Raw genomic sequence first — 422,500 nt, 5'->3', positions numbered from 1 at the left:
CATGATTCACTATTAATTTGTCACATGGAAGGAACGACAGTTACGCGGATGTCTATTTCCCATCATTAGTTTCATAAAATGCTACTAAGCTTGTGCGTGTGTGTGTGAATACTTGTAGACACTGCAAGTTGTATTTATCATTTGATCTCACTGTAACGTATTTACCACCCTAATTATACAAGATATTTGCCCACACAGATAAGAGAATGCCTTCCCACTCTGTGCCGTCATGTTTATTAGGAGTTACGATCACCGAATATATTTAGAAACAAAAATAAAGAACATACCTCATCCATCTCTTCAATTTCTCGCAAGACTCTGTTCCATTCCAGGTTGCAATTCAGCCGGAAAGCTGAGGAGGAACGCCAGCACCTGGACAGAGGGATGTCGTCAGATGGAATGCCTCAATGGAGAAACGCTCTATCTAGCCACTTTGGATTCCTGTGAGTAAGAAAGAGGAAATGTTTTGCTTTTAGCAGAGGTGAGACGTCTGAACTGTTACTAAATAAATCACAATACTATCTCATTGTGATATTAAAAAAAAATTATCCATTAAACCCATAAATCATAAAATTTACCTTTCCAAACTAATAATTCTGTTACAAGTTAGTAATTTAATTAATAAAATAGTGAATATGTTATGATGCAGCCGAATGAACTGCTCTGTAACATCTAATGATTTTTAATGACCAACCATCTTCTGGAAAACTCATATTTAAATATCGTACGACAACGAAATCAGGATTATAACAGCAGGGATCACACCCATTTTTTTTTTACCAGCATTCTACTGAATAGATATGACGGACTTTATACAGCTATCCAGTCAGAGCTTATGAATCGAGAAATTTTCCGTTGGGAAAAAGGAAAAATGGATAATAGCACTTACTGTTAGCTCAAAGTACGGGAGTATGATTTCATAAGTTTAGTTTGGTTAACATTATACAAGCTGTAGCCATGTCTGTTTACTTATTGCTTTCTTGAGTCCAAGAATTTCTTGGTAGAATCTCGATGAAAGATTTGAATTGTTTGGCCTGTTGTAGAAGTCTTTTATTTAGAAAATAACTGTTTGTTACTCATTTATGCCAGTCAAAAGTGATCAATAAAGGTGATTCAATGTTCACAATTTTCTCGTTCATTATTAAATGGGGAGAAATATAATGCATTACTATTGTAATAATTTGTAAACGCTGTTATTTACATATATATAAATGCCACCGTTCTATTCCTGACCATTTTCTGTAATCGTACGATAGAAAACGCAATCCTAAAATTATATAATAAACTCCTGTATTTTTTGTTTCTTTTTAGTCAAGAACAGTAAATCTATAAATTTATAGTTCAGCTAGAAGTTGTAAACTATAATGATATTCACCGAAAGTTTGAATATGAACGTATAAGTTGATATTTAATTGCACTATTTCCTAATGAGCATTTGGAACTAAGGTAACGGTTTGCCATAACAGTGAAATGCTGAGAGAAATATCTCTCGCTTACTTAAAAATAAGTACTTTTTGTTCATCAAATACGAAATATTTTTAGTGGTACACATCCAATATTTTCAGTGAACATTAGCTCACGACCTTTTAACATCCTTCAGCTATTGAAGCTCATATATTAAGATTTACTTCACTTGCAATCCATGCGTCCACATTCCTACATTTTTTATATCAGAAATTTCAGTCTACCGATCCTGGGATTGGGAGGTTTTTTCCTAATCTCAAAAATCTGCAACTAGGCATTAAACACATGACATCAAGCGGCCAATGCTCTTGATTTTTCCAGTAATCCTTACCCTGAGAAATTTAAAGTGTATGCCAGGCCATCTACGCTCTTTTGTTACAAAATTGTTGCAGTTACCTCTCCTATTTCATCCGAATCCCGTCATCTGCGGCACCTTGAGAGGTCTCGAGGTGATGATTAACATCCTTTTATTCTTAAATTTCCCGAGGGGTGGTAGCGGGGAATATTAATGCCTCTGTTCCAGGAACCCTTCTCAATCCAGACTTGATTATTATTTTGATCATGCTTGCTAAGGTATACTGAGTCAAACCGGAATCTTGTAAACTGCAAACTGGTTAGACAAGCCAAGATCTAGTAGCAGAAAAATAAAAAATGTCAAGATACACCAACATGTGATTTCTCTTATCTCATGAACCCCAGAAGTGATGCGAATAGGCTTCATCTGCTCAGCCGGCAACAAAACAGTACTCAAAAGCCCATTCAAAGTTCCTGATCGTCAAACCGCTTTCGGTCATGAGAGTTTAATAGACCAGGTAGAAGACGTGGTTTTAACTGCCAGGGGCATAGTATAGTAAAGGTAAACAATCTACACAGGAATTCGACGACTACTGCGCCCATGCGTCACCAACCATCACCTGGTCAGGACATAGACAAGCGCGTACGAATGAGAAAGAAAACTGGCCTGCATTCAGACATAGAGAAAACGGTATCAGGAATCTCCGGAGGAGGCCTGCTACGAATGCTATGGACCACATAATTACACTGGTAAAGGCTGTAAATTCATGTATGATATGTGCAGTCGCTGAAGGTACGCTACAAACAAAAGAGGCAACGCATTAGGCATCACCCAAGAATTACAAAGACGAGATATTAACGGCATCAAGAACAACAATAGAATCTGCCAACCATTTTGTCTACAAAGGAATGTCATTTACAGGTTGACACTCAACCTCTAGCAAAATTATGTCTACTTGATAAACAAGGAATGTCATGGTTAAAGAACGAATTTCAATAATTCTTTACACCAACTGACAACCAGCTACCTATCCTGAAAAATTCACGACAAAAGCATTACAAGAATCCCTCGTTCCGGCAGAATAAGCATCACTTAAGCCTAGTCACCATCATCATCATTGACATTTTTTGCATTGGATTTTCCCTTCATGGGCTTTCTCTTAGGATAAATTTTCCAGCTCCAGTTGGTCTTGTACAATTTCCTCCTGAATTTCTCACCTGGTCTAATTCAAGAGCAACGTCTCTTTACCACGATATCCTGAGACTTCCAACAGAGCTTCATCGTGCCGTTTCCGTACCCACTGTTTATTCTGACTGGTTGTCATTCATCCCTTCTCATCACGTCTAAATCATCCAGCTTTTCAGTTCTCAGCCTCTTCTTCTTTTTTGGCTACTGAACGGCACCTCTCCGTCACTTCCTCACATGTAGTATGGTTCTCCTACCACGTTCAGGCTGAATCTTAGAATTACTTTTCCCGTGCCAATTTTTCTGCTGTTTATAGCAACGCAGGCCCTGTACATCATGTGTGTGTTCTCTGTACTAAAGGGAATTTGTTATTTACCAGTACTCTAACAATCTTTTTCTACTTCATCCAGGCTGTTGCTACTCATTCCTACTTTCAGGCTGCACGGTTGGCCGTGCAACTTATCCAGAGGGTCACATCTGGGAACAAGGATGTTTTAAGGTCACGTGCGTCAAAGGTCAAATGCTGAGAGGAAAGCTGCTTCCCTCTTGTGAGTTCAATAGTACATTTGTCTTGTAATTGTTTGAAATTTTATTGAAAAGCAAAAACATTTCAGTTACGGGATCCTCAGTCATGATTTTCAAAGAAAAAAAAATCCCTTTACGTTATTTTACAGCACTTGCGGTCCAGAAACACTATACCACTATCATATTTAAATGCAGATGTATGGATAAACTATCAGTTGAATGTGCCAAATGACCAAACAAAGAAAAATCTGACTGCCAGAGTAAAAATTCAAAGAGAAGCAACCGTTTCATTTCACTGTCTGACCTCTCTTGTAGGTTGTGGTGTGGGCGAAGAGGCGCACCCTGAGGGAGCCCTTTGGGTCAAAGGATGTTTAGAGTTTCAATGCCAAGAGGGGAAGGTTGAGCAGTATGCCATGGTTTTCACATGTAAGTCTAGCTCTTAATTTTGTGTATTTCTATACGGCTGAGTTCTTGCCATTAACGACTAATAGCGATTCTTCTGCTTTATTGGGAAAATTACCCTTTGGATTGGAATGCCGCCTGGAAAAATTCTAATGGCTTCTGTTGCAAGTAGGGAAATTTCTGCATATAAAGGACGAGACACTAAAACTAGTTTAGTGTTTTACAATATCGCATAAATAAAGCTTTGTAACATTCCTGTCCGATGCTTCCAGGCAAAATGTTGTTCGTCATGGTGGTAATCGCCGTGGTTGGTGTGGTTGGAGCAGCATTGCTGGTGGTCATGGTACTCAGAAACAGGTGGCCATTCTACACCAGAGTCTGAAAATGGTGGACTACAAAGTGGAAACATAGTCAGTGCCTTCTTCGCCCATATTTTAAGGATTTTGCTTACACAGAACAGAAGCGAGACATCCGTTATACTGTGAAAGTTGCGGCACAGTAACTACAACTTAAAAGCTGTATTGTAAAGCTGTTATACTGTTTTTATGAGGTAAATAAATTATTACACCAAAAACTAACTGTCAAATTAAGTTTACCCTGTAATATAATGCAGCGCCTCAGTGGTTCAGATCCGTTATTATTTAAATAGTTCCGTTCCTTTTGATAAAGAGTTCAATGGGGCATGGCGGCTCAAATAAACAAGCTACCACAATAGAAAAGTGCTAATAGACTTATGGACTTTCCGTTCTAGTGTGATGATAAATTTAACTTTCAGAAACAGACAGGTTAGGCGGTTCAGAGATATACGAAGACTGATTGGCTAGCTGGGTTAGGTCTAGAGAGAACTGGTTTAATCAGGTCTTATCCCAGCACGAGCTTTGCCCAAAGGCTGGCCGCAAATATGATGGGATCTTAAAAGGATTACGAAGTCTCGTGCAGATCTCCGAGCTCGGCCCCACCAACCGAAGCAAAGTCTTCGACAATAAATATAATACGCACACTTGCCGTGCTGCAAGAATGAATAAAATCCCATTGTATTTAGGAAATATATTAAAAAGGTTAAAAAAATGCGCCGAAATTTCCTCGGCGCAATCGAGTTTTCTGTACAGCCGCAACAGCGTATAATCAAGGCCACCGAAAATAGATCTATCTTTCGGTAGTCTCGTTATAATGCTGCATGAATCGCGGTCCATGAAACTTTAACCACGGCCTGGTGGTGGCCTGGCCTATATCGTTGCCAGAAGCACGATTATGGCATCCTTTAACCTTATATTAAATAAAAACTACTGAGGCTAGATGGCTACAATTTGGTATGTCTGATGATTGGAGGGTGGATGATCAACATACCAATTTTCAGCCCTCTAGCCTCAGTAGTTTTTAAGATCTGAGGGCGGACGGACAGACAAAGCCGGCACAATAGTTTTCTTTTACAGCGAAACTAAAACGTTAAAATTTACTTTCGTAGGTGAAAACGTTGTCACTAATGCAGAATCTTATAAGGTCTATCATTACTCTGGATGGTAAAGGTAATCTATTTTCAAAGACAACCAACTTTCCACTAAAATTCCAGTGACATCTAGGTCAACCTTTGTGAATAAAGAGACGACATCGTAGCTTGTCATTGTTCATTTTCAAAAGTCAATTGTTTTTACCTCGTTCAGAAAGTCCATGTTATTTTTTATATACAGGTGGCTATTCATATTGTTTCCTTCTTAACATTTGTAACATTCCCCTTTTTTTTATCATTCTGTAATCACCTGAAGAGGAGTTGTCCTGAAACTGTGGGGATTAATCTTTCCTAGACAGTGACCCCCAAGACGTTTGACTTTAACTTGAGGTATGTATCCACCTTTGTTTCTAGGCGTGTTTAGGCAAAGCGCGTTCCAGGTAAAAAAAGGAAAAAAGTAAAAAAGTCATAAATCTTTCCTAGACTAAATATCATGAAGGTGTTTAATGATTGCCAAAAATATTGTGACTAAATATTTTTCTTGTGACTTTATTTGGGGCCACCATAAATTAATATGACTTTTTTTCCTGTGACTTTTCCCCTGCGACTTTATTTCTGGCCACCCCGTGAAATAGGAGCTTTTGGGATTTTTTTTGAAAACCCGTATCTAGAAGTCAATAAAACTGAAGTGATTCCAAGTCAGTAGGTACAGGCAAGGCGACTGATTCATCTAAAAATGGAATAGTAATGACTGGACATGAAAACTGTACCACACAGACATCTCGTAAAATTCTTTAATAATAATAATAATAATAATAATAATAATAATAATAATAATAATAATAATAATAATAATAATAATAATAATAATATATGCAAAATTCCAAAATGAATATCTACTCTGGTGTCCAATTTCTTTATCTCAGGCATTTATATATAAACTGACGTAGTTTTGAGGATATACGTATAAAATTAGATTTTGCGTCACTACAGAAAAACATAGTTTGCCTGTCCCATTCAGGGCTACCATATAGATGTACATTAATTGCATCGCATGAAACACGCAAGGCTTTTTTAACACTAACGGCTGATCGGAAGGAAAAGAGGCGGGGGGGGGGGCGGGGGAGAATAGACCCACAAGGGCCATTACTAGACAAGGAAAGGGGGAGATGTAGTATCGTGAACAACAGAGAAACAGACTGGTCACTTGTGAAAATCGGTATGGCTCGTTAAAAAATATCTGCTGATGTATGCAAAGCTTGTCAGTTTGTTCAGTGAGTTTATCGTTCCAAACGGGGTAACATAGGCATCTATCAGAAATCTGTGACAATATCCAAGCTCTAACCATGATTTTCATCACTGGCATGGCTAAATATACCGGAAAAAACTACATTAAAGACTCTGAGAATTACTGTCCAGGACGTAATCACCTGTGACAAAAGCCACGAGACTTCAGGATCGGACAACGTGACACACATCCACAAACAAAAGACAGTTATGTCGTTCACAAACACAAGTATTCTTTTTATTTCGAAAACTGTTCAAGTGACAAAAATGCAATTGTAGATATTATTCTGTGTCAACTGGATCAGCCTATACCTGATTACCATCGCCTTTATTTGTCTTCACGAGAACAGAAAAAATGAAATAATAACAGTAATTAAGAAAGTCGATGATGAGTAACGATTTCCGGGCCTCATCCGCGAATTGTACGTCAATTCCATGGAAGTTCAAACCTGACTGCCTAAACTGGATCTTCAGCGAAATTTTAAAACTAAAAGCCCGAAAATTTAATGAATCTGTGTTCTGTTTCCAAATTCTGCTATATATATATATATATATATATATATATATATATATATATATATATATATATAATACATATATATATATATATATTAAATACCTGTTACGTTGGTGAACATACGTTTCAGACAAATCTCATGTTCACCTACAAAGCAGGATGGACAGTGAAAAAGGATGGGATATTTTAAAACGAAATAACGCCAGAATTACCCCAGAATACTTAACCTAATTGTCATGGCGACGTAGCCTATACGCTTCGTCACCATCCACCTGAAAAACGACTTGCGTCCTGGCTCAGGATGTGACTTTGAGAGCTTGCCCACCTGGTTATGTAACAAATGTACATAAATGAATTTTAAAAGTAATGCATTACTTACCATTATCCCACCAACAGCTTAAAAAATTCCAAATAATTGAGTCTTGAACTCCCACAAGCCGATAATATGAAGTCGACGTTGTTCCAGAATTATATAGCGTTTGTACTAGGAAACCAGAATGATTGCTTTATCATTTCAAAGCAGTAAGAGTTACTGCACAAGTTGCATCTGCATGAAATTCCTTGTCAGGACAGAAAAGAACGCAGTATGGGCTACCAGTCACACAATGTCACAAGCGCGAAACTAAGTGGTGAACGTTAGGCTTTGGCGTCGATCATTCATAGCTTACCTCTAAGGTAGCTGCCAGTCGAATAGGATTAGTCATAACTGTAGAACATACGCAATAGAATCGGAGTTTAACTGAAAACTGTAATTTTCGGTGCAGTTTTAAATAATCTCCACTTTGGTGACAAGGTGTTAGTATTTCACCACAGGTGCTTTTGTTTACGTCTGGAAGAAGCGTTCGTTACGAACACCAGTTGCAATATGGATGAAATTTGTAAAAAAAACTTTCGGTAAATTATCTCGTTATTGACGGGACACTGATAATCTTCAGTAATCTCATAGCGAGCTCGCCTCTATAGAAAAATGTTCGTTTATTTCTACTGCAAATAAAAACAGACATGGTAAGATTAAGAAAAGAGCCACCCTCCAATAATCGAAATCATCCATGGACGAAACGGTTCACCCGCTGAAGGAAACTCGGTGCTGAAAATACCTTTCAAATTTTGTATTTCTCTTATCATTTTGATGATGTATTAGTTCTCTGGTCGCATTTAGGTTTGTAAAGTTCTAGATGATTTTAACAGGCATCCTATTTTCCACAGACATTTAAACTTTGAAGGGGTTATAACGGATGTCCTGTTCAGTTTAACAAACACAGAATAGGCTCATTATTAATTAATTATAAATTGGTAACTGTAAAACACGGCATAGTACCAGTCATCCGCCGTAGAGTATACACGAACTTTAACAAATAAGGTTAATAAAAAACATTTATCCTTAACTTTATTGACCGATTAACACTGATCAGTGAGATTGGTGTCGAATTTTAAAATGACAGTACACTGAAGTTTGAATACATATTGCATTGCAGATGAAGTATAAGCTAAGTATCATTCCCTCTGGATGGACTTGATGATGCATTTTAAAACCATTCAGTAATAATAATAAACATAATAATGATAAAACAGAGGGTATTTAATACTGATTTTCTTCTTTCCAAAGCAACAACAGTTTGGTCAGTCAAACAACAAAAATTCATTAGCAGGAGTCGTCAAGTTAAGGACGAGAATCCGTCAAGTCCAAGGAAATGGAAAAAAACCCAGTTACACATAAGAGGAACCAACATCAAAAATCGGAAAGCAACGATAGCGAACGGGAAATTACATCTGCACGAGGGATATGTCAACTTAGAACCACGGTCAGCGAGATTTAAAAGACACGAAAAGCTCGACCTGTCAACATGTTACGAACGTGTTGGTCGAATTAGACCGGCAAAGGCTTGGGTAAGATAAAGACTTTTCTGTTATGTCACTGTTGTTTTGCTTTAGTGGCTGAAAATGACAAAGCGCTCTAATAAGGTGTACTGTACGTCTTATTCTAGAACCACGACGAAAATAATACTTCATAGAGAGTATTTACCGAAATATCCATCCGATAAGCTGTAACGTAAACAGAACATCATTTGATTCAGCAAGATTCGCTCGGCAATTATTCTCCTTCCAGGGTGGAGAGACTTCTACTCGTTTCACTCTCTCATCTCTCATCACTTTCAAGACTTGATGTTGTCATCACAACCGCTGTCACTGAAGCTAATTAGCCATCTCCTCCATTTTCAAAGAAACAGCAATTAATAAACAGATGTCAGATACGACTTTGGTATTCATGAGGACTCGTTGCACGCAATACGAACGTTGTTTCATACTGAACTTTTATTACCAACGTCATCACTGCTGCTCTCTCTCTGGTAAAAGCTACAAGAAGTTATTTATGTTGACATTTCTTACTTTCAGGTTAAGGGCGGTTCTGCAACTATTAGCCATTAAATCCATTTCCGAACTCCTGTGGTCATCTGGAGCGATTCGCCAGCTTCTTCAGCTAAATAAAGAGGCTTAATATTATCAAGCAAAACTTAAACAATTTCACACTGACAAAAGGAACGTTGCTCGCTGAGTGTTTGTCAGTCAACGAGCAATTCTTCCAATCTCTGAGGCAAAAGTTAGCATACAAAGAAACATCCGATTACCCCATGAAAGGAAACTCAACTGACAAAAAGGAGTTTTTGGGTATTGCTATTACCCCGCTCGGTGTTGACTGAAAAGTACAGCGTACAGAATGAGAAGTAATGTTATTTTTCCAAACGGCAAATAAGATTGATCGCAAAATAATTTCCCTGGCAGCCCATCTGGTCAATGTAAAAAAAAAAAGGAAAATCATTTCCTGGGCAGAAACCCCCTCGTCAGCGGAAAATAAGAATTATCCTTCAGCCACGAGGCACACATAACAAACTTGTCTGCACTCGAAGCCAAGAAGTAAATAGATGGCGAAAAAACGAACAAAATAAGAGAAGTAACAATCGGGAGAGTTACTGTCTAAAAAAACCATACGGTTCAGCTACGCCCGAACGAAGTTATCCATCTTAGATCTCGCTCCCTGCTTAAAGCTTCCAGCTGTTCTTGATAACGGTGATGAAATATTCGTCATCATCGATGGATTTGCTGATGCCAGAATAGTAGTCAAGGAACTCCTCTTTTGTTACCTGAAAAAAGGGAAGAACCTCAGTTACAGAATGGAATGGAACATAGAATTCAGCGCTGAAACGGAAACTGGGAGTAGAAAGGTTTGAAAGGTGCAACAGGAGGAAACCCTCGCAGTTGCACTAAGAAACAATGGTTAGGAAAGGTTTGGATAGCAAGATGGAAGACAGAGAATATGAATGGAGGTACAGTAAAAGGAATGGAAGAGGTTGCACCTAGGGGCCGAAGGGACGCTGCAAAGACCCTTAAGTAATGCCTACAATGGACCGCGTGAGGTGCACTGACAGCACTAACCCCTAAGGGGGCCTCGGTTGCAGGGGTTTTATTTTATTAACTAGTACTTAAATGATTAAGGAAAGGTGAGAAATAAAAGTCAGCGATTATTTCATGGACAAAGGAGCTCCCAGTGATATGCCCAAGTAAAATTCCTTATAGCGGCTGGCATCTGCGTATACCCGGTCACTTTTGATATTCCATACGAACTCATACCGTTTTTATAGCCATACTTACACAAACAGTACGTGCATTATCACAACTGCAGGCTTTTCATACAACATCGCCTCTTTGTAAGTTATTTGCAAGCAGGGATACATAAGATTTCAGAGAATTATAAACATAAGTTTATGAAAATACTGTGTGCATCGTATTGTAATTTGAATTCTCAACTGATGCCACTGAATCAATTGCTTTCAATGAAACTGTTCGGGAGGAAAACTATGCCTTAGTGTATATATATGTATGTACATATATACTGTATATATATATATATGCATATATACATACATTATATATATATGTGTGTATCATGTGTGTGCTTGAGAGAGAGAGAGAGAGGTAATTTGAAACCGACCTTCCCGTCTTCGCTGACTCCCCCCTCGAACCTCCCGAGGAATTTGAGTAGGACCTCCTCCTCTGTGGACTCTTCGGAGAGGACCTTGGGGTGGTGAGAGGCGTCGTACCTGTCGCGGATGTCGTCCAGTGTGACGACTCCGTCGCCGCTCTCGTCCAACTTGGCGAAGGCCTCCTCCACGACCTCTTTCCTGGCGTCGTTCATTTCAGGCTGCGAGGGAAGAATTGGGTTCTCTGCGAATGATTTCTTTTAAAACCTTTCAAGAATCTTGAAGTCATCGGCAAATCTCCATATATGTATATATAAATAAATAAAGTTCAATTCCACGAAGGAGAGGGAAACACTGGAGTGCTGCGAGGCCTTTCGACTACCTGTCGTCCTTTACTTACTTTTATATTTCTTCGGTCTGCTTAGTAAAGGACGACAGACAGTCGAAAGGCCTCGCAGCACTTCAGTGTTTCCCTTTCCTTCGTGGATTTTATCTTTATTTGTATATTCATCACGTTCCATATTTTCGTGATTCAGTTTATATATATAGGCCTACACACACACACACATATATATATATATATATATGTGTGTGTGTGTGTGTGTGTGTGTGTGTGTGTGTGTGTGTGTGTGTGTGACAGGACTCTGCAGGTGAGCCATGAAAGTTTGAGTGAATGAATTCTTTGATGAACTCCGCAGCGAATGTTGTTACGACAGAAATCGTGACAACAGAACCGTAGTTAAAAACAAACATTCTAGGTCAACCACTTTCACTCACACACGCTACCATTAGCCTGCACGCAAAATTGGGTGCGTGCTTTCAGAAGCGGTTCTACACCCAAGTCAAACATTCTTACGAGACTTCTAAATCATTAAGCTTAAGCAAAAAACCTTTGTGACACGCACGATTTTGAATATTGCTGTCGCGTCCCAGACGAATATCAAGCATTAGAGAAATTCAATTATACTTGGAAGTTACAAGCTTTCATCACGCACTCATTAAAAACTTAATTGATATATTTTACGACAACGTGCCTATGGAATATCCGTTGATCTAAATATGGGCCTGTACACTAAATCGTTTTGTTTCGTATGCTATACCATCTACTGGATATACTTAGATTAAAAATATTATGGTGCAAAATCGATTTAATATTCTCGAACCAAAATAATCAAAGTGATTCAGCTTCGTACACAACCTCTCTCTCTCTCTCTCTCTCTCTCTCTCTCTCTCTCTCTCTCTCTGTCTTCTTACCCTGAGTTTATCCAGAAACTCAGAGTAGTTGATCGAGCCAGTCCCATCCTCGTCGAAAGCTGCGTAGATTTCGGCAAATTCTTCTGAGCTCATGTCCAAGCCAAACTGCTGAAGGACGTCCATGAATTCCTCTTTGGAGAGAGTTAGGCTCTTGTCTTCGTCCAGTCTTCTGAACATTCTGGAAAATCATTTCGGTGTTTATGCACGCTATCAAAACCTGGAAACTATTACAACAAACTTGATAATACATGCGTGGCTTTGAAACATTGTCTTGTATAAGGAAATGGGGGAACGCACCTATTACATGTAAAGCAGTCGAAAGATATCTTTAAAGGAACCATGACTTTCATTCTGATAGTTTACTCCTTCAACAAGAAAAGAGACATTACAAAACTAACAACGTTCTGTCAGTAGAGGGAAATCGAAATAGGCCAAGAAGCACAAGATACAGACGAAGAAAAATGTGGGAGAGAAGAAAACCCGAGGAGCATTACTGAGTTTCAAATGGGGACGGAAGCATCGACAACAGCGGTCAACGAAAATCTAGAAATTCGTTTACAGAGAAGAGAAGTAAAGCAATGGGTAGGTTGTTCGACTACTGGAACAATTAAATACATAATAAATAAATCAATCAATCAACAAACTACTTAATTCTGTCAGTTGCTAAACTAAAATAATGTCAAGAAGATAACTTGTATAGCCTGCAACGCGAGAGTAAATGTAAAGGTAAGTGCAACAGTCTTACAACACCTAAGAAGTATCAAAATCAGTATGAGTGTATCTTTGGACTCTTATTCATTGTCAATTCTTACTGTATAATAAAATTTGGTCTCAAAATTAGACTGAAAACAAAATTTCCTTTCATGGAAGAAATAGACGAAGCAGAATGGGACAACTGTACAACGCACTTTAGTACGAAAAGGTCCGAAGCATTCGAACATACAAAATGTTGTTCTCGTGACCTGCATAAGGGAACTTAATTTGCGATGAAGAGCAGTTGTCATGTAATACAACAAACGTACAAAGGAAAATTCGACCTAACTATCCTCGGCAAAGGTAAAATTCATATCTTCCACAGTAATTGGGGTATCGATGCAAATCTTAAATTCAGAGACCAATTTTGTACAGATCAATTTTTCAAGCAAATTGCGTTCCCCCTAAGTCATTCATCTTATATTGAAAATAGAAGTGTGCCAATTTCTCCGAAGCCGTTAAATGGAGTTTATAAATGACAGGCTACGAACTCAAGTTTATTCGATGATCTTTTTAAATTTAATGATTCCTTGTCTTGTACAGGCAGGCACGCTATTATTCAAATGTCCTAGAAGACGCAGTTCAAACGCTCCATGGAATTGATTGTTTCATGAATACGAAACACCTTAAATGGCATGCGAATCACGTCCGTCCATCGGCTAAAACTTGTATTTATGTTACAAGGAATGTGTGAAAGCCAGGCTTTCACGAAATCCCTGAAGAATTTGTGAAATGAGCAACTCGCTTAGGAACATTTGATCCCCGAGGGCTAGTACTAAACACGGCGAAACAGTGATTCATCTACGCTGCTTCGCCGTGTTTAGTACTAACCCCTGGGGATCAATTGTCCCTAATTGCATTTAATCCCAAGGGGCTAGTACTAAAATAAGGCTAAGCACATCTGAGACACCCCCTAGGGGCTAGTACTAAATACGGCGAAACAGTGGTTCATCTACACTGTTTCGCCGTGTTTAGTACTAACCCCTAAGTGCATTTGATTCTCCAGGGGCTAGTACTAAACACAGCAAAACGCATTTGAGACCGCCCCCCCGGGACTGTACTAAACACGGGGAAACAGTGATTCTTCTGCACTGTTTCGCCGTGTTTAGTACTAACCCCTGGGGACCAAATGTCTCTAAGTGCATTTGATCCTCCAGGGGCTAGTACTAAACACAGTGAAACAGTGTAGATGAATCACTGTTTCGCCGTGTTTAGTACTAGCCATCGGGGATCAAATGTTCCTAAGCGAGTTGGTCATTTCACAAATACCCTACGGATTTCGTGAAATCTCTAATTTCACTCATTCCCTGTAACACAATTATATTTTCTCTATGAGGTAAGCCATAGTATGAAGAATGTCCACAACTCTACGGAAACTCACTTCCAGAATTCACTTTGACCGCAAGTTTAGCCAATTTCCTTCCCCTCCACAACATTTCTCAGGAGCAAACCACCTACTTCCCAAACTGAAGGATGCTGTCGTATCCTCTGCTTAACACCAGACACCTTAACTTCTCCAGGGGATCGTGGGCGTGCTCGGCCTCATGGGCGCAGGCCTCCTTCATGGCATCCTCGCGAGTCATGCTGCAAAGTGTGAAAGAAACAAACTCAGTCATCATTAAGATAAAAGCTCCTATATGAAAGTCTGCGTAAGAGACAAGTAACGAATCTGAAACTGTACGTAAAGAACAAACGGGGCATTGAGATGAGCACATCACACGGAGAAATCACATAGTTAAGTTCAATCCTAACTGGGAGAAATGAGAACCTGTGACTTAGAGAGAGAGAGAGAGAGAGAGAGAAATCGCTTAGGCAATTGCCAACACATCAGACGTCATGAAGAGGGGATTGTCGACCCATCGATTGGGTAGAGTGTCTGAGAGGTAGAATACATCATAGCGGACGACGAAAAATATCCGGGGCCAGCGTGCATAATGGCAAGAGAAATGGGGTTATTAGGTGTTCTCGCCTGACACCACGTCGATAACGCCCACCCGAGTGAATAAAGGAGACTTTAATGGCGGAAAGGCTTGTGGCAAATTACTCTCATTTCTACGACGCAATGTAAAGTTCTGTAGCTAACACGTTGCTCTTTACTTATTTTACTGAGGACTTTTAGGGAAATGACGATAAGAAAACATCTATAACTTTTTAGGTAAGTTTATCTGAATTTTTGCGCACGGAAAAACTGCTCAAGTGTAAGAAAAGACTGTTCCTTTGGACCTAAAGGAATGATTCCCTTTGCTTGACGTGAAGGAATGCATCTCTTCGCAGTATGCAATCACATAAATTGCGCGAGCTTTAAATTCCTAGAAACGTTAGCTGCTGAAAATCGTGTCCCACTCTATTATGTATGAGAAGGCAATGAACTGGGATGTTTGTCACTGCCACCTGTAACAAAATTGCTGAAAAAAAAGTAAGAAGAATGATTATTGTATTTTCATTTTTCTTCTTACAAATCACCTGATTCATCGATACACACTTCATCTTTCGGAAGATCGCATTTCTTTGTAATTACCCAATACAGCTTTCAAAAGAAGCTACCATTTCACTGACCGAACTTCTAATAGTAAGATGTGTTACCACAAATGCGGTATCCAAACCACTTTAGCAAGTCGAGAAAAGATGAATTAGTAGTCTGTTGGCAAATGGGATCGGATATATTTCTTTTTTTAAGTTGATTTAATATAGAATTTAGGCCAAAGGCCAAGCACTGGGACCTATGAGGTCATTCAGCGCTGAAACGGAAATTGACAGTAAAAGGTTTGAAAGGTGTAACAGGAAGAAAACCTCCCAGTTGCACAATTGTTAGGAGAGGGTGGAAAGTAAGATGGAAGAATGGGAATATGAAAGGGGGTACAGTAAAACGAACGAAAGGGGTTGCAGCTAGGGGTCGAAGTCACGCACTGACGGCACTAACCCCCTACGGAGGGGTGTATAATCCAGGTAAAAGCCAGTCTATGATATCTCTTTAGCACATTATTCCTTTGCTTGAATTTATACTTCGCCATCATAGTTTCTTGCGTAAAGAATATAATTTATAATTCACTCCTTGATGTACATGTCAGTCAAATAAGGGAACTAGAGGCAGTAATATACTTCTTGTTTAATATGCTTCTTGTTCCAGAATTAAAGGCTCGTTCAGTTCTACAATCTAGTGGTGAAAATTCAGAAGGCTGGAGCTTACTTCACCCTGAATACTGAAGGCATTCCAGGAATTATGGCAACTGAAACAAAACAAGGGACCCCTTCCCCGCTGTAAACAAGTGACAATCCTCCACCTGCACTCAGGTAATGTTCTTCTGTAGTTTGGTTTCACGGCTGTCTAACGAGCAAGGTTACGCTTTTAATGAAAGACGTGATATATATGTGTGTATAGATATAGATAGATAGACATATATAAATGTGTATACATATAGTGTATATATGGGTGTGTGTATGTGTGTGCATGAGTTCGCCTACGAATGGACTTAATGAGAACGAAACTTACTTAATAATTACAACCCATTAATGTACAACGTTCCTTCTGAGCGCTAAACGGCGAGGAGCAATTTAACACCGACCAATTTTATCACCAGGGGTCCAACCAAGCACCTCGCCAGTCGCGAGGCCCTTTTATTCAGGCAGCTGCAATACTCAGAAAAAGAAATCGAGGTCACCTCCCGCCTTCCCCCTCCGCCTAATCGCCATTTCTTATCGAAGGGAGCTCGTTGTAGAATCCTGTTCGCGTGTTTTTATTGACTCTCGCGTCACGTATTTTGTTGACTAGCCGAATTCGGAGGCAGGAGGACGTCAGGTATTCTGACCATCTCTCTCTCTCTCTCTCTCTCTCTCTCTCTCTCTCCTACACAAGCACGCACAAACTATATCAACCAATTGACGCCATTCAACTTTTTGTGTCTTCCACATCACGATCAGCGAGAGACCCCGTGACGTACATGCGGAATGCCGTGATCACACTCACACGTCTGACGTCATTCCTGTTGTTAAGGCTTTCGAAGATTCATATAATTCTATTAGTTATTCAGCAGTTATTAGTGTTCACGAAGGCAATCCAATTATCTTCCTTCTATTGTCTCGCTTAACAGCGTATGCCGTCGAAATAGCAGTAAAGCTACAACGAAAGGTATGTTGCCACGCACAGCATGCCCAAGTTGCGTGTCGTCCTCCTGATCGAAATAATTGCGTTCTTTCCACCCACCCACCCACCCCACGACGACCTTTACTTCGAATTACCAATGTCTTCACGAGCAATACAAAGTTGGAAGAGGCCGGGACCATTCTGTTTTGTCAATTTTATCACAGCAACAACTTCAGCCCTCCCTAAAGTACCTTGGAACACGAAATATAGATTCTTCCTATTTCAAAGAATGGTGGTAAATCTAAGCGTTCCATTAGGCTGCGGTTTTGTGAAACGCAAGGCATTTGATTGGTATGTTAAATGTACCTAAACTAGTTTCTGTTAAGCTTAATATTCTGGATATTTCTCAGCCTTTTCGATAAGAAGACGGCCCTCTTTCGTCAGCAGGAAACGCCGATTGCTGTCCTAACCATGAAAAGGGCCAGCATAAATTAGCCCTTAAAGCATTCCCTTTAGGTATAGGATCATTCCGAAATCAATTAAATGTTGAATGTAAGCTCGAATTACCTTTGCCGGGGAACCTGACAGCCTATAATAATTCTTCAAACAACTAGACCAGCTCTGAGATGCGAAATCGTTGGATAGGTTTACACTTTGCAAACACCAAACCATTGATTAGCAGGGAACGGTACCAGAAGTTATGGTATGATTATAGACTGATAGGGAATTATCTTTACCACTTTCCCCCATCCTCTCTCTCTCTCTCTCTCTCTCTCTCTTTTTTATTTGCCGCAGTATGACATCACACCTGGCGTTACAAGGATAACGGGGTCACGCACCTTGTAACGGCTTTGTTTTGTTCTTTTAAGTGAGGTCACTCGGAGTTAATCCTAGCCCCAGATATTAAAAGAGAAGCCGTTTCTACTTATTTTTCTGCTATTTTATTTTGTTCCATCTAAAAATTAGGTATAATTAGGTGCCAAAACAAAGCGAGACGCTATTTGTTTATTTGCCCTAAAAGCGTGTGCACTAATGAACTCCTTTTTCGGCTCTGTAAAACAAACTTTGGTAGTCATATAATTCATCGGTTAAAAATCTTATCAAGTCATGACGCTTTCTCGCTCGCTGTCAGTCAAAAGAGAATGTTAAACTCAGTGATTTAATTTTCAGGTTTGAAAGCGACTTGCTTCCAGATAGAAAACTATATATGAAGCTCATAGATTCCTGCGTGTACATATAAATTATAATATATATATATATATATATATATATATATATATATATATATATGTGTGTATGTGTGTGTGTGTGTGTGTGTGTGTGTGTGTGTGTGTGTTGTTTGTATGTGTATATGCATACACACCAATATGCCATTTATTGCATGCCACAGTCACTCTTTAGATGATGAATCAAGGGTGAACTCCTTAACAGAATCCTTTTTATGTACAAGCTGCTTCGTATGCTTGTACAGGAGTGTCACAAACAATCACAGACACAAACATACTGTATGTGTGTGTGTAAGTGTTCGCAAGCGTCAGTGTGTATTTGCTCTCATGCTCGTAAAGTTAAGTATACCTTAGTTTAACCAGACCACTGAGCTGATTAACAGCTCTCCTACGGCTGGCCCGAAGGATTAGATTCATTTGACGTGGCTAAGAACCAACTGGTTACCTAGCAACGGGACCCACAGCTTATTGTGGAATCCGAACCACATTATGACGAGAAATGTATTTCTGTCACCAGAAATAAATTCCTCTAATTCTTCACTAACTTATTCATATTTATTACACAATCTTTTTTAACTACGGTCAAAATTTTCCTTTCCAAGGCAGACTTTCCCGACCTAAACCCGTTAAATAGATTGGAAAATGTTTAAACTAGTCCCCCACCCACCCCCTGCCATCGTTCAAATACTGATCATCCAATAAACAAAACAATCCAAGCATTTGAACCCCTATCTACCTACATACCTATCTATTAAAATACCTTTCATCCGATTCTTCCGCCATATTGCCTTTCACATACCATCTTAAAACAGTCAGGAAGCCCAAAGTTCATTTAAAATCCAGAAAATCATTGCAGACTTGGGTCCGCGACTAGATATCTATAGAAAATCATAATGCCCGATAGCGGTAATGACCAACATATCTTTAATAGAGCTGGCTTTTTCACTTCGGAAATCGCTTGCCCATTTGCCGCTTTGATTCGTGCTGTTGCTAATCAAACTACAAACACCTAATTACCAGATTTATAGCAACAATCACTAGGCATCAGTGTCAGTGTTCATACCGAGCTCCGATTACCCTAGAACAGTGATCTTCAATCAAAACAGGTGAGCCACGGATATTTAACTAGATTATAATTGCTAGATTAACTATATAAAAATAAGAAAATAAAATTAAAACAAAAGAAATAGAAATCTGAAACTTCAGGGTAAAGACGAAACTGTAATTCATTTTATTGCCTCATTGCGCCTTCTTGCCGAGATCCAGAACTGCAAAATTAATGCCAATTTTGCAATGTTTGAGAATTTTTGTGAAGTTGTTGAAGGTGAAAAATGAACTGAGATCCTTGTTCCAAAATGAAATAATCAATACAAAATAATTTTCCAGATACTTCCCTGATAAATTAGATCTGTCGTTTATAGCAGATCCATTTAATATTGAGCCAGATTCTGCGCCATGACCAAGATGAATACTTGGAAAAAATTTTGATTCTAAAAAGAGCTAATTCTGGGCTCAAGTAATTGATAAATGACTTACTTATGGCTTTTCTACCCTACTTCAAATCAAAACAAAAGTAAGAAACCGCTTAGATGTGGAGGATGACATGCGATGTAGAAATTAGATAATTGTAGATATGAAACAAGTACATATATCTCAGCTACAGAGGATTACCATGAACAGCCGAGAAGTTGCGTTTTATGTTCAGTACATGAATTTTATTTACAATAATCAAAGTTCAGTCGTTGATTTCTGGATTATTAAATTTAACTTTCATGAAAATTTCTTAGATACATTTACCATATAATGCATTTATGAAAATTCTCTTTGAACATGTTAAGAAAATGTAATAAAACCTGGTATTGTATGTTTTATTATGAACATAATTCATAGTAAATCTGGCGGGCCATAACATTTGAAATGCCTAAAGTTGGCCTTTCTTCCATTTAATAATGCAAAACTGCCATTTGCTAGTAAGTGTAGAAAACGAGCAAAGAAATTCCCTGGAATAAGATTAAAGTAAATGAATGATAATAATAATAAATAAATGAATAAAAAATATAGAAAATGAGGGGGAGGGGTGCTTTGCCAGATTCAGTCACCCGTGATTAAATGGTTTCCGAAACGTTTTATTTACAAAATGCAGATGTACCAGATCCTGTTTTAACAACAGATGTACCAGATCCTGTGGTATGCACAGCAATAGCGGTGGTTGAAATATGTTTGATGAGGGAAAAACTGATGTTTTCCATCCTACGTACCTTCCGATATTTCCGTGGAAAATTAAAAGTTAACTTCATAAATGAGAACTGTTTAAGATAGATAGAATACAGGATTTAGGCCAAAGGCCAAGCACTGGGACCTATGAGGTCATTCAGCGCTGAAACGGAAATTGGCAGTAAGAAGGTTTGATAACTGTAACAGAAGGAAAACCTCGCAGTTGCTCTATGAAACAATTGTTAGGAGAGGGTGGAAGGACAGACGGAAGAAGGAGAATATGAACGGAGGTACAGTAAAAGAAATGAAAGAGGGTGCAGCTAGGGGCCGAAGGGACGCTGCAAAGAACCTCGAGTAATGCCTACAGCACAGAAAACTGTTTAAGGTGTGGTTCATCAGCAAAGGCTAGCGGTGGGTACGATAAGTAAGAATGGGTCAGGAGAGAAGATGAACTGTGGAAAAAAAAAAAAAATTGAGAATAGGTCAGGGAGGAAGGAATGGCGAAGAATTTGGGCGCGTAGCGAAGGCGCCAGGGTGAAATGTTGCGACTCTTTTTCCTCCAAGGTCGGACGCAACCGCAACATTTTGAGTACAATCGATATTTATTCCTCGACCTCCTGGGACCTTCCAGGAAGTTTGGACAATGGTTTAATAGCTTTCATACCTCAAGCCTTCCCACACACGCGCACACACAGACACATCTATATATATATATATATATATATATATATATATATATATATATATATATATATATATATATATATAGAGAGAGAGAGAGAGAGAGAGAGAGAGAGAGAGAGAGAGAGAGAGAGAGAGAGAGAGAGAATTTGCACGTATAACTGAGAGCCAGTTTTATAACACGAGATTGAAAAACTTAAAAAAAAAAAAAAAAAAAAAAAGTTGACTAATGGCTTTAAAATACCGCAGTCTACAGACATCGGATTTCAGAATGATATAAGACAAAAAAAATCCAATCATGATGTCAAGAGAAAAATCACTATAACAAAAGTTAACATCTAAATTTGAGAGAGAGAGAGAGAGAGAGAGAGAGAGAGAGAGAGAGAGAGAGAGAGAGAGAGAGAGAGAGAGAGAGAGGATGACCTAGAAACGTTCCAATAACAACTACGGGAGAACGATACGAAATTTGATTGGCAATGGACGAACTTGTACAAACACAGGTCAACTTTAGAAGCAAGACCTTTGGACAGAGCGATGAGGACACGAGGCGCTTGGTTATCGCGCAGTGTGATTGAAATGTTTTCTTTTCAGCTGGAAAAATAAAAAGAGAGCTTTTATTATTCTTTTCTATCTTTGAAAGAAAGCCCACTTTAACTGTGGTGCATCACTATATTGTGATCGGAAATAATGAGTTAAAAAAGCCACAATAATGTAATAGATAAACTGTATTTTTCAAGATACAAAAAAAATACAAAAAAGGGAGCTTTCGACCGTTTGCGCAACGGTCGAAAGCTCCCTTGTTTTTATCCCTTTTTTTGTATTTTTTTATTTTGAAAAATACAGTTTATCAATTACATTACTGTGGCTTTTTTTTTTTTTACTCATTAAAGCCCATTTTCACTGAATGATTTTATGCAGCTTTTCGATAACACTCCTTAATATAACTCGATGTTATTTCCAGGCAGAGAGGAAAGTTTTATACAACAGACGGCGGCCCTCAGTAAAGATAGAAATGTTTCAAGCTTAGCAATAACGAAAACAAGAACCGTAACTTATTCTTAGAAATTCCGCAAATGTAAACATAACCATTTTGCCTCCCCGATCTCCCAGAGCACTTGACTCCAATGAACTGCTCAGTGTGTCATTCCATTTGGCATTTGAAGTCCTGACCTCCGGCTAAAATCGTCCACCGAGATTATGCTGGCGTATTGAGACCTTAAATGTCACGAACCCAGAAAGAAAATGCAATTGTACTCTTGCAGGAGCTTCAAAACTGCAGATCCGAGAAGTGTTCATTCGTGCCTTTCTTTGGCTATCATTCAGATGCGGACGCATACTGCATGTTGCCCCTCCACTGAAATGGGAGTTTTAATGCTTTTTAGTTTTCCGTGAAAGAAAACTATTGCGTCGGCTTTGTTTGTCCGTCCGCACTTTTTTCTATCCGCCCTCAGATCTTAAAAACTACTGAGGCTAGAGGGCTGCAAATTGGTATGTTTATCATCCACCCTCCAATCATCAAACATACCAAATTGCAGCCCTCTAGCCTCAGTAGTTTTTATTTTAAGGTTAAAGTTAGCCATAATCGTGCGCTTCTGGCAACTATGTAGGACAGGCCACCACCGGCAAGTGGTTAAAGTTTCATGGTCCGCGTGTTCATTCACGGAGAATGAATACGCCGCATGAATTAATCTGAGGGCGGAATCAACTGATCGCTTACTTTCATGCGCAAAAGCACACGGTACAAATGACGAAGCTCTCCGAACGTATTTTCTGGACTCAACAATATGCTTGAAGGAAATAAAAACGAATGATACGCAGTTCTAGCGTGCTTTGTTACTCTTCTGGCTCTTGGTAATAATGTGAAATAAAATCTTTCATTACATTTCCACGGTATTTTCTTTCGCTTTGCGTATTTACCCCGAAATGAGAGAAACCAAAATACATATTTGACGATGAGGGGAACTGAATATAGAATTTTTGGGGGGCCAAAGACCAAGCGCTGGGACCTACGAGGTCATTCAGCGCTGGAAAGGAAACTGAGAGCAGAAAGGTTTCATAGGTGTGGCAGAAGGAAAACCTCAAAGCAGTTTGCACTATGAATCAACTGTTAAGAGAGGGAGGAACGTAAGATGGAAGAAGGAGAATATGAAAGGAGGGACAGTAAGAGGGATGTAAGGGGTTGCAGTAGGGGCCGAGGGCAAGCTGCAAAGAACCTTAAGCAATGCCTACAGTGCACCGCAAGAGGTGCACTTACGGCACCCCCATCCCCCCTACGGGGTATATGAGGATGAGTCACCTTAAACACCACAATCTCCTCGCTGTGTACAGCTCGTCCTGTCATTATTTTCTTCGACGATTTACGAGGGCGACTCCTGAATTATTTCTCAGTTACTGGTGTCAAGAGCTATAAGCAGTGGGGAAAAAAATCCCTTGAAGCACGCTATAGGTATTCAACCTCGTGTATATATATATATATATATATATATATATATATATATATATATATATATATATATATATATATATATATATATATATATATATATATATATATATATATATATATATATATATATGTATGTGTAAGTATTGCTAAATTTTTATAACAACAATTAAATCGACCATTTAATAGGCAATGAAATTCATGTGATCTCCCCTTTTAAACGAATCGGTTAAAATATCACTGGACGTTATAATGATGACTGTGGAAATATCAATTCTGAACGAACTATTAACTTACAAATGAAATTTGCTTTTTTTTTTTTCCGGAAGCTAACAAGCGCTTACTTTTCTCGCAGTCATGAAGACAATATGATAAATATTTTGTCTTCACTGAGATGTATTCATCTGCTTATCTATTTTTTTTATTATGATTTTATTTGACTTTGGCTCCTGGGTTGCGCGTTGTTTAATTACTGCAATATCTAGAAGCAACAGGATTTTTAGTGTTGTTCTCGTAAAATATTGTTGTGGTTTTTGTTAACAGGATATTGGCGTTCATATCTGCAGATCTTCAAACACCTTCGTCAAGTAAAGAAAACAACACATTAACTGAAAAAAAATATTCCTTAGAATAAAATCGCAATTAAGCTGCAATAAAATTGTGAGACAATTGCGACGAGACTGCGAAAAAATTGCAACAAAATTCGACTAAACTTTCAGTAAAATTGCAAGAGTTGCAACAACATTGCAAACTGCAAAACTGCCAATTGCAACAAAATTGAAAAATTCCAATAAATCGCAACAGAATTGCAATAACACTGCAATGAAATTGCAACAGTGCAACAAAATTGCTAAAGAATTGCAATAACACTGCAACAAAATTGGCAAAGAATTGCAATAACACTGCAACAAAATTGGCAAAGAATTGCAATAACACTGCAACAAAATTGGCTAAAGAATTGCAATAACACTGCAACAAAATTGCTAAAGAATTGCATGAACACTGCAACAAAATTGCAATAAAATTTAGAAAAAGAAACTACTGATATAAAGTACTGGGAAAAAAATCAGAGAAGTTCAGATGGAAACTTCAACCAAGTATTCAGTAGTCGACTGCGACGAGGCAGCCTGGACCTTCAAAAATGAAGATTTTCTTCTTCCTCTCTGTTTTAGAGTTTTGACGCGTGCGAGGGGACTGAAGCTGCTTCGCCTGTGGGATTAATGGCAAAGATGACTAAATATTCCACTAAATACGATACAGTACATTTTAATATACTGTGATCTTTATATTATTCCTCTGTACATCGGGCACCAAGGTAGACAGTTACTACCCTAATCCTCAACGCAAACTTTATAGAACGGCACAGTGACCTCGTAAGCACGCTACGTCAATAATGGACAAAAATCCACCGTTGAAGCCTGTGGTCATATTGATTTACTCTCCATAACTGGACTGGATCTGTGAATTAAACAAAAACAACAGACTGTGCCTCGAACATAAAACCGTATCGTAAATTCCAATTCGTTACTCACTTGTTGCAGTTAAGGATAACTGAACCGTAGCGGAGTGCAAAGGAAAATTTATGACACTGGAAAGTCCTTTGATACGCAGCGTCACGCAAACAACCGAAAACTTTGGTATGCGGTCTGGTCCATAAATCACTCCGGGGAAGTAAGCAACAATGCCACGCAGTCTCGCCCGCCCTGCGGTTGCGCCCGTTTGATAAACGGTTACGCGGAAGAAGCCCATGCAAGCAGGTACAAGGGCAACGCCCACCTCCGCAAACTTTGGCTGGATCTAAGGAATGTGGCCAGCAAGAGCGGGCTCATATTTACCCGTATGGATTGTCACGCGTCGCCTGGTCGTGGTAGGCTTGCTAGGTCGATCCCCACTCAGATGCTTGCCTCCCCCCCCCCCGCAACTAGCCCCCCAGTTGAAATTCCCTCTGTAGCTAAATTTTAACCCTTACAGCATTTGATACATTTGCATATAGTAAGAGTCGAAAATTAATTGAAAATTGAGCTCTATCATTTCAAATACAGGTCTACTAATTACTAATACCATTATTTTCCTTCATTCACATGTCTATATACATTCGAGAATAGTATATTTTACTAATTACAGAATTGGTACATTAGTTTTGTGTGATTTTCTTTGATCCCATACCCCCCCAAAAAAAATATCTTGGCCACACCTAGGCCCCCCAACTGATGGAATGCTAGCTACGCCACTGGGGAAATATTGGGGAGACTGTGTAAAAGAAGGATTAGACTTATTTTACGTGGCTAAGAACCAATTGGTTACTTAGCAACGGGGCCTACAGCTTATTGTGGAATCCGAACCACATTATGGCGAGAAATGAATTTCTATCACCAGGAATAAATTCCTCTAACTCTTCATCAGCCGGCCGGAGACTCGAACTGGGGCCTAGCGAGTGCCAGTCCACAGCTCTACCGACTCGCCCAACGAAGAGCTAAAGGAGACTGTAGAATGCACGAAGGGCAAGAGACAGGTCATGAGAAGTGAAGTCAGTAACAGTCGAGATGTTGGCGATGCTATAAAACCACATTACTGCCAGTGGTTTGCAAAAGACGGAATTCTGATAATCGGTGCTGACTTGGACGGTAGAATGGTGAGTAGATAAAGGTGCACTATAGTTTTAGGTAATAAGAATGAAAGCGACATTGGCTAATGAGTTTGTAAATGTCGACATCCAAATTAGGAAAAGAGAGGAATGTTGTACACAAAATTAGCAAAATTATTAGCCATAAAAAGTATTGCTTAACAACGACAGAGAAACCAAGGCTGACAGAATGTTTAGTGGTCTCGGGTGAACCTTGTAATACACCGTATAGATTATTGGTTGCAGATTTAGTCCCACAGAAAGAACGAAGGTACAATAATAGAAAGGCGACTTGAGACACCGTAGGTAGTAACTGGAGCAAAAAAAAAAATTAATAAATAATAACAAAAAGAAAAAATGCGCAGTTTCTTCGGCGCAATCGGGTTTTCTGTACAGCGTATAATGCTGTGTGAAACTCTCGCCCACGGCCCATGAAACCCTCAGCCACGGCCCGGTGGTGGCCTGTGTTGTTGGCACCTATAGCGGTGCCAGACGCATGATCATGGCTAACTTTAACCTTAAATGAAATAAAAACTACTGAGGCTAGAGATTTGCAGCCCTGTAGCCTCAGTAGTTTTTAAGAGAGAGAGAGAGAGAGAGAGAGAGAGAGAGAGAGAGAGAGAGAGAGAGAGAGAGGGGGGAGGGAAGGGGGAGGGGAGTACTGCCAACGGGTCGGTAAGACCAGAAATGAGAATATACAAGAATCGAATATTGAGTGGTCTGACGTGGTCTGTACATCATCGGGACCTTGCCTCATAGTAACGTCTGCGGTTGCTCTTAGCGAGTGTGTCAGAGTGAAAGGGTTATGGGACCTTTCTAGTGTGGATATCTTGGCCATAACAGCAAAGCCAGGGGAAGAATTACACGGGAGATTTCAATTATGACAAGAAAGTAAAAATAAAAATACTTTCTAAAAACCTTCAGTTACCATGAAGCGAGTAAAACTAAAACAGAAGTGACGGTGTTTAAGGAAGGCAGAAGGGACTACAATCAGAAACCACCCAATCAACAATTACATATGATATATTCCATTTTGAACATCTAAAAAAACAATAAATAGGAATAAACAACGAGAAAAGAGGATCTGGTATGTTTTTAAGATTGTAAGCAGACGCTCTAGACGAAATATTATAGAAATTACTAGTGAGAGGAGAAAAGGTCTTGCCAAAGACCTCCTCTCAGGCAGATGCAGTGCAAAGGAATCTTTGGAAAGAGTGCAGAGAAGGTGTGAATGAGATGAAAAAAATTGTACATTCTATTATTGGACTGGAGTACAAAATTTAGCCCAAAGGCTGAGAGATGGGACCAGTGAGATCATTCGGCGCTGAAAATATTATTGTTCGGAGAGGGTGGAAAGTACGATGGAAGAACGAGAGTATGAACGGAGGTATAGTAGAAGGAATGGACGGGGTTGCAGCTAGGGGCCGAAGGGACGCTGCAAATAACCTTCAGCAAGGCTGACAGTGCACCACGTGAGGTGCGCTGACGGCAATACCCCCCTACGGGTACATTCTCTTATTATTTTGGGATTTATTTTTCCATCGCTATTCATCGATTGTAGCGTCATAAAAGAACCTATGGCACTATGAACCTCATCAGAACTTTTCCGAAGGGAAGCGGTTCATATTAAAAATTAATTACCAGATACCTAAATTCCGAAGGCGTCTCTTCATGCACCTCATAATCCACCGCTCGAAGGGTCTTCAATTTTACAAACCCCTTGGCCTATCGCTGCCGATTATCTGAACCGATATTGGAACCCCGGTGAATACCTGACGTATCTCATCCACATTTTACATCAGCTGATGCTTCTTCCTGTTTCCTCTCTTCACTGGTCACATTTTTCAGTTCTTTGGAAGAAGCTACGATGTTCCTAAAAATTCGGATGAGAGTTGGTTCCAAGTCAGAGATCAGGCATTACGTTTGAAGTCAAAACTTGTAGACGCAGGGTTTCAAAATACCAAACAACAGATATAAATTTCTTCCTCTCTCTCTCTCTCTCTCTCTCTCTCTCTCTCTCTCTCTCTCTCTCTCTCTCTCTCTCTCTCTCTCTCTCTCTTTGCGGTCAGGTTTTAACTTTAAGGACTCTAAGTTAATACCTTCCTGCCCGTCAAAATACTCTGCTCAGAATAGCAGAATCAACTAAAATCCACTTTCGAAAACCGGTTAAAAATAGTGAAAGCTCGTCTAAGATGTTATATTCTCGTTTTAGACTAAAAATGTTGTCGGGGGCAACGATGCAGGAAATTTTTATATTCTTAAGGAGCCTACGATTTCCATCACATCGGATTGATTTAAAGCGCGCGATTCTTCGTTCTAAGAAAAATTACCAATACCTCCCTGCAAATTCTTTTGACAGTGCAGTGGACACGTAACCTATGCATGAGGTACATTAAATTACATTGTTTCATGTGTTGCTGTGATATGACAAACATACTGGATGTTCGTGTTCAGTTCAAGCAAATTGCAAATGTATAGGTAGTAGATATGTTAAGACTACATTTTGGTATCTAATTTCTGAATATGTACATCAGTTTATAACTTTGTTTGTCTTGATTCATTTGAATTAACTCTACCTCTTAAACATATTTCTTACAAGAAGCATATATATATATAATATAAATATATATATAACATGAAAATGTAAAAGTTTTCTAACATACACCAGGTGAATAAACGCTCACCGCCGTCTGTCGTCATGTCAACAACGCATAGCCTAGTGAAATTACCCAGCAGGAAAACGCACTGGCAACAAAAGGCTCAGCTGAATGTAAACAAACCGCCACGCGGTGAATTCTCTAAAGGGACCACATAAACCGCAACTTTCATGACTGTCTGAAAGTTACCGCTTTCAGAACCAAAATTTCCATCTAAATCTTACTACAGCTCAGCTCGAAAACCATTCAAACATCACCGAAAAGGCCCAAAACAAGAGAGAGCACAAAGAAAGCTATATACTTACATTGCTTGCTACGGTTGACTGAGGTGAACGGAAGAAACGCTACGAGACACTACCTGCAAGGCTGCCGGCTAAGCTCTGACACTCACTGACCACGTCGATGGATTGATTCACTTTCGTGCAGCTTTTAGGGGTGGGGTTAAGGCGAGAATAATGGGTGAAGCCCTGAGGGGGGCGCTGGTGGGGTCAGGCATTTCTTTAATGACTATTCCTTGAAGGCGTTGGCAAGAAAAGAAAAATAAATACGTGGAGGCCAAATGGCAACGATAAGCCTTGCCTGAGTTGACAGTGTTGATGACCATGCAGTTTAAAAAATAGCGTAAAAAATTGGCAGTTTTTACATTTTTTCACTCTTTTTTACTTTACTTACGTGAATTTCAGGATGTTATAGAAACCTAATTTCAAAAAAAAAAACCTTTGAAAACCGTTTAAGAATGCCTTAACACAGAACCGTTCAATGCCATTTGCAAATGGTGGCTCTTGAGAGACCAAATGTAGTAGTGAGAATCCTTCCAAGGCGCCAATAATGATTAATATCCTTTATGAATATTGATATTTCGCTATGTTTTTTATTATAATATTTCATAAAAAAAGATTAATATATTTCCACTTTTCAAGGATTACGAAATGGAATTACCGATTAAAAACTCTGTTAAATGTCATGATTCGGGGAAGTGTCGAGTGTAGTAAGAGCTTACGCAGGTCTTTTCTCCGATAATTACACTAAATCTGGCAATTAAACTAATCACTAACGATACTGATCTACGATTTGAAACTAATTTGTTTTTAGCCTGTATTCAGGTGTAATATCATCGGAGAAAAGGGAGAATAACCCACTTGATATACTGGGAAATTGATGTTGCAAGTACACGTATTCTTTGGCATCTTTTTTCGCAACGCCTTGCGCTCTTCTCTCTCATAATGCGGAAACTATTCACTGGCTCGTGACGATAATGATTTTCACGGTCACGAAAACTTGACTGGACCATAAAACCGATCACTGAATGGGAAAACTGTGAAGAGAACTCGATTGTTTAAGCGCTAATCTGAATTATGAGCAGATGCGTGCAGCAGCGTGCTTCACTAAAATGTAGGAGTGATCGCGGATGTCCTAGCACTTGGAAGCAGTAGGCTGAGGCCATTTTTGACTACTATTCCAGGTTTTCTGAACTGGAAATCTACTCATGCGAGTTGTATGGCTGTCAGCGGGCTTTTAGGAGGCAGTGACGTCATTGTGGTGCCTTTAGAATATCATTCAATCCAAAAACTTCTCAACGAATACGTGATCAGACGTTTTAATGAATTGACGCTGCCTTGGACTTGGCTGCACGTAAGACTCTTGTGCATAACATTCGTAACCAGGGTGCTGGAGTTTATGTACTCAGTGCCCCCTCCTTCGTTTCCCCAAACTACCAGCAATAGAGATGGGGTCATTGGAGAATTCTGTAAGCCTAGGCCTATCAAGTTTAGTATCCCATTGGTACATTTTTTTTTTTTTATAGTTTTCTGTAAAAGAAAACTATTGTGCCGGCTTTGTCTGTCCGTCCGCACTTCTCCTGTCCACCCTCAGATCTTAAAAACTACTGAGGGTAGAGGGCTGCAAATTGGTATGTTGAACATCCACCCTCCAGTCATCAAAAATACCAAATTGCAAGCCTCTGGCCTCAGTAGTTTCATTTTATTTCATGTTAAAGGTAGCCATAATCGTGCATCTGGCATCATTACACCACCAACCCGAGACAACAGAAAGATAGATCTATTTTCGGTGGCCTTGATTATACGCTGTATAGAAAACCCGATTGCGCCGAAGAAACTTCAGCGCATTTTTTCACTTGTTTCCTTTTGAACTAAAGGTATCACAATGACATTACTGATGGACTCTGAGCTCAGAAAACCTGGAATGTTGCAAAAGGAACAGTCTTAGGCTAGAATGGTGACATCCACTGTTGGCAAAATTCAGACTAGCGCTTAAATAATTAAGTCCACCTGCCAGTTATCCAATTCAGCGTTCGGTTTTAGGGTCTAGCCACGTTTTCGTGAGCGTGAAAATCATCACTGTCACAAGCCAATGAATGTTTTCCACCTAATGACAGAGAAGAAACGCAAAAGTCAGCGAATTAGAAGATACCAAAAGAGATGTCTGATGATACTTGCATTATCAATTTCCCGGTGTATCAGATGAATTATTCTCTTTCTTCTCCCATAACATTACGCCTCCTGAATGACTTTCGATAACATACTTTCTTTTTTTTTTAATCGGTAATTCCATTTCGTAGTGCAATGCCTTCCAAAATGGAACCATGCATCTTCCGTTTTCCAGGGAAATGGCATTGTACAAAATTGCAATATCAGTTAAAATGACACTGTTAAAAAAAACAGATTCTAGGTTTTAGTTTTCTGTAAAAAAACTATTGTGCCAGATTTTTCTGTCCGTCCGCACATTATTCAGTCCGCCCTCAGATCTTAAAAACTACTGAGGCTAGAGGGCTGCAAACTGGGATGTTGATCATCCACCCTCCAGTCATCAAACAGACCAAATTGCAGCCCTCTAACCTCAGTAGTTTTTACTTGATTTAATGTTAAAGTTAGCCATAATCGCGCATCTTGCAACTAAATGGGACAGGTCACCACCGGCCCGTGGTTAAAGATTCATGGGCCGCCGCTCATACAGCCTTATACAGAGACCACTGAAAGACAGATCTATTTTCGGTGGCCTTGATTATACGTTGTACAGAAAACTCGATTGCGCATTTATTACTTGTTTTAATAATGAAATCATGAACTGCTAAAAAGATAATGTTCCTGGTTCTATCTGTCAATCTATCTATCTCCGTTAGCAATTTTGTAAATGCGTTTATTCTAAATCTAAATTATATATATATATATATATATATATATATATATATATATATATATATATATATATATATATATATATATATATATATATATATATATATATATATATATAGAATAATTATAATTGATAAGTATATATACATATATATATATATATATATATATATATATATATATATATATATATATATATATATGTGTGTGTGTGTGTGTGTGTGTGTGTATTCACGTTGAAACTTCATAAAAGTAACTCCCAAGCTTGGCTCTTAAATGTCAAAGGTCAAAAACCCATACTTCGACTGCTTCAATGTTTTCTCGCTACCTACATACGTCGACTTTCTTCATACCATTATGGTAATTCCATCAAGATCACAGTTTCTTCTTCGGGACAGAGTTCTGGTATATTTAGAGAGATCAATTTTAATTTGAATATCTTCAATTTCGTAGATATTGAATTTACTTGGTTTGGACTGAAAATTAACAAGGAAAAAATGCGCCGAAGTTTCTTCGGCACCATCGAGTTTTCTGTAAAGCGTATAATGCGGTATGAAACTCTCAGCCGCAGCCCATGACACTTGCAGCCACGGTCCATGAAACTTTCAGCAAAGACCCAGTGGTGGCTTGTGTTGTTGGCACCTATAGCGGCGCCAGACGCACGATCATGGCTAACTTTAACCTGAAATAAAATAAAATAACTACTGAGGGTAGAGGGCTGCAATTTGGTATGCTTGATGATTGGGGGGTGGATGATCAACATACCAATTTACAGCCCTCTAGCCTCAGTAGTCTTCTCAAGTTTTCTTGTACAGAAGAGTAAAAGGTCAGTGTTTGTGGTGTTCTTTCCATACCGATAATAAAAATGATCACGATATCTTTGTTTCCTGAGCTTAACCCTCAAAAGATCAAGGTCACAGATTTTTGGCTTATGCTTAATATTTCTGTTATCATTTCTATATTTACAAATGGGAATGGAATGGAATACAGAATTTTGACCAAAAGGCCAACCACTGGGACCTATGAGGTCATTCAGCGCTGAAACGGAAACTGACAGCAGGAGGTTTGACAGGTGTAACAGGAGGAAAACCTCAAAGCAGTTGCGCTATGGGACAAATGTTAAGAGAGTTTGGATAGCAAGATGGGAGAAAGAGAATATGAATGGAGGTACAGTAAAAGGAATGAAAGGGGTTGCAGCTAGGAACCGAAGGAACGCTGCAATGAACCTTAAGGAATGCCTACAGTGCACAGCGTGAGGTGCACTGGCGGCACTATCACCCTACGGGGGACGTTTGCTTCGTTATTCCACTTCAACGGCATTTGCTTTATAATAATAATAATAATAATAATAATAATAATAATAATAATAATAATAATAATAATAATAATAATAATAATAATAAGTGAAAGAGTCGAATTGTTTTATTAATGTCAGATAAAGTGATCTGCTTCGTCCTCACAGTTATTATAAATCTATTGCAGTGAAAATATTTCCGAAAATTATTATTTCGACAGATTCGCCAACTCGCTGAACACTTTCGCATGTTCTAATATTGTTTTTTATTATGAAGCGGCAAAGGATAGAAGGTGAATGTTTTTAACAACTCGAAACGTGACATTTTTTAGCCATCGCGAAATTTATGACGCTAAAATCTAAGTTTTATGTTGTGTGCATTGACTACGAAGGACATGAAAGCTATTCGGCAAAATTATGAGTAGGAATGGCTCCATTTGTTAAGTTGGAATCAGATTAAACTGATTTACTACTGCGTGATTCACAGTAACAGCTTCGGAATATGGAATTTAGGCCAAAGGGCAATCGCTGGGACCTATGTGGTCATTTAGCGCTGAAAGGGAAATTGACAGTGAAAGGTCTGAAAGGTGTAACAGGAGGAAAACTTCTCAATTGCGCTATGAATCAATTGTTAGGAGAGGGTGGCCAGTAAGATGGTGGAAAGAGAATATGAACGGAGGTACAGTAAAAGGAATGAAAGTGGCTGCAGCTAGGGGCCGAAGGGACGCTGCAAAGACCCTTAAGTAAAGCCTAAAACCCCCTACGGGCTAAAGCTGATTATGGAATGCAAGGAAGTCCTTTCATATCTTAACGTGAAAACAGCTGCTCTCAATGTCTGAGGTAGCGAGGCCTTTTACCTACCACATTCCATTCGCGTGACGGTAATCACACTCGTGAAAGGTACATTCTCGTTCTAATGTTCTCAAAAGGAATGTCAGCTTGGCTTATGTTAACAGAAGGTTGTAACCTAATACTTAAAAGTATTCCTTCCCTTTTGCTTTTCTGAATGCGCATTTGCTGTTTATTCATTTTTTATTTTTATTTTTGCAGGCAGAAGGAAAGAATCCAGAGGTACTTTTTGTGAACTTGTTAATTTTAGTATGTTTACCTGTTTCCAAGGTCCCTGATTTCGCTCAGCACTGATCAACTCGTGCACGTCGTACAATTTGAATTATTTATTTCTAATAAGAGTTCTGCTGCCTTTTTTTTTTGTCTAGGTTCAAGTATATTAACCTTAGTTGTTGATTGTCTGTTTACTATTTTTCTTTATAGCAGTTTTTGAAATCCTATATCTCGTGAGTTTTCCCACGTTAAAGCTTTCCTGTCCTTCATATCGACATCGACCTCTCACCAGACCACGTATCTTCGAGCCTTGTTATTTGAAGTCGACAGAAATGGTCAGTTCCTAGAAGGAGCACTCAGCAATTGAAAACAAATATTAATACAACGTCAATCATTTCATACTACTCTAGTAGTTAGAGATAGAAAATTCCATCACTCAAAGCTTTCTCTCTCAGTTCCTGTTTTCCTGGATTTACCCACTCGTCAAAATCTTTCCAGAGGCATTCCTCCTTCTCTCGGCTTTAAGTGTGTACTAGATACGTCCCCTGGTCTACCCACTGATTAAACCTGCCTGAATGAAAATGGTTTGAAGTTTCTAGTTCGTCCTTTTCCATGACTAGACCATTTGACCGCCAGATACTAAAGACTGCAGAATTTTTATGGTAATTATTATCATTACCACTGATGATGGGAATGAGTCCAAATTCCCATAATACCCTGGCCATTGAATAGAATAAAATCACTATAATTTTTCTGAAAATTAAGTTTTATACAAAGAGCCTTCCAGATCCCACTCTCTGGAAAGCTCTCCGTGTCTAGACAACAAAATTATTGTGAATTTTATTCCTTATTTTGATTAAGAACATATTTCATAAGTGCTCTGAGGAAAAAAGACATAAGTAGAAGGCAGCTACACGTATAGTCAAATGTACCGATGAACTGAATATAGAATTCAGGCCAAAGGCCAAGCACTGGGACCTATGAGGTCAATCAGCGCTGAAAGGAAAATCGAGATTAGAAAGGTCTGAAAGGTGTAACAGGAGGAAAAACTCGCGGCTGCACAAAGCTGGAAGAAAGAGAATATGAATGGAGGTACAGTAAAAGGAATGAAAAGGGTTGCAGCTTCCGAGGGCACGCTGCAAAGACCTTTTGATGCCTACAGTGCGCCATGAGGTGCACTGACGGCGCTATCCAACGGGGGTACAGCGTTAACCCCAAGTATAGGCAGCACAGCACGAGACTACCTAATTAATAGGGTCTTCACAGTCTTGCTCATACCCCTCTCACTACATTTCTTGATCCTTTCCAGACCTCTGCTAATGATCCCAGAAACTTTATTGGGCATTTTGAAGAAGTACTAACAATCATACTGCTAATAAAAAATACAAAAAAAAGGTCCAAGAACACTAACCTGTGGAACTCCAGATCAAATAAGCCTAGAGTTACCAACCATTTTTTGTTGCTCGCCTCTTAAAAAATCTGTGAATGAGCCAAGAACGTGGCGATTTTTTGGTAACCATGTCAAAGGCAGCCCTAGAATCAGTTTCAACAAGTGCATGCTCATTCGTTGTCTTAGGTGCAACTAGTTAGGTCTGAAAGGAAATCAAAAGTACTTCATTTCCTTTATGCAAATTGCCTGACAGGAAACAAGATGCTAGGTTTAGTGTATTCGTTATCATGACTGAATCATTTTTAAGCCGCCGTATAAATCACTGGAATGATGGAAGTCTGGCCTTAAATTAATGCAATCAGCATACGTCAAGTCCTTCGCAACAAGGGTTTGTATAACAAAAATTTCCATTCGTCTGGAAAAATGCTACCAAGAACAGCAAAAACGGTGAAACATGCTAAGTTCAGGACAATCCTAGGCATCTGAATGACATGAAGAGAGACCCATCTGTTTATAGACTTATTAAATCTTCTTCAATAAACGCCTCTTGCGACAATCAAGTTTGGATGACGAGTAATACAAAGATGCTATTAATTATTATTATTATTATTATTATTATTATTATTATTATTATTATTATTATTGCGGTCGTTGTTGTTTTTACTGTACACAGGGAGTAATTAGTCAGTAGGGACCGGTGGTAAACTCTGCACGAATTGTCTTCTAAAAATTTGAATGTAAAAAGGTCCTGCAATTGTTGAGTCATGCATACTTTGCACCATTTGATTCCCATGGATTGAACTGAATATAGAATTTGGGCCAAAGGCCAAGCGCTGGGACCTATGAGGTCATTCAGCGCTGATATGGAAATTGACAGTAAAAGGTTTGAGAGGTGTAACAGGAGGAAATCCTCGCAGTTGCACATGAATCAATTGTTAGGAGAGGGTGGAAAGTAAGATGGAAGAAAGAGAATATGAAAGGAGGTACAGTAAAAGAACGAAAGGGGTTGCAGCTAGGGGCCGAAGGCACGCTGCAAAGAATCTTAAGCAATGCCTACAGAGCACCACATGAGGTGCACTGACAGCGCTATCCCCTACGAGGAGATACTTGTCAGGATTTCATTGTAATAAAATAAATCTCCCTAACCAATTTAAATAAGCAATATGTGATTTAGGCACAAAGCCAAGCACTGGGACCCATAGGGTCATTCAGCACTATGATGAGAATGAATGAAACTGGAAATGATAAAAATAATGAGTTTTTAATAGACATTCTAAAGATCAATGTTAAAAAGGGTCAAATCGAAGAGATTTAATTTCTAATGGAATTAAAACTGTCATAAATAAGATAAAAACAAGACCTATCTATATAAAATTATAAGGTCTTTTCATAAAAACCACAAGCCTTTAAAAAACTCAAAACATGGGCAACATCAATGCTGTCTCCTAAAATTTCAGTTCCCCTCACACTTCTGGGGACGGAGTCTTCAGAACGATCTGCCAATGCATTTTCCCGAATGTGATTCTAACAAATGAAAAATGGTAAGTTCTGCTCCTGGCTTTTACAGCTGCTAGTTTTCGTACCCAGAGACACATAAATGGAATATTGAAAGGACAAATGCTTTTACATCGAAATATTGTTTTCTTAAGCAGTGCAGATTTGTATGCCTCTCTTGTTTTTCATAATGCAGGTCATAAAACGAAGCAGCTGACTGACAACAATACCAATACTGGTAGTCCCCAGGTTAGCCTACGGCGGGGGTTCCGTTCCAGCGGCACGCTGGCCATAACCTGGCACATCGTAATAAAAAAAACAGGTTTGTAAGCATTGCTCTGGTAATAAACCAGTTTTCTCACCTCATTATACACTGTAGTAAACCCTCCCGGTGGCTACAACTCTAAACCGGTTTTCTCGCCTTGTCATAGCGTCTACAGCTATGCCACTCAGAAACTAGTTCCAGTCTCCCATCGCTTATGGCATGCCGTAAGCACCATAACTTCGGAAGACCTGCCATAACCCGGAACCGATTTTTTATGAATATATCTGAATAGCACCGTGAGATCAGAACGTCATAAGTTGGAGCCGCTGTAACCCGAGGACTACTCTTATAACTAACATTTATTGGATCATTTTAATCAATTTAAATGTGCTATGGGTTGCTGTGTGTGTGAGCGCAACAAAGCCATTTAAAAAGCACGGATAGCTACCGATTTACCTTTAACAATAAAAGGAAATGATGGCGGAAGAAAGTAAGTACTTAGTTTGAAGAGCTGTGAAACTTGACCTATTATGTCTTAAGACACGATAATAACAATTACACTCAATCCTCAGCTCCATTTCGACTTACCTGCTGCCTTCTGCGGTTTGTAAATGACAATTTCTGAATCAGCAAAGAAAGAAGAGAATTCACTGAATATTCAGAGCACAGAAAGGGGAGCTCAAAAGATTCATTCCCTTTTTTTTTTTATTTACTTGAACCTCCAAGGTGTTTGTTTCTATGTATGTGACAATCTCGTTTCCTTAGACCTCTTCTTTTCATCAAGTGTCTTACCTTTGTTTTCTACGTGCTGCCAGAAAAAAAAACACCAATGTTAATTAAAACCTTTGTATTGAAATCATCTTCATCTGGTTTGAAACTCTTTATATCGTGAGCTACGAAGACAGTGACTCACAATTTCGTTTATGCTATAGATGGAATATAGAATTTTGTCCCAAGGCCAAGTGCTAGGACCTATGTGGCCATTCAGCGCTGAAACGGAAACTGATTGTCGAAAGGTTTGAAAGGTGTAACAGGAGGAAAACCTCGCAGTTGCACTATGAAACAATTGTTAGGAGAGGGTGGAAAGATGGAAAAGAGAGAATATGAACAGAGGTACAGTAAAAGGAATGAAAGGGGTTGCAGCTAGGGGCCGAAGGACGCTGCAAATTAATGCCTTAAGTAAAGCCTACAGTGCACCACATGAGGTGCACTGACGGCACTAACCCCCTACAAAGGTTTATGCTATAGAACTGGAACTAGGTATATTCCATTCAAATATTAGGTACGAGTTAACCACATTCCTCAGAGATTAGTGGAATAGTTGCACCAAGGAAATAACAAGAATCATTTACTAAATAAAACAAGTAAAAAATGAGATGAAGTTTCTTCGACGCAATTGAGTTTTCTGTACAGCATATATGCTGCATGAAACTCTCAGCCACGGCCCATGAAACTTTCACCCACGGCCCGCTGGTGGCCTGTCCTGTAGCGTTGCCAGACGCATGATCATGGCTAACTTCAACCCTAAATAAAATAAAAACCACTGAGGCTAGAGGGCTGCAGTTTGGTATGTTTGATGACTGGAGGCTGGATGATCAACATACCAATTTGCAGCCCTCCAGCCTCTGTAGTCTTCCAGATCTGAGGGTGGACAGAAAAAGTGCGGACGGACAGACAAATAGCCATCTCAATAGCTTTCTTTTACAGAAAACTAAAAACAGCAAAACAGTTGTGTGATTAAGAATAATGATGTTCGTTTTGTGTTGTATAAGGTAAGAGTGTGCTTTTGTAGCTCAAACGATCTCAACACCATTCTACAATGTAATTTTTTAACGAAAGATTTCCTTCTTTTTCCTGAGAGCAACTTTATTAGATGGTGAAATATGAACTTACTTTTGACGTGCGCTGTACACAGAGAAGTACATTTTGACGTGCGCTGTACACAGAGAAGTACATTTTCTCTCAAGGCATTAAGTTTCTAGGTACGAATTCGACCAAAACTACATACATATCAAAGTCATTATCAGAATTTCTCCCGTTGAGAACATTTACTGGGAGAAAAATTCATATTCAAAGCAATGATTAGTACATACACAAACATTGCCAATTACAAATTTATTTACTTTATTTACACCTAAACCTAATCGTAATTTTATCTGTACAGATCTGCGAGGCAATTTTGGAAAACCATTACTTATAGGAGTAATTTAGCAACCACAAAAGTGGCAAAATGAAGATATGAATCGGTTGTTGTGCTTGATTTCTCTTCTTCTGAATGGAGTTTCTGAAAACCCCGTCTTCCACTTCCGACCCTTCGCTTCTCTTTGTTTAGAGAATCCACTTGTTCTGGACGACTGTTGTGAAGTACTCGTCGTCCCCAATGGACTTGCTCACTCCGGAGTAGTAGTCCATAAACTCCTCCTTTGTCACCTAGCAACGGACGCAAAGATTACTGGGATGTAAGGTTTAAACTGTGGGTGAAATATACGTGCAGTTCTTCAGAAAGTGTCTGTATGTGCCCACCTAGTATCCATTTATTTCCTGGCTTCTTAGAAACATTTACTGATGGAATTGCATATTCAGGCACTACCTACGTCTCATCTAAATTCAAGCTTGAAGGACAAAACTCATCAATACAGATTAAACGATGAAAGTTCACTATTGGGACGGTGAGAGCCATACCTCTACTTTTCTTTCTCCTTCTCTGCTCCACATCGCCCCTAAGACACTCTTTACTCTCTTTTAAAAGGATGGAAATAAATCAAGACTCTGTCAGAAGCCTCACCCATGCTACCTTCATTGATTTACATGTTCGTGCTCATCAAACTTATACAATATGAAAGGGAATTATCGCATGCTCTTAGCTCATTATACGATGCATAAAATGGAAGTGTCACTTCTCTATGCCAAACGTCAATGCACCATATTTTCTTGGCCATAACTACACTGTTCAGCCTCATGGTTTGTTGTGTATTTCTCATTGTATTGTAACTCTCTGGTCCTCTAAGTGATGTTTCAGTGACTTCAAAGCTATAGCTTCGTGGACTGGTTAACATGCACATGTAAACGTTGACATGTATCTTAATATAAAATACTAATTTTTTCAGGTATCAACAATTAACACTAACGGCAATGCATATGCATGCATATTACCATTTATAATTAGTAACTAAACTTTAGACTGATTTTAACAATCTAGTTTTTATTATTATTTTCAAATCTTAAATATATATACACTTTTCTAATGGGCCCTTTTTTGTATCAGATACTTTCTCAACAGGTCTTTCATTTCATCCGTCAAATAAGAGAATATTTATAACTGGAGATTTTTGTTTCCATACTCTGTTGACTTAATATCGACTCTTCTGAATTTCATTTACGCCCAGGCAAATGAAGCTGATAGCCTCAGTTCCCATAATATCAAAACAATGTTTTCTAAAATAACCTTTGTGTCATTTAGAGATACATGGATATTTGTGTGTTTAAATATATATATATATATATATATATATATATATATATATATATATATATATATATATATATATATATATATATATATATATATATATATACACATGGTCCCGGAGTTCAGTGATTAGTCCTCGCCTCATCAGCAAAACCAAAGTTTGATCCTGAGTAGGTCACAACCATGGTAAAGAAATGCATGAGGCTAGCTCTTGGAAAAAAAATTATATATATATATATATGCTGAGAGCAAGACTACACTTTACGAGACCTGCTCAAGGGCACGAACCTTGCCATCGTCGTGCACGCCCCCCTCGAAGTTGGCGACGAAATTCATCAGAGTGTCGTGTTCCGTTGACTCTTTCGACAGGACCTTTGGGTGGCGAGAGGCATCGAATTTGTGCTTCATGTCTTCGATACTGATGACGCCATCTTCTGAATCAGCCAGCTTGTTGAAGGCCTCTTCCACGACATGTTTTCTGGCATCAGACATTTCTGGCTGTTTGGAAGGAAAACGGTTTCAAACGTTTGCCGTCTTAGAATTTTTGGACATGTAATAAAAAATAGATATACTTATACAATACATGAAAGGCTCTTATCTGAATGCAGTTTTACATTAGGAGGTTTTAAATACTGCGTAACGGAATATTTATTTGTATCCAAGTCATGACTTCACTTGGACACAGAGTCTACAATGACGTAATCTCCAGAGATGTTTACCTTCAAATTAGTATGGAACTCACAAAAGAAATGTTAAGACAATAAAGATGTAAACTGCAACATTATGTGTTCTAATTTTTAAGCTATCAAAGGTTTAACACTTGTAAGGGAGACATTAGTTTTGTACATACCAGGAACATAGCAATCATCAACAGAACTGAATTCGATAAAAGATAAATAATGTGGTATTCCAAGGTGAACTAGTAATCTCCTAAAAGACCAGTGATATTAGAATCTTGAAGAGACTCAAGGTTCATAACAAATGTTATTATAATCCTTTTAAAGCATATTTTGTAGTATTCCTGCAATCAATCAATAATCGTTTCCTGTGGCACCGCATTCTGTCCTGGGCTAACTCCTCAAGATCTCCCCAACACTCGTCTCATTGTCCTTAACCACGTCTCCTTTGGCCTACCTCTACCTCTTCTACCAAGGGCAACCCACCCCGGTGTATTTCGTACTATTCCCTGTCTTCTGTACACATGGCCTGGCCACTTCCAGCGTGAGAACCTAACATACTCATCGACCGGTTGCACCCTCGTTACTTCTCTAATTCTGTTATTTGACATCCTATCCCTCCAATTAATTCCTAATATTCTTCTGAGCGCCCTATTTTTAAATGCTTAGAATTTGTTATCCGAAGTCACTTTATTGTACCATGACTCATGACCATAAATCAAAGTACTCCTAGCCATTACCTTATAAATTTCGATTTTTGTACGCTGGGACTTTAATTTCATACAGGAGAGAAAGAATACTGTATAATGGGAGGCTCTGGTATTTTTCATGAAATCACGAATATTTCATCTCTAAGGTAGGTTTTGGCTTCTTAAAACGCAAGAGTAATAAATCCTTGTACAATACAGTTTCTCGATGACTGGAAAATATGAAACGATATGTTCCAGGTTCTAAGATATAAGAAAAAATGCGATAACGGTAGACATTCTTTTTCTCTGAAAATAAGACTGCTCTCATGGGGTCTCAGTATTATAGAATACCAAGAATACAACATTCACAGTCGAGGCCTAGCTTCATAAATATAAAGGATATATAACCTCATTCCTAAGAAGGCACCAGTTTCTGAAAGATTAGGAACGTAGCACTTTCGTGGCGGTTTGAGCTTCTTAAAGATCATGACGTACGGTCGAGGTTCCCCAACGATGCAGTCAAGGACAGTCATCAAAGAGCATTCAAGGTGACATCTGTCAAAATAAAGACTGTTTACATTCGGCAACGCACACACAGACAGACTGTGTGACGGATCGAAGCTCGTGCGTGACAGACCACAGTAAGATAAGCCGTCCTTGTCGCAAACGAAAAAGGGGAAAGGAAACTTTTGTATAATACCAAGCCCACGTTCTGGGAAATCTTGTATCGGGTGTCATTCCGCCTGGATTATGTGCCTAGGAAGGTGGCTCAGTCCACTGAGGGTTCGGTGGGATCGCTAAATAAACACAGCATTTGAAATAAACATTGGTTTGTAATGATGTTCCCATATTTCTTAACTGAATTGAAGATAGAATTTAGGGCAAAGGCCCAGCACTGGGACCTATGAAGTCATTCAGAGCTGAAATGGAAATTGACAGTGAAAGGTTTGAAAGATGTAACAGGAGGAAAACCTCGCGGTTGCACTATGAATCAATTGTTAGGAGGTGGAAAGTAAGATGGAAGAGAGAGAATAAGAAAGGAGGTACAGTAAAAGGAACGAAAAGGGACTGCTGCTAGGGGCCGAAGGGTCGCTGCAAAGAACCTAAGTAATGCCTACAGTGCACCGCAAAATATATGAACAGAAGAAAACTCTCTAACTCCTATCACCAATGACAGAGTCCAGTTTCCTTTCATTCCTTCAGGATATCACAATATAACGTTTACGTAAGTCTGCCAGATTCTGAAGCAACTGTTCTAATAAGCAATCATAAGCATTTAGATTTTCATCATCATTACAGTAGGTCATGTATGGTCTCATTTCAGTCACTCAGAGTTTACGTAACGATAATCATCCCCGTAGGAGGGTAATGCCGTCAGTGCACCTCATGCGGTGCACTGCAGGCATTCATTAAGTTTCTTTGCAGCGTGCCTTCGCCCCATAGCTGCAACCGCTTTCGTTCCTTTTACTGTACCTCCTTTCGCATTCTCTTTCTTCCATGTTACTTCCCACCCTCTCCTAACAATTGATTCATAGTGCAACTGCTTTGAGGTTTTCCTCCTGTTACACCTTTCAGACCTTCTTACTGTCAATTTCCGAATTTAGTTCAGTTCAATTACGATAATCATAATTTTGTAAATAGCCTAAACACTCGGTCACATCATGATATTCTCGTACATTAGCATTTACAGCGAGTCGATAGCAGTCTGGAGTTATGAATAACCCATGGATTAAGCGATACTACCTGCGAACAGTACAGGAACCTCTCTCTCTCTCTCTCTCTCTCTCTCTCTCTCTCTCTCTCTCTCTCTCTCTCTCTCTCTCTCTCCTGAAACAGATTTTGGAAAATAACTGATCCTAGCCGTATCCTTTAGGAGAGTGAACACGAGTTTTTGGAGAATTGTTGAACTCACTCAGTGCAACTCACTTTTCCTTGGATTAATTGCGTATAAAAATGAAGTGTCATCGAGGAATCGAAAACCATTTCCAAGCTTATTGATTAAGAGTCCCCTCCACCCTCACACAAACCCATGCACGCATACACAAGAACGCATGCGTAACAAGTGGAGAGAGAGAGAGAGAGAGAGAGAGGTTTAAAAGTGGGAAAGCCAAACTGGTATCATTGCAACAACCTACCCACTGTCTAACCTTAATACGAAAACTGACAGCTGAATTGAATTGAATATAGAATTTAGGCCAAAGGCCCTGCACTGGGACCTATTGTAAAAGGTGTCATGTGAGGAAAAACAAGGCGAGACTAGCGTCTAGAACCCTGAATTAATACGGAGATCACTAGCTTACTTCTTTTTTACACTTTCATGACCTGTGATTACTTGAAACTGAAATATGTAGACACAACAAACTGTAAACTACAATCGGCTGAGTTATTCCTAAAAATATGACCTCGAACAATGCCTTTAAAATCAATACGCATAACAGTCGTATGACGTTATATTTGCGAGCGAGAGAGAGAGATTGAGAGAGAAACATACCGTCTAAACCTTGAGTAGCAGAACATTTTTAACCCAAACATTAGAGCTGATGTATATATTAATTTTTAACGCATCTGAGCCTTCCCTTACATTTTTTTACAGGTCATGTCTTGTCCTTTAATATGCAATTATGGCGTTGCAAGATCCACTCCATCGTTTTTTACTGTCACTCTATAACCTTAGCGGTTAATTAATTTCTCGCACCACTGTGTATGTCCTCTTTGACGTGCAGATTTGTTGATTGCATTTTTTGCGCAAAACAATTTTCAGTTTTCTGTAAAAGAGAACTATTGAGATGGCTTTGTCTGTCCGTCCGCACTATTTTTGTCCGCACTTTTTCAGTCCTCCCTCAGATCCTAAAAACTACTGAGGCTAGAGGGCTGCAAATTGGTATGTTGATCATCCACCCTCCAATCATCGAGTATACCAAAATGCAGCCCTCTAACCTCAGTAATTTTTATTCTATTTAAGGTTAAAGTTAGCCATAATCGTACGTCAGGCAACGCTGTATGACAGACCACCACCTGGCCGTGGCTGAAAGTTTCGCGGGCCTCGGCTCATACACTGTACAGAAAACTCGATTGCGCCGAAGAAACTTCGGCGCATTTTTTACTTGTTAATTACGGCACTACACTTAAGGGAGGAGTTCAAAGTGTCTCGACTTCTGAATTCAGCATTAACATTACACGTCAGGTAAAAGCATTGTTTTATGTCTGCTACCTCGAGATACGACTGAGAAAAAATAAGTAATTTATCACCTGATACTATTATTACATAAGCAACACACTGAACATGACAGGGTGAATTTAAATGAAAAAGACTTTCCTGCTGAAGGCAACTATCTAATAGTCTCAGCTCGGCATAAAACCGAGCTGTACTATAAAATACTAAAACCTGAATGATTAAAATTAAAATACTAAAATCAGAAGGATTTTGGTGTTTTATGTAATGCTCGGTTTGAAACCGAGCAACGACTATTAAGAGACTTTTTTTACACAGAGAAATGACACCAAGCTTGAATCCAGATAAGTGCACCTCCTGCAGAAAAGTACTGTAATCATCATCAGATGCAGAAACGCGAATGACACCAGCAGGACACGGAAGCACATCAGACTTCAGAATACTCTTATTCAATCAAAAGAAACTCCACGAACGTCCAAACAAACTTAAAAAAAAAAAAAGACTTATCTCGAACACTGGCATGAAATATTCACGTACTTTCGTGCGTCACGAAAGGACACCCAACGAATGCGCGCGCAGACACTGGATCTTTCCGACGAAAAAGGATCGATAAACTGTCTCAGAAAAAGAAAATCTGAGTCTAAGGTCAACCTGTTGGTTTGGAAGGAGGCATTCGTGACGCACTCGACAGTCTGTCATAGAGGTTACACTGTATTCAGTGATGGATGGAATACGAGATTTTGGCCGAAGGTCCAGGCACTGGGACCTACGAGGTCGTTCAGCACTGAAAGAAGAATTAAGAGTAAAAAGATTTGAAAGGTGTAACCTCGCAGAGGCACTATGAAAAAGTTGTTTGTAGAAGGTGGAAAGTCAGATGGAAGAAAGATAATATGAACGGGGGTACAGTAAAAGTAAGGAAAGAGGTTGCAGCCAGGGGCCGAAGGGACGCTGCAGAGAACCTTAAGCAATGCCTACAGTGCACCACGTGAAGTGCACTGACGGCACTAGCCCCCTACTGGGTATATTCATTGAAAAATCAAATAAATCTTTTCATCCTTATTCAAACTAAACATAAACTGTAACTCATGAATCCAGAAAAAAAAGTATACCTTAGTTTAACCAGACCACTGAGCTGATTAACGGCTCTACTAGGACTGGCCCGAAGGATTAGATTTATTTTACGTGGCTAAGAACCAATTGGTTACTTAACAACGGGACCTGCAGCTTACTGTGGAATCCGAACCACATTATAGCGAGAAATGAATTTCTATCACCAGAAATAAAATCCTCTTATTCTTCACTGGCCGGTCGGAGAATCGAACGTGGGTCCGGCAGAGTGCTAGCTGAGAACGGAACCCACAGCACCATTTACCTAAAAGGGATTCGATCTCTTAAAATAGCACCGAAGGATCGTAAACATCAATAAACCCATTCTCGTCATGTCAAGTTCTCGGCAAACGGCCATTTTAAAATATATATACTCTCACCCTTCTATTCACACAAAGGTCATTCAAGGATATCAAGTTAATTTACGCATGGGTGCGGATGAAAATATTGCTTACTGATGCGCCACATTATGAGAGAAACACAACGTCAATCGTGCGTTAATGGACCGGTGTATTTCAAATTATCATTTCCAGGCATCTTGTTACTCTAACAAAGAAATAATCGGATAAATAATTGATATTTAGATCATGTGTTTGCCTGCTAACCGTAATACTAGCGGAACCAGAAAAATTTCACGGGGGGCCACCAATTTTCATACATACATATATATAATATATCAAGATTATTATTATTATTTTTTTTTTTTATTTCTACAATAGACTTTTTCCCATTTTTATATTTCTCATTATGTTATTATCTAAATCTTCAATATTATTGTTTTGTCATTATTTGTCATGGGGGGGGGACGTGCCCAGGTGGAACCCCACCCTGGATCCGCTGGTGGCCGGGAAAAAGAAGGGGAGGGGTTAACCTACAAAGCTGCCCACAAGCTTACCCGAATAACATTCAACATTACTCTAATGTGTGACCGAATGTAACGATCTTCATTAACAGCTAGTTCAGTCTAGCTCTGACGATCCCGGGGCTTTTCCAGAGTTCAGCCTCCATTCTCTCTCTCTCTCTCTCTCTCTCTCTCTCTCTCTCTCTCTCTCTCTCTCTCATTCAGTACCCACACTTCGCTGCGCTGACACCTACGCTCACCCTGAGTTTGATGAGAAACTCCTCGCAGTTGATGGCACCCATGTCTGCCTTGTCGAAGCTGGAGAACAAATCGTCGACTTCGTGGTCGCTGAATTCCACGCCGTATTCGGTTATGATGGCCCTCATCTCATCTCTGGTGACGGTGTGGTTGTCCTCGCGTTCGCGCCTTCTCATCAACCTGCAAGAAATTGCGCGTTATTATCGTCAAGTGGTGTCGGACGGGGAATGACTTCCCGTGCGTCCGTCTCTGAATTCACTGACCTCACTGAGAGCTTGGAAATGGCTTGACGTGAGGTTTTGCGGTTGTGCTTCGTTTCCTTAGCTGCTTTTAACTTTAGACACTTGTGTTTTTATTAGATAAAAAAAGGCTTTACTTCTTGACTGGGCAGTAAGATTTTACGAATAAAAAAAACTTCTTCACTGTGCCGTAAGATTTTACGAATAGGCATGATTGTCTGAATGCATAAATTTTATTTTATTTCTCATAACCTGGTTAATTCTTTCTCGCATCATCATTTTCCCGTCTTCTGTACAACCTGGAAAGTAGCAAATATCATTACTTAAAAACACCGTGACAATCATAAATCTTATGCGTAAGTCAACCTTCACTAGAAATATTGTTTAAGTTAATGAAAGAACTTCCTACTCGAAGATAACCTTATTTTAATACTGATAACTCATCAGCAGCAGGTTCAAGAAATGCCTGATTGATCTGAAACGCGAATACAAAATTTACCAAGAAAAAAGGGTTGTTCGCAAGATTTTTGTCTGATTAATAATTGATACAACACTCAAAGAAAATCACGTCATGTGGCATTTTGTAAATTATGTTGCTATGTTGTAAGTTTCCTTTTTATTACAAGAATCTGGCGTAAAAGAAAAAAGAAAAAATGAGCCGAAGTTTCTTCGGCGCAATCGAGTTTTCTGTACAGCCGCTACATCTTATAATCAAGGCCACCGAAAATATATCTAACTTTCTGTGGTCTCGGTATAATGCTGTATGAACCGCGGCCCATGAAACTTTACCCACGAGCCGGTGGTGGCCTGTCCTATATCGTTGCCAGAAGCACGATCATGGCTAACTTTAACCTTAAAATAAAAACTACTGAGGGTGGATGATCAACATACCAATTTGCAGCCCTCTAGCTTAAAAAGTGCGGACAGACTAAAGCGCGGATGGACAGACAAAGCCGGCACAACCGTTTTCTTTTACATAAAACTAAAAAGATTAGACAATAAAAGTAAGTGCTAATTGTTAAACTCTACGGGTATTCGTATCCACATTTTACTAAGAAAAACTCCCTGTATTTCCGTTTTAATCTTTTCAGTCTCCTCATCAGAGTCGAAATTACGGTAAAAGTTCGCTTTCGGTCCGAGCTCCAATTCCACATAAGGGCTAGTACTAAACACGGCGAAACAGTAATTGATCTACACTGTTTCGCCGTGTTTAGTACGAGCCCCTGGGGGGTCAAATGCATTTCGCCGTGTTTAGTACTAGCCCCACGGGGATCATGTGTCCCTAAGTGCATTTTGCAAAATTGAAACTTTAGAAAAAATTCTCAATTACTTATATTTTATTTTTTATTGTGATAAACATTAGCTTGCAAGAAATATGTATATAGAATATTTTTTTTTTTTTATGAAGATTCGAAAGATATAATACAAAATCGAGTAGGGATTTTCGGACCGGAAACGAACATCATCCGAAATTACTGTAAAAAAATGTTTGAACAGCAAATATTTTTAAAGTTATAATGCGAGCTAAACCCGTTGCGAGTAGTTTGAACCGACCTCTGATAACTCTCCCTGCGTGCAGAGTGCTTGGAGAGAAGATTCGACATTCCTTATGGTAAATCTATTGCCATTTGCACGAAATTTATCAAAAATTTAAAGCCATCTATTATTCTGTAGGCGTCTGGAGCGAGCTTGGGCAATTAAGGTAAATCACTTCTAGAGAGAGAGAGAGAGAGAGAGAGAGAGAGAGAGAGAGAGAGAGAGAGAGAGAGAGAGAGAGAGAGAGAGAGACTTCTTATCAACTAAAGTGTCATCGGACTAATCGAGATTTTAACCACTTGGATTCCTTTTACTGTACCTCCGTTCAAATTCTCTTTCTTCCATCTTACTCTCCACCCTCTGCAAACAATTGTTTCATATTGCAACTCTGAAACCTTTTCACCGTTTCCCTTTCAGCGCTGAATGACCTCATAGGTCCCAGCGCTTGGCGTTTGGTTTACTCCAAATCTCAATTCTCCCTTGGTCACTTAAGAAAAGGCCATTTAATGATAAGGAAGTAAAGTTACCTAATTACATTTTGAGATTCCGAGTTTCAAAAGGCCACCACTTCAAGATCTGCGATTTAAAGCTCCGGGTTTTTAAAGGTCACCACTTAAAGAATTACATTTCAAACTTCCGAGTTTTAAAAGGTCACATCTTTACAGAATTACATTTCAAACTTACGCGTTTTAAAAGGCCACCATTTTTTGAAGAATTACATTTTACAGGTCCGAGTTTTAAAAGGTCACAATTTTTGAAGAATTACATTTTAAAGTTCCGAGTTTTAAAAGGCCACCAAATAAAGAATTACATTTTAGAGTGCCCGATTTGTTAAAGGTCACCACCTAAAGAATTACATTTTAAAGTCCCGAGTTTTAAAAGGCCACCCCTTGATGAATTACATTTTAAAGTTCCACGCTTACAAAAGGCCGCCACTTAAAGAATTACATTTTAAAGTCCCGAGTTTTAAAAGGACTCCACTTTAAGAATTACATTTTAAAGCTCCGAATTTTAAAAGGCCACCAATTAAAGAATTACATTTTAAAGTCCAGAACTTTAAAGGTCACCATTTAACGAAATACTTTAAAATTCCGAGTTTCAAAAGGCCGCCACTTAAAGAATTACATTTTAAAGTCCCTTATTTTAAAAGGCCACATCTTTAAGAATTACATTTCAAACTTCCGAGCTTTAAAAGGCCAGCCCTTAAATAGAAGGAAATAATAATTCCACAACGAAAAGCGTTCACGCAGGAGACGAACATGGCGCGAAACGGTTCAACCTTCACACCCCGGACATCCACACAGCATCTGACCGAGACACTGACAACTTACTTTCCAAACTGGAGGACGCTGTCGTATCCCTTCGTCAGGATGAGGCAGCGGAGCTTCTCGAGGGCGTTCGTTGCTTCGTGCGCCTCCTGGGCGGACACTTTCATCAGGTGGTTTTCCCGGGTCATTCTGTGACGAGGAAGCTGCCAGGGAAAAGGAAAGAAGTCGTTATAATATGAATGGGCAGTATAACTATTGCTCAACACAATGCAATATAGAGTTTAGGCCAAAGGCCAAGCACTGGGACCTACGGGGTCATTCAGCGCTGGAAAGGAAATTGAGAGAAGGTAGGTTTGAAAGGTGTAACAGGAGGAAAACCTCGCAGTTGCACCATGAAATAATTGTTAGGAGAGGGTGGATAGCAAAATGGGAGAAAGATACAGTAAAAGGAATGAAAGGGGTTGCAGCTAGGGGACGAAGGGACGCCGCAAAGAACCTTTAGTAATGCCTACAGTGCATCCCGTGAGGTACACTGGCGGCACTAACCCCCTACGGGGAATCATTACTTAAAATATAATTATTATTTAAAACTAGTGTACCGCTATTCATCAATCTATTTCAAACTATTCATAAAAAGGACATCCGCATTCCCACTACGCACATGGCAACTGAACAATCTTTAACTCAACTCTCTCTCTCTCTCTCTCTCTCTCTCTCTCTCTCTCTCTCTCTCGTTATAGACGACCACTGCACGACTTCCTGACATCTGCAATCTATATTCTATATTTAAGGACCCAGTCGGCGCCATTCTCATATTTATAGAACGTCATTAAATTCTGCAGTTTCACGCTTCCCAGAATCACGTTTGGAGGTCGTTATTGGGGACTATTGTGAGACGAGGCATGCGTGGACCCTTTATTTTTTTCCAATCTGAGTGAGTGAACACGTATTTGAAGACTGTCTCTCTCTAGTGAGATTGGGTCACAATGAATAGTCAATGAGTGTTCAGTATGGAATGTAGAGTTTAGGCCAGAGGTCAAGCACTGGGACCTGTGAGGTCATTCAGCGCTGGAAAGGAAATTGAGAGTACGTAGGTCTGAAATGAGTACCAGGAGGAAGACCTCGCGGTTGCACTTTGAAATAATTGAAATGAAAGGGGTTGCAACTTTGGAATGAAAGGGGTTGCAACTCGGGGCCGAAGGGACGCTGCAAAGAACGTTTAGTAATGCCTACTGTGTACCCCACGAGGTGCACTGACGCCACTACCCACCTACGGGGGGTGAATGTTCCGTAGTGAAAGTGAAAACTATTGTTTCGTCCTTATTGGCCTGATTGTGAAAGGATAAAATTCCATACTGGGTTTCATTGGTATAACCTTTTCCACTCGATTCTTCAATTTTTCAAAATAAACCAAGACGTTATTTCTTAATTCTTATAGAGGACTACTGTTTTGTTGTTATTACTGTTGTTCCAAATATGCCCAGCTAAGTTTTCTGAAAGACCTCACTGATACACAGCGTGCTAGGATATTGACAGCTACTTTGTCGTACACTGTGGTCACATCGATTCTGAAATCGAAAACATTTGCAATTAAATCATTCATCCCTCGCCACATGCTCAATAGCTCGCGGCAAAAAACTACTACTAATATCGATATTATTATCATTGTTAATGCACTAATCCTGTACCTTCTCCGAGAGTAAACCATTCCCTTCATTAGTGACCTCGAAGGCCAATGACCTTAACTACAGCGAAGCATTGATCTTACGCCTTCTGTGAATGCTACGTGAAACTCATCCACCCTGCAATTTATTGAATGCAACGTGTGGGGATTACCAGCACAACACCAGTTAATAATACTCCGAATCTCTCTCTCTCTCTCTCTCTCTCTCTCTCTCTCTCTCTCTCTCTCTCTCTCTCTCTCTCTCTCTCTCTCATACACATACACATGATAGACAGATAGATTTATAGATTTTAGGCATACATGCCAAACACTGGGGCAACTAAGGCTATTCAGCGCTGAAACGGAAATTGACAGTGAAAAGGTTTGAAAGGTGTAACAGGAGGAAAACCTCAAAGCAGTTGCGCTACGAATCAATTGTTAGGAGAGGGTGGACAGTAAGATGGAAGAAAGATAATATGAGCGGAGGTACAGTAAAAGAAATGAAAGCAGTTGCAGCTAGGGGCCGAAGGGACGCTGCAAAGAACCTTAAGTAATGCCTACAAATACACATAATTCTTAAAGAGTTAATTGAGGTCATTTCATTCTAATACATATTTCTTTCATCAGAGAATATTTACAGACAATTTAAAAAAAAACATTAAGAAAGCGTGATGAACACCACACATGAATAAAAAGGAACTGTTTGGTTTTCACTAACTGCCTCTGCTGACCATTATCAAAAGATCCAAAGACGAGAAATATCAAACCGCACGCAGCCTAATATAATTCCGATGTATTAGCTAAACGAAATAAGAAGGGTGTTGAAATCATTCCCTTTAGGTGCAACATTTCGCAAGAGCATCTTTGCAACTTTTTGCAAATTGCTCTTAATCTTAAACAGAAATAAATAAAATGCGAGTATCGTTCAAACAAACACCTTAAACCACTTGGTAGTTTGCATGGCGCGAATGCTACAGCGTTTAAATAATTCATAGAATTTTTTTAAGTGTATAAAATTCAATGTCTATCAACTTCATTTACAACTCTGCTTGAGATGTAAGCCCTTAAAAACAGTCTTGATGTCTGTTAAATTATCAAATGCTATCTTTAACGGTGGAGTATTTTCACTTATCCCTTTGCTATCACTGTAAAACGGTTAAATATGATTAAAACAAGACTATTATCCATTTTAGGGACCGAGAGTCATCGTTTTCTCAGATTAATTATTTGATCGAAATGGTACTTTGACACAGTGTACAAGGCACCTCCCGATAATTTTTTGGTAATATGGTGCACTGTCAAATGGTTTTAGTTAAGGGGTTTACTCTTGACTTACATGGTGTTGCCAAGCATCGCCAAACTATGCATTAGAACGTCCTTTATCCCATCCCGTCCCTCCCTCAACCCATTTTTTGGCCTTCCCATCTCCGCCCACCACCCTTTCCTGTTGGTGGGAGATAGCAGACGTTCGATTGCGTAGATTAGTCCTGCTGACTCGTGCGACTTTGCCTTTACAACTCAAGCGTAAACGCCGTAACTGACAACATTTGACAATGCACTATATTACCAAAAATTTAGCGGGAGGTGTCTTGTACACTGTGTCAGAGCACCATTTCGATCAAATAATTAGTTTGCAAGATATCTGAGAAAAACGATGACTCGCGGTCCCTGGAATGGATAGTAGTGTTCAACTAAATATAATACATGTTAGAATGGAAAATAAATGTTAGCAGGGAAGAATATTTTAACTAAAAGAATACATGCTACGTACTGATAGGAAGGTAAGAATGTTGGTATTTAAACCACCAAAGCAGAATGAAAGAAATCTGAGTCATACCAGTAGCATTTACTCTGTGAAATCTAAACTCCTAAGTAATAGTTTCCCCTCCACCAGAAAATATATTTTTCGTCCAAACACGCATCCCACTGAAACGCTCAACTGGATTACTGTAAATCAGGTCAAGTTCATTACGTCAGCTCCCAAAAGCTAAGAAAAGTCAAGTACCTTTAATCTGCCAGGTTTTTTTTTTAGATATAAAGCAACGAAGCACGTATCATCTCTTCCAAGAAAAAAAGTATTGTGACACTGGTTCTTTTGCTATCGTACGCACCACTCCTGGCGGCCTGTGCCCTAACTAAACAGCACACTTTTAGTAGACTTGAACCACAAGAGGTCGTGTAAGCAGCCTATACACGCAAACACCACCAAATTCACGAGCCGATCATGCTGTGTTGAGTTCCCTATAAGAGAACTTAAAATATTCAGCGGATTTCCGAAGCCGTCTATCTCTTTAGCGCCAGAAATAGCAGATACTGGTCCTTTTAATATTTTCTAAAATATGCATATCGCATCGACAAAGCCAAAGATTTTGCAGAAGAAAAACGTAAAAATGAAAACTTTACCAGTTATAGACGAGCACGCAACAAGTGGCATGCACTATGTACACTTAAGGAAGTATAAGATATAAAGGGAGCCAAAGTGAATAAATGATGAAGTAGGTCAATACATTATGAAAAATACATTAGCCTACACTTGATGTCAACCATCGAATTCAAGTAAGAGTCATCAATGAATAGCACCGGGCATTAGAACCCTGTACAGACAGCTAAGCTCTCTCAAACGCGCCACCCACAGTCGACCACCAGCAACGCAGCCGCCGCCGCCGCTCGGAGCCAGACGCCAAACTTCATCCTAATCCTATCGATTCTCTCTCCCGCGTTCAAATCTCCCATAATCCACTCACGTTGAGATGCTTCGGATGACAGCAGAGTCCACGAAAGCGCGGGGGATGAGCGCTCCTGGGGCGACAGCAGCTCGCTTGATACTGAAGAGGCCTTTCTGCTTCTGACAGTCTCTCTCTCTCTCTCTCTCTCTCTCCGTGGCGGGGGGAGAAAAGGCGATGCGGAATTCATCACTTCGGACCTAAGAACCGCCGTTTTAACCGGTTCGAGCTGACGCTGACGGACGCGTTCCACGGATGATGACATAACCGTTCAACGGTTAGTTCCATCTGTCATTAGCCGACAGGGAATGCAAATGTAGTTTTTATATAGGTCTGTCTCGAAGTAACATCATGGCTATCTGAGTGTATCATAATCACTGCATTATTCACAACCTCAAGACACTTAACGTAACCTCAAGGCACTCGAAGGTAACCTCAGTACATTTAAAGGTAACCTCAATACATTTAGGAGTACATAAACCTCACGACATTGTAAGGTAATTTCACTACACTTAAACAAACCTCCACGCCATTTTCAGGTAACCTTCATGGCGAACTTTCATTTTACCGAGAGGTTGAACTGTAGAACAGTCCATAAATTAAGTTTATATTCTTAATTAAAGTGGCATTCCTGACACTCGGCTTTTCACGTTGGAAGCACTTTCAACTTCTCATCATTTCAAGTGCCATATCCCGAAGTTACACTCGCATTACGATTTCCGTCATCGTTATAAGAATCCTACCGCTTCCTTTCATGTTACTCTTCCAGGAACAATACCTCGATAATGTTCCTTTGCCGAGAGCTTTAATATGTAGGACCCTGTCGAAACTTACGTCACTTTAAACTGGGATACTTCCAGGAAAATCATCTGGAAGTTGCCTTGTGCCAGGAAATGCCATATATGTGCGTGGCGTGTTTACTGTTGCAGACGAAAAGCAGCAAATGTAACTTATAAGGTGATCGTCAACAAGCCGACACAAAATGCTCCTTTAGCTTTTGAAATTCATCAGAAAAAAACACCCGTTGAAAACTGAGCCTTCGTCAAGCTACTCCAATATTCAGTTCTTAATCTTATAAAGTTATAACAAGAGAGGAAAATGTGCTCGATTGTTCTCAACACTTTTAAAACACACAGCATGATGACAGGATATTGCTGTTGGACAGAACCATACCTGACTTGTAGTTTAAAAATTCAAAGTAAACATAACTAATTAAAGTCAGTAAAATACTATTACATTCGCCGTTCTTTTTCACCTACGTTCAAATTCCTATTCCAGCAAAATTTTTCCCTCCGTTCCCCTTTCCCAAAGCACAAATGTGGACTCCTTCAAATGGCGAGGGGGATGAACGTTCAGTTGTACGAGGGGAAAAAAAAAAGAATAATAAGTGATAAAACTTTAGGGCAAAACAGTTCCAACAACAGTCCATAAAACAACAAATCCTTTCGACTATTCCTCCACTCGATCGTCTTCACTTGGCTCCCCACCAAGTACCCCTGTAAATACCAAATGTGGGAGGGGGGGGATTAGTGACGTCAGTGCACCTCACGCAGTGCACTGTAGGCATTACTTAAGGTCCTCTGCAGCGTCCCTTCGGCCCCTAGCTGCAACCCCTTTCATTCCTTTCACTGTACCTCCGTTCACATTCTCTTTCTTCCATCTTGCTTTCCACCCTCTCCCACCAATTGACTGATAGCGCAACTGCGAGGTTTTCCTCCTATTACACCTTTCAAACCTTTCTACTCTCAATTTCCGTCTCAGTGCTGAATGACTTCGTAGGTCCCAGCGCTTAGCCTTAATCCTATATTCTATTCACCAATGTGGGCGCCGATTTTTCTGTTGTTGCTCATTTTCAAACTCTCAATTCCTGGGAACCAATTGGTTTCCATTCGTTCACATATCACCGCCTTAGTCATTTATTCTTGTTGTTTCATTACTGCATGCTCTGACATACTAGTTCTGTTGTATTATGGGCTAAATATCATCAATTATCGTACATCACTCCAATCGACAGAAATATAATATATATATATATATATATATATATATATATATATATATATATATATATATATATATATATATATATATATATATATATATATATATATATGTATATATATACAGTATATATATGTATATATATATATATATATATATATATATATATATATATATATATATATATATATATATATATATATATATATATATATATATATATATATAGGCAGACGCCATTTTCAGATTTTTCATGAAGAAATCACAGTGCAAATTAGCAAAAGGAACCATTGCTTAGAAATACATTATAAGCAGGATTAACAACCCCAAAATTAAAAAAATGAAAATTACATCAAAAGTAAGTCTACCATTAGCGTGAAGTCTTTAATCCCTACTTACGTTAATTATCTTCGCAGGGGCTTGTCATGCCCAAAGAGTGTCGTTATCATTATTTTCATCCTGCAATAATTTATTAAACGTTTCAATCACTGTGCCTCGTGTCAGAAAATGTTCAAGAAAGCCATTACTTTAATTCGCGAAGTTGCCAGTTCCCTGGCAATTTCAAATGGCAAAAACAATAATTACACCTTCGCTTTGCATGAAATGAGCAAGGGAGCAAGACAGCAAAATAAAAAGAAAAAGAAGGATCTTTATTTGCAAAGTCGTCGCAACCCACAGCCATCAGGATAGCAGCGGTTTTAGGCGGAAAGGTCGCAGCGGACGCAGTTCCAGGAATCACCTCAGCAAAGGCTCATTTTTCAAAGTTGCGTTTCGTTACAAAGGGCTATTATAAAAAAATCTGGAGTCTTGGTTTCCTCTCTCTCTCTCTCTCTCTCTCTCTCTCTCTCTCTCTCTCTCTCTCTCTCTCTCTCCTCTCTCTCTCTCTCCTTTCTCTTTGCTCTAATTTTAACTCTGGAAAACATCAGTCGAAACTTTTCCAAACCTACGTCATATAAGAAAATTTACTTTAGCATGAAAAACTGCAAAGGGATTATTTCAAAATGAAGTGAAATGCTGCACAAATAACCCCTAACATATTTAACAAATTATTATTATTATTATTATTATTATTATTATTATTATTATTATTATATTATTATTATTAACCAACTAGAACAAACGTACGTATGGAACGAACCTAGCTGGCCACTGACGTTCAAAGCAAGGTCCCTCAGAATAAAAGATCACTCGTGACAAACGAAGTAAAAGCGCGAAGAAAATACAATGGCTACGATTCAAAATAACTCCTTCAGCACAGGAGAAGAAATGAAAGTCAGATAAACTGCATAAATGTTGCATGACGCTGCATTCCTGCAGCCAATTCCATTAGAAAACGCTGCCCTGCAAACGAAAGTTTTCGGCTGCAGTTCAACAGACTGCGGATCTTGGCCCTCTGCAAAAGAGAGTAGTACGCACTAGCTTTATGGGCGTCCGTCCTTCAAAAGCTCATGAAAGTTCCTATTGAAGAAGAGCTTCTAAAAGATGTTCAGGCAGGAGTAGGACATCTGGCGAAGAACAGAATAGAGAACAGAATATAGAATTTAGGCCAATGGCCAAGCGCCGGGACTAAAAGGTCATTCAGCGCTGAAACGAAAATTGACAGTAAAAAGGTTTGACAGGTGTAACAGGAGGAAAACCTCAAAGCAGTTGCACTATGAAAATATTGTTAGGAGACGGTGGAAATGAAGATGGAAGAAAGAGAATATGAAAGGAGGCACATTAAAAGGAATGAAAGGAGTTGCAGCTAGGGACCGAAGGGAAGCAGCAAAGAGCTTTAAGTAATGCCTACAGTGCACCGCATGAGGTGCACTGACGGCACTCCGTATATATGTATATATGTATGTAGTTCCTCGTTGGACGAGTCGGTAGAGTTGTCGGCTAGCACTCTGCTAGGCCCGAGTTCGAGTCTCCGGCCGGCCAATGAAGAATTAGAGGAGTTTACTTCTAGTGATAGAAATTCATTTCTCGGTATAATGTGGTTCGGATTCCACAATAAGCTGTAGGTCCCGTTGCTAGGTAACCAGCTGGTTCTTAGCCACGTAAAATAAGTCTAATCCTTCGCCAGCCCTCTCATTGGCGTTGCTTAAGATTTTTTTTTTTTTTTTTTTTTTTTTAGCTGACAGGTAAGATGGGTGAAAGAAGAATGAGGACAGTTATTGGCCTCCTTAAAATGGCAAAACCAGTGTGTCTCACATGACACAATAACCAGGAGTCATTATCGGTGAGTGTCTACACTAGTGGCTGCCTAATTACTTTTAATATCTTACATGAAAGATTTGTAAATCTAGAAATTCAATTCATGGCCCTGTTATAATAATAATAATAATAATAATAATAATAATAATAATAATAATAATAATAATAATAATAATAATAATAATATGAAGGAAGTCGACCCTTTTCAAACATGTCTTATTGAAAGGATGGCTGTATTTTGCGAATTTAACTTATACAGTATAACATAAATTCGCTATATACAGCCATCCTTTTCAATAAGATAATAATAATAATAATTTCTTTATCATTTTTTGCTGATAAAAAGAGTAATCATTTGCATAATTGCTTCAACAAATTGTAATGAGTTACGATGGTTATTCTCTCTCTCTCTCTCTCTCTCTCTCTCTCTCTCTCTCTCTGACAGATATAGAATAAAAAAATCGTCCAAGATTAATATCTGGCTCACCACATGGTTTTAACCTTCAGAGAACCCGAATGACAATGTCGTAACCTTTGTGTTATTTTCATTCACAGCTAACATCATCTGAGTCATCGGGAGAAATTAGCAAATGTTATTTCCAAAGCTACCTTTGATTTATGGAGTCAAGTCCAGATTCCGTCGTCAGGTTTCCAAATGTACATTTTGACGTCATCATGTTAGTTGCAAGGGTGTCATACGAAACGAATGGTGTTCTCTCTCTCTCTCTCTCTCTCTCTCTCTCTCTCTCTCTCTCTCTCTCTCTCTCTCATCTTCTAATCCGTAATATCTTGCGACAATTTTTTTCACAATGTTTGCTAAAAATAGGAAGGGCATATTTACAATGGGCATGGCAAGAACCTGATGGCGACCTACTTTGTCTTGCCAAGAGCTTCTAACCCCGCTATCCTGCTGCAAAAAAAAAAAAAAAAAAGAATAAAATATTTTACAAATATAATCATAGACTTAAGGACGATATTCCCGAGCCAATATAATGAACTACGTAGGTGTGTTTTGAACAAACAAAGGTATACTACACCATATCATTCTTGCACATACTACCATGAAAAACATCATCATTATATATTTACCGAGTTGTTTAGTCAGCTTGGTGTTGGTCTACTATTTTCGGAACCACGCTCGTAACCTAGCCTCGTAACATTTAAGTTGGTAATTACTTATTAAGGATACAACTAAATTCCACGTCATCATATCTGATGGAAAGTATTTCAGACGTCCAGTTCATCAAAGGCCTACTGAATTGAACTGAAATGAATTGGATTGAATTGAATATAGAATTTAGGCCAAAGGCCAAGCACTGGGACCTATGAGGTCATTCAAAGGTGCAACAGGACTAAAACCTCACAGTTGCACTAGAAATCAATTGTTAGGAGAGGGTGGAAAGTAAGATGGAAGAAAGAAAATATGAAAGGAGTTACAGTAAAAAGGAACGAAAGGGGTTGCAGCTAGGGGCCTAAGGAAGGCACGCTGCTAAGAACAGTAGGTAATGACTACAGTGCACCGCATGAGGTGCACTAACGGCACTAACCCCCCCTAGGGGGAATCCTACCCTGGAATGAGAATGCAAGGGTTTCACTATAAAACGAATAATAACCAGTAGAGTGTATTCTATAATCACTTTACGCCACTGACATCATTTATAACAGAGGCTATACATATACTTGGGTCAAAACGCACAAGTGTGCACGCCTAAATGAGTAAAAATTACTGCATACACAGGGTATCGTTTGTTCGCTGACCTCAGCCGACCACAGGGATGTGCACCTGAATGAAATGAGAACTAAAGGCATGTCAAGTCAAAGAAACTGGGCAGCATGGAGAAACAAGGAACGGAAAGCAAGAGACATTAAGAAAATCAAAAACACATTGCGCCAATCAAGGCACACAGCTGTCCGCTTCTCCCGACGGGAAAACGTAAAAATCCCGGGAGAGTTTATGAGCTCACTGCAGGAACGTCGAGCATAACGTCAGGGTTCAAAGAAACAACCTGTAAATGTATTCTAAAACAATATCCTCGAATCTCATAAATTTACCTATTATAATTCTGTAGAGGTTATGATTTATGGATTAGTATTTCGTATATAATTGAACGCCGATAGTAAAGATGATAAAATTGGGTTTCTTTTAGGCTCCAAAGTTGAGGATTTTATTTTTTTCCCGATAAAAGACTTGGAATCAAATTTACGAAGAGGCTTTTACTCAGGACCCACTTATAAGTGGGTCCTGCTTTCACTATTCGCTAACGGGCAGAGACGCGCCCCAGAACGTGACAGGCAACGTAACTGGCAGCACCATTTATTTAACGAGAAAAACTGGCGTTCCTGTGGCAGGCATTTTTGTAAGTGACCCCAAAAACACCACAGCGAGCCAGAGGATTCATTACGGAACACTGCGAAACAAGCATGCAAATATCGATCCCACTAAATAAAAGCCGACTCCCTTTGCTTAACATATTTCATATCCTTCGGTAATGAATGGTAAACACTTCCCTTGCCCACGCTTGATGACTGAGACGCAATACTTCAGGCAAATTTCCGTTAGGAGGGTGGTATCAAAATCCAGCTTTTTTCTTTTCCTATTTTTAGATTCTTTCTTGCCCCTGCACCTTTTTGCTTTGATTTGCAAGCACTTGCTTCGTGGTGGTGCTGCCGTCAAGGCGAAGGAGCCGTGGCTTGATCTAGTTCGAAGCAATTACGAAATCCAGTTCATCGGAGTCCAATATTCGCCCGAGTTCATGCTATACTTTACGCCGTAAAAATCTTCATAAATTTCTGGCGCGGTGAAAATGGCGCCGTATATTCCCCTGAAGCGGGAAGTTATATTGATAACGACTTTTACCTTAAATCATTACACCACTTACCTGCAAATTTTCGCAGTTCGTATAATATAAAATAGTATAATATGTAATATAATATATAATATAATACATATACATGTATTATACACATTTATATATGTGTGTGTGTTTGGTTATTAAGGAAAAAAAATGTTGGTTGGATTATACGTTAGTATCCGTTAATCTACGAGCAATTAGAAGAGTGGCAGTTAGTATCTTTACAGACGCACAGTAGGGAGAGGTCTGAGAAAGAAAAATTAGACTCAGCAGCGGAAAACTGGTCGCGCGCTGAGATTTTGACCAGGAAGTCCTCTCTTGCATCAAATAATCGTTTTTGCTCCAATTTCTGTGCATTTCTATACCACCTACGTGCCTCTCAAAATCAATTCGCGCTCCTTTCCCAAAAAGGACCCAGGGGTGAACCGAACCCGGCTTAAATACTGGAAGCAGCAACAGTTCCTAAAGAAATACCAGGATAAAAATGTGAAGAAACTCAAGAAAAAAAGACCCACTTGTATTAACTTTGTCTACATATAAAAAAGATTTTGTTGAATTGAATTGAACTGAATGTAGAATTGAGGCCAAAGGCCAGGCACTGGGACCTGTGAGGTCATTCAGCGCTTAAATGGAAACTGACAGTCAAAGGTTTGAAAGGCGTAACAGGAGGAAAACCTCGCAGTTGCACTGTGAACCAACTGTTAGGAGCGGGTGGAAAGTAAGATGGAGGAAAGAGAATATGAAAGGAGGTACAGTAAAAGGAACGAAAGGGGCCGAAGGCAGGCTGCAAAGAACCTTAAGTAATGCCTACAGTGCACCCTAAGAAAAAATAAGTTTTGTTGACGAGGCAACTCTTACATAATTCTCTGAATGGCGACTTAATGAGAGAAATTTCCAGATACAAAGACTCTTGCATCAGTCCGATCGCTCATAAAAGATTCATTCTAATCATTGGCTTGGCAGTGCCGTTTATGAAAAAGAAAAAAGGCTGTCTGTGGATGAGTTATTACGTGTTTAAAAGCGCGCGTATTCGGTTACAGACTTGGACAGGCAATGCCTCAATCCTTTTTAACATTATCTCGATCTCCCACGTACGATAAAGGTCATCTGACGCAGTTACCAATTCGCAGAAGTAGTAACTTCTTCCGCCCGAAATGTTCAACCAGAAACAACTTAGGTCATGCCTTAAAAGTGTTGTTTTCGTCAAAATCCTCCGGATCACGTCATCAATAGTCAAGTATGGCGGGAACCAATATATGCGATTGCTGTGACCGCAGACTTCTAACGCGATCGCTGTGTGACACCGCATTCCAAACCATTAGTGGCTCATGACATTTCAAATTCCATGAAAGGCAGGTGCTCACGTCTCGTCTCTGCAGTCACATTGTGACGTACCCTTAAAAATAGCATCAGTGAAGATATGCAAAGAATTCGTGGGTTCGGTCACGTTCTTGAATCTGAGTCTATCCCCTCTCCTCGAGGGCTAAGTTATGTTTTATTAACATTGTTGCCGTTTCTTTATTTTTGTTTTATAACTTAAGATATGTAATCAGTAGATTCAGTAACGAATAACTTCACTGAATATTTTTTAACTTTCCCCTGATATCTACGATCTTCTTCAAATTGGAAACTGTTAACCTGCGTTTGAATAATATCTTATGTTTGCCGACTTCACCACACCATAACAGGGTTGCACTTTTGATATTTTCTTGGCTTCTAACTTCTACGCCTTCCGTTCTGTAGGTATACTACATGGCTGCCATTATCTCTAATAATTACATCGCTCATTAAAAAATAATGAAGTTTTGTTTTGGAGTTTGCTTAGATAGTAATAGTTATTACGTTCTTTGTCTTCTGTCTTCTGGTTCAGACAACAAAAGATGATCAGTCATGTTTAACGCGCCCTCTCTTTCTCTCTCTCTCTCTCCCCATAAGTTCGATCTCGAAATAAGCACACAGTAATTCTGGTCACTTTGCAGCGTCCGAGTTATTCTCCCGTGTTTCTTTAAGCTCTCCTGAATCGGTGATTCTAACAATTCTTTTAATGCTTTTTCTTTATTTGTTAGAGAACTAGTAACAAGAAAATCACGATAATTTAATAACAGCCGCACAAGATTCTGCGTCAAACTTAAGTTTTGTAACAGTCATTCTCATTGCAGTTGAGTTTAATCATTTTCAAGGTGCATTTTTTATTTAAAGGCACTCTCTCTCTCTCTCTCTCTCTCTCTCTCTCTCTTGCAAGAAACTGATGCCAGTTAACAAGATTAGATATCATGCCAACTATTAAGATATTCGACTTTCCATTCTTTTCTTGACGCCGGGTGACCTGGATTCGTGACACACAACAAAGAAATAAAACAGGTTTAGACGTCCCAGTGGGGTCTTTTCCTTTGCATGGGGTCTATCGTCGGGGAAATTGAAGCCCATTAAACAGAACAAGGCACACCACAATGTTACGACCTCGGGGTTTCCGCATACCAAGTACTAGGATATGAAGCAAAAGCTGCGTCAATCATTCGCCGAGAAAATTATAGTTTTTCCTATTTCGATCTGACTTACTGCCCGGAAACATATGATTCTCTTTTATGCATGACTTATTATAACTACCACTGCTGGTTGTTGAACTGAATATATATATAGAATTTAGGCCAAAGGCCAGGCACTGGGATCAATGAGGTCATTCAGCGCTGAAACGATAATTGGGAGTGAAAGGTTTGAAAGGTGTAACAGGAGGAAAACCTCGCGTTTGCACTATGAATCAGTTGTTAGGAGAGGGTGGAAAGTAGGATGGAAGAAAGAGAATATGAGATGGTAAGAACGAAAGAGAATAAGGCACGCTGAAAGACCCTTCAGTAATGCCTACAGTGCACCGCAAAATATGTGCACTGTCGGCACTAAAGGGGCATTGCTGGTTGCGGTGTCTTTTATATGTCTAATGATATTAATAATAATAGAAGACAACCCACTACAACGTGTGCAATAGAAATCAAATCCTACACAACATCGGGATCGAACCCAGGACTCGAGTAAAAACGCAAGGCCGCAAACCATCATAATAATAATGATAATAATAACAGTCAAGTGATAGTGGTAGGAAGAGGAGAAATAGCAACGCTTGGAGTAATGATACATTCATCTTCCTCAATATCATTGCTGCTAATAGCAATAATAGTAATAGCAACAGCAGTTAGTAATAAATAGCAGTAGCAGTTATTATTATTATTATTATTATTATTATTATCATTACTGTTGTTCTTATTATCGTTGCCAAAGATCTGCCACTGAATGTCCAGATCTCTGAAATTATAATTCACAGCTGCAAAGAGTCAGTCCCAATTCCTAGCCACCACCCCCCCAACCTCTCTCTCTCTCTCTCTCTCTCTCTCTCTCTCTCTCTCTCTCTCTACATTATTCTTTTTACTGTCATGTGACTTTAAAATACTTCTGCTAGTGATACAAACATCCAGTTTATCGAGAGCAACTCTGAATAAGCTATATTTATGCCGTTCCCAACACTTTTTACATTAATTATGGCAAAACATGTCCCCGGAAACGGAATAGCGACCGTAACCCGATTCATAAATGTTTCGATTTCGAAAGCTTCTAAAGGCCACTAGTGAGTGTCTAAAATTTAAGCTAATGCATTTCCTCGCTCCTAATTATTTTTGAGTACATAACTACAACGAATTCAATGGAATTTTTGGGGACAAAGTGCGTACAAACTTATCAGCTTATAACTTGGAAGGTCTACAAACAAATAACGGACTTTCAGGCAACATGTTTTACTGCTAAAATCAATCAGTCAAAAAGCAAACCATTGTCATCCACATGACTCGACATGCGAGAAGTGAACTGAATTGAATATAGAATTTAGGCCAAGAGCCAAGCACTGGGACCTATGAGGTCATTCAGCGCTGAAAGGGAAATGGACAGTAAAAATTTGAAAGGCGTAACAGGCGGAAAACCTCAAAGCAGTTGCACTATGAATCAACTGTTAGGAGAGGGTGGAAAGTAAGATGGAAGAAAGGGAATAAGAAAGGAGGTCCAGTAAAAGGAACGAAAAGGGTTGCAGCTAGGGGCCGAAGGCACGCTGCAAAGAACCTTAAGTAATGCCTACAGTGCACCGCAAGAGGTGCATTGACGGCACTAGCCCCGCTTCCCCCCCCCCCCGCTATGGGGGGACCTAAGGACTGAGATGAGTGGAGAGGTGCATGGGCGTGGGCGTCAGATTTATACCCCAGACGGAATGGCCAAATTTATGCAATAAATTCACGCGAGGGAAGCGTAACTTCGCACTGCTTCTTCAAGTCGATTATTCACGCCCATGGTATTTCATGTCATGTACGTGAACACGCCACCCTCCCGGGCTGTCCTCACGTATCTACCATTGATTATGACTCACTGTTTACATTCGGTTACCATGACGACGAGTCAAGGTTTTTGTGGCTATTGATTAAGCTTTAGCTATGGACTTGTTGCAGGACTTCGTTGAGCATTCTTCAGCATTACGCAATATCCGTTGGAATGGAGGCGAGTCAGTTGTATATTCTGCGCACAGCTTCACGACGACCATCGCTCGTTGCGCCATTCATAACAGATCACGGAGCAACTTCGCACGTCAAGATTCATTATTTTATCTTTAAATCATGGGATGCGACGATGAGAGGTTTACCCATTACACCCAATGAGAATAGGATTATATACGTCTACGTAAATATGAAAACTGTTTGGCCACTTTTCCCGTACGTTTAAATGATACAAACCTACGTTCATATCATAGTTTCACGTGAAGAAGAATCATGGGCTTCCGCGTCACCTGAGCCGCCGGCCGACCTTAGTATTGCTTTACTGAAAACGAGGAACATTCCTTCGCAGAAAAAGGCAAACAAGCTCTCGGAAACCAGTTCTGACCGGCTCCGCATAACTTTCACAGATTTAAAAGGACGATAGGAGAGAGAGAGAGAGAGAGAGAGAGAGAGAGAGAGAGAGAGAGAGAGAGAGAATTATTCATCTTCACAGACCTTGAGAGGATCACGATGATTATCAACGCTGCTAATGTAATCCTTATCCACTAGGTAATATTTCATGGAAACTGAATTATTTGACGAATATAACATTTTTCATTCAATTATTTACTTTCATGTGGCTAATTCTTAAACTCTCTTTCTCTCTCTCACACACAAACACGGGTAATATATATATATATATATATATATATATATATATATATATATATATATATATATATATATATATATATATATATATATATATATATATAACGCTTCGTATTGTACTGTAAAAGAGTAACAAGGGGGCGTTAACTTTAGCAAACATTCGTATATACATATATATGTGTATGTATGTATTAATAGTAGCTATTAAACAAATGTCTACCTCTAAGTCTTTCAAAATAAGCCTAATGCCGAATTCGCCTCACTTACTCCTTGCTGACAGTCGACAGTTTATGACCGTGACCGGCAATGGAGAGACAGCGGGTGACAGACCCTGACTGGCCTACTCAGCTTCTCCGAAAAGCAGTAGGTCTGAATTCCTGTGAAGGCTCTTCTAACTTCACCTTAACACATAACAATACTCATTACTTCAACAATCGACGTTTGCAAGAGGTAGATTTTTCTATGATGTTACGGTAACTAAAGATCAGTATGCGACATAAAAATTTGGTCATCATTTTGCATCTATCATCCGTTACTTCTAATTTCTTAGTAGGGCTGATACAAGAGTTATCTGTCTGCAATTTTGTTGATAGACTCATGTCCGTTGGTGCTTTGAGAACTATATAAACTAAGGTCTAAGACTTCAGAAAAACACCTGATTTAAAATATATCATTAACGATGTTATTTGCTGGTGCCATTTTGAATGAAATGTAGAATTCAGGCCAAAGGCCAAGCACTGGGATCTATGAGGTCAATCAGCGCTGAAACGGAAATTGACAGTAAAGGGTTTGAAAGGTGTAACAGGAGGAAAACCTCGCACTAGGAATCAATTGTTAGGGCGAGGGTGGAAAGTAAGATGGGAGAAAGAGAATATGAAAGGAGGTACAGTAAAAGAAACGAATGAGGTTGCTGCTAGGGACCGAAGGGACGCTGCAAAGAACCTTAAGTAATGCCTACAGTGCACGTTGCGCAGTTTTTTAATTTCACTGATGATCGGGTAGACAGAGGCAGAGTTCTGGTGGATCACAAGGCAGTCGAATTATGAAAACCAGATCCATGTTATGAAAGAAAACTTTTCAATAAAAGAAAACATCTTTTCACTCTTCATTAGAGGCCAAAGTAAATTGGAACTATAAAGGAACCACCAGTCCGAGGATTCAGGAAGCAAAGACCTCTAGCATCTAACCACCAACCTTGCTTATCAAGTCTAGGGTTCAGGAAGCAAAGACCTCTAGCATCTAACCACCAACCTTGCTTATTAAGTCTAGGGTTCAGGAAGCAAAGACCTCTAGCATCTAACCACCAACCTTGCTTATTAAGTCTAGGGTTCAGGAAGCAAAGACCTCTAGCATCTAACCACCAACCTTGCTTATTAAGTCTAGGGTTCAGGAAGCAAAGACCTCTAGCATCTAACCATCAACCTTGCTTATTAAGTCTAGGGTTCAGGAAGCAAAGACCTCTAGCATCTAACCATCAACCTTGCTTATTAAATCTAGGGTTCAGGAAGCAAAGACCTCTAGCATCTAACCATCAACCTTGCTTATTAAGTCTAGGGTTCAGGAAGCAAAGACCTCTAGCTTCTAACCATCAACCTTGCTTATTAAGTCTAGTGTATCCTTCTCTGTAATATTTGGATTCTAAGGCCTTATGCTATCTACTTTTTCGGCCACTGATGCAAATCTTTCCCAAGATGTCATATAAGGATGGCTGTTGCCAATAAGTGGACATTGGAATACAAAATTTGAGCCAAAGGCCAAGCGCTGGGACCTATGAGGTCATTCAGCGCTGAAAGGGAACCACAGTAAAAAGGTTTGAAAGGTGCAACAAGAGGAAAACCTCGCAGTTGCACTCTGAAGCAGTTATTAGGAGAGGGTGGCAAGTCATATGGAAGAAAGATAATACGAACAGAGGTACAGCAAAAGAAATGAAAGGAGCTGTAGCTAGGGGCCGAAGGGACGCTGCAGAGAAACTACAGTGTGTTGCTAATAAGCGGTCTACCTCAAAAGAATTAAATGAAATATCATTCACCGAGACAGAATTCCACTTGAGAAGATAAAGGTCACTTGTTTGTGACGTCAGCATAAACTATGTGTTTTGTAAGTCCGGAGGGATCCGTTTGGGGTTATTGTGAAGACTTCCAGGAATCTATTGATTTTTGGTAGAAAAGATTGTGAGTGTCTGCTTATGTGCAAATCTGCGTGGATGCTTCAGAGGCAGACAGGTATTTGATCACAGATGGTGATTTTGTTTCGACATGATCACGTGTCATTATCAAACGCTCAACAAATACGCATATGCTGCTTACAAGTTTCACGCAATTGGCTCACGCGAATAAGCAATCCAGTTTGAAAGACTATTCTGAGTGCCAAGCACCAGTCTTGAAGTAGATCCTGAGTCGCCTCTCGAAAACAACTGAATAATGATAAGAGTTTTTGCAATTTTGTGGAATGGGGTTATTCTAATTGCACAAAAACTAAAATTTCTGGTTCTTGGAAATCCCCCTACGTGATGTGGGCCAATTTGGATCTGAAGGCGACTTAATGTCATTCCATATCATCTAGAGCGTAAACTTTCTATCTCTCTCTCTCTCTCTCTCCATAAGTTCGTCCTCGAAATAAGCACACAGTAATTCTAGTCACTTTGCAACGTCCGAGTTATTCTCCTGTGTTTCTTTAAGCTCTCTTGTATCGGTGAATCTAACCATTCTTTTAATGCTTTTTTTATTTCATTTAGAAAACTAGTAAAAAGAAAATTGCCATAATTTAAGAGCCGCACAAGATTCTGCATCAAAATTAAATTTCGTAAAAGTCATTCTCATTACAGTTGAGTTTAATCATTCTCAAGGTGCATTTCTTTTTTTTTTATTTAAAGGCACTGTTCCATAATTCCGTAAAAATCCATTTCACAAGTGTAAAGCTAGGGACCCGTAGCACTGCGTCATTATTCTTTAAACCAAAGTTTTGACAGACTCCAACAACACAGTTTTGATATGATCCACACGAGCACAGACTCACAACGACGTCTGTTATTGCTTCGAATTTGAACAGCCGCCGACACTTTACCAAGTCATTCGTCTCCTCTTGTGTACTTAAATTTTTAGCGCCTCACAGACTGTCCTGTCCGTGTGCTTCCTAAAAATTGAATGAAATTGAATATATAAGTTCCAGCCAAAGGCCAAGCACTGGGACAAATGAGGTCATTCAGCGCTGAAATTGAAAAATGACAGTAAAAAGTCTGAGAAACCTAACAGGAGGAAAACTTTGTAGTTGCATCCTTGAGTCAATTGTTAGAAGAGGGTGAAAGTAAGATGGAAGAAAGAGAATATTCTTCTTCTTCCTCTTCCGTAAGAGTAAAGAGAATGCAAGGGGTTGAAACTAGGGGCCGAAGGGACGCTTGCAAAGAACCTGTATCGACGGCTAATGCCTACAGTGCACCGACGCATGGGGTGCACTGACGGCACTAACCCCTACGGAGCTCTCTTCACTGAAGATTCAGCTGCCGCTTGTACTTGTTCACAAGCTTGAAGGGGTACATACAGTACACCCTAAGATGTATTTCTCGACCTACTGTACAAGAGGACCAGGCTTCCTATTCCAGTTTCCGATAAATTTCTCAGAAAAAAAAAAATTTCTCGATATCTCACACAACTTTTCAAATAATTATTAATGGCTTTAATATTCAAATTAAACTAAAACTTCAAGAAACATTAATAAAGACTGCATAAGTTTTTCTTTCCTTATGAGATCAGTTTTTCGAATAACGCCATTTATATTTAAACGAAACGTAATTGGAAGGTACCGCAGAGTCTAACAGATTTACCCAACCGGCCATTTTCTATGACAGTAGTTCTCGATTCGTTTCTGGTAATGGAACACCAGTCCGATTAAAAAATATATCGTGGACCACTCCTTTTTTGAGCTATGACAAATAAACCATAGACAATAAATATCGATTGAAATACACTTCTTACACAAGAATTACAACCTGAAGATTGTCATAATATTTTTGAATAGGAATACAATATAATGAACGGTCAATTATTCATCCGGAAAAAATTGTTCTCACTGCATTTTTCGAAAGTCTAAAAATATATGTAGCAATCTCCAGTTTATTACCATTTACAGAGAACGTCCTGTGGACCATCCAAAAGGTCACAGCTGTTCAATGGATTTTCCTAAATATTTAGTACATATAGTCTAGTGTTAAAAACATCAACAACAGATTCTATTTCAACAAAAACTAAATCGTTATTGTCCTGACCAAACAGCCAAAGAATTGGAGAACCTTGATGCCATAACGTGTAATTAGAATTTCAACAACGAAAAGAACAATCAAGAAAAAATTTCAAAGAAACAACGATTACGAATCTGAATAACTTGTCGATAACTATAACCATAAAACATTAGGAGCCACAAAGTCTGGTGTGAAATCTAGACTTGTCCTAATCATGACAACTGGATATCGTTTTAATAATCAACTTTCTTATAGCGTGTTACACACGCATTACCCTCTTATCTTCTCAGAAAATTAATATCCGAGTTTTATTACTGATGACGAGCACATCACAGTAAAACTAGCAGTGTTGTAGCAAATTAACCGTTTGTAAAAAGATTTATATCACGAATACCAATGAGTTATAAGTGGAATATTTCAGTTTCTACTACCTAAACCATTGTCGTCCATCATCAAAATGAATAACGAAGTTCTCTCTTTCAAACAGAGGAGAGTGTGTATATATATATATATATATATATATATATATATATATATATATATATATATATATATATATATATATATATATATATATATATATATATATATATATTATATATATATATATATATATATATATATATATATATATATATATATATATATATAATGAATAACATTCTCTCTTTCAAACAGAGGAACAGAGAGTGTGTATATATATATATATATATATATATATATATATATATATATATATATATATATATATATATATATATATATATATATATATATATATATATATATATATATATATATATATATAATATATATATACATATATACATATATACATATATATATATATATATATATATATATATATATATATATATATATATATATATAATATCTGTCAACAGTAAACAACTAAACAATCTGATATATTAATTAAATACATTGAAGTAAATAGAAGGAGTGAGAAGGAGTTATTTGCCAGTAGAGCATCTTTTATGGCGACCCTTTGCATGATTTCTGAGTTGCCAGTTAGCTGTCCTTGACCTACTCCTGACCCCATCATACCCAGTTTACTGCCCTGAGGTTTTTAAATCCGACAACTGAAGGGCTGTAACCTCCTTTACTACGCTAGGTTGACTTGTATTCCTCTTAAAAATAAAAGAAGTTCCTATTTGCATTTAGTTGCCTCACTGGCAGAATTTTGTAATGTAACCCTTACAGTATCTCGAGCTTGAATTCTGACAGTCGAGTAAAAATATCAGAGCGGCAGCTTAAAATGAACAAGTTGTTAGAACATAAGCTTTAAAAATTCGTTGTTGAGGCAAGGATGGTGGCTCTAATACAGTATTCAGTTAGCTTCAGCCCTCTCTTACAATCTCTGCTAAAACGGGGAGCTGTCACAATTACGGTCTTCTGCCAATTAAACAATCTGATCAATTATTTAAAGTAAATTCACTGATGCAAAAGGAGTGAGAAGGAGTTATTTGCCAGTAGAGCATCTTCTGTGGTGACCCTTCATATGATTTAGGCATTGCCAGTTTGCCATCCTTGACCTACTCCTGACCCTATCATACCCAGTTTACTGCTCTGAGGCAAACCTTGGAAACTCAACTGAGGGGCTGTAAAATCTGCCCCCTAGCGACCAACAGAGGTGGGTGAAGCTACTTTCTCGTTCTTCTAAGCACAAACCTCAGACAGATCAGATGTCTTTCCAAAGCTGCTTGTGATTCAGCTTCCGGCAGCCATCTTTATTCTGGGGGTTGGCTGGAAGCTAAACCCTTTCTGCTGGATGCATGTTATGGGAAACCTGACGAAGTATTGATATTAATATAAAACCAAGTTAGTGTCTGTCAGATATTGGCCTCGGCTCCCTGCCTTTGTTCCTCCTTCTCGAACCTAAATCCATTCCTTTCACCCTCCTACATTCCTTATCCTTTTCCTAAACCCCAATATCCTGTCCAAACCTACCTGGCCAACTCCGAGGAACTGTCATATTAAACTAAGTGTGACGAATTGGCTATTACTTGGTAAATTCAGCCCTACTAAACTAGAACCACTTCCCTTTGCAGACACGTGCGTTTTCAGAAAAACCAAAGTCCCCCTAGTCATTCCCAGGGCTAGTTGCATGTACCCTTGCTTGTCCTATTCTTAATGTGTGAACCCTTCTCTTGCAGGAGGCGCTAACCAAGCTGTGTTCCACTCTCCAAGCCACTCGCATCCACCCCTACCCATATCATTGTTGAATTGATGAAAGTTACTCCATGTACCACTCTTTTCCTCATTTTACCTGTAATTGTAAATAAAGTAATTCACTGGACAACTGATTGTTCATGGCATCCTTACCCCTTTAGCTCTCTCTTTTTAATTAATTTACGGACGAGGCCGTGCATTTAGCACCTTGGCTAGACAAATTATCCCCATTAAGGCCATGTACAGCAACAATATATATACTGTAAATACACATGTATACATACATAATGTACTGTGACATCTGTTACCACTCAAGATATTCTTTAATGAGGTCTGACTACTAGGCAGTTTGGAGTAGCTAAGTACCCAATTATACCCTACTGCATATATCTACGTATTTTTTATTTACGGGAAAAAACTATAATTCTAGGATGATATCATTGAAAAAATACATATGTTCTCATACATAATTCTTCTCAATATTTATAGCCTTGGCCTGCCGTTTTGCACTTGGCCTATGTGAAAGAAAGCAAAAACCGTACAGTAATGCATGTTTATGAAAGTGTACGTCACATGCTCCACCAAATGCTATGACCTAACCAAAGCAACCTTAATCCTAACCTTTCCTAGGGCGTCGTGCCCTCACTTAACCACACCGTACCTTCCTAACCTGACATGGGGTGGTGTACCCTTACCTAACTACAGATCACCTTCCTAAGCTGACACAGGGTGGCGTACCCTCACCAAACCATACCTTAAGTTCCTAACCTGACATACCTAGGGCGGCACGCCCTTGCCAAACCACACCTTACCTTCCTAACCTGGCATAACTAGGGCAGCGTGCCCTTCAACCAAACCTTACCTTCCTAACCTGACATACCTAGGCCGGTCTGCCCTTACCAAACCATACCTTACCTTCCTAACCTGACATAGGGTGGCATGCCCTTACCTAACCAAACCTTACCTTCCTAACCTGACACAGGGCAGTTGGGGCCCTAAAGTACGGCCATCTTAAGAGCTACTTAAGCGAGGTTGTATGACAGGGGTCACGTGACGTCAGGACTTGGAAAAAAAAATGGCGCTCAACGAATGTATGAAAATGGACGGGGTGGGTCGTTTTCTGTGCAGTTTACAACACGCTGAACGGCGTTTATTCTATATTTTTCTTTTCGTTTGGCAGAACTGGTATAGAAATATAGCTGACTCTCGTCCTTCTCTTAACTACCTTTACCTTGTGTTTAGAATAAGGCTTAAATGGTACACCATCTTACCATACGAGTCGTTTAAGGGCATAGGGTATGTGGAACCTACGCTACCAAATTCATTTTCTTGCTATCACGTCTAAGTCAAATCGTTGGATGAAAACGTTAATTACTTCAGGTCTTGTTAAACATGTAAAAAAAAAACATTTTACTTTGAATCGAATAAAAGTTTTCTAAGGTCTGTTAATGTCGCCCTGAAATACTCTCACCAAAACTGATGTTTTGAATTTGTTAATCAGCTCTAACACTGCCTTTATATGTCTAAAACTGTTCAGCTGATGGCAAGGACAGTCTATTACATGCCTACCTACCTTAAACAATTCTTTAAGACACAAAATACACCTCGTACAGGATTCCTTGATGGAGCACAGTAACATGTTTAACGGACGAGACTTGACACGACCAGTAATCTTTATGACTACTTACTACTGAACTCTTTTAAAAAAGTGAGATAATTTTCATGGCGTATGTAAGATTAACTTTTTATGATTTCAAAACTGAAATCTCAAATGCACTTCTGTGCCACACTGATATGCTCGAAATATAAAACATGTAAATTCTATTGCTGTAATGAGACTAGTTCAAAATTGTGGGTCCAAAAATTCAGTCAGCTTTGCTTACCTGTGAATGTCATTCCATTTTCTCTTGAAGAAATAATGTGTATATTTCTGGGTAATTATACGCTGCACAGCATGCCATTACGAGGATAACGAGCGAAAAAATGGCAGAACACAATACGCACTTAATCAAGTAATACTGTTCCAGTGTCACTGAAGAATGAAGAATGGTGCTGCCCTCAAAAATCCAGCTGCAAGTAATGGGTAACATATAGTTATTTTTAGACCTCTGTGGTTTGTCTATTATAATATTTGTTTATCCCTTAGAATGTAAAAATAATTCAGTCAGTCATCCAGGACACATTAGTAAACCAGAAGGGACGCCAAGACCGAATACCCAACCAGGACAAATGGTATGAATGCGCCTACTGGCCTCCATAAGGGTAATACCTACTAGATATAAGTAGGCTAATGCTCCGTCAATATATGACAGCTTACTAGGTATAATTAGTTTCATATCATTCCTTTTCCTGTACCTCGATTCCTATTCGCTTTCATCCATCTATCTTTCCACCCTTTCCTAACAATTGTTTGATAGTGTAACTTCAAGATTTTCTGCCGGTTACAACTCTAAAATTTTTTTTTTTTTACTCGAATTCCGTTTCAGCGTAGAATAACCTCATAGGTGCCAACTCTTGGCCTCTGGCCTAGATTTTATATTCTGTTCTGTTCAAGCAGATTCTAATAAAATCGACTCTAGGCCGAAAGATGCGTTTTGAGACGGATTTTTTTTTTTAGCATGGGAAATTGGCTCATATTAGATGGAGCAGTAAACAAACAGGCATGTGCTTGCAAGTGAGATGAGGAGCTTAGCTGGCTTAGCACACTTTCCAGAAATTCCAGGGGGAGTTTGAAGAGAAATGTGAAGTTTATGCGCTATAGTTTGCCAATGGGTTCCCAGACAGTATGGGGCCAAGTTAGGAGTTAGGCACAACTAAGTGTAGAATACAATATATATATATATATATATATATATATATATATATATATATATATATATATATATATATATATATATATATATATATATATATATATATATATATATGCTGAACTAAAGTTTTGGTCACAAACGAAGGCAAAATGTTAACTACAATGGGAAATCAGGTGAACACAAACATTTGCCATTTAGGGATGGTATTCTACATTGAGCTATTAATCGGGTTCGAAGTTTTTAATGTTGTGACCGCAAGTTTCCTTAACTTGCTTAATATGAAATTGATTCTTGCATCTTTCATAAATTTACTGTTACTGAAATATGGTTCCGACGAAGGTTGTTACATGTTTGGATGTTTTTCAAGTTCTATGCTTGTGTAAATACGTCTCCGGACTGGAGTTGGAATTCCCAGTCGGATGGTTATTTTGTTGAATTATTCCAGTGCATTGTGGATAAGCATGGCTCACAAAACAGAAACGTCTGTCTGCTCATGGAAGTGTGGGTCCAAGATAAAATGAAGAATTAATGTGATCGTGATAGGTTACTTTGTTTTAAATTTGAGAGGTTATAAAGGATTTAGGAAATTAAGCATTCCTGGAAAAATCTGGCTTCAGTTTGCTGGTTGAACTGTGTCCTTCTTACTCCATGGATTATATTTATTGTATTGCTACATTCTGTGCCGAATTTCTTTCCTCTCACAAAGACGCTCGTGATTTTCTTCGGGAATTTGTTTTACCTAATTCTTTGCCGTGTTCCGGGTGCAATTCTTCCTTAAATTATAAGGAACCGTGCCAACCTATACCATGGTGATCAATTTTGTTCATGAAAAACTAGTCAGCCTTCTACTGCCTGACATTCAAAGGTCTTCAACATACAGGGAACATCCTGATCAGTCTGAAGTCGTCAGTCTTGCTGATACCCCTGATTCATATTAATTTAAGTGCATAGAATGTTCTCAATGCAATACCATGCATTATTTTTATATTTCTTATTATTATCTAAATCTTCAGGACCTTTTTCATGGGGGCCACGTGCCCAGGTGCCCCACCCTATGTTAGGTTGGGTGGTAACCTTATTCATAGTCATTTTCAGTACCCTAGATTAATTTAGGCGAGGGGGGGTTTAGCCCTCCCTGGCGAGGGAGGAAAGGAAGTGGCACCCTAGGTTAGATCAAGTAGGGGTTCTAGGTAAGGACCCGACATGCTTGTTAAGTTACTGGTTGGGGGGGACAGGGTGGACAAAGGCCCCCTGGCTCGGTAAGAATGCAGTCCCCAAGGGCAGGGTAAATTAGGTTAAATTGATCTGTGCATTTAACTCATTTTGTGTTTTTCCCCACTTAAAAACATCACTTTTTCTCTGTGGTCCCCCTAATTGTTGGATATAAGGGTAAGGTCCACTTTATAACTACTTATATGCTAACAAAACTAACATCAGAATTTTTCAAGCACATTAAAACATAGGACAATCATTTTATATACCAAAATGCAGTAATGGGTGCAGTAATGGTTTAAAGTGAAATTTTACTTTAGGGGCAATTAATTGTTTCTGTAGAGACAGAAGCTCAGTTACTTACTGTCAGTGTATCAGTGTAGGCTGTAGGCATATTGTTTCGCAGTGACCAAGAGGGGCTGATGTGCCAACAGCAACCTCCTCCTTAGAGTAAAGGTATTTTCTAGGTCTCTGCTGGTTGTAGAGATTATAATGAATGAAGCGTGGGAACAGTGTATACTGGGTGCTCAGCCACAGTGGTAGATTCACTATGGGAAGGGGATTGTGAAAGGGAGATATTGTTCACCACATTTAATGACAGAGAGGTCAGATGTATGGGACTTTGTTGGATAAACCTGATTGTAAGTGGTGTTTTGTTAAAGATTCATGCTATTGTATCTGAGAATGTTATTAGAATAGTGTTTACGTGGTACAGTTGATCCCCGTTATTCTTGGGAGATGCATAACACAACCCCCACCCCCCCTTGTGAATAGCTAAAATCCACGAGTACTTGACACCCCTGTAAAAACACTTACAACTGCCTAGTATGATAGTTCAGACACCAAAAAACCCCTCTAAAAATGTTTATACCCAAGTATATTTTAATAGTTTTATCACAAAAAATGCATTTAGTTATGAAAATATGAAAATACAGTAATCAGTGAATATTTCTCTGTGAAAAATACTGCAAATAGGCGAATTTTCCACAAATAATGTGCATATACATTCCACAGAAAAATCCGCCCCAGGTGCTTGGGTTTCTTAGAGACCCCGAGTTACCTTTACCAGTACTGTGAGTCACCCCCATGGGCTAGTGTAGGCTCCTCTATCACTGATGAACCTCCATGTGGCTAGGATCCCGTAACAGTACAGCTGACTTGGAGAAGCTGTCAGTGAGTTCCCCATACAATCCTCTTCACATGTATGGGGCCAAGGCCTCGAAGAAGACTGGGGCACATCTTGATGACATCCTGAGTTCACTCCTGAGAGTGCGCAGTCGCTCCCCAGGTCAGCTTTCACCTGTGTTGTGCAACCGAGCTGCTCACCTCAAAGATAGCTTCCTCACACGTTTGCGTGAACAGCCCTCCTACTCGTTCCTGTACAGGAACAGTGTTGGACCAATAGTGGAATTCAAGAATTTGGTGTCTTCTCCTTCCTCTTCGTCATGTGCTGTCATCTCCTCCCCTTCTTCCAAAGCTACCAAGTGGAGGATGAAGAAAGGTGCTTTTCGCAACCATAGAAGTCCCATAGGGCTTCTGATGACCAACCTTCTTCCACAGAGAAGGCTACAGGATCTCTCGCTAGCAGTACTGTACTGCAACTCTCAGTTTATCTATCTGGCATGAGAGCAATCGCTGCCTGGGGTTCCACGGACCCCTGGTGCAATGGCACCAGTCCTGGGACTCCTTCCCAGTCTGGTAAGGGTTCCTGGTCCAGGGGCCCGGACCATACCAAGCAGTGAGAGTGAGTTCAGAGTGTGCGGCTCTTACTCAACCCTTGCCCACTCCCGTACGCTTCTGTACTAGAACGGTAGCTTGGCAGCTACTGAATATAAGGAGGTATTTAGGTTTGTTGACCCTGATTTTGAACATTATTTGTTAGATTGGTCTTCCATGGCACAAATTTCTTGGGGAAGGAACCAGTTTGTGCTTCTGAGGAACTGATGGGCCCAGATAGCCCTTTTCCTCCAGAGCTTTAGCAAGCAGAACTAGGACATCATTTTCAAGAGATTACCATGCTCATTTTCTAGCAAAATAGACTCAGAGGCTTCCATGGCTCCATACCTTGTCCAGCTTTGTCAATTGAGCTTACCCAAGAGTGCACTCTTGAAGCAAGACTGGTGGTCAGGTTGCTGTGGTTCCGGTATATGTGTGGTTTTTTGGGCCAAGTGAACTCTGGCTTCAGATCTGACATTTTTTTGTTGTCCAGCAAGATCATGCATGCTCCTCTCTCCTCCACTTTTGCACCAAAGGAGACTCTGTGTCCTTGAGGATGCAGAGACAACTCCCTTAGCCCTGGATTGTCAGCATGCAGATTGATGAACAACCTCCCCATGGAAAGACTCTACCAAGGTGTGTCCTTCTCAGCTTCTGAACTTTCCACCATGGATGCCATCACCATGACTTCCCTCCAGGCTGCCTTATGGCTCAACTTCTGGTTCCCAGACTTCACCAAGACAGGTGTCGTATCCCAAGATAAGAAGGCAAAGTTCAATAGGTTGCTGACGCAGAAGGAATTCTGGAGGTTTCAAGGGTCAGAAGGAAAGGCACTTACTGAAATGAATTGAATTGAATATAGAATTCTGGTCAAAGGCCAAGCACTGGGACCTATGAGGTCATTCAGCGCTGAAACGGAAATTGACAGTAAAAGGTTTGAAAGGTATAACAGGAGGAAAACCTCACAGTTGCGCTATGAATCAATTGTTAGGAGAGGGTGTTAAGTAAGATGGAAGAAAGAGAACATGAAAGGAGCTACAGTAAAAGGAACAAAAGGGGTTGCAGCCAGTGCCCAAAGGCACGCTGCAAAGAACCTGAGTAATGCGATGCACTGACAGCACTAGTAACTACTACATCCTATATGTGCAGTATGCCAGAGGTGCAGGATCCCTTTCTCTGCTCCTGAACGGACCAGGAAGGTAACGCCCTAAGATTGAGTAACCTACCAGTCAGTTCAGAATACCCAGATTCATCCCAGCAATAAGTCATCTCCTACGTAAAGCACGGAGGTCTGTATTATTGTAGGAATACATAGCAAATTTTAAAATATGTATTTTTCCTAAACAAACAAACCTGAAGTTCTTTACATGAATGACCCACCTCAGCCATCCCTCACTGTGGCACCTAGGCCAGAAGGCATAGTGGAGGATAAACCGACAGTGTTCTCCACCCCCCCCCCTTGTTCTAAAAGTAATAAGGAACTTATTCGAAGCCACACAGCAGTCATCACCTAAAGATCAGTCTAGAGTACAAAACAAAAAAGTAATGGTAAGAGGTATGAAAATCTAGTAAATTTCAGTATAAAATAGCTGCTTAGGGCAAAATTATGAGTAACTTTATTTAATGTCTGCAGGCCCCCCTAAATAGCAGTGTGCAAGGAGTCTAGGGGAAAAAGGTGAGCATGCCTAGCAAATTCACTTCAGAGCAACATTGAGCTGAATTATGAATGTGATCTAGGTGTCTACTCTATGAAAGCCATACCCCATTGGCAAGGTATTTGTTGTCTGAGGTGTTACCAGTTCTAAAAAAACTAAAAACTACAAGATGCAGTATCAATACTTTATTTACATATATTACAATAAAGAACTTATTACAAAAACTAGATCACTGGACTTTAGAAAAAGTACAACATTTCTATATAAGAAATATATTAACACTTTCAAAAGCTCCACTCCAACTTCTTGTACATAGCATTATCTTGTGCATATGGCAAAGTCATTTAAAGGGTTTTGTGCAACATTAATGTTAAACACCAGCAAATTCATTTAATATCAAACAAAATGTTGGTATGCATTAATATCTTACAGACATACAGATAATTAATCACTTACAGTATGAACTTGAACAAAAACCAAAATACTGTATAATGGTTATTGACCAGTTCACGGAATGATTCTTTAAAAAAAATTTTAAAAACAAGATTTTCTGTACTTTCTATTAAAAAATGAAACCACACACTACTGATAATGTATACTTTTGCCAAAAAATAAAAGTATTCATAAAAGATCTGACCATACAAAACTGCATTACCTGCCTGCACTACATTCCTAAAAGCAGCTGATATGGTGTTGAACTGACTTGACTGAACTATCTTATACTAATCCTTCTTTCTTTAATCCTTCATATTTCTTGTCTTTCACATATTTTCCCTTAAGTTTTTTCCATTTTCAATAACCATGTTCAATGAAATACACGTTTTTCCAGTTTATTAACTTGCAGTGTCTGATTTTCTGTCCAGATCAGTTTCAAACAGGAAATGTTTACACCGAGATTGTCATATACCTTTTATACTCCAATTTCCTGTATCAACCAGTATTGAGTTGGCGAAAAATTAACCAACTATTCACTGGCCATATAGGATTCACCATAAATGGATATTCCCATGGTAGAAATTCTTATTCAAACTTAGTACTATGCTGTAGTTTAAATTAAAAAATCTATAAATGTACCATTTGACACACAACTTGAAAATATTGAATATGATTTTCTTGTGGAATAAAAAAGGGGTATGTTGTATCTGCAAAAATAAAAACTGGACCCATCCTCATTAAAACTGCCCATCCGATCAGCAACTTTGCTTAAAAATTATATTTCCCACCAAAACTTCACTGGTCATGGCACAATTGCTGTTACCTCGAAACAATCCCTTGATTACACTTAATTATTTGGCACCTAAAAATCTATTCTACATACTGTACTACACCTACGATTCTTTTCAAATTTCATATCTACTTTCCTTTAACAATCAGATCGTTCATACTACTCTAATATATAATTTTGACAAATTTCTTAGGCAACATAAAATTTCATCACTGTTACACACAGCTGTTGACACGTTCGAACAGTCTCACCTGTAATCATTCTAATACTGTAATGCTGAATATTCTCATGCTGTCCTTGTGCTCTACACAACATTCTATTCAATTGAATATAAACTACAACTGAATTTACAGTTCTAATTAATACAGAAATTGATTCATATGGCATAATATTCCTGGTTGTCTGACTAAAATGAGCTTTGTATCAGAACAGAATTGCACCTTGTACACAACCTGAAAAAACCCAAGCTAAATAACTTAGGCATATGGCAGTTATACACATTTTCCCCCTCCTTATGATGCATTCATTCTCTCAAACCCTTCAAAAGAAAAATGAGATAAATTAAAACGAAAACTGAGCAACCAAAATGAAGTCAACAGGAAAAATAAAAGGGTGAAAACTTGCAAAATCTACCATTACTGTATAAGAGCACCACACAACTGTACTTCCAAAGTCTAAATACAATTACAATCATTCTGGCAAGGATATGAATCGTTTTCTTCAAAACTTTAACAATTCGTAAGTGCAACTGCTGACTGGAAGGAATGCTTCATTCTCAGTGTTGGATATTTCAGAAACTCATTTCTGTCGTTTTGAAAATACAAACAAAATTACATGTGGTATTTGGAAAACAGTGCCTATTTAAGGATTTAAAAATTTATACTCATGAAAAGTTATTTTGAACCTAGACATTATAGACTATTTTTCCATGTGCTGTAGTTTTGGAATTCCTTTGTCATTCACCTCTTCCACCAACTCGTTCAGAAATACAGATTGATTCCTTTTATTCTTCCTCAGTCGCATAGTGTTTTCATTCCGTATACAATTTCATGATAAAGTGAAAGTCCCAAGGAGCTATGCCCAAGTTGACTGGCTGGTCCATAATGTTGAATCTGAAACTTTGTTTTGTTTTAAATTAATTCTGTCTGTGAGAAGGGTCCACACATTGCCACCAAACAGGATTAGACTGCTACACATTAGGCCTCTCCTTAGATTTCCCCATGAGGAAGTTGTGACATCACTGTGCCTCACATGATGGACTGTAGGCAAAGGTAGAGGATGTTTGCAACGTCCCTTCGGTCCCTAGCTGCACCCACTTTGACCTCCATTCCCACTTTCTTACATTCTCGCTGTCCAACCTCTCTTGCTGTTACTTCATAGTGCAACAGTGGTGTTTTCTCCAAGTTCCACGTTAAATCCTTGTACTTCATCTCCTTTGTTTTCTGGACATCTTTATCTTACTGTCCAACCACTCCAATTCTCTCTTTTCACTATCTTAAGTGCTGAATGGCCAGAAGTGTCCCAGTTCTTGACTTGAAACTAAATCTCATTACATCAAAATCATAGTTTCTGAATGGCCCACTGCAGTCACTTAAAAGTTGCAAGTTTCAAAAAGTTGCAGGTTTCATTGTTCACTGTGACTCCTTAGGGCTTGAACTCTGCTAGAGTTATGGCAAGCAATCACCACATTTGTGAATGACCTGGCACTACTGGTGCATGAGGAAATCCAAAAACTTATCACAACGTATACAATAGTGCCTAATTGTTCAAGATGACCATGAAGAAAAATACTCAATGGGGAGTAGCTGTAAGAAATATTTTCATATACATTTATCAATTATTTTTCAATACTAAACAGGTACTATTTTCACAACCACCCTCATATTTCCAGATATTAATGCAGAAACAAGAATACTATTTACAACACCAAAAAGTATAAAATAACTCTATAACAAGGAAGTACAGATTACATGAACAGATAGGCTACAGTAAACTGAAAAAAGTAATATGTACTATTTTCATACTCCTCAGAATATAAACATGACAAGTGATACAAAAATTAGATCGAACTTACATATTCCAATATACCTCACACTGATTTAGGTACTGTAAATATTCAAAATTCTTGGCAAAATATTGTCATTGTTATACATTTTTGAGCAGAGTAATTAGTGCAAAAACAAACTCTTAGGTGCTGCAAGTAATCTCAAGTTTTGGCTTAAGACAACATTGTTAATTCATAGAAAATCACACTTTGGCAATTGGATACTCTACAGTTAAATAACAAAATATCCAGGGACTTGTAATCAATGACCTTGCTACCAATTTTTTTTAATCTAATACAAGCAGGCCTCCTTATTTCGTAAGTGCTAAAGGGTCACTGTTCCAGAGCCAAGAGTTACCCACTTTCTTGTAATCCCTCACTAGCCATACTTCATGCATTACTCTATGGAAAATCAGAAATCCCGACTGCTTCCTCTTCAGCCTGTTTTCCCTGAACTATAAAATGCCTTTCAAGAGTTTAATCAAACACAAAGTTAAAATTTTCAACTATGAGGCCTGGCCCAAAAGTTTTTTCCTAATAAATAAACAAATTTCTTTCTTTACTAAATCACAACAATTTTCAAATCTTAAATTATAAAAACTCAGTATTCTGATGCAGCTCACAATGTTCCCTTAAGGAAGTTTTATCCAGTGCTTATTTATCATTGGTTGAAAATTGCACACACACACAAAAAGAAAATTCATTCTGTAGAGCTAAAGAATCTTAAGAATTCCCATTATCATTTCAGTCTGGTAGAGATTCCATTTTTTCTCCTTTTCTTATCTCACGCATGCCTGGGATAAGGACCAAAAAATGTCCCACTGTCCTTTGTAACTTGAAGTAGGTAAATGTTAGAAGGACTAAAGAATTTTTAGGAAAAGAAAATTTGGATACTGCTTGTCCTTTACAACTGAATAAAATAACTCTTTGTAAATGTTCCCTTCTCAAAATACACATCACTTTATACAGAGGTCATTTTGAGACATTTATGTGTTTAGCAGCAGCAGCAGTGCCAAGATCATACCAGCACAAAACCACTCTACAGCAAGCCTTCAAATTCCCAGTTCTATTCAAGATCTTTGAGCTATCTTCCTGAGGACAGAACAACCACAATAATTACGTTCTAAAATGAAGAGAGTTTCCAGTTCTGTTTAACAGTCAGCTGTAGTAAGTGTACAATATCTCATCGTGCCTAACCAGGAATTGTCAAAATATATTTTATGAAATATTCAGGCGACAACAGTCTCAAGTTCACTTCAACAATAAAGTTTGGACATCATATGCAATACGTGTGCATACAATGCACCAAGGTCTACATCTACAAATATAAAAACTTGTTCTACCTACAGGTAATACATATATAAAAAAAGCAATAAATAGCTGCTTGATTCACAAAGCTTTGTTACTTTCAGCAGATTCACATATTAAAAATAGCCATTTCATCGTTATAAAACATACTAATAGTTCATCAAAAATTTCTTACTGCAACTAAAAAAGGCTCTGTAAACCACAGAGCTCGTATATGAGATTCCCTTACTTTACCATCACATTTCATAACAAAGCTACAAAATTTTAACAATACAAATCTTCCAGAACAATTTCGTACCAATTTTACTATCTCAACTTTTCAATATCACTAATTTTATGTATGAAAATACACCTCTTTGTTTTGAATACTCAAACAATAATGAAGGCCCATAACAAAACTAAAGCATATTAACTCTTACATTTAGGAAGTGAAATCCAACTAAAAATTCTTATTACTATGAACTTCAAAATAAAAAAGTTAAAATATATATCCCATTTTACTCACCAAAATGTTTTTTGAAATAATGGTTTGCTTGAACTCTATTGTATATAAGGAAACAGCAAATAAAATCCTTACCAATGCTTAAAAATCCTTACCAATGCTTAAAACTGCCTCAAAGACTCATTAAAAAGAAACTTTAGGTTATAGAAGTGAAGTTTACAGAACTACCATGTGTTGAATGAGTTTTTTAATTTTATAAAAAAAAAAAAAAAACCTTTTGACACCTTCCTTACAAACTAGCTTTACATGATCTCCCCCTTGAACATTAAACAATCCAAGTCAGAAATGAAACTGGTAATTATTGATGTATACTGTACCATCAAGCTAATAACTGGTTTCCAGCGAGACAAAGCAAGACCTAGCAGTAGATGGTTAGTAAAGTAAAGAACATCATTATTTTTCTTGTGCTCCATCAATTATAGAAGACTAGAGGTTGGCTTTTAAAGTAAATAAAAGGTCTATACTAGGGGTCTCCATTGTCCATATCCAGCTTACTACAAAGTTTCATCCAGATTGCAGCAGACTGAAATGTAAATTTTTTCTTCTGCCTTCTGACAGATGAGGCAGTTTAAGTTTGTACAGATGAGAAACAGTTGGAGTCTGTTGCTATCTATCATTCTCATTGTTCTGTTGGTTGTAACTGAAAATTCCAATTGCCAGAATTGCATAGCATGGTGTAAACCTAATTTTTGTTTGACCTTGTATGACTTTTTTACTAGTCCTTTCTTGGGGTATGTTTACTTTTATTTTGCACAATAAAATTCATGAAATTCTCATTTAGAATAAACATTTGTCAAGTTCCGGTAAATCAGATAGTTAATAAAAATTAAATGCTAGCATTTGTTATTAGCAGTTAAGTACCAGACTATTTTGCCAGACCATTTACTGTCTGATACACTTTACTCATCATATAATTTCTCTGTCAGTAACGTACTGTTCACTGAAACTGTCACGCATCCCCATTGTTCTCAGTCATATGAGGTTGATTACAAAAATTATATATCAAAATAATGCTTATGCATACAAGTAAATTTTATTCATGCTTTTTATTCCAAGAAAATGTGCAAAATTTGTGATATGGCCCTCATACTGAAAGACTTGATCACTGGTCAATACAAGACAAAACAAAACTTTTACATAAAATTTTTCATAAAGATTACACATTTCAGCCTTTCTTTGCATGTGAGTGAAATTGTTCACTGCAGAGTACAGAAATTCTACATGTGCTGTGTCATATATGGACAATGACATTGGATTTGAAATCAACCTTAGTGACTGACAATAGTACCTAAAAAATTTTTTAAAGTACAGTAATAATTTATCCCATATTGGTATGCTACCAAGATTAAGCGTTCTAATCATGGCTGCATCCACAAAGACCTTGAAAAGGTTCCAATCAGTAAGCTAGTGGTACCTAGAGTGACATGGAGTAACCCCTTTACAAAAAAACAAAGCTCATGAGACTACACTTTGTGTGCTATAAAAATAGCACTAAGGAAGAATAATATACCACATTCAGAAAGCATTATTACTCCAGTGGCATGAGAATGTCCCAAGGAATGTTGATACTTGTCCCAGTCCATGGTTCAATAGAGATCCCACATAGGTAGATGACGCAAAGTCAACAGCCTAATATTTGATCATTGAATCATTTACATCTTTGAATCTCAGAAACTTGCTTCCTGATGGCTAATATGTGTAGATGCAACTAGGTACTTGTGATGCTTTATTTATCATCAGTTACATCCAAGGCAACCTTTACAATGGAATAGTCCCAACTTGTATATATTAATTTTAATAGTGCTTTTCCTTGGTTGACCATGAAGCTCTTATAATGTGAACTTTCAGCTTGTGTTAGAGGCTAAATTCGTGACCCTAACCATTTTTTTTTTCAACTGGCAATACTGTAGAAAATTGTTTTTATTTTTATTTGGTGTGAGCACCACTCTGATGTGGTGTTCTGCAGGGTAGCGTTCTGGACTTTTATTGTTTATAATTTTACAGATGTTAGAAAATTTTATAGTACACTACATAGATTATGTCCCCATCTTTGCAGTTACTTGAAGAATCTTTATGTCACAGATGAGATTGCCAGTTTTTTTTTTTCCAATGATCTGATTTAACCCTTTGCCAAGAGTCATCTTATTTGGCCATATTCAACAGGCTTCATTCTAAAAGGAAACTTCCATCAGCACCCTTAGTAACTACACCCTACAAACCAGTGCATTCATCAGCTCAGTGGTCTGGTTAAAATCATAATACTAATAAAAAGCATTAGTATCTGCTTCTTGTCCTATCACCATGTTGTCACACTACCCTGTGCAATAAATTTTTTCATAAGTTTCAATTCATTTTACTGTTCAACTGCAGAACAGTCTCAAAGGCAATGTTATGATGCTGATGATCACAAATTTGTGAGATTGTACTTCTACTTTACCATGCATCACTGCCTTAGTTTCCCTTACATGTTGTACTGTATATGAATGTACAGTATATATTTGTTTTCTTCATTTGTCATTATTGCTTTTTTCCTTTCTATTTTCCCATTCATGACCTATGGGCATTCTGCTCTATGGAAGCTTGCTTTGAAAGTAAAAGACCTTTTACAATTGGCCACAAGACTGTTGTCTCGCATGACCAATAATGACACATTTTTTAAGGCAAAGGAATGATTTCATGAAGTGATATGGTTACTTGAAAAGCCTGTCAATAGTAGAATATAAGCCAAATTTGTCAGTTCAAACTAAAACATTTAGCTTGGTAAAAGGAAAGTTAGAACATAAGCCAAATTTGTCAGTTCAAACTAAAACATTTGGCTTGGTAAAAAGGAAAGTTTATACAATTTTCTTTTCATTACTTAAAAAGACCTTGTGGCTTCTTAAAGAATAATTGCTGTGGTTGCTAGCATACTATTATTTTCATTATCAAGTAGTTAAACCAGACCAATGCAAAAAGAACCAGGTGTTCCTAAGAGCTGAGCCTTTTCAAAACTTATGACCTCTGCTAGGTGTTTGTAGTTTGTAGGAGGATTGTAACCTCCAGGTGTAAAAAACTCATGGGATTTCCTGCCAACTACAGGTATATAAATGACTGCGATCTGGCATTATGACAAAATGTCATCTTTCTTAACCTTTAACAGCTGGATGAGGCAGATGATGTGTCAATCCTAAACTATGTTATTAAATAAAGCAGGTGCACATGTGGTTTAAAGTCATTCTATCAACTTTTGGTTGTGCTACTATAGTCTATGAGATTGTGAATCTTTGTCTAGTTGTTTTGTCACCAGATTTATCTACAGAAGCCACTGACAGAATTACACGAAATTACCTTACATTTTTCATGACATAAACAAGACACATTCCCAATCCCTCCACCATTCTGTATCCAAGCATCTCTTGACATATTCACTGCCTGAAAACATTGCAAAGTCATTGTTTTCAACCCCTTCACCAGTCTGCAGTCACACTGTTCCCCAAAACAGCTGTTGCTTGTCTTCCAAAGGAAAAACTGAAGAATTTGTCTCTTGATCCAAACAGTAATCAATACAAACATGATTATTTAGGCCAGTATAATCCATTATTCAATATTCATTGTCAGTTGGGATCATCATTTTCAGTAAAGGCCATACACACCAATTAATCAACATTCAGCTTATTAATGGTAACATCCAGTTTCAATAAAAGGTGTCTTATAACCATGTAACATTAAGTAGAGAAGCATGGTAAGCATGCTTGTCACAAACTTCATTCATCCAACAACCTTAGGTTTCCACTGTCAAATTCAAAGACTTATCCATTTCTTTAAAGAGAGAATAATGAAAATTGTTTCCTTAACAAAAAAAATTGCTACCTCCTGTGATACGGCAAACACTCTTAAATCACCTCCCATATAAAGACAGTTCTTGACGAGGAAATAAGTTCACAGTGATGCATTTTATAAAAACGTACGAGAGATTTCGAGAGCCTTCTTGGTTCTCCTTTTCAAAATAACTTGTACCATAGGTGACACAATAACTTTCTATTTTAACTTCTGACCACACTAAATACGTTTGTGTTTATCGAGAGTTTCCCACGATAACAATCACGACCTCCTCTGGATGAAGAAAATACCATATTTAAAAGATATATAGTAGCTACATCATCAACAAGACTACTACAAGACCTTGCTTGCATTTGAGAAAACCATAAGTGGTCCACAGATGATAAAAGCAGCAGGAGTTTTTCTTGAAAATACCTTTCAAATATGAATATTAATTTATGCAATCACTTGGTAAAATTTGAAAAATTAAAGAGTCAGAAAAGTATGAATGGTAAAAAAAAAAAAAAAAAAATAAAAATTTACCACAGAAAACTGCCAGGAAGACAGGATTACTGCAATCTTTCCATCACCAAGGCCACACAAATGAGGAATCTAACCTGACTCCTATTTTTATCACCTATCTGTATTTGCCCTTACAAGATTACATAAGTGAACAAACAATATAATCAAACAATATTTAACCTGCTACATATATAGTTGAAAGGTATTTGTAATGTAAACTTCTATTTGTGAATTACCAGGATTGGTAAAGGTAGCCCAAAAACCAGGTTACTGGATGTATTAGTCTTAAATCTCAAACGTTGTTTTCTTTGGTTGAAAAATATGGCTAAAAAATTTTCAGCATCATGAGAGAGGACAAATGACTATGGTACACTAGCAACAAGGAGGAAAATGTAACCAGCTAACCATTTTCATCACATATACCAAAATTCCATTAGAAATATGAAATATATACTTAATGAGCTGGGAAACAGGAAGCCTACCATATATATGATAAAATGTTAAGCATGAAAGAAATACTGGCAAAACTACTTGCATCCCTGCTACATTGTACTAAAAGCAAATGCTGAATGCCAGTAAATTTTGATTGAAAAAAATTCAAGATTTTAACTAGGGACTGGTACATCAGCTAAATATTGTCATATCCTACAAATAAAATTAATTGTTTGCTACACTTTTCCTTATTAGCTGAATAATCCTTGTCTAGGAATTTGAACATCCAACTGTGTGTGTATTTTTAAAGTATAAAATTAATATCTTCCCTTACAAACCAAAAGCTTTTACCGTAAACATCACTACTGTGTAAAGGATGTACCCAGACTTTTCCTCTTGTGCTGGTAAGTCAATCTTTGATTAAGATGGTGGTCACGCTGATGATAGTACAAGTTGAAGTCCAGTCGTGTGCTAAGAAGGTGAAGGTTTTGGTCATCATGTTGTGTCAACATCAGCAAAAAGGTCTTGACCACAGTCTGCAAAAGACAGTATATAATTACATCAAAGAAGTCTATAATTTCATCATTTCAGGACTCGTGTGTGTTTATACAAATTACTCACCTGGTAAGTCCGAGTACAAATCTCTAGGTCAGTAATGAAGTTACGGATAACTTTAGAGAAATCCTTCCTTCGCTTCTTCTCTAATTCCTGATGCTCTCCAGAAAGGCCAAAATCACCACCTTCAGTTCTTGCCTACAAAAAGAAATATAGCTCATTAGAACAATCTCTTTATATAAAACTCAACCACATTACACTGAAGACTACTAATTACTTAATTCCCAGGTTGAATTATTCTTAGTGGATTAGAAGGGATTCTTTCTATAAATGAAGAACTGATAATGTTATTCCATAAGCAAATTATGGGGGTTATAACTCGTGCCCTGCAGAATAATGCCATTTTTTTTTCTAAATCCCACACTAACTGAAGCCTTTGAACATATATTAGTAAATATCTGAATGCCCGTGTTAAAATGAAACATTTACTTGCTATTCCCCAACTGGAGCTTGACTACTACAACTGCACAATCTTTGAGAATGGGATTAAAGTATCCCGATAGTCTCTGGATGTGTACCACCATACCCAAACCCCTCTCTACCCACGTTAGCTGTGACAGACGAGGCATTGGCTGCTGCCTAGTGCAGGGACAACAAAGTTATGTACCAGTGTAAACCTATCCATGACCTAAGTGGAAACTGAGCTCGGAAGCGATACGGTGGAAAGGTGTCAGTAATACTTTGGTTTACAGTAATTCAAAACGAGGAAGGATGAAGCAATCAACTTTTTGCAACAATCATTTAGAAAATAATGGAATCAAGTTCCCCACGTCACATAAAAACATCAGTAATAATTTTAATTTTGTAGTTTGCATGCCTACTACAAAGTTATAGATTAAGTGAATTTTATGGGTACCACAGTGATACCCACATCTGTCAGTCAAGACTGAACCCCAAGCTCAAATAAATCTTAACCATCAGTGGGAACAAATCCAACAACATCTAGGAATCCTTCCCAGAGTACATAAACAGTACTTAATCGTACAAATTATATTACCTTTATGTCATCTCTGAAACTTTTCCTTGCATTGACTTCTGCCAATACAGCTGATGATAGCCTTTCTTGTAGACACTTCAATTTCTCTATTAGGTTGTACACAGAGCGAAGATGTGTCCGTAGGTGCTGTCAATTAAGAAAAAATATGATTGCCAAAGCTCGTGATTAAAAGTAGATTTAATAAATACCATGTAAATTTTATGCAATTTAAACAGAAAATCAGCTACAAGTTGAACACATGCTGTTCTAGAAACAGCAGCTTCAAAATCTTTTAAATGTTTAAATCTTTTTAATACTTTGAATAAAGATGTGATGCTCATGTTTTGTATAATTAAAATTCATTACTTGCATAAGAATCAAAGATATACAGTACAAGTCATTTATTTTGACACTAAAACCCATTAATTTATGGCTGCCTTCACTCTCAAAAAAAAAAAAGAATCCTACTAAATATCACATCCCTCTACTGGCAGAAAATAGTCATTCCTGGTGTGCCTCAAGTCTGTAGGTTTTCGTTAACTTTACTCTGAGAATTTTACTATTTCTTGCATTTCCTTTTGTTGTTTTACCCTATTTTGGTGATGGTTTTTCCTAAGTTACATTCAAAGTATATTAGGTGTTATTTTAGCTTCCCAGTGAGTGTCTGAAGCTTTACAGCTGCTGATGCTGCTACTCTTATTGTAGGTCGCCTTTTATAATCTGAACATGCTCTCTATTAGTAAGAAATCAGTACTTTTTCATACAAATTTCAGAATAGTTTAAATCAGAATCAGCAGTGATACCTTGGCAGCTCAATTATGTTTTGCTTGATAGATTTTCACTATTCTTTGCTTTCATTTTAAGATAATGTCAAATAACTGCAACCAAGTGATCTGTTTTGCATATTCATAAAATTTTGAATTTTTCTGAGTAGCTTATTATGATTATCGTCTCAGGTTGTTACTGGAATTATTACGTGAAGGATTTATGATTATTGCACTCAAGGCTTATCTTCACTAACTTAAATCTTTAATGGAATTTTGTGATAGAATTGATACAGTATTTGGTTAGAATTGATACAGTATTTGGTTTTGATGTCTACTTTAGCCATTTCAGCCCTCTTAAAGTGATCAGTTATGCTTTTGTTAAAATCTTGAATCCAGTGGACCTAATAAGATCCAATATTAACTTTGTAGTTGTATCCACCATTCCTTTATTTCACACCATAATATTTGAATGAAATTCACTGGAATTCATTCATATAACTTGAATGTCCCATGAGTAACAAAGTTCTATGAGTGGGGTGGGGGAGGGTACAGTACTTGTCCACAAGATTTTAGGAAGGAGATTACTGCTGTTATTCCCTGACCTCCCCAGCCCAATTCATCTCCCTGCAATTCTGGCCACATTTGAGTTCATGAGACTGGATGGTGCTGATACCAATTAGCAACATTTATCAAACATCAGCGCTTGCAGGCATTGTAACATTAGTTGTCCTCAGAAGTGAAAATAAGTGATAGGAATTCTCTTGCTTGTCATGGGTAAGTTTAGGTTCCACTGAAAGCAATATCCTAGAAAATAAGACTTGATGGCAAACATTTCAATGGGAGCAGTAAGATTCCAACCTCAGTGATAATCAATGTAAGACAGCAATTTCTTGTACAATATCAGGATTGCTTTAAGATTAGTCTCTATTTTCATTATATTTACTATTCCATAAGTTGACAGGTAACATGCTGACCACAATTATAAATTCATTGCCATAAGAATTTATAAAATACAAGGAGCACTGCCAACCATAGTGTCAAAAACTGATAGCTTATTTCATAGCATCCTGTGAAAGGTAATAAAAGTATCAAACATAAATATAAAAATAACACAGTAAGCTAAATGTGCAGAATTATAAGTGCATTTTTCAAGGCAGAGCCACTTACCTTGGAATCTTTATCAAGAAGGATCCAGCAACTATCCTTTTCAAAAACTCATTATGTGCTGCAATTACATCATCCAGTGACTGAGCAGATTTCAGTTTAGTCATAAGTCCATGCCACGAACATTCCATGACCTCGAAGGCCATGTAATATTCCATCTGATGCACCAAATGAATAATTTCTGTCGTTAGAAGCTGAATGTGATGAAGGGCTTTACCCAACTCTGTAATCAAACAAAATGGTTAGTGGTAATTCAAACCGTACAGTAAACGGGTGTAAGCGTTCTGAAAAAATATATTTAACCATGCTTCTCTCTTCGAACTTTCTCTTATTTTCAACTTCAATATTCAGTTATTTGATATTTTCAGTTACATCTTACCTGGAATATCTCTACACATTTTAGAGGTGGCTGCCTGTTCTTTCCATATGTTGGATAGCATCATCTCCATGCGTTTGTCTTTCCATAATGCATTGAATAACATCAAGTACTGACTCATACAATCTGCAGTAAATACCTGAGGAATGATCAATAGAAACACATCATTTTGTACTTAACGAAGGAACTCATGCAAATAGTATTCACAAACTGTATTCATGGTACAAAATGCTCTATAAGCAATGCAATCCAAGACACCAGCATTTTACATCATAGTGACAATGGAAACTGTGTGCTCATCTTGAAATATCACAAGAAATAATTATACAAAGAAACCCTCTTCTTCTAAGATCCAGAATTTTTGAAGATCTAGGATACAATGTCTTTAATATAGGATCAAAATATTATTGTGAGAAAAGAGGCGAGATAAGGAAAACCTCATGTAAGAAGCCAAACACCAACTAATAAACAATTTGGTGTAAATTAAATACAATATCTCTGGTTCAAAATCTCGAGTATTAATCCTACAACAATGGTATAATGTAAAAACACTTGGGTAACAGTAGTCATGTTTAAATGAGAGGTTAAAAACAAATATTTAAAAAATGGGTTCTAAATTTGATATTAATTATTTCATTACTGATACACTTTACTTGGAGATAAAACATGCAAAAATAGGATTTTGGCTGTAGGATTATATCCTATAGTCTCTCTCCTGAACTAATTTGTAAATATAAATTTTGAATAAAAATCTACGTACTACTTTTAAATTTAAATTAACTTTATCATTAATAATACCTTCATTGTGAGATAATCGAGGTAAAAAGAGTATCACAATTAGACTTCAGGTTTACAGACCATAAACTAGCCATGAGTGGCAAAATCCTTTGGAGGGTGCATGCAGAATTTTGAATACCAAATTATCAAAAAAGCATATTGGAGCAGTAAAAACAAAGTATTCTGAGTAGGCATGGAATTCAACATAACAGAATTTTTACTGCAGTAGTTTGTTTTTTCCCAATTAATTCCTGTTATTTCGTTACCCTTTACATGTCTTAACCCCTTGCATCCAGACGTGATTATGCGAGGCATAATAACAGCACTTGGCATTCAACCCCGCCCAGCTCAGGTGAGAATTTATACTTCAGGCAGTGCAGTTTGAACGAGTTTTGCAGAAAAACTCAAGAAAGAGAAATTCTTTAAGCCTTTACTTAACACAAGCAAGTAAAGACAAACTAGAGAGAAATTGTGTGGGGTTGGAGCCAGTACAGTGTTCTGATTTTAATGTTTTGATACACCAGACACTGAACATTATGTATATTATGTTTGTTTATTTCTGCTTCTTTATTTTTTTTACTAGAGCCATTATCTGTTTTATTATTACGTTTTCATTTAATAATTTTCATCTAAATAAAAATGTTATTTGGAATAAATCCCAACCTAGCAATAAAATTTGCTATTAAATTTTTAGGGGAACCGTGTTTTATGTGCTAAGGAAACTGAAGTGTCCCACTTTAGGCCTGAGTGCCATGGGTCTGCCCCTCATGATTTATCAAAGATTTGGGGCTTTCAAGGATCCAATCAGCAATACCCTTGATTAGTCAGATCTTTCTCCCTATTAAATAAAAGAAATAACACTTATTCCATCTTCATTAACAGTACTGTAATTTATAGAGAAAGTTTTTAATCTGCATGAAAATTTAATTTTTGGATAATAATTTTCAAGTGCTTCAGAGATTCTCGTGGTATTGCTAAAAATTTACAAACATATCACCATGAAAAAACCCACATTTGGTAATGATAATTTACATTTTCAGATTTGTAAACAGGGTAAAAACAAAATGGTTGTGTCAGGACTATAGAACTCTTCAGAAGACCCAGTCATTTTTCTTTTTATTCTAGAGACCAACTACCAATTACACATTAATATACAAAAGGGATATTTTTTCAATAAATGAAATATAATCAACATTGTTAAAGTCTTAAAATTCCTTAAACATCTCACATCTCTTGAGAAATGTTTCTTAAATGTAACATCTCAAGTTATCAGATATTTTCACTTATGTATAATCTTACTTTTGTATGCAATTTCAACCTATTTGGTCTCAAAATCTTATTTGCCGTGTTCAGTCTTTAACTACATTCCAGCTCAAAAGAACCTGTACTTGATATGTTTGTTCAAAAATATCTGAAAGATTCAACCTTACTCAACCTTACTGATGATTTTTCCATCTGTTCTTTCACCTTATTTGTGTACTCTTTTGCCCTCATTACATCTGTTTATCATGCAGGCTTTGTGAATCTTGAGGTGTTATGTAGATTAAAGAAGCATTATCTGCATATTCTAAGTCTATCAAGTTTTCATCATTAATCAAATCTAACCCTCTTCCATCATTAACCATTTTTACGCTATAAAATTTAATAGAAGAGAAAACAGCAAAGATAAAACATTCCCTTTTAGTGCCCAACTACTTACTGCAAACTCACTTGGCAAGACCCCCATCAACATTAACTTAGCATCTACTTCATGCATAAATCATTTCAATAAGCTTTACATGTTTCATGGGAATGCAATACAGTGATGCAAGACCTTCCATAATATTGGCCCATGGATGCTGTTAAATGCTTTTCCATAATCAGCAAAAGCCACCAGAAGGGATTTTTAAATTCCTTACACTGTTGCACAATATGTCTTAACATACATATTTTATCTGTGTAACTCATGCCTTTTCAAAAGCAGCTTGCTCATCTCTTAAGCTCTTTATAAACTTCTTTCTCTAGCCAATAAGGGGTAGAGAGAAATTAATGAAATGCTTAGAGATTATCATCATTATTCTCAATATTATTACAAGTGTGAGATAAAAAAAAACTAAGAAATAATATTATTACAAGTGTGAGATAAAAAAAAAACTAAGAAATAATAAAGAAAAATATGACTAAATAATATTATATAAGATGAATAATAAATAAACAAACCATAAAGTGAAACTCGTATCTAGGTGAAGGTGAAGATAGTCAGTAGCTCTGCCCTAGGAGAGACCATACTCGTAACACAAATGGCAGGAAATGGTCTGCCTCCCTGAGATACAGCTGCTGGGGACTATCAGACCATAAAGCACATCTAGACAGTCCTGCAAGAGAAGCTTCTCTTGCAGGACCTGCTGGATAGTCAGCAGCCATGAAGTAGAAGTGGCTTCATGCCCTTACTGGGAATCTAAGTGACCTGACATAGAGTAAACCAATCTGCATACCACTCAGCATGTGGCCATGACTGATCGAGCTGAAATGGAAAGGCATCCATGCATGTTCCGGGGGTTCCATGAGTACTAAAAGATGTCCTCCATGGCAGCCCATGGATCCATGATGAGAGAGCTGAACAACAAAACCTTCTCGTTTACTTGTTTACCTGTGTGGCCAACAGATTTATCAAATGTGATCCCAAAAGCTTTAAAAGCCTTCCATTTACACGATGTAGAGATCAATCCATTCACACAACCTGTTCCTGGCAACTGACCGCCTCATCAACAACCAATCCTGGGTATCCGAGACAGTAATGTGCTCAAGGCAACCAATTCACCAGAAACAGCAGCAGCAGAGAGGGGTCTCCTACAGAGATCCCCAAACCATGTTTGAGTCCTGGAACTGAACAATACCCAAATGTTCTGCAAATGTACAATAAGAAAATTTACCAAGCAAACCAAGAGAGGCCACAGTGCCATCAACAGCTGAAGGACCACATCACAACAATAACAGCTAGTGACACAAGAGTAGGGGGCAAAGAACAAATGCAGTCCAATTATATATCAGCTGGTCACCTATCTCACCACAAGCAGGGAGCATGAGCTGAATCTCCTCCAGCCTGACCGTTCTCCCCCTATAAAGACCAGGGAACCTGAAAAGAATGAGCAGTAATAGACCCTACTGACAATGCAGAGACTTTGAGCAGAAAAGAATTAAGCCTCATGAAACACTTGCAAGTGGTTTTTACCTTCTTGTGCTTGGGAACATAGTTTTCCCACTTTGACAACGACCTGGAAGAGCACACTTCACAAATTATGTCCGTGGTACAACTTTGGCCCCTGAAAAAGTGACTGAAAGAAAGATCTACAGTCAAGGGCAACGTACAGCATCCACACAATCCTCTCATCCTGAACAACTACACTGCTCACTCAGGCTCTTCTCACTTGAACAGCCTTCCATCATTTTCTGGGCAATCAGTGTTCAAAAGCTAATTCAAAATAACATGCACCAGTCACATCCAAACTTCATCCACACTCATGCAAGTACTTTCCAAGCCTTAATACAGTGGCTCCACAATCGAAAACAAATCTGCGCTTGTGACAGCTGAAGAAAAGTGAAATTTACAGTTGGATGAGTACAGGAGTAACCCCAACACCTCATCTAATTAATTAAGATTCCAGCTGATGCTGGGCAACACTCCTATATAAAATATGAGGGTTTATATTCTCATAGAAACAAATATATTTTACTTTGTTTTCAAACTAAGACATGAGTTATATTTTCTCCCTCTGTTATTGGAATACAACTGCACCTTACAGACATGCAAAAACAAAAGTAAAAATAAAAATATATCAATATCTGAACTAGTGGTAAATATAGTAATTATTTCTGAAAGTGGGATGAAAAAATAAATAATCGTACATATGAATCCAGGAATTATTTGTAGTAATTGGCTGGCAAGTGCTGAGGCAATGTATTATAACAGTAGGTAAATCTATATATTGTTAGTGGCTACTCAAAAAAAATAATCTCCATTGTCTAGTCTGATTCAAGTACAACTGCAAATGTTGGTAACCCTGGCTGACCAAAAGGACTCCATGTCATATACAGGAGGGTAAGGCACCATCAACATGTAGCATAATACTAATCCAAGGTTTGCAAAACAAGTTTTGTACCTTCATACTGTAGTGCATGTATTTACTTTTTAAGCATTTAAATGTACAGGGAGTCCCCAGTTTAAGGTGAGGGTTCCATTCTCAGCCTAGCACCGATAATTATGGTAAAAAATGGTGTTTACGACATTGTAAATCCCAATAAACCGCTTAACCGACACTGAAAATTACTTACTATTGGCAAAAATCTTGTCAGTGACATTGTTAGCCAATCGTCATGACACTGAAATACCGATAACCGACACCGCCGATAAGTGAGGACTCCCTGTATTGTCTTCTCTAATATAGCCACAGCTTTTCTTATTCATATAACTTCAATATACACAGGCCTTTGCATAAGAAGTTCTTTGCAAACTGAGTTTTATTCCACCATAAATCTACTGTATTACTATAATATATTTAAATAGTTAAGAAATACACCTAATGATTTGCTTGGTCATTACATAATTTTGGATACTACAAAGTAAGTTATAAGATTACTGTAAGCATGATATTCAGTTCTTTCTAATATTGAAATTTCCGTAGGACAACAAGACTACCTTAAGTATATCTTATGTCAGTAAGCGCTTGTGAAAGAAACAAAACTTCTCACGCGCTGAAAATACAATAAATGTGACGAGGTGCTTAATGAGCAGATTATGGTTGAGGACTGGATGTTGGGAAGTACACATGAAGTGAATAATTCTGCAGCATACCAAAAAAGGACTGGAGAAGCACAAATGTCACATCATGCTTTTCAACCCAAGTCATGCCTCAAGATTTTTGTATCAATTGGAACTTCACTCATGAGCATACACAGTTCCCCATGCTGTAAAATTAAGAAAAAGGCAGTATTGGAACATTCTTATAAAACTTATTTTACTTACAGTTCCAATGGGACCATCAACATGGTAGTGCAAACTGAACACGTCCCAGCCAATGTCCCCGGCAGAAACTTCAAGTAATCTTACATCCAAGCGCTTAAGTATGTCTGGTTCTTCATACTGGGCATTACTGGCAGCAACTGCAGTCTCTAACAGTGATGACAGATTGTGTGGATACAAGTTTGATGCAGGTTTATTTAACTCAGGACTGGAAAATAAGCAACAGTTCTCAGAATCTGGTAACTTGAGGTCTTGAGTTCAAACTTCATGTGAACATTATGGAAATTGTAAATATTCAAAAATTTTCAGGGCTACAAAAATACACTATCATAAAAAAATTATGTATCTTATTTTACTAAAAGACTCAAAATTTGTTGAGATTCCTACCTAAATTCAGAAAAACCATTAAATTTCTCATGAATATCTCTCAGCCATTCCAAAAGTACTTACATGTATCATGGTTACTGTTGGGGTGCTAAAATGATTTGTCTGTACTGATAAATTACCATATTCAGATAAATATACCAAATATACCTGGTATAGTTTAAAAGACAAAGCTTTAAATATTTTTTTATTGCACTCACCTCAATATTTCCATGAGATAACGGACAAAATCTCCCTGACCCAGGAGTAAATAACGCCGCAGTGCTCTTAAGTGAGTCATAAATTTGTGCTGAGTGAGAATTTCCTCAAGGACATGACGAGAAGTTTCTCGGAAAGTAAGACTTATCAAATCATCTAACTGACCACTGTCATCTTGTGTAAACAAAGACTCCACTGTCAATGAAAAATAAAATGATAATGTAATGAAAATATCAGTATATAGTATATATACATACTAAAAATGAGGAACAATCACTTCAGAACACTACTAGAGTTACCAGCCTTTAACAAAAGTCTTCAGAAAAATATAATGAATGACTAAAGACAAAGTTCACTACTTTGTAAAAACACATTCTTAGGAGGCAGAAGCAAAACAGTAATTAACACTTAAGGGGAGCGCTCTTGCCATGAGGCCCAATTATAAAGTAAGTGCTTGTTGCTGCCTTATGATTGAAGGGATTTGCTTCAAATTTTTACCACTTATTCTACAACTAATAATAAAATTCTCTCGTGAGGAAATTTAGAAATTCAACCTCTAAGTTTTTTTTTCCGTTGAAGAAATCATGACGTCACTTTTCAAAAATATTATGCAGAATAAATACTTTCACTCAAAACTGAATTTGCCGACACCAAAATAAATATATGTACTATGGTTATACTACACTGTAAAAGTTTCACAGAATTTGCTTCAATCTTCTTGGAGAAACAAGAGTTTATTTGTGAAAAAATCAAGTTTGAGAAAACAGCAAAAAAAATTATTGCTTATTCAGTATTAACTATGAAATTATGACAGACAGAAAGCTGGTTTTTGCACTAAAACTACTTAGTTATGTAAGAAATATGCCATGAAATTTACAATATAATCAAATGAATAGAACTGTGCTCTCTTGATTTATGTTACCTAAAATTTGCACTTATGGAGAGTGCCGACGCCATAAGGCCCCATTATAAAGTATATGATGTTTCTACCTTATGATTGATGGGATTTGCTTCAAATTTTTACCAATTATTCTACAACTACAGTAATACTGGATAAACAAAAGTCTAGTTTCAGTCTTCTTGGAGATCCAAGCATTTAGTTTTGAAAAAAAAACTAAGTTTCCAGGAAACAGCAAGAGACAACTTTTTGGACTCAAGAATCTCGATACAATCAGGCATATCTGGAGCCAGTTAACCCTATATCATAACCCGTTTTCTCTATGACGCTTCCGCCAGAAAGAATGGGATATTTTAGTGGGTGACAATTATTGTTGAATAAATTTTGTTAACAATTTTACATACTTTTTTTTTACCATCTGTTGTTCAGTGCTGTACTAGCAATGAACAAAATTGTCCATGAAGCAATCTAAATTTTCTTTTAGTAATAATGTTTCAAGATATGTTTATTCACACATAAAACAGTCCAAAAATGTGTACAGTATATCTCAAACTTGATCCTATCCAGGATTATTCATACAGACTACTACTTTTCTTACAATTTCTCTTTCTAGCGATGAACAAAATTGTTCATGAACCAATCTAAAAAAATTTTTTTTAGCAATAACATTTGAAGATATGTTTATTTACACATATAACAGTCCAAAACGGTGTATAACTTACTTGATCCTATCCTGAATTATTCATACAGATGTTTTTTACAAGTCTTTTTTTACAATTTGTGGTTCACAGTGTCATACAAGCGATGAACAATATTGTCAATAAACCAATCTAAAGAAAAAACTTTTTTTTTTTTAACATTACCGCTTCAGGATATGTTTATTTAGACATAAAACAGTTGAAAACTGTTAACAACTAAAATTCGATAATTCCTCGAAATTCGGCGGTCAGCGCACCCCTTAAGATCAAATAACATCACTGTGCCTACAAGCACTACTCTGGCTGAAACCAACTATAAGAGAATTCTTTGTAATTGGTTGGTCTGTCTTACAGAGCCCTGTTGGGGGACCATGAATTTAATAAACAAAGGCATGTTCAAGAAAATAATTTTGAAAGGCGTCTAAACCACTTCTAATTACTAAAAATTACAAACTTGTGTATATTGACATGTTTTCAACACTCTCAAATTAATGACGGCAAACATAACAAAACACGACCTACCTGTAGTTTGCTGTAAAGCTGCCTTAATCACTTCTCGTCCAGCAATTGGAGCGTTGAAATGGCACACGTTTCTCAAAAAATTGAGTGATTTTCCAGATGCTAAAATTTTTTGTGCTTGCAATTTTGTGATAAAACTTGGCAGCATAAGCCATCTGAAATGTAAAATCAGAAATACTGCATAAGAATGCAAAATTTCAAAACTATAATTAAACTTCTGATACTCATTTGCATCTTTTCGAATTTAGCAAGCATAATCCCAAAATTATTATGAAAGCAACAAGGTGACCAACAGCAAGAAACTCCCACGAAAGACTATTTCACACAGTTACTTGTTATGTGTTATTTATGTAGAGTAACATACACTGTATAAAATAGTTCACAAAATATCCAATATCAAAAGGGTGAAGAATTAATGCCACACATGAATGACTTCAGACGATGATTACTACTACAAATTTAGAGACTTACCTGATGGAATATTTATCATGCCAAAGTTTATCATCAGAAACCATTGGATCAGCTGCAATGAAGAACTCAAGGTGAGGATCCTCTAGCTTGCCATCAAGTAACCACCGAGTAAGCATCCCAAAGATTGGAACAGTTGCTCTAGCTATAATGTGACCCACCACTTTTCTATGGCCCGGATCACCATGATGTAAGTGCTGTAACATTTAAAAATGTACTAAGGTTTTTTCATTTTTTTTTTTGTTTAATAAAATATCAGGAAGTCAGCCCTACACAATTCACTGCCAAAGTAAATCAACACCACAGCTGAATTTCTCTCTTTAACTTACACAATTAAACTGTGAAATACTTCTTACTTCTTAATTCAAAAGTAAACCTAAGAGTACACCCACTGCCTTTCAGTACCAAGAGTGCTGAACAACTAGAAGTGAATTTCATTTATTTATTATTTTACTGTCCACATTTAAATTCCATACATCAACTTATTGGTAAAATATAACAGATTAAGGAGAGTAAATGTCACTTAAATGAATAAATGTTTATTTTTAATCTGAAAGTCAAATACATTTTTTAATTAAAATATTAAAAGATAATTTGTTCACCATAGTTTCAGCTGAATGACATTGAAAGGCTCCATTTATTTCAATGATACTCATAAATTAAAATATCCAACTTATCTAAGTACTTGAAATATTTTATGGCAGTTCATTCAGAAATAATAAATATATGAAATGATGGTTTACTAGACCATACCTTCTACACTTTTTTGTTTATTCACAACAAGCATTCATTGTTTATGATACTGAACACAGCAAAACAATTCTGAGATAAATCCATCTCCATGGGTCAATCTCCAGTTCCTTGTTATATGTCTCATTCAGTATCAGTCTCCTATCCATCGGACCAAGATACAATGAAATCGCAGTGGGTTATAAACTGTCACGCATTCTCATTTGTGGTCAGAATAAGAAAATCCAAGGAAGAAAAAGAACTAAGAACAATCAGTAAAAAAAATAATCATTATGGGGAAAGAGGGGAGAAGGTAAGGGAACAAACGCTACAATACCATAGAGAAATCTGAGCTAAAGGTTTAAACTCTGCCTCTTAACATTGGATATCACTCTAACAAAAGACTGAGAAACCAATCAGTAAAGAATATTGAAATGGTGAGCTTCTGGGAAAAATGCATTACTGGACGTGATGGCGGACATAACGGCTGGCAAAAGGCACTCCTACAGTTCAGGAAAATACTTCAAATAAAATAAAAAAACCGCCTCAGTAACGTTGAGCTACGATAAGATTAAAGCTCTACCATACCACTTCATTAAGTCTTAATAATTGCTCTTATGCTCGCAATTCTTCCAGGAGCCTGGGAAATTCAGAAACACTTTCAAGTTCAATAATACAAAGTTGAATGAAAGACATTACACCATCTAACAATTTGAAATTAATATTAAGATTTTACCATGCCAAAAGCCTATGAGACTAGAGTTTGTTGTTGCCAGAGGATGGTGATTTTTCTTTTTAGCCTGTTTTAGGAGGAGTTTAATATCATTTTACTACCGGAAAACATTTATAGCTCAAGGACTTCCAAATCAGATCCTACTTCACTGCTTTCAAAAACTGCTCTGAGTAATATGAATCTGCAACAGAGGGCTTCAACAAGGCATTCCCCCACTCCTGGTGGGATGAAAATTATCATTAGGTCTCTCTCTCTCTGATGTGGCTTAGCCCAGCTACAAAGTTGATCGCAAGGGTGTCAATTTCTTTTTCAAAAGTTTCTTCCATGAAATCATCAATACTTTATAGTGTCAGGAGATTGTTGCCACTCAGGTTGGAAATGAGTATTGCTCTGATGATATTCACAAATCTGTTCTGGTGATGCGATACAGAGGGCAAATTCCCCTCTTCCATATTTTATGTCTGAATGCATTTGAGAACTTTGGGTTATTTCTTATCTTCTTCATAGACTTGTTTTCTTCTGTTTTCAGATTCTAGAGAAATTACTACTTTGTTAGTTCTGCAGAATTTCCACTCTTATTATAATGAGTTCCATTTGATTCTGATGCTGTCAACCTTAAAATTTTCAGCTTCCATTTTCTCCGTAAATATAAAGTCTACTTGCTTCCCAGTAATCATTCCTAATCTGCTGACATTCAAAGCACCTGATTTCAATCCAATTTGCCTTGTGGCAGTTGACCACCGGCAGACAGAAAAAAGGGCGTTCAGGGTGGCGTTACATGTTATTAGGTATTAATCAGGGAGATGAGGGCTGTCTTGCAATGCTGCCTAGAAGATTACTTGTGAAAATTAAATGAATGATATCTTCTTTTCCTGACTATACTGGCTTCATTCCAAATGTCAACATTACCACCTCCAATTTCCATGTCTTAACCACAAATAAAGCCCACAGTCAAGTCACATCAGAACAGATAATGTAACTCAAGTATTCCTGTTAAACTACTTTACAACAACCACCATAAAACCTAGGACAAAAAAATAAAATCTCATACCTGATACAATTTGGATATACAAGCACCACCATGCTCCATCTGAGAATCATCAACGAGAAAAGCTAGAGTCTTCAGTCGAGATCTAGGTTCAAAAGTCCACATGAAGAGTTTCCGAAGTGTCAAACCTTCAGATGCCTCACTGAGAGGAGTATCACCACTTTCCTGAATCTAAAAATAATACATCTTTTAATGTAAGAAATCATACTGGTATAAAACGTCTCGACAATCATCTAATTCCTTGGGAGCTAGAAAAGATATATGAAGACATGAATGTATAATTTTTTATACCTCCAAACAACTGACTCTAAAAATAACAATATACCTTCTTTCAATGTACGAAATCATATTAATACAAAAAGCCTTAACAATCATCTAATTTTTTGAGCGGCACAAAAGATATATGAAGATGTATTGTAAAAATTTTCAATAGATCCAAGCACTTCAGTTACTGATACATCACATGCTTAATATATAACTGGTAAAAACTTCCCAGCTTACCTGTCTCTCTAGTAATGTGATTAGCCTTGCAAATTCACTAAGGTGTTCTAAAAGAGCCACCACAAGTGACTGATGCACCAGGCCTGATACCATCCTATCTGAAGTCCTCTCACTACTTCTGCTGCTATTTTCTCGCTCACAAAAATTTTTCACTCGTCTATAAAGCCATCCAACTTCTGTCAATTTAAGAACAAGGACCTTCTGACTAGGAGATAGCTTAACCTGAAAAAGAGCAGGAACTTGTCATTTCTAAACCCAGACAAATGGGGGACGGGCCCTGTCCAGATCTTTCCAGGCTGTTATGATAGCCTAGTTTTAGTCTATGGCCTTCTACTATATGGAACCACTTAGAAGAATTTTGGATAACCCCAAAGAAGTTTTATATTTCATGAAAACACACAATTTCATTTAAAAGCGGATAAAATATTTTTATTTTTGGCTAGTGTATAATGGAGACAAAACTCTATTTCTACTTTATGCTATCAGTAAAATCATTCCATCATTTCTTTCCCATGCTTCGTCTTCCACATATTTCAACTCATCTCCTGCCTTCCTTCTCATAGTTCTCATCCAAATATGTCTGTATCTTTTTACTCTTCTCATTCTTCTGATGAGCACACAAGTGCAGCTGACATTATCACGTACAGTAATATTCTCTAAGGGGTTGTGCAAAGGACGTCGACGCCATCTCCATATGTCTCATCTACAATCGAGCTTTAGTAATTTCCTTGTAACATTTCTCACTCTATCCTGCCATCTGCCTCCTGATATTATCAATATAAATTTTATTCTCAATTCACCGTCAACCTGTGATTCATGTCTGTATAGCAATACAGACTGTACTGAAGTTATGCATAGTCTTCCCTTAGTATCCAGTCCTAATCTAACTCAATTTCCCTTCTCACGCCTGTTCCCGTTTTATTTGCTTTTTTTTAGTCTTTCACTAAATTCCAACTCAAAAGAACCTGAACAACACATCACTGTTCCTAAACATTTGAGATACAACCTCATTAATTCTTTCTCAATCTATTATTTCATCTCTTTGTGCATATTATCCTCATAACTTCTGTTTTTCTTAGATTTGAGTCTCATCTCTCTGGTTTTTAATACACTGTACTAAAGAACATTTGTAAATACTATCATGGGGTTTTGCCAAGTGAAACAGCATCATCGAAATACATGTATTGTCTTATCAACCTTCTATTGATGCTCCAATCTCAACTTTCTTTTCCATCTCCAACCACTTTTTTCTTATAGGAGTTATGAGAATAGAAACATTCCTTTGTAACATGGTACTAATTTGCAGCAAATTCTCTTAAGGCCCCACTAAAATTAATTTTGCACCTACTTTGTTCATTGGTATTTTCAATAACTTTCAAATATTTTAAAGGGCATGCCATAATGATGCAAGTCCTTCCACAAATATAGTTGATCATCTTGGTGGTGTAGAAATAATTGTTGCTCAAGTCCACCAACAAATTAATTTGTCATGCCAATCACAAACTCTGGAGAGCTTTATGTGAAACTGAGCACCTTTTTCACAGTTACTAGCTGGCTCCTCTTGAGTAAAATTTATAACAAATCCCACAATCTCTCTATTTTGCCATATTTTGGTGACCAATGTCACCCTCCCTGTACTCCAGACACATTTACGTAGCCTCCTCTGACATAATCCCACCACAACTTTACAACACTGGCAAAATCTTGAACCTCGAAGCTATCAAAATCTACAAGAAATGTCTGCATCAATAAATGGGTACCTCTAAGCACTGGCCAGTGTACTAGCCTTCACTTTCTTCCATATCACAGAAGTTGAGGACAGCACTCTTCAAACTTTAGGCCTCTGTCTCCTCAACAACTATAACATCCAACAAAAAGATGACAATACCCCAACTTGGCAAGTGTGGAATGCCTCCAGGATCCATGAGTTAATACAAACCCTGTGTATCAAGAAACTCATTACTTGGGTTTGCTGGCATGATGTTGGCAAATTAATCATCTCCACACAATATTAATATGGGGTCTTTAAAAATCCATACCCTAAATACACAACATAGGTCATTCCTGAATTGTGGAAAATGCATTTACTGCATTATGTTTAGACTTAAAACTCTAACAAATTATTTAAAATGTCACATGCTCCTACTGACATGTATTCACAGGTATTTAAGAGTATAAGATCAACCTGGGCTTTTTCAGTGATCTTAACTGTACAGGGCAATCTGTTATAGGGAAAGCCCACTTGCTTATATGAATGGCCATATCCTATAGTAATTATTTTCTTTATTTCTTCTATGAACTTTCCAGCAGCTTCAGTAACAGCTGAAGAATAACATTCAGTAACTGTTAAGCTGCCCTTGCTTCTAAAACTGGTTTAACACTTTTAAAGTTAGCTGTTCCAACACTTTCATCACTGTCTTGCATTATTTTAGCTAGTTCAAAGATTTGCAATTTCCCCTTGAGTGTATAATCATTTAATGGGATGCCAAACTTTGTGCAGCATCAATCCATACAAGCAATATACTGTTTATTTTATCCACTACTGGATGCCAATTACAAGAGAAGTCTGCTACTAGCAGAAGCAATAACAAAATGAGCAGCTTTCAAGCTTCTTTTTCTCTGCATACATACAGTAAAATGGTAGATGAAGCCAATCTCCACACTCCCTCAAAGTCTTTTCTTTCACCATGACTGAAATCCTTAACTGCATTTATATTTATGCATGCAACTGCCTTAAATGCTTAGTTAGTTTTTCTGATACCTTAGGATTCATCTGGCTAAATAATGCAGGTAAGAGAGCCTAAGCACAGATGCTCTAGAACACAATTCAAACTTATAGTGGCTACAAAATGAGTGATTCAATTCTCTGATGATTCAATAAGGGCTTGCTACAAAATACACTTGAACACTTTTTTTTTTTTTTTTGCCTTATTTCTAAAATCATGTCTTCAGGTTTTTTGTTTGCTTAGTAAAAACAAAAAAGTAAAACAAACTTTTAAGAGGTAAGGTTACATATATGCATGAATTTAAGCTTTATACGGGCATAAAGATGAATCAGACTGCACGCACACCGATACAGTGGAACCTTGGTTCACGAACTTAATCCATTCCATGACTCGGTTCGTGAACCAAAATTTTCACAAACCAAAACAATTTTTCCCATTGAAATTAATGTAAATACAATTAATCCGTTCCAGCCTCAGAAACTGCATTCTTTTTTCATTTTTGTATTTTTTCTTGTGACAGAGAATATAGAATGAAATTAAAATAACCTTAATTATAGACAAATAACACTAAATTGAAAAAACTGCACATGTACACTGTGCTTTACTTTGGTTGCAGATAGTTGCTGGCACAGGTAGATGGCAGAGGAGGAGAGAAAGCTTCTGCTTTGAAAGGGAATCTCCTGCCATAAAAACACTGGGCAACTCTGTTTTGGGGCTTCCTATTACCACTATATCACTTTTTACTTTTTAGGACAACAAGAGGAAAAGGACCGAATGGCAGGGCAGAGAAGAAAAGCACGTCTCGTTGAGAGTTCGGCCAAAAGTGAACTGAAGAGATTGAATGTATACTGGTTGGATGGGCAGTACTCCTTCCCCTACCATAGGTAACTGTTAGCATAACAGCCTTGCAAACGTTTAACCGGACTTTCCAGCTTCGCTGAAAGTTATCCTATGTAAAGACCGAGGGTTTGTATTCATGTAGGAACAATTATATGCTTATACTACCAATACATCAATCCTACCTTTGAGTCCATTTCATATCCATCCTTCTTTTTGTCCATCTTGATAATTTTCCCCTCAATTCCCACAAATACATACAGCAGGTCACGTACCAGATCTTTCTCGCTCACCTCAACCAGGCCTAGAAGAAAAGTACTGATACTGTAAATATGTAATAACTGTGGCCTTTATGCAAACTTCATCCCATGCCAGCTTTCACTTTCTTATACTACTTAAAACACAGGTATTTTAAGTCTTTAGATTATTACATGCAAATTACTAAAAAATTATTTCAAGCTTTACTCCTCTGACAATGCAAGAATAATTAGAACAATACTTTTTCCAACATGTCAGGTAAAAGCTCCAAAACTTAAAAGAATTGGGCATGTTTCCACTTCTTCCCACCAAAGAGGTTAAATTGGAATTCTTACAGTTCTCGGAAAAACCTAGACTTAACATCATTCTTAGCTCTAAGGCGAAAAGATAAAATAGCATTCCCTTTACAACAGCCGTAAGGAGAGTGCTTGCAATAAATTTATTCTTTTAACTGCTGATAGTGCTAAATAAGTTTCATGGTAAATTATCCAATGGAACTCATTCCACAGGCTCAAAAGAATCTGCAGATAAAATTCAGACGTGTCTAAATTCCAGAGAGAGGTTGATACCAAGTTGTACAGGCTTCAATCTCAATTGATCTCAACACCTTGAGGTGCTGATTGTCAGCCAGATCTAATAGAACAGAGTTGGCCAACTTGATCCAGTTGACTCAGTAGAAAAGAATTCTTGCTCCTAAAGTCAACACCATCCGCCTATAAACACACATGCCCTGTCATTACTTACAGAGACACTGTACACAAGCTGAAACAAAGTGCCGTGAAAAGCAATACCTTCTTTGTCGAGTGTTGATACACCTTGAAGGAACTTGCACTACCGAATATGTACTGGTATGAGACTTTTTTTCTGCACATCCACCAAAACATCTGATCGTTCTTTTGGAAAGTCACTAAAACCATGCTGGAAAAACCAAAATGCATGGGGAGAGACACGTAAAGTTATTCAGTCTCAATGCATCCAACAGTGGGCGCCAATCTCTGGTTGCTTATGGAGCTACGAAAAATTAAGAGGTAAAATCCCCGTGAATTACTGCCTGTTCCATTTCAATCTCTCTAATTTACAACCTCCTACTAAGAATGAGAGACTTCTGCTGGAGAAGACGAAGGAACAGCTATGGGAGACTAAATGGAATCATAAACTCTCCTTCAGTGCCTCCACTGCTTAAGGTTCTGCTCCCAAGTCTCTCCAAGCATGCCAGGAGGCCTACAACTAGCCATCTACCTGAGCCTGACCGCTGAACTGATCCCCAAAAGGTATAAAATAAGACTCATATCAATATATCCTCCCTGCCTGTCTTAACCTGTGTAGCATAAGCCTCTACTGCAGATAGGAGCATAAGTGTTCTCACTCCTTCCAAACCCAGTTAGTATAAGCATGAGAACATTAGCCTGGAGCGTCAGAAATGAGTTTGAACGTGCAAGTTACAAACTATTTTAACATTCTTCCTCGTTAACTTCCTCTGGCGCCAGAAACACTTAAAGCTGGCTTTACGAAATCCCTAAGCTGGTGCCAGAAACACACTTAGCTGGCACCTCAATCTCTCTAAGCTGATGCAGAGAAGAGGCAAGTATACTGACCAAAAAGAGAAGAGGCAATTATACTGACCAAAAGCTCTATAAAAGATAAAAATTTCACCACTCTAAACTGAGACTCTGTTTAGTATGTCCACAGCACTTGTCAGTCTCGAGTTTATCTCTTCATAGGAAAGAGATAAAGAAAACCAAATCTTCAACCGAAGACGGTTGAAACACAGATTAAGCACCTGCGTCACAAGAGGCGGTGCTCCGCAACTTCATAAAAAACCAGAAGGCAGACTTAAAGGGAGCTTTGTGTGCAAGAGTACGAGAAAACTTATGAAACGTGCTCTAATTAGAAGAGAAAGCTTGGGTTCTCTTTCTGCAAATACTTAAAAAGGGCACTGAAATACTCGAGGACATCTGAGACCTATTGTCTATGTGGTCTCTTTCCTCAACTAAATGGCACAACAAAGCACACTGCTCCAGCATAAGCCCATCACACCAAAGATCTACCAATTCAAACTCTTCTTCCACCAGAGGGCAACAGCAGGAGACAGAAAGCAACAGCTGGTGACAGGAGGTGACAGCAGCTGAGTACCTGCATCGCACCTGTGGCTCGATGAAAGGGAGACAGGGAAACGCAGTCTGAAATGACTCGGCCAAGTCCACACTAGTCAGCTGTGCAAAAGAAAACAAGCACAAAAGAAAACGAGGCGCCAAAGAAAATGGGAAATACTGGGAGGCCGAGAGAAGAGGGGTTAGAATGACTCTCCTGCTTTGTCCGAAAGGGAGTCAACAGACTTGAGGGCATTCCCATAAGACACATCCTTAGAAAGCTAAGTAGCTAGAATAATATTTAGCTTGGAAACAACAGTAGATACTGTATCCATGGTAGATTTGGAAAGAGAAACATCAATCGAGGTAGAAGCAAGAGATTTGCCAATAGCCGAAGAAAAAGCATGTAAAGAATGAACTAATTCATTTCAACAGAGAAAGAGGAATAGGCTAGCAGACAAGGATTTAGAATGAGCAGAAAGGCTAGCAGACAAGGATTTAGAATGAGCAAAAGATGAAGAAGATCAGTTAAACAATCAACAGAGTCAACATAACATCAGAATAAGTACAACTCACCACAAACACACTAGCGAAGATGAATGTTTACCAAAGCAATCTTTCAGCTAACGCATTATACGAGACTCTGAGCATGAAAAACGGAGAGGCAGGTGACGGAGGGCGCAGAACCACATCACCCCGAGAACCGACCCAGTTCCCTGGCAGCAGACTCTTCCACCTGTTGTAGGGCAATCCTAAGCTCAGGCTACAGACAGGTGAGGGCACCAACACCTTATCTCTGATAAGGAAATGTGAAAATGATTGCACACTATGGGCGACCCGAACTGGTTTCCCAACCAATTCAGACAAACCTTGTAGGCTGCTAACCTAAATAAGGTTTATGTCCTGTTCTAAATAGGCTTTTCCTGAACTGAAAGGGGAGCAGAAGGCAGAGCTAAAGAGGAAGTCTCAATACTAACCAAAGCATTATCAAAGGAAAAGCCTAAACTGAGTATGGACAACTACAGACAAAGGACCTGGAGAAGGGGGAGAAATGACAATACTAACGAACTTGAGCAGAAAGTCCTTCGAAAATCCCTACTTCCTCACATCTATTCTCAAGATCACACTTTATATTATTGCAGCTGGTCTAAACAGTGTGTATCTCCTAAAACAATCAACATCCTGCTAACCCAGTAATCATTCTTACAGAAGCTGACATTCTTAGCCTTGATTCCAGTGGAGGCATCCTAGGAAAAATAAATGTACAGTACCATGATAGCAGCGAACAGCCATGAAATACTAACAAGTGCCTATGCAAAATGGCAACAAGGAAAATTCTGACAACAGCTAAAACATTCGAAACACAACTGGTGGAGAACAGGTGTACTAGACAGTCATCTGGGCAGCCATTCCATCTTTTGTTTTAATGCTGACTCGCCTATCAGCGCGGAGATATAAGCTATCTTTAACAGTAGGTAAGATTCATCCCAAGTAAAACTGTTTACCATTATAAGTTTACTCCTTTGTCTTGCAAAATATCCAACAAAGGGGATAAGAAAAATTAAAGCAAATACATTTCAGTCTCTGATGTTGTTGGCTTTGCTGCTTTATAATCCTTTTTACTTCACTTTTTCAAGCAATTATTATGAGCAAAATTCACATGCTATCAAGTCCAGCGTAAGCTGGAAATTCAGCATGTTTACAGCGCTTAAAGCTATTACAGTATTTACTTTGCTTTGACATGATTGTATCCTCTCCTCAACCACAAAAATTCTGAACTTTTGATGAGTTACTCTACTAAGGTTACATCTTATTACCTTCTATTTTGGCAGGATGTTTACGAGGGGTTTGTTTTAAGGGTAACTTATCTGCTGGCGTCCTTATAGGAAATTTATTAAGCTGTTGAAGCTCTGCAAACGGTGAATTTGGCTGGGCAGTGGCTGCAGCTAAAGAGCAATAAAAACAATTATGAAGTCTTAAGCACTGACCAAATATCTACAATGCATAAAATGCATTACATAAAGGTGTAATCACTAAACTCTGTTTTATCAAATTACTAAGCTCACAAACTATAAAACTAACGTTCATCTGTAACAATTAAATATATGACAAAATAAAGAATTGGCTGAAGATGTTAAACACAAGATGGCCACATACTTCTATATCTTTCCGCCAGATGCCAGACACGGCTGCTGCCTCCATCCATCCTTTCACAGGTAGCTTGACTATGGTTTTCTGGGATTGTGGCTGGCTTAAGAGGTTTGTCCACATATAGTTTTGGCAACGGAAAACTTTCATCTTCAAGGTGGCCATTAGTTATTCCGGCATTACCCTATTTAATGAGAAGAGTTTCCTGAACACTGTTGTCTATAAAACAAATAGATCTTTTTAGTATAAAACCAACACTTTATAGTAACCATAAATGTACAACAACTTAATATTAAAAAATGCTCCAGAAAAATCATCCACATCTTGCCTGTACATCAGGCCTCCAAATCACCTCTAGCAACAATAAAATAGTTTTTTGTCAAGAGATGGGTTTGTACTAAAAAATTAATTTTATATAATAAATTGGATTTTTTTCCCACCCTCTCATCACTTTGAAGTAGCCTGAATAGCTACGAAAGTGGGAAGACTCTTAGTTGTCACGTAACAGTTGAAAATGGCTAGGGCCTCAGGCGCTGTGAACTCCCCCGAGAGAACTATCTGGTAGTCATGAAGTTTTAGAACTTGTGTGGGCCATGAACTGGACTGATATGAGGTCATGGTTTGTCGAGATTACAGATGATCACATAAAAAAACAGTTGATCGACTTAATTATCCAAAATAGCCAGGAAGAATATACTACAGAATTGCATGCCATGTGAATATGCAAAGAGTTAAGAGAATCCTAACATCCTGTTACCCTGAGGGGCTGATAAAGTGCTAACATGGGAAGGTAAAATGGTATAGATTTTAGTGCAGCCTTTGTGTGAATTATAAAACACCTACAAGCTAAGATTTTTGGGAATTAGTTGATCTGTTATTAATTTATCAAATGAATTTTTAACAGACAGAACCAAATAGCCAGTACAATAGCTTTGGTAAAGTCATTTCAGGTGTTCCTCAAGGTTTGTTCTAAGGCCTTTGCTATTAATATCTATACGAGTGATATGTGGCAGAGTCTGGAGAACAAACTGATTGCACATGCCAGTGATGCTACTCTTCTAGCTGTTGTTCCTTCTCAGTACCGTAGGTCTGGGGTTGCAGAATCCTTGCACAGATATCTAGCATGTACTGCTGAGTGGAGTAGGCTTTATGGCATGCAGCTTAACCCTTCTAAAATTCAAAGTATGATAGTTTGTTGATCCAGAACACTTCTGCCTTAGCATCTTGCTTTACATATAAAAGGCATGGTTTTCAAATTTACTGCCTCTTTCAAGATTTCAGGTGTATCTTTTGACAAGATATTGACTTTTGAGAAGCAAATGAGTACTGCTGGTTCCTCTGTTTCTCATAAAGTTGGCATCTTGCAGGAATGTTTTCAAATGTTTCATGAGGCTATCATATCTAAGTGTTTTAACTCTTTTCTTTTTTCTTACTTGAAATAACATCCTTCATTGTGGTCTTCATTGCTGATTCTCCCCTTAAACTCTTGGATAGAGTTATGCCATTTGTCAAGTTTATTTTGCCTTCTTCATGCTGACTTGTGGCATAAATGTTATGTCTATGCCACAAGTGAGTTCATTAAGTTTTTTTGTATGAAATGAACTACAACAATAAGCAACCCCTGCACTTTCTTTACTTGATCTAGCTGTTTTTTTTCTCTCAACACTAAGCAGGTTGTTGCTGTGAACTGTGTCATTTTCTAGTAACACATTTAATACTAATCAGTTTGCTAGTTAAATACAACTGACATATGGAATAGTTTGTATAGTGCCATTGTAGAGTCTACTGATCTCTAAATATTTAAGAAAGTAGCAATGTCATTCCTACTTTGTGCCGATGTCTCCTGGTTTTCAGTGCAGCGGTTGTATTATCTATTCCCCACATTATCATTTACCACCTTTCCCTTTAACTTCTCTAACTTTGGAGATTGACTTTCCTTTGGAGCCCTCTTAGATTTATAGTCTGTTCATTGTCCATATGGGTTGTCAGCCGAGGATTTGAAAGAGAGAGAGAGAAAAGACTTCCAGAAGCAAAATTTACTATGGAGTAAATTAAAACTCCACTTTAAATGCCAGTGACGTGGATACTGCCCCATTTCATTCTTCAGTGGTGTAATTACAAGCTCTAGGATGACTTGTCTAAGGCAGTTAGATATTGTTTTGACACCTCTGAAAACAAAAGCAACTATCCTTTCAACAAGATTTAGTTTTCCTATGGCTCTCACTGAAAACAAAACCATGTTTCTTTTATTCCCCTCCCTATACCTGCAAGATGGGAAAGAATGCTAGAAGAATGAGAGAAAGCTGTCTGGTTTTGAATGATGCAACTGTATGAATTGTATCATTCTTCCCAAAAAAAAAAATAGATTTGCATGCTATTGTCCAATTCTTTTTAATCCCAAAATTTTGAATTACATTACAATACAGAATAAAATATACAGTAGTAAAGAGAACCTCAATCCATGCCTGTAGTGAAGGGAACTCTTGACCACTTGGTAAGGCAATTGTAAAAAGTAAGAGATCAAACTGGAAAACAATTAATGAAAAAAATGGTTCCCCTGTTCCGGTAATGAAGTTTTCTAAAATGGCAAGAGTCCCCAGCATTTCATGGTTGGGTACATACACTGTACATATATGTTGCCCAATATATCTTGGAAAACTAACTCTTGAGTGCTTGCTGATATATTAGGATGCTTTAAATTTTCACAATTAAGGCACTGCAATATTATCCAAGCAAATATTGGAGAAATTCTGTTTTTAAAACATACTTGACACCAACCCACTTATGCAATAGCATTTTTTAACATCAATAAAAATCTTCAACCTAAAAAGAATTTGACAAAGTGTGAAATGAGTTTTGCAGGGGCTGCTCAACTAGAGACCTAAATTTAAATTCAATTGCAAAGTGATTCAGAAAACTCAAGTTTTAATAACAAATGTACCACTTCTTCAAATTCCTCAAAAAAGAACATTAGTATGTAACTTTACACTTCTATGTGGCTTTCACAAAAATATACATTTTATTTATAAAAGGCAAAAATATTCAGAGGTACTTACCACTGGAATCTTAAGTCTCTTTGATGCTGCATTATCATTGCTCAGTGCAAGAAATAATGACAATATGCTGCCTTTGTTATGCAACACAGCCTGTAAATGTGAAAACATACATTTATTGCAATTATGCACAAAGCATTGCAAGACATGGCAGGTTCAGTAAAAATTGTAATTCACATTTTCAATAAATATGGAGACAATTTTTAATGTAAGATAGAAATTGACTGAAATTTAATGCCTCCAAAATAGCTTTCATTAATTTTTCCATTTGGTCTTACATCTAGAGTAAATTATTTGATTCACTTTACTGAAATAATAATTCAACATCTCAATTTATTTAAAAATTTTGGTGGTGTACAAGACCTTGGAGAGATTACATGCATCACAGCTTGCAAACACATTTTCAAAAAATCTGGTATTTTCCATTAAGAATTACATATTCTTTTCCTTCAATTACTAAAACTTACTTTGGTAAGCATCTGGTATTTCTTAGCTCCTTGCTCATCAATAATGACAGAAATTCATCTATTCCAATGATGCCACCATTACCTCTTCTCCAATTCTATTCACATGTTGTGCCTGTTACAAACCCCAGTGAAGAAAGTATCGAGCGCTAGAATAATGCCCTACTCTGCATGGAAAAACTACGGAAAATGTCGAGCGCAAGAATAATGCCCTACTCTGCATGGAAAAACTACGGAAAATGTCGAGCGCAAGAATAATGCCCTACTCTGCATGGAAAAACTAGAGTTATTGAAACGTACAACCAACTCTAAAGCCAACAGAGAGTACTGTACATTACTCACACAAAACTACAAGCAGTTCAAACTAATCCAAACCTACATCAAGCCTAAAGCATAATTTAAAATATGTCTAACCAAAAATAACTCAATTCCACTGATTGGAACCAAACTGCAATCCATCCCTACTCAAATTATACCTCTCCATGTCATTTTGTTTACTGCCTTTTAAACCCATTCATGTACACCTTCAATTTCCAATATATGTAGACTCTCCAGGGGGTTGCCTTTCATTGTGCCCCAGCCCTCCATCACCATCTAAGCTAATCAGTCCCTTCATTTTGGCTAAACGTCCTATCCACTGCAAAATTTAGGAATATAGCAGCTGCTTGTCATGAAATACCCTATCACAAAACAATTTTTTTTTCAGCAGTACTCTACATTGTACAAAGAATTAGAAACATAAATAACACTTAAGCATGATATAAACCTGAAGAACATGCACTTCAGCTAGTCATCCACACATTATACAGGCCAAGATGACACTACAGTATAATGACAACACTAGTAAGGGGGCTCCCTCATCCGATGTGATAATGGCTCAAATATTTATCCACTAAACACTCAGCAAAACTGCTTTACTGGAGACTGACACAGTTAAAACATGTGAGAACAAAGAGGAGCCTACAACCTAACATGAACCATAGAATAACAAACTTATGCAGTACTTACAGACTTGAGGAGTTTATTTAAAAGACCAGAAAATCTTACAGCATCTTCAAAACGTTCCTCCCTCACCAATCTTCTTTTAATCTTATCAGCAACTTCATTGTGGTCTTTCATCTGCAAACCACTCCCACTGTCATTGAGCAAAGTGACAGCCAACGTAAAATGACCATCCAGACGCTCTGAAATAAATACGAAATCATTGCAAAATCAACAGCATTTACTGACTACAGTAAACCGCCCGTATTTGCGGGGGATGCATACCACACCCCGCCCCCACGAATAGCTAAAATCCGCAAGTACTTAAAACCCCTCTAAAAACCCTTAGAACTGCCTATTTTGATAGTTCAAACACAAAAAAAAACTCTAAAAATGCTTATATCTGAGTATTTTAATTGTTTTATCACAAAAAGTGCATTTAGTCATGAAAATGATATGAAAATACAGTAATTAATGAATATTTCTCAGTGGAAAATACAGTGAACGGGTGAATTTTCCGCGAACAATGTGTATCTACGTTCCACAGAGAAATCTGCGAATAAGCGAGTCCACGAATCAAGGGGGTTTACTGTAGTCAATTCTAAACACATATAAAATGTGAGCATAGGGCTGTATTATATGGGAAATTTAAGTAGTTGAAGAATGAACATGAAGTTTCTTTCAAAAATTCTGTCTCTTTCAAAAATTCTGTCCTGCAACACATCTAATCAAAATGAGATAACAACAATTAATTTCCTTTGAGTGATAATAAAGGCTAATTTGTAAAGTATATAAAATCTTCCCTATTACTGAAGACAAATCAAATAAATGCATGAATGGCCCTCAACCTGAAATCCCAACATTTCAAACTCTCAAAATTGTCTTGATGTTCCTGGAACAAAACTGTACATTACACATCCTCCTGATAAAGAGACTACAGTACCAGTAGGTAAAACTTCCTAAACTTCTCCAACTCAAGATCCAATCAAAAAAAGGGTCTGAGCCAGAGCACAAGCCTCCCTTGTTGAATGTGTATGTACTTAGTGATACAGTATTTTCCTTTGATCTCACTATAAATTTACTTTTCATGCTAGAATGCTGGGTATTGGGTTATTTTGAAACTGGCCTTTTCTTCATTGTAGTATGTTAACAGAGTAACAAAAACAAAAAAAAGGCAAAATGACAGACTGAAGTCAGAAAAAAATGACAATTTGAAGATATATTCTAATATTTCTTGGATAAAAAACCTTCAGTCTTTTATATGGATATACCTTCAACAAAAGCTTGTGCAGTTATTAAAGCAAAGTACCAAGGTAGTTAACTGCCAACATTTACTTTACTTAAAGTGAGACAAATACTTAGTTAGTTAGAGATGGGATTATGTTAAAAGGGTTCAGGTTGTTAATTGATATCAATTCTGGAACTTTTACAAGAAAATTAGGAAATTGAAATATTTTAGTATCTAGGGAAATCTATATTCTCTTCAATTTGTAATCTGTTCTTATAAGAATACAACCCTTTCCCCTTATTTGGGGACACAGTCCCTCTGTAAAAAGTACAGGGTACTGTCAGAAAAACATGACTGGTATTGTTCTTCCTACCTGGTAATAGCAGCTTCCTGTTCAGAACAGTATGGGTAACTCCAGTAAATCCTTGTCCCAGGATTTGGGAGGAGCCCTTTTATTTGGGGCAGACTTACCAGCTCAAGAAGTAGCAATTTTGTTACAATTAGTTCCCAAAATAATAGCGTCCTACTACTACCCCCTACCCCCTCCCAGCCCTATACAATACACCATTGAGCAGGTTCTACCTTGGTGTCCAAGGACTTGTAGGCAATGTTGCTAGGGTAGAAAGAGGTAAAGGTGGTCTGATAGCAACAGACACCTTCCCTTAGTACCTTTATCACTAACTAATTTCACTTGAATGTCAGGAACATGGAAGGACCAGGAAGGTTCATAGGAACTCCATGAGAAAGAAGATTGCTGGCAACTAAGTAGAACAAATTAAGGTGTCCTGAGTGTCAGATTGTCTTGATCTTACTCTTCAAAAAGTGTAAGGAAGAACCTATCACTAACTTGCTACCAAGAGAGACCCACCATTTCATCAACTCGTGAGAGGGGATGGTCGACATCCTCCCGACACCAATAACCTCAAATATTTTGCTGTCTTCCTCAAAACATACACAACAGAAGTCCACCATCATCCTGAGGTAAAGGAATAAAGCCACAGCAACCTATTCTATGGTTCCAGCTTCAGAAGCCCAGAATGAGAGCCTTCCACACAAAAACATTCTGAGGGGAACTTGTAAATAAGCCCAAAAACTAATAGGTCAATTGGCTAAGGGCAGATCTCATCTTCCTAGAAAGCAAGTGACTTTACCAAACTATCACCGCCAAAGTTATTCTTTGCCTTTAATACCACACCTCAAAATTGGAGTTTTTATGCTCTCTTGAGTCTCCATAATATGCTTGATACAAAAATCAATCTAAAACCTACCCTAAATTAACTGTTACTGAGATATTTACCATCTTTTGTTTGTTTTACCAAACATTCTCATGGAGCTTGTACTGTGCAAGGCATTCATGGGGGTGGGTGGCTGTGGTATTGAAGTAAACATTTACCCATGCCCAAAGGGTAACCCAGCAGAAAAAGAGTTCCTGAAGCAAATTCTGTTTCTGACAGGCCTGCAGTAATCCTGGAGATTTCAGTATGACCCAACCTTAAGGCTATAAAAGAAGAAAATCATCCATCCCTGATATTCCAATGTAAAAACTGTGATCCTTTGCTGTCAGGCTACCTCCAAAAAGGATCTTTGTACCCTCCCATCACTCAGACTTGATCACCCTGGCTAGAACCCTCAAGGTGGAACTTGAGAAATGGTCTAGACTGGCAAAGGCTAAAAGATGGGGTATTAACCTATTTTATAAGTTGCCAATACAAAAAATGAAACTGTAACCAACTGTACCCAGTAAATGCCCGTAAGTTGCGTGGTATCGTTTTATATTAACAACTTATATAAAACTTTACCAATGATGGCAGCCTGAACTAAAACTGGGTGACAAGATTCAAACAAGACTGATTCCCGACCTCTTTCGCTGACCCTGCCAAACTAGCCTGAACCTTACGGTACCTCCTACCATCAAATAAGGATATACATTGCAGCTTCGTCTAAAAACATAGGAAGATTTGACCTTCCCACATTTACAGGCTAGCCTTTTGATAAATCAGCCTGACCCCGTCTCTCAAAACTTATGCCACACAAATAAAGTCGGAAAGTCGATGTCTTCCCAATGATGGTGGGATTTGTTACTTCGCAGGGGAATGGTTTTAACGTCAGTCTTACCAACCTCCCATCGCTTAGGATACGCCTAGCCTGACGTAAACATCGGAAGAGGTTAACTACGGCTTCAAAGCGACTTTAAACGTGAATACGATCGTCGCGACGAACAGAAATCACCAAGAAAACTGAAAAACGACAAAAGTTCTGCCGAAATGATTCACAAAACGGGACCGTAAACATGACAGACGACAGAAGCAAAAAAGCAATTTGGCTTCGAACCGAAGGACTTACGGTCATTTATCCCCGTCACGTGGGAACACAGGCGCCGTAACAGATTCCCCGAGGCATCCATTCCTCCCGAATGTCCAAAACTTTTCTATTAACGCCTAAATTACAGCGAACTATCGACCACTCTACGACTCCTCTACCTCTTCATGGCGCCATTTACGTTCGTTTTGTTTGGGTTTGAGTCCTAGGCTGTGATTGGCCCAGGCCTCGTGGACGAGCCAATAGGAATGCTTCTTTCATTACGAATTCATTTTACCTTTAGTTTGTAATTGAAACTTAAATCTCTAGCTTAAAATTTCTTCTCCTCTTTCGTGTCATAGATGAGCCACCTTTGTGACGCGTAATTAATGTTAAAATATATATCCTACAACCTAAATGACCATATAACTAAATTTAAGAGTTAAAGGATGAGGGTGGTGTAAGACAATCCTTCTTGTAGTCCCATGGCTCTGAAGTCACATCATTGTTAAAGCGTAATTGGCGAGTGACAATCACCCTACAGTAACCTAGATATAACGAAGAAAAGAGGAGTGGCTGTGCTACGGTTGAAGACGTTTGTAAGAATCTTAGCATAATAAAACATGTTATTATAATAATAATAATCTCTTTCGTCTCGCTTAATAATATATAGAGAAATTTGTAGTACAGAAACAAAACAATAATTGCTGCAATATGCAAAGCTGTCTTGATTACGAGTTCTTCAATTAGTTTTAAAAAATTGTTTTTTTCCAGTTTTATTTAAAATGTTGGCTTTGTATCGATTTATAAGAAAATTAATGTCAGTGTTCAAGAAAGAGAGAATTGATGGTTCACTGACAAATGACGATGATCACTCAAATGTGCAAAAATGTATTACAGATACAATTCTAAGGTAATTTGAAATGTATAGTGTCAGTATTGCTTTAACAAAACACATTACAGTGAGTATTTGTAGCCATTCATATCTCACATTTGTCTCACAATGTCAAATTTCTCTGTAACAGCCCAGATTTCCACTTGTTTTTAAGAAACAGCATCTCTCTCTCTCTCTCTCTCTCTCTCTCTCTCTCTCTCTCTCTCTCTCTCTCTCTCTCTCTCTCTCTCTCTCTCTCTCTCTCTCACTCCAAGGCTACCCTCACTATTCTAGAAGGCTTGCCAATAAAAGTCTCCGTTTCCTTTTAGCCTAATCAATTGTTTTACAGATGTCAACACAGGAGCAAGATGGGATATTGCTCTCTGTAGCTTCCCGTTTCAGCGTCCAAAATCCTAAAGTCTTACCCTAATTCCTTTCGCGCTCTCTCGCCCCCGCCCACCCTCACGAGATAAAATAGGCGTTTTTCAGGTTTCTCTGTCATATTCAACTCAGATCCCGCCTTTGCCGAAGACTTCCACAGGATCTTTACTCTTATTTTCACGTGTACACATTTGGAATAGCATTAATCATTCTAAGGCTACATTTTAGACCATCTTCGAAAGATTTTCTGTTTTGAATATTCAGTAAACTTATTTCGACTGCGACTATCTGCCATCACCTTATTCAGTTTACTTTATATTCAGATTAAAGTGAATGCTATTCATTTTAGCATCAGAAGCTACAGTATTTAGTCTTTTAAACTATTTGCCACTTTATTCTCTTCCTGCTGTAGATTTAATAGGATTTTCCCATTTATTTTCCTTTTTAGTTCCCGCAAAAATAGATTTGTTCACTCTTCCTTTAGCCGTGTTCTCCTCTGATGCTTTCATTATTCCTAGACTTATTTCCGTATCTTTTTCCTCCCTGAGATAAGGGTCTATGAGACTTTAATCTCTCATTTTGCGCCTTTTTGAGGTTCGTCAGCTTACTCCACTCTACTTTGTAACTGTCCTTCATTTCCTCTTTGCCTAATATGTTTCAGTTCATTACTAGTAGGATCGTGCAGTGGTCAGATCATACTACTTTAAATTCACTGTGACATCATTTTATGCTCGGCAGCCTTTATGCTTACTACTTCTTCGTCTTCTTCTTCGATTAAGGCATAGCCGTTAACGGTCTTTTTGTCACTCCTGCTCCTTAAAACTTCCATATAATGTTTGCTGTCATTAGATTCTATTCCTTTTGCTATGTCTAATAGCATTTTTCATATCTTGGAGATACCGTAAGTATTGTTTTACCACATTTACCAATTTATAATTGAAAGTTCCTTTACATATTTTTCTTCACCTGTCTTTGGTATCTGAATTTTTTCAGATGATCTGCACATTCTTGTTTATTCTACCATTCACCTTAATCCTAACCTGTTCTTATCTACTGTGAATTATGGTGACATTGTTCGCTTTATTTCCACTGTCACATTTACTAGCTCCGTGTACCCTTTCATTATGACCAAACACTTTGAAGCATATTATTGCTATTCTGTCTCCTTCCACCAAGTGTCTCTCTGTGACGCATATTATTACCGGTTTAACTTGTTCTGTGGTTTCTGCTAGCGGTTCCACTGCAAAGCGCATGCGTCTTATAAAAACACAATACATTCTAAAAGCCTCATAAAATTTTATCAACTGTGTACCTATTTTTGTGCTTCTTGTCCTATCCTGGACCGTATGCCCTACGGGAATTGACAACCCATCCATTGCGTAGCACTGGGGCTGAACATTACTCTCTCTGCCATTGACAAGTTATTTCTATTATGGCGTCTTTGCTATTATCTGTTTCCTGCAGTTCTTTCTCATTTCCTCCATTGCTTTTCTCTCCGTGAGTAATTTCGTTTTGATTCTTGTTCCTTACCCCTTCTTAAAGTTCCTTTCCATTGTCACTCATGCCATATGCCAGTCTTGAAGCATATTCAGATTTAGATAATCCTTGCTCCATTTTTCCCTGGTCACCCTTTTTTCCACTCGCCCTTCAAAAACATAAAAATCACCTTCAATTTTATTTCTCCTCTCACTGGCTGCTTCCCTTCTCCCCGCAAACTTCATATTTTTTAGGTGTTTGTATCTTTCCTAGCCACTCTGTTTGTTGAACCTTTCTATAGCATTTACAACTCCCCCCCACCTCCATTTTGACTCCGGAAAGACATCTTTCTCTTTCCTGATAAAATCAGCATCTTTCTGTATTCTCCATATTACCTACAGCACTCTCCCTTTTTGATATCTGCTTCTATATTCATTATCATATTTTTTAGGCTTATATGTTTATACCGGCAGAGTTCACCCCTCTGACACTTCCCCACAGTATCGATAAAGCAGTATCCCTGATTTCTAGTGTAGGCTTATTTTTAATATACAGAGCTACAGCTTATCCCTCTTCTACAATTCATCTACCTTGTAGGTTATTTTTACATAGTGCTTTGATTTACCCTGTGCTTCTATTCTGATTGAGTTCCATTTTGTCGCCGAATGGTCTGATTTTTAGATGCGTTTTAGGTTGTTGTAATGTTAACATGTTCACAGATCACATTTGTTACGTGATAGACCCATCTCTCCTTTCGATTATTCTATACAGAAAACAGTACTCAAGATTTCAGTCGGCTAGGGAGCCGGGCGAGCGGCTTATTTGGCACAAATCGGGTTATCGTTTACTAATTTACTTCACACAAATGATCACAATATGTTAAAACAATTAACTGCGAATCCTTAGTAAACTTTCATACAGTTTCTGCTTTTAGCCTCCTCTCTTAACTTTTTAAATTTTGCCTGCACCAACCATGCATTCACGTTATCATTGCAAAACTTTGCTATACTAGTCACTGGTTTCTATTTTCAAAGCACATGGGTCTATACGGTATGTTGATGATTAGTGACAGAATGAAAGAAGATCTTTGCAGTATTGTAGACTGTTTAAAATGTGGATAATGAGTCCACTTCATTGTCACTCGCTTGTTTTATTTTATTTAGGATCATAAAACTACGCTCGTACTCTCGTTCTTGCGTATGTTTGATTCGTTCAAGTCATTAGATCGTATCAGAAAGCGCATTTCGTTATATATATATATATATATATATATATATATATATATATATATATATATATATATATATATATATATACATACATGTGTAAAAGTGTTTTTACCAGTTTTGTAAAGGCTACGTGTGTCAAGAATTTATTTATGCCTGATCACATCACAATTGTGATGGAATCCCAGTTGCAGTATCTGCAATATAAATGTGCGTTGATTTAGTATATAAAATAATAAATTCTCAATATGGACGATTACAAAACTAAATAATAAATAAATATGAATATAAAAATCTCGCACCTTCAGTAAACATAATTTCAATGTTAAACATAAATTTTTCAATGTAAAAACTAGATTGTCCTGTTAATAATGGTATATGAATATATTGTAAGTAAACATTATATATATTGTATAACAACCCAACATAGTGGATATGATAGTCGTATTTAATTTTGTGTATATTTTTGATAAAATATTAATTACATTAATTAACATTGTACATTATTTACAAAATTTTATTAGTATATTATTTGATTATTGTAGGTGCTGCTAACAACTTATGACTTCTACTTGCTTTTACCCTGGGAGTAATTTAAGTAGCCACAGTGACTGATACTACAAGAACTGTATAGACATACATACATTATATATATATATATATATATATATATATATATATATATATATATATATATATATATATATATATATATATATATATATATATATATATATATACACACACACACACACACTGTACGTGTGTGTATCTCTGCTCACAGAACACCAAAACCAATAATTTGATAGTTTGAAGTAGTTGATAACGTTAATTTAATACAGAATTAAGTTAGGAAAGAACGACAACTTTGAAACACGAAAATCTAACTAAAACTTGTTCAACCGTTTTAACTCTGAGCAAATAAAAAAAAAACTGGGAACTTAAAGTCTTTCTCAGCAATGCCAAAAGAGAGTAACATCATCCCACAAAAAAATAAAAAGTGGAACCGCTATCTAGCCAACATTTTCCACATCTAATCACCCCAAAGGGGCCAAACCTCAATACCGTAATGGCAGGAAGAAGAAGAGACGAAAACATTGCCGAGGAGGAGAAGGACAAAATCCATATCTTTCCACTTGCAGAATAAGGTGAAAACAGCGACTCCCTCGCACCAGCATTTCTTTAGGGGGTAGAATTAATACTGGAGTGTCAATGGAAGCGCAATGCCATCGGGTATTTTATTTATTTTCTTGGTGGTGACTCGTTTTGGGTCAGGCATACCCAGAGCCCTTCTTCAGAGGCCAACCTAATTACTGGGTACGTCTGGGCGTAGGATGTAACCCAGTAGAATGCCCTGTCCTGACCTGAGCTAACCAGGATTTACCTTCCCCAATCTGACTTGGGGCGCCGTGCCCTGACCTGGCTGGGTGGGGGCGGCTTTGCTGCCCCCACCCCGTAGACGCCCCCCAAATTAACACTAAAGGTAGAAGTAGGCTGGAGCAGGCCTGCATGGGGTATTACCTGGGAAACTGGCTCTTTTTATAGTATTTTGGTTGTTTATCAAGAATTTACCGTTATTTATTGTCAGTCTATTGTAATTAACCCGTAATTAGCCTCAGAACTGATAGGTTATTTGAAGGGGAACCTTTGGTAAAAAATGGAGTTTCCTTCATCGGGGGGTCGGCCCCCAACTTAGTAACATGGCCTACTAGGTTAGGTTAGGTTAGTTTCTTTTACAATTGGTATTGTTCCTTTTACATTTGGTATAGTATAGTTCCTTTTATAATAGGTTTCTTGGTATTTCCAAGTATTCGCTCCGCACAGACTGTATGGAACAGCTCCGCGAATACAAAAGTCATTAGGGAGCCATATGTTCGAGAAGGGATTGGCTAAGGAAATCTATTATAAAAGGAACCATGCCAACCTAACATACCCTACAACCTGGCGTTGGCCAGATTACTTAGCCGCGACCCTCTGGACACCCGAAGGAAACCACTACCAAAAGGTCGGCAAGGAAAGTGAGGATACAGTTTTTTAATCTCCGGACATATATTGCTCAACGATGCAATATCTTTTAGAAAGGAGGAGCTTCAGTCTTATTGTTTTGTTTTTGCCTGGCCTTATATAACTTTGAATCATATTCAAAATCATAATTTGCAGTGACATTTCTGAAGTGTAACCTTATACAAATGAATTATGACACCACAATAATGAACAGAATGCTTGCATAATTGGAAACGCAATCATCCATAATGAAATCAAGAGTTAAAGTTGAGCAATGTCCAGCGAAAAACGTGGGAACAATAAAGGAACGAATGCAATGTTATGATGAGAGAGAGAGAGTTGCTGTTGTGTTACTGTAGAGCTACTCATTTCATTATTTTTTTTTTTAGAAATTGGGTATTACATTTGTATAGTATGTTTTAACAATGGAGAGAGAGAGAGAGAGAGAGAGAGAGAGAGAGAGACTATGGCAATGTCAAGAAACATCCAGTTACTTGCAGTTTTCCACAACCAATGAAGATAATGACACGAGAAAAACCATTCTTGAACTCCTCTATACCTGTTTGATTACTCCTAAATCAAGAATTTACCACTTGTTTTAACCTACCCATAGTTCAGTCTTAATCTGGCTTACCAAGTGATTCAGAGCCAATGAAACGCAGTTTTTCGGCAACACGTTTTTATTAAAACATCGGATAAAGGTGAAAGATGGGAAGTGTATATTTTATAACCCTACCTAAATTTTGCAAGTGTTATTTAGTACCCAAGTTCGATAGTTTTGATATTTATAGGGTAACATGAATCGCTGATGCCAGAACCAAGAAAATCATAGACAAGGATCCTAAAACCATTTGTGACGTAAACATGACGTCATGAGGCTCCGCCCATCCACCAGGTAGGCAGTAAGTCACTAATGCTTACACAGTCTAGGCTTCAACAAATTCGATAATGGCCAGCAGGATGTGGAATTGTCCCGTGGTTGCAAGACTGCATTTGTGCTACAGCTTGCCACTTTGTATAAAAGTGAGAAGACCCGTGGCAAGATATACTATACAGTAAACCCCTGTACTTGCGGGGATCTACATTACACACACACACACACACACACACACACACACACACACACACACACACACACACACACACACACACACCCCATGAATAGCTAAAATCTTATAAACCTCTATAAACACTTAGAACTGCCTATTTTGATAGTTCAAACACAAAATAAATCTCTAAAAATGCTTATACTTGAGTATTTTAATAGTTTTATCACAAAAAGTGCATTTAGTCATGAAAATGATATGAAAATATAGTAATTAGTGGAAATTTCTCAGTGAAAAATACAAAATAATGTGTATATATATGTTCCACAGAGAAATCCCTGAGTCAGCTTGAGAACGCAAATCACTGTAGCGTGAATAGGTAATCATTTCTATTGTGGGCAATTTACTTGGCTACCCCAGAAGTGTGGGCAGGAGCTTTTAGACAATTGGGTCAAGAGAACAATGTCTGCCCAATTGGGTGGATTTAACTACAGGCGATGACATATCTTGGAGGAACCTGCTCAAGGTCCCTTTTTCATTTTCTTTACGGCAATTCACCTGCGGACGCAATAACAAAGCTTAGGGGATTTTGGGGAAGTAGTCTCAATTTTTTGAGGTGGAAAGATTTTGTGAGAGTGTGGAACCAGTCATCATTAACATCATTGCTAGCAACAATGAGGACTGGGATGATGACCTCTTCCTTGAGAGTGATGATGAAGACATTTTGTAAATACGTATACTGTGTGTCCTCTCCCATTCCAGTTGTAATTATACCATATGTCTTTGTCTTAGCAAGTCATCAAAATCAAACTAAAATGGTCAGAAAAGCATATCATACTCTTTTTCACATTTAAAATCTTTTAATCTCAGTAATATTTTTTCAAAACTTGGCTGACATCTGTTTATTACCACTGCTAATGAGAAGGTATCATAAGGACACATTTTATTTTCCCCTAATGAGATTCCAGTGGTTTGAGCAATCCTTCAGCAATTAGGACAGTTCAGGGCACCTCATAACCCACCGAGTTTTAAGTTTGTGTTTGTCCCTTTAGTCCAGGTGGAACTTTTGGTTTGCAAGTATTGAAGTTAGTGGCCTGGGGGACAGACTTCTTTTACATCTGTTTGTCTAGGAACAAATACAGACACTTAGATACCTTTTGTAACTACCCAAGTTCTTTTTTTGGAGAGGAGTAGCATGTCACCCAAGGCTCATGGTTGGGCTTTGGTTGGCAATGTGGATGCATAGGTTGTCTGATTCATTCCCCCCCTTTCAGTCTTCCTGATGTGTGAAAGTCCCACCAGTGTTTTTGTTGGTCTTGCTATGTGTAGGTGAGCTATATACTGTAAGTCAGTAAACCAGTGAAGACTGGTTTACTGACTGAAGACTTGGGTTTAAAGATAGTTTCCTTCCTCCTTCCCTTGAGGGAGGGTGCAGGAGTAAGTTGCAAAGCATTATTATCTATCTCAAGGGATAATAACATTGGTTACCTTTTGGCCTAGATCTTCCTTACATTGGAGGGGAATTTTCACACCAAATTATGGCATGGGTCCCTTTCAGCTTCTACCACCAGGGTGTGCTAGGCTGTGCAGGAGGTTAACGGAGTCATCCTCTCCTTGCTCATGTAACATTACCAGAAAACCCCATATGGGGGCTAGTGCCGTCAGTGCACCTCATGCAGTGCACTGTAGGCATCACTTGAGGTTCTTTGCATGTCCATTCGGCCCTTAGCTGCAACCCCATTCGTTCCTTTTACTGTACCTCCTTTCATATTCTCTTTCTTCCATCTTACTTTTCACCCTCCTAACAATTGATTCAAAGTGCAACTGCAAGGTTTTCCTCTTATTATATCTTTCAAACCTTTTACTGTCAATTTCCCTTTCAGTGCTGAATGACCTCTCAGGTCCCAGTGCTTGGCCTTTGGCCTAAATTCTATATTCAATTCAGTTCAATGACCAGAAAGATGTAATTTCTCTGTGGTGATAGACTCTACTATCGGTCTTAAGCATCTGATTTATAGACTGCATGGGATGTGATCTAGAGGTCTAGAATTGCAGGTTCTGGGTACATGTACTGTAAAACCTACCAGTCAGAATCCTTTACATAAGGATTGAGTTTTCTATGTAAAATACAAAGGATTGTTTTCTCTTCCAAACAAGTCAGTATTGCTCCTGTGGGAATACAAATCTTTGTTCTTATGGGAATACAAACATAGGAATATTCTTAGCACAAACTGGAAACAGTTGTTGAAGCGAGATACCTGTACATGATAAGGAGGTTAATTGGTGATAGGAGGGTAAATGGGGTTACCACCCAGCACTTTTTCTTCGTCATGTGTTGATTCTTTCCTACTCGTAGGCCAGCTGTCAATATATGCTTCTATTCTCTAGGGATTTGTTCAGAGTGTTAGGAATGTGATTAAACAGTAGATATGTGGGGCATAAGTTAGCATTTGGCCACTTTTGTGTCCTCCCATGTTGCTGATCCTTACCTTTTTTGTTCTTTTAGTAGGCGTAGGACCTGCAGTCTCGACTCCCTGTGAGGAGTGTGCTGGTTCGTCTCTCTCACAACAGAAGAGTTGTGTAAGAAGGGGAAGAAGTTTTTATGAGTATCCTTGTGGGGATGATACTCTCCCTTTGACACCAGTGAACATTTTCAGTTCCATTTTATGAGACTCTCGTGTCTTCTTGTGCTCTTCTCTCTCATTCTCTTCTGGCTTGTTTTGAGGAGGTTATGTACATGTAACATGTGGCCCAGCATGCATTCTCCAACAATGCTTGTGGTCTGTCAATTCCTGCTCCTCCACCTGCTGCTTGGGGCATGGTAAAAGAGAGCCTGGAATGTCTAGGTGACTTTTCATGGGTGTTCCAAAAGACCTATCATTTTCACCATTTATGGACCACTTAGCTTTGGTTAAGGATGTTCAGTTATGTTATTATTGCATGTTGCTCATGTAGGGGAAGCCCCTGCAGATCCTCTTGCAGATGGTGCTCCAGACCACCTTCTTTCTGCATCCACCTTGGTCTTGACTCGCATTGGAGAGTGGACAGAGACTGATGGATGTAGTAAATGAAGAAATGGAATTGTGTTCTTCTTCCTCCTCTTCAACTTTCTCTTTCTCCTCCTTGTTGACAGCTTCTTCTTCCTCCTTGTCTTTTGCCCTCTTTTCTTCCCATAGTAGTAGCTTTAGATAAACAAAGTTGAAGAGGGCTTCTCATGAGCGTCACTTTTCCCTGAAAAGGGGTGGCAGTGCTTGTTCACCTGTTAGGCATCTGCTGTAGGTACAGTATTATTGACTCTGGGCTCATAGTTGTCCTGGTGACTCCTTGTCTTGCAACTCTTCTCATGTGGCTCACTGCAGGCATTATTGAAAGGCTCTTGCAGCATCCCTTCATCCCCTAGCTGCACCCACTTCTCAGCTTTTTGCTTTACAACCATTTCTGCTTCCTTTCTTCCATCTTGCTGTCCAGTCTCTTATCACTTGTTAGTGTAATTGTGTAGTTTTCTCAAAGTTACACCTGTGGATTTTGTACGTGATCACATTTATTTTTTTTTATTTCTTTCTATCTTGCTGCCCAGCCCTTTACCTTCCACTTCTCACTGTCTTGTCTTAAGTGCCGAGTGGCTGAATGTGGCCCAGGGCTTGACTTATTGGCCTAAATTTCATTTTTTCATTCATCATACATTGATCTGGGCCTGTGTTGCAGTGCCCTCTCAGTCTTGAATGTTACAAGGAGTGTGACTAAGTATTTGTATGTGGAAAAGAAGTTACCACATTATAATTGGGTTCATAATGAAACAAATGCAATCTGAGAAATAGAAATAATTGGAAGAAAATGAAATTACAGGAAGGCAAGAACTGAAAAAATATATGTAGAACGAGCTGAAGGACAAATGCAATTCCTTCCACTATGGTCTTGCATTTATGAGCTGGGTTCTGCCCTCTTCCTTCTCACTACAGTTCAAGGAACTGTAGTGTCTGGTTGATCTGAAGATCATGTTCAAGGGCTGAGTATAATTAATGGATTATTTGTGAACTAATTCTTTATAACAAGCAAAAACCGTTCTGTATTTGTCTTTTACATTTTGCAAATCTCCAACACTTGACTTCTTTTTCTTGTACCATCAGCAAACCCTCATGCATTGAAATATCATAAACCAAATTATTTTAAAACGCTTGGAAATACCTGTGCCCCTCAATTTAACGTGCCTCAATTTATCAGATACAGTAACTGGAAACTAAGAAAGAAGTAATTTGAACATAAGAAAGAAGTAATTCAAGTTCACAGGGCCATTGGGGCTAAACCGTTACTGGTTGACGTTCAACTTCCTAATTCTGTCCTCATGGCCACTTCTCACAAAATACACTTTTATCACCCTCATTCACATCATTTTTAGTTACACGATTAGATGTGAAATGAATGATCCTCACTCTTTTGTGTTATTTACATAATTCTAGAATATGCATAGTTAACCAGCTCTTTTTGTTCATTCCAGTCAGGTGAAGGCATGGTTAAAAGTATGTAAATGGTTTGTATCTGTGTAGCATAAGAATTTTTATACAATATTTTATAGTTATTGAAGGTAATATTTATTACAATATTCTGATTTTTTTAGTATCAGTGAAGAAGCCTTTAAGTATGTTATACCATGTGTAAGAAATTATACTTGAGAGGTTTGTTCTTACTGAGTAAAGAGAGGATGACTTTATGGACTTAAATAATTTACTACAAGTGTTGATGTTCCTGAAATTGATTTTTTTTTTCTGTTCTAGGTGTAAAAAGCGAAGGAAAAAAGGAATTATTTTTGGTAAGTCATGGTAGATATGAAGCTGCCTTACTAAGAATCCAGTATTGTACATGTATTTCTAGTCAAGGAAATGGATGATGATGATGTCTATGATGGGTCTGAAGCAGAGGAAATGGGGGAACCTAACAGTGATGATGTTTCTGAAGTGGATAACGAAGATTCGGACAGTTTAGATATCAAGGGTGACTCGAATCAGCAGCAGGATCCAAAAACAGGAGGAACAGAGGCAGCCAAAAGTCTTGGTTGTGAAAGCAACTCGCCACCAAGTTTTATTTCAGAGTTAAGAAAAGTCAGAAATACTAGTTATCATAAATACAAGCGTAGCCCTGATTATCATGAGTCCAGTGTTCACATTAGACAGTGTACAGCAGACAGACCCTTTCAGTGTGATGAATGCAAAAGAACCTTCACTCGTGCCTATACTCTTCAAGTACACATGCAGGTTCATACAGGTGTGAATCCATTTTCAAATAATATACCTCGTCGTGAAAATGCCAGTGTCACTGACAGTTCAGAACAAAACCAAGGTTCTGAAGGGGATGAGGAGTCAGGAAGTAGCCCAACAGGCTGTAAAAGTGCAGAAAAAAATAATACAGGTGTAGTTACTAGTCCCAGTTCTGTTTTCTCCAAGAGCAGGCTGTATGTTAGGCATTATGGAGGAGAAAAAACTTTTGAATGTCCAGAATGTGGAAAGGGTTTCACTCGTTCCTTTACGCTTAAAGAACACATGCGTGTCCATACTGGTGAGAGACCTTTTCATTGCTCTGTGTGTGGAAAGACTTTTATTTCTAATAGTGACCTGAAAAAACACCATAAAATTCACACTGGAGAGAGAACACATCTTTGTCCCATTTGTGGAAAGGCTTTTACAATGAGTGGAGACCTTGGCAAACATATTAAAATTCACACAGGAGAAAAGGACCATGAGTGCTCTGTGTGTGGTAAGCGCTTCACCAAGAATGGAAACCTTAAACAGCACATGAGAAGTCATTCAGGTGAGAGGCCCTACAAATGCAAAGAATGTGGGGTGAGCTTCACCCAGAGCTACCATCTTAAACGTCATATGGGAAAGCATAGTGGCATTGGAGGGAAATTCAAGTGCCAAGAATGTGGTAAATCATTTCCAGAAAATGGCTATTTGCAAAGACACCTGCGGGTTCATTCAGGGGAAAAGCCTTTTAAGTGTTCCATATGTGAGAGAGGATTTGCACAAAAGACTGCTCTTCAGAAGCATCTTATCCTTCATCAGAAAGCTAGAGAGAAACTAGTGTGTCAAATATGTGGTGTTGAATTTGAAGACAAAAATTGGCTATATATACATAAAATGATGATACATTATGGTAGACTACCAACTTCTGCTGAAAAAGAGGCAAATTTAACCGGAAACAAAGCATTGTGTGAAGAAAAGATGGAAAAAATATTAAATCAAATTAGAGGGAATGATGAAGCGAATAAGGACTTGGAAAAAATAAAGGATGACCATCATTCAAACTTGAAAGAAATAGATAATGCTGTCTATATAAAAGAGGAAATGGTTACTTGTGATCTAAAAGAAGAAGGAGACTGATTATGTATTATTCAAATGGTACTCTGGTGAGTGAAATGGAATAAAAAGTTTCTTAACAGTGTACAGACCTCTTATTTTACTTTAGCTGTACTGTCCAGAATAGTTCAGCAGTAGCCAAGAAAAGTCAGTACTGTATTCGGGTACCTATATCATAGTTGTCAGTTACTGCCATGGCTCCTTCCAGTGAAGAGATGATTGTAATAACCTCTATTTCCTTTTCAGCATTTTTTTACTCTGTGGTCTGGTTATACTACCTAATAATAATAATAATAATAACAATATGAAGGGAGTAGACCTTCTTTCAACCATGTTCGGTTAAAAAGAATGGCAGCGTCAGTGGAATTGATTTTATATTAGGTCTTTTCAATTCTTCTTACTATTTTCTTTTCTTCAGGGCTGATATTTGCCAAGAGCTGGCTGACGTACATAATCTGTATAAAGTGACTTTTTATTTTTACTCCGTATAAGTTAAATATGTCATGTAAGAGCCGTAGAGTTTCGAGTCTCAGCATACAAGATTTCTCAGGATGCATAGAATTCAGTACTCTTAAAATTATGCAAACTTACATGTACAGTACTATATGCTTAACTTGAAATCTCATACATACATTACTGTCCCTAAAATTACTGTTGTAAACAGTAGTACACCTAAATACTGCTTGCCAACATGCTGGGATGTAATTGTATAAACGGTACTACTGTATTTGAAAAAATTCTGTTATTTAACAAATTTGATAAGATTGCTAGCATTGTTTAGGTACCAAAAACAGCTGTTTTGTACATCCTGAAATATGTAAACAATATATTCTGTTATTCAGCAAATGGTTGTGTACTGTGTATTACAACTTATTTAGATATGTTTATTCTACACACAGTACTGTACACTCAGTTAAATGCTATGGGATACTAATATTGTTTGTACATAGTAACACTGTACCTACACAATGAGAAAAATTTTTACTATAATTCACTTGAAAACTAATGAGAGCTGTTTAAAGGTAACAAATATTTTATTTGCCATAGCCTTTCAAAAGAAACTATTTTCTGTTTGTCACTGAAACAAAAAATGAGTATAGTACTGAATCTGCAAAAAGAAAGATCTTCACTGGGCGGTCACTGAATCGGTAGTTATCTTGGCCAGGTACGTCCCAGGCAAGAAGAATGTGGTGGCAGACAAGCTGAGTTGCCTGGGTCAAGTTCTGGGAACAAGTGGTCACTGCATCAAGAAGTGGCAGAAAGGCTTTTTCATCTGTGGGGAAGGCCATCAATAGACCTATTTGCAGTGAGACACAACAAAAAACTAGAGATATTTTGTTCAGTTGTTCCAGATCCCTGGGCTGTGGCGGAGGATGCACTTCAGCATCCTTGGGATAATCTGGACACCTACACCTGTCCTCCCTTTAGCCTCATCTGTCAAGTTATCGATAGAGTGATGATTTCCCAGAACCACAGGATGGCCCTTGTAGCTCCCATGTGGCCTCACGCAGAATGGTACCCCGATCTTCTAGCCTTACTGACAGAAACACCGAGAGAGATTCCTCCTTGGCACAACCTTCAGTGTCAGTCAACATCAAGAGATTTCACCAGTTAGTAGGGTCCCTATCTCTTCATGGTTGGAGACTATCCAGTATCTCCTGCGAGCGAGAGGCTTTTCTTACAGAGCAGCAACTGAAATGACTGGCTACCTCAGGTCACCTTCTACAGCCATCTGCCAGGGAAAGTGGGCAGTCTACTGTGATTGGTGTCATCAGTGGGGTCTCTCTCCAGTGGGAACTAGTATTCAACAAGTGGTAGACTTCCTAATTTTCCTCCGTAGGTAGAAACTACTTTCAGTGTCAGCAATCGAGGGATGTAGGACTGCCCTAGGTTTGGTTCTACATCTGAAAGACATGAACCTGTCTTCATGGGAGATTTCTATGCTCATCAAGAATTTCAAACAGTCCTGTTCCCCCGAGAGATCTTAGACCTCGTAATTGGGACCTAACATTGCGTGTTCAAACCCGTGTTATGTACTGCAGTACTTCAAATCTGAAAAAACACAAAATTGACAAAGTAAAAAGTGGAATAAATTAAATTCACTTCACTTTACCTCTAGTGAGGAGGGTTGGTGTGTAAATGGCAGGTAGTGAGGAAAATAAAGAGTGATGTTACTGTTTGAAATAGGAGTCACCTTGCATAAAGACATCAGGTAACACCTGCTCGAGACTCAGTAGAGGTATGTTGTACTGAAAACCTGTCCAATGCAGTTTAATTTTGCCTTTATTTTAATATTTTCCTGAAGTGAGATATGGCATTGTCATTCAAAACGTTTATGACAGCTTTGTCATGCTGAAATTTCTCCACAAAACTTTGTGAATCTCTCCATTTCGCACACATTTCCATGATTAGTGAACTAGGAACCTCTCTCTTCCCCCTGCTCCTCCTCCCCCAATAAGACATTTCCTCAGTTCCCACTGGAGGTCGTGGACTTCTTCCATTACTTCATTGTTGTAGTTGTCCACAAACTCCACATCACCACCACTCATCTTCTAGCCCATGGACTTGCTCATAGAAGCAGCATCCTTGACAAAAGGCTTAACTGCTGGTTCAACCTGAAAGCCTTCTAAGTCTCTGGTACAATGTCTGGCCACAGTCTCCTCCATGCCAAGTTCATGGTTCTGCGAGACACTTTCCACAGGCTTTGTTTGCGAGACTTAAGCAGTAGAGGATATTAAAGTGATTTTACCAGAACTCTGAGGATTAACTCTGTTTCAGAGGTCACTTCAAAGCACCTTTGAAACATTGCTTTTGGGTAGAGTTTAAAGTTCGAAATGATCTGTTGGTTCATGGGCTTGATGAGAGGAGCTGTATTATGGGTCAAAATCTACACTATAATGAAACTGCACTCCTCCACAAACTCATTCTCGAGGTTGGCAGGGTGAGCAGGAGCATTGATCATCACAAAAGGGGTCTTGAGTGGCAATTTGTTTTCCCATTACAGTTGAGGCTAACATTTCATGGATCCATTCAGTAAAAAATTACCTGGTTAATTAAGCTTTACTGTTAGCCCTCCATATAACATGTATATTTACTCTTCATTACATTATAGTTTTCTTTGAAATCCTCGGGTTTTCAGAGATGTACAAGCAGAACCTCAAATTCAAAGTCCCCACTTGCATTTCCACACAACAGTAGAGTTAGTCTATCCTTCATTGGCTTGTGGCCTGGCAGTGACATGTACTTGTGAGTGAAGTAGGTCCTCTTTGGCATTTTCTTCCAAACGAGTCCCTCTAGTGGGGTTGCTCTCCAGGGGGTAAGATACAAATTAAGTATTATTCTCAGCTAATGCTGTACTGTTTTGGGAAGTATATCAAGATTAAAATGAGAGGTTTGTATTTTAGGAACATGGAAATTATTTTAAATTTTTTATCTTTGTAAGATACAATCGGAGTGGTACATCTTGGGTAAATTTTTTTAAGTAATTGTAGTACAGTATTTTTATATGAGTTTGAGATTGTCATTGTTGTGCAGTGTTTTTATATAATATTTAAAGCAATGTACATGCTGTTAGTGGAGAATGTTATTTATAGTTAATTTATATGTTTCATTAAGGAGAGATTTCATGCTGTGTAACCTTTAGAATATATCAAAGTACAATTTGTCTAAAGATGTGTGACATTATATAATTTTACTCACCTTTTTATATTAATACTATATTGATATCTCATCATACAACAGCATATTCTGCAAATACAGAATGATCAGTTCATTTTGCTCATCAGGAATATATTTTAACCAAGTTCTTGACTTGTATTGATACAATGAATAAACTTCTTATTTTACATATGTATATTAACACCATTGTACAGTATTCCTTGGCCTAGTTTTATGATCTTTTGATATAAAATTTTTTACATGTATTCAGCTCCATAGAATTATTTTGTTGAAAAACTGTGTGCTATTAACCTCTTTATAATGATCTCTTACAATTTGAGAAAATACCAATCCTGAAGCCTTCTTAATGAAGATGAGGATATGCAGCTGGTCAGGGCCATGCAAAACCCTGGGCTGTGGTGGAGGATGCCCTTTAACATCCTTAGGACAATCTAGATGTTTATGCCTTTCCTCCCCCTTTTGCCTAATCCGCCAAGTTATCAGGAGATTTATGATTTCTCAGAGCCTTAGAATGACCCTTGTGGCCACGCACAGAATGGTACCCCGATCTTTTAGCCTTACTGACAGAGGCACCAAGAGAAATACTACCTCTTTGTTACAACTTTCTGTGCCGGTTGGTAGGGTCCCTATCTCTTCATGGTTGGAGACTACCAAGTATCACCTGTGAGCAAAAGGCTTTTCTCGTAGAGTGGCGACAGAAATGTCTGGTTACCTCGGGAAATCTTCTACAGCCGTACCGGGGAAAGTGGGCTGTCTTCTGTGATTGGTGTCGTCAACGTGGTCTCTCTCGAGTTGGAACTACTAGTAGGGCCGCTCTAGGTTAGTTCTGCAGTTGAACGAGATCGACCTTTTTCCTTCATGGGAAATTTCTGAGATAGACCTTTTTCCTTCATGGGAAATTTCTATGCCCATCAGGAATTTTGAACAGTCCTGTTCCCCACGAGATCTTAATCCTCCGAATTGGGGCATAATACTGGTGCTTAGCAGTCTCACACATAGTACATACAACTCCTCAAGAGCTTCATCAGACAGAAATTTGACCCTGGAGACAGTTTTTCTTTTGGCCTTGGCCTCTTCAAAGTTTGTTAATTACACAGACTTTCTTTTGATGTTAAACATGAGGGGTTGGGGGTCAGTAGCCTTTAAATTTGTCCCAGAATTCGATGCCAAGACTCAAAATCCCTTAGTTCATGACGACAGATTCGAGTCTTTTTCCATCCCTTCCCTTGGAGATTTTGTTGGTAACGACCCTTTGAATTACTTTTATGTCCCGTCAGGGCACTGTGTAGCTATCTAAAAAGGACTCAACATCTCAGACCGGGTTGTCAAAAGCTTTTTGTTAGTACAGGCTGGAACAAGAAGGAAGTGTCCAAGAATACTATCTCCTTTTGGCTACGAGAAGTAATCAAGAAAGCATATACTACTTCATATTCAGGTGCCAATTCAGTGCTTGCAAGAGCTCTTGTCAGGGGTCTAGGCCTTTCCATCACTTTCAAAAAGAACTTGTCGGTTCACAGGATTTTAAAGGCTGGTACATAGCTACACCGAACCACCTTCACATCCTTCTATCGGTGGGACGTTGCCCATAGGTCCTTGGACACCTTCTCCTTGGGTCCGGTGGTGACTGCCCTTAGCAGGACAGTTTGTATCTTACCTATGTTGGTTTTGAGAGTGAATGGGATGACTGGTCTTGATTTCTCTCTATTTTTCCCTTCTACTGGCAGGCAGTAGAGAAATTATTCATCCTACACTAGAATTGGTCAGATGCAGGTGAGTGTGCCATATTCCATTAGTTTTAATATAGGAATAATTACAGAGTAATTATGGAACCAAGCCCCTCCTCTCTCTTACAGGGAGAGAGAGGAAATGACAAAGTTGGTGGTTAATGTGGAATTATTGTCTCCGACAATTAAGGTTATTTATTTTCCTTAAAAGACAGTGTAACAGGAATTACACTGTCTCCTAACCCAGATGTCTGGTTGGCAAGTAACCTTGTAGATCAGAGGCATATGACTGCTTCCTATGTCCTACTTTGGCCAGGAAATGAGCTAGGGTGAACTGAACCTCCAGTCAGTTCAGGGACTCTCTCTATCCTCCCTCCAAGAGTAAGTCTCCTTTATGTTAAGACCAAAGGTTTGCTCTATATGTGAACCAATGACAAATTTTAAATCAGTTTGTATTTTTCATAACTAACAAACCTGCAGTCTTAACATAAGGGAGAAGGTCCCTAGCTCAGGTGAGTCCGGTTAAAAAAAGTTACAGGGTGACTGGTGGCATTGGGAGATAGACAAGATACAAGGAGATTGGTGGCTGTAGTTAGGAGCAGCAGCAGACCACCTACAACCCATTTCTGGCAGATAGTGTCAGTTTTCTTTGGCCCAGGTAAAGTATGAGGGGTGAATGAAGATGAAGAGGAGGAAGGAGATGTATGACATCTCTTCTTCGATACTTTAGCCTCCAGTTGACTGAACCTTTTCATGAAGACACCTTCGACTCTGTCACAAACTGAAAGGATAAGGGAGTCAGGAGCAATAGGTGTAGCTGATGGCAACCCAGATGACGTTACAGAGCGGGGAGTGTTGAGTGTTAAGACCAATGGTTTGTTCTGTGTATGAACAATGATGTGTACCCCATTATTTATATATTTCAAAATGACCACCAGACAGTCATCAAAATGGACATCACCAAGCATAAAGTTGATCTCGAGTGACTTTGAGTTATGTTTTCATCATTTTATCAGACTACTTTAAAAAGCTTAGAACATGAACTACATGTACTTTATTGGGTAAAAAAGTCTCTCACAAAAAAATACAAGGTAAGTAACAAAGCACAACGTATAATATTTTTATTCTTTTTTTGTATCCTTTCACAGAAAGATATATTTGTCAGTATACATGTATGAATGCATATATACACAAACATTTTATGTACACAAATACATTCACTTCATGTATGTGTATACATGTCTTAATACACATATAATATATATATTTATTCATATATGCAGCAAGACAGATCCTCTGTAAGTACATCATGACAATGTACAGGCACTTTTGAACCTAGACAATTGTTTACTTCCATCATGCATTGCACTGGCAGACAATGTAATCAGCATTCAAACTCCTGACTCTACCATCCAAATACTATTAAAACTGGGAAAAAAAACTAGAAAGCACAATATCATAACTAGTATGACTACGTTTGGAGTCATTAAAACCTATATAAAAGTTTGGTCACTAATATAGGTATCTAGTGACAACTTACAATTGCACATTCAATTTTACTCAACTTTGATTTTGAAATCCACAGAAATCAAATCACAATATGCATGACATGGAAAAATTATTCCTCAATGACTTCTCATGTCTTTTGATTTGTTAACAACAATCACTGAAAAGTTTTAGTGCATCAGTATCTTTCAAGTTATATTCGAATGCTTTGAGCGGGTAATGGTTTAGAAGGGTATACAATCGAAGCACTGATTTCAGCCTTTTAAAATGTGCCAAACCAAGACTAAATGTTACTTTGATTTTACACTATAGTCAGCATGAACAAAAACTCTTATGCTAAATGATGAAATATTATAAAAAAATATAAGGCACAACACAGAGCTTGACTGAAACATCTTTGAAAGATCAGTCAGTCAGTTCTGGAAATCCATATATCATAGTCAGTTGCCAATGCAAAACAGGAACCATGGTTACATAATTGTGCACTAAGCTATAAAAATCAAGCCACCCAAATTTTAAAATAAAAGTTTTCTGCACTAATGTAAAACTTCCCATTCTATACCACAACACTATTGGAAGTGTGAAGGTGTTCATTTGTTATCAACAAATGAAATCATAAAGGATGGTTAGACATGAACACTTTGAAATATCACACATACAAGCACTTACTATTTTATGTATTATCGTGGATATGCCTAATGAGATCTTTGCAAATAAGCAGAGTGGAGAACAATCAACAACAATTAGAATGAACCTTTACAGTTAGCCAAACACACTGTATGGATGGGAGCTGCCCAACCATAAAATCAGTTATCCCACAAGAAATGTCATTGTTCACTGCTGATGCACATGTTTGTTGCTACATCAAAACAACTAATACAGTGGCATGCTTGTGTGATGTACTTACCTATATACAATTTGCTGCCTATGCAATGCCTTTATTTTTTATCACAGAAAGACATAAGCTAATAGTGACAACATAAAAACAACAACTGGCCAATACTAGCCAATATATCCATCACTACCAGTCATATGGATATTTCGCCACTCGACACTTTCACACAAATGAAAATATGATAACTTTGTGCATACTGTAACCAGACTGAAAAAGTGTTAATAAAGCTTTTATTTAAAGAAGTTTTGTTCACTGTATACATGGTTCACCTATTAAAATCATCTTTTTACTAATAAGGCTGAAATTACCCCCTTCCAACAGAGGTAATGATAATGGGCTACTAGTGAAATGTCGTCGTCACATTTTCAATAACATTTACACAAACACTTATCGCATATATTGTACAAAAAAAGAAGACTACAAATAAAGTGAAATAAAGTCTCATTCCATTGTAACCAAAATCAAATTTAGTGCTACATATGCCTACCAAATGGAACAATATTCAGAGAACATTAACGTTCACTGGAAGAACAATTTTTCTTCCACCACAAAACTGTTTTTAACTTGCCATTACTATTATCACTGAATTAACACTTCCATTTTCTTACAAAATTTCATAATTTTACTAATATATACACCTGAGTCTTTATATATAGATATATATATTTATATATATATATATTATATAATACAGCTCATAGCTTAATTGAGATGGAAGCCCTTCTCCCGCGTGGCTGCAAGAAGTCTTTCTTTCATTATGTTTTCAGAAGAATAATCTGGAAGTTTCAGGTAATGGACACAAGTGTTCACAGAGGGATATGAGCCATCCCCAGCATCAACCTGGAAAATAAATTTATCTTGCCAATGAGAAAAGCCAAGTTTCATTAAGAACAAACTACTTTCTTATAGAACCTTTCGAGTTTATAAACTTGCTATTCATCAATATCCTAAAAGAAAATTGGAAAAAATTTTGAGACCAGATTGTACAATAATAATTCTATCAATATATTATGGTACCATTAAATTGCTCAAAATATACATCTTCTTAAAGCCCTTTTTCAGAATACCTCTCACTTATTAATAATTATATTGTTCACCAAACCACCACATTAAAATTCTGTACTCTTTTGGGAATGGACCAAAGGATTTGTTCTCATTAAATATACATCAGACTATAGATATGCCTAAACTTATGAAGATTCATAGTAAATTCTCATCTGATCAAGAATTTCCTGTAGTTCTATCAGGAAGTAAAAGCCTCAAGTTCTCGCTACTTTTCTGGCAAAATTCTAATCTATTTCACTGCCAGCCATACCAAACACCATATTCCCTGTAATGCATTTCAAACTATCTTTAAAATATGGCTATATGAAATGCAATGTCCATAACTGTTGTCTGAAGAGTATGGGTCTTTACTGGCTCTTATGTGAATCTTCCCTGCAGCACTTTTAGACACTTATTTACTTCCAGTACTAATGAAACCACCACCATGTTATTTTTGTCATTATCACTTCAATTAACAGCAAATTAACTTTTATACAATTAAAAACTCATTTAACAATTCAGAATCAAGCTACTGTTTGCTTCAAGTCTATACGGCAAAATTACCACCAAAAGGTTAAATTCTATCCTCATTTTAATCACACGTTTTGGAAGACTAAGATATGAACAAAGAATACACCAGAAAGCACTGTAATAATGATGATTTATTTATATATAACTGTAAGTGTGCAATTTTTTCTGTGTGATTTATTTCAGGTTTCATTCTGCTATCTACACTGTAGGTATACAGAGTAGAAAGAGCCGAGAAGAAAAAAAAAATTAGTCACAGGAGAAAAAAAAATGTATTCCATTTACCACTTAATAAAGCATGACACGTATATATATATATATAAAGCAAACAAGAAACACATGAATGCACGCACACCTGGACTTGGGACCAGTTAGTAGTTTTAAAACCTGAAACCAGTGCAAAGTTATTTCTTTGCTTTATAGTTTGTGGAATGGAATGGAATATAGAATTTAGGCCAAAGGGAAATTGAGAGTAGAAAAGCTTGAAATGTGTAACAGGAAGAAAACCTCGCAGTTGCACCATGAAATAATTGTTAGGAGAGGGGTGGATAGCAAGATTGAAGAGAGAGAATAAGATGGAGGTACAGTAAAAGGAATGAAAGGCGTTGCAGCTTGGGGGCCAGAGGGACGCTGCAAAGAACTTCCAGTAATGCCTACAGTGCACTGACAGCACTACCTCCCTATGGGGGCTTTATACAGTACAGTGGTTTGTAAACTGACCATTCACTTACAACTGGTTTCTTCATAAAGTAATATTTACTTTCCTTTTTCTTGACCTGAGGGATCTTGGTATAATAAAGGGACCAACAGAAAACACTCTAAAGGTTAAAGGACCCTCAGGAAAATGAAAAATATCAAAGCCAAAGAACCATACAATAATAAGACCTGATAAAAGCAGCCAGAGAGGTAGTAATCATAAGCCTACCAGGTTATATGAACATATGGTAAACAGTAGGAGAAGACCCTTACAGTACAGACACCACCCTACTTACGAACATTCAGAGCAACAAAACAAAAACAGGGTCGCAAATTAAAATTTGTTCAGAGCAGTCCCCTTAGCCACCTGCAGATTCAAATTTTAAGCACGCCTATTCTGTACATACAGTATGGTATTGTATGTACAGTATAGTGTGTTTTAGGATGAAAACCACAGTTCTGTACTGATTTTATATCATACAAAAACACAGCACTGTATTGATTTTATATCATGCTGTACTTAAACAGGCATGAAGAGTACAGTCACTAACTTACAAACAATTCAACATACAAACGGGGTCCAGAACATAACTTGTTTGTAAGTAAGGTGGTGTCTGTAATGGCGGTCAAAAGTTCACTACAATGCAAAAATTATAAAATTAATCTAACAAACTTTAGGCCAAGCTCTAAGACCTACGAGGTCATTCAGAGCTGAAAAGGGAAAGTGTTCTTCAGAGCTGAAAGGGAAAGTGAACGTAGAAAGTTTTTACAATTGTGACAGGAGGAAAACCTCACAGTTGCACTATGAAACAACTGTTAGGAGAGGGTGGAAAGTAACATGGAAATAAGAGAGTACGACTGGAGGTACAGTACAAGGAATGAAAGGGGTTACAGCTAGGGGCCGAAGGGAAGCTGCAGAGAACCTCAAGTAATGCCTACAGTTCACCGAGAGGTGCAATAATGGCACTTCCCCCTAAGAGGTAAAAATTATAAAGGAATAAGGCTACTTGAACATGTTATGAGTACTGGGAATACTGAATAAAACTTGGCTATACAGCCAAGCATTGGGACACTTTCAGCCATCCAGTGCTTGACGGAGTGAAAATAGAGAGTAAGATAATGAGATCCAGAAAATAATGCAATAAAATAAAAGGATTTAAAAGTGACACTGGGAGAAAACTCCTTACAGTAGTTGCATTAAGAAGTAATGTATATGGAGGTTAGATGGCAAGATGGTATAAAGGAAGCACGAATGGAGTTAATTACTTGAAAAGTGTTCCTCAGAAAATCCTTGGTTGATTATTACTCCCAACTGTTTTCATTTATACATTATAAAGAGAGTTATACTGTACCTAGAATGTTTGAAGACTGTGGTATAGTCAGGACAAAATTTATAAGCAAAAGTCCTAAAGTCTTGGTCAATACTACAGTATATAACTCTTGGTCTATCAGTTTATCCATTTCTTCAACTGACTTCCTTGGAATTATTAATTCACCCTCTATTACTCTTATTTCATTCACTTTAGTTTCTCCAATTTAGTTGAATTTTTTGGAAGAAATATTGAAAAAATCCTTATCAAATTAAATCCCAGGGCTAAAGCAACTGTGTTACTATGACATGCAAAATTCAAACGCCTTTCTCTAAAGCTACCCTGTTCAGTTCTAATATTAATGTGCAATTCAATTGTTCCCTCAGTCAATTCTCATGAATGTATTCAACTCATCAATTTTAAGCAATGCAACATAAAACACCAGCTGTGATGACACTTTAAATTCATTTCATGTTACTATTTGAGAACTTACGAAAGAATTATAATTAAAATTATCTAATGTTGAATTATTTAAATATAATTAATGACTACATAAACTAAACCCAATTAGAAGAAATCATGGGAGATCAAGAGCAGTTCCAACTTTGAACACCGAAAACAAAGCTAATATTTACAAATGAGAAAAAAATAAAAGTTATGAACAGACGGCAGAACTCACCCTCTCATCTGAAGTTTGTATTTTTAAATACAGCACATCACCAGTTATGGACATGATGCAGCTAGGTTACAGCAATTCCCCACTGCCTAGCTCCTAACCTAAGTAACCTTAATAGACATACAATTTAAGAGAATGTCACAACCGAGAAAACTTCTCAAACTTACGATTGCATTCCGGTAAGAAATACATGCTTACATAAAATACAGTCAATGAACTAATAGTCTTGTCAAACTCATTACACTATTCAGCCACTCTTAGGGTCATGATGGTCCATCTTCCGATGTTCCAACTTTACAATGGCAAATAGCAATAATACATATTCAGTAGAAAACATTTTCCAAACTCTGGATTTTAATTTTCTCCAGGGCAAGCAATAATTGGTACTACACTCAAATACTATGCATTCCAGCAACAATTACTCTCCTCATTTCCCAATCTACCAGGCAGTAAGCTAGTGTATACTACTACTGATATAGTCCTGTGTTGCTCTTTTTCTGGGATACCATCTTATATCTACGTTGTGCTTATATGCATCCATCTAGTCTAAGAATGCCCATCTGTAATTCCTGCTACTTGTGAGAAGTGGAGGAAGGTAACTATTCCTCATGAGGTAACTGCACTTGCAGAGGAACTCAAGATAACTGCTAAGCATGAAAACAGTAAGCCCGTGATAGCCATCTCATAAGTTACATTTTCAAAACTGACTTTTAAAAAATAAAAAGTGAAATCTTCATGCTGTGACTCTTCAGCACTTGGCAGGAACCACTATCATCACTAAGAAAAGAGCTAGGCAGATCGATCAGATGGAGAAATTATTTGTTACATGGATGCTGCTTAGCCTACTCAAGATCTAGGCTAAGGCATAGTCTTTCTGAAACCCTTAAGAGTGTATCAATAATCCTAAGTAAATGCCAAAGTTCACAGCAAGTCATGGATGGTTCCAACTCTTCAAAAGGCATTATAATTTTACCAGTAAACTCTTCCAGTATTCTTCAGGTAAGGAATTATGGAAAAAAAAAATTAGAAAACATCTTGGGCATTAATTTGAATATGTAAGTCCACATATTCTTATGCTTTTCAAATGCAAACAGTGTATCAATAACTTTTTCCTCTTACCTTTCCAGGCAACTCATTACCATAAAATCTACAGTACAATGAAAAACTCATAATAAAATAACAGCTCGGCTTACCTTTCTTACAACAGTCAAGCGTGGATGTAAATTGGCAAGACCACCAGGTGGCAATGATGAGCAACCTGTCGTAAATTGCAAGAAAGCCTTCCGCTCATCAGCAGTAAGCCCTACAAGTATGTTTACGAGCCGTAGAAATCCTGGCGAGTCTCTTGTGTACCCAAGCTTTGGTTCAGTGTATGCTAAAATGTCTTCTCTAGTCCACATAGGCACCTGATCACCACACAACATAAGTCTTAATTCATCTGGACTAAAGGCACCAAGCTTCTTCATTGGGAACACCTGGCAAAATCCTGCCCTAAAGGCTTCCAATTGTCTTCTAATTCCAGTTTCTAAAGTCCAATTTAGTGTAAGATCAATGTAATCCTCAACATTTTCAAGTGTTACTTCCTGATCAGCTCCACCTGAACGTAACTCAATGGCAGAATATCCAAAGTGTTTTGAAGGAGCAGCATACTGCATAGTCAAGCACAGGTCCTCCAATCTGACTGCTGGTGGTCCTGCACCTTGTGTACCAGGTGCTGCTGGTAAAGCCAAATTATGAAGTTGAAGACGACGATCTTCTTCTGACAGACTAGTATCATGAAGTATTAGTTGCTTGACAGCTACTAAAGACTTCAGCTGCTGGAGGAAAGACCCACGTTCTTGATCAACTTCACACAGATCATCTAAACCAAGCAAACCTGAAAACCTAAAACAGAAACACAATTAAAAGCAATTTTATAAACCTTGTCAATGTCACTTAAAAGAAAAAAAATATATATAACCTGAGTTCTATTGTAACAATAATTTTTTTGGTAAATTGTAAAATCAAATACAAGATATCTTAATACAAATTCTGCAAGACTCATTAAGTTAAGGTTAATGCACTTTAAAGTCCTTACCATGGTTGTGTGTCTGCCAAACGATACTTAGGAGGGTCGAGTTCCAATTCTTTCTCACTCTCTTCACTAATTATAGATGATGTCATAAGATCTTCTTCTGCTGGTAGAGAAGAGAATCCACCTCGTGGTTTAGTCGAGCTAAGAGCAATGCTTCGGTCCTTCACATTCGCAAACTCACCATGACACATGAGCTTGAGGAAGGGACGTGACAGTGGCAAATCAACAAGCCTGTTATCTTGAAGTGTTTTAGCTAAGAACACACCAAGGAAGTGGAATAATTTAACTGCCTGGTCACATAAAGAACTATCTTGAGGAAGAGGAGCAGGAAACAGTCCTCCCTGACGACGAATATAATATCCTGGAGGCCTAGTAACTGAATCTCCATTGCCATTTCCCCCATCAAGAGCAGGCGGAGTGATAGGATCAGCAGTTTGGTCATCGCATAACCACATAGCTAAGTCCGCACGCTGAAGTTCCCCAGCCACTAAAGCATAGAATTCCAAGGTAGGACCAAGGCCAGTACCCTCCTCTTCACGGAATTCAACCTCTAGAATTGATTTGCGGCTGGCATGGACACGCATGACCTGTAATTCAAGTAGTAGATCCATATAAATTCTATGAGAATAAAGCACATATAAAAATGAAAGGGCAAATGAAACTCATGTACTGTACATAACTTTTGTTAATGGCCACAACTTTAGATGCAAAAAAAAAATAGAAAATAAAAAAAAAGACACCTTCAATTCACATGCCTGCCATACACCTACACTTTTTAATGAAGGAAAAAAAAAAAACACTTATTTCACTACTGGTAGTACAGTATCAGCAACTTAAGAGAGCAGATTATTTAGAATTTAAGACTAAGTAGTTCATCTGTTGGCTTAAAAGCAGAGTCTTGGAACAGCTGGAACATAAAATGGCACTGGGTTAATGTTTCTGACCAGTGAGATTATATTTTGACATACGACACTGACATTTTACTTTATTTGGTACATTTTACCATTATCCAAGAACTTCCTGTACAATGTATTGATTTCTGCTCTAGAGTGGATTAAGTATTGATTTTGGGACCCTTTTTTCATGGAAAGTTAAATCACAACAATTATTCCTTAAGAAATTTCTTGCATTCATTGTATTGTCACTGACTGATTTCAGTTGATGTTTATGAAAATTAAGTATATCTCTACCCATGTGAAAGCCAAGTTACCTTACTAGGCACAAATACCAATAAGGTACACTAATTGACAGATTTAAATCTGGCAATTATTCTAAATATATATCCTGTGTTTTTTGGGCAAGGTTATATTGTTCAAATTTTTCACATCTCCTACTTTGAGGGGACACTTTAGAATTAGCAGTGACAGAAGCTGTTGACTTTGGACATTTACGAAAATGGAAAGAGTATTTGTGGCTACTATGTTTGTCATGTGTTTGCATTAAGTTACATTAGTCCTGCATTTGCATTAAAGTTATATTAATGGTCTTCAGTCTGGCTAAAGCTGTATTCAAAGCAACTGATGCTGATAATGGGAATTTTCTATATTGCTGAAAATCTGCCTCAGACTTGGGCTAGCCAAATGTGTATTTTTCAAATGTAGGTAACATGACTGTCTATCAGTGTCCTATAGTTACCTAAGCTATCCTAGCTCTAAACTAATGCACATATATTCCACTTATTTTTTTACAGCATACATATATATGTATAGTGTCAAAATCCACTCTACTGCTTTCTAAGAGCTACTTAATTTAATCAGTTCCTCCTCGACCATGAAAGGCAAAGGGCCTCTTTAAAATTCTGATAATTGTCATTCCTGCGATTTCTACATTCATTCACTCTGTACTGGATATCACTACAGTATTCCTAAACATTTGAAAGATTCAACCTACTTAAAAATTTTTCCATTAATGCTATTTTATCCCTTTGTGCATACTCTGTCCACATACCATCTGTTTTTCTTAAGATTTATTTTAACACAACTCTCTCAATAAATGATGCATTCTACCGAGCAAGACTGGCAAATCACACTGTTTTGCCAAATACAACAGCATTATCTGCATATTCTAAATCTTTCACTTGTATCATTACTCCAATCTATTTCCAACCACTTTTTTCATTATGAAATTGAGACCAGACAGCAATGGTTGTAAAACATTCCTTTGCAGCAATCAACGATCATCTGTAAATTGACTTCGTAACTTTGCATCCGTTCCATTCAATGAAACCCATAAACCTCATTTCCAGTACTCTACTGCACAGAAATATATATAACAGCAAAAAGTCCCATATACATATCTTTCAATTGCTGCTAATAAAGCTGAAGAAAAGTGGTAATGCACAAAGTATGGCAGACAAAATGGATGCAAGACATGAGACCTACTTCCTCATAATCACTTCAATAACAACCTGGGTGGCATTGCTGCCTATACCAATTCCCCAGTCTTATAAATTTCTATGCTTTGATTTTCAGGATAAGGGTGCTAGTCCCATGTCTAATAGATGGTCATGGTAATCATATGACTATGTCCTCTAGGTTTCGCAAATGGTCACCAAAATAAGTACTTACCAAGCTCAAGTCCCCTACTTCTCCGCTCAACACTTGATATGAATGCTTTGTGGTCTACATTCCCTTGTACATGGTCTAACATGTAGAGTATATGTTTTGCACAATTCTGTGTTGTGCCCTTTTTGTCCGAATGCCAGATTCTTCTTAACTATAACATACCCAGAAATCAAAAAAGATAAAACTTACCTGTTGAGCCCACTGAAGTAGATCAGGCCCTCGAGGTACAGTCACTCTTTCATGTTTTAATCTGCCAACTCTATATTCATGAGGGTCATCCCTTCTTAGGCCACCCCGTCTTTCGACACTCACATCTCTCTGACTTTGCAACCAAACTAAAGACCTGAAATTAAAACAGTTACTTCTAGAAATCTATATATCACTTGAATGTTTTCATGGATTTACTATTGTATCAAAGAAAACCAATCCTACTATGAACTCTAATTACCTTTCAGGCCCGAAAGCTGTGCAATTGAAATAAAGATGTCTTGTTTCAAAGGGAAACAGCATTGGAGTAGCATATGTGAGATCTTCGCACCATGATGGCAATGCTCCGCAGGCTAATACAACAGCTTCTCCAACCTATGAAACAAATTTAAATACAGTATTTTTTATTAAATAGGGTACCTTAGCTATGAAAACTCTCAGTGTAAATAAAACAGCACAGATGTTTGAAAAATATAAGAAAATTATTTTCATAAAAATTTATGTAGACACTTATCTACTATAAATGTAGGGTAGTGAGGTACATTCGCATGTTAAAATAAAATCCCTTTAAATGCATACTAATGCATTACCACTTGAAAAAAATCATTGCTGATGAATCAAGAATTACATAGTTTAAATGCCCTTGTTCGTTATCTAACCTTATAACGATGACCGTGACGATTTTCTAATACTTGAAGCTATTGAGTCACAAGCAGAAATACAAGTTCTTTGGGATCAGTTGATGATTGTAACAAATACATCACAGCCTACTGATCATGGTGTGTTGAGAACACTTCATACTAGCAGTGTATGGCAACTATTAGCCCCTAATGCTCAGTGGCCAGCTGATCACTACGTGTGTAAAGTCTCTTGTTTTCGTCTTCATAACCAAAGCTACAGGAATGTTTTGTGCTTTATAAAATTATATCCTTTAGTAGATAGTGTCATACTGATCACAATGGTAGGGAAAAAAAAAAAAAAAAAAAATCAGAAATGCATGAAACACATGCATTTTCCAGCGATTTTTCATGCGTGACTATTTCATTGACTTCGTCCTTTGACCTACAATTGATCTTTACCAGCAGGTATGGATTCCATAAAGTTTGAGAGAGTTTACCAGCAGGTATGGATTCCATAAAGTTTTATGGAGTACGGTGAGATTTAGAGCATATTTTTCATGATGAATATGACTGATAATGAGAATGAAGATGACTGTCCAGATTATGGTAAATACTTTTTCCTAAGCCTACAATAAAATTTTGTAAATATTTTGTGAAATAATAATGTTTATTGTTCCTACAAACAAATTCTCTCAACTATTTCAACAAAAATAACCACAAATTGGTGACTGACAAACAGTTTATCAGATATAAGGCAGTACCTTAAAAGTTAATTTTTGGTCTGATTCTAATATACTAGGAGGAAAAAGCACTCATGTATAAGCTATCTAAAGAAACAGGTTTCAAGTAATTTAACAGATTAATAGCTAACTCAATGCACTGGCATACTTACTTGCTGTACTAGTTTATTTCCTACTTTTTTGGATTCAAATTCTTCACACTTGACACCAAATGATCCCATTCCGGTAATTGCTTTCTCTGGAAATAATGGAAATTAATGTTGAAAATCCACAAGAGTAACTTATCGAACTCTAGAATAAGATTAAAACGTGACCATTTCAAGGAACATGTTAAGTTTTTCATGGCTGCAACCTTGAACCTCTTAACTCTGTTACAAAAATTACCAAACTTACCAGCTTGAACATTATCTTCACTGGCTAAAATAAATAACTGACGAAGAAGCTGCAAGACATCTTCAACAGATGGATCTCCAGATGAGCTGGTGATGGTAGTGGACAGAGATCCACTTCTAACAGCTTCAGTCAAAATGTTAGTGCGGGAACTACGACGATGAAGCTGCTGAAGGCCCGAAGTCTCCCCTTCACTTCCTTCATCTTCTCTGGCTTCACCATATATAAGCCTGACAAAAATTAATATAAAATGGTTTCAAAATTACAGTAATTACTAAGTTAAAACCCTCCTCATTATGATATTACATTTCTTAACATTATCATGATCAATACATACGGCTAGCCTGTAGGGTTTGTTCTCAATGAATGTATTATGGTCTTACTTAAACTAAAGTTCTCTTAGCGTGGGGGATACGTTTACTTTAGTTTTGCAGATGGAATTTCATAAATGAAGCAGTTTTCATTCTATTATGCATATTTTCAACTGTAAATTTCATGCAAGGATTTCTTTAGGATAACAAAGGGATTTGTCGCATGACCTATGATCAGCAAAATACCACAACCTAACATCTGGTTTAATGTTTTGATTTGCTACTGTCACTCTCATTATTCCACAATGCCTGCCATAAACATGAAGGTTTTTAGAAAGTAACAAATCACTCACAGGAAAAAGTAGGCTGGATTTAATTATAGTTATTATTGCTTTGGTTGCTTACCAGTATCCCTGTTTCCTTTAATGTCCATATACAGAAAACCAACATAGTACTTCTAAAGGACTTGTATGACTAATTTTGATGGCTTCTAAGGCACTTAAATCACACTCTCTAACTGCTGGCTGACAATACTGTTGACAATTCCATGTTAAAAATAACGTATTTTTGGGACAATACTGCATAAAATTCTGAGGAAGAATTGGTCCTTTATATCTTATATACTTCAGTTACTTGTGACGTTAGGAGTATATACTCAATTTTTGGATAGGCAGTTTAAGTGTATACAGACATACTTTATCCACAATCCAAGGAAGGCCCAATTCTAGTACTGGGAAAATGTTTTGTTTACACTTACTTATTCAAAAATTCTTGCTTGAATCTTTATTGTTCTTTGTATGGGTGCCATAACATGATGACGAGCAAGAGGGCATTCATCCCTTTCACCTTATAAGGAGTTGTCTGGCAAAAACTGCACCTTATATGGATTTGTTTGGCAAAAACTGAACACATTACACTTATAACGTATGTATTTACTCATGACAGATTTATTAGATATAAGACATGCTAAACTAAATCAAAATCTTGACTGAAGTAAATTATCTCTTGGCATCATAAATACTGTACTATGATTTTTGCATTTTTACAGAATTGCCTTTTTATGAAAACAAAAGTTATGAAATCTGAATACTCAGGCATTTAGTTAAATGGAGTTTATCAGTATTTTAATGATGGCTTAACATGTGACTTTTCTTTTTTCCTATTTAGTGCAACATAAAATGAGTTCCCACAGATACACCTCAGAAGTCTTATAAAGCAAAGCTTGGTCCCATGCTCACTATATGCTACAAACTTATATGGAACTTTACTATACTGAAGAAATTAAGAAATACAGTTAACATTAAAAGTAGAGGCTGCAAACATATTGAAAAAAAAATTGGATTTGATAAACTTGAAAATGCTTCAAGTACTTACGTATAAGTTGGCTCCCAAATGCGTCTGAGCTTCTCTTGGCGGGATGGAAAATTGGCAGCATGGACCAAAGTTTGGACGGCAGAAAATATAGTAGAAGTATTCTTTGTTATTGGTACATCTACATCAGGAATACCAGGCAAGTTTGGGCCTCTAAGAGTTAGACTCAAACGTGGACCACTTAATACTTCACTTGGAGAATCATTAAGTTGATCTTCTGTTCCAGGTGCAGGGATCTCCAAGTCTGAAAAATTTAATACTGAAACTAACGAAGACCTTGACTATTATATGGCAATGCAAATAAGGCATTACTTAATTTCAGCATCTTTACTCCTTGTTCACCTACTTACCCTGGGTCTGATTTACATTCGTTCTACCCGGCCTAGGATCAAATGCCGGTATTAAAGCTGGGAACTGTCTTTTAATCACAAAATCATCATCCCATCCTCGTCTCTTGCCGTTGCGCACCTGCACAAAATTCGTGATCTAAATTATTATTAGAGTATGATCAACACCATATGGACACAACTGTATACGGTATGCAATTCTTTAAACATTTTATATGTTAAGTGTTTCCTGTCTAAGCTTTAATGAAGAGCTAAAAACATCAAAATATCCTCTAAACATACTATCCAAAAAGCCCCTTCAAAGTTTTAGAAAACCTTACATAAATGAAACACTGGCTTGAGAATCTTACATAAAACAAACATTATCAATGTATTAGCCATAAAGATAAAAATTACTCAAAACTAGTTTGGCAAATTTACATGATGCATGTTTTCAGTATCACAAAGATTATACACATTCATTATTCATACACTGACTTCATAACATTCCTCTTCCTCTTCATAATCATCATCGTCATCATCATTATCATCCTCGTCATTTTCATCATCATCAGGATCAGGAAGTTCATCATCTGTAAGTTCTGCAAGGAGGGTACTGGCACGACAGCTTTCCAAGAAATCCTAAGATGACAAAAAATCTAGCCATTAGTATATTAAAAATTACAAAGAAATTTGAAACTGCAAAAAATGAGACAACAGCCCCTTTTGAACCAGAATGAATAATAGTTCACATTAAATTGAAATTATTATTATTATTGTTACTGCTACAAGTACTCTAACCCGACCACCTAGCTATAAAAATTCTCTCTCACAGGATGACTCGAATGATGTGTATCTATTGAGTTTAAATTTCACTTTATTAAATTACAGCTGCTTAAGTTATAATTGGGTTAACAGAAAATGGAATTCTAACAAAACATGCAAAAGGTACTCATTTCTCTTAAGTTCATTTATATAAAATTCCATAATATAAAAAATCAGTGAACTGTGGTTAAAGACAATAAGTGAAATGTATCCTTGATGACTGTGCAACAGGGACTTCATAACACTGTATATTTATTTTCTTGCAAATTATGTAAATTTGACCTCAATCACAAGACTTAGGATGGTAACAGATAGCAGATTTTCTAAAATGAACTGTATTAATTTATTTTCCCAATATTACTATACAATGAGTGGGCAAGCAAGTCAATTAGCGCACTCATCCTTGACAACTGTGCAAGGAGAGTATCCTTTTTTATTTTGGAACTGTGAAAAAATTCACAGTATTACATCTCTTGTGACAAAAAACCTCAGCATTCAAGAACTTTTAAAATTTCAAGAAAAAACCATATCAGTATAACTTAAGGAAACTTCACAGAATCTGCCTTTGCTTGGCAGAAGTGCCAGCATCACTATTTCAATTTGGGGCCATATAAACCATGAGTTCTTCTGTACATATTAAACAAATTTACAGTGATACTATTACTTTGATACTGTTTACAAGAAGAGTGCTAGTGTAACTGACTGCAAGAACATAGTCTAGGTTTTCTGTCCCATTTTTCATTATCATTCTGGGACTTCATACAGGTCTTCATCCTTTTTCTGACTAACTGCTAGTCATCACTTGTCTAAACCATCTCAGTCTTAGATGTTTCAAGTCTATTTTCTAGTCACAGGACACCACTTCTCTCTGCTGTTTTTTCCCTGAATCCTCCCATCACACACCAGCTCTTAATCCTAACATTCTACATGATCACCTTTACAGAATCTCCACTTTCTTTTCTGTGCCTATTTTTCAGTCGTGGAGAGTTACACAGATTATGTAGCCTAACCATCATAGGTCTTTCCACTTACTACTAATGGCATGTTCTGCATTCTATACATTTGGGATTGGATCATGTGAGCTATTCATCAAATACCCAAAGGTCAAACTAGCATGACTAAATCAGAGAAGAAACAAATTACCTAACGTTTTTATATGAAGAGTTCCATATTTCAGGCTTGAACTGTTTTAATTCATTGCTATCAGGATCATTACTTAATGTGCTCTGACAATTATTGATTACAATAGGTTTCATGGATGCTACATTATCACTAATAAGAATGTGCGATCTCATAATAGTTGCAGCTTGGGCTGCTTTTATACCTACATAGCCAGGAATCCAACATATTTTTACCATCTTCATCTAATTTTTAGAGTGAAAATTTAATTTATGCCTGGGTATTTTTTTGGATTATAATTTTGAAAGGTCATGGTGACAGATGGCACAAGTATTCATTATTTTTAGCAAATTACACACAAGCAGCATTCCTCTTCATTACCATGCTCGTCAGTAGATACTGCACTAGACTTCATGATAAAGAGGATGGAAGCATGTCTTAGCTAAAGAACCATCCCTCTCTGGCTTTTACTAGTCCACCCAGGGCTTCACTCCCATTTGACAGATAGGAGCTGACCCACCTATTATCCATTCTTGCAGCAAGGACAGAGAATTTTGAAGCAGAATCTCTCAATCAAATTGATCTCTTTTTAGTAAAAAGAGGACAACTGATCCAAGAGAAAATGAGAGGGAATTCATTGCAATGACCCTTTTTTACAACTGAAGGGTAGCGCACTTATGAGGAGTTGTCCTGGAATTTATAAAACCGTTTAGGTGCTTGACCTTCTATGAAGAATAAGTGCAGGGTAAACCATGGGATGATCATCTCCTCTAGTTATTCATCAGCCCTTCAGGATAAGTTTAATGTCCTTCAGGAAGGTTGAAAATAATTCAGTAACCGATTGGTACAAGCCATGTGACAAGGAGTCAATTTAGCTGGTTCCAGCTCTGTTACCAAGGCTCTCAACATAAAAAATACCACATACCCATCCTGAGACCTGCAGAAATGAAGTTTAATCTCAAGATCCTAAGTTGGCTCCTCATCCAGATTCCCCTGAACATCAACCCTATCTGCATCTTCAGCAGACATCAGGGATTCTGTGCAAATGTTAAAGAGGAGCAGCAGGAACCAATGGAGATAGCTCAGGTGGAGAATCTGGCAATCCTAAGGCATCCTGTCTGGGGTATTGGGGGCTAGATGGATCACAGGGCCCAAGGAGCAGGGGAAGGGCATACCTTATATGGAATGGACGCAATCCTAAGTGGCTGAGGAACAAGGAGGCAGTATCTTCTATGAAGATTAATTACCCAGCAAAACATGTTGCTTGATAAAAGTCGCATGATACAGAAAAGCCACTGGAGAGGATTCTGAACAGGCATAAGTAAGGATCTTGGAAAAACTATTCTTGTCCTTTTCTAGGCAAAAAAGATACACCACTAGACTGACAAATCCCAGGATGCCAACTGCTGTGAGCACATCTGGCCTTTGCATATCTGATACAGCTAGGGATTGTAGTTCATTGATGACAAGGACAATTATAAGCTTGCTCACTGTATTTACAATTAGGTTTGTTGACACTTACACTATGGATGAAGGCCTACAAGAACCAAAAAACCTACCAAAACACCATAAATTACGATCAAACACTGTAAAATAAAATGCAGCTATTCATTGGGGATACACATCAAGTAACAGCAAGTTTAACACAAGGAAAATGACAAGTGTACTGATGATTTACCAAGCAAAAATAAACAGCTTGTCAAAGATATGGACCTGGCTTCTCAATGAGAATGTGTTGGTTTTTACCATGCTTTAGTAAGCTTTTCTGGTCTGTAAATGTTTATTAGATTGTATTACGATAAGTATGGTTTTGCTAACAGAGTTAGCTGTTTAACCACTTCACTAATAAATACCTTCATCAGGGGTAAATGCATAATGAGAAAATTTCATGGACTGGAGAGGTAAGATTTCAATACAAATAACTGAAATGGTGTAAAGTAGCAAGAAGGGATAAGCGGAAGGGAAACTGAGGGATAGAAAAAGTAGTTTTACTCACTTCGAGACTAACTTGCTCAGAGTCGCTGGACGTAGAGGTAAGGCTCATTGTCAAGCCATGCGGGAAAGAAGAAAGGTTGGTAGATGGCTGGTTGGTAGTAGATGCTGTGGCACCCGTGGTTGTTGTAGAGGTAGTTGACGTTGTGCTTGAAGTCAAAGTTGGATAACTCTGTGCTGTACTCAGGGGGCCAGATCCTAGATCGAAAATAAAAAATATAACTACCAAATAAAATTCCTGCAAATTAATACAATGCCTCAGACTCAACACTTGCTTCAGTTTACATACAGTTTACACTAGACTTAATTAACGCCAACACCCGCAGTTTTCGTTGATGTGATCTTGTACACCATCTGTAGGAATGTCAAAATTAAATGGTATATTTCAATTTTTTAAAAAATAACTGTAGAACCATAGCACCAGCATCTTACCTGAAATTAACATCTTTACATTAATATTAGTTGTAAATCTCAGTCAAAAGCTTTTCATTATTTTTTGAAATTCTTACAATACTTCCACCTAGTGATGATAAGATTTGATAACTAATTTCATCCTGGAGAAAGAGAGATTAGTGTGCAACCATAATAACCCTTTAGGTTTCTTGGGGTCATCTTGCCACTATGTGGGCACTTAGTTTACTCAGGCTCCCATTGCTCAACTTTCAGAGCTCACTCAAAGGTTCTATTCTTTAAACAAGATTTGAGAAAGTAGCAATGTAAAATAAGAGGGGGTGGCTGGTAAGTGAAGGTGAAGGAGAAAAAAGGGGAGGAGTTGCACATACTACACTGAAAGCCATTTGCTTGAGTTGAAATGAGGCAACAGAGAATCTATACTGCCACCTGTACAGGCCATTAATCAATAAACACTAAGAGGATGCTTACAGTTTGCCCAACTCCAAGGCTGCAAGGACCTGCGTGGATATGAAGATGTAGGCATTTATGAACTTGCCCCTACTGCCAAGGGGACTAGCTATGGCACAAACACGGGACATATAATTAAAAAGACTTGCAATGGTTATGAGTGATGATAATGTAATTCTGCCCAGTGCTCTTGAATGTCAGGAGCGTTACAGTAATACAGGCAGTCACCAGTTATTGGTGATATGGTTTTTTGGTGCTTGTCTAGTATGCAAATGCACCAATTTCCACTTATCGGCACCGATACATACCTAACAGAGGTGCCGATTTTCAGTTATCTGTGATTTTCACTTATCAAGCCGCTGGAATGGAACCCCTACTGATAACCGAGAAATGCCTGCAGAACCTATTAACACTTCATTTCATTCACTTAGGTTAACATACACAACCAAGATTCATTCGTACATCTTTTAACCATCCCGATATTACAGAAAAATATCCTTACTTTCACTTACCTAGTAGCAAGTGCACATCCAACACACTGCTCAACAATTTTCATATCAATGTACTCTAAAAACAATGCTCCAAGTGAAATGAGAATAAAAATTGAAAGATACACCGTGTTCATTAAGTATGAACAGTGATGGCTATATAAAAGTTTAAATAGACAAAAAGAATCATACAGGAAAAATCAGTTCATGTTGAGTGTTACATGTTTTAGAAATCATAGTGCACAAACAACATGTAGAAGTCCTTTGTGGAATACAATTCCCACCATCCTCTGTCAGATCTAGTAAAATTGTGGACTCTACCATTGTTCTAATCCTAGATTCATGATGACCTGGCAACTAGTCAACATTAAGATTACTCCAGTGAATTTGTAGTTAGCTGGAGACAGACAGTTAATGAAGCAAAGTTCACAATCTGAATATCAAGAGCTTAGCCTTCAGTATGCTTGTGTATTTAAAAGCAATTTAACACCTGCAGGGGTTTCTGACCATTTTCCTCTGTAAAAACTTCAAAAATATTCCTTGTGAGTCATTCCCCAGGCCTACTCGTGTCTGTGCATTACTGCGTATAGAAAACAAAACTATGGAAAATTTGACAAAAATGTTCATGATTTTCAGTTCTGAACTAGTTTAAGGATACATGTAATTCTTTCATGGGAAATAAGGCTAAACCATCTGCCAGCACCCCAAACACTACCACAATGCTTTGAATACCAAAACTTTTAATTTTTTTTTCAGATACTGTAACATTGACGTAATTGGAATCTGAAAGGGTTAAAAAACTTTCACCACAATATTGTTACTAATGCTAAGGAATTCAAAATGTCGTGATAAGCTTATGTAATAAAAATCCCCAGTCATATAGTAAATTGCATTAACATATAAAAGATAAAACAAATTCTTTTGAACAACGTTCCCTCCTCAGTGTTTACATTACCATAAACACTGAGGAAGAACACCGTTCAGGTGTTTGAAGATCTTTGTTTTATCTTTTACATATTAATACAATTAACTATATAACTGGGGTTTTTATTACATAATATTGTTACTAATGTGATATGGATATGGTATACAACAGTGAATAACAGTCTAAAAGATGTTAGGCTACTTGAAGTTACAACAATACTAAAAAGTTCCAGGTAATCACAGCAGTGCCTGTGTCCTTGTTACAGTCTCAGTTATTTTGAACAGATATTACATAAATAATTTCACTCACTTATATGAAACGCCTTTTAAACTTACTTTTAGCTTCCTGTTGAATTTTATGGCATTTTATGGCATCAATAACTTAGGTGTTGTGATGCCAGTTTTAACAGACATGAAATCAAGTAAGTAATTGTATTTTCCTTACATACAAACCCTGTCTTTACGCGTGATTAACTTTCAGCAAGCTGGAATACCGGCCAATAAACTTTTGCAAGATGTTTATGGTAATAGATACCAATGGTAAGGGCAGAAGCACTGCCCATCAAGTCACCGGGGCATACTGAGGGTTTTGTCAGATTTTTGGGACATACATACAGGCCGGCAATGACAATAATTAAAGTTTAAGTCTGATGATGAGATTTGTTACTCCTTTCTATCACATTTTGTATGAAAAAATTACCACTGTAAACTATTTGCATTGCTACACACTCGACGACCTCAAGGTATTTGCGGGGGATGTGTACCACAGCCCCCCGTGAATAGCTAAAATCTGCGAATGCTTAAAACCCCTCTAAAAATGCTTAGAACTGTCCATTTTGATAGGTCAACACCTTATACCCGAGTATTTTAATAGTTTTATCACAAAAAAGTGCATTTAGTCATGAAAATGATATGAAAACACAGTAATCAGTCAATATTTCTCAGTGAAAAATACAGCTAATAGGAGAATTTTCGGTGAATAATGTGTATATACGTTCCATGGAGAAATCTGCGAATCCGGAACTGTGAATAGGCAGGGCCATGGAGGTCAACTGTATGGACACGAATTATCTGGTTGATTTGACAAACTTGCAGGCACTCAGATGGCAGGATATACTGTACAGAGAAACGATACCAAATCAGAAACTACAGTGGGAGATGAAGATCACTGGGACATATCCTTTGTACATCCCAAGAAGAATAGTACCAGATATCAGCTGGGCTAATCTTGGTAGCACAAGAAATGTTGGAAGATCTGGACCTATGTAGACAGGAACATAAGATGGGAGGCTTGAGACAAGTGGGGAACTGTGGAGGAACTGTTGAAGTTAAAACACTGGAGAGACAGCAGTCAAAGAATTTCTGAGGACCTGTACAAAGCATCGGAAACAATGATAAGGATTTACATTCCCTTTAATATTAGTTACTAATAACTGTAAAGTAGAAGTAGTCAATATCTACAACACCACACGCTAAACATCATGACCTTTATTACAACACAGCTACAGCCTTTTCCATGCAAGATGCAGGCGATCTGACCTCACTGTAAGACCTTATATTGCCACCAATTACTGAAAGAAAAAAAAGTTTTAGTTATTATCTGATCTTGACTGTTCACTTCAGACCCACTCATAAAGCTGCTGATATACAATCAGCAGACATTAAGTACATGTTAAGCAGCATGTGGGTCGATGCTGCGCTAGTTCTTATCTCCATTTACCTCTTAATAAATCTCAAGATGATTCCAGTCAAGCAAGTCATTACTATCTAGGGCCAGATGTGACTTACTAACAGAAACATGCTGAATGTTTACAAAAAAATTAAACCTGAAATATAGATGAGAAAACATTTAATTACCAAATTAAAACCAATTTGAATCTGAGGCAATGTATCCTGTACAAATATAACAACTACATAACAAAAAGGTCAATTTTTTTTTTTTCTACTAATGTAGACCAGTGATAAAAGGGATTTTGAACTCAAAAACACAAAACTGGTCACAAGTATAAGAATACTCACTATTTCCATGCCCTCAATAAAACATTTAGCATAAGAAATGTAAAGCATAAAACCTCATTCATTTAATGCTTCATCACCATTCTTCATTCCAAGTTTTATCAAACACATACCACACACTCTACAACCACCTACACAAATGCACATATCCACAGTGTCTATAAACTATACTGGAACTTGCACATAACACAAATTTGCAACTACGTCTAGAGAAATACAAAAAAATAAAATCAAAGACATTTCACATCTAAATTTATAGAAAACACCATTTAAAAACACAATAGTATAGCTTTGGCATAAATCTATAACAAGACTATTCCAATCAATATACTGTATACAGCAGCTACAAAACTCAAAATTCAATAAACAAAGGACAAGCACAACAATTAAACAATCACAAAAATTAAAGACAATTCACAGATATTCTTGTAGTCTAAATTTCTATTCACTCTCAAACATTCTTAGTGTCTAAGCTTTATTTGTAATTCTTAATACAGTAACTTCAAGTTACTGTGTACCCACTGCAATGGACACTAATTACAAACTCAAATTGAGAGAGAGAGAGAGAGAGAGAGAGAGAGAGAGAGAGAGAGAGAGAGAGAGAGAGAGAGAGAGAGAGAGAAATGCTATAACAACATTAATAAAGGGAAAATGCTTCCCAATACTTTATATGAACTGAACAACATACAGTACAGAGTATGGTATAATGTTTTACAGTACAGAATATGGTGTAATGTTCGACAGAATTTTACACAATAATTAGCCTATGAATTGAACAAACCCACGATAACATTTTTTGGAAAAAAAAAATCACTAATACTGGAACTTGCATGCTCATGAATCCAGAGGGCAAGGACCACCCTTTTAAGGATGAGGGGGCGAGATCTATCAAGATTTTCCTACCAGCCTTCAACCCTGTTTTCAAGACTGATTTTCACTCAAAACCACAAGGGAAGAATTCGGGCATGAGGCATAAAGATAAACAATGATCAAGACTGGTAACACTATATCTAAAACATTTTTTAAAGCAAACCTGAAAAGGTAAGACCACTAATTCTACACTCTTGAATTAACACTAATTTGTTCTTGTCCCTAAAGCCTGATACTGGCCATAGTGTTAAATATTTCTCCTGTGAACTAGTATGTGGGATTAGCCATACTCTGAATCACTTCCTAGAAGGCTGTAATGTGGTGAAAGACTATATCCAATAAGCAATGACAGCACGAGATGCAAGCAAGTCAACTGAGGGATACAGAGTTAAAAAGTTATCCATCAAAACATCAAAGGAATGTCTAACTTGTTAGCAACTTTTTTTTTCTGTAAATCTTCAGCTGACAACCCTTTTGGACAGAGTTAACAGACTATAAACCAAAGAGGGCTCCAAAGGCAATCAGCCAGCAGAGCAAACAAGTTATAAGAAGGTAATAAATAATCAAACACGAGGGAATAGAAAATAAAACAGATAAGCCTGAATCCAGGAGACTTCAGCAGTGAGCAGGAATGAATTTGCTGCTTGCATGTGCAGGTAGGAGGGAGAAGGGGATACAATTGGATCAGCATCTGCACTATACAATTGGATCAGCATCTGCACTACAGGACAACTATCCCCCTTATCAACTGGCAAGTTTGAAGGTTAACATCGCCAGTGCCTATACTTAGTGCAACTTATGTTAATATTGGAATATTCCTTCTCCTGACAATGAACTCAGTTCTCTTAATTATCTTCCTTTCTCACACCTAGTCTTGGATACGAAATTAAAAAAGACAAGCCCAGCCAATATAGTCTTGAACTTGGTCGAAAAATTGATCTCTAAAGCCCTAATCAGCTTGCCAATTAAAACTTTCATCCATACTCAATCAACAGCTAAGAGCCTACCAACTACTGAATTACATTATGAAAAGACCTGTCAAGTGTTATGTGTATGCATTATGCAAAGGTAATTGGTCACAGTGTACAGTATGTGAAGGTATCATTACTTGAGGACCAAATTCACATGTTTAAAAAAAATCCATTAACTACCAATGCAAGCTTCTACAGTGGACTTGCACACAAGAATATGGCCATCTAATCCTCATGCAATCAGGAACTTTGTTTCACATTTACAACCAAGGCCTAAATTTAAACTGCAATCCTCCTCTCAGTAAGATACTTCTGGGAGGATGTGTCACGTTTAGTCACACAGACAACCTACTATGAAGGTACCTAGGGGATCCACAGAAGAGGATGCAGTAAAAAGTTATTTAAAGTGATCATGTGCAGTACTGGATTTTTAAAGTACTTTGATGCCAAATTCCCATGGAGTACGTCAAAACCCAGGAGAGAGTTTACATCTGCAATAATTGGTTGTTTCCTCATGTAAGCAAACTGCAATATCAAAAATCTCCGACCAGCCAATGAAGAATAAGAGGAATTTATTTCTGGTGATAGAAATTCAATCAATCAGTTCTTAGCCACGTAAAATAAATCTAATCCTTCGGGCCAGCTCTAGGAGAGCTGTTAATCAGCTCAGTGGTCTGGTTAAACTAAGGTATACTTAACTTTCCCGCCATTGACTGGAGTTTGTGCTATTAATGACTACTGGGTTATACTGGTGTATGAAAGATATTGTGGCACATTTGTAATAAGCAAAAGACATTTTCCCCTTGAATTTGTTCTTATGCAAAATATTTTTTATTTTCATATACCATTAATATACCTCCCTTAATAATAACAATGCTCATATGTTTATGTACAACCAATGCCTCCTCTAATGGTACATGTCGTGATAATGCTATTTCAACATTTTGGCAATACTGTTGCTTCCAGGACAATCATTCAATCAGCCAGAAATCGTCCCAATGGTTACATTAATTTGTGTCCCTTGTTCTGTATCACTCCACAACATTACGCTGCAAGAACCTACTTTCCATTGGTTGTTTGCGTTCTACACCCTCTATTAGTGTTAAGTTAAAACTCCATAAGCATTCGGGTTATATCAAGTATAACTCTTAGACTTACACTAGATGGTGAACATCGCAAATTATCTTTAACTCTGGGCCAAGCAACTGCCTCTGCATCATAACCTTCCATAACTTTTGGTTCAAGTTTCCTCAGTTTGAGGTTATGCCTTACATTTTTCATTGCTGATCTGAATTTTTTTGTCTTTGGAGGCACAATTTGGTTTTGTTGATTAGCTATAGTTTTGTTATATTTAGGTCTCACTGTCATCAACAGGATTAGGATTTGCATAAGTTTATTAATTACGGTCCTGCTCCTTCATTAGTTCTGCTCTTCTTCAGAAACTTGCAATACAAGCTCATAACTTCTAGCTAGTTCTAGTTTTAGCTAGTGCATATTAAGACTAATAATAATAAAATTAATCAAAATTTTCACTGGTATTAATATAATCAAAATGATTTTGTTATGAAGATAAATTAGGAAAACCAAGAGACTGAAATATCCTGAATGGTCTGATTTTGTTAATAATAGAAAAACCAGGAGGAAATTCCTGAATGGTCTGAGTAACAATGACAATCATCATCTTTCTTTAAATCTTCGGCTGAAAACCCTAAAGGACAGAGTCGACAGACTATAAACCCAAGAGGGCCCCAAAAGGAAATCAGTCTGCAAAGAGAGAAGCTAAAGGAAGATGTGGGAATAAAAATTAAAACATATACACCTTAACTTATTAGACATCAACAAAAAGCAGGAATGAATTTGCCCCTCACTTAAATGTTTGGAGATCGGCAGACTCAACAACTGCACTAGGCAAACCATTCCACATTTTATTTGTAATCAAAATAAAACTTATAGCAAACTGAGTAGTATTCAACTTGACACTAGAAAACAACACACTATATACAGCAGAAGTCTGCCCTGTGTTGACAACAAAAACAGCTAGCAAGTCAACATTAAAAGGTGACTAAATAAAAATGACGAACGGCATAACTTGACAAAATAAAGTTAACTGATGACATAACTATCTCCATGTTTAAGAAGAGCATCAGCACTTGAAAGTCCATACTGGAGAACAGTAATTGAAACTTCGGAAGTTTCAATTGCAAGACATCCTCTGGGAGACTGTTACACAGTTCAAAGGTGTGAAGAATAAAGGACCTCTGGAACTGAGAAGTTTGACAGGGAGGCATGTTTACTGCATATTGGTGCTGCTGTTCAGCAAATCTGGTTGCTCTTGGCAGATAAAGGGGATCAGAGATCAATTGAATGTGAATGATCTCTGCTGGATACAACTTATGAAAAAGTGACAAACAAATAAACCATCCATTGATGGTCCACATCACAACTGCTACTATTAGGATGCAAAAACCTACCACCACAAACCAATCTATTTAAAAGAGATAATCTCTAGCAGAAGCAGACATCCACACCAGAGAACAGTATTCCAGTAAAGGAAGTACAAATGACCTATAACAGGTTGCACTGATTTTATCAGTTATAAATGTATGAGGCCTTACAAACAATACCTAACTCCCATGTGGCATTTGCTGAAACTTTCATTAGATGTTCTCAAAAGTTAGAATTGAGTCAGAAGTTACACCTAGAATAGTTAAAGCTCCAGACTCATTCATCAAAGTTCCACCCACCTGAAGGGGAGGATGGGGTGGGAAATCTGTACAAGATCTGCCAATCAATAGTGTTTTCATTTTACTTAAGTTCAGCCTCATACACTGACTACACCATTCCCTGATCCAGTCCATATCCTGACTGAGGCTGAGAGGAGCTTCACTTATCATAAGTGGAGACTTTACTACACCCATTCGTGTTGCATCATCGACATAACAAACAATCTTGTTTCTCAAGCCAACAGCCACATCACTTGTATACACAAAAATAATCCTAAAACATATCCACCCACTCCATGATTCTGAAATGTATAAATAAGTGCCTTGTGATTCACTAAATCAAAAGTAGCACTAAAACCTATTTGAATTACTTTGCACTCAAAACCCTTATCTAGGTTCCCTTGCAACTGGCATGTAAGTCTAAAACAGCATTGCAGGTACCTAACTGCTTCCTGTACGCATATTGACCATCAGCTAACAATCCTTTAAATCCCACATACTTACATAGTGGTTTAATAAGTTTTTCAGCAACTTTGGAAAGTACAAGGAGAATACAGATTGGACTTGCATATATCATTATGCAAGGGCAAAAGTGTTCTGGATTAACTACGTCATTTGAACAAAGCACAAACTTATTCCACTGCAGGCACTCACCCAAGATCAGAAGATTATTACGAAGAATGTTCCAATAAAACGCTACAAGCCCTACTTTTCCCACAAACTATTATAATGCCTGAACATCATGTGTAATAAACTACAGGGTACATCATCGTGCAGTTTAACTCAATGCTCAAGTGTTCCTGAACAATGCAAGAAAGAATGTTTTCTTACTTTTACATAAATATCCCCTGGACTTTAATCTTTCAACAGAGATCAGAGAGAGAGAGAGAGAGAGAGAGAGAGAGAGAGAGAGAGAGAGAGAGAGAGAGAGAGAGAGAGAGAGAGAGAGAGAGAGAGAGAGAGAGAGAGAGAGAGAGAGAGAGAGAGAGAGATATATATTCTTGAATTTTCTCAACACTAAGAAACTTTAAAAAAAATGTGCTGAAACAAAATACAAAACAAGAAGCTTCTTGCTTTCCTACATCAAGTACTTCTACCTGCAACTAATATCTACCAAATGAACTATCCAACATAAATGACCACCAATAAAGAGCAACTCGAAATTTCAGTTCTGAACAAAGGATGAACCAATATTCAGAAAAACTCAAATCACATTAAAAATTTTCAACTAATGATACAACATTAACTCTTAGATTTTTTTATATTACCATTTAACATATAAAGTATCCACTAAAATCAGTTCAACTCAACTACAACAGTCTTAGCCTGGAAATCCTATTCTACGGTAACTTTCTACTTACTTGTATTACTTTCAACTTTATTGGCCATCTTGTATGCTAAAGTAAAGATTAAGGTCATATAATATCTGTAATTCTATAACAGTTTTCAAAATTTTTTGTACTGCACTTTACTGTCATCATGCTAACTACAAAAAATAATGCATTAAGATATGATCTGATATTATTAAAAACCCCAAAGTGAACCTAATCATATTCCCTGTAAAGAGAGCAATAGGCATCACTTATAAGTAGAAAATATAACAACAACAGTCATGATGAATTAAAGAAAAACCCTCCTGACCTTACAAAACTTTTTCTAGTAAAGGTTTGCTTACTTTTCACAATGCAATTAACCACTTGAAAAACATTTATACATCGTGACTGCTGATGACCTGCATTCTAAAGGTGAACAATTTCAAATTCTGTGTACATTTGCATAGAATATATTAGACTAAACACATCGGCTACGTCAACTATTTTGCAATACTATTTCTAGGTATCAAAATACACAGCATATACAAAGAACTCCTGAACGATGCGAATAAGTAAATTACTACCAGCTGCTCACCATCGTGAAAGATCTTGGGCAACATTACTCCCACGATCTCCACAGCATCTCATTTAACTTAGGCTTTATACTCAATAATCTTAATTACATTAAAAATAACCTGAAGAAACATCCATTATTTAAATAGAAATGACAAATTATGGCCGACTCATAAATGAAAATGTGTAAAATTTCAACATCCCTATCTTCAGTAGATTTCAATGAACCCCTCCATTCCTGAGATTGTTGAAAAATGAGAAAAATACCTTACATACTGACAAAAACATCTATCATGCAAACTATCTTTCAACACCAACACCCTACATCCAGCCTAACTTTACTCACTACATAAATTTTAACTACAGTATTGCAAGGCAGTAAATCCATCCTTTCCATTAACCTAGAAATTTAGCACACATTATCATGAATCTGAAAGCTAGACATCATGAAACTGCAATTCAGACAATTATTGAAGTCTGGCGAAAAAAAATTTTAATTACCAATATTCAGAGAGAGAGAGAGAGAGAGAGAGAGAGAGAGAGAGAGAGAGAGAGAGAGAGAGAGAGAGAGAGAGAGAGAGAGAGAGAGAGAGAGAGAGAGAGATTATAACTGCCCCATATAATACTGGGCGCCATCCTCAAATGTTTCCTTGATTCAAGCCACTGGCAAACCACAGATAAAACATACCCACCCATCAAAAATCACACAAAATATTTATAGAACAGTTCCTACTAGAGAAAGTTTAACCTTCTCATTACAAAATATTTATAGGACAATTCCTACTAGAGAAAGTTTAACCTTCTCATTACAAAATAACTTGCTTGTGAGAAAGAATATACATGTATAAGAAGGCTGCAGAACATGTATGATATAGTACTTAATTAGCTGAGAGAAGTTGAATGTTTGTATGATAAAAGCAGAAATGTATAGGAACATGTATATGGAAGGGTGAAGTATTTGGAATGGAAGTGGGTCTGACACAAAGGTGTTTTGTGGTTCCAAAGTCTTTATAGACAAGACTGATGCAAGAGGTAAATGAAAGGACAATACATGTGAATGCAAGATAATAAATGCACACAATACTGTCTCAACTTAATATGGATGGGTGAAGAAAGAAGTAGAGGGGTTGATTTGTACAGGTACTTTATTTTGGAGAAAAAGTAAAAGATGATGGCAAGGTGAGAGAAAACATGTTGACATAGAAATGAACTGTGAATAAGTGAGTGTAAGAAAAAGACTAAAGTAGTTGGGATTCATTTTTGCATACGCATGGAGTAAAAGGATTGACAGGCCGAGTGAGAAATATAGTGTTACATAGAAGTTAGAACTTAAAAGAAAAAAAAAAAAAACCCTGAGATGGGTTCATTATGCAGAGAATGTAAGATGACAGTTTTGTTTAAAAAAAAAAAAAAAAAAGTAAATAAATTCAGTGTTGGAAGGCCTGGAAATTTTTGGATCAACACAGTGAGAGACACTGAAATGGAAGGGACTTAACATCCATGGCATGTGCAAGACAGAAAATTGAATGGCACAAGTTTGTGGATGAGGCTGATACACTGCTTTTGAGCCTTCTGTGTATTTCCATGAAGCAGTAATGTTGTGGGAAGTTTCCTGCAGAGGGATTTCACCCATGACTACAAGTATGAAAGTGGTGGTGGCCATTTTTAATCTCTCTATAAACCCAACTTCCGCAATAGGGGAAACAACTTGCTGGTATAAATAACTTGCTGTCAAATAACATCTTGAAAATATAAAAATATTCACTAAATTGCTACTTACCAATACAATAAATATCCATTTCACATTCCAATGCACTTACATGCTATAAGCCAGTTGTAAGTTAACTATGACAGCACTGCATTCAAGTAATGTACAATATGTACAGCATTCTTACACATACACATATATCTTCAAGACAAGTCAAAAGTAACAAACCTGGCACTGGTAATAATCTCCTAGGTTCAAAGTATATGCTCCTCTTTAAAAGTAATATGGCAAATAAAACCTCTGGTGATTAATTTAAAAAAAAATGGTGTTTTAACATACAGCCGAAACCAGTGTAGCAGTGAAGAGTATCTGTTTACCTTCATTGTTGGGTAATATAACTGTACCTAGACACCATTCATTGTGTCATGTTTTCTTTGAAACTGAAGCTGTCAGTAGTTTACTGTGTTATCAAACAGTCTGACTAAATTTTGGTGGTGGTTTCAACCAACCATTTGCTTTCCATAAACTGTTCCTTTTCTTGGATGGCTAGTTAATCAACAACTTCCAACTTACAGTGATATCACCTTGTTTCTAACAGCAGAAAGCTTGGCCACTTTCTCCCCAAATACGGAATCAAAATGAATCCAGGTTGGATCTTCTCTGAATTTTCTTCTTTTTTGGTCTGGACATTTGTATGGCCTCACTGTTGCAGTGCCTTTGTTCGAATTTGAACTCTGGGGAGGGTTTTATGAAGTCTATTCCCATACTTTGGTCACGAACATTCAAGGTATTTAATATATTCATTCAACATTAGCGACTAAAATTTGTCCACAAATTTTCCAATCCCTACCATGAAACTATACGCAAAGGACAAATAAACCCCTTTCTTACAAGCTGCCCTCTGACTCCTTCTCAGACACAGGCAAGCTGGTGGTGCCTTGAGGGTCATCAGTTTGAGAATGGACCCCATCACTAAAAGAACCACATAGCATTAGAATTTCACTTTGCTAAACCATGCTAGTTACTAAAATTCTACGGCTGTAGAGGCACACTGCTTGCTTCACCCGCCATGCTTTGCTAGCAATAATGTACTCAAAGCCAAGCAGAAAGGTTGAGGAGGGGAAAAACAGACCAGGTAGGAGGTAAAAAAAATAAAAGGCCTAGCTAATTCAGAACGACTTCTTAGGCCCAAGCTATGATCCAGCTCCAAGTAGCTGCTCTCTGGAGGGCCCCAGTCCAACAATAAGGTGCTAGGGGGTATATATATATATACTCTACTTTTGGGGAAGTGTCCTTTCCACTTTGTGAGTGCTAAACCTGTCAGACTCAGCTAGTAGGGCTTGGATTAGATCCTCAAGCTCTGGGTACGAGCACCTGCTGCCTTCTAGGTTGATAACCTACCAGTCAAACACTGTGGCCTTGCTCAGGAGCAGCACATGAAATCATTGGCAGCCGAATGATGGATAGGGTTAAGACGTTGAGTACTTGGTCTCTTTGGCTTCAACCCTAAACATCCGGTTACATACCAATAGGTAACAGTAGGGATCACTGGCTTTACTTAACTAAGAACTGCAGGCTACCAGGAACTGGATATTCTCATTGTATTTTGTCAGAGAATACCCCATTGATACTGCCACATGAATGGATGGGCATATTTAAAAAATGACCTCCCAAGCCCAGGGCATATGTGTACTAGGAACCCCCATTTAGAAATATTAAGGATAAATTGAAACTAGTGAATTGGAAAGTAAGAATCCCCATCATTGTGGAAAAGACAACAAGTACAAAATATTAAGATAAGGAGTGAATATCTTGTTTGTGAATCATGGTGCAAAGGTATGAGAAAAGAAAGACTGGATAGGGTTAATATGAAGACTTAATTCATGAACAACAGATGGAATTGGCAGAGAAGTAGGTGGCATGATCTTAACACCACTAGTACCATAAAGTTAAGCACACGATATCAAGATGCTGATGAGTGTCGAAGTTTAATTTCATAGAGCTTCTTGAAGACGAATATCAAAAGGCTTTTGCAAATGAATATCAAAAAAGATCCGTAGTTCCTGAAATCATATTACAGGAAGAGCAGACCTATCCATGAGAACTAGTTTAACATTACCAATGCACATCAATCTGCTGAAAGGAAGTACCAGAACATGAGCTAACAAGGAACCTTGGATATCGGACGAGACTAATGATAAAATACAGAATAGACAAAAACAAAAGATACACTACATAAATTTCTGAGAGGAGATAAATGCAGAGAACATGCTAATTATTCAAGTCTAGATGGTGATGTTTAAACAAAGATCATGAGGATATAAGAGAGTACATTCGAATGTGAAGGATGTGATGTTGACAAAAGCATGTATTCAGGAATGACATTGTGTTAGAATAGCCTACAAAATAAATAGTGAAATATCATGGGTGAAAAGAAAGACAGGGCTGAGTCAGTAACATCATTAAAGGGAAAAATTCTAGGTGAAAAATTTGAAAGATCATGAATAAAAGATATGAGGGGGATAACTTGACTAATATACCAAAAGCTGATCAAGACCTGGATGTACAAATGAATTCAGTTTCTTTAAGAGAGGCATCACTGGTGGAAAACTTTGGGGATGGGAAACACAAAATCATGAAAGTACCACAAAGATTATTTTAAATTCAAAACAAAGCCTGAGTATTGCTGTAATAAAAACATTTGGTATGCTTTCTCCCAACATGCTGGAGAAAGGCTTAGAAGATGAACAGCTGGTTTTAGAAAAGAGAGGAGTTGCACAGATCAATATCTATGTCACAATATACTGTGTAGCAGCACAAGGAATTAAAAATATCCCCTTCAAATGGCTTTTATTTATTACGAGACTGCTTATAACAGCATCCAAAGACCAATACATTGAAAGGTTTTGTGCCACTATGGCATTCCTGTTGAATATGTAAAGCTATTTGAAATTATCCATAAACAAAGTTGATGCTGATGTTTTATTGACTGATTATGTAGTAAACAGAGGGAAGCTGCAAGGGAAGGTTACTCCACCTTCGCTGTTTGCCCTTTCCATAGATTTTAGAGTGGAGGAAAATTGGTCAAAGCTGGAAGATAAGTTTAGATTGGAGTAACAACAGAAAATTGACAGAATATTCATGTCTTTTTGATCTGCAAAATAAGTGGAGTGTTGGAACATAAAGCTTAGAAGACTCAAGGGGTAGAAATTTATTTGACATAGGAAGCAATTATCAAAAAGGATAAAACTTTTCTTTTTTTAAACTTAAATGCTTGCCTATCAGAACCGCAAGTAATTTGAGAAAGTTTGAGCAAAATAAGAGCATTTTTTCTTTTGCTTTCATATAAACCAAGTGGTTTTTCCCATTGAGATGGCTGTCAAAAATTATGCCTACAAACTTTACAGATGGATGCCATAAGGGATTACAATTCTCTTATGTTTTTGACACAGCATTAGAATTAACATTCTTATGAAACAATGGCTTTACTTATTTTAATTGAAAATTGAAAGCCAACAAACAATGCCTGTCTATTTAATTTTGATATGTTAAGGTTTAACATTCTTTGAAAATTGATAACTAGATAATGAGTAGTAGTAGTAGTAGTAGTAGACTGGAAAATCATCTATATAGATACTGTTTCAACACCAATAGGTAACTCTTTGGTGATATTCACTGCCATGGTATAAAAGCGAGCTACTGATACTACTTCCTTGTGGGACCCAGTTTTCTAATTTATATATAGTTGAATAGTCTTTGTTAAGTCTGATAGTGGTGGAGTGCAAAAATGAATTACTGGTATTTAAGAGAATCCCTTTAAATGGGAAGCAAAAGCTCATTCTTTTTAACACTGCAAAGATCCTATGATAAATGAGTAGTTGAAATGTTTTCCCATGTTAGACAATCATACTAAAGATGCCATAACTTGAGTAACACAGCAGACATGAAGTGGCTCAATGCCAACCAGTCAAGGCCAAGATGACAGGGCTTAATCACAGACGAGAATCTGAACCACTTCGAAAATCAAATTCCCTCCCAAGGCACAAAAGACTGGAGAACTCACAATGTCTGAACCCCAAAGAGATAAAATTCGACATACAATTAATGACAATGATTACAGCAGTCACTTGGCATAGTACAGAATATACAAGCCCAAGCAGTACTGTATTTGAAAAATTATTGTCTCCAGTGTCAACTGCAACCACCTACCTTTGGTGCACATGCTAAACCGACCATTAGGGTTAAGAAAAGCACATGACAACACTCTTTGATCTGCTTGAATGTGGCCTTCCATCTACTATTTCCTTGAGAACTTTTATCAATATTTTACAAGAAACAAGCTTGCTGCAGTTTATTACTCAACTTTCAACAAAATTGTACTGCATATATGTGAAACATTCTATTAATGTTTTTAGCTAAATATGAAATACAATAACACACTGTGCCATCATTAGCCTTGGAATGTGGAGATGTACAAACACTATTTTACTGGACACTAACCCCACCTACATTAAGATGTGGGTGCAATTTAGTGCTTTCAATTTATTCAGAACTTAGTTTTATCCATAGACAAATGCTTCAAGCAGTGAAACAAGCATAGCATGGCATTTGATGTAATCAAGAAAATCCTAATCATCTAGTTATAATCTATTATAACTAGAAATGTGCCTCTGTTCTCTCAATAATAATAATAATTAATAATACTACTGTAATAATATCTCTGATGACAACCTTTCAAGCAAACTTTGTTAAAAAGAATGGTCATCTTGATACCGTTAATACAGTATAGCAATTTCTCCACAGCTGAATTGGTATAACAATGACTTGCCTAAAGGATTACTGTCCACCTACATGAAGGGGCAGTCTACCAGCACTACATAACGGAACATGGCAGTGCCAATCAATGCCAGCAGATCAAAAGACAAAAAACAGATCTTGGCTGGTGATAACCACTGCTGGAAGGAGGCCCTCATCCTTCTCTGGTCAAAACTGTTGCTGAACATGACCCAGAGACCCTTCCTCTCCCTACAACCATCAGAAACACAGCAAGGCACACCCCTTGGGTAACCCTCCAGCCATCACTAGCTCAAGCAGTGCACCCTATGAACAGGACTTCCAAAACCTGGTGCCAGCCAATCTGCACTAAATCACAGACTCCTGGATGAACCAGCTCCCCCCGCTAGTAGGAAGAGCTCCCCCAGTCTTGGCAGCCAATAAAAAAACTCCTGGATTCTTCAAGCCTGCTTGCGAGTATAAATACAACATGCTTGTAACCTTGGCTTCATTCAGCCTTTGTAAATGGTAAAAAAAACTACCAACATGTTATGGAAATTAAATAAATTTGGACAGCATTTATATAATTTACCTGCTGTTACAAAGAAACTTATTTGGGAAATGGAACAATTGTAATATAAAAACAGCACCCCAACAACCATTCTTTTTAATAATAATAATAATAATAATGAATGTCCATTCTCATGTTTATCTCTTTCAGTTTTACCTTTACTGTATACTACTTTTCCCCTTTCATTGTTACTGCTTGCTGCACAAAGTTTTATGATTTTAGGTTATTTTACACCAACAGTTCAACTTCCCAAAAGCAGTAATTCTGCCTTTATATAATGTAATAAAATTTCATTGGAAGTAAAAATGTTAACTATTAAGTAACAGAATCCAGAAATGAAGTAACTACTCAATTATGCATCACCTCGGCTGTATGCAAAACACCATGAACCTCTGTCTCATGACAAATAGACTGGTGTTACTCTTCATAACTAATAACTCTTAAATTAAAAAAAATTAAATCTTGAATTTCCAACATTGCCACAGAGGTTAAATTAAGCTAACAAAATATTACGATAGCAAATCATCTTAGTGTTCTTGATATCCTTACCTTATGAATACTCATCTGGCCACATGCCAAGAGTTGTTTGCAGTTAACTTTAGAGTAAGCAAAGACATTTCCAGCTGGAGGTTACTTTACTGAGACTATGTTAACCCTAAGGATTCTACCCATTACCACAGAGTGTTAGTCACATCCTGATTACAGTTTTAGAAGTAACTAATCAAGTGCATTGCTACTGAACAAGTGATGTGTGTTCAGAGATTAAAACCAACACCAGTCAAAACCATAAGTTTTCCATGCTTCAAGATGAATGGGCACATCTTATACTGGCTTGGCAAACAGCCCTAAGAATACCTAGAAATGTTACAATATAAAACTGCAATACTACAGAAGACAGACCTACTGACAAACCTACAAACAAAATTTGCATTAGCAATGAGGTCATGATTCACATACTGAAACATTTGTCCTTCTTTACTAGTTACAATATGGTCTAACAAGACAACCTAAACTTTTCAAGTTGTATTAATCAAACCTTCAACTGAAAATTTCAATTTAACTAAACTTGGGAAAACCAATCACCTAAGTATTCTCGAAAGACCTTCAGTGCTCCAGTTCAGACAGCAAATATGTGTGAAAGACACTGATGCATTCACTTGCTTCTAAATTTTCTGTAGTAGTTTTTGTTCGTGCTCATTTCGCCGAAAAATGTTAATTGTCAAAATGAGGATGCTACAAAGTGCATGAACATTTAAAGGAAAACTAACCACTAACTCATTCACAATGCCTCAACCCTAATGCTCATTCAAAACTGTTGGGAGATACCCTACTTCTGTTATGAATAAATGAGGTTTCTGAAAACCTGAAAATAATCACTACATTCCATGAGTGCTCTCTGAATAAATCAAGCAAAGAATCAGCCTCTGAATTTTCTCTATAGTGTTCATGAGGCATACCTACCACCTAAATTTTACTGCACCAGCGTTTGAACTGCACAATCCTTAAAAAATATTAAGCTTAAGTATTGGAAAGGAGAAAGATAAGAATGCAGCAATATTGCAGGTATTTATGCGATGCAGTGTCTTTTTAACTTCAGTAGTCCCTGTGACCAAAGTACTTTACCCATACAGTAATAACAGCAAGCATGGTGATGAAAGGATGCTTAGGTATTGTACAAGAACCAGACATTTATCAATTTAATCCTGACCCATGCTTTATCTACTTTTGCTTTTTATTCTTTATTATAACAAGGGCTAAACATCAAGGATTTTCATATTTTGAACAATATCCAAAAATCTTGGTCATGATAGAGCATATCTAAACTTTCCCAGACAATTTTACCTCCTGATTACTATTCCTTTGAGACGGTATGGAGGTTCAAACTTGGATGTTGTAAAACAAACACTGTTCTGGCTCTTTTACTGCCAGCAGTAAATTCACATTTCATGATAGGATGCTGGTTTTAGCATCATTCTGAAGCCAAATAATCTTACTTTCAGTATCTTTGAAATGAAACTTATAAATTTTAGTACTTTTTTAAATGCATTTTATATTTATATTTTGCACCAAGAAAAATTGCAATTCATTTCCATTCCAATATGTTTTGTCAGTTACTGCATAGTAAGTAGGGGAAAATAAATTGCAAACAATAATAATTTTCTATTTTTGACTAGTTTAATGCCAAGTCTCTTTGAACAACCCTATTTTCGCAAACTCAAAAGGATTAATAATGACTGATTTAGCAACTGACTACATGGCACTCTTCTGGTCTCTCCATGCACTAAGGATGGTTTAAATAAAGGCCTATTTTCATATGTATACAAATATAAAAAAGGAAGATTCATAATTAAATACGGTGCAATATATACATATACTGCAATGTCTACGAACTAAATGTAAAAGAAATTTAAGAAACTAACTATTAGTTTAACCTAACAACTGAGCTAATTTATTTATACCTCTAAAAGGGCTGACCTGAGAGATTTGCCTGTTTACTGACAAAAAATGTTAATTTCAGTTCTCAAATCAACTGTTATAATGGTTAACTAAAAAAGGAATGTCGCAAAAAATTACCTTACATTTGCTTCAAACTTGACAATCGCTGTCAATTACATTTTGGACATTCACACAACAAATTGTCACTGTACTTTACATTCTGAGCAAATAAGGGTTGGATTGTGTGGGCTATTTCCAGAATATCAGTGAGTCAAATGACAGTGCAATTGTCAGAGGAGTTAAAGTTACTTGTAGGTTTCTTTTGATGTAACTGTATATTCTAACATTACGCTTGATCTGCTCTGTTTTTTACTATCACGTTACCAACTCGGTTACCATGTGGAAGACTGTGCGAATATATGCAGTTTTAGGCCAATAAGTCTTCAAGTGCTATTTTCATGTTAAGACAATCTAAGTTAGGTTAAGTGATCATGTCAGAAAGCTAATAATCATTACTGTGTCTGAAGACACATCAAGCAGCAAATAGTGCCTAAAAGAGTGTGTATCACACAATGCAAATGCAACAAACTGCTGGAATCTAACCAATGGTGTTGTGTCCCAACCCGAGAGAGAGAGAGAGAGAGAGAGAGAGAGAGAGAGAGAGAGAGAGAGAGAGAGAGAGAGAGAGAGAGAGAGAGAGAGAGAGAGAGAGAGAGAGAGAGAGAGAGAGAGAGAGAGAGAGAGAGAGAGAGAGAGAGAGAGAGAGAGAGAGAGAGAGAGAGAGAGAGAGAGAGAATGCATTATAAAGAAAAATAAACTGGTAGCACAAGTAGGTTTTCAATCATTTTCCCCCACTGCAGTGTAATATGGCATGTAATAAGTTTGAGGTTTAATGTCCAAATTTATGTACAAATCGCTTCGCTGAAAATGAGCCAATATCAAAACCAAACATAGGAAAAATTCTGCTATTCCACTAAGTAATTCACTTTTAATGCAACTTAGACTATTATTGATATAAAACAAAACATCTGAGAGCCAATATGGAGTGTGTTTCTTACATTTATGTACAAATTACTCATTTATGGGCCAATCTCCAAATCTAATGTACAATTGGAAAGAAATTACTACATATTCATGGGCTAATTTCCAACCCAAATATGCTACTGAAAAGTAAGGCAAATATGAAAACCCATCTTCTCACTGTTGGAGCTTTGCTCACTGAAACAGAAAAGCTAAATGAAAAAACTTTGTGGGTGATTATTTCCGCTTTTTTTTTTTCTAGTGCTGTATAAAACAAATTCCTCCAGTATTGATGGACAATTCAGTACCAAATATACCACTGGAAAGACAATTTCTCATTTTTTATGATTAATTTTTAAAACTCGAGTGTGATTTTATGTACCTGAAAAAATTCAGAAATATATTTTCCAAAATAAAGTAAGAAATACATAATCTCTGTAATGTTAACAGCATTCCACATTAACCAATAACCTTCTCCTAGATCTTGGCCTGCAGACGTACACTAAGTTTACTTTACTTCCTCTTCTGTTCATTGTAATTTACATAAAGTCTAATGATTTAAACACACTGCTGCCCTCTTTCTCCTTTCCTTTCCTAATCTCTTGCACTCACGTTTAATGTTACTCATCACTGTACTCTTTTGTTTGACGCAATCGACAACTTTGTCGTCTAGGCTATGCTCTATTTCTATAACTACTTCCCTCTACTAGCAAACTACCAAACGACATTGTATTTAGCATGAAACAATTTTTTTTATGAGTTTAAATCTATTTTTTTCTAACCTATTTGAAAGGTCCAGAACTTAAAATCCAGAAATCCAAACATAGCATTCAATACTTCTATTAAAGAAACGAACAGATGACAGAAAACAAAATTGACAGTTGGCTAAACAGACAAAAAGAAAATTTAAAAACTGCAACAGTAAAATAAGGAGGCTTCTTAACCTAAAGAAACCATTACCTTAGGAAAGCAAAGAACTAATATTAGATGAAGACGAGCAAATCACAATAATAAACTAAACATTTTCAGCTTTCATCAAAAGCAAAATAGAAACTGACAGATTCTTTGTACAGTATATAAAAGACAAAGTAAAACCCTTAGCTATGTGAGGGTTGCATTACACAGAAGGCTAGCATACAAACTTAGCAGGTTAAAGGAAATTAGACCTACTACCTAACTCATCCTCTAAACTGTAGAACCTGTAACAAATAGTCTAAAGTATGTAAACAATGGACAACTGTAGTCTTTAGCTATCGCATAAATTACATTTACATGAGAGTAATATTTCTTAGCTCTGGCTATATACTGCAAACTATAATCACATAATATGCCCGTTATCAAAAAGATACTTTGATTCCCAAGTGGTTCAGACATATACTGTACTCACTACACACTAACAGTGACTTGAGTACGTAAGTATGACTGAAAAATACGGATTTTGCTAGCCGTTTTTCCTTTATACCTACTACAAAATTAATGTAAAAAGAGCAGTCCAGAGCCTGTCAATGTGTAGAGAAAATGTGGGCAACCTAGGCTTCCCCATATTAGTCAAGCTCTTCTAAAGTAATACCTAACATGATGGGTTCAAAGAGTACATACTATGAATTTACTTCTAGTTTTCTTGCTGTATCTAAAAAAAAAAAAAAAACATGCTCAACTAAAAATAAAAAATTTTACTTATAAAATACTTCCACAGACCAATAATCATATATAGCTATATTACATGCAAATGGCTCTACAGTCACAGAAACTTCACAGATCTTGAAAGCGAAAAGACCTTATTGGACTCAGACTATAGTCCAACATCCCAAAAGGTATCACTCATTCTTTTGTGCCACCCTAACTGTAGATAAGTGTGGGGAAGGAAGGGCAAAGAAAGTGTTCCAGTTAATGGGTTTGTAGGAATAAAGGTTTTACTGGAGAAATATCTCATGCACAAACAACCTGACCTGCAGTTTACAAGAGAGGATGATGGCAAGGGCAAGCATTCAAAGAGAAGAGAACAGAAGAGAAGGCAATATGATGGTAGGGTGTCCACCCTGTGGCCAAATAACAAGGGAGTTCCCATAAAAAAAGGACTTCTAATGAAAATCAGGATATCTGAGACAGGGCGCTCTCCAAACTCAAAGACATGAAGACTAGATAATGCAAAATAAACAGAGCTGCTTAGTGTGCCAGAAACAAGAACCGAGGGACATGAAGACTCCAAGTGCAAAAGGCATGAAGACTAGATAGTGCAAGAAAATACAGCTCCTTAGTGTGCCAGAAACAAGAACTGAGGGCCATGAAGATGAAGAGGATGACTGATGCATATCCCTCTCAAATGGCAAAACATGATCTGTTGTAACAATTGGGCTCAACATTCATCAACAGACTTGTGGGTAATATCTCAAAACAGAATCTTAGCTCTGCTGGAGACACAACCTCATGGTTCTCATCAGACAGTGATGACAAGTCTGTATTTGAGGAAACAGGTAAGGCAAGATTTGCAAAAGAATAGCTAACAAACCACATCTTCCTGTAAACTAAGTTTAGGCTATGAACCCTGTACCAAATTAAAGTCCAATAGAAGACCAATGGTTGGAATTAGAGCGTCACACTTTAAAAGGTCATAAAGCCCATTAACACACTTGAGAGGTGGTAAAAGCTAGCAACAATACTGTCTTGATTGGGAAACTCCAATAAACCTGTTAACCATCACCAACAGCATATCTCAGTCGCCTGCATCTCACATCACACAGCCTTCAGAGGCGTAACACATTCTCCCTCTTTCAAGGCTGGTGCCACACTGACCAAGTTCAGAAATACACTTTACTCTTATACAAACTGTAGGAACATCATTTAGCAACTTTTTTGTATTGGAAACAGTTTGACAGAAGACAGTAATCTACCTCTTGTCTCCCACTATACTTCAGATGTCCAAGGGCAAACTGATTTCCTTTGTTTTGATCCCATTTATCCCCCATAATGAGCATTCCAAGGCAAAAGAAAAAGCATTAGCCTCAACAGATATCAGTACTCTACGAAGAGACTGATGAGGACTCTCGGAGTAGCAGCTCAGAAGCCTCTAACAGACAGTAAAGATGATTTATCTGATTCTGAAGAAAGCCATTATTTAGATTTGAGCATTGCATTGCCAATAAGGAGAGGAGTGTCTTTATTTTTCATTCACCCAAAGGTGTGACATTTATTGTTCTGGATAAGGAAAACCCTAGTGTGTTTGTGAAGTTTTTCGATGACGAAGTCATGGAGCACATTGTAACAGAAATGAACATATTTGCTAACCAGTTTGCCTAGAATACCACATGCACTAAAATAGCATGATACAAATGTAAATGAAATTAAACCACTCACTGCTCCACTGGGAATGGCATACAAAAGATTATTATCTTCCCTTCTATGTTTCATGAATATAATCTTCAGGATATATAAATGCAAAATAAATTCATCTTCGCTTATCCTACATTATTTAATACCCTAATATGTTTACACGAAAAACAATATTAAAAGAAAAAACATTCACAAAAATGTATAAAAACCAGCATAGAACAAATGACTGCTCTATGAGATAGAAAATGTGACGATATGGGAGTGGCAACATCTCCCACAATGATGCTTAACAGGTTAATATGCATTCACCAATGGTTCATAAGGAGCTAAACCAAGTGTGGAGCTTAACTGAAGCTGGAGGAATCAACTGGGCAACATCATATCCTTAATCCAAGAGAGCAGACCTGTAACCTTAATAACAGAATGAGTTTCTGGAATAGATCCCCAGGTAAATGAAGAAATCTGCCAAAACTGGAAGAGAAATCTTCAAGTGGATGAGTACCCTGCGCTACAACAAGCAATCATGCCCACCTGCCCTGGGCAAGGACAAGCAACAAACCATGGTCACTTGCCCTGGTAGTAATGGCAAGTGCTAGAGGATCTGCAGAGGATGGCGACAGCTGTGGATGCTACCTCTGAAAAATTATTATCTTGGAGACAAAGTTGGTTAACCTCCAAACATGAAGATGAAAAGACTCTTATTTAACTGAAAACATGAACAACTGAAGTGGGGCTGATTTAGAATACTCCCCCTGTTTTAAAAACTATGGGATTGCCTACAACAAGCTTCAGAAGGCCCAAAACCCATTCGTACAGAAGCCAAATGGGTGCAATGAGTACCATTCAAAAACTTCACCAGAACCTGTCTCAGAAGCCCAAAGATGGAAAGGGCATGAACATCAAGGCCACTTGACCTGGCTGCAGAGAGCAGTAAAGTGATAGTCTGCTATTTAATGACATGGTGAATAGATCCAGTAAGGAGTCTGCCATTCTTGCCGGAAGGCCTTGCAGAAGACCAGTGAGGGAACCTCTCTAAAGGCAGGCTCTGAGAGGCCCTGCTGGAAGCGTTGCCAACATATTACAAACCCCCAGAATAAACCTTGCCACTATGGTTATGTGGTTCTCTAACCAAGCCTCCAAGACATGAAACTGGCAAAACAACTGTTTAATACTGGAACAATGAAAAAGAAAGAAATTCAATATCTACTGAAACAAATCACTGAAAAATTACTGACAATATCCCATGACTTTAATATTAAACCTGAAGCCCAAGAAAAATCATGGAACAGGTATTTCCCGGGAGCAAGGATTGATAAAAATCACAATGAAAACAAATGAAAGTACTTACCATAACCATAGAGGTTAGTGTAGCTGTCAAGTCACCAAAAGGCAAATCACTAAGCATACCCAACAACATATATCATTATACAATGGACGCACAAAGATGAAAGGCGTATCACAAAATATGTTAATCCTGATAATTAAAGGAAAGTAATTCAAGGAGGCCACACAATAAAATGAATGACACCTGGGACGTTGGTGCACGGTCTGGGCATGTGCAGTGGGGTATTTTATCTTTCAAGACCTATCATCTAATGTGATTAATGACCCATTTTCTTGGAATTAGGCTAAATATGATTAATGGGTTCATAAGAATTATGTTAATTTGTCAGATCAGCAAGATCTCAATTTTAGAATTCTTATGAAAAATCCCTTATGCTTATACAGTTACACAACTCTCAATTTCACTAATAACTAAAACATCAGGACACCCCTCAATACTCTGTACACTAAAGTACCACAATGTACTGAAACCTCTGTGTGTGGTTCATCTCCTGAGCAACACCTTGCATAACACGTACACTGCAACATTGTATACAGCACTGAAAACTACTAAATATGCCCTAATAATGAGAAATTTTATGTAAAATGTACTCTTAATCCTACCTTCAGAAAATGTTATCTTAATCTAGCTTTCAGAAAATAACAAAAGCTGGAAAAGAGAGATGGCAGTTAAAACATATTGCTTGATGCATCTTAACAAATGGACGTGAACTGTAATCCTTGCTACCTGATGAAAACAATATCATACGCCTTACTAAAAATGAATGGAAATTAGATTAACAAGCTGACAAGCAATTATAAACTTTTGAAATAAAGTTCTCAAATAAGACTGCAAAAGAATTATCGAGTTTGCTTATGGGCCTGTCATGTCCACTGCAGAGTTTCCTATATTTCACAACTTCTATAGATAGATACCACCTACAGACTGACTGCATGGTTTACAACCAAAAACATACAAAAACAGCAGCAAACTGACTGGTAGCCAATATAATTATGCCCTTAAAATTCTACCAAAACGACAATGCCAAAATTTTAAGAACATTAATACTATTGAGGTATTCAGAACTTATGCTTTCACATTCATGCAACTCTGTTTACACTTCATTAGCCACTGACGATGAAGTTTCAAAAAGCTCCACATCAATGTCTCCCTACACTAAAAGTTTAATAAAGCTTACCAAATAATACAGAGCTTTTGCATGCAGTTTTGATAAGTAACCCTTCAAATAAATCCTCTGCCATTACTGCAACTGTGCTAAATCAGACAGCAAAGAGTGCACATTTCACAACATTTTTGAATTAAGTGGTTAGCAATGCAAATTTGGAAGCAAGGAATAAAAGAATTCATCCAGCAGTAGCCAACTCATCACCAAATAAAGGCATTAATACATTTTCATTCCACCTGTTATATCACTTCAAGTAACTATTACAACTTAAGTCATTAAGAGTTTGCAGCTGAAAACAGGTGAACTGAAAATCCTTGCAATCAAAACCTTAATCAAACACCAAACCACACGGAACAAACATCAACAAAATGCAACTGGAAAATAAAGGCAATTACATAGCAGATTTATCTACTGCAACGTGAGCCTTAACAATGGATTTCTGTTTTTTGACTGGCAGACATGGTTAGGTGTTAGAAAAGGTGACAGTTAGTGTCATGTGGTTCAAATGTTAAAATATACAACCTCCCAAAATACTTGAAAATAAATTATACCTTAAAAATTTTACTAATACAGGTTAAAACAGAAAGACTCAAGAACCTATAATTACCAGATAACTACACTGAACAAGTATCTCAATACTAATAATGTGGTCCTTGTACATCAGAAATGTGGACCTGTCAAGAGCCAAAGATTGCTTCAGGATAAATAGTCTAATTACAACACTCCCAATTAATTCATTAACTGTATAACTTCAGATGAATAGAATTTACTTTAAAACAGAAATAGCACGCTTGCTCTTTTAAGTCTGATTTCTGTGATTCAAGGATTTTGGTGTGGAAGAGAAATGTGTGTAATACAAATGGGGCTAACCTGGGAGGTGGATGTGTGAGGAGAGGGCCAGACGGACCAGACTGGACATGGAGTGGGTGGAGGGCGAAAACACCGGGTGGGCCAGGCTTGGGGGCGGCCCACCTATCAGCTGCCCCAAGCCTGTGCGAACATTACTGACACTAGCAGGCACATTGGGAGCATGGGGTACCATTCCCCCACTACCACACACCCCTGAGCTAGGGGCCATGGTAGCTGATCCCCCCCTTCGCCTGGCCACCTGGGCAAAGGTCTCCAGCAGACTATGTGTCAATGGCTCAGAGTCTGCACTGGTCAGGTTGGGCACACTAACACTCATAGGCTGTGATGACATGGCAGACCGGCCAGTGCAGTCCCTCTTACCCTCACCGGTAACTACTCCCCCACAACGTTTCCTACTGCTGGTGCTGCTGCTGCTGGCAATGCCGCCGATGCTGCTGCTGCTGCTACTGCCACTGAACATCCCTACATTATGACCCAATTCCCCAAACTTTTCTTCATTCACCATGACAGATGGAGGACACTCCCCACCCGAATGAACAATTGAATTTGACTTGCTATTTGAATTTTGCTGTAAACCAACATCCATTACAGTTATAGCCTCTGTCACATCACTCATACCCGATTTAATATCACTGGTATTGAGCACAGACTCCAGCGAGGACATAGCGTCTGAGAAATCGGATGTGAGATCGCGGTCCTGCAGACTAAGGGACTGCACTAATGAAGCTAATTCCGAACCTTTGTCACGACCGCTTCCTTCCACGCTCAGCAGAGCCTCAGCACTGGCTACGCTCAAAACGTTTTCTGCCACAGTTTCGGCAGCCTGTTAAGAAAATTTTCATTAAAAGAATGATTAAGGGATTATCTTTTTAAAAATATCATGACTGGTGAATAAATCATCTTTAATAGCATTACAATTCATCGCAACATCACAACATGTATAAGGCAATTAATTACCTTGGCAGTGAGGTTATCATCTGAAGCTGCCTGTTCAGATGCAGCCACAGAATGCTTATGAATATCTGTGGTGGCCTGAGGTAGTGATGGAGTTGAGCTACATTTGCGACTTGTCAACACACTAGTTCCCTGATTAACATCAGTACTCACCACCTGCAATACATAATTGGAGAATCAGACACTTCATTTAAGAACAAAAATCTGCAGGACTGATAATTAACGTACAAATACTTGATATGAAAAATGGGTAATATTCATACACTACACAAAACTCAATTTCATCAATTTCAATGCTCATTTAAAATCAAATTACTATATATATCAATCACTAAATTTTGACAATTCTAACAGTAGTAAAATTCATATGCATCATCAAAAGTACAAAAGACATCCAGAGCAATACTTGTGTCAAAACATCATGCATTCAGCTGAAAGTTCATTCGCAAGAAACATTTTCCAAAACATACACAGCATGCTTCAATTAATCCTTGACCTACTGATCCTGTCCAGATAATTATATAAACATACAGTAATTACTTTTCACAATGCCGCCCTCTAATTTTACTGGCAACAATTAAGAAACTTTTTAAACCAAGAAAACACATTTATCTTTGACTAATTTTTGCAGTGTCTGCCATAGCATGCCAATTCTTCAAATAGACATACACCTTGTTTGTTCTTACAACTTATACCATGCCTTTATAGAGCTTCAATAAGTCTTCAAACTTCCTCACTAAGAAGTAAATGACAACCAAAGGTCTTGGAGAAGAGAGAAGGGTCAACAACACGTGACCAAACATCAAAATAGCCAAGAAATGTTAACAAGTATACAACTCATTTTAGATTAGTGTTACATTCCAGGATTTCTGTATTATCTAAAAATTTAACTACATGTACTACCCACCACACTTTTAAACAGAGTAAAGCTTCAAATATCGTTGCATATTTTTATATTCTCAAACAGCTTTTTACATTATTGTGTTGATGAAAACAAACTGATTGAAAAAGTCTACTTGAGGGCTTTAACTCTTCTGAAGCATAATCTCATGCTAAAATTACCATACTCCAGCCTACCCAGTATTGGTACTACAATCTCTGAAGCAGCAGTATTCTAGTGACCAAACTCAATACAATACCTTGGTTGACTTAATAGTAGTAGTTATTGTTGCAGTACATGCAGAGGAGGCAGTGGTTGCTGTATTGCTGGATGTGCCACTGATAGTGCTGGAAACGACAGGCACCTGAGGGGACTCTGGATCATACCCTGGAGCTAACTTAAGATCATACTTTCCTTCAGCACCCATTCTGTAACTGTTGGAAGCTCCATGATCCCATGTTACGTCAATCCAACCTGTAAATAGTTGAATGACAAATTATCTTAAATCTTAGGATGAAACATTTACCTATTCACATTCATCAAAACGCGCAAGTTTAAACCTCCCTACAAAAAAACAGGTTTTATGTTCTAGGCTATAGAAAACCTGAGAAAACTACAAATAACATTATATCAACAGTAAAGTATCCCACAATTACAAGAAATCATCACTGCACATGTTGCCAACACCCACCGTTGTGAAGCTCTCCTGTAATGGTTCCCTCACTGGGTGGATTTCCATCTTGGTCTCGCCATTTCCAGTCTAGGCCACGGACAACTCGAGCACCAACCACCATATGCTTTACCATCTGCCAAGACAGGCAGCTCATGAGAATATATTATAAAAGAACACTGCTACATTTGCCTAAGTTCTAATCTACATTTGCCTAAGTTCTAATCCTATTTCCCCATACATAATTCTCAGAATTTTTCTAAATCCTTATTGATTAATAAACATCTATTGCCAAAATATCCACTAAGTCTAGTTGGACAAAGGGAGGAAAATTACCCACCTGTGATTTCACAAGTCTTCGTTGTCTACGTAGATTTGCCTCCGCTTCTTTGGCTGCTCGACCTAGATCTTCACATACACCTGTAACTGTTCCATAAAGTTCCAAGCCCGACAAAGAAAGGTAATGAGTTTGTCCTGATGCATTTTTACCAGTTTGTTGGATTCGTACATGTCTCCAACCAGTCTGCAAAAGCATATTCAATTAAGTAAAAATTTAGGTAACATTTTCTTATGTTGACCTTTATACTGCTGTCACACCAAATTTAATCCTTTGTTGTGACAAGTTACATAAAGGAAACATTTTCAATAAAGAAAAATCACAAAAACTAGTACCGAGTTGTAAACAAATATTACCTTTTCCTCCTGTGGAGGTTGTATGTGCCAAGTGTGTGTACTTCCAGGTTCATTGAGGGAACAATCATCAATGTGAGTATACAGTGTTGTCCAAGTCATTCCATCTTTAGACACCTGTAAAACCATTCAAAGACTGTCAAAACAATACACTTCCATAAAGAACACTGCCCTTACTACGTAAATGGGTGTTTACACAACTGAAGTATGAGAAAACTTGAAAAAAGACAATTCATTACATTTGCTTTATGTCCATTCGTCTTAAAGACGAATAAATGAACAGATGCTATTCTCCAAAAAGGGTTACACACTGGGATCAAAATGGGTCATTCTGAGGCCATAAAAACAAAGGAAATACTTACCTGGAACATCCAATTGCGAAGGGCTGATCTTCCATAACCCCTCGCATGTCTGAGAGTATATGCTGATGGTATGAACCAAATTCCCAGGTCTATAGCAAACCAAGCTCTTTTGTCATCATTTGTATGACAATTCAGAGCAGAGACATCTCTACTCAAGATGTCCTCCAACCTTCCATAAGGAAGGTTGCGTCCTTCACTTGATGTTACCACAACGAGACCAACAGAAGCTGGATTAACCCACTCGTATGCAGTCCTAGGATAAGAAACCAGTACATTTAAGTACTTCATTCAAGGCTAAAAGACATTTCTACGTACTCTGAAAAAAAGGGGTTACATTTTTCCAAAGTCCAATCCCCCCTCTTTGAATTACAGTATTATGTAAGGGGTTGTGGCTTATACTTTTTATTTGCATTTACTAAGATATCTTTAGTTTCATATACAAATTATCTGATGAACATAGTAGTAGACATATGCAGCTGAGTAGAAAGAAGAATACAAGTAAGAAAATTAATAAAAATATCACATTTATCATAGGAATTACATAAGAAAAAGTAAATAAAGAAACATCATGAATGCATACAGATCTTGACTTAGGATTCTTTACTACATGCAGTCATTTTTATCAAATAAAAATGAGAAAAATAAAACAAGCAAATGCTACGATGAACTGCAATTAGGGCTTAACCAAGAAGTACAGACACGTAAGAAATGTATGATAAAATACTATAACATCTATCTATTAAAATCACCCAAGTAAACAACAATAAATCCTTTTGTATACACCAAGTAATATCTGAGGGCAAAATATGACTTTTGAATAAATTACATTTAGATAAACTTAGAAACCTATATGATTACTTCATGTTCTTTAAGCAAGTAAGCAGGTGAAGCAATAAAATTAACTAATTTGTTGAATATTACACCCCTACACTCAAACATCATAAAAGGCTGGGTAACCTAGCATGACCATTATGAAATTGCACTCTACTTCATTTTTATTATTGACCTTAATATTGACGGAAAAAAATAAGCCTGCCTTACGAAAACCACCCTTAATGCCAGTGATCAAAAAGTTTTGAATAAATAAAACTTTTTGAAATATATACCTACTTCAAGGAACATTTACCAAATATGTCCATATTCAATATAAAACTAACATCTAATACATCACAATTTTTAGTGTAACTAAGAGGTTGAAAAAATCTTAACATTTGTTACTATCTCCGCCCTTGAATGTGTGTGATGGCCAGTAATTTACACTTTGTAAAAGTCACCCATTACCACCTTAATGATCTTTTATACTTTAGTACAGGGCCCTAATGATGTGGTTTTAATGCAGAAAAACTAGAGCACATATGATTCAAGGTTGAGAATGGGCCACAAGTATGATGCTGGGGAACCACCTTTAACTCCAATAGAGGCACTGCATAACATGGATTTTGGTCAAAAAGATGTTTGACAAGAGGCACTAACATGCCAACAACTAGTTTTGGATACTTTTAAGCATCCATGACCCTCATGAGAGTTTATCCAATGAATCCCTCATCATCTTTCCTGCTTAATCCCTAGACAGGTCTGCTATTTTTTGACGAGCTATTTCCAGGTGTTTGTACTCATGTAAAGGCTTATTTCTTCAATTTGTTTGACTTATGCTTTGCAGTTGGATGCCCTTCTTGACTCCAGCCCTCCCTTGCCCAGCTTGAAAAAAATCCCTCATATGCATTATGGTATTACTAAAAATAAAACCTTCCGGGGTATAATGGGTACAGCATCCCTTATGTACATTATTACTAAAATACCTTCCTGGGTATAACAGGTATATGCCAAACCAACTGAAGAAATAAGCCTTTACACAAGCTGCAAACACCTGGAAATTGCTGGTCAAAAAATAGCAGACCTGACTAGGGATTAAGCAGGAAAGATGACGAAGGATTCATTGGATAAACTCTCATGATGGTCATGGTAGCCTCAAGTATCCAAAACTAACTGTTAGCATGTTAGTGCCTCTTGTCAAACATCTTTCTGACCAAAATCCATGTCTTGGAAGTGGAGGTAGAGAAAGACAGGTTTCTTTTCCGATTCTCGACAAAAACTATGAGCATTCTCTCTTCTGGCTGAGAGGCCACATAAAAACAGCAGAAGAAATCAGTGTACGAATGACACTGGCATAAGACCACCAATCTGCACCATCCTGATAAAGGGGTGCTTATGAAGGCTTTTTCACCTAGGTCAGGTCTTGCTCAAGTGACCTGTTTATACTACATGAGCCTATGCTAAACTACACTGTTTTAACTAGTACGGTAGTTACTAACAGATACAACAGTTAGTTAGTTATAAATGATTTGTTTAACCAGACCTCTGAACTCTAAGAACAGATACAACAAAATGACAAAACTAGGTAAGAGGAAAAAAAAATCTTTAGATACTCACTTGGCATTAGTTCCAATCCAATACAAGATACCATTCTCATCGAATTCCCGACTATTTTTAAAGACTAGTTTCTGACCTTCCTTCAACTTCTTCACAAAGGCAAAAGAAGCACGATCAAAGTCATACCACTGCTTGGCTACCATCTTTAAGAGATAACGTTCTAGTTGTTCTACAGTAGCCAAAGGCTCCATCTGTGAAATTAAATTGTATGACTGATATTACTTAACTGAAGCAAGAGAACAGAGGAATAGAATAGTATAACTTTGATTGTTGTCACATCAAATGATAGCTCTGTGCAGTAGAAGAAAATATGAGTATTTATTAGAAAGAGAAAAGAACAATGTTACAATTATCAAACTTCACATTCCATCACAGTGTGTTCCTAACAAATGCAAGAAGGGTAAGAGCTAGTAAACAAAAAATCATAAATGCATGCAGTCTTGTACTTATGGCAAAATCATATTTTCATACTGTAATTTTGTTTTCACCATTCTTTACTCACTTTTTTTAATTACTACATATATCAACACATCATTGAGAGGATGTAAATTTCAAGATTTACTTTATCTTAGTACCAAAATATTTAAAATAAACCTGTGAAGCTGATAACTATTTGAATATCCTAAGTTACTGCTTCTCTTAGAAAATGCAAAGAATGATACATCACTCTCCAAGTTTTTATTTCAAAAAATGTAACTGAACAAAGACATACCTTTAATGTTCTTCCATTCCTGTCAATTAAAGAGCTTTCTCCAGGAGCCCTTTCTAACCTAAACCTGAGACGACGACTTAAAACCTGAAGGCCTGAGCCAGCTCCGGGGACATCATAAATATACAATGGAAGTTTTTCCAAGCTTTCTAGAACTGCAACCAATTTCCGCACTAACTGAGTACCAGGGCTAACAGATGAGCTGGTCATAGCAATTTCTTCATCAAATTTATCCTGTGACAAAAACATCTTTACATTAACTTATAACAATTTGCCTACAATTTTTTTCAAGTTAGGTGAACAGTCTTCTATAGTTACTTAAAAATTATAATTCTCATATGCCAGTAACTTGGCCTCTCAAAGAGAAGTATGTAGCTTGTTGAAAAAAAATAAATCCTCATGCAACCAACAAACATGAATAGATCAGATGCTAAAGACATAACATGCATAAAAATGAACAGCTACAACATTAGTGAGGCAGTGCAGAAACTTGTTTATCAACAAGTTAATACTTGCAATATTTCTTTGACATTCATTTGGAATTCATTCTCTAAATTTGATTAGTATCGTATTTCATGTCACGAGAATTAAGTACTTTTAAATATCAAAAGTGAGGTAACTCCAATACCATGAAAACCACATTACGTAAGTTCACCTAAAATAAACCTTCTGATTCTGATTAACCATTACAAAATAACTTGTCAAGAATATTAAGGCACTTCAGGCCTCACTGATAAGCAATGGGATCTGAAGAAATGAGCAAAGTATCTGTTGGTTGCATAAAAATCTGTCGTACTGGTCTCAACGGTCAAATTAACAAATTGAAATTCTTAAATTTTCAAGTACAAAAAATGCTTCTTTTCAATCTAAATTTATTTTTCCAACATTCTTCAATAATGGTAAGGTAACTTCTCCCCATCCTATAAACTCCCTTTATTTAACCTTTACTTAATGTTTCTACATCACATAAAAGTTTCATACTAACATCCTTCCAACTCAAAATGAATTACAATTAAAACTCATTTCTTACCATGAAACAGCTTTTGAATACATTCCGTCGTTGCTTGATCATTTTATTGACTCTTCTCTGAGACACTTGTCTGTTGTCATCTGGAAAATGTTGCGAAGTATCAGGGCTCAATAAAGTAAGGAGGGCTTGTACTAATCCAGAAGAGTGCAGTTCATAGGCTGAAACTGTACTTTCATCACGAAGAAGGGTGACTAGGTCTTCAACAGCTGCACGCAAAATTTCAGGCCACTCACTGCTGTTCTTGTTACTCATCTGAAATTTTAATAATGCAACTACATATAATAACAAAACACACTAACGGGTGATTTTCTAACAACAGAACTGTCTAGCTATACAACGCAGTTATAAATATCAAGCACTGGTTAATACTTGGACTTAATTAATCTCCATCCAGTTTCATCTTTATAAACCTAGTACAGTTGAACCTGCATTCAACATGAAGGTACATTAAAATATATAAATACTGTATTACTAATATGTGAATGATCGATGACACAATAAGTCTATTGCTGTTCCAATAACCTCTGACTCTTAAGTAATCAAGTAAATAACTGTGCATGTATAAATAATCACACTGTTGCACATAAGATATGAAAGACTAAACTTACCTGTTTCTGACAGGCTCTTTCTATTTGTGCTACAATATTTCCTAATTTGGCTACTACTCCTCGAGGCTGTGTTTGGGCAGCTTTGAAGTACTTCTCATAAATGTCTCTTGCAAGGCCTTTTACCTGTAAAATTGGAAGCTTTCAATGAAAAAACTGAGTGAAATGTCACATCCATGAAACAATCTTTACAATTTCATCCAGTCTTCACATGGTAGTTATATCACTGATGAAAAACCTGCAGCAACCCTTATGAGCATTAGAGGTGGTACCATCAACACAAATAATTTCATGTTTTTAAAGACTTAAAAACAGGAAATAATCCTAAAATCTAATTTCTTCCCATCTAATGATGAAAGAAAACTGGATAGTCTTCTATTCACCACAAAAAAACATTATTAAGTAATCTAATGACACCAATAATGTACACACGGTTCACTCTAAGTATGCATCCACTGTGAACCACAAGAAAAGTTCCAAAAACTGGAGAGCCGAAATGAAAAGGGACAGAAAAACAAATTCAATGTAAAAGGCATTATTATTACTACTATTGTTATTGTTAATTATCCTTCAGAAGATGAACCCTTATTCATAGAGAACAAGCCTACAGGGGTCATTGATCTGAAATTCAAGCTTCAAAGAAGGAGTTGCAAATAAACTTTCGTACCCTCTACAGCTTGCAGTGCAAAGCACTGTTTAAAAGACCTCCACACCTAAACAGAGTTAATTTCAGAATATTTTTTAATCTTTAAACTAAATTTTAATTCAAGTCACACCAACATGCACAGACATACTACCAATCAAATAAAATTTGTACATGTACCAAAACTGTAATGGTCTACTATACTATGAACACTGTTTCAAATAAGATTTTTTATATATTGCATATATACTTAGTAAATCATAAAAAAACTTTATAATTTCAACTAAAAAAAATCCAAGGTCAAAAGTACCCTCACTTAATTCACATCAACAATTTCATTCAAGTAACAACAAGCCTTGTGTAGCCAAATGGGGAAAGTGAGTTATTGATAACTTAAAACTTATGGCTAACGAACACTTCTCATCTCACAAAAACTCTAGAGGCTTTTTGTTTTGGTCCCTAATTTTTTCTGGTTTCTAAAGATATCTAAAGGAACTCACAACTGACCACCAATTCTCAACTAACACTGCTGTTTCAGTGTCCTGAAAGCTTTAGCCCCTATTCATACACAAAAACCATTGCCTTGCTAATGGATTAGAGTTGATATCTGAAGAGCTGACCATTCACAGACATACCAATATAATGATCTAGCTTTTTTATAGGTGTGAAGATCTCTCAATGGAGTTTAGTCCATTTTCTCTTGTACAGATTCCTCACCCTAAACATCTTTTAGATTTATTAAATTCCCCACCACTTAAGTCACAAGGTAGGGCAGATAGCTATAGTTCATCTAGAAAACAAGTTCCAGAACTTCTATGCAACAAAATTAGATTTGTAAATGCCAAGTTGATTATTTTACATAATACCTTCTTGTTTGATGAACTGTAAAAGCTATTTAGTGTAACCAAAACAACTTTTCCTTTCATAAAGACTTAGTCTCTATTAACAAACATATCATCAGTTTCAAACTATGCTGTTGATGTTTCATTATATAGCTATCACTTAAAATGAGAATGTTTGCATACCTTCTGTTTCATTGCTTCTACTTTAGATCTAAACCTCTTGCCTCGACGACCAGTCCACCCAGCATGGAACTCTGGCCCAAGAGATGTTTCAGCAGTGAAGGAATGTTTTGTGTTACGATTGCTCTCAAAAATAAATCCCGGTAAATCCTCGCGGAGGATTGTTGCTTGTTGCTGACCATCAGAATTATGGATATGCAACTCTCCTTCCTAAAATAAAAATATTCCATTAACAAAAGTACTTCAATTATTGAGTACAATATATGAGAGCCACTACATTGTTTAGAAATTAATGACGACAACTTCAATTACCTTTTTACACTGAAGCGACCAGTTTCCTATAACTAAACGTGCAGGCCCAGGGGAAGACAAAACAGGCTGACTAGGACTACCTGGTCGTACAGCTGACTTCGCTCTTTGAAGTTTCTCCAGAAATTCACTGCGGTTCTCTGCTTAGGGTAGAAAGCATAAAGTTTGAGTTTATTAGGCTAACTCGCTTCACTTTTCAAAACGAAAGAGCACATCTAACACTTTAAAAACTGGTTACCAACCCACATAAATGGTCATACAAATCAATAACATTTACTTTGCTACGGCAGAATAATAATATCCATTACTGAACACTAACAAAATAAAAAATCAAATCTAATTAATAAAACCTTTTCAAAAAAAAATTTGATCTTGCTATCTGGTCAGTGATAAAAATGATCTACATTTCAATTCCAGTTTAAGAAAACCTAAGAAAACATTTGATGAATACCAATTTCATTTTCTAACTCAAAACAAAAGCAAAACCTCAAGGTAGTAAACCAGTTGAGAAGATTGATAGCCATAACAAAATGGTATACGGCATTATTCTGAAGCTCACATGCATTGGTATAAATATTCTTCAATATCATCTAGTACCTGTACTTTCAGAGCCCCCTTCAGGACTCCCTGAGGAGTACATGGTCGCAAGTTTCCCGTCCAAGATGAAACGAAACCACCCGTTAGAACCATTAGATAATTCCAGAGCTGCGGCATCACTCCAAATGTATAAGCAGTCTCTACCTCTGGCGACACACCAGTCACGCCAGTGATAAGCCTTTCCAGGAACAACTTCTTTGGCATCTTCCATTCCCTGCTCATCTCCTTCCTGCTAATATTTGGAAGAAAAATTTTTTAAAAAATCTAAAAACAAACTACAACACAAACCAATATAATCATATAACAGAATTAACCATATTTTCACAGGAGAGAGAGAGAGAGAGATTTTCTAACCTGTTCATCTTTAACTTTAGTTGGTGCATATTCTTCAATCGGTGGATCTGATGGGCCGGACAAGGAACCAACTTTACTGATTACACCTAAACGAGCGCAGTGCTCTAGAAGCAGGGATGCAGCCTTATTCAGAAGATCATCCACCATCTGCAGAGCTACCAAATGGCCATCTTCATCCTCCTCATTTCCCAATACAAGAGCTATGACCTCCACCAACTGAGACCCTAGTAAGTTATTTGGGGTACCCGTAATAGTGTTTATATTGTTACTGGTTGTGCTAATTGTTGCACCTTCACCACCGCAGACCTGTAAAATAATATTTACTAAAATATGGGCAACAAACCTCATAAATCATGACCAGTATACATATAAAGCATTCTGTAAAATGTACTAGTCATACTAAAAATTTTGTCTAAATTAAACTTCAAACCTTCCCACTAAGTACCTTTTGTAAGAAAACTAGGATACTGGATAAACACTAAGACCATGGTGTTTGTTTACCTGATGAAGAAGAGGTGCTGGAATATAATGAACCATCTTTCTAAGTATACTAAGGGAAGCTTTGCGAACAGTGTGAACCATTGTTGCTTGAAAAGTGTGACAAAACACAGGCAATAGGCGACTGAGATAAACTGGTGCCATTTCAACATCTCCTCGTGGCTCTCCAATCTCTACATCCTCTGTATTTGCTGTGTTACTGCTATCCTCCAATTTCTTTCCATCCTGCTGAAGAACAACAGGCTTTTTTTGAAATGAGATGAAAATCATAAATGACAAATCCATGTCTGCACCAGATTTGTAATCAATGTTTTAAGGAATAAATTGCACCAACATACAAAACTTACTTTCCCATCTGTGACGACAAGCCATTCAGCTGGACTCTGTAGAATAGCAGCCACCTCCCTGTGACCCTCGTCATTTCTTTCCCTAGCCTTATCCAAAGGAGTTTTGCCATCTTCATCCCGAAGGTCAGGATTGGCACCATGACGCAACAGAACTTTGGCAATCTGGGGTCGACCAAAGCAGGCTGCATAATGAAGGGAAGATGATCTTTGGCCTGAAATCAGGGAAAGACTGAATTTATTCAATTTATCATTTTATATACACTGTAACCACGGCAATGCTGAACCAAAAATATACGGAACACCAGGAGGCATGCTGGCTATTCACAAAAGAAAGGTTAATTAACCAAATCTAATGATCTAAAAATTCAGGCAAGTAACACCATAACTTCCTGATTAGAGAACTTTTTCCAATACAAAGAAATTTATTTCTGAAATTCGAGTAAAACTTTACAAATTACAAAAGGAACACACAAAGTTTAGCAGAAAAAATAAAAAAAATAAAAAATCATATAACTTAAATCAGACTGTGGTTTTTTAAAAGTGTCATTTGCATGCAGAATTTGGAAGTAACATTCAAGAAAACAGAACTGAACCTTCTAATCACAAACACCATCGGACAAACCTTTGTTGACGTCAGCTCCTCTTTCACATAGGAACTCCACCATTTCCTGAGTACCAAATGCTGATGCCCAATTGAGAAGAGTCTGCCCAACATCATCCATGAAATTCACCTCTATTCCCCCACTATCTATAGCATCAATAAGAGCATCAGTATCTTTACTTCTAATGCAGTCTATGAGCTGACGATGGGTTTTTTCCCCTGAGCTGTCCATACGTCTGAGTCCTGGCAATCTACTGGCCACAGCACTCATGCCAGACTTTGGTAGTGCCTTCCGCCCTTCAAAAAGCAGCACCAGCAACAGGTCCACTAAGCGCATGGTGTCCAGCACACATCGCTCATCACCCTGTAAGGCTTTTTCAATGGCATCGGGCAGTTCAGATCTTAACAAGTTCTGAAAAATGAAACGAAGGCCATTTAGTAAACTGTTCGATGCCAAACAGGTGTTCACATACACTGTTATATATACCAATACCACTAATAAATATGTATTTCTGCTAGGGGTAATTTCAATATTTAAAGGAAAACATACATGAGTAATACTGGGCGAGCCTCTACAAAGTGTGGAGAGAAGCGAGATCACAGTGGAAACAGATGCAGAAGTTTTTGAATTTTCTGGAGTAGCAGCAGGTGCTCCCGGGGCTGCAGCAGCTGCACCTGGCGTAGGCTGAGGAGCAGCTCCTAAAATACAAATAGACAGATATAACAGTGTACTGGTACACACCAAAAACATCCATATCATCAACCACTAAAATTCTGCTGTGTCAAGCTTCTTCATTTTGCTGACAGTTCAAACTCCTCTTAAAGATTTAAAATTGTCATCGTTTCTCATTCTGAAAATTACCTGCCAAACGAGCTAAAAGATGTGTTACAAGGCAGTGCTGTGCAAGAGGAGCTGGATCTTGAGCTCGTCTGGTAAATCTGTCAGCAAGAGATGCAAAGCAACGCAGAGCTCCATCGGCAACATGTTGGTCCTGGAATGTATTTCAATGTGAAAGAATAACAGTCTTAAACCATCCTTAATGTTAGCCCTATTCTACAAACATGTCAAAAGTAAAGTTCACCTACAAGAACTGTAAAATAATCTTTTTGGGAATGACACCTACCTCATGTCTGAGTAGAGTAGATAAGGACTCTACACATGGTGCAAGTCCAGGGTCAGCTGGCTCCATCTTCCCACACAACCTGGACACTAAGTGCATGGCAGAATGGAGTGTGTCTTTGTGAACTAAATTACCATTGTCCCTAATGAACGTTAACACACAATTTAAACCACCAGCTTCAAACACAGCTCCTGCCTCCCTTGTGCATATTAACTCAAGGACCTGTAAATACCAAGAATTCTTAACGTATGGGATTACACTATTAAAAATATTCAAGACATGTAAATATGTGACTTGGTAACATATGGGATTATCAAAAATATTTCAATCTCTTTACCCTATTTAGCAGAAAACTTCCAAGATATATCCCTTCTCAAAAATGGTTAAAAAAAAAAACTTATTCTAGCTTAAAGATTGTGCAAGTTGTTCAACCTTACCTTAATACACTGTTCAGCCAGATCTTTGCTGGTTCTGGAAGTGACATCTGCCACAACCAATCTGTTACACATTGCCTTGATGGCACCTTCCACTGTAGTAATACGGCGTGTGCATTCTGCAGATACATCCAAGTAGTAGGTGATGGCTCTTGCAGTGACTTCCAACACATTGTCAGGAGCACATTCATCGAGGAAGATGCGACACAAAGCTGGCAGGAAAGTTCTTGGCGGACAACTGTGGGAAGAAAAAATACAATTAGCTATGTGGTCAACAGACTTACAAAAGGAAAATCCCTTACATAAATTCCATGCTACATACAAAAGCTCTACAAAAAATGATAAGAACCGTTATAGTGGAGTGACCTTCCAGGTCAGATGAATTTTTAAGGCAGAATTGGCAATTGAACGAGAATCACTTTAGATTCAACCACTGTCCCGAGTGACTTTCCTGGTCACAAAAATGTTTAAGTCAGAGTAGGCAATTGCAACAAAGCATAAGCATACTAATGGGGCATGCAACTTCATGCCCTTATCAAATCCAGACATCCAAAAAAGGAAAACTTGAGGGTTACTTTCCTCTTGAAGGATGGAGGATTTTTAAGGCAGGAAAACAAAAACAACAAAAATAAAAAAAAAAAAAAAGAATCTTGTTGGCCCCTTGAGTAATTTCAAGTGTGCACTCCAACAGCACAGCAGATCTATCATATTCCACTATTTTCATAATCTACTAGATAAACTCAAAGCATAATTCCCACCATCAGGGCACCTAATACACTCATACACCATACCTTTTAGTACTAACTTGAACACTATTGTACAGAATTTGAAAGGTCAATATACCTACACTGAGCCAATATACCTACAGTACACCTGTGTCAGATTTCCACCTGTCCAATCCTTAAATTATGAAGCTCTCGATAGTGTACAAAATTGTGTTTGGAACTGCCAAAAAATTATTACCAAGAAAAACATTTTGCTAACACTTCAACTGCTTCCAATTCGAAAATATCCGGTTTGCCTTCTAATATGTCAGATAAATAATTTCAGAGAACTTAATATTCTGACGAGTCTATTTTAAATGTGCATCCGCGGGCATTTACTGGTTAACAAAGGCATTAAGTTTAACGACAATGTAATTCCAAAAAGTACTCTTGGGTAGGGATGGTTGAGCAGAAGACAGGGATCGATAACAACACGACGAGAATACGGATGGTCTAACACCTGTTAAAGATAACTAGTTAAAGAGTGGAATGTCAGCGAGAGAGAGAGAGAGAGAGAGAGAGAGAGAGAGAGAGAGAGAGAGAGAGAGAGAGAGAGATTAGCTGAAGTGTGGAAAAGAGAAAGATGAGAGAGCTCGTGTTCAGGAAAAGGGAGAACATAGGAGGAAAGAGGAAGACCGTGGAAGGGAGGAGGAGGAGGAGGAGGAGGAGGAGGAGGAGGAGGGAGGAGGAGGAGGAGGAGGAGGAGGAGGTGGTGGTGGTGGTGGTTTGAAGGTGTTTATGGGAAGGGCAACTTTAAAGCTGACTCATGGACAGAGGCATATCTGGGTCAGCCCTGAAAGACGGAAGCATAAAAGCGCTTTCTTACAAGTCCAAAAGCAACAAGCCTCCCTATCCTTGCATCCCATCTAACCATCTACAACACCCAACAAGAGAGGTGGCAAGGCCTTCACAAACGTAGATTCGGCCGCACATAAACATGAGCTCATAATGGATATGCTCTTCGGCATTCAAAGGATTTCGAAGAAAGCATTCATCATAAAACCGTGAGTGTCCTCTATTACATTCTAAAACACCTGCTATAACTGACAAACTCTTGAGTGTCTCTGTTTTTGACAGGCATAGAGAGAGAGAGAGAGAGAGAGAGAGAGAGAGAGAGAGAGAGAGAGAGAGAGAGAGAGACCCACAATAGGACACAGGTTCCATCACGGATACACAAAGGCACATCAGGCCACCCCACAAGCAGGGAGTCACTCCCGGCCAAGGTCACGGTTACTTCAACAACGGCAATACAATAAAAAAAAAAAAGTAAAGGGACCGTTAACAAACTATGCCAGGCAATTCACGGATCAGGCTGAACTCCACCAAACACTCCCATTCATTAAGCCGAAACCAATACCAAACTCAAATGGAGTCAACAGTTATGGAAATGTTGATTTACTCAGAGGTATTCAGCCACATCAAAATGGCCACAAAAACAAATACTGCGTGTATGTATGTCCAAGTATTGACAACGCAGTTCAGATGTGTAGATACACCACTGTGTGTGAATGAAATAACTAACGCTAGCATGTACGCTGAATGGGAACCTAATACCAGAAACCAAAATCAAGTAGAAAAAAAGTTTTGAGAACACCAATTCCACGAAAGGGCGACGGCATCCAATCATGAGCTGAACGAAAGAGGGTGGTATATTGTATGTACTGCAGGTTCTGGCAAATGTTCAGACTGTTTCCAAACCCAGGCGAAAACCTATAACTTCTGCCACCAATACGCCTAGCGAGAAAATGTGCGCAAACTGCGTTGTGCGTAAATAATTCCCTTGAAGGAATGTAAAATTAATTCTAGGCAAATGAAGAGACTCGCGATCATTTCGCTGTCACTAGCTATGACCCAGTACGTTAATTAATCATTTGTTGAAAAGTGTTTTCGGTAATGTACAAATATATAGGATACATAATATATAAATGTCACAATAATAGGGCCGTCACCTATACGGGGGGTAAAATCAAAATGACTATCACAACCGTCCATTATTACACAAATATATCAACACGCGCAATACCTATGTTCTTAATTTGGGAATACGATTTCCTACGAACGCACTCAGATGTTTATATTCAGTCCATCCGTTTCACATTTCTACTTTTAACAATCGTAAATTTTACAGGACACCCAATCACCTAATGTTTACAGGATATGCTTTTCCTTTCGATCTGAAACAAAATCCAAAGCTCCCTATCTCCCTCCCTTTACCTAATGACATGGGAAGCTACCCAGATCGTCCCTGCGAGGAGTGAGAATTTTTCCAACCACCCCAAGACGCACATAACTGAAAAAAAGAGGCCTGTCATCATAAAACGCCGCAGACTGCCTTCAGCAGAAGGCATGATGATGATGATGTCGAACCCAATAACTCTGTAAAAATGCAGTTTAATACAAGACATATTAATGATGATGCTTCAACCTAAACCTCTCAGGCGATTCAAGGTTAAGAGAATATGCGTTCAAGCAGTTCAACGATTTACGACCGAGCCAGGGTTCCTCTGCACGGGAGAGCATACATTAGATGCTCTCAATCAGCCTTCAGAACGCCATCCAATGGGCAATGTGGTCGTCATTCAATTACTTTTATAAACTTCCGCTATCGAGCCTTGAAGAGAAGAAACATTACACCAGTATAAATGTCAGGCAAAACGAGTGAAAATGCCCAAGTCAAGATGAAACGCGTTTAGATCCAGCGAACACCGAACAGTGATCCCGAAATGATCTTACGATCCGCATTCAGGGTTGCAAAAACAGCTATTTGTTTTGTAACCCCGAATTCACATCAGAACTATGAACTATAACTCTACAACCAATCATTCTCTGGACCCTTTAATTCGTAAAAAATACGTTCTTTCGTTTTCACAGTAACCTGCTCACGCCAAGTGACATGCGGATTCACGAACACCAGCTCCTTAGCAGAGGTTGTAACAAAGCTTAGAATCATCATGTCTCGGTTCGAAGCTTGGATAACAAACCCAGGTTTCAAAACAACAGTTCTACGTCGGTGCAGCTTGTGACATACCGCGTAGGATATGGCCAGGGGCTGAGAGGGACTTATTTTCGCTTAACAAAACTCTAAATGAAACCGTGTCAGTAGATGTCAACCAGTCAACCAAAATTTTTCTTACAGCCTAATAAAACTGATCAGAAAGAATCTTTGGCCCTAACGACAGGTGTGTGTATGAGAGAGAGAGAGAGAGAGAGAGAGAGAGAGAGAGAGAGAGAGAGAGAGAGAGAGAGAGAGATTCTAATATACCTGACATTGCACCAAGTGTCAAGACTCCAAATGCAGGGCAACAGTTGCGATGGGAGTCCAACGTGAGCACCTGCCTTAAATCCATTTCTGTGCCACCTTGGCGTAGTTGGCTGTGCCAACACCTCGCAACTGTTATCAACAAAAGTCACCTGTCGTGGCACAATTCGACGGCTGCGTACATTTCGCTCTAAAAGCAGAACCTGACGACGGAAGACAGCTGTCTTATTAACTCTTGTGTCTTTCTGACAGCACCTTTTAATTATTGAAAAAAGGGGCAAAACTTCTGATGAGAGAGAGAGAGAGAGAGAGAGAGAGAGAGAGAGAGTTATCTCACTCTGCGCAAGGGGTAGAAAAACAAACCCGAGTGGCAAGAAAATAAGACGTAGAAGTTTCCAAAACATTACATACAGAATATTGAAAAGGCTCTTATCTGTGTGTGTGTGTGTGTGTGTGTGTGTGTGTGTGTGTGTGTGTGTGTGTGTGTGTGTGTGTGGCAACTTTGAAACATCATCGAAATGCGCATGCGCACTGGTTAGCGGCCTTCAACACAGGGCCAGAACGGCCGCCCTCTAACAGACAACCTGGCCCCTGATGCGACCCAAAACCTGACCATAACTTGAAACTTCCTTCGAGTCACGATCGCACCACATTCAAATATGCAAGACTGTGCCATGCTTTACAAAATTAGAGATGATGAAATAGATCACGACCACATTTATATACTCAGGCCCCCACAGAGAAAACGAGGGGTGAGGAAGTCGGAAAACTACTTAGCCAGACAAATCAGATGCAGGAGCGTGTACGTAGCCGTTTGGGAATAAGGGCAAAGGGACATTTTTGTGGCAGCCTAATTCTATGGGGTTCACTTCATACTGTGTGTAAATACGCTTGCGCCGACCAAGTGTTTATCTGAACACCCAAGACATTCGCGTGGGCTACACAAGGTAAGCCACATGGGAAATGTATCAAATTTTCATCGCCTGATACATACCATAGAAACGCCAAAACATGACCGGCCAGAAAACATTTTTATTCAATCAATGGAACAATCATAATGAAAGGGGCTGAGGCTGCTAGGTCTTTAACTGCCTTCCGAGAGTTTTCGTTCTTCCTCTTCTAAAACTAAGCAAACTGAACCCTGTGCGAAAGTAAAGGGCAAATAAAATCAGTGTACACTTACGGCTCGTTATTTGGCAAAAATTGAAGTGGGGGGAGAACCATTCATATCCCTCAACACACACGCGCGCGCGCACACACACACACGCACACGCACACACATTTTCAGGAAGTTTTTGTCAGCATCTCTACAGTTCGATATTTTGCTACTTCCGGTCCGACAACAGAATGAACGTCTTTCACTGTAGAAAATCGAAGCCAAACCACGTATCAAGCAAACGTCGAACGTCGTGCAAGCAAGGAAAGCTTTTAACAGCAAGCGATTCATTCGGGATAAATAGGCGGACCTTACTGCATTACCGTTCCTTGTCTACAAAGCAATATCAGCTCCCTTTTAATACTCGTATTAATTGTATAAATACCAAAGCTATCATGCCAACAGTTGCTAAAATGCGCACGCACACACGAAGCTGAATCTCATCACAAAGTGACAAAAAAGGTTTGAACCCGGTATCCACCATTGTGGCGTGTTTAGTGCAAGCCCGTTGGGGGTTACCGTAAAAACATAAACAAAAGACTCTAAATATCATAAAAATCATGATACCCAACAAATATCAGTCCTAGATTACGAACCCCAAAAACCCTTGGGGTCACTATCTAGGAAAGATCCAAAAATTGTGGTGTGTGCTAACAAAGCCAGTTCGATTCTGAACTTGGTTTCAAGATCAATCAAACCGTTGAACGATAACCTTTAGGCTAAATCCATTTCCAAGAACGAATGAAGATTAAATCTATAAATGCATTGTCCACAACAAATCGAATAACCCCACCCCCCCAAAAAAAAATTAAATTACTGCAAAAGCCGTTAAATACCGAACAATAAACTCAGAAGAGCATGAGTCGAGTCTCAACTCAAACAAAAACAGGGGGCGCAAACGACACCAAAACTATTTCTTCACGGTTCCAGTCGAACTATTCCAACTTCCATGGGATCAAAACTGCGACAAAACTTCTCTCTTTCTGTCACCGAAGTATTCCGGCCCAAAATCCAGTTTTAAATCAAACCAGCCCCATTCTTATCAATTATTACCACAGCTTTAATCATATACGAGTATATACACATATATATATATATATATATATATATATATATATATATATATATATATATATATATATATATATATATATATATATATATATACACATACACAGTATATATAAAAATATATTTATAAAATGTATGCATATGTATATTTATTTAATACTTGCACTGTTCTTTGTCAATTAAGGAATCTGGATTCTAAACCATCTCGTCTCATTGAGAGAGAGAGAGAGAGAGAGAGAGAGAGAGAGAGAGAGAGAGAGAGAGAGAGAGAGAGAGAGAGAGAGAGAGAGAGTTACTGGATGTCGAAACATTTCAAATTTCCACTCACATTCCTGCCTGTCGCAACAAAACACCCACAGGTATCAATAACCAAAGCCTGCAATGAATCCAAAGGGCTGGATAGTGACAGATCAGCAATTCCTCCTGCCATCCAGAACCTTCATTTGTCCTGGAAATTCCTTGTCCATACACAAACGTTTAATGACGAGCACTGGAAGATAAGTCAGAAACAAAGAGATTGTGGGAACAAAGCAATTGCCACATCACCTCCTGACTACGGCGTTCCTTGTGACCGCAGACACCGTGAGAGAGAGAGAGAGAGAGAGAGAGAGAGAGAGAGAGAGAGAGAGAGAGAGAGAGAGAGAGACTCCCTCCCTCTCTCTCTCCAGCCCCAGGCCTCAAACTAGTACATAATTAAGTGAGAACAGAACTAGTTCCTCTTACATTTCCGTGCCATGGGCGAGAGCGTGAAGAGAATGATATTCCCTCGTTTCTTCTCATTTTCAAAGGTGGTGAGGGCAGGTTCCCGCAAGTCCATGATACATCATTTGTGATGAAAATGAGAAAAAGCTAGAATAGGATTTACGTTTACACGCGCACTCAAATATGTATATATATTATATTATATATATAAAATTTACTTACATACATATATAAACAACTCTACACACGCATATATGTGTCTGTGTATGTGTGAGTGTGTGAGCGCGTTTAAATGTGTGAATGTGTATGTATGTATATGTGCGTGTATATATATATATATATATATATATATATATATATATATATATATATATATATATATATATATATATATATATATATATTATATATTTTATACACATTTGTGTGCGTGTATACGTAAATTCTGTACTAGTACAAACATTCATACTCAGTCCCCTACCAACGCTGACGTAGTTCTTAACCATAAAATGGACAAGCTTTATCTTTTACAAAAGCCAAATTCAATCCCTGACGTAGGCTCACGGGGACCTGAGGTCACCGCTTCGCGCTAACATCGATCAGTGTGATGACCTTTAAGGCAGGACACGGAGAGAGAGAGAGAGAGAGAGAGAGAGAGAGAGAGAGAGAGAGAGAGAGAGAGAGAATCGTCGGAACATATTTCTGGTCGAACGTCTTTGGTGTAACTTATGCCCGGATGAAAGCTCATGACTGAATCGTAATCTAGAATGTCTGGAATCGATGGAAATCGAGTTCTTTCAGACAAAATGAATTCATACCTCGAATCTAATCAAATCTTTTTATATTTGTATATTAAAGCTTATGAATAGTTTCAGTCTAGGGATCTTCACAGCTTTTCAAGTCTTAGGCTCCACACCGTTACTGTAAGTCTGACATATCAAGACTTCACTTCTGACGCCACTGTGATCTAGGCTGTGAAAGCAGGATTTATCTAATTCCTCTTTACTTGTTCAACCACTCAGTAAGACTCATTGCCATCTACTAATCTAGGTAAGGCACTCGCTGCCAAGCTCCAACAATTGTCAGACAGAAGATAACATGGCGTAGGGCAAAAATGCTTCCCTATGGTCCCGACAACCTTCATTTCCTTGGAGGACAAACATAGAAACTGACTTCCTCATTAACAAAAGCAAGCAGGAAGTGGCCAATATGCCGGGGTGCCCGAATCACTTCCAAATAAGCACAGTTCACAATACATACTGCCAATAAAACTAACCCACACCAATTATAGACATTACACACAAAACAGACATTGCACACTACGTTCCGTTCAACATAACCCAAATTTTTTTTTAACCTTTACATATACAAGAGAGAGAGAGAGAGAGAGAGAGAGAGAGAGAGAGAGAGAGAGAGAGAGAGAGAGAGAGAGAGAGAGAGAGAGAGAGACTCTTTCCATCTCCCTCTTGACAGACAATATGAAAAAGAGAGTAGAAATATTTTTTCAAAGCCCAAAGTTCCGGACACAAGACTTCAACACTTCCTTAAAAAATCACAGTAGTTCCGCATACAATGTATTTAGTGGAAAAGCAAAAAAACTTCTGAATTTCCTCTTAACACAACGTCCTACCTACGGAATAAAGGCAACGCCGAAAGGTCCATCAGATCAATCAATCCGTGCGGTGTCTCATCCACGGTTCAGACACAGCATAAAACTGAAGGGGGTTCCCCAAGGTCCTTTCTTTGGACCTTGGGTCTTTATAGCAGCTGTGACGAGAGCTACTGTAAACATTATGCATGCAAATACCAGTTAACTACACATAATCCTTGCTTAAAACATACTTACTTTCATTAAAGAATAATATTCCAATGCACATACAGGTATGGTTAGCGGAAGCACTAACGCCCCATAAAAAAAAAAAAAACACACACACACACACACACACACACAAAAGAAAACCAGCCCCGCTGACCTTGTCGGTATCATACTGACGATGGAAGCCTAAACAAACACCTGAAAACCAAACTAAATAAAGTACTATTTGACCTTCACCTTGACCTCTGAATTTACACAAAAGTGTGGAATCCTCATCATCCGTGGATTCTGTATTGGTGAAGTGTTCCTTTTAAGATATTAAAATTACAGTGCCTCAAAAAATTATTTTAGCGAACGGATGGACATGCAAGAGAAAAAAGAAGACAAACGAACAAACAAGATACTACGCTAGTGAGTCTTATGGTGAACTGAGCGCGCCAAGATAATTAGTTCTTTTATCTACTGGCCTACAGACGATGCTACTGGTACAAAGAAAAAAAAAGTTAAGCAGTTATTAAAATCCCAAGAGAATGGACAAAGTTCAAGGCTGTGAAAAAAGAACATAGGAAAAAAATTTTCAGTCAAAAAAAAAGAAGAAGAAGAAGAAGAAGAAGAAGAAGAAGAAGAAGAAGAAGAAGAAGAAGAAGAAGAAGAAGTAGTAGTAGTAGTAGTAGTAGTAGTAGTAGTAGTAGTAGTTCACGACGATCATCATAACAGACGCCCCAGACGACGAAGAGAATATTAAGAATGCTACTACGCCTCGCGGCAAAAAGTTCCGTCTAAAGATGGAAATGACTTGACAGAAAGTCTCAACGTTAAAATTGTGTGGCCGAAGGAATAAACCACTGTATCCTACAATATTTATCATATATAAGAACTACAATCCACGTGTTGCATTATCTACGACAAATACTAGGTTACAAGGCTATAAATACTAGAAAGTTGTACTAAGCTTGGAAAATAAACAGAACTAGTGTGAATAATACTACAGGTTATAAGATCGTGGCTGAACTGAAAAAGTATACACTCTTGAAGGCCATCTTACGAAACAGAACCTACCAAACCCACAATGAAAAGAGGATATATTACAAAAACCATTTTTTTAACTTCATCTATATTTATTTGATCACAGTCAAGAACTACTAACATTCAGGGATAAGAGATGAAATCAGAACCGAAAGATTTCTTACTTTCAATTTCCTGATAACATTCACTTCACGATAATTTACATCCGAAAACAGCTTCTGGTCCAACTGAGTTCTGGTTCTCAGAAGTAGTTTCCTCACTCAAATTATACAATAACCTAAATTAACTAACTTTTCCTTGACACATTCTAGAGACTCTTAACAAGTACAACATGGAATTTCGTCTGCCTCTGAGAAGGCAACGTCTTTATACCCATGCAGCTGGCTTTCTCAGAAGGAACATAAACACATTAGTGCTGGCGCAAACCATGGTCCACGACACCCCACCTGTCCAAAACCTCTACACACTGCTAGTTGTGCTGTCCTAAAATAAAATCCCTTACACAAATTCCCCTAAATTTCTTGTCCGTGACAATTTACTTGAGAGGAAAAAATAAGAAGCTACAACAATCAAACTTACAAAACTAATCTTCTCTTATGAAAAGGAGTTTAAAAATTAGCCTAAAATACAACAGTTTGTCGAAACAACTCCACACCAGATACGTTACCAACCAGAACGTCCCACCCGTAAGAACCTGCATCATGCCACTCTTTACCTGTAAAAGAAAGAAAAAGTGTCAGGAACAAAGAGAGGCAAACGCGTCAAACTCGGCTTCATACTAAATTCCACGATGGCCTCGATACCGGCGTGGCTAGGAAAATAACTGGAGGTAAAGGCAATCTCCAATAAAAGAGAACTGCTACTGCCACAGAACATCTGACTGCATGAAGCAATTTCACGCACGCCACGCACGCATTCTGCAACTCCCTCACCTCTCTCACACTAGCCAATATATATATATATATATATAATATAATTATATATATTATAAAAACTTCCATAGAGCTACATAATGCACACACATCACGATTTCGATCAGAACTGGTCACAAAATTTAGAATACCAAAATCAAAATTACCCTTGGCTAAGATTTCAGGTGAAAATATTCCACCACCATCGACCACAATTATCCGCATGCGTGACGTGATAATGGGGGGGTCATAAAACAAACTAGGTATTTTGTCGCTAATACCTACGCGTAAAATGTACATTTATGCTCGCATACAAGAGCAACACGAAATACTACAGGCATAAACAGATCGTGACAAAGAAATCTTAACTCCAAACGGACTCGAAGTCAGTACCTATCATTCATCGCCCGACAATTATTATTATTGAGCATCTTTTTTATTCGCTGTCATCACTTTCTCGTCATCTTCAATGGAAAAATAAAGTCCGCGTTAGTATGTATGTATATTCCTATATACAGAAAGCTATCGCCAACTTCATCAGTTGGCCTCTTCAGCCTATTTTTTTTTTTTTTTTTGGGGGGGGGGACAGGCCATCACAAGAAATTCAATTTACAAGATACACTTTTAAAACTAAACCATTACTACGAGCCACAATATTTTTAATGTTTTTTTTTCAATCTCAATGACACAATGCTTATTCATTCGGCCAGAGGCGATATATCCCTTGACAGTTCACATTTTCCTCTATATTACACAAAACGGCAATATTAATTCTGGAAGGGATATAGTGCTCCTTTTCAGTTTTCTGTAAAAGAAAACCATTGCGCCGGCTTTGTCCGTCCGCACTTTTTCTCTCCGCCCACAGATCATAAAAATTACTGAGGCTAGAGCCTCCAGAGGGCTGCAAATTGGTATGTTCATCATCCACCCTCCAGTCATCAAACATACCAAATTGCAGCCCTCTAGCCTCAGTTTTTATTTCATTTAAGGTAAAGTTAGCCATAATCGTGCTTCTGGTAACGATGTAGGCTAGGCCACCACCGGGCCGTCGTTCAAGTTTCATGGCCGCGGCTCAAACAGTATTATACCGAGACCACCGAAAGACAATCTATTTTCGGTGGCCTTGATTATACGCTATATCGGCTGTGCAGAAAACTCGATTGCGCCGAGGAAACTTCGGCGCCTTTTTTACCTGTTTCTAGTTGATTACAAACTTATTAAGAGCCTGAGTAACTCTCAGTGGGTTCAGGAACTAGTTACGGTGTCAAGTCATGCAAAATGACAAGGGCTGTAATTCAAGTATGGAAAACTTTTCAATAAGTTTCCAAATTACAAAAATATTTAAGATAAAGAATAATGACCTGAAAAAACACCGAATACTGTGCATGGGCAGAGATAATCGCTACCCATGGACCCCTTTATTTCCAAACGACACACTGCGTAAAGCCATAATTCACACATGGGTCGCCTGCACCACAAAACCCCATGAACACTTCCATACAACAAAGGAAGCATCCTGATGGCGCCCCCCTAGGTCTGTGACAATCCCACTTCCCATTTCCGTTCAAGGTCACTAAAGGTCACAGGCTCGCATAACAAACTGGTGGTCCCATTTTGATCCATACGCCCTGGAAACTTGATTTTCATGGCGGGTTCCTGAAAGCACTCCTCGGATATGAGAGAATATCTCTGACTTTCAGCCCACCGAGGAGAATCTCGAATCACTCAGCTGGCGAACCTTACTGGCTAAGCAACTTGAGAGAGAGAGAGAGAGAGAGAGAGAGAGAGAGAGAGAGAGAGAGAGAGAGAGAGAGAGAGAGAGAGAGAATGGGGGACAGGTGCAACATCAGCCTCCGCCAGCTGCTGCCATCTCTTTGAAGGCTCGACCTCTCCATTTCTTCACCACTCCAAAACCACATTTGAGACAGCATTTTAAGCCCACTAGCAACCAAACATAAAAAAAATAAGTGCTACTGATGATGAAACTGTCACGCTTCATACAGTTCAAGTGAAACTGCAACACTAATGTGTTGCAGAGAAACTCGCTCAGACGTTTTCAGGACCAAATCACTTGATACGAAGAAGGCCTCTTTCCTTACGTAAATGACGTCTCCGTCAGGAGAACGTAGGGCCTCTCTGTCAAAGTAAATCAAACGGACCTCGAAGTTAAGAGACAATTTTCAGGAAGTTCTGACTCAGATGTCTTATTTTAGATGATGACCGGTTTTTGTCTCGACTTTTTACGCATTCTTGGTAATTCAGATTAACTTCTTTCAAAAGTTGCTAGTTGCTGCAGCTATTCTGCGTAGTACTAACATAACTTTTAATGTTGCCTTCTAAATATTTTATTCAGTGGAAGCTTGTCCTGAAAATTAAATTAAGCTGTCACTGAAATTCTGTAGACTGTATAGATTACCACGCGTTCACAGAACTCAAGATGAGATACGAGCTTACCATTTGAGCTTTTGCTTTTATTTAAGAAAATAAAGAAAACGTTATTTGATAGAACGCTATTTTGCAACATTTTATTTAAAATGATGTAACTGAAAACCAAGGAAACAAGAACAAAAACTGTCAAATTAATTTCAGTTCTCATGATCTTCATAAAAACCAGGTAGCCTGTTGTAAAGAAACGAACAAAAACAAACACAGAGTGGGCTACACAAACAGTAGAGGTGCGCTGCTCTGTGACTGGTGGCGGCGGTTGTGCAGGGAACGACAAAAGGAGAGGATAGGCTAAATTACCACTTTTTGTTTCAAGAGGTTTGTTCGGACCGCGTGCACGGCCCTTATCTGGGGACCGTTTTTTTCTCCCCCGGTAGTGGAGCGCTTATGGTGTGTGAGCGCGCGCGCGCGCGTGCACGAGACGTGTGTGTTTGTATAGAGAGGGAATATGAAGTATTGCGCAAACAATGAGTTGCGGGAGGCAAACAGATCTCTGGAGGACTCAGACACAAGGCTGTGGAAAACTAGCAAAAACAGAACACACGCAGCCTCGACAACCTCAATATAACTTTTTATTTTTGCAAGGGCAGAGTAGAGTCGGTAGGACATGCAAGATTAGAACGAAATACTGCATTTACACAAGGCCTACAGTTTAATTAAGTCCAAGCAACAAGTTAGGAATTTACCAAGCAGCATCTCCCAAAATTGATCAGGTTAGGTTACACCAGATGGATTTGACAAAAGCAAAACGGCAAAAACTCCCAGCTCAGCTAAAATATGCGCCCCCTCCACTACACAAAAACACACGCAGCCCCCCCTTCCTCTCTCTTTCTCTGAAAATCGTTTAAATGAATCTCATGTCAGAATTTCTTAGAATCAAGGTCTAGATTAGCACCACATCTCCAGAGACTAGTGAAAAATGTGTGAAAATTCAGCAGGCTCATTAACACTACATATTGGAAGGTTAGTTCTCAAGACGGGAAAATCTAACTGCACGCGTATAACAAAAATATTTCCACAAAGAAAAAAAAAATACCCCCGGACTGTGCCAGAGGAGTTTCCCCTTGGCCTCATAGTCATTCGGTGTACAACCAATACGTACATACAAAGAGAGCGTGGCCAGCTGCCAATTCTACATGTGCCTGGCAATGAGCCACTCTAACCCTTCTCTAACCTCGAGGGAGGCCGACGCCTTTCAAACCTACCTAAATATTTTCACTCTTTGTTTCGGCAGTTCGAAGCGTTATGTCTCCGTTACGCTTGGTATAAATTAATCTTCTCCATTCGACCGCTTAAAAAAAAAGAAGAAAAAGTATCGCAACGAACTGGAACACGTTACATTGCGAAATCTGTTAAAAGTAAAATTTGTAGAGCGTTGCAATCTTACTGCACATTCAGCTACTAATCAATATGTTAAGTTTGAAGGCAAGGGACTGCTTTTGGGAGTTTTTTCTCCCCAAACTAGCACAATTACAATAATATACATCACAGGGAGTAACATGGTGTGGACGGCAATACTGCTTGCAAAGTTGCAAGGGAAAGAAGGGTCCACAACTTATCTTCCGAAAACTAGAGCCTTTACTGTCTATAAATAGAAGGGGAATGAGTTCAAGTCCACTGTAAAATATGGTTTTATCCCAATACTCTCCACTATGAGAGTGCTAGTTCGTCCACCTTATCAGCCTATGTATAGTAAATTATTCAGAGAGTTCAATAGCGCCAAACTGACAAATGTCTGCCTTGGTTCGTCGACAGTTTAAAAAAGATCATAGCCTCTTGAGCAAGACTCGCCTTTATTTCAGCACGCGCGCGCGCGCACAATGTTAATCTTGACCACAAGAACTTGCTATTAATAGCCTACATCAGAAAAATCACCAATCATCTCGAAGTCAAAAGCACGAACAATACTATAGCTCGCCAGAAGGAAAGACAACACACGTTACACTGAAAGAAGAAGAAGAAGAAGAAGAAGAAGAAGAAGAAGAAGAAGAAGAAGAAGAAGAAGAAGAAGAAGAAGAAGAAGAAGAGCATTCGGGAGGAAAACTAAAATAGCACTTGGCTTAAGCACTACATTTTTCCAAGAACGTGTTACTAAAAAAAAATATAAAAAAATAAATAAATAAAATAAAACAAAAAAACAACAGAAGTACAACAGCAGCAGCAACAACAGCCTTTGAAAACATCAACCAGCACACGACATTTATCAACATGGGACTATAATAAAACATTTAAGGAACAAGGAGCGCTGGTATTTATACACGCTCAGCTACACAGTAAACAGTGATGATATCCATCGCTGACTCAACAGCTACCTGGATTATATTATATTATTTCTTAATCTGAACCTTAAATCTTAACTTCAAATCTTAACCTACGTATATTTCTTAAATTTTAACTGAACCTTTCAATTTTAACCCGCATTAATTTTAACCCGCATTTCTCAATTTTAACCCGAACCTCAATTTTAACCCGCATTTCTCAATTTTAAATTTCTTTTAACCTTTCTTTTTAACCTGCATATCCTCAATTTTAACCTCCTCAATTTTAACCTTTTTAACCTGCATTTCTCAATTTGAACCTGCATTTCCTCAAACCTTTCTTTTTAACCTTTGCCTCAAAACCCCGCATTTCTCAATTTTAACCCGCATTTCTTCAATTTTAACCCGCATTTCTTCAATTTTAACCCGCATTTCTTCAATTTTAACCCGCATTTCTCAATTTTAACCCGCATTTCTTCAATTTTAACCTGCATTTCTTCAATTTTAACCTTTCAATTTTAACTTTTCTCAAAACCTCATTTCCTCAATTTTAACCTTTCTTTTTTAACTTTCTTCAAAACTTTTCTTCAATTTTAACCTTTCTTTTTTAACCCGCATTTCCTCAAAACCCGCATTTCTTCAATTTTAACCCGCATTTCTTCAATTTTAACTTTTCTTCAATTTTAACCTCATTTCCTCAATTTTAACCTGTTTCTTCAATTTTAACTTCTTCAATTTTAACCAGCATTTCTTCATTTTAACCTTTTCAATTTGATTTCCTCACCTGTTTCTTCAATTTTAACTTTCTTCAATTTTAACCCGCATTTCCTCAATTTTAACCTGATTTCTTTTTAACCCGTATTTCTTTTTAACATTTCTTCAATTTTAACCCGATTTCCTCAATTTTAACCTGCATTTCCTCAATTTTAACTTTTCTCAATTTGAACCTGTATTTCTTCAATTTGAACCTGTATTTCTTCAATTTTAACCTAAAATCATTTCCTCAATTTTAACCCGCATTTCCTCAATTTTAACCCGCATTTCCTCAATTTTAACCCGCATTTCCTCAATTTTAACCCGCATTTCCTCAATTTTAACCCGCATTTCCTCAATTTTAACCCGCATTTCTTCAATTTTAACCCGCATTTCTTCAATTTTAACCCGCATTTCTTCAATTTTAACCCGCATTTCTTCAATTTTAACTTAAATTAAATTTTTACTTAAATCCTAACACTTATTTTTACCTATATTTCTTCAAAACATTTAAATTTTACTTAACTTAAATCTTAACCTATATATTTCTTTAATTTTTTAGCCTATATTTTCTTAAATTTTGACAAAGACAAAACCTCGAACTTGCTGTGTAGTCCCTGGATCCAAAGGTAACGACAAATGTAAAATGTGACAATATCCCTATACACAACTATAAACCTAAGTATGTCAGGATTGGATTAAGCCTTCAATTGCTTGAAAAAAAATCAAAATAAGAATTCGACGGCAAGCATAGCTAAATTATTCAGGACAATTCCCAACCCACGAAAGGAAATACCTAAAGTACGGTTTACATAATCTCCCTAATCTTCAAGGCCCATAATCATGTTCCTCGTTGGAAACTAAAAACACCAGGTACATGGATAATATTGTCTCTCGTGCTTTCATGCATTTCCTTAAGATCTGTGGGTACAGAAATTCAATTATGACGTTAATCAACACACAAAAAGACTTGAAAAAGAAATTCCAAGGCCATGTGCTTTAAAATCATAAACTACTTCTCCAGATACCCGACCAATCATTGCGGAAACCCACCGCACGCATCCTTCCTCGATATGCAATTTCAAATTTGACAGAACTAAAGGCATTTTATCACAGCTTTCTTAGTATGCTGTAAAAGAAAACTGTTGAGACGACTTTGTCTGTCCGTGTTTTTTCCCGCCCTCAGAGCTTAAAAACTACTGTGGCTAGAGGGCTGCACACTTATGTTGATCATCCCCTCCAATCATCAAACATGCAAATTGCAGCCCTCTAGCCTCAGTAGTTTTCACATTTAGGTTAAATTTAGCCATAATCGTGCTTCTGGCAAACGAGATAGGTCAGGCCACCACCGGCCCCTGGTTCAAGTTTAACGGGCCGCGGCTCATACAGCATTATACCGAGACCACCGAAAGATCTATCTAGTATTTTCGGTGGCCTTGATTATACGCTGTACAGAAAACTCGATTGCGCCGAAGAAACTTCGGCGCATTTTTTACTTGTTTATACTACATATAAGTAAGAAATCGTGCACATAGGTACGTTTTACAAAATTAAAAAAATGGCGTTTTGGAGGAAAATTCTCATAATTCTGAATAAATACCGACCCACGACAGAAAACTCTGACCAGAGTTAAACTTCAGAAAATAATGTAACGCAGTCGACAGAGATGACGCTTGGCCCGAATCGACTGAATGGGATGTAACAGACTGCGACAGACAACTAAGCTTCAGAAGCGAAGGTCAGTGACCTCCACACAGAGCTGAAGGTCAGTCAGAGTCAGCCCCATACACTGAGTTGCTTTGGGGATGAAACTGAAAACGAGAGAGAAACACTTTCAGCAAGTTAAAAGCACTTCTAATTTGGAAGCTTTCGCATGATTTATGAAAATGTCCAAAGATATGCAGGAATGACACCCACTTCCGCAGCGGCACTATAATGTGCGCATAAATCTCGTGTTAAATATAGCCCCACACTTGGAGGAAAAATGGGCGAATACTCAAACTTCAAAAATGTTTTCTTTCACGCAACCTCTCACGATTTCCAATCTGACGAGTTCAGAAAGTAGCAATCGGAATCATTCTGTATGAATGCTGGACCAATAAAAAAGGGAAAAAGCGTACGTGGGTCCAAGATTCAGAGAGCAAGGACCCTCTGCGTGCTGATGTCCTTATAATACCTTCCTCTACTGGTACCATCGAACAGTGAGAGAAAAACGATTATATAAGAACTGCCATATACGATAAACACCCCAATTCAAACTGGTGCCATAATTGACAAGACGGCGATAAGTTTCGGTATACAACCTTGGTAAGTGTCCACATACGACCAGTTACTGTGGCACCCACGAGTGACAGTTTTTTGCAACACAAAAATAACCCTGCAAACTTACTGACCATTATAGCTGGTGGTAGTTTACGGGTCTGCAAGATCTGTGGTAATCGATCCTTTAGCTACCATAATGAAGTCTGATGATCAACGTGCTTTCTGAACCAAACCCACTCGAAGAAGTTAACTTACTGATTTTCATCACCAACATCGTACCTAAGCAGTACAGATTACAAATCACAGAAGGAAACTTCACCTTAATATTACCTGTTAGAATAAACACCATCCAGATATACAGTCTGTGTTTACACATATTTATCTTAACAGCTACCTTATTAGCATATCAAGTACAATTGGGGGCTCTGGATTGAAGACCCTCTCGGAAAACAAAGGCAACCAATATTTTCATCTAATACGGCCATGCCTTTCAAAATGACAAATTTTAACAAGTGAAAAGGAAGACCAAAAATGGTCACAACAGATATCCTAAACCTAGACGACCATTGTGGCATTCAGCGGCAACGGCGGAGAGAAAGATTAATCTCTCCTCCTTGCAACAGACGACGGTCACATGGACTGCGAGGGAGGAAGAGAGGGCACCAGCCTAAGCCCCCTCCCCTACTTTCTTGGCCTCCAAGCCTCCTACCACTTATCAAGCCGGAAATTCAGGTTTGTTTGGTGCTTGGCTGCGGTTGGTTCTGAGTTCCACAGACGACCTTGTCCCTGACATGTCTCGGGGTGGACGACTGATACATAGAAAAATGCATTTAAATGCTTACATACATGCCCCTGTGGAAACAACAGATTAAAACGAAAACCGAATTTCTCTCCCAGTAGTCACGAACCTTGCACAGGTCCTATGTGGAGTACTGTGTGTCCGCAAGATCCAAAGGTCCCCACGTACATTTCATAATCTATCTGTAAGCCAACTGAATTTTTTTGAGGGTTATCATTTCATTACACTCAAGAGCCTCAAATATTGGAATCCTTTGCAAACTACAAATGTCGTTAACCTAATGCCACCACGAACTCGTGGCTGAAATAACGGTACGTGGTGATGACCCAACAAAAAGTTCCTTCACACGCCAATGAAAGCCGACACCCTAGCAACAGGCCGGACACGCTCAGTGGCCCCGTGCTTGGGAGACTCGTCCTGGGTGATTTGCATTAAAAGGATTAATTTACCAGCGAATTTGCATATTCTTCAACAGAAATATGATACAGTTCTCCTAAAGGCAGCTTTGAGATATAAAATTTCTGACTGGCTGCATAAACATTCTGTAAATTAATTATTTTCCTGTACATTTGAAGCGTCTTGCGATGCATTGTGCAATACTGATGCCATCACTTCACAAGAAACTTTAAAGAGTAACAACGAGCTCTTGTTTACTGACTAATGACGTATATACGAAAAAATATTCCCAGGCCTTTTCCATCCGGCAAGCGTCATTACAGCAGCCCTTCCCACCAAGAGAAGGGGGACGCATGTGCAACGGAAAGCAATGAACTTTACATGGGTAGACTCCTCCCAAAAATGTGCCGGTTATAACTGATCATATTATGGCATTCAAAAACCTGGAAACGACATCGAACCAACTAGTTCAAGTCATACCTCGAGCAACTGTGTGCCGGCGATCGGTGCATCGTGCAGCAGATTTCAAGGTTTACCATTCCCGGTGAGGCGTAAATAGACGGTATCTTTACGATGTTCATTTTTCAAATGCAACATGCCAGTGACACGGGCAGCCATAAGTAACTTTTGAATACAAGCCCTGAAGAACAAGAGTTCCAAGGCTGACCTGTACAAGATAGTTACTGGCAATAAGCAATACAATCCGGTATTGAACTCAATATAGAAGTTGGGCCAAAGGCCAAGCACTGGGACCTATGAGGTCATTCAGACAGTAAAAGGTCTGGAAGATTTAAGGAGGAAAACTTCAAAGCAGTTGCACTATGAATCATTTGTCAGGAGAGGGTGGAAAGTCGGATGAAAGAATATGAAAGGAGGTACAGTAAAAGGAATGAAAGGGGTTGCAGCTAGGGGCCTAAGGAAGGCACGCTGCAAAGAACCTTAAGTAACGCCTACAGTGCGCCGCATGTGGTGCACGGTAGGCACTAACCCCTACGGGCAATGCAATCCGAGGTTTAAGGCTGTCCATGATAGGTGTGGTAAAAGTTGTCTGCAGGGTGTTCCGAGGCCGCCTGATTAAGGAAACGATTTCCCCTTCGAGCAAAAACAATGGGCAGATTAGAGAGCACCTTGCGGCCATGAGGGACTTGAGGGAAAAGGAAGGAGTGGGTCACAGGTCGAGAAGCTTAATCAGCTTAGCTTCAATCCTACCGACGAGTCAAAAGATCACACAAACCAAATTTGAACACTTGTTATCACTCCTAAGAAATCTTAATCAACCTTGTCACACAAAAGAGGTTTAGCGAGATGTTTATTTGCATTTTCCTGACACAGAAATAGCACAAGTGATGGGGCCAAAAACTATCCTGTGATCCAAATTACATAAACTCACAAGATTATAAGTCCATGCATGAAGAAAATGACTATTCGAGCTGTGGGATCAAGAAAAGAGGCGCGACACGTGGATCTTTCCAAGGAATTATGGAGGGCTGAATCATCAATAAAAAGCAAGATGACGACGACTGGAAAGGCCACTGATTAAGAGGAAGGAATGGAGTTGCTGAGTGGACAAAACCCCGTTCTAGAGATAGAGCACAGAGCAGAACTGCCCTAAACACCACAACAACGAACGTCAAGCGGTAGATATTGTAAAAAAAAATCGTACAGCTGGACGTAATAATGCCAAAGCCAAGTTTGACTAAATAGCCTCATCCTTGAGAAACACCTTAAAAGTAACGAAACCAGTTTTAACTTGCAAGGTAACAAGTGGATTTTACCTAACGAAAACCATACCTGGTGATCCGGAGGAATGCCTAACCGTGACTCATACGACACGAAACTTGACCGGTTAGCAATGCAAAGCTCACGTCACAAGTCTGATGAATCACTGTACCAAGGGAATCCGTGCACTCGAACATGCTTTCCGCCTTACCGATAAGGAGAGATTTTCTAGGAGCATCAAAGCAACGCCGTGACACGACTTTCCTTTCAAAGCAGACTGAATTACCAAGACTCCAGATCTACTTCAAAGCCGAGATAAGGCGATTTTCTACGGGGAATATCTCTTCACTGAATACATCAAAGGAACACTGCCGGACTCTCCGTAAAATTCTTATGCCAAAAGGGAACTGCTCCACGGTTACCAGTACCAAGATGGACAAAATGATATCCATAAAATAGCGTAACTCGCAACCAATTCCGAAAATTATAATTAAATCAACCCCATGCAATTTCTTTAATAACAAAGACATGGCTCCCATGAATATACATATAATTTAACCGGTCCAATCGACGTCTCCTTTAAACAGGGAAATTAGAACGAAATTTAAATAAAATTGTTCAGGAGGCTCAAATCTCGCATGCTTACTTTCAGTAGGCTGGAGAAAAACATTGATAAAAAATGCTCAAGATATGAATATGCTGGTTTTCGAAAAGGAAGACGATGCACAAATAAAATGTGTGTGTTAAGGCTCTTGCTGATTCCTGAAAGACATTAAAACCTTTTATAGGTTTACAGTTACGGAAGGTTTATGCTGATGCATTATCAAGTGAATTTGCAGTGTATGGTGGGATGCTGCAGGGGAAGGTTACGTCATCTTTATTGTTTGCCCTTCTCAAAGATTTAATAATGAACATGTAAAAAATGCGCCTAGTTTCTTAGGCGCAATCGAGTTTTCTGTACAGCTTATAATCAAGGCCACAGAAAATATATCTAGCTTTCGGTGGTCTCGGTATAATGCTGTATGAGCCACGGCCAATGGAACTTCAACTACGGCCCGGTGGTGGCCTGCCCTAATTCGGTGCCAGATGCACGATCATGGCTAACTTTAACCTTAAATTTAAAAAAAAACTACTAAGGCTAGAGGGCTGCAATTTGGTATATTTGATGATTGGAGGGTGGATGATCAACACTCCAATTTGCAGCCCACTAGCCTCAGTAGTTTTTAAGATCTGAGGGCGGACAGAAAAGTGCGGACGGAAAAAGCTGGCACAATAGTTTTCTTTTACAAAAAACCAAAAAGTGGCTGAGATAAACGAGAGTAGGAGGATTTAAACATCCACATTAACTAGACAGAGAATGCGCGGACTATCACACATCAATAAAGCAACACAAGATTTACAAAGGTGGCTTAATAGAAAGCATCTTATATCTACGCGATATCACGGGAGATAAGTCTACGCAAAACGAATTAATGAGGACAAGTACGCGCAAAGGGATGAAATAACACTGGACGAAGAATGGATTAGCGAAGTTGTACATCCGATTAGTTAGGAACAATTCATATACAATTCAGATTTTCTAAGAGCGAAAGACTAAAACAGTTAAGTTCAACAATGGGCAAGCTAAAAAGTAATTTGAGAAACAAACTACAAAACGTCAGAGCTTTAAGAATAATTTTTGGAATCAGTTGGCAGGGCTGATTAGCAAGATATATAGAATATAATATTTAGGCCGAAGTCCAAGCGCTCGGACCTATGAGGTCATTCGGCTCAGAAAGGGAAATTGGTTTCAAAGGTGTAACAGGATGAAAACCTCGCAGATGAAGAGGGTGAAAAGTAATATGAATGGAGGTACAGTAATAGGACTGAAAAGGGTTGCAGCTAAGGGAACTTTGCAGCCTCCATTCGGCCCGTAGCTGCAACCCTTTTCATGCCTACAGTGCACCGGGTGAGATGCACTGACGCCACTACCCCCCACGGGATTAGCAAGATGAGAATAATGAAAAGGATGGCGATATAGCCGGACATGTCCTTCGCACCACCCAGGGGAGAACACCACGCGACAGTCAGCTGGGCTCCTCCAGAAGAGTAGAAACCCCCAGAGCTCCCTGGGTGGGAGCCAAGAGACGGGGGGGCTGGAGATGAGTGGAGATTTGTGGAAGATAAAGCCCAGGAAGCGCGTTGAGTGGCCAAATTCCACAGAGGCCCTTTTGACTAGTACGTCGTTGGCGGTGTGTGTGTGTGTGTGTGTGTGTGTGTGTGTGTGTGTGTGTGTGTGTGTGTGTGTGTGTGTGTGTGACGACGATGACAAATCCACGAGCGGCGGTTATGGGTCGCATTCATCCGCATAACACACTTCTTAAACGACCCCCTAACTCTAAAAGCCCAATAAACGACGGTTTAAGGACTTAATCACTGTAAATCCAACTAAGTCTACGAAAATTGATATCGCAATTCAGTCGACAATAATGCGAGAAATATAATAATGGAGTGATGGGAACATTAATAAGAAACAAAAGTCTAAAGCTGAATACTGGCAAACCACAAAACTCCTTTAAAGACTGTTCACTCATTTAAAATGCGATAAAACGCCCATGAATTCCCTGTGCATAAAACTGAGGTGCAATACCCTAAAAATTCTAATTTGATACAATACCGCAATTATCAACTACACACAGCATCGTTAAATAGACCCTCTCTCCAGCAGATCCCAGCTGATGTAATCATTGAACTAGAATCACTCGACCGCCATCCTTACCGCGCAGGCATGAAAAACAAAATGGTTATTAGGAACCAAAGGTCTTTAAATTGCCCAAAATTCCAAGGATGAAAGAAAAGAAGTTTGCGGGGAAAAACAAAAGGCTCAGGAAAAACTTTAGCCTTTCCTCTGAAGCTTACAACGTCAAATGCTCCGCGTGGGGATTTGTTTTCCTCGGCCATCAATTTACATTCCAGACATTTCAAGCAAGAGTTTTTGCTTTCTCTCTCTCTCTCTCTCTCTCTCTCTCTCTCTCTCTCTCTCTCTTTCTGATAAAAAGATCCCTTAGATACAACATTATAAAGAGCGGCTGAGGCACGATGGTTACGGGGAAGTATAAGGCAAATAAGGTCAGAAATATCAGAGACGTGCTATTCGACAAATCCCAAGGGATACCCCACAATCTGCGTTGGTCCATACTTGATCCCGTACCCAGCAACCACGAAAGTAAAAGATGCGGCTTCCCCACATAAACAGAGAGAGAGAGAGAGAGAGAGAGAGAGAGAGAGAGAGAGAGAGAGAGAGAGAGAGAGAGAGAGAGAGATTGGTTCCAACCCTCCAAGGACGACGTACTACCTCGTCGAGACCGTGACTATGTGGACTATTTGTTGCACTCATTGCAAGCAATGGTGTCAGCTCTGACTTGGGGACTGTATATCAAGTTTGAACGGCGCCTCGCATTAAGGTCGTTGCAGTGAATTGGCCGGTTGCATTGCGCTGTGGTTCATCCGGCTTGGTGTGCGGGAACTAGCCTGAACCCTGACACCAATTCTAGTTTTATGGTGGAACGGCAGGGCAAATCTTTTCTGGCTTGAATGGCCGTTTTGGTAGATTTTGGGCCCAAATCTCTGATCTTCGTTTTGGTAGATTTTGGACCGAATTCTTTGATTTTCGTTTTGGTAGATTTTGGACCGAATTCTTTGATTTTGTTGAAGAATAAAATTTTATAATAGTCGTCATGCAAGCTTTCAACTTTTTTTTTTGTAAAGTTACGTTGCATGCCCTCTTTTCTATCTGTATGTTCATCGCTGGGCGGGGGAGACCTATCTGGTGAGCTTCAGTCTATAATTAGACTAATCAGTGTCACTCACAGCATGCACACTCTGACGTTATCTCTGATAAATGGTTTCAGTATCCAACCCCAATGGCTTACATCACTTCGTTATGATCCTGTCAATTTGAGTGGAACATCTCGAGCCATCAGTGATGAGAAACACCTTGCCTTGTATTTGGTACCTTGTCGAGGTGCTGTTTCTATTTGAAAACAAATCGCGATCTATTTCATGACTACTTACTCGTATGTCTGCCTCCCAGGGGTAGTCTACATTAATTTAATCTCATTCATAACGGAACTGTTCGCGGTCTTCGCCTGAGCCAGATGTGGGCGGGCCAGCAAAAGATTCAGAAGGCTTTGCTGATTATCATCAATATCACGATCCAAGATAACGAGAACAGGGACGAAGAACATTTTATTAAGAGGACGCCAACGCATGTTGGCTGGGATAGTGGGCTATTAGCGAATACTTGGACTGTTTTGAGAGGTAATTGGGGCCATGCCCCTAGGTGGGGTGGGGGTGGGGGGGTTATTGCATTCTATGAAGCGATTAACTTTGTAGAAGACCTTGGCGAAGTCCACGTAAATGATTTTGTTCAATTCGCGAATTTTTTTTATCAAACTGTTTGGTTGGTCAGACCTTACCTAGAGCCGTTGGTTGGTTGGTTGAGATGACATATAACCGGGACGATGATGCATTACTGCTTTCCTTATGACTTTCTTAAAGCTCTGTATGATTCCATGATTTTTTTTTCATGCTCCAATTCAAAATACCCATACTATCGGACGTATGAAAAATGCTTTGAAAGATCTTAAAAGATAGCTCCAACGGCAGGCCATGGTATTAACAGCGTGTGTGAGAGAGAGAGAGAGAGAGAGAGAGAGAGAGAGAGAGAGAGAGAGAGAGAGAGACCTCATTCCATACATTTGAAGCAGACCATCTTGTGGGTTTGATATCCGATTTCAAATCGTTCGGTTTTGCGTCAGCCACTCGTGATCCCCCTCCCATAAAATGAAACAAGGCAAATCTAGTTAGTTCAATGGCACAATCACTTATACAGAACAGTGAATGGTATAACCATCCGAAATTAGAAGTAGGTCCCAAGGCAGCAGCAGCCGCGGCGAGAATTTTTTCAAAATAATGGGGCATCGATCGACATCCCGAGAACCACTGAATGAAGCGAAACCAGGACAAGGCCACGGGAGCTGTTGCCATTTGTTGGCTTCCCGGCATCCATTCACGTTGCGAATTATCTTCTGAGAACCACACAAAAAGAAAAGAACATTACCTAACATTTGAGAGGTATGATCCTTGCAATGTATGCCTGCCTGATCCATTCTTGAATCTGTTATACATTTTTTTTTTTTTTAACTTTTCAAACCACTTCCCCAATTAACCCAAATCGAGCTTAATGCTCCCTACCACCTTCTAACACCTAGTTTGTAGTTTCTACGATTTCGTATCCTGCCTAAACAGAAAAAATTGGGTTGGAAAAGGAATTCTCATCTCTCTCTCTCTCTCTCTCTCTCTCTCTCTCTCTCTCTCTCTCTCTCTGTAGTCCAACAGCGGGAAAGCAATCTTTTTTTTTCAAGCAAGCACAAGCTGGGCAAGTAAAAAATGAGCCGGAGTTTCTTCGGTGCAATCGAGTTTTCTGTACATCTTATAATCAAGGCCACCGAAAACAGATCTATCTTTCGGTGGTTTCGGTATAATGTTGTATGAGCCGCAGCCCATGAAACTTTAACCACGGCCTGGTGGTGTGATGGCCTGTCTTATATGGTTACCAGAAGCACGATTATGGCTAACTTTAACCTTAAATAAAATAAAAACTACCGAGGCTGCAATTTGGTATGCTTAATGACTGGAGGGTGGATGATCAACATACCAATTTGCAGTCCTCTAGCCTCGGTAGTTTTCCAAGATCTGAGGGCGGACTGAAAAAGTGCGGACGGACAGACAAAGCCGGCACAATAGTTTTCTTTTACAGAACACTAAAAACCTGAATTACACGAGAAACATTACATGAAGGGGGCAGTTTACCTAGAAAAGAATAGGAGAAAAACTTAAGATGTCAATTAATACGTTTTACGTCTGATTACCTGTACTGAGTAAAATCATCTGTATCAAAAACTACTTGGATAAATAATCTTTTGGCTTTTTAAAATCTGTATAAATTCGTCACTACTACGATTTACGCTTTAGTACATTTGCATCAAGATAAAAGATTTCACTAAAGATGCTACATTATGCAGACCAAATATTCTTAGTTGAAAGTTCACTTGCTGTAATATTACTATAGAGCGCGTATAATCTTATAGCAATTTTTAGATTATAAAAACTGCAAGAAAAGTAATTAAATACTTGTTGGTTGGCTAACGTGTGGTAATGATTGGTGGCCTGTGAGCACACGAGGAGGATTGCAGAGAAACTGTTTTGGTGGTATGGGTGCCAAAACGAACTAGAAATGCTGTTGACGTTTTACTCTAAAGAAAAACATTATGGAAAATCATGACTTTGTGGTTAAGATTACACAAATACAGTCTATACCAATGGTTCCCACCAGGGGGCGTTATTTGATTTTTAAGGGGGCCAATTCGAGAATGTTAAAGTTAATGGCACTTTTTGAACAATAACTATATATATCATCACAGGGGGCATCAGGTGGGGCACGTCCAAAAAAAGGTTGGGAACCACTGGTCTACACACAAACACATACAGTCTATAAAAAAACTCAGATCTCTTTAAAAGTCGATGAATAGGCCCTTGTGTAAATAATACCAGAAGGACGTTCAAACAGTGTTCCCAAAGTTTCCACAACACAAACCTCTTTTAAGCAAATAACAGGGCTCAATGTTTAAACAACCCCGCATACACTTTCGCTTTCATTCTGTACTATCCAAATTCTCACACCATAGGAGCCTGAACACGACCACCTTTGTGGATTGAAAATGCAGTCGCTTCCGTTCAAAAACTATCATGCTAATTAGAAAGGTGAATATGCTGTCCAAACGATGCGCTGTTAGCAATTCAAAACCAGTTACTTTATTTGCTACCAAACTCAACAGCAGCATCAGTACAAACTAACAATAGTATTTGCTTTACATTAACGTTTAAAATTCCGCCAAGTCTGACCAAAATGTAAACGCGAACGAACAAAGACAACCTGTGAAATATGAAACTCCATCCAAAGGGAAACCACACACTAGAAGCTGTACCGACGAGTGGCAATAAACTCCTGCAGCCCTCAACCCCTTACCCACCCCATCGGCTCCCCCTTCCTCCTCGCCCTCCTTCCTCTAACACACGACTGGAGGAGGAGGAGGAGGAGGAGGAGGAGGAGGAGAGACCAATAAGCAACCCAAGGTGCAACTGCAACATCTGAGGATTCTTCATTCCTCTACAGTTATGCAATGGGGTAACCTGTCTCCTGAAGCTGGCCCCCCTTCCCCCCCCCACCATCTTTGCCCATCATGCTCGTACCCTAATGTGACTATAAATGACCTCCCTTCCGTTATATGCCCAGTACGCGAATCAATTGGTCCCAACCAGTTGACAAATTTAAAACCACACACACACACACACAAAAGAGAGAGAGAGAGAGAGAGAGAGAGAGAGAGTCAATCTCTATGGCCCCTTGACACTACTCCTCTCACTCGTATGAGTCTTATCTCCGATAATCACCCCTTCACAACGTCTGCTGAAGAGAGCTTGAAGACGAGGTCGTGCGTGGGCGTTTGAGCGTGCGCGCACGCGTGCTTGCGTGTTTGTATTTGCAGGCGGGCAAGCACGGCAATTTATGCATAAATCTGAACTTTCAAAATGACTTCAAGCACCGACCGCTATAGAGATAGTGTGTAATACTTTCATGACATGTGAATTCGTGTTCCGTCCAAAATAATCTAACACGCAACGTCGATATACTACTGTATATATACATATATGTATGTATATATATATATACATACATACATGCTGTATACAAATATACATATATGCATGCACTGTTACTCATTTCGATTAAAACATCTGGAAGACACAGAAATAAGCGAACTCTATTCCACACTTCACTAACCCAGGGTAAGGCATTCGAGAGCAGATTCCCAATTTTATTCTGAGTAAAGCACAATCATTCGGCAACTTCTTGGAAATATTCCTCAGGAACCTGTTCCGTGGAAGCTTGAGAAATTTTTTTTTTTTGTTCATACTTTTTGGATGGAAAATTAATTGAGAATTAGTGAATGCACTCTCAACTGTCACATTCAATAGTGTCTTTACAACACTAACAATATATTATTCAACGGTGATGAATTACTGAAAATGTTACCGTGCCGCAATTTACATTAAAAAATGTAAAACCTTACTGTATATTCATGCTATCATATCACAGAGAGAACGCTATCATTTCCAAAGCCCCAAAAGTCACCTATGAAACTCTCCATCCATTACATAACGCTTTACGTAAACATATACTCCACTATGCCATCAAACTTCAAAACCTAAAGAATACAATAAAACCAACAGGGGTGGAGCGTAACCTAATAGAAATCTAGTTTGGGCAAGTCGAACAGTTTAATCTTGTCGCATACATGACAGTAATAGTTAAAGCCCCAGAAAGAATACTAGCTATCTCAAGACTCCCGTGATTTTAAATACAAACATTTTACAAATTCACTGATAGCATCCATTCCATCGGAGTTCCACCAAAACTTCTGAACGCTAAACCCTTTGAAATCAAACTTTGGAGGACTGTAGAAGATACCCGTGTGTGTGTGTGTGTGTGTGTGTGTGTGTGTGTGTGTGTGTGTGTGTGTGTGTGTAGGAGAAAGACCCCTCTGCATACGGTATTATTAGCTCAGCTACGACCCTGATCCTTGCAGCCACGTTACCACAGAGGTCAATTTCGTCTTTATCTGGTAAGGAGGAGGAGGAGGAGGAGGAGGAGGAGGAGGAGGAGGAGGAGGAGGAGGAGGAGGAGGAGGAGGAGGAGAAGGAGGAGGAGGTGGTTAGAGATTGAAAAGGCAACGCGGGGGTCAAAACACCAGCCATAAAGGGAGATTTCTTTCTTTTCTTCCTTTGCCTCTTTCTTTCATTACCAGGCAACAGAGATTTGTTCGTTGGCTTTATGCAAGTCCCTCTCCCCTCTGACATGCGCTCCGGCACATTTATTTTAAGTCCCTCCCGGACGAGATTTTATGCTCGAAACAAAAATACACTCACAAAATGGAAGAAACCTTTTTTTTTAACACTTTCTCGTAAACATTTTATGTAGGTCTCTCAGTGTTTAAATTTTCCCCCTTAAAACTGTAACTTGTGCCATATTGTGACTTAAAAGAGCCTGACTGAATCATTACATTTCACAGAGTATATATACCGGAAATGCGCACCGTTATTCAAATTCCCAACTTAAGAGGAATGCATAAACATTTTTCACAGAGGTTCCAAGCTTACTTGGAATTCCCCATACAATTTGAAGAACGCAACAGATATAATGGTGAAAAAAATACCAAACGCTTAGCGACAGATGTACTGTAAGTGTGTCCAAGGCCATTCCGCTAGAGGCAAAAATAAAGGAGAGCTTTAAACACGAAAACAAGAACCACCTCCCGTCGGATCGACTCCGGCCATTGCGTAAGAATCACGAGTGACTTTGTTCCAAGTGGCCAACCACTGACTCGACCAAAGAAACCACCAAATAGCCAGAGTCCCACGGCCACCATTCCCCCTCGTGACAGCTATTCTCATCGTGGCGGTTACTGTTCCAGCCATCTTGCCTCGACAGCCTGATGATACGACCTTGCCATTAAATTACGCCTAAGACTCTTGCAAAGAATCTGGAACGCACATAACGATGTAGGCGCGCCAAGGTACCTTGAATGGCAGTGAAAATCATTCTCTCTCTCTCTCTCTCTCTCTCTCTCTCTCTCTCTCTCTCTCTCTCTCTCTCTCTCTCCATAGCCACAGGTGTAAAGTGACGTTTGAACTCAGGCAAAGCCTAAACAGAGTTCACGACGACCCGTGACGAAATACGATAGGGGTGTCGAGGAACGACACGGGAATAATCCGTTGCCTTGTCTGCACGCTATCACTCCTCCAGGCTTCATTTTCTTCTTTCTCAGACCGGTCAGATGACTAGCGGGTTACCTCGCAACAAGCGCTGGGCGAGGTATCCCAGGGACCAGGACACACTGCATTTCACGAATACAGATTTGCGTCAATAGCCGTTCAGTTATGACGTCAGGTATCAGATAACTTTTATCATTGCAGAATACGGATTGTCCATAATGGTACAATGTACAGGTACTTGCGACCTTGCGCTCTTCGCGAAGTTCTGATAATGAGTGCGTGAATTCAGCCTTCCCCGGAACTTATAATGAAAAAACATCATCATATTCATGACTATAAACAGGAGTAGATTCACCTGGACAGCAATGAAAGCAGCGATTTAAGGATACTGCATAACACTTAAAAACGTCTAATACGCTCAATTGTGTAATTTAGAGTTTAGCAGAGGCAAAAAAAAAAAAAAAAAAAAAAAAAAAAAAAAAAAAAAAAAAAAAAGCACTACACACACTACATATAAAAAAAATCTATAACCGCCTCTCGCAATGCAGAACAAAAAGCAATAAGAGAGCAAAAGAGAGGCATTGTTGCAGCTCCCGCTAATCGCAAAGAGCCAAAAATACGCGACCCGTCGCCACTTCAAGAGATGTTTAGCAAGACAAAGAGGATGTGGGTAATTCATGTTTATCTCCGCGAAAGGCAACTCCGCCCATAACCAGGCGCGCACTTGCGCAATCTTCTCAATCTTCGTCCTATCAGTCAACGGTTCATGGGACCTTCCATATATTATTATTATTATTATTATTATTATTATTATTTGTTGAATTTTCTTATAATTCGCTTTTCCTGCACGGCAATATTGGCCAATAATTGGCCAGTGTTCATATTTCGATGGATAAAAACAGCGTATTTCTTACAGCAGAAATTCTTCATTTTTCAGTAACCTATATTATTATTATTATTAGCACAACAATCATGATTACCACATTTCACCACTGCAAGTTTGAATAAGAGGAAAAGACCATTTGGGTGAAATGTATGTATTTTGATGAACTAGCACGACTAGCAATAAAAAAAAAAAGGTTCATATAATAAGAAAATATTCACACATTCAACATACCGAGTCTCTTTCTCCTATCACCAACTGGAACCTGAATGTTAGTTGACCTTTTATCGCTATCAGCTTTATAAAAATAGATTCCTTGAACAGAACTCCTGGAATTAAATGTTAACGAATAAAAAGGGACTGAAAAAGAAATAAACTAAAATAAAACTTCTGAATGCTGCAATCTTACATTATGTAATTATATATATATATATATATATATATATATATATATATATATATATATATATATATATATATATATATATATATATATATATATATATATATATATATATATACACACACACACACTTCTACGGAAAACCTTTAACATGGAAATATCTATGGTAAACAAACAACCACAAATAATAACGAATATTCAACACTGCTGTGAGGTGGAGATTGGGCTTCGAACCAACGTACGTACGTGAGAGAGAGAGAGAGAGAGAGAGAGAGAGAGAGAGAGAGAGAGAGAGAGAGAGAGAACGTTCGTGATACTACCAGATAACGAACGCCGCTATCTTTTTCTTCTTGTTCTCCGCCACAGATTCGCAAACATCCTCGGTAGGATCGCGCGCACACAAATTCACCCTCACAAAATCTCACACAAAGCGATATCACGAGTTGATCACAACTGATTAGGAAACTTCGGCAGATTCAGCGAACACCATAAAGCTTTACAAACCTATATGTCACTCTGTAGATTTTCATTTTTTTTTTTTTTTTGTATAAGAGAAGGCTTGACCAATATACGACAAGGCTCGTATATGTCAGAGATAAATACAAACAATACAGGTAATAATAGTCCCGTGTAATACAAAAATATCACCCAAATGATTTATTTATTTATTTATGGTTACTGAACTGGCGTTGCAACATCTAGGTTATTGACGCCGTAATGAAACTTTATGGAAATTAAAAACAAAGGTTTAAAAGGATTTTCATATAATAAATATCTAATTGTATATATATATATATATATATATATATATAATATATATATATATATATATATATATATATATATATATATATATATATATATATATATATATATATATATATATTATAGTTATACCTGTAAATACACATACGAACACATACTGCATATGTGCTTAATCTAAATTTTGAGGAGACCCGAGCTCCCTTACAAAGATACACAACTGCTCTCCTGCTTGTTACAGTATCACCCAAAATAAAGATTTAGTCCTGGGACAATATTGCTTTCAAAACAGTTCCTACATCAGACAACATTTGTCGCCGAATGCGAAACATTCAAAATCTGACAGCGACAAAAATGAACCCAATACAATAATTATGCATACGAGCTCTAACACCTCACCACCCTACACCAAACGGACCAGTGCCTCCTCTCCTTTCTATTTACTTTCTAACGACGGTTTTCAAAGCGTCTCGCGGGTCGACAGAGCAAAACTATATTGTGGTACAGAAGAGGTTCTCTCTCTCTCTCTCTCTCTCTCTCTCTCTCTCTCTCTCTCTCTCTCTCTCTAGCTATGCACGACGCCTCTCGTGTGAAAGTGATGATGTGCTCACTTCCATCAAGACCGTTCTCTTTGTTTCCCAACATTCGCGGCCTCAATTCTCCCTCTGGTTACCGTCGTTTCTCGCAGTCACTCCTCCATGGCATTATCGCCACAATCCACTTTACCACTGTAATTGACTCATTCGTCGCTTCCATATTTTATTTTATTCTATTATATACATTTTGTTTATTCCATCACTGTCGTGCTGAAATTGACCACCCCTATTAAGCACGCTCCGTCAATATCACAGATACTAAATTGAGAGACCTTAGGAGACCCGTTTAATGACAAAACGGGGTATGAAACTTCACCCATTTTACGAAAATGCGGTTACCTATTACCTTAAAATCCCTATATACAGACCATAAATCGACGTGAACACAACTAATTAAACATAGGTGTCATTTTGAACCACCCCCCCAAAGCCCCTCATACTGCCGCCCCACCCCTTACTTTCGTGGCATTTGTCTTTCCTTGTGGAAACGGAATAAATTCAACCTCCAGCCACCGGCGCAGCTTCCCCCCCCCCCCCCCTTGCTTTACTTTCACCAGAACGAGAACACGGCGAGAAGGAAAGGTTTGGGAAGGGAGTGCGGAAAAAAATAAACGGGCTATGTTTTAGGTTGCTACAAACGAGATACACTGAGACTCAGCCCTGGGAATTATCAATCACATGCATCAAAATATTTGGTCTATTTAGCTTCTTATTGTTCTTTAGATTTAAATTTAAAAAAAAATATTTTGGTGCTAAATACTACAATTAAAGACAAAATTCAAGAAAAAGTCTTCACATTTTTACTCGAAACCGCGATTATTAAAAAAGAATGTACACCAAATATCAAACTATATGTCATACATTTCCACTACAATTTTCCCAATTACATTTCGTATTCGTAAGTCATCCAGTAATCGTATATTTTTCTCCGTCCACATGTTACACAATTTCTCGTAAAAACATATATTATTACTCTTGAACATCAATGCAACGAGGTAACCACCAACGAGACTCATCCAGGCCGCACACAAAACTACAACGGGAAGTCAAACGTTGTGTAAAAAGCTTAGGCAGAGAACCCCAATCGTGAATCTTATTGAATACAACACAAGATGCTCTTTGAAGAGTTCAAATATATTTTGGACGAAAGGTAATTTATTTTTGTAAACGCAGAGCCGTTAAAATTACATTACAGAATTGCTACTTTCCAGAACAGAAAAGAAGACGTGGGAAAAGGCAATTTTCTTCGATATGAGAGAGAGAGAGAGAGAGAGAGAGAGAGAGAGAGAGAGAGAGAGAGAGAGAGAGAGAGAGAGAGAGAGAGAGAAGAAGCACAATTTCTGATCTTCATAAAATCTCTCCAAAAAACCAAATTTGTCAATTATTATTTTCTTTCATCAAAACTTCAGGAGGAACAACTATGATTGTCTTGAATCTTACTTCACCTCTTACGACTTAGGAATTGACGTACTTTCAGCACCAGTTGAAAACTGAAGCCACATAGGAAAAGCTTATTTCCTACTGATAATCCCACGATACTAGTAACAATTTGCGGGCAATTCGTCGTCCCTTGTGCTAATAAACAGACTCCCATTTTCTTCGGGGACTTCAGTATCGTTAGTACAATTTGACACAATCCACAGTCTTCAGAAAATATGGACCGAATGTGTCAAACGGACACGAAAACGATCTTAGCCAAATATTGCCACGAGGTCCTCAGGTACCCTCAGATTAACAATGATTAACTGAAAGGAACTTCAATAACTTCTCCCCTTTACTCGCTCAAGCATAGTTCCCGATATTCTGTTCTTTCAACTCTTTGGAAAGAGATTGTAGCCCCCTGTTGACAAACTGGAGTCCTGATCCTTTTGAAAACCCGCGAGGGTTCCTTCAGTAGTAGATGCTTAAAGTTAATTTTGCGAGAAAAAAAAATGTCTTCAAATATAACTTTGACATGAAGGCTTCCAGAAAAAAAAGATATGTAGATATTTTTTAATAAGTAAACCAACTTCTTATAGGTGTCGTCACGTGATGAACTTCAATCGCCTTATATTATGCTCAAAATACTGTATACTGTATATAAATGTCATGGACACTGCGTATCAATAGACGTCAAATGCTTACTTTACAAACTACTCTCTCAACAATAGAACTGAATATATGTTTAGGCCAAAGGCCAAGCACTGGGACCTATGAGGTCACAGAGCTGAAACGGAAATTGACAGTAAAAGGTTTGAAAGGTGTAACAGGAGGAAAACCTCGCAGTTGCATTAAGAATCAATTGTTAGGAGAGGGTGGAAAGTAAGATGGAAGAGAGAATACGGAAGGAGGTACAGTAAAAGGAACGAAAGGGGTTGCAGCTAGGGGCCGCACTGAGGCGCACTGATCCCCCCTACCGGGACTCTCAACAATAAGCACAGACAAACAGGAGATCAAATCATTCGACAAGACCAACCACACAATAATAATTAAGTCGCCCCACAATCTCGTCAATTACCTGGGTTCCAGGTAATTTAACACCAAATGCTGGATGGTGCAGGCATATGAAGTCAATTACACTAATGACTGACCAGGTTGCCATCCCGGCAGTCCCCATCCAGATTATATAAAAGGTAAATTAATTTCTGTTGCACGACCATTCCACTCCTCTTTGCAGGGGGGGGGCAGCGTCCAAAAGCTGAGCATTTTTGTATTCCCCTGCGTCCAAAAGCCGAGCATTTTTGCATAATGTCAAATTGTTTCAAGAGCTGCTGCTTAAGAGGAATAACCTCCAGTAGCTTTCTAGATTCTGGAAATAACGAAGAAAGTCAAGATTCGGTATTTTCATGTTCACTTTCTTCACTTGTTTGGCTTTCTGTACAGCCCTCCACAGGGATAATTCCCTCTTTGGAGCGCCCTTGTACGTTGTCAAAATATGGTGCTTCTATATTTTATAATTGTCTTTCAGTGTTTTCTCGTCAGGATCGTAGCTCCTGCAGAATAGGAGAGTCTTTAGTTCTTTTTTAAATCTGCTTTCTTCTTATAAGATTATTAGTCAAAGCCATGACCCGTATTATTTTTCACCTTTGGCACATTCTTTATATACTGTGACACTTATTGCCATCATATGTTTCATGTTCAGTATCACTATGGCCTCTCTCTACACAACTTTTACACTTGAAGATGCTGCTAGCACATTCATCTGATTTGTGATTTTCACCAAGCTTGGTCATTTCAGTTCAGTGAAGATTCAGTGAAGGTGTTTTTTTAAGAGTTGAAACACAAAAGCTCGCTGCATTTTCTTGTATTCTGTACTAAATTTAGACATGTAAGGGACAGGAATAATGGAGGCGAAATGAAATACAGTACTCAGATAAGCATAAATGGAACAAAGCCCGTTAAGCAAGGGCAAACACTAGGGGAACGAAATGCGAGACGGTTCTCGGTAAAGAAAGAGACCAGTTTACCAGGATAATCTAGTTCTGAACAGAATATGAAAGACATGACTTCAACATGCTGCCACGCGATTACGTTACACGATCGTTTTCGAGTAGGTAAACTAATCTAAGATTAGGTGTCTCAAAAATTCCTATCCAAACTAAGAAATTATACTTCAACATGCTGCCACGTGATTACGTTACACGATCGTTTTCGAGTAGGTAAACTGATCTAAGATTAGGTGTCTCAAAAATTCCTATCCCAAATAAAATAAAATTATATTGTAAAAAACATGGCATATGTTTACTGAACTTACATACAAAAAAAAAAAAATGTTGTAAAGGTGAAGTTTTTCTTTCATAATATTAAAATACTTGCTTCAACAACTACGGTGACGAAAGGGGTAACACTCAATTGAAACTATCCCTTTGTACGATAACCAAACAAAGTTCATAACATCGCCACCATCTATAAATTCTGGGGAGGATGATGACTAGCCATCAAAACTCCCCTAGAGGTTATGGTTCAAGACGCGTCGAGAGCACACCGACACAGGACGGGTGCCTTCAGCAAAGCCCAGGGCAGGATGTCCTGAATACGTCAGCAGCAGGATATTGCTCTCTTGTTAAACGTTCTTCTGCAAAACAAAGAACTGTTGATACCGTTCTGCGGCAGCGGCCTAATTGTCTCCTTCCGTGCATGGTGTTTGTTTGTCTGTAAGATGGAAGAAATGCTACGGTTCGTCGAAATATCATGACGTGTGTGCACTCAAAATTGAAGTTATTTCGACAGCTGGACGCACTGCATAATTTACAACCAAAACCTGGAGTAGCCGGAAGAACTGCAGACCAAGGCCTGACGACTTATTCCCTCCATTTCGTTCAGAGTTTCATCCTCTGCGGCAGCCACCGAACTGTAATCGATAAGGAGTGAGCTACTCCAACACTGACATTTCTAACTACATTCAAGTCGCCAAGCAGTTCTCGAGATACTGATCTGGACAGAACAGACGCGTGCTGTCGCGAAGTGCGACCCCATGACGACAGATCTATGAAAGATCAAAACAGAGGACGAACGATTTCTCAGGGACTGCAGCACCTAAACTGACGTTTGTTCATCTTTAATTAGACGCGGAAGAATTTCAAGACCAAACTCTCGGCTGGAAATCCTTATTTATCTCGGCGGCGAATCCGGCAAAAAAGGGGCCGACCACTTTTAATGACTCCAATAAAAAGCCAGCTTTTTATTTCCTCCTCCTGGTTGGAGGTTAATCCAACGGTAGCCTGTGTCCAAGTGACAAGAATGCCCTTTTAGTTTTCTGTACAAGAAAACTATTGACATGGCTGCTTGTCTGTCCGTCCACACTTTTTCTGTCCGCCCTCAGATCTTAAAAACTACTGAGGCTAGAGTGCTGCAAATTGGTGTGTTGATCATCCACTTCCCAATCATCAAACATGCCAAACTGCAGCCCTCTAACCTCAGTAGTTTTTATTTTACTTAAGGTTAAACGATATAGGACAGGCCACCACCGAGCCGTGGTTAAAGCTTCATGGGCTGCGGCTTATACAGCATTATATCGAGACCACCGAGAGAGAGAGATCTATTTTCGGTGGCCTTGACTGTACCCTGTACAGAAAACTCAATTGCGCCAAACTGCGGCGCATTTTTTCCTTTTTTTTTTTGACATTCTTCTTTCATCTCGACTTCTCTCTATCAAACTGAAAATTCCGCAGAGTGAAAAAATGTTTTCATAATTCTTTTTTAACTAGCGTCTGCAAACTCAACTTTCACGCAACGGCGAAGTTGAAGCTTCAAATAAAAAAAAAAAAAATTGCAGCAGCGATGAGCCCGATTAGAAAAGGAATCCACACTTCATTCTGACATTCTGAAAATACAAAGTAAACGGGGAAAATATCGGCAAAATTTGAATGCCAATTTTAATAAATTTAGAGAGAGAGAGAGAGAGAGAGAGAGAGAGAGAGAGAGAGAGAGAGAGAGAGAGAGAGAGAGAGAGAGAGAGAGAGAGAGAGAATTAAATCGGGCAAATATCGGCAAAACTTGAATGCCAATTTTAATAAATTTAGAGAGAGAGAGAGAGAGAGAGAGAGAGAGAGAGAGAGAGAGAGAGAGAGAGAGAATTAAATCGGGCAAATATCGGCAAAACTTGAATGCCAATTTTAATAAATTTAGAGAGAGAGAGAGAGAGAGAGAGAGAGAGAGAGAGAGAGAGAGAGAGAGAGATTAAATCGGGCAAATATCGGCAAACTTGAATGCCAATTTTAATAACCGTAAGTTACAAAACTCACGAAGTGACAAATTGAGAGAGAGAGAGAGAGAGAGAGAGAGAGAGAGAGAGAGAGAGAGAGAGAGAGAGAGAGAGAGAGAGAGAGAAATTTGTAACTAATATCCTCGAGGCACAAGATACTCCAAAACCAGCTTTGAAAAAAATAAGGAGGGGGGGCACAAATGAGATTACGAAAGAGTGCAAAAGGTTAAATCCAGCTTTGCAAGTGCACTGACCTCATGAGAAGGTTCCTGCGATCAAGAGTCATCTGAGAGTGTAGGCGTGGCCACCGTGTGGGGCTCTGAAGTGGCAGAACACACCAACGAACACCCGTTCGAGTATTCACGGCGCGCTGCGAGCATCTATTCGCTCCCCCCCCCACAACCCCCCCTTCGCCGAAGTGGGAGACATACCTCTGTCATCCTCAACCCTACAGGTCCCCTACCTATAACCACGACGTCCCTACCTCGTTCTCTGTATACCAAGTCTCTGTGGGCAACGGCAAACAAGCGAAAAATGCGCCGAAGGAACTTCGGCGCAATCGAGTTTTCTGTACAGCGTATAGTGCTGTAATGAAACTCTCAGGCGCGGCACATGAAACTTTCAGCCACGGCCCGGTGCTGGCCTGTGTTGTTGGCGCCTACAGCGGTGCCAGACGCACGATCATGGCTAACTTTAGCCTTAAATAAAATAAAAACTACTCGCGCTACAGGGCTGCAATTTAGTGCCAGACGCACGATCATGGCTAACTTTAGCCTTAAATAAAATAAAAACTACTCGCGCTACAGGGCTGCAATTTAGTATGTTTGATGATTGGAGGGTGAATGATCAACATGCCAATTTGCAGCCCTCTAGCCTCGGTAGTTTTTAAGATCTGGGGGCGAACAGACAAATAGCCATCTCAGTAGTTTTCTTTTACAGAAAACTAAAATGTCAGTCATAGCTATCTCGCCAACCACAAGAACGGGTCACACAAATCCCAAAACGGCAGCAGGACTGCTTATAGCTGATCAAATCGTGGTTAAGGCAAAGTATTTCAATGTCCATGCAAGTGACTTTACCAGAGAATGATTTCCACGTTCAGAGGAATAAATTACTGCTATACACGACCAGCAGGTTAATAATCTGGCCTCATTTCAATACAAATATATTTCTCATATTCGGGCAAAAACGTCTACAGTACTTTATCGTAAGGAGCAAAAGTACGTTAAAAAAAATAAGTTCAAGAGTATATCTCTGACATTCTCGTAATAAAAAATCCATACTGGGCATGAGGATGACACCTTTGAATAATTACGCAAATTAGAAAATAATCCGCGTATTCCAAAAAAAAGAAGAGCGCCAGGAAATTAGACCAAACAACAATAGCAGTCCCGTGTAACCCAGTTACCTCCAAAGAACAAACACCTATATGGCTCAGCAATACATGATCGGGTTAACTCGAGAGAAGCGCGTTTATTTCCGACAACACACTGCCCTACTTTTCCAGACAATGCTCCACCAGACTTTACCTGAAATGAGTTCAAGGATGCGCCACTCTCCTGCAGACTTGCTGTCATGACACCGGTTGTTTAACTAAAGAACAAAATTCCAAATGTCTTTAATCTACAGTTAACACACAAAAGGAGGGCAATGCTGTAGGTATGTCCATTAGAGTCTAGCTAATGCCACACAAGAGAGACAGTTGATCACACAGATTTCCACAGAAGTATTACACAGTCATTCACCCCAGAAACCGGCACCTAGAATGGTTTAATTTTAATGGCAACTTGAACGAATATTTCAGAGGAGGAGGAACTTGAGAAGGACACGTTTTTATGATGCAATGGTTGAATGCTGACATAACAGCCGCCGCTCCACTCTAACATCAACTTGTGCAGCCATTCATAAATCGTGAAGACAACAGGCCTTATGTTTATTTATACTAAAATAAATGAAAAGGAAGAAAACTTTAAAATATCCGCAAACACTAACTTAAAAACTGCACTATTAAATAAGGACTAGGTTGGTTATGAGAAATTCCGTAATCTGACGCAAGCTTTAAAGGTTACAAGAATGCATCTTTCAATGTACGAAAACTAAAAAGCTGTGAAGTCTAAAAATAAATCTAACCCGTGTATACAGTTAAGCGCCGGTACAAGTTCAAACTGCCAAGAACAACATCCAGAAAATAGAAATGATAATTTACAGTACAGCTAAAAATGGCATTTTCAGAGGTGTTCTCTCTTTCTCTCTCGACCTTGGCGAAATTCTTTAATTATGTACACAAAATCTTGCAAGGCTGCGCCAATCAATAGCGCGTTCCACATCTGTGGACACCTAACTTGAACAGCCTGACCCCTTGTTCCCTAGATAACTTCGAAAGAAAAGAAATTCCCACCAAATCTCAGAGGGGCCGAAAATACAACAGTCAAATTCTGAAGACGACTCTTCTTAAACCGTTTCTCATTACCGACTAAAACTCGCATTAACCTGCGTCATTAACCAACTTCCCCAAAATAGAACTGCAACTGCGCTGCGGAAGGTTGCATGATTTTCCCAAATAAGAAACCGCAGTACGAAACTATTTACATAATCGCTTCGAGTGACAAGTTCCCTAGAAATCGCTGAATACCATTGTTGTTGAAGGACTTTATCACAGAGGTTCTTAACCAGGGGTGCTCGCACCCCTAGGGGGCGCGAAGCCGGTTCCTAAGGGGTGTGAGGATGCCTATGAATAATCAAAGCAAAATATATTTTTTATACGCGCATGTTATTTTTTCCGCAAAAAAAAAAATCTAAAATAAAATAATAACAATAATAATTATTTTTATTTCTGCTACAGCAGTGCTCTAAGCTATAGATAAACCCACACCTAATTTCCTAATGACGTGGCAACGTTGCAACAGACTCGAGTTATTAATACACATCGTAACTTTGTATTTTAGATTTTTTTTTATTTCAGGATTTCAAGGGGTGCGAGAACTGACTGCCGATTTGAAAGGGGTGCATGCATTCAAAAAGGTTAAGAACCCCTGTAAATTTAACATCTTATCCAGTTTGTATGGACAATGCATAGCGGAACGCTAAGACCCAAGAACAAGACTGCACGGCATTTCAGATCGATTCGCAAAAAATGTCAATTTCTTCTTGACGCTTACTCCAACTACTGGCAATTTCAGGGCCCCTTCAGATTTGAAAAAAAAAAACATTTTCACACCTCCACGGAGTATGCAAACTAGCCAGCGAGGTGACAAGCATATTTATAAAATATACAGCACATAAATAAAAACATTCATAGGATTTAAAAGGAAGAAATCCTAAGTAATTTATAGCAATAAACCAACTATTTTTTTTTAATTATGCAAAGATACTGAGACCAAGGGACCATGCAAGACTTGAGCACTGCTCAAATAGAAAACTCCTTTAGAGTTTTACAAATTTACATTTAAGGTATTAAGGTGTGTGTGTGTGTATGAGAGAGAGAGAGAGAGAGAGAGAGAGAGAGAGAGAGAGAGAGAGAGAGAGAGAGAGAGAGAATTTATTTTAAACGTAGTTAAGATGTATGTCAGGGAATTGTAAAATAATCTGACTTTTGAGAGAGAGAGAGAGAGAGAGAGAGAGAGAGAGAGAGAGAGAGAGAGAGAGAGAGAGAGAGAGAGAGAGAGAGAAATCATTTTAACTGTAGTTAAGATGTCGGGAATTTTTTTAATAATTTGACTTCTGAGAGAGAGAGAGAGAGAGAGAGAGAGAGAGAGAGAGAGAGAGAGAGAGAGAGAGAGAATCATTTTAATCGCAGTTAAGATGTCAGGAAATTTTTAAATAATCTGACAGAGAGAGAGAGAGAGAGAGAGAGAGAGAGAGAGAGAGAGAGAGAGAGAGAGAGAGAGAGAGAGAGAGAGAGGCTGAGCGGTCCCAAGTGATTCAAGTGGAAGAATAGAAGTCAATTTGCAAGCCCCCATCGGCCCACTCTTCCACCCGCTTTACGCGCCTTTAAAAAGGATGCGCGTCCCCGTAGCAACACTAAACAAACCATTCATTCTGTGTGTGCGCGCGCATGCGTGATACACATACACCGCGGAACCTCAGTTTCACAAACGTACATAAAAAAAATCAAAAGCTTACAGTGATAAGCATCTTCAAACCTGTGAGGGAATCGAGGACTTGAGAGGTAGAATGTCGATGTTTCCTGTACTAAAGTATTAGTAATACGAACAAAAGAATTATGATTATATACACAATACTATTCAATCTTTAAAAGCTAAGAAAAACTTATTTCTCTACTATAACGACAAACTTGGCTCATCAAAGTCTAACGTAAAAAAAAAAAAATAAATAAAAAATAAAAAAAAACATCAATCCAAGGGTACCATCACATCCACTGAACGCTCTCCCTTTCAAGGACCTTTTGAAATACGCACGCCAGCAGAGTGCCACCAGCAGACGCATGCCCACCAGATAAAATCGTAGAACGGCACCGTGTGGATGCTATGACCCACGGTAAGGTAAACCCACACTGGGAGAACTTTTGCTAAAAATAACCTCACCACCCTCTCCGCATCCTGATGCCACCTAGAACGACCCAGCCTTTGGGCGCGCAGTCCACAAACACTTCAACCCCATCAACTTATCTTATCAGAATCTACGATGACGTCAATAGACATCCTCAACCTTCCATGCGTTTTCCACGTTTCAGTTCCCGTAGGGGAGTAGTGCCGTCAGTGCTCCTCACGCGGTGCACTGTAGGCATTAGTTAAGGTTCTTTGCAGCGTCCCTTCGGCCCCTACCTGCAACCCCTTTCGCTCCTTTTACTGTGCCTCCATTCATAATCTTTCTTCCATCTTGCTATCCACCCTTTCCTAACAATTGCTTCATAGCGCAGGTGCGAGGTTTTCATCCCGTTACACCTTTCAAACCTTTTACTCTCAATTTCCGTTTCAGCGATGAATGACCTCACAGGTGCCAGCGATTGGCCTTTGGCCTAAATTCTACATTCCCTCCTTCCTTCCACATTTCAGCACTTACGAGACAATTTACAGTAAATACGCACAACTTTAAGCGAATTGTTATCGTTACCTGAATGTAAAATGCACCGAATAAGTATCTCATGTTAAAACCAGGTTTTATATCTGGCTGCCACTAACATCATTTAGTTTTTTTTTTTTTTTTTGCGCTACAACTGACCGGCAAATTCACTACATATGCATAATGTTTTCTCATGCAATTTAAAGACCCTAGAACACCGTGGTTGCGTGACCTGTGGGGAAAATCCACCCCCAAGCTACAATATTTCAGTCTGCTTCTTCATACTTGACGGGAAATCCATTTCGTGGCATTTGGGTCAAGGAGAATTCAAGGCTGCCGTTTATCTCTGGCGGGCTCGTGGAAACCGAGCACTACAGGATTGTATGACGATCCACAATTACATGGATAAAGATACACAATTCTGTGAATTTGTAAAACGAAACAATCGATCTCAATAGAACTGTGGTTGGTGATCAGGAATCAAGTAAAAAATGCGCCGAAGTGTCTTCGGCGTGATAGAGTTTTCCGTACAGCGTATAATCAAGGCCACCGAAAATTGATCTATCATTCGGTGGTCTCGGTATAATGCTTATGAGCCGCGGCCCATTAAACTTAAACCACTGCCCCGTGATGGTCTATGCTATATCGTTGCCAGAAGCACGATTGTGGCTAACTTTAACCTTAAGTAAAATAAAAACTACAGAGGCTACAGGGCTGCAATTTGGTATGCTTGATGACTGGAGGGTGGCTGACCAACATGCCAATTTGCAGCCCTCTACCCTCTAATCTCAGTAGTTTTTAAGATCTGAGGGCGGACAGGAAAAAGTGCGGACAGACAAAGACGCCACAATAATTAATCATCACACGTCACCAAGCAATCATTACGACGACAGCAAAACGAACTTAAGTAACATTTAAAGTCCAAGAAAGCAGGCAGAAACTCGGGGGAGGGGGAAGTGGAGGGGGAGGGGGATGAATATCTTCATACACATAGCCGTCTCTAAATCACGGGAAAGTGCTTCATGACACTGGGGTCCCCACGGGCTCATTACAAGGGTTCTCGTCCTCTGCTCCCCCCCCCCTCCCTCTCCTCCTACCTCTCCTATCACTCCTACCCACTGGTGAATCTTGCTACACGCCAACCAGCCAGAAGTGTTAACTTGCCCAGCCATTTTTCATTAGTTTAGGCTATAGGCTATCTATACATGCTTGTGTTTACGTATTGTTACAACCAGCTGCCCGAAAATCGCAACTCTTCAGTGCCACAATAGGAGTGGATAAAAAAAAATCGAAAAAGTACACACCAGTAAGATTTAAAGGGATCTTTCGATTAAGCGTACAGCCCAGTCGATTCGGACAAAATAATATTAAATACATTACATCAATAGCTAAACGATTCCCCAAACTCAAGGAAATACGCCTAAGTGAATAAAGTATAATACAACCAGAAAATTCAATATGAAATTCATGAGTTATAAATACCCAGCTAGTGAGAATAACGTCAAGCAATACTTTATACTACTCAATCGTGCATGACCAACACACACACAGAAATTCCTTCACGGTTCGAGGAAACTGATCACTTAGTATTCGGTTTCTGCGTAACAGAGGCTTTGGAATCAGAGAGAGAGAGAGAGAGAGAGAGAGAGAGAGAGAGAGAGAGAGGAACAACTCACCCTTTACTGGCTATAATCTTCACCTGTCCTTACCTGAAAAGAAAAGAAAATTAAAGTTACACACAAATACACGAGAAAGTAGCCAAACAAAATTACAAACAAGTAAATAGCCGTAAGTGCAGACGTGATACGCCTACAAAAAACCACATAACTCATACACGTTCCTAAACACGCTTTCTTACCTCGATCATCGTACACCCTCATCGCCCAAAGCAAACATGTAAGTATTTTTACCAATTCCCTCATTGCCCAAAGCAAACATACAAGTATTTATCAATGTTTTAAAACTGTCTAAACGTCAACGTCATCGTATGTAACAGATATAAAAATAGACTGAAAAATATTACTCCCTCCAAACAGAGCCTCAAAAACGAAGGTCAAATCCTGTCGAGATTGATCAAACCCGAAAATAACTTGGGGGTGCAAACGCCCGACGTTATCGGTAAGCAAATGAGCCCAGGGGCCTCATCGCGATCTCCTCCGAGCGCGATCGTCACCGTGAATCTGATGATGAAGATAAAAGGAACCTTAAACGACAGTTTCCCCTAACATCGTTTACATGTAAGGCTGGATCTTGTTATCGCCAGCTTCAACCCAATATCACGGGAGTCTTGATACAACCTGTCATTTGATTCATCCCGACGTCATCAGCGATAGTATGTCGAATCGACACGTCTAAAAATTTTTCCTATTCTTCTTACACAATTTTCAACGAAGGCCTCGAAATTCCAAAGGATATTAGTGAAGAGTTACCTTCCTGCGTACCATTCTAACACAAGTGGTCTTGAAGGCAAGTTGGTGCTATTAACGCTATCACACGGACAAAGAAGAGGTAATTCCCGCCATTACAAGTTGTCTCTCTAACAGTCTAGTCGCTTCAACCTTGCCAAATCCCAACAAGGGGAGTAATGGACTGAACTCTCCTATGCTGTACTCTCCTCGACAGAGAAGTAAAGGACTGTATTACTCGACGTAAGAACACCCACATCCACCTTTCCCAAAAAGCTAAAATCTGATAACGACCTATATCGACCATGGAGGTAAGATCAAGAGAACAGTATTTCGGATTATACAGGATTGGATTACAGAATTTAGTCCAATAGCCAAGCACTGGGACCTACGAATAAGAGGAAAACCTTGCAGTTGCATTGTGAAACAACTGATCTGTAAGTCAGGTGGAAGAAAAAGAATATGAACGGAGGTATAGCAAAAGGAATGCAAGAGGCTGCAGCTAGGAGCCGAAGGGACGCTGCAAAGAACCTTAAGTAAAGCCTACAGTGCACACCGTGAGATGCACTGACGGCACTGACCCCCTACGGGACGAAAACAGGATTTCACAAGGAGTAAGTAAAAGGTTTCTTATAGTTCAGTATCCGAGTGTGCGGGTCGGTTCCCCCATGGGCATTAGCCTTCCAAGAATTTGGTCCGTCGGCTCCCACCAGGAACTAAATTAGTCATACCTACACTTGTGACTAATTAAATATCAAAAGGGGGATTCGAGCACCCAATAATGCGAAACGAAGATGCTACTGACATTTCAAGTTTCCTTAGACAAATATGAATACACTAAACTACATTTGAATCTTAAAACCTCTTTTTGTATCTTCAAGGGTTAAGGGAATACAATCGAGAGAGAGAGAGAGAGAGAGAGAGAGAGAGAGAGAGAGAGAGAGAGAGAGAGAGAGAGAGAGAGAGAGAGAGAGAGTCAAGCAATGTGTTCCAAGGTCGAACAGAGTTATGATCAAACCTGATGCAAATCTTTATCTACCTTATCGCTTACATCACTTCATTATGTAAACATCGTTATCTCTGCCACTTCAAGTAGGCTGTAGAACAGATTGATAAACCACAAGCAAAATTAATAAATAAAAAATGCGGCCAAGTTTCTTCGGCGCAATCGAATTTTCTGTACAACCGCTACAGCGTATAATCAAGGCCACCGAAAATAGAACCATCTTTCGGTGGTCTCGGTATAACGCGGTATTAGCAGCGGCCCATGATACTTTAACCAGGACCCGGTGGTGGCATATCCTATAGCGTTGCCAGAAGCACGATTACGGCTAACTTTAACCTTAATAAAATAAAAGCTACTGAGGCTAGGGGGCTGCAATTTGGTATGTTTGCTGATTGGAGGGTGGATGATCAATATACTAATTCGCAGCCCTCTAGCCTCAGTAGATTCTAAGCTCTGAGGGCGGACATAAAAAGTGCGGACAGACAAACACAACAGTTTTCTTTAACAGAAACCTAAAAAGGGTCGCTTATTTGGTCCAACAGTCCCCATTCCAGCTATATCCACGAACTAATACAATTGCTTGCTGCCCAATCATGAACCAACGCAACAGCAAGCATGTGACAACACGCAGCACGCCTGAGAGCGGCCGCATTCACAAGCAAGAGACCTGTTCCTCTAAAAGTAGATTCACACCGGTGTGCATTCGGACACACAAATACCTGTACAATGACTGCACCCCGCCTATGGTAAAGGATTACCTGTGGTAACTCAAGAGTGTGTGTGTGTGTGTGTGTGTGTGTGTGTGTGTGTGTGTGTGTGTGTGTGTGTGTGTGTGTGTGTGTGTGTGTGTGTGTGTGTTTTGCTTGAAACCCAACGAAGATTTTTTTTTTTTTTATACAAATCTTGACGCCACAAACCTCGTGACATGTCAAGATCAAACGCGTCCCTATCAAACACGTCCCTTGGTCGAATACTCTTTATCCAAAGCAACCAAAGCCTTGTCACCAGACTCGATGGAATAAGCCGTGAAAGAGCCTGACAAAGTTTACGACAGAAAAGCATATATTTAGAACAACACTTCCTGAGCAACCAAACATCCAATAAAGGTCTGGCGATGACATACAGGTAAGTAGGTCCTTATTCTGCGTGGCGCCATATTTGTTGAGGGAGGGAAGGGGGGTCATTGTGAGCATGTTCGCGAAACCCAACCAATGCCATGACCTACCACATGGCACAGAAGATCCAGTAGATTAGTGTCAAGTTAGCTCAGGGTCAGATGACACTAATCCACGCCATTCCCTGCCAGTAACTGGATTCTGCGAACTCCGCCAACTATACATCACTTCCGAGAAGAATATGCGAGGTGACTAATGGCCAGTGACTTTGCGATCTTTTTAATCAATACTTTCAGTTGCAGGTGTTGCTGCTCCTACGACTGAAAAAAAATATAAACAACAAATCGTTCTGATTTGACCAGTGAATCCCAGAGAGTGAGAGCGAGAGCTGCACCACGGCCCAAAGTCGGTCAAACTTAAGAGGCACCATAAAAACGCGAAAGCTTAACTACAATGGCCTTCCTACCCATTAAATGCGTCGGTCTCTCAGCCCTGTCCCTTCGTGAATGGATGTGAGCCGGATACAAGCTGTTAAAAAGGGTCACCGCAAAAACGGAGACAATGCAAGCGGATTTTCGTACAATGCAGATTACGTCAATGTTTACGGTCGTCCTTTTCTCGTCCCCTCTGCTCGCTTGTGAGTAATGAAATGTCAGTGTGTCATTCCTTCCGAAATCGTTGCCAATGCCATTCTGAACATGAAGGAAACCCCCCTTTTTTGATCATGTCAAATACAATCCTTCCAATTTTTCAATATGGACGATGCTATGAAATTAAACACATACTGTAGTCAGACGTGCAAGTGAAGCATAGAGTCTATTTGACCCTAGAACTTGTAAGTCAGGCCAGAGAGAATTTGTACACTACGCACCAAGACTGCACAACAAAATACCGCCTGAAGTGAAGATCATACCAAAAGAAAGCAAATCTAAAAAAGAACTTAAGACTCTGGAATTCTGCAGGAGCTAAGATACTGACCAGAAGACACTAAAAGACAATTATAAAATATAAGCAGCACCTTGTTTTTAAGACGTACAGAGGCCCGCCACAGGGGGAATCATCCCTGTGGAGGGCTGTACATAAAACCAAACGAAGTGAAACAAGAATAACACTGCACAAACAAATTAGAGAATTCGTGTAACGAGCGACAGTTCCGTTTAAATTTTTACACTGGTTTTATTTTAACGCGCACTCTTCCCCCTGGCAAACAAAACCGATCAGATTAGACTATGTCAAGGCTTTCTTACAGCAATTTTCAATTTAATCGTTGAGTAAACTCAAGTTGACGACGTACAGAATGTTTTCAAATACTCACAAATAAAATCCGATTGCCTCCAATTCTCTCACCAACTCCGCTAATGAGGTAATGAGTAGGCAAGATTTGGCAGGAACATTCACTGTGGCGGCCTTCAGATGATTATAGCTATTGGTGGATATCGATGGGAAGCGGGCCATATGCCATCACGGCAGTGATACCATCTAGCCAACTGCTATGTACTCTGGAGAGATTTTCACAGTCCATCTTTATCTCTTATGTAATCATTTCATTTTCAACATTTCTACAACATTCGCATATAACGCTCATTGAACTGAATTCAACATAGAATTCAGGCCAAGGGCCAGGCACTGGGACCTATGGGGTCATTCAGCGATGAGATGGGAATTGAGAGTAGAAGGTGTGAAAGGTTTAACAGGAGGAAAACCTTGCAGTTGCACTATGAATCAACTGTTAAGAGAGGGCGGAAAGTAAGACGGAAGAAAGAGAATATGAAAAGAGGTACAGTAAAAGGAATGAAAGGGGTTGCAGGTAGGGGCCGAAGAGACGCTGCAAAGAACCTTGAGCAATGCCTACAGTGCACCGCACTGAAACTGACTAGCACTAACGCTGGCAGAGGTGAGCAACTCGATCACAAGTCCATATCACGCAAAACAAACCTCTTGAAAACTACCTTAAGTATCTTAAGACTGGACTCACGAATAATCTTCAAATCCAAAGGAAAACCAAGGCATGAATTATTACCAGTAATAACTATCACTAATACAATCTCAAACCGCAATTTAAAGATACAAGTAAATAATGCGCCGAAGTTTCTTCGGCACAATCGATTTTCTGTACAGCGTATAACGCTGTATGAAATTCTCAGCCACGGCCTATGAAACCTCAGCCGCGTTTGAACACTGATGTCAGAATTTACCCGCTCTTATCAGCGATACCTCAAGCACTTACAGCTTGTCTCCAAACGGTAAAGTTTTCTGTAAAAGAAAACTGCTGAGATGGCAATTTGTCTGTCCCTCCGCGCTTTTTCTCTCCGCCCTCAGATCTTAAACACTAAGGAGGCTAGAGGGCTGCAAATTGGCATGTTGATCATCCACCCTGCGGTCATCAAACATACCAAATTGCAGCCCTCTAGCCTCAGTAGTTTAATTTATGTAAGGTTAAAGTTAGCCATGATCGTGCGTCTGCCACCGCTATAGGTGCCAACACACAGCTTATTGTGGAATCCGAATTACATTATACCGAGAAATGAATTTCTAACACCAGAAATAAATTCTTCTAAATTAGGGGAATTTATTTCTGGTGTTAGACATTAATTTCTCCGTACAATGTGGTTCGGATTCCAGAGTAAGCTGTAGGTCCCGTTACTAGGTAACCAATTGGTTCTTAGCCACGTAAAACAAGTCTAACACTTCGGACCAGCCCTGGGAGAGCTGTTAATCAGCTCAGTGGTCTGGTTAAACTAAGGTATACTTAACAACACATGCCATCACCGGGCTGTGGCTGAAGTTTCATGGGCCGCGGCTGAGAGTTTCATGGGCCGTAGCTGAGAGCTTCATACAGCATTAAACGCTGTACAGAATACTCGATTTTTTACCCGTTTTCTTCCAGAACACTCGTTCCCCCGAGAGGAATCACATAAACTGCATAAATTTAGAACAATTTCAATTTGATTCTACAAAATCTCGCACTTAAGCACTTTAACAAGGCAAGTGGGATGTTACTGACAAGTCCAGTGACATTAAAATTCATTTCTCGCTATAATGTGGTTCGGTTTCCACAACAAGCTGTAGGTCCCGTTGCTAGGTAACCAATTGGTTCTTAGCCACGTAAAATAAATCTAAACGTTCGAGGGGCCAGCCCTAGGAGAGCTGTTAATCAGCTCAGTGGTCTGGTTCAACCAAGGTATACTTAACTTTGTAAAGAATTGTGACAAATTTCTATCTCTATGTGATCTCGAACTGAAGGATTTGTTGCAAGGCTCTGATTATCTGCTGATCCTTCTCTTACCACATTTCTCATTTTTGTCTTTACATGTGGTCATTTCACATTAACGAAGTGCTGCACTTATTTCCTTCTTTACCCATGTCTCTTACCCAACATTTATAACTGTACCTAACGAAAAACACATCAACCTGCGCGCAACACACTATCTCTCTCTCTCTCTCTCTCTCTCTCTCTCTCTCTCTCTCTCTCTCTCTCTCTCTCTCTATATATATATATATATATATATATATATATATATATATATATATATATATATTATTGATTGTGTGTGTGTGTGTGTGTGTGTGTGTGTAATGGACTGGATTCAGTAACAAACGGTCGACTGTTTATTGCTGTATCCAAACCAAAGATCCAGGTTCAAATCCACTCTGAGACTACGGTATAGTTAATTCTGTATCAAAGAGGTAATAGTTTAACTATATATATTATACATATATGACATAATGGGAGGAGGTAAATTATGAAAATAAAATTCTTTACAATTACCGGAACCGTCTTGATAAAATTGTACACGGAACCGCATAAAGGATGAAGCGTCATCAGGAAATACAGAACAAGTCAACGCCGGCATCAATGTAAACATTACAAAATGTACCTAACGTCGACCTACTTTTGGTTTCTGGGTGATCTCATCAGGGAGGCATGCACATATGAAGACAGGAGAACAGGCTATAATGAAATCCATGGAAAAAAAATTCTTTTTTCGCGTTTTATTTGCATGAAATAAATTTCGATTAACTGCTGAACGCTAACCGCTATTTTAAAATAACATCAACTGTGCTCTAAGGGGACATCTTCCGTTACTACACTTCGCCCTAGTGATAATTCTCCACTTATAATGATCAGGGGTTTCCGGAAGTGCCAATGACTACTACCACCACCATTGTAACACGAACATCCACCGCTTCGCAGTATGCTTCCTGAAAGACCTTCCCCAAGTCCGACTACCGTTGTTTGACACTGCTGATCTCGCTTAGGGCTCGAGGACGGGTCTCTCTCTCTCTCTCTCGCCAGGAAGGGCAGAGCTGGAGGAAGTCGGGAGGCGGGCCCAGGTAAGGAGGGGGAAGAGAACTTAAACACCCCCCCTGCTGGAAGACCGTTACCTGTGCCTGTTCATAACCGCACCTCGCTGGCAGCCGCTACCATGACACCCCTACCGAGACCAAGATCCCAATCTCTCTCTCTCTCTCTCTCTAGTTTGAGCACACAAGAACACGGGTAATAATCAAAATTTCTCGTTCTTGCTCGTCTGAACGAGGTCAAAATCCACCTACACGGTGATATTAACCGTTTCAGTGGAGGTGCTGTGAACGCAGTAGTTTCTAAATGTCATCAAATTTTCTAGGATATTTTTTCCCCCCAAATTTACAAAAACGGTCCGATAATATCAGCTAAAGAAACACAAAAGGCGTTGTTCAATGAAACTTTCATTTTATTTAAAAATGCAGGAGACTACATGTGTGAGCGGAAAGCGATATGGGAGGGCGGCCTTACCTAAATTACTTTGCAAATGGCTTAAGTTAACAATCCATCTTCCCAACATGGACGCATCTCCCGAGGTTTTCCGCAAACTCAGATCGAGATATTTTGAACGTTACAATTCAAGACTCTCAATTCCATTTCAGCAACTAATATTTACAAAACAGTTTTGCCTGTTCAGGTCCCATTTACATATGACGAAAAAATTACAGTTTCTAAATACTAGTAATTTCAATCACTTGTTTCAAACGTGTACCAGAATGCGGGCTATTTTTCAAGCAAAATTCGGAAAGCTACTGTCATTGGTAGAGGTGCACTTATTCAACCTCTCAATATGACAATTTTCTTTTGACCCTGTTCTGCAACTGTCATCAAGAGGTTGCAAATTTCAGACCAGATAATTGCGACAAGCAACTGGAGATGATGACAGCGGGGCTTAATACAGTGAATTTAACTGGATTTCTCCCTCAGGAAAAAAAAAAAATGCGATGGAGCGCAATCGAGTTTTGTGTACAGCGTGTAATACTGTATGAAACTCTCAGCCACGGCCCATGAAACTTTCAGCAATGGCCCGCTGGCGGCCTGTGTAGTTGGCACCTATAGCGGTGCCAGACACACGATCATGGCTAACTTTAACCTTGAATAAAGTAAAAACTACACAGAACTAAAAAGTTTTCCTAACTGAACACGACACACTGAAGAAACAGCCACATTGTCAGCTGTTCTGCCTTTAATTCCTCCTTCTAAACATGGAGTGCGCGCCTTGACTCTTCCTGACCTCGAAGCCAAATCCAATCCACGAGAACGGGACACGAGCATAACTGCTCGACTGTAACTGACCTGCTTCCACGAGAACCACGGGGCACTATTACAGTATGATGCCTGAGCCACAAATGTCATGGTGTGTGTGTGTGTGTGTGTGTGTGTGTGTGTGTGTGTGTGTGTGTGTGTGTGTGTGTGTGTACTGGGAGGGAGGTAGAGGGGAAAGAGGAAAAAAAACCACGAGATATGGAAGTGAATAAGCAGATACTGCGAATGTGAGAGGAAAAATGGTGCATGGATGGAAACACACGGAAATACTGAGAGAGAGAGAGAGAGAGAGAGAGAGAGAGAGAGAGAGAGAGAGAGAGAGAGAGAGAGAGAGAGAGAGAGAATGGAGACGAATTCAACTTTACCGAGAGCTCGACCTAAAAACCCGCTCCTTATCAATGACTCGAGATGGCTGAAATGCAATGAACCATTATGATAAGCGTTCGATGCTTACTTTCAAGCTTTCTAAATTAAAATCGAACTCGCATATCAAATACCCAACGATGCTTTCGACACCGTAACGGCATTTCCTTCTCGAGGCAAAATTACAAATCCATAATCTCCATGTAAGGATACACTGTTGTCCAACGCTGGGTCAAATCAGATATGTACAGTTAAGCTTAAAAATTTCCAATTCAGCGACTTTCCCTACAATTTGGGCTTGGGGATTCAATCGCTCTCGACTTGACTCTTTCATAACACTTCAACGATTAAATAAATTTCTAATAAACTGGACAAAAACCGGACTCTGAATACCGTACAAGTCTTCCTTCTCATGTAAATAGTTTCAATAACCTTTCTGAGCAAACATGACCGAATCCCTCGAGGGGCATTGGGACGACAATAAACAGCTGTTGTCACAAAAGAAGCAGAGAGAGAGAGAGAGAGAGAGAGAGAGAGTATATTTACTGTGCGAAGCTGTGACAGACACACCCTCCATTATTATAAAGGCAAAAAGTTAGTGCAATGGCTCGAGACGAGTTCTCTAGAGCCGCCATTCGTGCAAGCCATTACATTGTCACAACTTCCGACCGACACAGTTGGTTTCGTCATTCCTGGTTCCAGTAAAACAAAGGAAGGCATCGAATAAATCTGATGGAAGCCCTACCGGTGCAAGACAAGAGATCCTTCAAGACAAACTGCATGGTATTTGAAATCCTACTAAGGCAAGTAGGCTATACCTTAGTTTAACCAGACCACTGTGCTGATTAACAACTCTCCTAGGGCTGGCCCGAAGGATTAGATTTATTTTCCGTGGCTAAGAACCAGTTGGTTACCTAGCAACGCCACCTACAGCTTATTGTAGCGAGAAATGAATTTCTATCACCAGAAATAAATTCCTCTAATTCTTCACTGGTCGGTCGGAGAATCGAACGCGGGGTCAGTAGAGCTATTATTATTATTATTATTATTATTATTATTATTATTATTATTATTATAAGCGTTCCGTGCTAATAAACAGTTTCCTGGGTGAAAAGATCGTGGCATCCATTTAAAACATACAACACAAGACGAACAATAGGAGTTATTTTTGGAGCATAGGAAAAGCTCATCAATACAGTCAAAATCTCACTTAATTTTTCTTTGTTTATCCGGATTTTTTTAAAATTTAGCAACAACACAAAACCAACGATTTTAAACATACTTCCTCTCACGACTTGCTGCATTACAAATATATCAACATTTGGAAACAAAAAGAAAATATCCACCAAAATAAAGGAATAAAATGTCAAGGTAAACAAAATGTTAGCATCCAGTCTCAACCTAAAAACCAATACGAGGAACTCCTCCGTAACTTATGCGGCCGCAAAAAGTGAACACCCAATCAAGCACGCCTCAAGTTCGAATAGAAGTAGCTTGCAAGAGGCAGTGTGTCACAGTGGGCCACGAAAAGCCAAAGGAGCGAGGGAGCTTCATGTATCCCTACACCATACCTTAAATGAGGTAAAGACGTCAGGTTCTGCCTTCAAACTCATCAGGCTACGATTACCCTCAGCGCGAGACTATGATGGAAGTACCTAGAACGTCTGAACCACGGTCTAGCAAGAACATGTCTTGCCTATCGAATCTGATGGCAATCACCTGATGAAGGATGAGCTGATGTGGAGAGAACTTAGTACCTGGGTCCTGGTTAGAGCTATCAGCCACTCCTTCAGAGATAAATGTGCTCATTGCTCGTCAGTTCGACATACTTGCTAATATGTTCTCAAACTTAAAATTTGCGTTCTACCAAAAATACTTAATGAACAAGTATGAGATCATCAAAACTCAAATTCTGGATCCATTTCCCCGAATTTCCCGATACAGCAAAGAATTTCTGCTTGCTTCTGTCGCTCCAACATTACTGGATAAAAGACTGCAGAGCATATATATCACTTAATTACCCTTCCTTGAGGTGCCTTTTGAGAGCGAGGACAGAGTTAAATTCACCCCTAATTATCACATGTTCGTCTCCAACAACAAACTAATCAACAAGGCCATGACTTCAGAAGACTGAGTGGTCACATGCACTAAATCAAATACCGTCTTTGTATGTAAACAGATCTTCCAGGCCAGGCTTAATACTTTTTCTCATTTTACATTTACATGGCTGACTTGTAGCTTTTTACAGTTACGTAGACAAGATAAAGTCATCTCAAGTATCACACTGAATACGTTAACTTTCTCCGCAATGGCTTTTGGTTCGGTTCGTCAGTTATTAGGATTGCGCACAAACCCAAGAAAATTCTTATTAATATGTTATCCAAAGGTTGTCTCGTGACTTCCAACGCTGAGTCGAGTTTGATGGAGAAAGGAATATCTTTGTGGGTGTACAGGCCGAAAACTTTAAGGGGTGGGGGTGGGGGTTATTGCTCAGCCTTGCATTATTCTTTTTCGTACGATATTTTAGATTTGTATTCTTTTTCCTTCGATATTTTAAAAGATTTTCATCATTCTTTTTCCTACGATATTTAAAAAGATTTGTATTCTTTTTCGTAAGATATTTTAGAAGATTTGTATTACTTTTTCCTGCGATATTTTAAAAGATTATATTCTTTTTCCTACGATATTCAAAAAGATTTGTATTCTTTTTCCTAAGATATTTTTAAAAATTTGTATCATTTTTTATCTTACGATTTTTTAAGAGATTTGTATTACTTTTTCCTACGATATTTTAAAAGATTTGTATTATCACGATATTTTAAAAGATTTTTATCTTTTTCCTAAGATGTAAAAGATTTTATCATTCTCTTTCCCACGATATTTTAAAAGATCATCATTCTTTTTCCCACGACATTTTAAAAGATTATCAGTCTTTTTCCGACGACATTTTAAAAGATTTGTAGTATTCTATTTCCCACGACATTTTAAAAGATTTTATCATTCTTTTTCCTACGATATTTTAAAAGATTTGTACCAAAGGGGAGGATCTTGACTGGCATCTATAGCGATGAGATTTGGGGAGCGAGATGGGTAACTTAGAGAAAGGGCCTTTTTGGGGCAGGACTGCTGAACCCTGACGGAGGTTTGTCGCCTACGAAGGCTCTTCTAATGACTAGTGGAAACGCTGCAGTTCCTGCGAGCGCATCCCACTGCGAAACCCCAGAATGGTTCTCCGCTCTGCATACCCCAATTTCCATGCAATGTTTCAGTTTCCATATCAAGTTTCTTATAAATCCACCTTCATTCTTTAAAGAAACAGTAATCGGCTGGAAAAGAGTAATGAATGAACGAATACAGAATTTAGGCAAAAGGCCTAGCGCTCGGACCTATGAGGTCACTCAGCGCTGAAGCGGAAATTGAGAGCAGAAAGGTCTGAAAGGTGAAACAGGAGGGAAAGTGGACAGCAAGATGGAAGAAAAAGAATACGAATGGGGTTACAGTAAAAGGAATGAAAGGGGCTGCAGCTAGTGGTCAAAGGAACGCTTTAAAGAACCTTGAAGTAATGCCTACAGTGCACCGCATGAAGTGCACTGACGGCTCTACCCCCTACGGAGGAAAAGGAGTAATGATCACAAAAAAAACAGTCGCAATGGTTCATGATCAACAATCAAATTACCGTTGTACATTTAAAAACTTTCTTGGGTTTTCTAGCCCTAACCGATCTTGCCTCGTGACACGACCAGTTCTCAACAACCACACACACACAGCCCGGCGCTCATCAGTATCAAGAAGTGAAGGTAGGGATTACTGCCTGCCGTTATGAGGTGAAAGCTGGGGAATCACAGGGGAAAACTGAAGCCCCCGGAATTAGGTATATTCGACACACGAGGTTAAACTTCTTGCTCTACAAATGCTCGGATATAAACCGCAAGTTTCACACTAAATTGCTTTCATGGAAAAACTGCCATCAACAGGATGACAGGGCGCAAATTATAAAACAAATAATTCGAGTTTACGAAAAACGATATTATGGCGTAACTAGAGCAACCTATACAGACGAAGGAATGACACAGATGTCATTCTTCCACAATGTGAAGAGCAATCACAATGGTGGTAGAAGCCTCGGTATAAACAAAAGCTGAATTTTTAAGTGTAAATTCTGTAAACCTTGACCCCATCTAGGCAGCGTCAGGCAGACTGTCTACCTACAGTCGTCTGATGCTTTCACAGTTACACCCAAGCACTCTTCAACCCCAAATTCGCTTGAAGCCATTATTACTATTAAACGAATTCGCTTGAAGCCATTCTTACTATTAAGACCTGTGGTTAGAACACCTCAATATCAATTAATTCGTATTTAAACAAGCGGTTCGTGGGCGCCACTAATCACTTAGGCAATCCCACTCTGCTTGCCAAGTATACTGTGGGGCCCACCTGGCCTCTGGTGACACGGGTTGAACAAACTTGAATCTACCCTAACTGCATATTAATCTGAATAACTGTTGGCTTGCCCCTGAGAAGATTACTCGCAAAGGTTTTCTTCCCACATATGCTTATGTCAAACTTGCGACTATTATTGTTGCCCTATCTTCAACCCAGGGACCATGGTTCTGGGTAAGTTGAAAATATGAGAAGTTTACGACATATGCAAGAACATAATGCACCAAAAGTTTACCAAAAAAAACCCGCGCATTTATTTTTGTGGCACAGTTGCAAAATAAACTGACACGGGGTAGAAATACGTCACCGAGAAACCATGAGAGATGAGGTCAATGACATTTAGCAAACTGAATGAAAGTGAGATGAATGTTTGTTTGAGATAAAAATTTTTTTTACGGAACTAGAATGCAAGGAAACATAAACAACAGATAAGAGAAAAAAATCGCTACGCCATCAGGCGCTGAAGTATTCCTGGGGATGTGTTTAGGAAAGCCTTTCTAGTACTTATTTTAAAATGTTCGAAAGGGGTCACTCATAGAATAAAGAATATATAGCGAACACAAAGAAACTATTTCCCTGTAAATGCTGTATAGTTCTGATTTAGTTCAATTATAGAACCTAACGGTTTTCTTCGAATTGACAAGGCACGGAGCAGAATAAAAAATATATAAATAAACTACTAAAACCAGGAACTGACTGGTTGGAGGTCAACATCCTGCTTATAGTACAATGCTGTTTTAAAATACAAATACCCAAACCTTCGGCTTGTTTTGAAATGACATCTTCTTACGACAGCCCACTCGGCCGTTCTCTGACAAAACGTGATACGAGGCTGTCGCACAGATGATCTGAATTGAATAAAAAGCCTTTCACTTGATCACTCTCGGAATATCACGTTCACTGCACACAGCCTCTCAATAGTAAAGGGTACGCTTTGTATACTTATTATTAACTCGTTCTCTCCCGCGCGACCGGCTGATAAGTCACGTTCTGCGTGACGGATTACCATCATGCCACGCCAACCATAAAGAGAGAAAAACTCGTAAGATAAAATAAAAAAGTTAAGGCTGGAGTTCTGGCGTAACCGGAGGTGAATCTCACGTGTAAGCCCAGGAAGTGTTCAGGCGCGCGCGAGCGTCAGCTCCGGTTGTTGTGCCTCCTCACGGGTACCTTCCAGGTTAGGGACACGTGACAGATATTCCTAGGCAGCAAAACCTCACGCCAGGGTATACACCGTTGACACGGCCGCACGAAGTGGAAGTCTCTCTCTCTCTCTCTCTCTCTCTCTCAGCAAGTGGGGGAGATCCAGTAGTCGTTAATTAAATTCCTTCGTCTACAATCATGTGTAACAACAGAACTGCTACCAGTATTAAATGAAACATAGAAAGGGTCCATTAATTAAAAACGTACCCTTTAAAAAATTTTTTTTACCTAAACGTAAACTCTCGTTTGTCTGATCAACACAACGGGAAAAAAGGGAAGAACGAGATGCGTGACTCCGGCACAAAATTAACGTAGATTATCGTGGTGGGTGAATAATTTCTGCTCTGACTTGCTAACTTCATTTTCCACTCAGCCACAGCAACCTCTTCCAGTCAGAAATGCAGACGAGATCTATTTACCCTTTGAACTGTCAACCTACTTTAATACAACCTATCCCAAATTTCAGTGCCGGTACCAAGATATTCAGCCTAAAAATTATTACTATCTATTAAAATAGATGATGAGAGTACTTTAACACGAACAAATAACAACAGTAAACGCGCGGTGTAGATTCACTAACTGTTCATGATTTTCAAGATTATGAAGAAATTTAAAAAATCCTTAATCACGTTGGCGCATTTTCCAATAATGTTTAGTTTTTCATTCCTAAAAAAAAAAAGCACGTCAGTCATTTACAAGAGAAAGATTTAATGCGCATAAATTTCTACTCTTTCAAATGACCTCACGGCCCACCTGGGAACGATGAAGTATGAAGGAACTGGAAAAATCCTGGAAAAAGTACTTACACTGCATGTTCTAAGTACAGAATCACAGGTCAGCTCAAAATACCACAAGCAACAATTAAAAGTGGACGTGAGCTGGTGTATCCAAGTTCGCCAACATCAAGAAAGCCCAAGTGCAAAGACCGAGAATAAAGTCGACGTAGGAATTCTTTCAAATAAAAATATTACATTCCTCGACAAAAGGCCACGAGTTCAACAGTCACACGGTTGCGCGGTATCACGGCTGCTTCTCAAATAACAAAAAAGTATTTGTGATCTGTTTGTTCCGAGGTTGCGAGAGAGGTATGACAGCGCACAAACGTGTCGCTTACTGGCCAGGCAATGATCTGAACGACGGACATGAGACAATGTCCAAGGATGTTTAAATTGTCAACTGAGAAAATATGCGAAAAGGAAGCCGTACAATCTGTTCCGTTACAATTTGTAGACAAGGTATACAGATGGCTGGATAGGGGGATTGGTACTGAGTACTGAGAAGCTGCTGATCTCTGGTAAAAGTTCGGACGTGACAGCGAATGTGCACAGCAGCTGAAGACTACCGTTAGCAAGACCAATGCTGAAGGTAAATCAGGATATCGTGGATTTTTTTTGGTGCGGATGATTGAATACACTATCTCAAGACAGCGGAACATCCAATGTTTCACACAAAGTAAAAGTGACATTTAATACAAAGAGAAATGCAAAAACATTGAGACTGCAAGCAATTATTTCTCCACATAGACAAAAAGCTCCAAAGAAAACCAGCCTGAGTTCCAATCTGAGAGGTTCAAGGGTCAAACACGGCTAGAAAATTGCAACTACAAATAAGAATTCAATCCCAGTGAAAAGCAAGGGAAAACTTCAACGGCATATGGCACGATTTGAAAAAAGTGATACTGGACGCTCGCTTACTTCGTGCCTTATTTGAATCGGTAATCATCCTTTTATATTTCTGAAAGAAACCATCAAATTCCAGCCGTGCTTCCTGTTCGAATAACACCTCCACCAAACTCGGTCCGCAACTCGAAAGAATCCCCGTTCTACTGACATACTTTGCATCTTGACACTCGCTGTTTCCTCAATTCAATCAGCAACCAGTTTGGCAACAGTCATTTTCCAGCGAATGACTTGCCCCCACTCAACATTTCCTTATTTCCACAGCGGCATTCATTACCGAAATACCTTCCCCTGACGTCTCCACCCCCTCCGCAAACACGATGTCATCACAACTTCCTGGGGGAAAGTTTCGCCATCCTGAAAATATACCAACAACAGTTTTTCTTCTTTTTCTCTTCTTAATTAACCTCGGGCGAAGTTCGCGCGAACTTACATCATCTTTGCTGCTTAAGGAAGCACGGAGAAAATTACTAATTTGAACTCTGTTCCTCCTTACAAATCAAAATTGACGGGCAGCAAAAACATTGACCATAATAAGGGGCCTGTACCGTATCAAAGAAAAAAAAAAAGTATTATAATTAAGACCTTTAATTTTGAGCATTTCAAATTAATCTCTCCATTAGGTACAAGTCTACGCCCACAAAGCACAATTCTACAATTCTACTCAAAACTAGAGATGTTTGTGGGGGGGGGGGCTTCCAATGACCCCACCATCCGCCATTACTGGACAATCTTCATTGTACTGCCACTGTAACTGTGCTGTGGGTGGCTGGGCACAACACTGCTAGGGGGAAGGTCACAGCAAAGGGCATTTCTCTCTCTCTCTCTCTTCACCGAGTGCGCGGGCAGAGAGAGAGAGAGAGAGTGTGTGTAAACGAAAGCATACTAGTTTTTTCCTTTTAACGAGAGAAAAAGCACCACCTCAACCGTAAAGTCTTCGACGTCTTTACATGGATATTAAGGTCTTCCCCCAACCATGATTGTAATTAAGGTTTTCGTTACAATTCCGCTCCAAGAACGCCGTAACAAAGACATATCTTAGGGACAAAGTTTGCAAGTTAAGCACTGCTGCTCCATCCATCCTGCCCTAACTTTCGTATCCTTGAAGTGTCTTTCAAATCCACTTACGGGCGTAGGTCAAAAAACCTCCGTCCTGAAACAAAATAATCTAAAAATAAATCCCCTACAGTCTTCGTATAACGATACGGCAGTCCAACAGCAGACAGGCCTTCCTGCAACAGCGCCGCCAAGAATTTCAGGAGAGAAAAAAGCCAACTTCCATTTGCAGAGGCCGTGGCAGACCACGCCACCTCAGACCTGGTGGGAAGTGAGCTATGTCGCAACTTGACACTTCCTCATTCTTATTTGGGGTCAAACGTTGCCGCCTACAACTGCATCCACGGGCATACATTCAGTGTCTTCATGACATGAACGAATGAATGAATGAATATATATACAAATATATAAATATACATATATAAAATATGTATATATATTATATATATATATATATATATATATATATATATATATATATATATATATATATATATATATATATATATATATATATATTATATATTAGCTACGAGAACCCGGCGTTGACACCCCACCACTCTACCTGATAAACAAAGATAAAATGCTAAATGAATTCGTAATGCTTTGCTTGAGCAACGCAGCCTTCATTTTCCGTCCAAACTTGTTTTTAATGTAACTTTCTCGGTAAGAATTTCTTTCAAATTTAACTCGCTCTGATTTGAGCAGATTAAATTTAATAGAACTGACATATAAAAAAAATATATAAATTATATTACAACGTAATTTTAGAGGAGCTGCCCTCGGCGATGACCGATAAAATCAACAAAAACAGGGCGCATTTTTGTGGCATTCATGGTAAGGTTCTCAAGTCAAACGTAGATCATGAAAGTTTATTGGATGACGTAATCATATTTTTTTTATTTCATTTTTTATTAATCATTTTTTTTTTTTTTGAGAATGACCCCGAGAGACCGATAGCAGCAAGACGTGTTTCTTCACCAAGCGGTGCTCCTCTCTCTCAATGTTACTGTCACTGATATGGTTCAGTAAACCATCCGGACAACGTTGAAACCTGAAAAATTGTCACAACACCATCGCGGAAGCTTGGCTTCACTAGTGCTTAAGCAAATCATAGAAGGCTCTCTCTAAATTATACGCTCAATTAACAACGAAATTAGCGACGCATTGATCATGTCTTGACAATTAATTGCACAGAACAAATGCGACAAACAAAAAATGCCAAAAATTTAAAAGTTACACAAATAAAACAACGACCACCACAGTTTGGCCCTGAGGACCAATTCCCGAGTTCCAAGGCCAAACTCTACGTGTTGCCACATCACACAAGATTTTATTCGTCCATCAACCATTACCTACAGATAACTGCAGCCAAACACCCACTCGACAAGAGCACAGCTCGATATATCGAGGTTATTCGCCACGAAAAACGGCCCGGCGTTGCGCTTCAAGACGACGTAACTGTATGCGGTGCAAACTATCAATCATCGCCACCATTTGATAACTAGTTTACTCGTCACGTCAAAAATCACGTCACAAATTCATGGCAAAATTTAAAGCTTGCTTTTACATTGCAGTTTTAATAAATGTAGTGCAGGCTACAGGATGTATATTGACCGAGTTCTGTGCTACCTGATAGCTGATATTAGTGTTTGGAAAGATTAAGCCAAGCTCACACTTAACATTTGCCTTCGCCCCACTACTATAAATGAAAACAATTACCGTTGTCAATAACTGAATTAATGATATATATACAAATATATAAATGTTACAGAAAAACGATCGTCTAGGCTTTAAACAGTGGTAAAACTATACTTTTCAGGAAGGTATAAACCAGAAATAATAATTGCAGTATAATTGTTAGATTTCATGCTAAACTACGAGAATAAGGTTTTCCAGCGAAATATAGATTGTTGCTATTTATGACAGCCGTTGAACAGTAAAGCATTTGTTTTTCTGGTACACACAAACATACACATACGTATGTATACATATGCATGTATGTATATATATATAATATATATATATATAATTTTAATTTATAGTACTTTAAATGAGGCGCATTCCGCTGTACACGGTGATGAAACTCTGGGAGGCAGCTATCTTGATGGTTGGAGATTATTTTAAATGTTTCATCATTGCAATTTCTCAAGAACACGGGTCAATTTAAAATTGCAACATGAAATCTTTTTCATTTATACTTCAGACATCTAACCTTCCCAATTCGATGTGGTACCAAGAGTAAGGTTTCAGGTATCTTGGCACTGGCCTAATTTTCAATGTAATATAATTTCAGGTATTTAGTCCTTGACTTGCAAGGTCGCAGGTCAACAACAATCAATATTAATTTTTCCCATTTATTCTCATACGAGTATAAGTACTATATACAATAGTTACAAGGTGTTCCTAATTCGAGTCTCCTATATATTCTCTTTATGTACTTTGACCTTGACCTAATTTTTTTAGACATGGATCACTTTAAAGGTAAACATTGAAATGTTTCCCAGATAATGACGAAGCTTCATTACTAGGTAACTAGAGGCTTGATGAATGTTTTCATCAAATATGGTCAAAACTGGCTTATTTTTCAAGGTCAGAGATCAGTAAAAGTCAAAATTTTATTTTAGTTCTGATTCTGATGCAATTTGGTTGACAGGTACTTTTAAGATTACCTAATACTTTTCCAATATATTTTTACTTTTACTTTCCAATATACTTTCACATTACTTTCTATTTTATTTTTCTAGGCTCTTGTAGATGATTTTGACGAAACCTGCAGGGTAGGTTGGTGATTATTTTTACCCTTACTATTTTTCCAAGGTCAGGGAGGAATTTAATGCGCCAATATTTCTGAGTTCGATGGAAAAATGGTGACATTCTCAAAACTATATACAATTGCATTCTACAATTACACCGTCGTATGGTACTATCTATTCTAAATTTTCCTCGTTTTTATCTAGCACAAGCCAGAAAGACCAACACTGCCTACCCAAGCTTTTATAAAAAGAGAGAATATAAAAAACTAAGAATAACTAATAAATCCCTGATAATGGGCAGCGTGACCTGTGACAACCCCAAATATACCGAGGCCAATCATCACCAAGCAACAACCGCATACTACAGTATCTTCGAAGGCAAAATCTAATTCGACCTGCTCAACAAGAACATGCGGTTCAAAAAGCACGGAGTTCCATTTCCAAGTTCACGACTGAACAGGCTACGGTCGCTCCTTCATTCGAGGACAAGTTGGAATCTTCCGCTGGCAAAGAAGTCATACGCGTCGCATACAATCCTGCTGAACAATTCCGACCCGTTTCCTGTCCGTCACATTGACCGTGGTGCGAACGACGCAATGCCATTCCTCTTCCTTATTCTCTTGTCTTTTATGGTATTACTCGAGCCCAACGGAATCTCCATCCTACACTGCAATCTATTTATGTAATGGACTGAGAAATTGGGTTAACTAAAAAAAAAAATAATGTGAACCTCCTTGAGATTAGATATACTGGCTGACAGATACTCGGTACTCGCTTCTATCAATCGTCAAAGACAGCAAAACAAATATAAACCACAGCTTTCATTTCCTTCTCTACTGAAGCAGTGACCGTCATCTGCAACTTGCATATCCATACAGGCATTAATCGTGCATCCAGCATGGCGCCCCAAAAAAAAAAAAAAAAACCACCCCCTACTTCAAAAAAAAAAAAATCACAACATTCCCACGACACGACGTAATACACCGGATTGCAGCCAAAGATAACAATGGCGGGGTTACATCCATAGCATCCCAGCGCACATAAACATCTGAGGTACACATTTATACTAAGCCTTGGCAAGCAAATAAGGGTGCGTCACAGGGTATATGGCTTGAGGAGGAGAGCAACAACCCCATCAATTATAACTATAAGAAAAAAAGATCCCAATCCTACCCACACAAACGGCCCCGCGGTAGTGAACATCTAACATTTCAAAAGGATCTGCTCCCCGTCCCCCCTCAAATGATCACCTGACGCCAGAAACAAAAGCCGCCCCTTGAAATATGCAAAGAGCACGTGTCACGGTGGGGGCTTTGATCCTTCGTGATCAGGACAACGATCTCGGATGACGAGTCACTTTTCCTTAGGCGCTCTCGCCTGGCAAGGTCGATGACTTGGCTAAGCTGGAGGAGATTCCGATCCGAACCCCCCCCCCGGGGGGGGGGGGGCGGGGCCTTAATAGTTTCGGCTAGGCAAACATGTGAAGGGAAATGTCAGTGGTTAAGTATCCATTCAATGCCTCCATCACTTCATAAAACTCCACATCAAACGGTTCTACTCCGATACATTAACAGGAGCCGAGAATGTCAAGCGTCTGATTAGTTGCATGACGCTCCGTCGACAAATATCTGCGAGCGTGCTCGCGCTCGCGACGGAGCGCCAGGATTTTCGCCTTGCAGACAAAACGCAAGCGGATTATCAGCAACATACTAAGCAAATCCGGTCGCCTCTGCTTAACACCGGAATACTCAAGCCGCCTTTTAGGTCCTCATATTCTGAAGCAAACAGAGCCTCTCACACGCCCATGACTTGCATACCAGAACGCGGAGAAAAAAGCCTGCCGTAATGACTACGTTGGGAAGTGACCTCTTGACAGAAAAGGCTACTCACTCACACACTGATCAGCTTCGCACCCAATGATTCATCACGCGTCAATTCCCATTCACAAAGCTTAAGAATTTTATGCTATAAAAAAAGAAAACGATCAGGAAGAAGCGAACAGAGACATGCGCACTCAACATGGAGACCCTACCAGGACAGTCATAAAAAAAAAAAAAAAAAATTCCCCAAACGGCAAGATTAATGACAGTGTCCGAGAGAGAGGGATGAGCAGTGTCCTCTCCCCTGAAACCATGACAACCCATCGCCTACACGAACCCATTTCATGATCGATTACAGCAAACCGGGGCACGCGAATAAAATGTGTCAGAATCCGTTGGCTATTCCGCAGTTACCTTTAACTGAACACTCTGAGAGAGAGAGAGAGAGAGAGAGAGAGAGAGAGAGAGAGAGAGAGAGAGAGAGAGAGAGAGAGAGAGGAAAACTGCTATAGCGAGTCGACACCAGTTCCCTTCTGCTTATTAAATATTAACCCACGAAGTCTGCTAACACTATCCTGTAGAATAAAATTTGTCAGAATCCGTTGGCTATTCCGCAGTTACCTTTAATTGAACACTCAGAGAGAGAGAGAGAGAGAGAGAGAGAGAGAGAGAGAGAGAGAGAGAGAGAGAGAGAGAGAGAGAGAGAGAGAAGAAAACTGCTATATCGAGTCGACACCAGCTCCCCTCTGCATATTAAATATTAACACACGAAGTCTGCTAAGCCTGGTAACACTTTATCCAGCAGAAAGGAAGGCATGCGTATCAGTGCACTTATCCACAACTTTTAACACAAATCATACTATTGACTGGTATTATGCTACTGTCAGCTCAATGTAATACTGATGTATATGGTCTAGTTTAAATTTAGATTCAGTTGTGTTCCAATTTCTATTCCTACATACACATACCAGCAAAGGTTGGTTTTCTTTGGGAAGGAGAATCTGGGAGAAATGTGACGGCATACTACGCAGGGAAAAGGAATAAGTATTTTACCAATGTCTATCTCTGCCTCTGACTCGTGCAACTTAGTCTACCGCCTAACCTTGTCAAAACCTTTATCGCTAACCTCTGCAAGCGGTTGCAAAAAGTCAAGGGTGCAGGAGGTTTGAAAAAATACTTAAAGCCCAAAATATTGTAGAGCGAGTCAAGAACGATATTAAAATCTTATCAGGGGAATCGGGAACCCCGTTTTATGAGGTGCAGAGGTCTTTATTATTAACTATTAATAATACTTCAATCCACTAATACAGCAACAATCGCCATTATCATCAACACTGACTGAAGAGCACTAACATTCAAATAGCTGCGCTACCACGAATCCTTTTCTAGACCAGAGAACACTTTCTGAAGTTAAGATGGCGTCCCTTGGGATGTAAAATAGAAGAGATTAAAGAATTGTGGCCCAAGGCCAAGCGTGGGACCTGCGAGGTCATTCAGCGCTGAAACTAGCAGTGACATGGTTTGAAAGGTGTAACGGGAGGAAAACCTCGCAGTTGCACTTTGAATCAATTATTGGGAAAGGGTGGGTAGCAAGGTGGAAGAAAGATCATGAACGGAGGTAGAGTGGGAGGAATAAAAGGGGTTGTAGCTAGGGGCGGCCGAGGAGACGCTGCAAGGAACCTGAAGTAATGCCTACAGTGCACCACATGAGGTACACTAACGGTACTAAAGCCCTACGGGGCCTTAGGGTGTGACAATTCCGGATGAAAATCCTCCTTGAATCCACAACAACAACCCGGCATCCTACTAAAGGGAAAAAAAGGGGAGAGTGCCTACAAGATCAGAACACTCCCCCCTGAAGTAGATGTCACAGTGCAAACGATAATTTGAGATGTGAAAACTGACAATTTGGTTTCACCAAACGAAAGGTTAATCAGCCTGGAAAGGTTAGTGCAACTTGACACTCTCGACGAGATTTTATTTCAACCCTTCGAAAGTGGGTAATCAAATATTTGATCCTGTAGTTAGACTCTAAAGATATACCGGGTCACAAAAGGTAACCAGCTTGACACTATTGTTCTGCGTTTCTAACACTTTAGACGTTAAATGAGCGAAAGAACTGAAATTTGATGAGTAAAGGGGAGTTTCTAGTAAACAAATTACAGCAAATGAAGAACTGAACACATTAAACTTTTGATGACAGGGTAGGGTAAGGATGATTTAGGTTCTAATAATTCTAATGAATTATACAATGCACATGACCCAAATCTAGCCCAGACTAATGAAAATAAATGACAGTGCGATAAAAAAAAACTTATTAGCTCCTAAAGTGGTAGACTGCAAATTAACTCGATCTTGCTCCCGAAGCATTTTCCAGAGATATAACCGAGTACCGAGACCTTTCCCTGAAAAAGGCGGGACACCATATTTTCAAAAGTAGCCATAGAATTATCTTGAAAATAATCTCATTATGTTTCCCACACCCAAATTACACTTTCCTGCCCATCTTAATCTATCCTTACCTAGGGGCACGGCAATTTGCGTCCCGGAACGGCCTCTTTCTTCTGGACAGCCCGGGGGAGATGTAAGTAGGATTTTATGACCGCATTAAAGAACCCCAAATTTTGTGATGCAGATTAACTGTGGTCGGATTATACGCCAGGAAGAAGTTTGGCAACGTAGCTAATGACAGCCATGTTCGTAGTCATTTTGGTTTGACTATAAACATTACTCGCATAATACAAGTTCAGGAGGCTGACAACCATTCCATATCATTTCTGGCAAAATTACGTTAAGACAGACACTGATTGCAACACATCTAAACGCGATTAAACCCAAAACGGTAACTATATAAGAAAGCAGGAGCACGTTCAGCATCCAGCGAGTTCCACAAGCTTTCAGGATCTCCACAGAACTTCGTCTCATAACAAGCCTTCATTTTTCATTCGTTGCCGTCGTGCCGCAAACCGAGGTTCCAAGAATAGAAAGATAGATCTTGCTGTACACATCTCAAAGGGGGTACCATACCTAAATACCCAAACAAGTTTAAATATGCATACTTCAAACACTGGCGTGCACACAATACGCACCGTTCTTTTACAGAGCTAACTGTAAATATACCGTGTTCGAGCAAACAGATTTTACGTCGAGAGGTTAAGAAAAGATTTAAGAATAACTAGGGAAAGTCTGAAAGTCTCCCCCAGCCATTACTTTTGTCAAGAAAACAGCAGGTGGCTGGAAAGCAATTTGTTTGAGTCCCACAAACAGCGACTGTTTGCTCTCAACACTGCCAACCGAATTTCACTTCGGAGCACCAGAACTGCGCCACGGACCGCCCCCTTCCTCTCTCTTCTACTCGCAAGCTGCTGCAAGTCTATGAATAATGTTCAGGTGACCGTAAATCCATCTACCTTCTAACAGTTCAGTTCAGTCTACAATCAAGTACTGTGCTGTAGTTGCACCTCGCTATATTGTCTAATGAATCTAAATACAGATGGACTGGATTACAGAATTTATGGCAATGGCCAAGCACCGGGACCTATGAGGTCATTCAACGCCGAAACGGAAATTGACAGTAAAAAGGTCTGAAAGGTGTAACAGGAGGAAAACCTCAAAGCAGTTGCACCGTGAATCAATTGTTAGAGAGGGTGGATAGCAAGAAGGAAGAAAGAGAATATGAAAGGAGGTACAGTCAAAGGAACGAAAGAGGTTGCATCTAGGGGCCGAAGGCACGCTGCAAAGAACCTTAAGTAATGCCTACAGTACGCCGCTTGAGGAAAACTGACGGCGCTACCCCTCTACGTGGACAGAAGGATCTAAAACCGCAATGCTTACGAACAAAAAATGAAACTGCCAAGTCTCGTTGAAGCCATTAGTCAAGTCCGTTAGTCTCAGTAACCTTGTACGAGATGAAAACATGCGCGCGCGCGCGCTCACACACACACACACAAAAGCGCTAGACTTTCCCTCGGCATCTAGAATTATCCCCATTATACCAAATAAGGGACAGGTCTGCGGACAGTGAAAAACTCTATTAAGGGAGCATCACGTATTTGAGCGCGCGCACACGCGCACACACAGACTAACAACCGTTACACTAAAGGCAATTTCATCATCTCGATTAATTCTGTGACTTCTCCACTTTCGCCTCAGTCTCGACTAAACTTAATACATAACATGGCGTCACAACAAATTTTATGTACAAAACAACTTGCTGAACATTTGGAATCATGAGCATTTTTCTCAACGGGGGGGGGGGGGGGAGGAGGGGTGTTAACGTCCTTAACAGCCGTTTAGGCTCGAATAAGACATGATTCGTCCTTCCAGTTCCGCCGTTTCACCCACAAACTCCAAGTCGTTCAACTTGTAATCTAAACGTTTCGAGATTTCACACCAGTATTAATAGTTCCTTGAAATTTACCGGGCATCCGATATCGGTATTGGCGCAAGATTCGCCTTATATTCTAATCCCTATAAACATGAGCTTGAAGGAGAAAAAAGTTGTAAGCAGGCAACGGAAAGCTATAGGACACACACACACATACACACCTTTCTAAAAGGAAAAAAAAAAGTTATGGTCAAACTCGGGTTACAAACGATCCAGTGAAATCTCACATGCTCACCCGAAATAGAACTGCATAAAAAGTTGAAAGGCGGTAAATAGCTTTTTTTTTTTTTTTTTTTTTTTATTTAACAGTGGCAGTGGTCTGGCCCTAAAATGTGATACAAAAAACATGGAGAGCTACCCTTTTCAGAAACAAAAGCAGAACCGGAGAGGATTGTTGAATAAATAAAGAATAACGTGACACCAATCCCCCGAACTTCGGTGTGTTGAAAATTCAGTACAGTATTCATGAAGTGACAGAACTTTTCATGACCGATTTTAAAGGCAATACAAGAGGAAGCCACATCAGGAGGGAACATTAAGTCAATGTATTATATCTATAATAATAATAATAATAATAATAATAATAATAATAATAATAATAATAATAATAATAATAAAGCACTGTGATGTCATAAATTATGGATCCTTAAGAGGTCGACTTTAGCAGATGACTTCATGAAACATTGTTCAGAATCTTCAGCAATTCTTCACCAAACGGCCCCTTTTCGGACAGACAGACAGTTGCATTACATTCTCCCTAAACCTAATTATCTGTTGCCAGCCATGAGGCCCACCTTCGCGGCAGTTTTCGCAAAATCTACCCACAAACTTTTCGCGTGATCCTGCCAAAAGCCGAATCAAAAATGATAACTTTGCTGGAAGAAGTAGCAGCTCGCGCCTAAAATCTCCGGCAGATAAAATCACCAGCAATTAGCAAAGAAGAAGAATCTGTGACGTAACGCTAAATCTAACGGTTAAGTTAAGAATTTGAATTTCATACTGGGCACCGTTCACTCCGGACTTATCCGGATTTGACACAAACATTTTTGAATAAGATAAAAAAAAATTGGTTTGAACGTACTGCAACTTTAAAAGCTGTCTTTAATAAACTAGTGAAGGCGATAAAATCAATAATCAAGGTACAGAACATTACATCTTTCTACATACCCAAGTTCCTTTAAGATATGCGCTATATACTGCACTGAAAAAAACTTTCAATACAATGTTCACCCAGGTTCCTTAAGATACACGCTATATATTGCACTGAGAAAAGCTTTCAATACAATGTTCACATGGAAAAAAAATGGACACCATTTTTACGTCATACATTTCACACCTCTGAAAACAGCAAGAAGATAACTGGACCTTCTCCCCGGATCAAAACGATTCCCAATATTGACAAGACAGTCGTATGAAAACACCAGTCTAAAACCATTAACAAGGTCGGCAGACTGGATCTGTCCTCACAATTCCTTGGACGGCGACAGCACGACCACATCACCTGACGCATGAATCAATAATTGAGTAACGCGAAACTAGACGTATCTAAACCTTTCCTATTTCCATAAAATTGAGGCAACGGTAAATCGAACCCAGACGTTTCTACCACTCATGCTCGAGATACGAAACCACCGATCACTGCTAATGACTTCCACGAGAGAGAGAGAGAGAGAGAGAGAGAGAGAGAGAGAGAGAGAGAGAGAGAAACGTGTGTTTAAGAAATCTGAATTCTTCTGATTATTTCATAAGCACTTTGGATTAGGAATTCAGGCCTTCAAAATGCATAGATAGCAATAACGGGCCAATGACACAGAGTCAAGATTCCTACAGCAAACAAATACATAAGAATAAACTCGCAGTTGACCCTTAAATAACGCTGGTTAACGTAATATCTATATACTTATGGTAATTCCAAAACAAAAATAAATAAAATCAAACTTTCAAAACCGAATTACACCTACTCTAGTTGTCCTTGTTCATCTAGGTGATTTCCTTCTGAGGTACCCGCCTATGAGACATTAAACGAGACACACCACCTTTTTCTCTCACTGATAAACAATTGGTTCCTCTGGTGTCACAGAAATCGAATCAATTAGGAAATGACATTATATTCATTCTGCTCAGCAACTTTAGGTATATTTTTCCTAATTACTAGTGCAAAGGCAACGTTCGGTATATTTTTCCTAGTTTCTAGTGCAGAAGACCACAAAATGCCTCCTTTTTATAAGAAGTTACAAAGAATGACGGATTCAGTTAAGTCTTGGCTATAGCTGACGATACAGAACTCAGACTATAAAACAAACAAACTCACACACAGGAAAAGTATGCACACTCGGAAGATACTCTATCAGGATCAAAGATGACCATGGAAAATAAGGTTATTTTATGCGGATTAACCTTATACAGGTGGTGCATACCTTAGTGCCTCCCTTCCCCGTTCACCAGGGATCCAGGATTACGTATCAGCAGGAATTTACGGCACTGATGTGATGAATTTGTTTTTATGGGGCCTTGAAATATAAGAATGCAAAACTTTGCCCAAATATCTATATCCCTTTCTACTCTATAAAACAATCTCACAGTGTTTGAAACGCGTTTTTATGACATTATCAGTGCCATTTCAGAGTGCCATCTCATTATAAACGAATGAATGGACATTAAAACTTGCATATCACGGAACCGTTTGAGTGGCTTAATTTCGTGTGTGTGTGTGTGTGTGTGTGTGTGTGTGTGTGTGTGTGTGTGTGTGTGTGTGTGTGTGTGTGTGTGTGTGTGTGGCGTGAATCTGTCCGCTCTCTGTTGTGTATTCTAGAAAAGGGGAGGCAAGGACAGGCTGACCTTAAGGCTTGGAATGTTCAAGATCGTAGTGCACAGACGCGCAGTTGGACACACGCCTATGTACGTATCAGCCTAGCAGATAACCTTTTAATCAAATAAAGTAATTCTATCTACCGTATTAGCCTCATTTCCAACGGCCATAAATAAAACCAGACCTCACATGACTGACATTGCATAGGGCGTCATTCTCTGGGGTTTCACGGCTTTGATGAGAATCGATCAACGTAGTCGAACACTAGAGAAACGACTAGACACACTTTCGTATGCCAGAGTAATAGACTCGCCAAGAATTCTCGTGAAATTCCTCAATCAGGCGTTCACACTTTCATTTGGTGGGCCGAATTCCATTCACGTTCACAAAATTCAGGATGGCATTCGCAGCATACTTTCAATTCAATGGATTGTGTACACTTTAAACTTTCAACTTATGGAAATTAAAATTTTTTATGCAAGTTTTGATGCACTCCAAAAAACTTTGAATTGAATACAGAATTTAGGCCAAAGGCCAAGCACTGGGACCCGAGATCATTCAGCGCTGAAACGGATATTGACAGTGAAAGGTTTGAAAGGTGTAACAGGAGGAAAACCTGTCAGTTGCACTACGAATCAACTGTTAGGAGAGGGTGGAGAGTAAGATGGAAGAAAGAGAATATGAAAGGAGGTACAGTAAAAGGATCGAAAGAGGTTGCAGCTAGTAATGCCTACAGTGCACCGCATGAGGTGCACTGACTGCACTACCCTCCTAAGGGGATAAAAAAAGCTTGGATGCTCATTGAATAAAATGTATATCAAGGAGATTCTAAGTAAAAATAATTTAAGAGATTCTAAGTAAAAATAATTTAAGAGATTCTAAGTAAAAATAATTTAAGAGATTCTAAGTGAAAATAATTTAAGGCTTCAAATGTAGGAAAAGACTATTTCTGTTGCACAAATTACTCTTCCTAGACAAAACTAAATACAAAGAATTATATCTGAAGAGGATGAGCTTAAACGACAGCAAATACAAGCAGAGCAAAACCCCAATTTTATGTGACAGCACAAATCGGGCAGCTTATCTGACCCACCAAGGAAACAAAACCCTCAAACGCCCAACCGCGCACTAGCAATCTTAAAAGACGATTCTCCCAAGAAAGCGAGCGAGTTTAGAACAAAGCAAAGTTATTCGCGGAACACTCTTCCTCTCGAGGAACCGAGTCCAAAGTCAGCCTGTCAGACAGGCAAGAAAACAATTAACGGAGGAGGAAGAGGAGATTAAAATAACCGCTCGAAGTGGACAACCATGAAAGCAATGGCTTGGTTCTTATAAGGCGAGGCATCATAAACCACCACCGCCGGACCGCTGCCATGCGGCGAGTGGCCATCCACCACCACCACCACCAATAACAACAACGGAACGCGAGAAAAAGTGGTTGGCGGTGACCTTGAAAACGGAGTGGCTCCTTGCGTACCAACCAGACGAGTTTGCCCTTCAGATTGGCTAACGTGGCTTCTCAAGGTCCAAATGCGATGCTCAAATTTACACAAGACGGATGAACACTGGTGCTACGGAATACGAGAATGTGCCCAGAAAATTGAACAAACTATCAGGACATCCTCACATACACATGCTTAATTTCAAACATGAACATGCGTAGTCAAATTACAAGACAGCCTTGCTGTCAATTGAGATGACTACTTAAGTGGTGAAAACATGGCTGGAAAATAGTAAGGGACATCATAAACAATTTACATATTCACCACAAAAATACCCAATTCCTTTAATACATTCTAATCTGCAGTGTGACGCACCACGGGATCAAATTAACAAGTCGAGGCTAACAGCATCGTGCTCTAGCGAAACAGGAATTATATAAGATTACGTAAGCCTGACTTAGAAAACCTTGACAGCTCTATAATAGTAACCTCATTGTCGAATTTAAAAAATATCAATCTCTCTCTCTCTCTCTCTCTCTCTCTCTCTCTCTCTCTCTCTCTCTCTCTCTCTCTCTCTCATGCAAGCGGGCTTACATGATTTAGGTCATACAACTTATGTCCTTGTTTTCAAGGATATACCTAAAGCATATCGCCTCTGAAGCGGTGAAATTATGTAAAGACAATTAAAAAAAACGCATGCCCTTAATTTCAAGAGAGAGAGAGAGAGAGAGAGAGAGAGAGAGAGAGAGAGAGAGAGAGAGAGAGAGAGAGAGAGAGAGAGAATTTACACACTCGAGCAGAACGCAACCTCACAAATGACTGCCTGCCAAGTACACCTTGACAAATGCTGATTTTCTCCAACAATATAGATACTGGGTAGCAGAGTGTTTGGGGAGGATACTCAACCTGGTGGACTTGAAAAAGATTACCACTCTAAGACATAAGTAAATGAGGTTAAGGAATAACATTCAAAATATCATTAAAAAAAACCGCCTAAGACGGATTTATGTACATAAGGCTCACCTGGCCAGTTTCCAGCACTTGCAATTACAGCACAGTAAATTTTTCTATTTACTCCTACTGTGGGCCCTGTCTGGGTCCTGAGTCTGCATTTTCTGACAACGATTGCATATCGTTTTGAATGACCCGTGGCCCTGTCGTTCTCAAGACAGATTTCTATCAGTTTTTAGAAAGCATTCCTTTGTTCAACTCTGGACACATCCAGAGGCCCCATCGTGACCTAAATATTTCAATATACAATTCGAACCTAACTCTGCTTTCCCGAAAGTTTTTTGATTAGCCCAGTAGTTGAAGATGCGATGAATTTATGGCCCTATTCTGTTGTCACCATTCAGTGACCTTCTCTCTCCCTTAGAAGGGGACATGGCAGCCCGACGTACAGAAACAAGAATACCCGTTAACCAAGGATACTTAGCGGCACAGCTGATTCCGTAATTGAAGACAGGTGATATGTTTACACCAGACAGACAGCGGAGCAAACGTACGTGCGCGCACCGAATCAACTTCGAAATGTTAAAAATCCGGCTGAATCAAAATCTATGAAAGCCTTACCGATAGAATTCACTCTGGCATTATATTAACCGTTCTGTATTTAATACTCAAGACCATTCCTCAATTTTCTGCTGATAGAGTTTCAAAAAATATGCAAGGTCTTTTTCTGAATATTTTGCAACGATCCATAACAATGCCAAATATAAAACCCTTGAGTCATTCTGTAATACCGTGATGAAATTAATGTTCACGCTTCCTAAGCACAAAATTATATTAGAAAATTTTCTTTTGAATTAACCCTGACTTGGCTACATGAATTGAACTGAATATAGAATTTGAGCCAAGGGCCAAGCACCGGGACCAATAAGGTCATTCAGCGCTGAAACGGAAACTGACAGTAAGAGCTTGAACGGTGTAACAGGAAGAAAACCAACAACAAAACTCATCAAAATGAAACTGAACGCCGCTAGTTAATCAGCAGCAACGGCCCCAGTGTCTCACCAGGCCTGAAAAAAACATTACATTATGAGTCACCCGTTCAAGAGGCTCAGGCCGAGTAGACCTTGCAGGGGAAATCAATCGACGCTTCATGACCCAAACCTTCATTCCTAAGATGGAGGCAGTGGAGGGGGAGGGGGGAGGGGGGGGGAAAGGCGAGGAAACAAAGTAAAGGGAATAACACGCCATCCTTCAATCGATTCAAACGGAGACTGGCTGTCCCTTAATAGCTCACCCCCACCTTTCAAGACATTCTATGTCTTTAACCACAGATTTTTTTTTTCCTTTCGTGAGTGGATACTAACCAGCTGACCTGTGATTGATTGGCTAGGTCTTCGTTATATCCATTCATCCACACAGTACAAAAAAAGTGTCTCCAACATTCCAAGGGGTGACCGCCTACTTATAATGCACCCGTGGTCTAAAAGACAATCAAGTCACAAGATTGTATCACTACACCAGCCGCAAAGTATGAAAATTTCTGACTGATAAATAATTCTTATCAACATGCCATCTACAGCTGGAGAAAATACGTTCTTATTCTGTATCATACAAGAATAAACGTACAAAACCACTTAACACCTGTATTAAATAGAACCTTAAATACGATTAGAACGAACTGGAAGTAGGGTATAATTAATTTCAACCAATATCCATTATATATAACCCAAAAATGTCGATTGCGATCACATGGCGCACAGGAAGAATGTTCTGGCGATCAATTTAATATAAAGGTAAGCTACATCAATACATATCAGTACCTAACAATTCCAAATTACCTTCACAAAGCAAAAACATTTACAAAAGTTAAAGTTTAAAATGAGATCCCACGCCGGCGCCCCGCCCCAAAATCCATTCTCCTCCAACTGCCATCCCCGAATTCAATGCGCTCCGCGTTCCGGGTGACCAGAGAGACATGCATAGTTCAAAAGTATAGGGCAGGACAGGGCTGTGCATTCCCAGAAGCCGTGAAGCATCGATCCACCGACCCGAAATACGATTATTCCTCCACGCCTCCTCCGGGCCTGCGGTACCTGGATTCACGGCAAGGTCAGGGCTTTGGGTAGCGAGAGGCACTTCCTCCCTACCGCTCTGCGTCAACCGGTAACGCCCACATTTTTTCTCATTGTACCAATAGATGTATTAATGTTTACTGGCGTTTCAGTAACTAATACGTGCCGAGTCAGTATCTTGGAGGCACTATACGCTGTATATTATGCGATAAACAATTATTCCCTTGGAGAAAAATGAGTGTTTTGAAAGATTACCAAATATTTTGTTCACAGAAACCTTTCTCTTCCAAGAAGATTAAACATTCCCTTTCCGATACGTAATTCTGCCACCGCCGTTGACGTACCACGCATGAACTCGCACTCTGTGTCCCGGAACTTTTGCATGAAAACCCAAATCGGTGGAGGCTTCAACTGATCAAGTTAAAGCCACACAGTTCAAGTGTAATGTTTCAGCAGTTCAGAACTGAGAAACAAAATCATGAAGGAAATTCCAGAAAAGCCAAAGAACAAACTATCACTTCTGCACCTAATTACGAAAACCTACCCTCTTAAAAGGTCAGGCTTTTAACTGAATTGCACTGAATATAGACTTTAGGCCAAAGGCCAAGCACTGGGATCTATGAGACCATTCAGCGCTGAAATGGAAATTGACAGTTAAAGGTTTGAAAGGAAAGTCAGGTGGAAGAAAGAATACGAAAACAGGTACAGTAAAAGAAACGAAAGGGGTTGCAGATAAGAGGCCGACGGGGCGCTGCAAAGAACCTGAAGCAATGCCTACAGTACACCGCATAAGGTGCACTGATGGTACTACACCCCCACCCCAAAAAAACTTTTTTGGAGAACTCCAATGAAACCACCTATAACACAAAACGTGCCTCCTAACGTATGGCTTCTATATGGCCTACATAATCAAGAACAGCCTAAAATATGTTACGTCGTAGAGTTACCGCGCCATATGAGAGAGAGAGAGAGAGAGAGAGAGAGAGAGAGAGAGAGAGAGAGAGAGAGAGAGAGAGAGCAACTAGCATACGCACAAACATTCACTGGTCAATAATAGCAGACACTGCCTCTGTTTCCTAACACGCACATGGCAGTGAACACATCACAGTAGCTAACACAACCGGCTGCAACGTTCGCTCCAGTTAATTTAGCCTTTAAATTCACAGTACTCTCGAAAACTTTTCCTCCGGACTAACGCAACACAAGATGATTTTCTGAGGTTCAAAGGTTCATGTTAGTCTGTTTACACAAACATGTAAAAAATGCGCCTTGGTTTCTTCAGAGCAATCGAGTTTTCTGTACAGCGTATGATGCTGTACGAAACTCTCTCCCGCGGGCCATGAATCTTTCAGCCACGCCCCGGTGGTTGCCTGTGTTGTTGGCACCTATAGTGGAGCCAAACGCACGATCATGATTAATTTTAACCTTGAATAAAACAAAAACTACTGAGGCTGGAAGGCTGCAATTTGGTATGCTTGATGACTGGAGGGTGGGTGATCAACATACCAATTTGCAGCCCTCTAGCCTCAGTAGTTTTTAAGATATGAAGGGATGACAAAAGCTAAAACTTACTTCTGTGAGGAATAACCAACTCCAACAATAGCTGGAAATCTTATCTGCGTTGGAATCTTTGTAATCTGCCATGAATGCTATGAGCGAGAACGCGAACGGAATGAAGATTTGATAAATCATTCGTTTCATCCCGATTACTTAAATTTGTATCAACCAATTCTCCTCAATTCCATTATAAAAATCACACACAAAAAAGGCTTTATCTTAGCAACTCAATCATTCCCACCTCAAGACTCCAACCCTGCAAGAATAAAATTTTACAACTGAGTAAGCCTTTTAGAACGTTATAAGGTTGACTTTCTGAAGGTCGCCAATATGAAAGACAAACTCCGGACCTTACAATCACTTTGAAGTTTATCACTGGACCTTACAATTTTCAATACAACTTTTCTGTACAGGAATCAAATCACTAGTCTCTAACAAGAGTTAATATGCACTTTCAACAAGCAATAAAATAACCTTGATCGATGCTGGGAAGACAAATTTACCGAGCTTCGTGACGATGAAAAACAACCCTACACGATTCCTGTGTCCGAATAACCAATCGCGGAGGAGTCGCTTTATCAAATCTAAATCCAGTCAGTGTCCTGTCTTGGGAAATGATTTCACCAGTTCCCGGAGATTAGATCATTGAGAGCGACGCGGATATCTTTAAAATACTTCAATGCTGTTTATGGATTGGAGGCCAAAGCGCGATCAAAACGATCATTCAAAGCCACAAGATATACACTTTTGTATCCCCTCTTGTAATTAACTCCAGGCTGGGCATCACATACGGGACGTCAAATCGTCTTTAATTACTTACACTAGGCTTCTTGTCTGGTCTACACACACACGCACGTACACAGAGGCAGAATTATTCGGCGTGCTCCATGATAACCATTACTCCACAACAGAAAATAGTCTTCAATCTTCCTTTTTTTTTGAGACAACATATTCAGCATTTCCAATATCAAGCGGAGCTTGTACCATCTGAAAACAAACCAACCATTCCTGGTGTATTTTGAATCACAACTTATAACCAATCTTATATTGCCGACAATCGCTGGCTGTAATCACGCACAGCGAATGTTCGCCCAATCCTTTGGTTATCCAGTCTCGATAGCTTGGGGGCGGCAACACATTTCCAACATTATTCTAGCACTGACATGCAGCCGATGAAACTTCATACAGCGATAATCCTTTCCTGATGCGCGATAACCCTCACTAATCTCCCAGCTGCAGATTATAATGAGGTCGATTACGATACAGAGATGCATCAGTCCAGTCTATTAACGACGAATTTCTCTGCAGAACACTCAAGATAATTTATAACAAAAGCAGTACCTCTGATGTGACATCCAACGACGCTCACAACATAAATGATTTGAGCACCGCGAGACTTTACGGCGCTAACTACAAGTTACTATTAATATTCCAGATGCCATCCAGGGTTCTTGATTTAACCTTCATCCCAACTGACGTGTTTTCAGTGCTGTGCTGAAAGACTTTAAATACCATCCATTCCCTTACAGCGGTAAGAGAATTACTCAAACTTTCTCGACCTTTCGTCAAATAAATGCGCATTGCAATCTATACGCAGTACTTTCTGCCATTTCTTGAAGTCTTCCTGGTCAGGGCAAAACTCCACCAGGGATCAGAGCTGAGAAACTGCTCACTTAATGTCGCGTTGGATGTCAGGGAGGAGGCCCTTTGTGTGTGCTCTGAGCTGATGACATCGTTTTGATTGCCGAAAATGGAGAAGAGCAACAGAGAAAACCAGATAACTGGAAGCAGGTATCCGGCGTAACCTGCGAAGAATCCCTCTTACGCTGATGGGCAAGTTACACTGGTATGGCCTGCTATGTCGAGTAGGCTAGATGGGGCACCACTGAACAAAACACGCCAAGATAAAAGTCTGACGTCGCGAAAATAAGGATGCTCATATGGACATGTGAGGGCAACGATGTGTGATAGAAATTTAATGCAACAGGGGATCAACTAAAAGCAGCTAAATCCCAGAGTCAAGAGACCGAAGGTTTGGGCAGCTTGGGCCATTCAGCGCTGAAACGGAAATTGACAGTAGAAAGATTTGAAAGGTGTGACAGGAGGAAAACCTCAAAGCAGTTGCACTATGAATCAATTGTTAGGAGAGGGTGGAAAGTAAGGTGGTAAGAAGAGAATATGAATGGAGGTACAGTAACAGGAATAAAAGGAGCCGCAGCTGGGGAAATTACTAACTGCAGGAGATCATCGAAATGGAACTGGTAGGGACCCGAAGGGAAAATGGAGAGAATCCATTCGAGGAAACATGAGATACAGAAGACCAGACTCCGGAAGGGCGCAAAGATAGAAACACCCGGAAAAGGCTCGTTAATAACAACGACCCCGACTGGGTAATAAGCTGAGGGGAAGACGATAACATTGACTTCATCGACAATCCTTTAAATGTTCACGAACAACTATATCACGAGCCTTAGTAACGAAGTCAAATCAGGACTCCATATTTTTCCTCATCCACCTTTTCCATTAGATCAGTTACAACACAGCATACTGTGGTATACTCAGTAGTACCCAATGATCTCTAAACCGACTGACAATCCACAGACACTGAACCTTTCCGGGTACATAATTGGTTTTTCAAAAGCAAATTCTGGGATTTTAAAAATGAATTATTAATTCAAAACAGGTCTGTACGAAATGGTTTAACACTGATCTCTCAGGTGTGCACTTAAGTACTGGTACTTCTTAATTTCAACATTATATTAATAGGGCTTGGAAATTTTATATCCAACATATCATAAAAGGCATCGGGTCTACTGTACAATTCGCTTTCTTTGAAATCTTAATAATCTTAATATCATCATCACATACACTGTAATCTCTCTAGTCTTATTCTCCTAAGGGGTTCCGCACTGAACTGATTCCGCGTTTCAGCAAATCGTATATATTTTCATATTAAAAAAGATTCTATTATATTTTCAGATCTAAAAGAGATGAATTAAACCTTTCGACCACTTCTTGTTCAACAAAGCTATCTGGGATTTTTCGTTTCATAAAACGACCTGTTAAACCATCAATGATCCATTTCGTTCATATCCGTTGGGCTCTCAGATTCTCTCATTATATTTATCATTCCCAATTAAATCGCTTGTTTTTGTTTCTTACTATTGTAAACTCTTGGCCTAAATGAAGTTCTTAACATTCACCGCCTGCAATCTTTAGGTTTTTACCCTTCTCTAATATCAGAGTACAATGCTCTGTCCTTAACTTAGAGAAGTTCAGAACAGATAATCTACAAGCATATGTGACATGGAATATATCAATGGGTTAAAACGCACCGAAAGAGCGCGCCGCGCGCACATACACACACACGCCACCTTAAGAATGGTTCACCCCAACTAGGTATGATTTACCTAGTACAAGACCACCATGTTTTCTTGGTAAACTTTCCGAAGGAGTAATGAATACATGTGTAATCAGTGTCTTCTCCCAACTTCTTCGTTTATATCTTCATACTCCCCGCTACCCTCAGCTTCGACAAACAGCCAAGTGCATAAGTCACTACTTGTGCCAACAAAGGAATACCGGATTTTAAAGAGCGCGGCCATTCGTCCCTTCTCGTCCAGTTTGGAATTCGAGCACATCTCCCCGAGTATGTGACCAGAAAGCATTTACTGCCACCCCACGAGGCTGGAGAGAGAGAGAGAGAGAGAGAGAGAGAGAGAGAGAGAGAGAGAGAGAGAGAGAGTGGGTGGGGAAGGACAAGTTGTTCAATAACAGCAGCATGAATGGCTACAAGCGAAAGAGAATACGAGGTCACTCCTCAATTCGCCAACTCTAGTAAGGAAGCGTTTCAAGCACCTGCCACGGAGAACAAGCAAAAATTCCGCCGATGTTTCTTCGGCGCAATCGAGTTTTCTGTACGGCGTATAACGCTGTATGAGCTAAGGACCATTAAGCTTTCAGCCACGGCCCGGTGGTGGCATGCCCTATAGCACGATCATGGCTAACTTTAACCTTAAATAAAATAAAGACTACTGAGGCTAGAGGGCTTCAATTTGGTTTATGAATGGAGGGTAAATGATCGACATACCAATTTTAAGCCCTCTAGACTCAGCAGTTTTTAGATCTGCGGCCGGACAGACAAATAGCGTTCTCAATAGTTTTCTTTTACAGAAAACTTAAAAACCAATTTGCAGCCCTCTAGCCCCAGCAGTTTTTAGATCTGAGGTCGGACAGACAAATAGAATTCTCAATAGTTTTCTTTTTTACAGAAAACTTAAAACCAATTTGCAGCCCTCTAGCCCAGCAGTTTTTAGATCTGAGGTCGGACAGACAAATAGAATTCTCAATAGTTTTTACAGAAAACTTAAAAACCAATTTGCAGCCCTCTAGCCTCAGCAGTTTTTAGATCTGAGGTCGGACAGACAAATAGCGTTCTCAATAGTTTTCTTTTACAGAAAACTTAAAAACCAATTTGCAGCCCTCTAGCCTCAGCAGCTTTTAGATCTGAGGGCGGACAGACAAATAGAATTCTCAATAGTTTTCTTTTACAGAAAACTTAAAAACCAATTTGCAGCCCTCTAGCCCCAGCAGTTTTTAGATCTGAGGTCGGACAGACAAATAGAATTCTCAATAGTTTTTACAGAAAACTTAAAAACCAATTTGCAGCCCTCTAGCCTCAGCAGTTTTTAGATCTGAGGGCGGACAGACAAATAGCATTCTCAATAGTTTTCTTTTACAGAAAACTTAAAAACCAATTTGCAGCCCTCTAGCCCCAACAGTTTTTAGATCTGAGGTCGGACAGACAAATAGAATTCTCAATAGTTTTTACAGAAAACTTAAAAACCAATTTGCAGCCCTCTAGCCTCAGCAGTTTTTAGATCTGAGGTCTGACAGACAAATAGCATTCTCAATAGTTTTCTTTACAGAAAACTTAAAACCAATTTGCAAACTTTTTAGATCTGAACAGACAAATAGAATTCTCAATATTTTTCTTTTACAGAAAACTTAAAAACCAATTTGCAGCCTCAGCCTCAGCAGTCTTTAGATCTGAGGTCGGACAGACAAATAGAATTCTCAATAGTTTTCTTTTACAGAAAACTTAAAAACCAATTTGCAGCCCTCTAGCCTCAGCAGTTTTTAGATCTGAGGTCGGACAGACAAATAGAATTCTCAATAGTTTTCTTTTACAGAAAACTTAAAAACCAATTTGCAGCCCTCTAGCCTCAGCAGCTTTTAGATCTGAGGGCGGACAGACAAATAGCATTCTCAATAGTTTTCTTTTACAGAAAACTTAAAACCAATTTGCAGCCCTCTAGCCTCAGCAGTTTTTAGATCTGAGGGCGGACAGACAAATAGAATTCTCAATAGTTTTCTTTACAGAAAACTTAAAAACCAATTTGCAGCCCTCTTCAGCAGCTTTTAGATCTGAGGGCGGACAGACAAATAGCGTTCTCAAAGTTTTCTTTTACAGAAAACTTAAAACCAATTTGCAGCCCTCTAGCCTCAGCAGCTTTTAGATCTGAGGGCGGACAGACAAATAAATTCTCAATAGTTTTCTTTACAGAAAACTTAAAAACCAATTTGCAGCCCTCTAGCCCCAACAGTTTTTAGATCTGAGGTCGGACAGACAAATAGAATTCTCAATAGTTTTCTTTTACAGAAAACTTAAAAACCAATTTGCAGCCCTCTAGCCTCAGCAGTTTTTAGATCTGAGGGCGGACAGACAAATAGAATTCTCAATAGTTTTCTTTTACAGAAAACTTAAAAACCAATTTGCAGCCCTCTAGCCTCAGCAGCTTTTAGATCTGAGGGCGGACAGACAAATAGCGTTCTCAATAGTTTTCTTTTACAGAAAACTTAAAAACCAATTTGCAGCCCTCTAGCCTCAGCAGCTTTTAGATCTGAGGGCGGACAGACAAATAGAATTCTCAATATTTTTCTTTTACAGAAAACTTAAAACCAATTTGCAGCCCTCTAGCCCCAGCAGTTTTTAGATCTGAGGTCGGCCAGACAAATAGAATTCAGTTTTCTTTACAGAAAACTTAAAAACCAATTTGCAGCCCTCTAGCTCCAACAGTTTTTAGATCTGAGGTCGGACAGACAAATTTTCAATAGTTTTACAGAAAACTTAAAAACCAATTTGCAGCCCTCTAGCCTCAGCAGTTTTTAGATCTGCGGCGGACAGACAAATAGAATTCTCAAGTTTTCTTTACAGAAAACTTATAAACCAATTTGCAGCCCTCTAGCCTCAGCAGTTTTTAGATCTGCGGCGGACAGACAAATAGAATTCTCAATAGTTTTCTTTTACAGAAAACTTATAAACCAATTTGCAGCCCTCTAGCCTCAGCAGTTTTTAGATCTGAGGGCGGACAGACAAATAGCATTCTCGATAGTTTTCTTTTACAGAAAACTTATAAACCAATTTGCAGCCCTCTAGCCTCAGCAGTCTTTAGATCTGAGGTCGGACAGACAAATAGAATTCTCAACAGTTTTCTTTTACAGAAAACTTAAAACCAATTTGCAGCCCTCTAGCCTCAGCAGTTTTTAGATCTGCGGCGACAGACAAATAGAATTCTCAATAGTTTTCTTTTACAGAAAACTTATAAACCAATTTGCAGCCCTCTAGCCTCAGCAGTCTTTAGATCTGCGGCGGACAGACAAATAGAATTCTCAATAGTTTTCTTTTACAGAAAACTTAAAAACCAATTTGCAGCCCTCTAGCCTCAGCAGTTTTTAGATCTGCGGCGGACAGACAAATAGAATTCTCAATAGTTTTCTTTTACAGAAAACTTATAAACCAATTTGCAGCCCTCTAGCCTCAGCAGTCTTTAGATCTGAGGTCGGACAGACAAATAGAATTCTCAACAGTTTTCTTTTACAGAAAACTTAAAAACCAATTTGCAGCCCTCTAGCCTCAGCAGTTTTTAGATCTGCGGCGGACAGACAAATAGAATTCTCAATAGTTTTCTTTTACAGAAAACTTATAAACCAATTTGCAGCCCTCTAGCCTCAGCAGTCTTTAGATCTGAGGTCGGACAGACAAATAGAATTCTCAACAGTTTTCTTTTACAGAAAACTTATAAACCAATTTGCAGCCCTCTAGCCTCAGCAGTCTTTAGATCTGAGGTCGGACAGACAAATAGAATTCTCAACAGTTTTCTTTTACAGAAAACTTAAAAACCACACGATCCTCACCACCAAACAATGAAAGACACAAGTGTCGCCAAGACGGAGACGAACACGTGAGAGGCGTTGCATCTTCTCTTCTCCTCTCCTTATCCGAAACTTCCCAGAACGCGAACCCCGTCAGATTTCTACATGGAAACGGTACGAATTTTCAAGAGCAAGGAAGGGTACGGGGCTGAGCCGTCTGGAGGGAACGCCTCTTCGGAATACGGTTACGCAACTTGGGTCGGGTGGAAATACTGTAGACCTCGAGGGGGTTACGATCCAACAGACAAAAACTGTCCTATTCGACAACAAGGGTACGGAATCGAGTATTGAACGGATTTTAAGAATAGGGTAAAAAGGCGATTTCAGCGTGGATGTGGCGATGTGTCAAATGAAAAACACGCACGGGAACAAAGGAGGACGTGAGAGAGGGCGAGAAAGTATGAAACACAAGCGGTGGGAGGTATGCGAGAGAAGAGAGAGAGGGGAGACCAAAGACGGAAGGGTGAATATGAAAAGGGGAAAGGGAATGGGAACGGAAAAGGAGAAATGAAAAATAAAACAAGTTACAAAAACAAGGGCGATTACACTTAAACTAACGGTCGAGCAAATGAGAGATGGTTTCTGTACCCGACTCAAGGTTGCTTGATACATAATGCATCGTCCTGTATGAGCGCCACGACTCAAAAGCGACCTAAATTTATACTTAGAGAGACACAAAAGCGTCCCCTAAAGAATCTGCTTTATTTATTTCAACTTTAAAGGAACGCAAGCAACCGAGACGACACTTACATGAAGGAAATTCAAGTTAAATCTATTACCAAATAAACTCTGCACTGAACTAATAGATAAAATCATAACTCATAAAAGATTATTAATCTCACGGTTTCCCTCTAACTAAAAGGCATTTTCAACTTATCCAACAAAAATAGTGACACGACGCCTTCCATAAACAGTCGACATCTCGTCATTCTGTGACTCCAGCTCACTTTCTTAGCAAAACCATTGCGAAAACCAAGGTCTCAAAATTAAGGGATTGAGAAACCCTGTACTTTACTTTCCAAGACATTCCCATGACATTCCCTTTAAGAAAAAAATGATTTCGAAACAAGTTACCAACACCGATTTCTCCCACCCAAAAACACAGCAAAATCACAAAGTATGATAAAATTTATGTATGTACTCATATGCAGACACTGGATTACGTTGTAAAACACTTCATGCGATATATATATATATATATATATATATATATATATATATATATATATATGTACATATGTATATATACTGTGTGTGTGTAACTGGAAATTAAATAAAAGAATGAGGCAGAATTAAACCAGCATCCAAGATATTTGGTGTTCCTCGCACAAAACCCCATACTTACGCAATTTTACTAAGGATTCTTAATTTCTCACGTACACACGGAAAACAGTTATAAAACAAACTAATTTAGATGTGAAACGACAACAAGGCGAGAAATACCACACGTTTTTCACACCTGCAAATTACCGTCTCATTACTGGGAGAAATAAATGAGTTCCCAGATCCTTAACATATCTTAACAATACAAATATTATGTAGGCACTCAATGCATTATCCAAGATAATGGTGATTAAACAGTATTTCGAGATATTACAACCTTCCCGTGACGAAATGCCTTCCAGACTTTACAAAAATACAGTGCTAAAAAAATATGGCAAAAAAAAAAAATTGCAAACAAACTATTTCATAGCTTGTAATGCAAGCAAACAACGTTGTAGTTCTGTATTACAGAAAGAAAACTTCTAAATGATTTCAAATACTGTCGGTTGACTTATTTGACCCGTGTCATTAAGTCTAATTGGAACCCCGCTATTTAGACACACTCAGACAATGACGAGATAAATTGACTGCATATCCATCGTTAATCATGTCAACTGTAAATCCCGTATTTTCCACAGACGAAATCTCTTTTGTAAACAATAGATCATTACTAAAAGCTTCCCAACTCTTCTCACCCGACATCATCCAACCATTACCTTTGACCTCGTGAGTGCAAAGAAAAAATTACAGGGACTTTCACTTCTGAAGACATTTACTATGGAAAAAAAACTCATAAAAGCGATCATCTGCTGGTATAATTATGGAAAAAAATAAGAATAGAAAATGAGAACACACGACATAACCTCCACTAATCTTCACGCAAGGTCCGTTGAAAGGAGAGAGAGAGAGAGAGAGAGAGAGAGAGAGAGAGAGAGAGAGATCGCCCTCACCACAGCCATTCGCCATATTGCATCATTACTACTGCAAACATTACATCATTCCCGTCGTCGTCATTCAATGAAAAAAAGTCACTCCACATATTCTTTACAATCACAATCAAAACCCAGCTCCGGTAATAACAAGTGACCAGATATCTGTTCTCCGACAACGGCAATGGCTTCGTCAAATCCAGGACGTCCTCTTTATTTAAAAGGTCACACATACGTACCGCTGAAGATTACAGTTGGCGGATGTAACGTTTGTCGTGAAACTACTGTAGGGAGAAAGGGGCGTCTGAGTGCTTTAAGTACGGGGAATGACGACAGTCTAATAACGACTATTTGCCGAGCAGCTGAGACCATCGCCTTTAATAAGCGTACCACACAAAACGACGAGGGGATTTTGACGAGTTTCTTTACACACGCCTCTACGATTACGTCTGACCGTTTCGAGAGATTCAAGATGTGCTCAAGATATCTAAGCATCGAGCCACACAATGTAAAAATATGTACACAAGACGTACATAAATGTCCATCATTCAAGCAAAACCTTCAACCCCTCTCTCATCAATCTAACACACACACACACACAGGACTGTAAAGTGGGAAAACATATCACCTCACATGTAACTTAAAACAACAACAGGATTTCCGTTGCATTAACGCCCTAAGCAATCTTCTTCATCACAATGTTGGCGAGAAAGTGTTTAGACACTAGGAAACTCTTGACAATGCAAACAGATGACGTACACGCGCAAACCAATCCCAACGGCACAAATTCTCTCTCTCTCTCTCTCTCTCTCTCTCTCTCTCTCTCTCTCTCTCTAACCTGAACATCCTAAACCGCACAGCTTCCCAAAACGAGCGAGACCTCCACGGCGGGGCAAGTAAACACCACTGTTTAGAGTCGTAGTTTCGCTCAGCTGCACCCGTTCCCTTACCTTCTCCACCAGCCCGGACAACTACTTCCCTTCCGTTCGCCCATTCGATATCGTCGTGGCATTGACACCGCCGAAGGGGTCAAGAATTCCCTCCTCCTCCTCCTCCTCATAAAAGCAAGGCGAGGAAGGCCGAGATTGGCATGGCACAATTATAGCCCAGACGGGGGAGAGGTTCGACTTCATCACGCCTGTATAATGCCTTAATTAACAGCGTGAGTCGACAGACGTCTTGAATTCGGAGCCTTGAATATTTTTCCACGTAACCTTAACGTTTTTCTGTCAATTTAAAACGTTTACCCTCGCTTTCGTTTTCTTTGCGCCCTTAACCTACAGTTAATTACGTCGTCATTACCAGATACTCGAAAGTCAACAAAATTCGCCAAGGGCAGCTTGGATCTCTAGGTTAGGGAGAAGGCCTTCCATGGGTAAAAGGAATAAAATTAACTGAACGCCGGCATCTACAAGTTCAACTGCGAATACCAATAAGCAAGTACGCCATTACAACCCAAGGCTTCAGCTGGGGCACAACCAAGCTACAACAAAAATATGAGAATTCATGCGCACGCGTCCACCACTTGGAAGTGCACCCGTACAAAAAACATACGAACAACATCTGACAAACTGTCCGTACGTAGCTTTACTCAACAGCTTAAAAAATTAACGTAAAGATACTTGATATCCTTAAGTACTAAGTAGTTAAGTATATCTTAGTTTAACCAGACCACTGAGCTGAATTAACAGCTCTCCTAGGGGGGCTGGCCCGAAGGATTAGATTTCTTTTACGTGGCTAAGAACCAACTGGTTACCTAGCAATGGGGCCTACAATTTGTGGTGGAATCCGAACCACACCATGACGAGAAATGAACTTCCATCACCAGAAATGAATTCCTCTAATTCTTCACTGGCCGGTCGGAGAGTCGAACGCTGGGCCAACAGCGTGCTAGAAGAACTTACCCTCAAGTACTTACTCACATCTTCAAGACAATGAAAGCTCAGTCTTGGACTTCTCAAGCCTTACTTCGACCCACGCTTTTCGAACACACTTTGGCTCGTCTACAAATAGACTGATTGGAAACCATCAAGCATCAATGTTAACTTCCTTGATGCTAAACATACGCAGTCAACTAGACAAGGACCTTCGGAACTGACACCACCGCCACCTGGCGCGCACCTGCTCTTTTAAGCATTTCTCTCACGTTCTCACTCCATTTATTCAAGTTCACGATTATTACTAGGGATTATTACCTAATGTTAACCCGACAACTGTGCATCAAAATTATCCATTACTAACAAGACAAAATGGGATAAATGTAGGTATCAAATCACATATCCGTTACAGAGGTCAATTTACAACTGACTGATATTTAACAAGTGTACAGGTCATGAATACACATACTATAGTCTAACAGTGTATTTCAAGAACAGGTGCCAACCAACAAACACCTGCACTGAAGGACAGACCTCGCGACTAATACACTTGACCCACGAGAGAGAGAGAGAGAGAGAGAGAGAGAGAGAGAGAGAGAGAGAGAGAGAGAGAGAGAGAGAGAGAGAGAGAAATTTTCCCCTACAAAATATCGAATAGTACTCCACAGGCACAAACGATATGTTTTTAGTTTTCTGTAAAAGAAAACTTTTGAGATGGCTTTGTCTGTCCGTCCGCCCTCAGATCTTAAAAACTACTGAGACTAGAGGGCTGCAAATTGGTTATGTTGATCATCCACCCTCCAATCATCAATCATGCCAAATTGCAGCCCTCTAGCCTCAGTAGCTTTCATTTTATTTAAGGTTAAGGTTAGCCATGGATCGTGCGTCTGGCAGCGCTTTCCGGAGGCGTCGCCGACTCCCCTTCACCTCACCGCATCTGGGAAGCAACTGAGCGCTGCCCGGTCGTAGCTGAGAGTTCCACCCAGCATTATAAACTGTACAGAAAACTCGACTGCGTCGAAGAAACGTCGTAGTATTTTTTACTTATTATTTTTTAAATCTATCACGACATCGATTAGAAATTCCTCGATTAACTGGAATTATGTCCTCGCGTCTCAAGGACAGTTTTCAAGTTTTTCTCTGTTTAGAGGTAAGTAAAAACAGTTCGCAAAAATATTTTCAAAGTGCTAAATAAAAGGGCTGAACACTGAAGGCTTCTTCTATACCGGTTACACAAAATGAGTGGCAATTTCTTCCTTAAATCAAAGGAGGGACTACCCTGCTTCTGCCCAACTACTGAAAATATATTGGATACACTCACATGATGTTTATTTTGTGATACATGGACTTTACTGAATAAATGTAGGCTCCTGAAGAAATCAAAGATGGCCGACCCTACATGTGAATTCGTTTGAAGAAATCAAAGATGGCCGACCTTACACGTGAATTCTTTTGAATCTCTTCCCTCTAGAGAAAGAAAAAAACCTACTCTCCATTCCCTCACGGCATCCAAGTCTATCAATCTCGCCAGTGATACACCATTTCTAAATCAATTTAAGCCATAACACCACATGCAACAGACGTAATCATTTTTTTAACCGTCATGAGTAACAGTTCGTGTTTACCCCACCATATCGAGTAGATTCCAAAAAGTATTCACACACACCTACTGTACATCCACACCTTAGCTCCCAAATGCGACAAACTTTACAGTACCAATGACCAAGAAACTGTCAATGTTTTATAGAGGCAAACGTTGAGAAGAATTTCAGTAACCCTCACTCGACAAAACAGAATGGCCCAGAATTAACTTCCCAGTATATAACGGTGCTCACATTTTAGTTAGAGACAGACAGACAAACATGGAGTTACCTATAAAACAGGCTGTAACTCAGAGCAAGTAGTAGTTTTTAAAGATCAAGGAACATGTACATGAATTGCAAATCGACTATTTCCAAAGAATTTTGAAATCACAGCACAATCCGCTGATGAAACTTCCTCTCTTACGCAATAGTCACTATTATTATTATCATTATTATACTGTATTTAATGTGTGTGTATTTATATATATATATATATATATATATATATATATATATATATATATATATATATATATATATAATATATATAAATAAATTATATATATTCAAAATAAACCCCTATTCATATGGAAAAAGCCTTCAAGGGCCATTGATTTGAAATTCATTTGAAATGGTATTCAAATTCAAGCTTCTAAAGAATATGGTATTCATTTTTAAAGAATATGGTATTCAAATTCAAGCGAATATGGTATTCAAATTCAAGGAATATGGTAACCATTTTTAAGAAGGTAAAGAAGACGACAGGAAATGCAGAAAGAAGGAATGGAATGTATGATTTAGGTCAAAGGTCAAGTGCTAGCTAGAAACAACCACTGCCCCTCTGTTTATTCCTTAAAAAAATTCTTCAAAAAATTATTCGTCTTGGTGCCTTCTCGTATTTTGAGGCGTCAGGCTGGTTTTGTTGGACTACAACAATTTTTTTTTTTATTTGTACATTTCACCTAATTTAAATTCTTTCTAAAAGTGTCATCCTCTTTGTGCTGATTTAAATTTTCTTAATTTCTTTAATCCTGATGACGAAGATAACGGAGCTATGCTCTGGAACTTGGGCGTAGAATAAAATGTGAGAATATATCACCCACATTTCGTCATTCTTCTATATATATATATATATATATATATATATATATATATATATATATATATATATATATATATATATATATATATATATATATATATATATATATATATGTATATATATATATATGTAAATATATTTTATATATAAAATATATATACGATATATATATACAAATATATATATATAATATATACACACAATGAGAGAGAGAGAGAGAGAGAGAGAGAGAGAGAGAGAGAGAGAGAGAGAGAGAGAGAGAGACTCAAATTGTCTGCACTGTTCTTGACAACATCCGGGAAGCTGTCTCCTAAGCAGGGTTTCAAATAAGAGAGAGAGAGAGAGAGAGAGAGAGAGAGAGAGAGAGAGAGAGAGAGAGAGAGAGAGACCTTCAAACGGGTTACAGAGCCGGGAATTAAGAAGTGACCTCCTACCTGGTTACCATGGCGACGGGAAAACTCGTGTGGAGACGCGTCGCCATGTCAACTGCAATAGCTGACCTCGAGTCGATGGAACAAAAAAAAGTGTGTGCCGGTCTGCTTCCCCCATCACCAACACCAACACCATCACCACCTCCACGAGGAGGAATCCAGGTGAGATAATCAATGTCGGAAGGGAAAATATTTACAAAAGACCCAAGGAAGAAGGCTGAGCCTTTATCCGTATACAATTCTCAAAGCGTGGCTGGGACTAGGAAGAACGGCAGCCCAGAGTAATCGCGCTGACCACACCTTCACAGAATCAAACCAGGAAGACTGCGAAGAGTAGGAAGACGAAAAAGGAAGCAGGAAGATGATCAAGGAAGGGCACAAAGAAATGTTCAGGCCGACACGAAGATATAAAATCCCCATGAGACGAACGAAAGAGCACGAACACTTATTCCCTGAGATTAGGAAGTTCTATATTTCGTGGGAGAAACATTACGAGAATTAAGCTCCTCCGATATTTATTGAAGAAAAATATACTAACTGATCAGTATGAGGTAGAACACACATTATAATCAAATATAAATATGCATAATGATGGCCTTGTTCTAAAGTAATGGCACAACGATTTACCATACATAAACAACACACAATATATATATATATATATATATATATATATATATATATATATATATATATATATATATATATATATATATATATATATATATATATATATATATATATTAGAGAGAGAGAGAGAGAGAGAGAGAGAGAGAGAGAGAGAGAGAGAGAGAGAGAGAGAGAGAGAGAGAAGAGATAATTAAAGCAAAGCAACTAGCCAATCGACCAAACAGGAAATACCCGTACATTCTTAATATGAAGGCCATTATTGTTCGACCACCTACCAAAGGCGCGCCATGAAAAGTCTGGTCACGAAGAGTATGACACATCCTCCCATTAAAAATGGGTATCGTTTACATCCACAAACAAAGGGCCAATTTTAGACACTACCAGAATTAGAAGTTAGAATGTGGATCTGTCAATCATCAGCTCTGGAACTTGAAATCTGTGATTTACTACAAAAACCACGCACGGTTATCGAACTGAAATTATGTGGGGGGTTTTAAATTATAAATAATCCAGTGGCAGATTTCGGTCAGGAAACATATACTTCGTGTGTGTGTGTGTGTGTGTGTGTGTGTGTGTGTGTGTGTGTGTGTGTGTGTGTGTGTGTGTGTGTGCGTGTGTGTAGTCCAAACACACACACATTTATTTACATACACATATATATATTATGACAAATTTTCTGTTAAACCAGAATTCCATAAAATATACCGAGCCCATAAAAACGCCAAATTGCCAAATTGTGGAAAATAAAGGCTATATTTCAAAGACCAAACTATCTCTCTCTCAGGCATATATATATATATATATATATATATATATATATATATATATATATATATATATATATATATATATATATATATATATATATATATATATATATATATATATATATATATATATATATATATATATATATATATATATATATATATATATAAAGTATGTATGTATCTATCTATATCTGTCTATCTATCTATCTATCTATCTATATCTATAAGACTCTGCCGTCCGTCGAGACGAATCTGACCTTCCGAAAGCGACGGAACTCACCACCAAACATCACAAGACAAAAAACTGCAGTTTTTCCCCGAGCGTCAAAAGAAGAAGAAGAAAAGAGGCGGTAGTTACTCACCTTTCAAAACACCTGTCGACGTTATCGGACATGAGGAGCAACATGCAGAGCTGCTCCAAGGCGATGAGCTGCATGTCCCGCTCCTCCCCCTGGCCCATCTGCAGCCATTCCAGAAGCGTTTCAGGGTCCACGTCAGCCATCATCTGTCGGAGGGAACCAACGATCACACACCGCCCTCTGAAGGAATACAAAGACTGCGTTCCTTAGTCATCTGGTATTATCAAAGTCACCTCTCACAACCTCTCCACCTTTTCAGAACTCTGTGAATCGACATGCTTTAGGTTTTTTGTTAAATTGTCAGATATAAGACATGCAACATGCCAATTTTTTAACCCCAGTGTACAAACATTTATGTGCATTGATTATATGTAGAGGTACATTGCAAGACATTGATTATATGTTGATGTACATTGCAAGACACTGATTATATGTAGAGGTACATTGCAAGACAAGCGTTAATTCAGGGCCAATAAGCATCACATAAACCACAGGTTATACACAACTGTTAAAATGTCAAATACTTGTTTAAAATGTAACCAAACCAGTGCCACAGAACCATGCCCATTCTCTGTGCCCCTGGCAATTACCAGAGTCCATGCAATTGAAAAAAATAAAATACATTACAATTAGAACATTTAATTACCAATTTGTGAAAAAAAGCTTTCTTAAACTAAGATTATTTAAAAGGGCCAAGTACGGCAGTGCCTTATCGATCAAACTTAAAATTGTAACTGTGCCCAAGCTACAATCAAGTGAATGCCTCTTCTACCAGAGAAAGATAACTTCAAATGCCGAACACACAACAAACACTGAAATGAAGAGGGGCTCAAAATGCCCTGAAATAGATTCCTTTTCGAGAGAAGGGTACAGTCCATGGCAAGAACGGGAAGCGAATCCTTAAAGCCTCGCGATCCGTTGATCACCTTTCAAGATCCTCCCGTTGAGAGGAGCTCAAAATCCCCTCGGCACCCAAGGACATGTGCCCTTCGCCCATCCGCATCTGTAGGGTTTGAATGGCGACGCCACGAATTCTCCCGTAATCCCCCACCCTACCTCTGATACACATAACCAGATGTTACCAGGCCGGTCGATTGTTCTCTCTATTTGTTTTCATCAAGAATATTCAGATTTTATTCCACATTTTGCTGAAATGATTCATGCACCCTTGTTACTATTCACGGTTGTGTACCTAGTCCCCGATGCTATTTCACACGCTCGAACTGAAGTCTGTATCTACGTCATTCCAAATAAAATCCTTCAGAAAAAAAAAAATTTTAGTTTTTCCTTTATGTACCTAATACCAAACAATTATTAATTTACGCACAAAAAAGTGGCCATGCATCCTTCCAAATCCTATGAGGTATTACTGTTTCTTTGTGGGGGGGGGAGGGGGATCGGCACACAGTCTTAAAAACTCCTGTGTTGCGCTAAGGAATATTATTATATGCATACAGATATATTTATGTACATTTGTATGGGTGGACGAGAAATTAAAGGCCAGACAACAATCCTCAATAACCCTTATCATCAACAATTCTTTCCAGGACACATTTTGTCAGAATCTTTAACTACTCAACTTTTAAAAAGCTGCTATGTATTAAATAAAATTTGTATATTTACAAACGAACCCTTTGGGCCAGAATGAGAAACATTTTAACTCTGCAGTCTGGTTAAACTGTTTTATAAGTAATAATTGGAGAGAGAGAGAGAGAGAGAGAGAGAGAGAGAGAGAGAGAGAGAGAGAGAGAGAGAGAGAGAGAGTCACAAATTTTGAAAGTAATTTGTATTTTTCCTACCTATCCAAACCCGAGGTCCTTTACAAAAGGAATTCGTTCCAGCTGCGCTGAAGTAAATTCCTACTGTAAAGGACCAGGGGTTTGTATATCGTGTAGGAACAAACCTATACAAAAGAAATTGACACAAAATATTGTAAAAAATAAAATATAACGTTACACAGAATACTGCACGCAATAGAAAGGGCAAAACCCCTAAAGGAAATCAAATTGACGGCTGGGACACCTATACCATCTTCACATCAGCTCTCTAGGTTGTAAGATCTGTCCCCTGCTCATCTCCTCTCAGCATCCGCCCAAGAATGGCCACCCTCAAAGGAAACCCATGTGCGGGTATTGTAAAAAAAAAGACAGGGCATTCCATTGAACAGTGCCGCTTGAAGACTGAGAATTAGCCAGAAACTCGCTCCAAATCCCGAAATGGGACCACGCCAATTTCCTTACGCACTCCGAGGCCAATTTAAATCGTGACTGGGGACGATTAAAACTAAATATACCGCACACACATCGACTTCGCATTCGAGAAAGAATCGTCTTGCATCACATGAGACAAGGGACGGCGCATCATGGACCCCATGAGAGAGAAGAATCGTCTTTACATTGGCTATTACATCAATACAAATTACATTGTAGACATTTACATGGCCTTCATAAAAATTTACATCATTGTAAAACATAAAACATAGATTTACCCTTTAAGAACAATAAAAAAAGTTGTGACAGGTAGAGAGAGAGAGAGAGAGAGAGAGAGAGAGAGAGAGAGAGAGAGAGAGAGAGAGAGAGAGAGAGAGAGAGAAACTTACGCAAACTGGTATGGCTTCTAAATCTAAACATAAAGCAGAAAACATACTGGATAGAAAAGCTGGGAAATTATAGACGTCTAAATAATTTTCATCCGTAGTTTCTTTAAATATCGTTTTCGCATTCCTCCGAGTTCTCACACATCCCTACACACACAATTTACTTGAATCGTCGATGTACTATACCATACTTAAAAACACTTCTTATAAACTTCACTCCAGATAATCCAACAGCCTTCTATCCCTACCATGGGTTTAGAATCTCTTACTAAGAGTATCTATAAACTCAACCCTGGATGGTACCTCGCTTTCACTGAATGTCTTGCGATAAATGAATGGTTTACAGTTTTAACAACAAAACTACACTGAGCACTGAGTGCGGCAATCAGCATGAAAAATACATGAATTCCACGTCATCTATCGATTTCCATTTTTTTTTATACAGTGAAAGTTCATTTCACCACGTACAAACCACCCGGTTATTACACACAGTTAGTCAATCATTGCACAACGCTGGTCAACGCAACGACTTACAACCGCCCACATCAGGCTACATCATTAAACACCCTGGACACGAAATGAAAACAATTAAGCGCAGTAATTGTGCCAACACAGAATGAAGAAATGACAAGATGCCAAGTGCAATAAAGGTTAATTATCAGGCAATAAACGCCGGAGTGTGACCTCAGTGGTATCATCCTTGAGCATTTTTTCAACTTCACCCAGTAGCTCAAGACAATGAAAGGATATCTTATCTGTATCACCAGACGTCCTAACGAGCTTGCAAAACTCCAGTTCCTCGTTGGACGAGTCCGTAGAGTTCTCGGCTAACACTCTGCTAGGCCCGAGTTCGAGTCTCCAGCTGGCCAATGAAGAATTAGAGGAATTTATCTCTGATGACAGAAATTAATTTCTCGGTTTAATGTGGTTCGGATTCCACAATAAGCTGGAGGTCCCGTCGCTAGGTAACCAATTGGTTCTTAGCCACGTAAAATAAGTCTAATCGTTCGGGCCAGCCCTAGGAGAGCTGTTAGTCAGCTCGGTGGTCTGGTTAAACTAAGGCATACTTAACTTTTGCAAAACTCCGAGAATACGATAAAGTTATACCCAACCAAAACGTTACGACTGCCTAGCCTTCAGAATACCACTGGCTTTTGTAAACACTTTCTGAAAACACTCCGGCTGCAAATAAGCTTCTTTGTGAACTTTAATAATTACCAAAAATAGGGACGTGGCAAGTTCTGCATCAAATCTAGACAAATGAGCTTCTTCGTGAACTTTAATAGTTACTGAAAATACGAACACGGCAAGTTTTCTTTTCTTTATTTGAATCATGAAATCTATAAAAAGAAGCTGCTTTGTGAACATGAATAGTTCCCAAAAACAGGTACAAGGCAAGTTTTTTTTTTTGTAATCAAAATAAAATCCATTAAAATTAGCTTCTTTCTGAAAATGAATAGGTTACCATATATAGGGACAAGGCAAGTTTTTTTTTTATCAACATCAAATCTATAAAAATGAGCTTCTTTGTGAAGTTGAATAGTTACCATAAATAGGGACAAAGAAAAAATTTTTTTTTACCAATATCAAATCTATACAAATGGGCTTCTTTGTGAACTTGAATAGTTACCATAAATAGGGACAAGAAAGTTTTTTTTATACCAACATCAAATCTATACAAATGAGCTTCTTAGTGAACATGAATAGTTACCATAAATAGGGACGAGGCAAGTTTTTTTTTTATCAACATCAAATCTATACAAATGAGCTTCCTAGTGAACATGAATAGTTACCATAAATAGGGACAAGGCAAGTTTTTTTTTTTATCAACATCAAATCTATACAAATGAGCTTCCTAGTGAACATGAATAGTTACCAAAAATAGGGACAAGAAAGTTTTTTTTAATACAATATCAAATCTATACAAATGAGCTTCTTAGTGAACATGAATAGTTACCATAAATATGGACAAGGCAATTTTTTTTTTTTTACCAACATCAAATCTATACAAATGAGCTTCTTTGTGGACTTGAATAGTTACCAAAAATAGGGACGATGCATTTTTTTTCCAATCATCGTCAAATCTATATAACAGTGCCCCAAGGTCATTTCCAACGCCAACTGGGTAAAGACGTTTTGTTCTGAAGGTAGCACGTTTTGGATGAACGTGTAGCTGCTAAGCCTTGGGAAAGAGCATTGGCAGTGACAGTTGGTCTGGACGTGAATGGAGGCTATTTTAAGACGTTCTCTTTCATCTGGGGTCAGTGTTTTTCTTGGTCTGCTGTTGCAAACTCGGCTTCAGTCAACTTTGTTCAATTATTTTCACACCAGCACTTAAAAGTTTACTTCTAACTTTGCCAATTAGGAGTAACTAAGAACAGAGCTCTTATGTTATATAATTAGCTCAATTATTCAACCTCATTTTGCACTGACATAATTCGTTCTTTTAAAAATAAATCTCCGCACGGAATACAAACGTATCGGGTACATAATTATTTATCTTCCAGAACTGCAGAGGGATGCTTCAGTTGAGACTGAATATTAAGAGGAAAATAACCAGTTAAGAATCAAATACCACTTTATAAATCTAATTAAATTCGTCTTGTTTATTCAAGATGCAATCCGGAACGCACTGAAGTACAGTTAATTATGCACTGGCGAAAGTGCAACTTCCAACCCGATTTTAAAAGACTGAAACATACATTTTTGGACATAAAACTATAATTTCTTGGACACATAAAAATGTTGACAATTTTAATGCTCAAGTTATTCACAATAATATGCAAGCTTTAACGGTAACGAACTTGTACAGCAGCAACAGACTGAACCAAATTTGCAATGCCAGAAGCATCCTTAAGTTAAAATTTACGGTTGGGCACTCGAGTCTAAACGAGCTCCGGGGATCAATGACGTCGGTATAACGACGAGTCTCAAAACTATCTGAGAACAGAGAGAGAGAGAGAGAGAGTTTTAAAGAAAAACTTCATTAGGAAGTATAAAACAAACAAAACGGACTTGACATCCACTCTCCAGACTGCAACCGAAGCTCAATAATTTGTACAAAAGGTTTTCTGAATATGGCTAAAATGTCTAACGAATACAGCAGTTCATAGTTATTTGCACGGCTACGATACAATTCGTTGCTATTATTAGCCTAAAAGACTAACCAAGAATTATTAGCACAGAAGCAAGCTGACATTCTCGATTGTTATGTTGGCCCGTCACGCTGCGCTCTACACCTTTGGAGTCGAGTTGGATCCCACCTTAATGACCACCATAGAGCAGGAATGTGGCTCAACAGTGATAAAGCCCTAATTAAGGACAAAGTCACCGGGTAAACCTCAACCTTATCCAGGGCAATTTTAAAACTTTATGTAGACTGAAGAAAGGTAATTGTGAATAGTATGGTCATCAGGCAAGGACGACAGCTCAAAATTTGAAAGGGAAAGGAACCGTAAAATTCACACTTTCCTGGAAAGTGTGAGGAAGCACGGATGCCGCCATTGGATTGTCTCAATTCTGAACTTTGAACTCACGATCCACACTTTGCTCGTGTGAAGATAGTTCAAGCCTATTCTCCTGTTGCTGATGAGGCCAAGTGGAGCATACTCCCCTTTTACTGGTCTCTCAAAATGAAATGAAGGTAAAGAATAATAATATATTTGACTGATCAACTGAATCTCCTGTTGCTGATGGAGCACAGTGGCGCATACTGCCCTTTTACTGGTCTCTCAAAATGCGACGAATGTAAAGAAGCATAATGTATTTGACTGACCAACTGAAAGAGAAGCTGATGGGAAAATTTGTGATTGAAAAGGAAGCAGCCAAGGCTGTTAAGTACTTCTACATTTTGAGCAGAACAATTTTTTTCTTTTCTTTTAAAACTACTTGTGCTGCCCATGAAAACCATCATCAGAATACAGGTGTTTATGAAACTAAAGGCTGATACAGTGGAAATGATGTGAACGTCTTGAATGGCATAATTCTAGATGGCAATGTAATATCAAAACTTTAAAGAGACTCTTTCCTATTTGGTTTGATAAACCAAGGAAATTTTTATACAGAAAACGGAAAAAAAATGCAGAATATAATCACTGTCTTGGAGGAAACTGGACTGCGAGATGAAGGAATCGCTGAACCGCGAGAATTTGCAGGGCAAGCCTGGTTAGCCTCGCCAGTTGACTCGAGAATTGATTAGCCTCGCCAGTTGACTTAAGAATTGATATCATGGAAAACTGAATTACTGAAGTTGCTCCGCGGAAGACAGTCGCTTCCCGTACAGAGAAGATAACCTAATCAGACAACGTTCCGGAAACGAACTGGGTAACAATGTCTTCACGATGGGGTTCTTACGGAATACTTAACAGATAACATGCACTGACTTGCGATTTGCTTTTACCGTCAAGAGATGAGGTCGTATGGTGAAGGAATTCAAGTTCAAAAATGACGGTAAAAGTGTATGGTAACACTGCTGGTGACCATGTAACGAAAGACTGTCTCTGGATTGGGTCAAATAAATCAACTGTATGAAAAAGACGACACGACGGAGCATTAAGTAAAAGCTCTAAGCCCCAAGTCTTGGTTGTAAAAAAAAACAATTGCAACAGCAAATACCAATCCCGGATACAAAAGTTAAGCCCTCTGTATAGCTGACTGTCACATGGTTATCAAGACCTTTAAACAGACAGCAGTGTGATCTGTTTCTGTTGGTAGGAGTAAGCGTACGTGAAAAAGAACACGGGTCCTGCAAGGCTCACAAAGAAAAAGAAACACTCAGTAGCAAGCTCGACAGAAAAAGTGGCGCTGCAAGACTGAGGCCTCGGGAGAAGACCAAACCAGCGGGAACAAGACCCTCAGACAGACTGGAATGTTAAGAGAAAAAAAAAAATAGGAATTTCGAGAATGGGTGGCTCAGAAGATTTCTGTGAAATGCGCACTAAAGCTCACCCAAAAGGACCACCACCACGTGAAAGCGTGAGCTTAATTCAATTCTCGATGGAGAAAAGGAAACTTAAGCGAAATAGACGTTTGTTTTGAGGGTGTTGGTGCGAGAGCGAATCTGACAATTAAAATAAGTCCGAAAATTAAAGCAGGCCCAAAAATATATACCGGAAATGAACGGAATGGACAGAAGGTTATGTGCTAAAGAAAAGAGCTCGGCAGAACCTGGGCTAGTTCAAAGTCGAGGGAAATGCAAGCATTAACCAAAAGCGCAAGAAATGATTCTGCAGCGTGGAATATAAAAGCCTCATCTACAGTCTGCTGAGAAGCAACTCCACGGCCGTTGTGACAGAAAAATAGCCCAATTAGGAGCCTGAAAAGTCGCCCTTCCGCGTAAAAATGAGATACAACAAAGACAAACAAGAAATGAGAATTTAAGGTTAAATGCTATATTCGACCGGGAGAGGCGGCACAGTATGAATTTTAAGCATGACGAATGGCCACAGTTGATGATAGAATTTCAAGGAAGAAATTAAAGGATTTTCCAAAGGTGGAACCAAATGCACAGCTGCTCTGATCAATATTTTGCTAGAATTAAATTGCAACTTTGGTGCAGTGCAAGAACCATAAAGTTAATGAACGCCTTCAACACAATGGAAGGCAGCCTCGGTTGCAACAAAAAACTAAATTTAGTACCTACACACAAAAATTAGACGACCTCTGAAGCAGAGGAACTTCGCAAAGTTGTAAACATCCTCAAGTTAATGCCTAGATGATAGATTAAAGCATCGTTTTCTAGTATGGAAATAAGCAACGCCCCCCAGCAGCAGGAACTGTTGTGCAAGGTAAGGGTGCACTCCACATTGCAAGTCAACGGTTGCTGCAATTCTCCACCACGGAAATTTTAAAATAAAAATCAACGAAAGTGACAGAGGTAAGATGACAAGGTTATAGTCTGCACTCCCAAGAAGCCTAATGCGTCAATTATAACACAATCTTAATTCCGAAAAACCTCACACAGTCCTTCCGTACTAGGTACGGCCCTCCATCAGAAATCTGTAACAGTTCACCGAGGCCTATCATGTCCCAGGGCGCAGTAAGAATTCATTACACGTCTCCTTTATTACCATAATTTGACTCAAAATTCCGAAAAGCAAACAAAGAAACAGTTCGAGAGTGCCAGGTATTCTCGCCATACTGACTACTACTGCATATTGAAGAGGCAAAAAGTTGCAATGAAGCAAACGTGACAAAGAGACGGATAATCTTTGATGCACAGAAATGCAGGAAGCTCTGCCTTGATGACGTTAAGTCTCTTCAACTCAGTCGTGAAGACGAGTTTGGCAGACACACTGACGGACAGAAAATAAGCCTCTTCCTTTCTACACGATGCTCTCTTCATCAGGTTGGACAAGTGTCCCTTCATTGATGCAGGAAGTATTCTCACTCCTCCAAGATGTGTTTTTATGTCCTACCTTTGTGACAGCCTGACTGACATTCCTTCGAGAGGAGTTGTGACGACGCACTGAGAGAGAGACATGGTCTCCTTTTATACAAGTGTGGCTGGAATACCTTCAGCCATGTAGGAGGAAATGCGTAAAGGGAAGCGTACACGACAAGCTGACGAACGCACGAGAGAGAGAGAGAGAGAGAGAGAGAGAGAGAGAGAGAGAGAGAGAGAATGAACAACTGTCAGTAAGGGAATAATAAGGAACATCCAGGCCAACCAGTGTATTAAAAGAGAATGAACAACTGTCAGTAAGGGAATAGTAAGGAACATCCAGGCCAACCAGTGTATTAAAAAAAGTGTCCAAAACTAATGTATGGCTGTTCCGACAACCAATCTGGAAGAAGGAAACATGAAGTCAGCCTCTCAACCAGAAGGTGATTGAATAAATAGTCACCTCAACCCTCCAGAACATGACGAACCTCCCCCTCCACCACTACCACCACCACCCAGCCGTGCACGACAGTCTCGCTGGTTCGCACAGTGCGCATGCGCTCATACTTTCACGCCATACAGATCATTATTTCGACCCATCAGAGGTAATCACACCTAAGTATGCTTATTAAAGTCACTCAGCCTTCTCTCGCACTTAATTCGAGCACCGCCGCCTGAATTACTCTTCGCTCCCGTCTGACAAGACCACACACTTGCCTTTTTACCTTGGGATGAATGTCTGGCTTCATACTCGTCAATGGCTAACCGTTAGTTTGGTTAAAAAAAAAAAAGAAAAAAGAAAGAGTATCTCTTATGACGATGCAAAAATATTAAGTATCCTTTAAGACGCAGCATCAAAGTTCATCAAACTAGCAGTCTCGTTAGGTGAAACTCAACAAATACAGCCATTCTCTCTCTCTCTCTCTCTCTCTCTGAAATGAAATGAAAACAAGTGACAGCCATGCAGAGGGAAGAATTAAACGAAGGTTACCCACAGGGATTTTCCACTGCCTCATACACTATCCCCACTGGCTGCCAACTCTCAACAATGACTCACCATCTGAAGAACTTTAAAATCAGGTACATATGTTCTTATGAAACTAAGGCACCGTTAAATAATTCAGTCATCTGACACACGTCTAATGATCTCTATGTCCAAGCCAGATCAAGTTTACTGAACACAGCCAGAAACAAATCGCTGTCACTACAACGGACAGAGATCAATCTACGCGTTTGAACAGCCAACGCGACAGCACCCTATCTTGAGAGAGAGAGAGAGAGAGAGAGAGAGAGAGAGAGAGAGAGAGAGAGAGTTTCATGAATAAAACCACGGCATTAGTCAACCACTGTACCAAGAAATCCCAGGTTCTGGTCTCGAAACAATAGCAGCTTACGTAAAGAATGACAAACTCTTCCTTGAGAAAAATGTCGTAACAAAACTTTAAAAATGCTTCTTTGAAACTCAAAGACACTACTGGACAATATATTCGCAATAAGTAAAAATCCACCCAAGGCAACCATCCGTTTAATACTGAACTACATAATAATGATCCTACGTTAATCTTAATCCTTCAAAATAATTCAACCCAAAAAAATAATAAAAAAAAGACCCTCGCGTAAATAAAAGCTTCATGCAAAGCAAACAAACTAGAACCTGTGGTTAGTTATAGGAAGTAAAAGTTCAAACCTCTACCAGTGGTTCTTTTGGAAGAAAAGTAAAACAGCTGCCAGTGATTGAGTAATTAAGTATATGTACAGAATAAAACCTTACTGAATCATCCATCGTGGCGAATTTCCTTGTTCTTTCTCCGACTAGGATCACACTGGAGAAGGAGGTCTTCCAAGAACCTTCAACTATCAGGATACGCTCCTTTGGATGCAATTCCTCTCACAACGAATGTCAATTCAACTTCATAACCCAGTGTAAGATTCATCACTATCTTTCTAAAGTAAAGGATCACATTTCTCCTCCAAACACTGACTCGACAGGCCTATTTGGAGGGGAGCATGTTAAAATCAACTCCCTCTACCAGGACAAACTCCAGAGAGCAGTTCTTAAAAGGGGGGCTCTTTGACATTCCATCTGCAAAACAGCATATGTATAAATGTAACAAAACTTTCCTATGCGAACAAAGGCATCAGAATGACACCTGAGCCATGAGGATATCACTAATGAACAGACTAACACAACATCGCATCAGTCTCGGCACAAAATACACGAATCATTTCTTACGAAACAACGGAATCACTGGGAGACATTTAACAAAGCGCCGTGCAATGCATGGCTTTGTGAGTGCACTCCACTAACGCTCCCATCCATCCACCATCACATCACCACCACAACTGGTCGTCCTCCTGCCACTCCTGGCCCTAGTACACACAAACACTCACACAAACATATGTTAGCCCCCTCCCTCCCTCTCCCTACAACTCCCAAACTACCAGTAGAGTAGAGAGGGAGAATATGTCGAGGACTTAAACCCAGTACATTCATCTCTTCTTCAACACTAAGAGAACTCTGGCATGCATCACCACTCGGTATTTTTGCACCCAGCCCAACTCGTCGTCGAGCTAAAATTCCTAAGGCCTAAGAACATCACAAAATACGAATATTATACTCCAGAAGTATGGTACACGGTAGAGAGCAATTTTAGGTACTTGCCAACCCTGCAACATTTTCCTTTAGGTCCTCTTGAAGCACAGGTCCGTTGCCAGCTGTATAACAATGGCTTTACTTGGGTGATGCAACCACCAGACCACATGCGACCGAGCAACACATTGTCAACACAGCTGATTACGCCATGAGGCTGCCAACATTTCCCTCAAGATCATGAGCAGGAACATAAAACAGCATGAGTACGTCTGACACGATGCCAGTTTCCCATAGGCTTTGCCAATTAGGGACAAATGGGATTTTTTCGCATCTTGGGTAGTTGAAGGGCCAATATTTAAAGAACAAAAAACGGGATAAGGAATGTAAACTAATAAGTTCATCTTCAATTGGTCTGATGATATCTGCCATTGCAGGATCACTTCCTTAATACAAAATGAGCTTTTGCCTACACCTTGCAATGCTCTCATCAAGCATGGGGTGAACCACAACGGAAGTTATATAAAAAAGGAGTTCCCTAGAACAACAACGCCAGCTTTCATAGGAGCCACCATATAGACGCTGAGCATATATAAAAAAAAACTCACTTTCACAAATTTATACACAATGGCTCCACTTTCACCTCTAGACTTGTGGCTAGCTTTCTCGTGAAGAAAACTCAGAATGGAAACCTGGCTAGTCTGTCCAGCAATAAAGAATAATAATGGACTCGAATATAAAATACGCGACGAAAAAAAAAAAGATTGAGATTCTTACTCTTCAAAAAAAAACTTTTACTCGACAGACAATGCAGTCGCCTGCTCTTTTAAATTAAGATTACGGGACTTTAATAAAAAAAAAATCTTTGAGCTACATAGGATTACGACCAAGACTAAATCCACATAACATTTTAACAAACGTTCTAACTGTCTTTCGTATGATCAAATGACTCCAGAAGAAAATACACCAGTCAAGAAATTCGGCAGAGAGGTGCATGAGGAAATTTCATCCGGAAAACAGCTACAGCGTCCATCGATTTGCACTTCGGCGAATGTGGGAGGGAACTGCCGTACTTGACGTACCTTTGACAGAAGGACGATTGCGCATTACACGGCTTTGTGGAGACTGCACAATAGGACATTGTTCAATGCAAACACATAACTACTTCCTTCTCAGGCTTAACAGAAACTATGACATCTTCCTACTTTGCAGGTAAATCAAATCAAAGCAAGTTAACATTCAAGTCACTAGAAAATTAAGTTATATATGAGGACGCTTCATCTTCTGTCTACCTCATTATTTTGATAGATGACCCCAACTTTTACCTCACCCCCTCAAATTCTCTCTCTCTCTCTCTCTCTCTCTCTCTCTCTCTCTCTCTCTCTCTCTCTCTCTCTCTCTCTCTCTCTCTCAATTTCGATCAATTTGATGAGGAACTAGTGACGAAAGTTCCTTCTCTATTAGCGGTATCGTAACGTCCAAATGGCAACCTCTTCTCACAATTACTCTGGATCTCGGTATCCAAAAGATTACACGTCTCACTGCTTTTTGCCTCTCTTTTTTTTTTTTCTCCAAAAAAGGCTCCCAGGAGGCACGACTACAGCTTCAGTCGTGGTTAAGCCCTCCAAACCTTCCCTCCTACATTTTCATTTCCTTTTCAGAACGATAAAAAAAAAAACATGGAAGGAAGGAGTACCGCATACACTTTCTAAAATAAAATACTTGATGCAACTTTCCCCCTTCGATGGCAAAGATCTGCTGTTAAAGAAAAATGAAATGGAGTTGAATAGAACGTATGTTCTTGGTTACGGGACTTTCATTAATACCTTACAGTACTGGAGATACAAGAGTCTCTCTCTCTCTCTCTCTCTCTCTCTCTCTCTCTCTCTCTCTCTCTCTCTCTCTCTCTCTCTCTCTCTCTCTCTCTCAAAGACAAATATATTACACCCATTCTTAGCTACTAATGAATCAAACAATATTCAAATATAACCGAATCTATGCAATTAATAAAAAATGTTACAAATACACTACACCTATGTCTGACGGCTTACCAAAATTAACAGCTTTGTGTACAGCTGGTATTTAGGAATTTTCCATTTACAAATTTGAACTTCAGTTACCAGTTATCCCGACCGAATGCATCAGTCCCTCCCAAGGAGGGAGGATATAAATGTAATGGATTTTTTATGTGTACTGATCGAGATCGTCGAAAATCGTGACTAACTTCAACAGCTCCTCTAAAGACAAGGTTTGCAACGGTCCCATTACTCTCGGGAACATGAATAAATGACCTTCAGAGAGAGAGAGAGAGAGAGAGAGAGAGAGAGAGAGAGAGAGAGAGAGAGAGAGAGAGAGAGAGAGAGAGAGAGAGAGAGATTTATCTTTTGAACAGCGACCATTATATTCGTGGAACACATTTACACGAAGGAACAGAATTGAACTGAACAGAATTTAGGCCAAGGGTCAAGCACTGAGACCTATGAGGTCATTCAGCGCGATTAAACGGTAATTTACAGTAAAGGGTTAGGAAGTTGCAACAGGAAGAAAACCTCGCAGTTGCACTATGAATTATTTGTTAGGAGAGGGTGGAAAGTCAGATGAACAAAGAGAATATGAAAGGAGGTACAATAAAGGGAACGAAAGGGGCTGCAGCTAGGGGCCGAAGGCACGCTGCAAAGACCCTTAAGTAATGCCTACAGTGCACCGCATGAGGTGTACTAACAGCACAACCACCCTACGGGGATTTTTTTTTACACGAAAGAGAACTGAAGGCAATTAACAATACTATTGCCGAGACCAACATTGGAAAATAATCTCGGAGGCGACCTATTTTCCCGGACATCACGTCAATGGTGCAGTGGCGAAAATTTCCAATAAAATCTTACAATAACGGCGTCGTCTTTTATTTTTTTTAACCTCTACATTATCCTGCGGACTGTGGGATGAAGAAAGACCAAAATGGCTCCACTGGTGCTTCAGTATATTAGGCAACACTAAACTAGGAAATCACTCAAGGAAAATTTCCAGCTGGTAATCTTAACATTTACTGACGCGGCGTTATGATGAACAAAAGCAAAATCCCCTCAACAGGCAAACGGCCAATAGCAGCCTCTTCCCTATCTGAAGATACGCCGTTCAGATGAGCTGACCTTGAAGACAGTGGAGTATAGAAGGGGAGGAGTGGTAGGAGATGTTCGGTTTCAATCCTCTTAAAAACACCAACGCCCATCAACGCCCGTTCAAAGTGGCTCCTTCCTAGCTTCACGGCCCCTTCAGAACACTTAGGTACACAATACGAATGAACTTCCGCGATCCAGTTTCACCGAGTTTACAATATCAAATGATCACATCTCTCTGAGATGGTCTGTATAAATCGTTAAGTGTCCAGACCACTGAGCTGATTATCTGCTGCCCTCAAAACCGGTGGCTTCACTTCAGCCCTACTTTATCCTTTGGGCTACGCTAGATATTGTTTTTCACAAAAGATGAAAACCACTCGTCCTACACAAGCAAATGAGAAAAAAAGTGGAAAAATGTAATATACAGCCTTATAGCCTACTTGGGACAAGTTTATCCACACTAATTATCCACATCAAATAAATTAGGTCACTTGGAGGGAAAAAAAAAACAGGAATCGACCTTTCACTGTCATGAGAAAGCAGAGAGAACTCCTCGTTCACCTCGCAACGCTTTGCAACGGTCCCCGCTGCTTGCAAGGCGTGTTCTCTCAATTCGTTACATTCGAGATTCTTTCGGATACTAGTCACCTGGAGGGCGGAAGCATAACTGGGAACACCAAGGCCCGAAAAAAAAAAAAAAAAAAAAAAAAAAAATAATAATAATCTAAGCCCCGCCATAATTTTTGATAAGTCTTCACAATCTAAAAAAAATTATTTTAAACCATGGCCCCCAAGAACATGAAATCTAAATAACCCCGCCATAATTTTTTTAAATCATCGCAATCTTCAAAATTATTTTAAAAGACATCCAAACCGTTCAAATTATTACAACCCACAAATCTACTTTCAGATAATGATGGAAGGCGTTGTTGCAAGGATATCGTGATCATAAATTCACTTTCGTATCTTAACAGATGCAAAACATCTTCGTGTGGACAGAACAGAATCAACATCTGCTCTTTACAGTACAAACGAGAAACTAAACTAGTTGTTTAGTCATAGGAACTCCACAGAGTTTTCCAACAAACACCCTACTCAAACATTGACACCAAGACTTACAAAAAAAAAAAAAAAACTGCTCAATACCCATTTTTTTCCATTAATGAAATGGCAATCTCGTGAGTGAAAGACACTAGATAAATGTGGAATTTGTTAATAATCACGTCCAATTGTATCCAAGAATTTCAATGTCACTTCCAAACAAAACGGGAAGTTTGCCTGACAATCGATAAAGCTTCAATTCTCAAAAAAAAACCAATATCGTGATTACTTTTGTTCATGAAATACGTCAAGATTTTAATATTTTACGTGTATAAGCTAAGCACCAAGCCAGTACTTATTAAAGACTCCTATTCAGCAGAAGCTACGATACTGACGAGGAAACACTGAAAGAATTATTTTGAAAACGTAAAGGGTCACCCGGAGGGGGGAATTATCCCTGCGGAGGGCTGTACATAAAACCTAACAAAGTGAACAAATAAGACTTGTAGGTAATTAACACTACACAAAAGAAGAAGAATGTTATTCGGAAGCCAATCCTATACACCAAAGCAAGGAGGAATAAGATATACTGTAACCCGATTCCTGTAAGTACAGCATACAGGCTTGTCCAAGGTCGTCTTATGTAAGCAGAGGACGGGACTTTGGATTCGCTTCTAACATTCCAAGTCCACTATCGATGAGCTTAACGCTTCGACGTATTCGACTATACTTCAGAAGTCGAGCATTTCTTAGAAACAATTCCAGTGCCGCAAAGTTCATTCCTAGTTACGATTCAGGCGCCATAAAACAGAGTAAGTTTCTACACGGTGAAATCTTTACTCTACAGACCTTCACTTGCTCTTTTTCGTCTTAATGTTTTAAAATAAATATCTTTATTGTCTTTAGTTCTTGTTTCCATATCATCCAATCTATGTTAAAGAATCGCTAACGAGTCTTTATTCTGATTTTGGATGTCTTCTCCACTTGTTGGAAATCACATTTTTTGCTTAAAATTCTATAGGCGTAAAATTCCCAATTTTCATTTTCACAGTCAGTCTCACATTAAAACATACGATAAAATTACAATTCTTAAAAAGGCACATTTCTCCCACTGGGCATCATTTCCTTATAAATGCATCTATAGAATATGTGCCGTATGTAATTTTAAGGCCAACGGCCAAGCGCTGGGACCTGTCAGGTCACTGAGCGCTGAATCGGAAATTAACTGTAAAAAGGATTGAAAGGTGTAACAGGAGGAAAACCTCAAAGCAGTTGCACTATGAATCAATTGTTAGGAGAGGGCTGAAGAATGTACGGTGGAAGAAAGAGAATATGAACCGAGATCAGTGCATTTATGAACCTTCCAAAAAGTTAACGTTCACAAGGCTTCTTTTAGTTATAATAAAGTGCTGCACGGTAGGTTGTCCGAAAATTATCACGGTGCGGCATCGGCTTCGCTCACCATTCCGCCGCGTTTAAAATATGCATGACCTATGCATATTCGCGTAGTCTATGCTTGCTATTCGTTCAAAAATCCTACAAATCCTCTTTCGTTACGGTTCCCACAATTTCGTTCACTGCGCTGACTCCCAGCCATCCCATTAGAAAAGACTGCAACATCATGCGTTTTCTCTTCGTGTTGGCCAAGGACTCTTTTTATGTCTTATAAAATTCTGTCTCGCGTCCTTGCGTGAAATTGGCTATACGTCATTCCCGTTATTACGAAATACCTTTCAGGCTATTTTGTCACAGCGTGTCAGGTACCACTGGTCGCAAACTTTCCGCTTAATCCCCTCACCAAGTTTATTGAACTTGTGTATTTTTCACGTCGCCGAAGAAAATAGTTCATGCGCTTAGATTGGTGAATTTCCAAACTGGTACCTAACGTAAAACAAGCAAAAAATGCGACGGAGTTTCTTCGGCGTAATCGAGTTTTCTGTACAGCGTATAATGTGTGTGTGACACTCAGCCGCGGCACATAAAACTTTCAGCCGCGGCCCAGTGGTGGCATAGGTGCAAGACGCACGATCATGTCTAACTTTAGCCTTAAATAAAATTAAAAACTACTGAGGAGAGGGCTGCAACTTGGTATGTTTGATGATTGGAGGTTGGGTGATCAACATACTAATTTGCAGCCCTCTACCTCAGTAGTTCTCTTTAAAAAAAAAAAAAATATTTGATGATTGGAGGTTGAGTGATCAACATACTAATTAGCAGCCCTCTAGCCTCAGTAGTTCTCTTTAAAAAAAACTATAAATCATGAAATAACTGCTGCATCTTCACCGGAGTTTTTTTAACGAAATAATTTACTAAAGAAGCTTAAAGGGCCAAAATCATTACGACTAGTAAGCAAGCATACTCTACTACTCAATTCAAATGAACTACATGTCAATGACGTACCACCACGAAGATGAAAGAGCGGAATATAAAAATACCCATTAATCGGGATCGATATCGCATCTGTCATCCCTCCATTCATTGGTTTAAGTGAATGCTCGGTGAAGCATTTGGCCTAAATGGCCCACAGCGCATCAAAGCTGATGGCTAAAATAACAGCAACCAGAGTAGCCAATACCCGCCGCCCCCCCCCCCCCTCACTCCCCCCGCCCTTTACGTTGACAAAAATGAGAACGAACTCTGTTTCATACTGTGAACTGGCACACAGCACTTTGTGGAAAGAGCGTGCCCAGATCTCTCCCGCACTCCTGTTGAGGGACAAATTCTTCGCAACAAACCACAGCAATTTTAAATCTGTACGTTGATAAAGATTGTATGTATACCTTAGTTTCACCAGACCATTGAGCTGATTAACAGCTCTCCCAGGGCTGGCCCGAAGGATTAGATTTATTTTACGTGGCTACGAACCAACTGGTTACCTAGCAACGGGACCCAACAGCTTATTGTGGAGTCCAAACCACATTATAGCGAGAAATGAATTTCTATCACCAGAAATAAATTCCTCTAATTCTTCATTGGCCGGTCGGAGAATCGAACGCGGGCCCAGCAGAGTGCTAGCTGAGAACGATACCCACCCTTCCAATGAGGAACTAGATAAAGATTGTAAAACATAAATAGACACTAAACAAAAATTCATTGTGCGCGCATACCTTAAAGTAAAGGACACATGCACAGTTTGTGTAGGCTACATCAACCATAATCTCACCTTCACGCACGATGACTTCTGAAAGTTACTGCAACATTATTCTAACTTAAGATTTTGTAATCAAAATCAATTCGAAGCTCACTGCCCCTAAACTGTCTGTTAAATAAATTTAGTGAACAGTTTTCAGTCAGGGTTATGTTGCCATACTTAATCGAACAATTTTGACGTGGCCTCGGGGAAGCCTCAAAATGCGGGACACTTCGAATCTGACGTAATGATAATTTCTCGTTAGCGAACAACATCAACCCAATTTGGAAGAGCAATGCCTCCTCCTAAGAGCAGATGTACTCCAACAATTATTTTGCCGTTTTCATTCGCTTCCCGCTCCTTCCCACAACTCTCGTTCGCATCTCGCAGCTTTCGTTTCCCCTCTTCGGAAGGAAAACTTTCAACAGTTGACATTATCATGCACTGCATATCGCATCTCACCAACTGCGGTGTTATTGCACCGGTGTTCCTCCTGCTACCGCAAACATTGCCGTGAAAGGAAGGGGACAAGATGCATAAATTAAGAAAGGGAAAGTCCCAAAAGATGAATACATCATTAGTATGCTTCGTGGAGTGAATGATTAAAAGGAAATCACCATCTGTGCCAGAACAATACAATGACGCAGATGTTATGACATCTATCGTTCCACAACACTGTCGTATTATCAAACGGATATAAATATGTAGTCACATAACCAAGTGGACTAAATCCTGCCAAAAATTACCATTCCTCCCACAAAGGATCTTTTAATCAATTAGTAATCTATGCATACTGTTCATAAAAACTAACCCCCCCCAACAACGAACAACTGCATGAATACTGATGTACACACTGAATTTGTAAGACTGATCATAACGTAATTTTCTCAACTCTTTCACCTAACGCTTACGAGACATGCCGACAACCCGGCCTGCTCAGTAACTTTACAGAGGTCTCGTTTTCACGCACTGAATACTTCTTCATTAAAAAAAAAAACCTTATCTACATTCTCTATTCATCAAGTCCCATACACAAACAACAATCTTATGAGACGGGAAGTAAAAACATCACCTTACATCCAAATAACCAGACGAAAACAAAATGGCTCGGGTGCTCATACGGACGCAAAACACTTGGCAAAAACATCGGAAAAATCGCCCCCCTGGTGGAAGCGCTGAAATCCATCCCACTTACCTAATTTGTAATGAGGTTAACGATGTAAACAAACTTCCCTTGAGACTCCGGGAGCGAGCCGCGCGAAACGGCAAACTCGAGATTAGTTCCACATGACAAATCAACCTTGATTGCAGCCAAACAGAACACGACTAACACACACAGACACAGGTATACACACACATACATACACACATACACAAACAACACCTTCAAAACAAGATTGGGTTTCTTTGCTTTCTCGTCTGCTGCAGCAGCAGCAGCGCCGTCTGGCGGGCGAATCCTGGTCAAACCTCCACCTTCCACCTCACGGAAACTCAATATGCTGTGATTCATCTTTGCCTTTGTACTTTTTCCTTAATCAAGTCGTGTATGAGTTGTGATAAGCTCTCTGCCTGGTTCGTAAGTACAATAAAGTAGAAGCAAATGATGACTGTTTGGTTCCCATGGATGGTTACAAAATCAAAAGTTGGGAAATGCGTCAATGGGGAAAACATCAACTCATAGCCTTCGAGGAGATACCATAAAGCTCCACTTAACGTATTTTCTCATTATTCACAGAGACGTACCAGAAAGAAATATTCAATTTATAAAATTCTGGTATCCTTAAATGAAAAAAATAGTTTCAAGCAGTTATGCTAAAAAAAAAAAAACGCCGTGGACAACATTTCTGGTCTGTACACCCCAGAATTTGCATATTTGTCTTGGCAATGCAGCCAATGAAGAACCAACGCTGGGAATTTTCATGGCAAAAGTACCAGAGAATTTTTTTATTTTAAACCAACTAAGGTGTTCGTGCTTGTCAGCTCAACATAGGAAGACTAGCATTAACCTTTCTTAACAGACCTGTCAGAGAGAGAGAGAGAGAGAGAGAGAGAGAGAGAGAGAGAGAGAGAGAGAGAGAGAGAGAGAGAGAGAGAGAGGTCCTGTAACAACAACCCGCATCTTGCAATACAAATCATCTTCGGTCTGCGACACATCCCAACAGTCAGTAAGAAGGGGGGGGGAGGGAAACTTTAAATACATCAATTGAGCGTGCTTAAATGCTGGCGTCTGTGCCTAAATAAATAACCTAACGTGATCACCTCAATAAGACGAAAACTTCCAAGAATGCTAATACCATCCGGCAATATGTAATCAATAAATAGTCTAGGCATTCCAGCACGACCCAAATACCAAATACTTGCTGGTTCTAAGCCTTACATACCCACAGGTTTCGTTCCCTCTCAATGCGACCCTCTATCGTATTTACTGTATGTTATCGCAAAACATAACGTTACAAACAAATTTGTTAAAATTATTCAGTCAAGAGGTGGCGTTTATTAGCTTAAATATTGTAGCCGACTAACTGAATACATTAAATGGAGAAAAAATACGGTAATTTAAAGTAAATGCACCTTAAATTACAAACATTCTACCATGATTTCACTTCATCCCTTCTGATTGTAACAAATATTTTTGATATTAAGAAAATACTATAACTCTGTTTAGCATATTTTCTCTAAACTTAATGTGTCATTTTATAAAAAAAAATATACATACCTACATTACTAGACTATTTAAAGCTGCAGTATGGCATAGTACCCGATTCATGCATCTAAGAAAATCACCCGATCCAAGGGCATCTGAAAAAATTATAACACGGCCTTCAGTTGCGAAGGTCTGCTCTCAATAAAATAACTGTTCTTCTTGATAGTGATGACATGTTTCAACACTACTCTGGATTTGTTCCCGAACCACTCGAGAGTATGTGAGACCCAATCATTAAGAATATAAGGACAGTTCACATTTGCACTTTAAGGTCGCCCGTCTAGACCATTCAACTTCAAACCGCCCACACTGTTAGGCAGAAAGTGAGTCTCTCTCTCTCTCTCTCTCTCTCTCTCTCTCTCTCTCTCTCTCTCTCTCTCTCTCTCTCTTTACGCAATAACAATTAACAACAAAACGAAATTTTCAAGTCATTCGTTATGAAAGTGAGACTGACATGTCACGTTCAATGTGCAGCCAAACGGCAAGGCGAAATCCAATCCTGTCATACGTACGGCATTAGGCTTAAAAACTTCCTGTACTACACTGATTTCGTAGTCTATACAACGTTAATGCCAATTACGGGCAATTTCTTATAAAATTTTTCATGTTATATGAAGCTGGCATCGCTAACAACCTTCATGCACTTTTATACAAGCGGCCTTCCGCCAACAATATTTTTTAACGCGATACACTGACCGATTTGTGGTTAAGCCACAACGAAAGGTCACTGAACTGGACTTGAAGAATAAATTTTAGGTCAATCGACAAGACATTCCCACGTTAGAACTGCCGACTCTTCTGCTTTGGCCAGTCTACAAACTTCAGACATTATTTCTTCTACACAAAATGGTTCGTACAAGTCTCTCCGAGGCCTTAGACAAGTTTCCTTGTATTCTACAGCTGGTCTGCGATTCTTGGAAACTGGAATCACCCGAAAATACGTGAAAATTTTCTCTCAAGATATTTAATAATAAGAGAATTATGAAGACCAAACTTTCGACTAAGAATAACAATAAAAAATGAATAACGAAAAAATAAAAAGTGACAAAAAATGAATAACAATAAAAATAACAAAAAATGACCTCATACAGTACTGGTGAACGAACTAGGCCCTGCTCACAAAAAGAAAGGACAAATCAAAACGAAAACCCGTCTCGGCTGCATCATTCTTTCGATTATCCATGTGGGTCACATCGTCCAATGACATAAACGAATCCATTTCCTTGACTGCATTAACTCGGCCTCAGGGCAAAAGTGGGTGACAGGAGGAGGGTGGGTGACCTCAGGAGTGGGGGGGGGGAGAGGAAGGAGCCATGACACGTGAGTGGGTGGCAGGCAAGAAATGGCAGGGTGTGGGAAGGGAGCCTTCAAAGAAAAGGAGAAGAGAGAGAGAGAGAGAGAGAGAGAGAGAGAGAGAGATCAATAAACATCAAGGGTCCATATTCATGATGTCGGGCGTTCGTCCTCTGGCTGGTGGGTTAGTAAGGAGTGAAATGAGACGGATCATCGCCGCTGGACTCCAAACGAGGAATTCTGATCTGCTTACGATTCTGAATCGCCGACGACGTCAATGCCTCGGTGTGCGGTCTCGCTATCTGCTGTGTGTGTGTGTGTGTGTGTGTGTGTGTGTGTGTGTGTGTGTGTGTGTGTGTGTGTGTGTGTGTGTGTGTGTGTGCCACGCTATCAAAATCTTTCAATCTCTTACTCCAACGAAGCTGAAAACTAAGGGAATGGCATCACAAAAGTGGCCGCGAACACAGGCGTGGCAAGAAAGCACGTTACTCTTCCAACACAATTCGTATGAACGCGTAGACGGCATAACGATTATGCTATTATCTCCTAATATATGGAATATGAATAACATATGATGACGGCGGTCATTCGTAATAGGCCTAAGTTAATTTTACTGCAGTGTTTTCAGCTTTCAAAAGCTGTTCCATACATCACTATAACGCATTCCAGTCCAACAAAGTGTGGCTCAGGTATCCTACTCACTTTACTGAGACGTCGTTTTCTCGAGCGAGGAGGTCGTTTTATCGTCCCAACAATAATATTAGGGGGAAACCAAGCATATTTAACACTGCCCTTTAATCCTAACGTGGGGAACATTTGCAGATTTGTAAATAATATTCAGAATGACACCAAAATTGTATTTAAATATGTTAATACTATAAGACAACTTAATAAGAAATAACAACAATGATAAAAAAATCCCATAGTGCCAGGAGTTTATGAACTACCTTGCAAAGGCTGCAGGGGAAATATTTTGGGGAAAGTGGACGGGGACTGACTACACGCTTGGGGGAACATAAGCGAGCATTTTCCCTACATTCACCAAACAGCGCAATAGTAACTCATGCATTCAACAAGCGAGCACTTTCCCTACATTCACAAAAAGCGCAAGAGTAACTCATGCATTCAACAATAATCAGAGACCTGACTGGAATGGTGCAAGTATTTTCAAAAGTAACAACTGTAAGCATAAGACGATTAGTAGAAGGCGCCGCTATAAACGCTGAGGGAATCTTTGAAAGGAAAACAGGGCGTTTGTTAACGAGGACCCTATGGTTAATTATTACATACTTGGGACGTTCGTTAGAGACTTTAGTGTCAGGACAGGCTCTGTCTTTCCTGCCTCTTTATAGGCACTTTGCAGTACCGGTATTACGTGAGACCCTCCGGAGGGGGGGATTACGTGCAACATCGCAACAGCCTAATGAGCAGATCGAGTAGGAGAGCAGCCAGAAACAAACGGGAGATGAAATGACCTTTTTATAAAGTCTCACATTCTATTGATATATTACTGTAGACCTTATACAAAAAAGTGTGACTTGTTAGTTAAAGGAAGCTCTCTTTATGAACTGAAGCTATAATTCAATCTCTAAGAGACTCATTAGAATAGAATATAGAATTTAGGCCAAAGGCCAACCGCTGGAACCAAAGAGGTCATTCAGCGCTGAAAAGGATATCAACATTAAGAAAGTTTGAAAGGTGTAGCAGGAGGAAAACCTCGCAGCTGCAATATAAAACAATTGTTAGAGAGGGTGGAAAAGTCAAGATGGAATAAAGAGAATATGAACGGAGGTATAGTAAAAGGAACGAAAGGGGTTGCAGCCAGGGGCCGAAGGCACGCTGCAAAAATCCTTAAGTAATACCGACAGTGCACCACTGACAGCAAATACGGAACTAGACTTATTGAATTTTCTCACCCTGGTGATACCTTCGGAGATCGATTCCGAGTCGGGTGTTACTCTTCAGTCTCCTCTTTAAACATTTACTTCTACAACAACTGACAAAGCAGTTCAGCGCTATATATACAGGGTTAATACTCGCCCAAACACACAACAAAAAAATGCCTATGGCCGCAGAAATGGAAGGTAGGAAAACAACTCTAGGACGGACGAGTGTTTCAGTTGTAGCCTATGCTCATGAGGAACAACTTACTGCTTGCGTCACCAAGTCATTTGCCAACGACTTCAGGCTCTTCAGTAATAGTAACCATGAACATTCACGATTACAGTTTCAAATGATTTATAAGAAATGTGGCAAAAGAAAAGAGAGAAAAAAAAAAAAAAAAAAAAAAAAAACTGGAGGTAATTATGGCGACGGTCACCATTACGGTACAATATCCTTTTGAAGTGCTCGTGCTAAAACCTCCTTACTGCTGGGTGGGCTGGTGGGCGGCAAACCCGAGAGGTATCCATAGACACACCGAACGAGAGCTAAGCATGGCGCCACTCCACCATGAAGCCCACTCTCACACTTTAATATTAACTCCTCCAGTCATAGATATTTTGTAATAAATAACAGTTGTAATAAATGACTCGTAGTTTATAAAAAAAAAAAGGTCCTGTCCTTCTCAAGAGGTCAAACACTATTTCTCACTAAAAAAAAAAAAAAAAAAAAAAAAAATCATGAGGCTTGAGTTCTGGATGTGAAAAATTGTACTCAAAAGCTCTAAGATATTCTTATGCCGCTTATTCAAATATCAATTTCGCATTACTTTTGAATTTCAAAGTTACAGCAGACTGCCAAATTATCATTTGTTGTCAAGACATTTATCGTCGTCGGTCAATAACAGAATTCCATCCGGTTATCCACAGTCAGGATTATTGACTTTTTGCTTTTGCGAACTCAAATAGATTAGATTAAAAGGCAATACTTTAAAATAAATATTTATTTGGCACTGACGCCGCACCTTATATTTCAACCACACGGCCGAGGCTTGCTTGAAACTCACTCTTCAAGTGGCAAGAAATTTCTTGCGACGGACATCCCACACACACACTTGCACGTAACCAGGTGTGAAACAAGGTCTTTCACTTCCACGTTAATGGGATACAGAGCAGAAACACACACACACACACAAACACACTAACTGATGATGGCTGACATACCTCCAGAGCGGAGGTGCCATAGAAACGCTGAGGGAGGGTGGTGAGGGGGTTACTTGTGGGAGGGGGGACTGGGTAAGGAGAGAGGTTAAGACGGCCTTATCTCAATCAATAAACGCCAATGCCAACAGTTGTCACGTACCCTTCCCGCCATACCAGACATATATACTTCCGTACCATAACGACATTGGCGACATTATTACATTTTTTAAATATAATAAAAGTACGTCACTGAATAACACTGCTCTTACTCTCATGTGGCGTTTTCTCCCTTAATTAGAAATGTTTTCTCTGTTCATCCAATTCACCAGTCCATTTCAATGCCCCCTTAAGACTACCCTACCTAAAAACGCTTCCCACAAGTTGAGTCATATTTTACAATAAATGTCTACAGTCCTTTCAGCAAATATGCTTCCAACACTACAGATTTTCTTATCGTCCATACTTACCAATTCATTTTTTTAATTTGCACTTAATATAATAAGTCTACCGAGCGATACTGCTACTGCTCATAGCATGCACGCAATTTGGCGGCCTCGGCACAAACTAACAGCTGTCACGATCCTTCTTCCACACCAACGACCCCCAGATTCAAGCTTCAGGGAGCAAGGATAAGTTAGAGAGACCGGTAACTGCTGCCACTCTCTCTCTCTAGTCGGCCTGCGGGTGGATCCACCACCATAAGCGTAAATCAAGATAACCACGAGTGAGGTCACTCACTACAGGGTCTGGCGAGACATTCAATAATTCGTAGGCACCTATTTTTTTTTGCAGCTGCGCCCTAACAGGGGCTCTTTACAGGTGGTCAACTTGGCCCAGCTGAGACCCAGAGGCAACGCAGGAGGACCTCACTACCTGTCATTCGATGTTTTGCAACAGGATGACTTATTCTGACGTCCCAAACATCCCCGATTCCCACTTTCAACGTCCACAGTTGTCTACTTACGTCTTCTAGAAAGATCTAAGATACTTTCGCATTTTAATTGTATCCACAAGGTATTAAAGCCGCTGGAGCCATGAGATGCGTGGGCGAAGGACGTAACTCGCCGATTAATATTTGTCGGAGGGACAAGATTCAAGACCTCCAGCAGCGTTATTTTTGAGACGATTTCTTATTCAGTGCTTGTCGCAGAGCAGCAAAATGAAAGTGAAGATATGGGACCAATAATATATACAGGGACGAACACGAGCCACATACGAATGCCGGGGCAGCTAGAAAGGTTACCGAGAAAGACAAACTGCCGCCGCATCTTATGGAAAGGCAAACACGCCTAATCTTGTAGAAAGCACTGGAGAATTTTTCAACTGAAGTTAGTTTTTTTTTTCCAATGACTTACGTTTAAAATATTTATAAGAGTGCAAAACAAATGAGGCACAAAAAAAAAGGTTATAAAGGTAAACAAATTCTGTTGAACTCAGTCAATATTACAAAAAATACCCACCTGAGCGTCAGTAAATAAAAACAAAAAAAAGATCCCACTAAAATCCACAGCAACCTGCCGCCCCCTTCACTTTTGCTGCGGAACGCCCCAAGCACACGTGAAAACACAGCTTTAAGGATCGTTAAAAAAAAAAAACACCCCCAAAAATAAGCATAAACTGCATTAACACGACAAGAACTGGCACGTGGAGTTCGACCTCCGTGATGTCAAACCAGGAGTTTTCTTGATAAACCTCTTGCCTATGGTAATCTTCTCAAGTCTCCCCGCCAGTAGTCAACAACTTTATATTCAAAACATGCAGGTAACTGGCAATGAAGGAAGCAGGAAGCAGGTGCTTCATTACTAAACAAAAGAGACGTCGAGAGAGAGAGAGAGAGAGAGAGAGAGAGAGAGAGAGAGAGAGAGAGAGAGAGAGAGAGAGAGAGAGAGAGAGAGAGAGAGAGAGAGAAAATCATTTCTGATAAATAAAAATTGATCTTAACTTTCGCACAGGCTATCTGGCGACTGCTATTGTATCAGTAAAAGGTGTGCGGGATGATATCGAGCTCAATACTACGACCGACAATTCATCAACAGGAAATACTAAAAGAAAACATCCCAATCGCTTTACGCCTGGAAAAAACACCAAAACTGCACCAGGATCAGTCTGGGACAAGCAAACTTCCACACCATTCTGGAAAGAACTTGGTCAAGAAGGACTTACTGACAGTAGAGGAAGTCTCGTGTAAAATTCTCAGTCGAGTACGATGGACGGTTTAGAAATGCATTTGGACTTGACAGCAAACCGGTCATCACAAGGACAAAGATATCTCGCTTACACCTGACATCTTGCTCTGGAGGACATGGATTAAATCACAAAATTTGCCAAAGGCTGAAATTTCAGTCCCCACGAGGTCTCATTTTAGTCTCGCGTGTTTACCTAACCCGGGGATCCTTTTACAGCAATGAAGTGCTCTTTGCAAAAAGATAATTAATCTACTTTATGTTAAAACCCAAGGCAATATTTCGGGGTCAAAAACAAAATCCACGAGCACAATACGTGGACCGGCTTATATCCGATTGCATACCATCTGCATATTAAACATACAAATAAAAAACTCAGCCTGCAAACCAGGATATTGTTTTGAGAGAGAGAGAGAGAGAGAGAGAGAGAGAGAGAGAGAGAGAGAGAGAGAGAGAGAGAGAGAGAGAGAGAGAGAGAGAGAGCTTTGTAGCTTCTGCCAAGTAAACTTGAACACGACCACGATACTGTCCCACAGAGGGTAGTACCGTCTGTGCACTTCACGTGGCGCACGGTAGGCAATAATGTTTGCTGCATCCCTTCGACCCTTATCAGCACCCTACATTTCAGCCTTTCACTTTATCTCCATTCCCGCTTCCTCTCGTCAGCCTTGCTGTCCAGCCTCTCTAACTATTACTATCTAGCGCAACTGGAGTTTTCTCCCAGTTCCACATTTAAATCTTTGTAGTACTTCATTTAAATTTTCTGGATCCCTTGACTTCACTGTCCAACCACTCAAACTTCCCCTTTTTCGTGTCTTGAGCACTTTATGGCCCAAATGGCCCAGTGCTTGGCTTGGCAGGATAAATTTCACAAAATCAATGATACAAGCTGTACCAGCCGGTGACACCAGCAGCCTTGGATTTCATCATAAACAATTAGAGTTTAACATATATCATTCGGAGAGAGGAAGACGCCTGCTGCAGAATATTCGAGAGATCACGAAAAATACACGTTAACAATTTACGAGGAAAATCATATGATCAAGGTTCACACCATTATCACATAGAAATCTTGAGCCTTTTAAATAATGCCAAGTGAAATGATTTTGAAGAACCACTCACATGAAACGATGCCGAAAAGCTACATAACGAACACCGTCAAGTACAATACACACGAGGCAGACATCGGGGAACGCCGGTTTAACGACAAAAACGAACAACGGACCCGGTTACCGCGTTGGTGGATTAGGCCAGCATAACAGCCCACGGCTATTTACGCGATCTCTAATTTAACAAACAACAACAGAGATCTGGTACCTTACCTCCACTTCACCTCCTAAACCACAGCCATTAAACGAACATTCTAAAATATACACACACACTAATACGCATACACCAATCATAATGCCTCGAAATGCTTTGACACTTGAATGCAGATTCAAACTCTGGAAGAAATCAAACCTCTGCTGACGAGCACACTCCCAAAATCTGTTATGATCAAGGCGGCGTGATTCAAAGGCCAACTCACCTGATTTTGGCGATGCTCTGGACCACCAGTAAACTCAGGGGCTGCACCTGGGCAAACCTCATAAATATTATAAACATTATCACGGAAACCAGCTCTGACGAGAGTTCGTAACCACGAGTAAGAACAAAAATCAAACTATTTCCGATATAATAACGCCAGGTTAATAAGGCAATGAATACCGCTCCAGGGTTTCTAGATGTCATCAGATTGCCATTTCCTTATAAAAGACACTTTACACGAACACTACGAAGTTTCCAAAAAGACAAATAAGTAAAAACTGCGCCGAAGCTTCTTCGGCGCAATCGAGTCTTCTGTACATCGTATAATTAAGCCCACCGAAAATAGATCTACCTTTCAGTGGTCTCGGTATAATGCTGTATGAGCCGCGGCCCACGAAACTAACCACGGCCAGGTGGTGGCCTACCCTATATCGTTGCCAGAAGCACGATTATGGCTAACTTTAACCTTAAAATAAAAACTACTGAGGCTAAAGGGCTGCAATTTAGTATGTTTGATGATTGGAGGGTGGATGATCAACAATCCAATTTGCAGCCCTCTAGCCTTAGTAGTTTTTAAGAGCTGACGGCGGACAGAAAAAGTGCTGACGGAGAAACAAAGCCGGCACAACAGCTTTCTCAGAAAACTAACAGGGTCTGTATGCATATCACGATTCTTCAAGTTTGACCAGAAAAAGGATTTAAAAGAATCTGGTGGGAAAACTGGTACTATGATGATCATCAAAATATTGACCATCTCAATACACCCTACGTAATTGTACATCTATTATACAGTAAGTCATATTTTCAACTTTGGTCTATCGATATGACTATCTACCACACAGGCTATATGAAGACACAACAATTGTTGCGGTTAGATGAAGATGGTCTTGTGCAAGCAAAGGTACCAGGAAAACCACTCGACAGCTTCCGTGAAAGGAATGAGACACTTTGGGAACCGGGTAGTTCAGTTAACCACAAAGTTCTCGCTGATATCGAGTGACGGACCAGAGGGTATGTTCCCTCGATGCTCTGAATTATAAATACCATTGTCGGGAACACGAATTCCACCACTTCGGCCAACCTTGTGATCGCAGAAAGTTACAGATCAAAAGGAACAACATTCAAGTAGTACTGGTAACAGAACAGAGATACTGTATGAACTGCGTGACAATATTATCTCTGCAGATGTAGGAACTTACAGGCATGAGTTTTCTGAAGCATTGTCAAAACGTACCTCCACAATGAAAGGCAACTATTCACAACAGCAATCCCGATTACAAATAATCAAAATTTCTCTACCAATTTCAAAACCTATCTTACATAAAAAATTTACATTTTATATAATATATATATATATATATATATATATATATATATATATATATATATATTATATAATATAATGTGTGTGTGTGTTCCCTACTTAAAACACGAAAAGGAGTACTTTTGATATAAAAAAAATCAGAAAGCAAAGCTGGGTACGCAAGAACATTTCAAAATTAAGTCTTATTTCACGAACACAAATATCACCAGATCCAAAGTTAATGGGGGAAGGACGGGTACCCCAAGGATCGCTCCCGGGACTCCGGAGACATCGTTACTAACGGAATTCAACAACAATCGAGCCAACAGCTGCAACCAACCTTACGGGTGCCAATCGCTTCAAGCCACGGAACAAAGAAACAAAGATCGCTCGCACCTAGGATTCTCTTTTTACACTCATCCAGTCAGTCCTATCTGCTAATTTCCCCTATTACAAAATCAGGATGACGGGAGCAGCGCCTGTCACACAGCTTCACCAAGGAGAAACTATCATTACCAAAATATATGAAAAAACTTCACCAAGGAGAAACTATCATTACCAAAATATATGAAAAAAAAAGATCCCGAAATCAGATGAGGCCTTCATACGCAACTGCAGGCAGAACTACCCATGCCCAGAAAAACATTGAAAAAACACGCAGTGCAACACCACTAATGAAACAAAGCACAAGTATGCTATTACTGGTACCAGGAAGCAACCGGAGACAAATGCGAGTGGTGAATACTACTAATCAAACTAAATACCAACTTCCGTTACGACGACAGTATCCATCGGTACAGAATCATTATTCCACTATGATCTAAATGATCCTACCCAACAATTCTTAGATCAAAAATTCCTGGGCGATATCTGAACACCTACAAACGCAGGAGGCAGGAAGATGAAAAGGTCATAAGGTCAAGGGCATCATCCAAGCAGCACCACATACTAAACTCACTGGGGAAGGGGTCAGCCAGGAAGGAGGAGGGGGGTATAAGAACGAGATGGGAGGGGTGAGGGGGGGACACGATGGTTGGTTCATCACAACTACCCTCCCACCCCTCCCTGCCCCATCCTCTCTCATGTAAGAGCCAGAACGGGGTCCCATTTACCTTCTTCCTCCAAATACTTCCTTGTTGACTGACTCATCCTTCTCAACCTACACGAATGTTTCCCACACCAACCCCAATCCCTCCCCCCGGCAAAAACACCATCATTCCCTCTAAAATCGATGTCACTATCAGACTTTTCCACACACAAAAAACTCAACTAAATACATAAGCCTAAAATCCAACAGGGCTGCCAACCAACAAAATTATAGTTAGGTTACTGTGCCGCCGAGATTAGGATTCCAAACAACCACTGCGGTACGTCAGTGTTGGTATGTGTACTACAGTGTGCCCTTGAGACCGACAGAGAACCTCGTGAAAAAGAAAATGACCAAATCTCAATGACCAAGCACCCAAGTTTTCATGGGTTCACCATAAACTTAACATCCAACTTATTCCTTTTTTGTTTACCTCGTTTGTCTCTCTTTGTTGTTTCGTATAATCCAGTAGTTAACTTCATTTCTTTTTCTTTACAGGGAAGCTATCCCTATTTGGGCCATAGGCGTTGCTGCATTCTGCTATCAAAGTATAGCTGCAGCTAGGGTTGTAATATAATAATAATAACGTGCTTCTCTTTCTGATAGTACGTGGGTTAAATCAATTCAGTAGCATTAAGGGTTTAATCACATATTAGCAACATAAGTTCCAAACAAAATGCAGTTTCCGACGGCTTACTACAAACATACCATTCACGGAGTACTGAACACTAGAGACGAAAAGGTTCATAAATGCTAAAATCGGTGCCAGTTTCCTACTTCTTATCCCTATTTCGGCCTTAGTCATGACAATACTGCAACAATGATTAGAATACTGGCATGGATTAAATATTGAAAAGGGGTTCAGAAAATTGTATATTTTAAGCTACTAAATTCAAAAAAGACACTTTGCCAATGGAATGGGAGACTTTACAAAGTTGCCTAATGAAATGGGAGACTTTACAAAGCTTGCCTAATGAAATACTTTACAAACAATGAAATGGGAGACTTTACAAAGCTTGCCTAATGAAATGGGAGACTTTACAAAGCTTGCCTAATGAAATGGGAGACTTTACAAAGCTTGCCTAATGAAATGGGAGACTTTACAAAGCTTGCCTAATGAAATGGGAGACTTTACAAAGCTTGCCTAATGGAATGGGAGACTTTACAAAGCTTGCCTAATGGAATGGACGACTTTACAAACCTTGCCTAATGAAATGAGAGACTTTACAAAGCTTGCCTATCGGAATGAAGACTTTACAAAGCTTGCCTTATGGAATGGGAGATTTTAAAAGGCTTGCCTATGAAATAGAAGACTTTACAAAGCTTGTCTAATGGAATGGAAGACTTTACAAAGCTTGTCTAATGGAATGGAATACTTTACAAAGCTTGTCTAATGGAATGGAAGACTTTACAAAGCTTGCCTAATGGAATGGAAGACTTTACAAAGTTTGTCTAATGGAATGGAAGACTTTACAAAGCTTGTCTAATGGAATGGAAGACTTTACAAAGCTTGTCTAATGGTATGGAAGACTTTACAAAGCTTGTCTAATGGAATGGAAGACTTTACAAAGCTTGTCTAATGGAATGGAAGACTTTACAAAACTTGTCTAATGGAATGGAAGACTTTACAAAACTTGTCTAATGGAATGGAAGACTTTACAAAACTTGTCTAATGGAATGGAAGACTTTACAAAGCTTGCCTAATGGAATGTAAGGACTTTGCAAAGCTTACCCAATGGAATGCATCATACAACCAGAGAAGAGACAGAAGTTGTATAAAAAAACCGAGACCACCGTATACACAAAAGGGATGAAATAGATAGCTGGTGAAATGAGGTACTGTATTTCAAATGTATAGGAAGAGCGATAATCAGTACACTTTCACTTATTTAATGAAATGACCATTAAAAAGCAACTCACAAAATGAATAGGTTGAATAAGATTCAGAAATCACACTAGAACTGTACTGAAAGCAAGATTATATTTATAGCACGTTTTACGAAACGCGTTAGCAGTAAGGTGACAGGATAAGCAATAAGCTCTTCTTGGGTGAGAACTATGAGAGGGAGGGCTGGATTTGAGTGGAGATTAGAGGAAGGCACAGGAAAGACACGAGTCACAGAACTTCACAATGGCCCCTTGTGTCACATAGTGCTGGAGGCATTAACGATGACAATGACAGTACTTCGATGGCTCACAAAAATTAAATGGAGACTGGGCTATTACACATTCTAGCCAATCAATATTTACTCAAGAGCATCAATAACAGCTGTTACCACCAAAAAACTAATACTGGTCGATTAATAGTGGAAGGCAGTGAACATCAACATTTTTCCTTTACTTTTATTTAGGAGTATTGTAAATTTGCCACTAGTATTACTACTTGTTGGGCAACTTCCGGTGTCATACTTCATTCTTAATGGCAGTTTGACCATATAACCATTGTTCTCATACACAGTACTGTTACACGGTGGTTGAATTCTGTTGCTAGTGCTACCAAACCACTGAACATGGTCTTACAGTTGTGTTTATTTTTTTGTAGTTACTAATATCATTTACACTGTATATGATACACACACACACACAATATATATATACCTAAACCGTAGCTCACCGAGATAACGGATTAAAGCGTCCAAGCCTATACTGATATAAAAGAAACTCCCAATACCTGTATATCGTATAAATACGTGATTGCGCGCTTTTGTTATAAAGTACAGGTATATTTATACCCAGTACCCCTTAAACTATCGTAAAATGCTCATGACAGGTCATTCCCTAATTTAATGGTTCAAACAAAAATATACCCCAAACCATCATCCCAAAACACATCCAAGTCATCTTACATTACCCTCCTACCTCTGTTACTCATAAGTATATACACCCCTAAAATGCTCATAACAATGATTTACTAATTTTAAAATATTAATATTAATGTAAAAAGAAGAGTATCTGTATAATACAAATTAAATAAACATCTTACGGAAGTGTGACAATCAAGTTACCCCTTTATGTGTAAGCATAGTCGTTTTCTCTCATAATCCTGTTTAGTTTTCTTTTTTGCTACAAAGCATATATTTATACAAACAGTACCCGTAACGGAAGATAAAAGCCTTATTATTAATATATAAACTGCAGGACAGTAAAAGTTTTAGCATAATTTTTTGAGTTGAAAGCAAAGTAATTTAATAAAGGAACTGTAACAATAGCAAATTTTCCCTAGCTGTACAATAAACATGGAAAATATTTAATTAAAATAATAAATAAAAATGAAAGAAATTAGCCTAGGCTCGATCTGGAGGTGAAAACCATCAAATCGATATTTCCATTTCGCACCAATATATCCAGAAGTACGATATACCACGGTCCACATCTCTGTGCGCTGCTGTACATACGTACAGGCTATGCACGTGCAAGTGTATCGTATAAAACTGATATTAGTAACTGGGTACTAATATACTGTACTTTGCAGTATCCCATTTGAATGGACTATAACTCAACTGCAACTAATAGAACAGTGTGTAGGCTTTTCTGCTCATAGGAAATATGTAGTGATATTAATAAAAAAAAAAGGGATTGTAATTAGTGATGCTTTTTTAACATTCCATCAAGTGAAGGCACTGAATAACAACTGTCTCTGACCTCTTCACATCAAGAAAGAGAGACCTATGTCCTTAGTACATTTTGGCATAAAAAAAAAAAGTGTGAATGTGTGTGTGTATTCTAAAATGCACTAAGGACACAGGTATCTCTCTTCCTTGATATCAAGGGGTTGAAGATGATTATCATTCAGTGACTTCACTTGATGGAATGTTACAAAAGCATCACTAAACACAATCTGTCTTTTATAAATTTTTATAAATATCACCAAAAACAGAAAAGCTCACCAGTTGCAGCCAAGTTCTATGGTCCATTCAAATGGGGACGCTTCTCACTCTAACGTGGTCAGGCTAGGGAAAAACGCTACCCAATCTTGTCCACAGTTAGTGAACGTTGGCAAATAAGTGCATGCTTTAGTGTTATGGGAAATGAGCTACACTGAAAGATAGCAGCCAAGAGTTTTTAGGACTTTCTGGAGCAGCGTTCGTGCTTTGGTTTCACACGTCTATACTGTCATATCCCGTACCCTTAATGTTATCATGCTTTATCACCATAAGTGACCACTCACCAAAAGAAAAAGCCTCAAGTCTTGAAAAAATTTCCAATGGCATTAGCTGTCTGAAAACTTAGGAGAGGTGTCATTAACAAATATCTTACGAGAAACAGCCAGCACTCTTAAAACCCTGTATACACTAAACTACAAATCACCGGTCTTTTAACTGAAGCTCAGTGCATAGGATAACACACAATACAGAGCAAATTAGAATAAAGAGCAGATCATGCAAATAACTACTGGGAATGCACACATTAACTCACCTTGTGAGGGATCAGCTGATGACCCTAAAATTTCTGTGTTCTCACTTAGTTCACCAATTATCTGAAAGAAAAAACAAAAACTATTTTACAAAAAATTAACTACATATATAAAAAAACTTAAGAAATTGCATTTAATAACACTAGAAAGTTACACGGATAATTTTTTCAATTACGAAGTAAAACTTATGGATGTTAACACCAACAAAAAACTGAATGGCGTAAGTTACTTGCATTTTTACTAAATATACAAACCTTTTAAGGACATACTTTTGGCAAAAGTGGGAGCAGCCACTGAAGCTTGGTAACAAAGCAGTTAACTAATGGCAATAAAGTTTCTATGCCTTAACACGAGTAGAAAATTAGCCAGAATCTCAGACTTATTCCCAAAAGGAGACACACCCATTAGGCTCAAAGACCATGACTGCATTCCAGCCACATATGGATGATTCCAGCAATCACCTGTACAGCTGGCCTAAACACTGCTCCAGAAAGTCCTAAAAACTCTTAGCTGACAGGGCTGTGTACCAGTTTGGCTTTTCTTGAAGCCTTGCTCTAGAAAAATTAAGTGAAGCCTATATTTACACACATGACTGGAATACCAGTCTGGGAGGTAACGATATTATCACAATCAGATCCAAGGATGACAATGCTTTATCAACAAACCCTGGTTAAAATGTAGAAGAAAGTGAGCTACATGTGATGACAACTAAATATCAGTCAAGAGAGGATGCTCTGTTTTGTAACTCCCCTATATCTGGCCAGAAAAGCAAGTTACATAAATGCCATGGGCCCCTTTATTCAACTGCCCTTAGGCAAGATGCTTCCCCTGTCCAATGGAGCTCAGACAGCTATACCATGTCTACAGCACTGGGCAGCCCAGCTAAAGCTCCTCGTGAGAAAGATTAGCTCAATTGACCTTGCCTCAACGGAGATAGACTAAAAAGTCTGCAATCTGCTAAAAAGTGGCTTCAACCACTGAGATCCCTCTCATAATATCAATGATGGAGGGTAGCACCTTAGTTTGATACACTCTGCAGTACAATTGCAGAACGTACCTGGCTACATGCACACAGCCTTGTAAGAAAAGCCTCTCTCTCACATGATCTCCAACCAAAACACAACCATATTCATGACCTTATAGTACTTCAGCTGGTGAAGTAGTGTGGGCCATAAGGCTACCTCTATTGGTGCCTTGATAAATTCCAGCAGATCAGAAAACCACTTAGCCTGTGGCTGAATAGGAACCACCAAGTTCATCCTAAGACTGACTATGACCAATACCTAACTGAAAATAGACAAATAAGCTCACTGGAGAAAAGACATGGATGCACAAGTTGTCAATCCTCCACTACATCCCATGGGTCCAAGAAAGGAGAGAAGAACACTGGGAGTATCCTATTTTGCCGTGGTTAACAGATTACTCACTAGTGTTCTTCAAAAAACTTACAGGGCTGTTTCAAAGGCAAGTCTGCCTCCATAATGCATAACTGAATGTAGTGAAAAGATTGTCCGCATCCTTCCTCCCCACACCAACAGCCTCTGAAATGTCAGTCTTCCTCAAAAGACACCTGAAAGTACATTGAACCAATGGCCAACCACAATGATGCTTGATGCAAATTCAAAGCCAGGCACTCCATGCCTCCTACATCGGCTAACAAGGAGGCTCCCACTACACAAGCAGAAGCTGATCCAAGGTAAAGGCTGCTGTTCTGTCCAGAAACTGAGAAGTCCACCTGCTGGGACAAGTCTTGTATTATGCAGCCAATGGGGATACCTACACTGCACTTAATGGAGGATGCTGGGTGCCAAGGGAGACCTGTATGACATTGCAAAAGGGCCTCTCAAACTCAGGCCATTACTACTCCATAGGCAAGGGACCCTTGGGCATTACAGCATCCACAACAAATTGAGAAAGTGTGTGCATCAAAACAGGAGGAAAAGATGCACCAGCCTGCTCCTACTCTGCAGACCATTAGTGTTATGCCTAGACTAAATGAATGATGAAATTTAGGAAACGAAGCAAAGCACTGGGCACTTTCAGCACTAAGGTAGTGAAAAGAGGGACTGGACTGGTTAGACAGTATTATTGTATCTACATTTAAGAAACATAAGATGAAGTAAAGTACTGTGCAAGAATCTAAGGTGAAACAGTCGCATAGTTGCATTAAGAAATAATAGTTTGAGAAGTTGGATGCCAATGTTAGAAGGAAGTGGGAATGGGGCTAAAGGGCTAAAATAGTGGGTGCACTTGGGGCTGAAGAGAAGCTGCTAATAACCTTTAGTAACGCCTGCAATGCACCTCGTGGTGTACCGATGGAACTAACCCTGTACAGTGTTAGATCTAGAACCAGTAACAGAACTAGCCAAGCTGGCCCTGCTAACCAATCTAGGAGAGTTGGAGTGCACACGAATGGCTCTGTGCTGGTTGGTACTGGATCATGGCTGGTCCTAGATAGTATGCCACATGGGAGAGCAGTCATGCTCTGATTGTCAGGGGACAGATTATGAGAGTTAAAAGCTCAGGAAAGTGTGGTCTCTTCCTTTTTGCAACTTTGGAGAAGTACAAGCAGGGAGGTAAGAGTTAGGGTCATCCCTCCTCTCCTGAGAAGACTGGCCATGAACAGGCTCATGAATCAGTATTGGTCAGCAACAAGATCTTAATGTGTTCCATCCACTCCCAGCAAGGTCAGATGCTCCCATGATTGGTTGCAGTCACTGGCATCTCTGTCTGAAGAGGAGTCCAAGCAGACTTCTTGAGCCTCTGAGCAAAGGGATACCTGCAGGGCCTTCTTCCCGGACTTCCACTGGATTAGAGATGGTGAAGGTGAAGAAGACTATCAGGAGGGGGAGGAAGAAAAGAAGAATGGCAGCAGTGAGGAAGAATGGGAGGAATAAGCACAAGAGCACTTCTTCAACCTCTTGTGACAACGGAGCTATCCAGCCTCTTCCAGGGCCAGCAAGGACATAGTCAAGGCAGGCATCCCTGAAGAGGCAGGAGTTGTAGCAAGAGCTGCTAACCCAGCAACTGTAGAAACATCAGCAATGGTAGTCTCAACCAGAGAAGCTAATGCTCAAGTAGCAGCATCCACTTTGTGCCAAAGCAGGCATCAACCTCTTGCCCTAGACTAAGTGCTCTGGCAAGCAATGAGGGATGGATCCCTTGTTAGCCCAAAATTTCAAGGGAATTTCAACAACTCATTTGCTCATTGAGATACCTTGGCATCACTGGCATAGCAGAAGCAGGACAGGTGGGAATGGAAGGGCCGATGGAAATACCAAAAGCATTCATCGCACCATCCAACAGCCAGTCAAGGTCTATCACTGTTTAGATGAGCGTAACGTCTTCGGACCAAGTCACAGTATGAACAATGATGCTGATCAACCTTTCTCAGATTTAGTATCAGGCATCATTTGTATTACACACAATTCCAGACACCCATTGTCAACATCAGTACAGTTTATCAGAAAAAGCTGTCAAGCTTTCCAACAGTAAACCCTGTAATAATACAAGCCTAGAGGCAGCTGACATCTGAACAACATTGCAGCCAATAAAAAGCAACACTTGATAGCCACGCTCTTGGGTGGATCCCATGACCCTAACCCATTTACCATTAATAAACTACTTTACAACTAAGGCTCAAAGATTAGACCACCTTCCATCAGGGGTGTAACCTAAGATGGAGGTCTGTATCTCAGTATGAACAAACCCAGCCTAAAATGTAAGATTCATTTGTCTTGAGAAACAGAATTTGCAAACCTTGTGCAATCTTACAAGTATTACCTTTAGTCTTTTCTGGCTGAAAAATTCTTCCCACATCCACAATATACTGCCTTTTTTCTTGTAACCAGAAATCATCATTTAAGTGTGTAAACAAATTTAAAGTACAGTACTGCAATTATTAGGGTGTATAATGCCAAAAAGACTCTAGGATTACTGAAACTCCTTATTGAGAACATTACAAATTCTAAAACTACCAACCAAAAAACAATTCATGAGGCAGATGGTAAATTGCACTATCAACTGCTCTAATCAAAGCTAGACTATCTTATCTAATCCATTTAACATCACCTAATAAGTTAAATCAGCAAAACAAGGTTAAAGAAAGGTCACCAGAAAGCAATTTTCTCAACCTCAGGGAGGGGACTAATGATAGATTCCCAAGGAATTGCATGAACATTGCCAATGAAAAGTCTCCAGTTGCAAAACATACGGGAAATTACGTGACAAGGCAGTAACCAACACTGACCAACCAATTTACATGAGCCCCTGCTTGGATGTAGGTCCAAGAACAGCCATCTTGTTTTCATGAGTCAGAATGCTAATGGATCACTAAGAAACCTAAGCCCCAAACTTGAAAGGGGTATCAGCAATAGTGCATTCAACTAGTGTGTAGTGGCAAGAGGAAGAAAGAGAATTCTCTGATTTACAGATCAAGCAATCAACCTACTCCAGTCTGAGGAGGAACCTTGGCCACTACAATCACATATGAGTCTTGTGTCATCACAGAAAAGCCTCTCCACCCTTGCCTGATGTGTTTTCAAATGCAAGGGACTGCTGAGCCCACCCAGATCCACTATAAACTAAGGAGGCTCTCACTGAAGTGGGTTGATAAGACACAACAACTCAATCAGAAAATCTTGACTAGTATTACAAAAAGATTACTTTGGGCACTGAGTTATGATCAGAGGATACCAAGTGACTGAAGACAAAACCTCTGCCTTCAGCCATAAGCCCAGAAACTACTACAGTACTTGGATGCAGTGAAAAGTTACGTTAACTTGCCTGGAAGGTACTGGATCCCAACTGTGGTATTGAGCTGGACATTACTAGTACTGTTCCAAGACCAGAAGGCCAGCCATGGGCATGTCCCGAGGGGATGAATGTAATGGGGCTAAAAATGACAGTGGGCAACATTCCAAGGCTTGTGAACCAGGATATCCACTCCATCCACAGTCACCATTTTCTGAAGAGTCACTCCTTAACTTCCAAGCTTTTAGCTTGTACTGTACTTTCAATAATCTGGAGATGAGGGAGGCAAAGAAGGTGAGGAGGAAGAAGCACTGCTCAAGAAGTGCTTCCTTGCCCTAAAGGGCTTGACAACCAGGGACATCCTACATTAACCTGGTTTGCTGCAAAGTGCTAGTAATCAACGGAAGTCACCCAGTACCTTGCACGGAGGCCAGTTTTGCAACAACACTCATCATAAGGATTAGTAAAAAAATGTGCCGAAGTTTCTTTCCCACAATTTTTCTGTACAGCTGCTAGAGCATATAGTCAGGGCCAACGAAAATATATCTATCTTTCGTGGTCTCGGTATAATGCTGTATGAGCCGTGCCCCATGAAACTTTTAACCACGGCCCAGTGGTGGCCCGTCATATATCATTGCTGAAGCACAAATATGACTAACCTTAACCTTAGAATAAAAACTACTGAGACTAGAGGGCTGCAATTTGGTATGTTTGGTGACTGGAGGGTGTATGATCAATATATCAATTTGCAACCCTCTAGCCTCAATAATTTTCAAGATGTGAAAGTGGACAGACAGACAAAGCCAGCGCAATAGTTTCCTTTTACAGAAAACTAAAAATTTGTCACAAGACAGCAGTGCAGGGACATTGGTTGATCACAAACACAAGTGTACACAAATATAGTAGAATGAAAACAGAATGCCAACCAAGATAGCAGATGCAGTAACATTTAATGGAATGGACGAAGCACTAGCATGAAATTTGGTTATTCTAAGAACTGGAACCAGCCTGGAAGGAACCCAAAGACCATAACCAAACCTATTCTGAAGAATTTATAAGGCAGTCAATGGGAGAGACCCATCAACCCATAATACCATAGATACGAGGATGGTGTGCCAGTAATCCATTAGCAATACCAAGCATGAGGCAGCTCCATACTGGGAATTGTGGATAATACATAAAAGGAGCAGCTTCCCAAAAAGACTTGCAGATAGAAAGGCATGAATAACTAACTAGACAGGCCACTACTTCCAGAATTTGGTCCTCAAGGGGAGCCATAACAGTCTTACTCCAACTGGAGAAGAAACACTCCACAGAAAACCGTGAATGGAAGGGCATATGAAATTTAAGAAAAGAGCCAAGTGCTGGCACCATTGCTGGCAATCAGTGATGAAAGGAAAATCTAGAGTAAAAATGGCTTAAGAGGTTTATCACGGGGAAACCTCGCAGTTGCACTGTGAAAAAGTTGTTAGGAGAAGGTGGAAAGCATGGTACAAAAGCTATGAACAGATGTACAGTAAAAGGAATGAAAAGGGTGTCAGCTAGGGGCCAAAGGGATGCTGCAAAGAACCTCAAGTAATGCCTACAGTGCCCTGATGGCACCACCCACCTACAGGGACATAAAACTGTGAGAAAAGACTCTCAATCAGAATGACAAGTCAGAAAGGATACAAGGGAACAACTCAAGACATAATGAAGGGAAAAGACCAGCCTGGCTGTCCCTTCATCAACCTTCTTCAAGCCCTTTATGCCAACTTGAAGGCAAAAAAGGGGCCCAAGGAAAGGGCTTTTTGTTGAAGCTAAAGAAACTGCAGAACAGAATCACTAGTTGTTGCAGGATTCTGGCAATTATGATATAAGGTAATGTAAATTTATGACCCAGATCACCTTTTAGATGGATTATGTATGCATGTCCCTCAACAACAATCCACCCTTTAGATGGAATTATCTTCAGTAAAGATGAACAAAAGTAGCTAAAGCATGGGACACCTGCAGCTTCTAATGAGACACTAGGAATCTTTTATTATAACCCATACAGCAACCACAACTGCAACTTTTCTTTTGGGGAAGGTTGCTTTAGCCTTTTACTGAATACAGCATTCCACAAATCTGCAGAGCCACACCCTAGGAAGGAGAAGTTATATACCAAACTGTCTTTTAAACACTTTGCAAACGAAAAAAGAAAAAGGCCCACTTTCTAGAAAACAGATATGACATGTAAAGTCACTCAGGAAGAGCATAATTAAAATGAGTCGCAAAACCTGGCCCTCCTGATGTTTAAGTAGTGAGCAAAAAATTACTGCACACCCCTACAAGATAATTACTGTAAGAATACAATATAAAATGGAAATAATTTACTAAACAGACCACAAAATAATTAATTTTATGTGACAAGCTTTCAGTCCCTGTTACACAGGCTACATGGCAAAACTAAGTATTCTAAATGTCTACACAAAAACACGCTTATCCTCATTATTACAATTCCCAGAACAATTACAAATTCTTTACTTGTGAACCTCTAAGTGCATAAAACACACCAGGCTATACGGCCTATTCATATTCTAAGCAAACATCAGACAGGCTACTTTTTCCTCTAGTTAGGAGGAATATCTACCATATCTGTCTTCATATATATTAGTATTACGTCTCCTACATTCAAGTGGCTGGTTAACTGATTCTCCTGTGTCAGCACAGGCATCACACTTGTTTCACCTAAAATGTTGGCGTTGGTTCATAAAAACCTTTCCAATAAACTTACCTTTGCTAACATTTAAGACCTAACCTGGGCTAGTTCAACTTCATATCCTTGACCCACGAGTAAAATCCCGATGGGAAATGTAGAATAAAGTGTCCATGGTAGTCTATGTCAGTTCTGTCCTCATATGGAAGCAGGACAGAAGTCACTTAAATGAGGGCTGGCTATGCTGAACTATCCTAATAGGTTACACCTAGCCTAATTTTAAGCCTTGCTTTGCTTGCAAACAGTGAAAATCTATTAACTGATTTCATTTTAATATAGCCTGCTATGGACACATGGGCCTAGGCCATCCTAAGAACATTTTATCTAGGCTAAGACAGGAAATGAGGGCTAGACCTGGGTTTAACATACACTAAATGGGTGATTGTATTTTCATAGGGTGACCAAAAAAGTCTTTGGCCAGAAAGTTTTGGAGGAAACTTAAAGAGGGCAATAAATAAATGAAGCATGCAAGCAAATATTGTTACTTTATAAGTGAAGGTGCTCAAGTCCATCTGAATGTGGGGGAATGGCATTTCCTCCAATCAGGTAAGATATAGTGCCCTAACTTAGCTTTGTGTTTGGTTAGAATTTCACTACAGTCAGGTTCACGTACTGTTTTAGAAAATGACAAGTCAGGATACTGGATATCTTTTAACTTCGTAACATGACCTTTTGGCATGTATGATAAAATCACACCAAACATATCTCAAATTCAGATATTAAGATAAATTTACATTAAAAGCCACTTATTTTTCAGTTCTTTGGAGATAAGAAGGGTACTCTACCTTAAAAGTCCTTGGGAATACTTTTTTGTACTGCATTGTAACGACTAATAGTAATATATACTGTACACACTTCAAAGCTGACCCCTCATTCGTCTGTTTGCTTTCAGTGACCATGCTTCTTTTGCATAATTAATTTTTTAAATGAAATATTTTTTCAAGAAACTTGTCTTTCTTCATTCTAGCTGCTGCACATGCAAGCATGCAACCAACTGTACTAATTTAGAATACTATGAGACACTATTGGGTCTCTTGTTCAAAGTAAAAAGAATTTTATTAGTTTTTGGTAATTTTTCAATGAATATGACCTCCACTTCTATCAGAATCAGTGGTTGGCTATAACGGAGCAATTCCAAGTCTAACAATAATGGGGAGAAGAAAAAAAAAAAAAGTCAGAAAATTTGTAATCTGATTAAAAAAAATGGATGTCAGAATATTTGTAATCTGATGTAGCATATGACTAGTTTTTATTATTTTACTTTAATATCTCAACGTGATATTGGAGTTTATACGCAGTACTCTAAGTCCCCCAATTGTACTTAATGCAAAAATCAAATTAAAATGCATCAGAAATTTTCTGTTACAGAGATCTTTACCACCTTTCAATTATATTTTAACATTCATTCCCATGGGGCTAGTACTAAATACAGCACTCAAGGGGGTGGTGCTGGTATTACAGTAAAAACATACCATTAAGCATAGTATCTAACAGATGGTTTAATTTTTATGAAGTGATGAATTATACGAGTTCAGTTAGGATAGGATATAGTCCTGTACTTCATTATACGATTTACTGCACCATAGGTCACCCAGGGAGGGGAGGAACCAGTCAGGTAGGACAGCTCCCTACGACAGGTTAGGTCAGGTTGCTCTCTCTGCAGTTTTTATGCTATTTCCCAAACACCAATAACCCGATTTCCTATTGTGGTTCTCCATTATTTTCGGTACTGGAGATTTTACATTTAGACATTCTGTATAAAATATATTCTTACCAAAATAAAACAGCATTTAGGGTACATGTATTCTGGTCCTTTTGCCAGGTCGTGTCGAGAGAAAAACTGTTCAAATTGGTGATTTATAGTAATTATAAAAGCTTCGGGTCTTATGTCTAAGGGACGCGCCTATAGCTCATTAAGAATGACCCCAAATGAATAATTTTGCATAGAATGAAAGTTGTTCAACGTGACGAAACCTACCTAAACTAAAAAATTCTACATTTAAATAATCCATAGATATTAGATACACAGTAAGAGGAAATAAAAAAACATTTGCAAGAATATGTCAAAACCGGACAAAAATAAGGCCAGGCTGCTACGAGTACCTCAAGTCTAAGGAGCAGGAAAAATTGGTACACGATTGCGTCAGGTTTTATTTTGTCACGATAATTAACAAGCTCGCCTCTCGTCAATATGCATGTCAAAAGACCCAATTTAAATTTTAATCGGGTACATCCATTCCAGCATCGACTTCCAGCCTCGACTGGCGAAGAACGTCGAGTGACGAAATTCCGGTTCCCAATGGTAAACAGCCGTCCGTCAAGCACCTTCCTTCCTCGGAAACTAGCCTCGGCTGGTTATAACTCGAAACACACGGCTTTTCAGCCTCCCCGGCGGCAACAGAGAAAATGCGTCGATTTTCTCGCCGCCCAAGAATAACCCCCGAAAGGTTACGTCCATCGATAAAGCGGCTGCGACAAAATGCTACTGCTATTTCGTCTGCTGCAATGGAGAGCGACGACACCCCCCCCCAAAACGAGCATCTGAGCTACTCACCACCGTCAGCCTTTTCTCTCCTCTTTCCCTCTCCCTGCACTTGCTCGGCGTGATAAATAAGACCCTCTCGACTCTCGCAACATACCTTTTATACACCATTATCATCAGATGAACTTTTAAAGCCCATTCGCGACAAACACCTCTATTCCACTTCAGCGCGACGGTATACCTTCTTACTTCTCACAGAGCGAACAGTTGACTGACGAAAACAGATGGGAATTAAGCCCATGTCAATATTATGCAGTCTTTTAAAAATGTCTTTTTCGGCCTCCTTTGCAGGGAAGCTGCAATATTTCTCTAGACTGTTTTAAAATAGATATAAATAAACCTGTTTGATATCAGTGTGGGCATAGAAATAAGCTACTCAAGACTGGAATCATTTCTGAAACCTTTTATATGATTGGAACCAGCTGCTCGGCGGATCTGTGTCGGACGTAGGACAGGTAAGTACGAACGAATACATATGACCTAAACCGTACACCTGAATGCGCTACTGCCCAAATGCACCTACCCCTAATTTAGGTGTTCCACGTGCTTGGTACTAGTGCATCATATTCTCAGAGTAAATGCGTCATTCCTGGTTATTCATATACAAGTACTTTAAGTGTCAGTGGACTTTGTTCACTGCTAGTTAAAGTCAACCACATCGTGCAGACGAATGAACGCTTGTTTCTGAATTTTATCTGTCAAACCTTGCAACTTGTAGTGTTATGGATTTTGCTTTGGCGAAATACGTTTCCTAATGTACTCATTATTCTGATTATTGGTTATGTTCTTGATTTTCGGTCCTATTCGCAGAGTATCTCGTAAGGCCTCTACTCAGTTAAAAGAAGAAGAAGAAAATAACTACAGGACCACACCTCTAGAAGCAATTCATGTCAGTCTATTCTGTAAGCATCATTAATTTTATTTTTTCTTCGCTTGTGTTTTCAATATCGCTCAGTATGAATACTAACGCATTTATATAAGTCATTGAAACAATCTTGGAACATTTTCCAAATGGTCTGAATTATCGCTCCGAAATCCATTTTTATTTTAATTGAACACCCTAATAGCACCTAGAACTCTGAGGGTCGAAAATTCAGAACTGTCGTTTAACTATAACTGCTTCACTCTCATACAGGTAATGCTTGTAGAATTAAATTTTATTTGCAACCACCCAGAATCAAAATCCATGGTCAGTTCTGTTTGTAATCCTCTGAACTTCTTACGTCTCAATCGCCCCGTGATTTACGTCAGACGTGAAATCTCTTGCAATTTATGCATTTTTAAGCGTAGAGTCGTAATCCATTGTTCTGTGATTCGTTGAACATTCACTCTCTCTCTCTCTCTCTCTCTCTCTCTCTCTCTCTCTCTCTCTCTCTCTCTCTCTCTCTCCTTAGCAGTGCATTCTGTTCAGAGCTTTTGACGAGAACTGTTTCACAGTATTTACAACCCCTCTCCCCCACCCATCACCAACACCACACTCTGGCTTAACTTATAATGATTCTTATGAATTAAGTCTCTTAACAACTGGATCACACTTCAGTATGTGGTGCTTAGTAATCCTAGCAACTGCTTTATAAAAACAATATTTGAACTCTTGTTCTCGATTCTCGACATTCTGCGAATAGTTTCTTGCAATAAGGTTGTTTATGAGGTCATCCTTTGACTCAATGCATTATAATTATATCAAAATTTTGGGTGAAGGCTTTAAGTTTTTATAGTTACTTTATAAACATTATCAATTTTTCATACAGCATCATATCTCTCTCTCCCCCCTCCTCCCCAACTATTTTAAAAATTCATAAACTATTTTCTCCAGTAAATCTGCTGTCAACAATCTGAATGCCTTCCAAAGCCTCAGTTAATTTTTTTTTTAAAACTTAGCGCATTATCTGCAGACTCAGCAATCAGAAGGTGCTTCTTAACCACTCTTCTTCCTCTTCTTGATCGTATCAGCAGAAATATGACTAACATCTGACTAAGCGTCAACAGCAATCTTTCTTTGAAAGTTTCCCAGTCATATTTCAAATTCCTTCTCAGTGCTTTCTAATCATCAAGGCACACATTGCAAATCCAATTTACTTTTTTGTAGGTTTTTTACTTTGTACTCCATCAGGACCACCGCATTCTTGTTTTCCCATGTCCCGTAATTTATCTCATACGTGAGGCGACTGCTTTGGGTCCTGTCACTCCTGTGGTGAGTAGTGTTGTCTGGAAACAGGCATAGGCCTAGTCCTTAAGTGTCTGAGGTAGCTGGCACCGAGCTGGGGCAACAGAACACCGGGAACGATGAACTCCCACCAGTATTTCTTCATAAGGTGGAGGGTGAGGGTCTGGTGGCCATGTGGGGGTGCCGTTGGAGGCCACAAGTCGTAGGTTAATGCCTGGGGGCCTGTGACGGTCTGCCAGTGATGCTGGGAGGGTGGAGTTGAAGGCGGCCATGTCCACCAGGAACTTATTAGAGGCTTGGTCTGTGATGCTGAATCGGTGGATTGGTCGTACCTTTGGGTTGCGGTGGCTACCGTGATTACCTTGGGTGGCCCACCCCTCTTTTTTTTTTTTTTTTTTTTTTTTTTTTGCTGCATCTAGGGACACAATTCCTGAAGCTCTGCTGAACTTATGGTTTCATTTGCAGATGACAGGATATTTTTGAATTTCTGTTTTTTATGCTTCTGTTTTTTGTTACTAAAAATGAAGTAGGTTATGAAAATTCCTAAGTTGGGGTATTACTGGCACTGTTTGTGCAGCTGGCTTAGCTCTGGAGTCACGTTTTGGGGCCTTGCAATAAATGGTGCCATATAACCAGTTTCATCTAACTTTGGTACGTCGTAGTATGCATCATAGGTTACAGTCTTGCATGCACAGTTTCTTGTGTGATTGTACATTTATGGATGTTTCTTTCATACATGTGGTAAATTCAAAGCTGTCCTCTCATTTTTAGGAAGGATAAATGTGACAAATGTTTTGAATCTAGTACATACATGAAGAAAGCATCCCTAAATGGACAATTAAACAAGATTGTTTACATACAAGACTGGAAAAAGCTACGAGGCAGGGACTATAACATACCGGTTAGATGAGACTAGTTATATGGTTATATTCAAAACATTTGTCTCATCTTCCCTCCTGCCTCACTTGAAGGGATTCGTAATAGCAAACTTTTCCTCCCCCCAATTTTTGTTATAGATTGATTAATTTTCATACAGGTTATTTCATAAAACAAGATATTGACAGTTACTCGATCACGTATTTTAAATCTTACATTGGAAGAGGAAATCAAATAGCTTTTCCCAACTGAAGTCAGAATTTTAGCGGGGAATAACCTCTGCGCTAGAGTTTGTTTTTAATGCCTTGTCAAGAACAGTTACGCTGTAAGCCTCTTGAGCCTGAAACCTCGAGTTTTCAAGGCCTACGATACTATCATATAATCTGTTATGGTTTAGGCGCTTGTTTGGCTTCCGTCATTCACGCTACTTCTTTTATCTCGTCCCTTTAGTGTGTATTTCTTTGCTCAGAATTGTTTGTAATATGTATAGTAGGTCGCATTTGGGTGCCAGAAGAAGCCACCTATGTGTAAATAGGCATCGATCTTGCACGGAGGAATTTCTAAAAGTTAAAACTTAGAGTCTTTCAGTGGATTATTGTATGATGAATGTAGTGGCTGTCTGTCCAGCATGTATTGCATCATACTTTATATGCCTATTCTGAGGTTCGACATTGACCGCGTCGGTTACATAGCTCCAGTGGGAAATTGCATTGTAGTTTCATTTTTTCTTTAAATTCTAACTTTCAAAAATCAAAAGTCCATGTTTACCGGTATTCTATAGGTTAGATATTGAGGAAAGTACATAGTTTATGACATTCTAAAATTGAGAATACCTCATCTTCATATATAGCTTTTATTTACACATTATTTTTCACGTTTCTTAGTGAAGGAATAACTTCTTTCTGACAGTAGTTATGCTAAGGAAAATTATTTAGATCATGTGCTTTTTAGCAGACAGATTATTTCTGGTGATAGAAATTCATTTCTCGCTTATAATGTGGTGCGGATTCCACAATAAGCTGTAGGTCTCGTTGCTAAGTAACCAATTGGTTCTTAGCCACGTAAAATAAGTCTAATGCTTCGGGCCAGCCCTAGGAGAGCTGTTAATTAGCTCAGTGGTCTGGTAAAACTAAGGTATACTTAACTTAGCAGACAGATGTTTCCATGAAAGATAGAGACGTAACTGGCAGGTGTCTGAAAGTGGGATACCGAAAGAATTCGGTGAATTTTCATGAACGTTTTCAGTGCAGAAATAACTCGGCGTTATTATGGACACGTTCATCGGATCAGTCACTTGTGAACGGAATGGCATTTTCTTTCACATAAATTAATGGACGATTATCATTCCTACTATAAACTATATCACTTGAAGCTCAATGAATATTTTTTTTATTAGATCCTAATTTAACTTTAGACAGTAATGAAATCGGATTGAGGATTACTCTTCACTTGCAGAAGTGTAGTTTAGATGCATGATAAGGCACCATTTTCTCGAGATGAACTGACATAATGTGTTGGCCTTCAAGCAGATGACAGGAGAAATTTCAAGGATGTGCGCAAATATTTTTGTCATGGGTAAAATTCATGGCTTCATGAGGAATAACAACCGATTTTATTGCCATCTCCGGTCCGTTCTTTTCGAAACTCTTCTATGTAAAATAATAATTGTCCTCCAATGCGTGCTATTTAGGGACAAGGGGTAGTACGAAAATATATGCAGTGCTTACTGACTAGTCCATTCGCTTTCAAGAGGTGTAATTAGTTTCATGATTTCAGATGAGCAGCAGAGCTCCAGGTTTAAATAGTATTGATAGAACAAGTGAAGAATTGTCTTCTTTAAACCACACTGGTAAGGATTTACTCTTATGGACAAATTAACTATCTCACTGCGGTTATATATATATATATATATATATATATATATATATATATATATATATATATATATATATATATATATATATATATGTTGGTGGGAGTTGTGGGCTCTATCCAACCCCATGGGTAGGAGGGCAGTGGAAGATTTGAGAGGAATGGAATCAAAATTGCTGAACTACCGGACCTCTCTTCTATTTTTTCTGCAAAGTAACAGTGTTTGTCAATGTTTGAAATATGCTCTCAATAAAACCTTTACATCTGCTGTTATTTATAGTGACTTCATAGCTGTCTTTTCAGCCTGAGATTCAGGAAGCTCAGGAAACGCTCGCTCATCTTCCCGCCTTGCACATCTGTGCAGTTTTGTTGGGTCCATGCCATTACAAGATCATAAGGAAATGAACTAACTGGTAGGGATGGCCTAAAGATGCCAAAAGGTGTACATTTTCAACTACAAAAGTCCCACTTTGTGATATAAAAAGGGTCATTAAAACATAATGAATAGATGGAAACATCGGTAATCATCGTTCCTACCAAATAACCACTATAGAGAGATTCAAGGTTTGAAATCGGTTTGACCCACCTTAAAATTGGACATACTGAATTAACCCATAATTTTATTATGGATGAAGCCAGTGCCCCAGAGTGTGCCTGCTATTAATAGTCCTCCATCTGTTAAGCATGTTGTGGTGTGCTGCTCCAGATATGACCATTCAAGGAAATACTGTACCATTTAAATGATAAAATATCTCCGGAATTTTAAATAACAGTAGATATGGATAACCTAACGGGATATCTACAACTACATTACCAAGATATTATCAAAATATAAATCTATTTACTTGTTTATATATTCATTGTATTTATTCTCTGATAGAGAAAACCCTTAAAGCTCCTTGTGTGTTCCAGCACTTGGCCTCACGGCCTAAGCCCCACAATCAATCAATCAGTCTACCTGGTACAGAATTCGTCTGACTCTTAACTCCTTGTTAATACAAAGTTTTGATTTTCTGCTGTTTCACTCAGAAAGTCACCTACTTCTGCATCCTGGTTAAATTTTCTTACTTACAACAGGAAGGTCTTCCACATAAATAGTTACTCAGGTAGGTGTAAACTGAATGGGTAATGTTAAACAAATAGGATTAAAAAAACTTTTCCCTCAATATAGGCCACTAGTTTAAATAGTAAAAAAAAATTACCTTCCAGCCTGGCATCCTCATTGTAAATGTGATCATACGAACGTTTAAATTATAGATATTATCACCAAATGTTCTACTCATTCTTACTAAACCATAAGATTTACCAGTCAAGTACAATGCAATATTGCAGTCATGGGACTCAAATGTCACACACCGACCTTTCATCTGCATGTCATGTCAACTACTTGTCACTCATTTTCTGCCCACGCACCAAGATAAAAATGGGGTGATTTGGCATAGCAGAGTTAGTCCTTACTGAGACTCCTGTCTGCCCTTCTCCTTACACTGGTGACCTCTTGGAGCAACCTGGTAAACCAGCATGGTTTTTGCACAGGCATCCTGATGATTCATGGACTAAATATGGCCATACCTTATCACTAAAAGAAGCTGCTGATGGCCAAATATGGTGCTTAAGTTTTGCTTTTCACTCTCTCGATAATTCAAGATTGATCTCCACCAAACTTGCTAGACACAACATGATGGTTCACAGAATAAATATGGCTATGGAATCCCATTAAAGGAAACCGCTGTTTCAGTAAATAAGGTGCCTGAAACCACTATTGCAGTGAATAAGGTTCCTAAGTTTTAGCATCACTCTCGGGAAAGGCCAAGGTTGGCGTCTACCGAATTCAGTGGACACAGCAAGATTTTTGCATAAGCCCCTGGCAGTTCACAGATTCAATATAGCCATGTCTACCAATATTAAAAACCTACTAACAAACTAATGAACTCAATACAGCTGTACTTATGCTATAAGAACTTTCAGCGCAAAAACTCATAAAGAAAAGACACACACGATTTACAGGGACAAGTAACCAAACACAAAATGCAATCAGAATCTGTCTGCCGCCTTTCTTGACAATACTGTAGAACCAATAAGAAACCAGAAAATGTCTGTTAGGCAATAAAAGATGTCTTGTTCTCCCAGATTGTACAAACTGATATGTAGGACAAGAGAATCTGTTACATAGTCTTACACCAGGACCTCCTAACAGAATTCTCTCTATCCCCAGCCGCCTGAAGTTGGCCCTCGAAATACTGAATACCCCACTGGGGGACATGACAACAACAGCAACCTAGGACAACCTCAGGTCCCTGCTACATTCCTAAAACTCAATGCTGATGGGAAACCAAAGAAAGCAGATCTGTCAAGAGAAATATGGCTCTGTCATTTCCCAACCATATTGATGGCAGCTATCCAGAAGGCGGAGTTCTGGTGGCCTTTAGGGTCTAGTAACATATTGCCCAAAGCATCTGCTAAGCCAGGGAAGACTGGGACGAAGGCCAAGATATCGAGTATCAAGAAGTTCACCCAAGGATCTATTCCGGAGGGAAAGCCAACTTTCGTGTGAAGCCTATTTTAACATAAGGAAGAGGAATAAGTCCCTCTGTCAGAATATAATGTTGGCCCAAACGTTGGTGATCTGGTGGGGTAGGAAGGTGAGGGCCTTCCTGCTCAGCACCATTGACTTCAGGGGAGGAATAGGGTGGAAAATCTATACAAAGTCTCTAAATCACGTGTTTTTGTTTTACTGGAGTTAAGCCTCATACCCCACCAACTACAGTACACCATTCACTAATCCACTCCATGTCCTGACTGAGACTAAGGGCAGCTTCATTTCTCATAAGAGGAGAGTTTGCGACACCCACAAGTGTAGCATCATCCACATATTGAACGATCCTGTTTTCCAGGCCAAAAACCATACCACTTGTATACACTAAAAATAAGTGGACCAAGAACACTGCCCTGTGGAACTCCAGACACAATAGGTCTAGGTTTGCTAAGTTCCCATCAAGAGCAACTTGTTGCTGCCTACCTATAAGGAAATCTTAGAGTATACCTAAAACATATCCACCCACTCCAAGATTACGAAGTTTTATGAATAAGTGCCTCGTGATTTACCAGATTGAAAGCAGCACTAAAATCTATTTGAATTACTCTACACTCAAAAACCTTATCAAGGTTCTCTTGCAAATGGCATGTCAAATCTTAAAAAGCATTGCAGGTACCTAACTGCTGCCAATATGTGTATTGACTATCACCAAACAATCCTTTAGATTCCACTTACTTATATCATGCTGCACAACAGTACACTTACATAAAGCACTGCACTGCACAAATAAGTCACAGGGTAAATCCAACAATACAGGCCTTCGCAAAAATGCACATGCACATTAGCAGAGTATTGGCATTCATTAGTTCTTGCTACACAGTCCTTTTGAAAAACGACTTCCACAAACTGCTATTTTCACTGCACTGTTTATGGAGCTCTAGTGTAACACTAATGGTAGGTGAAAGCAAACACCAATATAAAATAGGTTCTTCCAGTGTAATCTTGCTGAATGATACAAAACAAACAAAGGACAAATTAAATGCAATGATGGGGACAATTTCTGGCTAACTGCACAAATGACTGTCATGGGTGTAACAGTGTTGCCAAAATGGTACAATATTATTACCATGACTAGCATACATTAAAGGGGACATCTACTGTACATAGGCATATGAACATTGTTATTCAGTGTAAGGGTACAAGAGAATAAATGCAATGAATAACTGAAACATAAGCAGTGTCTTTCTCATATAACAAATGTGTCATGATATCTTTCATATACCAACACCTCTGTCCCCAGTCCCTGAACCAGGAACGATAGTAAGAGGGAGAACAGAGATCCCACCTACTCCTTGAGTAGCGGTAAGGGTTTAAGGAGGAATGACCCTTCTTCAAGGAGGGTCTGCCCTGAGAGCGGTGAGAGGGATGGGAACACCTATGATGCCTGCAGTCTCTGCAAGAACCTGAGGCCTTGCTCCTGTTGGAGTGGAGAGACAACTGAGAATGTTGGTCACTGGACAGGGATTGACTGGGAGAGGAGTGGCGATAAGGAGAATAAGTTCTCTTACTTCATCTTTCACCACTGGTAGACAGGGTCCTATGAGTTGGAAGAGGACAATGAGGGGGATAAAGGTGGTGGAGGTGGGTGACAATGTTTCTTGGTAGTAACCTTCCTGTCACGAGAGAGGTGGTGGTGGTTGGTGAGGGGGGATGGGACAGGGTGGTGGAGGTAAGAACCTCCATCTCAGCCACTGTGGATACCTCCTGGGCGGTGGATGTGGTGGGGAGGGAGGGGGGAGGGTGAGACCATACTGATGCTCACCTTGCTACCCAGCCTAGGCATCTAGAAACATTGATAGATGATAGAGAAGGTTAACCCAAAATGCTTGTCTGGTGAAGGAAGCTCCACTTATCTTGTCTTCTCAGTGTTGGGAAGGCATGATCTGGAAGGACTTGGTGTAGGATCTCTATTAAATGCATCCTTCTTAGGCTTCCTCCTTATCTTCCCATAACATTGCAGTTGTGGAGAAGGCCATGCAGCACATTCAGGACAGGGGAATCATGAGTGCATTCTTTGCCCCTGCAAAAAATACACACTGAGTGCAGATCTACCAAAGTAGGTGATATGAAATGATTACAAGGTTGATCATGACCTTTATGAAAGCGTTGGTCTTGTCTGCTCTCCACCAAGACAAAGAACCAACAACAAGTACAAAAGCACCGAGAAAGCACACACAAAACACTAGCACAAAAAGGCACCAATAACATAAGTAAGCACTTAGCATGGATAAATCACAAACACAGTGCAAGAATTATGCAAAGGAATCAGCTAGCATGCGTAAAAAGAGCAAACACAAGAAAAAGTCTGCACTATATCGTGACTGTACTGACGATGGATAGCTTTGGTTGGGTGAGAATGGGCTTCCCTCACCCATCTCCACCTAGGTACCACCCCTGTTTAGTCAGTACAATGCCGGTCCAATGCATGCACAGAAGGATAGTCAATCAATACATGTAAGGCGTAGTGTTTGTATGCCAGCCTTTAATACCATACCTTGGAGGGAAAGATAATGATAAATTACATTCTCCAGTACAACACACTAAATATGTTTACTAGAAAGCCGAAGTAAATGTATACTGTACTGTATTAATTTACTGTTAACTCTTTTCATATACTGTACATTGTAATTAAATTATCCACTTTTTGACTGAAAAAATGGAAATTTTCTCGAGACATTTTCAATCTGTAAACATAATGAACAAATTCTTTGTTATGCCACTCTCCATTGAATTACCGACTTAGGCAGATTCGATCTTACAGGGCTTTTTCAGCACCGTAACTTGACGCTGCATCAAGTTACAGTGCCGTAAGTGCCGTTGACGGTGTTAATGGCAAGAATAGGCATCAAGTTAACGGCACTTACGGAGCTGTAACTTCATGCAAAATCAAGTTATGGTGCCATACCCAAATTATGGCACCATAAGTGCCGCTAAAGACGAAACCAACTTACGGCGGAAATCAACTTACAGCACAGCACTGGAACGGATCCCTGCTGAGTCAAGGACCTACTTAGCACCTTGGAGTAAGATGCACATTATAAGCACTTTAATTATAGCAAAAATGAAAGTCCAATCAATATGACACTCCTTTATTAGCAAAATCGTAATTATGATGAGCTCTTGTTTTCACTGTATTAAAAAAAGCACCAGAGAAATGAAATGTAGTACGTAGAAGGAAAGCCAATGAATCCCTTTGCAAATAAAATTCAAAATCAAAATTATAAACCACTTGCATCATTGGCTGAACGACTGTACACATAGTAATGATTACACAAAAATATAGTATTTCATATTTTGTCATGGAAGATCAAATGCTGATTAAGTCATCATCACTGTACACTTGCACAACAAGAGTTCCTGGTTTTTCCACAGCTTTCTCTTTTCTTCGTCCGTATATTGGAAGTTCAACCTGAGTAACGGCGGGATTGATTGGTGCTAAAATCTCACATCGGCCGATAAAACCATCCATTATCATATTGCTATTCCAGATCTGTTAGACAAAGGGAATTAAGGTTAAGAATCAGATTTATATCTGTAAATTAGAGTAAGTGTGCTTGAGGTGAATGACTCCATGTTTGAACTAACTTTTTAAATTCTGGATACATATGATGATTATGGCTAGGAATTAAATTCCATTAAGAAATTAATTGCTGTACTGTACTGAAATGGCATTGTAGTTCATGGTTTTACTGAAGATGTAGTTAAGGAATGATTAAGTAACACAAAGTCTTCATTTCAGGTTTTCTTCTCTGAAAGGAGTAACACATAGTTGTTATGCATCAAATTAATTCTTTGTTGCTGGGAAATCTTTTATATAAGACATTTTAGGTTATATTTTAACATAAAATCACTGTGTGGAAACATTGCTTGAATGAAGCTGTAATTGCGATATCGTCCTGTTCTTGTGAGAATGTGAATAGATTAATGACTCATAATGGAATCCCATTCTCTGTGTCATTTGAAGCTAATTCCATTCCTACAGGAGACTTGAATAATTCAAGTTCCAGTCATTCTGTGGGGAAACAGAAGTGATTTAATTCCAGTCATTGCCTGTGTGTCTTTGGGGTTAATTGCTAAATCTTTTTGCAAAATCTTTTGACTGTAAGTCATTAATTTTTGCAACTTTTGTATCTTTGATTTATTTTCATTCTTTTTTCTATTTTTGGTTCTAACTTCATAACTTACTATTACTCCCATCCATATTTTGTAGCTTTTAGACGCTTCCTCTTTTAGTGTAGAAAATTTAGTACAGTATTATCTTTGAGGTTTTTCACTAAAATTTTCAGGACCCTAGTAGTACAGTACTTACTTCAACAACAATAGGCTCTTGAGGCTTTTTTCTATAAAAAATAGCAGTGGTATCCCAAGTAGGGTTTGCAGTTCCTTTATCGACAGAAGTTCGGACAGTTTCTCCTTCACATTTGATGATGCAATATGCATCTGCCTCTCCTGTTGAAATGAAAAGATCTTTAAGAGGGTAGGACTGAGATTAAGTATTTTAAGCATTTAAAATATCTTGTATATTAGAATTTTACATTCATATGAATCTAAACAACCTGAAGTTCTATTATGTAAAACATAACACTGAAATGCATTGTTCAAAACAGCTAATAATAAAAAATGCAGTTTTTACAAGTTTTTTAATACAAACTCATTACGCACAATCACCCTTAATTTCAAGTGTTAAATTCCCCAACAAATATCTTCTTAAATCTTGCAGACAACAACAACAACTAAAATAAATGGATGAGTAACGCCACATGCAAGCCTTTGATCCATCAGTAGACGACCTTCCTTATTCTTTCACAAAAAAATATGTAAAACAGCCAGAACATGGGGATTCACAGGGAGAGAGTTCATTATAATTGTTTCTCAACAAACCCATCAATTCCTGCAAGAGCAAGGACCCCTAGTACAGCACATTGTAAAAATACATGCAGGTGACCTTATTCTGTATCTCCGTTGTATCATAGCCTTAATCACTACAGTATTTAGGTAGGAGGACAAAGAAAAATGATCCCCAACTACAGTAAGATTCCAGGGGCCTAAATGATAGCCAGATAAGGTCATGAACCAAGAGTCTGAGGCAAAACTTGAGACAAGCCATGCTTTGATATATACATAAATATATAAACATACAAGTGTGTGTGAGTGTGTCACTGACTTACGGCAGATTCAATCTTACAGTGCTTTTTCAGTGCTGTTAACAGCGTTTCACAGCACCAAGTTAATGGCGCTGTAACTTGATGCAACATCAGGTTATGGCACCAAGCATCAAGTTACGGTGCCGTAAGTGCCATTAAAGCACCAATAATGGCAAAATACCGGGTTACAGTGGAAATCAACTTACAGCGTGGCACTGGAACTGATCCTCCACTGTAAGTCGAGGGCCTACATATTTGTATAGGCAGTCCCTTGGGTTACGGTGGACTGCCTATCTCGATGGTGGTAAAACATGTATACATACTGACATGACCAACAGTTCTAAAGAGTAATCCTTCTTATCCCTTATGCATAATGTCCTGTAGATAGATGACATTTCAATGTCCTTGCTCTCTGGATTTCTGAAATCTCAAGTTTATTGATAAAAAATAAATCAAGATAGGCTTCACTTCATGAAATGTTCTCACTTGTGAGAAATAATCTGCTACAGCCACTGTGGGATGGTATTCTTTGAAACCAATAACCTGCGCTGATTCATAGAAATCAAGAGCCTGGAATCATCTAACTGAAGGTTTGAAGCAGCAGCCTCCTTCTTTGGTTGCTGAGGGTTTTGCAGACCAATGGTCTCCCAAACCTAGTCTATTACATTTGCAAACATGGCTTCCTCCTGTAGAGATCATGGTGCTTCCTCAATATCATTGTCAGAAAAATCTACTGGATAAACAAGATCTTGGCTGGATAAAATAAATTTTCCTTGGGGTACTGTAACTAAGTATGGTACTGAAACTTGCAAAAGCCTTTTGAGAGGAAGTTAAGGAACTTCTTGACTTCCTGCCAGAGGTTGCATGGGCCAAGGAGATAACCTATGCTTTCTTGACTATTAAAGGAGCATCACTCAAAGAAGGCTACCAAAATGGAGAGAAAGAGGACTTAATGAAACTTACTTCCTGTTGTATGGGTGCCCAGTCCTGAAGCAGGCTACTAGTTCAGGTTTTGCTATTAGACCAAGGAGTAGTGAGAGAAAGGTTGATGAAAGTAGCAGAGTCCAATCTGGCCACATTACTGAATCTATATCTCAATGGTGCGTATGAATCTCTAAGAGCAGCATTCAATGAATGAGATCTGGAAGAGTAAGACGTCCTTCTGAGAGTACTATAAAATACCACAGGTCAGAGAAGCATGAATCTCTGCCTTCACAAAACTACAGAAGAAATACCAGTTGAAGAGGACCTTGGAGATGCAGTAGGTAAGGGAATATCTTCAACTCTAAGAAGGCAAAAAACCAAACCTGTTGGAACAGTGACGGAAAGTCACAGTGATGGAAGTACAGTATAGAAGTAGACTGGTTGGATACTTGATTAGTTCCAAGATTATAGAATGAAAACCAGTACAGTATAATAAGCTACATCAAGAACCAAAACAGCAGCAGGCTTATCAGATATAGCAAGAGTGGGAACTCGTGTCTCTTGACTGAAGCAGAGGCAGTTGAAGCAGTATAATCAATTTGATGCATAAGTGTTCAAATGAGCACGAGCTACAAATATAGTAAGCACAGCAAGGACAACTGTGGGACCAGTGACAGTGGTAGCTAATGTAACTGAAACCAAAAAAGGCTCAAGAGACCTGTGGCTATTACAATAACCACAGAAGGATTGGCAGCCTTGGAATCAATGTAAGCAAAAATGATTTGATACTGGTTCCACTATAACAGAGCAATCTGGCCAACCTGAAACAGCAGGGCATAGTCAATAAAGCAGCAGGAACAGTAATAACAAAATGTTGAAAGCAGGTGTCAGGAGTGCATATTAATTGCTTAAAATGTTCTAGCATTACATCAGACTATGAGGTAAAAATTTTCTCTGAAATATGAGCCAAATCTAGAAATGGTGATGGAGTAACCTGAAAGGCTGGTAATGGTACTGGAAAAGGCAGCATCAAAATTGCAGGATACTGTGTGGTAGGCATTAGTGGAGCAAAGTGGGCAACACACCTGAGATGCTACAGAGGCAAACAGGCTGGAGCAGTAAGCTTGGCAGTGGTCAACACTGGTAAGAAAGTGAGTCCCAGAAAGGCAAGCAATGAAGCTACAGTCCAGACAGCAATTTCCTGGAGATGCAGGCAAAAGGTATGCCTGGCCTCAGACACCCAGAGCATGAAAGAAGATTCTGAAGAAGAAGCAACAGATAGACATGCGGCAGTAAGCTTCTCTTCCCTTGATTTATGAGACTAGTTTAGTAAAAACAGAACCACTGACTGATATCGAAGCACAACGCCAAGCCTGATGGGCAACAAAAAGGAGTCAAGGATCTGTTTCTACTACAGACATAAAAATATGACTAAACTTACATGGAAGCCCCTGTTAAGATCTCTTAGGCATTTTTTCATATATCAGAAAAGCCACAACACAAACCATACATCATGATATAGTCTCAAAAGTGCAGCATGACTAATATTAATAACAATGTCAACATCAGTGATGGATGCTAAATGCAAGATTGCTAAGGTATAAAATGTCTACTAGTCACAGAAACAAAATAAAAATATGCATACCAAAACTACAGCATATATAAATGTTCTTAGGGCACAAAGTAAACCATCATAAGTCATACTTTAATACCTAATAAACGAAAGTAGCTTAAAGCAACAGCTACATTAAAAATAACTGGCACATACTAAGCAGTAGTTTGAAGAGAAAAGATGGTGGATTGACAGAAAACAGTTAATAAAACTCTGGTCAAAAGACACATGAAAGAATGCGGCAACTGTCTCTCTCTACTGATGAGTCAAAGGTGCACTTGTGCATACTGTCACTCAGTGGTTGATTTTTTAGCTATGCTTCTTCCATCTTCGAGACTTCAGAGACTGTGTCTGAGGAATCAGACATTGCAAATTAAAGCTAATTGTGCTTGATGGGTTTGGTATGAAATAATGTAAGGTTTTCTATGTAAAATGCTTTTATTTTGATGATCAAACAAACAGTTATTCAGCAAGATTCCTGAAAGAAGATAGCTTAACAGTTAAACCAGATGTGGTATTTGCAATTTTACAAGACTTGGTGTTAATAATGTAAATACAGTACAGTAGCACCTCAACTTACCAGATGCTTTGGGAGTCTGGCTTTCTGATAAGTAACAAGTCTGTTAAGTAACAAAGACTCTAATTTAAAGCCTACATTTGATTACTGTCTAGATACCTCACAGCTAACAGCAATTCCACATAGTTCTAACCTAAACTAATCTGTATCTTACACTTACTCAGTTTAAAAGATTTATATAAAAATGTATCATATTTAAAATAGTAGCATAGTAAAAATAATCATAATAATGTAGCTGGTAAGTAAATTAATCCATTAAGCTGAGGTGTTACTTTGAAAGTGTTACTATTGCAACAATGTGCTACAATGCTGGAATGAGAATCAAATTAGACGAATACATTATATGTAAAATACTGTAATGCTGTGAAACAATAATGTAAAATAATTAAGAGATAAAAAACTACTGGTATCTATGACAGATCATGTCACAATATAATTACAAGTGCATAAAAATGGTACAATGAATAAAGTACTGAGATTACTGCCAGAGGAGACTTTACAAATAGTTTTTCCATTCACATTCATCACCCTTCTCCAGGTGTCGAGGCACTGTCATTTATGCCGAAAACTCCAGCTTTCCTTCTAATCTTGAATTCTCTTTCAGACTGACATATCTTGGAAAGATATTAGTGTCAGTTTCTTGCCATCAACAACTGGTAAGAGGGTCCTTGAGAACACCAGTATCTTTCTGCTCATGGAAACTTGTTGGTCAGGGGCAAGCTGAAGGTTATGTGTTCGTACAAACTTTCCAGCTGAATAAGGCTAGCGAAGGTAATGCCAAATTTTTTGCTTTCTAAGCTTTATAATTTATATTCCACTAGACCTATGTGATATGAAAATAACGATAACGTAATAGAATAATTTGTGAAACTTACTTACGTGGGTGCGTCCTTATTGAGAGATGCGGAATGCATGCATAAGTGCATGAAATAAACAAACAACAACAGTAAATTTACAAATGTTTCCACATATATCAACCAAAATGTGCAAAGCAAATACAAACATCTATGGCCTCATGTTAAGACATTTTCAGCACAACATTACTTATTTCAAGTTTCAAGAATCCACGAACCTCGTTAAATTTAGCTGCTATTATCTGTGCATTATAAAATCTATATACATTTATACAATCGGTAGTAAACAGCAATGTTATCTACAGTATGCCTCAAGTGTTTTGTAGAATGATTCTGAACCATGAGTGTGGATAAGCTCTAAACTTGCAGTTTACTTTCAACATACAACAAAACAAGACAGTGTTTTATTGTGATACGTTTGCAACATTAATCCAACCTGGCCTAGCATCACCACTGATAATAATTTCCCTCAGTATCTTCATACGTCTCTTATGACCCTTTGTTGCGCGACAGCATTGCAACCTGACATAAAAATTCTTCCCAGCATGCAAGATAAGAGTATGTTAATTTCTAACACAAAAAGGTCTCTTTTACTGAAAAGAGATAACAATAGTGATAACAATATGCAGTACTGTAAGTACAATACAGAGATCAAAAAGATAAACACTGAAAAAGGATTAAATGAAGACTATAAATGAAAAGATTTAAAAGGCCTTGGAAGAAAAATAAAAGAAATGAAGGAGCTGAGATTCACAAAAGATTTCATTACGAATCACCATTAAAGAACTTAGAGCAAAGGATCTTGGCATTATAATGAAGGCCAACCTCAATACACTCAGCTTGACGGCAGACTTCAGGTAAGAGCTGAAGAAGATAGTACAGTACTTAACAGAAATTCTCCTGTAACAAGGAATTACCAAAAATAAAAAATAGGGCATAACCTTAGAGACCCTAAAACTGGGCGAGTACACTGACTAGTAATGGCAGCTGAGAATTATGTTAGCCTGGGAATTGTCGGCTGTAAATGCTACAGGCCCAGTACCACCTCAGTAACAGTAAAATGTACAAGGTAGGCCACTTAGAAGAACTAAATAAAGTAGTAACAGTAATTTTTAATAAGGAAAATTAGTAAAGTAGTAACACTGTAATTTTCAAGTGGGAGTTGGACATAGGCATGAGATTTCAGTAGTACAACACTGATATGTTCATTTATATAAAGAATTATTATTTAAGTGGTAAAGGTCCCAGGAAAGTGTAATGATCTTTGAATAGACACACATCCAAACTAGGGTAGTTCCAGAGAAAAATGAACTATTGGAGATGATGTTAAAACTAAATCTTATAAGTGGAAGACACACTGAACAGCAAGTAAAGTCACTATCAAATTAAAGAAGGGATAATATACAGAACATGAAATTTAGAAAAATAAATGTGGATATGTAGTAGTCATCTGTGTTCATTTTTTTGAGTTATAAAACTCTGCACCTAGCTCTAGCAGTGTAGTGTGCCTGCCACTGTGTACGTATCCGGAATGAGCACTGAGAAACCAGGAAGGAACTATGCATCCAGGTTCCACCAGCATCTGGGGACAGACTTTCATGTATTGTATGAATATACCTAAGTTCGTTAGGTACACAAACAGTTCAGTATCATTCTGCAAGGGCATTCAAAATACACTGTATATATAAGTACATACACACTATAAGTCTAGAAAAATAAAAAGCTGTATACGCAACCAGTAACCAGAAAAATATTAGCAATGATCATAGACAATGTATGAGAATAAATGAAGCTGCCAATTGTGAATACATTATCAGGAATTCATAAAATGTTATGCCATAAAGATGAACACAAAAATTAAGTACAATTATGTGTTAAATGTCAGAATTTGTAACACATGCACGAGGGACAAGAAAAGTGAAGTGTGAGTAACTTGTTTAGCAATCAAAAATAAATAATCCACTCTAAATTTATCAGAATAAAAAAAAATATCTTTTATTATCAAGAACTGTGTACTAAATTGTTCAAATGGAAGGAAAGAGTGGGTAAATATATTTTTCATTCAGATTATCAGAATATCACATAAATAGAATCTTCTATAAAATAAGAGTATATTGTGTAGCAGTGTCAGAAGATTATTCATGGGTAAACATGCACACACCAAGAACATCGCCTTTTTTTTTTTTTTATACAGATTGCATCACAGAAGCAAAGTAGTACAGTTCATTAAAATGAATATGAAATGTTTTAGTTAAGCCCCAACTTTTGAAATAATTCTATTTAATAAATAGTCATAACTGCTTATTTAAAGTGGATGACCACATTATGCATTTGCAAAAAACAAATCTTGCTACCATGCAAGGTAATAAACACCTCTCAAGTTCAGTGAGAGCCCAACATCTCTCATGTTTCCTACTCATGTTTGAACCTTTGGTCTTTATTAATAAATCTTTGACTAGTCATTGGGGAATGGCGGCCTTGACATAAGGCAGTAGCCTGTCTTTATGTACCATATTATCTAATTTTAATTATGTGTTCATATAATGGATAAACTATTGCCTTACTTAGTTGAATGTCTGCTCTAATGGAGAGATAATTGAAGCACAGAACAATTCTCTGATAATGATTTAAAAGATAGGAACGTACTGTACTGTACTTGAATATGTCATGCTTTCTACCCACACAAAGATGTAGGATTGCTAAGAGTTCACGTTCTGTGCTGGACACTGCTAGCCTAGTAGGTCTGACTTGGAAGACAGTGGATTAAAGAAAAAGATGTCTATCAGGCTGAGTAGAACAGGGCAGAAGTTAAGGTCCAGGCTTATGTAGAAAGTTTGTTTAATGAGTAACATTTTCATTTGCACAAGATGAAGTGATGAGATGAATGCTTTGCTGGTATCTCCTTAACAAACTGAATTTATTTCCCTACGATACCTGTCATATATTAGTTTCTAACAGGTGTCTTTGCTAATACATAATAAATGTTTTCATATGCTCAAACTGTACATTGTTTAAAAAGGTACTCACTTCAAGTGGAAACACTACCGCCAGTAACACAGTTACTTACTTTTGTTCCTAAAAATATTCATTCATTACTGAGAGCTGCATTGACAAAATCCTATTTGCTACAGACTGCATGGTCAAAAAGTTAATATGCCCTTAGTATGGGGGGTACAAGAAAGCAAAAGAACTGAAGCCTCTACAGTTCAAAAGTACCTATAGTTTGAAACAAACTGAGATCTTATCTAATTACTGTAGTACAAGACCTTTGTTAGCGCCCTACATATGAAGATTTTGGGGGGCACATATTTTCACTGCCTTATTGTCATCTACAATAGGTTTTATAACAACAGACCATACTCACAGCCATGGAAAAATGTAAATTCCAAAAAAGAATGCCATTTTAGGGTTCAAAATCCCATATCATTTGGTCACAATGTTTTTAAAATTTGCATTATTACAGGATGGAGCCCTCAAATAGGGTTAGACACAAATAGATTAATGTTAGCAGTGATAACTTTCAAATTTCAGAATACCTAGCTTTGATTAGTAACAAATTGTAAATAATACAAAATAGTCTGCACACATGTTCAAAGAGGAATTAAATGAGAAAACAATAAAATTATTCACAATAAGGAAGGAATATAAAACTGAACAATACTTACCACCAAAGGCAGATTGCTTCTCAAGATTTTGGGCACATTTGACAGTAATAGTTGTTACAATAGAGGGTTTCTTTGCGCACGAATACCATGGAATTTTTGGTTGATCTTTAACCAGTTCCCTGGAAAATGGAGCAATGAAAATAAATCCACTGAAGTGAATATTTTAGAGCTGACATTCATCGATGAATGATAATGGTTTACAAAGCATACACACCAGAAAATCATACTTAGCATGAAGATCTGTGCCATTTCTTATTAAGGGTTCTGAAAATGTTATATATTCCTACCACATGTGGCAATTTAGACAAAGCATGGGTCAAACAAAATATGTGTTTTGGCTGGTGTCATGAGTATGACAGACAATTGGCAGACATTAACTGATACAAGAGGAGAATTTGACTGCAGTCACATGTAATTTATCTGGAGTTGTGACCCCAGCAAACTTGACCATCAGAAGAGATGGACTTATTTGGTTGTCATCATAAATTTGCCCATGGTCATATGTATGGCATGACCTAACCACTTTATCTTTCTTTCTTTAAATCTTCGGCTGAAAACCCTTGTGGATAGATTCAGCAGACTATAAACCTAAAAGTTACAAAAGGAAATCAGCTTGCAAAGAGAGACAAGTTATGGGAAAAGGTGACAAATAAATAATTAAGAGGGAATAGAAAATAAAACCGATACACCTAATATTCAGGTGATGTTATCAGAGAGCAGGAAGGAATTTGCTCTTTGCTTAAATTTACCACATGCCTGGCACAGTTCCAATGATCTTGGCAATTGCAATCCCATCTTCACACACAAAATCAATGTCAGTCAAGCCTCCAGATACATACTTAAGTCTAATGGACTTTTTCCTGAACAGTGATTGATATTGTACAGAAGAAAAAAATCAACATTAAAAACATCAATACATTAAAAACATCAATACTGTAATTCTAAAGTTAAATGATAAAAAAAAACCATAGGCTTCATGAGTGGTACTTAGGCTAAAAAATCAAAACTACTAAGTTTAAATTATGACCAATCAGAGGCTCCATGTAGCCATAAGTACTGTATAATGTGCACATGCTTTACAAAGTGACCTACTTTGCATCAGGGTCTTTGGATGTAAACATTCTTAAGATATATTCTCCAGTTTCATCAGGCCTAAATGTAGTGGGGATTATCACATAACGTCCTTTTTTCAACTGCTCCCGAAGAAAGATGGCTCTTGTTCGAATGTAATCCGAAGTAGCAGCAGCATCATGCATCCGATGCACTCTATATTTTCGGTTTTCTTCAATCTAAAAGACAGACTTAAAGTGAAATTCAAACCATTCAAGAAGCATTACAGCTATAATAAAATACATTACAAAAATGATCATACACCCTAAACATTCATACTTGAATTCTTTCATTATTAAACAGTATTAATAAATACCAAAGTCAAGCAGTTCACAATAACAAACCTTCATGATATGGAAGCCGATAACTAAATTCTGCATGCCCTCTTGTTTCCGGCCTCTAGCATCCTTCTGCATTAGCTGGAATATAACATCGTCATTATCATCCTTGATATCAAACCTGAAATTTAAAAAATTAGAATTAGGACCATCATAAATCTTATCATACAGCTGATATAGCGCTGAAAATAAATATGCTCACAGAAAACCAAAGAAACTATGTCAATGAAATTGCAACTAGAGCAAGGAAGACCCAACATTAGCACAATGTCAACTAAAATGCTAGTATCAGCTTAATCTATAAACAGCATTCTAAATGAAACAGCCATAAAAAATAAATGTTTAAGACCAAGACAAAGATGGCAAATTAACAGATACAGTATACAGTTTCTCAAGACTCAGTCCTAGAATATCGATACACAAAACAGATATCATGGGTTGGAATACTGTCACATAAAAACAGTCATGGAAGAATGTAAAATGATAAAAGGACAAATGAAAGATGAAACTGCAATTTTTAATGGTGTAATTAGTTCCATGCACTGTACTGTAGTAATAAAACCACAAGAGAACTACACTACGATACCACATATGTGGGTGGGGATGAAGAAGCACTCTCTTTCAAAGTTTTTTTTCTGCACTAATACAATAATTGATGATGCAGAACATCATACTATAGGTTTATGATTTTCAATGGCTTATTTTACTCTTAAAAATATCTGCATAATAACACACAAGAGTTAGTTTTCTAATTTCTTACACATTATTTGATGTTACAAAGCTGGACTGGGGATGTCAAAGGGGTTAATCAGGACGTTTTACAGATATGAAGTGGAATTTACTTTCTTAAGATATAAAGTGGAATTTACTTTCTTAAGATATGAAGTGGAATTTACTTTCTTAGAGAAGGAAAGAAAAAAAAGGAGAATAAACCTTACGAAGAGAAGATGGAAGGAAAGGAGGAAAAGGGTCAGGAGGAAAAGGATGAAAAGGCGAAGACCAAGAAGCTAGAGACGAGGAGATGTTAGGTGAAAAAAAGAGAGAGGAAGTAGCACGAGGAGGAAGAAGAACAAAGAGTAAGAAGGAAAAGAGAGAATAAGAGAAAAGATTTGTATGAAATATATAAAAAGACTGAAAAACCAAGGAAGAGGAGACTGAAGGAAATGAGGGAAAGAAAAGGACAAGGGGAATAAAACAGAAAGAAGGATGAAGATGAAAAACAGAGGAATAAGAAGGAAAAGGAAAGGCACTGCAGAAAAGGAAGGAAGTATACTATGACAGGGAACGAAAAAAGAGAAGAATGAGAATGAAAAAGAAAGGAACTGCGGAAAAAGAAGGGAAGTGTAATGTGACAGGGAAAGAAAAAAGGGAAGAATGAGAAGGAAAATGAAAGGAACTGCAGGAAGTGTAACTTCTTATAAGAATGGATACTCATATTGTCTGTTATGATGATCATGAAATTAATGTTGGCGTTACTGTCCTCTTTTTAGCATATATTTTACTGTCCTGCGTATACTTTTATTATGTAAACACAACTAACTACAGTAATTATTAAATACACCAGTCTTATGATCTAGTGTTGAAAATAACAATTCAAGCCATTATATTTTTAAAATCTGATACACTGTCCCCATAACATAGGAAATAATGAATATTGTTTGTTTATAAATGCTGTATAAGAAAAATTATATACAGACAACTGTTACACTTCTAATAGGGTTGATGTACTGTAATTATATATCAAAAGAGGGACCGCCATTAGCTGTGTTATAATTAGCTCATACATATCGTCTAAATGCTTACTAATTGCAGCGGGGTCCTTCAGCTTAGGCAGTCTGAGTTTCATAACAAAGCTACATTTAAAGAAATGCAAAACTATTCAGCTTAAAGATGCTTACCTGTATTGAGGATTCCGTAAAAATGTTTCTTTGTGATTTGTACAGCCACCGGCTCGATCAGCATTGTGCCCACGTATGCCTATAGTCCAGGCCCCGTAAAATGTAGTCTCATACCATGTCTTGCTAAGACTAAATACTTTGGTATTGATAAGGAAGCATATGGAAAGATCGGTGAAATGTTCAACAAAGTCATCAAAGGTCATCCTGAAATTAAACAAACATTACCAAAAAGATACTTGAAAAATTAAAGCCAAAATTTTTAAGATACTTTCTTTGCATACACCCATCTCAGATATCCAGTACTGTATGCTATCAAATATATAATAAAGTGGTAGTTATGACCGAGAGTAAAAAATGAAAACAGACAACGTTACTTTCAAGAAAATTTGAGACAATTATGAAGCTATTTTAACGATGTTTCTTACCATGATATTAACATACAGTCTTGTAACTTGAGAACAATGGTAAAGCATACGGGAACTTTAGATAAAAAAAATTTCAATACAGTATCTCCTACTTAAAAACCACTGTTTGACCATCCCTTCAACTAATATTTGGAATAACAGTTAACCTCTGAGATTGGAAAAAGGAATTCTATTGTAAAATAAATGATGTATAATAGTTAGCCTCTGAGATTACTGTGGAATAAAAATAAATGATGTATAAAACATTGAATATTTCACAGAACTTTAAGTTTCCTCACATACCATGACACAACTGTTACTTTACAAAGCCTAAATAGCATATGGAAGAGAGAAGGAACATTTCATCCATGTGTTATCCTATAGCTGCTTGAAGAGACTCCTTATACTGTAGGTATTTTTTGGAATAAGCTGCCAGTACTGAATTAATTTCCTTTAAAATACACCGTAGACAGTGTTACTTCATAGTGTTCATCTATGCTATAAGGGCAATGGCAGCTTAAAACATTAATACACTAGAACAATAAATTAAATAACTCACAAAATCTCACGAACCTCATTCACTCAGAGAGAGAGAGAGAGAGAGAGAGAGAGAGAGAGAGAGAGAGAGAGAGAGAGAGAGAGCTGTTCAACTGGCAGACTTCTTACCAAAATTCTCCATCATCTTCAAAAGTAAGTCCTAACTTCTCTCTTTCAGATGCAGAAACTTTGGACCATTCTGGTGACCTGAATGTAAAAAAAAATGAACTAATTAAGAATATGCTTTAGTAACGGTACTCCACTAAAGGTATAAACAATACATCATTAATACTTTTGTCACCATTCAACAGATAAATTTTATTGTCAATCCTGAAACAAAAATGGTTTACAGAAACCAAACAGCAAAGGCACATGCATGCATAAGTTGATATTTTATTATGTACAGGCCATTACAGTATTAACACTTTTTAATAAGGGTTAGCTCTGTAATGCATGAAAATTAATACCTAGGATCTAACTTAACAAGAGGTCAAAAGCAATCTACAAAACTTTTCTAAACATTCCTTGGCAACATAGGTTCTGTGCTAGTGCGGCTACAGTGGCAGAGGCCACGACCAAACGATTCATGGCTCGGCAATCAACAGGGTACAAAATACTTTCCTGTGCAATTACTGCAGCAAAAGAAGCTGCTACGGTATAAGTATGCATTATAGTACTTTATCTTCTACATGTAGACTATACCAATAAACAAAAATGAAATTATATATTAATACTGTGCATGCTTAGTCACTTGTATAATTTAGATATCTATACTGGTGGTAAGTGTTCACTATGAACAATTGATCATTGTAATTTTAGGCTGTCACTTTGGCTTATCAATAACCATGCTAATGCTTTCCTATATACTGTATCAGAAATGTAGGATATCCATCAAGATTCTTTTCCTCACTTGAATGCATCACCAAAACTCTTGTATATTGGTATTTACCTACATATAAAAGATCAGTTGATTAAATGCTTGATGTAAAGAAAAAAGCTGATATTTCTTGTTTATTACTTAATAATAAACAAGAGCAAGTAGTACTAATCATAAAAATATATATTCAGGAAGAGCTTTATGGGTAAATACCATGGCTATACTTTACAGAAAACAATTCTTTACACCAAAGCTAACCTTTACTAACCCTTATGGCAAAATCTTATACACTGCAGTTACAGGTTTATTGTGTGAACATTTGTGAAACACTCACTTAAATACAAATAGAGTATTCACCTGGAGTACATTTTGGTCAGTTGCGAGGTAGTATACACAAATCCACTTCCCTTCCTACTGAAAGTAATTATAATTTGTATGTGAATACATGCCCCAGATGTCTGGAAGGTGCATGCTCTACCACCAATAACCTTAAATAACTGATTGCTACTTAAATAAAATGTAAGAGTGCCAAGACTGAAGGCATGAAATTTCATATCAGTATATTCATCAAATGGGAAATTACAACATAACAAAAATCTCACTTTCATAATTCTGATTTAGTTTTCAAACTACTCAAAGGTGCAATGATAATCTATGGTAGGAAAATGGGATGACAATTATACATAAATGAAAAAGATATCAACGGGGTAACAGTTATTTACTAGTATCAGGCAGTCCCCGGTTACTGGTGAGGGTTCTGTTCTGATGGCATGACGATAGGCGAAAATCGCCGATAACCAAAAATCAACGATTTTCGGCACTTATCGGTGCCGATAACTGGAGATTGGCGCCTCTGTTAGGTATGTATCGGTGCCAATACCCAATTATCGGCACTGATGAGCAGAAATCGGCGCTGAAAATCGCCAATTTTCTTTGCTAGACAAGAGCCGTAAAACTGGATTGCCAATAACCAAGCCTGCCAATAATTGGGGACTGCCTTAAAAATGACTGGAATAACTGAAACTATAACTGACATAGTATATACGCACAAGAATTCAGACTGTATTTCTACAAGTATAGAACAAAATAATAAAATTTACACTAGTAGAAATGTCATCTTGGTATGAAATTTCACGTTGGTTACAAGTACCACATTGCTCTAAAAATGTTTAAAGTAACTTGCACAAACAAGTTACAGCATAAAAACCCAACTATGAATTCTCAAAAGGGTGATATGCATACTGTATTCTTAACTGTGTTCTATCCCAGGAAGCCAAAAAAGGATAGTATGATAGTTTTTCATGTGATTACAGTGCACATGTTCAAATGAAAGTATATATGCTTGGTAATTAATAACAAAGAAGAAAACATGCTTGTACATTATTAACTGAAACATCATAAAACAGTCACACTGACCAAAACTATCAGTTCATCAATCATATAAAAATTCTTCCAAGAAAACAAGGTCAATTCCTTAAAGCCACGAAAAAATTCTTTTTAGAATGTACACCACAGAAACACCACATGTCAACAATTCTGTGGTACAAAATAATTTCACTCATCAAAAAAACTTTGTAGAAACTTGGGATCTTAATTCACAGACAATAAAAATACTTTCTCCTCATATCATCAAAATGTTTACATTTGGTTTTTAATTTATGTGCAATGAATTCTCTCCCCTTTGAATTCCTGCCTGGTACAAGTTTTCATTTAAGCCATTTCTCATTGATTTTCTGGCCCTTCCTACTAGTTTTTGTCCTGCTACTAATACATTCCCTTTCTAAATCATCATAATTTTTTTCTCCTTGAAAACTCCTTCACTGCTTTGCATAGTTTCTCTGTCATCCCCAGTCACATCTGCAAACATCACATGTTCCTCTAAGTCCAGGAATGCTCTTGCCAATGGCATTTACAATAATACCACACAGTCACTCTACTTTGCTTACTTTTAAGCTGCCACCACACAAACTTGATTTTGTTTTCACCAAGGTTCAATACTTCCTTCTACATTCTGTTTTTCTATCTTTTATATATTTCTAACAACTCTCCTTCTGATTCTGCTTTTAACATCATATCACCTGCAAATAGAAGCTCTCCTTTGTAGATTTCTAATTTTATGTATAATAAATGGCCTGTTGCTGATTCCTGATGAACACCAACACTTACTTGCTACTATTGTTACTCTGATCTTGTTATGATATACCAGCAGTACATCACTTGCTCAATGTGTCTTTCTGTTGCCCTATGCTTTCATACTAGTGTACTACTCATTCAGTCACCTGTCTAGATATTTTGTTAAATGCCTTTTTACGAATTTCCACGGTAATCCTCCAGTAGCAGCCTAAGATAAAAACTGCATCTGCTGCCGGTCTTGTTGGCATGACCATTGTAATAATGTTTGCAACCTTTCTCCCAATACCTTCTCCAATACTTTCGTAACATGCCCAAGCAATCCTCTTCCTCTACACTTTTCACATATTGTAATGCAACCCTTCGTTTTTTGTTTATTTTTGTTTTAAGTTTCTTTTCCCACTCTTCTGAGCCCTTCTCTTTGTTCATTATATTTTCAGACATATATTCTGGTCAGTGCATCAATAATTAGATTGCAAATTTCTTTTAGCAAAGTACTTTTTATTTCCAATGGTCACACAGCATTTCCATTTCCAGTCTTCTCCTACTATAGTAATATCTGAACTAGAGCTTTTTCACTGAGATATCCTATTTTTCAAGTACTACTCAAGTCTACCCTGTTCAGATATTAGAAGAGATGTCAGCCAAAAATACTGCATTGTACCCAGTTTGAAGGAAAAGTCCATTTTGACCCCAAAAACCATTATTACAGCAAATTTTTCATTGCCCGCAACTTTACTAGTAGGGGATTTGTCACATTATCTATCCTCTTTGCATTTGACCTAGAGCATGTTGCATTACTACCACCAGTTTCTGGTGTGACTGACTGATGATGGAGGGGTCCACCTACTAAATACATCTGTGTAGTGAGCATTAAGAGATTTAATACTCTTCGTGGTTCTCAATGAAATTTTGGATCTTTTGCCAGAAGATGCAGTTTGATAAAAAAAAAAACTGTCCCTGGGGCATTTTGTTTCAAGACTTTACAGGACCTGTCTGTTTATTCAACTGCCATATGGTAAGTCATAAGCCTCAGTAACTTAACTTAGAATAAGAATATTTCAAGGGAAGAGAACAAACAGCTGTGCTACTCATGGAAGAAAAGAAATGCAGTTCTACTATATTTTGAAGAGAATGAGAGGGTAACTAGAGAACTTTTGTGGCTGGGATCTATGGCTAAGGCTTTGGCTAAATAATAGGTAGCCTTCATCTGCCTTTCTACATTTTAGCAATACAGTATGCTAAGATGGATGGGGATCTTGGCTACCTCTCCTCATATCCAGACCCAGAGACACAAGTTGGAGAACATATTAAAGCGTCTGAAGCAAAAGCTCACTAGAAAACAGCAATTCACCTTCCAGAGAGAAACTATTAGCTAACTGAACACTTCAGGGGAAGAAGTGACCCTTATAGCACTAGTATAATCAAGTGCCACATGGCTTGAAAGAAAAATGGTATCAATACAAAAAAAGTGAGATAAGTTACCCTGACAAAAATGCAAGGCTTAGCTAAGAAGGAAAACAAATGAGAAGATATTGTTGTCAAGAACCCAAAAATGTTAAGCATTCTGTATCAATGCTACCAGATCACAGCAAATCTACCTTACCTGATAAAAGTGCAACACATATCAAAGTCTTCAGGAGACAGTTGTCTAAGAGTAAAATGAAAAATAAAAAAGGTACAGGCAGTTCCTGGTTATTGGCGGGGTTTCCCTTCCTGACGGTGTGATGATACCCGAAAATTGCCGATAACCGAAAATCGGCGATAACAGCACTTATCAGCGCCGATAACCGGCGATCGGCGCCGCTGTTAAGTGGGGATCAGCCTAGCGCCGATAAGCAGAGATCGGCACCGAAAATCCAGTTATCATCATCACTAGACAAGCCCCGTAAAACCAGATCGCCGATAACCAGGAACTGCCTGTAATAAGTTTAAATATGAGGGGATCCAAATGACTCCTCATGGTAGAGATTCTGAATAAATGAAAAAACTGAGTATTCTGGGCTGGAGAGCCCTATAGCAATTTAAGCCAATGGTGGCAATCTCAATTCTATGTGTATAAGAGGAAAATACCAAGTTTCCTAGCAACATTTAAGGGTAGGGAGGAGGCAGACAGTACAGGGAACATGGAGCGCAAAAGCTCAAGAGCAAGTCCATCTTAAATCTAACCTTTTTCAAAAAATTATAATTTATCTGATGGTTACGGTATCTTTAATAGCATCATAATTTGTTCACCTGGAAAAAGTAATTTTCGTAACTTTGAAAGTAATAACCTCTTGCAGCCTCTACAAGCAATTTCCTTAGTTCCCTGATACCAAAAACTGATAAAAACTGAGGAAAAGTGAAAATGCTTATAAAATTAAATTAATAGGCCATGCATGATTAGTTGTCAAGATTAAGAAGTGTATGGAATGACCTAGGTTTTTAAACCTTTTGAACAATCATACTCAATTACATATCTTCAATAAATATGATATATGCATTAGTGAAATGAATTAGAAATAAGTTGATACATATCCTTAAGCAGCAAAGTAGCAACCAAAATTCATTCGGGGAAAAATTTTATCTTTCAATACCAAAATTAATTTTTAAATGCAAATCCATTGTGTCCAATTATCCCACATTCACAGTCTTCACAAAAGCTAGATATTCATTCCAAATTCAAGGGAAAATAGTCTGCTGGCTGGCAGCAATGTGCATGTGCCTCACAGATTCTGCTATTGTAAGCAGCCAAGAACCTCATCATTCATGTGGTCTGGACAATTAGCTACAAGAAAAATGGTAAAGTTGGGAGGCTCAAACTTCAGTCATAAGTACTGTACATACACATACCATACTGGGAGTTTGAGAAAACATTAACTGTATTTTCTAAAAATTACACTAGTTTCATAAAAAAATTACAGTGCATACTTATAATTAACCAGAATTGCAAATTATGTGAAAAAGACAAGAGATTCATATCAAAACTAAGTACTGTAGTTCGAAACTGTATCCAAATGGCACCCAAGTATAAACATGGTAGAGGAATGTGCAGTACTCACAAACTTGTAGATGTGAAAACCTCTGAAAACTTGCATTTTGAGGGATGTCATAAAGAATGGAAAGAGAGAGAGGGAAGGAAGAAGACAATGTCGACAATTGAGAGGATTAAGGCAGCTATCGTGGATGGACTATTTTGGCCGAGGGAGTCTGTACCCACTGAAACTTAAGAATGATAAACGCCTGGATATTATGTTCTGTTAGACAAAACTGACAACTTTTGATGGCCATGCCATCTGATAGTCCTTGTAGTTGATTCCATTACCGATTTCCTTGACTGTTAAACTTTAAATATATATACAGTATGCACAATTGAAAAATCTATGATGCTATTAGGAAAGTTTTACTGGAAACAGTGTCACCACAATATACAGAACCTAATCCATCCATATGAATCCAAACTGGACAGGGATGAGAGCTTGCAGAAATTGGAAGGGCACTGGCTAGCCATCAGCAAAACACTTCAAGATGGGAAGTCTTGGCTGTCAGGACAGGTTAGGAAACATTAAGATGAATATACTTAAACAAGGAAGCAGAAGTCCTTTCCAATAACACTAAGCCCATATTGTTCTCAAGGGCACTGAGTCCCTCCATGTCCTAACCATAAGTTCTGAAGAGCATATGGGATGAACAGTCTTTGCATCCTGATTTTGCCATTCCCTAGAGACTGTAGTAAGTGTTGTTGCTCTCCTGGTGCAAAGGGCAACTACAATCTTCCTGCTTGAAGTCCCCTAAAGGAATGGAAGACCTTCAGGGATATGGAACTGTGCTGACAAACCTCTGGTAACATGTAAAGGCATCTGATTCTTGGGATCTATGAACAGACTGAGAACATCAAAGTCCTTCATGCAGGTTTCAAGATGACGAAATCCAGTTACTGTATTTAGAATCCCTCCCTAATGTCTTCTTTCAAACAAACACTACAAGTCCTTACTGTAAGGCTGTTCAAATGCTAAGGTCCAAGAAAAAACACTAGGTCAGATAGTCCCTAGTGTTATGCTTCTTGTTTAAAACCAGATGCTATCCACCATGCAAAGAATTATAATGTCAGAAAATATAGGGTTCATCCAAGAATAGCCACCAGCACTGGCGTTGGAGAGTTCTGGCAGCTTGACTTTGTTAGCTAAGAGAGTGCTAGGGCTGTCCATGACCTTGAGTCATTGGCCTGTTGGAGAATTTCCCCAAGAAATGTGCAGTTATGTCTCATGTCCCAAGATGCTGAACCAAACACAATTACTGCCTTTGGGAGCCAAGGTACTACTGAACTTTTACAGATCTTTATTGACCTATATATGCCATCCATTCCTTGCTGCTACAGATGTATCTGTGGAAGCACCTACCATCAGAAGGCTGAAGGAGAAGAAAGAGTCCCTGCTAATACATCAGACCAAAAACTTCAGCACTCCTACCTAGAGTCTTCACCAAGGTGAGTGTATTGTTGGGTCATGGTGTTCTGGTCATCTTTCATGGTCCAAAATGCTATTGTAAATGGAGAGATTCATGAAATGGAACCTCCACATCTCCAAGTCAGGCTATTCTGGTCAAAGTATCAGACCTCCAGTACTTGACAATCAAATACATCAGGGCTGTGTGTCAGATAACACCAATGTCTTACAAGTTCCAAGTATGATCTATATTGCAATACAGACAAGAATCATAGCAGGAGTATGACACTATAAAATATTTTGTCAGCAAACCTTTAGGATTATTATTACTGTATTATTATTCAAAAGATGAACCCTATTCATACAGAACTAGCCCACAGGGGCCACTGACTTGAAATTCAAGCTCCCAAAGAATATGGCATTCATCAGAAAGAAGTAACAGAAGGTAATGGGAAATACAGAAAGTGGAGATCAGTTATTACAAAAATAGATAAATTAACAAATTAATAAATAAATATGTAAGTAAAATATTGAAATACAAGTTGAAGTGTATTAGCAGACATACTGCAAGACATCAGAGCAGAGTGCAAATACACCAGTTTTATGTGTAGATAAGATAATAATGAAAGGGAGATGGAGAAGGTTTGGACATTTCCTTTGGTCCATCCCAGGAGAGTGGTATATGACAGTGTTAGCTGGACTTCCTTGGGCACCAAAGGAGTTGGAAGACCCTGTCCTGCTCGGATAAGAGCTATAAGACGGATGGCTAGAGGTGAGTGGATATCTATGGAAGTGAATGATCAAGGTGGACATAGGTAACAGAATTTCACAAAGGTCCTTTGCATCACACACTGCTGGAGACAATGATAATAATGACTTCTAAAATATTAAATGTAAACAGATGTAATATTAGAGGATAAAACTACAAAAATAACTTGTAAACAAATTAACTAGCATATTACTGTACTCACTAGCACTGTATATCACTCATTACTCATTATACAATAGTATCTCATAGAATGAACTAAATATGTATGAAAACACTGGAAAACATGCTGAAATTACATTAGCTATATGAAACCACTGTTTTCCTTTAGAATCTACCAGAAGCAGCAGTAGTGCTTACATTACTTCTCTTTCACTAAGTGCCATCGTGGATGGCATCGACAGGACGGTGAAACCTGACTTGTGACAATCAAAAAGCTCGACCTGCAATTTCACCAGAAAACAAATTTCTACACACTAGTGAAAGAAATAGATGAGTAATAAGAATAAATGCTTGCATGATTAAATAAAGCAAAACTTACTGAATAATTAAGGTTATCCTCATGAAAAGTCACTCAAAATGTCTAAGAAAATGGAATGCCCCTCACCATCGGTTAGCCACAAAAATGGGAGGTTCTAAAGACCCCAGGATCCCTGAGATGCATGCACAGTGTTACCAGGCAACAGACAATGTTCTTTTGAGTCAGGAATGAAGTGCCTAGGATTCCCGAAGATCACAAATACAGGCTAACTATAAGTAATAGGTTTACTGTGAAACATGACACAGTAAAATTAAAATAAATTAAAGATTCATAGGGAATGCAAACATTTTTACATATCAAAGATAAGTCATACTGAATAATTCATAGTAGTATCATCTCCTAATGGAGGACTGAGTAGTCTGGGTTGCTTGGGATGTTTAATTGTTTAAGGGTTACAAACAGAGCTGCACCCTTCCTTAATCCCTTCTGTTGCGTTATTTGTCAAGAGGCACTAGTCTCCTAATGGGGATATAAATCTAATTAATTTTTGCCTAGAAGCTGACAGATTTTCTCCTAATGGGCATATAAATCTAATTATGTTTGGCCTAGAAGCTGACAGATTTTCAATGAAAAAAAAAAAAAAAAAAAAAAAAAACTAGGATTTGTAAATACATTGGTGTTCTTCTCTGCCAAATGAGATCAGCGTAATGCTGATGTGCACACACTGTGATTCAATTACCTGCATTTGTACTATTTGTCATTAGACTTAGATGTGTACTAACATATAAAATGTGAATCTAGTCTATGTTTCACAACAGTAATGCAGTACAGTACAGTACTAGTGATATTAACAACTTTCAATGTCACTACCTGAGTGCAGTGTATTTTTATAGAATACAAACTTAAAGCAAAACTTATACAGCAATTTCTTTTCCTGGTACTGAACCAGTATTATTTCCACAAATAGTAGTTACCTTTCCAGTTTAAAAAACCTTTGGCCAAGCATGAAAGAAAGTTATATTGAATAATTAAATGCAGAAAAGAAATACAAACATCCTTTTTTTTCAAAAAACCATTCATCATGCATTAGATTAAATTAAATACTGTATATTCAAAATGCAGGAAAAATGATTAAGCCTTTCAAAATTAAAATCAACATGGATTTATGGCATTACGGATAAAAAAGCAAGTAAAATCTAATTTTGGGAGGAGTGAGGATAGAAGAAATACAATGCTCTATAAACGTAAGTAAAAGGGGGTATCGCAAGGGCATGTCCACTTTCCACAGTTACCATAAGATAAATAGAATGTGGTCATAAGTGTAAGAGGTGAAAAGGTAAGATTAAATTATTTTTCATTAATAAATGTGAACAGTCTTATGAGCACCTATGAGTAGCAGCCATATAACGAACATAAAATTTTTGTGGTAGCGCATGAGTGTTGGTAATAAATCGATTAGGAATAAAATTATCTGCTACAAAATAGAAATAATAACATTAAACTTATTAAAAAATCTCATGCCTTCTGAAAAGAGTTACATTCAGCACTGCATCACATTACCATGATCACTTTAACAAGAAATCACGTAACTGTTAAGTTTACCAGTATCATAAAAGTACGCAGAATGACACGTGACAAGCACTTCAACATCAAGACACAAATTTGACAAATGCTCATCTCAAGAAAATCACAAATTCAATCATCCTTCACCAATAAATGGCCCTAACTATCAGGCTCCCTTATACTTAGCCAAGTAGTCACATCTATCCATTCTCAAGTTGTTTGCTAAGGATAATGGTATCTATTTATTCAAGGAAACTGAAACTTAAAAAGGTAATTTCTGAGCACTGGAAGGCTAGCCTCCACCGCTGACTATAGTGCACTTTAAATGTTTATGGTTAGGCAAAAGACATATCAGCCCATGAGAAACACAATCATTACTGAAACCGCAAAGCTATTAGCAGAGTTAGCAAAACTGTTTAAAGGTAAAAAATTTAATTTGCCATGTAACTACCATTGTAAACAGGAAAAAAATGTAACCAAACTCCTCTTCGACTGTTCTCTAAGATGAGAAATGCATACTGCAATATTTAACTTCAAGTAGTTCTATTATTCCTTCATCCTTAATGGTGATGACAGAAAATGTATTGTATGATTTACTGTAACTCTACTGAACAAAAATTATTCTTCAACATTTGAGATCAAAATGTAAAACTTACTTGAATGAAGCCACAAGTGCTTTTAAAACAACACACATGAAAAAAATAAAATGCAAAACTGATGGACTTTCGGTTGAAAAAAAAAAAAAAAAAAAAAAAAATTGTAACATCTTGAGCTTTAACAAATAGTATAATATTAAATGTAAAAATATGTTATGATACTACCAAATATTTTACCCAGATAAAATATGGCTATATTGTACAACTCATTGTTTTAAAGGTCTTGATGATATGAATGTCATCTTTAAAATGTTACACAAATGCTTTTAAGTACCTCCATAGAGAGTCAGAGGTACCTTATGCATTGTAAAATTGAAGATAAGATATATAATGCTAAAGCAAGTTGATATAATGATTTTCCAGACATTCAGAAGTAAAAGGTCTTAGGGAACAACTAAGAAACACTATATATCACCACAAAGTAATCTTTTCTGCATTAGTAGAGATCTTTCTCTTAAAAAACCATGAACTCTCAAAGAATAGTATTCAAAATTGATTGTATACTACATGTTAGATGCACAAATTTTTAAAGGTACAGCTGTGTTATGCACCCTAGAAAAGAACATAATCCATAGAATTTTGCACTAATTCAAAAGCTTTATAGAGATCACAACACAAACATGGTTATTCATGGGATGCAAAAACATTTTTCATAAGAACTGAAATATTTTCATCCAAAATTATTCAGCAACACAAAACAGATCCCAGCACAGTAATCAGTGAAGAACAGCCTTAAACAAACATTATAATAAATAAAACTCAAAGTTGCAGTTCTCTGTAAGAAAAGGGAATTTATATCCTAAACTGCAATTGGTATCCTATTCCTAACCTAAATGCTCCTATTAAGTCATTCATCTCTTTTCAGAAACCACTTGCCAGAGGAGAGCAATCTCAGAATTAATAATAATGAAAAACGGAAGACTGAACACACAGCAATAAGTTTTCTTCCTGAATGAACTAAAATGCTCTTTATTTACCTTTTACACTCACAATTCTTATGGTTGTTATTCAGAAGCTCTTACTATTTTAATATCATGATTTAGAACTGTCTTACCACGAAAATGTTACTATCAATTTTTATCAGTTTCTGCAATCTTTGTCTCTTCTAAAGTACTCTGCATACATATTTGTTGCCCTTTACTTACAAATATTTGTATAATATGTTTTCCCCAGTGTTATGCTCAATAAACTCCAACTCAACTATTTTTCTCCTACCACATACTTAACACCTTCTTCCAATGTACTTTGTAATCTTTGTTCATCAGACATTTTTCATAACCACATCTAGACATGTTTCCGGGATTCAAAATCAATAAAAAATCCTCTATTTTAAGTCATCCTATCTGAATACAAAACAGTTTAATTACTTTTCCTACAATTCTACTACTGTATATCTCATTACATCAGATACATTATGGCCAAGTTTCTTTCTCAGCCAATGACTATCTTCATTGTTATTTCTGAAGACCTTTCTCATGAATTAGGGAAACCATATGCAGTATAAAACAACAGAAAAAAGTAGCAAATAAAACCATTAATAATGTCAGCAATTCTCTCTTGGTAATCATTACACTATACAGTAATCAAAAAGCTCCAATTTCTTGCTTGCAACACCAGTCAGGCATAAAACTTTGCATAACTCAATTATTCGATTCAGCTAAAAGTACACTGCTTGATAAAAAAATACTGAATGAAGATGATGCACGTATACAAGTGACACTGCAACATCACAGAAAGATTATTTAAGTGAAGATATTGTTTTCTATGGCATCAAAGAAACAAAAAGCTTAATGAAGTCACTTCCACCAATCTTAATCATAAAGAAGATAAGACTGCAAAGAGATTAGCCTCCCAGTAATATCTGATAAAGAAAAACAGAAACTGTAAAATGAGGCTTTAGATTCAGATGATTCATTCACAGTGAAACCACTTTAGTGAAAAAATCTACTGAGGCAACTGACTTTCACTTTCTTTTATGTATTATTTTCAAATTTTTTCTATGAATGTTAAAGACTAACCCTTAAATCAAGAGGATTTTGCAATGAATTCTTAAATCTGCATTCATGATCCTATACCTTTCATTGGTATAATCATAGCTTCATTCTAATTAAACAAGTTATATTGCAAACTGAAGGAAATTCATGGTGAAGGAAAGGAACCACATCTGGATTTCATGAGTTTTTAAAGACCACAACTTTGGTTACCATCGCATCAGTGAAATGAATTCCAATGGAAATTATATATTACAACATTTGCAGGGTCTCTGGTGAATCAGAAAGACATGCATATATCTGTGAAATGATTGTAAGATCAGCAATGGTTTGTCACCTGAAAATGGTCTTTTCACATAAAAAAATATGGAAGACCCCCACAGGTTTCCCAAAAAGCCTCCCTTCCAGTAGATGACAGATAAGAATGTCATTTTTGCTGAGACACATCATCAAAATGACAGTAATTCTAAGTCCAAACAATGAGGGCGGCACTGTGGAGCAGATTTTGATAAAAATGTCTAAAAGATCTGGAACAGGTTTTAGCTATTACAGTATTAAGCTAATGATCCCTGCCCGACCTGTATACACGGACCTAGAAATATCCTTGCCAAACAGCAACAGAACCATTTCCGAGGAACCTTCTTTTATCAGATGCTTTCAAGAGAAAAACTGATCCTATTCCTGATTTCTTAGGCTTTATCAGATCAACAAGTACAGTATCCTTTTCTTTTTCCAACACTTTATGAGAGATAATGGTTTTCTCTTGTTCTTGGATTGAGCTTCACTGTTAGGAAAGGGAACTACCTGGCCAGATGCAAACCTTGGTTAATAGAACCCTGCACCATTTTTTCTAGCCAGGGCCCAGTTAAGGAAATACATGTACATTACAAAGTTAGATTTGGTATCAAACTACAAATGCCACTGCCTTGGCCTGAGCTTTGGGAACTACTCTCCTGGCAAGGATTGCAGAAAACTTTGAAGAGAAACAGTCTCTCTCTGATTGGAATGATACAAATTAAAAGTATCCTACATTATCTGCTGTCCAAGCTCCCCACCACTGAGCTTTGTGTCATACTGGGAGGGCTACTAAATTTTCAATTTCCTTGTTATGCTTTAATCAAATATTTATCATTGCAAATAAAGTGGTGCACTTAGTAAAATTTTAATTAGTCAGCTTCTTTTCTTAGAATATCAGTTGCATATTAAATACATTATGAACACTATTAGTCAATTTGAAATGTACTAAGAGAAAGCTGTTTTTTTCTATACCTTCTGTAATAAATTCATATCTAACTAAACAAATATGACAAAAATATCCCACTGAAAGAGATGGAACAATATTCTATGTGGAGCACTGACTATAATTTTATTATAGCTTTTATCATGGCTACACGAGAAATTAAAGCAATAATATTAAAACTTACCCATCACTAAATGCTCCATTCCACTCCTTTTCACCCCATGGGTTTTTGAGACGAATCATGCGTATCTTCTGAGCACCTCTGTAAAAATTCAGATGAATATATCATACCAATTAATCACCATCATCATTATCATCAATGATCTTGCATCAGATCTTCCCCTCATGGTGTTAGAAGTATATACATACCATACTTAAGAAACTAGAAGTTCTAACTTGAAAAGAATAAAAAAGCATGAATTACACAACAGTTCGTGGTGACACAACTCATACAGTTAAATATAATTATCTAACACAGTAACTGGTTACAAAGCTAGATATCTTCAGTGAAATCTAGTATAATAAAATCAAAAACTTTTAAGATTAATGTACTGTATACTGAAGTGGCTCTTCAACAACTCAAGACAGAAAATACTTTATAATATTCATAGCAAGCTCTTCATACTAATAAATCACCAGCTTATTACAATATACCAGTATCTTACTGGAGAACGGAGTGCAGATACTAAAATTGATCAACTGTCTTGCTAAATGACAAAATTAACATCAAATATGGAGCTACCCAACAAGCTCAACAATATCTAATTCTACATTTTAACCACGAGTATAAATCTTTTATGAAAACCTACCTACTTACCTACATTTACCACAATAGTTTCAGTACAATGGATTATAAACAACCACAACTATAATCAAACATGTACAATGCATTCATAATCTTGTGCCAGTGCCTGTAGTATTAATGCAACCTTGTGGGGGGCAAAATATTCTACACATAGTGTTGTAAAATACAATTACATACTGCTCTTTACATAATTATATGAAAACTAAAATAGAATACTTGGCAATATAACATTAAAATCTAAAACACATCACAATTTTACTTATAAAGGCTCACGATGTAGCAGGTCTCCCCAATTACAAAATTATGACAAAATGTACCTCAACTGTTATAATCACTTGCAAGTTACGGAAAATATTTAGGTGGCAAACAGTCAAGAGGAAAAATAAGTAGCCATCTTCACATACAAAAATTAGAGCAAGTAAAAGTAGAGTGAGAACTGAGTTTCATTTTAGATTTCATCTTGCAAGTTCCAATAAAAATAGAGTGTCTATGACTTGATTTGCATTCATCCCCACTTATGAATGACAACAATTAAAATTTAAAATAGACTCAATGTAAAAATAATGTAGGATTATATAATGAGGAAATCACCTGTAATATTAATCTGTACTTCAAGCCAATGGCACTCTCTAGAAAACAAAATCTGGAATATGTGAAAATGGAAGTGTACTATGTAGTAATCATCATAAAAATGGCATCAATATACAAATGATAATGTGGGAAGAAATAAAGTCCAGTATTCTTTCTTTTGTAGAATATTTTCACCGTCTTAGAGACAAGACTTTACCCACACTTATAAAGCGAGTGAATATGGAGCTGAAGCGAGATGCCATTACCTTCTATGTTGCTTGATCAGATCTTATTCCTTCCAGTTTGTCATGCACCATTTGATACCTCACTTCATTTTTATTATTTTAGGTCCAATTCTCTTTGTTTAGCCCTTTTCATCAATTTCTCCCCAATTTTCTAGATTAATTTTAAGTGTCCTACTTCCATCTGTCAAGTACTTGGGATATGGCTTCTGGTTACTGTATAATGTACCTGTAACCCGAGGTTTAATGACACTGTTCAAATCTCTTATTTTACTTATGCTATACTGTACTGCCCAGAAAAATGCAGTGTTACCTGACTAAATTCATTAAAAGAAAAAAACTGGTCTTGAGTCTTTCGCTCTGATACTTATTTTTAAATTGGGAGATTTCTATTATTCATTACTTCACAACGTCATTAAATATCTCCACTCCTTAAAATTCAGCAGTACAGGTTTTAGCATTGATATTAACAGGAAAACCCTTATCCCTTCCTTTGCTCTTGTAAAAAACCTGAATTTCTTTCATCCAATGGGCAACTTATTTCATGTTAAGGTTATTTTGTGTTTAGTGCATTTTATTTTTAATGATTGAACAACTGACTAGTTTTGTGACCTTCCACACTTTTTCTGAAATGGTAATTTTGGCTTAATTTACTTCTCAAGAGGTTTTGCCTTTTTCCTTTACTCTACCACAGTGTTAGTCTTTGCTGCAAAAATGTGCACATCATCAGTAATTCATTTCTATGCAATATGATTGAAAGTTTCTGTTATTTCCACACTCTGTTCTTTCAAGGAAAGAGGGTGTAAAAATGAGAATTTCTATATACCATTAAGCTCACCTAGATCTTTTTCCCCTGATTTGCCTAGAGAGCCAATAGTATTAATTACTACAATCATATAACCGTGTTTCCTTTAGAAAAGGAATTTCAGGTAAGTGTATGTAGTGGACTTTATGAAGCTAACTCACACTGGATAAAAACAATCATACTCAGTAACGCAAGTGGCTTACTCATACTGGGGAAAAGATGAAAAACTTACTCTTGCCAATAAACTAAGTTACTGCCAATGTTTCCTCTTATGGCTGTTACTGCCAATGTTTCCTCTTATGGCTACACATTGCCTGTTACCACAGCCAGCCTATACAGTAATGCAGATTTTTCTTCTGCGGTGCACACTCCCCTCGTATAAAATTTGTTAATTTTGAGTAAATTCTGTTTCTGTTTAAGCAATGTCCTTCAAGAAGCTCAGCATTACCTCTAAGAATACTCAGGATGCAGTTTTACAAACATAAATGAAGGGGTATTATATTTCAACCTTTGCATGGTTCTCAATTGCAGACCTTGTTTTCTGTCTAGCCCTCAGAAAAGTTCATTACAACATGAGCCGTTATAAGCAAAACTGTGACCTCATGCATCTTATTCTCTTTTACCTCTTTATGTAAGGCCAACCATCAGGCACATATGATAGATTAATGTCAAGAGGAATATGACTGCGTGGAAGAGGTAAAAATCATTAACAAAACAAATATGACAACTTTTGGAAATAATTTGTATTTTTCCTAACATACAAACCTGAGGTCTTTGCATAGGAATTACCTTCAGTGCATCATTTGATACCTCACTTCATTTTTTTTATTTTAGGTCCAATTTCTCCCCATAGTGAGATCCCAATGCTTCTTCTGTGGAGGAAGACTTGCTGTGAGAGGGCCAATGGGCCTTCTTACGGTTGAGAGAAGCAGTCTGTCCGCATAAAGGGGCCCTTGGAAGGAGAAGGGGAGGAGGTGAAGGCAGGAGGAGAAAATACTAACAATGATGGCGAAGGTAAATGGGGTCTCTTCTTCGACATCCTTTTGCGGTCATGCTTATACCTCTTCAACAACTCGCCCAGGAGAAGATCTTTGGTGTCAGGAGACATTGGAGAGAGCGTAGACGTTGAAGAGACCAGATGAATAACCGAAGGCACCATAGTCATGGTTCCCTTGGATCCCATAACTGAAACTGTAGTCCCAGTTACTGACACAGTAGAGACGGGAGGCAAATTTGAAGCACTAAGGTGCGCAATCAAGCCCCGACACCGATGGCTCCCTGGGAAGACCTAGCGAGGGCCAGAGGTTCCTAAGCTCTTGAAAAGTCTCCCCGATCTCTCCCAGGCCTGCAAAAGACAGGTTAGTGGGGGCTGCCTCCCTTTACCCAAAAGGGGACTGCTCCCCCCTCCCCCTGACCAAATGGAGAAAGTCCTTGAGAGATCACCATCGACCTCCGCCCTCCCACGTGAACCACTCATTGCTGAAGCAACAGGGGAATGCGGGGGAATAACCTCTCCCCTAGAAGAGATAGCAGCAATGGGAAGTCACATGGGAAGAGACAAGGAGCTACCATGCGTCCTCAGAGGAGAATACTCCTCCGAGGACGGGCGGGCAGCCCTCCTGGATTTCCTCTTTCCAGCAAACTGCGTCCACTGCTCCGAGGACCAATTACGACACTCAACACAAGGATCAGCGACTGAACACACGTTTGCGGCATTTTGTGCAAACAGTGTGAGGATCTGCCTCAATGGTTGATAGAAAACAGTTACACCTCCCATACTGGGGCAAAGATGGGATGTTGGCATAGATAATTCTTGTATCTGCATTGCAAAAAGTCAAGAAAGTAATCACAGCTATACAGTATCAAACAAAGCACAACAAAACAGGAAAAACTGGGATGAAAGCACAGTAGAACAGCTGGCTAACATTCAGGCAGAGGAAGTCACGGGAATGAGTCTGCTCTGGACGAAGGCTACATTATAAGGTAAGTGGATATGTAACTCAGCGAAGGGAGATGGTGAGGGTACCCCTTGCCCGTCCCACCAGTCGTTCAACTACCGGGCAGCCTTGTTGTGTAAAACAGCCTGCTTCTGCTTGCCCTGAAGGTAATTCCTACGTAAAGACCAATGGTTTGTATTCATGTAGGAATAACTCATGTATTTATAACAGTTTTATCATAGAAAACAATTAATCATATACCTAACATCACATCTGTGATGTTCCTAGGTCCATAAGCAAATTACAGTATACTGTACTTACTCTTTGCTCTAATACAAAAGAAAGAGAAAGAAAAACACTGATTGATATGATGTCATTCCTAAGTGCTGTCTATCTAACTATTCACTAGAAAATTAACATCTCACAATAAAAATTGCTTAACTTTAAAACAACAAAATTAAATTATGTATAAAAAAACTCTGATTTATGTACAAAGCACAAAATGCTGGAATGAACAGCGCAGCTAAAAAGCTACATTCTCCACAATTGCAAACCATAATTGCTAACCGACTGTTACAAGCTACAGTTATCAGCTAATCACTGACAAGAGGAAAAAACAACTTATGGTATTTTAAACAGAAAAAATAAATCAGTAACAAGTATTGGAAAATGATCCTGATGAAAGCACAAAGAGAACAATGACAATGGTGTAAGACACTACTGCAGGGCCAAGAAAAGTTATGCCGTTAATACATATCTGATGGTCTGAAAGGTGGACTAGTGGTAAGGCTACCTTTTTCTGTCCTATGGACAAAAACTGGTGATTCTTAAAACATTGCAATTGCAATATGGGGCATGTATAAGGGGTTATGATGAAAAATTAATATCTGACTGCTATACATATATCCTCACAATAACCTAATACAGTACAGCCAGCAGTGATAATGGTCAAAAGTAATTCTCATTACAACTAAAAAGGTTAACATTTGTTTCACTGACAATACTCCTATTTATCCACAACAGAAGTTTTGTGAAACCTTATCTAAAGCTATTTTTCACCAACAGTTGATTTTGAAAATGCATACTAGTTTTCCAGGGAAAAGAAATAGAATTTTCATATCACTGCACAGTAATATACAGTAATTACAAATGGTGAGGCAAAAATCTAATAAAATATTAAAATTCACATAAATTTTCAGAATTCTTGCATTTAAACTTTTCTACAGATTTTTATCCTCATAAGCATGACTAAGTCTTTAAATGTAAAAGAACGATGCCCACCTGAATATGGAAAAAAGTCCAGTTTCACCGATGTTAATCTTTCGACACGCTGTGATTCCATACGCATGGCCCTTAACTAATCCTACATTAGTTCTCATCTCAGCTTCTTCATGACTGTGAGGCTGAAATACAGGCATTAAATGATTAACATACGACAATGACCTAGCCTTAAAATTTATTTCACATATCTATTTTGAGCTTTCCAGTTGATAAATGCATTACAAATTTTAGGTCTTTGAAAACATGTACATACTGTATACGATTACCAATTGTTGATTAACGATTGAAATTAATCTGATAATATAAAATACTTGTATAGTGGAAATTACACTAAAAATAACCATAATATCACTAATATCTTCTAACATTTTCTATTTTCAAGCTCAGCAAAACATGAATTTTGGCTACTTAATAACGCACTAAAATATGGTACAGGTATTAAATGCCACCTTTTGGAAAAAAAATACTAGGAGTTATTAACAAAAACTTCATATGGGAAGGGCTGAAAACAATTCTTTATCATTACATTTCATTCCCTACATATGAATCCTAAGTAAGTCTGGAAGAATGTGTCACAATAACAACAACTACTTCCTTCATTTGAACTCTGTTTCACATAATTATGCAAAAGATTGGTAAGGCTGAATCACTGTCCTCATGTTTATGTATACTACTTATAACAATATCAATGACCTATGCAGACATAATAAACTGCAGCTTTTGTAGTTTCTCACGTGAATGGATTCAGCAAAAGATGTATTAAATTATATTAGGTTAATAAAAGTTTCTATACTAAATTTTTGTTCAATAAATAACCCAACAGTGCCATTTCATAAGCCCAAAATGTTCCAAGACAAATCTTTGAAGGCAGAAGAAAAGAAGTGTACATTAGTACTACCAATCTCCAATAAGTAATAGGTGCATATGTACTGTAAGGCAGGTAGGTCTCGGCTGAAAACTCTTCTTATTTTTTGTTTCTGTTTGTACTCTTGATCCTCCGACAGCTTAAGTTAAAATGCATTTTTTTTCAAGAATTTTATTCCTTTTTATATCCACATGAAAACTTAAAGACCTACCACAGTTAGTAAATCTCCTACTCCTTGTGAGTGTTAAATTATTAGAGCGTACGAAAACCTTCTGAACTTCATTAATATTAATATACTATTTTAGTGACAGGATTTTGAAGATCCCAATGAAATTCGTTGATTTTTAATTACGAGATATAAGGCACAAGTAAATAGAGACACTACTTGGTCCCTTCCGTTGGGGGGAGTGTTTTAGGCCCATGGAACAATCACCAATGACATCTCACTTTCCTCCCTTCCAACAATCTCCATCATGACATCCGTACGATGTAACATTCCAGTATCTGTTCTTATGTCATTCCTGAGGAGCACATTATTTAATCATGCAACTTGATATCCTAAAAATAAAAAAGAAGTAGGACATACACCCACGCCCCATACATGACAAAAATTTATCTTCTTTGTAAGCCCTTTGAATTCTATACAAGCAATCTCCAGGATACATGTACAAGACAAGTCTAAGTATCTCCTTTTAGCAGTCTTGGACCTGACAGCTTAAATCCTATCCAGCTAAACAAAGATTCAGCACTATAAGTTAAAGGTTTGTTATAAAACCATTGTTCTTCCTAAAATCAATATAAGATAAAACTTCACATAAATTCATAAATCAAACTCAATAGTCCTTCTCTGCATCCCATGTCCTAGCTTACAACACAAAGAATAAGCTAATCACCATCTGGAACCAACTGGTCCTTACAGCACACGTGCACTGCTTACTCACCAATTGGCACTCTGCTTATCGCACCAAAGAAAGTCTGGCTGTGAACCATTTCGTGGCAAATGAAATGTTACTATAAGTTGTTGGTTAGTATTAAAAAATGTATATACAGTACTGTACATTGCTCATGTATACTACACATCACATATAAAATATACAGTATAATTCACCCATTCGTCAATCACTCTTCTAGTCTTATCTGTACTTTCACCTTTAATTTTGTACAGTCTCATGAGAACTGGTTTAGTGAATGATCTATGATTCTGCATTTATGAAATATGACTGATGTCACAAATTGCAAAACTGTACAATGTGCTGACTTATTTTGGTAATTATATCAGTGCATTACTATCTTCTAACTGTAATTCTTTATACAGTACATGCAAAATCAGCAATCAGTGTTTACAACAATAAAGCACACTCCCAAAGTGAAAAGCAAACTTCTATGTGCGAAGTATGGGCCATATTAAATGTCTACAGAGACTTAAAAAAGGATGGTTTATAAAAATCCATTATCCTCTTGGTGTAAGTAAGCGTAAAGTACAAAGCAAATTACGACTTCCCTTTTATTGAATGTCTGTAAAGGTTAAACTTAAAATGGAACCTTGCACTTGAGATTTTATTTATGCATATACTGCCAACACGTGTTGATCAGTGCCTTCGTTATCGTTTTAAACATAAATTTCTGAGTTAATTAACAGACATCATAAGCTCCCAAGTGATTCAAGTGGTGTTTTTATATCACTGGAGATAAAAAAAGTGCATTATAACTATTGCTGAATAATAGAAAATAGTGCTAAACTTAATGAAGGAACTGCAAAACAATTTATGGATAAAGATTATATGGATACCATACAAATATCTACTTCATAAGTGTAAATAATGAGAAAATGTCCTACAAGCATCAAAAGATATATACTCTATGTAGATAATGATGTTCTGGAAAGTTATTTCCTTGAGTAAAACGAACCTAATTCAATAAGCAAAAGTGGATAATGTGGAAAGATGGTTAAAAATTAAGGGAGAGTATTAATAAAGCCTAACAAAAATACATGTTTACATTTATTAAATGATATTAAAAAATCTTATCAAACAAAATAATAAAAAAAATTTCAAAATTCAGTGTACAAAATACAATTGTTACCATACCACAGAGTAGATGAACTTAGATGAAGAAACATTCAAAACAATATTTTTTATGAAAAACTCAACCGACTGACAACTAAATGCTTTTATCTGGGGGAGGCAAGAAAAGTGCTTCACCCTCACAGAGATAACAGAACTGCCTTGTGAAAGAATCATGGAAATCAGAATACAGGCAGTCCCCGGTTTACGACGGTTCCGGCTTACGACGTTCCGAGGTTACGACGCTTTTCAAATATATTCATCAGAAATTATTTCCCGGCTTACGACGCATGTTCCGGGGCTACGACGCGTCGTACGCCAATCCGACGGAAGAAATATGGCCCCAAAATGGCAGAATAATCATAATTTGAAGGTTTTTTTTTTGTAAAACTCAATAATAATGCAGTTAACATCGTTTTCAATGCACCCAGTGCATTAAAAGTAAGGTTTTCTTATGATTTTTGACGATTTTCGATGATTTTCCAGCTTACGACGATTTTCGGGTTACGACGCGGCGCAAGAACGGAACCCCCGTCGTAAACCGGGGACCGCCTGTATACGAAAGTATTCCGAGTTTAGCAGAAGAGAGACGATGGTCACCATAAGGAAAGGAAGGTTGTCTAAGAAGTGTTTGCCAATTCAGTCATTCTTGAGTTTACTGTTTTGTCACTTCTTACACCTACATGAAAAAAACCGATAAACTACATTATATAGAAAAATGTTGTTTAGAAAACCCTCTCTTTTAAAAATCCTGTGCACAGACCTGATAAATGCAGGGACACTACTACATAATCATCAAGAAAGGATACAAATACACCTCTATACAATGAGAGCAATATTACGAAATGGGTCAGATAAAGTCAACATGAATCTATTTTAACAGGAATGGAAAAAATTGACTGCATAAAAATAAAATAACGAACTACTTACAAGAAGACTGAATAGAAGACTGAATTGCATGAACTATGCAAAAGCTCAAATGGTGAAAGCAAAACAGATGTTGGAACAAATGTGCTCTCTTCCTCTCTGTGTTTATCTGTTTTTCAGGTGTACAGTATACCATTATGCTATGAAACTCAAAACTCAAAGCAGTGAAAATCTAAGGTAAAAAGCTATGGAATGACATAGAGTGTGGGAACATAGGTTATAAGGTCACCACCTTTCATAAGAAAACTAAATGTGAACCCTCAGATGACTTGGCAGCCAAACTAGTACAGATATCTACAGCCAATTAAGCAAAACCTAAAAAAATGGAGGGGCTACGACTGACCGAATGGAACCAGAAAATAAATAAAACACAGGGAGTTGAGTAATTTTTGTAGATGTTTAAAGGACTTTAATGATTTTGCAAGTTTATCATTATAATAATAAAATAATAAATGACCTACAAAGAACATTTGGTTGCTGTAACAACTAGAATACCAAAGGAAGTAAGAAAGATTTTAAACTTGAAACTATTATGAAATCCACTTACCTTTGAGAACTCATGACTTCAAAGATCATTACAAACTAACAAAACCATATTAATTAGTGTGTCCTATGTCTAATAAAAATCCATAATAATTTTTACCCAATGATTGTCGTAATTTGTCACTTTTTTTTTAAGGATGAGCACCAATTTTGTCAAATCAGGTCTTTCATGCAAACCATGCTTAAAAGAAATTGATTCAAAACTGTGCTTCAGCTAATGCATACGACGAAAACTATTCTGTTACTTATACAGACAAAAGCATGTGCAACATTAAACCAAGGCAGTCTCATTATTCTACCTTAATTTTTCTTGTTAGAGCATAATTATTGCATTCAAGTATGTCAGAGTGATTGTCACTATCATGAGGAGTCTGTGAAAGATTGGAAAATGGTGTTTAACCAATAAATTACAAAACTGGAATCGTAATGTAAAGAATAATCTTATTTAAATCTTGAAAAAGTTAAAAAAAAAAAAAGATAAGAATAAACTTGAAGAATTTCCCAGAAAAGTCCTTACCTGGCAATCACAGGGTGATTTGAATTTTGAAATGCATTTTCCATTATTTTACTCAAAAGCTGTTACATTTTGTCCAGGCGTCCAGACTTTGTACTGTATACCTACACAAAATGTAACAGTTTCCGAGTAAAATGAAACATTTAGAAAACAATGAATACTAAAGCGCTCAACTTCCGTAAAGACAGTTTAAATTTACATATAACTGAAGCTACTTTAATGAAAGTAACTAAAATAAATTTGGTATGAGGCAAGTATTTCATACTGTGTACAGAATTCCACAAAAGAGGTGAGGGAGGGAATGGTGGTGGGTTATCGGGTGGGAGACGGGGGTTCACTTCCCACTGACTTCCCAGATATGCCACTGGGACTGGGCTCGGTTGATTTTTCTTTTTCACTATGTTTCACCCGTTTGCTTTCACTTATACTTGATTCGCCCGAATCACTTCTTTTTGTTACGGTAAAATACCTATCGAGTGTTCTGCTTCTTCGCACCTTGGATTGTTTGTTTCTACAAATTTCTTAAGATTTTCCCGTGTTTCACACCACTTCCTGATTTCTGTGGATGACAGTGACAAAGTCAGCACTGTTTCCACCTCATCCTTGGATGAAGAAAGTTCCTCTAACTCACCTCTCTTTGCCTCTTCGAGCATTTCCTTCAATTCAACCGCTGTCAACACCTCGTCGTGTTCGTCAATCAGTTTGTTTATGTCTTCATGATCTACCTTCAGCCCCATGGTTTTGCCAAATGACACGATCTCCTCTACAGTTTGGTCCTCAAGAACGAAACCTTCGAAGTCACATTCAAGAACGCAGTCAGGCCATAGTTTTCTCCATGCAGAATTGAGCGTTCTTTTGTGATGCCCTGCCATACTTTATTAATGAGCTTAAGCAGCTGACGATGTCAAAATGCTCCCTCCAAAACTCCTTAAGGGTCAGGTTTGTTGCTTCGGTAACATCGACACAATGTCGATGAAGTCAAACTGTCTGTCCAACAACTCGTGATCGTTCATGTCCCTCGGATGGGTAGGTGCATTGTCCTTTAAAAGTACGGCTTTGAGTGACAATCCAGACTTTGTTAAACCACTGCAAAAGCAAAGCCTGTGTGACCCTGGCTTTATTGTTGGACTTCCATATGACACCCAGCTGCCTCTTCTGCACATTATGTTTCTTAAATGCTCGTGGATTCTCGGAATAATAAACCAGCAATGGCTTTATTTTTAAATTCCCCGCTGCATTAGCCCAGAATAAAAGCGTAAGGCGGTCTTATTGGCTTATGTCCTGGCATTTTCTTTTCTTTGGATGTAATATAGGTCTTCTTTGGCATCTTCTTCCAAATAAGATCTGTCTCATCACAGCTGAATACTTGTTGGGGCTGGTAGCCCTGAGAATCCACAAAACTTTTAAACGTCTTCACATAATCTTCAGCTGCCTTTGTATCTGCACTTTGTATCTGGACCGAACATTCTACGATCCAATTAAATTTAATATTCTATGATCATGCCTACTTAAAATCCTATCTATTTCCCTTGTCAGTGACTATGTTTCTATTGCACAGAGTAATAAAGGTCTTAAGTACCATCAAAAGGCTTTGCTCTCTATTGATGGGGCCATTTTATAAACCAGCAAACAGCCACCTCTCTCTCTCTCCACACTGCAGCTACTCTTTTTCTTACTAATCTCTCAATCCCTCAGTTACAGTCCAATGTATCCTCTAAGTAACAAAAATTCTCTACACATAAAAACTACCTTCAACTCCCTTTTCTTTATATTTTTTTTGTAATATACTTTTGGCATTACAAATCCCTTATTACTGCACACGTATATTTTGTAATCGTGAGCACCTTTTGTAACTCCACCTATTACATTTGGTACACATTACCGAGTTCCCCATAACTTTTCCAAAACAACAAGATGCTTAAGAAAGCAGGACAACTGAAAAATTGATAGAGAAACCAAGTGTATTCACAAGTCGTCCAAATCCCATAAATGAGAAGTTCACAAAAGATACAATTTAACAGTAAAGAAAAAGCTTGCATGTTTTAATGAAAATTTCATGTTCTTTTATTCACTAAAATTCCTGAACAAACATTATTTTAATATCCAATTAAATAACTTAATTCACAAAAATTACAAATGGAAAAATATACATAACTTTGAGTCTCATGAACAAAACTCTTGTCTCCTACTGCACAAATATTGGATAGCCTTACTTACAAAAATGTTCAGTGGCCTTACAGTACTGTACTGTAAAATAAATAATTTCACAAAACTGATTTAGGTATAGTATACAGTATCTAAAATGAACTGGAAGTGGGTACAGTTAGTTCTACGGTAAGTGCTGTAAACGTTTGTCATGAAGCGATTCATTCAGTAATTTGTAAAGCTTCTACTGGTCTATGAAAATGCTTTCATTATATAATTACCAGCAATTTCTAGAAATAAAATGTGCTTCTCTAGCAAAAGTCACTCAGTGTATATATATAGCCATGCAGCTTACCGAATTGAAGACTTCTCCGGTCTATGGAAAGCAGAAGCACAAAAACACCAGATAAGTAAACATTAAAGCTGTATAAGGGGGTAATCATTTATGGTTAAGGCTTTGGAATGACAATCAGCATAACACAGAGGTTATGAAAAAGCTATTCACCGAGAATAATTAATTAATTATAAAATTGTTGCATTTCAAGGACTTCATTCATTCATCAGTCATAACCTATATGAGAGAGGGAAAAAAGTTTTTTCATAATCATGTTTAAGATGCTGTAGACCATTAAGGAGCAATGCTTGAAAACTTATGGTTTATTTGTATGGGATTTCATATTGCTAGACAGATCGTATGAACTTTCATGCAAATAAGAATTGGTTCGAAGTATAACAGTGAAGTTCAAATGCTGCTTCAGTAATCACTGCAGCTATAAAACTCAAGCTGGTAAAAGATCCAAGCTCCCTGAGTTATTGAAAAACCCATAAGAACACTAAAAGGCCATTCAATTTAATACTAAATTCAAAGGGAGACTACAGAAATTATTATAAGATATGATATTCACTGCTCAGAACTATGAATTCATGGCATGGATCTGCTTTCCCAATACAGTACTGAGAAATGCATTATATCAACAGCTATTCTCATTACAAATAGATCATAGGCTTGACATTTAGTAACCCCATTATGTTTAAATCAGTAAAAACTAAGGCAACATATACTGTACAGAACATATCAATGCTCTGGATATAACTTTAGCAATTGAAATTTACTAATCTCCCAGTTTCATCCATTCTCTAAGTAATGATGCAGATATCACTTGGAGAAATTGCTTCTTAGTAAAATGCTCTAATGATGCCTTTAATATCCTCATTATGTATTCTGAATATCTATGTAATCGAAATGAATTCGGCAGCAACAATTTTTATTTACTGGTGTGAACGGCAATGCAACATATAAGAGTACTTTCTACATAGCAACTGCATTTGCTGTACATGCAAACTTTATTCTGTTTAACCAGTTTTTAAATTATGATCATTCCATTAAAATTCTGTCAAAGAGAAAGTGCAGTATTTGATTTTCCAAAAGAAACTGTATTTTTGTGCAATTTATAAATTGAGGACGAGAACAGAGTACAGAAAAAATGCTGTGTATAATGGTTATTACTTAATAAATGATCACAGTATTTCTGTGATCAACATATCAGCAGCAGCTGAAATACTTCAACTCAAATAATCCAGTATAGGTAACCTTCTGTTCTGTCCAACATAATAAGAGAAACAAAAACAGTAAAAGCAAATTATGAGGATGTGAACAGCATGTGCATAACTAGAAAAAGTACTTAATCAAAAGAGTACCTCTAAGAAAATTAAGAAATCTGAGAAGTGGACACTGAAATGGTTTGAAGGCGCATTTGAATACTTCACCATACATTATACTTCCATCAGCAAGTATCATATTTTTTGGAAAATATTTACCTTCCTGTCATGGAATTCTACACTGACTGTTACTGCTTCCATAAGAGCAGATTCATGTCCTCAAGTTCAATATAATACTTTACTCTGAAAAATCATACTTCTAATTCTTATTTCATGTAGCTATTGCACAGCATAATAATGAAATATTACAGCTCAGAATACATATACTGTAGGGTATTCATATCTAAACTTTAATGGCTAGCTCTCATAAATTTATTGGGACTAGGCTTTATAAATTCATTAGACATTCAATGAAGTTGCTCTTCATGTTAATTATTTATTTTCATCTACCTGTAAATAGTAGTTTTTCAAAAACTAAATTTTCCATTACAAACCCATTACAAACCTATTACTTTACATTAGTCTTGTGCATCTGCACAAACTTTGACACTTTATGGAAGCAGAAATTCTCCAGTCATGGTTACTAATTGTGTTGTCTGGACCAGCTGTCAGTAACAGAGGGGTTAGTAGGGGCAGTACCTGTATAGTAATGGTTTTATGAAAGAACATAATTTCAAAACTTAATTGTTTCATCATAAAACCACTACTACTCACATTAGTCTGAATACCTATTTAGGTAGCAAGGTTTCTGTAGCTGCTGACCCATGGCATACATTTTAAAAGAACAAGAATCTAGAGGAGAGCCAAAGAACTGCAGAAATGTGTTGAACTCAAAAGTCTTGGAAACCTACAACAAGTCACAAATTGGACTGGAAATAGTTGAAAATGAAGTGTTTGTTACACTGCCTGCCCCATTTTTCTTTCAGGGACTGAATGCTCTCTGCATGCTGCTCCCATAGGGGAAAACTGAGAAGATATTTAGAAATTCATAGTTTAAATGCAGAAGTAGGTATAAAAGAGGATGATGAAAATTCTCTGGTGCTAGTGTTTACATCAGAACACTAAAACTTTCTGCTGTCATCAGAGAGGTTAAAACAGTCATGATTTTGTGATCATTCACCTTCACTCAGGGTGCTTCGTCATTGGAAGTACTATTACAGTAGTAGTAGTATTAGTGCAGTAATAGTTTTACTATAAGCTCATATACTAACATCTTATCTATGGTATTCTCATCATACACTCTGCCAGTGAACAAAGACAGTGAGGACCTCCTGTCTGAAATGTCTGTCCTTCCAGGACAGATACTCATGACTCTAAATGAACTTTGGAGTAGGTCTTCCTCCTGTTTGAAGCTAGAATGAGCCACTTTGGAGAGCATCCCTATTTTATAATATCTCTCTCCATCTAAATATATATAGATATATATAAAATACTGTTTCAGTTCAGAAGCACCATGGGTTTGCTGTAACTCTTCTTTAAATTACTGCACTGTGACCCCTATTCTGAAGTTCCTTTTTTTTGGGTCTCCTTTCACTTGAATCTTTTTCTTGGTAAAGCAGAAAACCTTGCTCAAAGAGGAAAGTTAACTGAAGGATATCTTCAAGATTCACTGGATATTTAGCAAAATACTACAACAAGTACCCAATAAAAATAATGACCTTAATAATAAGTTTACAACTGCTCTAACAGGAATATACTTGGAAGCAAAGTAGCAAGACACAAAATGCAGACTATACTTTGCACTTTGGGTAAATAAATGACTTACGTTGTTTAATATACAGAATGGAATCAACCTTATAGCAAATGGATATACATATTTACTATGCATTAACTTACAGAAATGGGTAACTATGCAATGAATAGCACAAGACCAAAAAATTCAATTACAGATACTTACAATACATCATAAAAACCAAGAAAAAAGTGAATATGATGGCTGATCCAAAATAAGTTCAAACATAGCCTGCAGTAGCTGAGAGCTAATGAAGCTGGGCAATTAATGAAACCAAGACAAGTGAGGGAAACCTCATTCACTGTAAGGATGCCAGGAGCTACAAACTTGGGAATTCTCATAAAGAATGAAATGAAATACTTTAAATACCTAAATATTAAGAGCATAGATTTATACCTATATATGATGAGGAGTATCAAAAATGGGAATTTAAACTGGAGAGCAGTTTTTAAGGTGTTTACACTTGGGCAGACACAAAGCGACTCACTCTGCCAGTAAAGGGCCCGTGGAGCCCAGATGCACGGAGGGCCAGGTGGAACTGGAGGAATTTTTGTTTTTTTCTGGAGTGTCATAAAGTTTGTGCAGATGGAAACACTGTTAATGTAAATGAACGGGTTTGTAACGGAGCAACGTGTTTCATTCTTGCAAAACCTTTTATGTGATAAATAACAATTTAAAAATGAATAATGCATTGGCACACAACTTGTGGATAAGGTAACTCTGGGAGAGAAATCTAAGGCCTTCAAACCTGACAATGAGAGGAATAAAAGAATTTACAGAATATTTATGTTTTCTGTTTCATGCAACACAAACTAAAACCTTAAGACATGTAATTCTGAATGAAAGACCTGTCTAGTTTCCATGTCCTTTTGAAACCCGTGAAAAAATGTGACAATTTCATATCTGAAGTCTTGTGAAATTTATACCTGCTGAGGGAGCTATCATCACAATAGCTTTGCTAGTGCTTACACTAGCAAATATTTTGTGATGAAATAACGTAATGTCTCAATGACGAATCATTTATAAAAGCCATGAAGGGGTTAATTATTATAAGAAATAAAACAAACAAAACAAAATTGTCAGCTTTCACTATTAAAGTTTTAATAAGTCAATAATGTGAATATTCTCAACACTATAAATGTCAGGTAAATTCTGTGCAATGGTCTTGAAATACAAAACTTACACATACTGATATGGCCAACATCAGAAGTTGACTGTACTCTAGAATGTAGTGGTTCTTTTGCCTACATCAAAATGGACTCCTTTTCAGCAACATGACAAAATACCCATTCCTGAGAGCCTTTTCACTCAGTGGAAAGTATCCAACTGGCTAATAATTTTATTTTTGATAATGTACATGTATTTCCAACGATAGTAACTTAAATTTAATGAGGTCATGGTCCATAAAAAATTATGCTGTACTGTACTTTAATAAGATGCACATTCCAAGGATTACAGTGGCAATACAAGAGTAAATATATAAGAAATACTTCATACTGTCTTCTTAGGAGGGAATAACGATGCATGCAAAAACTATAAAGAAAAAAAGGAAAGGATAATGCCAAGATCATAGGTCAAAATACATTAAAAATGCTAGCACATAACCTAACAAATAAAAACGAAAAGTAACGGAAAGAACTTACCGTAATGGCACAGCACATGAGAGCATGCTCATTCATCTCTTTGGCCATCATTTTAAAAAGCTGTTTTCTTTTTTCAAAGTCATCTGTGTAGCCGCCAACGGTCAGATCCAGATGAGCCGAGACGCCCGACGTCAAATCAACAAGTGCGTCGCTGAGGTTTCCTCCCTGGGGAATGAGGTCTTCGGTTAATAAGTTTAAACGTTTCAAAGCAGTGATGAAATCAAGGGGCTGAAATCGTGATGGAAACCGTAATTAACCTAAATACTAATCAGTGAAAACAATTGGTAGTGAATTCAGCCTAAACTGTCTCCTGATGATAAGGAAAACTGTATTTACAATTTACATAGAATATTTTTTCGTTGCCTATCAAAATAGTTTTTGAATTCCAACATAATTATATACAAATAGTTACCACTATCATTGCATAATAATTTTCAAACAATTAAATAAATAGCAAAATACCTCCAAGGCTTCATACGATCCATGCAACTTGGCATACGCTTTTTCTAACAAGGCGCACCAAAACTCCCCTTTTTCCCTAGAGTGGGTAAATAACAACTGGCCCTCTATCGTTGGCAGCAGATCATCAATCACGACATCTACCCATTCCCCAAATCTCCAGAAACGAAAGTGGAAGATGCCTGGGTGCAAATCTCCATATTCTTGATCTTTGTAGTCTGGTATAACCTGGATTCAGAGAGAGAGAGAGAGAGAGAGAGATGACCTATTAATAAGCAAGGATAAGTCTAAAATAACTTTTAAAGAAAGGGAGAATGTCTATTACTAAGAAAGGATAAGTCTAAAACCACTTTTAAGGAGAGAGAGAAAATTATCTATTACTAAGTAAGGATAAGTCTAAAATAACTATTAAAGAGAGAATTATCTATTACTAAGCAAGGATAAGTCTAAAATAACTATTAAAGAGAGGATTAACTATTACTAAGCAAGGATAAGTCTAAAATCACTTCTAAAGTAACTACACTGATGCAAAACCTTTGATGGATAACCGATACTTATAGAAACGTCTTCGAATGCTAAAAAAAAAAAAAGTCAGCAACACATCTGAGAAAGGGAAGGCTACTCACCCTATGCCATAGTTCTTTTACACCTGTTAGCGTGGCGCATGCTGCGACGAACCAGCAGTTACCTAGTTGTCCTTGAGTTACATCATTCGCACTGACTCCTTCTACAAATAGCCTTGGGTTGTCTACTGTCTCCTGAAAAGTAAGATTGCTTTAAGAAAGCATCGCAGTCAAAGTTTCTGCAAACCTGACTTTTGAAATATGTAGGCTAAAATCACCTCTTTCGTATAAATTTCACATCAATTTCATGACATACTTGCTACGGATATTATTTTAGTCACTCTTTCAAAGCTCTGTTTCATATCGACTTCTTTATATACAAATGCTATCTAAACAGTGACAATGGCTCATTCTTGAAAGAGAGTAAGTTACACACGCAGTGCTTACATGCGGTCTTTTCCAAGTGACCACGCCTGGTGGCTGTTTTGAGAAGAATAACGTTGAATCATGTGGGGGAAACTTTGGGTCGCTGAACTTCTCTCCTGGAAATAACACAACTTTCATTAATTTCTGTATATCAAAAAACGACAAATTTTTAAAGTAATTTGTATTTTTCCTAACATACAAACCTGAGGTCTTTACGTATGGGATTAACTTTCCCAAATGTAAAGACCTCAGGTTTGAATGTTAGGAATAATACAAACTACTTTAAAAATTGTCATTTGTTTCTGAACGAATGCAAACTCTGGGTCTTTGCATATGGGATTAACTTCCACCGAGCTGGAATATCAAAGTTAAACATGCCTGGGTATCCGGCATGTATCAAATCACTCTAATGACCTACATGAAATTTAAATCAATTATTTTCCGATGAGGTTTCGTCATGACGGTGGGATGCAGAAGTAAACGGCCGATAATTATTTTACCGGCCAAAACACCATGTTTTATTTCCAATTCAAAATTTCAAATCACATGCTTTACAATCATCAGAGGCGCTAGTGATTAAACATAGAAAATGAGTAAACATAGAGATAAACGGTAAGCTTAAATAAACTTTGATACCCCCCTAGCAATTTGAAATTGCAAGTCTTGGGTTTATACTTAACAAATTATGGCTGAACATCACACAGCCACTGTAAATGTCACAATGATATTTAAACGATAACATTATATTTACTTTCACTCACTACTTGTGACCTTTTAAATCACAAGGGTAATTACATCACAACAATGACATCACGGTATAAAATTGCGATGACATCATTTTATACTCGAATGCCACGCAACATCACATCTGCGGATAACGACTCCAGAGTAACGAAAAGTCTCTGTACTCGTTATTCGTCTTGTCTAATTGAGCTATGCACGAACATATAATGTATAAGCACATTTACATTGAAAAGTATATGTTCCCTTGTTTTAACAAGACTGACATCTACAAAGACCATTTAGCCATGTAAAGTCAAGGAAATTGAGAAGTAAAGAATTAACTGTGAGAGAGATATGAAAAAGATAATAATAAAATCAGAGAAGTAAAGAATTAACTATGAGAGAAATAAAAATGATACTAAAATAAATAAGATAAAAAAGTAAAAATAAAAAGGTTGCTTCGAAAAGGTTTATCTCATACACCAAGTAAGGCAACATTAATAACATTCTAATGATGATCTAAATCTATATTGTAAATCAGAGCCTAGATAGTACTTTTTCTATTACTTGGGGAATACTGTAGGTCTTCGCAGATACAACTGACAGCTCTTAAATATGAGCACAATTACATTAAGCAGCGTTAATGATAACTTATATGAGCAAAAGTATTTTTTTTTACTTAAAAGTCTTATATAGTGGTGGCAAAGACACACAGTATGTCCTATTAAATTTTGAACCTTAGAACAATGCTAGAACCAAAGTCATTACCAAAATTACAGTAGCAACTAATGAAGAAGCAATGTAATGTGGTATCAATAAGATTCTTTAAAACACACACGTGCACACACAAGCAAAGACCTGCAAATAATGGCAAAAGAAGTGAAAGACACAAATAAAATGGCCCTCCACATAAAACATATGTATCATTACCGTTCACAGATTCCAGTGACAGACAATCTGGACTCAAGCATACCTGCCCGTGAGATCACGTTCAAAATTCACAAAGCCTTTCAAACAATAACTTGACCGAATTGAACTGAATTGAATATAGAATTTAGGCCAAAGGTTATTCAACGCTGAGACGGAAATTAACAGTAAAAGGTCTGAAATGTGTCACAGGAGGAAAACCTCGCAGCTGCACTATGAATCAACTGTTAGGAGAGGGTGGAGAGTAAGATGGAAGAAAGATAATATGAAAGGAGGTAGAGTAAAAGGAACGAAAGGGGTTGCAGCTAGGGGCCGAAGGCACGCCGCAAAGAACCCTAACTAATGCCTACAATGCACCGCATTGGGGTGCTCTGACGGCACTACCTAACCTGATACCTGGCGAGACTGACTCACCTCTGTTGATGCACTCCTTCCTGAGCTTGGAATATTTTTGTCCTTGGAATGGGGTGGCATTGCTGAAGAGGCCCATCGTGGCCCTGATTTACATCTTCCAGATCTTCCACTCCTCTCGCAGTTCCTTGTTTTCAGAGATCTCTGTCGCTGTACAAGTAGTCCTGACTCCTTTTCGCGCCCCTTGATTTCTTTATACGTTGTTATCCCGAAGGTTCAGGTCCAAAATCGAAAGGAGGTCTTTGGTGTACTGAAATAATAAAGTTCAATTATTACTGGAATCCTTTATACACACTATACAGATTATTATATATAATATATCTATTAAAACTGGCGTCACAACATCTAGGTTGTTAACGCCGACACTACAAAGAGCAAACAGAAAGTCTACCAGCGAAACCCTCTCAAACTTTCACACCAACAATGAATACTGAACAAAGAGAAGAAAAAACTTGACACATAATATGAAGGAACAAAAATAGTAACACTGATACGATTACTAAGCACCGCATAAAAGAGTGTTATCAGGAGCTGATAAAACAGAAATAAATCCCAGTTTCCGCACTCTTCCGGGAACATTACACTGCTAATGGAAAGTTTGAACAAACACAGAAATCAGGGATATTTGGTTTTCCTCACAATACGGGAACTTGCAAATTTAAGCCCAAAATTTAAAGGATAGAATAAAATAAGGAGAATTTCATTGACAATGATGACATAGAGCGGCAGCATCAGAACGTGAAGCAACGGCTTTTCACACCTTACTCCGAAAAAATAACAGAGCTCGAATATGAAAAAAGCAACTGTGTATACGTACACGTACACATACACACACACATATGAAAATACACACAAACATACATATATATATATATATATATGTATAACTGAATCACGAAAATATGGAATGTGATGAATATATAACTAGGGGTAAATGCCACGTAGGAAAGTGAAACAAGGGAGTGGTGCTAGGCCTTTCGACTTACTGTCCTTTACTTAGCAGGCTGCTAAGTAAAGGACAGTAAGTCGAAAGGCCTAGCACCACTCTATCGTTTCACTTTCCTACGATTCATTACCCTCCAGTATTGAAGAAAATCATGATAAAGAGGCATGGGAAAAGAGAATATTTGGGGAGGTGACCATTCCGCTTTCATGAATTGCTTCCCTTCATCTAAATACAAACCATCATTTCTCGTTGCGTTTCATTATGAGAGACTTCTCTGAAAAAAGAAAAAAAAGTCCCAGAAGAAAGAAAGCAAATGAACCACCATTTTGCTGTCTTCTTTAACTCGATTTTAGTTTTCTGTAAAAGGAAACTATTGAGGTGGCTATCTGTCCGTCCGTCCGCACTTTCTGCAAATTGGTATGTTGATCATCCACCCTCCAGTCATCAAACATACCAAATTTCAGCCCTCTAACCTCAGCAGTTTCTATTTTATTTAAGGTTAAAGTTAGCCATGATCGTGCGTCTGGCACCGCTATAGGTGCCAACAACACAGGACACCACCAGGCCGTGGCTGAAAGTTTCATGATCCGTGGCTGAGAGTTTCATATTCCATGGCTGAGAGTTTCATATTCCTTGCCTGAGAGTTTCATATTCCTTGGCTGAGAGTTTCATATTCCTAGCTGAGACTTTCATATTCCTAGCTGAGAGTTTCATATTCCTAGCTGAGAGTTTCATATTCCTTGGCTGAGAGTTTCATATTCCTAGCTGAGAGTTTCGTACAACATTATACGCTGTACAGAAAACTCGACTGCGCCTAAGAACCTTAGGCGCATTTTTTACTTGTCTGTTATGTCTGGTCTTAACTGGTCTGAAAACGAGCAAAAAAGCGTTAACTCGACCAGGATACAACACTTCTTTACCCACTGGCCTTCAAAACTTGAAAAGAAAAAAAAAAAGACTGAATAACTTCCTTTACCTGGCCACAAGGATCTACTCTAGGAACGCCATGAAAGGCACCGTGTTTACAGATATCAACGAATATCCATGGGTCTTCTATGTCAGCCTCTCTCTCTCTCTCTCTCTCTCTCTCTCTCTCTCTCTCTCTCTCTCTCTCTCTCTCTCTCTCTCTCTCTCAGGAAAGATTTGCTTTCAAACAGATTTGCGGCAATATAATAAAATCTTACTGGAAAATCAAGATTTAAGAAAATATATTAGAAAAGCCTACTGAAGTCAGGTGGAAATGAGAAGGTTTATCACACAGATGCAAGGCAAAAATTTCACAAAGTCCACATACAAAATTATAGTAATTTCAAAAATGCAAAATGGCAATACGCACCATCTTTGAGTGTTTATTCATTTACCCCTTTTTTCACCCCAAAATCATCAAATCAACGATAAAAATGCCCAACATTAGTGAATGAAATTTTCACTTTGTACCTTGGAGCTGACAATTATGGCAAATTTCCACCACTGGACCTAATTACATTCGGTCAATTAATACATATACAAAACAAACGCATGCACTGCAATAAGCAGACAATAACGCCGTCCAATACCATGCTATTCAACAGAAGGAACCATGATTCACAACGCAAAGTAACATGAAGAAGAACGGATGATGATTACAGAATCACCCATGCGCACGCGGAGGCAATGCGTCCCTCCCTGGATTTCAAGATGAGAAAACACACTCTCATGCCGGCGCCAAGGCTGGATGAAAGAATAGGTTACAGCTCCCCTCCCTTGCTAAATATAAAAGGAAGCAATGGGTCATGTGAATAATAAATGCGAGACATTGTAGCTTGGTGGGTGTGGCGTGATCGTCTGAGAGGAGGAACCCGCGCAGAATCTCAGGAAACACTTGAGAAACTCTTCTGGATCACTTATCCAACTCGGCAAATGAGCTTCTCTGTCTGACAAACTATTGCACACCTTCTCCAGGGATCTGAAGTTTCAACAGGGCAATTCAAGTTTGAATCACACTACTGTAGAGTAAATTCTATAAGTATATACCTCCACTCTTCTCTGTGTTGTTGCAACATCATTTTATTATGAACAGACTTCTATTATATAGCTTCATGAGTATTTCTGTTTTAAAGAAAAGGAAAGCTACTTCATTTTGATGAACAGACTTGTTTCTCTATAGCCTCATGTCTGCTTCTGTTTTGTGAAAAAGGAAAACTATTCCATTTTGTCGTTTTTCTTACAGCTTAATAAGAAAGTGAGGTAATTTATTGTATCTCGTCCTATTAGTCTGTTACCCGGGTTTTTAAGAAAATAATGAAATGGGAAATGGTGAAGTTATCTTTGACAGTTGAAACAGATGGTCTATAAAAAGCGTACTGCATAGCCTTCATTTGCTGAAAAATATTTTACCCGAACATTTATCAACTTGTATTTTTGTCAGTCATATGTTCTTTACCTGTTTTGACTTTCTAAATACTTAACATCATGAAAACTGGAGAAGATAAGAAACAATAAACACAAAAAGGCGGAGGGGGATCACGCCGAAAACCACATCACATTTTGACGAGGCTAACAACCTCTGATAAAGTCGTTGTGGTCATGACGATAGTCCTAGGAGGAGCCGTAAAAGAAAATCAATTTTGGGGCCTAAAAATCAACGGCGCCCTTCCGCCTCTACCTCAGGGAAAAGATTGGGAAGTCACCGCTCACGAATTTTCCAGTGACACGCAAAGTCTATAAAGTTTTATCTTACATAGAGATCAATAGAGAATCATACACCTGCATGAACGATATCGTCTTTAAAAATGTCCCTGGTATACGTTCATTGATTTATTTGAAGTACCACCATTACAAATACAGTATTCACTGCATGGAAAGCCATCAATCGCAAGAAGAGGCAATTTCACTCGGCGTTATCGTAGCCAATTGCATGCTGGTGATTCTTGCGCGTCATATAGCCTAAGCCGTTTTCTATCGGGGCACTCTTGGAAAATAACTCCAAAACTGGCTAAAGTTGGGCATTCTGGATTTCGTTACGAAAACCTAATATCAGAAATGATTCGCTGCGCTTGCGTTGCAACTTCTATTGAAATATTTAAATATCTAGAGATTGAAAGAGTTGCTGCAACGCATTCTAGACTCAACGGAAAGCTCGCTGTGAAATTGTCCCCACAGAACCTTTCCAAAGCCGTGTATACCAACTGCATTTTAAGGCTCGAAACAGCAGCCACTGAACATGTCTGATGTTCTTTTAAAGCTTTAATTTCCATTTAAAGGTTTAAGACTAATATAAAATCTGAAGATTCCTGTACATACGAAAGGAACACTGAAGATGTCTCACTGAGGTGTCGGCTCATGCACGCTAAATTTGCCCGAAACAAAATGTCATGGTATCTTATTCTCGCTTGCGAAGAAATACTGTTAAAATGCAAAATTTCCTCTCGCTACTTATAGTCATGTCTTACCGAAGAGCAGATCCACTCAACCGAACAGACAGATGAACGTATTTCTACGTCCATCTATGACTGATATAGCAAAGGGGAAGGGAGGTTGGAGTTAGTGTCATTAAAGGTTCTTTGCAGCGTCCCTTCGACCCCTAGCTGTAACCCCTTTCATTCCTTTTACTGTACCTCCATTCATATTACCTTTCTTCCATTTCGCTATCCACTCTCTCCTGACAATTATTTCATAGTGCAACTGTGAGGTTTTCCTCCTGTTACACCTAGCAAACCTACCTACTCTCAATTTCCTTTCCAGAGCTGAATGACCTCGTAGGTCCCATTGCTTGGCCCTTTGGTCTAAACTCCATATTCCAATCCATTCCTGTAGCAAAGGGGATACAGGAAAACATCGTGGAAGAACTTAGAATATATATTTTTAATCTGATCGTAATGATTAGCTGCGACAGAACAACAATTCATGCTAAATTTAGTTTCTGAACAATTCTCGTGAAAACTCATCGCTACCGACGGCACAGCTTGTTCGCTGCAAATGCTCAAATAATTGCCAGACTTGTGACCACTCCTGCTTTACTGCATTTGAGGAAAAAGTTCATTTGAACGGTTGCGTTCATCTGGCATAGCTGTCAGCGTCCTGGTACATACAACTGGTTTTATGGGATGTTAGAATCAGTGGTCGCTGTTTTCAAAATGTATCACATTAGAACCAAGTCGCATTGGATACCGCTGTGATATTCTTTTACATGTATCAAACTTACTCCAATCTTCACGCTGCAATGAACCTCAAGCAATGCCTACAGAGCACCGCGTGTGGTGTACTGACAGCACTATTCCGGGGTCTTCCTGCTATAGACACAATAGTTTAAAAAATAAAACAATGGCTGTCTCAAGTCTCTATTTAACTGCAACGGTCGTACCATCATCATGTTTAAAAATACCCTGTGATAAACGTCACTTAGTATAGAAAAAAATGCTGTTTGTGCGTATGAAATCTCGCAAGTTGTTCGCAATAACTAGACTCCCTCACGCTCAAACAGGAGGTATAAAGACCACTTCATTCACTAAGCCAATTTACTTCCAGGAAGAGCAAAGTCATCCATCACCACAACCAGATCACGCCACGTTACAGAAAGAGTTTTCAGCCTTCAAGTTTTCTTTATAAAATATTAATCAATGCGACTTCTATCATGTTAACAGCTTAGTCGATTCATCCCTACCTAACCTTCTTTACACTCGTAATGAAACAGTAGAGCAATACCATTTCAGAGAAAGATATGTATAACAACGCCATTTCAGAGAAAGATATGTAGAGTATTCTTTGGAATATTTTCATCCTCAGCAATCTTAACTGAGATGTGTGTAGATATACGGGTCTATTTCTTAGTAGATTTGTGTTTTTATATTTCAAGGTGTAAAATGCAGTGTTAGGCCACTAAAATTTGACGTGTCTTTGAAAGTTACGTATTCGACCGTAACTACTACTCACCGTTAAACTAATGTCTTTCAAATGCTCTTATTACTGGATTTTCCTCAAACAAAATATTAATTTTATATGTAATCTTAACTGATATTTGTATTGGGTTACTGAGAACGTCCTCATAAGCATAAAGAAAATTGCTTTACTTCCTGAATGAGTAAAACATATTGCAGGATCGTAAATGATATAAGTCCACAATCTGGAACCACTCTTTCTAACAATACTGCCTCGATGAGCCTTCAGATATAGATCTGAAGGCTCGCCGGATGGCAATATTGTCAGAAAGAGTGGTTCCAGGTTGTGGATTTAGGCTATATCATTTACGATCCTGCTATCTGTATTACTCTTTCAGGAACCACAACAATTTTCTTTATGCTTATGAGGACGTTCTCGGTAACCTTATACAAATTCCAGTTAAGATTACATAAAATTAAGATGACTTTAATATTCCGTCTGAGGAAAATTCAGTATAAGAACATTTGAAAGACATTAGTTTAACGAGGAGTTGAAGTTACGTTCGAATAAAAAATTTTCAAAGAGACATCAAATTTCAGTGGCATAACACTGCATTTTACAACTTAAAATATAAGAACACAAATCTACAAAAAAATAAGGCTATATCTATCAAAGCATAACACAGCATTTTACAACTTAAGAAATATGAACACAAATATACTATAAAAATATGACCATATATCTATCACAGCAGTTACGCAGACGCTGCCTAGATATCTGATGTAGAGTTCAATTATCTTCTTCCCAGTTAAAACCACTTATGGCGAGAGACAGCACGGTCTACAATGCTAATTAATTAACCATATAGATGAATTTTATTTTACACACATCGTTATTTAAAAGATGAGCGGAAACCACACAGGCCAAAATGAATGATTTTTTTCAAGAAGCGAAGCTCTACGGGTCTGGTATTGTCCTTCCAAGAGAAGTACTGAATGGCTAACGTTACATGTACACCATTTCGCCCGTACCAAACACCTGTGTCAATATTTTATACATCTGCGACAGCTCGTCCTGAGAGTTTTCTGTACCGCGCACAATCAAGGCCACTGAAAATACATCTATCTTTCGGTGGTTTCGGCATAATGCTGTGTGAGCCGCGGCCCATGAAACTTTAACCACCGCCAGGTGGTGGCCTGTCCTATATCGATCCCAGACGCACGATCATGGCTAACTTTCATCTTAAATAAAATAAAAACTACTAAGGCTAGTGGGCTGCAATTTGGTATGTTTGGTGATTCGGGGGTGGATGAATAAGAAACCAATTTACAGCCCTCTAGCCTTAGTAGTTTTTAAGATCTGCGGCCGGACAGAAAAAGTGCGGACAGAAAAAGTGCGGACGGACAGACAAAACCTGGCACAATAGTTTTCTTTTACAGAAAACTAAAATCACTCTTATGTGCTATACATGCTATCGAAATATACATCTAAACATTAACCTATTGCTGATAATAACGTGAATACATAAATGAAAGAATAAAGAAAAATAGGATAGGTTAAACTAAAAAAAAAAAAATAAATAAGTCTCGGGAAGGATGGCTATAAGACTGCATAACATAGAGAAATGCAAACTCCCCAACGCCTTGAAGAGAGAGAGAGAGAGAGAGAGAGAGAGAGAGAGAGAGAGAGAGAGAGAGAGAGAGAGAGAGAGAGAGAGGTAAATGTTTAACATACAAAATGTGACGTTGTAATTACGCTGCACGAACACAAACAAACAATAATTAAAAGCTTCCACCAAAGCCTCAGAATTTCCTTCAACTCGACAAGAAAATTACGCTTATTATATTTGACTTGGATCACTACGCAAACATTATAATGACTACTCAAACATGCACGATATTACAATGATGAATACGTAAAAAATGAAAGCCTTCATCATTCTACTTCAAGTAATCAGGGCAATAATAATCGGCATTTTTCACAAGGTCTCTTCCTTGTGAACAAACCCAGTAATTGTGCACTTGACTGCTGTGCAGTGTAAATGTCCAGGTTCTTTCTGACGCCACACAGGGCCTAGCGCGATTTCCTTGCTGCTGTAGGTTTATGGTGATTATGACAGTCAAATATTTTAGCAAAAACCATCAGAAGTTTTTTTTAGCTAAACCTTGTTTCTCGTAAAATGGCGTCTGGGAAAATCAAGCAAGAGTGAAGTAATTGCAGTCATCGTCTCCCTGCTACACCAAGAATAAAAATTCGAAGCACCCCGTAGGAGGGTAGTGCCGTCATTGCACCTCATGCGGTGCACTGTAGGCATTACTTGAGGTTCTTTGCAGCGTGCCTTGGGCCCATAGCTGCGACAGTCTTTCGCTCCTTTTACTATACCTCCTTACGCATTCTCTTTCTTCCATCTTACTTTCCACCCTCTCCTAACAGTTGATTCACAGCGCAACTGCTTTGAGGTTTTTCTCCTGTTCCACCTTTCAAACCTTCAACTGTCAATTTCCGTTTCAGCGCTGAATGACCTCATAGGTCCAAGTTCTTGGCCTCTGGCCCTAAATTCTATATTCGATTGAAAATTCGAAGCAAGAGACTTCCTTCCAAAGTCTTGAACCTTATATGCATCCACATCAGCGTCACCAGAAGACGTCTGACGCTCTTGCACACAAACACACACACAAACACACACAGAGGCCATCTTCTGTGTCCCGCTGTTTGTTTCGTGTTTCACTCATATCAAATGACACCAGGAACAGCAAAAACAACTGCAAAGACTCTGACAATAGCGATAATTAGAACCTTATGTTGAGATTCTTGCCAACTGGCTTCTTTCAGAGAGTTACACGTCGCTTCATTTACTTCATATCTGCGCGACTTACTAAATAGCAAAAAATATATATCCGAAAATTCGTATTTACTGTTACAGAAAATTTAAAAAAAAAGGTCACATCACTTTATATCTGCACGACTTAACTAAATAAAAATATATATATCCGAAAATTCATATTTTACGGTTACAGAAGATTTTAACATAAGAGGTCACAGAATCCACTCATATTACCCAGTCCCTCAAGGAAAGCCAAGAACATGACATATTTTTAATTAATTTGTATTTTTCGCAACTAACAAACCTGCGGTCTTAACATTAGGATAAATCTTCTGGCGCCAGCTGGAAAGCGGTAAAAATAAAATAATATAATTGTATATGCAAGGAGTGTGCTGATGTTTTTAGGTATTACAAAGAGAGAGAGAGAGAAAAAAAAAAAAAACACGTATCAGGAAAGGATGGAACAATGACCATCCTGCCTCTAGAAACATTTACGTACAAGTATACAACCACTAATATATCATTCTGCATGCACAAGCACATAAACACGCACACAAATTTTATTCAGCTACAAAATTTTCTTAACTGTTCCAAGAACTTTCCACACTAGGGAGATTAACAAATAGGCCCTTCCAATGCAACTGGTTGTATTCTTTCCAAGCTACAGAACCCACGCTGGACTTCTTAAGAGAGCACGGGGGGGGGGCCCTCTCCGTTAAAATCCCATCGACCTCTGCTGACCTAAGCAGTGAATTAGAAACAAGGGTTAGGAAGGGCATGGGGCTAGCAACCGCATTCCTAAATGACTTGCTGAGAACCAAAAAGTTAAAACTGTAGGAGCCCAGCCACTAGCGGACCCAGAAAAATTTCATGGGGGTTGGCTACCAGTTTTCAATATATATATATCCATTATTATTATCATTATTATTATTATTATTATTTTTCTCAGAAAGTTATTATTTATATAAAAGATTTTATATTTTTTCCCATTTTAATATTTCTCATTTATGTTATTTCATTATCTAAATCTTCAGTATTATTATATTGTCATTATTTTTCATGGGGGAGGGGGCCACGTGTCCAGGTCCCCCCGCCCCCCTGGATCGGCTAGAGGGCCCAGCCCCTCCACGGGAAAACTGGCGCACAATGAAGGACATACATTACGAAATCCAGAGCAGAAAGATGACACATATCCCCAGTATTGTAAACTCCAAGGACAAAACGAATCGCCATCATAAATTCCAGGCATAAACTTTTCTGGAGAAGTAAGATCAATTTGCCCACAAGTGAGATAAAGTGGCGTAGCCTCAATGGCCCTACACCATAATGAATAGTGAAAAGCCTTTGTAGACAGATTATGAATAGGTTAGCGATCCAATATCGACCAAGAGCCACCCGGGACAGCTGCTGAAGCGAGTGATTACATGGCAGTATCAAGGGAGAGGTCGACTAATATAACACCTGCCGCGTCACGGCATTCTCTAACAATTCAGGAAACAGATGACGATGTGCTTCCGTTGTTTCGGATGCTGTGAAATTTCATTACCACGAAGCATTTCGAAACCGTGGAGGCATCCGTATGGCTTCGTTCACCGAGATGAAGACCAATGGATCGTTCGCGAACAGTCCTTACGAACTGGAAGACAATCATTCAGGATTTCCCCCAAGGTGCCGAAGAAACTTAACACCTACGTCATACAACAGAATCTTCTAAAAAAAAAAAAAAACTTAATCGATACGGAACGTCCGTCATCACTTCAGCATGACGTCACTTCCTCCATGTGCATGTTATGAAGAGCATTTCGTAATCAGCATCAAAGGAAGACAAACTTGTACGCCTGTTTATTTCTTTGTCGCCATCGTTACAATCAATAAGGAATGTGCCAGACAGCGGCAGCGAGGAGGAGGAGGAGGAGGAGGAGGAGGAGGAGGAGGAGGAGGAGGAGGAGGAGGAGGAGGAGGAGGAGGCAGCACCTCCCATACCCTTTACAGATGAAGCCTAAAGCAAATGGCCAGTGAAACACTTAAGATTTCCTATTTTTAGTTTTTATTTCTTTCCTTTATTTATATTCTGATATATCTGAATGCAGCAGTCCGTCTGCTTACAGAGAGAGAGAGAGAGAGAGAGAGAGAGAGAGAGAGAGAGAGAGAGAGAGAGAGAGAGAGAGAGTCTAGAATTTAGGCCAAATAGAAACTGACAGTCAAAAGGTTTGCAAGGTGTAACAGGTGGAAAACCTCAAAAGCAGTTGCACTGTGAATCAACTGTTAGGAGAGGGTGGAAAGTAAGATGGAAGAAAGGTAATATGAATGGAGGTACAGTAAAAGGAAAGAAAGAGGTTGCTGCTAGGGACCGAAGGGACGCTGCAAAGAACCTTTAATAAAGCCTACAGTGCACCGCGTGAGGTGCACTGACGGCACTAACCCCCTACAGGGCCCAATGGATAATGACATTATGTTTGACCTGTGTTATTCTACTCAGTTAAGTTGTCACAGGTTACAGTATCATTTCGAGGCGCTATAATATTGCGTTCACTCGTAACATCCCATCGAACTTCTGTAATGACACTGTCATTACACTCTGTAATGATATTGTCATAACATATCATCGCATTCTGTAATAGTCCTGACGCTTAATTACAATAATTGTCGCCTTGGTTCATACGTTAACGTCATTTGCGTTCATGATGTTCAGTTGTGCTCCATCATCATTTCTTGTTATACTCGTAACATTTTATCACTTCAATCATCATCAAAATAGGTCAAGTCAGTTCTTAATACGTGACTCTGATACAACGCATACCTGAAGAGTTGCACAGCACTTGTGAAAAATCACAATTTTTTAAAAAGTAAATTGTATCTTTCCTAACTATACAAACCTGAGGTCCTTTACATTAGGAATCACTCCCAGCTTCGCTGAAAGTAATTCTTCCTAATGTAAAGGATCGATGGTTTGTATATCGTGTCGCAACAAACACTCTCCTACGAAACTTCGATCAAAGTATTTTTAGCGAATACACCCACACAAAAATCTCTAGCCTTCTATATTTCAACACCAGCACACCCTCTCAACAAATACTGCAGCTGTACTTAATATCGAAGAATCCATATCCTACGTTACCGAGAAAGAGTCCATAAGTATTCTGACGTACGAATCGACGTGAACAGAAAGCAACGGAATCTTTCACTCGTTTTGCGGAGGACGAAACTACAACTTTATTATTATGTTCTGCAATCTGCGGCGAGTGCAAAACTGGTAGGACTTTCTTGGTTGAATTGCCATTAAATTGCAATGGAGTCAGATCTTATATTAATAAGATATCACTGAAATGTATGCACAAAGATATATTATCTTCTCAACTAAATATGTTTAACTCAATGCTAACAAAAAGATCATATTTCAAACACGGTATCGGAAAACCTAAATCGCAAAACTGCAAAAAAAAAAAAAAAAAAATACACGCAACCTGGGCTGGAAAATGCAACCTGAACTGAAAAGGAATAAAAAGCTTCAGCATTCTCCAACGATTTCCGACTGAAAAGATTTACAATACCCATTCTTGCAATTCCTCTGCGAATATTAAAGTATATATGCGAAGCGCAGAAAGATTACTAGAACGAAGATAAATAACCAGGGCAATATAACACACCAGTCATTTCCTTACAGTTGAAACCTTGTATAGTGAGTAACAAGTTAGTATTATATATGATTACAAACAAATACAGGGAAAATAAAAAGTACGGTTTTAAAATGATTTAAATGGGCTGACGAATGGCCAACAAAACTTTCATCCTATACCTTTGAAAGAAGGTATAAACACTCTCACTGTAAATTACTGAGAGAGAGAGAGAGAGAGAGAGAGAGAGAGAGAGAGAGAGAGAGAGAGAGAGAGAGAGAGAGAGAGAGAGAGAGAGAGATGTCAAGTGTTAAATAATTTTCTGCCATTAAAGCATTCTACATAAAGTCTACATACCTACACAGATAAGTACATGATTCACCCCTCCATATTTCTTGTTTAATTTAATTACCCCTAATCGTCTTCTGCTGATCGCACTTAATGGCGAACCGCCTTCTTCTCAATTATTAAGATCCTGCAACTTTGTAGGCGTCAATGCCACTGTTACACAGTTCCTCCTTATTTCTCCGTCTCCTCTCCGGTCCAATTCTTCGATTATTCTATCAAATGTTTTCTGTGTCAAGGTTGCTAGAATTCTAACTTGTCTAGGAGCGAACACTTCGTTCTAGCTAATACAATTGCCTCTATTATTACTATTATTATTATTATTATTATTATTATTATTATTATTATTATTATTATTATGATTATTTCAGTAGATGAAACCCATTCACTTGGAACAAGCACACCAAAGGAGCCACTGCCTTGAAATTCAACCTTCCAAAGAACGTTGGTTTCAACCTTCCACCGCAGCAGACCCCCCGACACTGCAGCAGTAACTGATCATGCTACAGAGCCAGTGATTTTTCATCACCGTGGGGGAGACGCGAACCCGCCGCGACATCCCGGTGGCATGCCGTGTATTCTTTTCCTTATATTATCTATTGAATTCTTCTCTTGGGCCTATTCGTCCCTCTCTGGAGTATTCGTCTCAAAATTTGTCTCCCTCCTCGATCATTTGATACCAAGTCTCATTCATCTCCCGATCTTCTTCCTCTCATCTGGTAGGTTGATTCTCTATCTCTGTACTGTAGAGACTACTTCAGTCACAAATCTCTGTACTGTAGAGACTACTTCACAGTCACAAATCTCTGTACTGTAGAGACTACTTCAGTCACAAATCTCTGTACTGTAGAGACTACTTCAGTCAGTGTTCTATTGACCTCATACCGAGAATTTCTTCAACTCACAGAGGGGCCCCTTTACAGTCGGTCAGGCCACTTCATTCCACAGAAATCGGAAAATCTACTCTATGTAATAGAATCAGTGACCTGTTTCTTTCGTGTTATTACCAAGGTTTTGGATCATCTTCAATTTTCCCAGACGCACGATCCATGGCTAACCTAAACCTTAAATAGAATAAAAACTATTGAGACTAGAGGGCTGCAATTTTGGTATGTTTGATCACTGGAGGGTGGATGATCAACATACCAATTTACAGCCCTCTAGCCTCAGTAGTTTTTAAGATCTGAGGTCGGACGGATAGACAAAAAACTATCTCAACAGTTTTCTTTTACTGAAAACTAAAGAGAATAGGAATTTTGAAGTTCATACCTCCAGTGAATGGAAATTTCTCGGCTGCTCTGAGTTTTTGGAAAGGTAAGATGTGAGAACGCTAACCATATATTTCATTGATAATAATAATAATAATAATAATAATAATAATAATAATAATAATAATAATAATAATAATAATAATAATAATAATAATGCTGTTAGACTAACATTGAAGAGTTCGCCAGTAATAAGCTAAAGTTAAAACTGCATTCATCTAAAATGAAAATTTTGATTTTATCAAATAAAAACACATTTTGTGTTGAGTGACACCTAAATTTTCTGTTTTCACGCCAAGAGATATTCTTAAAGATTACAAAATGCCCTTAAATTCAAATAATAAACTATGATCCCGGAAAACAATGGGGAAACCTCTGACTTTCAAGTTCAATGTCCGAAAATGATCACACAGTTTTCGTGACCCATTTATCAAAGAGGAATCCGGAGAGAAAAAAAAAAAAATGCACTGGAGACATCAATTCTCGGTTATCAACATTCTTACCATTAGGCCAACGACTGTTATCGCCGTGATATTACGCTCGATCTAGCATATTCCAGCCATTCCTACCAATTTGCAAGAGGCGCACTGGAAAATGTAAAAAACGAGGCAGGATTCATAAAAGATAATGAACAGAGTTCGCGTGTTCCTCAGCAAGCAATCTGGGGCAGCCACCTTCATTAACCTTATTCATGCGATAGCGAAGTCAGTATCTTAGCATTACGGATGAAAGGGAATATTCTTTCGACTTTTTTTTTTTTTGTCTGGGGGGGTGGGGTGGGTGGAGGGAGAGAGGGGGCATAAAGTATGTGAAACGCAAAATAACATACTTAGCTGGGACAGACCTGATGGAAGAATGTCAGAGTTAGAAACTGTCTGGGATCAAATTAAATACTCAAACCCAAAATTTTTGTACATTATCATATCTCCAGAACACCATTGTCCTTGCTTTGTGATTTTGTGTACAAACAGTTACTAAGTTAATTTATAGCTATGTATCATTGCGCAATACATATATGTACATATTCAAATACAAATAAACTAAAGTACATCACACTAATCACATATATCTGACTAAAATCATCAATACGTTCATATATAAACATGAGAGATGATAAACATGATATATGAGGATGGATCTATTTATGTATATATACATATATATATATATATATATATATATATATATATATATATATATATATATATATATATATATATATATATATATATATATATATATATATATATATATATATATATATATATATATATATATATACATACATATATATATATATATATATATATATATATATATATATATATATATATATATATATATATATATGTACGGAATGAAATAAATCCCTTTTCCTTCTTTGAAGCAAAATAAGCCAAGTAACAACCCCACTTTTCTACCGGAGGGAATGGGTTCTAATCCAGACACGGTAGGGGAGGCTTCTTCATTGATCTCAATTTGAGATTCAAGGAAATCGACAAAAAGTTAATGTGATCAATACAAATAGACGTTCCTGGTTGATTTGACCTTTGAC

The 422,500-nt window shown here is 38.4% G+C and overlaps 7 protein-coding genes across 75 annotated transcripts in view; 2 read left to right on the top strand and 5 right to left on the bottom strand.

The window, feature by feature from the left end:
* LOC136855675 (ankyrin repeat domain-containing protein 65-like) overlaps positions 1–4,445 on the top strand; it is a 24,832-nt gene extending 20,387 nt beyond the window's left edge. For 17 of the 27 annotated variants that reach the window (XM_067132946.1, XM_067132939.1, XM_067132935.1 and 14 more), the window contains 4 exons: positions 333–443; positions 3,382–3,492; positions 3,785–3,895; positions 4,144–4,445. In XM_067132946.1, the coding sequence (XP_066989047.1) occupies positions 333–443; positions 3,382–3,492; positions 3,785–3,895; positions 4,144–4,253 (443 nt within the window). In that variant the 3' untranslated portion in view covers positions 4,254–4,445. Of the gene's footprint in view, positions 1–332; positions 444–3,354; positions 3,493–3,784; positions 3,896–4,143 lie in introns of all 27 variants that reach the window. The other 10 variants (XM_067132932.1, XM_067132940.1, XM_067132934.1 and 7 more) reach the window with 1 other exon arrangement.
* A 4,051-nt stretch (positions 4,446–8,496) lies between these two features.
* LOC136855673 (crustacean calcium-binding protein 23-like) lies at positions 8,497–29,475 on the bottom strand. 2 transcript variants are annotated; one of them, XM_067132927.1, is made up of 5 exons: positions 29,337–29,475; positions 14,565–14,690; positions 12,354–12,531; positions 11,111–11,320; positions 8,497–10,262 (listed from the first exon to the last, which is right to left on the bottom strand). In XM_067132927.1, exons 2-5 carry the CDS (start codon positions 14,687–14,689, stop codon positions 10,161–10,163), a joined length of 615 nt encoding a protein of 204 aa, XP_066989028.1. In that variant the 5' UTR covers position 14,690; positions 29,337–29,475; the 3' UTR covers positions 8,497–10,160. The 2 variants fall into 2 exon arrangements, with proteins under 2 accessions (XP_066989028.1, XP_066989030.1); XM_067132929.1 differs by lacking the exon at positions 29,337–29,475 and adding an exon at positions 16,597–16,695.
* Positions 29,476–39,791: 10,316 nt separating this feature from the next.
* On the bottom strand, positions 39,792–76,159 carry LOC136855573 (crustacean calcium-binding protein 23-like). Of its 3 annotated transcripts, none has more exons than XM_067132670.1 (5): positions 75,867–76,159; positions 51,011–51,150; positions 47,907–48,084; positions 41,449–41,658; positions 39,792–40,121 (listed from the first exon to the last, which is right to left on the bottom strand). In XM_067132670.1, exons 2-5 carry the CDS (start codon positions 51,133–51,135, stop codon positions 40,020–40,022), a joined length of 615 nt encoding a protein of 204 aa, XP_066988771.1. In that variant the 5' UTR covers positions 51,136–51,150; positions 75,867–76,159; the 3' UTR covers positions 39,792–40,019. The 3 variants fall into 3 exon arrangements, with proteins under 3 accessions (XP_066988771.1, XP_066988769.1, XP_066988770.1); XM_067132668.1 differs by lacking the exon at positions 75,867–76,159 and adding an exon at positions 75,557–75,703; XM_067132669.1 differs by lacking the exon at positions 75,867–76,159 and adding an exon at positions 55,355–55,495.
* Positions 76,160–88,375: 12,216 nt separating this feature from the next.
* On the bottom strand, positions 88,376–123,362 carry LOC136855672 (gamma-tubulin complex component 3 homolog). Its single transcript, XM_067132926.1, is given in 18 exon segments — positions 88,376–91,746; positions 91,832–91,963; positions 92,823–92,948; positions 94,736–94,758; positions 94,761–94,955; positions 95,112–95,247; positions 100,888–101,092; positions 101,469–101,661; positions 103,585–103,736; positions 104,053–104,246; positions 106,563–106,730; positions 107,061–107,282; positions 110,809–110,927; positions 114,789–114,917; positions 115,129–115,303; positions 118,176–118,265; positions 119,645–119,820; positions 123,189–123,362. Coding segments are annotated over 18 exon segments (2,670 nt in total). The 5' UTR covers positions 123,250–123,362; the 3' UTR covers positions 88,376–91,572.
* Positions 123,363–128,119: 4,757 nt separating this feature from the next.
* LOC136855671 (zinc finger protein ZFP2-like) lies at positions 128,120–140,174 on the top strand. Its single transcript, XM_067132925.1, has 2 exons — positions 128,120–128,248; positions 134,923–140,174. Exon 2 carries the CDS (start codon positions 135,028–135,030, stop codon positions 136,522–136,524), a length of 1,497 nt encoding a protein of 498 aa, XP_066989026.1. The 5' UTR covers positions 128,120–128,248; positions 134,923–135,027; the 3' UTR covers positions 136,525–140,174.
* Positions 140,175–144,865: 4,691 nt separating this feature from the next.
* Ufd4 (ubiquitin fusion-degradation 4-like) lies at positions 144,866–347,385 on the bottom strand. Of its 34 annotated transcripts, none has more exons than XM_067132895.1 (37): positions 347,247–347,385; positions 337,118–337,178; positions 300,667–300,860; positions 203,313–203,547; positions 202,879–203,097; positions 202,617–202,746; positions 202,305–202,453; positions 201,776–202,166; positions 201,154–201,365; positions 200,810–201,049; positions 200,309–200,614; positions 199,955–200,186; positions 199,361–199,500; positions 199,052–199,258; positions 197,387–197,509; positions 196,779–197,030; positions 195,752–195,982; positions 195,040–195,230; positions 192,610–192,862; positions 192,251–192,364; positions 191,898–192,080; positions 191,579–191,693; positions 191,147–191,361; positions 190,011–190,163; positions 189,054–189,876; positions 171,311–171,346; positions 161,101–161,294; positions 157,659–157,802; positions 157,185–157,320; positions 156,838–157,078; positions 155,156–155,382; positions 154,915–155,000; positions 153,644–153,777; positions 153,385–153,538; positions 150,635–151,218; positions 149,751–150,441; positions 144,866–145,143 (listed from the first exon to the last, which is right to left on the bottom strand). In XM_067132895.1, exons 3-37 carry the CDS (start codon positions 300,807–300,809, stop codon positions 145,006–145,008), a joined length of 8,022 nt encoding a protein of 2,673 aa, XP_066988996.1. In that variant the 5' UTR covers positions 300,810–300,860; positions 337,118–337,178; positions 347,247–347,385; the 3' UTR covers positions 144,866–145,005. The 34 variants fall into 34 exon arrangements, with proteins under 34 accessions (XP_066988996.1, XP_066988995.1, XP_066989000.1 ...); XM_067132894.1 differs by having other exon boundaries at positions 300,667–300,843; XM_067132899.1 differs by having other exon boundaries at positions 199,361–199,497; positions 300,667–300,843.
* A 10,348-nt stretch (positions 347,386–357,733) lies between these two features.
* The window catches only part of LOC136855664 (calpain-5-like), a 118,440-nt gene continuing 53,673 nt past the window's right edge, over positions 357,734–422,500 (bottom strand). Inside the window, exons 2-17 of one of the 7 annotated variants that reach the window (XM_067132875.1) lie at positions 407,095–407,341; positions 405,052–405,146; positions 404,668–404,799; positions 404,045–404,269; positions 403,583–403,747; positions 398,904–398,924; positions 391,492–391,613; positions 386,036–386,113; positions 372,958–373,014; positions 371,853–371,930; positions 370,783–370,986; positions 368,891–369,005; positions 368,529–368,725; positions 367,437–367,555; positions 358,970–359,109; positions 357,734–358,150 (exon numbers count right to left, since the gene is read on the bottom strand). In XM_067132875.1, coding sequence (XP_066988976.1) covers positions 357,968–358,150; positions 358,970–359,109; positions 367,437–367,555; positions 368,529–368,725; positions 368,891–369,005; positions 370,783–370,986; positions 371,853–371,930; positions 372,958–373,014; positions 386,036–386,113; positions 391,492–391,613; positions 398,904–398,924; positions 403,583–403,747; positions 404,045–404,269; positions 404,668–404,799; positions 405,052–405,146; positions 407,095–407,170 — 2,007 coding nt within the window. In that variant the 5' untranslated portion in view covers positions 407,171–407,341 and the 3' untranslated portion in view covers positions 357,734–357,967. Of the gene's footprint in view, positions 358,151–358,969; positions 359,110–367,436; positions 367,556–368,528; positions 368,726–368,890; positions 369,006–370,782; positions 370,987–371,852; positions 371,931–372,957; positions 373,015–386,035; positions 386,114–391,491; positions 391,614–398,903; positions 398,925–403,582; positions 403,748–404,044; positions 404,270–404,667; positions 404,800–405,051; positions 405,147–407,094; positions 407,342–407,482; positions 407,578–422,500 lie in introns of those variants that run through there. The other 6 variants (XM_067132876.1, XM_067132880.1, XM_067132878.1 and 3 more) reach the window with 6 other exon arrangements.

This window comes from Macrobrachium rosenbergii, chromosome 32, assembly GCF_040412425.1.
Source record: "Macrobrachium rosenbergii isolate ZJJX-2024 chromosome 32, ASM4041242v1, whole genome shotgun sequence".
Lineage (NCBI taxonomy): Eukaryota > Metazoa > Arthropoda > Malacostraca > Decapoda > Palaemonidae > Macrobrachium > Macrobrachium rosenbergii.
This window is presented reverse-complemented; position numbering and strand designations above follow the sequence as displayed.

Coding starts and splice junctions, on each gene's coding strand:
- Ufd4 (XM_067132888.1), bottom strand. Junction 202,454..202,616: donor TCTTTTAGCTCGTTTGGCAG/GTAATTTTCAGA, acceptor TTTGTATTTTAG/GAGCTGCTCCTCAGCCTACG. Junction 161,295..171,310: donor TAAAGTTGAAAGTAATACAA/GTAAGTAGAAAG, acceptor TTTTCGATCTAG/GATCTGGCCCCCTGAGTACA.
- LOC136855671 (XM_067132925.1), top strand. CDS start 135,028: ATGGATGATGATGATGTCTATGATGGGTCTGAAGCAGAGGAAATGGGG.
- LOC136855673 (XM_067132927.1), bottom strand. CDS start 14,689: ATGACTCGCGAGGATGCCATGAAGGAGGCCTGCGCCCATGAGGCCGAG. Junction 12,532..14,564: donor AGCATCCTTCAGTTTGGGAA/GTAGGTGGTTTG, acceptor ATGATTTTCCAG/AATGTTCAGAAGACTGGACG. Junction 10,263..11,110: donor GAGTCAGCGAAGACGGGAAG/GTCGGTTTCAAA, acceptor CCCTTTTTTCAG/GTAACAAAAGAGGAGTTCCT.
- LOC136855573 (XM_067132668.1), bottom strand. CDS start 75,622: ATGTTACTGTGCTCCATCAAGGAATCCTGTACGAGGTGTATTTTGTGT. Junction 48,085..51,010: donor AGCGTCCTCCAGTTTGGAAA/GTAAGTTGTCAG, acceptor AATTTCTTGCAG/GTTGATGAGAAGGCGCGAAC. Junction 41,659..47,906: donor AGTTTCTCATCAAACTCAGG/GTGAGCGTAGGT, acceptor CCTTCCAAACAG/CCAGAAATGTCTGATGCCAG.